This window comes from Saccopteryx bilineata, chromosome 1, assembly GCF_036850765.1.
Source record: "Saccopteryx bilineata isolate mSacBil1 chromosome 1, mSacBil1_pri_phased_curated, whole genome shotgun sequence".
In the NCBI taxonomy this organism is placed as follows: Eukaryota; Metazoa; Chordata; class Mammalia; order Chiroptera; family Emballonuridae; genus Saccopteryx; species Saccopteryx bilineata.
The window spans coordinates 334,176,065-334,711,785 of record NC_089490.1 but is presented as its reverse complement, the minus strand read 5'-3'; the positions used below and the strand labels follow the sequence as shown (position 1 = coordinate 334,711,785).

Below are 535,721 nucleotides of genomic sequence, written 5' to 3'. Positions count from 1 at the left end.
ATACTTATTAGCTTCTTCTCATTGACAAATTATTTTCACTGTGCTATTTAAAGAACATATATTGAGTGCTTATTTGCTATGAACTCATGTAGGCACCAGGGGTCCAAAGATTCAGTATCTGCCCTCAACAAGCTTAAACTCTAAAGAAAGACATCACAGCATGCTTCTTTAAGTCCACTAGCTTCCTGAGCTACACATTTATCTTAGCTCAGGAATAACAATCTAATGCAAAGAGTAAGACTCATAATGGAACCTCACAGCTCATCGCCTTGTTTAACCATATTCATATTGAGATTAAAGATTTGGTCATCTGAAGCCCCAAGCCACCCATAGCAGAAATGGAAGTCTTAATATGGTGCTTATGGCATCCTGTATAACAAACTGAAGTACATGCACTCTTTTGCTAATGGGAAAAAATAAAAGCTAGTTAGCCATTCAGCTTTGTATTCTCAGAATAATTCATCATACTTGAAACTAAAGAAAGGGCAAGTGATTTGGAGAGGGGTGAAGAAGGGGCAGAGGGAGTCAAGTCAAACAGATAACTAGGTCATATCGATGGTATTCATATTTAACTTTAAAAATTAGTATATGAGTACATGAATACTTTCTCATTGTGAAATATTCAAATGATCCAGAAGTACATCCACATAGTAGGGCAAAAGTAGGTTTACAGCTCTGAGTACGCTAAACATGAAATACTTGTATTATTATTAATTATTTTCCATATGAACTACTGTAAACATACTTTTGCCCCACCCTGTGCATATATTTGCCGTATAGAACAAAACTTGAAAAGTCCTGCTGTTCCACTCCATCCTATTTCTATTTCATTCTCCAGAGGTAACCACTGTCAAGTTAGCTTGCCTCTTTCCTTGCAGTATTCCTTATGTAACTTATATATACATATTTTAAATAGTTTTATCCATACATATTATGCTGGAAATTTTCACTTAACTGTATGTCTTGGAATCCTACCATCTCATTACATATAGGTTGAACACATTCTTTTTAGTGCCAGTACATTCTTGATGATTCCAGTATCCACATAGGTGATCCTTCCAACACCCTGGTCTCTCTACCCTACCACTTATTCCCATGGTTATACTTAAGACCTGTCTGTCTGATATAATAGTCAGTAGCCACCATTTAGCATGTAAAATGTGAATAGTCTAAACCAGGGGTCTCAAACTCGGGCCCACGGGCCGCATGCGGCCCACCCACCAATTTTGTGCAGCCCGCAGACTGGCCCGCAGACTAATCCACGAAGTTTGATTAGTCTGCGGGCTGCACAAAATTGGTGGGCGGGCCGCGAGTTTGAGACCCCTGGTCTAAACTGAAATGTTACAAGTGTAAAATACAAATCAAGTTCTGAAGAGAATCTATGTAAAAATATAGAATATCTCATGAATAATAAATAGATATGTTGAAAGTTTACTCTTCATTATATGGGTTAAGTAAAATACACTAGGGAATTTAAAATTGCATATGTAACTCACATATATATTTACATTATATTTTTATTTGTACTATGTTGCTCTATACCTTGTCATTATCAATAAATTCAAATTCTCCAATCTCAATTTTAAAATCTGATTTTCTTATCACTGTCTCCTGTCCTTAGAGTTCATTTCATTCTCAGATGACAACTCCAGCATTAGTTCAGCCTCACCAGAACCTACAATCCAGCAATCACCACCTTTGCACTGTCCCTCAGCCCCTCACATCCTCATTGCCCTTCCCCAGTTTCAACCACATCAGTCTTTTTGTTTTTGTTTTTGTATTCAATGAGATGAGGGGAGGCAGAGACAAGCACCCACATGCACCCCACTGGGATCCATTGGGCAAGCACCCTCAGGGCTTTGCCCTTTTAGGGCATTGCTCCTTTGCTCAGCAACCAAGCTCTTCTTTGCACCCAAGGTAGAGGCCATGGAGCCATCCTCAGTTCCTGAGGCCAACTCGCTCCAATCAAGCCATGGCTGTAGGAGGGGAAGAGGGAGAGAGAAGCAAGAGGGAGAGGGGTAGAGAAGCAGATGGGTGCTTCTCCTTTGTGCCTGGACTGAAATCGAACCAGGGACATCCACACACCAGACTGACGCTCTACCACTGAGCCAACCAGCCAGGGCCACATCAGTCTTTTTAGTTTCCCTATCTCAAGGCAAAAAGGAAAAAGCAAAAATGAATCTAACTAATGTTGACTTTTAAATAAAGATATTGGCCTATTGTGAATTTTCTGTTCATGTCTTTGGTACATTTGATTTGAAGAAGCTCTATAAATTCTTCTATTAAACTTCATAAATTGTTTTATTTCTTCATATGCTTAGGTAGTACTCTGGGAAATAGAGCAAGATTGACTTATGTTCATCTCCCCTTCCATATGAAAGCTGAATAAATCTGTACCTTACTCTATGATTTCAGTTTGCCATTTCCACAATAGAAAAACCTTGCAATTCTTGCCAAAGTGGCTGTAATAGATCTTAAAGGGGAAATAAAGGAAACCTTGATCAGGGCCTGAGCCCAAAGATAAAAAAAAGTGTGAACCACAGTGAAGAAAGGCAGCAACATACTAGAGGCAAGACAGTCCAGAGGCCCTGGCTGGTTGGCTGAGTGTTAGAGCAGTGGTCCCCCACCCCCGTGCCATGGACCGGTACCGGTCCGTGGGCCATTTGGTACCAGTCAGCAGAGAAAGAATAAATAACTTACATTATTTCCGTTTTGTTTATATTTAAGTCTGAATGATGTTTTATTTTTTTTAAATGACCAGATTCCCTCTGTTACATCCGTCTAAGACTCACTCTTGACGCTTGTCTCGGTCATGTGATACATTTATCCATCCCACCCTAAAGGCCAGTCCATGAAAATATTTTCTGACATTAAATCGGTCTGTGGCCCAAAAAAGGTTGGGGACCACTATGTTAGAGCATTGTCCCAAAACAAGGTTGCAGGTTCAATCCCCAGTCAGGGCACACACGGGATGCAACCAGTGAATGCACAACTAGGTGTAACAACAAATGAATGTTCTGTGTGTGTGTGTGTATCTTTCAAAACCAACCAATAAAACTTTAAAAAATGATAATTCAGAGGTTTCAAGTACACTTCAACTTCACTACCAACAGGATGACTTTGAACTATTTCACCTCTCCACACTTCAGTTCCTTCATCTGTAAATATAGAATAAGATTGTATTAAGTTAGTACTAAATTAGTTAATATATATGAATCACACAAGAAATCTGTGTTGCTGCCATTATTGTTATCGTTGCTATTACTGCATACACAGTCCTTTCCCCAATCTGTAGTTATGGGTTTACATTTTTCTAGGAAAGCCTATAAAGAAGCACAATAGAAAATTCACAAAATATATTTCATTTGAATGCATAGGTAGTCATTTACTCAGCTGATATTGATTCAAGACATAGCATATGAAAGACATTTTATACCACACATTGGGCAAGTTACCTAACCTTTCTGACTATGTTTCCTCTGAAAACATACTAATAACTGCTTTGCAGTGAAGTTGTAAAGATTAAAGGACATGGAACCATACCTGACATATAGGAGATGCTCAACAAATGTGTTTACATTGTCTTTTTTTTCCTAATGGGTGTATAACAATGACTAAGATGTCACTATTATGAGAACTTCCTTTCATTTTGCCTTACTCTCATATCCCCTAACTGCCTTAACCATGCCATATGATGCCCCCCCACACTGGCTTTTGTATCATATTGCATCTCATTGCATAACTTGCAATATACTGTATTGATTTTCTCCCTGCTTTTGTACAATTGTATCATCATCTATAAACTATTCAGGATTTGAATTTCCAAGTTTAAGCAGTAATAATGAAGAAATGATATTCTATAGATGTGGCTGAATTTAACAGAATTTTTTCACTCACTTTCCTAAGACTCATTGAAAATGAAAACAAGATTCTTCCAAAGATGCATAACTCATATTCCTCTACCTTCATCATTCTGTCCCTACAGACAGTCACACTAACATTAATAAACACAAATAATAGAATCTTTGTAGCCCATACCAGCTTCACTAAAGTAACAAAGCCCCCATAAAGTCACCTCAAGATTAGGCATAGTAAAAGAAAAGATTATTGAACTTGAAGAAATAGCAATATAAACTTCAAAATAAAATTGATTTTAAAATTAACACAGTAGCACCTAGAAAGAACACAACTGAAAACTAGAGGCAGACAACACCAAACCTAGACTCAACCAGCCCTACAAACAACACACCCAAACACACAGACATAAAGAGAAGACAGAGAATTGCAATCCAAATGAAACCACAAGAGAAGTCTCCAGAAAAGGAATTGAGTGATATAAAAATAACCAAACTGCCGGATGCAGAGTTTAGAATAATGATTGTTAGAATGCTTAGGGATCTTAGAACAACAATGGGTGGTCATTACGAACAGCTAAATAAAGAGATAGCAAGTATAAAAAAGGATATTGAAATATTAAAAAAGAATCAGTCGGAAGTGACAAATACAATATCAGAAATGAAGACCACAATGGAAGGAATTAAAAGCAGAATGGATGAAGCTGAGGATAAAATCAGCGAGTTGGAGGACAAGATGAACAAAGGCACAAAAGCAGAGCAGAAAAAAGAAAAGAGACTCAAAAAGTCTGAGGAACCTCTGAGACAGCCCTGTGGCAACATAAAGAGAAATAACATCCGCATCATAGGGGTTCCTGAAGAAGAAGAGAAAGAACAAGGGACAGAAACTTTATTCAATCAAATCATAGTTGAAAACTTCCCTAAATTGATGCAAGGAAGGGTCTCACAAGTTCAAAAAGCACAGAGAACTCCATTAAAGAGAAACCCAAAAAGACCTACACCAAGACACGTCATAATTAAAATACCAAAGCTAAGCGATAAAGAGAAAATATTAAAAGCTGCTAGAGAAAAGAAGGCTATCACCTACAAAGGAGCCCTCATAATGATGACATCAGACTTCTCAACAGAAACACTTGAGACCATAAGGGAATGGCAAGAAATATTCAAAGTAATGCAAAACAAGAGCCTAGAACCAAGATTACTTTATCCAGCAAGGCTATCATTTAAAATTGAAGGAGAAATAAAAACCTTCTCAGACAAAAAAAAAAAAAAACCTCAAGGAATTCATTATAACCAAACCAATGCTACAGGAAATGTTAAGGGGCCTGTTGTAAACAGATCAAAGTGGGAAAAGAATATACCAAAACAGAAATATAGCTTTAAAGAATAAAATGGCAATAAACAACTACATATCAATAATAACCATAAATGTAAATGGATTAAATGATCCAATCAAAAGACATAGGATAGCTGCTTGGATAAAAAAACAGGACCCATACATATGCTGTCTACAAGAGACACACCTTAAAACAAAAGATGCACATAGACTAAAGATAAAAGGATGGAAAAATATTTCATGCAAATAGAAATGAAAAAAAAGCTGGGGTAGCAATACTTATATCAGACAAAATAGACTTTAAAACAAAGACTATAGTAAGAGATAAAGAAGGTCACTACATAATGATAAAGAAAGTAATCCGACAATAAGATATAACCATCGTAAATAACTACGCACCTAATATAGGAGCACCTAAATATATAAAGCAGACTTTGATGGACTTAAAGGGCGAGATCAACAGCAATACTATAATAGTAGGAGATTTCAATATCCCACTAACATCACTAGATAGATCCTCAAGAAAGAAAATTAACAAAGAAGCAGCAGACTTAAAGGACACACTAGATCAACTTGATTTAATAGATATCTTTAGAACCTTTCACCCTAAGGCAGCAGAATATACATTCCTTTCAAGTGCTCATGGTACATTCTCTAGGATAGACCACATGTTAGGGCACAAAAGTGGTCTCAACAAATTTAAGAAGATTGAAATCATATCGAGCACTTTCTCTGATCACAATGGCATGAAACTAGAAATCAACCACAACAGAAAAACTGGAAAATACTCAAATACATGGAAACTAAAAAGCATGTTATTAAATAACAAATGAGTTAACAATGAGATCAAAGAAGAAATAAAATTCCTAAAAACAAATGATAATGAGCAAACAACAACTCAAAATTTATGGGACACAGCAAAAGCAGTCCTGAGAGGGAAATTCATAGCACTACAGGCATTCCTTAAGAAGCTTAAAAAGCTCAAATAAACAACTTGAACGCACATCTAAAAGAACTAGAAAAAGAACAGCAAGTAAAGCCCAGAGCTAGTAAAAGGAAGGAAATAATAAAGATCAGAGCAGAAATAAATGACATAGAGGCTAAAGAAACAATACAGAGTATCAATAAAACCAGGAGCTGGTTCTTTGAAAAGGTAAACAAGATCGATGAACCTTTAACAAGACTCACCAAGAAAAGAAGAGAGAGGATTCAAATAAATAAAATTAGATACGAGAGTGGAGAAATAACAACCCACACAACAGAAATACAAAATATTATAAGAAAATACTATGAAGAACTGTATGCCAAAAAATTGAACAACCTAGGTGAAATGGACAAATTCCTTGAAACATATCATCTTCCAAAAATCAATCTGGAAGAATCAGAAAACCTAAACAGACCGATTACAACAAAAGAGATCGAAACAGTTATCAAAAATCTCCCCAAAAACAAAACTCCTGAGCCCAACGGCTTCACTGGTGAATTCTACCAAACAGTCAAAGAAGAACTAACTCCTATCTTTCTCAAGCTATTACAAAAAATTCAAAAAGAAGAAACACTTCCAAGTTCCTTTTATGAGGCGAGCATAATTCTGATTCTAAAACCAGGCAAAGACAACACAAAGAAAGAAAATTGGCCAGTATCGCTGATGAATTTAGATGCTAAAATCCTCAACAAAATATTAGCAAACCAGATCCAGCAATACATGAAAAAAATCATACACCATGATCAAGTGGGATTTATTCTGGGGAGGCAAGGATGGTACAATATTCACAAATCAATTAATGTGATTCACCACATAAACAAAAGGAAGGAGAAAAACCACATGATAATTTCAATAGATGCAGAAAAAGCATTTAATAAAATCCAGCACCCATTAATGATCAAAACTCTTAGCAAAGTGGGAATATAGGGAATATACCTCAACATGATAAAGGCCACCTATTACAAACCCACAGCCAACATTATAATTAATGGACAAAAATTAAAAGCAATTCCATTAAAATCAGAAACAAGGCAGGGGTGCCCCCTTTCACCACTCTAATTCAACATAGTATTGGAAGTCCTAGCTACAGCAATCAGACAAGAAGAAGAAATAAAAGGCATCCAAATTGGAAAAGAAGAAGTAAAACTATCATTATTTGCAGGTGATATGCTACCGTATATAGAAAACCGTAAAGTCTCAGTCAAAAAACTACTGGACCTAATAAACGAATTCAACAAGGTGGCAGGATATAAAATTAATACACAGAAATGAGAGGCATTTTTATACACCAACAATGAACTGTCAGAAAGAGAAATTAAGGAAACAATCCCCTGCACTATTGGAACAACAAAAACCAAAGTACCTAGGAGTAAATTTAACCAAGGACGTTAAAGACTTGTACTCAGAAAATTATAAAACATTGATAAAAAAAAAATCAAGGAAGACAAAAACAAGTGGAGGCATATACCATGCTCATGTTTAGGAAGAATAAACATAATTAAAATGTCTATATTACCCAAAGCAATTTATAAATTCAATGCAACACCAATTAAAATATCAATGACATACTTCAAAGATATAGGACACATATTCCAAAAATTTATATGGAACCAAAAAAGAACACGAATAGGGGGAGAAAAAGATGGCAGCGGAGTAGGCGGATGCACAGACGCCCAGCTCTCACCACCAAACTGGAATACAAATCAATTTAGGAAAAATCAGCATGAAAAACCAACTCTGAACTGCAAGAACGGCTCTCAAAAACCAAGAAGCAAAAAAGAAACCACAGGAGTCCTGGTAGAGAGCGCCTGAACCTCCTCTGCTTGCCAGAATGGAGGGGAGGTGGGTCTGAGAGCCCAGAGAGGATCTCAGAGGGAGGGGAGCAGAAACTACTGCCCACAGCCACTTGCCTGGCGACCAGGGAGCGAGGTGCGTTGAAAGGACCAGCTTATCTCCCAGGTGGAGAGGACAGGGAGAGGGACAGACTGTGAGGGGCTAAGGAATGCAGGAAACAAAATAAAAAAGCTGACTCATCCGTGCTGGAGGTGGCCATAGCTGGGGAGGGACTGAACCTTTCACAAAACAGAGCTGAAGTGCTTCCAGATCAGAGATCTCCAGACATCTCTCCAGCTCCAATCAGCGCAACAAGACACAGCTGAAAACAAGAAGTGGGGAGGAGGGGCAGTAACTCAGGTCTCCATGGAGATCTGAGATACACCTCCCCCTACTGAAGCTGAGAAAACACCCTGCTCCCAGTGAGATTAGCTGGCTAAAGAGGCCTTTAGAGTCTCAGGTTACACCCATCGCATTCCTGGATACAGTTTCAAGGAAGCCCCCTGCTGAGATCAGTAAATCAGACTATCACCTGTTAAGAAAACAAACAAATCAAGACTTCAAAGCTGCCCAAATCCAAAAGTGGATTAGAGATAACAGCTGATACCAACCTAAAGAAGACCTAGAAATAACACAACTGAAAAGTGGAGGCAGACAACACCAAGCCTAGACTCAACCAACTCTATAAATAAAACACCCAAAAAAGAGGATGAGAAGACAAAGGAGTGCAATCCAAATGAAACCACAAGAGACACCTTCGAGAGATGAACTGAGTGATATAGAAATAATCAAACTTCCAGATGCGGAGTTCAAAATAATGATTGTAAGGATGCTTAGGGATCTTAGAACAACAATGGAGGGTCAGTATGAAAACCTAAATAAAGAAATAGCAAGTATAAAAAAGAATCAGTTGAAGATGACAAATACAATATCAGAAATAAAGACCACAATGGAAGGAATTAAAAACAGGATAGATAGAGCAGAGGATCGAATCAGTGAGTTAGAGGACAACTGGAATGAAGGCATGAAAGCAGAGAAGAAAAGAGAAAAGAGACTCAAAAAGTCAGAGGAAACTCTTAGAGAGCTCTGTGACAACATGAAGAGAAATAACATCCATATCATAGAGGTTTCTGAAGAAGAAGTAAATGAACAAGGGATAGAGACTTTGTTCAATCATATCATAGCTGAAAACTTCCCTAAATTAATGCAAGAGAAACTCTCACAAATCCAAGAAGCACAGAGGACTCCATTAAAGAGAAACCCAAAGAAACCTACACCAAGACACATCATAAATAAAATACCAAAGCTAAGCGATAAAGAGAAAATATTAAAAGTTGCAAGAGAAAAAAATTTTATCACCTACAAAGGAGCCCCCATAAGGATGACATCTGACTTCTCAAAAGAAACACTTGAGGCCAGAAGGGAATGGCAAGAAATATTCAAAGTAATGCAGAACAAGAACCTACAACAAAGACTACTTTATCCAGCAAGGCTATTGTTTAAAATCAAAGGAGAAACAAAAAGCTTCCCAGACAAAAAACAACTCAAGGAATTCATTACAACCAAACCAATGCTGCAGGAAATGTTAAGGGGCCTGGTGTAAACAGATCAAAGTGGGAAAAGAATACAGCAAAAAAAGGAATACACCTTTAAAGAAGAAAATGGCAATAAACAACTACATATCAATAATAACCTTAAATGTAAATGGATTAAATGATCCAATCAAAAGACATAGGGTAGCTGCGTGGATAAGAAAACAGGACCCATACATATGTTGTCTACAAGAGACACACATTAGAACAAAAGACACACATAGATTGAAGGTAAAAGGATGGAAAAAAACATTTCATGCAAACGGAAATGAAAAAAAAAGCTGGGGTAGCAATACTTATATCAGACAAAATAGACTTTAAAACAAAGACTATAGTAAGAGATAAAGAAGGCCACTACATAATGATAAAGGGGGTAATCCAACAGGAAGATATAACTATTATAAATATCTATGCACCTAATATAGGAGCACCTAAATATATAAAGCAGACTTTGATGGATTTAAAGGGCGAGATCAACAGCAATACTATAATAGTAGGGGATTTCAATACCCCACTAACATCACTAGATAGATCCTCAAGAAAGAAAATTAAAAAAGAAACAGCAGACTTATTGGAAACACTAGATCAACTCAATTTAATAGATATCTTCAAAACCTTTCACCCTAAAGCAGCAGAATATGCATTCTTTTCAAGTGCTCATGGTACATTCTCTAGGATAGACGACATGTTTGGGCACAAAAGTGGTCTCAACAAATTTAAGAAGACTGAAATCATATCAAGCACTTTCTCCTATCACAACGGCATGAAACTAGAAATGAATCACAACAGAAAAGCTCAAAAATTCTCAAACACATGGAAACTAAATAGTAGGTTGTTAAATAATGAATGGATTAAGAATGAGATCAAAGAAGAAATAAAAAAATTCCTAGAAATGAATGAGAATGAGCATACAACAACTCAAAATTTATGGGACACAGCAAAAGCAGTGCTGAGAGGGAAGTTTATAGCACTACACTTTAAGAAGCTAGAAAAAGCTCAAATAAACAACTTAACCCTGCATCTAAAAGAATTAGAAAAAGAACAGCAAGTAAAGCCCAAATGTAGTAGAAGGAAGGAAATAATAAAGATCAGAGCAGAAATAAATGACATAGAGGCTAAAGAAACAATACAGAAGATCAATGAAACTAGGAGCTGGTTCTTTGAAAAGGTAAACAAGATTGATGAACCTTTAACTAGACTCACCAAGAAAAAGAGAGAGAGGACTCAAATAAATAAAATTAGAAATGAGACAGGAGAAATAACAACTGACACAACAGAAATACAAAATATTGTAAGAAAATACTATGAAGAACTGTATGCCAAAAAACTAGACAACCTAGATGAAATGGACAAATTCCTTGAAACATACAATCTTCCAAAAATCAATCTGGAAGAATCAGAAAACCTAAACAGACCGATTACAACAAAGGAGATCGAAACAGTTATCAAAAAACTCCCAACAAAGAAAAGTCCAGGGCCCGATGGCTTCACAACAGAATTCTACCAAATATTCAAAGAAGAACTAACTCCTATCCTTCTCAAACTATTTCAAAAAATTCAAGAGGAAGGAAGACTTCCAAGCTCCTTTTATGAGGCGAGCATAATTCTGATTCCAAAACCAGGCAAAGACAACACAAAGAAAGAAAATTATAGGCCAATATCTCTGATGAATATAGATGCTAAAATCTTCAACAAAATATTAGCAAACCGGATCCAACAATATATGGAAAAAATCATACACCATGATCAAGTGGGATTTATTCTGGGGAGGCAAGGATGGTACAATATTCGCAAATCAATCAATGTGATTCATCACATAAACAAAAAGAAGGAGAAAAACCATATGATAATTTCAATAGATGCAGAAAAAGCATTTGATAAAATCCAGCAGCCATTCATGATCAAAACTCTCAGGAAAGTGGGAATACAAGGAACATACCTCAACATGATAAAAGCCATCTATGAGAAACCCACAGCCAACATCATACTCAATGGGCAAAAATTAAAAGCAATCCCCTTAAGATCAGGAACAAGGCAGGGGTGCCCCCTTTCACCACTCTTATTTAACATGGTCCTGGAAGTCCTAGCCACAGCTATCAGACAAAAAGAAGAAATAAAAGGAATTCAAGTGGGAAAAGAAGAAGTAAAACTATCATTATTTGCAGATGATATGATATTGTATATAGAAAACCCTAAAGTCTCAGTCAAAAAGCTACTGGACCTGATAAATGAATTCAGCAAAGTGGCAGGATATAAAATCAATACTCAGAAATCAGAGGCATTTTTATACACCAACAATGAACAGTCAGAAAGAGAAATTAAGGAAACAATCCCCTTCACAATTACAACCAAAAAAATAAAGTACCTAGGAATAAACTTAACCAAGGAGACTAAAGACTTGTACTCGGAAAATTACAAAGCATTGATAAAAGAAATCAAGGAAGATACAAACAAGTGGAAGCATATAACGTGCTCATGGTTAGGAAGAATAAACATCATTAAAATGTCTATATTACCCAAAGCAATCTATAAATTCAATGCAATACCAATTAAAATACCAATGACATACTTCAAAGATATAGAACACATATTCCAAAAATTTATATGGAACCAAAAGAGAACACGAATAGCCTCAGCAATCTTAAAAAAGAAGAATAAAGTGGGAGGTATCACACTTCCTGATATCAAGTTATACTACAAGGCCATTGTACTCAAAACAGCCTGGTACTGGCATAAGAACAGGCATATAGATCAATGGAACAGAACAGAGAACCCAGGAATAAACTCACAGTTCTATGGACAACTGATATTTGACAAAGGAGGTAAGGAAATACAATGGAGTAAAGACAGCCTCTTTAACAAATGGTGTTGGGAAAATTGGACAGCTACCTTCAAAAAAATGAAACTAGATCACCAGCTTACACCACTCACAAAAATAAACTCAAAATGGATAAAAGACTTGAATGTAGGCCGTGAAACCATAAGCATCTTAGAAGAAAACATAGGCAGTAAGCTCTCCAACATCTCTCAGAGCAATATATTTGCTGATTTATCTCCATGGGGAAGTGAAATAAAAGACAGGATAAACAAATGGGACTATATCAAACTAAAAAGCTTTTGCACAGCTAAAGACAACAAGAACAGAATAAAAAGACAAACTACATATTGGGAGAACATATTTGACAACGTCTGATAAGGGGTTAATAACCAAAATTTATAAAGAACTCGTAAATCTCAACACCAGGAAGACAAACAATCCAATCCAAAAATGGGCAAAAGAGATGAATAGACACTTCTCCAAAGAGGACATACAGATGGCCAACAGGTATATGAAAAAATGCTCAACATCACTAATCATTAAAGAAATGCAAATTAAAACCACAATGAGATATCACCTCACACCAGTCAGAATGGTGCTCACCAATAAAACAACACAAAATAAGTGCTGGTGAGGATGTGGAGAAAAGGAACCCCCCTGCACTGCTGGTGGGAATGCAGACTGGTGCAGCCTCTGTGGAAAACAGTATGGAGATTCCTCAAAAAACTGAAAATCAAACTGCCTTTTGACCCAGCTATCCCACTTTTAGGAATATACCCCAAGGACACCATAGAGCGGCTCCAAAAGGAGAAATGCACCCCCATGTTTGTGGCAGCATTGTTCACAATAGCGAAGATCTGGAAACAGCCCAAGTGTCCATCAGAGGACGAGTGGATTAAAAAGCTTTGGTACATATATACTATGGAGTACTACTCAGCCATAAGAAATGATGACATCGGATCATTTTACAATAACATGGATGGACCTTGATAACATTATACAGAGTGAAATAAGTAAATCAGAAAAAAAACTAAGAACTATATGAATCCATACATAGAAGGGACATAAAAATGAGACTCAGAGACATGAACAAGAATGTGATGGCAACAGGGGTGGAGGGTGGGGGGAGGGGGGATGGGGTGAAGAAGGAGAGAGGGGTGGGGGGAGGGGAGGGGCACAAAGAAAACCAGATAGAAGGTGACAGAAGACAATTTAACTTTGGGGGAGGGGTATACAGCACAATCAAATGTCAAAATAATCTAGAGATGTTTTCTCTCAACATATGTACCCTGATTTATCAATGTCACTGCATTAAATTTAATAAATAAATTTTAAAAAAAAGAACATGAATAGCCTCAGCAATCTTGAAAAGGAAGAATAAAATGGGAGGTATCACACTTCCTGATATCAAGTTATACTACAAGACCATTGTACTCAAAACAGCGTGGTACTGGCAGAAGAACAGACATATAGATCAATGAAACAGAACAGAGAACCCAGAAATAAACCCACATCTATATGGACAATTGATATTTGACAAAGGAGGTAAGAGCATACAGTGGAGTAAAGTCTCTTTAACAAATGGTGTGGGAAAACTGGACAGCTACCTGCAAAAAAATGAAACTAGACCACCAACTTACACTATGCACAAAATTAAACTCAAAATGGATAAAGGACTTAAATGTAAATCGTGAAACCATAAGTATCATAGAAGAAAACTTAGGCAGTAAGCTCACCGACATTTATTGCAGCAATATCTTTGCTGAATTATCTCCACAGGCAAATGAAATAAAAGACAGGATAAACAGATGGGGCTATATCAAACTAAAAAGCTTTTGCTCAGCTAAAGACAATATAACAGAATAAAAAGACAAACTACACAATGGGAGAACATATTTGACAATACATCTGATAAGGGATTAATAACCAAAATTTATAAAAAAACTTATAAAACTCAACATTTGTAAAACTCAACACCAGGAAGACAAACAATCCAATCAAAAAATGGGCACAAGAAATGAACAGACACTTCTCCAAAGAGGACATACAGATGCCAATAGACAAATGAAAAAATATTCAACATCACTAATCATTAGAGAAATGCAAATTAAAACCACAATGAGATACCACCTCACACCAGTCAGAATGGCACTCATTGACAAAACAACACACAATAGGTACTGGCGAGGATGTGGAAAAAGGGGAACCCTCCTGCACTGCTGGTGGGAATGAAGGCTGGTGCAGCCACTATGGAAAACAGTATAGAGATTCCTCAAAAAATTAGAAATGGAACTGACCTTTAACCCAGCCATCCCACTTATAGGAATATATCCCAAGGACACCATATCACCAACTGAAAAAAAGAAATGCACCCCCATGTTTATGGCAGCATTGTTCACAATAGCGAAGATCTGGAAACAGCCCAAGAGTCCGTCAGTGGACAGATTGATTAAAAAGCAGTGGTACATATATACAATGGAATACTATGGGGTTATGAAAAAGAAGGAAATATTACCTTTTGCAACAATATGGGAGGACCTGGAAACTATTATGTTGAGTAAAATAAGCCAGGCAGAGAAAGAAAAATATCATATGACCTCACTCATTTGAGGAATCCAAGGAATAATTAGAACTGAGGAAAAGAATTGAGACAGAGGAGGGATCAAAGGGACCAGAGGAAAAGAGGACAGAGGGAAAGGGGGTGATAGGATGAGATAAACCTGAAGGGAAGTGGGGAGGGTGCTGTCAGGAGGCAGGCAAGGGTGTTGACGTGAATAGAGGGGAGGGGGGAGGCATTCGGGGTGACCCTAGAATGTATGTAAATACAATCAATTAAATTGAAAAAGTTTTTTAAAAATAAATAAAAATTAACATAGTATTAACGAGTAACCTTACATACCTGTAATTGAAGGCATGTAAGAAGGCAATGAGCAGAAAACTTTTTTTTAAAACATTAGTGGCTAAAGTTTTTCCTAACTTGAAAACTATAAAACCCCAATTCAAGGAGTTCTGGTGCAAAATGGCAACATAGGATGCTCCTAAACTCACCTCCCAAAGACACACTGAATCTACAGCTACACACATAGCAATTTTTTCTGAAAGAAACACAGAAACTAGTTGAGTGACACACATCAGACAAATGAGAAAATACACACACACAATGGGTAGGGAAGGACTGAAGCACATTCTCACTATAAACCCTAACTCAACACAGCAGCATACATACAATCAGGAAAGAATTCAAAAATCTCAGCTTCTCCCTGAGAAGGCAAAGGTTTAGACTGAACACCTAGTGCCCCAAAATTTAAGACTTCCAGTTGAGGGAAGGAACCCAAAATACCTAGCTCTGAAAGCCAATAGATTTGCTGTCCATAAGACTATAGCAAACAAAAAAAGCAGTTGTTAATTGGCAGAAACACTCACTGCAGCTATCTCGCCAGTTCAGAGGGAGCAGGCAAAACATCCATCTCCCAGTTTTCCCAGAATGAGGTTTATTTGCACACTTTAAAAGATGCTGCCTGAGGGTCAGAATTCTAATTTAACATAGGTAGGAGCCTACTTCGTACTGCAGTTCTCCTGGAGACTAGGGAACCCAGCAGACACCTCCCTACCTTCTCTCATGAGGCCACTCCAAGTCACTTGTATCTCTCTGGAAGGAATTAATACATACATCTGTACAATAGCTTTTGTGCTGCCACCCAAGGGGCAGGTCTGCAGATAGGACTCTGATACCAATGAGCTTTTAATCATTAGTCCCATAGGAAGTCATTCTTTTTTTCTTTTTTTTTTTCTTTTTTTTTTTTTTTTTTATTTTTCTGAAGCTGGAAACGGGGAGAGACAGTCAGACAGACTCCCGCATGCGCCCGACCAGGATCCACCCAGGATGCCCACCAGGGGCTACGCTGTGCCCACCAGGGGGCGATGCTCTGCCCCTCTGGGGCGTCACTCTGCCACGACCAGAGCCACTCTAGCGCCTGGGGCAGAGGCCAAGGAGCCATCCCCAGTGCCCGGGCCATCTTTGCTCCAATGGAGCCTTGGCTGCGGGAGGGGAAGAGAGAGACAGAAAGGAAGGAGGGGAGGGTGGAGAAGCAAATGGGTGCTTCTCCTATGTGCCCTGGCCAGGAATCGAACCTGGGTCCCCCGCACGCCAGGCCGACGCTCTACCGCTGAGCCAACCGGCCAGGGCAGGAAGTCATTCTTAAACCAGCTATATCTCCAGGGCTCAGCAAAGAGGGAGTAGGAAGAAACCCTCATCTCCCAGTATTTACATATTTCAAAAGGTACTGCTTGATCAGGATTCTAATAAAGCAGGCACTTTGAGGCTAACTGCAATCCTCCTCAGAAATCAGGGAAGCCTGTGGCCACACCTCACCCTCTCCCTCCAGCCCCCCTCCAAGCCACAGTATCTCCCTGGAAAGAATTTTTAGTTTGATGTAGTCCAGCTTGTTTATTTTTGCTTTTGTTGCCTTGGTGTTTTGTGTCTTATCTGCCATAACAAGGCCAATGTCAAAAAAACAATGCACTCTTAGCCCTGGCCGGTTGGCTCAGCGGTAGAGCGTCGGCCTAGTGTGCGGGGGACCCGGGTTTGATTCCCGGCCAGGGCACACAGGAGAAGTGCCCATTTGCTTCTCCACCCCTCCACCGCGCTTTCCTCTCTGTCTCTCTCTTCCCCTCCCACAGCCAAGGCTCCATTGGAGCAAAGATGACCCGGGCACTGGGGATGGCTCCTTGGCCTCTGCCTCAGGTGCTAGAGTGGCTCTGGTCGCAACATGGCGACGCCCAGGATGGGCAGAGCATCGCCCCCTGGTGGGCAGAGCATCGCCCCTGGTGGGCGTGCCGGGTGGATCCTGGTTGGGCACATGCGGGAGTCTGTCTGACTGTCTCTCCCTGTTTCCAGCTTCAGAAAAATGAAAAAAAAAAAAGAAAAAAAAAAAAAAAAAAAAAAAAAACCAATGCACTCTTAACCAATAGGTAAAAAAATCAAAAGGGAACTTAGAAACCATCTAGAGGCAAACAAAAGTAAAAGTACAACATTAAAACTTATAGATGTAGTGAAAGCAGTATTAAAAGGGAAGTTTATAGTGGTGAACACATTTAATAAAGGACATCAAATTAAAAACCTAAACCTACACCTCAAGGAACTAGAAAAAGAAGAACAAACTGAACCCTAACTTAGCAGGCAGACAAAATAAAGAACAGAGCAGAAATAATTAAAATACAAAATAGAAAATAATAGAAAAAAATAATTGGAACCCTTACTTGGTTTTCTGAACAGCTTTACAAAATTGACAAACCATTAGCTAAGAAAATAAGAAAGAAGACTCAAATAGATAAAATTTAAACTGAAAGGAGAGAGTTTACAACTGATGTCACAGAAATAAAGAACTATAAGCAACTACTATAAACAATTATATGCAAACAAATTAGATATCCTGGAAGAAATGGATAAATTCCTAGAAACATGTACCCCACACCAAGACTGAATCATGAATAAATAAATTTGAGCAAGCCTATAACTAGCAACTAGCAAAGAGATTGAAATTGTAATTTAAAAGCTTCCAACAAAGACAAGAACAGGACCAATTGGCTTCACTGGAGAATTGCACCAAATAGTTAAAGAATTAATGCCAATCCTCCTCAAACTCTTCTTAAAAATTAAAGAAGAAGAAATACTCCCAAACTTATTCTATGAGGCCAACATTACTCAGATACCAAAAGCAAATAACGACATAAGAAAAGAAAGCAATAGACCAATATTCATGATTAATATTGATATAAAATCCTAAACATAACACCAGCAAACAATTCAACAGCACATTAAAAGGATCACACACCATGACCTAGTCAAATTTATACTTGGAATGCAAGGACAGCTTCAATATGAAAAAAATCAATCAATGTGATATACCACATTAACAAAATTAAGAACAGGACCAGATGATTATCTCAATCAATGCAGAATAACTCAACACTGTTTTATGATAATAGACACTCAACAAACTAGGGATGGAAGGAAAACACCCCAACATAATATAAGTCTTGTACAAAAAACTGATAGCCAATGTCATACTCAATGGTGGAAAACGGAAAGCTTATCCTCTAAGATGAAGAACAAGGCAAGAATGACCACTCTTGCCAATACTTCTCTCACAATACTGAAAATTCTAGAAAAAGTAATTAAACAAGAAAAGGAAATTGGAAAAAAGGTAAAATTATCTGCTCACAAATGACACGATCCTATATATATATATAAGAACCAAAAAATTCCAGAAAAAAAACTGTTACACCTAAACACAATTTCATCAAAGTTGCAGGATACAAAATCAACACACAGCTCTGGCCAGGTAGTTCAGCTGGTTAGAGTGTCATCCCAGTAAGCCAAGGTTATGGGTTCAATCCCTGGTCAGGGCATATACAAGAGTCAATCAATGAATGTAGAAGTAGATGGAACAATGGATGAATGTTTCTCTCTCTTTCTCCTCCCCCTCTCCAAAATCAACCCATAATTAAAAAAAAAAAATCAGCATATAAAGTATTCCAAGATGGCAACAGAGTAGGTGGAAATATGTTCCACTCACCTCTTCCCAGAACCAAACTGGAGTTATAACTAAATTTAAGAACAATTATCCTGCAAAACCAATTTAGGAATAAATGAAGAGGAGTCTATAACCAAGGAAGCCACATTTAGACTGACCTTTGAGATGCAAAAAACAGGGACTGAGTGTCCAAAGGGATATCCCAGATGCAGGGAGGTTTAACCTGAGAGGTGGGGGTCCTAAGCCCCAAGCCAGGCACCCTAGCCTAAAGCACCAGAGACTAGAAGAGGTACCCACATGGTATTTGGCAGTAAAAAGAGGTGAGGTTTCTGTCTGTGAGAAAGAAACAGGAGATCTCAGAGATGCAGGTACCCTCTTAAAGGGCCAACACAGAAAAATCTCATTCACAGCCACTTACCCTGGGCTCCACTGGAGGGAGGGAGGAGAGGACTAGAGTCACATGAGGAAAGTGTGAACCTGGCAACCTCAGGGAGAGACATGGTGGGAGGTAGCCATCAGAACCCCTGTGCTGAATCATTCTCCAAAACCGAAGTTGCCATCTTTCTTGGATGGAGCAGTCCCCTCTGTGTGGTATTAGTTTGGGGAAAAGCAAGACCACATTCTTGAGAATCTCTCTTGCTCCACCTTATGGATATTTGGACCTGCTGAGATGTAAGCAGCCTTGGCCAGGAAACAGGGAGCTGAAAAGACTCAGGGGGTTACAATGACTCAGTTGTCTGGCATTGAGGTCAGAGCATTTCCTCCACTTGCCTGAGAATATGACAGGGAGATTCAGTGAAAACTGCTTAGACTGTGGGCAGGCCAAATCTTTGGGTTTCAAAGGTCACATTCACCAGATTCCTATTGGCCACACCCTACTGAGGTCTGTGAAAAAACTCAGGACAGACCGACACCCACTGCCTTTCCTGATGCCTGAATTTTCCCAGCCTCTATACTCTACCAAAGGTTTTTTTTCAGGGGCTAAGTGCAACAAGCAAGCATCTAGCAGACAGAGGCAGCAGGAAGTGGATCTCAGGAAACAACACTGGGTCTTTTGCTGACTTGCCTCCAGAACCAGTGCTGGTAAAAACCAACCTAGGTGTGCAGCTTGGTCCTTCCATGTGCATCTAAGCCCAGCAAAGGCAGCCACAAATTCTGGATTGCTTATAGCTCCAAAAAGGTTGCTCAGTGATAGTCACAAGCAGTGTCTTACGTTGACCTGCACCAGGTTTCCTCCTAAGAGGCCCAGGACCAACACATCCAGTGGCCAGCTCAGACAACATCAGAGCAGGACCCAAGTAGCCTCACTAGCAGCATATGCAAAGGGAGAGCTTGTCAGGCACCAAACCCAGCTGAGGCAAATTCCACTCTCTGTGGTCAACACCTGACAGCAGCTCACATGCATTGGATGAGGTAGAGCCTCAGAGTCAGCCCACCCAAATCCCAGATATTCTGCCCCACTAAGCTGAGTTCCACAAGGGAGAAGGGAGAGAGGCTTAGAGCACTGACATTCAAAGTGTGAGTTCCTTGGAGCCTATTTTTGGAACCAGACGAGGTACTTAGCCACCTACTGAGGGGGAGGGCACAATCATCCCCAGTAGAAGACTCTCTCCATCTTCCTCCTTGAGACCAGGGGCTTGCAAGCTGGAAGAACTTTTGCAGAAGGGACTGTCAGCCCCACACAACCTGAACCTGCTGCTCAACTCTCTGGGAGAAACAGAATTTGGAGTCTCCATCAGTGGCTGAGGGATTAGGGCTAGGCTGTGGGGTAGGGGCCACTCTCCCTATACTGAGATCCTGAAGAAAGGAGTCCCACTAATGTTTTCATCCCAACTTCAGTTGCCCTACCCTACAAAGCTTGCAACTTCTGGAGGTGTTGATGGAGTGAGGCCAGACTGATCCCACTCTACAGTCTTTCTACAGAAGACTGTGGGAAAACCAGGCAGCTGCAAGAGGAGCTGAAGCAGCTAAAAAGTAGAAACAAATTTTAAGGAACTTGGGGCTTTTATGGAGCTGCTATCAGCTCTAAGCAGGAAGAAGTTGATCCTTATACACAGTTGACTACTCACCCACACACCTAGGCACAGAAAACACAGATGCAAACAGTGAACAGAGTGGTAGCTCCAGACAGGTAGTCCACAGTGGGTTATAAGCAAAGTCTGACATGAACAAAGAGAAACAAACAGTTTCCCAGGCAGAAAAGGGCTAAAGAAGTTCATTACCACCAAACCAATACTGCAAGAAATATTAAAGGGCCTGCTATAAAAAGAAGAAAGAAACAAAGAAATCAAGAGAAAGGGTTATAGGTTTAAAGAATAAAATGGCAATAAATAAGTACATATCCATAATAACCTTAAATGTAAGTGGACTAAATACTCCAATCAAAAAACACAGGGCAGCTTCATGGATAAGGAAACAAGACCCATATATATGCTATTTACAAGAGATCCACCACCCCAGAACAAAAGATACACATAGACTAAAAGTGAAGAGATGGAAAAAAATACTCCATGCAAGTGAAAATGAAAAAAAATAAAAGTTGGGGTAACATACTTATATCTGACAAAATAGCCTTTAAAACAAAACGATGGTAAGAGACAATGAAGCTCACTACATAATGATAGAGGAGCAATAAAACAAGAGGATATAACCATTGTAAATATTTATGCACCTAATATAGGAGCACCTGAATATATAAAGCAGATTTTGATAGACATTAAGAGAGAGATCAACAGCAATGAAATAATAATAGGGAATTTTAACACCCCACTAACATCAATGGATAGATCCTCCAGACAGAAAATCAGCAAAGGAAGTGGCCTTAAATGACACTCTAAATCAACTTGATTTACTTGATATCTTCAGAATATTTCACCCCCAAGCAGCAGAATATACATTCTTTTCAATTGCTTATAATACATTTTCTGAGATAAATAAAAGACTTAACTGTAAGTTGCAAAACATAGATATTAGACTCTCAAACATCCCTCATAGCAACATTTTTGCTGATATATCTCCTTGGGCAAGTAAAATAAAGGACAAAATAAACAAATGGGACTATGTCAAACTAAAAAGCTTTGTACAGCAAAAGACACTATTAACACAATAAAAAGATAACCTAATCAATGGGAGAATATATTCACCAATAGATCTGATAAGGGGTTAATAACCAAAATTTATTTAAAAAAATTTATAAAACTCAACATCAGGAAAGTAAACAACCCATTTTAAAAATGGGCAAAGGACTTGAACAGACACTTCTCGAAAGAAGAAATACAGATGGCCAATAGGTATATGAAAAAATGCTCAATATAACTAATCATTAGAGAAATGCAAATTAAAACTACAGTGAGATATCACCTCACACCAGTCAGAATGGCGCTCATCAACAATTCAATGAACAACAAGTGCTGGAAGAAACCCTCCTTCACAGCTGGTGGGAGTGCAGACTTGTGCAGCTGCCATGGAAAACAGTATGGCATTTCCTCAAAAAATTACAAATGGAACTGCCTTATGATTCAGCTATCTCACTTTTAGGAATATATCCTAAGAATCCCAAAACACTAATTCAAAAGAAGATATGCACCCCCATGTTCATTGCACCACTGTTTTCAATAGCCAATTTCTGGAAACAGCCCAAGTGTTTATCAGTGGACGAGTGAGTAAAAAGTTATTTACACAATGGAATACTACATGGTCGCAAAAATAGAGGAAATCTTACCTTTTGTAACAGCATAGATGGACCTGGAGATTATTATGCTAAGTGAAATAAGCCAGGCAGAGAAAGACAAATACCACATGATCTCATATTTGGAATCTAATGAACACAATATACAGAGGAACAAAATAGAAATAGAAGCAGGGTTACAGGGAACAGATGAACAGCTGTCAGAGGGAATGGGGGAGAGGGGAGGGGATCAAAGAAGGCGAAGGGATTAGACAAATTATATATGTAATTATATATAACATGTAGATGCAGACAACAAAGTAGCAATAGCCAGGGAGAAGATGGGTGGAGGTAGAGGAAGGAGAGCAAAGTGGGTGAAATGGAGGTGGAAAGAGGACTTTGCATGGGACATGGGGGATGCAATGTGGTGTGTAGACAGTATTATATTGAGTCGGACACTTGAAACCATGTGAACACAATAAATTAAAAATAAAAATTTTTAATTAAAAAAATCATATAAAAATTGTGTTTCAATGCACTAACAGTGATAAATCCAAAAATGAAAATTAAAAAAATCCCATTTACTACAGCATTAAAAAGGATAAAAAACAAGAAAAATTTAACCTAGGAGATAAAAGATTTGTTCACTTAAAACTACAAAACATTGCTTAAAACATCAAAGAAGAATCAAGTAAATGGAAGTCACTCCATGCTTGTGGATTGTAAGACTCAATATTATTAAAAAGTCCATTCAACCCCCAGACAATCTACAGATTCAATGCAATACCTATCAAAATTCTATTGACATGTTTTACAGAAGTAGAAAAATTAATCCTAAAATTTATATGAAATCTCAAGGGACAAGGTCAAGACAAGACAAAACATTCTTGAAAAAGAACAAAGATGGCCTCACACTTCATATTTCAAAACATATTACTAAGCAACAGTAATTAAGGTGATGTGGTACTGGTATCAACCAACGAAACAGAAAAGGTAGTCCATAAATTCTTGCATATATGGCCAAATGATTTTTGACAAGAGTGTCAAAATATAATGGAAGAAGGACGGTTTCTTCAACAAATGGTGTTTGGAAAACTGGATATGCACATGCAAAAGAATAAAGTTGGACCTCTTCCGTACTCCATATATAAAAACTAACTCAGAGTGGATTCTAAATGTAAGACCAAAAACTACAACTCTTCTAAAAGAAGAGAAGGTAGGAACGTTTCAGGACACTGAACTTGATGATCATTTCTTGCTTATGACACCAAAGCACAAGCAACAATCAACATTAGACAAATTGTAGTGTATCAAACCACGTGATTTGCGTTTTAATGTTAAAGAAAGTATTTCAGGTAGAAGGAAAAATATATCAGATAGAATATGGACCGGTAAGAATATAAGGAGCTGCTGGCCAGATAGCTCAGTTGGTTGGAGTGTCATCCCAACGTGCAGAAGTTGCCAATTCGATCCCCAGTCAGGGGACATAAAGGAACAACTCGATGTTCCTGTCTCTCTCTCCCTGTCTTGCTCAAAAAAAGAAGAGCATTACAGATGGTAAATGTGTGTATAAACATAGCTTTTCTTCTTTTTAAAATATCCTTCAAGAACAAATGACTATTGAAATAAAAATAACAATAACTATGTGTTATGTGAATTATAGAAATGTAGGTAAAGTAACACAAAAACTGAGAAGAATGAAAGTATACAGTTGTAAAGTTCTTGTATGTAAAGCTATACTATCACTTGAAAATTTACTGTGATACATTAAAGGTGTTTTTGTGCGTTGAACTGTACCCTTCCAAAATATGTATTTTCAAGTTTTAAACCCCAGTACGTGTGAATGTGTTCTTATTTGGAAATAGGGTCTTTGCAAATGCAATCAAGTTAAGATGAGGTGTATTGAATTAGAGCAAGCCCTGAGCCAATGACTGGTGTCCTTATAAGACAAGAAAAATTGGGGTATACAGAGAGAATATGGCCATGAGAAGCCACAAAGAGACAGAAAACATGTCATTTGACAACAGAAGCAGAGATTGAAACCATGCATCTATAAGCCAAGAAACACCAAGGATTGCCATCAACCACCAGAAGCTAAGAGAAGCATGGAACAGACTGTCCTTCAGCACTTCCAGTAGGAACCAACCCTGCCAAAAAATACATTGATTATAGATAGACTTCTAGCATCCAAAACTGTGAGTGAATAAATTTGTTGTTTGAAGCCACCTAGTTTGTACTTTCTTACAGTAGCCTAAGAAGACTAATACAGATGTATATGGTGCATTCTAAAGCAACCATCACACCTTCTTTTAAGAGTTTTACCTAGTAAGCCAACAACAAAAAAAAACAAAATAGAATAAAAATATTCAATTAGTCCATAAGGAAGAAAGGAAAAAGAAAGAGAAGGAAAAAAGAAAGAAAGAAAGAAAGAGAGAGAGGAAAGAAGAAAGAAAGAAAGAAAGAAAGAAAGAAAGAAAGAAAGAAAGAAAGAAAGAAAGAAAGAAAGAAAACAAAGAAAGGAAAAGAGTGTAGAACAGATGGAACAAATAGCAAGATTATAGATTTAAACACTAGACTATAAAAATCATATTAAATATCAGTGGTCTAAACACCTTCATTAAAAATCAGAAGTTGCCTGACCAGGTGGTGGTGCAGTGGATAGAGCGTTGGACTGGGATGCAGAGGACCTGAGTTCAAGACCCCAAGGTCGCCAGCTTGAGTGCGGGCTCATCTGGTTTGAGGAAAAAGCCCACCAACTTGAACCCAAGGTCGCTGGCCCCAGCAAGGGCTTACTCGGTCTGCTGAAGGCCCTCGGTCAAGGCACATATGAGAAAGCAATCAATGAACAACTAAGGTGTTGCAACGCGCAATGAAAAACTAATGTTTGATGCTTCTCATCTCTCTCTCTGTTCCTGTCTGTCTGTCCCTGTCTATCCCTCTCTCTGACTCACTCTCTGTCTCTGTAAAAAATAAAAAATTTAAAAATTTAAAAAAATTAAAAAAAATCAGAAGTTGTCCATTTATATAAATTTAATCATATTGCCTATAAGAAGCCTGCATTACATATAATGACACAAGTTAAAAGTAAAAGGATGGGAAAGACTATCTCATATTAACACAAATTAAAAAAAATTTATTGAAGCCCTGGCCTAGAAGATCAGTTGTTTAGAGAATCCTCCAAAATCCTTCAAAATTCCCCAAATCCTCCAAAATCCCCCCAAGTCCCCCAAATGCCAAAGTTTGTGGGTTCGATCATGGTCAAGGCACATCCAAGAATCAACCAATGAATGCATAAATAAGTGGAAAAACAAAACGATGTTTGTCTCTCTCTCTCTCTCCTTTCCTGTCTCTCTAAAATCAATCAATAACAAAAAATTAAAAAGAAATTTATTGGAGTGGCTATATTAATATTAACAAAGTAAACTGCAATGCAAAAGATATTACCAAGGATTAAGAAGGTTATTTTGTAATGATACAGGGATCAACTTATCCTAAATTTATTAGTATAATAATGGAGCTTCAAAATACATGAAGAGCTGATAGAACTGAAATAAGAAATAGTAGGAATATTCTCATAACAGTTGTTGATTCCATTAAACTTCTCTCAATAATTAGTAGAACAAGTTGTTAGAAATTCAGAAAGGATAAAGAACAATGATATCAATCAATTTAGGCTAATTGATGTTTTAGAACACTTGGCATAACAACATCAGCATATACAGTGTGTCCGTAAAGTCATGGTGCACTTTTGACCGGTCACAGGAAAGCAATAAAGGTGATAGAAATGTGAAATCTACACCAAATAAAAGGAAAACTCTCCCAATTTCTGTAGGATGATGTGGCAACATGTGCGCATGCACAGATGATGACATAACACCGTGTATACAGCGGAGCAGCCTACGGCCATGCCAGTCAAGATGTGGACAGTACAGAGGAAAGTTCAGTGTGTTCTGTGGCTTGCTAAATTCGAATCCATGACCAAAGTGCAACGTGAATATCGGCGCATTTATAACGAAGCGCACCACACGGGAACAGCATTACTCAGTGGGATAAGCAGTTGAAGGAAACCAGCAGTTTGGTGGAGAAAACCCGTTCTGGTAGGCCATCAGTCAGTGACAAGTCTGTACGGGATAGCTACCTAAGGAGCCCTAAAAAATCTGTGCATGAGCCCACATCGAAGTGCACTGGATAGGTATGAAACTGGGAGAATTTTCCTTTTATTTGGTGCAGATTTCACATTTCTATCATCTCTTGTTGCTTTCCTGTGACTGGTCAAAAGTGCACCATGACTTTACGGACACACTGTACATACATTCTTTTTTGGTCACACCTGAGACATTAACCAAGATGGACCAGAATCAATGCTATAAATATTAATACATTTAAAAGGAAGAAAATAAATAAATTAATAAGGATTCAAATCACACAAAGATATTCTTTGATCACAATGGAATTGAATTAGAAATCAATAATAAAAAGGTATCTGAAAAATTGGAACTATTAGGAAACTAACCCATAAGTCAAAGAAGCAAGAGAAATTAGAAGGTATTTTGAACTGAGTTAGAATAATAAACAATATTTCAAAATCTGTGGGATAGAGTTAAAGCAGTACTTAAGAGTACTAACTTCATGTTGGAGGAGAGGAGATCTCACTTCAGTGACCTCAGTTTCTTAAGAAATTAAAAATTTTTAAAAAGAGCAACTTAAATCTCAGGTTAGAATAAGAAAGGAAATAATATAGATGAGAGCAGAAAACAGTCATATTGAAAACAGAAAAACAACTGAAAAAAACAAAATAAAAAGCTGGCTGAGATAAAAAAAAAACAAAAAAAACAACAACTATCTGTCAGATTGAGCAGACATAAAAAAGAGAAGACACAAATGACCAATTACCAAGAGAGATCTAATCTCACTACAGATTCTATAGATTTTAAAGGATAATAAGGTAATATTATAAACAATTTAAGCCAATAAATGTGAGAACTTAGATGAAATGGACAGTTCATCTTCTCTTGTAAAGAACTGATTTTTAAAGTAAAATCTCAATGTACTAAATTGCTTCGAGAATTGCATGCTATAGATACTGTAGAGAATGAACATTTATTAATTCAAAATTAGCTTCAAACTATTAAATGTGAAATTGAAACAAGAGCAGAGAAAGTTTGGGAAAACCAGTCTATTAAGGTGCTAACTAGCCTGACCAGGCGGTGGCGCAGTGGATAGAACGCCGGACTGGGATGCGGAAGGACCCAGGTCCGAGACCCCGGGGGGTTGCCAGCTTGAGCGCAGTCTCAACTGGCTTGAGCAAAAAGCTCACTAGCATGGACCCAAGGTTACTGGCTGGAGTAGGGGGTTACTCAGTCTGCTGAAGGCCGCGGTCATGGCACATATGAGAAAGCAATCAATGAACAACTAAGGTGTCACAACGAAAGGCTGATGATTGATGCTTCTCATCTCTCTCCATTCCTGTCCTTCTGTCCCTATCTATCCCTCTATCTGACTCTCTCTCTGTCCCTGTAAAAAAGAAAAGAAAAGAAAAGAAAGATGCTAACTATAACTTGTGTAAGAGACTACTTTGTTTCCTAATGCTGTGTTACGAGGAAAGAATTGGGGCTTATGCTGACTTTCTGCCTTGGAATCTAAAGATCTGTTTTTATTTTCTGGTTCATTAACTAGAGAATATTTGACATCAGATAAATCTTTCCCGGCCAAGAATTTTGGGGGTTCTTCTCACCCTGCGTATCTCACCTTACAAAGCTTTCTGGTTTATATGAAATACTTTCTCCTTTGATGAAGCTCAATTATTTTCAAAGCAACCTCGGTAAACATTTTTACTGAATGCTCACATATTTACAAAATAATCCACAAAAATGTTATTTCCGCCCTGTAACACAGATGAGAAAGAGGCTGCTAGGACGAAAACTGAGACGTCTTTAGAGGCTTGGTCCAAGACTTTCATTCTCAGTTGTCCTAATTGGAGGCACCAGGCTCCCTAGCTTTCTGGTTTGTCCTTTGTCACATTCACTCAATCCTGCTTTTATAAACAGTACTAGGCAGAGCACCAGGGAATCCTAAGAAAAACAAGCTCCTTCTCTTGAGGTGCTGATTATCTTAAGGTGAGACAATCAACCAGATTGCAATATGGCATAGGAAGCTCAAGATCCAGGTGAAAAGATAAAATCGAAGGAGCAAAGAAATCTCAGCTCCTTTTTTACTTCCTTTTAACCTAGAACCCACCGCATGCCCAGGGCTGCGCTGTTTTCTTAAACCCGTGTCCACATCATAAGGTAGGATCTAACCGTCAGGACGTTAAGTAACGTGCCCAAGGTAGATTTTCAGTGAAAAGGGCAGGTTTAGGGTCACTGGACTTTCATCCGAAAATTTCAGGGTACAGACTCAGCCTTGAGGAGCGGAGGTTGGACAAATTCTCTCCTCATCGGTCTCAAAGCACACAGAAAACAGCTCTTGCTGGAGGCCCTTCAAAAGAAGTCGCTGCAGGCGTCCTGGGAGCCAATCAGCGGCTGAGGCCCCGTGCCAGTCTCGGTCCGAGTCACGTGCTAGTTAAAGATGGCTGCGCCCGCGCGAGTTGAGGGAAGGTTGCAGTGAGTTGTGGCGGCCGAAGAAGACCACGGGAAACGTCAAGTGCTGGGCGGAGAGCACCAGGTACTGACACTCCGGGTAAAGAAGTGCAGGAAGTGCTTGGGGATCAGAAGCACAGCACAGTGGCAAGCTGTTCACCTAGACGCAGGAATGAGATCCTGGAGCTGGGTCGCAAGTGAAGAAGAGGAGTCGGCCCTATGGCGCCGACTCTCTCTCATTTTCTACGTTGGAAGAAAAAACCTTATATTTAAAGTAAGCCAACAGACAAACAGAAAGTGCCTGCACTTGAATTTAAACCCGGGTCTACTGCCAATTTATAGGGTGTCCTGAGCCTAATAATTTTTAGAGGCTCCACTTTTCTCGTTGCCTATCTTGAAGCTTTCCTGAGTGACGTGGGATAGCTAATTGAAAAGCGATTTGAAATATTTGTAGTATATATTTACAGGTGGCATTGCCTTTGATAGGGATTAATAACGGGGATAAAATGACCTACTCCGGGCTGATGGGTCAGAATTTTTATCGATTTAAGGATGGCCTTTAATAGCTACACCGTAGAAATGGCTTGTTTGCAGAACTTAGCTTAGCAATAATGCAGAGCATAGAACAGAAAGCTAATGATAGCATTAAGCGGGACTTTATGAGGAAGTAATTTATTTCAGATATATAAACCATACACTTTATGTATGTCGAGTTTAATTACTTGTTTATCTCTCTATCACCCCCACCCCTACCCCAAGCAAAGTGGTGCAAAGCTTCTGTAAAGTAGAATCGTGTTATTGTATACGAGGCTCTTAGAAAGTTTGAGTTCAGGATACCTAGACATATATTTCTAAGCCTGCATTGCACTTACTCGGTTAACTTTAAGTTAGGGGTATGAAATATTAGTGCCCTCAACATTTTACAAATGATCTGATTGATGTATCTAACAGGTACCTAATATCTGGTAAATTACTCAGTATTGTAAATTTTGTAACAAATGGATGATAATGAACCAAGTAAATCTAATTTCATAAAAATCATGTTGTTCTTTGCTGTTATCTCTGATCTTTTGCTTTACTTAACTCTGCTATCCCGAAGTGTTAATAAGCTAAATTTTAAGGGGAAAAGTTATTCACCATTGCCCCATGACATTTCACCCCAACTAATGCATGGATCAACAAACTACTGGCTTATGGGCCAGAGGAAACCTATAGTTTCTGTATGGCCAGCTAGCTAAGCATGATTTTTACATTTAAAAAAAATTATTAAAAAAATCAACAACAACCCTAAGTGACTTGCAAAGCCTAAAATACTATCTGGTGGTTTAGAGGGAAAGTGTGCTGATCTCTGCTATAGGGCATGCTTAGAAGTGAAATTATTGGGTATGTGTGTCTAATACCAAATTCCAAAGTGGTTATACCCAAACTGGATATAATTTATGCTTCTACCTGCAACAGTTACTGCACATTCTTTTATGCTCTAACTGAGCCACCTTGCCAGGAGCAGTTACCTCACATTCTTGACAGTAATTGATTTTTTTTTTCTTTAAACTAACCTACATACACATATTGGTAGCATTGTGATTTTAATTTCTATTTCCCAGATTATGAAATTTTCTATTTCTGATTATGAAGTTAAGCATATTTTCTTACGTATTCGCTCTTTGGCTTTCCTTTCGGTGAAGTGTTTGTTCAAACCTCTTGTCAGTTTGTTGGGTTGCTTGCCCTTTTCTTGTTATCTGTGTTTTTCTATATATTTTGGGTACCACTGACTACTCTTTTGTCAGTTATATTGCAAAAATTTCTCTTGTACTAGCTTATCTTTATGGTATGAACATAGGTTCTTAATTTGTTTACTATTTTATGTCTTTGGTGCTACTTAAAAATTAAGTCTTTTTAAGGGTTATAATTTCCTAGAAACTTTACTGCTTTTCATGTTCTGATTTCTATTTTCACTTTGAATTGATTTTTTTTTTCTTTTTTTTTTTTTTTTTTTTGGTGGCGAGACAGGATGGGAGAAAGATAAGCATCAACTCATACTTCCATCACTTGCTTTCTCATATGTGCCTTGATGGGGGGATGGGAGTTCTCCAGCCAAGCCAGTGGCCATGGGGTCATGTCTGTGATACCATGCTCAAGCTGGTGAGCCTGTGCTCAAGCCAGTTTCCTCAGAGTTTCAAACCTGGATCCTCGGTGACCCAGGTTGATGCTCTGTCCAGTGCGCTACCACCTAGTCAGGCTAGAATTGATATTTTTGTGTGTGTGGGTGGGTGGGGAAGAGTATGATGGTATGTATGCAGATTATGAATTTAATATAATTTTCTTGAAATTATTAATGGTATTTAGAAGGCTTTTTATAAGCCCATTTGTTTTTTATATAGATATACATTAGTGAAAAATGATATTTTTAATTTTTTTAAGGCTTACGATGGAAAATCATGAACCAGATGATACTATGAAGGAAAAACAAATTTTTGATATCATAACCAGAAAAATTCATCAACTTCCAGAAGCAGAAAGGTAATATCCTATCTTAATTTTAAAATATCTTATACTAAGTGGATTTCATTCATTATCTCAAATTTATTTGGTTTCAGTGTAAATAACGGAATATCAGAAGGAAACTGAACCTGTTTTCTTGAGAAAACCAAAGCCCAGCTAGGTTAACCATTTAGCTTGAAGTCAAGGCTAGAATTCATGTCTTTGGACATACCTGGACATTTGTGGACGCATTTACATACAAAACTTTAAAATAGCTTTTAAATTTCATTTCTATCATTATGCTTACCTGTGTAAGAAAATGCCATTTAACACAAACTAGACAAAGAATCTCAGGGAACAGTATCATGCTTAAAAGATCTTTAAGATAATATTTGTTGGTCAAATAAGTTTGTAAATAATGATATCTATGTTTGCTCACTTATAGTTTGCATTGGATGTGGGGGGACAGGCTATAAGCAGGCAGGATTCTTACAGCCTCAGGCTTAGTTTTAAGACTAAGCCTTTCCTACCCTTTTTGATGTGAGGAACAGCACTCTCATGAGGAATCCCATTATGCCTCAGATAAGTGGCTTTGTATCAGAGACTTCCTTGTTTGTATATTGGATTAAAGGTTTTGATTTCTATACTATAAAGTGGGGCAGACAGGAAGCTTGCTCGCTCTCAGCTACTGAGATTAGCATGAGAGAGAGCAGAAAAAGGCCACGTGGAGGAGGCCAGAAGCACCCAAGATGGTGGAGTGCTGAGGGAAAAGCCAGTTTGTGCAGGGAGAGTTTGTGGGGAACAGAGGTGAATAAGTCTGGTGAGCTGGAAACCTTTGATCCTAGGAAACTCGGTAAGTCAGTGACTTTGGGAGCCCTGAACGGAAAGTGTTTTCCCACTATGTGTATTACTTGCCCACCAGGTGCAAGCTAGGATTAAAGATGATGGCCCACCAGTTCTGTGCTCCATTATTTCATTACCGTCTGTCCGAATCTAATGTGAACCTGCATGGGCCAGGTGGCTGTGATGGTGGCCATGGCTACTGGCTTTACAATATTAAATAGAAAAAGGCTATGTAGGAAACATATGCTCTATGAAGACAACACTAAGTAAACTACACTACACTTCCACAAAATGTTTTTAGATCTCCTTGGCAAGAAGGCCTCTTTGGTTAGGTTAAATTTAAATGGAAAATCTGAGATGATAAAGGATAAAAAGGAGTCAGCCCGGGGAGAAAGTAGTAGTATCTCAAGCAGAGGGAATGGCATATCCCTAGGCCATAGGATAACAGAATTTGTCATATTTGAGGAACCGATGGTAGAGAAGTACAAGGGAAGTAATTACAAGGTTGAAGGAACAGGAAGAGGTTAAGCAGGGAATGATTTGAACCAGCTAACATTTCTAAAGTACGTTCCAGTTTCTTTTTGGAAAAGATTTAAGGTAGGAGAGAAAAGACCAATTGGAAAATGCATAATAATTCCAGTAAGTGGTGATGATAGGGTACTGGCAGTGAGATCAAAAATAGGATGGGTTTGAAGTACACCAAGTAGTTTCATGTACCATGTATTTCATTGCCACATGTTAAATTTGATCTTATGTTTTACATGTTTATGTGTCTAGTTATTTTGTGTCTGTCTTGACAAAATGTCATGTGCATTCCCAGTTGCCTAGGCACTTTTTTGGAAAAGTGACTGGCAAAGGGTCTGCTAGATAATTTTGTACTTACCAAATTATTAACTAAAAAATGTGACTTAAAACCATTGTTAAAAATCTGATTGGAAGACAGCAAACTTTGCTATTCAGATTCCAGTTGTACTGTTTTATTGACAAAGTTATTTCTATAATATTTTGCAGTAATATGTCAATATATAATTTATAATGTTAATATGTAAAATATGTGGGCAAATTATTTACCTCTGAGCATTCATTTCTGCTACTAAAATAGAGATGACATATTACACGACTGTTATAAAGATAACTTAATATTTTAAAGTATCTAAATTTTCAACTCCCACATTCATGTTTTTTATTGTTTGGTAGGTTCTACTCTAGGTTCTCATCACTTTTTAGATTTTTTAAAATTAATTTTAGAGAGGGTGGAGAGAGAAAGAGAGAGAGAAGGGAGAGGAGCAGGAAGCATCAACTCCCATATGTGCCTTTACCAGGCAAGCCCGGGGTTTTGAACCAGCGACCTCAGCATTCCAGGTCAACGCTTGATCCATTGCGCCACCACAGATCAGGGCCTCATCACTTTTTAAAAATTATGTTATGTACTCTAAATTAATAAATTGCCTCTCTCCTACTGCCATTACTATTTTAATAGATTCATGTTGTATCTCATCTTTGTGTCTTTCATCCTCTAATACAGGGGTCCCCAAACTTTTTACACAGGGGGTCAGTTCACTGTCCCTCAGACCATTGGAGGGCCGGACTATACAAAAAACTATGAGCAAATCCTTATACACACTGCACATATCTTTTTTTTTTTTTCTGAAGCTGGAAACGGGGAGGCAGTCAGACTCCCGCATGTGCCCGACTGGGATCCACCCAGCACGCCCACCAGGGGAAGATGCTCTGCCCATCCAGGGCGTCGCTCTGTTGCTACCACAGCCACTCTAGCACCTGGGGCAGAGGCCACAGAGCCATCCCCAGCACCCGGGCCATCTTTTGTTCCAATGGAGCCTTGGCTGCGGGAGGGGAAGAGAGAGAGAAAGGAAGGAGAGGGGGAGGGGTGGAGAAGCAGATCGGCGCCTCTCCTGTGTTCCCTGGCCGGGAATCGAACCCAGGAATTCCACACACCAGGCCGATGTTCTGCCACTGAGCCAACCGGCCAGGGACACATATCTTATTTTAAAGTAAAAAAAAAAAAAAAGACGGGAACAAATACAATATTTAAAATAACGAACAAGTAAATTTAAATCAACAAACTGACCAGTATTTCAATGGGAACTATGCTCCTCTCACTGACCACCAATGAAAGAGGTGCCCCTTCTGGAAGTGCGGTGGGGGGAAGGGGGCCAGATAAATGGTCTCAGGGGGCTGCATGTGGCTTGCGGGCCGTAGTTTGGGGACCCCTGCTCTAATAATAAACTGAAAACAGTGAAAGGAGAAGGTAATTTTTTGTGCTTTCAGCATAAAGCCTGCTGCCTATAGTAACATGATTAAATGACTAACAGTATGCCTGCAAAGTGAAAGGTTAAGTAAAGTAATACTTTATACAATGTAGGAAGCTCAATTAGGAGTTCCTAGAAAAGCTGTTTTAAGATGAATGTTAACCATAGAAGTCAGAGGGAGTACTGTATGGCTAGTCCCGCTAAGAGTAATTAGAAATTTAAGAGGTTGACACCTGTGTTGTAGATGGCAAGGCATGGTAAAGTTAAGCAGCAGACTGGAGAGTTTGAATTGTAGTACTTTCAATATCCAGCAATAATTTTAGGTATTTTTTCCAAAACTAAAGAATGCACAGAACATGCATTTTAAACTCATACGTTCTAGGCTTCAGCTGGTTGGCTCAGCAGTAGAGCGTCAGCCCGGTGTGTGGAAGTCCCAGGTTTGATTCTTGGTCAGGGCACACAGGAGAAGCCACCATTCACTTCTCACCTCCCCACCACCTCCACATCTCTCTCTCTCTCTCTCTCTCTCTCTCTCTCCTCTTTCTCTTTCTTCCCCTCCCACATCCATGGCTAGACTGGTTTGAGCAGAGTTGGCCTTGGGCACTGAGGATGGCTCCATGGCCTCATCTCAGGCTCTACAATAGCTCAGTTGCTGAGCAATGGAGCAGTTGGCCCAGCCAGGCAGAGCATCACTCCATAGTGGACTTGCCGGGTAGATCCTGGTCAGGGTACATGTGGGAGTCTGTCTCTGCCTCCCTGCCTCTCACTTAAGGTAAAAAATTCCTGCATTCTGTTGTGTGAATATCCCTTCCTATCTCAAAACACCAATTCATTGTTAGTTCAGTGGGTTGTAAGGTATGCGGCACAGTATCGCTTAAATCAGGGGTCCTCAAACTACGGCCCCACGGGCCGCATGCGGCCCCCGCCGCACTTCCGGAAGGGGCACCTCTTTCACTGGTGGTCAGTGAGAGGAGCATAGTTCCCATTGAAATACTGGTCAGTTTGTTGATTTAAATTTACTTGTTCTTTATTTTAAATATTGTATTTGTTCCCGTTTTGTTTTTTTACTTTAAAATAAGATATGTGCAGTGTGCATAGGGATTTGTTCATAGTTCTTTATTATAGTCCGGCCCTCCAATGGTCTGAGGGACAGTGAACTGGCCCCCTGTGTAAAAAGTTTGGGGACCCCTGCCTTAAATACATATTAATACTCCTCCAACCCCTCTCCCCCATCCTGACTCTAATGCAGCAGTTCTCAACCTGTGGGTCGCGACCCCGGTGGGGTCGAACGACCAAAACACAGGGGTCGCCTAAAGCCATTGGAAAATACAATTTTATTTTAAAAATGTATAATAAATATGTATTTTCCGATGGCTTTAGGCAACCCCCGCCGGGGTCACGACCCACAGGTTGAGAACTGCTGCTCTAATGTTTTAGGGAAGAATAAAAGAAAACATTAACTCCATCTGTTTGAATGCCTTCTCTGTATCAGGTTTCATGGAAACCAAGAGGAATTGCTTTGTATCCATTGTTTTCAACTGTTTTACAATGGGGAACACTAGTGGGGAATGCCTATGTTATGATAGAGGTTAAATATTGAGGATTGTGGGATCCCAAAGGAGAGGCATCCAAATCAGACTTCAGAAGCTCTTCCCTGCTATATAAGGTGGGGGGTGGGGGGGAGGGAGTTTCTATACTAACTGTATCCTTAAGTGTTACCAAATTTAATGCCTTTTAGACTAAAAATCTATATGTAAAACATAATGATTTTAAAAGGTTTTTGTTTTATGGAGCTGTAAGAGATAAATGTTGTATCCTATTACTCCTAAAGTCCCTAGTAAATTCTCTGACATAGGCAGAATTGTTGGAGAGCTCCTAACACACAACAAAGCCAAAGAAAGCATTACTACTTTTTTTTCACCCACTCAGGAATCTATTTGAACATGGATCAACATATGTTGGACTTAATGCTGCTCTCTGTGGCCTAATAGCAAACAGTCTTTTTCGGCGCGCCTTAAACGTGACAAAGGCTCGTATAGCTGCTGGCTTACCAATGGCAGTGATCCCATTTTTGACAGCGGACGTATCTTACAGAGGTTTTGTAAGTTTACCATTGAATACAGGTAAATTGTTTGACAATCACCAAAAGGTTTGTTTTGGTATATTTAAAATGACAATTCATTTTACCATGGCCTACCAAACAAGTGCACATACATAGCAGTTTTAAGTACTTTCATTTCTCTTCTCTTCCTCACAGTGCTTAAAATAAAAAATATTTGGAAACAATTTTAAAAATGCTGACCTTTTAAAAAAAATTTTTATAAGGAATTCCTTAAAGGGAAAAAATGTTTTCATTAGAATGACTTTATATAGTAAATCTCTCAAAGCACTTAATGTACATACAAAAATTACCAAGTATGTGGAGACTTAATTTCCTTTTGAGAATTTACCATATGTGCCGAGTGCTTTGAGTATAGCTAATCATGAAAAAGTTTTTGATTGATTAATGATTTGAAATAAAGGTATTATAAGTGGTAGTGAGGAAGGGAGTCCATTTAAAATTTCCTCTTAAGTACTGCTTCTAAATTTGTTAAATTGTGTGAATATTTTGCTCAGATCCCCATAATCAGTGTGGAAAGAACTTTTCCAATACAGGGAGACCTATTATCCAGTTAACTGAACAAACTGACCATGGAAAACTTAAGTTACAGCTTAGCTTTCTATTTCTTTTTTTCCTCTTTCTAATTTTAACACACCTTATACTGATTAAGAAATGAAAAATTTCATAAAAACTCACACTATGTAAAAATAAAAGGTGTAAATTGTAAAAAAAAAAAAAATTTCCCATGGGTTAAAAAGTGTCTTAAAGATAGAAAAATATTAGCTCAGGTTAATATAAGTGCAGTAAGCTAGAAGAAGCACAAACTGAAATATCTAATAAAGTTTAAAACAAATTAAGAGCATTTTTCCTAAGATGGTTTAATCAGTTACTCCTATTTTAGATTATCTTTTCATGTAACTACACTATTTAACATGCCTTGTAGAACTACATTTGCTATATTGCATTACTGCCTGAAAATTGAGTCTGTTCTACATATAAAAGGACCTTGCATTCTTTAATGTTTGCTTGACTATCATGATCATTTCCAGAACTAATTTATTTCCTAGGTAATTTGAATTGTGAAACCTGTACCATAACACGGAGTGGATTAGTTGGACTTGTTTTTGGTGGTCTGTATCCTATTTTCTTGGCTATACCTGTGAATGGTGGTCTAGCAGCCAGGTAGGAATTTGTTTTCTCATAGTCGTTGAAAAAGTTTAGTAATTCATATAGTGTATGTGTGTGTGTGTGTGTGTGTGTGTGTGTGTGTGTGTGTGTGTAATTACCTAGAAAATGTACAACTTAAAAACAACAAATACATTTTCTAGGGCATGTTACCTTTTTATTTGGAAAAATTAAGACTTGTTTTTTCTTTTAAGTCATCAACTACAAGAATTTAGAAACGGTTCTGGAAATGCATCACACTGTACTTTTTGGGTGTGTAGTTTAGCTTCCCAATCTAAATTTACAGTGTAGGTTAATTTACAGTTTACAAAGCTGCAAGTAATAATATTCTGTTTAACACTATTTCTAGTGTTAAAACCATGTTATATACACACTATTCTTAAGAATTTGAGCACTTCCACTAAAGGAAAATTCCATCAGAAAATGTCTAGCTATAAGCCTACTCCAAAATAACTTTTTTGCTCTGATGAACTCTTATTTATATCAAGCAATCTATACTATATGGGTCTCCAGAAGCGAACTAGAGAAAGGGGGGAAAAATAACAAAAGGACAGTTTTTAGGACCAATAGTAGCATTGCCTTAATCTTGACCTAGTTAAGACTTACAGTATTAATATATATATATATATATATATATATATATATATATATAAATAAATAAAATACATCAGTTTGCCACTTGACTTTCTGATGAACTAACTGTTCTCAATGTTTTCTTACAGGTATACCTCAGCCCTGCTACCAGAGAAAGGAAACATCCTAACTTATTGGATCAGAATTTCTAAGCCTGTTTTTAACAAGATGTTATTTCCAATTTTGCTCCAGACTGCATTTACAGCATACCTTGGTTCTAGACAATATAAATTACTTATAAAGGCTCTTCAATTACCTGAACCTGTACTAGAAATTCAGTGACTGTTAAGCAAATGTGTACACAAAAATAAAACTGTAAAAATAACCTATGTCTACTATATGAATAAACATATACTTGTAATTTATCATATGAGGTACAACTCTGAGACCTACAACAAAAGGCTGAATACCAGTATAGGCTACCAACTTCTCTAATTTGCCCAACAGTGTCTCTTTACCAGCCTGCTCTATTCTTTTACATTAGGTAGTCTGGTCTTTAACAGAAAAAAATAACCATAAACAGTTTACAATGAAGAGTGCATAAGGAATCCAAATAAGAATGGAAAAGGGGGCAAGTATCAGTACACTACAGCAAATGTCATTTATACTTCATTTTCCCAATTCAGTGTTCCCATAGGTATTTAAAAACATATTTATCAACCTTCCTCACAAAGGAATTCCAGTGTTTTTTTTTTATTTAGTGAGAGAAGGCAGGAGGAGCAGGAAGTATCAATTCCCATATGTGCCTTGACTAGGCAAGCCCAAGTTTTGGAACTGGTGACCTCAGCATTCCAGGTCTATGCTTTATCCCCTGTACCACATGTCAAGCTAATTCTAGTATCTTTACAGGTGGTTATTCAGGCTCTATATGAGCTCCTCTCATGATATAGTTACATATTTCAAAGTCACCTTATATTCTTTGAAAGTTATACAGTGAGTAGTACCTTGATATACGAACAGACCAACATACAAATTTTTTAAGATAAGAGCTGCGACTCAGGTCTGTAATTTTGAGATCCGAGTGAAATTCCCAGATACGAATCATGATTCCGGAAGCTGCCACTAGTTGGCACGTTGGCAAATGGGTCCAGTATCAGCAGTTTGATATACTGTATTAGAAAATTGAAACTAATTCTGACTTTGAAGTTAACATCTAGTATGCAATAGGTCTTTTGAATCACAAGCCGGAGCCTTTTTCTTTTTAAGCTGTGTAATGCTAAGCAAATTAGCCACTCTCACTCTCAATGCTCATCATTTTCACTCAAGATTGGTGTTACATAACATGTAAATTGACCTAACAGAGCACCTGATCTTATCAGGCACTCACATGGTAGACATATTTTTACTATTGCTCCTGGTTTTGTTTTCTGAAATATCCTAGTCTTTCCTCATTTCCTAAAATCACTTATATTTCATAAGTGACCTACAATATTTCCCCTTCCTAAAACTTCTGATCTGTTCTTTAAACCGTTCTTTTGTGACAGCATCTAAATTAGTACTATCCAACAAAACTTACTGTGATGTTTTATAACTGACAGTGTTAGCTTTTAGCCAGTGAGCGCCTGAAATATGGCTAATGCAAACGAGTAACTGAACTGTAATTAAATTTTTACACATGTGGCTAAAGGCTCCAGTATTGGACAGTACCTATCTAGACCAACACTTTTCTTATGATACAAGTCAGTCAGTCATACCAAGCAAAACAGATGGTGTAAGATCATATTCACAAGCATCTTAACTATTCCTTCCAAATATACGGACATAACTTAAAAGTGATCTTATGCTACTTAAAATTATATGAAAGGAGAACATAGCCTGTCATCTAGAAAAGGCACTTCATGAAATAGGCTTTCATTGTTTAAAGATTAAAGCAGTGCAGCCAAAGATTAAAATTTAAGTGGAATTTTTAAAATAAATTTTTAATTTTTCACAAAGCAAAGATGATCTGTTCTTTCAGCAGGTACTTAAAATGTATTATTCCCTACCAAATTTATACAATGAATTTCAATTAGGAGGCATTTGTTTTATTGTGGATAATTTCTGTACTTTACAGGTGATTTTTCTTTTCATCTTGATTCTTTTCTGGATTTTGTTTTCTATATGAATATGCTTTACTTTCACAATTAGAAAAAATATATATACTTTAAAAGGAAAACACTACCTATTTTACAAGCTAAAATATAAAGATACAGTTGTGACCTCAAGTAATATGTTTTACCTTCATTCTGTCACTTTTATTTAAGGCAGAGGTCTACTTGTCACAGTGGGGAAAAAACTGAAAGCAATTCCTGACTTCAAAAATAAACCCAAATTACGGAATAGTATAATCAATTTAGAAATTTTAAAACCCACTAATTTAACTAAATTAGTGCAAATTGTTTCCTTATACATCCTTAAACATTCCCACAGTATTTACTCCCCAGCATACCATATATAAATGAATATAGGAATTTACAATGATTTCAGGACTTCTAATTTGTTCTTTACACCATTTGGGGGGGGGGGGTGAGAGAGAGGGACTGATAGGGAGAAAGATAAGCATCAATTCTTCGTCGCAGCACCTTAGTTGTTCAATAACTGCTTTCTCACATGTACTTCAACGGGGGGTGGGGGGTGCAGCAGAGCGAGCAACCCCTTGCTCAAGCCAGTGACCCTGCATTCAAGCTGGTGAGCCCACACTCAAGCCAAGCAACCTTGGGGTTTCAAACCTGGGTCCTCTGCGTCCTAGTCCGATGCTCTATCCACTGCATCACCACCTGGTCAGGCACACCATGAATTTTTTAAATCATGTTTTCAATGAATAGAAATGGGTAACATAAGCAAAAGAGCATGTTATTTTAAATGTTGCTATAAAACTCACCAAAATTTTTGGTCAGGAGGCACATAAGTAAAATATGTATCTGGCATTATAATTTAAGGAAATAGTCATCTGTGGCAAGGACCTAAAGAACAGTGCTTCAGTCAGAAAACGTTTTGATTATTTCAGTTCAGTGACAGTAAACAAACTAAATGTCTTTTATATTTTAATCAAAGAAAGGGTTCGCATATTTAATACTTAATATATTTTTATTAAGTGGGAGGTGGGGAGGCAGAGCCAGACTCCTGCATGCGCTCTAACCAGAATCCACCTGGCAAGACCCCTACTGAGCTCGGCAACTGAACTATTTTAGTGCCTCAGGCCAGGCTATGAGCCATTCATTGCACCTGCCAACTTACTCCATCCAACTTGCTCCAATTGGAGGGGAAGAGAGAGAGGGAGAGAAGTGAGGAGGGGGGTAGGGAGAGAAGAGGGAAGGGTGGAGAAGCAGATGGTTGCTATTCCTGTCCTGATCGGTAACTGAACCCAGGACTTCCACATACTGCCCCACACTACCGCTGAACCAAACGGCCAGGACTAAATATCATTTGTAAACCCCAAATTTTAAGTACACTAAAAGCCAAAGGTCTAGGAAATTGACCTCAATGAGGTAGACATATTCTAAAGGGAGTTGGCCTACCAATAAAATTCTGTAGCAGAACTACACAAATGTTCAAAACACCATTACTGACTAGGTTTTTAAATTACATTAACTGAAAATTGAGCAAAATATTCTCATTAAAACAAGTAACTTTGGGTCAACAAAATTTTAAAAATTATTAGTCTGTTGTGAACTGGCTTCTTTTTAAAAAGTGGGGTAAATAACCTGAGTATATAATCCTGAATGTACAAACTGGGGAGAGGTAAAAAACTAGAAATAAAAACCACAGTAATGAAAAAGGCAACTTAGTGAGCAATTTTCTACTCATCTAAAAAAAAATTTTTTTCTCTAATAGTATGTGATTTATGTTCTTAATGATAATTTACTTTCTAAATAAAATTTAAAATGTCTAATTTTCTGCACTTCAAAACAAAGTAAATTTGCACTCTAGGTCAGAGCTCAGTCTGGTATTATAAGACAATAAAGAGTAATTGGTGGACAGAGTATTGAGGTATTGAAATTCAAATATGTAAAATATACTGTGCTGACCAAACAAAACACTATTTCTAATGAAAGACCTCCCCCCTTTTGATTACTGACTTAAGTAGTAACTAAGTACCTGGCTTCTAAAGAAAAACAGTACAGTAAAATATAAAAATCTAATAATCATTTGGGATTTCAAGACTATGAATCTGGGAAAAAAACTAGAAACTTGAAAATGTTTTACTACCTAGTTATCAGATCTTTTTTAAATTTACTGATTTGAAAGAGGAAGGGGGGAGAAAGAGGGAAACATCAACTTATTGTTCCACTTTTTTATGCTTCATTGGTTGATTCTCGTTATGTGCCCTGATCAGGGATCAAACCACCATCCTTGGCGCATCTGGATGATGCTCTAACCAACTGAGCTACCTGGCCGAGGCATTATCAGATTGTTTAGCTTAAAAACCTGACCAAGTTAATATTAGTAAGACTTTAAACTTAACCTTCAAAATGCTAAACTTGGTAATCACATATTTTAAAAGGTAATTACTTATCAGTTAATTATCCACTTTGTGTTCCATCAAAGCAGCTATAGTTGCCAAACTGTGTTGATGCCTAATCTTTAACTGTAGAATTACAACTAGCTGTACTGTTTGTACTGTAAAAGCACCTATCAGTCACTTAGTATAAACCACTGGGAATACTCTTTGCTGCCAGGCATCAGATACTGAGTACACTTAGAACACAAGCAACTGAGTAGATTTAATAAGTTTTGTATAATACCCATACAATAACTAAACTGTGTAGTTACTGTGATAAATTATTCTGGACAGAAAAACAAAAATGAGAGCCTACGTCCTACCCTCTCTCACTTCTATCATCTACATACTTTCCAACATGGCTCAGACTAGACCAGGTGAAAGAATGTATTAACATAATCCAACAGAAATGAAATAAAACAATCCAGAGTTCTGAGTGTTCGTTCACACTGTAATAAACTGGAAAAATGTTTCAATTAAGTAAAACAACCATATTCCATGAAAAAGTCACTCCTGTTATCCATAATACTAAAACCCTTGCACAATACTAGAAAAATTTTAATTTATATAAAACAGTAGAAACTATACCATTCATTAGAAACCTCAAAATATATATTTCTTAAAAAAGTGTTAAATACTCAGAGAAAGCTCAAGAAGCCAAAACCTCAAAGTCCACACATCCTGGTATTACCCTGAATTAACTAACCACATATTTAATCATATATCAACTTTTTCAAAGATATACAGACAATGCATCTATTTAAAAAGATTACTCTTTATAGTTAAGGAATTTACATTAACTTTCACATTCTACTTGGCAAGATCTATCTGTACTTCAGATTCTCTCTCACGTTCCAGGAAATACAAACTCACGATATGCCTATGATGACTACTAGCCTGTTTATGCAATTCTACTACACTAAATATAATTCCATAGAATGGACTCTTGATTATGTAAAAAAAAATCTAGTAATACTCCTGATAAAAGACTGTAATTCTCTTCTCCAATGGTCACAATTTTTAAAAAAGTATGCGAGGAACTGAGTATCACTCCTATGAAAGACAAAAAAAACCCGTATAATTTTGTTCCAAAATTAATTTAGTCTCATATATTTATATTAAGTCTTTCAAGGATTCCAGAGAATCTTTTCATATCTCCATTTCTGGAAAGTGAAATCAGTACAGAAGTAATTTGGGAACTTGAAAATGGCATTCATGTTTTTCAGCAGATGCCAAATTTTTGACGGACATGGCTCCCACAATTACTTTGTTACCATCAGTCCAGTCAGTTAACAGGTTGTAGGAAAAGATTCGTTTTTGCAGACACTGCTAAGCTGTTTAAAGAGAAGAGAGAGAGATTAATTTAGTGATTATAAAATGAACAAATATTTAAAATATTTTGAACACTTTTTGTCGCCTTATTATCAGAGGTGACATTTTAACAAACATGGACATTTCAGTTAAGTCAGGTCAAGAAGTGCAGAAACAGTAAGTCAATATGACAGAAATAGTAAGTCAATATGATGTGTTAGTTCAATTAATGTATGGATTCCTGCCACCATCTGAAGACAAATATTAAAAAGCTACATCTTTAGTCTAGTTCTTTATCATTTTGCCATAGAGGCAAAATTAGGAGGGAAAAAAAAGGTCGCCCAAATATTGTTTTCATCCATTACAGTAAATAGAGACAAACTTGAAATTTTCAAAACAATCCATATATTCCAGAAATCCCTTCATCCAACTATTACTCATCAGAACACAATTATCTAAAAATAGTAAGACAACAGGTTCATATTAATCATAACTTTTTAATTAACAAGTAGTGAATAGGACACTTCAAGATATTATTTACTACATACTGAAATAAACAGATCTGTTATAAATTCAGAAACTCAAACATTTACAGTAAAATGTGCTTACATAAATATGACAAAATTTTAAAGCCTCTGTTAAATAGGTCCTAAATACATGCAATACCATGTAAAAACAAGACCATGAAGTTGATGTAAAAAAAAAGACAAAATCAGATTCACCGAAATTAGAGGGAAAAAAAAAATGAAATGGAAACTAAGAAAAGACAGTTAAAATATAAGTAACCTAACAAAGCAGCTTTAAAAATAGGCGATTCTAATCTCCACTTTCAAAAATTATTAATCAAGTATTTTCAAAAACTGCCATTTATAAAATGACATTCTAAAAATCTACACTTGGAATTTCAAAGCATCCCAATTCAGAAAGCTTTTGACTATTGTTTTTCCCCAGCTCCAACTTCAAATAATGCAGGAAAGGTACTGATGTTAGGAAGAAAATATTCCAAGGAATGGCATAATTTTCAGAAAAACGCACTTACTGCTTCCAGAACCTTTTAAGACCCACAGTCAGCATTAACAATCATTTTTCCTATTCTCATCCACTATTTTTCAATGTCATATTAGAGATGAAAAAATTCTTTGAGCCCATAACTGAAAGATCAACAAACCTGGTTTTATTATGACACCATATTTTTGTCATTGGTACTGCACAAAATTATATACAACGAAATATATACAAAATGTTCAAGTATTAATTAAATTTCAATTCAAGGCTTCTGTTTCAAAAAGCTACAGTTAACATATTCCATAAAGATAGCACAAATTAGTCATTTCAAATAATTTTTCCAACTACTTTTGGTGTTTATATATATATTTATATATATATAATTCAGTAGGCACTAAAAATCCATGCAGCTGCATTGTGAGGGGCTTGCTCCTGCACTTAGATATAAGCAGGTTCATCACTCCAGGTTGTGAGTTTGGCTACTACCCATTCATGCTCAAGTGCAGTAGATGCTTTTACAAAATTTGCTGTGATGCACTGAAAACCAGAGGCCAAGTCAGGTCTCAAATAGTATTATCTAGCAACAAAACATTTACAGTTGTGCAAGAACAAGGATTCCATTTTCATAACAAAATAACAAAATAAAACATTTTGTGTGTAAGATAACTTACATCTTTGGACTGCTGGAAAATACTTTTTCATTATGAACATTTTAAAATAAAAGACAGCAGAAGCCCTGATATTACCTCTTTTTCCTCATTTCTTATACTACCTTTTAAAATAAAGCAGGAAATGTGGCCAGCAGCTGGTCCCGTCTCTTCTGCCCCAACAGCTGTATCCACTTTAGCACAAAGAAAAACAAGGATGCTAAATAGGTATGTACTTTATCAAACAGTGATGTTTCACAAAGAATTTCTTAATGCCTCTTACAATGAAGGCCACCGTAACTCAATTTATACAACTGGATAATAGATAACAGATTCTTTTCTTCAAGAAAAGAATATATCCCATCTTTGAAAAAAGTGTCTATCATGTCATTAAGTAGCCAGAACCACTCAATTTTTAAAATTATTTTTAAATAGGCCCAAAAACTTTCAAATATGGAAAATAAGATTCTTTGTGAAGCCTCACTTTACATGTTTTCATTCACATTTCACAACCTTCAATATCTAATCATACATAAATTTAACCTAAAAATTTAATACAACAAAAATAAAGGTGTTCAACAATTTATTCATACTCAGTGATAGGGTAATCACTGTGCTGGTCCTCAAAGAAACATTTTTCATTAACCATTCTTATTCCTCCTTCAATTAACTAACATGGAGACTGATGTTAATTTCCAACTTCTCTAAAGGTGAGACACTAAAATCTGTTCATCTGAATACTGTAATTCTAGATCTTCTACTTAAAACCTAAAGGCATTCTTGAATATCTAAGAGTTATTTTGCTGTCACCTCCAGCAAAATATCACATTTATGCATGCCTCAAACACTTCATGTCAACCTCTAAAAAGTTGCTCTAAGACTGGAATTCCAATTTGCACCTTGTACAACTCGGAACTTCCATTCAACTTCACCTGTTTCACTGTCTCCAAACTGTATCTCTATTAGCAGCTTTCAGTGTACAGTTGGAATCGATGTCATCCAAGGCCATGTCCACACTGGGGACAGAAGAGCTAGGTACACGCAAGTCTGAACAAGGGGATACATTAACAGCTATTTCAACCATAAGAAGCATCTTAGATACATTATTGACCAGCACAAGTCTGTTTCCAGGGTGGACAGGGCCCAAATTAGATTTCCCTCCCACCTTCCAAAAAAGAAAAAAAAAATCACACACACAAAATTTGAGACGTTGCCCATTAAAAGTAGACTAAGCAGCAGAGCATGAGCGTTACGTGAAGAGATGGATCCTTACCAGGTTGTGAGGCGGGAACGACTGTTCTGTAACCCCTACAACGGAGCCTGGCAGGAAGGAAATCACCTAAAAAAGAAACTGTCAGAGAGATTTAATAGTCACATGTTATCATTAGGAGTTGGTTACAGTGTCACATTCATGCTTTTAGCTAAACACTTAAAGACTCAATATTACTTTTTTTTTCTCCTGAAATGCGTCCAGTGAAGATGTCCCACACTAAGGTGTTTTACATGGTGTAAGGGAGTTGAAAGGGGTAAACGCGGATAAAGAGCAGATTACTTGACCCTACATTTTAAGAGAAGACGACGCCTTCCGGGCGCACGCCGAGCAGAACTCCACCGACACCTTATCCTTGTCCACATGAAGACACACTCCTCCCGCTGCGTCGTCCTCTTCCAGCAGGTCCTGCTGCTGCTTTCCCACCGGCAGAGCGTAGTCATGGTCGCCGGCGGGCGAGTCTCTGAAGAGCGAGGTGGTCAGCCGCAGTCCCACGCCGCTCAGCCGGCTCAGCAAGCGAGCCAGTCCGGTCTCGTTGGCGAGGACGGCCCGTAGGTAGCGACTCTCCTCCTGCAGTGCTTGCACGCGCTTGCCCAGCTCCCGATTCTCGGCCCGCAGCTCCTGGTTCTCGGCCGCCAGGCCCCGGACTCGACTCTCCAGCCCCATCACGTACTCCTTTTTCTTCAGCCGATTAAGACGGGCGGCAGCCGCCGCCGCCTTCCGGGGACTCTTTGTCGCCGCTTGGTTGTTGTCGTTGCCGCTGCCGCCGCCGCCGCCTCCTCCAGGGGACTTTCTCCGCCTCTTTTCGCCGCTGCTACTGTCACTGCCGCCGCTGCAGCCTCCGATACCGTTTAACAGCCTCTGCAGCAGGTCAGAAAAGCGCTGCATCTCGGCAGCCGCGGACTCATCGTCGTCGTCCCCTCTCCAGAGGCCGCCGCTATCCGAGCCTCCGCCGGACGAGGACAGAGGCCCGGGCGAGCTGAGCCCGGGTTCCAGGTGCCAGTCCGGTTGCCGGGGGTCCAGCAAATCCGCCAGTTCCAGCCCGGACAGAAAGTCCATGTCCTCGGTCTCGTCCCCGGGGACGCTGGCGATCGCCTCCTCCTCCATCTCCTCCGGCGAGGGCGCGCGCACCGCTACGCCGCCGCGGCCCCCCCGCCCGCGCTCCAGCTCGCCCTCGTCGCCGCGCGACTGCTCGCGGCCCGGGGATCGGGAGGCCGCCGTCTCTTCCTCCTCCGCAGCTGCAGCCGCCCGGGGCAAGTCCGGGGGCAGCGAGCAGGTGGCGGCCTGGGCCGGGCTCTCGCTGCGGGTTGGGGAGTCGGTGCCCGAGGCCGCCAGCAGTTTGGTCAGGCTGTGCCTCATGGGGCCCGGCGGCGGGCCCACGTAGGCCCCGGCCTCTCACACCGGGCCTCGCGGGCCCCCAGGACCCCAGGCCCCAGCGCCGGCAAGCGGAGAGCTGGCCAGAACGAAATGGAGAGGAAGGTCTGAGCCGACTCCCGCCCCACTTCGCTGGTCGACCCCCCGCGCCCAGGCGGGGGGAGTGAAGGAACACCGAGACGGCGAGCCCTGGCGATGACTCGACCGCGCCACCCAGACAACGGCCTGGCCGGAAGTCAGGCGCTCTCGCCCCAGCCCCTCCCACGGCGTTTCGCGCTCCACCGGGCTTTAGTATCGCGAGAGTTCGGGGGTTTCTGGAGTGGGAATAATTCCAGATCTGTGGTGATGTCATAGTAACAGCGGTTGCACTAACAAAACCGGGAGTTTATAGAAAGAGTCGTCTACTCTTACTTCTCAGCTGTGTATTGTGGCTTCAGTTTCCAGTGAAACCACTCTTGCTCAGAACTGACTCTTTAGATACCAACTTTTGAATAAATATAAAGTTATACTGGATTTCTCTGAAATTTAAGACTGGTGACCAATCCTCTCTTGAAACTGCTCCTTTCCCCTTCTGTTATAATAAAAGGTCTTTTATAGAGTACTAGAAAAAGTACGGTAAATAAATCACTCATATATAATTTTTCCAAGTTATAAAAACTTCCAAACACACAGAATATAATACAGCATACACTCTTTATTCAATCCGATACCCAGACTCAACAGTTCAACAATAAACGTTTTTGCCGTATGTGCTTTAGCTTCATGTGTTTGTAAAACAATCTTTTTTTTAATGAATTATCCCAAAGTTGCAAACAAGACACACCACCCCAACACACTTCAGTATGTATCTCTAAAAATAAAGACATTCTCTTTTATAATTAGAGTGTTTTTTCTATGTACATACACACGTTGTTTTGTTTTATTTCTTTGAACTCGACTGTTTCAGTATGAATACACTGTGGACTTCTTCATACAACTAAATACAGTTCCACATGCTTATTTTTTTGATGTCCGTCTAGAGTTGCATTTCATGAACTTTGCAACTTTTATTCAACCACTTCTTAACACTTAAGTTGCATTATTATTGTATTACACAATAGTATTGTTTACATATCTTGTTCATTTATTCTATAATTTCCTTAGGATAAATTATTTGACAAAAAATTTCTAGATACAATTTTTATACATAGACCTTATTACCTAGGGAAAGTTTTCTCTCACCAATGGTGTGTGACAGTGTTTAGTTCCTGCACACTCAATGACAGTGGATATTTTTCTTTTTAAAATGAGTCAATCCCAACATAAAAATGGCATATTTTCATATTTCAAAGTTGTATTTCCTTGATTATTAAAAAGTTTGTTTTTCACTTATCAATTGACTTCTAATGCGAACAAACAGCCTTTTCACCTCATTAGCCCATTTTTCATTGAGGTGGGGGAGGATGTTTGTCAGGAAAAATGTCTTTTTCCTTCTTGAGTTACTTTTACATTATAAGGAAAACATACCTTTGTCCCATTTATGTTCTAACTTTTCCCTAGTTGATCATTTATTGGGAGATAGAGGAATAAAATTGTTTGTTTTGTTATAATTATTAAACAATCAATCTATTAAATTTTTCTTCATGGGTTCTGGCTTTAAGCCTTAAAAAGTTTTATTTGCCTTATGAATACTAATATTTACCTATGTGCTTTAGATCTTCTTTAATTAATTCTATTTATATTTTACTAAGAGGTTTTTTTTTAACAACATGAGTGACAATTTATTTCATTTTGATACAAATAAAATTTATTCTGGTATATAATGTGGCATAGAAAGTGATTTGCCACAAAAAATTTATTGAACAATTCATACTTGCTCCACTTGTTTTCCAACATGTATGCCATATATCAAATTCTTACATGCAGCTGGATCTACTTTCTGGTCTTTGTTTTCTATTTCATCGATTGTCTCATCATTCTGGAAGCAAAATAATTCCATTTTTATTGCCATTTCATAATATATTTGATATTTCATAAGACAAGTCCTTTATTAGTCTTACTTTCTCAGAATCTTTTACCAACAAATGAATATTTATTCTTCCAGATAACTTTATAAATTTTCCAAGTTCAAGGAAGCTGGACTTTAAATAGAAATTGCATTAAGTTTATTAGTTTATTTCCCCCAATTATTTCATGTATTTTTTGCTACTGGAGTAGATTTTTTCTTCTTTTATATTTTCTAAATGGTTATTATTGCAACATAGAAAGGCTATTGATCTTTTCTGTTAAATTTTTAACTGACTAGCTCACTGAAATTTCTCAAGTTTCTATTTTCAGCTTATTTATTCCTGCTAAACAATTATGTCACCTTATCATAAATAAGGACAATTTTACCTCCTTTACAATGCAATAATGAATAGCATTTCCAGATTGATGTTAAATAATACTGTTAATGGCCAATTTCCTTGTCTTATTTCTTACATTAAAATGACTGCCTCTAGTGTGTAATTATTAATTTGAGATGGGTATTTTCTTTTTCTTTCTTTTTTTTTTTTTTTTTTTAGTGAGAAAGAAACAGACAAGGACAGACAGGAAGGGATAGAGATGAGAAGCATTGATTCTTTGTCGTGGCACCTTAGTTGTTCATTGATTGCTTTCTCATATGTGCCTTGACCTGGGAGGGAGAGCTCAAGCAGAGTGAGTGACCGCTTTGCTCAAGCCAGCGACCTTGGACTTAAGCCAGCAACCATAGAGTCATGTGTATGATCCCACACTCATGCCGGTGACCCCATTCTCAAGCCGATGCTCAAGCCAGCGACCTCAGCATTTCAAACCTGGGTCCTCAGCATCCCAGGCCGATGCTCTACCCACTGTGCCACTGCCTGATCAGGCTGAAATGGGTATTTTTATTAGGTTAAGCTCAGTTTGCAAGAAACAGAAAGCAGTCCAGCTATTTTCATCAGAAAAAGATGTAAAACAGAGAATTCATTCTTTTAAAGTCATTGAATAAGAGGAGTAGGCATTAGGCTGGATGCTCCTGCATGCCACTTAGTACAATGTGGCCAAACAGGCCTGATAAAGAACCACTGTCTCTGCCTCAGTTGGGAAAGTGGTAAAGAGAAAGCTGGAATGCTGGCTTCAGGAGCACTGTTGCTGCCCAGACTCTCAACCCTATATATTATATTGTTGCCTAAAAAGTTACCCAAAACTTTAAAATGACAAACTTTGATCATTGTGTGATTTAAAACAACAACAAACTTTTATTATCTCTTGCAGTTTCAGTTGGTCAGGAATTTGTAATTGCAGTCTGGCTCCAGAATTTTCATGGAATTCAGTCAGATTAAGATTAGGGCTATAGTCATCTGAAGGCTTGACTCGGCTAGAGGGTTCACTTTCAAGGTGGCTGACAGGTTGGTCCTGGGGGAAGCTTCAGTTCCCCATCCACGTAGGCCTCTCTACAAGCTGTGTGAGCATCTACACTACATGGTAATGGGCTTTCCCCAGAATGAATCATCCAATAGATCAAAGGAAGCAGCAGCAATAAATTTTATGACCTAGCCTCAGAAGTCATATACGATCACTTCTGTAGTATTCTATTGGCCACAGGAGTCTGATCTTATTCCCTGTGGAAGAGGACTACATGAGAATGTGGATACTATTATAGGAGACAAGAATCAGTAGGTGCTATCTCAGGGGCTGGCTACCATATCCCATAAAACTAGTGAATGAATATTGGGATGCTACTGCAGAAAAACGTCTCCAAAAATGTGCTTGGCAACAACAGCTAAAGCAAAGGAAGAGGGCCCTGCCTCATTTGCATCTTCCAAATATAACTGCAGAGGAGTCTGCAAATAGAGTTTGCTTTGTATGTCTTTGTTTTAGCTTTTCCATTTCTGCAATACAGGAAAGCACATTAAAAGAGGGATTAAAATAGATAAGGAATATCAATCTATTAAATTCTCCATGAAGACCACGACTTTATTGTACTTCATTCAGCACTACTATATACATGCATTGAATTTTCTGTAGCAAAGAGGGTGGGGAGTGAAGCTGAATCAGGGTTGGTGCTTTGCTGAGTGGATTCATCAGAATGACACAAGTGTTACAGAGGACAAAGTGCTCTCTCTTCCTCTTTCTCCTTTTGAAGAAAAACTGTCATAGATTTAAACTGTTTTCAATTCAAACTTAACATTAAATACTTTTTACTTTATTTTTTAATATCTTAATTTGTAACATTAAAAATTTTGTTTCTAGCAACATTACTATAATCTCTTTTTGCTTTAGCCTCTTTATTCTCAGCCTTTCATTATGTATATGTGTGTGTATATATATATAATACAGTACTTTAACAATAGTTTTAAAGTATAATATAATAGTTTTAAAATAATGCCAATATTACAACTAACCATAGAGCTAATCAATGAAATTTACTAAGATTTATTTGTGGTTCTAGTTCTTCTTGGAATATATTCTATTAAGATATTCTTTTAAAATGCTGTTTCCTACAGTCATTTGTATAATTCTTTTCTCTGTGTGGCTATAGCAATGTGAAATTCATACCATGTCCTGTCATATCTCTCAGTCACTGAAAGTTTTAGCTCCTTGATTTCCTCTTCACCCGGTAAGATCTTAGTTCAGGTCACCCAGTAAGTGACAGGATCACTGCACTAATATCTTCATTAGTTCAGTGATCACAGATCTTAGCTTCCAAAGGACCTAGTGAATGGTTTGAGTGGGGATGGGGTTGGGGAAGGATTGAGCCAGATTATGAAGGCTCACGCTTGTCACTGGAATGAAGGTAAATATGAATATGAGCATAATGGGATTAATCTGGCCACAGAGTCTCTTATTAGAGACTACTGCGACTGCTTATTCTGTATCCTGAATGACAGGGCTATTGGCAGAGGCAATTTTCTTACAAAGAGCAGGAGGTCCTATGAAGGCTTCTGAGCTACTGTACTCTCATGTTTTCCCATCTCTTCTCTTGGATGATTCTTACACATTCTAATCTACAGGCTTTAGTTTAAATGCCATTTCTAGGAAAAACTTTCCCTAACCTCTTCTACATTCTGTTGGGAAAACCTACCATGCATTCCCATATCATCCTATCTTTCAGCATTTTTCTCACTCATTGGAATACAAATTCAATGATAAGGTCTCTGTCTTGCCCACGTTGTGTCTCAGAATTTAGCACAGTTCCTAACCAATAATATGCTTTCAATAAACATTGGTTAAATTGATAAGAAAAAGTAAATGAGTGAGTTATTAATTAAAGTTGAAAGATCAGAATGGCTTGGTCTGCCCTACCTTCATCATCATTTGTTTAAGGCAAAATCAAAAACCAACACCCGAAGCCTAAAAACCTGAAATTAGCCTCACTAGGCTATGGCACAGGGTAAAGAGCATCGGACTGGGACGCAGAGGACCCAGGTTAAACCCTGAGGTCGCCATGCTTGAGCTGGGGCTCATCTGGCTTGAGCATGAGCTCACTGGCTTGAGTGCGGGATCACTGGCTTGAGCCCAAGGTTGCTGGCATGAGCAAGGGGTAACTCGCTCTTCTGGAGCAACCCCCACCCCATCAAGGCACATATGAGAAAGCAATCAATGAACAATGAAGGTGCTGCAATGAAGAATTGATACTTCTCATCTCTATCCCTTCCTATCTGTCTGTCCCTATCTGTTCCTCTCTCTCTCTCTCTCTCTCTCTCTCTCTCACACACACACACACACACACACACACACAAAATAAAAATAAAAATAAAAACCTGAAATGAGAAAATAGGCTTTCTAAAACCTAAAATTTAGGTCTCACACTGACATGTGAAAATCCACAAGAAAAGTTAATATATTTAAATCTTTAAATTTAGAAGAGAAATAGTACTAATTAGGAAGCACCCCTCAGGGTAGAAAAAGATATTGTCATTAGCTACATGTTCTTGAACATTTGTGAAAGTGGAAGCTTCCAGCTGAATGGTCTGACCCAGATATGTCAGGTCGTATTTGGCTCTCTATAAAATATGTTTTGCCTACTCGATTCTTGGAGAAAGAAAAATTGGTAGGCTTTTTGAGGTCATCTACTCAGAAATAGATATCACTAGGAAGTTAAGCAGGTATGTACAAGATTTTATTTTTGTTTTTATTATCTTTTTGAATAGGTAATATATGCACATGGTTCAAAGTCAAATGATATAAAATGGTATACATTGAAAAGTTTTTGTTCCACCCCTATTCCTAAACACCGTAGTTCCCACAGCCCTCCACACCACTAATAACCACTTTTATTAGTATTTATTTTTTACAATATGGATTTATCCAAATGTGAGTAATGTATTTGTTTTCTTATTTCCCTCTCTACCTCTCTCCCCTTACATAAAAGATAGTAGACTAGTCATTTACTTTGCATCTTGTTTTTTCCCTCTATATATAACATGTCCTGAAGATTTTCTATATTAATACCTTAATAGCTTCTCTCTCTCTTTCTTTTTTTCTCCTTCCTTCCTCTCTCTCTCTTTCTCTCTCTTTTCTTTCCCTTTCTTTCTTTATTATTTATTTTCTTACTTTTTTATTTTCAACATATTCCGCCCTGGCCGGTTGGCTCAGCGGTAGAGCGTCGGCCTAGCGTGCGGAGGACCCGGGTTCAATTCCTGGCCAGGGCACACAGGAGAAGCGCCCATTTGCTTCTCCACCCCTCCTCTCTCTGTCTCTCTCTTCCCCTCCCGCAGCTGAGGCTCCATTGGAGCAAAGATGGCCCGGGCGCTGGGGATGGTTCTGTGGCCTCTGCCTCAGGCGCTAGAGTGGCTCTGGTCGCAACATGGCAACGCCCAGGATGGGCAAAGCATCGCCCCCTGGTGGGCAGAGCGTCGCCCCATGGTGGGCGTGCCGGGTGGATCCCGGTCGGGCGCATGCGGGAGTCTGTCTGACTGTCTCTCCCTGTTTCCAGCTTCAGAAAAGTGAAAAAAAAAAAAAAACAAAAAAAACATATTCCAAGGTATGAAGGGCCCACAGTTTAATTAGTTCCTTAGTAATGATATGCAACCCATTTGCAATTTGTTGCTATTACAAACAATGTTGTAATAAATAATCGTAAACATGAAAAGGAAGATTGTTTTAGACTAGTTCAAAGAGTGGATTAGAGCATTAAATAGGAACAGTCTGGCAAGTAGCTGAGTCCCTTTTTGGAACTGGGGACTGAGGGGGCTAGGGAAGGGGGCACTGTAATCAGTTGAATGTGTAAGGAATGACCAGGGAGATCTGTCCAAGGGAAATCTTTTCTTGGATTTTTTTTTCACATGAGATAAACAAAAGGTTTGGAGGGACCAACACCAAGGAGGGAGATACATCTGTATAACCCTAGGCTCTTAAATTTAATAAGATGTTTTTAGTATTTGGAAAATAACATCCAGTTTGTCTTTAGGGAGATAGACAAGTGATTATAAAAGCCCATTGTTGGCCACCTTCCAAAATTCCAACAAGTTAAGAGGCCAAGATAAAAAAGAAAAAAAAGACTGCCTGCCTGATAAGGCCTTGTCAATATAAGTAAATGTAGTATAGCAGAATCTATTGAAGGCCAGCCCTGCCTTCGTCAGATACCCTTCCACTCTGTGGCATTGACTGGCTTCCTTTCCATCCAGGGGCAGATCCTGTCTGGCCCAAGTTAGTCATGGTGGCAACAGTTCCCATGAAGATGCTTGGATGAGGTGTTTGTATATGGCCCACTTCTAGCTAATGACAATGGGAGAAAAGTCACCTGGAGGGGCAAGGGCAGCTTTGGGAGAGCAGTTAGAGTCATGGCCATTTTCCCTTATTCATGCACAAATATGTATCTCAAATGTCTGCCTGGTTCTCTTGGCCTTGCTAAAGCGGGAAGCAGAGTCTGCTTCCCACACTGACCCAGCACCACACTCTCCCGGAATCTGAATTAATGAGAGCTAGATAGAACAGCAAGCACCTACCTGGGAAGGTATGCTTCAAACAATCTTCTTTAAATTATTCCTTAGTTTTAGCTTGGCCTGTGGTGGTGCAGTGGATAGAGGGTTGACCTGGAACATTGAGGTTAGAAGTTCAAAACCCTGAACTTGTCCAGTCAAGGCACATATGACAAGCAAGCAATGAACAACTAAAATGAAGCAACTATGAGCTGCCCCCCCACTGCCACCATCCTCTCTCTGTAAAATCAATATATAAAATCTTTAAAAAAAAAATATTCTTTAGTTTTAATATAGTGAAGTTGGGGAGAAATGGACTTCTGATTAGCACTTTGTTTACTGGAAACAAAGTAAATTGAATTAATTTTCACTAATTGAAGCAAAGCCACTATTGTGAGAACATCGTGCAGTCAGTTCACTTTTCCTAAAGCTCTCATTTCTCCCCTAGGTCTATTTCACAATTAGTTTTGGAACCAGACAAGTTCCCGAGTGGCACATAATGGGCTCACAGTAGAGCCCGTCAAAGATCACACTTATCAGCTACACCAGGGGTAGTCAACCTGGTCCCTACTGCCCACTAGTGGGCGTTCCAGCATTCATGGTGGGCAGTAGTGGAGCAACCAAACTGTGCCGCAATTACATACTAATCGACTAACTGTTGACCAGTCAAGATCAGGACAGCGGTCAGACTCTGCTACAGGGCATTTGTATTGGGACCGCACCCGACCTCTTTCGCGACCACCTGGCCCGCCTCCACGAGCAGCCAGGTACCTGACCCCGGGTCCACACCCGCTGCCTGATCTGGTGGGCAGTTTATGACCACTATTGTCGTCCAAAAACTAGCAATTCGTTGTTTTATTACCCCATTGACAAAGAACTCCATGGTTCGATGCTTCTTTCTATGACAGAAATGGCCGGACAATGGAGACACCAATTAACTCATATTTTCATCTCAATTCCTGGATTTTAGGGTAATAGGGTGACATTCTAGGAACCTCCCCCCTTGGACTGCCCAAACTAGCAGATGTCTCGCTACTTCACCCTGATCGCAAAGAAGTGATGCCATTGGCCAACACCCGCTACATAAAGCTTTATAAAATGCACAACCATGGATACTCACTAACTTAGTCTCATCTCAACAAACTCTCACTCAACCACAACACTTGTAACGTCAGGATCACGCAACAGACTTCAAGCACATTTTTTTCACGTTACGTAAGTGAAGCTAAATCATTACGTAATCAAAACTAAAGTCAGTTTGTAGTTAGATTTCTGAGAGCAAGCACGTGCTTACAACTTTAAACAAAATATTGTGAAATATCATGAGCCCACGTCTCAAAAAAAATACGTACGCGGCTATTCGCCAGAGTATCTAAAGATGGGTCTCATAGAATCTGTTGCAAATAAACAACATCCAATGTGTTTATTGTGCCCTAAAACATTATCCAATGAGGCAATGAAACCAAGTCGATTGCAAGAACATCTTTCTACAAAGCACACAAATGACAAGGACAAGCCCATTGAATATTTTCAGGAATCAAAATCGTTCAATTATTGTTGCATCATTTAAGAAACAATATACAACGAATGAAGATGAATTAATTGCAAAAAGTGGTAAAAGCAATAACATTGGAGAAACTGTAATAATATCCTCTATAAAAGAATTTATCTCAATAGTAATGCATCAGGATATACCTCCTGAATGTTAAAAATGTTGCCCCTAAGCAATAGCACAATAAAGCAACGAATTGATGAAATGACAGTTAATGTTGAAAACAATCTTATAAGTATTCTCCAACTCTTCATTTTCCATTGGACGAATCTACCATTGCAGATAATGATACTTTATTGATGGCATATATACACTATTTTGTTGAAAACAATATATTATGAGAAGAACTGCTATTCGCAATAAATCTCATCACAGATACAAAAGGATTATCTATATTTAATACTGTGAGAACATACTTTACAAAAAATAATATTCCTTTGAATAATATTGTTGCATGCGCTACTGATGGAGCACCATCAATGGTAGGCCGCTATCGTGGATTTGTTGCTTATTTGAAGCAGGAAGTGCCAAATGTTTTATGTATTCATTGTGTGGTGCACAGACAACATCTTGTAGAAAAACATCTAAGTACAAGTCTTCATTCATCATTAACTATAATAATTCGAGCCATAAACAAGATCAAATCCAATGCAAAGAATGATAGAATGTTTCGGCAGCTTTGTCAGGACAATAATGAAGATTTTATTAAGTTACTTTACTTTCGCACACAGAAGTTCGGTGGCTGTCAAAGGGTACATCTTTGGCTAGATTTGTAGCATTATATGATAGTGTCATACAATTTTTTGAAAGTAATAATGAGGCCCTGGCCAGTTGGCTCAGTGATAGAGCGTTGGCCTGGTGTGCAGGAGTCCCGGGTTCGATTCCCAGCCAGGGCACACAGGAGAAGCGCCCATTTGCTTCTTCACCCCTCCCCCTCTCCTTCCTCTCTGTCTCTCTCTTCCCCTCCCGCAGCTATGGTTCCACTGAGCAAAAGTTTGCCCAGGCGCTGAGGATGGCTCTATGGTCTCTGCCTCAGGTGCTAGAATGGCTCTGATTGCGGCAGAGCAAAGCCCCAAGATGGGCAGAGCATCGCCCCAGGTGGGCATGCCGGGTGGATCCCGGTCGGGCACATGCGGAAGACTGTCTGACTGCCTCCCCGTTTCCAGCTTTGGAAAAATACAAAAAAAAAAAAGAAAGTAATAATGAGACTGCCAGAGTCCAGCCCCGGGGGGAATACAGGGGTCCCACAGGAAGAGACGGCGTCGGTGAAATCGAGTGAGAGAGCCGAATTCTTTTCTTTTTCTTTATTCTCTAGTTAGCATTTACTGCCAGGCATCTCCGCCAAATGCTAGTACAGCTCCTTTTTTATACACTGACACCAAGTTACAATTACATGGTATTAATCATTGCTTCTGTTTCACTATGTTTACATGTTTCCAGATAACAGTTAATTTATATCTATAAACTACAAATCAGGTGGCAATTCACTCAAAGTACAACTAAAAAATAACTTGAATAGCGATAACAACATCGGTTATTTATTTTAAAGGATTAATACTAACTAATAACTCAACTTTACTGTTGTTGTGAGTCAAGGGGCAGAGAGAGATTAACAGACAAAATCATTAAGGATTAGCAAAGGACCACCGCTTGCTCAGGCAAATGGCCTTGAGTTTATGCGGTGTCCTAACTTTTCTCACAAGATAACAAAAGGCTTGCCCATTAAGAAATTGACATAACATTAAGAGTAACTTTTACTTAAAGATATATAGAGTGCACTTGCAAGATAGCTTAGTAGCAACATAATTTCAGAAGACATTAGTTGCTATTGCTTCTATGGATGCCCCCCATTCCTCTCATTATCTGAAGAAAAAATCTTGGAAAGTACACAAACCTCATGAGAGTGTCTCACTGAGAAAGCCCAGCAACTGCCTTTAGTCATAAAACAAGTCTCTTAGCAAAACATTCTTTTCTTGCTGACTGCATTCCCATCCCAGGCCATGCAACGGGCCATTCCATTACTCCTTTCCTAAGATTCTATTGTCTAGTCAAATTTTATTTATTTACTATATTCACACACTAGTTAAATTCTAACTATATTCTTCTTATAGTGTACCATTATCTGCAGATCAAATAAGCAAGAAGAAAGGAATGTTTCTCTACTCTATCACATGAAAAGGCTAGGGAGGAAAAATGATGAATTAAGTGAAGGCCAAAAGGTGCTCTGTGCACAGCCACTGCCTCCCACCTATTCACAAGTCACAATCTATTCTTTCTAACATGATTAGTAAGAAGAAATTCTCCTACAAACTTAACCCTTTATGAGGGATATCATAGCCAGCCTCTTATGTTTATGAGCCCAGTTCAAGGGGCTTACAGGCTTTTCTGTGGAACTCACACCCTCTGTCTCATTTCCAAAGAAATTATTACAAATCTACAGGGAAAGTACGGTACTATTATCCCTGTGCCATAAATAATAGCACACACCCAGAAAAGGGGGGATATAAGGCCAGATTAATTCAAAAAGTCAAAGGGGGAAGTATCGTTGTGCCTTTCCTTTGTGGTGACTTTGTCAACCTGCAGCCATTGGTCTTCACTGCGGTGACTCTGTCAACCAGCAGCCATTGGTCTTCTCTGCTGTGACTTTGTCAATCAGCAGTTTTTGATCTTCTTCTGCTGTGACCTTGTCAGCCAGCAGTTGTGGATCTTCTCCTGCTGTGACCTTGTCAGCCAGCAGTCGTTGATTGGCTCCCGACATGAGACCAATCGGTGTCAACAGTTAAAAACAGTAAAGAGTGGCCCTGGCCGGTTGGCTCAGCGGTAGAGCGTCGGCCTGGTGTGCGGGGGACCTGGGTTCGATTCCCGGCCAGGGCACATAGGAGAAGTGCCCATTTGCTTCTCCACCCCCCCTCCTTCCTCTCTGTCTCTCTCTTCCTCTCCCGCAGCCAAGGCTCCATTGGAGCAAAGATGGCCCGGGCGCTGGGGATGGCTCTTTGGCCTCTACCCCAGGCACTAGAGTGGCTCTGGTCGCGGCAGAGCAATGCCCCCTGATGGGCAGAGCATCACCCCTGGTGGGCATGCTGGGTGGATCCCTGTTGGGTGCATGCAGGAATCTGTCTGACTGTCCCTCCCCGTTTCCAGCTTCAGAAAAATGCAAAACAAAAAACAAACAAACAAACAAAAAAAAACAGTAAAGAGTGATGCCTTTTACTTGGCAGATATTTTCAAGAAATTAAACGATGTCCATTTGCAGCTTCCATAGGAGCTAATAAAACTCTTATAGGTTGCCAAAGTATTGTGCTATTATTTATTGACAAACTTGAACTACTTTGTCATAATCTATTGAAGAATTTCATCAGTTTCCTCAATTATCATCTATAAAAGATGATGTAACTCCAGAGGATATTGACAGATTCAGTAGCCACCTCAACGAACTTAAATTGGACAGAGAAAAATGATTTGAAGATATTTTGAAATTGAAGGTATATAACTGGATGAAAAATCCTTTTACTGCAAATATTGAAGAGGCTGATACAGTTTGCCAAGAAGAACTGTTAGAAATTAGATATGATGAAGAAAGTAAACATAAATCCGATAGTGGTGGATATGAAAACCTATGGCAAAATAAAAAATGCCGGTCTTATATCCAAATATGTGGAAAATGGTATTCAGTTTATTGATACTTTTCCTTACCTCATACCTTGTGGAATCAGGATTTAGTGCTATTAATCATATTATGATGAAAGAAAGAAACCGCCTGGATATTTCCGAAAGGGAGACCTTCGTTTGTTCCTCACAAAAATTGAACCGGATATTCAATATTTAGTTTTCCAGTATCAGCCTCAGAGATCTCAGTAATAATTCAATTAACTAATGTAATTTCTATGTATGCAAATTATAAATAAATATATTTAACTATAGTAAGTTGTTTTATAAAGATTTATTCTGCCAAACAGTGAAAATTCGACATAAAGTACTTGGTAAGTGATTATTATATGCTTTAACTTGCTGTAACTCTGCTTTATAAACTTTATAAAGTAACTTCCCTACTTTATAAATTACCATTGCTGTGGAACTGGTGGGCAGTTAGAAAACTTTACGACTAACAGAGATATGAAAGTGGGCGGTAGGTATAAAAAGGTTGACTATCCCTGAGCTACACAATGCTCTTCACGCATTGTTGTGCTTTAGAATACCTGTTCTGCTGACTTTTATTTTGGGGTTTCTGCTTGTGGGGTATTGCAGAAAACTTTACTAGGGCTATAGGTCTGCCTTAGAATGGAGTTTGTTGTTTTGTTTTTAAATTTTCCCCTCAAAGGCGGCAGTTTGGCCGCAGTCCATTCACATTTTGCCAATTGGTTCCGGTGATAAGCATCGCTTTATATATAGATCAGCCCACCACAATAACTAAACTCATCCCTGAATTTGGCTCTGGGTCTCAGACTAAATACAAATTAAGCACCGAAAGAGTGGAATACCAAGTGCTCTGAAGCACAAAAGAAAAAGACAATACCATTTTGTGGCTAGTTAGAAGGAAGTTTGTATAGTGGAGGTTTTAGAGCCAGAAAGCAGGCCCAGCTACACAAATTGCAGTGCCCAGCATGAAACGAAAAATGTGGAGCCCCTGTCACACAATGATTAAGAATCTCAGGATAGTAACAATGGAGGATTAAAGCAAATACAGTGTCCCTATGCAGGGGGCACACCCACGGAGCTGACCCTGCCAGAGTGGCTTGGGTCCAAACTCACTCCTGCCACCCCAAAGTTCCCTGGCTTTGGGCAAGTTGCCTTATTTGAGTCTCACATTTTCATCCGTGGAAGAGAGTAAGTGAGCTTCCCTGAAGAATTGATATGAGGGCTACATGAAAAGCACTTGACATAGGTTCACACGCCTTGCACTTTCTTAGTCTATTTAGTGAATTCTTCTCCTCAGTTGTTTTCTAGGCATCCTTCTTTGACCTTCCATCTTCATTACCCATGTTTAATCCTTCGAAAGAGTATTAGAATGAACATTATGAGAGGCTCATATCTAATCATCTGTGACTTACAAAGTGGCATTTTTATATCGTTCAACCCTAATCCAAACTCCTTAGAACTCTGAACAGTGTTGCCCTTAGATCCAGGCAAATGAGACCCTTCCTTTGTGCCCACATATTAGGGAACACACGCTCCTGTCCCCCTACCTTACCCATCTCTGCGTTCCTTCAGATGTACCCTTCCCCATCTAATGAGGAGTCCCGCAGGCCAAGTCCTCTACTAGACCAAACTGGGGTATTGCAACCCAAGATTCCCTTCCCAAATGACCCTCAGCCACTTCCAGGACCCACCTCGCCTCTGCCCAGGGGCTTCCTCTTCCTCCTCGAAGGGTGTGCACAGAACTTGGGAGGGAGAGAGCACCGCCAGAAGGCTGTTCTGGACCTGTGGGTAGAGTTTGGGTGGGCAAGGGTGCAGGTGTGTGTGTGGGGGGAGGATAAGGACACTGGTAGCATGCACACCAGGCCTCTTAGCAGAGCCACACAAACCTGGTTGGGAAGAGAAGGGCTGGTTTGTGGCTCCTATTCCTACACTTGCCCCTCTCCTCCCTCTCTCCCCCAGTATAAAGATCCAGACTGGCTTTCAAGACCACCTGTCCTACATCCACAACCTACTCTTCCAGTTCTATCTGTAGACACGCTTCTCTGCACCTCCTCCCAACTACTTATGGTTTCCTCAGATACTCTGGACATTTTTTTTAAAACTTCCATGAGACATGATGCTGTCTCAAAACTGTCTCCCTTTCTCCACCTGATGAAATTCTGCTAATACATTTAACAACAAATTTGTACATCAACTCCTGCATTCCTGATCTCTGAAAATCCTCTCTATCATTCTACCCTTACCCCCAGGCAGGGTTAGCTGCTGTGTGTGTGTGTGTGTGTGTGTGTGTGTGTGTGTATTAGGGGGGAGACAGGGGTTACTCACTGGGATCTCATAGCACCCTCTGTGGAAACACACCGTACTGTATGTAATTGCTTTTTTGCCCCTAGACAAGACTGTGTGGGAGCTCTTGTAGTCATAAAACATGTTTTTTTCATGTGTATTCTCTTGCTTTCCCCTAGAGCATAACACTCAGGGGACAATCAACAAACGTTTCACTGTGGTAGTGTCATCAAAATCCCAGCTCCCAGTGGCCATGTGGCTTTGAACAAATTACCAAAAATTCCCATTTCCTCTTCTTTGAAATAGAAATTAACATAATTACCTTTTTGAATGACCCTAAAATTAAATTAAACAATCCATTTCAAGTGCTTCAGCATAATGACAAATAGTATGGGCTCAACAGAGGATAACCACGATTGTTAGCGCCTATATTCTGATTCTTAGTAACCAGTAAGAGGAAGTAAATAGCCCTCTCAAGACAGTGATGTGGTTCCTGGAAATTTGCATTTAAAACCGTAATCTTAGTGAACCTGTGAGAAAATAGGTTTTCAAAAATGTCTGAGGTAAGGTGACACTTGAAAACTATTTTAAAAAATATCAAGTAATATTTTTTAATAATTAGGTATCTCTTGACACCAAATGGGTGAGAAAAATACTACATTACAATCTGTTTTGAGATATATTCATAATAATGTTTGTAAGGTCAGTGGATAGAGGGATGGTCATGTGGGTAACTCAGACCCGCCCACTTTGGCTAGGACCGCCCACAATCAAGCCCGCCAAAGGAAGCTTCCCAGGAACCATTTGGAAAGAAGCGATCATCTGCCAGCCAGTGAAATTTCACCATGTCATAGTAGCTCCACTTCCCTAGAGGGACCCTTTAAATATCTCCCACGCGGTTTAATCCGTGCAACTTCCCTGACATCCATCTTTCACCTCCATCTCTCTTTCTTTCCTCGGGGCCAGGGAACCTTGCCCGGCGGGGTGTGCGCTCTGTACTCAATAAAGCCGTTTATCATTCCACACTTTGCGGCTCCGGCCCTCTTCCTTCCTTCTCGGTGAGGAAAAATACCTTACAATGTTTATATGTCAACTAAATATGGGTAAATAAGGAAGCAAAAATTGTATTTTTATAACTATCTCCTTAATAGTTATATAAACATGTAACTATTATTCGTTTTTATAAATTACATATTTAGGTATTCCTACAAAAATGCTGTAAGTATACATATAACATTCCTCTTAAATGTTTTGAAAATGGAAAAAGCTAATTGCAAAAAGAAAAAAACCATACTAATAAAAATAAAGCAATCACTATGAGTTGCTGTATGTATCATATCTGGCCTGCTATAAATTGTTACCCCAAATTGGGGCCCTTTGTCTATTAGTATATTATACAATATGAAATGAAACTGCTGATGTTTGCATTCTTGAACCTCTAACTGCTGTTTTTATTAAGGAGAAAAAAAACCCCCAAGAAAATGGAATATGACCTAAGCTTACCGGAAAAATCAAAACTGGTTGATTACGCTCATATGAATCTCACTGCTCACGGTAGACTGACTATAATAAAGTATGCTTGAGGCTCAACTTTTGTTATCTAAGCTAAGGCAAATATAACAAAATAGGATACTGCTGTAAAGCTGGTGGGGCAAGCAATTGTTTTAGCTTGTTGCAAAATCAGACACTTTTTTCTGTAAGTGGTCCATCCTATTAGCATGCTGTTAACTGTTATAACTTACAATCTTAACCACAAACCAACCTATCTACAAGGGCTAATAATACTAATTTTTTTCACAACAGTACATTTAATCACACATTTAAGATTCACTTAAATCTGTGGGTGCTGCCAATTAAAAATCTTAGGTTATATGAAAATATCTGAAGTTTAGAATAAATAGTACATCATGGAAGAGGTAGAGATACTGAAAACAAACAAAGATTTCAAAGACACAGAACAAAATCTGGTAATCCTTGTATATTCTAATTGGTAGGACTGAAAATTAGTGTTAGCCTTACAAAGTTAACGACAACAATATCATAGTAAAGTAGTTTTACTTTGCCTTTTGTGTGTGTGTGTGCTTAAAAATAAATGGAAAGCCATCTTTATACTCTTGCCACATGTGAAGGCACAAGTATTTGAATTCTAAATTGGAGGCCAGAAGAAGCAGAAGCATCCTTATGGAAAGAGATGGCGGAGTTTGGCATTGAGTTCTCTCTCCTTGCTTAAAAGATCCAGGCTGTGCTTTTTGAAGGCTTCTGACTGCAGCGTGAGTTCATCGTAGGCCTTCTGGATCCTGTCTACCCTGCGCTGAAGTTCCCGGACTCTCAGGTTACTGTCCACAGCCACCGCCTCTTGCTCAAACCGCTCTAGTGCTCGTCTCCGGGCCACCTCTGCTGTCTCCAACTTCTCCTCCAGCAGGCGGATCTCTGCTTGCTTGTTCTGAAGCACCTTGCCTCTCTCCATGGACAGCTGTAGCAGCTCCTCTTTCTCCTGAGTGACGGTCTGCAGCCTGGCCTGCAGCTCCTGGCTCAGGCTGCTGTGGGCCTGCTCGGCCTTTGCCATCTGCTCCATGGCCTGCTGGTGCTGCTGCTTGAGGCTCTGCAGCTGGCTGTGCAGCTGCTCCGTTTCCTTGGTGTGGGCACGTGTCTGCTGGCTCTGCAGATCCTGCAGCTCCTTCTCTCGGGCCTGTGCCCGGCAGGCATCCTGGGCATACCTCTGTTTCAGTGTCTCCAGCTCCTTGGCCAGGGTCTCATTCTGGGCAGTGAGCTGCAGGACATTGGCCTCCTGGTCCTTGAGAGCCTGGCTGAAGAGGCTGTCGTTCTCCAGCTTCAGCTTCTCATTCTCCTCTCTCAACTTGATGTTCTGACTCTTGTGTTCATCCTTGAAGCGGATCATCGCCTCGTGGTTGGCTGCCAGGGTCATGAAGCGGTCCTCCAGCTTCAGGGCATACTCGCTCTTGTCCTTCAGCTTCTTGGCCTCCAGCATCCTCTTGTCCTCCAGCTCTGTGTTGAGCAGCTCCAGGACCTGGCAGCGCTCCAGGGCCTCATCTGACCTCCGCTTCAGGATGCAGATGAGCAGGGACTGCTCATGGATGCGGGAGTGAAGCATGGCCTTCTCACTCTTCCCCTCCTCGGACAGTTCCTGGAGGTTCGCCAGGGCTTCCTTCAGGCCGTCTAATTCCTTAAACCCCATCTCCTCTTCCTGGTTGTCCAGTATTTTGTTTTGCCTTTCTAAGGATTCTTCAGAGAGTGGCGTGTCCATCCTGAGAGCCATCTCATTCTCAGGCGTAAGTGCTCCCCTTGGCTATCAGCTGACTTCACAGTCTTTCCCTCTCAGATTTCTAAAGCCACTGCGTTGCTAGGGCCTCCCGGCAGTCTCCAGCAGCTGTTTTATCCAGTAAGGAGCTCTGTGATTGGTGGGCAGGTCTTCAGAATGCTGTGAAGTAACAGTAAGGGGACCTGGGGAGTCCAGAACCAATCTGGTCAGGTTATGCTTGCCTTTTTAGCCAATCACAACTCTCAGCTCACAGCCTATGCTGCACAGCGAAGAAGTGGCAACCTCACTCCATTTCCAGCCAGCTCAGGGCAAGAAACCTGACTCCACCTAATTTCTGGTAGGTGTAAACAAATTAATCTGCCAGTGACTCTGCCTCCTTCCTCTTCCCACTTCAGTTATGAGAATAAATTTTTACTGTTTTTGAAAACTCAGCTGGCTGAGTATTGCAGTATATAAATACAAAGTAGCAGTGGTACTCTGAGGGCCAGGACACTAACCGGCTGTGAGTTTGCATCTGTAGTGTTTGACACAGTTCAGCAAAAGAGTAAATGCCAATAAAAGTTCTTTTGTTTATCTTAGCATTGTCCCCCAGTGGGAATAAATACTTTTTTAAAAAAATGTATTTTTAGAGAGAAAGAATGGGAGAGAGATAGAAACATCAATCTGTTCTTGTATGTACCCTAACCAGGGATCAAATCCACGACCTTTGCGTATTGGGAGGATGCTCCAACCAACCTAGCCATCCAGCCAGGGCGAATAAATACTCTTTATTGAATATTCAGTACTCCCTGTTTTACCCATTAGCAAAATAAGGGCATAGAAAGAAGCTTAATGAATGATACAGATATGAAAAACGTTAAAACAGAAGATAAAGATCCAAATGAGGCTTACCGTCATATAACAAAGTGTTCCAGATGAATTAAATAGTTAAACGTAAAGAGTAAAAAAAAATCAAAAGGTTGAAAGTGGAAATAGAAGAAAAAAATAACCATAAAAGTTCTGGGTCAGAAAAGACTTTTTTAGTTTAAACATTACATACAAAATGAGTAAGGAAAAGCTTAATGTGACTTTGTTGAACATCTAAAGTTGTGCATAATTTTAAAAATTATGTGCCCTCTGAGGTCTCTCCAGTCTCTCCTTCTTCTGGACTTGCCTGACATTTTACTCCCTAGGAGAGTCCTTGGGTTAGAATACAGTTCTGTTCCTACGACAGTGACATAACTCGAATTTTGGTGTAAGTTGCAACACACCTTACCCTAAGTCACTTACCTATCTTAACACAGTTGTGAAATCATAATCTAGAAAATAAAAACACAACTAAGCCACAGAAAAAGGATAAGGACATAAATATACTGTACTGTATACTATACTGCATATTCTTCCACAGCACGCAACAAAATTAATTCGCCCATGTAATCTGTGAGTATGATGCTAAAGGCATGAGCTGAAACACTCGTGTCTCATTTTTTTTTTCCTGAAGTTGGAAACGGGGAGGCAGTCAGACAGACTCCCGCATGCGCCCCACCGGGATCCACCCGGCATGCCCACCAGGGGGTGATGCTCTGCCCATCTGGGGCGTTGCTCTGCTGCAACCAGAGCCATTCTAGTGCCTGAGGTAGAGGCCACAGAGCCATCCTCAGCGCCTGGGCAAACTTTGCTCCAGTGGAGCCTTGGCTGTGGGAGGGGAAGAGAGAGACAGAGAGGAAAGAGAGGGGGAGGGGTGGAGAAGCAGATGGGCACTCCTCCAGTGTGCCCTGGCCGGGAATTGAACCTGGGACTCCCGCACACCAGGCCAACGCTCTACCACTGACCCAACCGGCCAGGGCCCTCGTGTCTCATTTTTTTAAAGTTTTTATAGGAGTGAGCATCATAAACTCAAAATGCCCTATGTTAAGACTGTCATAACCTGAGGACCTCCTGTACTGGATTTCCCCTAACCAAGCAGCTCTCTGGCCCTGTCTGTAGGTATTCCCTTTGCCTGAAATGCCTTTTCCCACCTTGTCCCTTGTTGCTCAGTATCTTTTTTTTTTTTTTTCATTTTTCTGAAGCTGGAAACAGGGAGAGACAGTCAGACAGACTCCCGCATGCGCCCCACCGGGATCCACCCGGCACGCCCACCAGGGGCGGTGCTCTGCCCCCCAGGGGGCGATGCTCTGCCCATCCTGGGCGTCGCCATATTGCGACCAGAGCCACTCTAGCGCCTGAGGCAGAGGCCACAGAGCCATGCCCAGCGCCCGGGCCATCTTTGCTCCAATGGAGCCTCGGCTGCGGGAGGGGAAGAGAGAGACAGAGAGGAAAGCGCGGCGGAGGGGTGGAGAAGCAAAGGGGTGGGCGCTTCTCCTATGTGCCCTGGCCGGGAATCGAACCCGGGTCCTCCGCACGCTAGGCCGACGCTCTACCGCTGAGCCAACCGGCCAGGGCCACTCAGTATCTTATAGTTAAGAATCATCTCCTCTGTGAAGCCTTTCCTGGTCCCAACATGTAAGATTGACCACTCATCTTTTTCAGTGCATCCACTGTAGCCTGTATGTACTTCTAATGGAACCTGTCAAAACCTGATTGCACTCACTGTTTACCTGCCTGCCTCCCCCTACTCAACCCTGAGATCATTAAGAGTAGGGACTGGGTCTGTTTTATCCCTAGTGACTAGACAAGTGCTTAGTATACTGGGAAAACTCAGACAAATGTGTGTTGAATGGATGTTGAAGGCAAAAATCAACTTTAGAAAAACATCCACTATAAATATAACAGGTAATAGATTAATATTTTTACAGAAAACCTGTACAAGTCAAAAAAAGCCATTTAACATCTTAAAAATAAATAAATTCTCAGATGAGAGGACAGAGATGATAAAGAATTATACCCCATCAGTGATCCAATAAATACAAGTTAAAATTGGATAGTATTTCACCTATCAAATTATTCAATCTTTTCCCCTTTATTTTCAGACTACCTAGGACTAGTAAGGGTATATAGCGAGATAGGTATTGTCTTACACTGTTGGTGATAGTCAGCAGACAGAATGTACTAAGAACTTACAACATTTTATGCTTTTTGAACTAAAGATTTCCCTTCTGGGGAGAACCTTGCTCAGAATATTATCTGAAAGAAAAAGTTTTGCTTGCAGCATTTTATTGTACTATGGTTTATGACAACTAAAACTTGGAAACCACCTGACCAGGTGGTGGCACAATGGATAGAGCAGCCTGGGATGCTGAGAACTCAAGTTGCCAGCTTGAGTGCAGGCTCACCAGCTTGGGGTTGCCGGCTGGAGCGTGGGATCATAGACATAACCCCAATGTTGCTGGCTTGAGCCCAAGGTTACTGACCTGAATAAGGGGTCACTAGCTTGGCTGAAACCCCCCGGTCAAGGCACATATGCAAAAGCAATCAATGAACAACCAAAGTGCCACAACTACGAGTTTATGTATCTCATCTCTGTCTTCCTGTCTGTCTGTATCTCCGTCTCACTAAAAAAAAAAAAAAAAAAAAAAAAAAAAAAGGTGGAAATCTAAATGTCCAAAAAGAGAAAATATTAACAAAATTATATTTTCATATAATAATATTATTTAGCTATTAGACATTATTGTGCTTATAGGTAATTTAACAGCATGGAAAAGCTTTTGTTGGAAAGATAACTGAATGATCTTAATGCTGTGAAAACTAAGCATAGAACGAAGAGTTAGTAATCCCCGTGATCACAGTTTCTGGTGTCAGATTTTATTTCTCAAGTTATAATGACAAGGAAAACACCTGGTGTTAGTATAGATGTTAGATGGATTTTTTTTTTTTAATGCTTCAGATTTCACTGGAAGCAAAACTGATCTGACAGAAGAGTTTCAGAATTCCCTTTGGTCCCAAAGATTGGGCTATCATGCCCCAAACCCTGAATCTCTTGTTTATACAGGAAAAGCAAGGTTGAAGACTGAGGAAATTTCTTGAACTGAAATTTTAATAACTACTTACATTATAAAATATTGAGGTTTTATGAAAGTGGGTTCCAAAGACTTAAAAAGTGTGAACTAAATTTATTTGTAACTTTTCGCTTCCTCTTCTTCACTTTTCCTTAAATTCTGATTTCATATACTGCAATGGAATTTGTTGAGGCAAGTGACTAGAAAATTAGAATAGTCTTCTTCATTTAAATAAAAGGGTTATACATATACCGAAAATTTTATTTGCTGATTACTTTACATGGTTATCAGATACAGTTAAATGGATTCACAGAATATGTTTCCTAAAAGAAAGAAGACCGGAAAAATACTCAAAATGTTAATAGCAGTTTTTTCTTGAGGAAGAGCTATGCGTACTTTCCCTCCTCTTTCTGCCTAAGTCCCTTGCATATAGTGGATGCTCAATGATATTTGTTGATTAAATACATTTTTCACATTTAAAATAATTTCTATTTCTTCTGTGTTAAAATTATATTAAATAGCACTAAATCCACAGATTATTTGTCAAGGCTAAGAATCTCTCAGGATCCTAATCAATATTCAGTCATTAATTTATTCAACAAACATTTGCAATGTACAAAGCAGTATAGATGCTGAGTATACATTAATAAGTCAGATACCATCATTCTTCTCAAAGAACTTACCATTTAGTGGTAATACTTTTGGTTCCTCTCTACCATGGTTGTTTTCTTTGTTCCACCATTTTTGTCCAGCTACCTTTGAACCTGAAAGTAACCGGTATATTTCTTTCCTAGAGTCATAAAACTTGGCCAACACTCTCCTAGTGGTGACCAATGCATCCCCTCTATTTGCCTTTAGGTCTTTTAATACCTCTTTTTAAAACAGCTACTATTTACAGAGTTCTTTTATATACCCTACACAGTACTAGTCATTTTTACATGTTCTCTTATTTAATTATATCTAACAATCTTTTTGAAAGATAGGCATTATTATCCACATTTTATAGTTTACAGGGAACAAAGAAACTAAGGCATATAAAGGTTAATCAAGTTGCCCCAGGTCACCCAGAGAGTAAGTGATAGAGCCAGATTCAAAACCAGATCTTTTTGATAACAAAGCCCATGGCCATCAGTTCATACTTCATTCATTTGCTCATTTATTCATTCATTCAGTTCACATACTAAGAAACTATTATGTCCAATGCTGCAGTCCCAGCTGTTAAGATAATTACAGCCTAATGATGGAGATGAGTAATAGAAAAAGAGCAATTCAGTCTGATAACTGGTAACATAATTATGGCTAAATCAGACACATCACTCCTTTTGAAGAATAAAGATAGGGGAACAATGGTCTGAAGTCTGATCCCCCCATCCTGACTGAGTGTGGTAGCATGAGCCTTCCTTCTGTAAGGCTGAAAGAGACCCAGTTCTTTTGAAACAAGTTATTCAAATAAGTGGAGGGGACGTCCTGTGATTGGGTCAAAATGTGAGGACATTTGTTTTATGAAACAAGCTTATGAAATTAGTGAATCAGACTGGAAGGGAGTGGAGACAAAAGAGGAGATGGGAGAGCAATCCCAAAGCAGAATGGGAGTGAGAGTATGGGCGAAGGCAGATACTCAGGGGTTTTTAACTGTATGGTGAATATGGATGACAGAGACATGTAAGGAAGAAGTCTTAGCCAGTTCCCTGGTACACATAGCGATGGCTCTCTGGAAGAGTTTATCCTAGACTAACAGCTGTCATGCTTTTGGTAGATTCCTAGGCCATGTGAGCAGTCCATGGGTTCCGAGGATCCTCACCACCTACTTAGAAGCTGCAGTCATGGCGAATGGGGAAATTTAGGTCTCTTTGGAAAGAGTCAGCAGTGATTCTTTGAAATATTACCTAATTTTTTTCCAATAATGGAATTTTGAAATGTTTTCGCTTGAAGGAAACACAAATTACAGCTCTTGATTTCTTCAGCACCCATGTCTATACAACACCCTATTCCTCTGATAATGGATCACGTCTCCCTGGCCACAGGGTATATACTTCTTCCAGGCAGGGTCAACCATAAAATCTTCCTCTAGCCATTCCTGGCCACGTGAGTGGTCTAGTAAATGAGGACATGACCCAAGCCTGTTCAGTCTCTCCCAGAGACTCTCAAACTGAACCTAGATAAGTGCTTTTAGCCAAGAGACTGTGGAAAGCCAAGGGCTTTCTCACTCCCTGAAAGATAGTACTAAGTTCCTGGATCGAGCCTATGAGTCCCCGAAATAACCTCCTCCAGTACTGAATTCTGAGGGCTAACAATAGATTTTTAATAAATTTCCTTTTCGGGGCTTATTTCCAGTTGGGTTTTCTGAATAATAATAATAAAAAAGTATAAAAATAATAAGCTCTAAAACTTGTAGTTCAAGGAGATGTCTCCAGTTTAAAAAAATATTAAAGTTTTAATAGGAACTTTGCTTAAAAGTCCCATTGACTCAAGTCTGTCAACCTGAGTCCACTAAAGAATTCAGAACTTTATAATGCATGCAAGTTCCATTTAGCCTTTTCTTTGTAGCCATGTAAGATTTCAGGTATGATTTATGTTTTCTTTACCAGAGGGGAAAAAAAGTGACAGGAAATCCCCTTGCATGTCCTGAGGCAGTCGGAAGGGCAGATGGGAAGAGGGTGTTTCTATTATCCACTCTGGTGTCAGGGATCAAAATATTCAAGGAGGCAGGCAGTTCTACTGCTAGCTGGGGAGATACTAGAACCAGTCTCATTAGTGCTTTGGCGCTGGCTGGCTGCTGGGAGGTGGCTGAGCAGGTAACTGATAGAAGTGCTGAGAATGTAGCTTGTGCATACTGTGAAGTGGCAGATGCTGGAACAGGACTGCACTTCTGTTACTGTTCCAGGCTGACCTTGGAGGTGTGCCTCCACTCAGCCCATCTAGAACTCCCCCTCCCCCACCCTGGTCAGCGCAAGAAGAAGAAATAGAGTTAGACTTGTCGGGAGCCAATCCACAACTGCTGGCTGACAAGGTCACAGCAGAAGAAGACCCACAACTGCTGGCTGACAAGGTCACAGCAGAAGAAGACCAATGGCTGCAGGGTGACAGAGTCACTGCAGTGAAGACCAATGGCTGTGGGGTGACAAAGTCACAACGATACTTCCCCCTTTGACTTTTTGAATTAATCTGGCCTTATATCCCCCCTTTTCTGGGTGTGTGCTGTTATTTGTGGCACAGGGATAATAGTACCGTGCTTTCCCTGTAGATTCATAGTGATTTCTTTGGAAATGAGACAGAGGGTGTGAGTTCCACAAAAAAGCCTGTAAGCCTCTTGAATTGGGCTCATAGACATAAGAGGCTGGCTATGATATCCCTCATAAAGGGTTAAGTCTGTAGGAGAATTCCTTCTTAATCATGTTAAAAAGAATAAATTGTGACTTGTGAATGGTTAGGAGGCAGTGGCTGTGCACAAAGCACCCTTCACTTAACATTTTTTCCTCCCTAGCCTTTTCATGTGATAAGTGGAGAAACATTCCTTTCTTCCTGCTTATTGATCTGCAAATAGTGGTATATTCTGAGAAGAATAGGTCAGAACTTAACTAGTGTTTAAATATAATAAATAAGTAATATTTGACTAGACAATAGTATCTTAGGTAAGGTATAGTAGGATGGCCCATTGTGTGGCCTAGAATGAGAGCTTAGTCAGCAAGAAAAGAATGTTTTACTAAGAGAATTGTCTTTTGACTAAAGGCAATTGCTAGGCTTTCTCAATGAGATGTTCTCTTGAGATTCAAAAATGTAGGGAAATCCATAGAATGTCTTGTGTTGCTGCTGGGCTATCTTGCAAGTGCACTCTGCATATCTTTGGGTGAAAGCTATTCTTGATGTTATGTTAATTTCTTTAGAGGCAAGCCTTTTAGAACTAATACTCTAAAAGCTTTTATTGATGTTGTTATCGCTATTCAAGTTATTTTGTATTTTGAATGATTTGCTACCTGATTTGTGACTCATAGATGTAAATTAACTGTGTAAAGCCAGGAGGCACAGCCACAGCCACTATCACAGCCGCCCGGCCCATGCAGGTTCGCATTGGATTCGGAGTGTCGGTAAAGAAACCATGGAGCCAAAAACTGGTGGGCCATAGCCTTTAATCCTAGCTTGCACCCGGCGGGCAAGTAAAAATATACACTCTGGGCTCCAAAACCCAGTCACACTCAGTGCTCTCACAAAGCCACTGACTTATCCGAGTTTCCTAGAATCAAAGGTGTCTAGCTCACCAGCCTTATTCTCCTCAGTTCCCCATCTCCTTCCTTATTCCAGATACAAACTCTGTACAAACTGGCATCTCACTCAGCACTCCGCCATCTTGGCTGCTTTTTCTGGCCTCCTCCACGTGGCCTCCTCCCGCTGCTGGCTCTACTCTCTCTGCTCTCTCATGCTAACCTCAGGAACCAAGAGCCAAGTCCCGTTCTGCCCCCATTTTATAGTGTAGCTTCACAACCTTTAATCCAATATACAAAATAGGGTAGTCTCTAATACAGTCACTTCTCTGAGGCATGATTGGATTGTACCGCCCTACATCAAAAAGGGTAGGAAAGGCTTAATCCCAAAACCAAACCCCAGGCTAAAGGATTCTGCCTGCCTTTAGCCCACCCCAACACACATTAATATCACCTGGGCGACGGCCTCCTCGTGTTATCTTTAACAAAGTGAGCATAATACATTTTATCTGCCCAACAAACTGTTATCCGGAAACATGCAAACATAGTGAAAACAAAAATAATAATTAACACCATGTGATTGTAACTCGGTGTGTGTGTATAAAAAGGGAGCTATACTAGCATTTGGTAGAGATGCCTGGCAGTAAATGCTAACCAGAGAATAAAGAGAAAGAAAAGAATTCGGCTCTCTCACTCCATTTTCGCCGACACCGTCTCCTCCTGTGGGACCCCTGGATCCCCCCCCCCCAGGGCTGGACCCCGGCATTTGGCGCCCGAACAGGGACTCACAGGTAATCCCCCCTCGTTGTCTCGGGACGGCTAGGACTCCACTCAGGGTGCTGCAGACCCCCCTGTAAGAAAGACAGGGTGAGGATAGGTGGAGAATTTCAGAACTTAAGATTTTGAGAAGTCATGGGCCATACTGAGTCTAAAGAAAGAAGACTCTTTATAAAAGTCATTAAGTATACACTTTCCCAAAAAGGAGTTAATGTCTCCTCTAAACAAGTAGCTCGTTTTATGAAATTCGTACAAAAATGTTCCCCATGGTTTCCAGATGAGGGAACGCTTAGTTTTGAGAAATGGGTTAAAGTTGGAGAAGATTTAAAACTTTATTATGAGCTACATGGACCAGAAAGGGTCCCAGTTGATGCATTTGCTTTATGGAGCTTGATTAAAGATGCCTTAAATCCAGAACATGAGATGCATAAACTTCCTAAGGCAACTGCTCCTCCAAAAGAAGAGACTGTTAATTAGAAATAGAAGGCAGTCTCAAGATAGTACAAATCATGCTATGGCCTCTTTAAAATTAAGTAAACATCAGAATGATAGTGAAAATCATTTATCTCCAACAGATGAGGCTGAATTAGAAGATGAGGCAGCTAAAAATAATAGGGATAATGAGGATTGGAAGTCAAAAACAGTCTTGCCCATATTATATCCCTCCAAGACTGACAAAAAGGATAAAAATAAGGCTATTAAAATGTCTTTGCCTCTACCAGTACAATCACCAGATGTTAATGAAAAGATAAAATCATCAGAATTAACAGGGTTGCAGAAGGCAATTCAAGCTTCTTGCGACCAAGGGGAAACTGATTTGGCATTATGTTTTCCTGTGGCTGTGGCTGGTGAATTTGATGATGAGGAGGATCCTACATGGGAGCCGCTTCCTTATAAATTATTGAAAGAGTTGAAAATGGCTTGCAGTCAATATGGACCCACCTCTCCTTATACTATGTCTTTGGTGAAAACAGTTTCTCATAATTGGACGACTCCTTATGATTGGGAACAAGTGGCTAAAGCTTGTTTATCTGGAGGAAATTATCTCCTTTGGAGAGCTGAATGTGAGGAGCAAGCTAAACAGCGGGCAGTTGGGAATCGGAGGACTCATGATCCTGTGATTGGAGGAATGATTGCAGGAGAGGGAGAGTTTGCTGATGTTAGTGAACAGTTAAAACTTTCTAAACCGGCTTTAATACAAGTGAATGGTTGTGCTATATCAGCTTGGAGAAAGTTGCCTGCTTCGTCTGGTGGAAATGTTACTGTGGTAGGAGTAAAACAGAAAGGTGATGAACCTTGTGGGGAGTTTGTTGCTTGGTTGATTCAAGCAGTGAGAGGAGTTGTTTCGGATAAGGTGGCAGGAGATATTATAATTAAACAGTTGGCTTATGAAGATGCTGATTCCACTTGCCAGGCCATGTTGCGGTCAGTGAGGAGAGAAGGAACGATAAGGGATTTCATCAAAGCCTGTCAGGATGTAAATCCTGCTTTTGTTCAGGGAGTAACTATTGCTGCAGCTTTAAAAGGAGAAACGTATCCTCAATTTATTAAGACTATGTATCAAGAAAAAATGCCTTCTGTCAATGAAGCTTCCTCTAAGGGAAGTCTTACTTGCTTTACTTGTAGCCAAACGGGCCACTTTAGCCGACGATGCCCTGGCAAGAGTGGGCAAGCGGGCCCAGGAGTGCAAGGGACAGCTCCCATAATTAATAATGCTAATAATAATGTCCCATTGCCTAAGACTTTGTGTCCACGCTGTCAGGAAGGATATCATTGGGCAAAGCTGTGCCGTTCTAAATTTCACAAAAATGGACAGCCATTAGGACCAAAGTTAGGAATAGAATGGCAGCCCCCACATAATCCAAATCTGACAAGTAATCAAAGTAGCAATCAGGGAAACTGGCAAGGGGGCCAGCCTGAATCCATTTGTCAACTCCGGTCTGTCTCAGACCTCACTCAGGCCTCCCGCGTGGCAGGCGAGAATTGTACTGCTAAGCCACCCATGCCTCCATGCAAAATATGAAAAACAAGCCTCTTGTGGGGGTTGAAATGGAGGGATTTCAGCTGCCGGTTGTAGCAGCTATTAGAATTTAAGAATAATTAGAGACTGAGATGAGTTTTAAAGTTATGTTATTATCTGATTTTCTTTAGTAAATAGAAGGACTTAAGAGTTTGGAAAAATTACAGTTTTTTCTGTTCTCCTCTTTCTCTCAACTCATTTTATTTCTTTCCTGTTCTATGCCTGAAAAGAGGGCAAAGGGAACACCTGTTTGGATATGACTAAGCAGAATCTCATAAACGGCTGTTCTTGAAACTTTTCAAGAGAGAGTTCTGTTTAGTTTCTATTCAATATGTTCCAATCAAAACTGCCCTGTGTAAAAGTCAAGCAGGCCATATTCTGATCTCTAAAATCCCGGGTTTCTCTCTAATTTGTCTGGTTTGTCTACTTTGTTTGATTCTTGTTTGTGTTTGGTCTTTGTTTAATGTTGTCTAAATGTGATTTTTTAAGTTCTTGCATGCAAAAATTGTATATGCCGGCTCTAATATTATAAAAATATCATCCCTACAAATTTATAATTTTAATTGAAACAAGTAAAGCACGCTCATTTAAATTTAAATAGTATGAAACATAAACCCTAAAGACTTGTTGATTTTGACTAAACTGCTTCAAGCTTCAGGCTGCTTGCTGCCGCTGCAGAGCATGAAGCAGAGTAGATTTGCCTAACAAGGGTGTAGATTTTTTTACTATAGAAAAATAATGAAAGTCACACTAGAATTTTCCAGCTTTAATGTGTTCTTTAAGTTGCCTGTTAATTAATGAAGTAGAAATGTTTTTATGAATATAGAAAACTCGTATACTGGAACTCCTGCAAATCTTCTTTATCATGCTTCTTACTTTAAAAAATTTCTTTTGAATGCTGATATACAAAATTATTCAATAGCTGAGAGATGCTGGAATCCTACAGGAGATGCTGAACCTGTTTCTTCTGCAAACTTTTACCCTCTTTTGTTTAATCCAGCTAATAACGCTGTTTTGTCTTTTTCTAAATAGCTACAGATATACGGAAATGATTTATATAGGTGAATAAGAACCCTTAAACCCCTCAAAAGTTGCGGTGCCTCATGGCTACAGTGTAACTGTTATAGATTTACAGGACTGCTTTTTTACTATACCATTAGCTACACAGGATTGTCGAAGGTTTGCATTTAGTCTGCCATCAAAAAATTTTAAACAACCTTATGAGAAATATCAGTGGAAGGTATTGCCCCAGGGAATGAAAAACAGTCCCACGCTTTGTCAAAAATTTGTGAATCTAAATTCAAATTGCTTTTAGTAATTTTACAGGGCAGGTTTTATTTCATCTTCCTGCTCGCCCACTGCTGCAATTTTTAAAAAGACAATCAGTAATTTATCCCACTAAGACTTCTAGAAATCTGCTGCCCCCTCCCAGCCAGAAGGAGACTCCTGTGCCACCCGCATCACCAGTGACTTTCCAGCAAACGCCATCAAGGAACTCTCTGTATGATCCTGTTATTCGAGTGATGCAGCGATTGTCATTACAGGAAGCTAGACGACCTCACTATCGTGGCCAACGGAAGGCTCGCTTTACTGGAACTGTCAACCCACCAACCTGGGACCAGTTAAAGGCATTGACTGTGAGGGCTGATTTAATTTGTCATCGACAAAACATACATCGTAACCCTGTTAATATGTTTATTGCTATGCTAGCTGTACTTTCAATTCAGGTACTTAATGTTGAAGCTATTGGACAAAACAAATCTTATTGGGCTTATATTCCAAATCCACCATTAGTTAAGCCTATTACTTGGGAAGGAAATGATATACCTGTGTTTAATCTTATCCTGTTCAGAATATTTTTGGTCTAGAGCAGGGGTAGTCAACCTTTTTATACCTACCGCCCACTTTTGTATCTCTGTTAGTAGTAAAATTTTCTAACCGCCCACCGGTTCCACAATAATGGTGATTTATAAAGTAGGGAAGTAACTTTACTTTATAAAATTTGTAAAGCAGAGTTACAGCAAGTAAAAGCATATAATAATAATTACTTACCAAGTACTTTATGTCGGATTTTGGCTAAGTTTGGCAGAATAAATCTTTATAAAACAACTTACTATAGTTAAATCTATCTTTTTATTTATACTTTGGTTGTTCCACTACCGCCCACCATGAAAGCTGGAATGCCCACTAGTGGGTGGTAGGGACCAGGTTGACTACCACTGGTCTAGAGGTTAGTTGCTCTTGTTGGCAAGTGTGTAGAAGGTTCTATTATCTGTTTAGGAGAGGAGGCAAGCACTTTAGTTGTTTTCATTGACATTTGTTAGACGCCTATTATATGACCCAAAAATGTCTCTGTGGAAAACTTTTCAAGAATAAATGGTAGGCCCTGGCCAGGTGGCTCAGTTGGTTGGAGCATTATCCCAATGCACCAAGGTTGTGGGTTTGATCCCTGGTCATAGCTCATAGAAGAATCAACCAATGAATGTATAAATAAGGGGAAGAAATCAATCTCTCTTTGTCTCTCTCTCTCTCCTCTTCTTCCTCTCACTGTAAAATCAATAAATAAAATTAAAAAAATTTTTAAAAGAATAAATGTTAACTTATCTTCAAATATTTTCAACTACTCTTTAAAAGCAAAAGCAGTTAATAAAATAGCCAGAAGTGCCCACTTAGAAGAAATAATATCCAGACTCTGGAGAAATATTAGCCTAGCAGAATTTCTTTAGGATTCCTAACAGAAAGTATTTTATTTAAAATAAGAATTCAAATTAATTTGAAAATACAGTTAAATCATAATAATTTATTCTAAGGGTTTTTTACAAAATTCTTTATGAAAATTACACATATATAGGAAGTACAGTATAATTTAACAACTTATATTCTAATTAAAACATTGTTGTAAAGCATATCTGTGACCAGTCTCATGCTGCTTTCATACCATAGCATTATAAGAAAAACAGAATCTTATATATGCAATTTTATATATATTGTTCCTACAAAATACAGGCTTGAGACCTACCTTAGGAGAAAATCAAGCCCCAAACTAAATTCCACCTCTGGCCAGTGGGTGGCACCAAAGCACATTTGAGACTGTTTTAACACCGGGAAAAGGGAAAACAGTTTCTCAAAACAGAAAACACATGCAGTTAATTCAGCTCCATTGGCCTAATAAGGAATTTCATATTTTAATAGAGATTACAAAGAAAATAGTTTTCCTAAGGTCAAATTCTTTATCATCACTGATATTTTGCCTTTTTTCCCCACATAGGAGTATCTTTCTATCATTTTTTTCCCCATAACCTACATATTGACAGTTCCCATAAGGAATTTTGATGGTCAAGAGGCAGGCTCTCCTTACTGCAGCCGAGCTGGTGTGAAGTATATGATGGCAACGAGAAAACTTTTCCCATTAACGACACTCCACGCTTATTATTTTTTGGCAGGTTTTTCTTTGAAGCAACAGTTGAATTTTCCTCGCTTTCTCATATATCTTCTTTAATGTAATGTTGGAGTCACAGATACATTATACATTTTGTTATTATTTAAATCTCTTGGGTCTTATAACCAAAGAAGCACATGCAGGTTGACTTCAAAATGCTGTGGAGCATTCATTCACTAGTGCCAACAGAGAGGAGGTGAGGATCTCTGTTCACACAGTCGGATTGTCAAGATCAGATTCCACCTGTGTAGTATAGTTTTTAGTGAAGGAGCCAGTGAACTTTGGGTTCATTTAGAAATCTTGGCTATCAACAGCATTCTGAGAGGCAGGGTTGCTTCAATCCAAGTGTTGGGGGAGTTTACCATCTTTTCCCAGAGAGCAACTTCCTCTGAAGTAGAGTCCATCCAATCCACTTCAGTACCATAGCTTTTACCTGAAAACAAACAACAACAACAACAACAAAAAAAGAAGAAGATGAAGAAGATTTGCATTTAGAAAGGAATAGCTCATTGGGAGAAAAAAGGGGGAGTCATTCTTTAATTATAATCACCAATGGAAGTCAGCTAGGAAGAGTTTTAACATTATCAGGAGGACAGATGTGGGACTCAATATAAGAAAGAACTGTTTAACCATCTGAGATGAGTACTCTAATTACTCCCAGGGTAATGGTTCCCCTTCACAGTCATATAAAAGCTAGATGACAATCCCGTCACAGGCATAGGGGAGTGGTAGGAAGTGACACTAGATGATCTCTAAGAAGTGTGGTTACTGTTAGGGTTAAATTAGCCCCTGTAAAACTCGTATTCCCCTCATCCAAACATTCTGTAAGGTCAGAGTTAATTTGCTTGCTATTCTCTCTCTTAATAGCTGCCTGGCCTTCACTTTGAAATGTAGTAAAAATTTACCTTCACAGAAATGTCTGGGAAAGCTTGCATTGGGGAGGGACCTGACCATTAGGGGAGTTTAAATCACAATAGTTGTTTGTAAAAAGCCTAGCCACAGACTCAGGCTCCCAGCTGTTTCTGGGAGACTGACCTCTGGGCTATCTTCAGAATTTACCAAGGATACCAAGTCTATGCTACTTCAAAGAACTTGTGTCTCTGAAGCAGAAATCCCCTTGTTAAGTCAGTAACCAAAACCACAAAAAACCCAATATACTAATCTAAGCTTGTCCAGGTGCATGAACCCCATGACAGCAAACCCCCTATAACTAATGCTTTCTTCTGCAACTCAGCACTGACACCTTTTTTGCTGCTGGTCTCAGCTCATTGTATGCTTGCATCCAGGTGTTTTTAAAATAAATTTTCCTTTTGGAACACACCAGCCTTATGTTTTGGGTCCGTCCTGTGGTTTCTGCCTTTCAGTTACAGCTTTAGTGTTGAACAGACTGAATTTTGAACCATGGCTCTACCACTTACTAACTGTTACTTAATTTCTTGGAATGTCAGTTCCAGAGATAACATTAGTAACTTCAGATAGAATTGCTGGAAGGAGTAAGCAAAATAATGCAAATAAAGCATTCAGTACAGAGACTAGTGCTCCATCAATGTTAGTTACTATTATTATTCAAAGCACACTTTTAGCTATGAAGGGCCAGACATATTTTTTTTCAGTAGTAACAAAGGTTTTTCTGTCGTCCTCCCCCCCCCCCCACAATAAGGTAAGCTCTACATGGACAGACACCGTGTCCTGTTAATCCTCATACCCAGAAACCTTAGCACACAGCTTGACATTCGTTCACACACTCATTTCATTACACTTAATAGAAATAAAATAGCTGTTTTCATCAGGAAGAAGTAAAGTGACTAACTTCTAGTGTTTCCAGAAGCATTTTGCTTATAGGAAATTAAAAATGTAACAAATATTACCTGTTCCAAAGCCAATTCGAAGACCTCCCAAAAACTGGTTTGTTAATTTGTAATGGTCCCAGACAGTAAGCTCTACACAGGCTTCCATCAGATCCTCAGGCCTGAACCCATCATATACCATGGTGTGGTTGAAGACAGGGCTGGTGGTTTTCCCTACAGCCCTTGTCTTTTGGCGACTTTTCCTACTTGTATCTGGAAGGATGGTACTACAAAAGGACACATTATTGTGAGAGCAATTTTAATGAGAGAGTGAACATTTATGCTTCAATGCACTTCAACATAGCTACTAGGTCAAAGGAATGGAAGGGAAGAGTGTAGAAAACAGTGCTGATGGCTGGGAGCAGCTGCTGGAAAGATTGTGCATTACAGCGGACCAGACTTACTTTGAATCCTGACTCTGCTACTTAAGGCTGTGTGTTTTCAGTAAGTTACTTAACCTCTCAGACACTTGTTTCCTCATCTTCAAGATGGGAAGGGAGATGCCTAATTCATAAGGTTAACATTAAAATTCCATGTTAAGCAAACAGCTTAGTTCAGTTCCTGCATTTAGTAAGTGCTTACTACATAGCAATTGTTTGAGGAATCCCTTAAAATTTGGAAACGCAGCCTATTCCTGATTATATGTGATAGCCTAAGGAATTAGTCTTATACAGAATTCAAAAAGAAAACCTCTCCAATTTGTTAGATGTGATTTTTGGGGAAAAGTGTATATTTGTAATCATTTACATTTAATTCATGGTAATAAATGAATTAACTTTAATTTATCATGCCCCTTATAAAGGCAAGAAGGTCTGAGATTAGTCTCAAAATAGGAGACCAACCTGAGCTGAAAAATTTTACCAGCTGACATCGATGAAGAATGTGTTGCTTTTTCGTTATGTTGATTGTTTCTTTTGCTGTGCAGAAGTCTTTTAATTTCATATAGACCCAGTCATTTATTTTTGCTTTTACTTCCTTTCCCTTTGGGGTCAAGTTCTCAAAACCCCTGTGAGACCAAGGTCCATAAGTTTAGTATCAATGTTTTCTTTAATGTATCTAATTGTTTCAGGTTTTATATTCAAGTCTTTAATCCACTTTGTGTTAATTGTTGTGTATGGAATCATATCCTTATGTTCATTGCAGCATTATTGATAATAGCCAAGACAGAGACTCAACCTAAGTGTCCTTCAATGGATGATTGGATAATGAAGATGTGGTACATTTATACAATTAAATACTATTCAGCCCTAAGAAATGATGAAATATTGCCATTTGTGACAACATGGATAGATCTTGAGTGTATCATACTAAGTGAAATAAGTCAGGTGGAAAAAGGAGAAGAACCCTACAACTTCATCCATATGTGGGATATAAAACAAAAAAGAACAAATGGAGAAAGAAAACAAACCCATAGACACAAACAAGAGTAGGTTGATTACCAGAGGGAAAATGGGGTGGAGGAGGATAAAGAGGGTAAAAGAGCTCAAATATAGTATATGATGATAGAAGGAGAATAGATTTTGGGTGGGGAGCACACAATGCAATAAACAGATGATGTAATATAGAATTGTACACACCTGAAACTTATATAATGTGATTAACCAATGTTATCCCAATAATCCTACTTTTAAAAAAGAACATGTATAGGAAAAATCATAAATCATATATAAAATAAAATAGCTACAACTGGATTTCTGGTAAACTCTATATAAATGAAATTGGTTAGAGGGAGCTAGGACGGCATACTAACATCTATTTAGTTACTATTTACTAGATACCAGGCATTTATATGTATAACAGAAAAAAGTTTGCCAGTTAAGAAGCCAAACTGGCCTGACCAGGCAGTGGCGCAGTGGATAGAGCGTCGGACTGGGACGCGGAGGACCCAGGTTCGAGACCCCGAGGTCGCCAGCTTGAGCGCGGGCTCATCTGGCTTGAGCAAAAAGCTCACCAGCTTGGACCCAAGGTCTCTGGCTCAAGCAAGGGGTTACTCAGTCTTCTGAAGGCCCCCGGTCAAGGCACATATGAGAAAGCAATAAATGAACAACTAAGGTGTCGTGACGAAAAACTAAATGATTGATGCTTCTCATCTCTCTCCGTTCCTGTCTGTCTGTCCCTGTCTATCCCTCTGACTCTCTCTCTGTCCCTGTAAAAAAAAAAAAGCCAAACTGTCTTAAGCTCTTATGAGCTATTAGTACTGGTCTGTTCAGCAAATAATTTTCCACATGTTTGAGAGCTGATGCCAAAGGCCTTTTGCAAATGGGACATAAAACAGGTGCTTCACTAAGGAGCCAAGAGGTGTGACATGCCACCATTAGAAACTGCATAAACTCTCATACTGAATATAGTTCCACTAGTAGATATACCTACCAGAAGACATTACATATCTGAGTATGTGGTCTCTGGTTTCATTTTTATATATGTCCTCTTATCACTGATTTTAAAACTATATGAAATCTTGGGGTGTTTATGTCACAGATTCCTCTAGTTCATATAGTCACTGTCTCAAATTATTTCAGTTAAACAATGGATGATGAGTTTCAGCATCACAGATACAGAGGACTAAAATCAACCAGTAAAAGTTAGGCTACTGTAGAACTGAGAGAGGCGGTTATCAGTGCTGTTACCATTTAACAAAAGAATTTAGATGGCTGCCCCTTAGCTGGGGTAGATCAAGGCATTCCTTCACCCAGATGTGCACTTCTCCGGTTGTAGGAAGCTTTTTGCCTATAATAGAAAAAAGAGAGAAAATAAAAATTTACTACCATTCCTCTCTTCATAATACTACATCTAAATATGCCAATCTAAAAATGGCCTAGCACAGAGATACTAGCTAGTGCTTGATAATATGATCCTAATTGGCTAAATCTACATATTCTTTACTATATCTTTTATAGTCTGGCTATATTGAACTGAGATGCTCTATGAAAATAATTTATATTGATTCCAAGTTCCGAGTATTACATCGTTCTTGTTAGGGGTTCCTTGGCTCAACAGGATCAGTTTAATTAAGATATCAGGTATGTGAGTCATCCATTTACAATTATATTAAAAATATGTCAGTGAAATGCATATACTTTCATACACTATACTAATATCAATTGGTGGTGACAGGAAGTATTTTAAACATATTACTGTAAAGTAGCCAAAACAGGTAATGATTAAGATATAGTCACTCTTCTTGTTAAAAGTATAGTATAAAAAGTTACACATTTTATAAGACTATTACATTGACACATGTAATAGTGAATATGATGGACAGGGAATTACTGAAAAGTTGGTTTAGTCCAAAGATGTTGTTTAGGTTGGCTGCACCTGGACAGTAAAATATGATACTAGCATATTTTTTCTGGATGAGTCACCCCAGCCAGTCAACCAACTGGTACTTAATGATCATCTATTATGTGTTCAGCCCTTGCTAGGAATGATATTGAATATACATGCAATACAAGAAATCTATGCTCTTGGGAGATGTTCACCATTAAGTTAAAGAGAGTAATTCAATAAAGACTATAAAAACATAATGTAGAATGAAATTACAAGTTATTTCTGTAATGTTCTAGGAGACAAGGTGATCAGTGAGGAGAAATATAGTCAGGAAAAGCTATATGGGGGAGACAGGATTTCATCTAAGATTTGGATAGGTTGAGGAGAAGATTAAGCCAATACAGAGAAGAGAAACTACATGAATGAAAACTCAGACAAGGTGGAGCCCATCACAACACAGTCTCCTAGCTCCTGCCACCAAGAGATAATAGTGGGGAAAATGGGAAATGCGATTGGCAGAATTTCTGTACATGTTGACCATAAATGATAGGATACAAATATAAAGGAATGTGCCTTTTAGAAAGACCCAGAAGTAAAAAGATGGTGGTTTGGTAGCCATTTATCCTAAAGATATGTTTGCTTGCCCTCCAATTCTTTATTTTTTTTTTAAATTATTTGTATTTATTTACTCATTTTAGAGAAGAGAGACAGAGAGAGTGAGTGAGAGAGAGAGAGAGAGAGAGAGAGAGAGAAGGGGGAGGAGCTGGAAGCATCAACTCCCATATGTGCCTTGACCAGGCAAGCCCAGGGTTTCGAACCGGCGACCTCAGCATTTCCAGGTCGACGCTTTATCCACTGCGCCACCACAGGTCAGGCTCTTTATTTTTTTTAACTGAATTAGAATGCCTTTCTCTAGGCATAATTCCAGTTCGGCCACTGCCATCCAGTATGTCTTTCATCCCTGCTTACTGAAGCATTTGTGTAAATGATTTCAGTCATAACATACATACAGATTCTTAAGGAGAATAACTTGGGGAACTTGCTTGTGACATGAAAGGGAAGCTTGCATTCATTTCCTGCCTGTCTCTTGCTCCTTAACAGGGCTACAGACTTGAGGACCTAATATCAAGAATTCACAATTTACAGAAAAGATTACAGTAGTAATCTTTAGGAAAAAGCTTTCTCTCTCTGTGAGACCTTGAGAGTAGAAGACCAATGAGTTCTAATTTCTTAGAAGTTCATATCACTTCTTCCAATTCCCACCCGTGAAAAATAACACTCAGGTTCCATTCTTATCACAGCACTGTAGATAGGTCCAAATTCCAAATACAGGAAAGGCCACTGACATTGTACAGATACAGACTTTTGGAAGAGTGGGGTGAAGGTTAAAATGAGTGGAAACTGAACTGGAAAAAAATTAAAATGTTTCTCATAGAAACAAAAAGTATAATGGTGGTTACCAGGAGCTGGGGGGAAGGTGTAGAGCAGTGTGAACCCTGAGGAAAAAAAAGATACCTGCTAAGAAGGGCTCCTGATAGCTAACTGGACTTAAATAAAAAAGCAGAGCCTAGCCTGATCAGGCAGTGGCGCAGTGGATAGAGCGTCGGACTGGGATGTGGAGGACTCAGGTTCGAGACCCCCAAGGTCGCCAGCTTAAGCACAGGCTCATCTGGTTTGAGCAAAACTCACCAGCTTGGACCCAAGGTCGCTGGCTCGAGCAAGGGGTTACTCGGTCTGCTGCAGCCCCACGGTCAAGGCACATATGAGAAAGCAATCAATGAACAAATAAGGTGTTGCAACGAAAAACTAATGATTGATGCTTCTCATCTCTCTCTGTTCCTGTCTGTCCCTATCTATCCCTCTCTCTGAGTGTCTCTCTGTCATTGTAAAAAAAAAAAAAAAAAAAAAAGGCAGAGCCTAGCAGCCATTTCTGCACAGGGACCTCATGCAAACTGCACTTTACAGGAAACCCTCTGCACTAAACTGCCTGACTGCACTGTGTTTCTACAGCTGAATCAGCCCTTATGAAGGTTTCCTGGAATCCTATTTCAACCAATAGGATTGACACTTTTCCTATCCAATCAGAGCTGCACAACTCCAGCCAATTAGAGCAGCTCTATTTTGACCAATCAGGACAGTGTCTTTTGGACTAAACATACTGTGAGGATTTAGAGTCATCATTTCCATGAGGATGGACCAATCGGGGAACAGGAGTAGGGACTCCTGTCTATATAAGCCAGCTCCCTTCAGCTCCGGGAGCAGACTTTTCTTTTCCACGGATGAATGAAGAGTGCGTCTTCCTATTGAGACTGAAGCTGTCTCAGATGTCTTGCCAGAGCAGAGCAAAGCCTATCATCGTGGAGTGGAGCAGATTGGCACAGAGCAGACCATCGAGGGATAGAACAGGACTGTCTAGCTGGAGAGGGTCTCTGGCCCCAGAATTATTCTACAGCCATGCTGTATCACAATTGACATTGTTTTGTACTGAATAAAGTTTCCTTCTTCACTACATCCTAAATTGGGGGTTCCTGTTGGCGTTGAATTGGTGCCAACAACCATCTGTTGACAAAGGGTAGAGAGTTTCGGATATACTAGATGGAAATCTTCTGGAGATCTGCTTTATAACAATGTAAATATACTTAACACTAACAATGGTACACTTAAAAATGGTTAAGATGATCAATTTTATATGTTTTTTTTTTTTTTTCTGAGGTTGGAAACCGGGAAGCAGTCAGACAGACTCCCTCATGCGCCCGACTGGGATCCACCCAGCATGCTCACCAGGGGGCGATGCTCTGCCCCTCTGGGGCATTGCTCTGTTGCAACCAGAGCTATTCTAGTGCCTGAGGCAGAGGCCATAGAGCCTTCTTCAGCGCCCAGGCCAACTTTGCTCCAATGGAGCCTCAGCTGTGGGAGGGGAAGAGAGAGACAGAGAGGAAGGAGAGGGGGAGGGGTGGAGAAGCAGATGGATGCTTCTCCTGTGTGCCCTGGCCAGGAATCAAACCTGGGACTCCTGCACGCCAGGCCAACACTCTACCACTGAGCCAACCGGCCAGGGCCTATATGTTTTTATCACAATAAAAAATGAGAATTTTCTAGTTTACAACTGTAAATTGACCCTGTACAATTACTAATAAGTTTGTTTAGGGCTTCACCTTTGAAAATATAGGACCCATAGAAACCCTGGGAGAGAGGGAGATAAACAGAGGGAATAAATCTGGACAGAAAATCATTACATACCAGGAGTTGGCTCTGGGACATACTGGAGAGCTAACTTCATTTCACCTCTGTTTTCTGCTTCAAGGGCAGCTGCTGCTGTCTGAAAAACAAAGGAATGTCAGCAGGTGTAAGACACAAACCATTTAGCCTGTTTGTTGGCACTCGGTTACAGGACCTTATCTGCCCCATTTCTGGGACAACATATCTGGGACAAATTTTAATCCGTGCCCTGGATTAAAATTTTTCTCCCCATCAGAGCTAGGTTGTTGCTTTTATGTCTGGGAGAGCTATACTGCTCTCAGTGGTCCCCAACCTTTTTTGGGCCACAGACCGGTTTAATGTCAGAAAATATTTTCACAGACTGGCCTTTAGGGTGGGATGGATAAATGTATCACATCACCGAGACAAGCATCAAGAATGAGTCTTAGCCTGTGGTGGCACAGTGGATAAAGCATCAACCTGGAAATGCTGAGGTTGCTGGTTCAAAACCCTGGGCTTGCCTGGTCAAGGCACATATGAGAGTTGATACTTCCAGCTCTTCCCCTCTTCTCTCTCTCTCTCTCTTTCCCTCTTTCCCCCCCTCTCTAAAATGAATAAATAAAATCTTAAAAAAAAAAAAAAGAGGAGTCTTAGACGGATGTAACAGAGGGAATCTGGTCATTTTAAAAAAATAAAACATCGATACCGGACGTCAGAGTAATGGCGGGGTAGGAAGCGATACCGATAAATCTCCCCCAAAACTCAACAAGATCTTCAACCAGAAACAGAAAAACCTATACTTGGAGCTTCCAGATGCTTCACAATACACCCAAAGGTATGATTGAGTGAAAAATTGGCTAAATATATAACCAAACCCCGAAGGAAATAGGGAGTAAGAAATGATCCGCCTTCCTCACTAACCTAAACAGGGTGGCTTTCTCTGGTAACTGTGAATACAGAAACTGAGGTGGGCAAAGGGGGTAAATAGATCCAGGCCGCGACACAAACGGCTGAACCAGGCTGTGGCACGGAGAGCCAAGCCGAGGAAAATCTGATCCTGTGGCAACCCGGGCAATACAAGCTAATACTCGCGCCAAACCCAAACAAAGAAAGACAAGCGGAGCAGCCATTTTACCCGGTCTCCTGGTCGGTGCGCAGATAGTGGGCGAGAATTTCTTCCTAGGCCCCGAGAGTGGGTGCCCGTGTTGCCCCACGGAGAGGCAGGGTCAGAGGCCTTTCTGTGGGCCGAGGGCAGAGTCTCTGGGCAGCCCCAGCGCCCTGGGAAAGCCACGCACGGGAGGGAGTGAGAACTAATTCCAACGGTGGAGATTTTCCGTGCTGGAGGGTGTTTCACTCAGAGGGAAATGCAGCCGGCCTCATATCCTGGTTTGCGCGCACAGATAAGGAGTGAGCGATTCCTCCGAGTGCCTTGGCAGTGTGCGCCCGTGTTATCGCAGAGAGGGGCAGAGTCAGGGGTCTTTGTGTGGGCCAAAGCGGAATCTCGAGCCGCCCCAGCGCCTTGCAAAAGCCGCGCACGGGGACGAGCGAGACTCAATTCCAACGCTGCAACTTTTCCCTGCTGTTGGGGGTTTCACTCAGAGCGTGAGACTGCTGGCCAGATATCCTGGTCGCAGACAGTGAGTGAGAGTTTCCTCCAAGCGCCCCGGAAGTGGGCGCCCGCTTGTGTTACCGGACAGAGTGGCAGAGCCAGAGGTCTTTGAGTGGGCGGAAAGCCCGCCTGATTATGCTAGCAGCTCTGACTGACTGAGCCTTACCCAGAGCCCTGTGCTGAGTGGAAATAGAGTGGGGAGTTGCCAGCTCTTTGAGCCTCTTACTATCCAGGCAGAGGCAGCAGCAACCCCATAGCTGGATTATCAGGCTACTAATTGAGGAAGGAAAGACTAGGAGAAAGGCTCCAGGAACACGGACTCTCTCACTGTCGGAGCCTATAAATGCTAATGAGCTTCGACTGCCAACGAGACTAAAGCACAATACATGACATTGCCATAGAGACTTATCAACTGCAAACCTCTACCTGAGCGTGCCAAAGGGGCAGAACCTGGGGTACAGAGTCACCGACCAGGAAGAGGGAGAGAAAAGAAAAAGCAAGAAGATAACCTCTCAAAATCAAGAATAATCTGCAGACTTTATTACCTATCCCATTTTATTATATTTGTTCGTTTGTTTCTCTTATCTTCATTCTTGATACTTTTTTTTCCTCCTCCAATTTGGCCGATTAACTCTCTACCGGTCTTACTCTCTCCTCTCCTTGAACTACACTACCCATAAGTGTTACATCTCCCATTATCTTTTCTCTTCTCTTCCTTTCTCTCTATGAGGGTTGCACTCCAAAACCCTTAACTCTCTCTCTCTCTCTCTCATTTCTTTTTTCTTCTTTTAGTGGTTCCCTCTTTTTTTCTCTCTCTCTCTTTCTTTTCTCCCTCTATATTAGTTTCTTCCATTCTCCTTTACATCTCTTCTCATTCAAACCTCAATAACAAACAAATTATCTTATCTGGGACTCAAACTTATGTTTGTGGCATTTTGGGGGGTTTTTACTTCACCTTTTTAACTCACTAGCAGTGCTCCCATCCCTGGCTCTCCATATTATCTAGTTCTTGTTCCACTAAATACAATAGTAATTTTTTAATTTGTCCCCCCATTTTTCCATTTTCCTCTTATTCCTCTCATCATAACTCTTAGACAACCAACACCTAAAAGCAAATCATTTTATTCTTGACCCAAATTTTTTGCTTATTTGCTTTTTGTGGGTCCATATGCTCTTTTTTTTTTTTCCCCCTTTATTACTTTTCCCCAATTCAGGCCCTCCATCACAGGCATTGTTTGTTATAATTCACAGTCCACCACAAGATTTTCTCAAGAAAGAGGGGAGAGGAGAGGAGAGCAAAAAAGGAGGGGGAAAATAATTTTCTTTTTTTTAAATTTTTATTTTATTGTATTTTTATTTCATTATTAATTTTTTTTAAAAAAACAACTCTTCGATTTTTAATTTTTTTTATTATTTTTTTTAACTTTTTATTCTTTATTAAATCTCATTAATACTATCAACAAAACCACCCTCAGATACCATTAAGGAAGAGAAAATCGAATATCATGGATACAAAAGAAAGAGAGGTAACACAGCTAGATGAGGAAAAATCTATGGATAAAAAATTTAATATATTGGAAACCTTGGAGCTAAATGACAGAGAATTCAAGATAGAAATCCTAAAAATACTCAGAGATATACAAGAAAACACAGAAAGGTAATTTAGGGAGCTCAGAAAACAACTCAATGAACACAAAGAATATATGTCCAAGGAAATTGAAACTATAAAAACAAATCAAACAGAGATGAAAAACTCAATTCACAAGCTGAAAAACGAAGTAACAAGCTTAGCTAATAGAACAGGTCAGATAGAAGAGAGGATTAGTGAAATAGAAGACAAGCAACTTGAGGCACAACAGAGAGAAGAAGAAAGAGACTCAAAAATTAAAAAAAATGAGATAGCCCTACAAGAATTATCTGACTCCATCAAAAAGAATAACATAAGAATAATAGGTATATCAGAGGGAGAAGAGAGAGAAAATGGAATGGAGAACATACTCAAACAAATAATAGATGAGAACTTCCCAAGCCTGTGGAAAGAACTAAAGCCTCAAGTTCAAGAAGCAAACAGAACTCCAAGTTTTCTTAACCCCAACAAACCTACTCCAAGGCATATCATAATGAAATTGACACAAACCAACAGCAAAGAAAAAATTCTCAAGGCAGCCAGGGAAAAGAAGAATACAACATAAAAAGGAAGGCCCATTAGATTATCATCAGATTTCTCAGCAGAAACTCTACAAGCTAGAAGAGAGTGGACCCCAATATTTAAAGTCCTGAAAGAGAGGAACTTTCAGCCACAAATACTATACCCATCAAAGCTATCCTTCAAATATGAAGGAGAAATAAAAACATTCACAGATACAGAAAAGATGAGGGAATTTATCATCAGAAATCCCACACTCCAGGAATTACTAAAAGGGGTTCTCCAATCAGATACAAAGAACAACAAAAAAAACAGAGCCACAAGTAAAAGCTCCAAGAAGAACACAATAGCACCAAATTTAAACTGTGACAACAACAAAAAGAAAGAGGGGGAGAAGATGGAGATTAACAGTAGCAAAGGATGATGGAGTGCAAAAGTACTCACAAAATAGTTCGCTACAATGAACAGGGTAGGGACCCTTTTCATTACTCAAAGGTAACCACCATTGAAAAAACCACCACAGAAGCACATGAGATAAAAAAGATAGCAACAGAGGAAAGATGTATGGAATACAACCAAATAAAAACAAAAGATAGAAAAACGAAAGAGAAGGATCAAACAAGACACAAAACTAACAGAAAGCAAGATATAAAATGGCAATAGGGAACTCACAAGTATCAATAATTACACTAAATGTAAATGGATTAAACTCACCAATAAAAAGGCACAGAGTAGCAGAATGGATTAAAAAAGAAAATCCAACTGTATGCTGCCTACAGGAAACTCATCTAAGTAACAAGGATAAAAACAAATTCAAAGTGAAAGGCTGGAAAACAATACTCCAAGCAAATATCCAAAAAAAAGCAGGTGTAGCAATACTCATATCGGATAATGCTGACTACAAGATAGGAAAAGTACTCAGAGACAAAAATGGCCATTTCATAATGGCTAAGGGGACACTGAATCAAGAAGACATAACAATTCTTAATATATATGCACCAAACCAAGGAGCACCAAAATATATAAGACAGCTACTTATTGATCTTAAAACAAAAACTGACAAAAATACAATCATACTTGGAGACCTCAATACACCGCTGACGGCTCTAGATCGGTCATCCAAACAGAGAATCAACAAAGACATAGTGGCCTTAAACAAAACACTAGAGCACCTGGATATGATAGACATCTACAGGACATTTCATCCCAAAGTGACTGAGTATACATTTTTCTCCAGTGTACATGGATCATTCTCAAGAATTGATCATATGTTGGGCCACAAAAACAACATCAGCAAATTCAGAAAAATTGAAGTTGTATCAAGCATATTTTCTGATCATAAAGCCTTGAAACTAGAATTCAACTGCAAAAAAGAGGAAAAAAATCCCACAAAAATGTGGAAACTAAACAACATACTTTAAAAAAATGAATGGGTCAAAGAAGAAATAAGTGCAGAGATCAAAAGATATATACAGACTAATGAAAATGACAATACGACATATCAGAATCTCTGGGATGCAGCAAAAGCAGTGATAAGAGGGAAGTTCATATCACTTCAGGCATATATGAACAAACAAGAGAGAGCCCAAGTGAACCACTTAACTTCCCACCTTAAGGAACTAGAAAAAGAAGAACAAAGACAACCCAAAACTAGGCAAAGAAAGGAGATAATAAAAATCAGAGCAGAAATAAATGAATTAGAGAACAGAAAAACTATAGAAAAAATTAATAGGACAAGGAGCTGGTTCTTTGAAAAGATCAACAAAATTGACAAACCCTTGGCAAGACTTACCAAGGAAAAAAGGGAAAGAACTCATATAAACAAAATCCAAAATGAAAGAGGAGAAATCACCACGGACACCGTAGATATACAAAGAATTATTGTAGAATACTATGAAAAACTTTATGCCACTAAATTCAACAACCTAGAAGAAATGGATAAATTCCTAGAACAATACAACCTTCCTAGACTGAGTCAAGAAGAAGCAGAAAGCCTAAACAGACCTATCAGTAGAGAAGAAATAGAAAAAACCATTAAAAACCTCCCCAAAAATAAAAGTCCAGGCCCTGACGGCTATACCAGCGAATTTTATCAAACATTCAAAGAAGACTTGGTTCCTATTCTACTCAAAGTCTTCCAAAAAATTGAAGAAGAAGCAATACTTCCAAACACATTTTATGAGGCCAACATAACCCTCATACCAAAACCAGGCAAGGATGGCACAAAAAAAGAAAACTACAGACCAATATCTCTAATGAATACAGATGCTAAAATACTAAACAAAATACTAGCAAATCGAATACAACAACATATTAAAAAAATAATACATCATGATCAAGTGGGATTCATCCCAGAATCTCAAGGATGGTTCAACATACGTAAAACGGTTAATGTAATACACCATATCAACAAAACAAAGAACAAAAACCACATGATCTTATCAATAGACGCAGAAAAGGCTTTCGATAAAATACAACACAATTTTATGTTTAAGACTCTCAACAAAATGGGTATAGAAGGAAAATATCTCAACATGATAAAGGCCATATATGATAAACCATCAGCTAACATCATATTAAATGGCACTAAACTGAAGGCTTTCCCCCTTAAATCAGGAACAAGACAGGGTTGTCCACTCTCTCCACTCTTATTTAATGTGGTACTAGAGGTTCTAGCCAGAGCAATCAGACAAGACAAAGAAATAAAAGGCATCCATATCGGAAAAGAAGAAGTAAAGGTATCACTTTTTGCAGATGATATGATCCTATACATCGAAAACCCCAAAGAATCCACAAAAAGACTACTAGAAACAATAAGCCAATACAGTAAGGTCGCAGGATACAAAATTAACATACAGAAGTCAATAGCCTTTCTATATGCCAACAATGAAACAATTGAGAAGGATCTCAAAAGAATAATCCCCTTCACGATTGCAAAAAATTAAAATAAAATACTTAGGAATAAACATAACAAAGAATGTAAAGGACTTATATAATGAAAACTATAAACCATTGTTAAGGGAAATCGAAAAAGATATAATGAGATGGAAGAATATACCTTGTTCTTGGCTAGGAAGAATAAATATAATCAAGAGGGCTATATTACCCAAAGCAATATACAAATTTAATGCAATTCCCATCAAAATTCTAATGACATTTTTTAAAGAAATAGAGCAAAAAAATCATCAGATTTATGTGGAACTATAAAAAACCCCGAATAGCCAAAGCAATCATAAAGAAAAAGAATGAGGCTGGGGGCATTACAATACCTGACTTCAAACTCTATTATAGGGCCACGACAATCAAAACAGCATGGTATTGGCAGAAAAATAGACACTCAGACCAATGGAACAGAATAGAAAGTCCAGAAATAAAACCACATATATATAGTCAAATAATTTTTGATAAAGGGGCCAACAACACACAATGGAGAAAAGAAAGCCTCTTCAATAAATGGTGCTGGGAAAACTGGAAAGCCACATGCAAAAGAATGAAACTGGACTACAGTCTCTCCCCCTGTACAAAAATTAACTCAAAATGGATCAAAGATCTAAACATAAGACCTGAAACAATTAAGTACATAGAAGAAGACATAGGTACTCAACTCATGGACCTGGGTTTTAAAGAGCATTTTATGAATTTGACTCCAATGGCAAGAGAAGTGAAGGCAAAAATTAATGAATGGGACTACATCAGACTAAGACGTTTTTGCTCAGCAAGAGAAACTGATAACAAAATAAACAGAAAGCCAACTAAATGGGAAATGATTTTTTCAAACAACAGCTCAGATAAGGGCCTAATATACAAAATATATAAAGAACTCATAAAACTCAACAACAAACAAACAATCCAATAAAAAAATGGGAAGAGGATATGAATAGACACTTCTCCCAGGAAGAAATACAAATGGCCATCAGATATATGAAAAGATGCTCATCTTCTTTAGCTATTAGAGAAATGCAAATCAAAACGGCAATGAGATACCACCTCACACCTGTTCGATTAGCTGTTATTAGCAAGTCAGGTAATAGCAAATGTTGGAGAGGCTGTGGAGAAAAAGGAACCCTCATACACTGTTGGTGGGAATGTAAAGTAGTACAACCATTATGGAAGAAAGTATGGTGGTTCCTCAAAAAACTGAAAATAGAACTACCTTATGACCCAGCAATCCCTCTACTGGGTATATATCCCCAAAACTCAGAAACATTGATACGTAAAGACACATGCAGCCCCATGTTTATTGCAGCATTGTTCACAGTGGCCAGGACATGGAAACAACCAAAAAGCCCATCAATAGATGACTGGATAAAGAAGATGTGACACATATACACTATGGAATACTACTCAGCCATAAGAAATGATGACATCGGAACATTTACAGCAAAATGGTGGGATCTTGATAACATGATACAAAGCGAAATAAGTAAATCAGAAAAAAACAGGAACTGTATTATTCCATACGTAGGTGGGACATAATAGTGAAACTAAGAGACATTGATAAGAGTGTGGTGGTTACGGGGGGGAGGGGGGAATGGGAGAGGGATAGGGGGTGGGGAGGGGCACAAAGAAAACAAGATAGAAGGTGACAGAGGACAATCTGACTTTGGGTGGTGGGTATGCAACATAATTTAACGACAAGATAACCTGGACTTGTTATCTTTGAATATATGTATCCTGATTTATTTATTTCACCCCATTAAAAAAAATAAAATTATTTAAAAAATAAATAAATAAAAAATAAAACATCGTTCAGACTTAACTATAAATAAAATGGAAATAATATAAGTTATTTATTCTTTCTCTGCGGACCAGTACCGGTCTGCGGCCCGGAGGTTGGGGACCACTGCTATACTGTATATCTTGGGAAACTTTGCAGGGTACCCAGAACACATTTCAAGGCCTTTAGTCTCGAGAGAGAGAGAAGAAATCAGAATGGCTTCCTTGGAGATGGGAGAAGTGTTGGAGGATGCCTTGGTTTTTATATATATAAAAAAAAATTTCTTAATTGTTCATCTACACATAAAATGATTTATCTGTATTCTCTTTCTTTGAAGGAGTAAGAAGAGAGTGAAAAGGTGGGAGTGGGAATGCCAAATATTACCTTTTCAAAGCTACATTAACCTTATTATTTTAGAACAAATGAATAGATGCCTGTAATAATAACAAAGACTGGATAATAACTTTAAAATGTATATGTATTATTTTCAAGTACATATATGAGACATTATTTTACTTTCACAATCTGGTCCTTTAGAGCCTTATTTCCAAAACATGGCAATACATCAGAAATATAAGGCAAGTTAGTTAAAAGTGAATGCTTTTGACATTCTCTGAGGAATTCAGATCTAGCAAGTCTTGGGTAGGGCTCAAGGTGATTTTGATGTTATATTTAGGAAGCATTTCTTAAAAGGAACTGTTTTATAATGTAGATACTAAATAATGGTTCGTATTAATAGTTTATATGTACCTATTCCAGATATGGAATGAACTAGCTGGGTTCACATCAACCCTTATACTGAGAACAATAAAAAAATTCAATTTTAAAATCTACTTGATGGTGCTAAAGGATTATTAAGATAGACAGGACTCAAATGGACAAGATGTTGGAGCCTGACAGTTTTCTCTACTTCCCACTTTGAGGCATTAGCTGATTTTTAAGTAGGGCCAAACGGAGAGAATAAAAAGTCTGTCAGAAAGAGACTAAGAAGCTGAGCAGGGCTTTTGTAGTCTCATAGGGCTGGGAGACAAAAATTGAAGTCCATGGACAGCGAAGGAGGAATGGCTTCAGGTGCTACTCTAGACCAGTGGTTGTCAAAGTATGGTCCACTGGCCAGCATCATCATCAGTGCCTGGGAACTTGCTGAAAGCGCATATTCTTGGACCCAGATGTTACTGAATCAGAGACCCTGGGATAGGACCCAGAAATCGGTGATTTAATAAGTCCTTCAGGTAAATTGAAAACATGCTAAAATTTAAGAACTACTTTTCTAGATTTTCAGTTGGAACCCCTGAAGTGCCACAGCCTAAGAATATGGGCAAACAAACCCTAGATCAGACCACATGAAAACTGAACCCCAGCTTCTGGTCAATTTGTTCCAGGCTAGGTTAAGGTGGTCTGTCCCTACTCTGTGTGTCAGAAGCAAAAGTAAACCTTCTCAAATTATTCTAGAAATTTTCCCATGCAATGCCCTGCATGTAGTAACAAGTGAATAGGCATACTGGAACAAAGGATAAAATGACCAAAATAAAATAAAAATTTAGATAAAAGAGACTCACAATTTTAAGATATTGGAGTTTTCAGATACACACTTCAAATAACTGTGATTAACATATTCATAAAGAATGTTATGATGAAGAATTTTAGCAGAGAAGTGGAATTTACAAAAAAGAATCAAATGAAAATATAAATCTGAAAAATACAATCATTGAGAACTTGCAGATGGGCATCACAGTAAATAAGACATAGCAGATAAAAAAATGATTCCCTGGCCTGTGGTGGTGCATGGATAAAGCACCGACCTGGAATGCTAAGGTGGCCAGTTTGAATCCCTGGGCTTGCCTGGTCAAGGCACATATGGCAAGCAAACAATGAACAACTAAAGTGAAGCAACTGTGAGTTGATACTTCTTGCCCCCACCACCAACCTGTAAAATCAATTAATAATTTTTTTTTAAATCATTGGACAAAAAGATAGGTTAGCAAAAAATAGCCAACCTGAAGCATATGGGGTTGGGGAGGGAGAGAAAATACAGAAAAGAGAATGAGAGATATATGGGACAGAATGAAAAATCAGAATGATCCCAAACTATGGACAAACACTCTGAATGAAAATGGAATTTTATACTAGCTTTCTCCTACACACTAGGCCTCAAACCAACCAACCAACCAACCAACCAACCAATCAAAAAGAATTCTGAACTTACTTTCCGCTTCAGAGGGTACCACTTCAATTGTTTATTCTGCTTGTTGTCCCAGTCCCAAGTTTCCAAATCCAGTTCCACTTCCCCTAGGAAACTGTTGCGTTTAAATGTATCCCGATGCCATACAGACAGGTTCAGCTTCTGTGTCTTTAAGATCTGCTTTTCGATTTTATACTGCAGTTCAAAGAAGGAAATTAAAGTGGTAAATATTACTTTAGGCCAAAGTTATAACACAGAGATGAAGAGAAAAGTCATCCGTGCAAATCAGGTTTTCTCATCTGTCAGGTTTCAAGTCTCAGGAATACTGCAAAGTCATCTTATGCTAAGTGTCTTGTTTCATAGAGCTAAAATCCATCTTTCACAAAAGCTGATTTTCTTTGCCTCTTTGGAAAAAGCAAACCATAGCTCAAATATCATAGCCAGTAAGAGTGCCCTAAAAACAAACACCAATTATTCAATTTTCACTGGATGTTTTTAATTCTAAGTAGGTATAACAAATCAAAATCAGTTTAAAAATACAAATAAAGTTTAAATCCAATGGTCTGTTTTCTACCTGAGGACAAGGTATATATTTAATATAGATTTTTTTTTTTACAGAAGTTTTAGATTCACAACAAAACTGAATGAAAAGTAGAGAGTTTCCATATACAACGGGGTCCTCATAGGTATACAACCATCTAAGCCAGGCGTGGCCAACAGTGTTTGTCCCCGAGCCAGATTAGAAAGAAAACTTTTTTCACAGGCCGGATGAAATATTAACATTAAAAAATGTTAAATACACGCCCTGGCTGGTTGGCTCAGCGGTAGAGCATCGGCCTGGCGTGCAGGGGCCCCGGGTTCGATTCCCGGCCAGGGCACATAGGAGAAGCGCCCATTTGCTTCTCCATCCCCACCCCCTTCCTCTCTGTCTCTCTCTTCCCCTCTCGCAGCCAAGGCTCCATTGGAGCAAAGATGGCCTGGGTGCTGGGGATGGCTCCTTGGCCTCTGCCCCAGGCGCTAGAGTGGCTCTGGTCGCGGCAGAGCGGCGCCCCGGAGGGGCAGAGCATCGCCCCCTGGTGGGCAGAGTGTCGCCCCTGGTGGGCGTGCCGGGTGGATCCCGGTCGGGCGCATGCGGGAGTCTGTCTGACTGTCTCTCCCCGTTTCCAGCTTCAGAAAAAAAATACAAAAAAACCCAAAAAACCCCGATTCGTTTAAGTAAACAAAATTTTATTATGTAATTTGTTTATGAATAAATGTGAGTGAAAAAAATTTTAATATACAATATTATTTTAATAAAAATATTTTTTAATAAAAATATAATTACATACTGTATAAATATCCAAATTGTATCGCAATCAATCAAACCAATATTTAATTAATAGAATGAGCTTGAAGGGGTTATATCACAAATAAAACAATTATTTCGTTTTACAAACAGCCTGGACACTTTTTCAGTTATCAACTGCAGCTACTGTCTATGCTATGATGCCACTTGATTCAGCACACTTGACCACAAAAATAACAAACTGTTTGACTTTGGGTGCGCACTGGCAAACTCTGCCTAAAAGAATGTGGGTTTCACATCACTGCTAAACGTCAAACAGTTCATATCAAGTACAGATGAGTATAAAAGTTGTAAATCTTTATAATAGAATTCTTCTAAAAAATAAAGAAGTATCACGAATCCATTCGACCAATTATTGGAAGTTAACCCTAGATTAGTCACACACGGAATTCTTTTCCGCATATCACTATTTTCTTAAATATCTCGATTTTCAATAATCAAAGATGCTTTCACTTCTGAGTAGCTGAGATTTTATAGTAGAGAATATTAAAAATTTAATCGCGAGCTGCATAAACTCATTACGCGGGCTGGATGCGGCCCGCGGGCCGTATGTTGGTCTTGCCTGATCTAAGCTCTCCCATTAGATATCCTACAAAGACAGGAATTTTCCAGAAAAAAATACTTGTTTTTTCCTGCTTCATACGGTCAAGTGAAAAATATTTGGCATCCTAAAAGTTTTTCATCTAAAATATAGTCAATCCTTAATTATATGTAATCATGGAAGGGATAATAGTAATTTTAATCTAAAAATAATCTCTATTTGGCTTTATGATGCACTACTTGAATGTCCATTTGGTTGTAGCAGACTTTTTTTCCTGAGTTTACTATTGAGATTATCTGGATTTTCCTGATATAGGGCTGAAGTAGCTGACCTAGAAATAGCCAGGGTGCCAAGTAGTATCATAGTCAAACTAATTAAAAACTTGCTACAGAAAATTTACTCATGGATGGCTGAGAATTAATTTAACTCTACTTTTCTCAGAGGATAGCCAAATACTTGTATAGAATTTTCAGAAGAAGGAATGAATAATACTTCTATTTATAGTTTTAACTTATCTGTTACTCATGACTAAGGTAACATGATGCAGTTTGGAGAAAAACAAGAGTATTAGTATTTGAGCCATCAGTCCATCTATCTGTCCATCCAGCTGTCCTCCTAAAGAACATTTGAGTACCTATCCCAGACTCTGTGCTAAGACTCAATATTTAATAAGTGTTTAATGTATATTCATCTTTTCATGTATATCAACTCTTTTAATATTCACAACTACTGAGGTAGGTACTACCATCAGCTCCCTTTTGCAGGTGTGAAGTAGAGACAGGTTAAATCTTTTACGTAAGAGCACACAGTTTATAAAGAACACAGAGTTGGTCCCTGCCCTCAGGAAACTTAGAAGTTAATAGAAAAGCAGACAAACCAGTCAAGTGCTGGAGAGTTACAAAGCTATTATAAAACAAGGAAAGGGCAGCAGCAGACCGCAGGGGAGGCTCAGTGGTTAATCCTTTGAGTAGTACCTACGTTCATGTACATCCTCACTCAAAGGGTTAACAAAAACTCACTACTCAAAGGGTTAAGGACAGCCACTCATAGGAAGAGGCATTTAAGGCCTTAGGGGAGGTAGTTAGGGATAGAACGTAAGGGAGGATATTCCGGGCAAAAGGAAGCACAAAGTCCTAGCAATGTGAGAAAATGTAGTTCTAAAAAACGGAAAGGAGTCAGGGCTTTCTGAACAAAGACTATGACTGAAAAGGTGAGGCTGGAGCTCAGGCTGTAAAGGTACTGGGGTGTGCGTTAAGGATGGACTTGAACCTGAGGGTAATGGGAATCCTAAAAGCTTTTAAGCAGAGACATACCACAATCAGAATTATGCTTTTAGATTACTTTGGTTGCAACGCTCAACTTCATGAGTGGCATATCCTTGAGAAAGTTGCTTTATTTCTCTAAGCTTCATTTGCTGCACCTGTGAGATACAGATAACAATACCTGCCTGGCAGGCTGTGTAGGGAGTGAATGAGAAATGCACAGAACATTCATGCTGTATCATCTTATACAAAGCAGTTTCTTAGAAACTGTTAATTCCTTTCCTTCTCCTCTCTGGGTAACTGACTTCCTCTGGAGAGATACTACTCAAGAAGACTTGCTAGTTAAACATGTAGGTAGGTCACCATTTAGGGTTTTCCTAGATAGAAAGTTCATAGTTACCCGCAGTATCTCGTTATACACAGGATTCAAAGTTTTCTTCACTATGAGCGTTTTCTTCTTGCCCATTTTGCCCTTGTCTGGTAACAGGTAAGTCTTTACGTATCTAAAAAGAGAAATGAACAGACAAGAAGGTCAGAGAGAATTAAAATGATGTTTCCACCTCTACTTTAGAAAATTCACTGAAAACTGATAGAAATAATTTTCTCGTGATAATGAGAAAAGCAGTAAGTTTTCACCAACACATCTGTACTTAAAACTTTAAAGCTACCGTATTTCCCCAAGTATAAGACACTCCCATGTATAAGATGCATCTTAATTTGGGGGCCTGAAATTTGAAAAAAAAAGTATTATATAAAGTTATTGAACTCAAGTTTTATTCATCATAAAATTCATACAACTCAACAAATGCAAAAAAGCGGGAAATGCAAGTAAAAAAACCACCACTGTATAAGATACACCCAGTGCATCTTAGATCCCAAATTTAGACCTCAAATTTTTTGGAAAGGGGTACATCTTCTACATGGGGAAATATGGTATTTCAGTGGCATTGACCATAAATTCCTTTTCTTTGGCCTTATGTAATAGGGGGGAGGGAAGGAAAACAGATTTCTAATATAGTACTTAATGCCACCGGCTTCTTTTCTATCAAGAAAGGCATTAGTACTTATAGAATTACTTCAAAAAGTTTTTGTTACTATTATTTGAACTAAAGTTAATCTTAGCATATACCTAATCCAGCCATATTCAATCTAAAAAAAAGATATTGAGCCCTGGCCGGTTGGCTCAGCGGTGGAGCGTCGGCCTGGCGTACGGGGGACCCGTACGGGTTCGATTCCCGGCCAGGGCACATAGGAGAGGCGCCCATTGGCTTCTCCACCCCCCCTCCTTCCTCTCTGTCTCTCTCTTCCCCTCCTGCAGCCAAGGCTCCATTGGAGCAAAGATGGCCCGGGTGCTAGGGATGGCTCCTTGGCCTTTGCCCCAGGTGCTAGAGTGGCTCTGGTCATGGCAGAGTGACGCCCCGGAGGGGCAGAGCATCGCTCCCTTGTGGGCAGAGCATCACCCCCTGGTGGGTGTGCCGGGTGGATCCCGGTCGGGTGCATGCGGGAGTCTGTCTGACTGTCTCTCCCTGTTTCCAGCTTCAGAAAAATACAAAAAAAAAAAATAATAATAAAATAAATAAAAGATATTGAGCTCAGTTATTTTTATAATAGAAGGAAAAAGGACTGGGTTTCTGCTAGCAAAATAATTAAGAATTAGACTTCTGCACAGGGATAAGTGGGAAATACCATTCAGCCTTAGCAAATAAACCTGTGATTTCAAAAATGCATTGGTAATTCCTCCTAATGTGCTTCTGTACAATGTAATTTAAATATGGAAATGACCTCATTCAAGAGTCTTAACTAATTCCGCACCACTGAACACTACAAAGTATGCCCCACATGCCCCTAGTTTCAGAGAAAGTTTGAGAGTGTTGTGGAAGAAGACTGAGGTCTAGGGTTCAAGCCCTCATTCTTCATTTTGCCACTGACTACCTGAACTGATGGCTGCTTGTCTTCTCTGGCCCTTGTTTTCTTATCTGTAAAAAGAAGGAACTGGACAGGATGACCTCAAAAGTTCCTTCCAACTTGAAATATTTTTGTGCTTCTCTGACAGTTTTGCAATTTAATAAGTTTGGCATATGAATATATAAAGTAAATAAAACAGCATTCTTCTCACCCCAACTTTTCCTTTCAAACATTCCTTTTAACAGAGTCACACACACACCCTCCCTTCAATTCTGTTCTTTCCTTCCCAATTTCTACAAGACAGAGCAACTAAGAGAAAACAGTGACTCGCAATGTACTTACGGGTCTGAACGCTGTTTTTTAAAGTCTGCAGCGGCTAAGTCCTTACACTGGGCCACAAAGATGTGCAGCTCCTTCAGTGAATCCACATAGTCAACCGCGAACTGAATACTTCCTTTCACTTCCAGATTGCCAAAGTCTCCACTGTAAACACTCATCACACTGCCACTCACCTGCAAGCATTGGGAACATGGACTGTTTGCCTCCAGCTCATTCTTGAACCCAACACAAGGATCACGAATATAATCCTTGCTTGCCATTATTCCCCTAGTTTGCATATAAAAGCAGTTAACTTAATATGGCGTAAAGACACCAACACAGATAACCTGACATGATGCGCATGATACAACGAGTGCTTAAAAAATTGGCCTCTCAGAGACAGAGACGAGAAGTGAAACGCACAGTTATTTAGATGCTGGCTCATTTTACAGCAGGGTGATTTTACGATAAGGGGTATTCAGAGTTCCACTTTTAGGCATGCTTAGTATTGAAAATGTTAAAGAAAAAGGATGTGAGAAACCCCAGGCACACAAATCACAGTGACACGTTGCTCTAGCAAATTTCCAAGGCACTAAAAAGGAATTGTACTATGTACCCATCCGCTGAATCTATGAAAATGCTCGCTGAGCCATACACTTTTAGAGGTCAGGAAGGGTAGAAAATGGATGATTGATGAAGGGAGTTTAAAGCCTTCCCCAAACCATACATTAGATTGTTGTCAGCGGGAGGAATTCAACTTAGATTCTAAAAAAGAATTTTGAGAAATGTAAAAATTTACGCACAACTTTATTTTAAGCATACCTGGAGAGATATGTGCTTGTGAATGTATGTCAGAGAAATTTTTGGATTAGTGTATATATTTCTACACAATACTACAAGCAAATAGAATTACCTCACTTAATGAAAGAAGTCAAATGAGAAGTCAAATTCTCTAAATCAAATCTGAGCAACCACACTGAGGAAGCTTTGCTTTTAAAACCCTGTTCAGAATCCTTTTATAAGGCAAAGAATCATCTCTTCTATTCTTTGATATGAGTCCATACTTTTACTCAACACGCTTGCTAAAAAAAAGAGGTACAATTCCATACCTGCCAATGGTATAGAAAAGCATATCTGATCTAAGCAGACTTGATAATAGTTACCCATTTGTTGCACAGAAAAATTTAGTGGTTCATTTTGTTGGCAATTTAGGCTTATTTTTGAAGTTCTTACAGCCAAAAAACCATATTGATTTATAATAGATATGAACTGTTATGCTTAAAAAAAGAAAAAAGAGGATTTAGCTAGCCAGAAGCTAATCAAGGGTGAGAGGAAAAGCTCATGCCCTCAGAATCTGAGAAATACAACAGGAGGGCATTTTACAGCAGCAGGAGCAGGCAGAGCAAGGTTTACGGCAGCAAGCGGAGAGATATTAACATGGAGCCTTTGTTTACATACAGAAGACAAGGACGTCATGCCAGAGGAGCTGCTAAGATTGGTTAAAGAGCTTGGGCTCTTCTTGTGTCTGCTGAGCTGGTAACTGCTTTCTGAGGCTGTATCTGTTTCTCTGTCATCACTCTACAAAACATCATATAATATATACACAATTTAAATTCAGTATGAGTCAAGATCAGAATCTGTTTATATAAAGACAATATCTTAATATCACATTGATCTATGACATTTCCCAAGGTCAAAGGACGCTAGTGCTAATTGCCAGGGAGTGGGATTCAGGATGGAGTGTTTGGTCTGCCTTGGTCCTCACTCACCTGAGGAGGAAAACAGAGCTTAGCTATCAAAATAACTTGATTTTTTTTTTCACCTACAAGGTGGCCCCAAGGTGCTACAGGAGATAGTACTACTGTGAGCTTCTTGCTCTCTCAATATTACACATTTATGGTTCTTGGAGAATTTTATTGACATATGAGAAACTAACTTTACCCAGACAATAAATGTTCTAGGTTTTATTGTCCAAACATACAATGTCCTCCTTAATTCCTCTCATTATTAACATAGCCTTAACTTCTCTGAAAATAAAATTAAGAAAAATAAATGCTAGTTTGATATGTTTCAACTACAAGTGATATAACTAAAAATTTTAAACCACTTCTCCTATATTTCTATGGTGCTATTGCACTTATCTTTTTGTTGCTATAGGGAAGTACATGAAAGTTAATTAGATGGTAGTTTTAAAAAATTCATGATTCAGAATGGGCTCCTTTGGGAGTCAGAGAGTTTATGGGCAGTTCACTGGCTCCTGGGATTAGGAAAAACCTTCATGGAGTAATTAGTTCATGCCAACATATTCCAGGGCCATGCAATTATCACAGATGTCAATTATAGTGCAGATTAAGAAAGGAGTTAAAGAAAAACAAAATTTATGACTTATATGGATGAGAAAAGAATCCTCAAGGACTTTTAAAAATCCAAAGTTTTTTAATGTCTCTGTTGTCACCCCACCCCCATGCTTACAGTACAGTCCCTTCTATTACAGCGTGTGCTACATTCCACCTGCTACATCAGATCACAGTGTGATTGGAAGGATGGGACCCTGTCTTGTTGACCTGTAACATTGATTATCAGATAGCTGGCACTCAACACACATCACTGATGCTAAGCCTCAAAGGCACCGTGGACAAAGGAACAAGGCCTGATTTCATCTCCACTTCCTTAAACATCCAGTCCCACCCCATGGACTTCAAAAGGTAAAATGACACAGTTTCATTTGGCATCTCCGATGCACAAACTCAGACTTGGACTCCTGTGTGTGGAGCTGAGGCAACAGTTTAAAACTGAAGGAAGGACCAAAACAAAACCAAAAACCAAAAACCAAACAAACAAAAACCAGGAATTGATATCATTTGCCTCTCAAATTATTATGTGGTTCATTCATATGACCAATCAAGACCACAGCATATTTACAAAGGTATAAAAGTACAGGAACTCCATGAGGTGTCTACTGTTGCCTCATAGCTAATGAATTCGTTTAAAAATGAGTGGTGGCCCTGGCCGGTTGGTTCAGCGGTAGAGCATCGGCCTGGCATGCGGGGGACCAGGGTTCGATTCCCGGCCAGGGCACATAGGAGAAGCGCCCATTTGCTTCTCCACCCCCCCCCCTCCTTCCTCTCTGTCTCTCTCTTCCCCTCCCGCAGCCAAGGCTCCATTGGAGCAAAGATGGCCCTGGCGCTGGCTCCTTGGCCTCTGCCCCAGGCGCTAGAGTGGCTCTGGTCACGGCAGAGCGAGCCCAGGATGGGCAGAGCATCGCCCCCTGGTGGGCAGAGCATCGCCTCTGGTGGGCGTGCCGGGTGGATCCCGGTCGGGCACATGCGGGAGTCTGTCTGACTGTCTCTCCCCGTTTCCAGCTTCAGGAAAAAAACAAACAAACAAAAAAACCAGGAAAAAAATGAGTGGTTCTTCCCAAAGAAACTGTAATGTGGGCTCTTAGAAATATCCAAGGGCTGATTATCTTCAGATACACTTCATTTAAGGCCCAACAATGTTGCCTGGGAGGTAGGGGAGGGGAGGTGTAATTTACGTGTTGTCCCGAGCTGTCCTCATGTTTTATCTACAAAGAGAATGCTTGAGGCTGAAGCTTTTCATTTCTCCATCAAAAATCAGACCCAAACTGCATATCAGACCCTATAGTTATAGGTAGCATTTATCGGGTACTCACCACAAGTTAGGCACTGTGCTATGTGTTTTCCCCACGTTATCTCACAGACTCCTCACAACCTAATGAGGTAGGTACTAAGAAACTAGACTCAGGGAAGTTAAGGAACTTGTCCATAATCACAAAGCAAAGTAGTAGCATACCCAGGGCAGGGGATAGTTGATTCCAAAGCTCAGAATCCTAATGACCTGGCTGTTAAGTACCTGGAATCTTGGGCTCTTCTTCTTAAGTCAAAGGAACTGATTTACAGTTCTAGATCTACTTTTTAGTAGCTGTTGGATTTTGGCAAAGTTACTTAATCTCTCTGAGGTTCCCTCCCTTTTTTTTTATTAAATGGAGGAAATAGTGCCACATTTAGTTAGTGAGAGTTAGATAGCAGAATGAATATGGAATGCCTGGTACTTACTAGGCACTCAATGAATAGTAGGTAATAGTTATGTTCTTATTTGAAATAGTAGGAATAATGGTTAACAGCATGGGAAACAGATCAGGCTCCAGTCCTGTTTCAACCCTTTTCTAGCTGAGTGAGGTTACTTCACCTCTCTTAGTCTGTTTCCTCATCTATAATATCTGGGGACAACAATGATGCCCACAACCTAGGGTTGTTGGAGAATTAAATGAGATAATGTGTATAAAGTGCCTATACCCAGTAGATACCCTTACAGTTTGCTATGTCATTGTTACTTTATTAACAAATGTTTTTAAGCTAGTCATGCTACCTAGACTAAGCATTCATAAATCAACTGTACTCTAAACAACAAAGGAGTAGTTAGTTCATGCCAACATATTCCTGCCTGGATTTCTTATTTTGTACCCACTTTGAAACAAAAGTCACATTTCCAAATCTATGCAATTTGACTTTACTACCAAAAAGAGTTACTGTTCGAGTCAAATAAGATACGCCTTGCCTTGTTCCAGAATCAACAACACTACCTCTATTGATATGAAAGGTAAGGGTCAGTCCTGTTGACCTCTGGTCTCTGCCATGGCTGAATACAAGTACACCAACCTTGGCATAGCAGATGCACTTATTTGGTTCCATTTTTCAAAGGTACAAAAGATAAACTTGCCTCATCTTGGAGAAATGCTGGAACAGACTTGCTCATCCTTTTGAGTTTGTCAGGGTGGGAAAACTGATTATCAGGCGGGGAAGGCACTGTGGAAACTAAACAGCAGCATTTTCGTTCAAAATTATCTTTACAATTGTCAGACAAGCATAAAGCACAAGTTGAAAACACGCTTTTCTTTCATTTATGAAGAGAGGTGCTTTTGTAAAAAGGTGAAGGGCACAGTAGTTCACATGCACAGGATCATAAGGTAAGCAACATGCAGTTTTTATAAATTAAGTATATAGAGAAAACTAGCAAGGAGTTGAACCAAACAAAAATAAAAATTAATTTAAAAACCATTAGTTTTTATTGAACTGTACTAAAACATACTGCCAATGTTAATCTATTTTAACTTATTTTTTTACATCACAGTTTTGAATCACACAATCTATAATTTATTGGTTCATCTCCTTGAGATATATTATGTTTTTAATATGCTGCAGGCTAAAAAACTATTTCATTGGACAGCAAGGATCTTTGTACAGAACTCAATTATAAATGTGTCCTGGTTATTGAGGGCCTAAAAGAAGGTTTGTTTGTTTAGTGATTGTGGAGATTACCGTAAAAGACCATTACAATTTCAAAACCAAAACTAATTACTTTTTGGAAATAGAAATGATTATTTTATATATCTTTTATTTTTCAATTACAGTTACATAAGTTTCAGGTATAACTCAGTGATTAAACATTTATATAATTTACAAAGTGATCACTTTGACAAATCTAGTATGCATCTGACACCATACATAGTTATTACAATATTCTTCATTCTATTCCCTATGCTGTACTTTACATCCCCATGACTATTCTGTAACTTCTGTACTATTCTGTAACCAATCTGTACTTCTTAATCCCTTCACCTTTTCACCCAATCCCCCAAACCCCCTCCCCTCTTGCAACTGTAAAAATGTTCTCTGTACCTATGAGTCTGTTTCTATTTTGTTCATTTATTTTATTTTTTAGATTCCACATATTAGATATCTATCAACTCAAAGATTTTCAATAGAGATACCCAAGGCCAAGTTTGAATGATTCAAGTTAGGATACTCTAAGAATTTAATATGAAAAAGTAGCATATGGAGGCCTGGCTGGTTAGCTCAGTTGGTTAACCCATTTATGCAGGAGGTTGAAATTTTTGAAATTCAGTTCTTCAAAAAATTTCCAAAAAGTCACATCTCTTTTTGACAAGCTCCCAGTATGCCAGCCTCTGCAGCAGTGACTAACTGTGCACCACGTGATAACAGGTTCCCCCAGGAGGCAGACATGTGTGAAAAATCAGACCTCGTGATGACCTTGAGCAGTAGGATATAAATAACTCCTATGTCACTACCATTCCAATAAGGGAACACTAGGCATAAATGGGTTAAGAGCATATTCAGGAAACAAGGTTGCTGTTCGATCCCTAGTCAGGGCACACACGGAAGCAACCAATGAATGCACAACTAAGTGCAACAACAAATGAATGCTTCCCTTCCCCTTCCCCTCTCTTTCCCTTCCTCTCTCTATCTTTAAAAAAATGTAGCATATGGTTTCTTTCTGATACAGTAAGTATATACGTGAAAGTCACAATAAGATGAATTGTATTTCTAAGTTGTATAACTCTAGTTAGAAAGTTATTTTGTTCTTTGTCTAAGAATCACAATGTTAAAGCTTTCTTTTTTTCTTTTTGTGCTGAATCAGAGCTTTTATATTCAATGAGTTCATATTTTTCAAGGTACTTAGAATGGTGCCTGGCACATAGTAGGCCCTATATAAGTATTTGCTAAACAAATAAATATTATTTGATAGAGATTCTTTATATTATCTTTATAATGTGATACAAATATATTGACTTTATCACTGAAAGCGATGCTAGAAAAACAAAAATCAGTTTCTACACGCTCAAATTCAGCTCTAAGCATTAGCTAAATTTATTTTTAGTTAAATGAAATCTAATTGAAGGAAAACTGAAAACTGAACAACACATATTAAATATTTGCTCATTCACATAGTAGTTCTCACCTAGCCTTAGGTCACAAATGTATCAAAATATGTTTATAGTATCTCATAAGACAATATCTGCTTTAATCACTTCCCATTAAACAATACTTTGTATGTGTGTGTATTCGGGTGACTTGTCCGGAAACAATGTGAGATTAGGTCCCATGAGGGCACAGGACAGCCCAGAAAGTATGCAAAACCTTTTTACCACAGCACTACTCCCTACTATTTTCAAAGTATATATTCACTACTCAAACATAGTCAGTTTTTGTAGTTATCTATGTTTTGATCATGTAATTAATTTTTTTTCAATAAACCATTAAAATTTTTTTTAATTTTTCAATTCAAGTTGGCATTGAATATTATCTTAGTTTTAGTTATACAGATCATGTATGTATTTCATTTTGTCTTATGTGGTAAGAATACTCTTTGCTAGAGAAAAGGAATGCTCTCAGCCCAGGCATTAAGAGTCACCTTGGAAAATATTGTAAAAAAGAGAATTTATCCAGAATTCACCACATGATTAGCCTGTTTGCCTTGACCAATAGCTAAACTCATCCGGAGGTCACAAATGAAGATGTAGACATATTTGGCTATGTATCTATATCTATACCAATGTAGATGTATATATAGATAAGTATCTCTTTTGTTTACACTCCTCAGGCTAAATGTTGAACAAAACAGCTAGATAAAATAAGATGCAGAAATTTAAGTATTTGCCAGTTTAAAAGCAACTGGAAAAGCCTCATTACCCAGCACCCCTAAAGTACAGAAGTCTCGTTTCCTTTGTAGTAGCCAGAGAGAATAACACCAAGGACCAAAGCCTGGATTGCCTTTTTTCCTAGGTGGTCCCTAAGAATTTGTCAAGTCATATGCTAAAGTTCAGCACCTTCATCTCTGGCAGGAGCACTTCATGAGCAAAGTTTCAGATTTCAGACAAGATGTCATTGGCACTTCGTTTATCTAATGGCTCCTTCATTTAAGCTGCTCTTCTAAGACCTACGAGCACATGCAAAGAATGTTGGGAAACTGTTACTAAGACTCCCCTGGCCTCCTGAGGGCAGGCATGTGTATCACTATCTTCAGACCTCCAGTGCATAAGATTGTGACATTGGATAAAACTGGGGCACTAAAAAGACATACATGCATCCTCTGTGCTCTGTTTGGAGCACAAACACCTTTTTAATGTGCTATTTGTTCTCAACATAGTAGTCACATTTAAGTATAGCAATCTTAAGATTGGACAGGAAAGAGTGAAGAATCCTAATTTTTGCTTGGTGGTGAATATGAATTACCATATCTTTCGCTCCATAAGATGCACTTTTTTCCCCCAAAAGTGGAAGGGAAAATACCCGGGCATCTTATGGAGTGAATGTTCATTTTTTTTAGATGCTATGAGTTCTTGGACAACTAGAAGAGCATTTGAACATTAAAGTCTCTTCTCATTTGTTAATAACAGTGCTAATGGTTGTTAATACTGCTGTTGAGTTTACATTGTTGCAATATTATTGTGGTATGTTTTATTAAATATTTTAACACACCATTTGATTCAGAATTTTTTTTTTCTTATTTTCCTCCTTAAAACCCTAGGTGCGTCTTATGGAGCGAAAATATGGTAGTTTATGTACACTACCTACACAAGTGTACATTTATTTAAGATTCAGATGTTCACTTGCTTTACATGTTGAATAGATAGTGTTTGAGTCTGGTTTTAAACCCCAGAGCTTAAACCCTGGACATCACAACATCTGCTTCTATAGATACATAGAGAGGTATACACAACCACACTACATACTAACTGTCAATGTACAGTTCTATTTTAGATCCAAATAAATTATAAATCGCTTCATATCTACAGTCTTGTATAAAGACCACAGAGATCCAATTCTCAAGACCATACTGCAACATAAAAGCCAAGTGATATTGGAAGGTGCCACCTTCATCTTAAGCAAAGATTCAAAGGAGGGCAGAGAGATTAGTAAAAGGATAATATCCAGCATCAACATATATATTACATATATATGCGCTTATAATAATTTTTAAAAATTTGTAACTCTCCCTCAGTTGAACCACCAATTAATCTTTCAACACAGACAATAGTAAAATGCTTTTAATACAACCCTTGCCAAAATGAAATAGTTTTGTAAGCTGCAAGAGTTTAGTACCAATAATAAAGCTATGTTATTAATGGGGTTAGTTATGTCAGTATATTTAACACCAGGTACAGTGGCAACATTGAGTCATTTGTGAGAAGGAACCTGCTACTCACTTCCTGGTATCCATTCATTTGTATCTGCTTCCTGATCTGCTTTTTGATCTACTCAGAAGAGCACATTGAGAATAGATATCATTTTAACAGAAGGATTAAAAGAGACATGAAAGTAAAGCTCAAATGTCAGTTTCATAGCTAAGACTGCAGAGTATATCTGAAGGATTTCCAGCTTGCTTTCATCCAGTCCCCAGTATGACTCTTCATTAGCCTCTTTAAGTCTCTTGTTCAACTAAAAGTTCAACATCCACCATAGGAGCTGTTTAGCATCTTTCCTCCAATTCACTGAGCACCAGCTTTTAAAGTGGAAAAGAGCACTGGGCTAGGAGTAGCGAAGCTGAGATTCTAGTCCCTATCCTCCCACTGACTGACTAGCTACAGGAGTGTAGACAAATCACCTAATTTCTTGGAGCTTTTCTTATCTGTAAAACAAAGATACAAAACCCCTGCCCCACCTACTTCATTATGGTTGTTGTAAGCATAAAATGAGAAAGACAAATCTATTTCATAAAAGTAAGGAATGACTTTTGAGAATCTCTGTTGCTGCTTTTCTCTGAGAAAGCTCAGTGAATATACATTTTTATTATTATAGCAAAGAATTTAGAAAACAAAATTCCAGCATACAGATATACATTACATAAATGCTGAACTATAAAAACTAGACTCAGGCCTGACCTGTGGTGGCACAGTGGATAAAGCGTCGACCTGGAAATGCTGAGGTCGCCGGTTCAAAACCCTGGGCTTGCCTGGTCAAGGCACATATGGGAGTTGATGCTTCCAGCTCCTCCTCCCTTCTCTCTCTCTCTTTCCTCTCTCTCTCCCTCTCCTCTCTAAAATGAATAAAAAAAAAAAAAAAAAAAAAAAAAAAAAAAAAAAAAAAACTAGACTCATTTCCATTCCTCCGCCCATCAAGGCATTATTACCCTATTCATTTTATAACTGAACCAAGTAATACCTGATCAACTGACAAGCTTCAAAATCTTCTGACTCCTTAATGTTCAGAATCAGTTCTTTTACCCGCGGTCTATTTGGAGTTATTTACATGAACAGAGGCAGGGTCTCCACTTTTGTTCTGGGACCTTTTCCTTTTAATTCAAGGCTTTACCAGGTATGCCCAGAGAGATTTATATGCTGAGAGATGAGAATCAAATATAAGAAAAAATCCAGGAACCCACCCCACTCTTCCTGCCTTCGCAGGGAGTTATGAAAGTCAGAGTAGCAAAAATCAGCTCATTCCCATAGAAATACAATTTTCTATTTATAGAAACCCTCGCTTCCCAAGGGTCTCTGAGCAGATTCTCACAATGCTATCACCAGCAGAAGCCTTAAATACAGCTAGTATTAAATGCATCAAGTCAGAACCATTTTATAATAACTTCAGCACCATTCATCATATAGTGGCAAATGACGTTTCTTTTTATCCAACAGCTGTGTCCTGGTAACTGCCCAAACCACCCCAGAATCTAATACACAGACAAACATGCAGATACATAAAGATATTTACCATCTTCAGCACTACGCACTAATTCTTCTGGCAGATTATCTATTTTTGCTTGATCTGTTCAGGAGAAATTAACAAACGGTTAACACGGCTGACCCCTTGCGAGAAAGAACAATGAGATTGTCCCTGAAAGCCCCCGGAGTTGGAAGCAATTAGTCAAGACGCAGTGAGGGGTGCAACCAAGATGTCTCCCCCAAAATATTTTCTCTTTAGATTAGCTACTTGAGCCAGTGCCATAGCGGGAGCTCCCATTTCAGCCTTGATGCAGCTTACATCAGCACACTGCTGCACACGGACTCCCAAGGGTTAGAGGGTTAGCTCAGAGCAAGCAATCGACTGGCAGCAGGAAAAAGCATGGGGCTGCAACAGCCCCTCTATTCTTCCAAAAGGGTAAGATCATAGCCATGACTAACACCTTCCCAAACCCACGGTCATTAACAAATATTTCTGTGCGTGCATCACCATTTGTGTACGTCTCTGGGAGCCTTGCTTGAGAAGTCAACTGAAGAGCTGTGACTGGGGACCAGCTGCTAAGTGGAATCTTGGCAGGCTAGTGTGAGAGTGGGTAATGGTATTTGGAAGGGAGCATGCGGGAATACCCATCAGCTGATGGTAATTTTTTTTTTAACCCTATACATTCCTGAGTACTTTAAAGCTGCACCATGGAAATGGCCCCATGTTCACAAATAAGAGGTTTGCCAAACTGAACAATTGTTGCTAAGTGTTTCTTCTCCCTCGGGGTCCATCCCAACATCAGGGAGAACAATCAGGGCTGTCCAACAAAGGACTGACTCGCCTCTCCGCAAGAATTCAGGCGGATGTGGGGGTTGGCCACCTGTTCAGAAGGCTTTAGAAGGAATTCCTGTGTTGGGGGTGGGTGGGAGTGGGTAACCTTCAAGGTCCGTTCCAACCCCGAGATTCCAAGACCTTTGGCATGGTTAGGACTGTGTGCCAAACTGGGAACACTGCCTTTGGAACCCTGGGATCTCTGAATTTCAGAAATTGTTTAGTGGAGTGTTTTTTCTTTTTTCCTTTTTTAAATTCTGATTGCTTAGTCTCAATTGCAGGTATATAAAAAGTATTCTAAATATGACAATGGTTGATTTTTAATCATACGAGTTTGACAGTGGTTAACTTTTCCTCATTAAACTTTTTCAAGAACATCTGTAATCCTAAGGGTGTATCTTAGTTTTAAAACAATAAGAACAAAACCCCTAGAAGTCCTGAGTTCTAAGTCCATTTGTCTGAGCCACAAGTCCCTATACACAGTGTGTATTATAGTAGTGCTCAAGAAATCCTTTGCCCATTAAAGCAGCAGCCAGTGGGGAATAAGGTGCCTCAAGTGTTGTGTATCAGGTAGTCTTGGAGTTTATAATTCCAGTATCAAAAGGCAATGCATGACAATAAGGGATAAAAGAGAAAGGCAAGTCCTTAAAGCCAGGAACTAATTCATCTCCATATCATGCAAAATTCATCAGCTATCCAACATTGTCATAAATGCACTTGACAATAGTCTGCTGGTTTTGTAACCCAGTTCTGTTGAGTGATCCTAAGCAAGTTACCTCTCTGAGCTTCATTTTCCTCACCTGTAAAATGGGGATAACAACAACTTGTCACTCACAGGGTTATATATGCCTTGTAAATAAAATAACACACGTAAAACACTTAGCCAAGTCTTGGCACACAGTACTCAACAAATATTAGTTATTGCTACTAGAACCACTACCTACCACAATTTTTTTAAACTCACTGTACCTGAATAAACACTCAAACTAGGATTCTTCAATGCAAGGAAACCTAGTGTTGTAGTAACCAAATGTCATGCATTATTTTAAAAGCAAAGTTCTAGCCACTTTAGGGCAAGCCTCTTCAGCTCACTTGGCAAAGGTTATTCTCATCTGTTAAGCCCCCCTTCAGGGGTTTCAGTGCACAACAGCATGCAGTGAGAGCATAGAGGAGCACACGAGCATTTCTAAGCTTAGATGGGGGCATAAACAGTGGGGCAAACTTCATTCTCACTTGATGAATCTGATGAAATGTCTTCTAGACTTTTGGAAGGCATTTTCCTAGTAGCACTCCTTTCCAAAGTTTTCAAAACAGGACTCGGTTCTTCTTCTGAACCTGTTATAAGACAAAATCAATGAACACTGCACACACACACACACACACACACACACACACACACCACCCACCAAACTCTTAATAATGCATGGACACTGAAATGGAAGGTTGAAAGGAAGCATTTTGCCATAAGCCCCTATACTTCTGTGTACTCTATAAAGCATGTCACAGAAGAAAATCAAATCTCTTCATGAATAGTATGTCTTAAAAAAAAAAGGTCAAGAAATATTTGCAAGCATAAATCATACGGAAACAAGATTGCCACATTAATAGAAATGTGTTCTCCTAGTCATCTACACCTCTATTTTAGGCACATAATTTGTTCTGTGCCAAACTCTGAATCTTTCCACTTCATTTCTAGCTTTTGAAGATAGCCACAAAATGGTTTTAGAAACATTAAAAAAAAATTAGCTGAAAACCACTGAAGGCAGGATTCAGATGTTTACCATCTGTGTATAATCGAATACACAGATGGGTGAATTCTCCAGATCAACAGATGTAGGCTTTTTGGCTTTTTGGGTTTTATGAGCTAGTAAAATTTCCATCAAAATATTGGGAAATGACATGAGGTAGTCAACTTTTTATTTTACTAAGACATTTTAAAGGGGGTGGTATATGGCTCTATCATCTACTAATGCCTTTTCTCAAAAGAAAGAAAAGGGGCATAACCTTAGAATATAATATCCAAATACATATAACTTTATAAAAATGTCTCTAGAATAGTCCTTAGTTTTTCTGTTTTGACAGCACAAACTCCATAATGGATGACCCCTGGTCTGAGTACTGTCATTTATCACTGCTATATTCTCAGTGCCTAGGACAGTGGTTGGCAGTAGGCACTTCAAAAATGTTTGCTAAACCAATGAATGATTACATTAATGAATCAATAAATTTGGGAACCACTTCTCTAGAGAATACTTTATAGAAATGTATCCCAGTTCTGCCAAATGTTAATAGGCATTCTACAAAAAATGAATTCTAGGATGAATTCGACTTGGGATGGTCTGTGTTCAAATTTAAAAGGCTACTCATTTCAGACTTTCTTGGAGACATTAATGCTAATAATGTGTGCAAACCTCCCAGTGTTTCCAAAAGCATTTGACCATGGAACCTTTTGTTTGTTTGTTTTGAGGAGCAAACTGAGGTATTGGTTAGTCAAGAGTTCAGCCACAAACATGTTAGGCTGCTCACCAAATTTTGGTGCCTCTGTAGTCAGGTGTCCCTCTGCTCTCTCCCAGCCTACCCACTTGCTTTAAAATAATAATTTAGGTTAGAGGATATGAAACTACAACTGTACCATTTTATACATCTTACTTAGCTTATAATTTTAAAATATCTCCTCTGGGCTCTGTCCAGGTCACTATTTAATATTGATTATTACATGACCTGGTCAGTTAGCTCCAGGTAGTTAGAGCGTCGTCCCAAAGCAACCAAAGGAAGAGAACAATGGATGAACAGCTAAGTGGAACACAAATGAATGTTCTTTCCCTCTCTCTCGCTCTCTCTGACTCTCTAAAAGCAATCAATAAAAAATATTATTTCATTTTTACATAGGTTTTTGCTATTCAACTAGGTATGCTGGTATACTATAAACATAGCTATACACATTAAGCAATATTCTCCAAAGATCAGTGCAAATTTACAAGCCCTCTTCCCCCTATGGGTCAGTTTAGCCTAGTAACTCATTGGGGCAGTTTAGTAAAAGTCTACTTCCACAAGTTTAACATGCTGACTTCTAGTCTTGAATATGTTTGTTTTCAGAGACTGGTATTTCACTTTTCTTACCAGAAACATTTGTTAAAGTTTGCTTCAACTTGATTCATTAGGACTGAAGAGGAAATCTTTGTTCAGTTTTCAAGAGGCCCTATCGCTACTTGCCAAGGAACCTCACACTCAGAAGTCAGCCACTCAGCAAAGCTCATTACTCTCATTGAGACTAAAGCGAGCTAGAAAATGACATATCCTCTTAAACCACTAGGAAGGTGAGCAACACTAAATGAGCAATTTTGGTTAAAATGTCCTGCTGGGCAGCATCCTTGATCATTTCATCACCCTAATCAGGTAACTTCTCTTTCCTATTTGTTCCTGGGCCTCTCTGCCAACACGCCTGTGTTGATCAGGATAGCAAACTAAGACAAACCCTCTGTTTTACAGCCTGGCTGACACCGGTACCCGCAATTCCACTTAGATGAATGTGGTCTTCGATTAAGGTCTTCATCCACTTAGCCAAGGCTAGAGCCAAGGACACTCAGCAAGCCAGGCAATGCCCTTGTGTGGAAGCAGGTGAAGTCATTTGACCAAAGTCATACTCTAGAAAGGGGAAGAGTCTGAAGATAATTGACAATGAGAGGGAGAGTGTGGCAGCAAAAACACCACAGCACAGGGTATCTGAGGAAAAGAAAGTTTCGGCCTTGCACTTTGTACCTGGTATTTAGCCACTACTGCGGTCAACTATCGCTCCTAAAAAGGAAATCTGTGCTCATCTGCGGCAATTTCTTGCCACAAATCTTTCTAGAGACTTCTGTTTGGATTGCCAATTATGAAAGAAATTCTAATTATTTCCAGAAGGAAAACTAGCTCGACTGTTAGAGGGAGTTTCTAAACCCAAAGAGTTCTTTAAAAATATTTTTGAAACCTAAAAGTCCTATTGTTGATTAATGAGAATAAAGTAAAATACTAAACACTGCCCTGTGGGTAAAGACTATAACAGGAAATGTAGGTTTTATTAAGAAAGGCTAGAGAGAACTGAATTGATAAGAATTTAGCACTATTTGAGAGTGTCAAATTAATTCCAATTTTGAAAAATTCTATCATCTTTTACGTCATTATCCCATAAGTCAACTCATTAATCAATGAGTTCAGAAATTCAAAATGCTCACTGGAGGTATTTCTCCAGCTTTCTGCATTAGAATCGATGTTTCCATCTGAAAAATCAGAGTCAGAGATACCTTCTTTTTCTTCCTCTTCCTCATGCCTCTTATATGGCAATGCCAGAAGCAATTCGACTTTACTTGTTTTTGTCGAGTTTTCCTTGTTGGTCAGCAGAGGAAGAGATTGCCTGTTTTGGGACACACTAATTGTTTCAGGGCCTTCTTGGAAGCTAGGCTCCTGAAAAGCCACTTCTCCAACCCCTGCAACCTCACTTTCACTGCCCCTGGGCTCTGAGGCATTGACTGTTTCCACAATCCCTATTTCATCATCCAGAATACAAAGGATTCCCGGGATCTCAGCTCCACTTTCAGAATCACAGAGCTCTACGGACAAACCAGTCACAGCTGCTCCTCTCACCACGTCATCACATTGGTTGACTTGAGATTTGAAAATATTCCTCTTAAGCTTCATTTCAGAGGTTTCTTGGGTTCTCCCCAAGCACCTGGCCTGCTCTGACCCTGAGGGTTCCTCCTCAGGAACCCCCTCCTTCACTGACACCCCAAGTTCATAAGGAGGAGCTTCAGCTATTTCTTTAAGGAGTTTCTGAAAACCAATATCAAAAGCACTCTCAGTTATTGATGGAGCTTCAGACTTTTTTACTCTTTCTTTTATTTCCTCAGGATGGAATTCAGAAGCCGCTGGCCTGGGCACCTCAGTACTACCTATGAACGTTGATGGAGAAGGTGTCCCTGTGTCACTTTCACACTTTGAGGAGAGATTTCCAATGGTTTCCTTCAGTAGTTTTTCTAAACCAGCACTGAATTCAAGGAGCTCTGATTTAGGCCGAATAATTGTTTCCCTCACAATTTCTACCACTTCCCGAGGTAACTTTTCACTATACTGAGCACCAGTGGAACCAAATGAGCTAGGGGTTTGTTCTGATGGAGACATTTGGGCAGCTAAATAAGATGAAGGTTCACAAGATTTATCAGGAACTACATCGCAGGAATAAAAATCCTTCCTGTCTGCAACTACAATGTCCGTGGTGGCCAATGGTGGGATAGCTCCGGGGGAATTCTGGGGGCTACCTGCTGCTTGTACAGTAAATACAGAAGGAAATAATGCTTTTACTTCTCCAGGAACTACCTCCCTCAAAACTGGATGACTCAACTGAGTTTCCCTAAGTAGCTTTTGTAATGCAACATTTACGTCATTCAGTGCAGGTTTGGGTGAAACAATGACTTTTTCTACAGTCTCTGAAATTTCCCTTCGAGAGGGCAGTGCCTTATCCTGGGGATCAAGGTGGGCATCGCTGGAAGAAGGCTTATCTTGGGGAAAGTTGGCCACAATCCCAACAGAACCCTTTCTGTGAAGATGCGAAGGTTGGTCCAATGGGTGAGACCCTACTACAGACATCTGAGACGTGTGTTCCGGGTTCAGCTGGCACTCACCACTGTCAGCTTGCTCAGGGAGAGCTGTTTTTCCCAAAGTTTCTTCCCTCTCTGGAAAAGAAGCTTTTATCTCTCTCTGATCGGCTGAGGAGTTGTGACTCTGTTTTACGCCTTTTTTAAAAACTCGACACTCTTCAGGCTGAGAGTTGATCTTAGGGGTGATGCGTTCCACGCTGGCTTGCAGGGGAGAGGGTAAAGTCCCAGGTCCCTCCTTCAGCAGTTGATCTAGACTCGCAGCCAAAGTGCTGGGTTTGACCTTTGGAGGAACTACAGTCTTGTCTACATGCTCACTAACGATGTCCTTGGGTCCTTTGGCTGCTTCCTTAGCATCAGCAAAATCGGCCTTTTGAGGCCATGTCCTATTTTCAGAAACACCTGGTTCAAGCACTTGTTTTCCGTGAACTCTTTCAGGAGGTTGGATTGCTGGTGATGAAGCTTCTGAAAGCAGCTTCTGTAAGCTATCGTTAAGAGCATCTTTGTAGTCTTTAGATAAAACACTTGTTTTCACTATGGATTCTCGAATCTCTTGGTCCCGGTAATCCTTTTCTTCCTTGAACACTGGAGTATCAAACCATTCCATAGTCTTTTGCACATTTTCCTTTGATGACTCATTTCCTGGCAACTGACGAGTGGATTCTGTGGGTGGTTTCAATGGAAATGTGGTTTCATATGGTAACACCTGGAGGGTGCACTTTGAATTTAACTCCTCTATTTCCTCTGTTGTTGGAACTTTTGGGGGGCTTAGACACGGCTCTTTTTCATGGGTATTTTCTCCTGATGATTTGATGTCATGGAATTCTTCGTGTTTCTGGCTATTAAAAGGCACATTATTTTTTTGGCTTGTTTTGGTTGTGGTATTCCTGTCAATGTTATCCTGACTATTTGGGTTGGCTCCTAAGTCCCAGAACTTTCTCAAATTCTCAAATTGAATGTGATTATAAACCTGTTCTGTATTGAGTTCATCCATTCTTCCTTTTAGGGACATAACTTTAAAGTTGGGATTTGATTCATTAATTAGAGATCTGTCTTTCTTCAAAGAAGTATGTATGTCACTCCCAATGTTTGAAGGATGCTGCAGTGCCGGTAAAGTGACGTCTCTTCCAGAACGCCAGCTGTCTGCTTCTGGCAATCTTTCTATGGGCTCGTTTATCTCAGTCTGAAGCAGAGACACTGTACCTGGTGGGTCAGCGGACGGATAATTTTTGGATGGACCTGATATTTGGGCCCTGGTCTCTTTTGGGTTATTTGAGGAAGAAAAACTGGAGAGAGGAGCTGCTTGGCCATCCCCATCTAGGACCACTTGCTTGGCAGTGACTTGATTATATTCATTCTGGCCTGTAGATAAACTGTCCATGGACTTCACAGGCTGATAGGCTTTAGCAAGTTGTCTCTGACTGTGTGAAGGTGGGGGTTCTTTGTGAGTTAACTTAGCTGCAGCTTTCTCACCTTCCCAAAAGGATATTCTGTCACTCACTCTTTTGTATTTCTCTCTTTGCACCTGGTTCTTGGGAACCTCACTAGCTTCTTCTTGTAGTTGGACCGCAGGCCTCTTCCAAGTAGATTTGTTGTTGGCAGCCCCGGCAAGAGACTCGGCATTCTCTGGCTCTTGGGAAGCTCTCAGGATGTAAGTACCTCCTCCTTTGCTCTCTCTCTCTGCTTTCATGTTGTCTTTCAAACCTGGCTCTTTGACAATTTTTGAAGAGTCAAAATTCACCTCTGAGTTTCCTCTATCTTTTTCATAAACACGAAGCTTGGGCTTTTGTTCACCTAAGCTGCCAGCATCCTTAATGCTGCATGACAATTGGTTTGCCGCATCTGCCCTGTTGCGATAACTATAGGAATAGTTACTGGTTGGGTGAGGTATCCCACTTCCTGTTCCTGTGTTTTTTGAAGTTTGTCTATAGTCCATAGTTTTATTCCCTTGATTTGGACTGTAGATTTCAAATGGTTGCAATATGCCTGGACCTTCCTTGCCTTGTTGGGACAAATTAAGAGAGCTGGGTTTGATGTTAGCTTTACGATCTTGGCAGTTTCCAGGAAGCAGCACCTTTCCCTCTTCTTGGAACATTGAATCAGATCCCATGGGCATCAATTCAACTTTGGTAGATAACAGAGCCTTTGAGCCATTTTCTTTTAGACTGGTATCATCTGTCACCAAGGCAACAGCAATGTGTGATTTTGAGTCTGCTTTTACTTTGGGCTCTATTCCTTGGGGATGTTGGAGAGGTGACTTATTGTCATCTAAATGAGAACTTCGGTTAAACCAGTCTAGGACTTTAGATATGGAATCATCAGTTGTCTTCCTTATCTCAGTGGCATGTGGACCCGAGCATGAGAACGTCTTAGCTTTTAGGGCCTTGAGAAGAGGAGGCTTACCTTGCTGATGGTCTCTAGAACTGCAGTCTGGCCCCTGAGAAGGCTCAGGCTCCACATGAGGCAGTTCATCTGCAATACAGAAATGCTCTTCTAAATAAGAAATGAGAATGCTTCAAGAATTATTACTCAAACACTCACGTTATCTTTTAAAAAAGCATTTTGTATTTATATGTTCCACAATAATAACTGTTTATATCAGCATTTTTCAGGGGTTGTAATAATGTAAACTATCCTAAATAAGATATTCTGCCAAAAATGGCCTATGATGGTAGAATAAAGTAAATGTAGTCCCCCCCTGGAAGTATGGGGTGTTGACCAAATTGGAAAATTTCTTTTATATCTTTGGTTTATTTTAAAAATTCATGCAAATTCTGTATTCTGCTCCACATTACATTTTATATATTAATTTACTCGCACTCTCAAATCTTTGCATAAAACTGACCTTCCAGGAAGATTCCCCAGGTTGATGACTCCACCTACCCACGGGCACACTCATAAACTCTGAGGGTTTATACCCAAATTTGAGGAACACAGACTTAGAAGACCTCAGGAGTGGGAAAAATAACTTCCAAGGAAGATGAAACAAGGAGATCCCTCCAGAAAATCAGACTGGAACAAGAAGGATATTTGCATTTCCGGGCCAGACTCTTGATCTAGTAACCCAGAGTCTCTGACCATGGGCCCAGAATCTTTACTAGCAGCTATTCCAGTGACTGTCTTGCACACTGGAGATTTAGCACCATGACCTCATAAGCTCCTTCATTATCCCCAATTTCCCTCCTATTATTTGTGACTTAGAAGTAATTTCAATGAGTCAAATAGACTAAAATGAGGACTAATGGAGAATGTGATCTCTGCCTGATGTTGGCTAACCAATGGCTAGGAGACTAAAGAAGAATATTTAAGTTCTTTCTAAGTCATTAAGAAAGTAGAGTTCTTTCTGAGCCTTCATCACAGGGCACAGCGTACATATAGATAAGGGATCTCACCCATTCTTCCTATTTAGTTAAGATTTGGGTATCTCAGCATCTCTCCTTATTCCTTATAAATGCTAGGCTACACAATACATGTTCTTGAAAATTATGTGAGCAAAGTTTGTATGAAGTCAGCTACATTTTAAATGCACTACAGGGCATATTAGTTAATAAAAATCTACCTTTAATTTTACTCATCAACTCTAGTTCAATATGAAAACAATAAAGTCTTATACAATAATTGGCACATAGATACTGGTTTCCTTCCTTACCTACACTTTGCACTATTAAATATATGCAATAATTGTAAAGTTTCTTTCAGAAATCTATAAGAATTCTGTCAGTCTGTTTAACAGAAAACAAGTCAATGATGATAAAAATGTTCATAATATACTGTTACTGAAAAAAGAAGTCTGGGCAGTATAAACATCATTTAAAATTACAGTCATGCCTGAAAATTATTGAAAGGCTATACAATGAAATGTTACCAATAGTTAATGCTAGGTAATGACATCACAGATGATATTTGTTTTATCCTGTATGCATTTTTTCTTCTTTTTTAAAAAGTGAAGTGAGTTACAGGGATCGATGGTGAGAGGAGCCAGTTGTACTTCCATCCCTTCATCCCCTGACCTCATTTAATTTAGCTGGTGAGGTACCGCACCATTTATCAGCTGTTGGCTAAGTGCATGTGAGGGCATTTCTTTTTTCCAAATGTTTTACAATGAAAAAAAAATATATATATATATACACACACACACACACACACACACATATGATATATATATATATGTGTGTGTGTGTGTGTGTGTGTGTGTGTGTGTGTGTATATATATATATATATATACTTTTTTTTTGTATTTTTCTGAAGTGAGAAGCGGGGAGGCAGAGAGACTCCTGCATGCACCTGACTGGGATCCACCCAGCATGCCCACCAGGGAGTGAAGCTCTGCCCATCTGGGGCATTGCTCCATTGCAACCAGAGCCATTCTAGCACCTGAGGCGGAGGCCATGGAGCCATCCTCAGTGCTCAGGCCAACTTTGCTCCAATGGAGCCTCAGCTGCAGGAGGGGAAGAGAGAGATACAGAGAAAGGGGAGGGGGAAGAGTAGAGAAGCAGATGGGCATTTCTCTTGTGTGCCCTGGTTGGGAATTGAACCTGGGACATCCACATGCTGGGCTGACGCTCTACCACTGAGCAAACCAGCCAGGGTAGAAAGTATATTATTTTAAAAATAAGAACAATTATTTTAAAAATTACATGCCAAGTAATGTTTTGTTTCCTCTAAGTCTAAGGAATTCTTTTGTCTCATGTTTTCTCCAGGATGAGTGTGATACTCTAATGTCAAACCCTTATAATTTGTAGATTTTACCTTTTCTTTTGGTCCTTATTTTTGTTTTATGCTCCATTTTCTTAATTTATAGTTTTGTGGTAAGCACAAAAAAAAGTGTATTAATAAGCAAGCAGAACTTTGTTTGTAAGCTCTGAGTCCAAAAGGTCTGTCAATCAAAATAAGCACAGCTAATAATGGCTTTCTCCTGATTTCCATGGTCAGTTGCAATTTAAAAATCAGAAAGCACAAATAAGTACTTAAAAACAAAATTTCAAAGGTATTCTTTGAAAGCAGGGGCAGGTCCTGGCCAGTGGCTCAATGGGTAGAGTGTTACCCAGTATATGGACATCCCAGGTTTGATTCCTGGTCAGGGCACACAGGAGAAGTGACCATTTGTTTCTCCCCACTCTTTTCTCCTTCTTCCCCTCCCACAGTTAGCTTGATTGGTTTGAGCATGGCCCAGGTGCTACCAATAGCTTGGTTGGTCTGAGCGTGTCAGCCTCAGTTGCTAAAAACAGCTCAGTACTCGCCTGACCAGGTAGTGGTGCAGTGGATAGAGCCATCGGACTGGGATGCAGAGGACCCAGGTTCAAGGCCCCGAGGTCGCCAGCTTGAGCGCGGGCTCATCTGGTTTGAGCAAAAGCTCATCAGCTTGGACCCAAGGTCGCTGGCTTGAACAAGGGGTTACTTGGTCTGCTGAGGGCCCAGGGTCAAGGCACATATGAGAAAGCAATCAATGAACAACTAAGGTGTTGGCAACAAAAAACTGATGATTGATGCTTCTCATCTCTCTCCATTCCTGTCTATCCCTCTCTCTGACTCTCTCTCTGTCCCTGTAAAAAAAAAAAACAAAATAGCTCAGTACTCAAGCATCAGCTCCAGATAGATTGCTAGGTGAATCCCAGTGGGGGTGCATGCAGGAGTCTGCCTCACTATCTCCTTTCCACTTATCTAAAATCAATCAATCAATACATAAATAAATAAATATGAAAGGAGGGGAGGTCTGAAAAACAGGAAAAGTTTACCAAATTTCTTCTATGAATTATAATAAAGAAAAATATTACCAAAGAAATAACCTTCACCTTTTGAATGAACATTTAAGTAAGCATCATCTTAGTATTTGCTATATTTACTTAAACTTTAATAATTTCCTTTAATATGAGTTTCTTTATTTCTTGAAGAAGCACCTGCTGATGTTTAATTTTAAAAAAATATCCTGTTTTGTTCAAATGATTTTAAATGTCCAGGGGGGAGGGATGGTGAAATGCTTTGTCCTTTAAAAAGTAGATGGATCTGAACAAGTATGAAACTGAAGAGCTGTGCAAAAGTGAGTCAGGGTTAATTTAATACGAACTAATAAGGGAGAGGGAGAGCCAGTGGGTTAGAAACTTGACTGTTGCTACTGTCAATATTCTTGACAATAAAGAAATAATCACAGGGTTGGATGAAGACTTTTGAAGATGTGAGACAGTACAAGGAATGATTTTCACCATTGTTTCTGTTTTTTGGAACAAAAGAATTATGAAGTAATCATATCAGTATGGGAAAGCACTTTGAGGCATCCCCTGAGAGTTGTAGAATCTTCCAGAGAGAGCAAGTTAGCTGTTTGGCAGGAAAAAGCAGCATTCTTATTGCCTCTCAACTCATACCAGCTGGAAGACAAAAAGTTCCTTTAGGGCTTTTAAAGGCTAAAAAACAAATGCCTAGAGGCCCTGTGCAGGTCAAAGTAAGTACTCAAAGTCTGGTGTCCCATCCTTTGAGGATGAGGAAGTGAAGGTTCTCTTGAGATTAAAAGAGAAGCCAAAGTTCAGTTAAATGGTAATTGAGTCAGACAGAAAAAAAACAAGAACCATATGATTTTACTCATTGTGGGTTATAAAATAGAAAGTAGCAAATAAACAAACAGAACAAAACAAATTCATAGACACAGACAACAAAATGGTGATTACCAGAGGAGAAGTTGGTGAGGGGAGACTGAAAAGGGTAAAGCGGGCCAAGTATATGGTGATGGGGGACTTGAATTTGGGTGTTGAGCACACAATGCAATACACAGGTGATGTATTACAGAATTGTGTGCTTGATACATATAATTTTATTAACCAATATCACCCCAATAAGTCTAATAAAATAAAAAATTAAAATAATAATCAAAATGGCAATTGACAAATTTGAATTAGGTAGGTAATAATATATTTACTCCATAAAAAGATATTAGCTCTCTGGCTGGTAGTTTAGTTTGTTAGATCATTGTCCTGACAAGCCAAGTTTGCAGGCTCAATCCCCAGTCAGGACACACAGAAGAATGACCAATGAATGCATAAACAAGTGGAACAACAAATCAATGTTTTTCTCCCTCTCCCTTCCTTTCTCTCCAAAGTCAATTACAAAAAAAAAAAAAAGGTATTTGCATATTTTTAATTCTTGCTTGGTATAAACACCTTGATATAACTTAAAACATGGTAATTTATTTAAATAACTGATATAATTGCATTTTTAGATTAAAGCATAATGAACCAGAAACTGTGCTATCCAGATTCTTCTAATTATTGCTGATCAAGGAAAACATGCAAACCCATTAACAGGGAGAAGCATTCCCCAGTGGCATCTGCCTGAATCCAGCTGAAATGGCTAGGAGGCAAAATGTATCTTCTACCAGGCTGGCTAGCCAAGCCACTCCAAGCACCCTGGGTCAGTGCTTACAGCCGGGTAGTGATAACTCTCTTACCAGCAGGGCTTTTGGACAATTCCGATTCAAGCCTTGACGATTCTGATGATTTAGCTTTTTGTTCATTGGTCGTGGGTGAATTCTCACTGGACTGTGGTCTTGTAGTTAAAACTTCCAAGGGAGAAGGGTGCCCACTAATTGGAAAAGAACCAGAACTCTTTGGCTGATGTGTTTCATTTTTTAATGCACTTGGGCTCAAGGCTGATGGATGGAAAGGCAAAGGCTCTCTGTACTGGGAAGGCGTAGGGTCCTTCCAAAGCTTATCCGTGTCCCCGGCATCTTTTGCTCCATTCTTCAACCGATCAGATTCTAAAACACTGAATTCCCCCACTTCGCGGCCGTGGATTAGCCCGGGACTCTGCGGGAGTTCATCCTTCACTGCAGAGAATCTCACGTGCTTTAATGGCTCCAGTGAGTTGGAGGAGTCATCTTCTAAGGAATGCTCCTTCTCAGAAATTCTCTCATGGATGGTTAGGCCAGGTGACACAATTTTGCTTTTGGGTTCAAAGTTCTGATGAAAACGAAGAGTTTCTGAGTCTGTGCTGCTGGAGCTGGAGTTGCGCTTCAGGATCCCTCTTGGAGCCCCTCTCGCGCTCAGGGAGTCTGTCCTCGGTCTAGGAAAGGACTGGTTATCACCCAGCTTTAAATCCTGTGATTTGTAGATCATTTTCCTGGCTTTAGGGGTTGGAGCTTTGATCTGGGATCCATTCTCAGGGCCTGGAAAAGTCTGCTTTGGTTCCTCCAACTTTTGACTTGAAATATCCAGGAGAGATGACTTTTCTTCTGACCCTGACAATTCACCTGAAAATGACCACACATTAGCTGATATAGCAAATGAAGAATAACTTATAATTTAAAACACCTATCATGAACTCAATCTACATTTAGCAAAAGTATTAAAATGTTAAAGACAATAAACTATGTAATATAAATGCAGACTTAATTAAAAAGCCTTTAAAAATGCATGCACAAACTTCACTGAACTATATATGTATGTGCTTTACATACATACTATGTGGTATTTTATACTTAGTAAAAAGATTTAAAAAAAACCAATTTTCAAAAATTCCTCATTGAAGTGAAGGAAAAACACAAAAGTCACCTAAAACTTTTATATATGGAAACCAAAAAAGGAACTCAAAGGAAACAAAATTCAATACTGAAAACAAAAATTAATTTTGTCAAATGTTAAAAAAACAAGGTAATGTAAGCCAGTGACACTTTTTTCCCATATAATATTTTATGCTATGTAAAGTATTCCCACTGGAGAGGGGAAAATACACTAATATTTAACAGGCTAATTGAAAGTCCTAACTCTACTTTCAGTTGTTAATTTTCTACCTGTTGCCCAATCTTTAATGTTTGTGAAATTTTCTTACCGTTACTCTTGAGAAGATTAAATTGTATTAATTGTATTTGATTTAGTATTTCCTCTAACGGGTTTGGAGGAATAGTAAAATTCCATAAGAGGCAGACTTAAATTAATTAAGTCACAAACCTGACCTGATGCTCCCGAGGGAGCTCGGCTGACGGTTACAGATCAGAGGATCGTAACTTTGGCAAGTGGCCTTTTTCTTGGGAGGCAAACTTTTAATTTTCAACAGAACTCTGTCTGCATAAGCTATAAATCCAATAAATGCTGTTAAGTGAGTGACTGAATACCTCTGGTCAAAAAATTTCCCAGTTCATTGAGTGGGAACCCAAGGCATAAAGGTTACGCAAATGACAGCTCCAAGCCTGGACCTCCATCCAGTGTCTACAATTTCTGCATCCTTACCTCAGGCAGGGGACCAATGGAAAACGCAGAATAAAAAAAAAACATCAGGGCCTTTCACTTTCTCTTAAAAGTTATTTTAGTTAAAGGAACTCTGAGAATTTCCCTTCATCCACAGATAACAAAGATAAAAATATCTAGTCCATAAAAATAATATTTACCCTCTTTTGAAGTCTGAAAGAAACCAGTCCTTCCATTTTCTGACTGCTCATTTTTGGTTTGTTGAGATAAGTGATCTTCTGGCAACTCAGAGTTATTAAATGGATTCTTCCTTTGCTGGGAGAAAAGCACTGTTTATTAAACTCACTGTAAAGTCATAACAACAACTTGGTGTGAGAGAATGCTTATTATTGCCCATATTTGATAGTTTTATCCAGTAAACTCTATCTGGCATATTTGAACAATGTTTGTCCTGGTGAATCAGGTTAGCATAGAATTACTGTATAGGTTATATAAAAAGATAAAACTGTTATATAAAATATACTCAATTCCAGAATTCTCAATGTTAAACCAGAACCAGACATTCAAATCTATATCTCACATTTCAGAGAGGTGAGAAAAGTTAGGCCTGGATATGTCAAAGAGCTGGCCAAGGTCAGGGTTAACCTGAGACTCCAATGACAGATTCCCAGTAGTGTTCTTTTTTACCAATGAGACTCTAGGCTGAAGCTGTACTAAATATAATTGTAATTGACCTTTTCTAGAAGGATTTAAAGGACACCTACCAAGGTATCTTGAAGTATTTATAGTCACTATTATGATTATCAATTATAATAAAGAAAAAGTATCAGTAAACAGATTTTTTTTTTATTAATATAAGACTAAATATCAACGTTTACTGTCTGTAGTTTCATAAATTGGCAATTTCCTCCTGCAAGCAGACCTCTAACAGAAAGTCAGGAGGCTATGAAAATGAATAAGAAGTGACATGGCGCTAACAAGCTGCGTTCTGTAAGCTTAAAAGACGCAGCCCCCGATAGCTTCAGACTTCTTATTCTTCAGGGCCAAGAACTCTGGGTCTTCAGCATGATAGACCAGTAACATGTTATTTATCAACTTTCCCACCAATTAGAGTGACTTCTTATATTAAATATTAAATATTATCTGTATCTGGTACAGAAAAGAAAAGTACTACTAAATACTTTTTATTTTATGGTGCTTTGATAAAATGAGAAAGATGGCATTCCCACCAAAAATGAGGTTTCCAAAGTCTGAGCTCATATACCTTAGATGGGAACACAGCTGAGGTCCTTGAGTGATCCTGGGACATATCAATCACGGTAGGAGCCGGATTTACCACGCTGGAACTGCAAGAGAAACAATAATTCAGAGAATAAAACCTCGCTCTTGGGAAAGCATAAATCACGCCTCTGAAGCCAAAAGCTATTCAGGTAGGATAGGAGAGGAAGTCTGTAAGATCACACTGCCAGGAGGGAAAGGGAGTTGAGCCTAGAAATTATTAAGCAGCAAAGCACAGGAAAAGGTAGGACAGAAATGACAGATAAGCATGAGACAAGACAAACTAATCCATCAGAAACCTGAAGTGTATAACACGGTACTAGGCACACAGGGGGTTTACAGTTTAAATTTGTAGAAATGAACTTGTCTCAAAGTCAGAAGCTAAAAAAAAAAAAAATAGGATGCTAACATCAGATGCAAATGAAAGTGAGAAAATGATCTCAAGGAGGGAGCATCGTTGCTAAAATATAGCTCCAAAGAGTTTTCAGGCCTCATCCCAGAAGCCAGGGCCAGAATGGTAACGTTTGCTCTAACTCAGGTAGCAAACACCAAAGAGTAGGCTCAAGTGAGACAAGTGACTCAGCAAAGGAACAGGAAAAACAGCAGATCCAGGAGATTCTATGCAGGGAGGTTGGAGGGTTTGGGCAATTTTTTGAGAACTTGCAGCCTACCTCTCCAAGGGGCCAGGTAAGTTCTTGTTAATATACGAGAGTGCTAAGGGCAAGCACTGTATCCAGAAGATGCTGGAGGTTAGAAGCCTGGAGATGGCGTAGAGGGGTGAGAAAGATTCTCGAGGATGATTCGCTGCTGGAAGGATGGGACTGACCCAGAAGAGAGTACGGTGAGAGTGAATGGAGAAAAGTGAGTTGAGCAGGCTCCCTCCTGAACAGCCAGTCCCTTGGCTATTAAGAAGGGCAAAAGAGGGTTACAGTGGCTTCCGAAGGGGAGGAAAACCACCTGCTCAGACTTCCTGTTCCAGTGGCCTTGCCTCGGGCATAAGAGATGAGGTCATTATTGGCTGAAAACATGTGACCTATTAAACTTCACCAGTTTCTCTTAGTGACTTCACAGAATCAAGACTATGGAAAATGCCTCAAAGGATTTCCACATGCAGCACAGGAACTGGAGGCTGGGGAGGGGAGAGCAATGGGCCCCATGGCTAGTACGCCTGCCTTGCCAGAGGTGCTCCTGAGGCTTCACTTCCTTCCTTTCCCGCTGCACTTCAAGTGCTATTTTTATGCACAGTTAGTCCCAGGAAGAGGCTGAAATATTGAGGCAGCCATTATTCTTTTTGTTACCCTCCTCACTGTTCCAGAAAGCAATCACAGCAGATGAGGCAGATGTATATAAAATACAGTCTGATCACATGGATGTGAGAAGGAGGGGGAAAAAAGGATGAGGAAGAGAAGGAAAAGAAACAAGAGTAAGACCTTATAATGAAGCCAGAATTAAGGCTAATTGAAAAAAATTACAGGAGGCTATTCTTGCAACATATGGGTACAAGCTGAATCAAGTTCTCTCTAGCCAATATGAAAAAAGAAATCTGGTCACTGACAGAACTCACATACAACAACAACAATAATAGGTCAGGTCTAGAAAGCAATTTCTCTTTAGCGTCATTTTAAGAAGCCAGTGAGTGACGTGAGGAACCTTATAGAAGAAGCTACACTCAGTTTCTCAGTGTTTTGTATCATCTCCTTTAGTATGTAAAACAGTCACATGATAATCAGAGGAGCTGACCGCAAGCGCTGACAGTCAAGGTCTCCGTGGAACACCCATCTTCCCCTGTCATCTTCCTCCTTCCCCTTTCCCACTCACCAAGAACAGAGGTACGCAGAGCCTCCAATTCTCCTTCCTCTGCTCCCTGGACATCCAGCCCTGAGTGCCCATGTTGCACATCACATTGTCCCTGCCTTCCCAGGGATAAAACCAGTCTCTCTCTTACTAAACTTCAGCTATGTATTTCCTGTTTATTCTGCAACCTCGCCCTGTGATACATATCTCATCTCTTACAGTAAACTGGGAGACCCCTCAAGAGGATCTTAACTATCTTTATCCCTGTGATGCCTGTACAGTGCTGGGTCCACCAATGGTGAACGGCTGAACACATGAAGGCCACGTGAGCAGTGGCAGGGAAGGCAGCAGCAGACAGGTGACCACGTTTTGTTTTGTTTTTGAAATCCATGTTATTGGCGGAACTACAATGAGGCACATTATTTAGTTTTTAAACAAAATGTCTTTGTCCTCCTGGTCAGAAAGCAAAAGAGAAGCAGAGGCCTAGCGTGCGGAGGACCCGGGTTCGATTCCCGGCCAGGGCACACAGGAGAAGCGCCCATTTGCTTCTCCACCCCTCCACCGCGCCTTCCTCTCTGTCTCTCTCTTCCCCTCCCACAGCCAAGGCTCCATTGGAGCAAAGATGGCCCGGGCGCTGGGGATGGCTCTGTGGCCTCTGCCCCAGGTGCTAGAGTGACTCTGGTCGCAACATGGCGACGCCCAGGATGGGCAGAGCATCGCCCCCTGGTGGGCAGAGTGTTGCCCCTGGTGGGCGTGCCGGGTGGATCCCGGTCGGGCGCATGCGGGAGTCTGTCTGACTGTCTCTCCCTGTTTCCAGCTTCAGAAAAATGCAAAAAAAAAAAAAAAGAGAGAGAGAAGCAGAAATGAGGCATTGAGAACACGTGGTCAGACGCTCACTAAAATACCAGAAACACACAAAATTCACGGGGTTGCCGCCTTGTAGTTGGGATGGGGGAAGGGGGAAACGGGATGAGAGTGAGATACCTGGATAGCTACAGTCACAACTCTGCTTAATTTAAAAGCAAATTAAAACAAGAGGCTTAGTAAAAAAACAAAAACAAAAACAAACAAGAGGCTTAGGTGTCAAGTTGTCTCTGAAAATATAGCTGTTTCCCAAATTGAGGCCTGGCTTTGCTTCTCCCGAGGCAGAAAGCAACGTTTGTTTGCCTGTCTTTTCTTGGGCAGCCATCACTACAGTGATCATCTTATTCTGAACTGATCTTTGCAACATCCCTGTTAGGCATATATCCTTCACCTCATTTCATTTGTGAGAAAAGTGAGGCTTAGAGAGATTAAGTAACTTGCTTGATGTCACAAAACAAATTGTGGAAAAGGTGGGGATTTGAAACAAGTGTGTCTGACCCTGACTCCAAAGAGAGCCATCACAATGGCTAAGCTACATTGCCTGTTTCTTGCATTAGTAAAGCAGTGGTTTGTGGCCAGAGGACTGGAGTAAAGTCACCGGTGATTCTTCTCAGTGACTCTCATGCCTGTCACTTCCTGTCCACATGTCCTAGCACCTCCTTTATTTCTGTCAAGTGTATTAACCTCAGATCTGACCTCCTGACTCCAAAGTTCCACTCCCCTAAACCAGTCAGCATTCCACCATAAAGCTGGAAGGGTCTAACACACGATGGTGACCCTGTAGTATCTCTTCTGTTCATTACCTTTTCCCAGGACCCCCGAGGCCAGTCGAATGAAGTCTGAACTCCCCAGAAAGGAAGTGGAGATATTCCACCATCTGACCAATATACCTTCTCACTCCTTTCTGTAGACCCTTCATGCTCAACAAAGGGTCTATATACTCATTGTCCCCAAACCTCACTCATCTCTGCAGTCTCTACTCAACCTATCCCCCAGCTCCTCCCTCGGGTGTTTGTTCTGCTCTCTGTGCCCAAATCCTCACTTTTATCTCCAAAGTCCACTCCACATCACACCTCCTCCGTGAAGCTGCTCCCAGGTCAGCCCACTTGGACCTGGGTCTCCTCTTCTCAAATCTTACAGCACATTTTACTGGTATTTTAAATTAGGAATTCACTCCCTGCCTGGCACTCTTTGTTTTCATGTGATCAGATATTCTACAGATGTATTATTTTTCCCAAGAGAGTACAGTCTCTATATAGCCAGATACTGTGTCTTTTGTGCCTCTCAGAGGGCAGCAGACTGTGCCCTGCAGATATAAGATATTCAATACATTCCACAAGATGAGCTTAATAAACGGCCAAGCATGCCACATGCTACACCGGATGCTCTGTAACTTCTTCCCTCGGGCATCCTGCAGAAACAACCGGCACTACCAGAAGGAACACTTAGACAAAATTGTTTACTTCCTTAAAGGGTTATTAAAATATTAGACTGTGATATTGGCATTAGGATTTCCCTTCTAAAAGTATCTGCATTTTAATGTGGCTCTTTGAAGACAACTAAAAAAATAATAATGTTAGGTACTGAGTCAGAGACTCTTGGAAAAGAGTTAGGGCTTTACAGAAGTCTTAAAATCACATCACATAGGCAGCTGGACACTCCATCTGTTTCTATGTCTGGCCATAAAGTGCTCCAACCTTCAAAAGCTTTTGAACCTGAACTCTCTCTAAAACAGCGGAAAATAACGGCATACATCATTCACCTTCTGCTGAGGTATTTTCTAGCTTAAATATTAACAGCATCTAGAATCAGAAGCAATCCTGCAAGTGATTTTCTCCCTGTGCCTTGGTTGCTGATCTCTCTCTGGACTGTGATCTTGGAAGCTAATGCAGCACCTCCTCCCGGGCGCCCAGCTCTGACTGCACCAGCACACGTTAACACTCGCTCGATGAGGCTGAACACATGAATAAACAAATGAAGAAAGGGCTCCAGGATAACTCAAGGGAACAAAATTAGGAAACATGTGGTGCCAAGCCTTTCAAGTCAGTCTTTTTAAAAATAAAATATTACTTCCCTGGTGCTACCGCACCTTGTGCTATGCATTTATCTATAGATTTATCTGACACAAATACTCTCATCTGAGCATAAGGCACACTGATGTCACAGTGACACTATTCCTACCTCAACTGATTTCGGTAAATCCAAGACCCTATAGGATTAAGAAAGATTATTTTAAGAGCTCAATATAAATGACTCTGTGGGGCAGGCCTCCAAGAAATGAAATGGTCACATTACTGGACTGCAATCAATCCCAAGGACAAAAAATCAAATGCATTGTTCATAGATCGGCTCATCAAAAAAGAAGCTCAAAACTTGCATCCAGATAGGCTTACAGTTACTGAAAAGTCAAATATTCCTTGTTGTGTAATAATGCATGTTAGATTCCTTCAGAGGAGAAGGGAGGCTACCAGGCACCTGGGGGTTGTGAGGATAAAAGGACGTGAGAGGAGTAACCAGAAGGGGGAAAGAACCAGGAAGCTTGCCGTACAAAACTATTCTCTTTTTAGAGGCCTGTTTTCTTAGTGGCCACAGAGCAAAGTCAATCTAAGCTCAGAGGGACCAGTCCTCAGAGAGGAGGGCTTTTTTTTTTAATTCCACAACACATCACCTGTACACTCTATTGTGTGTTCACCACCCTAAGTCAAGTCTCCTTCCATCACCATTTATCCCTGCCGTATCCTCCTCCACCTCCCCTCACCCCCTCCTCCTGGCAATCACCACACTGTTGTCCATGTACATGAATTTTATCTTTCTTTTCTTTTATGCTCAATCCATTCACCCCTACTCAGCTCCCCAACCTCCCTCCTCCACAGCTGTCAGCCTGTTCGCTATCTATAAGTCTGCCTCTGTTTTGCTTGTTAGTTCATTTTGTTTATTAGATTCTGCATATAAGTGAAATCATATGACACCATCTTTCTCTGACTGGCTTATTTCACTTAGCATAATGCTCTCTGGATCCAGCCATGCTGTTGCAAAGGGTAAGATTCCCTTCCTTTTTATGGCCAGGTAGTATTTTATTGTGTAAATGTACCACAGCTTTTTTATCCCTCATCTACTGATGGACCCTTGGTCTGCTTCCAAATCTTGGCTGTTATAAATAATGCTGCAATGAACATAGGGGTACACATATTCTTTCAAATTAGTGTTTTGAGTTTCTTCAGATAAATTCCTAGAAGTGGAATTTCTGGGTCATAAGGCAGTTCCATTTTTAAGTTTTTTGAAGTAACTCTATCCTGTTTTCCACAGTGGCTGCACCAATTTGCATGCCTACCAGTAGGGCACAAGGGTTCCCTTTTCTCCACAATCTCATCAACACTGGTGTTTGTTGACTTATTGATGATAGCCATTCTGACAAGTGTGAGGTTATACAGTATCTCATTGTGATTTTAATTTGTATTTCTCTGACGATTAGTGATGTTGAGCATCTTTTCATATGTTTATTGGCCATCTGTATGTCCTCTTTGGAGAGTGTCTAGTCAGGTCCTTTGCCCACTTTTTAATTGAATTGTTTGGTTTGGTTTTTTTTGGTGTTGAGCTTTACATGTTTTGTAAATTTTAGATATTAACCCCTTATCAGATAGATGTATTGGCAAATATGTTCTCCCATTCAGTGGGTTGTCTTTTCATTTTGTTAATGGTTTCCTGTGCTGTGCAAAACTCTTTAGTTTGATGTAGCCCCATTTGTTTAGCTGTTCTTTTGTTTCCCTTGCTGGAGGTGATATATCAGAAAAAAATATTGCTATGAGAAATGGCCAAGACTTTACTGCCTCTGTTTTCTTCTAGGATTTTTATGGTTTTGAGTTTAACATTTAAGTCTTTAATTCATTTTGCATTTATCCTTGTGTATGGTGTAAGAAGGTGGTGGTCTAGTTCCATTTTCTTTGCATGCATCTGTCCAATTTTCCCAACTCCATTTATGGAATAGACTATCTTTACCCACTGTATGTTTTTTCTTCTTTTGTCAAATATTAATTGACTAAAAGGCATGGGTTTATTTCTGGGCTCTCTATTCTGTTCCATCGATTTATATGCCTGTTTTTAATTCCAGTACCATGCTGTTTTGGTTTCTGTGGCCTTGTAGTATAGTTTGATATCAGGTAGCAGGATTCCTCCAACTTTGTTCTTTTTTCTTTGGATTGCTATGGGTATTCAGGGTCTTTTGTAGTTCCATATAAATTTTTGGAATATTTGGTCTAGTCCTGTAAAATATGCCATTAGTACCTTGATAGGTATTGTGTTGAATCTATAGGTTATTTGGGGGAGTATGGACAAAGAGCTGGTCTTAAAGGAAGATATGGGGGGGGAAGTAAGGGAGACACTAAAAGATCAGTCCTCTTCCAGGCTCTTTCAGACCAAAGAAGCACTAATAGCAGGGACATCATAGCCCTGGTCAGTAGAGAAGCTACTAGACTCTCAGTGTTTTTCTGGAGCTCCCAAACTTGTTTTATAGAATATGTCAGCATAAGTAACAAAGGAGGGCCTTCTCATCCCAGAACAGGCCTACCTCTGTAGTCAGACCATTATACCTCACTATGGACAGGGTCCTGATACAGGGGAAGAGTGCCTCACATTTTTATTCTGTACTCTCCACCTTGGCTCAGTTCTACAGATTATCGTGTACATGTTCTACAATTGTTGTGTGTGTGGGGGGGGGGGGGCGGCGGAGCCATGACGTACCATGGACCAGTGCCAGTCATGAGCTGTCTGTTACTGGTTCACAATGAGATAAGTGCAGAAACTGAAAGTATGTACACTGTCACCCCTGGCTGGTTCAGTGGATAGAGCATTGGCCCAGTGTGCAGAAGTCCCAGGATTGATTCCTGCTCAGGGCACACAAGAGAAGTGACCATCTGCTTTTCTTTCCCTCCCTCTCCTTCTTCTCTCCCTCTCTCACAGCCAATAGATTGATTGGTTCAAGCACTGAGGACAGCAAGGTTGGTCTGAGCATTGGCCTCAGGAGCTAAAAATAGCTCAGTTGATTCAAACATCAGCCTCAGATGGGGGTGGCTGGGTGGATCCAGTTGGGGTGCATACGGGAGACTATCTCACTATCTCTCTTCTTTTCACTTAAAAGAAAAAAAAAGATAAGTATACTACTGTAATTAGAAATACATTTAAAAAAACAAAACAAAACACTAGTTCTTTACCACAGTTTGTGCCAACAGCACTCCACCCCCACCCCCACCCCACCAACTGAAGGTCATTAACCAGAACTATGAGCATTTGGAGCTTTCTTTTTGCCACTCTAAAATAAATCCCATTCTCTGCTCATCAGACTGCTCTCTGCTGCCTGATCATCCTTGACAGGTTTGCACCTGTCATCCTTGTGACAGGTGCAAACAAGGATGAGTTTAAAAAGAGCACAGGCGGCCCAGTGGTTCTCATTCCTCACAGGCAGAACCTCCACAGAGCTGCGCCCCACCAGAAAGAAGGAATCTAGCCACAGAGGCCATTGGGAAACCTCCTTCAGAAATTACCATGTACAATCACTGTTACCTCACGCTCCCTGACTCCTGGCTAAGAAAATATTGACAGGTATTAAGTCATTCTATTGAAGTTCACTTAGTCTAAAAGTACAGGCCCCAAAATACACTTAACACACCCAGTTCCCAAAAGTTAAAGCGTAGGTGAGAAACTGCAGGAACCTGATCTTGAGTAAAGTAGTGGTTTCTGACAAGGAAAGGAGGAAGTAAACAACAGCTCTGTCAACAGTTCTGAATGATTACCAAGCATGCTGGGCAATGAGCAAAGCATGCTGGGTATATCTCACATTCTTATTCTTGCTTTCTCAACCATATCTCATCTATGTTATAATAACATAATTCTAATGCCACTTGGACATTGCCAATTTTCTTTCTTCCCGAGAAAGTGGTTCCCATACCTCATTTCATTTAATCTCACAATATCCTGGTGAAACAGCTCCATTCCGATTTGTGGATGAGACTCGCAAGGCCCAAAAGGTCAAACAAGTAATATAGAAAACAAGGGAGACACAAAATTTGGAAATTTGATAACCTCAAACTGAGGAAGAGCGGGGTAACACCCACCAACCCACACGCGGTCCTGAGAGAAAAGAGTTGAACTCTGGCACCTCTGTCCCTCAGACCCTTTGAGATGAAATGAGTTCCTCGGAGAAGGCCAGGAAGTCTGACCCACATAACATTGTACAATGAACTAAGTTTGCCTCTGAAACTCCAAGATTTTCTCCTTTCTCTTTCTGCAGCACTTGTACACTCTTCCCTTAGTCAGTGCTCTGCTGCTCCTCCACCCCCATCACACCCGGCCCTCAGAAGCTGCTCTCAGCTCTTTGCTGCTTTATCTAAGTCAGTGGTCCCCAACCTTTTCTGGGCCTCGGACCAGTTTAATGTCAGAAAATATTTTCACAGACCGGCCTTTAGGGTAGGACGGATAAATGTATCACGTGACCGAGACAAGTGTCAAAAGTGAGTCTTAGACGGATGTAACAGAGGGAATCTGGTCATTTTTAAAAAATAAAACATTGTTCAGACTTAAATATAAATAAAACAGAAATAATGTAAGTTATTCATTCTTTCTCTGCAGACCATTACCAAATGGCCCACGGACCGGTACCGGTCTGTGGCCTGGGGGTTGGGGACTACTGATCTAAAGGACTGTGTTCTCACTCCCCGAGTTCTACTACTATTTAAGGTGTCATCTTCCCCTGTGAAAAAAAGGAAGGCTTGAACCCCATTAGGGGGTTTCAGGCAGTAGTAAATGGGGAGTCACCTAGAGGAAAGGAGCAGGGCATGCCTCACACCCTTTCCTGAGCTTCCTGGAATAGCTGTGTGCATGCGAGAGCCACGCCGCCATTCCTAGTGCATGTACTATGTCCTATGAACTATGTGTTGGGAATTCTGCATTCATTAGCTAATTAAAGTCTCAATAATCTTGTAGCAAATTATTATCATTCCCATTTTACAGCTGAGGAAACAAAAGACTAAGAAGTTAAGTCACTTCTAGTGCAAGGTTACAGAATCAGAAAGCGGCTAAGCCAACATGACCTTTACAGACATCACAAAACACTACAAATAAAGGAGAAACCGTGCAACCAACCACCTCTGGAAAACAAAGTGAGTCCTCTTCCACAGGGAAATGGCTAAATAATGGGCTCTGTATTAGAAACAGTATATTATTCCCTTATCCATGCGATGTAAGTTTATTCATATTTGACTCTGAAATGCTTTTGGGTGCCTCTACTACAGACCCACTCCCTCCCCCATAATCTATGTTGGAAACACCCCTACTGCCCAGGTGCCTCTACCTTGGACCCATAATCTATGTGTGTCACCAGCGAATTCATCAACTTTATTCGTTGAAGAATGAACTGTCTTCACTGATGAGTTAAAAATAAAATGCAGCTGCCCCTACCGCCACCACCAAAGGCTAACAACTATACCTCCAAGCGACAAACACCAATGGAAAAAGCCTTTAATATCTAAAAGCTAATCATCATGATACAAAAGGTGGGGCAATGCAGCCCCACTGTCATCTACCTCATAGGAAGGATGTACAAAGGTACTTTTTCATTGGCCAGATGACAAGATGTATGGTAAACACCAAAAACCGAAACTGAAACATTGAGGACAATCTACATCCGTAAGAGGCAATTACTGAGCATCTCTTGCTGAGTGCCAGGTATTCTACATATACTTTATCACTAACTCTCACCGTAGCCTTTCCTGGTATATATTATCTCCTATCTGTAGTTAAGGAAAGGGACTCAAAGAGGTTCGATGACTTGCCTGTGGTCAAATAGCTAATAACTGGCATATTCAGGACTTGAATTCATATCTAGCTGGTTCCCATGCTTGAGCTTCTTTCATTGTACCAGGCTGTTATAATTTGATCATAATTCATCTTTTCCCTGAAGTGACACATTTCCCTATGTTCATTTTAGAGTACCTCTTTCTTCTACCCCAAGAAAAAATCCTTAGTACAAATTAAAAAAAAAAAAAAAGAAGCTATTGTTGGTGCTAAATGAAATTACCACTTATCATTTTAATTTTACTTAATATTCAAATTTGTTAGACATTTTGGAAGCTGGAACAGAGTACTACCCAAGCTTTGTTTACAACAGGGCCCAGCATTTTCTTAGACATGCCCTTCCCTGTGCCCATGAGCCCAGCTTAGCACGTGCACCAAGAGCCCACCATTGTGCCCGTGCAGCACACCAAGCCACCTGTCCCACATGCAGCAGCTCTCCCCAGGGGCTCTGTCTTACCTCGGGCTTGCTGGTCCTACATCTTCTTCTGGCTCTTCTACCACCCCGGCTAGCTCTGGGGGAAGGAAAGCATCTTTGTTGACATTATTCACCCAGCTGTCCTTTGCCTCATTTTCTCTGTCCTTACTCTGCTCAGCTGCAACAGGAAACAATGAAGAGAGGAGGGTTATCTCACCTCTGTGACCTACAACTCTCCTATGGCTCTTATCACTGCAGGCTGGAACCTGAACTTCAGGCCTTCCCCGGGTGCTACGGCAATCACCAATTGAGTATTAAGGGGTACAATTATACCTGCAAGAGAAGCCAGTAGATTCCTCTGCTAGCTCCCCCTGCCCAGCAGAGTCTCCAGAGAGCAACATGCAGGTGACTCACAAGGGAAGCAAATTCTAACTGCCTCTAGGTGAATCTGACCTGAATTGGGTCAGGACCAAATGTGTATGACCGGGGACAATGAGGACAGTAAGTCCCCACTAGAACAGAAGCATCATCATTACAAGCATTTCTGGAACATTTACAATATGCCTGACTCGTGGCTGGGCTCTGGGATACAAAGGGGAACAAACACTTTCAGTCTAGACTGTCCCCCTCCGTTCCTACTCCTTCCCCCAGTCTCGACTCTCTACATATCCAGCGTCTACATATTCCTTACCGCCAAGGCTCAGATGCCAGGAGCCTACAAAACCTCTGTGCTCCCTCTTCAGGAAACAACCTTTTTGCCTCTGAACACCCAGAGCTCTTTATGTGCATCTCTCAGATAATTAGCATCAACGAGTGGCGGCAGTGCTCTGCACAGAGCTGAGTTCTTTGAAAGTATTGTCCTATGAGGAGGGAGCGGCTTTCCAAGTTTGCAAATTTGAAAATTGAGGAACACAGAGTACAAGAAACTTACCTAAGGCCACATAACCAGTAAGTGCTAGGAATACTCTCATCAGTGTTAAGAAAATGTAGCAATATAAGGGCTCTCAATTTCCAAATAGACTCACACTCTAGGGTGTTTTTCAACACAAGTCTGTTTATATTACATCTAGTTTTTCAATTGGAGTCCACAGTACCAACCTGTACCTCTCAAGATTTCTGAAGGTCTAGATGGTTTTGAAAATCAAGAGGTGGCCCTGGACAGTTGACTCAGTGGATATAGCATTGGCCCCATGTGCAGATGTCCCAGGTTTGATTCCTGGTCAGGGCACACATGAGAAGTGACCATCTGCTTCTCTCTCCCTCCCTCTCCCCCTTTCTCTCTCTTCCCCCTCGCAGCCAGGGGCTGAACTGGATAGCTCAGTTGATTCAAGAGTGTCAGCCCCAGACAGGGGTTGCTGGGTGGATCCTGGTTGGGGTGCATGCCAGAGTCTATCCCCCCTCCTCTCACTTAAAAAAATTAAATAAAATCAAGAGGCCTTTGAGTGCCAGATCAGGTGGTGGCATAGTGGCTAGAGCATCAGCCTGGGACACTGAGGAACTAGATTTGAAACCCTGAGGTTGCAGCTTGAGCGCGGGCTCATCCAACTTGAGCGCGGGGTTGCTGGCTTGAGTGTGGCATCATAGACATGACCCCATGGTCTCTGGCTTGAAGCCCAAGGTTACTGGCTGGAACCCAGGATCACTGGCTTGAGCAAGCGGTCACTAATCCGCTGGAGCCCCCTAGTCAAGGCAGGTGTGAGAAAGCAATCAATGAACAACTAGGGTGCCACAACTATAACTTGATATTTCCCATCTCTCTTTCTTCCTGTCTGTCTGTTCCTATTTGTCTGTCTATCTCTCTTTCGCTAAAAATGGGGGGGGGGGGCTGTGAGCAATACATGACACATATTAAGCAGGTAGCCCTTATTTGCAAGGAGTGTGGCTCTTGCTTTCATAAAGACTGAAAGCCCAGATCTGACATTTGCCAGTTATCTGACCTAGGGCACATAGAACTTTACATAGCCCATATATAGAATGCAGATAATAATGCCTACTTACAAGGTTGTTGCTACAATTAGAAATAAGAAAGAATAAATTTCCATCATATATTAGATGCTCAAAAGGTGATAGTTATTTCCTTATTGAGTACAAGCTAGATCTAGGCAGGGGCTGTTTTCAAGGAGAAAGATTTACACTGACTCATCCAGAGTAAGAAAGAAGGCACAAGGGAAATATTTAATGAACTCAACAGATTTCTAAAGAAGCCCTCAAAATACTGTCTTGAGAGTCCTTAAATAATGTACTTGGTTGATTATTATTTAAAATATCAAATGTTAAGGTCATCGAACAGAGAGACTAATCTCTTTCTAACTTCTTTTTTAGGAGAAAAAGGTTCTGAATCTTCAGGGAAGGGCAGGGGACGGAGAGAGGGAGGGAGAGAGGGAAAGAGGGAGGGAAGGAGGGAGGGAGGGAAATCCTCATAAATCTGGACTTTCTATGGTACTGTTATGCCCCATGGCATCTAAAGGGCTTCCTTTTTCCTTTTAAACTACACTGAGTCACTCTGCCCCACCCTCATCCATCCAAACGCAGAGCAAGAAAATTTGGAGCTAGAGGGTTACACATTATCAAAGGTATACATTTAAATGATTTCCCTGAGCAGATTTTAGTAACGATTTGGATTCTTCCCTTCTTCTAACTCCTCCTTCTCAAACAAATGCTGGCTCTGAATGCACTAGTCGTATCAACTCACCTGCTACCTGGGGCCTCTTCTTCCTCATGGATGCTCTGATGATATCTGTGCCATGGATTTTGTCTCTGTGCCTTTTTGCCTTGGCTTCATAAAACCACTGGCCACTCATATTCTTGAGCTGCTGGTCATCCTTAATTTTTTCAGGCAGATGTCTACAAAAGGAAAAGAGCTTTACTTCGCTGAAAAGCCACAGTAAATAAATGAGTTCACTGTGACACTGCATAAAGCAATTTGTAAACCTACAGTCAAAATGAAGCTCTCATTGCTTTAGAAGATTCCCCAGCTCTCCCAGATGACTAACACATGTATGTTTCCCATGGACTGAGAAGCCAAGGCCAGCATTTTTTTAAAATTCAAAGGTTTAATCCATGATCCCCAGGTGACGCCTTGACATTTCTCAAGGGCAGGTCTACCTTTTGGCTGCACTTGTCTGTGTCTACTGTAAATAACGTAGGGAGAAATGATAGATGAAGCTTCCCTAAGCCCTGGTCTCCTTATCTGTATAAAGGGGTTAATAATAGTAACCCACCTCATGGGGTTGCTATGAAGATTAAATTAGTTTATGCATGTGAAATGCCCGCTGCACAAGCCTGGCACCTAATAAACACTCAGTGACTAACTGGTGGGGTACTTATTGGCTTATCAGTCCTTTCCATGGCAGTGAAGTGAGTTTATCAGCGATTTTCCTGGAAGCCTGTGGGGGATAGCGCATGATGTCCCTGGTTAGGGAAATGAATTCTGCAAAGGCGGGCTGGAGGACCAAGAAAGATCAGACTCACTGGGATGAGGGTGGAGAATGGAGGCAGAGCCAAATGTCTCTTATACAGATATTGCCATGAAGGGTTCCACTGTCCTCCATGTTCACCAAAAAGCTAAAACCTAAAGAACAAACCAAGTACTGCTCTCCTAAAATGTCCCATCATTACAATGGCTGGAAAAATTATGTTCTGCGTCACAAGTCTTTTATCCTCTGCATCTCCCTATCCATCTAAATAAAATGAGAAGCACAAAATCTGTCTTTTAATATTCATAGAGATGCACTTAGAATACAGTGGAATAAAAGCCTTAAGGAGACTTTGAACTCTTAGAAGATAATGTGCTACTTAAATCCAAGAAGGTTTTATGATTGTTATTCAAGCTCACATGCACACTTCCTACTGTAGCAAACCTAAGTTTTAGCCAGACTGGATATATAGAGGCCACAGCAGGGTGTTGGCAAGGCTGTGCACAGGGCTGCACACAGGTACATGTGGGAGTGGGAAAAGCAGAAGGGGCAGTGGCTGTGGATCTCACAAGGCTGTTTCCTCTCTCCTGAGTGTGCCTGGAGAGTGTCTTTCTACTCAGAGTCCAGCTCTCCACAGGGACTTCTTCTCCTCTCTCCATGACCAAGGAAGAAGCGACCTTATCCCAAACATGCCCAATCATAACCTTTGGACACACAGTGTCATGACAGCCAGTCACCCAGTCCTGCTCGGGACAGTGTCTCGCTTCATGGTTCTGCACCAGCCAAGAGGTCATGGTTTTTATTAAACGTTTCTAGTGGTTTCCCGTTGCCTAGGTTTTTATCAAAGCAAGCTGCACACCTGGACTGCTGAGGGAGTTTTTGCCTTCTCCTCCCAAAAAGACCAACTTTGAGTTCAAGTCCAGAAGAGGTAAGCTCTTCCAGCTCTCCCTATCAGAGAGTGCGCCCCTCGGGGCAGTGCCTGTACTTGATGCCTCTTTACTCAGTGTCTGAAAGGCAGTGGGCATTTACTCAGTGTTGGTGGTATGGAGGCATATCATAGGAGGCCCCAGACCACCTCTTTGGACTCATTTTCCAGCACTCACCACCATGCTTCCACTTGCCAGTACACTAGATTTCTAACTGTTCCCCAAACTGCTCTCTCATGACCCCTGAAGACATTAGAAGCAGGAAGGTGTGGCAGAAGGACTACAGGCTTTGGATTCTCCCCAAAATTATGCCCAAATCCTAGTTCTGACCCTTCCTGGATGAGATTTTGGGCAGGTTATTGAACCCCTCTAAGCATCTGTCTTCTTATTTGCAAAGACAGGGGAAAATAAGACCTCCTCTACAGACCCCAGGGAGGTTAAATGGGCGTTTACAGGAAAGTGCTGAAGAGTGCCCGGTTCTTGGTAAGAAGTCAGTAAGTATGAATTCTCTGTGGATGTCTTTCTCCACTTCTCTGTCCAGCATGCTGTTCCACATCCTTCCGCTCCAGCTCACACACCACCTTGCCAGGAGCCCTCCCTGATTCCCAAGCACACGGTTCAGCCTCTGTGCCCCATGCTGCCACAGCACCTCTGTGACAGAACTTATCGCACTGTGTTCCAATGATCTATTTGCACATCTGTCTCATCCACTAATCTGTCAACTCTGCAAACTCCCTGGAGGTAAGAACCACATCCTAATCACCTCTGCAATGCCAGCAGCTTGCACAGAGCCTGGCACAGAGTTGATACCTGCAAGACTTGTTGAGTGAATGAATCAATGAATAAATAAACGCTCAGCAGCCACCCTAGTCTGAGTTAGGCAAGAGATAAGATAGATCCGGTCACTGCTGGGGCTGAGTGAGCCATACTGTTACAATGGCAGAGCCTTCTCCGGGCGAGGCAGGATGGCTCACCTCTCAGTGGAACAGAAAAATCATGATGAGAAATGGCATCAGTCCTCACCGTTTTGAAAGAGACCACGAACCCTCATAGCCTAACAGCTCAATCTCTCCTTATGAGATTTATTTACTTATTTTTGTTGTTCAACTGAAAGACATTTTGAATGGGTCTGTGTGCAATCCTTGATTTCTCCAAATGTCCACAAGCCTCTGCCCTTGCTGAACTTTCCAGGCACAAGGGAGTCAGGCTCACTGAGACACGTGGTCCCTGGAAAAGCCGGTCGCCACCGAGGTAAGGCATTAAGGTTGGATTTCTGGCTCATTACTTTCAAAGTAGCAAAAAAAAAAAAAAAAAAAAAAGAAAGAAAGAAAGAAAAAAAAGAAAAAAGAAAAGAAAAAGAAATTCTCTCAAATGCAGTGTTATTTATTTATTTTGTATTTTTCTTAAGTTGGAAACGGGGAGGCAGTCAGACTCCCGCAGGTGCCCGACCAGGATCCACCCGACATGCCCACCAGGGGGCGATGCTCTGCCCATCTGGGGCGTGCTCTGCCGCAATCAGAGCCATTCTAGCGCCTGAAGCAGAGGCCATGGAGCCATCCTCAGCTCAGCGCACGGGCCAACTTTGCTCCAATGGAGCCTTGGCTGCAGGAGGGGAAGAGAGAGAGAGGAAGGAGAGGGGGAGGGGTGGAGAAACAGATGGGTGCTTCTCCTGTGTGCCCTGGCCAGGAATCAAACCCGGGACTCCCGCACACCAGGCTGACGCTCTACCACTGAGCTAACCGGCCAGGGCTCAAATGCAGTGTTATTTATTATACATAGACTTTAAAATGATAATCCGCTAGTTTTAACCAATTTTGTTTTCTATCTCAGTCACTTGAAATATTTTATAGATGAATTCACGTGTATGACATCAAAGCCCAAGTTTTATAAAGATGTAGATTTAAAAAAACAAACAACAACAAATAACCCCACTACCACTACCTAGGTGGTGCTGTTAAAATCTTTAACAGCTCATGTTGATGTTTCATTTTTCCTGAAGTCTAACTAACCAAATTAGCATTTGATTCTAATCATTGTTCCATTTAGTTGAAGCGGAAAAAGGGTAAGTTTCCTGGGACTCACTTTTTATTCCTTACCACCCTCTCACACATGTGCGTTGTGCTTAGTAAAGAGCGGAGGATAGAGAAGATGCCCTGGGCTGGTGGGCAGAAGTGAAGGCAGAAGAACAACACTGTCCTGCCACCTCCCAGGCAGAACGTGCTGGTCACCTCCACATTCCTTCCACTGATACATACAAAGCGTTTGTTTTTATGCTGGGTCCTATGCTTGGCACTTGACATTCCTCACCCCATTTAATCCTTACAATCTCACATAATGTACAGAGAATTTAGTCAACTTCAAGAGATGGCCATCTTGCCTCCTCTGTATATTAAAGGCTGATTCTGTTCATTTGTTCATTCACTAATTCATTAATCCCCTCTCATATACCAGGCCTGGGGTTGGAACTGTGCATAAAAAAATAAATAAAAAAACCAAAAAAACAAACACAATGTAAGGCCCTAATATCAGCGTCAGCTCCTGGTGTGCAGAGAGCATGTATTAATAAGTACTTTCAGAGGAGAGCCAGGAGAGAATGAAGCCCTCCAGCCTGGCCTCCACACTGTTCCTTAGCCTACCCCTTCCTCCTCCCTGAAATCACAAAGCACACCCCAGCTTCCTGCTATTCATTATAATTGGGCAAAGGCCTGACATCATAGGTAGGACCCAGGTGATATCATCTAGTCAGTTGTGGATAATAAAAATCGGCATGGCTGGACAGAGAGGCTGACTGGTCCATTCTCCAACTTCTTTTTTATTTTAACCGCTCAGTATACCGCTCAGTGTAGATGGTTAGATATGTGACTTGAAAGTACTCTCACATGTTTATTTTTTAATTTGAGGATTTAGATAGTTACAAACGGCCTCACTTTATAGAGAAGACAATTAGGCCCAGAAAAGTTAAGAGGTTTGACCAAGGTCACACAGAACTGGGACCAGAAGCCGGCTAGACTCCTGGTCAATCCTCTTTCCACTACCCCATCCTGCCTCTGAGAGCCAAACGTGATTTGGTTTCTAAGATGGCTATCACACTGGACTCTTTCTACAAAGGAATTCAGCCTTTGATAGAGAATCTGAAAACTAACACATGTGAAAATGAAATAAACGGCAAATGTTCCTTACAATGGAAAGTGAGGGGCAACATGTGTCCCTTGTGTCACAGACACATCACAGATGCCCACAGTGTGCTGAGAGCACAGCGTGTGGGAAGCACAGGCTTTGTAGTTTGATAAACAAGGCTTCAATCTTACAGGGCACTCAACCTCTTCCCCCAGACTTCCTCGTTGTTGAGTGGGTTCAGCTACACTGTTAAGAGGATGAAAGGGGAAAATGTATTTGAAGCTCTGCGTACAATGTAGTCTCCTTGACAAATGCTGGTGCCTTTTCCCTTTGCTTTGATAGAAAACACCACCAGAGGTCCTGGAAAGCAGTTTTTCAATGACAACTGCCTTCATTTAAAAGAAACTAGGTCTTAAAGAAGCAGCTGAGAATCATAAGATGTGGTCGCGGTTGAGATGGTATCTACAATGAGAAGGCCCATCACCATAGATGTGGTTATGTGTGCAGGGGGTGGGGGACGTGGTGCTGGTGGTAGAGACACACACGGGCAATGATTTCCTGCTGGCGGTGTGACGCAAAGCACAGGAAACACCACCCCTAGAGCGTGTCATTTTCAAACCATAAAAGACTAAAATTACATGTGTGCATGTATGATGGTGCCTCTTAAAAAATAAGAGGGGGGGCAGTGGGGAAGCGAGAAAAAGAATCCATCCTGATGTCTGCTTCACTGCTGGTTTGTGAAATGTCTCCAGCTGGTAGTTATGGAAGCAAGCTGGGTAGAGAGAGGGGCATGGCCATCGAGGGGCTCAGCACATATGGCTCCAGGCAGAGAGGCAGCATGAGAGACAGTTGTGGTGGCAACAGTGACCTGGAACTGTTATCTCCTAACTGTACCCCAGAGACACCACAGTGGGTATTCCCTTGGGTTCAAGCCCACGTTCTGCTGCTAACAGTCTGAATGATTTGGGAACTGGACACTTCCCCTGTATGGCTCTCATTTTTCTCATCCATGTAATCAAGATGGGAGGTACCATATATAAACTAAATCATCTCCAAAGTGTTTCAGATGAGCTGGGATGGGAACAATTCACTGGATAAATCAGGCAAGGCAAACAGATTTCAGTTTGAATGCCAAGTCTCATCTACAACCTTACTGAAAAGGATTCTGGGGCAGTATCTGGTTTTAATCTGGACATCCATTAGTGATATCTTCATGGATAAAGGAGGGGTTATACTCCACAGTCTATAACAAATTAGCATTTAAAAATAATCTCAATTTTAGTGGCAGGTTTGACTTTCTAATATTTTACTTAAGCAAATATTATAATTATATAATTTCTAAAGCCACATACCAACTAGAAGGATGACTAGGGCATTATAAAATCACATTTAGAGACAAAAGTTTGAGACTTTAAATCTTCAATTGATAATCCATTAAATATAGAAAGGCCATCACATAGTAGGCTCCTTGAAGAATGGAATCATGATTCAATCATCATAGAATTATCTTCATCTTCATATCATTGTGTAAAGCAGTTCTCCATACTTAATAGGTACTCACTTAAATTTCACTGCATTAAATAATTGAGAGTTTTCAAGAATAATTTCCTCCTAAGGAACCAAACTACTAACCAGAGACTTCTGTCCTTTTTTAGAGATATAGGTAGAGTGGTGAAAAGGGAATAAAAACATATTCATCACCAATTATGAGCTAAGAAGATTAAGAATTATTTTACTTAATCCTGATTTTAATCCTTCAACTTTGGTCCTATGGTCATTCCCAGTCTCTGAGTTGATGCTCAGATAAGCAACTTGCCCAACAAACCACAGTTGATCAGTGGTGAGCATGATTCATGTCAGTTTTGACTCCTAGGTCCATGCAGGGAAATTCTTCCTTGTGTCATGAAGAAACCCTTATTTTTCTTCTGAAAGAATAGTAGCAATGAACAGTATGGGGCAGAGGAACAGCATGGAGCTAAAAACTTCGTATTATGGCTTTGGCACTGACTAGCTATGTGACTCTGGACTAGTCACTTCCTCTCCTCTGTGGGCTCTATTTTTTTTACTATAGTGACTGGTGTGAACAAAAAAAAAAAAAAAAAAAAAAAAAATATCCTTTCCAGAACTGTCAAGCTGTAACTCTGATGAAAGAGTCAAAAACGTACAACTGAGGCCCTGGCTGGTTGGTTCAGTGGTAGAGCTTTGGCCCAGCATGTGGAAATCTTGGGTTCAATTCCCGGTCAAGGCACACAGGAGAAGTGACTGCTTTTCCACTCCTCTCCCTCTCCTTCTCTTTATCTCTCTCTTCCCCTCCTGCAGCCAAGGCCTGGGCACTAAAATGGCTCCAATTTCAATGGAGCAAGGCCCCAGATGGGCGGAGCATCGCCCCCTAGAGGGTTGGCCTGGTGGATCCTGGTCAGATCATGTGGGGGTCTCTCTGCCTCCCTGTGTCTCACTTCAGAAAAATACAAAACAAACAAACAAACAAACAAACAAACAAACCATACAGCTGAGGGCTAACAAGGGGACTGAAAAGCAGAAGCCCACTTAATAGCATTTCAGAAACCAAAGACCCAGTTCAGATCCCACCAGCCCAGGTGCAGAACAACCTTAGACCATCCCCACAATGCCCTTCAGTCCTAAAGCAAAAAAGCGATCAGAGCATAATTCCTCTAGTGTGGAGCAGGCCATCATCAGTTGGGCCTCGTTCAGCACCCACTGGCTCTGGGCCTCCTGCCCATCTGCTCCCCCTACACACCGTCACTCCTTCCTCAGCCCAGCTCAGGGTCCTGAACCTGCCCATGGCCAAGTCGACATGAGGCACTTGGACCTAACTAAAAGGTTCCCAGAATGGTGGTGGTAGACAGGGCTTGACTCACATGAGATAACTCACCATCCCAAGCCTTCTTCCTATCAGTTTACAAAAGCAAACATCAAAGGCAGCACCAGCAGCAGCCGCTGAGCCACAACCTGACACAGTGGACGGAGGAGAGTCTGCAAACCCTCCGCTACAATGGGACTTGCATTTCTGCTGCGGCCATAAACTGGCTGGTGCCAGAGGCTGCACACTCACACCCCTTACCAGGCCCAGGCAGAACTCTGCATTTTTCAGGATGTTTTCATCTAGTGCAGGTACCTAAGAAACACCTCCACTCCTACTCCCACAGAATCACAGAACTACATGAAGACTCAGCAGCCTGGAATGCAGGGGCCAACGCATACAGAAGGCAGGCGAGAACAAATCTCTCCCATAAGGTGGCGAGATAGAGAAGACAGAATTGCAGACCACCCCTAAGACCATGGAAGTGGAAGGAACTGAAGGAACTTGTAGCAATCCAATATTCATAATCCCAACTTCCTGAAGTAGGAAGAGGACCAGCTGCTTTCTTCATCTTGTCTTCTGAGAGACTAAAGGAATTCCCACTTCCCAGTATGCTTTAAAAATCAACTATGTTCTCTGTGCTGCTCCCTTCCCTTACTTCTAAAATGAGTGTAACAGTCCCGCCTGGCCAAGTCTCGGGGTTGCTGTGAGGAGCATTAAGAGGCTAACATGCATGAGAGGACTTTATAAACTGTGAATGGGAGAAGCATTAATGCTACCATGAGGCTCTGATGGCTGATCAGTGTAAATCCTTTGTCCCCCCCCCCCACTTCTGGGGAAACTGCTCAAGGCACCTCACTTGCCGAGAATGGGGTGCAGTGCCTCATCCAGGTGCATGGAACACGGCAGGTGACTTGTGAGGAGGAGTGTGACAAGTAAAGAACCCCATTTTCATGATCCCCACTATCTACAGCCACCTCTGGTCACCATCACAGCTCAGTGTGCTACCTTACACCAAGACAGCCACCCCCTCTTCCATAGCCAGGTCACAGGAGGGCCTGTCTGCTATTGCTTCCTCAGGAAGAGGAGATAGAGCTAGTGAATGCATACTGGGAAACCAGAATTTGATTTTCACTTTGGCAGTTATGGACTGCATGAGCTTGGGCAAGTCACCTCACCTGTCTCAAAGTCAATTTCCGCACATCTCCGAGTGGGTGAAATTATACCCTCTTACATTCCCCCCAAACACACAAAAGTGTTGTGAGCCCAGAAGAAATAATGGGCGTGTAAGCCCTTTGCAAATTGTTAAGGACTGTCTGTGTATGAGTTAGTAGTAGTAGTGAATTTTAGCATGTTCCTTCATAAAGCATCCATGTTCAGTTATGGTCAAAATATGGGAAATGGTGCATATAAATCCATTATTCATGATCCTCGTGCACTAGAAAATAAGAACACGGCTCATGCTCCTTTTGGATCGCTCCTGGGAGAGGGATCGATCCTGCAGTGACTACTGACTACACTCAGGAAGCACTGCCCTGCCTCCCAAGCCCGAGATTACACAAGCAGTAGATGGCGGCCTAGACTCGAGCCTGCTCCCTAGGCATCCTGATCTCATGCTCCTTCTGCCACGTGGGTGAGTGAAAGTGACAGGGATGTTGACATGGAATGTTTGGGCTCCTCCCAACAAGAACAGTGTGTCAGTTGCCACTCCCTCTTGTGGGACACAAATGGAAAACTGGCTCTGGCAAAGCCAATTTTAATTGCTGTTAAAAACAATTCAAACATTTCTGAGAAAGTATGCAGAAATGCAAGCTACTCCTCAATTTATTCTCCTCTAAAAATTTTATAAATTTAAAAAATATTTTCATATAATATATTTATTGATTTGAGAGAGAGAGGAAGGAAGTAGAGAGAGAAAGAAACATCAATCTGTTACTGTATGTGTCCTGACTGGGGATTGAACTCTCAAACTTTGCATGTCAGGGCAATCAATGCTCTAACAAACTGAGCTATCTGGCCATGGCTAAAATATTTCTAGTTTAGTTCACAATTCAGTAAAAAAAAAAAAAAAAAAAAAAAAAGATTCCAAAAGAAAGAAAGAAAGAAAGAATGAGAAAAGAAAGAGAGAGAGAAGGAAGGAAAGAAGGAAGGAAGGAAGGGAGGGAGGGAGGAAAGAAAGGAAAGGAAAGGAAAGGAAAGGAAAGGAAAGGAAAGGAAAGGAAAGGAAAGGAAAGGAAAGGAAAGGAAAGGAAAGGAAAGGAATGGAAAGGAGGGAAGAAGGGAGAAAGGGAGGAAGGGAGGGAAGGAGGGAGGGAGGAAAGGAAAGGAAAGGAAAGGAGGGAAGAAGGGAGAAAGGGAGGGAGGGAGGGAAGGAAAGGAAAGGAAAGGAGGGAAGAAGGGAGAAAGGGAGGGAGGGAGGGAAGGAGGGAGGGAGGAAAGGAGGGACGGAAGGAGGGAGGGAGAAAGAAGGGAAAGAAATGGGTATAAACATACACACACGTCCATATAGGTGGATGCAGGTGGATGTGTTTGTATATTTTTCATTCTAATTCAGTGTTTAATAAGTTAAAGGACTTTAGTTAGGTTTTTAATCAAGACTGTCTTTCTGGCAGGAGTCCTATGAGATAAATTAAGAGACACCAAGGAGGAAAAAGTTCCATCCAGGAAGTAAACCTAAAATTAGAACCCATAAATTCAGGCTCCAAGTCAGAACTACCACTTATGGCTGACAAAAAAAAAAAAAGTGTCCCATGTTCTCACAGCCTGCCCTCCTCCCACCAGGCCCAGCACCTCTCTGGCCCATTACCTGACTCTCTCTTCTTCAACCCTTTTCAGGGCAGCATCCCGCTGTAAAACCTTCATGATGGTCTCCTGCTCCTCCTCCGTCAGGAAACTTAAGTCGATCATTTTAAAAGGTGTTCTCAAAAATAATAGGAACAAACCTGGCTCAAGATTCCCAAAACTAAGCAACTTCAGACTGTTGCCTGGATGATTAAAAGATTCAAAAGTGGAAAGAACCAATTATCTTGTCCGGTTCTGGCTCAGCTCAAGTTTTAGGTGGCCAACTGCAAAATCCTAAAAGCCCTTTCCCGGGAGGCAGGAGTCTGTGGGTGGCCTGAAGGGGAGGCTCTCAGAAGAAAGCTGCATTCCTTGCCAGACAGGTCACTTGCTCCTACAGCGGCACTTCCAGTCACAGCTTTCTCTGGACCAGTCTTAGACACAGTTAATCCTCCTTCAGTCCTTGTCACCAGCTCCCGGAGAGTCTGCAGCATCTGAGCATCGCCTACCTGGGGAATCGTGAGACAGTACACACCAGTCAGTGAGAGGTGGATCCCACAAGCACTGCTCTTTATTACGAGATTTCAAACATGTCTGGGGAAGGGGGGGATGACCATGTGAGATGGTCTCTGAGATCAGGGAAACCAGTTCTGCTGGCTTCCTGAGCAAATAGCAAATGGGTCGTGAAACACGCTTGAACTCAATGCCAGAGCGTCAAGGTGGAGAGAGCACAAAAATGCCTGTCACTGTTTAATGACCCACTGAGGACAGGGATGTTTGCAGAAAGGAGCTGCTTCTTTTTCTCCAAACTCATGGGACAGTGGCTAAAAAGTTACAGTGAAAGTCAGCAAGTCCAAGGAGCCATGATCATAGTTGCCAAGTGACTATGGGTAAGAAATGAGAAATAAAGATACAGAAACACTTCTTCATCAGCAGGAATGTCCTACTAGCGTGTATCTCTGCTGGTAATGACAGGAGAGCTAGTATCAGGTAGAGGTAGTTTGCAGAACAATGTGAGTTGTTATTCTTTACCTTGTCCCACCTCTAACCTTTGCTGGGCCTGGAGCAACTGGCCAAGCTTGTCTCCCTTCATTTCTGATGAGAAAGGAAACTTACTGGTATGTGTGTGTACATAAACTGGGGGCAAGAAAGAGGCAGAATTTCAAAACACCCCACCATCCAAAGTGAGCATTTTAAAGTAGGCTGATGGGCAAGAATCCTGTTTTCTCTGAGGCATCTTAAGCCTAGGTGCAATGATAAGAAGGTGAGAGCTGAAGAATGCCCCTCCAGACAGAATCAGAGATTATCAGCTCCAGGACTGGGGGCCTTTAACAAGTGCAGTCCTACATATTCAGTAGATACTAAAAACCAGGTGTTTAGTAAATTTCCAAGTACTCTGACTTAAGAATAAAATGGAATGTGTATACTAGTGAGTCATTTTTGTGAATAAATTCTTCGTTTGGGCAACAAAGTACTACTGGAAGTCCTCCCCTACCTCTTGCGGACTATGAACCATTAGGCAGGTCACCTCCCACTCTGACGTTCGGTTTTCTCATCTGTACTTAACTTGACAGTAGGACATCCCTCACAGATGGTAAGAACGAAAAAAAAACAATGAATATGAAACCGTACATACCTTGCATCCTGTACCAAAAATTAGCTACTAAGAATATATTCTAGCTTGCTTTCTGAAGTCACACTTTTGTTTCATCCAGCAGAATAAGAGCGTACTTGTTGTATATTTTCCTTTTCTCTTTTAAATTATATTTCCTACCTCCCCTGTGAAGTGTGGCCTTCATAGACAGGTACTTTGAAGACCGCTGGTTTATCTTCCTGTATCTCCTACACAACGCCCGCAGAGACTACTCAAATAAATAGTAACACACACGTCGTTTTCTTTTTTAAAAATTTTTATGCACTTGTGTGCTTGTTCATCTTGAAAACTACTCATCCTTCAAGATGAAAGTCTCCACCTCTAGAGAGCCCTCCCTAACTTCCATAGCCAGAGTTAAATGCTGCAGTAGATTTGCTTGTTGCTCCCAACTCTTCATGCTCTCTTTGAAACAGAACTATATCACCATGTTGTCATGGAGTAAGCAGAATATTCATCCCTACCTGCCTGATGTTGGGCTTGGCCTGTGACTTACTTTGGCCAATGGGATGCTACAAATGTGATAGAAACATAGGCTGTAGATGTACTTTCGTGGTTTGGCATGGCTTCTTAAACTCCTGCATGTCTACAGGAAGAGCTTGCCCCAGGTAGACACTGCCTCCTCAATCTGGGTCCCAGAAAGAGAGATATACAAGGACAGAGCAGAACCTGATACACCTGAATCAGGGTCACCCCAGTTGACCTGGATATATGGAAGCAAGAACTACAGATTTGTTGTTGAAAGCCGCTAAAATTTGGGTTTGCTACGTAATACTTAACGTAGTAGGAACTTGACTGCACAAAAGCTTTCTCCTCTATCTACGTACCTCCACCGCTATAATTATTTGTCTGCCTTTAGTCTCTCCCACTTGACTGTGAGTCTCTGATATGAATAAATAAGTGAATAAGTAAATAAATGAATGGACCTAATCCAGACACACAACTTCGCCAGAGGATGGCTATCTCAGTTCCTTCATGCACAGTGGCTTTCTTTCATGCTCAGTAACTGCCTCAGATCTCAAAGGCTGGCAAGGAAACGTTCTCGGGCCACATTCTGGGAACCATGTCCCTGATGAGGCATTACACTGCCATATGGGTCAATGGGAGATTGTTTTTAAGTTCAGGGAAGTGGGGGGTGGGGCAGGAAGAGAACCAAGGAGAAAAACTTCCTAGGCTGTCCAGCCTGCTAACTGGCAGGGTTGCTAAAGGGGAAAATGCTGGTTTCCACACCTTCAGCTAGAACTGTAAGCAAAGCAGTGCTCCTGTAGGAAAGCTTCTAAGGATTACAAGTTTTTTTCCAAAAATAAGCTGTTAGTAAGACAAGAGCACTATCCACCTTTTACAAAGGATGAAGGGCTGGGACTCCCGACTCCTACAGGAGCAGCCAGGAGTCAGCACCTGTCATGTCAGATGGCGGGGGAGCCTTCAGATGGCCACCAAGAGTCTTAAGTCCCAAGTGTTCCCCCAGTGCCCCATATTCTGAGTGTTATCTGTCATGGGAGCTAATTGGATACTTCATCCATTCGACAAACATTTATCGAGAGCCCTTTATGCCTGGCACTGTTCTAAGCACTGGAGATATAAGACAGAAGCAAACTTCCTGTCCTTTGTGGGGTTTAAATGCTACTTGGAGGATATCATGTGCAAACTAAATAATTTGGGGGGGAAAAACCACTAAATAATTAAAATGATGTCATCTATTGGAAGGTGAAAAGGGCCCTGTAGGAAAACAAAGAAGGGAAGGGAAAGGAAGGCAATAATAAAGGGGAGAGTTTTAAAGAGAACGTTGAGGGTAGGTCTTACTGAGAAAATGACATTTAAACAGAAACTTGACAGAGATGAGGGCAGAGGATCCTGAGGTGGCAGCGTGTCTGATGTAGTCAAGGAGCACCGAGCCGGCCAGTGTTGAACTAGCAGAGAGAGCCAGGAGCAGGGCAGGAGTGAGCAGGGCAGAAAGGAAACAGGTCGGGTTGTCTGAGGCTTGGTAAAGCCTGTAAGATTTCTGACTTTTTCTCTGAGATAAAGCAGCATCAGGAAAGGCAGGAAGAAAAAGAAAGAAGAGAATAAATATTTACTGGCCCCACCTCCCATGTGCCCAACACTTTAATATAGCACCTTATAGGCTCCTCAGGCTCTAGGAAGGTGTTCTGTTATCTGTGTTTTTCAAACGAGGAGAGTAAAGCTCAGGGTGGCGTCTGTCAGCAAGCTTGTGCTTGGAGCGGCTGGCATTCACTAGTGGCTCTGTCAGATGGAGCCACCCTGATGCTAACGTCTCATTTAATTCTCCCCTCACACAGATTCTCAAGCTGGGGAAGCAGAACAAAACTCTTCTGTCTGGCTGGGGACCCCACTCTTTGCTTAAGCATAAAAACACCACTGGCCCACAGCTGGCAGTTGGCACGAGGGCAACCTCAGTGCAGGAATGGGGAGGGGTGAATTCTGGCCACAGGGATTCCTGACGTGTTCACAGAAGGAGTCGCTCCACTGTGAGCAGAATCTTATTAGTCTCAGCCTTCCCTCCCACCCCTCCTCTGCGTGCTGCTGAGGGATTTTTCAAAAAATAAAATCCAAGCCATATGCCATGCTTAAAGCACTTCACCAACTTCCCACCACCTATTGGCTAACCCTCCCAGTTCTAGGTGGCCTCTAGGATTCCTCGTGAACCCGCGCCCATTTTCTTCCCAGCCCCTCTCCCTCAGCCCAGCCCCACCGAACTTTGTCAGTTCCTCTGTCTCCAGGCTCTGCCTCTCCGGCTCCTTCCTCCGGAAGAACTCTTTGTTGAGTGAATACCTCTTGAATCTCAAGTCACTTTCTGCACAGAAGCCTTCTCTCACCTCTCAAGGCCAGATTAGGTGTCCCTCCAGTGTGCTCCGTTAGCAACTGAGGGTGCTTCACGCTGTCCCAAGTCCCTGCCTACTTGTGTTTGTCCCTCCCTAGTTTATGAGCAAGTCCTGGGCTCTGAGTCTTCGTGCCTCTTGCACCTGCCCCTGTGCCTTGCTCCTACTGGCACCCAACTATTTTATACATAAACTCAGGTCTCCCTTCACACGAACCTGGCTCTGAGGCCTCTCATTAATAAATCAGGTCCACATTATTCATCGAGGTCTACCCTCAGGTCCTCTGTGTGACAGTGTGGTTTCAGCTTTCTCACCTGTATAATGACTATATTCACTCCTACTTCCCCTCCTTAAGGAAATTACTGTGAAGCTCTACGGAGAATGCAGGCATCACCAAGGACAAATAAGGAATACGTAGCACTTAGAGCAGCAGCACAAAGGGGACATCTGAGGGCTCCACATGCAGACTGTGCTTAATTCAGTTTCCAAGTGTCAGCCCTGCTAACACCAAATCACATCAATAAAAGCCAGTGCTCTTCTTCCTGTCAACTGTCCAAACGCTAATCTGGAGAAGGAAACCAAGGCCCCAAACAGCTGGCACTTGCTCTTCTTCTTCTTCTTCTTCCTCTTCCTCTTCCTCTTCCTCTTCCTCGTCTTCCTCTTCCTCCCCCTTCTCCTCCTCCTCCCCCTCCTCCTCCTCCTCTTCTTCTTCTTCTTCTTCTTCTTCTTCATCATCATCATCTTCTTCTTCAAGTGAGAGGAGGGGAGAGAGACAGAGACATAATCCCAGGTGTACCCTGACCGGGATCCACCTGGCAACCCCTGTCTGGGGCCAGTGCTTGAATCAACTGAACTACCCTCAGTACCTGGTGTCAAAGCTTGAACCAGTCAAGCCACTGGCTGTGAGGGGGGAAAGGGAGAGAAGAGGGAGATGGAAGGGAAGAGAAACAGATGGTCACTTTTCATATGTGCCCTGACCAGGGATCGAACCCAGGATGTCCGCATGCCCGGCTGATGCTCTATCCATTTAGCCAACCAGACAGGGCCAGCACTTGCTTTTGATTGAAGCTAAGAGCTAGACTTGTAGCTCTAATCCCAATCATTCTGACTGACCACATCCAGGGTAAAGCCAGGTTACAAAAGCATTTGTTCCCCAACTCACTCTGCTACAAGGAGGGGCCGAGGTGCCACCTTCTCCTTTCCCAGATGGCTGCTGTTGTTACAAAGCCTGCAGACCCCAAGGAAGGGGAGGGAGACTTGAGTAGGGAGTGATTCTCACATGATGAGGTTTTCAGAAGAGAAGCAAATTGTTCTGACAGTCCCATGACATCAAGACTGAAGGCTTGAAAAAAGAATCCGGGAGGCAGAAGGAGAGCAGGAACAAATATGTTTGAGTCAGGTTGGGGTTGGGGAGAGTGGAGTTGGGTAAAAACAGGACTGACTGACTAAGAAGCTTACCCCCAGCGGTAACAAGCCATCGCACATACAACCAAATGCTTAGGAAACTTCCTAGATTAGAGTGACATTAAAGGATAAATGGAATAACCCACAGATGGTTCAGGAAAAGTCTAGGAAGGGGCGAGTGGAGTGCTCACCTCCCTCCCAGCAGAAAGACCCCACAGTACACTGAACTGATGGTCACCAGACCACTAGGCAACACTTCCAGGGCATCCACACCCAAAGCAGCGAGTTCCCCTGTTGCACTACTTCATTTCTTGGGCTCAGTTTGCACTTGGTTGAACTTGCCTGTTCTTTCCAACCTTTGCCTCCAACTTGCCCCACCACCCTCAGCTCACTCCCTCTCACACAATTTAAAGAGATGAAAGCATTCATGCTCTCCCAGAGTCTCCTTTGTTGATGGTTAAGATGAGCTTCCTCTCTCCTTCAGCTGTTCTTCACATCATGTTTTCTAAGCTTCTCATGATCTTGGTCATTTGTCTCTGTACTGAAAAACGAGCAGGTGGTGCTGAGTACTTTACACACATCATCTCAGTGAATCCCTCAGACCACCCAGACAGGCAGGTACTCCCCACACCATGCGGACAATGCTGGGCTCGAAGAGTTAAATGACTTGTCTACAGTTGCTCAACCAGAACGTGATTTCAACCCAGGGCTGTAAGATTCTAAAGCCACCATGGTTTGAGCTTCACTTCTTCACCAACCCCCTTATTCTCAGAGCTCAGGCAGCTGGTTAGAGACACATGTGAGCCTACAACCCAAGTTCCCTGGTTCCTAGGCCAGTTCTTTAACTGCTGTTTCCCCTTCTGTACTTTCTTTCTTCTTTGCCATTTCCCACGGGCATCATGCCTGGCCTCAAAGTACAGCATGCTCTTCTATGCACAACTCGTTAGGAATAGAAAATGATCGGGCCCTTTGGGTTGGTTGTATGGATAGACATGAAAAAAAAAGGACCAACCTGGGATAGAGGAAAAGGGCACCTATGTCAACATGCAAGTATTTATACATGCCCATTAGCCTCTTAGGATGGTAGAGATCCCTAGAACCAGAAACTATTACTAAAAAAATGACTTTATATGTTTTAATTCAATCTGAATTTTTGTTTCATGCTTACATAGAAATATGTTCGTATGTATGGCAAATAGCACTGTCTGGAAACCATGCGTCATGAAGATCTTATTTCTGCATGGTCAGGGCTTTTTATCACTTTATTAAAAAAGAAACCATGTAAATTACTCAACCTGATGTGTTGTTTAAATTGGGTTTAAGGAAGAAAGAATACTTCATTGTCTAGCAACTGGTTTAAGGTAGCCTCTCAAAAAATAATGAGTTGAATGAAGAAATAAAATGAACAAATGAAACTATGAAGAAATGAAAGAAAATAGATGGAATAGGAAAGAAAAGTTTACTTATCCAATGTTTCCGTTTCATTTTTTTCATAGAAGAACAACTGAAATATCAAAACAGACAGGCAGCCTCCAGGAACAAAGCTTTCACTTTCTGTGAGGATTCTTCCAAAGGTGGAAGCCATTTTTCTACTTCATGCAATGCCTCTAGCGCCAGGCCGATGTTTTCCACAGATGAACTTGGCGATCTCCAACTAAGAGGCAGGTAGAAGAAAAGATCGCTTTTCTGTGACAATTCCCCCTTCCTCTTAATCTCATAGTCAAACCTAATGCTCATGTCCTTAGCAGTTTTCAACCTTTTTCATCTCATGGCACACTAATTATAAAAATTCTGCTGCACACCAAAAAATATATTTTTTGCTGATCTGACAAGAGAAATAGGTATAGTTTTGATTCATTCATACTGGATGGCTATTGCTGTATTGGTTGTTGTCATTTTTAAAGTTTTTTTCCCATTTATTTAAGAGAGAGAAAGGAACAGAAGGGGGTGGGAAGGAGAGAGAGAGAGAAAGAGAAGCATCAACTCATTGTTCCACTTAGTTGTTTCATTTAGTTGTGTGCTCATTGATTGCTCCTCATATGTGCCCTGACCAGGGATCAAACCACTGAACTTGGCATGCTGGGATAATGCTCTATCCAGTGAACAACCCGGCCACGGCCTTATTGTCATTTTTTTTTTAATGTGACAAACTCAGAGAAAAGAGGTCATTGCCCCTGACTAGTCAGAAATTGCATGTTTTAAAAATTCTTATGGCACACACACTGCTTGAAAATCACTACCTTAGATTTCTGAAGAAATCATTTTTTTCCCATTCTTAGACCTCAGTTTTAGACATATGGCATCCATAGGAATCAAATATTTCAATCAAGCCTCAACGAAAGGCAAGATAATGGGCCATCTGCAGAAGATAACATTATACACAACTAACCCTCATACAAATACCATTAAGTACTGATACAGGAGCACAAACCAATCATTAGAGGTCACAGGAATTTAGGAAAGAGATAAAATTCAGTGAGCCTAGAAGGCTAAATCAGAGATGCAAGTGGGCATTTTGGCCAACAGCTCTGGGCTATGAAACCACAGAGATATTCAAGAAGACTAGTAACTAAAGCAGTGGTTCTCAAAGTGTGTGCCAGGGTGCACTGGTGTGCCCTAGAAGATTTCCAGGTGCACCCTGTGGTATTCCAGAGAAATACAGTGTGTCTGTAAAGTCATGGTGCACTTTTGACCGGTCACAGGAAAGCAACAAAAGATGATAGAAATGTGAAATCTGCACCAAATAAAAGGAAACCCTCCCAGTTTCTGTAGGATGATATGGCAGCATGTGCACATGAGCAGATGATGACATAACACAGTATATACAGCAGAGCAGCCCATGGACATGCCAGTCAAGATGTGGACGGTACAGAGGAAAGTTCAGTGTGTTCTGTGGCTCGCTAAATTAAAATCCATGACCAAAGGGCAATGTGAATATCAGCGCATTTATAACGAAGCACCACCACATAGGAATAACATTACTTGGTGGGATAAGCAGTTGAAGGAAACCCGCAGTTTTGTGGAGAAACCCTGTTCTGGTAGGCCATCAGTCAGTGCTGAGTCTGTAGAGGCTATACGGGATAGCTACCTAAGGAGCCCTAAAACATCTGTGTGTGAGCCCACATCGAACTGCACTGAATAGGTATGAAACTGGAAGAGTTTTCCTTTTATTTGGTGCAGATTTCACATTTTTATCATCTTTTGTTGCTTTCCTGTGACTGGTCAAAAGTGCACCATGCCTTTACGGAGACACTGTATGTGCCTGTTAGGGACCAAAAAGTCAACAGGGTTTCTGGAGTTTAGATTTGGGGGGACAGAGGTGTGGGGAATTGGCTGTAAGCTGACAGTCTGCCCAACCCCCCACCTCATTTGCCTGATTAGGTTGCAAAAAGCTGTTAAGCTGTGGTGCTGGATTGTTTACATTGACCCCCATGTTCCCTGGAAAACTGGAGGCAAGTTTCTTCTATCCTTTGTTTGGTGTAAAGTTAAGATGATATGTATGGTGGGGGTTTTCTGCACTCAACACAATTAAGAGTAAAAAGAGAGGAACTCTTCAATGTATTGATGAGGAAATGAGAATATATCTTTCAAATATATGCCCAAACATTGAAAAAACAGCTAGGACACATCAGGCTCATGTTTCTCATAAATGCAAGAATGAAAAAACTTAACACATTTTCCCTGGGACCTGCAGAATTTACTAAATCTTACTAAGAATGTATCTATATATATAAAAAGATAACTATTTTGTCATTTTTTTATTTTTAACCCCTCTTTTTTATGAATTCTAAAAAGCATAACTCAAGAAATGTAACATAAAAATGTTTTTAATGTCAGAATAAATTTAATTTTGTCATATTTATTTCATTTAATTACCATAAAAGCACGGTTGGACTTTATTTTTTTTCTTTAATATTTGACTTAATTATTATAACATATTTCTCGGAAATTTGTATATAGTGTGCCTATAATTATTTGTAGGATTTGAAATGTGCCCCAACTTTAAAAAGTTTGAGAACCACTGAACTAAAGTAACTAAAGTGCAGGGTATAGGGGGAGAAGCAGTACCTGGGCTCTGGCCTGAGGGCCCTAAAACGCCAGAAGAGAAGATCTAAACCTGAGTTTTTCACATTTTCCAGTCTTCATAAATGCGACAGAACTATCCTTTTAATTGACATTTTCTTGGTTTTTATCCAAAAGACAAAAACTATTAAGAAAGAAAGGAGCTGGGAAAATGGACAGCTAAAAATGCTTTTTAAACTTCACACCTGGGCTGAAACCTCAAATCATGTCTAAAAAAAAAAAAGATGACAATCCACATCTGGTAGCCACGTGATTCAAACGAGATGCGGAGTAAACTGATGCCCCCGTGTCCCGTGGGGCCCAGCTCGGCCTGTTGTCAGACTCACAGAGAAGCGGAGGCTGAGCAGGGCTGTTGGAATCCTGGAGGCTGGGAGAAAATTTTAAAAATGTGACAGTCTACAAAAGGGATGGCTTACCTCTGACAACAAACACGTCAAGAAGAAACTTTAAGACACAATAGAACAAGGTCCGTCTGCCATTGCTCGGAGCTGTTGTAAAAGCCAACAGATCTATGGGCTCACTTTGCTTTCCCAGTTTGGGAAGCAGCAGGAGCCTCACCTAAGTTCACTAACCCAGAGAGCCACTTCCTCTCCCCTGGGAGTGGCAGCACTCACCACAGTCCCAGATCTCACTTCTGGGAGAGGGTGAGCAGTATGTCTCACGAGTTCTGACAATATACACAGTCTCCGCCCTAAGAGCTTGTATTCTGGAAAGGAGTACAGATGTTTAACAGGCCCAAAAAGCCCTACAAAGCAGAAGGGCAGCATGCTATAAAACTGTTAACAGGGGTCAGGGGGAGCTTAATGTAGTCCCAGGGAACCAGGGAAGGCTTCCTAGAAGAAATATGACCTCTATCAACTGAAAACTCTATAGTGATATTCCAAATTGGGAGTTGTGTCACTTTAATTGTATTCATCCTTGCTTGTATCCAACTGTGGCTGATGAGCAGCCGATCCCAAGACCTTGATTGCTCAAGGCCTACTGAATCAAAATCTTCAGGGCTGAGACCTAGGAATGTGCATTTTCTAAACATTTCCACATGATGCAGCTGTTGGGCCAGGTTTGGGTATCACAGCTACAAAAGGTCCCACCAGGTCAGAAATGGCTGACGACTGGTTAAAGAATACAGTGGTTGGCCCTGGCTGGTTGGCTCAGTGGTAGAGCGTCGGCCTGGCGTGCAGGAGTCCTGGGTTCGATTCCCAGCCAGGGCACACAGGAGAGGCGCCCATTTGCTTCTCCACCCTCCCCCTCTCCTTCCTCTCTGTCTCTCTCTTCCCCTCCCGCAGCCAAGGCTCCATTGGAGCAAAGATGGCCCGGGCGCTGGGGATGGCTCTGTGGCCTCTGCCTCAGGCGCTGGAATGGCTCTGGACGCAACAGAGTGACGCCCCAGAGAGGCAGAGCATCGCCCCCTGGTGGGCATGCCAGGTGGATCCCGGTCGAGCGCATGCAGGAGTCTGTCTGACTGCCTCCCCATTTCCAGCTTCAGAAAAATGGGGAAAAAAAAAGGATACAGTAGTTTATAAAGTTAAGCGAGTTCATTTATCATTTCTTTTCCAGCTGTGACAAGAGCAAACACAAAAATGAAGTAACAGCTGAACAAGAGTCATAACTAGTTCTCTGTGCAAACGAGAAAGCCAAGATGCAGAGGGGTTAGACCAGGAGTCCCCAAACTACAGCCCACGGGCCGCATGCGGCCCCAAGGCCATTTATCCACCCCCGCCGCACTTCCGGAAGGGGCACCTCTTTCATTGGTGGTCAGTGAGAGGAGCACATTGACCATCTCATTAGCCAAAAGCAGGCCCATAGTTCCCATTGAAATACTGGTCAGTTTGTTGATTTAAATTTACTTGTTCTTTATTTAAAATATTGTATTTGTTCCCGTTTTGTTTTTTTTACTTTAAAATAAGATATGTGCAGTGTGCATAGGGATTTGTTCATAGTTTTTTTATATAGTCCGGCCCTCCAATGGTCTGAGGGACAGTGAACTGGCCCCCTATGTAAAAGTTTGGGGACCCCTGGGTTGGACTAATTGCTTATGGGCACACAGCTACCTAATGTGACAGCTGGGACACTCTGAGACCACCTCTATTTGCCAGGATGTGCACAATTTTTGATCTAAACAAGGATTTGCAAATGGGCTAATAAACGGGTTGGGCTGCATTTCACAGCACCCCTGAAACCAGCAAATGACAACAGCAGGCATGACAGCTGAATTCTAGATTTAATTATTGTCTAGGTTTCACATTCAGAGGAAAGGAGTGGAGGAACTAACTGATTTATTAACCAGGCTGGAATTAAACCGAGGATCATAAAGTTAACTGAACTGTAGCAATCCCCGACTCAGACTTTAAAGGGATCTCATAAAGCCTGACCTTTGATGCAATCGTGTATGTTCCTGTCTGGTCCAGGAGGAGTGAGGGACTCTCCACAAATGTACTGACTCAGGGGCTCCCAAACCTCACTACATCGGTACCACCTGAAAAGCTTTTCAAAAATATATCCATGCCGGGTCTCTTCCGGCCCTCAGCTATTCTGATTTAATGGGTCTGGGGTCAGACCCTACCTGGAACATTTTTCATTAACTGCCTAGAGGCAATTGTAACGTGCCACAACATTGAGATCACTGAACCAACATTGAGATCACTGAACCAACAGTCCTCTCCTCTTTTTTGGCTCCTGCTTGAATCCAGAACCTAGGGGGTAAGGCAAGTGAGGTATGAGGGCACAAAATAAGCCAGCAGGGCTGTATGAGCACAGAACCCACACGTGCAGGATCCTGAGGGTGAAGCTGCCTTAAAACCGAAGCACCCCAGGCACGAAATTTAAGGGGACACTGCTCTCAGGGTGCTTTGTGTGCATCGTCAGCCCTTGCTTGTCCTTGTCTCCACAGAATGTGTGCCCTGGGCGCCTCACTTGCCTCGCCCTAACCTCACACATGCTCACATCCCTCTGGCCAGGCCATTAATTATCCCAAAGATAATCAAGATGCTGCCATGTGCAAAGTCCTCCTTGCTCCTCTCCATCCTCTAAAGAGACACATTTTGAAACTGATGCAGGTGAATAAAGCCTATGACCTCCATGTCCTAGCCCCCAGACCTAAGAGACTGCTATGATGGAGTGCAGTGGACCACACTGGTTCTGGGGTCAGCAATCAGAAGGAGATTCATCTTTTCTGAGTTCCTTGGCAGTTCCTCTAAGGACTCTGGGTTGGCTTCTTGGTCTGTACCATGTGGGCAGCATGGCACAGGGTTGCTGTGAGCATGCCATTAGGCTGAAGTAAAATGGTACAGGATGCAGCAAGTGCTATATAAACAGCCGGTGACAGGGCCTCCCCACCATTTCACTAACTCAGTCCCCTCCACATGCTACCGATAGGTTGGAGTGTGACTGCTGCTGCCTCTCCTGCTTTCCTCATTACACTGCTGCCCATCTTCCAACCTACCACCCATTTTAAGGAGTCAGATTCTTAGTTCCTGCAAGCACCCCTCTATCCTTCCCACCAGGCCCTTGAGAAGATTTAAAAAAAAAAACTTCTAAATTTGGGGATGGTGGTTTGGCAGTAGAGAGATTGGGTGGGAGGATCCCATTTTTAAATTACCAAGAACTCTTCTCAGTCTTCTCATTTTAGGCCTGGACCTCTGTTTTAGAAAATCAAAAGTCAAGAGTTTGACATCGTGGTCTGTGGTTCCACATTAACAGCCCTTGTCCAATGTGCTTCCGCTAGTGGTGGGCATAGAGCTGTCTTGGCATCCCTGTGTTCCCAGCACCTGACATGGTGTCTGGCATACATCCCCTGCCTCGTTTATTGAATAAAAGAAAGAAAAACAGATATTAGAGAGAAAAGCAAGACAATTCAACAGCATAGAGAAAAAGCCAAGAAAGGTTACAAGGGTGGGACTAAAAAGGCTGGCAAGTTATCATCCATAGATGTGGTGGGCAGAATAATGGTCCTCCAAAGATGCCCACATCCTAATTCCTGGAACTTGCAAATACGATCCTACATGGTAAAAGGGACTTCGCAAATGTGATTAAGAATCTTGTGATGTGCCTGCACCGCAAAGGAAACCATCAATAAAATAAAAAGACAACCCACCGAATTGGGAGAACATATCCACTCCCCCATGATACACCTGATAAGGGGTTAATTTCCAAAATTTATAAAGCACCCATAAAGCTCAACACCAAAAAAACACAACCCAGTTAAAAGTTGGGCAATGGATCTGAATAGACACTTCTCCAAAGAGGACATACAGATAACTAATAGACATATGAAAAGATGCTCAATGTCACTACTCATCAGAGAAATGCAAATTAAAACCACAATGAGATATCATCTCACACTTGTCACAATGACTATCATCAATAAATCAACAAACACGTATTCGTGAGGATGTGGAGAGAAGAAAACCTTTGTGCACTGTTGGCGGGAAGGCAGATTGGTGCAGCCACTGTGGAAAACAATATGGAATTACATCAAAAACTTAAATATGGAACTGCTTTATGACCCAGTGATTCTGCTTTTGGGAATATATCAAAAGAAATCCAACACAGTAATTTGAAAGAATATATACACCTTTATGTTCATTGCAGCATTATTTACAATAATTAACATCTGGAAGCAGACCAAGTGCCCATCAGTAGATGGGTGGATAAAAAAGCTGTGGCACATTTACACAAGGGAATATTATTTGGCCATAAAAAAGAAGAGAATCTTACCTTTTGTGATAGCATGGATGGACCTACAGAATATTATGCTAAGTGAAATAAGCCAGTCAGAGAAAGGCAAGTACCATATGATCTCACTTATATGTGGAATTTAATGAACAAAACAAACAAAAACAGAAATAGACTCATAGGTACAGAAAACAGACTGACAGAGAAGAAAGGGTTTAGGGAGATGGGTTAAAAAGGTGAAAGGATTAAGCAAAAATCCTCATAAACACAGACAACAGTATGGTGATGACAAGAGGGAAAGGGGTGGGGGAGGTAGAAGTGGGTAAAGGGGGATAAAGGATGATAGAGGAAACTTCACTTTGGGTGGAAAATACACAATACAATATATAGATGATGTATTAGAATTCTACACGTTAAACCCATATAATTTTATTAACCATTATCACCCCAATAAATTCAATTTAAAAAAAAGACTTTTGTGATGGAGAGATTATCATGGATTATCTAGATAGATTTAATGTAATCAAAAGGTCATTGTAAGAAGGATGGTTAGAAGGAGAGAGAGAAAGAAGTGAAGGATGAAGGCAATTGTAGTGATATGCTTTGAAGATGGAGGAAGGGGACAGGAGCCAAGGAATGTAGGCAGCCTCTAAGAGCTGGAAAAGGCAAGGAAACAGATTCTCCCCTAGAGCCTCCAGCAGTAACTCATTTCTGCCAACTCCTTGATTTTATCCTGTAAGACCCATTTCAGACTTCTGACCTCTAGAACTGTAATATAATAAATGTGTTGTTTCAAGTCACTAAGTTTGTGGTCATTTGTTACAGCAATAAAAGGAAACCAATACACAGTCTGAGTACTGATAATGTGCCTCATTCATCTCTAAATCCCCAGTTTGCTGCCTGGAACTCTGTTGACTAAATCCTATCCTGGTAAATAACAGTGAGGTGGATGCTTTCCTCCCCTTGCCCTATAGCCAATCAGTTGCCAGATACAGTTGATTGCATCTCTGCAATCTTCCTCTAATTCAACCCTTTCTCTCCTATTCTACCACACATTTAGTAATTGTCTCTGAACATGGCTTCTTTCATTCCTAGTTCTCATCACGTTGTCTACTGCACACAATCCAGCTAGATTTATACTCCAAAGCCCCACTTTAATTATGCTGTACTCTGACTTAAAAACTTTCCCTTGCTCTTCCCTGCTGGTGGAATAAGTCCAAATTCCTTCTCATAGTCCTGACATCCTAATGGTTCCAAGCTTCCTATCCAACATTCCTACCTTGTGAACTCCAGCCAAACCACTCAATATCACCTCTCTACTACCATTGCCAGTCCTTTGTGCTTGCTGTTCTTTCCACCTAGAATGTCCTTGCCTTAAATTGCACACATCCAAACCTTACCCATCGCTCAAATCCCAGAGTAAAGATGCCTCCTCCATGAAACTGCTCCTGTAGCCTTCTTCCCTTACAATATCCCTTCCACAGCTGGCAATAACTGCTTCTCTCACAGAGCCTTCAGAGCACTTATCTCTACACTCTCATCTGAAGTAGGAAAGGGGACAGGTCCCAGAGTCAGGGAGATTCAAGTACAATGTAACCCTCTTGTGCTAGTTACTTTGCTTCTCTGAGCTTCAGGCTTCACATCTGTAAAATGGACATTAGACTTATCTTGCCAGATTGTTGAGAAGAACTAAAGCTCATACATAGGTGCTCAACACAATAAGTATTCAATAATTACACAAACATGATATAGTAACTTACATACAGATCAAATTCCCACTTCTAGGGAAGTATATATGTCTACTTTATTATTTTAAAAAATTATTTATTGATTTCATCAAGAGAGATAGGGTGAAAGAGATAGAGAGAGACAGGAATATCAATCTGTTCCTGTATGTGCCCTGACCAGGAATAGAACCCACAACCTTGGCATATCAAGAGAAGGCTCAACCAGCTGAGCTACCTGGCCAGCACTGTCTACTTCATTTTTATAATCACACAGTACCTTGCACGTATTTGTGAAAAAAAAACTTTTAAATATCGAGTAAGTCACTGAAATGTTGGGAGCATCTCTTCAGGCTACCTGTTTTGCGTATAGTAAGAATTGTCTCATTTTTCTCCATCTCAGAGAGCGGAGAGAAATACACCAGTTCTTTCTGATCATCAATGTTAGACCCAATTCCTAAGATGAAAACTTTGCAAGACTCACTCTCTTCGTTTAATGCTTCTAAACTATTGTTCATCCCAACCAAAAATAAACGAGTATTGTTTTCATTAGCATAAGTTATATATTGTTATTTTAATGTCATTGAGTCCTAGCTCAGAAAACAGCTGAGGTTCCCAAGCTAGTGGAACAAAGTTCCCTTTTACTTCATTCTGCTTAGAAATCCCATGTAGGAGATGCTCTTACATTCCTGGGGTGGGTATGCAACAGAATTACCTTCCTTTAAAGGCATTCCTTAAACCACTTTCCTGCTGAAGCAGAAACATGGCCCTTTTCCCCTCGATCTGGTTGATATCATCATGAGATCTAAACTCAAGGTCTGGTTTGAAATCTATTCATTCATTTGCTAGCTTAGTGACCATGAACATAGAACTTATCTGAGCCTCAGTTTCCTCATTTCTAAAACTGGGGCTAATCACTGCCCACCTCCCTTGCTGAATCAGTATGGGGATCAATGAGATCATGTATATATAGCGAGACATTTTATAAACTGCAAAATGCTCTATTTACACAATTATATCTATTTTCCTTCTAACACAGCTTGAGCTCCAAGCACACACCCATAGATAAGATAAGAGAAAGGGTTCATAGTGCATTTGCAAAGAAGGGAAGAATGCTTTCACTTCATCTGCCTTCATATAACCTCCAAAACACAATAGAGAGTAGTTTTATAATTGGAAATGCCAAATAACCACAGGCAAGCTCTCCTTACTGGAATCTTAAGGACTATCTGACTTGCTATCTGTAAAGTGTTCTGATGTGATATTCCTGAATAAAAGGTGCCATTCTGCCTGATCTGTGGTGGTGCAATGGATAAAGTGTTGACCTGGAATGCTGACGTCGCCCATTCGAAACCCTGGGCTTGCCCTATCAAGGCTCATATGAGAAGCAACTACTATGAGTTGATGTTTCCCATTCCTCTTCTCACCTTTCTCTCTTTCTATCCTCTCTCTAAAATCAATAAATAAAATTGTGTGTGTGTGTGTGTGTGAGAGAGAGAGAGAGAGAGAGAGAGAGAGAGAGAGAGAGAAAGAGAAAGAAAGAAAGAAAGAAAGAAAGAAAGAAAGAAAGAAAGAAAGAAAGAAAGAAAGGGCAAACCATTTGGAGTAACTGCCATGAAACCTCTGCTCAAGCATCATGCCAGAGTCTTTACATATGACATCCTCAATCTTCAAAATCCAACTGTCATTCAACGTAGCAGTTGTAATCCAGAAGGACCTTGGGGTGAGAAATGACCAATCACACCTAAAACAGGACTTAACATTACTTAGCACTTAATATTAAAAAGGGCAACAACCATCCCAAGCCCAGTTGAGTTTTCTCCAATCTCCAGTCCCCTTACTGGTTTCCCAGGGCAGGCTGACTCGAGTTCAGTGCAATGCCTCACAGAAGGGTAAGAGCCCTAATGAGCATATCTCATAAAAAATTCAGCTAGTCTTTTGGAAGAAAACAGCTGGAGCTGACCTTAGGAATTCCACTAATTCCCCCTACCACAGATCCTAAAAATAGCCAAAGAGCATTTCTAACTAGCAATGACCTTTCCTTTAAAGGAAATAATATGCAAAAAGGCATGCTAGGGTCATTAGCCCAAACCATGCAGTCCCCATGATAAATCCTTGTCCAAATGTTCCTATGAGAATCTGCCTCCTCAAGGTCAACACTGACATCTCACCGTGAAGGCTCCCCCACCCTCCTTCCCAGGTACCCCTGGGTCTATATAAAGATACACACTATCAGCCACTAGCCACCTGTGTGGTCATGAGGAGGCACTTGCCCTTTCTTGGCCTCAGTTTCCAAGTCTGTAAAATGAAGTGTTAGACTAATCTCTGAGGTTGTCTCCTGGTATAAGACTCCCTGGGGGTGCCTTCACTGGCTCCTCATGGCCTTCATGTGTCATATGGGTCCTTGGCGTTATATGGCTTCTCCCAGTCTGCCCCCACCTTCTCTCTGTTTTCCCTACTTCATGCCTAAGGTTCCTGTGGGTCAAATAAGTTTGCAAATATGATGTACGTATATGTTTGCTCACTTATAGTTTGCATTGGGTGTGGGAGACAGGCTGTAAGCAGGCAGGGTCCTTAGAGCCTAAGGCTTAGATTTAAGACTAAGCCTTTCCCATCCTTTTGATACTAAGATCTTCTCAATACTAAGCTTTTCCCCACACCCTTGACTGTTGCATGATGTGGAGTGGTATACTCTTATGAGGAATCCCATTTATGCCTCAGATAAGTGGCTTTGTATCAGAGACTTCCTTATTTGTATACTAGCTTAATGGCTTTAATTTCTACACTATAAAATAAGGGAGACCAGGGACACTCTCTCTCTCTCTTTCTTCCTGAAATTAGCATTGCAGAGGAGAGGCAGCCAAGATGGCAGAGTGCTGAAGGAGAAGCCAGTTTGTGCAGAGAGAAGGAGATGGGGAACAGAGGTGAATAAGGCTAGTGAAGAAGGTAGAAACCTTTGATTCTAGGAATACTCGGATAAGTCAGTGGCTTTGTGAGCCCTGAATGGAAAGGGAAGTGTTTTCCCACTGTGTGTATTTCTCACAGGCCGGGTGTGAGCTAGGATTAAAGGTAATGGCCCACCAGTTCTTGGCTTGGTTGTTTCATTACTTTCTGTTCGAATCAAATGTGAACCTGCACGGGCCAGGTGGCTGTGTTGGTGGCTGTGGCTACTGCTTTACAGTTCCCATATTTACCTCTGACATCTCTCTGTCTTTAGAACATGCAGCCCCTTCTGCCCATAATGCCCTTTTCTGGCTCCTTAAACTCCCGCTCAGTTTTCAAGACACAGTCCAGGTGTTCCTTCCTCAGGAAAGGTGAGTCTCACCCCTTCCTCACAAGTTGGGTTAGCATCTTCTCCTCTGTGGTCTTGCAGGACTCCACATTACATAGCAACTGTCTTAGCTGCCACCCTTCCAAGCCCGGCTGCTCCTTGAAGGCTCAGATACCACCCAACCCCTGTACCCTGCTGCCCGGCCCTGGGCCCACCGCTCCATGTGTGATGTGCTTTGACACCATACAAATCCTACCAGGGACCACATGCATTTTATAGTGTTATTCTAAAAGACCAGAAATTAATTTTTTTAAAGGAGTGTTTTCTCTATTCAAAGATCAAGAAAAAACTATCTCTAGGCCTTTACCTTATTAGGGAAAAATATTTATAGCTGTTCGAAATTGTGACATAGTCTTGTGGAGTTGAAAAATATACATTTGTCTCTGCGAAACCCCTCTTTAAACCAAATGAACCACAGTTTTTAAAAAAGGAGATTCAAATTTAGAAATGATGTCCAACTTGGTAGGATTTGGGCTTTATTTTCCCAAGAGGAGGATCACCAAAAGGGATAAATTATACACTAAGTTTGTTTTCTGAAAATTATCAGCCAAGCCCTGGAAAATCATGAAAAGCAGAAAGAAAGAATATAATCTTGTATAAAAAAAATAAAACAAAATAAGTCCTGGCCAGGTAGCTCGGTTAGAGCATTGTCCCAAAATACCAAAGTTGTGGGTTCCATCACCAGTCAGGGCACATACAAGAATCAACCAAAGAATGCATAAATAAGCAGAACAACAAACTCATGTGTGTCTCTCTCCCTCTCTCTCCCTGTCTCTCTAAAATCAATCAATCAATAAAAATTATTTTTTAAGAAAGAAAAGCAAAATGCCTTATCAACTACTAATAAATAATATTGAAAGGTATGTGCATGTATTTATAGGAGATAAGAACTAAGTTAATTGATAGGTCGGACTTGGACTTGAAGAAGACTTGGAGAAGAAGCAGACAATATCTCACTGCAATACTGCTACCATCTTCATACACATTACATCCCTACACGAGGCAAACCAACAAAGTAGGCAGTACCACCTGTGTTTTACAGGTGAGGAAACTGAGGTTCATGGAGGATGAGGGACCTGCTTAAACCCTTATCTCCTCTAAGCTACCAAGTTGGGATTTGAACTCAGGTCAGCCTAGCCCCAAACTTCGGTCCAACATAGCAAGAAAAGCTGTGGGAAAAGGTGGAAGGAAGGGCCAGACATTCAAGTGCCCTGAGAAAAAAACCTAAAGATGCAAAGAGGAGCTGAGATTTCCTTCAAACTGTCACACACCCCAAACACTGAGCTTTGTACTACAGAATGTTGTGAAACTTGAAGTGTAATGCAACCAGTGACAAAGGAATTTTTTTTTGGGGGGGGGGGTTATACATAAATTTTTATTAATTTTAATGGGTGACATCAATAAATCAGGGTATATATATTCAAAGAAAACATGTCCAGGTTATCTTGTCATTCAATTATGTTGCATACCCATCACCCAAAGTCAGATTGTCCTCCGTCACCTTCTATCTAGTTTTCTTTGTGACCCTCCCCCTCCTCTTCTCCTCTCCTTCCTTCCCTTCCCCCCCCCCATAACCACCACACTCTTGTCCATGTCTCTTAGTCTCATTTTTATGTCCCACCAATGTATGGAATCATGCAGTTCTTGGTTTTTTCTGATTTACTTATTTCATTCCATATAATGTTATCAAGATCCCACCATTTTGTTGTAGTGACAAAGGGATATTTATGCGTTATGTGATTCCAGTGTACCAACATATATAAACAAACTCCTAAGTGTAGAGAGCAGGCAGGGTGGATGATATTGCAGCATCAGCAAATCTATTTTTCCTTAACCCTCATGATCAACAAAAATCCATGCACTGATCTGGGAAAGGGCTGAATAGTATTAGTCCTTAACCCACCTTCCAAAAGCAGGCAAGAATGATCACCAACACTTTATTAGTCAGGGTCAGCCTGCACCCTGGCCAGGAGAACAGACAAAGATGGGGTTCTAGTCCTTACTCTGCCACTAATGACTGAAACTCTGGGTTTCTGGGTGACCACGACTGTTAAAGGAGGCATTTGGTCTCTGATCTCTCAGGTATCTTCCAATTGTGTTATTTTTTTTCCTCTCTGTTGGGCACAAAAGCCACTGGCCAGAAAGAATTCGAACACCAGCTATCAAGTTAGCGGAGGGAGAAAGAGAGGCAGAGGAAAGCTATCGAGGAAAAAAAAGTCACCCTCCTGCCCAGTGCAAAATGGCTTTTTAGAAACTAAACTTTATTTTTTACAAGATATAGCTATATTGAAGCAGAGAAAGATAATTAGGAAAATAGGATATAAAAACTGCCAAGTCTTCTTTCCATGCTTTCTGTTCCTCTCTCCTTCTTCCTTTCTCCCTGAGAGTGCCCTGTGTTTGGGACTGGGCTAGGCACTATGGATACTACTCTTAAGTAGTCAGAACTGGTTTCTATTGACAAGAAGATTTGGGCTCACAGCAATAATAACAGTGCCCATGTGTACTATGTTGGGGATTTACACTCTAGCCTATGCACTCTTCTTGGGAGGTGGCAATGAGTATCATCATAATACTCCTTCTATTGATGGAGAAACTGAGGCTCAGCAGGGTCAAGGGGCTTGCCCAAGGTCACACCGCTGGGAAGAGGACACATTTGCAAAGGGGGAAAAGGATGACAGATAGATGAAGGGGTATATTTAAGTGTCAATTGTGTGATAAGTGGGGAAGTGAAGAGATCATGGTGAGAACCAGGAAGAGGTAGGGATTGAGATTTATGCTTTGAATATGGGGTAAGATTTACACAATTCACACCCTGCATTCACTGACTCCAATGCAGAAGACAGCCCAGTACAACTTTACAGAGGGTGGAGTGCAGACAAACAAAAGGATGTCTATAATTACATACACACAAAAGCATACTGTCTTCCCTGTAAAAAGTGGCTGTTTGTTAGGCACCATCAATAATCAGCATGTGTGTGCTCTGAGTGTCCTTCCCAGGAGCAGAAATGGGCGGCTCTGAGTCTTTGCCCTCGGCACTCACAGCGAGTACCAGGGAGAGGGCTCACACGCCGTTAGGGTATGTGATCTGTGCCAGTGAGCTAAGGTGAAAGCCCCTGACCTTGGCACTCTCAACCAAAAACTGTAACTACCTGAGCAAGCTGGCTTTTTCAAAGTGTTCTTCTGTGCGCATGTGACTAATCACATGCTGAGAGCAAGCCTGCCCTCCCAGCCTGCATTCATTGCTACCAAGGCTCAAGAATGTAATTAATGAGCAACTTGGACCTGCTCCTGGGGTAAGAAGGGAGAGGAGAAGAATGGCTGGGAAAGATTTTAAGGTGATGATAGAGCCTCAAAATTAGAGACGGGCTTAATAAAGCAGGTCCAGGCTCTATATATCAGACAGAATGGGATGTAAGCCAAAGAACAGCAATCAGGGAGTCTCTGGAATTAGGCAGGAGGTCTTTGAGCTGGGAGACCTCAGACACAAGAAAGAACGAGATTCGAGTTAAATCACACACCTGTTTGGGGGAGGGAATTTAGGTGACGGGAACTCTAAGGTTTCCTCTCAGCAGAATTCCAGGTTTTACTTCTTAGTATTGAGACTTTAGTCAACCCTCTAGAATTCTGAGGTACCATTTGAAACAATACCTGTTTCATTAGGGGAGCTGAGATGAAATTCATAGATATAGTTCACACAATATAAGGTACGATAAGATTAAACAATCCCCCTCATCCCTAACTGCAGGCAACTGGCGAGCAGTTGGGATAGGATGGAGGCAGGGACTATTTGAGATGGTACCCAGGAAGTAGTTTTGGCATTTGGATTTGAAGCTAAAAGTGGCTCTTTCTACCAAATGGAATATAAACCTTCTCTTCCATCATAGCAGAACCTATCTGCAGGGCAAATGCAATGAACAAAAAGAAACAGAGGCCCCAGCTAGAGCGCAGAATCAGTTCCAGCATATTTTCAGCCTTCCGGCATCGTGAGAAGCTCCTCAGAAGGCAGCACGACCTCCCACGGACATCGCCAGTGGGGACTCGAAGAGCTGTGCTCCAGCAAGTGCCTCACAATGAAGAAGCTCAGGAAGGAGGAACAGGAGCTATCTATCTAAAACACAGAATATGCGTATTCTAAATACAGAAGTGTTTGTATATGGATATATTCGGATACATGCAATATATGTACATATAAGTTCCCAGTCATTTGCAACCAATTTATGAAATCCTGAGAATACCTCACCCTCTCATTATATAGAGAAAGGGTGGTTGCTAAGTGACCATAAAACCAGGTTTCCGGTGGCCAATTTGTGGGTAAATTCAGGCACCCTCCCCTTAAAAGGATGTCCTAACAAAGCTTATTTTGTGTCAGCTGTAGTTGTTTATTGGGGGGGGGGGGTCAGCGGGATTCCAGGTGACAGTGTTGCTGTTGCTGCTGTTCTGTGAAGACCCACCACCTGGAACACTGCCATGAGCCTCGGCCTGACACTGCACGGAAGAGGAATGAGTTCACCTGGAACACTGCCGTGAGCCTCGGCCTGACGCTGCATGGAAGAGGAATGAGTCTTCCTCGCTCCTCTCTCACAGAAGAGGAACTCGCCTCAGGAAAGCCAAGGGACTTTACCCCAGTCTGTCTTTTTAAATATTATGTCAAATACAGATATGTGTTTATGTATGTATATTACAGATATCAGTTACTTTCTACACACTGAGGTAATAGACTTTCAAGTTTTCATTTCAAAAACTAAAAAGAACATAGGAGTCAGGTAATATTCATAAAAATCATGTTAGTCTTTTTCTTTCTTTAGCAGAGGTAGATCTTCATTAGTCAAGCTATAAAGGAAAGCTGAAAATATTTAGGTAAAACTATCTTAGCCATACCTTAGATTTCAGAAGAAGATCAACACTCACTTAATACATTTTTATTCAACAAAGCTCAATTAGTAAACCCTCCTAAGGGCCTGCTGTGTGAGGGAGACTCATTATGTACATCGCACTGCAGAGAGAGGCCGGGCTTGGGGCAACTCTGTGTTTTGGGGGAAGAACAATGTCCTGGGAATTAGCAAAGTCAAGTTTTCTCCCAGCTCCATCACTCCCTAGCTATGTGATGTTAGGCAAGTCACTTCACCTTCTGGGGCTTCATTCTCCTCATGTGCAAAATTAGGGCATTGAAACAGATATGCCTCCTCATAGACCACTGCTCAGATTCAGACTGGTTGAAAAAGCAAAATTCAGGCCACAGCAGAATTTGGCTACAAAGGACCAACAGTGCCCCATGACTCGGGAGTACATATTTCATCTTATCTCAAAGCCCCAAATAACACCATCCCAATCTCGCAGGAGCAAATTAACATAGTCACCCTTTCCGTTAGTGCACGAGTTCCTCTAGAGAATAGGATATTATACAATCAAATGAAATATCCCTTATTCTTGATAATAAATAAGAAACTGGGTGAAATTAGTTCTTATTAATAATAACAACAGTAAAAACATCAGAAACAGGCTTAGAGAGACTAAGTAACCAGTAAGTGGCACACAGGACTCGCTCCAGCACCCATACTCTTGACCACCTAACCACCCCGCCTCTCTTGGACAAAGGTGTCAAAGTGCAGAGTCGTTGTCTAGTTTGGCCTGGATTAGAGGGCCTGGGTTGTAGCTTTATAAATCTAGGCTCCCCTGCCCTCGTTCTCTCTACTCTGAGAACTCTTGATTCAGTTTCTAACCTCTGGCTGAATCTGCTCAGCGATTTCCTCAGACCGGACTTCCCAAGCAGCCCACGGAGAGGAGGCCCCTGGAGGCCTGATGGGCACTACTCAGCCACAGTGACCATGGGGCCATGTGCCACAGAATAAACGTTTTGGTATGACTTCAGACAGTGTCCTAAAATCAACCTGCACAAGGTAACTAAAAAGTCATCTTTCTTAAACTTAGGGAGACTTTTGAACCTGTTAAAGGACAAAAAAAATTTGCCCATGAAAATGAACTGAGAGAAATTGAGACTAAGTTTTGTAAAACGTTAATGGCAGAATTGGAGCAGCACTTGGTCTGAAAACAGAGCTTGGACTTTAACGGCTGCTTAACCACTAATCGCCTCAAATTCCTTCTGCCTTAGTCTTCCACTAGGAAGGCCAGAGCCACTGAGAGGAGAAGAGTGTGATGAACCTCATGAATGTGTTTCAAAAAGGAGTAAGTAAATTAACAGAAATGTGAAGAAAAAAATCTTATTTAATGATATCATATTCTCTGCCTGGATAAATCCTCTTAGATATAAGAATTTAAAAAAAAAAATGGAAAAAAAACATTGAGGAGATCATGGAGAACCAGTCAGCCTGTGATGCTTTTTCACTTCAAATTCTGGGTCTGTAATTACATTCCTCCCCCCCAAATCATGGCTTTCAATAGCCACTACTATCTAGGCTTAAATAAAGGAAAATAAATGATATCATCATGGGGCTTAACTTGATTGCATGTTCATTTTATTAAATCTATACACATCAGAAGCATAGAAAATCACTAGTCTTCAACATTTACAAAAAAAACATGCAAAAAACACCAAACATATATATATATGTGTGTGTATATATATGTGTGTGTGTATATATGTATGTGTGTGTGTATATATATATATATATATAAAATCTTAAATCTTAGTTTTAATTTCTTCTCACAATGCCACAGAGTTGGTAAGGAGGAAATGTCTCCATCATGGAGGTTTATAAGCTAGTTCCTCTCAGCCCTGGCCACTCACCCCCCAGCCTCCACCAGCTGCAGCACATCAGCATCTGCATGGATTTAATGCAGCGTCTTCCTATTTGGGTATCACTTCTTATCTGAAGCAATCGGAAGAGGCTTTGAGGTAGGGAGGGAAGAGGTGGGAGGTGAGAAAAGGGCAATGTAAGCCGAGAGAAGTCCCACAGCCACTCCACATTAAAATCACAACTTTGTGTGGTCTGTGCCAAAGTGAAAAGTACCTGAGGTCCCCTAGAAGCCAGAAGGCACAAATCCAATCGGGTCCACTCTGTGGAATTCAGTGTCACCTGAGGGTAGAGATTTTTATAATTCTAAACAAAACTAAAATGAAAAGATGTTTACTAAACAGCGGAGTGGATAGGACAGAGTTTCAGTTGCTCGAGCAAACCACACAGCTTGCTCGAAGGAGCTGGATGTACATCTCCTTCAGGGACGACAAACAGAGAAGAGTAGAACTTTACCTGTTACCTCAAAAGGGCAGTACCTAGCAAATGTCTAGTGTCTTCCTGCTCCAACGGGCAGTATCTAGGATCTTCACAGGAAGAAATTCCTTGTCTACCAGTGTTATAAAAAGAAAAGCAGATCTTTAAATAATTTCTGTAGAAACTTCTTCCATGCATCTATTTCCAAAATAGTTTAAAAAACAGATTTTAAGATTTTTAGATGAGTTTTTTAATCATCAGATAAAGTAATGTGAAGTCTGAATTGGTCCAGGAGAGTTAAAGAGATTAAACCACTCCCAACTTTTTAGTTCTTGAGGTCTATTAGACTCCACAGGAGCTTAACAGAGGCCCACAAACTGGATTTTTATTTTGTGTTTCTCCAAAGCAGCTATATACTGAGAACTGTAGGTCATTGAAGTATAAGAGTCAACAAAGGTAATTTTCATTCATCTACTTCTTAGTAGAATGCAAGCAGTACAATGCCTAGTTCCAAAAGTACTTGTTGAATAAGTGCTAAATGAAAGAATAAAATATCCCCATGGAAGAACTGACAGTGACCCTCACTTCACACTTTGTTTAAAATTGGACACAACTATGCCACATAAAGTATTTTTAAAAAAATCCTGTTCGTGGCAGTTTTACTTGTAATAGCCAGCAATTAGAAATAGCTCTGATGCCCTTCAACAGGTGATAGTTAAACTATGATACGACCACACCACGGGATACTCTTGCAATAGAGGAACAAACTGTAAATACATGTGACAACGTGGATGAATCTCCAGGGAATTATACAATCCCAAAGGGCTACATATTATGATTTCATTTATGTGACATTCTTGAAATTGCAAAATTATAGAAATGAAGAACAGACGTGGTTACCAGAGGTTAGGGACAGGGTATGGGAGGTGAGAGGGAGGTGCACATGGTTGTAAAAGAAAAACTGGAGTGGTCCTTGTGGGGATGGAACTGAGCAGTGTCTTGATGATGGTGGTAGATCTGCGTGATAAAACTGTGTAGAACTCAATACACGCAGGCACACACACACAGGCACACACACACACACACACACGAGTACATGTAAAACTGGGAAATCAGGCTTGTATTGATGAAGACACCCTGGTTGTGACTGTTGTATAATAACTATAGTACTATTGTTGTACAAGAGGTTACCATAGAGGAAAACAGGTAAAAGCACACAGACCTTTCTGTATTGTTTTCTTATAATTGCATGAGAATCTACAATGACCTCAAAATAGAAAGTTTAATTAAAAATATCTTAATTTTTCAATTACAGGTTACATTCATATCAGTCTGTATTAGTTTCAGACGCACAGCACAATGGCTAGTAAATCATGTTCTTTACAGAGGGTCCCCCCTGATGTTTCAAGTGCCCACCTGGCCCCATACGTAGTTAAAAATAAAATCTCTTGAAGCAACCTCTCCTCTGCCACCAATCTCACACTGTGTGTGTGTGTGTGTTTTCCTAACCACCTATATAGAAGTCTCCCACCTGTAAAGTTCCAACACACCAATTGTTTTCCTCACACAGTCTAACTCCTGTTCTTACATTAGAGACAAACACTGCAGGACTTTTATATCTCCCTATCTAGAATAAAAGTTCCTGAGATAGGGCCCAGGTCTTATATGATTTTTGGTACCATCTCAATGCCTAAAGACTGAATAAAAGTTTTTTACATAAATGAATAAGTGAATGAAGGAATATGTGCATTTTCTACTCACAGCAGAGCTGGAGAAATTGAAACTTCACAATGCTTTTGCCCCAGTGTTCTCAGCTGCACCCGCCTGCCTTCCAGGCTGACAGGGAGAGCAAAGACAGCCTCCAGCGGGGCCCACGGCAGGAACACGCACACAGCTATGGTCAGAGGGCTACACTCATCTGCTGCATGAGTTCCTGACAGTTAATTTCTCTGAACCTCAGTTTCCCCATTTGTAAAACGGGGGATGATACTTACTTTTGCAAGGTTGTTATGTGAGTGAGATGTGATGTACGTAAACAGCCTAGCTCAGAGTCCACTTTAATAGATGCTCAGTAAATGTGCTCATGCTTCATAGATACTTTCAGGCACTAATTCTCATTTTACAGTACAGAGTGATGGCCAGCTCTTAGTGAACTTGTCTTTTCAATAAATAAGCAGTGTTTTATTCATGTAGGACCTTTCTCTAAAGATCAAACTTTGCTTCTATTTACAATCACAAAAGGAATGTGGACACAGCAAACGGGGACAGAGGATGGAGTAAAGGAGAGGAGGCCAGTTAAAGGGGAAGATAACAAGGGCACTTACAAGAGCGGTGAGGACCGTGTACACAGGGCCCTCTCCCCACAAAGCACTATGGAAGCGGGCTAGCCTTGGGCCAGCTCTCCTCCTCTGTGGTTTCAGGCAGTGGTCCCATCCAAAGGCAGCACACACATTAGGGGAAGACACCTCAGAAAGCCTACCGATTACTAAGAGTCAGTCTGGTGATAGTGGGAAAGAGGGAGGGCCTCTGTTTATATTCTCTGCTGGGGAAGTGTTTGTTTTCAGGGTAAGTCTACTGCTTCCGTCTTGGGGCTGGGAGTGCCCTGGTCAGCTCTTACCCACAGGGTAATAACTGTTCCCAAAGTGTGCAGCTGTCTAAAAACATGTTTGCTCTGCATGTGTCACTAGGTCATGAGGAGTTCTCTGAGAAATACTTTACACATGGGTGTCTCCGGGCACAGGCAGCAGGGATGTTTGCTGACCCATGGGCAGAGATGGACAAACAGAGGATATGGTTCCAGGGTCCAGGTTTTAAAAGAATATACTAAGTCAGTCCATCGGTCAGTTAACAGCATTTTGAGCCCTGACTCTGCACCTGACCTCTGCCAGAAACTGAGAAGGGCTCATCCCTAACAGGGGACGGAAAAGGTACCCTGCCCCATGGAGCTCTGGCCTAATTCAGCACATTCACACATTTGCTTTACTTCTACTGTGATGATCTTGCCTGGTACAACAGCACATCTGTCAAAGCAGAGGTTTAAAAAGTAGAATATCATTCTGAGTATATTCCCTCTAACTAGCAGAAGCACATGAAATAGAATATAAAGATATGTCCATGATAGACAACATAGGTATGACATATCCCATCAATTTCAGAAAAGATGAATGTGCTGTCCAGAGGATTTTAACTCTTCAAACCTGTGAGTTTTATTTTCTTTATTAATACAATGAAAAATAGCATAATCATAATTAAGTAATTACCTTGTGCCAGGTAGTGTATTAACTAAGCTCTTCAAAGAATCATCTAGCTCACTTAAGCTTTGAAACAATCTTATGAGTGATACACGTAATATTTTCCCTATTACATGGATGAGGAAATTTCAGCTTATAAAGACTAAGAATGTAAAACCAGGAACATCTGATTCAGAACCAATAGTCTTGATCTTCACACTAAGCTACACTACCATCTACTTGCTTGGTTTAGAGAGAAGGCCAAGGTTACTACTGCTATTATTGAAATAAGGATATATACAGTATTGATCCTTCAAACGTATTAAGTTGAACCACACAAAATTGCCATATACAACCATTTTGACCCATGGAAATAGCAATTCACTTGGCTCCACCTAATATAATAGCAAGACACAGAATAATATGTGCTTAACCCTAGCCCCTGACCAGGTGTATGACTTTGGGCAAATCATTAACATTTCTAGTTTTTACTTGCTTTATCACATAACATGAAGAGGTTGAGCTGAATTAGTCTTTAGGTTCCCTCCAGCTCTATAATTACAAGGGAAGAAGGAGAAGAAGTGCCACCATAATTTGTGTGTTCAATAATTATTCATTAAAAGACTACTGCACGCCAAACACTGAGTCTTTGCTTTTGTCCTAAATTCATCCACATTTCAAGGACAGCATCCCAGCAGCTTACTCTGACCTCTGGGCTTCCACGAGTCAGAGATACAGGACAAGCTTGAAGATTCTTGCTTGCCTGCTATTGAGGCACCTGGGGCGTGTGCCCGGTGGTGCCAGCAGCTCCTGCCTCATCACAGTCTTGCAGCTGAAGAGAAAACCAAAGGACCCAGAATACACTTCAGGGTATGGAAATGAAGAATGGTGTGGCCAAAGAAATGGAACCGATGGACAAATGTTTATCTTCCAAAACAAAAAACTCTCAGCAGATATACTGGCTCCCAGAAACTTCCAAAAATATATTCTACTCTTTTCTGGACCTCACATTCACTTCCCAGGAAGACAACCACCTACAAAAAAAAAAAAAAAAAAAAAAATCCATAAAGGAAGAGCCTTCCACTTGGCTAGCTAGAACACTTAAGCATCTAGTCACAGCCTTTGCACTGGTAAAGGATCAGGAGTAGAGAATGACAGGAAAACACCAAACCACAACCCTGCAGACACTGTCAGCACCTGGCAATGTGACTTATTAGCTTTGTGAGTCTGGACTTATTACTTAAACTGCCTCTGCCTCAGTTTCCTCACCTGTAAAAGAAAGATCGGGAGAGATGACTTCTACACATCTTTCCTATTTTCAAGGTTGGCCAGCCTTTATCATCTAAATTTTTAACAGCTGATCTGCCATCTGTTCCCTTTTGCACTGTCCACTGTGGGCACGGCAAACAGCTGTTTCCCAATACGCCTACATCAGCTCTTCAAATATAATACTTGAAGACTCATGAGTGCCCACTTCACTCCCTCTCCTCTGGCCTAAATCAAAGTCCTAGATAAAGTGTAGCTAGCACAATGTTGACAGTAGCTATGTGGGGTCATATGCCTAAACTTTGAGCTCATAAGGAAGGGAATATATGCAGCCAGTAGCTATTCTCTCTCAATTTCTCAAAACTGAGAAGGACTCCTAACTCCCAATTTCATTCCCTGGGAATTTTACCAGCTGCCCTAGGAATACAAAAGCTGCCAGAGAAGGGGATTAGTGACCTCATTTGAGCTCAACGCTGACTGTTGAGCTCAAACCCCACACAGTACATAAGTGGTGAATTCCATAGGACAGATTATTATTATGTACTAAACTGGGGTATGTTCCCAGTCAGAGTCAAGGGAAACCAGATGAACAAGATCTGATGAGGGGTATAGTCTGCTTCAGGGAAAGCCTGTAGGAAATTGGACTCTGAATTATTGAAAAATAAGTAACTCACCAGGGAAACCATGACCCAGCCTCTCAGGGGAGGGGGATATTCATATTAGGGTGACACTGGTATCTACCCACATAGCTCCCCCCAAAGCACCTTTGGGAACAGCTCAGAATCAGTTATCTGACAGGACAGTGGAGGCAGTTACAGCCAAATGTCCTTTGCCCTGCATGTAAATTCCAAGTCAGGGCTGCTCGTTTCTCTCTTAGTCTGTAGCTTAACTTTCTATTCCACTTAATGCAAACTGTCTTATTGAGGATCCTATGACGTCTGTCACTTTAAATACCTTGAAGTCTCCAGAAGGATTTTTTTTCTTTTCCAACAAGTATATACCTTTAGGAAACAATAAACCAAAGAGTCAAAATTATTTCATAAGAGAAGTAATCATAAGAGCAATGTTTAATAAACTGACCTCCCCCTCCTACTCCCAGATTCTTAGTTTCAGAGTTTTTATTACATCCCTTTCTTCATTACAAAATAAAAATAGTTATAAGAAAGGAAGTGATCTGAAAATTGTTATTAATCAAGTTCTATGTTTTAGAGATGAGCAGTTTTCTTTTTCCTTTTCAGGGACTCTGAATTATAAACCTTCTCCAAGAGACAGACACAGAGACAAGTTTCAGCGACCTCAAATTGTGATAACATCCATAAAATGTCAACTGATATATCTCATAACCAATGTTTTATAAACCTGTCTTTAAAAATCAAGCACTGGCTCTCAACACTTTTTGTCATGGAAATTGTTCTAACAGGCAGATAAATAGGCATTCCCATGGTTAAGGCCTCCCAGCTGTCATATTATTTAGTTCTGCACAAATGAAAAATCTTATGATCAAGACAAGGTTGGAGAATCTGTGACTGGGATCTGGCAAGCAAATGAATGTTCACATTCAGTCAGTGTGCTCTCTCAATGCAAATGTGAACCCTGCAAAATATATTTAATTAAAAATAACTATGTGGCCCTGGCCAGATAGCTCATTTGGTTAGAGCATCGTCCAGAAGCACAGAAGTTGTGGGTTCAATCCCTAGTCAGGGCACATACAGAAGCTGATCAATGTTTCTGTCTCTCTCTTTCTCTCCCTGAAATCAATACAATAAACACTTTATTTTATTCAGTGAGAGGAGGGGAGACAGATAGACATCCACATGCACCCCAACAAGGATCCACCCGGCATGCCCACTAGGGGGCAATGCTCTGCCCATCTGCAGCATTGTTCCATTGCTGCTGGAGCCATTCTAGTGCCTGAAGTGGAGGCCATGGAGCCATTCTCAGTGCCCAGACCAACTTTTCTCCAGTGGAGCCTTGGCTGTGGGAAAAGCAGATGGGCGTTTCTCCTGTGTGCCCTGACTGGGAATCAAACCTCAGACTTCTACATGCTGAGCCGATGCTCTACCACCAAGCCAACCAGCCAGAAACTACAATAAACATTTTGAAAAAATGAGTAATTATGCCTGACCAGGTGTTGGCAGAGTAGATAGAGCTGCCCTAGGAATATAAAAGCTGACAGAGAATGGGAACATGGGTCTGGGATATTGAGGACACAGGTTCAAATCCCCAAGACCTCCGGTTTGAGTGCAGCTAACCAGCTTGAGCATGGGATCATAGACATGACCCCATGGTCACTGGATTGAACCTAAAGGTCGCTAGTATGAAGCCCAAGGTCACAGGCTTGAGCAAGGGGTCACTGGCTCAGCTGAAGCCCCCAGTGAAGGCACATATGAGAAAGCAATCAATGAACAACTAAGGTGCCACAACTATGAGTTGATGCTTTTCATCTTTTTCCCTTCCTGTCTGTCTCTTTTTCTGTCTATTAAATAAATAAATAAATAAATATGTGCACTGAAACCAGCCAGGATATTGTTTATGAGAAAGGGACAGACTTCTCAGACCCAGGATTCTTCTTAAAGGGACCACGCAGAAAACCTCTTTCACAACCACTCACCCGGGACTCTGGGAGACTGGGAGAGCTGAGAGGACTGGAGTAGCAGGAAGAGAGTGTAATCTTGGAGGCACAGGAAGAAACACTTTGAAGGACAGCCACCCTAACCCCTGCACTGAGTCACTCCCCAAATCTAAAGTGAATATTTCCCATGAAACCAGCAATACCAGTAAAAAAAAGCAGGACACCAGCCAAACAAGCTCTCCTGCAGCACTCAGAGCAGAGTCGCTTAGAAGGAGAGAGCCTTCAAGAATACAGTATTGAGTGCCAAGGTCTGAGCTGCATTGCCCCCACCCACACTACTGAGGGCTCCCCGGAGGGCGAGACACAGAAGCGTGATCCTGTCAGTGGGGTGGAAGCCGGGCCGGCCAGAACTGAGGCCCCGTGAGAGCTCAGTCCTGACCTGCGGGGGCAGAAGGGGTGCATAAAAGATGTCCAATCCAGCTGCAGGCCAGGTGAGTAAGAACAGTCCTGCCTGTAATCCCACCCTCAGGGGAAAGGCAAAAGCCAGAGAACTGCAGCAGAGACTTGTGGTGGAGCGCAAGCACAGCCCCACCTGCGAGAAAGGGCCGAAAGCTGGGGAACAGTCAGAGACCCACGGCTGAGCATAGATGCGCAGCCTCACCCACAGTGCTGATGCTTGCGGCCCCAGTGCTGCATGCAGCCCCACCAGCAGGGGTGGGGCAAAGGCCAAGGTCGGCTGGGGCTTGTAGACCCGGCACGTGAACACAGCCCAGGCCATGGAGGAGAGGCAGAAACCACAGAGACTGCCACAGCGGACCAACCGGCAAAGCCCATACCCAACGCCAGAGGCAGCAGCAGAAGAGGTGGTGGGCCTGCAGACAGACCACACCTACAGAAAACAGAGGTCACACCCATTGGATGCCAGTGGTCACACCCTTCTTATACACAGACAAAATGGGAAGGCAGAGAAATGCAACCCAAATGAATCAAGAGAAATCCCAGTAAAGGACTTGAATGAGTCAGATATAACCAAATTACCAGATACAGAGTTTAAAATAATGAATGTTAGGATGCTCAAAGATCTTAGAACAATAGATGGACATAATGAGCACCTAAATAAAGAGATAACATGAATAAAAAAGGACATTGAAATAATAAAAAGAATCAGTCAGAACAGACAAATACAATATCATAAATGAAGACCACAATGGAAGGAATTAAAAGCAGGATGGATGAAGCTGAGGACCGAATCAGCAAATTAGAGCAGTGTTTTTCAACCAGGTGTGCCGTGGGGAAATTATTAAACATGGGTCCCCAAACTACGGCCCGCATGCCAGATACAGCCTGCAGAGGCTATTTATCCAGCGTGCCACCAGCTGCCTCCATCCGAACATAAACATTCCCCTCACAATCCCTCCAGCTATCAGTGACAGGAAGAGTGGAGGCACAGGGAACGCTCACTGACCAATCACCTTCTAGGATTCATCCTGACCACTAGTGATGAACCAATAGTTGGTCGCCTCTCATCCACACCCAGGAAGGTCCCCACTCAGGCTGCCGCGCACTTGTCATTGTGTGGCTGTGGTGAGTAGTTGAAGCTGCTACTCCTCCCCATGGTCCCGATTTCTAATCCTGGTCAGGACTGGAGGTAAATGTTGCCACCACTAGATGAAGCCTCAGCTGGTTATGTCTATCCTGATGGTGTATATAGATATTTGACCTTTTTCTTTTTAAAAGAGGCCCCCGCAGAGGGTGATATACAATGCATCACAATGCATCACAAGGTTATCTATATTGTATATGGCCTCCTGAAGGGTCATCTTCTTAAAGAGCTCAAATCTCTATATACACCATCAAAACAGACAGAACCAAGGCCCCTGCACCCAGCTGACCATGGGATTTGAACCCACAACCTCAGGGAGAACTCTAGTATTTATCAGAATCCTTACCTAGAAAGCAAACTTCTCAATCTGACAGTAGAGATGCTCTGAGGACTTATGATATTACACAAGTACCCAACATTTTCTAAAATTGATTTTGTCCAGTCTCTATACAGAGAGAGTATTTGCCAAATTGATTTGAACCCACAACCTTGATGAAAGCTCCAGTATCTATTAGCGGGACTGTATTTATGAGGGGATACATGGGACTGTATATATGAGGGGTTACATGGGACTGTATTATGAGGTTACATGGGACTGTATATGAGGGGATGTTACGTGGGACTGTATTTATGAGGGGATGTTATGTGGGACTGTATATATGAGGGATGTTACATGGGACTGTATATATGAGGAATGTTACATGGGATTGTATATATGAGGGGGTTATCCTTTTTTATTTAACTTTTTTTTAATAAATGTAATTTATTTAACCTTTAAATAAATTCTAACAGAGTGACATTTTGGTAGGTGGTGTGCCCCAGGATTTTGTAAATGTAAAAAATGTGCCGCGGCTCAAAAAAGGTTGAAAATCACTGAGTTAGAGGACAAGATAAACGAAGGCATGGAAGCAGAGCAGCAAAAAGAAAACAGATTCAAAAAGTCTGAGGAAACTCTAAGAGAGCTTTGTGACAACATGAAGAGAAATAACATCCGCATCATAGGGGTTCCTGAAGAAGAAAAGAGAGAACAAGGGATAGAGACCTTGTTCAATCAAATCATAGCTGAAAACTTCCCTAAATTGATGCAGGAAAAAGTCTCACAAGTTCAAGAAGCACAGAGAACTCCATTAAAGAGAAACCCAAAGAAATCAACACCAAGACACATCATAATTAAACTACCAAAGCTAAGAGATAAAGAGAAAATATTCAAAGCTGCTAGAGAAAAAAAGGCTATCACTTACAAAGGAGCCCCCATAAGGATGACATCCGACTTCTCAACAGAAACACTTGAGGCCAGAAGGGAATGGCAAGAAATATTTAAAGTAACGCAGAACAAGACCTACAACGAAGACTACTTTATCCAGCAAGACTATCATTTAAAATTGAAGGAGAAATAAAAAGCTTCCCAGACAAAAACAAAAACTCAAGGAATTCTTTACAACCAGACCAATGCTGCAAGAAGTGTTAAGGGCCCTGTTGTAAACAGATCAAAGAGGGAAAAGAATATAGTAGAAGAGGAATATAGCTTTAAAGAATAAAATGGCAATAAACAACTACATATCAATAATAACCATAAATGTAAATGGATTAAGTGACCAATCAAAAGACATAGGGTAGCTGAATGGATAAGAAAACGGGACCCATACATATGCTGTCTACAAGAGACACACCTCAAAACAAAAGATGCACATAGACTGAAGATAAAAGGATGGAAAAAGTTATTTCAGGCAAATGGAAATGAAAAAAAAAGCTGGGGTAGCAATACTTATATCAGACAAAATAGACTTTAAAACAAAGGCTATAGTAAGAGATAAAGAAGGTCACTACATAATGATAAAGGGAGAAATCCAACAGGAAGATATAACCATTATAAATATCTACACACCTAATATAGAAGCACCTAAATATATAAAGCAGACTTTGATGGATATAAAGGGCGAGATCAACAGCAATACAATAATAGTAGGGGATTTCAATACCCCACTAACATCACTAGATGGATCCTCAAGAAAGAAAACTAACAAAAAACAGCAGACTAAAAGGACACACTAGATCAACTTGATTTAATAGATATCTTCAGAACCTTTCACCCTAAAGCAGCAGAATATAAATTCTTTTCAAGTGCTCATGGTACATTCTCTAGGATAGACCACATGTTAGGGCACAGAAGCAGTCTCAACAAATTTAAGAAGATTGAAATCATATCAAGCATTTTCTTTGATCACAATGGCATGAAACTAGAAATCAACCACAACAGAAAAACTGAAAAATACTCACTTGGAGAGTAAATAGCATGTTATTAAACAATGAATGGTTAACAAAGAGATCCAAAAAGTAAATAAAAATATTTCTAGGAATGAATAATAATGAGCATACATCAACTCAAAATTTATGGGACACAGCAAAAGCACTCCTGAGAGGAAAGTTCATAGCACTACAGGCATACCTTAAGAAGCTAGAAAAAGCTCAAATAAATAACTTAACCCTACATCTAAAAGAACTAGAAAAAGAACAATAAGTAAAGCCCAGAGGTAGTAAAAGGAAGGAAATAATGAAGATCAGAGTGGAAATAAATGACATAGAGGCTAAAGAAACAATACAGAGAATCAATGAAACAAAGAGCTGGTTCTTTGAAAAGGTTAAACAAGATCAATGAACCTTTAACCAGACTCACCAAAAAAAAAAGAAAAAGAAAAAAAAAGAAAGTGAATTTAAATAAATAAAATTAGAAATGAGAGTGGAGAAATAACAACTGACACAATGGAAATACAAAGGATTGTAAAAAAAATACTATGAAGAACTGTATGCAAAAAAAATTAGACAACTTAGATGACATGGACAAATTCCATGAAACATATAATCTTCCAAAAATCAATCTGGGCCTGACCTGTGGTGGCGCAGTAGATAAAGTGTCGACCTGGAAATGCTGAGGTTGCCGGTTCAAAACCCTGGGCTTGCCTGGTCAAGGCACATATGGGAGTTGATGCTTCCAGCTCCTCCCCACCTTCTCTCTCTCTCTCTCTCTCCCTTTCTCTCTCCTCTCTAAAATGAATAAATAAAATTAAAAATACACACACAAAAAAAAACTCTCTTTAAAAAAAAATCAATCTGGAAGAATCAGAAAACCTAAACAGATTGATTACAACAAATGAGATCGAAACAGTTATCAAAAACCTCCCAACAGACAAAAGCCCTGGATCAGATGGCTTCACAAGTGAATTCTACCAAATATTCAAAGAAGAACTAACTCCTATCCTCAAGCTATATCAAAAAATTCAAGAGGAAGGAAGACTTCCAAGCTTCTTTTGAGGCAAGCATAATTCTGATTCCAAAACCAGGCAAAGACAACACAAAAAAAGAAAATTATAGGCCAATATTCCTGATGAATTTAGATGCTAAAATCCTCATAAAATATTAGCAAACTGATCCAGCAATATATGAAAAAAATCATACACAATGATCAAGTGGAATTTATTCTGGAGAGGCAAGGCTGGTACAATATTTGCAAATCAATCAATGTGATTCATCACATAAACAAAAGGAAGGAGAAAAACCACATGACAATTTTAATGGATGCAGAAAAGCATTTGATAAAATCCAGCACCCATTCATGATCAAAACTCTCAGCAAAGTGGGAATACAGGGAATATACCTCAACATGATAAAGGCCATCTATGACAAACCCACAGCCAACATCATACTCAATGGGCAAAAATTAAAAGCAATCCCCTTAAGATCAGGAACAAGGCAGGGGTTCCCCCTTTCACCACTCTTATTCAATATAGTATTGGAAGTCCTAGCCACAGCAATCAGACAAGAAGAAGAAATAAAAGGCATCCAGCCCTGGCCGGTGGCTCAGCGGTAGAGCATCGGCCTAGCGTGCGGAGGACCCGGGTTCGATTCCCGGCCAGGGCACACAGGAGAAGCGCCCATTTGCTTCTCCACCCCTCCGCCGCGCTTTCCTCTCTGTCTCTCTCTTCCCCTCCCGCAGCCGAGGCTCCATTGGAGCAAAGATGGCCCGGGCGCTGGGGATGGCTCTGTGGCCTCTGCCCCAGGCGCTAGAGTGGCTCTGGTCACAACATGGCGACGCCCAGGATGGGCAGAGCATCGCCCCCTGGTGGGCAGAGCATCGCCCCTGGTGGGCGTGCCGGGTGGATCCCGGTCCGGGCGCATGCGGGAGTCTGTCTGACTGTCTCTCCCTGTTTCCAGATTCATAAAAATGAAAAAAAAAAAAAAAAAGAAGAAAAAAAAAAAAAAGGCATCCAAATTGGAAAAGAAGAAGTAAAATTATCATTATTTACAGATGATATGATACTGTATATAGAAAACCCTAAAGTCTCAGTCAAAAAAACTACTAGACCTGATAAATAAATTTGGCAAGGTAGGTAGGATATAAAATTAATACTCAGAAATCAGAGGCATTTTTATACACCAACAATGAACTGTCAGAAAGAGAAATTTTTTTAAAAATCCCCTTCACTATTGTAACAAAGAAATAAATACCTAGGAGTAAATTTAACCAAGGAGATTAAAGACTTGTACTCAGAAAATTATAAAACATTGATAAAAGAAATCAAGGAAGATACAAACAAGTGGAAGCATATACTGTGTTCATGGTTAGGAAGAATAAACATCATTAAAATGTCTATATTACCTAAAGCGATTTACAAATTCAATGCAATACCCATTAAAATACCAATGACATACTTCAAAGATATAGAACACATATTCCAAAAATTTATATGAAACCAAAAAAGAACATGAATAGCCTCAGCAATCTTGAAAAGGAAGGATAAAGTGGGAGGTATCACATTTCCTGATATCAAGTTATACTACAAGGCCATTGTACTCAAAACAGCATGGTACTGGCATAGGAACAGGCATATAGATCAATGGAGCAGAACCAAGAATCCAGAAATAAACCTACACCTTTGAGGATAACTGATATTTAACAAAGGAGGTAAGAGCATACAATGGAGTAAAGACAGCCTCTTTAACAAATGGTGTTGGGAAAATTGGACAGCTACCTGCAAAAAAATGAAACTAGACCACCAACTTACACCATTTACAAAAATAAATTCAAAATGGATAAAAGACTTAAATGTTTAAATGTAAGCCATGAAACCATAAGCATCTTAGAAGAAAACATAGGCAGTAAGCTCTCCAACATCTCTTGCAGCAATATATTTGCTGATTTATCTCCATGGGCAAGGGAAATAAAGGACAGGATAAACAAATGGAACTATATCAAACTAAAAAGCTTTTTGCACAGCTAAAGACAAGATGAACAGAATAAAAAGACAAACTACACAATGAAAGAACATATTCGACAATACATCTGATAAGGGATTAATAAACAAAATTTATAAAGAACTTGTAAAACTCAACACCAGGAAGACAAACAATCCAATCAAAAAATGGGTACAAGAAATGAATAGACACTTCACCAAAGAGGACATACAGATGGCCAATAGGCATATGAAAAAGTGCTCAACCTCATTAATCATTAGAGAAATGCAACTTAAAACCACAATGAGATATCACCTCACACCAGTCAGAAAGGCGCTCATCAACAAAACAACACAGAATAAGTGCTGGCGAGGATGTGGAGAAAGGGGAACCCTCCTGCACTGCTGGTGGGAATGCAGACTGGTGCAGCCACTGTGGAAAACAGTATGGAGATTCCTCAAAAAATTAAAAATGGAACTGTCTTTTGACCCAGCCATTCCACTTTTAGGAATATATCCCAAGAACACCATATCACTGATTCAAAAGGAGAAATGCACCCCCATGTTTGTGGCAGCATTGTTCACAATAGCGAAGATCTGGAAACAGCCCGAGTGTCTGTCAGTGGACGAGTGGATTAAAAAGCAGTGGTACATATATACAATGGAATACTATGGGGCCATGAAAAAGAAGGAAATCTTACCTTTGCGACAACATGGATAGATCTGGAAACTATTATGTTAAGTGAAATAAGCCAGGCAGAAAAAAAAAAATCATATGACCTCACTCATTTGAGGAATCCAATGAACAATGTGAACTGAGGAACAGAATTGAGAGACAGAGGAGGGATCAAAGGGACCAGAGGAAAAGAGGACAGAGGGAAAGGGGATGATAGGATGGGATAAACCTGAAGGGAAGGGGGGAGGATGCTATGAGGAGAGGAGCAAGGGAGATGTTGAGAAAAATACGAAGGAGGGGGATGCATTCAGGGTGACACTAGAATCTATGTAAACACAATAAATTAAAATCAATTTAAAGCAATAAATAAATAAATAAATAGATAAATAAAATAATTAAAGTTTACACAGAAGTGAAAGAAAGGCAGAATTTCCCAAAATTGCTCCAGGAACTCATAGAGTCTGTCATCTGTACTTTCTTTTTAATAATACCAAGAAATACCAAGAACTAGATGGCCTTTCAAAATGCCTAGGTTCCCTGAAATGACTTTTGGCTAGGATGCCAAGACCATTCAATGGGAAAGGACAGTCTTTTCAATAATGCTGTTTTAATAAGTAAAACTAGATATCTACATGTAAAAGAATAAAATTGAACCCTTACCTAATATCATATACAAAATTAACTCAAAATGGATATAAGACCTAAGACTATGAAGCTCTTAGAAGAAAACATATGGCAAAAGCTTCATAAATTGGCTTTGGCAACAATTTCTTGGCTATGACACCAAAGGCATAGACAAATTAAAATTCATAAAAATTTTAAACATTTGTGTATCAAAATACACCAACAACAGAATGAAAAATCAACCCACAGAATGGGAGAAAGCATTTGAAAATCTATATCTGATAGGGATTATATGATTTTATATATGTGCATGTGCGTGTGCATGTGTGCATGTTTTGGGTCATTGCACATGAAGACTGAGGCATTGTAAGCTCTTTTCTTTGATGAGTTGTAGAGCATCGTTAATTAAAGATGGCAAAGCATTAACTTTTTATTTTGACATGTTTCATGTATGTGTGTGTGTGTGTGTATATATATATATATAATTGAGAATATATACTGAATTTCTAAAACTCAATAACAGCAACAACGACAAAAACAATTAAAAAACGAGCAAAGGACTTGAATAGACATTTCTCCAAAGAAAATACACAAATGGCCAAAAAGAACATAAAAAGATAGTCTACATCACTAGTCGTTAGGGAGATGCAAATCAAAACTGCAATGAGATTCCACCTTCACACCCATTAGGATGGTTACTATCAAAAGGGGCCCAGTAAAGACGTGGGCATGTACATAGCAGGGGCTGCCCGGATGCCTGTCGCAGATCAGAGCAGGTCAGCTTAGACCTCACCCATTTCCTTTCTCTTACTTCTCCTCCTTCACTGTAATATGGCCCCTGGCCACAGGATGAGCCAGCTCTGTATCATGTGTATATACAGTGCCTTTTTTCATATTGTTTAGGGATGGGAGGGGGTGGCTTTTCACTGTAAAGAGGTATACACCTATGGCAGCCTTGATATGGAATTATTCACTGTGTCCTGAATGTAGGTTATTCAATAAATACAAATTGGTACCTCCACCCCCTCCCCAAAAAAATAGATAACAAGTGTTGGCAAGGATGTGAATAAACTGAAATCCTTATGCATTGTTGGTGGGAGTTTAAAATGGTACAGCCTCTGTGGAAAACATGGCAGTTCCTGAAAAACAAAATTAAAATAGATTTGCCATATAATTCAGTTATTCAACTTCTAGATATATGCCCAAAAGAACTGAAAGCAAAGGCTCAAAGAAATATTTACACACCATATTCATAGCGGTATTAATCTCAGTAGCTAACATATGGAAGCAACCCAAGTTTTCATTGATGGATGAATGAATAAACAAAATGTGATGTATACATACAATGAAATATTGTTGAGTCTTAAAAAGGAAGGAAATTTTGACATATGCTACAATGTGGATGAATTTTGTGGACATTATGCTAAATGAAATAAGCCAGTAACAAAAGAGAAAGACTGTGTGATTCCACTTAAATGAGGTACTTCAGTAGTCAAACCATAGAGATAGAAATCAGCATGGCAGCTGCCAGGAGCTAGGGGTAGGGCAGAATGGAGAATTATTGTTCAGTGGGTATAGAGTTTCAGTTTTACTTGACAAAAAGAGTTATGGAGTGGATGGTGGTGATGATTGCACAAAATTGTGAATGTGGTTGAAGTGACTGTGTGCTTAGAAAGAGTTAAAATGACACATTTTATGTGTATTTTACCACCATAAAAAGAATGAGGGAAGATGCCTACACTCCTATTCCCTTATATATAATATCACTAAGGGAAGGGTTAAGTGGCTGCCCTTTGGTATCCAGATTTATGTTTCAGAATTACCACCTGGCAATGACCTTGGGCAAGTGACTTATCCTCTCCGTAGGTCAGCTTCCTCATGGATAGAATATCCACTTAGAAGTGTGCTGTGAGGGTCAGATGAGTCTGTATGCATAATGCACTAAGTCTAGCATAGTAAACACCATGTAAGTATTAGTTGTTATTATTACCACCACCACTAAATCTATTCTCAGCATCCCAAATAAAGTCGTATCCCACCAAGGAAAAACTGTTTGCATTCCATTCTCTGAAATGATGATGGCCTGACCACAAGTTCAATATCTGATCTAAAAAAACAAAAACAAAAAACCCGAGAATCCTCCCTTCCTCAGTGGGAGCACATTAAAGGGGTTAGGGCCCAAGTTACTCTGTCCTTTGGGCAACAAAATAGGTAAGATACTATGCCAGTGACATCCATTCAACCAGCACTCACTGTGTGCCAGTCTGTGCTGGGCACTGGCCAGGAGCCGCATTTATTCACTCGTGATCAGCACTTTCCACTGTACTCGCTGAGTCTGGGGCCATTTCCTCATTGAAGTGTGCGGATTGTCTAAAAGAAACGTTATAGAAAACCATTTCCCAGGAAGAAACTGAAAAGGAAAAAGGGCATCCCAAATTGTCCATTTCTGTTTTTTTCCCTATAGTTCCATTAAAAAGCAAACAAACAAATAAACTCTTCATTTACTTTCAGATTAACAAAGCAGATCATTCCCACATAAATTTTTGCCCCAAATCTCTCAGGATGGAAGACTTCAGACAAGCTTGCTTTGAAATTGACAAAATGACAGAGCAGACCTTAGCCACCCCCACCCCACCCCACAAACCAGAGCTCGCTGCGGGGTGATGGGAACAGAGCTAGGAAGGTTGCCATGCTGGGAGACCCGCAGGACCCACGCAAGGCCACACCCAAGCACAGAGCATCCACATGAGCTACTGCCGCCTACAAAATCTCCTTCTCCATATGCTCCAGGTAGGCACCAAAAGCTGAAACTTCTCACAACTTAATATGTACTGGGGCCCAGGCAGCCACCTGTAAAAGAGCTGATGTGACATTGATGATTGCGTTCTGGCAGTACAGCACAGGGAGAAAAGAGCCCTGACTTGGGAGTGGGCCTGCCTGGGCCAGAGCTCCAGGGCTACTGCTTCATGACTGTGTGATCCTGGGCAAACAGTTAACCTCAGTTTCATTTTCCTTATCTATGATTTTGTGGCTTAAAAGTCCTACCTTTGGCTCTGGCCGGTTGGCTCAGCGGTAGAGCGTTGGCCTGGCGTGCGGGGGACCCGGGTTCGATTCCCGGCCAGGGCACATAGGAGAAGCGCCCATTTGCTTCTCCATCCCCACCCCCTCCTTCCTCTCTGTCTCTCTCTTCCCCTCCCGCAGCCGAGGCTCCATTGGAGCAAAGATGGCCCAGGTGCTGGGGATGGCTCCTTGGCCTCTGCCCCAGGCGCTAGAGTGGCTCTGGTCGCGGCAGAGCGACGCCCCAGAGGGGCAGAGCATCGCCCCCTGGTGGGCAGAGCGTCGCCCCTGGTGGGCGTGCCGGGTGGATCCCGGTCAGGCGCATGCGGGAGTCTGTCTGACTGTCTCTCCCTGTTACCAGCTTCAGAAAAAATACAAAAAAAAAAAGTCCTATCTTTGAGGGTCCTTGTGAGGATGAAAGGAAATGGTTCAAGGGAAAGACCTAGCTGATGTTTGACACAATGGAAGCTCAGCACGATGGGTGCCCTGCCCACCCCTTTATTTTCAGGCAGAAAAAATGTCCAAAGAACTCAATTCCTTGTGTAGAGAAATAATGACACTGGATCCCAGACAAATATTGCCCCTCACTTTTTCAAGAGCCTTGTTCCGGTAACTGGTATGTTTAGGACACTGACAGAACTTGAGATGTTATCAAAATTTCAACCAAACCTTCTCCATAGCTCCTTCTCACCCAAATTTTATAGCAGGCAATAGAAAAGGCTTCAGCTTTATTCTGTAGAGCGCCATATAGACTGATATGCCTATATACTTACGGCCTTAAGAATTGGGCACGCCTGACCAGGTGGTGGCGCAGTGGATAGAACGTTGGACTGGGACGCAGAGGACCCAGGTTCGAAACCCCAAGGTCGCCAGCTTGAGCGCGGGCTCATCTGGTTTGAACAAAAGCTCACCAGCTTGGACCCAAGGTCGCTGGCTTGAGCAAGGGGTTACTTGATCTGCTGTGGCCCCACAGTCAAGGCACATATGAGAAAGCAATCAATAAACAGCTAAGGTGCCACAATGAAAAACTAATGATTGATGCTTCTCATCTCTCTTCGTTCCTGTCTGTCCCTATATATCCCTCTCTCTGTCTCTGAAAAAAAAAAAAAAAGAATTGGGCATTGTCTCTTATGGAAGGACCAATAACTGTTCTGAGCCTTTAATACCTCTGACATCCTAGATCAAAAAGAAAAAAAAAGGATTGACTCTGCTTTTGTGAAATGTCATGGTGTGTTAAGGGGATCCCCAAGACCAGTTTCAGGTTTTGATGGCTCTTAGGATTCACAGGACAGCACATAGTCATAGTCATAGCTATGATTGATTCCGGTGACAGGATACAAAGCAAAATCAGCAAAGAAAAAAGGTAGATAAGGTGAAGTCTGGGAAAACAAGGTGTGAGCTTCCAAGAGTCTTCTCACAGTGGAGTCACATAGGACATGCAACAAGTTGTGACAACATATGAGAAATATTACAGACCAGGGAGGCTCATTAGACTCAGTGCCCAGGGTTTTTACTGAGGATTGATCAGGTAGACGCCCCCTTCTGACCATGTCCTCAAATCCCAGACTCCCAGGTAGAAAGTAGGTTCTCAACATAAACTGCATGTCTGCACAAACAGTTTAGGTCCAGTGATCTACTCTTATCATTCAGAGTGCTGGGAACCCTTCCAAACCCAAGTCAAATGCTAGTCAAGGAGGCCTTTCTAAGAATAAGCAGTCTCAGGTTTGCTATGTTAATTCTTTTTGCACACATGGGAACAAAAAACCAAATATCTAATAACTAACTGCCAATTGACCACTAAATTCTTGTGGCCAGTCTATGTATTGGAATCCTTTGAAAAACAGTGAACATAACTCAGTGCTTCAAAACATATTCATTCATTCAGTACATTTGTACTGTCAGCCTGTTGGGCTCTGGGCATTAAGGAAATAACAAGACCTTTCAAGTCCCCGCCCTCTAGAACTTTCGAACTAATAGGGAAGATAAGATGAGTACACAAAGAACGATAACACGTGGTGGTATGCAATGACAGCTATAAAAGAGGTATAAGCCAAACACTAAACCAGCTAGAGAAGGAAGAGGAAGCTTCCCGCTGTGATCAACCAGAAAGATTTTGGCAAAAATTACCACAGAGCTGCAGTTTCAAAGACAGGATTTTAAGAGTAAGTGACAGGGCTGGGAAGAGATCTAAGAAGGCAATAAAAGTATCATTTCATTGGAACCAACTTAATTGGATGATAGGGTTCATAGAAAGGGATGGTGGGAGATAAGAATTTAAAACAGAAGTTAGGATCAGATCATCAAAGGTCTCAAATGTTGGACTAAGGAGATTGTTCAACAGCCCTTTATCCTCTTGGTGATGGGGAGCTTCTGTTTATGTGTGAGTGTGTGTGTATTTATATTTTCATCACTCTACTTGAGCAGGAATGAAGGGGAGGAATTACTACTAGCAAAAAGGCAAGGGCTTTCACAGTAGACCTCACAAAAGCCAAAGAAAGCCATAGTGGAAGAAGAGGTAAAATACAAATGTCGTTTGGGAAGAACATTGGGAAGGAAGCCATAGTAATACTCCTTGAAAACGCACATGACTCTAAGTTCTTACACTGAGTTGACTGGGGGGTTAATGCACTGAAACAGGACTGCCTGAAAGAGCAGCCAGGTTAAAGGGAAAAACTCATAACATGGCAGGAAAGTCAGCGGACACATCTATAACTCCAATGGCAATGAAGAACCAGTGCTCAGGACAGCTGTGGCTGTAACTGTAAATACGGAAGTCCCCCACTAAGAGGCTCAGCTATAGCAGTGGGGGTGACTGAACTCAGTAAGGGAAAGAGTGCAATGAAAAAAAATCACAGAAAAGAAAGCAAATGACATTGTACTTGTCAGTTGAAAAGAGAAAGAGCAGGCAGGTTGGAAAAACAGAAGAACAGTGGTGTCACAAAGCTGGGGAAAAAAATTCAGGAGAAAAGAAGTAAGGGCAAGGGGTCAAGGCAGATCAGTGCGGAGAGAAGGCAGTAGATTTGGTAACTGGCATGTCACCAGTGATCACTGCCAATCTAAGACAGGCTGAGGCAGAAAACTGTGTGTGAGCCAAGGCCTCCTGTCACTGAGGAAGAAAGTGAGGTAAAGTTCTGGGGGCTGAGGGTAAAGGAAGTGGTATACAAGGGGTCCCAGCCTTGAAAAGAATAGATGGTTGTAGAGAGACAGCATATCCCAACAATGGTGGCACTGTCAGGAGCAGCACCTGCCCCTTCTCCCTCAAAGGGCAACGACAGGGAGAAGCTCAGGGACCATGAAGGGTGCTCTTCACAACCCATAAAGACAGTGAGGACTGTTCAAAAAGTTTACCTGCTCAGGGTCCACCAGGAGGCACGATATTTTCCCCCAGACACACAGAACATTGGCAACAGGCATTTTTGAGAGGCCAAATGCTACACACGGCAAGCCCACAGCTATGCACTTCTCCCTCAAGCAAATGTAACTCAGTTCTTCGGCTTGGCAGAGAGGTAACACTATAAACACATCCATACACACACACACACACACATACACGCACGCATGCACACATGCAAGCACGCACGCACCACACTACAACGGAGAAGTTCTCTGTAGTCAGACGGCCTTGGTTCAAGTCCAGACTCCACCACTTATTAGCTTTAAGATCTGAGACAAGTTACTTAACCTCTGTGCCTATGTTTTTGCATCTGTAAAATGGGTTTAATAACAGTACTTATCTCATATAGTTGTGGTGAGAATTTAATGAGTTATTTCACGTAAACAGCTTAACTCAAATTCTGACCCACAGTAGTGTTCAATAACTGTTGGCTATACAATTACTTGATTTTGGTCTCACTACAATGTCATGAGACAAAGCCCGGCAATCACTATCTTCTGTATATTACTAATAAGGAAACCAATGCTCAGAGGGGAAATACATTTTCATGCAGTGCAGGGCACAAGGCAGGATGTGAAAAAAGTCTAGACCCCTAACAAGATGTACAAAGCTCTCCATGACCAGCCCACTGCTTACCTCCGAGGCCCCAGCTCCTGGCAGCCTTGCCATGCACTGTGCCCGCCACACTACTTCCTGCCCTTCTTAACTTTCTGATCTCTATTTATCCCTCAAGTCTCCTCACAAATGTCACCTCTTCTAGGAAGCCCTTGGCATTTGTTCCTCCTTCCATCTCATCAGGAACCTCTGTTCTCTATGCTCACCTCTGGTTACTGGCTTCACATTGCATGGTAATTACAGATGTCTGCCTTCCCCTCGGGACTCGGGCCTAAAACAACTTCTGGTGCATAATAAACAAAGTAAATACTCAGTGAGTATTTGTTGAGTGACCTAATTCTTTTTTCTAAATCTGATATTCTCCCCACTAGATCATGCTGCCTCTTTTATTAACAAATGTTCTCTACTTAATAATAGTTTTGAAAAAGTAGCAACAAATTTCACCAAAGGTCAACCAACCATACCATACTTAAATATTAAATTAAACATAAACACAGGTCATTATACCTACAAGAGGAAGTGAAACACACAAACACCCTTAAAAAACCTGACAAATTCCACCAATAGTTCATCCATCTTGGTACCTTTGGTCTCCGAGAAAAGAGAACAAACCTGGATTATCAAAGGATTCATCCTAGGCAAGAATAACCCAGTGAGAAGCGCCTGAGGTTTGGCACATAAAGAAGGTCAGGTTCAAAGGTCTCATATTTCAAAAGCTCAAGGAGAGATTCCTCTTGGACTTTACAGCATATACATCTTGCTCCCTGTGTACTGAACGCCCACCCAAGACTTATGTTCAGTTCCTGACCGCTCTGAGTGATCCTGGGGAAAGGCTACCAGATAAGAGAAAAAGTAGGCACACCTCCAGGTCCTTGCTCCTCACACACCAAGCAGACACCTGTGCTCGGGTCCGTGGTAGGGGCACATCTGTCTCCCACAGGATCTGACAGGTGGAGACATCTCCTCCGCACCCTTGCTCCCAGCCTCCACCAGGTTCATGTGGGAAAGCAGGTGACCCTCTCTGCGCCGAGGCATCTCAGTAACCAGGGCTAATCTCCCCACGGGCACTCCCCGAGGGATTCCAGGCACACTCGGGTTTTTCCTCTGGTCTGGGTAAAGCAGACAACACTTAGGAAACATAAACACAGACCTAGAAACACACACACACACTTGTGTGTACTGTGTCTGACTCTAGCTGCTGGGGGAAAGGGCCACCCGGTTTCTTGCAGTTTGCACATAAATGATATTTTTGTGGTTCGGGCCTCCGTGCTCCTCCCCCCAGGAAATTCAGAGACTGTTAACCACAGCAGTGCATGCTGAACACAAGAAATTCTGTAAAGCACTAACCAAATTCAGCATGCATTGCTATTAGTGTCAACTATTCCCAGAATCTTAAACTGATTCTGGAGATATAAAAAAGGGCCTTAAACATTCCATCTAGGTCCAATCCTCACTCATTTTGCCAAAGACATACCTGGATCTTTTATTTAAAAATTGAATATATACTTAGCTTCATAGCAGGTCTTATGTATCTTTATTTGGAATAATGAGGCTCCAATGTGATATTATTAGATGGAGTTACCATTTTCCAACACATACATACCTTCCTATATAAGTCTCAAAGAGCAGTGCCATCTCTATGAGTACCTTTTACAAAAAATATTAAAATATGTTACCTATACCCATAAGTCCAAACAAGTATGTCTTCATTCAATTCTAAATCCATCTTCTATACTTTGGGCAGTGTTACTGTCCTAAGAAAAAAAAATCTAGTAATTTTACTTATAATATTGAGATACTTTCTTACAGGATCCAAATAAAGGATAAGTTTTTAGCCTGGTTTCACCTTTGAGCTTCAGACTGCCACATGAGCAACGCCTCCAGCCAGAACTCACCTGTCTTATGTGGCACTCAGTGGTCTCTCCCTATTTCCTCGGCATCCCATGCCCTTCCTGCCTCCATGCCATTGAACTTGAAAGCCCCTCAACCCCTTCTCCCTCCCCCACTCCCTTCTCAATCTCACAGACTCCTCCAGGGCCATGGCTCTACCTCATCCGTCTCCTTCCCGTGTTCCCCGTCAGTTGCTCTCTCTGCAATCTCACAGGAAGTCATACATATTTCTATGAGAACGTCTACCACACTGTATTGTATTACTTTATCATTGTTGTCCTTACTACAGGCATATTCTTTCCCTTTTTTTAATCCCCAGAATCTGGTTGTAAACCTAATTCTTAGATGAAAACCCAATACAATGCGGGGGGGGGGGGGAATGTGTGTGAAAACATCAACATCCACCTTCTGTGCATGGAAAGCATCTGTAAATGAAGTGATTGATGACGTATAGTTGGATAATGGCAAACCTTGTACTGTGCGAACTCTCAAGAGCCAAGAAGAAGTCTAGAAGGAGAGAGTAAAGGAAGGAGAGAGGAGAGAAGAGAGAGGGAATGAATATGAATGGACAGGAACGGACACTAAATAGCCATTCTGTGTAAGACACAATGTTGAGCACTTTCACATATTCATTATCTTATTTATTTCTTAGAGCCACTTCATGAGAGATGCAAATTTTTTCAGAAGAGGAAACTGGGACTCAGAGGCTAAGTAACTTGTTCAATTACACAACCAGCAAGTGGACCTAAGGTTTAAACTCAAGACTGACTCCAAAGCCAAGTTTATTCCACTACAAAGTAGCCTCTGTGGGAAACATGGGCTTCCAGACTCACTCTGGCCCACGAACACAAGCCAGAAACACCTGCCTCACCACAGCCCCTCCCCCATCACCTCGCTGGCCACCGTGCTTCACATCAGCTGGTTCCTGACTTTCCATCTATGACTCCCTTCACAACTGTCATTTTCAGCGACTTATTTAACTTGTCTGTGTCTTAATTTCTTCATCATAAAATGGGGGAAAGGATAGTACCAAAAAATAGTATCAATAATAGATTAGGGGCCCTGGCCGGTTGGCTCAGCGGTAGAGCGTTGGCCTAGCGTGCGGAGGACCCGGGTTCGATTCCCGGCCAGGGCACATAGGAGAAGCGCCCATTTGCTTCTCCACCCCTCCACCGCACCTTCCTCTCTGTCTCTCTCTTCCCCTCCCGCAGCCAAGGCTCCATTGGAGCAAAGATGGCCCGGGCGCTGGGGATGGCTCTGTGGCCTCTGCCCCAGGCGCTAGAGTGGCTCTGGTCGCAACATGGCGACGCCCAGGTTGGGCAGAGCATCGCCCCCTGGTGGGCAGAGCATCGCCCCTGGTGGGCGTGCCGGGTGGATCCCGGTCGGGCGCATGCGGGAGTCTGTCTGACTGTCTCTCCCTGTTTCCAGCTTCAGAAAAATGCAAAAAAAAAAAAAAAAAAAGAAAAAAAAAATAGATTAGGGAGAATTTAATAAATGGATGTAGGTACAGCACTTAAAACAGTGCCTGATGCATAGGTACAGGGTACTTAGAATTGCTCAGTAAATGTCAGATATCATCATCATTCACTTGCCTCACAGGCTTGCAATAACAGTCTTAAGCGACCAAATATAATACAATATGTTACTTTAGCAACAAAAAATATACCAGATTAGATAGGAAAACTTTAAAAATAACGAGAAAGATGAATCTTACCTAACCAATTACTGCCCTAAGTGCCGTCATTGCAGAAATTTCACGGCATTTGCAGACTGAATCTGTGGTTTCAACTCTTCACACGTTACTGTGAACATATCTATGTGGAAATTGTAGTTAAATCAAATTCGGCATGAGATAGGAATGAGGTGGTAAGCCTTGGCTGACTACCTAGCACTATCATCACAACTTCTTTATTTTTTGCTGTTTTTTATTAAATATGTGACCTCATTTGATCCTCGGAACAACCTTGTGAGGCAAGTACAATCATTCCTATTCTACAGACACACTGAGGACAATGATATACTACGGTGATAGTTGCAGACTTGGGGATAGCAAAGGTCTCAGGATGCACCCCAAAGACGTCCCACGATAGTAGACCTGATACAACTCTAGAAGCCATTCTAAAAAGAATCAAAGAATTAAACTGAAACCCCTTACTTCTAAAACTCAAATGACTAGTCTAAAATTAGCAGTGGTAAAGCATCTGCCCTAAAGAATCTAACAAGCCACAGCTCAGTCTTCCTCCTAAGGGGCAGGAGTGGATGAGGCTCTGCTCTGACTGAGCCACTTGGCTTGGCCACGACCCAGGCCAGGCCCACAGCCTCACAGCCCTATGTTTTACTCAACAGATTCAGCCAGTACCATGAGAGCCCAGGAGCCTGTGGCCATGAGTAATGACAGCGCAGAACATGTCTGTCTAATCAGAAGCTGATGGTATGAGTTCTGTCAAGACTAGCAGTAAAACAATACTTCTGCAAAGAAAAAAAGGACATGTTTATTCACCCACAAATTAAGCAAAGCTTTTCTTTCTCCCTCTTACTCAGAATGCAAAGTAGTGGAATTGTTTACTAGGTCTTATACCCTTACCTCTGAAATACTTCTTGATGCATTTATAGAAGGAAGACTCACCTAGGAATAATAAACCAAATCTATTTCTACTAGTAGTTGCAGTGTCTAGAAAGGGAGACATTAGGAAATGCTTCTTCTTTTTTCTTTTTTTTTTTGGCCTTCTTTTATCTCTGGCCTCACTCTGAGGATAATGGATATGAAAGCATTTTTGTGATTGTGAGCACTTCACATAGGTAAACATGGCAGTGCAATCACCTGAGGGTGATGGCAACACATTTCAGCAAAGACTTCATTTCAGAAGAGTGATTCATTCCTTTATTTATCCACTTAATTCATTAAAAATGCTACACTAAGTTCCCAATGAGTGCCAAGCAATGTGGATGCAGAATTAACTAGGCAGTCCAAGCCCTCAAGGGATCATCCTTTCCCAAATTGGTCTTCTCATCTCCATGGTATTCCAACCACTCCAGGCTTTCTCTCCTCTCTCCTGTTTCCCTCCCTCTTTCCCTCCCTCTATCTCTCTCCCTGTCTATCCCTCTCTCCCTCTCCTAGAATCCTGAGCCACTCAAGAGTGTGCGTCTCCCATATTCCTCAAAAGTCTTAGCACATGGACAAACCTGAGTCCCAGTGGGGACTCAGGGAAAAAAAAACATATTTGATGTAGAGGTGAGTACTTAGAGAAACACATGGCTTTAGTATCATAAATAACCTGCTTTCATTCTACTCTGTCAACCTACCTTCCCAAACGTTGCCTGAAAGCAATTTACTCCTCCCAACAATCTGAAGGAGGCTCTAGATTAATAGTTAACAGAGGAGTAGAAAGAAGTCTCGATTTATGGACCACATGTTTCACATGAGGGCAGTCAGCTGGGGAGACCAGTAGAAAATTATGAGGGAATACCAAGCACTTGAAACAACAGGAAGTAGAAACATTCGCTGACACCTGATTTCTTCTGGATGTAGTAATTCCCTGCGAAGCTTGCATTTGAGCAAACATGAATGGAAAATAACCCCAAATCATCCATTTTTAAGACTAGAAGGAACCTTACCTGGTTCAAGTCATTTTACAGATAATGCAACCAAGGCTCAGGGAAAAGATGTGACAACCCAGACTGCACAGCTTCTTTCCGGGCAGGAGTAAAAGCTGAGCCACCTGCCTCCCCATGCAAGGCCCATTCCTCTCCCCAGAACCAGGCAGTGCCTGTAGGTGGCGCTGCAGCATGCCCTGCCATGCCTGCAGGGTTCACACCGCCTTTCTAGCTGCCCTCCCAACTTCCTTGTGCCCTTCTCTGCCTTGCTTAAAGCGACAAGATGTGGCCCTCAGGACATCTGAGGCCCCTATGCAAATGAAGAGCCCCCTGAATGGCAGCCTGCTTTTATTCTATGAAATGAGATTGTCTTCTGTCCTTTTCTTCTGAAGATCAATGAGCTGCTAGCCATCAAGGAATTCTATATTCTTTGAAAAAACAGAGTAGGGTTCCAATAGAATAATTTGCATGATGATTAATCCCTACTAATGTTAAATCCAAGAATTAGAGTTCAGCATCTTATAAAGAGCGACAATGCACCCAACTAGGTGGTGGCACAGTGGATAGAGCGTTGGACTGGGACGCAGAGGACCCAGGTTCGAAACCTCGAGGTCACCAGCTTGAGCGCGGGCTCATCTAGTTTGAGCAAAAAGCCCACCAGCTTGAGCCCAAGGTTGCTGGTTTGAGCAAGGGGTCACTCAGTCTGCTATAGCCTCCCAGTCAAGGCATATATGAGAAAGCAATCAATGAATAACTAAGGTGATGTAACAAAGAATTGATGTTTCTTATCTCGTTTCTCATCTCTCTCCCTTCCTGTCTGTCTGTCCCTATCTGTCTCTCTCTGTCATCAAAAAAAAAAAAAAAAAAAAAGAGCGACAGTGCTTTTGATCTTTCTATATCTAAACTTTAAAAAAAATAGCATACACACTTGCATACAACTCATTTAACAATAATGCTTGACACTTGGTCCTCATAATGACTCTGGTAAGGGATGATAGAGTAGGGATCATTATCCCAATTTACAGAAGAGAAACTTGGTTCAGGGAAGCTATTTGTCTGCCCAAAGTCAAACAGGTAATAAAATGCAATGCTGTAACAATGACCTTGTCTAAGGCTTTCTCCTCCTTGCTTTAGAATTTTCTGCTCAAATTTGACCCAACAACACTGAAGAGCAACCATTTCTGCTACCGTTGAGACATGTCACTTGAGTCACTCAAAGAGGAGCACAGCTTGGCCGTGAGCTTCAGCAACAGCCTCCCCACCCCGCAGGTGCTGCTCTGTTGAAACTAAATGACACAGGTGAATTACAGGGGGTGACCTCTGGAGCATCAGAAACAGGGTTAACCTTTAGGATGTTTTGAATTATTTACAGTTTTCTACATTTTTCTCATAAACAATCTGGGATGTCTCTTAGCGTTGACAATCATTCAATCAAAGGTAAGGGTGGTATTCATTTGTTCATTTAAAAAATATTCAGCCTGACCTGTGGTGGCGCAGTGGATAAAGTGTCAACCTGGAAATGCTGAGGTTGCCGGTTCGAAACCCTGGGCTTGCCTGGTCAAGGCACATATGGGAGTTGATGCTTCCAGCTCCTCCCCCCTTCTCTCTCTCTCTCTCTCTCTCTCCCCTCTCTATAATGAATAAATAAAATCTAAAAATAAATAAATAAATAATATTCACTTATAGATACAGAGAAAAGGACTTGGAAGGCTATATCTTGAGTATGCATGTATTGACTATTATTAGTATATTATTAATGCTAATGTGTTTTATCTTTTTTTTACAATAAATATGTATAGCTTTTGAAATAAGAAAACAATGATCTTACTTATACGTGGAATCAACAAAGAGATGAATTTATAGAAACAGAGAGTAGAATGGTGGTCGCCAGAGGCTGGGGATGGGAGAAATGGGGAGATGTTGTCAAAGGGTACAAACTTCCAGTTATAAGGTAAATAAGTCTGAGGATCTAATGTACAGCACGGTGGCTACAGTTAACAATACTGAATTATATACTTGAAAGTTGCTGAGAGAGTAAATCTTAAATGTTCCAATAACAAAAAAAATAATAATAGCAGTAAATACATGTGTCAAAGCATCATGTGAACACCTTAGACTTACACAATGTTATATGTCAATTTGTCAATTATATCTCAATAAACCTGGCTGGGAGGGGGAGTGGAAAAAGAAGAAAACAAACAATAAATATTACTTTTATTTTTAAAACATTTTCTTCATTCTGAAAAATGGGAGAAGGGGTTATCTCCACAGGGCGTTAGAAGCTCTATTACCATGAACCAGGTAAATGGAAAATGCAAACAGTACTATAATTTCCCAGACTAGAACCTTTGCCTTCCTTCTCCATCTGCGTACTACCAGACCCCAAGAATACAAAACAATGTGCTAGGACACCAATTTTACACAAAGATATTGGGGAAAGAAAAAAAAAAAAAAAAAAAATATATATATATATATATATATATATATATATATATATATATTTAAACCAAATTCAACTTATGAAATAAATGAAGAAACTGCATAGCACCTTAAACCAATTTTCCTGCTTGCTGGGGCCCCTCTGACACCCCCATCCCCACCCCAGGAGCACTCTTCAGTCTTCTTTGGTCTCAGAGACTCTTCTATGGAAAAGTTTGGGAAGGCCTAAGTCAAAGAGCACCGTCTGATGATTTCTCCCCCTTTTGAGAGAGCAGCAACCTCATTAATAAAGTCACTTTTACGGCTAGTTGTTTGTAACAAATTTTTCTTCATCTAGTATATCTTTAACTTTTTTTTTTTTTTTTATAAAACAGTTGGCAGCAAACATATTGACAGGGAAATCCAAAAACCACGGGAGCATAGTTGCCCCTACCTCTCTGGCCGGACAGTGGGCGCTGTCTGGCTTAGCATCCTGGGTTCTGAGCGCTACCTCTGGGCTGCCTCCCATTTCAGCAAGACAGCAGGCTGCTCTGCACAAGGTGCTAATTCAGTCATTCCACAAATGTTTATTGAGCAAAGCCTTTAAAAAGGCCTCTTAGGGCACAGTGGGATCATTCACAAGCCAACGGTCAGAGCTAACGGATCAGATGTGGACAACCAATCTTTCATTAGACCTCAAACCACCTCTAGGATAAAGCGAGCAGGGCCCCTGCCCCACCCACTCCCTAGCAGCTGGGAGGGATCAGGCAGGCCTTCTGGAACAGGGCTGCTACTGGAGAGAGGCTGAGGCAGTCACTCAGCACCACCAGAACCACGGCAACTCCTGCACCATAAAGGATAAAATACCTCTAAATGATTTGAACAGTGCCTGGCACCTAGTGAGAACTAAATGGCCATTTCTGCTGTTACTATTCCAGCCTGCCCTTTCCCAAGGAGCATCAAAGAAAGTGGAAAGAACACAGGTTTTAGATTCAGAGAAACTGGATCTGAATCCCAGCTATGCCACTTAACTAGCCGTGTGACTAAGGGACAGGATCTTTCTGAGCCTCAGTTTCACACTTGTAAAATGGCAAAAAGGACAGTATTCCATCCCTCATGTGGCTTTGTGAGAATTAAGGACACATTATATGCAAAGAAAGGTGTCTGGCCCATAAGTGCCCAATAAAAGACAGTCAATATTGCCACTGGCTTGCATCATCCCCTCTCCATCTCTCTTGATGGGCCTGGAATCTGATTTCACCTGAAAACCACACTAAAGCAGAAAAGCTACTTTAAGGGGGAGGAGAGGAGGAGGGAAGAGGGAGAGGATGTGGAAGAACTTCCCCAGAAACCCATGGAAGTCCCAGTTGCTTTCAACCATCCTCCTCATTTTGGCTGCTCCATCCAACTGACAGCTGGGGCCACTATTCCTTAGTTGGGAATGGCTGCCAAGAAGGGGACAGGAAGCTGGACAGCAGTTTGAATTCCATCCCCACCTTCCAGTGTTTGTCTGTCTGTCTGAAGCCCCTCTGGGCTCCCTCTGCATATCCTTGCCAGGCTGGGCGGGTCAGGAGGCTGACAGTATGATTCAGTCTCTTTTATCTAGGCTTCCATCTCAACCCAGAGCCCAGAGCCCTGAAGGGAGGCTGCTGGTCACAAACCAACATTAAATGAAAATAAGGGCTTTTTATTAAGACAGGGGATTTATAAAGGGAGGAGGGAGCGTGGGTACAGACAGAGAGGCCCACTTCCTACATGCTGGTGAAGCCCCGTGACTTAGCCGCTGAAGCAGTTGGTTTTCCACTTTAAAAGATGATAAATACCATTCCTGTAACTTATAACTCACCATGGGACAGGTCTGGGAGTAGGAGGAGAATTCTAAAACAAATCTGCTTACTTTCCATTTAGAAATCATCAGCCCCAAATCCCCTTCCCAACACCCCACTTGTAGATAGGTCCTAAAGCCCTACCTCACTTCACCTGAGCAACCGGGGAGCAGGCACCTGCACCCAGGTCCCGCCAGCTGCCAGCCCCAACCCCAGGTTCAGTCCTCAACCCACTCAGCAGAGCCTTCACCCCACCACAGGCACCCCGGCTTCCTGCAGCCTCGGTCCCCAGGGCAGAGCAGGTGGCTCTTAAGTAGAGGGGAAATTGAGGAAGGGGGCTTGTCGGCTGCCAAAAGGCAGTTCACATTTTAGATTAAACAGTATAATTCAACACCAACTCCTTCATTGAACAGTGAAGGAAACAGAGACCTAGAGAAGCAGAGAAAGTTGCCCGAGGTAACACAGCGAGTGGGCAAAAAAAAGTAAAGACTAGAACCCGGGAGAGCTTCGAGCCCCAGCGGGCAGGGAGCGCGTCTCGCTGCCCTCAGTATCCTCTTACCCGCTGAGCGGAGCCAAGTGGTGCAAACCCGCAGCCCGGGGCGCTGCGCGTCACCTTCCTGAAACCGGGCGCCGAGAGCCTGCTCTGCCCTGGCGGGACGCTGGCGCTCTGTCCCGCTCGCTCCGCAGCCCGGCGGTCCAGGTGTCGCGGCAGCTGTCAGCGCCCGGCTGCGAGTGCAGGCTCCTCCCGCGGGCGGCGGGCGGGCGAGCGGGGCGCAGGGCACCGGCCAATGGCGCTGGGCGCTCCCCGGCCGCCCCGCCCCGGCCGCCCCGCCCTGCCCCGGCCGCCGGCGGGATCCGTCCGCTCTGCGCCCACCCTTTTCTCGCCGGGGTCGGTTTCTTCCTCCTCCTTGGTCCTCTAGTTCTTCCCGATCCTACCGATCCTCCCGTCCCGGCACTCTCAAGCGTACCTTATCCCGAAACAACTTTTTTACCGTGCAAAAAATGTAGCGCTGTTATTTTGTGATGACTGTGGAGCTCAAGAGCGTGGAGCGCGAGGCGAAGAGCAGCTCCCTTGGGGTCAGCCACCCAGCAGGGAAACGGGTGCCGAGTCGTGGGAAGCCTCGTGACCAAAGCAAGATGCTTTAAGCCCTCCCGGCAGCACTTTCCTCTCTAGTAAAAATAGATTTTAAAAATACCTTACAGATTGAGAGTATTAAATGAGGTGATGCTTTAAAAGCACTTGATATAACACCTGGATAAACGGTGAGCGCGAGATGTAATGGCCTGAGCCACCCAGTGGGTGTACAGTGAGGACTGGCACAATGCTGGAAGGTGCTGGCTGGTGGGGAGACAGGCATGCCTATAAATACAATATTGTACAATATCAGAGCCAATTTTAAAAAGTTGATGATGGGGCCAGATCAGGCAAACTTCCGAAATTGTTGAACCTTAAGGCCCTCTCTTTCATCATCTCCCTGGTTAATTCCGTCCATCTAACAGAGGGTGGCCCGGGTCTAGGTCTGCCTTGTTCTTCCAAAGATCTTCCCTGCTCCAAACGTACAAATGTGGAATCCCAAGGGCCTCGTTTAGTGCTGGGCGCAGGACTGCTAACCTCCCTGAGGAATTCTTGCACTGGGTTAATGTGTATATTCTGGCTTTCACCCAAACTTTGAAAGTCTACTGTGTCACTGTGCAGGGTAAGCACTCAGCAAGCAGAAGAGGATTAAGCCACTTGCCTTGCCTTTGAAAAGACAAATTTGTGAATAATTTCAACTTAGCGTAGTGACTGCTATTTTAGGCATACAAAGTTATAAAGTCACATACTGGGAAAGGAGGGCAAGAAAAGTTTAAATAAAGTATGACCACAGTTAGTCTTGAGGGAGGGTTCTAACTTAGGTCAGATGGAAGCAGGAGAGAGAGAATAATGGGTGCAGAGAGGCAGGAGAGACATGGAGATGCCTATCATATGTAGTGGCTAGTGCACAGGGTGTGTGACAGGCAGGCAGCAAAGAAGCTAAGGAGAGAGATAGACAGATACAGGAGGAGTAGTCATACCTGCCTTGTGGAGGGAGGCAGCTGTATCCTGCTGGTGATGGCTGCTGGTGATGGCTGCTGGTGAGTGATTTTAAGCAGAGAAGTGGCATGACCTCATTTGCTTTGGTACCTTGCTTTTAATGTTGATTGCGCCTTCCCTAGTTATCTCCTCTGCACCTCTCCAGCCTGCAGGGCAGGTATTGGGTCTTGCTCACCTGTGTGTGCCTCACACCACCTGGTACAAGATGCTCAATGCTTGCTACTCCCAATGTCACTCCTCCCCAGAAAACAAGCAGTAACTCCTACCTACTAGGGAAGGTCTAAGGATTCTCCTTTCAGACTCTGGGACAGGCAGGTGGGAGAAAATTTTTGAGATAAGGTCTTGTTGTGGGCCTTCAACTCATCCAAATAGGTTGTATGGCTCAGAGGTTAACAGCTAGATCTCTGATGTTAAGTGGCCAAGGTTCAGATGACTGGCCCCACCACTTCCTAACGGGACCTTATGCCAGTTACTCAACTTCTCTGTACTGCAGTTTTCTCGTTTGCTGAAGAGATAATAATGCTCCCCTCTAAGACTGCTGTGAAAGTTAAAATGAGAAAGTGTATGTGTTTAACAGAGTGCCTTGCTAAACTGAATGAATCTTAATTAACATGATTGATTTATGAAGTCAGCAGTGCCTTGTTCCTCTTAACCTATAATAAATTGCCACTCTCCAAAATGGCTTGCATATTAAGTAACACTTAAATTTCACAAAATTCTTGGTTGCTATCAAAGAGAAAGGGCAAGGGGGTAGGAATAGAGCAGTGCAGTTATTAAATGTACAGACTTTGGTGCGTGTCCCAACTCCACCAGTAAATGACGAGACGGTGACTTTGGACAAGTTGCTAACCTCTCTAAACCTCCGTACCTCTCATATAAAATAGAACTAGTAACATTACCTGCCTCATGTAAGGGAGATGCTGTAATATACATAGCACATTGCCTGGCCCAAAGTAAGAACTCAATAAATAATAGTATAATTGTTACAAGAGAAATTTTATACTTTTTGGAAAGAGAATAGTAATCTAACAATAATGTTGGGAGGGCAAAGTATAATCCTGAAAAAAAATATCACCAAACCTAAATGTAAAGTTTGGTTCTGGATCTGAGAAAACTGAGTAAAACAGAAGAGCTCAGAAACTGGCAGGTGGAGCACAGGCCTGAAGGAATTTTCTAGTTGGAAGTGGATTATTTAAATTTGGAACCCCTGTCTGAACATGGATAAAATTCTTGTAACTCCATAGAACTGCAACACAATGGAGCGCTGTTTGCAGGGCTGGGTCCGGCTGCTCTCAGCTGTCCTCCTGGAATGGTGGAATGCCATAAGGCTGATGCTTTCAAATGAGAATCTAGGATTCAACCCCTAACTCCAGCCAGCTGTGATTTTGTAGAGTCACAGGCACATGCCCCACTTGTTTAGTTTTATGAGCTAGTTAGTAGTAAATATTTATTTGTGGAATAGGCGAGGTGTGATTCCTTCCTGCTTAAAATATCCTCCCCTCTTGTCTGACCCAAGGAATCCTTCTCATGCATCAAAGCCTGGGACAAATGTCACAAGACTCTGGCCTCCTGTGTCGAATGACATAATCTTTCAAACCTCTATAACTCCTGTAAGGTATTCCTCAAGCCTTTTCTTGGCATTGATTTCATTCTGTCCTCATAGTTTGATGTCACAGGATATGCCACTCTCCACCAGTTTTAAAACTCATCAAATTCAGGAACCTTTTCTCTTTGTATTTCTTCTCACCACCTCCATTCCTCCCCCAGCACCTTTTACTCCAAATGGCTTATACTTCATAGGCACTCAAGAAATGCTTATTAAATTGCATCGGTAGGCAGGTCTCTCATCATAGATGTGTTACAGAGAGTAGTTCTCTTGCCACCAAAGAAAAGTAAAAACAAAACAAAAGGCCTTATGAAGATATCGCTTTGTCTTGAAGCTATGTTGATTTATAATTTCATACCCACAAAAAACCGAAGATATTGCTAAAATGCTGTACAATTACATCTAATGTGGTAATGTGGTTAGATGACTTATAGCAGTAGGTATCAAATGCACAGCATTTAGAACACAGTTCAGACATGACACTGAGTCATCAAAGCAGGAGTTTGGTTTTCTAAATAATTTGCAAATACTGAATATCTTTTTTAACTTTTGGAAGTACAAAACTTTGGCTTTGAATCAAACTGTGTTAGCAATCTCTCCACAGTCTTTAATAATGCCTTGCATTTCTACAGGTCTTTGTATTTTTCAAAGCTCTTTCACTTGGATTATCTTGTTTGATCTTCACATCAACCCTATGATATAGGAAGGCCGGCTATTAGTATCTGCATTTTACAGATGAAGATAGGAGGGACTTGAGAAATCAGGCCCTAAGCCCAGCCTAAATGGCAAACTAGCGACAAAGTCAAGGTGGGAAGCCAAGTATCTACTATAGCAGAAAGATTTCTGATATTCATGAAGATCATTGTATCATTATTTATAACCTTATAAATAATGAGCACTATTTATAACCTTAATTCATACAGAGTTCCTTTCAAAAGGTAAGAAAAAACCTTTGTGGGTGATCATCTGTCTCAGATATGTATATGTAATAATCATAATCTATTACTTCTGTGACTTTCATCTGTCTATTATCAACATGCATTCCAACATTAATTGTTCTGTTGAAAAATCTCTAGGTTTATTCTATTAGTGTTTTAGAACAAATTTTTCTGATTTTAATGTCTAAAGAGAGAACAAATCTTGGGGAAGTGAAATAAAAGACAGGATAAACAAATGGAACTATATCAAACTAAAAAGCTTTTGCACAGCTAAAGACAACAAGAACAGAATAAAAAGACAAACTACACAATGGGAGAACATATTTGACAATATGTCTGATAAGGGGTTAATAACCAAAATTTATAAAGAACTCGTAAATCTCAATACCAGGAAGACAAACAATCCAATCCAAAAATGGGCAAAAGAGATGAATAGACACTTCTCCAAAGAGGACATACAGATGGCCAACAGGCATATGAAAAAATGCTCAACATCACTAATCATTAGAGAAATGCAAATTAAAACCACAATGAGATATCACCTCACACCAGTCAGAATGGCGCTCATCAACAAAACAACACAGAATAAGTGCTGGCGAGGATGTGGAGAAAAGGGAACCCTCCTGCACTGCTGGTGGGAATGCAGACTGGTGCAGCCTCTGTGGAAAACAGTATGGAGATTCCTCAAAAAACTGAAAATCGAACTGCCTTTTGACCCAGCTATCCCACTTTTAGGAACATACCCCAAGGACACCATAGAACGGCTCGAAAAGGAGAAATGCACCCCCATGTTTATGGCAGCATTGTTCACAATAGCGAAGATCTGGAAACAACCCAAGTGTCCATCAGAGGACGAGTGGATTAAAAAGCTTTGGTACATATATACTATGGAGTACTACTCAGCCATAAGAAATGATGACATCGGATCCTTTACAATAACATGGATGGACCTTGATAACATTATACGGAGTGAAATAAGTAAATCAGGAAAAAAACTAAGAACTACATGAATCCATACATAGAAGGGACATAAAAATGAGACTCAGAGACATGAACAAGAATGTGATGGCAACAGGGGTGGGGGGTCGGGGATGGGGGGAGGGAGGATGGGGTGAAGAAGGAGAGAGGGGTTGGGGGAGGGGAGGGGCACAAGGAAAACCAGATAGAAGGTGACAGAAGACAATTTAACTTTGGGGGAGGGGTATACAGCACAATCAAATATCAAAATAATCTAGAGATGTTTTCTCTCAACATATGTACCCTGATTTATCAATGTCACTGCATTAAATTTAATAAATAAATTTAAAAAAAAAGAAAAAATAGAAGACCTCCATTTATAGGAGATAACCTAGAATAGCCAAATACAAAAAGACAGAATGTAGAATAGTGTTTACCGGGGGGGTGGGTATTGGGGAGCTGTTGGGTACAGGGTTTTCCTGTGGGATTTTGAAAAAGTTCTGGAGATGGATGATGGTGATGGTTGCAGAACAATGTAAATGTACTAAATGCCACAGAACCATACATTTAAAAATGGTTTAAATGATAAATTTTGTTATGTATATTTTGCTACAGTAAAAAAGTAGAATATCATCTTGTTTTATTTCATTTTTGTGACAGAGACAGAGAGAAACAGATAGTGACAGACAAATAGGAAGGGAGAGAGATGAAAAGCATCAATTCTTCGTTGCAACTCGTTAGTTGTTCATTGATTGCTTTCTCATATATGCCTTGACCTGGGAGCTACAGCAGAGTAAGTGACCCCTTGCTCAAGATAGCAACCTTGGGCTCAAGCCAAAGACCTGGGGCTTCAAGCCAGTGACTTTTGGCCTTAAGCCAGTGACCATGGGGCCATGTCGATGATCCCATATTCAAGCCAGTGACCCCACGCTCAAACTGGTGAGCCTGCCCTCAAACCGGATGAGCATGTGTTCAAGCGGGGGACCCCGGGGTTTTGAACCTAGGTCCTCTGCATCCTAGTCCAATGCCCTATCCACTGCACCACCGCTTAGTCAGGCACCATCTTGTTTTATTAATATGAGATTCCCTCTAGTACAAAAAAGCTAATTATAACTCATGTTTTTTGTTTGTTTGTTTTTAATTCACCTTACCTAAGAGCGCTTTACACTTGCTGTAGAAAAGAAGATAGTGATCTGTAGGGCGCCCTCCTCTTTTATTAAAAATCCAAAATGGAGTTGAGGTTTGTGTGATAAGGTGACATACCAGTAGATTATTACAGCTACAGTTAATCAAGTGCTTCCTACTTGCCAAGTATTAACTAAATACTTTTACCTTTTATTTCATTAGGGGTCTGAGCACCTCTGTGTCGTAACAGATGAGAAATTGAGTTATATGAAGGTTAAGTTACTTACTCAGAGCTACACAGCCAGACATCTTTCCAGATGGCTATCGAAACTCTGGGACTAACTTTCCTAGGAGGTAGTAGAATCTCCCTTTAAGCTTCAGTGGTCTTAGACTAAGGCAAGGTAATCTCCTCAGGTGTTACTTAGGACACTACTTCCTGTCCGCTGTAATTACTGTTGCCTTCCCTTTAACAGAATCATTGTGTCCTGTGTAACTAGGTCTGTACTGACCAAAATGTCAGTCACTAGCCACATGTGGCTACTGCGCATCAGAAATGTGACTAGTCTGGACTGAGATGTACTATAAGTGTAAAACACCCATCAAAAATAAAAGTAAAATATCTCATTAATAATTTTGTATTGCTTACCTGTTGAAAAGATAATATTCTGGACATATTGAATTAAATAAAATATAATATCAAAATTAATTTCATTTGTTTTTTTTTTACTTTTTTGTGTGTGGCTACAAGAAAATATTAAATTAAATATGTGATTCTCACTATATCTCTGTTGGACAAGCCTGCTCAAGGCTGTCCGAGTCACTTTTTCTACCTGTGTTCCCCCTTGGGAGGAGCAGAGTAACGTTTGTTTGTTTCCTGATGACTCAGTGGGAAGGTCTTCCCTCCCCTCCTTCCCACTATGGTGCATATCCAGAGAGGCCCTTTTGAGCTATTACACACAGGATAGGAGAGACATATTGACATATGTGACATACCTTTGTATTCATTACTCTGCTTTAGAATTCAAAGCACAATAATTACAAAATATTGTCATTACTACTGACTGGCATTTTTATCCCCTATTCTTTTTCAAGTACAGAGAGATCTGGATTAATCATGAACTTCAAGAATAGTAAAATAGTCATGCCTGGTAAAAATGAAACATAATTTTGTTCCATTGTTTATTTATTCAGTTACTCATTCATTCAGTCATGTCTTCATTTCACATTACAAATATTTATTGAGTGACCATGATGTACATGGTATATCACTATGAGGAATTCAAAGATAAACCAGATTAGTGTCTGCTACTGGTTCTCTTTCAAAAATATATTAGTTTATTTTCTTGCTTTTTTGTGTGTATTTTTCCAAAGTGAGAAGCAGGGGGAGACAGACAGACAGACTCCCACATGCGCACCACCCAGATCTACCTGGCATGCCCACCAAGGGGTGATGCTCTGCCCATCCAGGGCATTGCTCCATTGTAACTGGAGCTATTATAGCACCTGAGATGGAGGCCATGGAGCCATGCTCAGCACCCAGGCCAACTTTGCTTCCATGGAGCCTTGGCTGCAGGAGGGGAAGAGAGAGACAGAGAGAAAGGAGAGGGGGAAGGGGGAAGAAGCAGATGGGCGCTTCTCCTGTGTGCCCTGGCCGGGAATTGAACCTGGGACTTACAAACACCTGGCTGATGCTCTACCACTGAGCCAACTGGCCAGGGCCATTTTCTTGCTTTTTATATTGAACATCACAGGCAGCATGATATCATGAAATAGCTCTGGACCAGGGTCATAAAATCTAGTCCTGGTTTTACAAGTTGTATGAAATAAGCAGGTCTCTTCAAATCCAAATCTCAGGTTTTTCATCTGTAAAATTGGAAAGGATAAAAATATACATATTTACAATACTTTGTCTATTGTGAAAATGAGATAATGAAAATGATAATCTACATATTACTATTTCTTACTCACTAAAGGCACTGCATTAGAACCCAGGACATCTGGCTTCCCTTCTGGGCCCTAGGAACCATCTATGGTATGGCTTCAACCTCTCGGCCTCAATGCCCTCATCTCTAGAATTAAGGTTAGGCTTCATAGATTCCAAAATGTTTTCCAGCTCCAAATCCCAGGTTCTAAGAGTTTATGATTTTAAAGTAATGATTTTCTGAATACCAGCATTAAGTTTACCAGAGGTATACTACCAGGACAATTCTTTCACCATGGAGCTTACAGAATTTAAATGTATGAAATGCTAGAGTGTCCCTGAAAATTGTGCTTATTAATTTGCAGAGAACCTTTGCATTCACTGATTTTACAGTGTTTTATCCTCAGTAACTATTTTAGCTATTTATTGGTGTGTAGCAAACCACTCCAAGACATAATGGTTAAAGCAATGATTTATTATTTCTATTGATTCTTTAGGTTGGACTGTTCTTATACTGCTCACTCCTTACTTGGGGTTTCTTATGCGGCTACATTCACTGATGCTGGAACATCCCAGATGGCCTCTCTCCTCCAGAGCTGCTCTCCACACCACTTCTCCTCATTGAGTAATCTAAGCCCTGGCTTCTTATGTGGCAGCTGAAGCCCAGGCATCACAAGAGACAAACCCCTAAGTGCAAGTGTTTGTGCCATGCTTGCTAATGATCTCTGGCTAAGGCCAGTTTTGTGGTCAAATTCAGAGTCAACTTGGGAAAGGCCAAATATGTGTAGGCATGTTTCCTTGGGGACCACAATGTCGTAGTCTACCACCACAACTCCCACTTAACAGAGTTAACAGAGTTAACAGAGTTCTAGTTAACTAAGGCCTTATCCCTTTCTCTCATGCTTTTGCATAAACCATCACATTCTTTAACTCTGTGCCTGTGCACACTTCTGTTTCTGCATATGCCACACTCCATAATCATCAGTTTATATTTTGATCTTCCCTCAACAAAATGAGAGGTTTGTAAAGGGGTGAGCATCCCATTTCAGATTGTACCAGGGCAAAGATTCCCAACCTAGGTTCTTTATTTTCAATTATCTCTATCTGAAATTTATCACTTCCTTTAATTATAAATGTAAGCACAAAACCACAGTAGTAGTATCAGGAGGCATGTGATTTTATCACCAACAGAAATCCCACATTTTTCATATCACGTTATAGTTGTCTTGTTGCAAATATTGTAAGTATTATTATTTTTAAAATAATTTAAAAACAATTTGAACAATCCATTTTAATAGAGTTGGCTTTCTTTGTAGTCCTAGGTGTCTTATTTTATTCTCTATTTAGAAATGTTATTCTGAAGAGTTCAGGGGCTTTGCCACACTGCCCAGGCTATCCATGGCTAAGAAAAGTTGAAGAGCTCCTGACTAGAATGAGCTCCTGATCTGGGATACATTTAATACCCTTGGGAGGACTCCCACCCTACCCCATTGGAGCAACATCAGCATTACCTTGTTAGAAAAGCAAATTCTCAGGCTCTACCACAATCCTTCGAAGTCAGAAACTCTGTGGGTGATGCCCAGCAATTGGTGTTTCTACAAGCCTTCCAGGTGATCCGAGGCATACTGGAAGCTGTGATAGAGAGACACAGGTCTGGGTGGGACCAAGGAGGGGGAGTGTCAGGAAGCAAAGTGAGCTGAGTCCCTTATAACTTGAAATTGGGTTATAAAGGCCTAGAAAGTGGAGCAAATGATGCAGTTAAAAATAAGAAGCAATTTAAGATTTCTGAGCAAAAGAATAAAAGGTTAAGTCCCACTTTGGTGTGTGGAATGAACTCAGCAACAGGGGCCAGATATGTGTGTCTATTTTGAAATTTTGGTCACCATTGTTTGGGCTTAAAGGAAGGAGACACACTGCATCAGTACTCAGGGGGTGATGAGCTCCCACTGGAGCCATGGCACAAGAGCCCCGTATACAGGTGAGCACGTGGGAGGTGTGGCGGAGCCGACACCCAGCCCCTCCTGCAGAGCCAGCGGGAGGGCACAGCCACTGCATGGCACTGCTCTCCACAGCCAGACCCAAATGGCTGCACTAGATGACAGTTGAAACCAGAGTCAGTCAGGCCAGCCCCGGGCTGCTATCACTCCTTTCCGACCTCAGCCTCATGGGGGGCCCTGGATACTGAGAGACTTGTTTATCAGCCTTTTTTTCTGAGGGAGGTTTCATGTCATCCCCAATTCATTAATTCAACCCTCACCACATCCATTTGAGGTAGGTGTTACCATTCCCATTTTACAGGTAAGGAGACTGAGGATCAGCAACGTAAAGCAATTTACCCAAGGTCATAAAACTAATAAGTAGCAGAGCTGTGACTCACACCCTCTTCTGTCTCTTCTTAAAGTCTGTGTTTTCAGCCAGTACTCTGTGAGTCTCAGCCTGAACCAGACTGTCAGGTCAGTGGTTTCAGACTCCCAGTTATGGATTCAGGAATGAATACTGACACAGCCTGGGTTTGGTGTGCACCCATGTGCCCACCACGACCCTAGCCTTGACTTTGCCTTTTACAAGATTGGATCTCATCTTAACTTTTTGCTTTGCACTGTAGTTTCTCTGCCAGAGAGAGCACCAAGCCTGAATCCCTCAACTCTTGATCTTTTCCTGCCAATATCCTCCTCCCTTTCATAGTCCTCCCAAACAAACCCTTTGCCAGCCTAGATCTGAGCACCCACTGTCTGGAAAGTGCTGCTGTTGAGCCCCAGGCCCTGCCATCTGTTCTTCCTGTTCGGTCAGGGGTGCTAGGGCCCCAATTAGAAACTAGATCCGGGCTCAGATTAAGGCAGGGCTTGTCAGTAGCTGTGGAATGTAAGAAGGGATCCCAAGGAGAGAATCTAGGGATGAAGGCAAGGAAGGGAATCAACAAACAGGGCAAAGAAGTATCAGTCCAAAGGAGCCAGCAAAGAGGGAGGGAACCTGTAAGTGGAGCTAACACTACAGAGCAAGTGGGAGCAGAAAGGAGGATGGAGGTGAAAGCAGCACTGACTTCCTGAGCACTTGAACCTGGAGACAGAGCCTCTTATAGGGCCTGTGAGTACAGGGAGAATGTGCAAGGTCACTAAGCTGGGTCAGGCATCTGGAACTGACTTCCTCTGGCTCCCTCTAAGCCCTCAGACAATATGAGGAATTGTTGTTGGTTCCTCTAACTACAGTCCAGCTCAGTCCCAGCCTCCTTCCTCTCTCCAACCTCACTCATTTAGTCACTTATTCAATTAACAAACATTTGAGTCTCTACTAGAATATAAGCTCCATGCACGCAGAAACACTATACTCTCTTTTCATCACTTTAAGGCCTCAAACCCAGAACATTTTTTGGCACATAGTAAACACTATCTATATATTAGTTGAATGAATGAATTACTGATGAATATTTGAAAATGGGTTGAGTTCTAAAGTATCTTCTGAGTTGTGATAATAACCGTAGAGTACTAAGTACATGTTGCCTGCTGATATTCACACAATAAAATTAGAGATCTGAATAGGCTAGCAGCAATCAGTGTGTATAGTCTTTAGTCAGATAATTCCTACATTAATATCATTTAAATTTTTCTAACACAAAAAAATAGAAAGTGGACTTGAGAAAAGGTAAGAAAAAACCACTTTAATTTGTTAGGTTTTGAATATCTAAAATGAAATAATTTATTTTTTCTTTATTTTTAATTTCAAAACTAATTTGTGGCCAATATTATCCATAACATTAAGCATTTGCCATTGGTTTCAAAATAATTTGCAACAAAGAATGCCTGGAAATCTTTACAATTATATAGTCAGCATTGTAAGTTAAAAAAAAAAAATTACAGAGTTTGACCACAAAGTTTTCTAGACTTGAATGGAGTCCCAAAAGGAAAATATTCATGCAAAGCTTTGACATTTTACTTCGGATTACTTCTTAGGGCACTAAATTAAATAACACTCTCAAGTGTTCAAGATGCGCCTGAATTCCATGCAAGCCCACAGCATCTATGCGTTGACAACATCTACGCTGTGGTTAGTCAGTTGAAGCCCATCAGCCACCTTCATTTTCAGAGTAGACAAGTAACTATTCTGGGACATCTGAAGAAACCATGACAAACCCTGAGGGGGCTTTAACTTTGAATTAAAGAAAACCACAAGTCAGTAAACTGCTGACCATAAACATGTTTACATTTTGTCTGGGAGGTGCAAACAGAGTTTGAGTGACTTGCAGAGCTGTCGCCCATGGTATGGTTAGAGCAGCCTGAGGAGTCCAGGGGAAGAGGATGGCGGAAGCGCAATCCAAGGGTCCAGCTGCAGGCAGCAAGAGGCTCAGGAGATCCCAGGCACACTGGGGATTGCATTGTGCAGGTTTGTCCATCCTGCACATCTTGAATTGTGCAGGTTGAGTATACGGGCAGGGAAGTGAGGGGGGGGGGAAGAGACCCTTAAACAAGTAACAGGTGTCACTCAAAGTGACTAGGGTCTATAGAAGATCAGTCCAAAGATGTGTTAGTCTGGGTATGTGGAATGATTTATAGAATTTTGTTAAAGATTTCTCACTAAAAGTGGGTGTCTTGGGCTAGAGTGGGTTGCATTGAGTAACAAAGAAAAAATTACAACTTTCTGTGAGAAATGGTAATGATACATTCAATTCCTAACTCTTGCTAAATTCTGCCATTCTAAGTAAGATAAACAGTTGAGGCAGTAGCTAATATTCCCCCTACCCTTCACTGAGTAATTAAATAGGAAGAAATGAGCTACAGGAAGTCAGTTTCTTGCTTACTAGAGAAGTGTGCCCTGCTCAGAGGGGCCGGGTAAGAAGGGCATGGGTTGGACTAGAGAAGTCAAAGCCATGACCACAGGCCAGAGCTCCGGTGGTCTATGTGCAGACGACTCCCCCAGACACCATCCCACTCTTTCCGCTGTCTTAGAGCCTTGGCAGAGACTGACAGAGCTGAGATGGGATTTGGGACAAGTCACATCATGAGCTCTACCAGCTGCTCTATTCATCCTCAGGGAAAGGATGCCTGGACCATTAGGTATGCTGTCCTGGATTAAGAGGTCAGAGAATGAAGTTTGTATAATTAGTGCCACTTCCTTCTTTGCTCATGATGACTATTACGTAGCTTATTTACTTTTTGAAGCGCTTGACGCTGAGTTTGAAATGCTGAAGAACCATGAGAGTGAATTGCAGAGGAAAGGGAATATTCTTCTGGCCAATTCTTAGAAGGTATTTTGCAATATGAAGCAATGTTTTACATTTCCAGGCAATCAGTGTGGGGGATGGGTGGGTGAGGAGGAAAGAACTGGGTGCAGGATCACTAGCCAAGTTATCTGGGATTTGGAGCAGGACTCAAAGTCTGACACCAAAATGTGAGACAGGAAACAGGCAGAAACCCAGCTGAAAGCATTTGGGCAACACAGGAAGAATAAGAAAAAGGTGCCTAAGAGAACCTGGAAAGCATGAAGACAGAGCCAGAAAGATGAGCGCTGGGGTTCAGGCTGTCATTTCCCATCAGTGGAACCTTTGACAAAAGTCTTAACTTTTCTAAGGCTCTGTTTCCTCATGTTGAAATGGGGATAATCATAATCTCATACGGATGTTATGAGAATGCAGTTATACAAAGTAGATAGGCTCAAAATAAACACCTTTCTTCTACTAAATTATAAAAGTGCCTTGAAAGTAAAGAATGGATTTTAGCAGCACAGCAATGACCACAGAAAGAAGTTTAACAACAACAAAGGAAAACCTATTCCAGACCTATCCTCAGGTGAGAGTGGGCTTGCTAGACTACACATCCTCCTTCTCACTCCTCGAAGTGTAGTTTATGACCCACTGACATCACTCAGGAACTTCTTAGAAACACAGCTGTCTGCTCCCACCCCAGATCTAATGAATCAGAGCATCCCCTCTGGCCTGACCCCAGGGGCTTTGCTTGCACCGGAAGCTGCGAGGAGCGCTGCTTACTCGGTTCACTGGAGAAATGAGGGGGCCTGAGTCTCCCTGAGGATGGATCTCATGGCTCTCGCTGGGAGGGGCTCGGGCAGGCAGGACCTCTCAGGTAGTATCCCAAATGATTCCTTAAATTGTGACTGCTGTGTGTCAGGGCGTGGGCAGATGGCCGGGCCACTCTGCATCTGAGGAAGCAGAACCTCACCTGGCTGGGCAGGGGCGGTCTGCAGATGTCATGGAGGTGTGAGCAGAGGCTGGGCTTCAGAGCCACGGCCCGGACTTGAAGGCAATGGCGAGAGGTCAAGGAGGCAAGAAGTCAGGCCCAGGGAGCTCAGGTGAGAGAGAAGCTGAAACAGGTAATGCTGGTCTAGAGGGCCGGAGTCTAGAGAAGAGAAGGCTGAGAGAAACAGAAAGCAAACACTTCTGCCAGTACTTAGGAGCTGCTGTGGGTAAAGACAGAGAGCGAGCTCTCCTGTTAGGAGAGGGTGCTCCTTGTTCTGGGTCTCACCCCATGTAGGCGGTGTGTCTCTGGAGCTACGCATCTGCAGTCGGAGGGGAACTCAGCAGTACGGAGCACTGGCTCCTTCTGAAGGCAGGTGTGAGGCTTGCTGGAGGCTTCTCTACCCTGTTGACAAAAAGAGACAGCTGTTAGGTGGAAAAGTGAAACATTCAGGGACTACTTTTGAAAGTTCTGTGGAAAATGGACAGAAAGTCCAAGGACCCTTTGCTCACCCCATACCCTGTGTGTGTTCAGGGATGAACAGGCTGCTCCCAGGAGACAACTAGCTGATCCCCCAGGAACTCGGACACCATTGTCTCAAGGGAGCAGCACAGAATCCTTTTATTATCCAAGGATGTCAGAGCTGGGGACCTGGTGTTCTTCAATCAGTTTTCTTAAATCCACAGAGCTCTGTCTTCCAACACCGTCTTACTCGGATCCTCAACATTTGGCATGGATATCAGCAAAGCTGTTCTCACTGAAGCAAAAGTGGGAGCCCCGAGGCATTTCCCCCATGCCAACCCTAAGACCCCTTGCTGGAACCCCTGGGTCCCATGGGTCAATCTGAGAAGCACTGATTGGCACCAGGCTATCATTATACAAATGAGGGAAAGAATGCCCATACTGACAGGTCTTCCATGACCTGGCCCTGGCTCACCTCACTACCCATATGACTTCCTACACTTCGGTCATGTGGACTTTCTTCAGTCCTCAGAGCACGCCACGCCTCTCTGCTGGGCCTTCCTATATGCTGTTCTTTCTATTTGAAATGCGCTCTGCTCCCCTGCATAGCTCCTTGTCTTCCCACCCTACTCCTGCCTGCCCGGCCCCTCCATAACCTATGGATCTCAGGAGAGTCCTGTCGGTTCTGTTCACTGTCCCATCACCGTGCCTGATCCACAATTAGTGCTGTTGAGTGGATGGATGAGTGGAGGAGCACACATGGAGGGGTCTTGCTCCCTGGCTGCCTAGTCAGCTCTGAGGTTCAGGAATGCTGACAGCCTTTTCACCCAGAGATAGGGGGTTATGAGAAAACCTTGTCCAAGCTGTGCCGATTCCTTCTCAGAGAGTTCTGACCAGTATGCAACATTGTTAGGTTGAAGATCCAGGTGTTGGGCAAAATGTGTTTAGGAAATGCAAAGTAAGACATGCTTAGAAATGTTGGTAGGACCATGTGACAGCTGCCTTCAAAGTGGCCACAAATAGTAATTGGCAGATATCTGTTTTTTGGGAGGGGTTTTGTGTGACAGAGACAGAGAGAGAGACAGAGAGAGGGATAGACAGACAGAAAGAGAGATGAGAAACATCAATTCTTCATTGTGGCACCTTAGTTGTTCATTGATTGCTCTCTCATATGTGCCTTGACTGGGGGGCTACAGCAGAGCAAGTGACCCCTTGCTCAAGCCAGCGACCTTGGGCTCAAGCCAGCAACCATGGGGTGTCATGTCTATGATCCCATGCTCAAGCCAGCAACCCTGTGCTCAAGCTGGTGAGCCTGCGCTCTATCTGGTGACCTCGGGATTTTAAACCTGGGTCCTCTGCGTCCCAGTCCAATGCTCTGTCCACTGCACCACTGCCTGGTCAGGCCAGCAGATATCTGTTTCTTATGAGGACAGTTTTCAGACATCATCCTGACCTTCTGCCACCCTGAGGGTCTTAAATCTGATTATCTTCTAACAAAAGTCACCATATTTGACATTCCTAGTAGATAATCTTCCAAAAGTTCCACAAGGAATTATTCATGACTTCCCTAATGACAAAATACAGCCATAACACATAGCATTTGCTATTTTTCAGGTATATCTGGGATAGATGAATGAATCTCTCCAAGAACACCCATCTGACAGAGGAAAAAAAGCTAAATAAATATGAATTAATATTGCACTGAAATTGTTCTGAGCATGTTGCAGCTGCAAATGCTAAATCGACATATTCTAAAATTGTTTCTATTAGTATGTGGGTAGCAAATTGCTAAGAAAAACTAATTATCTCTTCTTTAGATAGTATTACCCCAAACATTATTTTTATAAGCTTTGTAGAATGACTTAAAAGGTTAACTCAAGTCTCTGCTTAAGCATCATTTTATTTAAAGTGATATTTCCTGGTAAACAGGTTTTTAATTAAAAAGGAAAACTATATTTGCACCCCTCAAAGATAAAGGAGAAACTACAGACTATTTATCTACATTCACTGTCTGTTTCTACTTATCTTTGGCACCAGTTACAAAGCAAAACTACCTGAAAGAATAACTTTTCCCACAATAATCTCTTCCAATTACAAAGGACTTAGCAATTTATAAACTATGTTCACATATATAATTTCATTTGATCTTCTCCACAGCCCTGTAAGGCAGGTATAACAAGAATTAGAGTTAACTTCATTTTATAAATGAGATGCTGAGGCCTTGGAAGCTACATGACTTGCCCATGGTCACTGCTAGGTGGGGTTCAGCCAGACTTTGAATCTAAGATTAGTGTTCCCAGATCTATCTCAGTTATCATCATCAGGTAAACTATGGTTAGGTCAGCCTGCTGTCTTAGATCATATTGCAGAGGTACCTTGAAGGTTTTATAGTGCCGTGGTTCTCAAACCACACTTCTCAGAACCCTAATTGTCCACAGTGGTGCTTAGGAAGCCGTCACAGGGAAGGTGAGAAGACAGGGTACTGAGCCACTATCCCAACCAAAGAGTTCTGTGTTTTGTCTCATATACAGGTGTTTCAAGTAAAATTTCTTTGGAGGAAAGTATTCCACTGCTTTAAAGAAAAAAAAAAAAAGTTTGAAACTCCAGTATACTAGAGTTCAAACTTCTCATTTAACAGATTGGAAAAGACCTATAAAGATCCCATAATTTGTCCAAGTTCATAATCAACTAAGACTGGAAACCAGACGGGTCTCTGCATCCTCAGTCATGAACTTGTGGTCGGGATAAAAGTTAAGACTCTCTGTACAGTGTTGTGTCTATATATCCAGAGTTCTCAAACTTCAATGTGTAGCAGGATCACCTGGAGGCTCGTCACGGATATCTGGGTCCCACCTCCCGAGGCTGCAGTGGGACCTGAGGAATTTCCAGGTGATGCTGAGGTTGCTGAGCCACTTGTCTACAGGACACAAAGCAACTGAAAAGTCAACTGAATTGACCAACTAATCATGCATTATATCAGTTTTATTTCATTCTGGGAAAATGGTAAAGGGCAATTCCTCCTTCGGAACTTAGAAACCCATCGCTCTAACCAGGCCACTACCCATGCCTCCACACTTAGCACTGATATCCTATCACATCAAAGATCCTAAGCTCTCATGCACAGATGACAATGGTGTCCCAGCCCATGACCCCTTGTCCAACCTCCGAGTTTCTCTGCACTGCAGTGGGCAGTCTCCACGCAGGCTGCTGACTCCTGATTCTTGGGTGTCTCTGTCCGAGGACATTCTTGAACCAACAAGAGCTTGTTCGGCGCATAAGTAGTGGGGGGGGGGGTGTGTGGGGGGGTGTAATGCCCCCACTTTCCTGGGCATCTTTTAAACAATGAGGACATGAATTTGTGGGTAAATACTCCAGCATCCCTATCTGTCAGTGGGTTAACTTTGAAACTTTTTCAAATGTGTCCAGTTTCCCATAACAGTACCCGACTCATTAACACACCCTTTATTGGCATTTCTCCCTTCCCTCTCCTCATTTATGCTTCCTGGCATTATTTCCTAAATAAAATACCTGCAGACCAAGTTCTTGTCTCACGGCCTACTTTTGGGGGAATACAAACCAAGACACTGCCTCAAAGTTCTTCGCCAAGTTCACAGAAGCATCACCTTCCAGCTCTTGCTCACCTTGCAGTTCTGTGCCCGGGCTTTTATTCACCAGTCTTTGGGCTGGCTAGCCCAAGAGAGTGTGTACTGGATTGCAATTAATAAATAAATGATACAATTGACTGTTGCTGTGTCAACAGAAGCAGAAATACAGGCTGCTGAATCACATGCAGATACCCATGATTCATTAATGGTACACTTCCATAGTCACTCTTGAGAAAGAGGCCCAAGTTCATCAGTCAGATAGATCATTCCAGCTTACAAAAACCTGGCATTATGCATATTTTTCAGGGCATCACTATAAAAAGCACCTGTCAATTCTGAAATAGAGATAAGGTTCCTCTTGTACTATTAAGGCAAGATTAACCCTCAGCAAATATTTACGTTTGAGGAGTGGAGTTTCAGCAGTGAGGGCGTCAGCATTTGTCAAACTGCAGTGCAAACTGCAATGAAAACAGAGAAAAACTGGGTAAGAAACACACTGCCCTCTCGCTGAAGCTGAAGAATAGAGACAGATCCTTCAGGTTAAAAACAAATAAATAAATCATTCAAACTTCATCCTAAATCATAGAGCTATTTCATATATTTGATTCCACTGATTGTTTGTAGATTAATTTTCATCTATTTAAAAAAATTTTCACTGAGAGATAACAGACATATAATAAACTGCACATATTTAAAGTACACGACTTAATAATTTTTGACATATGTATGCACCCATGAAACCATTCTGCTGGCTTATTTGTAAAAGCAATGTTATTGAGTTTTAAGTCTATATCATTTTAATATCCAATTTCAGAAATCTATTAATTATTCTATTTATGCTATGATTACATTACTGCCTATTTGAAATAGCTGTATAAATATGCTCAAAATAATTGGTTGGCACAATTCCTCGGAACTTATGAGGCATGTCTGGCAAGTAATTGTAACAGCTACCATTCACTGAGTCTCCGTCTTTGCCAATGTCCCTGTCAGGTGTATCATCTGTAGCCCTCACAACAGTCCTAGGAGGTAGATACTATTAATCCTGTTTCACAAGTGAGCAATTGAGACTTAGAGACATTGAATGGCTTAGAGACATCCGCATGGCTAGAACATGACAAAGCTGTTCACTAGATTCATTCTGTTACAGTAATATTTCCCAAACTTTTATTCATCTTTTAATTATTCAAGAAATATACACCTGGCCCTAGATGTTGGAGATATAGCAGTGACAGTGACTGACATGGTTCCAACCCAATGGAACCTGCCAGAGGTGAGGAGATTTACCATTTTGTTTAAATATAAGTACACAAATAATTGGTTTTAATTGTGATGAATGCTATCAGGGGAGTACAAGGTTCTGTAGGAGTGTGCGTTTGGGGGCCTGATCTAGTTTAGGGCAGGCAGCTAGTGGAGGCATCCATCAGGAAGTAGTGTTCAAGTTGAGACCCAACAAATAAGTGGGTCTATAGTTTATAAGTAAGGGAAGTGACATGATCAGATTTGCAAGACTGATGACAGGAAAGTCACTTACGTCACAGGGGACAGTGAAGGAAGGGAAGGAAAGTGTTCCCTGAGAATTGCAAATTACAAGCTCAACCCTCAAGCAGGTTTGGAACCAGAATCCATGTGCTTTTGAAGCACAAGAAAACCTCACATCTAAATTTTGTTCAGAGCAGTTCTGAGTTGGTTAATGGTCTCAGGCATTTAGTTAGTAAAAACAAACTTCCTGGAGAAAAACCCTTAAGCCAAGTTTCAAAAAGTTCTCACGTATAAGGTTTCAACAAATATGAATTCACAATTAAAAACCAGGAAACAAGTTAATGAGCAAGCATTAGCCAAAACAGGAAAACAGAATCAGAGCTACAAAGACTGCAGATATTAGAGTTTTCATATTCAGAATATAAAATAAGTTTGATATGTTAAAAGAAATAAGAATATCAAAAGTATGATTAAGGGACAAGATATTTTAAAATTTATCAGACAGATTTGGGAAAGAACCAGGCAGAACTACTAAAAATTATATATGGAGACAGTATTAATCCTTTTATCTGAAATATGTTACACATATTTTCCTTCAAGTTTGTTGCTTCTGTTTGACTTGATTTGTGGTGGTTCTCATCATTCCTAAATTTGTTGCTCTTTCAAAGTCAAATCTCACCATCAACTTTGGGTAGCAAACACACAATGCAATATACAAATGATGTAGTATAGAATTGTATGTGTGAAACCTATACGTATAATTTTATTAACAAATGATACCCCAATAAATTTTATTTTTATATAAAACTTGTCCATCATTTGCCTTTATGGCTTTTACAGTTGTGTCTTGCTTAGGACGGCTTTTTCCATCCCAAGGTTATTTTAGAAACCCTCAGTTTGCAATGCTTATTAATTTGTTTAAATCTAGATTTATATTCAGATAGGAATCCAGTAATATGTTTAGTAGATTGTATTTGGAAATTCCAAAACTTTATTAAATAGAACTTTCTCAATTCAAAATATCACTTTAAACATAAACTAATTTCTTGTACAGTAGATGAGAATTTAGTTTTTTACAATTTATGACCTTGCTTACTACCTCCCCTCTCTCTCCAATTTTTGGTTAAACCATTAGTCTCTATTTATATAAAGAAACAGCATGCAAATGTTATGCACTGTTAAGGCAGGTATTTACTATGATATTTATTTTCTTTTCTTTTTTTTTTTTTTTTTTTTTACAGAGACAGAGAGAGTTAGAGAGAGGGATAGATAGGGACAGACAGACAGGAATGGAGATGAGAAGCATCAATCATCAGTTTTTCGTTGTGACACCTTAGTTGTTCATGGATTGCTTTCTCATATGTGCCTTGACCGTGAGCCTTCAGCAGACCGAGTAACCCCTTGCTCAAGCCAGCGACCTTGGGTCCAAGCTGGTGAGCTTTGCTCAAACCAGATGAGCCTGCACTCAAGCTGGCGACCTCAGGGTCTCGAACGTGGGTCCTCCGCATCCCAGTCCAACGCTCTATCCACTGCGCCATCACCTGGTCAGGCTTATGTTTCATTTCTTAAGCAACTTTTTCTTTTTCCAGGAGTTAACAATTACCTTGTTATTTCCAGTTGCACAGTTTCCTATGAATCTATTCAAATGCTTGATTGGACTTGTCAAACACTTATTATATTATTTTCCAAATACTACAATATGTCAAGCAATCTCTTGCTCCGTTCCTTCCTGGCACTCTCCCTCTCAGAACTCCTGAGTTCTCCTGCTCTGGTCAGGGCTGATTACTTTCTAGGCCTCCTGCACAGCAGTCATACTGGATTTAGTTACTGCTTTCTTGTGCTGGGGTCTTCAAATGTCAGTACATGGAGAGTTTCCTCTTTAGAGAAGGAGCCTCCAGTCTCCTGCCCGGGAGGCATACACCTGACCGCTATTTGGAAGAAGGTCTTTCTGGGAGCAGACCTAGTGACTCACTATCAAAAGTGTCTCACAGTCAGCCATGTTGGCTCAGACTTCTTCCATCCCCTTTCGTCTCCCAGCCTCCAGTCTCTCCTCATCCCTCTGCTTCCTAACAATCACTGTTCCATTAATCTTTCTGAAGGCTTGCTTTTGGCATGCTGGGAACCCTTCCACTGCTTCCAGAGCTCACAGGATGAAGTCGGAACTCCACACTGCCCCCTCCACCCTCGGGTGGCCCACCTGTTGTGTTCATGCTAATGGGCAGCTGGGGGCCTTCTCCACAGAGTCCGGCGAGAGCCTGGTGGTGGTTGTGCGGGTGGGCTGTGTGCATCTTGTCTTCCCTAACCTCACACACGGGGGAGTGGCACGGCTCCAGGAAAATGGTGCTAGAACTGCATTTGTTGCAAAAAGACAAAAATTTACAGCCTTAGCTTTATGTAGAAAGCCTCAGAAGGCCTCAAATTGGTTACTTAGGAAATAGCAGCGACTTATGTGAGTGTGGGGATTCAGATGTCACTGTGACATTGAGGTTTTGTGCTGCATGTGTAATTTATTTGTCAAATACACAGCACAATGTGCCTGGGTTACTTTCTGAAAAGGATTGCCATTTACTCGCTTATCCAAACACTCACTAAATATCTGTTGAGCATCTATGACATGCCATGCATGCTCTGTGGTATACTGGTAAAGCAGAAAGATACTGTCTACACCCTTACAGAGCTAACAGATTAGCTGAATGAGTCATCACAAGGGCAAAGAGAGCTATAGAGGGGAGGGAGAGTCCATCCTGGCAGCTGTGGTGGACAGCACTGCCCTGCCCATCACCCCTCAGCACTCAGCAGGAGAGCCTGAGGCTCTTCCAGCAAAAGACCCTCAGGCAGATTGAGGACTTCTGTGGCCCACACAGGGCAGAAGCATGCCCAGCCCTGCATGGTACAGGCCATAATTGCCAGGAAATCAATGCCTTAAGGAGCAGTCCTCAACCAATGGCAAATGAGGATGGAGAACTACCGACCCAGCTTCCTCAGCCTCGGGCGGGACAACTCTGAGGGTGTTGCATTCTGTCTTAGCTAGGCTGCCATACATAATGCTGTAGATTGGATCTTAAACAACAAAATTTGTTTCTGAAGGATGGACGGCTGAGATTGGGGTGCCAGCATTGTTGGTTACTGGTGACATCTCTCTTCCTGGTTTGTGGGTGGCTGCCAGATCACTGTGACCTCACGTGGCCTCTCTGTGTGTTCTCTCAGATACAGAGCTCACGGTGTCTCTTCTTAGAAAGACACTAATCCTACTATATCAAGGCCCCACCCTAATGATCTCATTATAGGCCCTCCTTAATTTTTAATTACCTTCTTACAGGCCTCATCTCCACATGCAGTCACACTGGGGATTAGAGCTTCTACAGATAAATTTTGGGCGGACACAATTCAGTCCATAGCATATACAGTCTCCCAAAGTTCTCCGGTGAGACCGGACTCCAGTTACCCATCTCCCAGTAACCAGCTCATTAATGCACACTGAATTGGCTTCTTTATCTTCCCTCCTCACTCCTCCATCTTCCTAGCAGAGCTTCCTGAGACTACTTCCCAAATAAACTCCTTGGTCTCAAATCCCAGTCTCAGAATGTGCTTCTGGGGGAACCCAACCAATGACTGCAGCACATGACAGGGGATATGACCCGCACTTGATGGGCCTGGATTTTAGAGACCCTTCTCAGCTGGGTCATGAACTCTTCCCTAAGGGCTCTGTGGGAAGATAATTAAGGTCTTACGCAAAGGAGTAGATCTCTGACAGAATGTAGAGAAAGAATCAGGGGAGGTAAGAGTAGATGCAGGCCAACTAGTTGGGAAGCTATTTCCTCAGTTCAATTGGGAGAAAATTGTGAGCAGTACTTAGGGAGGAGCCGTGAAGGTGGAGCCTGACATGGTGTCAGCCTATAGTAGCTGCTCAAGAAATATTTAACAAAAACTAACGAATGGGCTCAATTTACTCAATCTCTAGGTAGACTGACAGAACTTGAAGATCAATTAGATCTAGGATATGAGGGAAAATAAAAAAAAATCAAGACTAACTCCCAGTCTTCAAGCTTGAACAGCTAAGTGTAGATGCTGGTACTATTTACTGAATATGGAATACAGCCTGGAGGAGAAGAGGCAAGTTAGAGGGGTAGGAGATAATGTACTTGGGGGCAATGTGCCTGTGGGACATCTAATTGATGCTGAGCCGGCAACTGGGGTGTGCATGTTTGGAGCTGGGTCAGAGATGCAGAAGAATTGAAATCAGAGATATCTCCACTCCCCTTGCTCACTGCAGCATTATTCACAACCAAAACATAGAAATAACTGAAATGTTCATTGACAGATGAATAAATGGAGAAAACATGGTATATTCATACCCTGGAATATTATTTAGCCTTTAAAAAAAAAAGGAAATCCTGCCTGCCATTTGCAACAACATGGATGAGCATGGAGGACTATCTGCTAAATGAAATAAGCCAGTCACAGAAAGGCAAATACTGCACGATCCCACTTACATGAAGTATCTAAAACAATCCAACAAATGGAAGAAGGGAGTAGAATCATGGTCGCCAGGGGCTCCCAGGGGGAGAAACAGCGAGTTCCTGTTTAATGGGTAAAAAGTTTCGGTGATGCGAGATACACAAATTTAAGAGCACTGCTGTTAAAAATAGTGCCTATAGGAGATGACGTCAGAGTAATGGCGGAGTAGGAAGCGATACCGATAAATCTCCCCCAAAACTCAACAAGATCTTCAACCAGAAACAGAAAAACCTATACTTGGAGCTTCCAGATTCTTCGCAATACACCCAAAGGTATGATTGAGTGAAAAATTGGCTAAATATATAACCAAACCCCGAAGGAAATAGGGAGTAAGAAATGCTCCGCCTTCCTCACTAACCTAAACAGGGCAGCTTTTTCTGGTAACTGTGAATATAGAAACTGAGGCGGGCAAAGGGGGTGAATAGATCCAGGCCGCCGCAGCAAAAACGGCCGAACCAGGCTGTGGCTCAGAGATCCAAGCCGAGGAAAATCTGATCCTGTGGCAACCCGGGCAATACAAGCTAACACTCGCGCCAAACCCAAACAAAGAAAGACAAGCGGAGCGGCCATTTTACCCGGTCTCCTGGTCGGTGCGCAGTTAGTGGAAGAGAGATTTCTTCCTAAGCCGCGGAAGTGGGTGCCCGTGTTGCCCCACGGAGAGGCAGGGTGAGAGGCCTTTCTGTGGGCTGAGGGCAGAGTCTCTGGGCAGCCCCAGCGCCCTGGGAAAGCCACGCACGGGAGGGAGTGAGAACTAATCCCAACGGTGGAGATTTTCCGTGCTGGAGGCTGTTTCACTCAGAGGGAACCACGGCCGGCCTCATATCCTGGTTTGCGCGCGCAGATAAGGAGTGAGCGATTCCTCTGAGTGCCTCGGCAGTGCGCGCCTGTGTTATCGCACAGAGGGGCAGAGTCAGGGGCCTTTGTGTGGGCCAAAGCGGAATCTCGGGCCGCCCCAGCGCCTTGCAAAAGCCGCACACGGGGACGGAGCGAGACTCAATTCCAACGCTGCAACTTTTCCCTGCGGTTGGGGGTTTCACTCAGAGCGTGAGACTGCTGGCCAGATATCCTGGTTGCAGACAGTGAGTGAGAGTTTCCTCCAAGCGCCCCGGAAGTGGGCGCCCGCTTGTGTTACCGGATAGAGTGGCAGAGCCAGAGGTCTTCGAGTGGGCGGAAAGCCCGCCTGATTATGCTAGCAGCTCTGACTGACTGAGCCTTACCCAGAGCCCTGTGCTGAGTGGAAATAGAGTGGGGAGTTGCCAGCAATTTGAGCCTCTTACTATCCAGGCAGAGGCAGCAGCAACCCCATACCTGGACTATCAGGCTACTAATTGAGGAAGGAAAGACTAGGAGAAAGGCTCCAGGAACACGGACTCTCTCACTGTCGGAGCCTATAAATGCTAATGAGCCTCGACTCCCAACGAGAATAAAGCACAATACATGACATTGCCATAGAGACTTATCAACTGCACACCTCTACCTGAGCGTGCCAAAGGGGCAGAACCCAGGGTACAGAGTCACTGACCAGGAAGAGGGAGAGAAAAGAAAAAGCAAGAAGATAACCTCTCAAAATCAAGAATAATCTGCAGACTTTATAACCTATCCCATTTTATTATATTTGTTCGTTTGTTTCTCTTATCTTCATTCTTGAGACTTTTTTTTCCTCCTCCAATTTGGCCGATTAACTCTCTACCGGTCTTACTCTCTCCTCTCCCTGAACTACACTACCCATAAGTGTTACATCTCCCATTATCATTTCTCTTCTCTTCCTTTCTCTCTATGAGGGTTGCACTCCAAAACCCTTAACTCTCTCTCTCTCTCTCCTTTCTTTTTTCTTCTTTTAGTGGTTCCCTCTTTTTTTCTCTCTCTCTCTTTCTTTTCTCCCTCTATATTAGTTTCTTCCTTTCTCCTTTACATCTCCTCTCATTCAAACCTCAATAACAAACAAATTATCTTATCTGGGACTCAAACCTATGTTTGTGGCATTTTGGGGGGTTTTTACTTCACCTTTTTAACGCACTAGCAATGCTCCCATCCCTGGCTCTCCATATTATCTAGTTCTTGTTCCACTAAATACAATAGTAAGTTTTTAATTTGTCCCCCCATTTTTCCATTTTCCTCTTATTCCTCTCATCATAACTCTTAGAAAACCAACACCTAAAAGCAAATCATTTTATTCTTGACCCAAATTTTTTCCTTATTTGCTTTTTGTGGGTCCATACGCTCTTTTTTTTTTCTTTTCCTTTTTTTTTTTTTTTCTTTCTCTCTTTTTTGCCCCTTTATTACTTTTCCCCAATTCAGGCCCTCCATCACAGGCATTGTTTGTTATAACTCACAGTCCACCACAAGATTTTCTCAAGAAAGAGGGGAGAGGAGAGGAGAGGAAAAAAAGAGGGGGGGAATAATTTCCTTTTTTAAAAAAATTTTTATTTTATTTTATTTTTCTTTATTTCATTATTAATTTTTTTTAAAAAAACAACTCTTTTTGATTTGTTATTTTTTTATTTTTTTTAACTTTTTATTATTTATTAAATCTCATTAATACTATCAACAAAACCACCCTCAGATGCCATTAAGGAAGAGAAAATCGAATATCATGGATACAAAAGAAAGAGAGGTAACACAGCTAGATGAGGAAAAATCTATGGAGAAAAAATTTAATATATTGGAAACCTGGGAGCTAAATGACAGAGAATTCAAGATAGAAATCCTAAAAATCCTCCGAGATATACAAGAAAACACAGAAAGGCAATATAGGGAGCTCAGAAAACAACTCCATGAACACAAAGAATATATGTCCAAGGAAATTGAAACTATAAAAACAAATCAAACAGAGATGAAAAACTCAATTCACGAGCTGAAAAACGAAGTAACAAGCTTAGCTAATAGAACAGGTCAGATAGAAGAGAGGATTAGTGAAATAGAAGACAAGCAACTTGAGGCACAACAGAGAGAAGAAGAAAGAGACTCAAAAATTAAAAAAAATGAGATAGCCCTACAAGAATTATCTGACTCCATCAAAAAGAATAACATAAGAATAATAGGTATATCAGAGGGAGAAGAGAGAGAAAATGGAATGGAGAACATACTTAAACAAATAATTGATGAGAACTTCCCAAGCCTGTGGAAAGAACTAAAGCCTCAAGTTCAAGAAGCAAACAGAACTCCAAGTTTTCTTAACCCCAACAAACCTACTCCAAGGCATATCATAATGAAATTGACACAAACCAACAGCAAAGAAAAAATTCTCAAGGCAGCCAGGGAAAAGAAGAATACAACATATAAAGGAAGGCCCATTAGATTATCATCAGATTTCTCAGCAGAAATTCTACAAGCTAGAAGAGAGTGGACCCCAATATTTAAAGTCCTGAAAGAGAGGAACTTTCAGCCACGAATACTATACCCATCAAAGCTATCCTTCAAATACGAAGGAGAAATAAAAACATTCACAGATACAGAAAAGATGAGGGAATTTATCATCAGAAAACCCCCACTCCAGGAATCACTAAAGGGGGTTCTCCAATCAGATACAAAGAACAAAAAAAAAACAGAGCCACAAGTAAAAGCTCCAAGAAGAACACAATAAAACCAAATTTAAACTGTGACAACAACAAAAAGAAAGAGGGGGAGAAGACGGAGATTAACAGTAGCAAAGGACGATGGAGTGCAAAAGTACTCACAAAATAGTTCGCTACAATGAACAGGGTAGGGACCCTTTTCATTACTCAAAGGTAACCACCATTGAAAAAACCACCACAGAAGCACATGAGATAAAAAAGATAGAGGAAAGATGTATGGAATACAACCAAATAAAAACAAAAGATAGAAAAACGAAAGAGAAGGATCAAACAAGACACAAAACTAACAGAAAGCAAGATATAAAATGGCAATAGGGAACTCACAAGTATCAATAATTACACTAAATGTAAATGGATTAAACTCACCAATAAAAAGGCACAGAGTAGCAGAATGGATTAAAAAAGAAAATCCAACGGTATGCTGCCTACAGGAAACTCATCTAAGTAACAAGGATAAAAACAAATTCAAAGTGAAAGGCTACAAAACAATACTCCAAGCAAATAACATCCAAAAAAAAGCAGGTATAGCAATACTCATATCGGATAATGCTGACTACAAGACAGGAAAAGTACTTAGAGACAAAAATGGCCATTTCATAATGGCTAAGGGGACACTGAATCAAGAAGACATAACAATTCTTAATATATATGCACCAAACCAAGGAGCACCAAAATATATAAGACAGCTACTTATTGATCTTAAAACAAAAACTGACAAAAATACAATCATACTTGGAGACCTCAATACACCGCTGACGGCTCTAGATCGGTCATCCAAACAGAGAATCAACAAAGACATAATGGCCTTAAACAAAACACTAGAGCACCTGGATATGATAGACATCTACAGGACATTTCATCCCAAAGTGACTGAGTATACATTTTTCTCCAGTGTACATGGATCATTCTCAAGAATTGACCATATGTTGGGCCACAAAAACAATATCAGCAAATTCAGAAAAATTGAAGTTGTACCAAGCATATTTTCTGATCATAAAGCCTTGAAACTAGAATTCAACTGCAAAAAAAAGGAAAAAAATCCCACAAAAATGTGGAAACTAAACAACATACTTTTAAAAAATGAATGGGTCAAAGAAGAAATAAGTGCAGAGATCAAAAGATATATACAGACTAATGAAAATGACAATACGACATATCAGAATCTATGGGATGCAGCAAAAGCAGTGATAAGAGGGAAGTTCATATCGCTTCAGGCATATATGAACAAACAAGAGAGAGCCCAAGTGAACCACTTAACTTCCCACCTTAAGGAACTAGAAAAAGAAGAACAAAGACAACCCAAAACCAGCCGAAGAAAGGAGATAATAAAAATCAGAGCAGAAATAAATGAATTAGAGAACAGAAAAACTATAGAAAAAATTAATAGAACAAGGAGCTGGTTCTTTGAAAAGATCAACAAAATTGACAAACCCTTGGCAAGACTTACCAAGGAAAAAAGAGAAAGAACTCATATAAACAAAATCCAAAATGAAAGAGGAGAAATCACCACGGACACCGTAGATATACAAAGAATTATTGTAGAATACTATGAAAAACTTTATGCCACTAAATTCAACAACCTAGAAGAAATGGATAAATTCCTAGAAAAATACAACCTTCCTAGACTGAGTCAAGAAGAAGCAGAAAGCCTAAACAGACCTATCAGTAGAGAAGAAATAGAAAAAACCATTAAAAACCTCCCCAAAAATAAAAGTCCAGGCCCTGACGGCTATACCAGCGAATTTTATCAAACATTCAAAGAAGACTTGGTTCCTATTCTACTCAAAGTCTTCCAAAAAATTGAAGAAGAAGCAATACTTCCAAACACATTTTATGAGGCCAACATAACCCTCATACCAAAACCAGGCAAGGATGGCACAAAAAAAGAAAACTACAGACCAATATCTCTAATGAATACAGATGCTAAAATACTAAACAAAATACTAGCAAATCGAATACAACAACATATTAAAAAAATAATACATCATGATCAAGTAGGATTCATCCCAGAATCTCAAGGATGGTTCAACATACGTAAAACGGTTAATGTAATACACCATATCAACAAAACAAAGAACAAAAACCACATGATCTTATCAATAGACGCAGAAAAGGCTTTCGATAAAATACAACACAATTTTATGTTTAAGACTCTCAACAAAATGGGTATAGAAGGAAAATATCTCAACATGATAAAGGCCATATATGATAAACCATCAGCTAACATCATATTAAATGGCACTAAACTGAAGGCTTTCCCCCTTAAATCAGGAACAAGACAGGGTTGTCCACTCTCTCCACTCTTATTTAATGTGGTACTAGAGGTTCTCGCCACAGCAATCAGACAAGACAAAGAAATAAAAGGCATCCATATCGGAAAAGAAGAAGTAAAGGTATCACTTTTTGCAGATGATATGATCCTATACATCGAAAACCCCAAAGAATCCACAAAAAGACTACTAGAAACAATAAGCCAATACAGTAAGGTCGCAGGATACAAAATTAACATACAGAAGTCAATAGCCTTTCTATATGCCAACAATGAAACAACTGAGAAGGAACTCAAAAGAATAATCCCCTTCACGATTGCAACAAAAAAAATAAAATACTTAGGAATAAACATAACAAAGAATGTAAAGGACTTATATAATGAAAACTATAAACCATTGTTAAGGGAAATCGAAAAAGATATAATGAGATGGAAGAATATACCTTGTTCTTGGCTAGGAAGAATAAATATAATCAAGATGGCTATATTACCCAAAGCAATATACAAATTTAATGCAATTCCCATCAAACTTCCAATGACGTTTTTTAAAGAAATAGAGCAAAAAATCATCAGATTTATATGGAACTATAAAAAACCCCGAATAGCCAAAGCAATCCTAAAGAAAAAGAATGAAGCTGGGGGCATAACAATACCTGACTTCAAACTCTATTATAGGGCCACGACAATCAAAACAGCATGGTATTGGCAGAAAAATAGACACTCAGACCAATGGAACAGAATAGAAAGTCCAGAAATAAAACCACATATATATAGTCAAATAATTTTTGATAAAGGGGCCAACAACACACTATGGAGAAAAGAAAGCCTCTTCAATAAATGGTGCTGGGAAAACTGGAAAGCCACATGCAAAAGAATGAAACTGGACTACAGTCTCTCCCCCTGTACAAAAATTAACTCAAAATGGATCAAAGATCTAAACATAAGACCTGAAACAATTAAGTACATAGAAGAAGACATAGGTACTCAACTCATGGACCTGGGTTTTAAAGAGCATTTTATGAATTTGACTCCAATGGCAAGAGAAGTGAAGGCAAAAATTAATGAATGGGACTACATCAGACTAAGAAGTTTTTGCTCAGCAAGGGAAACTGATAACAAAATAAACAGAAAGCCAACTAAATGGGAAATGATATTTTCAAACAACAGCTCAGATAAGGGCCTAATATCCAAAATACACAAAGAACTCATAAAACTCAACAACAAACAAACAAACAATCCAATAAAAAAATGGGAAGAGGATATGAATAGACACTTCTCCCAGGAAGAAATACAAATGGCCAACAGATATATGAAAAGATGCTCATCTTCTTTAGCTATTAGAGAAATGCAAATCAAAACGGCAATGAGATACCACCTCACACCTGTTCGATTAGCTGTTATTAGCAAGTCAGGTAATAGCAAATGTTGGAGAGGCTGTGGAGAAAAAGGAACCCTCATACATTGTTGGTGGGAATGTAAAGTAGTACAACCATTATGGAAGAAAGTATGGTGGTTCCTCAAAAAACTGAAAATAGAACTACCTTATGACCCAGCAATCCCTCTACTGGGTATATATCCCCAAAACTCAGAAACATTGATACGTAAAGACACATGCAGCCCCATGTTTATTGCAACATTGTTCACAGTGGCCAGGACATGGAAACAACCAAAAAGCCCATCAATAGATGACTGGATAAAGAAGATGTGGCACATATACACTATGGAATACTACTCAGCCATAAGAAATGATGACATCGGAACATTTACAGCAAAATGGTGGGATCTTGATAACATGATACGAAGCGAAATAAGTAAATCAGAAAAAAACAGGAACTGTATTATTCCATACGTAGGTGGGACATAATAGTGAAACTAAGAGACATTGATAAGAGTGTGGTGGTTACGGGGGGAGGGGGGAATGGGAGAGGGATAGGGGGTGGGAGGGGCACAAAGAAAACAAGATAGAAGGTGACAGAGGACAATCTGACTTTGGGTGGTGGGTATGCAACATAATTGAACGACAAGATAACCTGGACTTGTTATCTTTGAATATATGTATCCTGATTTATTGATGTCACCCCATTAAAAAAATAAAATTATAAAATAAAAAAAAATAAAAAAAAAAAATAGTGCCTATAGCAGTGATGGGCAATCTTTTGAGCTTGGTGTGTCAAAATTCGCCAAAAAACTGAGCATTACTCAGGTGGTGTGTCACTTTGAGAAAAAAACCATAATTTCGCGGTATTTATAGTTTAAATAACAAAAATGTTTAATTGTAATATATAATTGTATTTAATAAACCAAAAACTAATTATTTAACTTACCTGCTTAGTGACTTCTTTGTTTATCTGTCAGTCAGTCTCTTTTGTTGGTTTTGATATTATTTAACTTCTGTGGGGTGCAGTGAACTAAGATAAGTGAGGGGGGCGGGGAATTCTTTAACTAACCTGCCTATTAGTGACTTTTTTGTTGCTGAATTTCATTGGCTAAATCTTCAATTGAAGGTTGGTATTTTGTACACTTCAAGCCCAAGCAAGCACTACTAACTTCATCTGTCAATCTATTTCTTTTGTTGGTTTTGATATTATTTAACGCTGATAATAAGATCTCACAAAAGTACGTAGAGGGAAAAATTGTGAGTAAAGCCATTGCTATATTTTTCAGGGTGCTAAAAGTGTCTGGTAATCGGTTCCAGGCACTCCAAAGTTCCTGTTTGTAGTGGCACTCCTCTTAATTCTCCAAGCGGCACCTTTTCAGATTCTTAAGCTTTAACCTCAAGTCGACAAATACCTGAGCCCAGATGCTGTCTTGAAATTCTGCAAGTTGCATCTTATGTAAATTAAGATGGCTGCCACTATTTCTAATGGTGTGAAACGGCACCCAAAGCACAGGCCTTCGCCTCTCCCAGCCTTCCCCTCACTTATCTCAGTAATGATGGTCAATTAGAAATCCACGACACCCCAGACAGTAGATTGGATGATGGTTGCTTTGGTTATGTGGTTGCTGGTAATGACGATCACAGGGCCCCCGCGGCATTCCGCTGCTTCCTGCTCCACCAGCTGAAAGTGAGTCAAAGATCCCCTAACGGCCTAACCGGAAGTCCCAGAACTAGACGCTCTGTGTCGGAGTTCTGTTGTTTTGGCCTACAGACCTCCAGCACAGTGTCTACACTACAGCAAATGTTTTATCCTCGGCTCCTGCACCTGGCCGTGCAGGAGCCGAGGATGAAACGTCCTTCTTGGCATGCAGCCCCATACTTCTCTGGTATGCGGCCACATGCGGCAGCGTGTCATCAAAAATGGCCACATGTGTCAGTGCTGACATGCGTGTCGTAGGTTCGCCACCACGGGCCTATAGTTAGCTTTATTGTAATGTACATTTAAAGTTCTGTTAAGAGGGTAAATCTCATGCCATGTTCTTACCACAGTAAAAAAATAAAAAAGCAAAAAACAAAAAAACAGCAACTGGAAAACAAATACAGTTCTTAAAAGATAGAAGTTAGAATTTATATTGCCTCATTCTCCAGATGTGAGGTAATGTTACTCCATGTGTTCTAATTGTTTTAATATGTTTGTTGGAAGCAGAGTTGCATAGACTAACGACTTCCTGGTGTGGGAGTGAGCATCTTATCTGCATCACAGAAGGCTCCAGAGATGGGGCAAGCTGATATCTTGAGCCAGGAAGATGAGGTCACTCTCTTTGCCAGGCATTGCAATCTTGCAAAAAGACAAAGCCTGAGACATGTTTTTTGGACCAGAGACTAGACTGAGGTGAGAGGCCCTTAGGAAGAAGAAAGATTGGAACTATGGTCAGTGGAGTTCATCCTGAGACCTATCCCCACCTTGACCTCGCCTACACTCTAGGCAGAGTAAACTTTTTTCATAAAAGAACGTGGTTCAGAGGACCCATCGGAACCTGTCCCTGCTCGTTTCTCCTGCCTCCTGTCTCGCCCCTCTCCTCTCTCTGAGACCCTATTATCTAATCATTCTCAAATTTCTTTCAGCTCCATAGAAATGCATCATTTCTAGGCCTTTGTACACACCCATCCCTCTGTCCCAGCCCCGCAAATGAGACTCCACTTATTCTGACCCTCAAGACTGGATTAGGTTTTCCCTTAGCATTCTGCTTGCACCCCTCTTCCAGAGGTTATCCAACTGTGTTGCAATTGCTTATTAACTTGTTTGCTTCTCCCTCCTCTAGACTGAGCAGAGAGTGCCTTCAGGCAGAGATAGCATCAGTCTACTATCTGACCTCATGAGATACCTCCAAGTTGGAAGTGCCCAATCAACTTGCTTCCAAATTCCTGATCCATAGAAACTGTGAGATAATAAGTGATTACTGCTGTCTCAGATCACTAAATTTTGGGTAATTTGTTATATAGTAATAGAAAACTAATACACTGTCCAAACTTAGTAGCTTAAAACAACAACCATATGTCCGATTCTGTAGGTTAGTCACAGGCGATCTCCTGCTCCCTGGGACACTAACTGAAGTGAACTCAGCAATGTTCAGCTGATGGATGGACTTGGTTGGGAGGATGCAGATGGCTTCGCTCCTGCCTGGCACTTTGGGTTAGATGGAACAGTTGCCATAAAGCCTACACTTAACTCTTATCTCTAGAAGTTTATACTTCTACAGTTTTTATATTCAGATCTATGATTCATTTTGAGTTCAGTTTTTGGGCGTTATATAGTCAGGTCAGGGCTCACCTTCTTTCCAAAAAAAATACCAAATATGCATTAGTTATAGTAGCATTTGTTGAAATACTATCCTTTCTTCATTTAATTACCTAGGCCTTTTTGTCTGAAGCAACTGTCTATATCTATATATCTGTATCTGTCTATTTCTGGATGTTTTTGTCATGTTCTACTGACTTGTAAATATATCCTATGTGGTGATATTTTAAAACTGCTGAAAGTATGTAGCAATTCACTGTAGCTGAATTGGTCTCGTGACATCACAAACTAATGTCTTCAGGCACGATCCCTATCACTTGGCTCAGGCTCCTGAGACATGGCTCCGACTCTAGCATACCACTCTGGGCTCCTCTCCCTCAGTGAGGACAAAGAACTCAAAAGTAATTTCAAAAATCAGTTAGGCCTGACCAGGTGGTGGCGCAGTGGATAGAGCATCGGACTGGGATGCGGAAGGACCCAGGTTCGAGACCCCGAGCTCACCAGCTTGAGCGCGGGCTCATCTGGCTTGAGCAAAGAGCTCACCAGCTTGGACCCAAGGTCGCTGGCTCCAGCAGGGGATTACTCGGTCTGCTGAAGGCCCATGGTCAAGGCACATGTGAGAAAGCAATCAATGAACAACTAAGAAGTCGCAACGCGCAACAAGAAACTGATGATTGATGCTTCTCATCTCTCTCCGTTCCTGTCTGTCTGTCCCTGTCTATCTCTGCCTCTGTAAAAAAAATAAAAATAAAAAATAAAAAATAAATAAAATAAAAATAAAAATCAGTTAGGCGGAGGAGATAGGTGGGAAAAAAGAGATGTGATTTCTTTTTGCTGGAGTTCTGGTCATTCACTTTAAACTTGGGTTGGAGAACTGAAGAGGAGAGGATGGATGCTTCCAGCCAAGAGGAAAATATTGTGGCACATAAACAACGTGGGAACCATCCCATTTCATACACTGCAACATGCCAGTGGATGTCAGGTCAATGCTCTCCTAAGTGAGTTTGTTACCAGGCCCACTTAAAGGTAGCAAAACCTTATCCTCTCAAGAGAATATTTTACTTCATGACTTTTCTTTTGCAAAACAGCAATTTGCCTGACCAGGCGGTGGCACAGTGGATAGAGCGTCAGACTGGGATGCAGAAGGACCCAGGTTCGAGACCCCGAGGTCACCAACTTGAGTGTGTGCTTATCTGGTTTGAGCAAAGCTCACTAGTTTGGACCCAAGGTCGCTGGCTTGAGCAAGGGGTTACTCTATCTGCTAAAGGCCCGCGGTCAAGGCACATATGAGAAAGCAATCAATGAACTAAGGCGTCTCAACAAAAAACTGATGATTGATGCTTCTCATCTCTCTGTTCCTGTTTATCTGTCCCTATCTATCCCTCCCTATCCATCTCTCTCTTTCTGATTCTCTCTCTGTCTCTGGAAAACACACACACACACACACACATCAATTTAATTGTTTCAAATTTGTCAGGAAAAAAATTTTGAGTAAAAAGTTACGGCAGGGTTTTACTATTTCTCAAAAGTAACTGTCAGTAAAATTATCTCTTTACTAGAAGTTTTAAACTGATCTGCAAAGCTGATAGGTTATAATCACTAGCTCAGGTCTCTAAAATTATTGTGAGATTTACTATTAACATATATAGTTGATTGCCTTAGGATCTGTTTTCATTGAGGTAGTGATCCTCAATAAAAACAGATAATTTATTTATTTTTTTAGACAATGAGAGGGGTGCAGACAGGAAGGAGAGAGATTGAGAAGCATCAACTCATAGTTGCAGCACTTTAGTTGTTCATTGATTGCTTTCTTACACATGCCTTCACCAGGGGGTCACTGGACCCCTTGCTCAAACCAGCGACCTTGGGCTTTAAGCCAGTGACCTTTGGGCTCAAGCCAGTGACCATGGGGTCATGTTTGTGATTCCACACTCAAGCCGGTGACATTCGGGTTTCAAATCTCGGTCCTCAGTGTTCCAGGTCAATGCTCTATACACTCTGCCAAAGCCTGGTCAGGCCAGATAAAAAATTTTAAGTGAAATATTTACCAGCTATGCATACCAAACAGGTTCTTTGTGTTTTCACCTAAACCAGACAACAAGCGTGGCTTTTTCTACCACAGAAAATCTCCTACCTCTATTTCTACATCATGCAACATAGTAAGACTAACAGAAAATTAAGGTCAAATGAGGAAACTTGGCAAATGGTTTTTATCTGGCTTCACTGTTTGACCACCAACTGGCAAACACCATAAGAAAAACTGCACAGGAAATAAATGATAGGGTAAAAGTACATTTTTGATTATAGGCCCAGGCTCTTTTAAAAGCAGCAGGCCCGAGATTTATAGGAAATATTTGGGAATGAATTCAAAATGCTGAAGAATCACAAAATTGTTTTTCTGTTTAACAAAAACAAAACAAAAAAAAATCCCCATGCTTTAAATTTTCGGGGTGGTAGCTTTTTTTCCTCCTGTATCTGTATTTTATTGAATAATCTTACCCCATAATCCCACCTGCTGTTATTCTAAGGAAGATAACTAAAAGACCTTTCTCAGATATATAGATCACAGCCAATTATTGGCACTTAACAAATATGTAACACGGATAGAATAAAGGGAAGTCCAAGTGAGGTAGAGCACATAAATGATAAGCCAGTTAACTTGGGGGTGACTTTTTACTGATGAGAAAAACGCCCTTAACTAAAAGCTAATTGACATTTTTATTAATTAATCGCTTCAGTTCCCTTCCTTTAAGAAGTTCTTAACATGTTACTAATATAACATAGCATCAATCAGAAAACATGTGATAACCTATTTTTAAAAAATCAAATTCAAGAATGCCAAACAGGTGACTTATAAAGAGAGTGGAGACCTAACGGAGCACCTCACTTCTGTTTCCCAGGACAAAAGGATAAAAAGTTAACTGGGGGTGATTAGTGGAAGCAGGTGCTTCCAAGAGACTGTCTTGAGGTAGAGAATGAGAAAGACTGTGGCGAAGTGATAGTTTTTCCCCTCTTAAGAAAGCTGCAAAAAGTGGAAACGGGGAAAGACGGTATTATATTGGTTTTCCTAAGGTTGAGAAGAAAAAAAGAAAAGAAAAGCAAGAAGGAAAATAGGCAGTGTATTTGTAGAGCTGAAAGTTACTGTATCAGCATTTAGCCTAGGGGCTGGCAATTCCGCTGGGAGCTAAACCCAAAAGATCTGTTACCCAAACACAAGCGGACAGAGGCAAAGCCGCTGCGCGCCAGGGGCAGAGCGGGGCGCAGGCCGGCACACGCACCCCTTTCCGCAACCTGAGAAACAGACGGAAGTGACTGGCTCACAGACACAGGCGCCGGCTGTCACGTCGCCACGCCACTGCTTGCCACTAGAGGGAGGCAAGGAGGGGCGTGAGAGTTTTGTGGAACAGCGGGCTGAGTCGTGGCGGTGAAATTCCGTGGGGAGGAAGGCGGGAAGGAACACCCGCGGCGGCCAAGGCGCGGCGCGGGCCTCCGGCCCGGACACTTCCCAATGTGGCCACCAGGCGGCGCGCCAGGCCCACAGCTCGCGGCTGTGCTCCGTGTGGGCCGCGAGGCCTCAACGTTCCGGTCACCTTGGAAACGGAGGCGCGGCCGCGGCAGCGGCAGAGTGGGCCTGCCTAGTCCGCCGGGCCCGCGGGAGCGCCGCTTACCCGCCCACGGCTGTGTACCCGCACCTGACGCGGTGAGGGGACGTGTGAGACTCGCTGGGCCCCCTTCTCCTTCCGTTCTATTAAGACTTGACGAGCACCTCCGCGGCACCCTACCGGCCCCGGGGCTTGCTCGGCCCTAAATCGGCCTGGGGTGGCGCCCCCCGGGGTCCTCCCCTGGGAGCTGTTCTGGGCCCCGGGGCTTGCTCGGCCCTAAATCGGCCTGGGGTGGCGCCCCCCGGGGTCCTCCCCTGGGAGCTGTTCTGGGCCCCGGGGCTTGCTCGGCCCTAAATCGGCCTGGGGTGGCGCCCCCCGGGGTCCTCCCCTGGGAACTGTTCTGGGCCCCGGGGAGACCCTGGGGGGTTCTTAGAGGCTCACCCGCCTCTTCGCCCAGGAAACAGAGCAAGGGAGACCTTTCGATCCGACCAGACTCTCAGCCGGGCCCTCTCTCCGCCTTGCAGCACGTTGCTGACTGCCCACTGCGGGGCGTCCGTTCCCAGGGGCCGGATCCGCACCTGCCTCGGGTCTGTCCGCTGCACGGGGCCCGCCGGCTCCCGCACGCGGCGGCGCTCGGTCAGCTCCCTGGGCCCTCCGTTTGCGTGAGGCTGCAACACCTGACAGCTTGCCCAAAGCAGTTGTGCTTCGTTAACAAGTCCGGTGGGTGTAGGAAAGATGGAAGAGAAATGGGGGGTCAGAGAGGCTTCGAGACTTGTCCACTAGGGGGGAGCTGGGAACAGCCCCCGGTCTTGCTGTCTTCTGAGTAGGGGCCTCACACCCTTGCCTCCTCCTCAGCATCAGCCCGGAGCCCGTCCCACCGTGGGTACTTCCTAAGAGCTCCGTGTGTTGTCGATGGCCTTTCACCCTCACCCGCGACCCATAGAGTTTGCCTTCATTTATTATTATTAATCTGTTAGATTTGTATAGTACCTTATTTGTTTCCCCATAATTCTCTGCTGGGTAAAGAGAGTTGAAATGGTTGGGAAGTGGGAGATGTCCCATCTACAGGGGGCAGAAGATTTCTGTGAAGGTAGAAAAGGAAAAGAATGACTGGATATTTATTAGGATGAGTGCCAATTGCTCATGGATTTATTTTCTGCCACCCCCAAACCCAACCTTGGTAAATCCTTTGTACATTCACCACTGCTGTTTGAAGACAGAGAAAAACCTTTTCTTTTCCTCCAACAAAGGATAAAAGTACTGCTTGTATTTTCATTATCCTCACAATCATCTCTTCATGGTTATATTTATTTTCTTTTTTGACATTTCTAAAATTGCAGGAGTTGAGGGAGTGGAGGTAGTTCTGGTTGCTAGGAAAGTTAGTATAATACACTGCATTTCAAACTATTATTAGCAATTTGGGATAAAAAAAATAGACCAATTTTAAAGCTAAGAATCCAGTATAATTTGGAGTCTGCAGTTAAAAAATGTGCCACTGACCAAAGGATTTGTATTGGTAGAGAAAATACATGCTGCCTGACCAGGAGGTGCCACAGTGGATAGAGCGTCAGACTGGGATGTGGAGGACCCAGGTTCGAAACCCCGAGGTCCCTGGCTTGAGCACAGGCTCATCCGGCTTGAGTGCAGGCTCACCAGCTTAAGTGCGGGCTTGCTGGCTTGAGTGGGGATCATAGACATGGTCCCATGGTGCCTGGCTTGAGCCCAAAGGTTGCTGGCTTTAAGCCCAAAGTCTCTGGCTTGAGCAAGGGGCCGCTGGCTTGGCTGGAGTGCCCCCCCAACCGGGGTCAAGGCACATATGAGAAAGCAATCAATGAATAACTAAGGTGCAGTAACTATGAGTTGATGCTTCTCATCTCTCTCACTTCCTGTCTCTCTCTCTCACTCTCTTAAAAAAATAAAGTGTTCTAACATAAGTAAAATTTGAGTTTAATAGTGATTTTGCTGTCCAAATTTAGTATACATACAACATTAGGAGCACATGAATAGGGCCATTGGTAAAAAGAGTGAGCATACATTATTTATAAGTCAATCATTCAAATCATACATTTATTGAACATCTAGTTTGTGTCCATGGGAGATGCCAGCCTATGTGACAATATCTTTTTTTTTTTTTTTTTTTTTTTTTGTATTTTTCTGAAGTTGGAAACAGGGAGGCAGTCAGACAGATTCCCGCATGTGCCCGACCAGGATCCACCCGGCATGCCCACTAGGGGGCGATGCTCAGCTCATTTGGGGCATTGCTCTGTTGCAACCAGAGCCATTCTAGCACCTGAGGCAGAGGTCATGGAGCCTTCCTCAGAGCCCAGGCCAACCTTGCTCCAATGGAGCCTTGGCTGTGGGAAGGGAAGAGAGAGAGAGGAAGGAGAGGGGGAGGGGTGGAGAAGCAGATGGGCGCTTCTCCTGTGTGCCCTGGCCGGGAATCGAACCCGGGACTCCTGCACGCCAGGCTGACGCTCTACCACTGAGCCAACTGGCCAGGGCCCCAATATCTTTGAATTTCCAAAGATAAAGGTTTGTTGAAGGTGCCATGAATATCTTTAAATATAATATATAGTGAGATACATATCTTGAAAGTTAGGTTGCTCTTTAACAAAGGCCTTTGGAAGTACCACATTAGTAGTAGTAGTAGTAGTAGTAGTAGTAGTAGTAGTAATAGTATTAGACTTACACGAGTTTATAGCTAGTTAATGGTAAAGCTATGATTAGACTTTCAGACTTCCAACACCCATATAGAGATCTTTTAAATCATGCTCTCAATCACTAATGGAATCTTATTCAGAACTTTTGTAATTACTAATGCTACTAAGTAAGCATCTTTCATTTTAACCTACATTTATATAAAACATTAGCTCACAAACATCAGGATTCATTCCATGTGTCCAGGAAGGTATTAGGGCAGAACTTCCATCCCTCCCAACCTCCACAAAATTATGACACAAGTCATCAGGAGGCTTCTGGATATTCTAGCTGCATAAAGTCATGGGGAAAAAGTCTATAGGAGCTTTCTGGATATTGAGCCGGGATCCTGAGACTGCATCAGAAAGAACATACTCTCTGTTTGGGGTTATTTTGCAGAGTCAAGTTAAGCATTATGGAATAACAGTACACTGAAGAAGTCAATTCTATGTCCATTTTTACTAAACAGACTTCTTACTGAGAAGCATTTGGGAATCTTTTCTGAAACATTTTCTGACAGCAAGTGATTATGGAGTGGACTCTGAAAAGGCTGGGAAGCTGTCTTTCAAACCCAGCCTCCTCACCCACCCCGTCCATGGCGTGTTATAGGGTGCCCAGATGGAGGAAACACAGAGGGCCCAAAAGGCCCTACCCTGAGCAAAGTTCTCTGTATCATTCATTAGCTGCCCAGTTTTGCTAAAGTTTTGAAAAGCTGCTCATTACTTTTTTTATTTAGAGAGGGGGGTGGGGACAAACGGGAAGAGAAATTAGAAGCATCAACTCATAGTGTGGCACCTTAGTTGTGCAACTAATTGTTTTCTTATATGTGCCTTGACCAGCGGGCTTCAGCCGAGCTAGTGACCCCCTTGCTCAAGCCAGTGACCTTGGGCTTCAAGCCAGCAACATTGGGCTCAAGCCAGTGACCACGGGGTCATGTCTGTTTTCCCTCATTCAAGCCCATGACCCCACGCTCAAGCTGGTGAGTCCATATACAAGCTGGAGACCTCAGGGTTTCAAACCTGGTCCCTCAGCGTCTCAGGCTGATTATCTACTGCACCACCGCCTGGTCAAGCTATTCATTACTTTTTTTTTTTTTTTTTAAAGTTCTGTTGGGCTATGCTTCTTTCTTCCTATCAGTCTGAGTAGAGATCTTTGCATCTCTATCTTTTATACCCCAAGGCCCAGTAAACCGCCAGGAACAGAGCAGGCACTGAATAAATGTGTGTAGCTGCTGACAAACAGATCAGGTATCCATTTGTCAGGAAATATTCGAAGTGAAACTTTCCTGGGAAGATAATTAAATTACTTTGTGAATGTTTTCCTAGGATTTCCACCCTTTATTGAGATAGAAGTCATCTGGGCCTGACCAGGTGGTGGCGCAGTGGATAGAGCGTTGGACTGGGATGCGGAAGGACCCAGGTTCGAGACCCCGAGGTCACCAGCTTGAGCACGGGCTCATCTGGCTTGAGCAAAGAGCTCACCAGCTTAGACCCAAGGTCGCTGGCTCCAGCAGGGGGTTACTCGGTCTGCTGAAGGCCCGCGGTCAAGGCACATGTGAGAAAGCAATCAATGAACAACTAAGAAGTCGCAACGCGCAACGAGAAACTGATGATTGATGCTTCTCATCTCTCTCCGTTCCTGTCTGTCTGTCCCTGTCTATCTCTGCCTCTGTAAAAAAAAAAAAAAAAAAAAAAAAAAGAAGTCATCTGGGAGGTCAAGAACTGTAAATCCTTATAAATAATTATAAAAATCCTATTGTTTGTAGAACATTATCAAATGCAAAAGTAGGTGTTGAGGTGATGTCATTAGCTCATTGCAATAATGCAACTATTAAGCAGGCAATCCAATTGGCTTCCTAATTTTCTGGAAAGGGTGTGAAACAATGAACCTTAATATAGTTTATGCATAAATCATTTGTGCTTAAGGGACCCACACTTTCACTCATATTTTATTAAAATCCTTTGCCACGAGTGCAGTTAGGTAACTAATTATACATTAGTCAGAGAGCTGAAAACAGTCGAGTCAGGTACTGAGGTAATTTTGCAAGATGAGGTCATTTTCCCTTCAGCACCAGATGGGTACAGCGGGTGGGAACCATAACACTCTGCTCTCTTCCCTGTGACTTTGGAAAGAAAATTAGAGATTAATGTTGACATTTGCTTTAACTTTCAAGTGAAATATTTTATAGTAAAAATAAAAATCATTGTTAAATAGTAACTTATTGTAAAATGAAACACTTGTCAGCATGCTATCTTTTAGTGCAACTGTCAAGTTAAAAATTCTAATTCTAAAATAGAAAATAATATAAAAATTCAACTCTGCATCAGAAACAAAAGCAAGCAATTTTTTTCTTAGCTGGCAAATTTCTGTGAACTGTGATGGCCTAATGACACATTTTGAGTTGTAGCTTATGGGATTATTTCAATACTTTTATATCGGAGAAGACAGGTAATACATTGTCTCGTCCTGGTATGGTAAATCTTTCGGTTGTGTTGCCTGTGTAATTTTCAGTTGGCAAGTGTTGTAGTACATTTTCATTTACACACACTTAAACCGGTGAACGCATTGAGCTAGAAAAGTGTCAGATGCTGGAGGCCTGGGTGTGTGAGCAGCACATCTACAGGACAAAAGTGTGTTCTCACTTCAGTTTTTCCACTGTGTATATGAATAATCTATGCAAGTTGCCAATTCAGGGGTCCGAATCAGTGGTGAATGTTGACAGTAGCAAACCACGTGGGTCAGCCTTTCCACATTTCATACTTGGCAACGGGCAGTCATCTCTGCTTTACTTTTGAAAATGCATGATCTGAAGCTGTAACTAAAGGGGACATAACATTTGTTAAGTTCTTTGTATATGTCAAACACTGTACTAGATGCCTGATAAATGTTAGCTTATTTAATCCTTATAACAGCTTTCAGAATAAGATTTTTGTTCTCACTTTACAGATAATAAAACTGAAGTTCAAAAAGATTAAGTATCCCACTCAAGGTTACATTGATACTTGGTGGTGGATCTGGGATTAAAGCATGTCTGCCTGTATCATTTCATTTATTTATTTTCTCATTTGACAAGGATGTATTGTGCATCTGTTATGCTACAGGGGAAATACTGTGGTGCCTAAGAATTACATCATTTCCAGTCCCATGGAGTTTCCAGCCATTTTAACAAATTACAAAGTTTATGTCCCTTCTACAGTACCCAACTGATAACATACTGATTGTTGGTTAGGCAATTATTTTTTAGATATTAACAGAAATGGAAAGATTTAAAAAATCTGTTAAAAAAGACAATGATCTGAAAAGAAGTACTTTAGTACCCATATCAAATCTCTGAAGTATTTATTTACTATAAAAATATCTGACCTGACCTGTGCTGGTGCAGTGGATAGAGAGTAGACCTGGGATGCTGAGGTTGGTGGTTTGAAATCCCAGGCTTGCCCAGTCAAGGCACAAATGAGAAGCAACTATTATGAGTTGGTGCTTCCTGCTCCTCCCTTCTTTCTTTCTTTTTCTCTCTCTCCTCTCTCTAATCAATCAATAAACAAAAATCATCTGCGACCAGTGGTGGCATAGTGAATAGAGCATCGACCTGGGACACTGAGGTCCCAGGTTTGAAACCCTGAGGTTGCTGGCTTGAGCGCAGGCTCACTGGCTTGAGCACAGGGTCGCCAGCTTGAGCATGGGATCATCAACATGATCTCATAGTCACTAGCTTGAGCCCAAAGGTTGCTGGCTTGAGCTCAAGGTAGCTGGCTTGAGCAAGGGGTCACTGGCTCTACTGGATCTCCCCCAAAGCACATATGAGAAGCAATCAATGAACAACTAAAGTGCTGCAACTAAGAGTTGATGCTTCTCAACTCTCTCCCTTCCTCTCTCTCTAAAAAAAAAAAAAGAACAATGAGCCTGATTCTCCCCCCCCCCCATTTTATGGTAGAGTACAGGAGATAGTGAGACAGACTCTCACACGCACACTGACTGGGATCCACCCAGCAACCCCCATCTTGGGCCGATGCTCAGTACCAAGCTATTTTTAGAGCCTGAGGCTGACAGACCACTGAGCTCTCCTTAGTGCTTGGGGCTGACTCTCAAACTAATTGAGCCACTGGCTGCTTAAGGGGAAGAGGGAGAGGAAAAGAGAGAGGGAGAGAGAAGCAGATGGTCACTTCTCCTGTGTGCCCTGACTGGGGATTGAACTCAGGATGTCCATACACCAGGCCAATGCTCTATCCACTGAGCCACCGCAAGGGCCATGATTTTCCCTTTTTAAAAATATTATTTTTGATAATTTTTTTATTATTTGATACATAAGTAATTAACAGCTGATGAAGTTACCATTAATAACAATACATTATTATTATTTGTCTTATATGATATTTATAAACCTCTTAACCATTTAAAAAACACTGTTTTTTTTTATTAAGTGAAAGGCAGGGAGGCAGAGATACAGACTCCCACATGCACCCCAGCTGGGATCCACCTGGCAAGCCCCCTACTGGGCAATGCTCTGCCCATCTGGGGATGCTGCTCTGTTGCTCAGCAACCAAGCTATCTAAGCACCTGAAGTGAGGCCATAGTGGCATCCTCAGCACCTGGGGTCAACTTGCCTGAACTATTCAAGCCATAACTGCAAGAGGGGAAGAGAGAGAGAAAGAGAGAAGGGGGAGGGGTAGAGAAGCAGATGGTCGCTTTTCCTATGTGCCCTGACCAGGAATCAAACCCAGGACTTCTACACAGTGAGCTGATGCTCTATGGCTGAGCCAGCTGGCCATGGCCTAAAAACACTTTAATGTGTGTTCTTTTAGCTCTTTATAACAATCCTGGCCAAGCCTAATTCCTTTGGATCCAAGTTTCTTAGTGCTTATAGAAAGTTATGCTTTTATTTTGTCTAAATTAACAGACATTTATTTTACTGCTGCTATATGTACTGCATTCTGCCAAACACTGTGGAGAAATAAAATGATGGAAAAAGTTTAGTCCTTGCTCTGAAAGCTTGATGGGGCAACAGATGTAGAAGATAACATAAAGGAGTGAGTCTCACATAGTTTGGGGAGGGTAATGCTGTTCCTGGGCTATTCATTGAACTCAAGAACCCAACTGATTTATCATGTCCCGGAATTGTGGTGGATGTCAGGTGGAAACACCAGTTTTAAATTTTCAGCAGCGCCGTATCTTGTGTAAACACAAGTAGAGGGGCAAAGACAAGAGTTTATTTACTTCTATCTCTTTCTTAAACAGGTACATTTCTTACAACCAGCACAATGGAAAACACAGTAAAAGCAAATAAAAAGGATGTTCAAGATGGGCCATCAAAAGAAGTGAAACTGCCTATCAATGAAGCACTTCTAGAATATCAGTAAGCTGAGATGGTTAAATCCAAAGGTTTCCATATGTAACAATCATGGTTAAGACTTGTATAACTCCCAATGGAAAATGATGCACTCAAAAACTGTCAAAGGAGCTGGATTGGAGGTGGATTGGAAGCATAACTGCACTCTTGTACTAAATGCCTATTTTTAAACATTTCTGAATTTTTACTCTAACAGTCTAAGTAGTAGCTATGAAACAGCATTCATTAATGTGGTTTCAGCTCCCCTCCCCCCACTGTATTATTGGCCACTCTTCTGTATGTACACAACACCTTGCTGGCCCACCTCTTAAGATACAACATAGAATAGTTAGTGTACATTCACAGAAGAGTAAACAGAAAAATGTTCTTATTTAACTTTTAATTTCCAGACATTCTAATTTGCATTATCTCCAAATAGCACCTGATCAAATACAAGTGATTTAGAATTATTTTTAATAAGAATAATATTTCTTAATGTTTCACTCCCAGGAGCTGGGGATAAAACTAGTGTTAATACCTAGTCTATGTTTATGTTTTATCCAACCAATGGAAAGTGAACCCCTTGACAGCTTTTGAACCCCCAAACTTTTGGCATAGTTAGGTGTTTTAATGTGTAATTCTTAGGGAGTGAATGATTACAGTTCAGTCTTTTTCTTTTTTTCAAGTACATAAGACTGTGCTTCATTCGTGCATTTATTGAACTACTACTTGAATGTTTACCAAGCACGAAGCAAATATAGTACTGGGTACTAGAGGACAACAGTGAACAGGACCACATGGCCCCTGCCCTGATGAAGCATCAAAGACAGATATTAGATAACTAATTCAAGATTGTTTTTCAAAATATTGCATAGCTATAATTAAGGTGCTATGACAGAAGAGTGTAGGGTGCTACAGAGGGTCAGGAAAAGCTTATTTTAGGAAGCAGTGTTTAAGCTGATCTCTGGAAGAGGAACAGGTGTTATGGAGACAGAGCGTGGTACAGAGAAAAGCTTATGGGGAAGACACTGGAGTGAGGAAGTGCTTGCCACAGTCCAGGAACAAGAGAAGGCAGGGCAAGGGAGCAAGGGCAAGCACAGATGACGGCTTTGACAAGGGTCAGATAAGCAGAGCCCCTGGCACACTTGGGGTTTTAGAATGGCAAGCCATTTATTGGAGGGGAGAAGGTAGGAAGTGAGGAGCCTGTGATACTGGTGACTAGGTCTTTGTTTAAGAGAATTATTTTTAACATTCTGAGAAAATTCGTCTCGTTCTTGATAGCCTACGCATGTTCTTTTTAGAAGGTAGTGAGTAGAAGGTTAACTGAGAAAGATCCATTGGAAAAGGACTTTTAACAAAGTCCCCTTTTATTTTCTGCTCGAGGTAACATTAAGTAATAACCAGATGCTACCCGTACTCACTTCCCAGCCTAATGGAAAAGTTTCCTCATCCCATCTCAGGAACAATGGACCAAAGGTCAGCCTCTGGAAGCACAACCTGGTCTCTAATTTGCTTCCATGGTTTACAGTGATAACATCCAGTTACAACTGCTTCTCTTTTCCTGGGTCAGTCAGAGGCCAGTCTTTCTCCTCTTTAGCAGAAGTTTACAAAGAGGCAAACGTTTAAAAATTCTCATGATCTAGTACAAGATATAAATTAAACATCCCATGCTTTTGTTCTCTTTCTTTTGTAAAAACAGAATAAATAACCTCATGAACTGGAACAGCCAAGGCCTTGCGGCTAGTGACGTGTTCCTAGGTTACAGAACTTTCCTTACATGACACATCGCCGAGACACCCCCTCATTGTCTAGAGAGGGATTCTTCAGGGCTCCCCCAGAAGCTCTAACATTTCTCTTGTACAATATCAGCTCCTAACAAAGAGCTGAAGTTTTTAAAAATATATATCCCAAGAAAATAAAGTCATGAACATCCATGGTTGTAAAGAGCTGAGAGTGCCAACGTTAACCCTGTAAGGTGATCATGTCTGGGTAACGATGGTTTTATTTCCTCCTTGTATTTGTTACTGCTCCCTCCCAGTTTTCTACAAGGAGTACGGACATAGATATAGAAATAGGTATGGATATGATCACGGGTTAAAACAAAAAGATAAAAGTATAGAATTTTTTGGAGTCCAAATTTGTTTTCTTCTCAGAATTCTCAATAAAATTGCATGGAGAGACAAAGTTGACACATTACTAGCATTTTAATAATACAGGGAGGTTACTAGTATACATTGTGTACTAACAATTTCACATTGTGCTTTAGAATAGTACTATATCCTTTTCAAATCTCTTTACTATGTTTTACTTCACTAGTTTATTAGCCCACTTGCCTCAGCAGTTAGTGCTGCACGTGGGTTACGAGGGCACTGAGTAGATGAGGGAGAGATGAAAAGGAAAAGGTATAGAGAAGGTGAAGCTTGAATTCCCGCAGTGGCTAACAGTGCAGAGTTCTGAAGTTCGGCTTCATCTGCTTCTTAGTGGGCCCATCTCTCCACAAGGCCCGAGGAGATGGAAGTGATTCCGAGGAGTCTAGGGTAAGTTAGACCTGCAACTATCCTGCGCTCCAGAAGGGGGGATGAAGCCGTCAAAACCTTAAGGATATCTCAGATCTTTCTGAACTGCTTGCTCACTGGAGAAGGAATTTTTGTTCCTCAATGCTTTGAGGGGAGGGATGCTAGACGTAAGCACAGGGTGACCAGATAGAGCAAATAAAAATAGAGATGCCCAATTTAATTTGAATTTCAGCTAAACAACAATTTTTTAGTACGAATGTGTACCATGAAATATCTTTCCTGCTTTCATCAAGCTAGGCTCTCGGTCTGAAACCAATGGTGAGCACAGCCGAGATTCATCTGCCTGCCCCACCCATGCAGTGCATCAGGGCCACCGTATCTATCATTGCAGAAATTATGTGAGTAAGTAGCATAGACTCTTTTCAGGTCATTTTCACTTATATTTTTGTTTTTCTCCTTAAAAATGGGAGATAGAAAAGGCACTTTTTCAAAATTTTTGTATATCTAAGCTTTAGGTAAGAAGTAAAAGATGGTTTATATTTGCCTATAGCTTTATTTCTAACTATTACGTGGAGACCACCCAATTTACAGTAGTCTTTTCATTCATCTATTGTTTTCATATCCTGTTTTTTGCCCCATAGCATAGGGAAAATGTTTGTGTGTTTACTTCTTTATTGTCTAGTAAAATATAAGCGTGTTGAGGGCAAGGACCATAAAGACATTGTCCACCACTATCTCTGTACAATCTAAAACAATGCTGGGCACGCAGAGACTGCTCATTAAATCTGTACTGTAGGTAGGACTACATGAAAGGGAACACTGATAAATTCAATTTATAGAATTTTGCTGCCTGACCTGTGGTGAGGCAGTGGATAAAGAGTCAACCTGGAACACTGAGGTCACCGGTTTGGAACCCTGGGCTTACCTGGTCAAGGCACATATAGGAGTTGATGCTTCCTGCTCCTTCCCCCTTCTCTCTCTCTCTCTCTCTCTCTCTCTCTCTCTCTCTCTCCTCTCTAAAATGAATAACAATCTTAAAAAAGGGTTTTATGCAACTAAAAAGGAACAATGGAGCTCATCTCCTTCAATTCCCTTATTTACACAAGTGCAAGCCAAGGCCTAAACAGGGTGAGAGGCAGCTAGTGGAAAACCAAGCCTAAATCCAAGTTTCATAGTATCCAAATAGAGCTTTTTTGTCATTAAAGGATTTGCTTGTTTTGTATTTCTGTCCTATTTTCTCATCATTTGGAAATACGGAGCTTTATTTTTCTCTCTACTAAGTATACAATGTCACAGATATAAATGTCCATTTGGAGGAAGGGCTGAGGAAGTGTGATTCAAATTCAACTGAAATTTACTAAGTACTTACTCTATGTCAGAAACTTTCATGTATGATTTCTTATTTTAATCCTTATATAAGTATGTACAGCTGGGTATTGTTATCTCCATTGACAGCTTGGGAATTGAGTCTCAGAGAATTGCTTGCCTGAGGTCAGATAGGTAAGAAGTGGTTGGGACAAGCTTGAATGCTGGAGTTCCTTCCTTATTCACTAACCACTCACTCCTCTGTTTACTACACCACAGAGCTGCTATACTTTTGTAATTTTTTTTTAATTGAGGTAAGAGGTTTATATAGATCAATTTCATTGACCTTATTTTGGTCTCAGATTTAAAGTTATAAGACATACTAGGCATAGAGGTATACTTAACATTTCAAATAGCCATCAAATGGCCTATACCACAGTCTTTCTGCACTTTTCTCCCTTTCATACCTAGCAGAGGCTCAACAAATACTGCAGGTATTAAATAAGTGTGTGTGTCAGGAAAGAAGCTTTTATTATTTATAGAAGAGATATACTAATGAACTTGAACCAAAGGGTATGTTTAGTTTGCTTTACTGTTTCAAGAAGCTGGGTACGCAGTTATAAAGTCTTTGTTTTGTCATTTTTGCTTGAATGTTTTTAGAATTTTAGAAAGTATGCTTGCAATGTCGCCTTTTCTAGGTTTGCATAAAGCTGAATTATTTATAGATAATTAGAAAGCATCAAAATTACTACTATGAAATATGAGTGGTGATTGATTTAAAAATTGAAGTTCTCTCTCTAATATATATTTTACTGAGGAAAATATTCCCAGAAACACAAAATTACTTAAGAAACGGTCTTATCCCTAAATGGGTTTTTATATTATATTTAATACTATATTTCAACTCAAATAATTTAGTTTTATTTTTTAACTTTGTCTCACTAATTTTTCCTAAGATAAGTAATTGTAATGAATGCTACCTTTGTTTATTATCAGCTGTCATATAAAGGAAAATGAAGTAGAACAATTCATGGTTCAAATAAGGAGTCTTAGAGAAAAGAACCAAAAGTATCACGAAAGAGTGAGTATAAGATTGAAAGCCAATATCTAGTCATGAAACATTCACACAAATGCTTTAAAACATTGTGAATTATGATGAAATGTACCCTAGAAAATTAACTTATTTAGTGCTTGTAATTGACTAATTTACAGTCTATTGAAGTTTTTTGTGTTTTGTTGTATATGTGAAGTAGGAGGGTACTGCTATTCTCTTTATATTAATTATAATGTCATAGAAAGTCAGTTTGAATTATGTTACTTAGATCATGAGGATGCTGAACCTTATGTTCAAAATTTTAAAGCTCTGAAACCACAACAATCTTTTAATTTCTTATTTAACCAAACTATACTGCTCACAAAAATTAGGAGATATTTCAAAATGAATATGAAGCTATAAAATATCTTCTAATTTTTGTGCACAGTAGATAAAACATTGGGTGTTCTTATATTTAATTTCTGTGTCTGTTTTCTTTTAGACTTTCAGAGAGTGTGAACATATAAATATTTGAAAAGTACAATCTTGCTAAAATGACTAATTTAATGTTTAAGATGATATATTGTTTTTGTAAAATCATTTTAAAATGACTATCCAAGGGGTGCTGTATATGACTATCAGAACTAAAGATCAACAGAAATTAAGTTTGAAAGCAGTAAATGATAATTAAACATCACTTAGAGCATCTCATGAATGAGGAAATACTGACAGTATCTACTATTAAACATTTACTTTATATGGACCCTGAAACTTCCACACTTACAAGTTATTTGGGGATGGAGGCTTTTGTCTAAAAAGATTATCTACAAATCTTAATGAAATCTAGTGTCAGAGACCTGAGTCTGTATCCTGAGTTACTACTGATGTCATTTTGGCCAAAGCTGGTATGAGCCTGGTTTCCCTTTTATAAAATGGGGATTTCTAGTCTTCCTCAGAGGGATTAATTTGCTCATTCATTCAGCAGATATTTATTGGCAAGCCAGGCCCCGGTAATATAACTGTGCCCCTGACATTGTCATGATTCTTAAGTAACTGTCACTTGTAAAGGGACAAAAACAGAAACTCAGGTCCATGGATGATCATGGAAAGGTAAGTTCGACCTAGGTGCTTGGAGTGAGCTGTCATTAAGGGACCAATGCACATCATCCAGTGGTCAGCTTTGGGACTTCCATTTGGTTGTGAGAAAGACAACAGAACAGGACTGAGGAATCACTTTCACATAGCCCAACAACTGGAGCCAAAAACAAAGTTCTTATTTCCATGGATTAGCGCAAAAATGAGAGAGACGTTAACTCTGCTTTGGGATCATTAGTGACCCTAGCAGTAGAGAGCATAATGAGGCCGACTCTAACTCCAACTGTATGCATCTATTTTTTTTCCATTTATGCTGCTATTGCCCCAGGTTAAGCCACAATCATCTCTTACCCATCCTTTCTCTATCCAGTACATTTTCCACAATTCAACCAGATTGCCCTTTAAATACTGTAAACCTTTCAATGGCTTCCTATTGCACAGAAAAGAAAATCCATAGACCTTACTGAACTCTTGAAGTATTGCAAAATCTGACCTCTGCACATCTCTCCCACCTTATCGCCAGCCACCCCACCCTTTGCTTACCAATGCGGAAAAGAAGGAAGGAAGGAAGGGAGGGAGGGAGGGAAGGAAGGAAGGAAGGAAGGAAGGAAGGAAGGAAGGAAGGAAGGAAGGAAGGAAGGAAGGAAGGAAGGAAGGAAGGAAGGAAAAAAAGAAAAAGAAAAAGAAAAAGAAAAAGAAAAGAAAAAGAAGAGATGAGAGAAAGAGAGATTGGAAAACCCAATCTCTTTCTTGTAATTGTACCTTTACAGTAAAGAGGCTGTTTTTTTCTTCCCAGAATTCTCTTGGTTAGATCCTTTTAATTCCCCTGATCTAAGCTGGAATGTTGAGGTCACACATATTTAAATTGCTAAACTAAACATGACTCGTTAGCAAGACATATTTTTCTCCTCAGTTAAGTCAAAATCAGAAATGCCCCTCTTCCTTCCTACCCATTATCTCTTCCTATGTGTATTTAGTTGTATTTAGACTAGCACCTCATTTATAATCTCTTTCTCTCTATATTCATTGTTCCACTTACCTCATTGGATATTTCATAGTTCACTGGGCCCATTTACATACTTCCCCAGTCATTCTCTTAGTCCTACTATTTTGCCAGCACTGCTCTAGCAACAGTTATTAACGACCAATTAGTCAGGTCCAATGGACTTGTTTGAATGGACTCTTTTTTTTTTAGCTTAAGAATGAAAAAGAAAGAGGGACAGAGAGGCAAGAAGGGAGAGAGATGAGAAGCATCGACTTGTGGTTGTGACACCTTAGTTGTTCATTGATTGCTTTCTTATATGTGCCTTGATGGGGTTGGGGGTGCTCCAGCTGAGCCAGTGACCCCTTGCTCAAGCCAGCAACCTTGAGCTAAAGCCAGTGACTATGGGGTCATGTCTATGATACCACACTCAAGCCGGTGACTCCACGGCTCATGTTGGTGAGCCTGCGCTCAAGCTGGCAACTTCAGGGTTTTAAACCTGGGTCCGCCTGACCTGTGGTGGCGCAGTGGATAAAGCGTTGACCTGGAAATGCTGAGGTCGCCGGTTCGAAACCCTGGGCTTGCCTGGTCAAGGCACATATGGGAGTTGATGCTTCCAGCTCCTCCCCCCTTCTCTCTCTCTGTCTCTCTCTCCTCTCTAAAAATGAATAAATAAAATAAAAATATATTAAAAAAAAAAAAAAAAGGCCTGACCTGTGGTGGCGCAGTGGGATAAAGCGTCGACCTGGAACACTGAGGTCGCCGGTTCGAAACCTTGGGCTTGCCTGGTCAAGGCACATATGGGAGTTGATGCTTCCTGCTCCTCCCCCCTTCTCTCTCTCTCTGTCTCTCTCTCTCACTCCTCTCTCTCTAAAAAAAAAAAATCAATAAATAAAATATTTTAAAAATAAAAATAAACCTGGGTCCTCAGCATTCCAGGTCAGCGCTCTATCCACTGCGCCACCACTGGTCAGGCCAATGGCCTCTTTGTAGTCCTTACTTTACCCTGCATCCCTTCAGAAGTCACTCCTGTCATATTGAAGCTCTTTTTCCTTTGGGTTTCAGGACATTGCTCTCCCTTAATTTTCCTCCTACTTCTCTGACTATTTCTTCTTGTTTTTCATTCATTTTCTCCCCCTGGACCTACTCTTACTTAGGGTATTTGCCAGTGTTCTGACTTCAGACCTTTATTTCAGTCTAACCTCTCTCTGGATGATATTTTTTAACCCTTTGAGTAGTATAAACATTCATTCATGTACGTCCTCGTGCTTCCTGACCATCCCGAGTACGATCAAATTATTTTTTAAATGTGTAAAGCAACATTTAAAAAAGGCAAATGTATGTTCTTCTTGTTTCCATAAATTGGTTATCAAACAATCATGATTTTAAGTTAATAAAACTGTAAGTAGAACTGTTTCATTTTTTGAAAAAAACTCACTCCCAGGGATCAGCGAGCATAAAAAAACCTCACTACTCAAGAGGTTAATACCACAGCTTCAAATGCCATCTACGTGGTGATCATTCTTACATGTAAATGTGATAAAATTTCATAGTTATACACACTTAAAAATTAGCACATGTAAAAACTGGTAAAATCCACATAATCTCTAGTTAAAAACATTGTACCAGTGTTAATTTCCTGGTTTTAATAATGTACTATATGAAAAGTTATCATTGGGGAAAACTGGATGAATAGATGGGAACTTTGTGTACTACTTTGGCAAATCCTGTTCTTGTTCTTGTGAGTCATAAAAAGTTAAAAGGGTAGAAGCCAATGAAATGGCCTTATAACAAAACAAAACTAATCCCTTTATTGTAACTTATTTACTGAAACTTTTCTTCTTCTTTTATAATGTAATAATTTTTACTTCAAACAATAATTATTTACTATACTTTGTAAGATAAACATATTTTTAGCACATTGGTGGGTATATCTAACTAAATTTTATTTTATTTCAGTAGCTAGGTCAAAATAATTTTCAGACATAGTAAATTGTGTAATATGTTGTCAGAAACATTTCCCTTCCATTTAAAATTTATATGGGATTTGGAAAGTTTAATATAACTGTTGCTAAATTTATATATTACGGCAAATATAATATAGTAATGTTTCTACAGCATTCAATTACATATAAATATTTTGAACGTGATGTTGTTTTAATTTATAAATAAAAAACATGTTTGAAAAGAATAGTTATTATATCATTATTAAAATTTTGATGCAAGAGAACTAGATTCACTTTGAGAAGTATTGTGCTATGTAAGGCATATAAAAGAAAATTTTCTTTATATATTATATATTTCTTTATGAATTGTATGTAGTGTTTTAAATTATCAATATCTTTGTAAATATTTTTTCTATATATTATGGTAAATATTTTTGATCTGAAATTTAATTTAGAGGTCTTGTTGGCTTACTAAAATTAACTAACATAAGTAAAATCAGATAATGATTTATTTAGTATTCAGAACATACTTAATAAAGAAATTTCCACTTCTGCAAAAATAAGTAGAAAAGCCCTTATTAGGTAGAAGATTAGCAGTGTAATAGTTGATTGCAAAGGATATTATCATAACACTGGTAATGTCACTATTTTATTTTAGCCATTCTCATATGTGGGTAGTGATATCTAATTGTATTTGTAACATGAATTTCCCTTATGGCTAATGATGTTGAACATGTTCTCATATGTTTCTTTGCCATTTATGTATCCTCTTTGGTGAAATTTATCTTTGTGTCTTTTGCCTATTTTCTAATTACACTTTTTTTTTTTAGTTGTGAGGATTTAAAAAAATGTAGCTAGGTAGGTAGGTAGATATCGCCTAGATCAGTGGTTCTCAACCTTTCTAATGCCGTGACCCCGCAATACAGTTCCTCATGTTGTGGTGACCCCAAAAAAATAATTTTGGTGGCTACTTCATAACTGTAATTTTGCTACAGTTATGATCCGGAATGTAAATACCTGATATGCATTATGTATTTTCCGATGGCTTTAGGCGACCCCACCAGGGTCGCAACCCAAAAGTGTGAGAACCGCTGGCCTAGATACTAGATCTTTGCTGAATATGTTATATGAAAATATGTTCTCCTAGTCTATAGCATATCTTTTCATCTTCATAACAGGGTCTTTCACAGAGAAAAGTTTTTAATTTAAGGAAGTTCAGTTTATCAATTTTTCTTTTATGGATCATGCTTTGGTGTCAAGTTTAAAAGTTCTTTGCCTAGAGATCCAAGATGGTGATTAAGTAGGTGAAAGGTACACTCACCTCCTCCTAGGACCAAACTAAAATTACAACTAAATTATAAAACAATCATCCTGAATAACTAACTGAAGACCAGCTGAAGAGAAGTCTTATAACCAAGGATTTGCAGAAGTCATATCGAGACTCGTAGGAAGGACAGAGATGCAAAAAGGGCTGTCCCCACTCCCATAGGTGGCGGCTGAGATTCTGGAGGGATATCTCAGCTGTGGGGGGGGGGTTCTCCCTGAGAAGTATGGGGTCTCAACCCCAAGCCAGGCTGTCAGTCCAGGGCACCAGATCCAGGAAGAAGTATCTACATAACTTTTGGCTGTGAAAATCAGCAGGGATTCTCTCTATTAGGGAGAGACAAGAGTTGGCAGAGACACAGGCATCCTCTTAAGCAGCCAGAGCACAAAATTTCATCCACAGCCACTCACCCTGGGCTCCAGGAAAGGAAGGGTAGAGCAGACTAGAGTCCCATGAGGAGAGACTGGAGTTTGTGGCCCTGGGGAAAGAACAGAAGGGACAGCCATAAGGATCCCTCATTGAGTTATTCTCCCATACCACAGACACTACTTTTCTTGGGTAGAACACTCCCTTTCATATGGCATCAGTCTGGGGGAATGGAATTGCCCCAGCTTCTGGACTCCCTCTAACCACCCTGCAGAGTTTGCATCTGCTGAGGAGTCAGCTCACTTGGCCCAGGTGTAGAGGTCTGGACAGATTTGGAGGGTGTCAGTGACTAAGTTATATGGTTCTGGGTGGGAGAAATCCCTCCCTACTTTCCCATGAACCTGAGTGGCACTTTTCCCTCATGGGAGATACCCTACCCTCACCTTCTGGGCCCCATTCTCCAGGTTCCCAAAAACCCCACCTGCCTGACCCCTGATGGAAGGACTGAGTTAATGTGTCTCTGGAGTGGAGGCCACACTCCCCACCTTCTCCAAAGCCTGACCAGCACCTCCCCCTCATAGGAGACCCACTAGCCTTATCCTCCCAACTCCTGGTATCCCCACACTGCTGAGCTCCATCTCCTCCTGGCAGAATCTAGGACAGACTGAGTTGTGTGGCTCTAGAACAGGGGCCATTTTCCCTCACACACCAGATCAGTTTAGAGCTCTCCCTTCACACAGACAAATCTTGGTCTGTTTGGGCCTAATAAGCTCTGCTAACCACATGCTGACAACTCTGACCCCACCACAAAGTCCTGCAAGCACCCAGTGGGTGTCATTTAAAATTGGTATACCCTGAGACTCTGCTGAGTGGTCTCAGACCCAGCACTGGCATTGAATTTGAACCTGTATCAATCATGAATGCTACTTACTTCTACCTGGTGACTCAACAATAACCTACCTCGTGCAATGCAAGTACCTCCAGAGGCTCTTTCAGTGACTGAGCCCATTAGGCAACTGGCAGGCAGAGGCAGGTCTTAGTGGGCCTTGAGACTTTTGCTGACCTGTCCTCAGGCCTGATGCTGGGAACAGCCAGCCTTGGTGCACAGCTTAGTCCTTCCCCTGTGTACCTAGACCCAGCAGTGGCAGCCACAAACTGTAGATTGCATTGTAGCTCCAAAAAGGTTGGCCAGCCTCAGTCACAGGAAGGATCTGACACTGGCCTATACCCAAGAGGCCCAGAAGCAACACCCAGTGGCCAGCTTCAGAAAATATCAGAGCAGAATTCAAAATTTTTCACAAGCAGCATATCCAAAGGGATATTTTAGTAGCCATCATATCCTGCTGAAGTGAATCCTACATCATGTGGTCAGCACCTGCACAGCAGCTCCCCAGCCATATCAGGGTTGAGCCTCTCAGTCAACCAGCCTGAGGGTCAAGCCCACACACAAATGGGCCAATAGCAATAAAGACTCAAGTACAACATAAAAGCCCACATACCCATACAAGGACATTCCTGGAGCACCCAGCTTAGGTGAATAAGGAGACTGCACTACTAGACACCAAAGGACACTTACTACATAAGGCTACCCTACCAAGACTGGAAGTCATAGCAGATCTACCTAATACATAGAAATAAACACAAAGAAACAGCCAAAATGGGGGGACAAAGAAACATGCCCCAGTGAAGGAACAGGAAAAAATCTCCAGTAAAAGAGCTAAGTAAAATGAAGGCAATCAACTTATCAGATAGAGGGTTCAGAAAAATGGTTATAAGAATGTTCAAGGAACTACAAGGAACTTAGAACTATGAAATCATGAAAACCATAAAGAAGAACCAGTCAAAAATGAAGAATACAATATCTGAAATGAGGAATACACTGGAAGGAATAAACAGTAGGCTGGATGAAACAGAGGATCAAATCCAGTGATTTGAAAGGCAAGATAGAAAAAAAATAATCACAAAAGCAAAAAGAATTTAAAAGAATGAGGAGTGAATGAGGAGAGTATAAGGGACCTTTGGGACTACATGAAGCATAATAACATCTGTGTCATAGGGATACTAGAAGAGAAGAGAGAGAGCAAGGTATTGAGAACCTATTTGAAGAAATAGTGACTGAAAATTTCCCTAACCCAGTGAAGGAAAAAGACACAAGTCTAAAAGGGCAGAGAGTCTCAAACAAGATAACCCAAAGAGGCTTACACTGAGACAAATCATAATTAAAATTGCAAAGGTTAAAGGCAAAAAGAGAATCCTAAAAGCCACAAAGGAAAAGCAGTCAGTTACCTACAAGGTAGCTCCGATAAGACTGTCAGCTGTTTCTCAGTAGAAACAGGTCAGGCCAGAAGAACTCGCATGAAATATGCATTCAAAATGATGAAAAGCAAGGACCTACAACCGAGACTACTTTACCCAGCAATACTATCACTTAAAATTGAAGGAGAATAAAGAACTTCCAAGACAAGAAAAAGCTAAAGGAGTTCATCACTACCAAACCAATATTATAAGAAATGCTAAAGGGCCTGCTTTAAGAAGAAAAAAGAGAAGGGAGAGGAGGGGCTTGGGGAAGAAGTAGAAGGGGAGGAGGAAAAGGAGAAGAAGAAGAAGAAGAAAGAAGAAGGAGAAACACAATTAAAAAAATAAAATGGCAACAAACACGTACCTATCAATAATTACTTTAAATGTAAATGGCTTAAATGCTCCAATTAAAAGACATAGAGTAGCTGAATGCATAAGAAAGCAAGACCTTCATATATGCTGTCTACAAGAGATCCACTTCAGAATGAAAACTACAAACTAAAAATAAAGGGATGGAAAAAGATATTTTATGCAAATGAAAAGGAAAAAAGGCTGGGGTAGCAATACTTATATCTGACAAAATAGACTTTAAAACAAAGGCACTATAGAGACAAAGAACACTACATGAGGATAAAGGGAGCAATCCAACAACAGGGTATAACCTTCATAAACATGTATGTACCCCAAATAGGAGCAACTAAATATGTAAAGCAAATTTTGATAGACATAAGGGAGAGATTGACCATAATAGAATCATAGTAGGGGACTTTAACACATCACTTTGGCATCAATGGATAGATCTTCCAGACAGAAAATCAATAAGAAAATGGTGGCCTTAAATGATACATTTGATCAGATGGATTTAATTGGTATCTTCAAAGCATTTCACCCCAAAGCAACAGAATATACATTCTTTTCAAGTGCACATGACAGACCACATTCTCAGGACAGAAAACAGGTCTTAATAAATTTAAGAAGGTTGAAATTATATCAAGCATATTCTCTGAACATAATGGTATAAAACTAGAAATCAATCAAAAAAAATTAAAAAACACAATGACGTGGAAGCTAAACAACATGTTGCTAAACAATAAACGGGTTAACAATGAGATCAAGAAACAAATCAAAAGATACCTTGAAATAAGTGAAAATGAGAACATAACAACCCAAAATCTATGAGACACAGCAAAAGCAGAAGATTTACATGTTAAACTCACAACCACAAAAATCCTAGTAGAAATATAGTCAGTAAAATCTCAGACATTTCTTGTAGCGATATTTTTTCTGATATTATTTCCTAAGGCAAGGGAAAGAAAAAATAATAAACAAATTGAGACTATATCAAACTAAAAAGGTTTTGCACAGTAAAGCAAACCATCATCAAAATGAAAAGACAACCTACTGAATGGGAAAATATATCTGTCAATGATACATCTGATCAGGGGTTAATACTAAAAGTTTATAAAGAAATTATACAACTCAACACCAAAGAAATAATCAATACAATTTAAAAATGGGCAAAGGACCTGAATAGACCCTTCAACAAAGAGGACATACAGATGGCCAATAGACATATGAAAAGATGCTCAACATCACTAATCATTAGAGAAATGCAAACTAAAACTGCAATGAAATAGCACCTCACACTTATCAGAAGGGCTATCATCAATAAATCAACAAGTATTGGCGAGGATGTGGAGAAAAGGGAACCCTCTTGCACTGTTGGTGGGAACGCCTATTAGTGTAGCCACTGTGGAAGGGGCAGAATGGAGTTACCTCAAAAAATTAAAAATGGAACTGCCTTATGGCCAAGCAATTCCACTTCTGGCAATGTATCCGAAGAGACCTGAAACACTAATTTGAAAATATATATAAAATATATATGCACCCTTATGTTCACTGCAGCGTTATTTATAATAGCCAAGATTATAAATAGCCAAAGTTCCCATCAGTTGATGAGTGGGGGTAAAAATACTGTGGTACATTTATGTAATGGAAAAACTACTTGTCCATTTAAAAAAAAAGAAATTAAAGAAAATCTTACCTTTGTGACAGCATGGATGGACCTGGAGAGCATTATGCTAAATGAAATAAATCAGTCAGAGAAAAATGAGTACCATATGATTTAACTCATATATGGAGTCTAATGAACAAAATGAAATAACATGCAAAATAGAGACAGACTGTTAGGGTAGAGAGCAGGCTGACAGCTGTCACAGGGGGAAGGGTTGGGGGCTGGGGTTAAAGGTGAAGGGATTAAGCAAAAAAATGACTCATAGACACAGACCACAGCATGGTGATTGCCAGAGGGAAAGGGAAGTGGGGGAGGAGGTATGAGGAAAAGGTAGAGGGGAGATAAATGGTCATGGAGGAGACTTGACTTGGGGTGGTGAACACACAGTACAATATACACATGATGTATTATAGAATTATACACCTGAAACCTATATAATTTTTCAAAGCAGTATTTTTTTTGTTTATTTTATTGATTTCAGAGAGGAAAGGAATGAGCAAGAGAGAGACAGGAACATCAATCTGTTCCTGTATGTGCCGTGACCAGGGATCGAACTGGCAATCTCTGCGCTTCCGGACAGTGCTCTACCCAACTGAACTATCTGGCCAGAGCTGAAACCTATATAATTTTACTACCCATTGTCACCCCAATAACTTCAATAAAAAATTTAAAAATAATAAATAAAATTAAAATAAAAATAAAAGCTTTTTGCCTGGCCCTAGATCCCAAAGATTTTTAGCCTATGCTTTATTTGAAAATATGCATAGTTTTACATTTTCCACTTAAATCATAGTTTATTTTGAGTTAATTTTTGTATAAGGTATAAGAATTAGATCAAGATCCTTCCCCCGCCACCCCTGCTGCTGCCCCGAGTTGTGGAATGAGAGAAGGCCCTGATCTCTTCCTCTTTGTATAAAGGCAATAATCTCATCACTGGGGCTCTATCATGATGACCTCATCTAAACCTAATTCCTGCCCAAGGGCCCCACCTCACATTAGGGATGAGGGCTTCACCTGTCAATTGCAGGGAGGGACATAAACATTTAGTCTGTGGCACAGTACTTCGTTCCTTTTTATGAATGAACAACATTCTGCCTGTATGAATCTGGTATTAAGCCTCTCTATTGAATTTTCCTTTTAATTATTGCACTTTAAAATATAATTTCTTTCTCTTTATTGCTGCTTTCTATTTAGTGAGACATGATTGTCAAACTTCCCTACAGTTCTTTAGGCATGGTTTCCTTTAACTCTTTGAGTATATTTTGTTTTATTTTATCTTTACTGCTTTTTAGAGAGACAGAGAGGAAGGGATAGAGGGTGGGGTGAACCATTCATTTGTTGTTCCCCTTAGTTGTGCATTCACTGGTTGCTTCCCACGTATGCCCTGATTGGGGATCGAATTAGCAACCTTTTCATTTCAGAATGACGTTTTAACTAACTGAGCTAACTGGCCAGAGTTCTTTGAGTATATTTAAGATAGCTGACTCAAAGTCTTTGTCTAGAAAGTCCAATGTCCAGGCTTCCACAAGGATAGTTTCTATACTCCAACATTCCTGTTTATGTTGCTCCCAATTAGATTTTTAAAGACTGGGTCAGAAGGAAAGAAATTCAGCTTTCTGATTTCTAGAGGCAGATTTAACAGCGGGTGCACTGGGAGCGTGACCTGGACCCCAACTTCTGAAGGGCCCCGCAAAACCCCAACTTTACATTTTTTTTTAATGTAAGGGGCCCAATATTTTCTTCTGTGCCTGGGGCCTCAACTGACCTTAATACACCTCTGGATTTATCATATTATGAATCCCTTGGTATTAAAAATTCTTCAGAGACAGAATTAAATATGATACTTTAGAATATTGTAAACAAAATATCAGAGAACTTAGACCATTAAATTTTTAATATCATACCTTTTAATCTTTGTTTCCATTTTTGGAATTAACTCAAATACTATAAGACTATACATCTCAATCCTGTTTTGTTTTCTGGGGTTTTGCCTGTATTTATTTATTTACTTACTTACTTATTTTGTATATTTCTGAAGTGAGAAACGGGGAAGCAGAGAGTCAGACTCCCGCATGTGCCCGACCGGGATCCACCCGGCAAGCCTACTAGAGGTCAGTGCTCTGCCCATCTGGGCCATTGCTCCATTGCAACGATAGCTATTCTAGCACCTGAGGCAGAGACCATAGAGCCATCTTCAGTTCCCCAGCCAACTTTGCTCCAGTGGAGCCTTGGCTGCAGGAGGGGAAGATAGAGATAGAGAGAAAAGAGAGGGGGAATGGTGGAGAAGCAGATGGGCATTTCTCCTATGCGCCCTGGCCGGGAATCGAACCTGAGACTTCCACACGCCAGGCCAACACTCTACCACTGAACCAATTGACCAGGGCATGGCCTGTATTTATTTTTGCTTAAGCATCATAAAGTTAATTGCCTACTGCTTTTGTTCTCTTTATCAAAGTTTTAAATTAAAATTCTAGTCCACTGAAATGACAATCATATCATACAGCTTATAGAATAACTTAAAGAACATTAAAGTAATATTAAATCCTAGTTTATTAAACTAATGACTATTTTGCTAAACAATTTTAAGAAATTAAATTTTCAGTCCTCAAGTTTAAAGTTTGTTGGCTTAAGTAATAAAGAATGAGTTATAGTAGGCTCTAATATCATCAATAAATCATAAGTTTTATAGATTATTTGAAAGAACCTTACTGTTCAAAGTGTGGCTTGTGGAACAGGCTTGGCATCACCCAGAACTTGTCAAAAATGTGCCAAACTTACTGAATCAGAATCTGCATTTTAGCAAGATCCCCTAGAGCTTGGTAGACACAGTAAAGTTTGAGAAGAAATAGCAAAAAGAATCAGTTTGGGGGAAGAAAATACTCTTTTTTTTGAGAGCAAGAGAAAGAGAGTCAGAGAGAAGGATAGATAGGGACAGACAGACAGGAAGGGAGAGAAATGAGAAGCATCAATTCTTCGTAGCAGCACCTTACTTGTTCACTGATTGCTTTCTCATATGTGCCTTGACTGGGGGCTACAGCAGAGTGAGTGACCCCTTTCTAGAGCCAGCGACTTTTGGGCTCATGTTGGTGAGCCCGTGCTCAAGCCAGCGACCTCGGGATTTCGAACCTGGGTCCTCCGCATCCCAGTCCGATGCTCTATCCCAGGGGTCCCCAAACTACGGCCCCCTGAGGCCATTTATCCGGGCCCTGCCACACTTCTGGAAGGGGCACCTCTTTCATTGGTGGTCAGTGAGAGGAGCATAGTTCCTATTGAAATACTGGTCAGTTTGTTGATTTAAATTTACTTGTTCTTTATTTTAAATATTGTATTTGTTCCTGTTTTGTTTTTTTACTTTAAAATAAGATATGTGCAGTGTGCATAGGGATTTGTTCATAGTTTTTTTTATAGTCCGGCCCTCCAACGGTCTGAGGGACAGTGAACTGGCCCCCTGTGTAAAATATTTGGGGACCCCTGCTCTATCCACTGCACTACCGCCTAGTCAGGTGAGAAAGAAAATACTCTTAAAGTATCCAAGTATGTTAAGAGGATAAAAAAACATGAATATCAGAAATAAAATATAATGTTGAAAAAGTTATAGTAAAGAGCATGTTAAATTATAAGCAAAGAAGTAATTTCTAAAAGAAATATTAAAATATATACTATAAATGTAAAGTATATGTATTTTATTAGGCTTTAAAAAATTGAAAGAGACACCAGGGAAGTGAGTATTAGAACTTAAAGAGACCCTAAGAAAATTACAAGGAAAATGTATTGAGTTCACAACACACTAATATTTTCATATTTATACATAATATACATAATAAGATGACAAGGGCAAAAATAAACTCTAAGTTGATTAAATAAAAGGCTTAGTAGTTATAGGTATTCACAGAGGAAACCCAGTCTATATTTCAAGTGTGAAGTATTAGAATGGTGAGTAGCCATTGCCCTAAAATAAGAGAATTAGGATCATTTGTGAAAAAAGCAAAGAATAATGTAAATTCCACAAGAGCAGTACTTTTTGCTATTTTGTTCACTTATATATTTCTAGTGTATAACTGACTATTTGATTGTTGAAGAATGATGTTAAGCAGCAGAAATTGACCTCTAAGGCCTAATTTTAATATTCATTGATCCTAGTACGGGGTGAGAAACTGGTAGATTAATAACATAATTTTTTAAATGGTTGGCTTAACATAGCATGTGGAAGTTCCAGGTTTGATTCCTGGTCAGGGGCACACAGGAAAGGCTACCATCTGCTCTCCTCTCATCCCCCTTCCCTTTCTTTGTCTCTCTCTCTTCCTCTCCTGGCTCAATTGATTTGAGCATGTTGGCCCTGGGTGCTGAGGATGGCTCCATAGAGCCTCTGCCTCAGGCACTAAAAATAGCTCAGTTGCAAGGATGGCCCCAGATGGGCAGAGCATTGGCCCCACACGGGGTTAAATAAATAAATAAATAAATGTAACCTTCTATCCAATTGTTATGTGTTGATGTGTTTAATTTTATTTTAAAGTTTCAGTGTTCCACAAACTTTTAGAGCTATAATTGTGTAACTTACTTCACTAAATATTTATTTCTCACTTTGCAAGCCTCAATGTGTGACTCTATTTTAAGGAAGATCAATGTAAATACTTCAGCAGATGTTTATTTTCACGACAGAATAAACGCTTAAAGGATGAACAGATTTGGCACATACGGAACCTACTAAAGGAACTGAGTGAAGAAAAATCAGAAGGAATAAAAGTTGTAACAAAAGAGGACATTGAAACATCAATGAAAGAAATGTGGAAGTTTGAAAGTGACCAGAAACAAAACTTAAAAGGTGATTTACTAACTTAGAAAATTATCATAAAGCTGAATCAACTTATTTCTTGAATGTATTAATGCACCTGCTTCCTAATATGTTAAAAATGCTGTGAACATATTTCAGATGATATCATTATCACCACAATTGCAAACACACGTAGGTAAATGAACAGGAGAGGGGAATAACAAGCTGGGCAGAGACACTGAAACCAAGTGAGCAGGAGGAGAGAAGGCAGTAGTCAAAAACAAACGCACATGAAAACCCTCTGACTCTTTACACACCAGAAAATATCTTATTAGATACCACTCTGAAGTCTTCATGGTGGGGATTGTTCCTTCTTTTGGGAAATTTTCTTGTTTGATGGCTTCATTGGCTTAAGCCTCAGTTCAGACTGAGGAATGACAAGGTGAATATAACCAGAAAGCTTCCCCTGCCCAATATCTCTGTGTAGCTAAGCTCGTCTCGCCCCCCACCCCCCACCTGAATGGGGAAAAAGGATTCGAGTTGAAAAAGGAGCATTCCGGAGGACACGGATAGAAATGATGCTGGGTGCAGAATATGAAGGACCCAGCACATACTCTTCCTATGGGCTCAGGAAATACCATGATCCTGGGGGTAAGTCACACACACACAGTTTTGACACTTGTAGGTGTTTGTGGGGGTTTTTTTTGCCAGAACTCCTATAAATACCATCTCTGTTAGAAAACTGGAAAGCATGGGAAAGAGACTTGAGTGCTATCAGGAAGCAGTACTAGAAGCTGGGAGGCTGTAGAGCCAGAAGCCACGGCCACTATCAAAGCAGCCTGGCCCATGCAGGTTCGCATTGGATTCGGACAGTCGGTAAAGAAACAACAGAGCCAAAAACTGGTGGGCCATAGTCTTTAATCCTAGCTTGCACCCGGAGGGCAAGCAAAAACACACACTGGGCTCCAAAACCCACTCACATTCAGTGCTCACAAAGCTACTGACTTATCCGAGTTTTCTAGAATCAAAGGTTTCTAGCTCACCAGACTTATTCACTTCTGTTCCCCATCTCCTTCCTTCTCCAGCATCAAACTGCACAAACTGGCCTTTCACTCAATACTCTGCCATCTTGGCTGCTTCTCCTGGCCACATGGCCTCTTTCTGCTTTCTTCTCTCTGCTCTCTCCTCTAATGATAATCTCAGGAACCAAGAAAGCAAGCTCCCGTTCTGCCCCTATTTTATAGTGTAGAAATCCAAACCTTTAATCCAATATACAAAATAGGTAAGTCTCTACTACAAAGTCACCTTCTGAGGCATGATAAGATTGTACCACCCCACATCAAAAAGGGTGGGAAAGGCTTAATCCCAAAACCAAGCCCCAGGCTACAAGGATTCTGCCTGCCTTTAGCCCACCCCAACACACATTAATATCACCTGGGCAACGTCCTCCTCGTGGGCAGCACCATCTTTAACAAAGTGAGCATAATACATTTTATTTGCCCAACAGAGGCAAAACAAGGGACTACCATAGATTGTCCTGAATTTCTCCAAATATTTCAGAGAGCCTCCTATCGAAGCACTTTGCACAGAGCAGGCATTCCATGCATAGAAGATCTGTTATTTTGAATGAAATAATTACCAAAACCAAATATAGTCAGTAAACTTCATTTTTGAGGGTCTCCAAAACTGTTCCCATAAACCTCCTCCTACCCAAATCTCTATGGGCAACAGTGATGTCCTGAGGAGGTAGATACTGTACTGTTCAGGGCTCCTCTCCAGGAAAGTCTTGCTTATGTTTGGAAGGAACACTTTAATAAGTCCCCTGAGATGGGATTGAGACCAAAACAGATAACTCAGATGTGCTCACCAAACTGCCTTCAAGTGGGAACGGCCCAGTTAGTTGAGGTGTGCCTGTTTACGGTTTGGGCTGAGTGCTGCGTCTGTAGTCACACACAGCTGGGCCCAAGCTGGATGACTGAGCACAGCAGAGGAGGGGCGCGCATGCGTGGAGGCCGTGGGAGAAAGCGGCCCACAGACGCCGAGGAAGAGAGCGAAAGGGAGGGAACAGGTGTGTGGGAAAAGGATTTCTGAGGCAGTTTGTTACGTAGGTAGTAACAAAGGATTTCTGAGGCAGGTAGTCACTGGCAACTGGATTTGGTTTGTGGAGCAGCAGCCATATTTTCACGAGGCAGCTTGTTTCAGAGTGGAGTCTCAGCTCCATCCAGACCTACTGCCTCAGAATCTGCATTTTTACAAGATCCAAAGGATTTAAGAAGGTTTGGGAAGTACTGATATAACCCCTTTTTTTCAACTTTTAGTTAGGACTCATTTAGCTTCAAGGATAAAAATCCAACCCCAACTAGTTTAAGCATAAAAAAGATGGTAATTTTTTTTCATGTAACTGAAGAGAAAAGGCAGGGGACCCAGAGCCTTACATGCTGTCAGATCTCAGCTTTTTAAAAATCTCCCTCTCCCTCTCTCTACATATTTCTATAGAAGGACTCTGAGCATGTGCCTGGCTTAGGACACATGCTCTCACCGCAGACCAATCCCTGTGGTCAAGAGAAGGGGCCACTATAACTGGCCTACATACAGGGTGGCACAAAAGTAGGTTTATAGTTGTGTCTATGCAAAACATAGTTTGTTCTTGTACTGTTATTTATTAGTTATTCTATTATTTTCCATACGAACAACCATAGACCAACTTCTATTCCACCCTGTATTTGAAGGAGTAGGAAGAATGTGTTGCTAAAAGAAAAATGAGAGGTGTTCTGGAAAAGTAAAACAATAATCACCACATGAACTTCTTCAAAATCTTCAGTAATGTCAACCTGAACCACACACACACACACACACACACACACACACACAAAAAGCTGAAGGTGACACAGGGCTGACGCAGCAATAGTCTGCTCAAATAAGAGGAGCTGACCATCTGGGTTATAAGAGTCTTAACTGCTTAATGACAGTAACAGGTACCATTAAAGAATTTTAAAATAAGTAGTCTCATTAGCTCTTTGGGAAAAGACATGTCTGGAGTCCTTTTGGCTCTCTGTACTGAAGAACATCCCTCTGGCCTGACTGGAATGCTCCAGTCATTCCATAAACATGTCCTAGCGCCAAAGTGCCAGACTCTTAAGTGCTGGATTTACAGAGATGAGTAAGATGTGGTGTTGCCATCAAGGAGCTCTCAGACAAGACTGTGTGCTCATGAGCCAAACAGTCATTAAGCTCATTGCACCTGGCTCTCTCTCACGCTTCCTTTTTCAGAATACTCAGCAGCATGATGTTGAGCCTAAAGATGGAGTAGCATATTATGTTTAGCAAGTGTACCAGGGCAAACTGAAAGTTTATGGTTGAGATAGCTCAATATTTGTACATGTTTACCTGGGGAACTTATCTTTCACTCAGAAGTCTTATAAGTGGGGTAGAGGAAAACCTCTTGTATGACTATCATATACTATTTCACACAAATGAACTCTAGATGACAGACTCCAACAACTTACAGAAATGGTTGTCAAGGACCACAGAATGATAAAAGGAGAAATCACTTTGTCCAGAGACATAATGAACAGGAAAATGTCAATTTACTAATAAAAAGTACATGTGACATGACATATTATATAAGATAGGACCTTTATCAAGCTATCACAGGAATAATTTAAACTTGTGGGTTCCTAGACATAGAGCTTAATTGTCTATTATAGTTCTCAATCACAGCCCAAAACCACACATCTACTTTAGAATTGTATTTTTTAAAATATTTTATTTATTGATTTTATAGAGAGAGGAGGGGATGAGGAGTGAGAATTATCAACTCATAGTTGCTTCACTTTAGTTGTTCATTAATTGCTTGTCATATGTGCCTTGATCGGCAAGCCCAGGGCTTGATTTTGAATCATGACGGATAGTTAAACAATAATTCAAATAGTTTAGATTTTCTTAAATTGCAGACATAAAATTTATGAGATAACAGCATTTTACTATCAGACCCTAACTTCATAAAATCAGATTGCAACATATAAAAATGGTATGGTGTTTTTATTTTCTCTCAACAGATATGCGCTTGCAAATAAGTAATGCTGAGAAATTATTTCTTGAGAAACTCACTGAGAAGGAATATTGGGAAGAGTACAAAAATGTAGGGAGTGAACAGCATGCTAAACTCATTATCTCTTTAGAAAATGACATCAATAAAGTTAAAGAGAATGCAGAGAAAATATCAGGTCAGTTGCAACAAAGCTGGTTCAAACACTTTAAACACTTTGGAGAGCAGACATTTGATGGAAGAAAAAATAGGTACTCCCTAAGTCATTTGTTCCTCTCCATGGGTCAGCACAAGCAGTCTGAGCCCAGGAGCAAAGGTGGGGGGAGGAAACAGAGAAACTATCCCAGGACCTTCCATGAAACTGAGAAGGGAAAACAAAGGGAGGGGAGGCGGGTGGCGAAACTCAGCCAGCAGCGACGTCACGGAGGAAGTTTCATTCGGTGGCTGGGTCTGAGAAAGTTGACTGAGGCAGCAGGGCTCTGGAGCCAGGTTATATTAGAAAGAAAACTCACCTGAGGCAAGCTGAAGCCACAACCGCAAGTAAATGCCAAGTTGTAGTCAGAAAACACTGGAGAACAAACATGAGACGGGACAGGGAGAGAATATGGAGCAGGGCGTCTTTAGGCATGGTGAAGCTTTACCAGGACCAGCTCTCGGGACCCTGAGGCCACCTGTCTGTCACGGCAACTAGCATGGTGGTTCGAAAGAACACCAGAGACCCAGAGACAGGAAAGTCATAGATAAAGCAAATGGGAGAAATCGGTCCAGAAAGAACACTGTGGGTGGATGACATTCTGAGCCCAGCTGGTGATGGTGCCCAGCATTGTAGTGGGGTTCATGTGAGGTCATTTCCATCATCCCCTGCTGAGGGCCTCTCCAGACACCCCTCTTCTAAACTAATTTTTGTGTAAGTTTCTCAGTTTAGGGCCTCTGCACCATAATGGTAGTGTTAATTTGGCCCCAAATCAATCTGGGCTTGGAGTTACACTTTTGCAAAAGGTTCTCTTTCCTAAAGAACAGAGTGAGAGTAAGACACCTTCCTACTCCTATTTCCTCAGCTACTCAGTCCCCTCTCTGGATAAAACCACTGTTATCAGTTTCTTGTGAAGCTTTTCTGAAATATTATACACACACACACACACAGCATACTACAAATGTGATTTTTCACATAACAGTGTGGACATGATTATAGATCAGTACTTCCTCATTCTCCCAGTGACTACTCTGTTTTGTGGTAGTACCATTTCTTAACCAGTCCTCTACTCATAAGCACTTAGGTTGTTTCCTGTCTTTTACTGGTACAAATAATGCTGCAGTGAATATCCTTATACATGTCTCGTCTTACTGCAATGAGTAGCTCGGTATTTGTGTAATTTCATTTATGTGTATCTCTAAAGAGAAATGGCTGGGCCCTGGCCAGGTAGTTCAGTTGGTTACTGTCCAACATGCCGAGGTTGCAGGTTCGATCCCCAGGCAGGGCACATACAAGGGTTGACCAGCGATGGCAAGAGTGAGTGCAGCAGCACAGCAGTGCTTCTCTCTCGCACCCTCCCTCCCCTCTCTCTCTTCCTAAAAACAACAACAACAACAAACACCAATAAATAAAAACCAGAGAGAGAGAGAGAGAATTGGCTGGCCCAAAGAGCCCATTGGTTTCTATGTTGAGGGGCCTGGCCTCCATGGAGGTTGCGCTAAGTTTACTCCTGGCGTACCCGAGGAGGCCTATTTTCCCACATCTTCAACAACAAAGGATATTAACCAACTTTTTGTTCTTTGTCAGCCTTGAAAGTAGAAAACTATCTCACTGTAGCTTTAATTTACATTTCTGTTGTTATAAGCACCAGTTTTGAAACAGCACCAGTTATGAAAAAAAATATCTTTCATAAGGTCAAGAACCATATGAATTTCCTTACACGTGAACCACCTATTTACACCCTTTGCCCACTTTTCTATTGTGTTGTGAAGCCCTTTACATTTTAAGGGAATTAGCTGTTTAACAGTGATGTAAGGTACAAATATTTTTTGCATTTGTCATTAGTTTTTTGTTTGTGGGGTATATGAGAAAAATTATATAGGCTTATACAGTGTGTCCGTAAAGTCATGGTGCACTTTTGACCGGTCACAGGAAAGCAAAAAAAGACGATAGAAATGTGAAATCTGCACCAAATAAAAGGAAAACCCTCCCAGTTTCTGTAGGATGATGTGGCAGCATGTGCGCATGCGCAGATGATGACGTAACACCGTGTATACAATGGAGCGGCCCATGGCCATGCCACTCGAGATGTGGACGATACAAAGGAAAGTTCAGTGTGTTCTGTGGCTCACTAAATTAGAATCCATGACCAAAGTGCAACGTGAATATTGGCGCGTTTATAACAAAGCGCCATCACATAGGAATAACATTACTCGGTGGGATAAGCAGTTGAAGGAAACCAGCAGTTTGGTGGAGAAACCCCGTTCTGGTAGGCCATTAGTCAGTGATGAGTCTGTAGAGGCTATACGGGATAGCTACCTAAGGAGCCCTAGAAAATCTGTGCGTGAGCCCACATCGAACTGCACTGAATAGGTATGAAACTGGGAGAGTTTTCCTTTTATTTGGTGTAGATTTCACATTTCTATCACCTTTTGTTGCTTTCCTGTGACCGGTCAAAAGTGCACCATGACTTTACAGACACACTGTATTTAAATCTTTGTTTTCTGTGAGGTAGAAAAAGAATTTTATCTTTTGCTAGCTGGTTTTCTAGTTGTCCCAACATTATTTATCGAATAATCCATTTTTACCCTTCTGATCTGAGATGCTAACTTTATCGTAATTTAAGTTTCTATGTGTATTTGAGTAGCTTCCTATACTGTCTATTCTGTTCTATTGATCACCAATAGATACTTTCAAAATACTTTGTGTAACAGTATATACTTTTAAAATACTTATTATTCTGGCATGTTTAAAATGTTTTAAAATTTTATTCAGCATATCGTGTGTGTATGTGTGTGTGTGTGTGTGTGTGTGTGTGTGTGTCAGAGACAGAGAGGGACAGAGAGAGGGGCAGACAGACAGGAAGGGAGAGAGATGAGAAGCATCAATTCTTCACTGTGGCATCTTTTAGTTGTTCATTGATTACTTTCTCATATGTGCCTTGACCAGGGGGCTACAGGAAAGTGAGTGACCCCTTGCTCAAGCCAGTGATCTTGGACTCAAGCCAGAAACTTTGGGTTTCAAGCCAGCAACTTTTGGGCTCAAGCCAGTGACCATGGGGCCATGCTTATGATCCCAGCAACCCTGTGCTCAAGCTGGTGAGCCTGTGCTCAAGCTGGATGAGCCTGTGCTCAAGCTGGTGACTTCGGGGTCTCGAACCTGGTTCCTCTGCATCCCAGTCCAACGCTCTATCCACTGCGCCACTGCACCACTGCCTGGTCAGGCTCAGCATATCTTTATTTTATATTTTTAAAGTAGAAAGAGTGATTTCATATAAATTCAACCCATAGTCTTGATTAGAATTCTGGATTATTTGTTTCAGCTGAATATTTTCATGCTGTTGTATCCAACTTTGGGAAGGTGGTAACAACATTTATATATTGAACTACTTGCTGGCTGTACCTAGTTTTATAGCCAACTTTGGTGTCTTGGGGAAATGTCCTGGGCTTATCTTATTTGGCATTAGTTTTAGGCACTTCTTCTAACCATGTGGTAACAACTCGTCCAGATGACTTTAAAGCACTGGGGGCGCCACTAATTGGACATGATGAATACAAGCAGGAGCCCTAAATTATTTATCTAAAGCCTTTCTATCACTCTCCTCTCTTCTTCCCCTACCTCTCCCATTCTTCCATGATTTCTCTGGAACTCTCTACCCACACCCATGATTATGTATTTTAGAAAAAAAGGAGGTTTATTTTAAGTGAAACAGGACATTAAAATGAAACTTTTTTAGTCTCAGTTTAATCTGGGGTGACCATGTAATTGATACCATGTTTCAAAGTAAAGATACCACCATGCAAACTTGCAATACGGACAAGCCAGAAAACTGGTTTCATACCTTCAACCACTGAATTCTGGTCTGTAAAAGAAGTTGGAGAGGCCAAGAAAAGATATTAGTAATTAGGGGATAGCTTCTAGAAAGAGCTCTTGGTGTGCTATAAATTCTACACTGTCCCCAATGGGGCAGGTGAGAGTTAATTCCTCCTTCACCTCAAATCAAGATGAAAAGGTTTTTTTTGTTTGTTTTTTTACAGAGACAGAGAGTGAGTCAGAGAGAGGGATAGACAGACAGGAATGGAGAGAGATGAGAAGCATCAATCATTAGTTTTTCATTGCGCGTTACAACACCTTAGTTGTTCATTGATTGCTTTCTCATATGTGCCTTGACCACGGACCTTCAGCAGACCAAGTAACCCCTTGCTGAAGCCAGTGATCTTGGGTTCAAGCTGGTGGGCTTTTGCTCAAACCAGATGAGCCCACGCTCAAGCTGGCGACCTTGGGCTCTCAAACCTGGGTCCTCTGCATCCCAGTCCAACACTCTATCCACTGCGCCACCTCCTGGTCAGGCCAAGATGAAAAGTTTTTAAGGAAACTCCTCAGATTGTTTGATATACGTCCCCTCCAGTTTAGGGGGACATTTAGATCTATTTTATGACTCATCCCTGACAGCAGAGCAAAGAGGTGGTTGCTGCCCTGATCTAGGCCTGCATCTCAGTGCACTTTGACCACAACAACAGAAAATCGTAAACTAGGTGCCTTGTAAGGAACAGAAATTTATTTCTCACAGTTCTAGAGGCTGGGAAGTTCAGGTCAAGGTGCCAGCAGATTCAGAGTCTGGTGAGAGCCTGCTTCCTGGCTCCTGGTGGCCAGCTTTTCACCATGTCCTTACATGGTGGGAGGGGCAATAAGGGCACTAATTCTCATTAATGCAGGCCCCACCTGACCTAATGACCTGCCAAAGGCACCATCTTGAAACACCATCATATTGGGGATTAGGTTTCAACACATGGGGTTTGGGGGCACACAAACATTCAGCCTGTAGCTGCCTACACTCTCAAAATTCCTTGTGGCCGAGTGAACGTGTGTGTGTGGACCTACTGTGGGAGAGAGCTGGAATGCAGTCCTACTCAGTCTCGCCTGAGGGCTGACTGGAGAGGGCCCAGGGCCCCAATGGCATTTGTGGGAGGGAGGAGATTAGAGCCAGAGGCCTAAAGAAAAGTTGTTAGTCAACCTCTAAGGACCAAGACATCCCACACATGAAGGAAATCCAGGTCAAACATAATTAGTACTGGGAAAGTGGTCCTCTGAAAAATTACAAAAATACCTGCTAGGACCAGAAAGTGAAACTTCAGGTTAAGTATCAGTCAAGTGAGGGCTTTCTTGTCCCTTTCCATGCTCCCCTTCAGCCCTGAGGGCGGAGCTATAGAAGTTCAAGTCAGAGGAAATGGTAGTAGGCCTAACCTAGGAAGGGAATAACAATAACTTTGAATGAAACTGAAAGTTTGATTATTTTTAAAAAAGAGCTGGACATATTCATTACTATTTGAAGAACCTCTTATTTTTACAAAGGAACTGGAAAAGGTACAGAATTTGCCATGTATCTTACTGAGACAGAGTTACTAGCCTCAAAGTCTGAATTTTAAAGGAAAGAGACAAAAATCAGGTCACTTGATGTCCCATGGGCATGTTTGTTGGATATAACACCAGTAGTGAGGAATGGGAGAAGTAAAGATGGAAATAGAAGGCCACGGGATCTGTGGTGGCCCTAGGGATGGCTCCTCCCCACACTCCTTTCTCACGGTCTGTGACCGTCCCTCCCATGACCCCTCTGCTTTTCTGTGCACCTATCCCATCCTCTTCTTGCTTCCCACAGATCAATTTTTGCACTATTTTCCAGCCTAGGCTCTGAAGAGAGCTAGTGTGATCGCTGACCTAATCAAAGATGACCAAAGACCTTTGTTCATGCCTCCCCAAGGGTCATCGATTGGACCCAGCACAGACCACTCTTCAGTCAGCTGTCCAACCCTGCCTTATTCGGTCCTCACAAAGAGCCCTGGGGGCAGGGAGAAGCAGCACGGAGAGCTGCTTCCCTGAACTTTAGCTAGGAGATGTTGGGATATTGAATACAGGAAACAGTCACTTATTATTCAAGACATGACTCTGTCTTAATAAAAGGAAAGGTAACCTTAGATTAGTCCCAGGAATAGAGAAATTATGGGATTATTACAAGTCACTAGATATTAGATATTAGAGTCACAAATCAGTTTTACCTTAGTCCTTCACCAAGTGCACAGGACAGAGAGCCATACAAGTTCTTTGCACACTAATAGTGAGTTAAAAGACTTTGGTTGAGGTCTACTTACAAAAAAGTAACATTACTTCTTTGAATGTCAACTTCCTCATCAGTAAAATGAGAGTCCTTCAGTGATCTCCAAGAGAATTCAACCACTGAACCACCAATGCTGGTCAGTGATCTCCAAGAGAACTCACATTTCCAGTACCTGCTTTTCTACCCCTCATCTCATCTCACCCTTACAAGTTCCTTTAAGTTAGCTATCACTGTGCCAGTTTAAAGTCAAGGAAACAGAGGCCCAGAGAAATTAATTGTCTTTACCAAACTCACAAGCTTAGCACCTTGTGGAAATGGGATTTGAATCCATATGTCTGACACCAAACCAATATGCTTCAAATAGTCTCCCAGCTCTGTGAGTCAATGAGGTAGGGATGGCTCTCTGACATACACTGTGCCTGAGGAAATCACTACATGGCTAGTTGCCACCTGCCTCTGCGTAGTTTTCTCCAGACGGGACTGAAAGGAGGCCATCGTCACAGGAGGGGATTGGCTCAGTAAAGCTGCATGACACCAGAAGTATGTGATGGGTAGACAAACTCCCCAAAAAGCTGTGGAGGAGTAAACCCAAGCAGACCTAGACACAACAGAGAGAGGAGAACAATGCAACGCAAGCTTCAGCCAGGGCTGGTTTGCAGTCAGCTTCTGAGAAGTGACTACATTAAACTGGGCACCTGAGCAGCCAAGAGTCTAAAGGCACAAGGTTCTTCTAATCTCTCAAGCTCCCACTTTTAATATCTCAAACTTTCATGAGAAGGAGACTTTTACATACTCCCAGTCCCTTTGGCTATATTCACAAATGAATGGTTAATAGCTGTTACCTGAAATATCATCTGAATCACAAAGGGTAACAATGAGAGTTTTACATCCTCCCTGTGCTGGTTACTCTGATTTTAAGGAAAGCAGTCCATAAAATTTTATATGGAATTTGAAACAGAGTTGGATGTTATTATTGCTTTTTCAATATAAATATGGCAATAGAGCTGTTACAACTTTAAAGCATATTTGGGCATGGTCATTTATTTTTTATGATTTACAGCAAAGAATATTTTATGTTATGAAGCTCCAGCTTTTATGGCTTCTTTTAGATGCTAAAAATCTAAACTTTATTATAGCTAACCTCCTGATGCATTGCAACTTTTAGACCAACTTCTGTGTGTTGTTGGGTAGAAGTGTCAAATAGCACCCAGCATTAGTCTAGTGGACTTCATTCTGAATTGAAAAAGAAATTCCGTGAGAAATGAGGTTGGAATGATTGATATATTCAAATGATGACTCCAAACAAGTAAGAAAAATACAGGTTAGAGAGATGAGCATGTATAGGCTAGAATAACGAAGAGTTCCATTTTCTAATTCTCCCGATGTCAAGCTAGACTAGTCCCCGAAACCTCATGAACTCTCTTGTTTACCAACTGCTACCTCAGTTAGACACACTGTTCCAACTCCATTAGAGGCAGAAACTGACCATTCTGGCCTTTTTCAGGCCACCCCACAACTTGAGAAACTCTCCCCTTCTCCCTCTTTACTCCCCTTCCCCTCCCCACCAAGGTTGCCACTGAAAGTTGTCATTATTTGTGGCTGCCACCCTAGGCTGAAGCCTGAGATCACTGCCTACCAAAGACTTGCAATTTATCAGATATAATTTTTTTCAAAATATTTTTAATATCTGGTGTGTCCCATGGACTACAGTAATAGAAAGATACAGAAGAGAAGCTTTTACTGTCTGCTCTCATTATTTTCATCTATTGGAGAAGCAGCTATGCTGGTACCAAGTACAGATGAGGGCAGGATAACTCCTGCCCAGTTCCTTGGCCCCCTTTCCAGAGCCTTAGTTTGGCTTCAAACTATTGAAAAACCAGACCTACAGATCTTCTCCTCTGGAGTCGAAGGCCCCTGAGAATTCTGCTTTGGCCGACTTGGTCTGTGGAGGAAACTTTGCCTTTGAAACAATGTCCCAAATAGCAGTTAGGTTCCACTCCACTATTGGTACAATACTATTATTTCCGTACAGAATAAGTTAAATGGGTCTCTGTGGGCCAGTTCAGAAATCTATCAACAGCAATTGTCAGCAACATTTGGGAAAATACTTTCTGACTTCTAAAAATCATCCTTCGGGTATTATAAATAGATGTTATCATAAAACTAACTGTAATTGTCCTTGGATTAGGAGGGGTACAGTTCTCTCCTGTTGTATATTGTTGACTTTCTCATTTTATGCAATCTTTGCTTAAATGTTACCTCCTCAAAAGAGCTTTCTCTGATCACCCTATATAAAATAGAGATTTTTAGTTTTTATTCATTACACACATCTCCATCTGAAATATTTATTTGGTTGTTCATGTATATAAGGTCTGGCTCCCTCACTGGAACATACATGTCAGAAAGACAGGAGCTTTGTCTCCTATTTGGCAATACTATCAGTGCCTTAAATGGTGTCATGCACATCAAAAAGTTTAGTGATGATTTATTGTACAAAACAAGGAACTGCACTGATTTATCCAACTTTATTCCTCTCCACTCTGTGAAGCAGCCTTGTCACTGTGCCTCCCTTTCCTTAAACAGGGGTGTTGATTAGATTATATCTATGCAACTTTCAAGGCCTAAAATTTTATGATCCTTTGCTCTCTCAATTTTGACAGTTATGACCTAAGAACATCTGGAGAAGATAGAGAACCTGCACTTCTGCATCTCTGTTCTCTTTCTCCCTCTGAGACTAACTCAGAACCAAGTCCACTGACTCACACAGCCTTTCTGCCATTCGCTCTTCCCTCCCCATGTTGTCTTTCCTGCCCCAGGAAATGCATGCCAAGAATATTGGAAATTTAGGTAGATGAAGTCAGAATATAGGATGCCACTCAAGTGAAGAAGTAAATCTTCTTTATATGAGCCCTGGCTACATAGCTTGGTTGGTTAGAGCATTGTCCTGATATGCCAAGGGTTGTAGGTCCAATCCCCAGTCAGGTCTCATACAGGAGCCAACCAATAAATGTATAGATAAGTGGAACAACAAATTGATGTCTCTCTCTCTCTCTCTCTCTCTCTCTCTCTCTCTCTCTCTCTCTCTCTCTTCCTCTCTTTCTAAAAAAAATCAGTAAAAAGGCCCTGGCCGGTTGGCTCAGCGGTAGAGCATCGGCCTGGTGTGCAGGAGTCCCGGGTTCGATTCCCGGCCAGGGCACACAGGAGAGGCGCCCATTTGCTTCTCCACCCCTCCCCCTCTCCTTCCTCTCTGTCTCTCTCTTCCCCTCCCACAGCCAAGGCTCCATTGGAGCAAAGATGGCCTGGGCGCTGGTGATGGCTCTGTGGCCTCTGCCTCAGGCGCTAGAGTAGAGTGGCTCTGGACGCAACAGAGGACGCCCTGGAGGAGCAAAGCATCGCCCCCTGGTGGGCATGCCGGGTGGATCCCAGTCGGGCGCATGCGGGAGTCTGTCTGACTGCCTCCCTGTTTCCAGCTTTGGAAAAATGAAAAAAAAAATCAGTAAAAAAACCTTTTAAAATGTTCTTTATATTTCTGTTATAGAATCAGAGTTGTATGAGATAAAGGATAGATGGCCACACGAGTGCTAAAGTATTGGAAACTCTCTTTTTGGAGTGACAATCCTTTGAAAGTACAAATAGTCTTAGGAAAGATGTTATCTTAAACTAATTCTCATTAAGGCATTAGTAAATTATTGGAGCATTTCTGTTAACTGAAGGTATTATATACATCAGTAAAATGTACCCTGAAAATGCAGGGAAAAACTGTGTGGAAAGGAGAGGTGAAAACCATAGAAGATAAAATTTACTAACATTATAGTTTTACCTAGTGTCAGCCTTGTTAAAGTTTTGAATTTTCTTTTTAAAGAACAGTATAAAATAACTCTGGAAGATACTAGAAAAAGAATAATCAAAGAAACTTTGTTGCAACTGGACCAAAAGAAGGAATGGGCCACAGAGGTATATTTTAATTTTCTTATTAAAAAAAAACACAAAAAAACTTTCCCCCTATTTTTGTGTTGGTATATTATAATAGGTAAGAACTTGGGGTCTTAAGTTAGGCAGTTTGAATTTAAATTGTAGTTTTACCACTTATAGGGTCTATAAACTAAATTTGTTACTTGAATTTTCTGAGTTTTGGTTTCCAAATCTATAAAAAAAAGGGGGGGGGAAATAATAATATTTATTTTTAAAGAATAATGAAGATTGTACCTAAACAGGCAGTGGTGCAGTGGATAGAGCATCAGACTGGGACATGGAGGACCCAGGTTCGAAACCCCAAGTTCACCAGCTTGAGTGCAGGCTCATCCAGCTTGAGTGTAGACTCATCAGCTTGAGCACAGGGTCACTGGCTTGAGCGTGAGATCACAGACATGACCCCAAGGTTGCTGGCTTGAGCCCAAGGTTGCTGGCTTGAGCAAGGGATCACTTGCTCTGTTGTAGCCCTCTGGGTCAAGGCACATATGAGAAAGCAATCAATGAACAATCAATCAACTAACAACTAAGATGCCACAACAAAGAATTGATGCTTTTCATCTCTCTCTCCCTTCCTGTCTGTCTGTCCCTATCTGTCCCTCTCTCTGACTCTCTCTGTCTCTGTAAAAAACAATAATAATAATAATGAGGATTGAATGAGATGTCTTAACTAGCATTGTGCCTAATAAGGAACAAGAGCTCAGTAAATTATTTTTCATTTATTTTTAAGCATAATAATAACTACAATAAATTATTAAATAAAGTTGTGGATGAATTATAGAATGAAATATAATTTGTCTAAAAAGTACTTTCTTATATATCCAAGCTTAAGAGAGTACACTTTACATTGCTGGAGCTTAACAAGAAAACGATATATAAAAATATTTGAGCTATACTTTTAATCTTATATATTTTCTAATTTCTCTGTTTTGCAAAAATATCTGACTTTTTTATTTTTCACTGTCCTTCCTCTGTCTCCAGAATATCTTCTAAATCAGTGAGATCCCCACTGATAGCGTCTGTTTATCTGGAATATTCCTTCTTCAGAATCATAACTGTCTGGTCTTTTCTAAAGTTCTTCACTGAATTTCAGCAGCAACTGTTTGTTGCTTTCCTGTTGGTTAGATTGTTGTTTTATTGTTATTATCCTACTGCATGATTTTTACTGATTTACACAAATACAGAAGATTGTGGAATTGGGCCTCTTTGTGGCTGAATATGACAAAATGGTGAAATTAACAATTAAGTGATCTAACCATAGTTAGGGTGAATAAAAATGTATGTGTAGATCAAATATACTTTAAGTACACATGTTCAATGTATAATGTGGACTGTTTTACTGTTTCTAGCATTTTACATCCAAATTTCTCAACAATTCTATAAAATAGGAACTTCCTAATGAGAAGACCGAGGCACAGCAAAATTGTGTGATTTGCCCAAAGCAGGTGGCAGAATCAAGATTCACGACATCTCCTTCAGACCATTGCTCTTAATCATTACACTATACATTTTCTTCTCTCTACGTAACCAAACACCCACACACTTGAATGAATTTTCCTCCTTTAATCTGACTATTTTAGCATATACTTTAATTTCCTATAACCCATTATTGCGCATCCTTGGCTGCATATTGAAATCACCTGAGAAATTTGTTAAACCCAGGTGGTGCCTGAGTCCCACTCATAGAGATGCTGCCTGAACTTCTGGGTCTTCCTAAGTGTTCAGAAGATTCTAATATTCTAATATGTGGTCAAAATTGAAAACCACTGCTCCTTTGTTAGTGAGTTTAGCCATTAGCCAGATAACTTCAGTTATGAGCTACTCCCTGCTTTTGTCCAAAAGAAATTCTGTTTGGGGAAACTTTAGAAGTATCACTTCTAGCAGGAGCTTAAAAGTTTCCTGGTTCCAAGGAAATTTAGGTCCATTTTTGTTTAATTGGCATGATTTAAAAATATATTTTATTGTAAATCTTCCAACTCTAAGGGATAAATTTACCCTTAACATTTTAAAATTCTTTCTGTCCATGTTTATGAACTAGAAAATTTTGCCAGTTTCTCTCTGGTTGCACTCTTCAGCTGCTGAATACTGTGTGCTGACTCTGTGACATGGTATCCATATAAAGTACCTTACACATGAATATGATCTGTCATCTACTATGAAGTTTCTTTGGGTGAAACTGTAAATATCCAAGTAATTAAAAATGAATTTACATTCTTTGAACCCACTAAGTACGGCTTTTCCTGTTTTCCTCATCTAAAAGGCCTTTCTCCAGATTGTCTAGCCATAGCCTGCCACCTTGAAACTATTTGCTCTTAGGTTTGTAAACATGTACTGTTGTTATTACTGACATACAGAAATCTTTCAAATTAGAAAGATAGTAATATAATTATTTGAGCTTTTGCTGTATGTTGCATATGTCTTTGACCATAAACATAAAGAATGTTTGATCACTGCAGCTAGGCCATCTTAATTGTGGAGTGGATCACTTAATGATTTGATTTCACCATGGCAGTCAGACTCAGGCTAAATTGAATGGACTGGCATTTCCAGTTCTCTGTATTGCACTGTAAATCTGTAAAAACAGTACTGTACAGCAGTAAAGAAAGAACTGAACTAAAAGTTCTTAGGTATGTTTCCAAAATATTTGCAAAACACAATTTAAAATGAACAATCATGGAAGTTAATTGTGCACTGTCATTGCTAAAATTCTGAATTGCATGTGGCAACTCTTCCTTCATAAAGAAACTTTCTTTTAGAATGCTGTAAGGTTAATTGACAAGGGCAGCTATCAAGAGATCTGGGAGAATGACTGGCTAAAAAAAGAGGTGAGTGGAATTTTTAAAAACAGTTTCTTTTTTCTCTTTTGGACTGGAAATGACTTGTATTTATGAGCTGAAGTCATGGGAAAAAAACTGTCACTGAATGAGATAAAATAGAATTCAAGTGGAGTAGTAATCTTATTACAAGTTTTTATGCAACAAATATTATAAATAATTTCAATAATAACAAGAAATCACTCTTGGTGTCACAAATCACAAAATACACTCAGAGGTACAAAGCTTCTTTATGCCCTAAAATTGATCTGTTCTTCCTCAGGACCCTCTGCCTTCTGGGTGATGGGAGCAAGGTTAAAGGATTATTCTAACCTCATTGTCTGCTGTTGTAAATTGCTTCTTTGAGATAAGACGATCTACTTCGAATAAATGTTCAGTCTTAGATTTTCTTCCCTCCCCCACTCTTCTCTAAGATGGACCCTTGATGTATAGGGAGGTGGGGCTTGCATGCCCTCTTGTGGGGAGTGTTAGTAAAAAGGGCTCAGATCTATGGGACTTAGCCTTTAGATCCTTGCTCCCTCTGCCTTCTTGCTGTGCAGGAAGTGCCGTGGTCTGCTTCCTGACCTGGTGACTTCTAAAATGGACATTGTATAGCAGCCAACACCAAACCCATGAGTAAACCATTTACCAATTTTGCCCATGGTCATGATGTCCCTGCCCACTGCAGTCTCTATAACCCATCCCAGCTTGGTCCTCAGGCTCTCTTCACACCTCCTTCTGGAAAACCTGCAGGAACCGGTAGACCAGTTGTCAATCTATCTGTCTCCCTAAACCAGGGATATTTGACCGTGCTTGCTGGACGTGGTCTGTGAGGACCTCCAGGCCTTTTTTGTTATGGGCACTTCCCTGTTTTCCTTGCACTGCGCATCCTAGTCCCTCTGCCCCTCCCTCCTTGCCCTCAGCTGCCCGGAAAACTTGAACTCTTCTTTTAGGCACTTGTCATTTTTTTGGTGAATCATTTTGTAACTCCTCCAGGAAGTTTTAAGTGCTTTTCCCCCCAGTGCTCTCTTGTTTCATTGTAACTCTTGCTTTTATAAAATATGTTGAAATTGTCTGTTTATGCATCTGTCTCTTCACTGCACAAAACAGGCTATGCTTTCTCAACTACTGTTATATATCCATGAAACCTAATTAATAACCTATCTTCATTAAGTAGTCATTGACTAAAAGAATGTCCATGAGTATAGATATATTTATCAGAGGAATGAATCAAAATATATGGCTTGAATCTTGGGTGAAGATGTGAGAGCATGGTTTTGGATGAAACAGACACATAATCTTTGGCCTAGATGTCACACGAATGCTACAGAGGTTGTGCAAAACTCACATAGTACTTTGAAATTCCCTTTGCCCCCAGACAAGTAGCCACTGAGCCTATGCTTAGATGCCATCTGCAAAAGAAAACAATCTTTTGAGAGAATTCATTTCAACTACACGTGGCTCCCATTAGCAAGTCATTTGTAAGTCACTCTCGAGTGTACATCTTCAGCACTAACTTGTGTGTGTCCCTAGCTCTGAGCCTAATCTAAATTCGCCTGCCAAATATTTCAACTTGGATGTCCCAAAAGCACTTCAAACTCAACATATCTAAAGCAGAACTCATTAAATTTCTCCTTAAAGGTTCTCTCATTGCATTTCCTTTGGCACCATCTGCTCAGACACCTGAGGTAAAATTGTCACTGTCACCTTCTTTCCTCTTCCCTTTTCCTTGCTCCCTATTTGACCAAATGTTAGCAAGTCTAGGATACAAGGAATTTTAAAATAAATGTGTTTTCTATCATAGACAATTATCTTTAAATTGCCTTTATAAAGTTATGGTCCATACTATATCCAAAAACTAATCAAGATGAACCCAAATGTTAAAAATAAGAATTAATTTGAGCTGCCCTCAGGGTGAGGTGGAGTGCACACTGCTGCTCGCTAGCTCACCTTGGTGCAAGCTGAAGGGAATGCCCGTCAAGGTCCTTTTCACAAGAAGAGCTTAGAGACTTTTCCTGCTAGGGCCTCAGTTTGTATTTTAGAAAGGCAGAAAGAAGTATTGTGAAAGATTGACATAACTTAAGTCATCTAAAACTAAGGCAAAAATAATGAAACAACTTTTAGTACTTGTACAGAAAAAGAACATCTACTTGTAGACAAAACAACAGAATTGGAAGCCATGAAGACGTCTCTGCAAGAAGACAAACAGCTACTGTTAACCCTCCCCCACCAGAGTATATAAATACTAAGAAAAACAGATGATTGACAACTCCACTGCAGTAGCTACAAAAAGCTGTCTTGAAGGCTTTATGGAAGTATAGTTTTTCCTGGGCTTTTTAGTAGCTGTGAATGCCATGAAACTAAAGTTGCTTGATTATATATTGAAAACAAACAAAAAAACAATGGATTTAAGTACAACTCAGAAGCTCTTAGAACATAAATATTGTGTGCAGGCTTATGTGTATAGAAGACTTCAATACAATGTTCTCCAGTTATATTTCTATAACAAGCCCTGAGATGGCATTGTTGTTATGGCACAAGCACTCAAGAAGTTGTTTGGGCAGAAATTCTTTCAGACTCCACAAGAAAAGCAAGTTGTGGGTGGTCAGAAAAGAATAAAGAAAGTCATTCAACAGAATGGAGCAGTTTCTTCTGTTACAGAAAAAAGTCCCCTAAAGCACAGTAAAAAGTATTTAAGCAGCGAGTGAGTCCCTTTCTATTTCCTGAAACATCTATTTCTCCTTTACATGTAGCACAAGGTGCTCTGCTCAACTCAATCTCACAAAACAGTGGCTCAGGTTACAAAGGGTGTGAAGAGGAAAGCAGATACAACTCTTGAGACATCAGTAGTTAAAGCAAGGAATGAATGTTCTCCAGCACTTATAGAAAAATAAATCAGCAAAATTGCCCCCTATAAAAGAAACTGTGCTGAAAAATCTTTTGCCAGATTCTCAGCAACAATATAAATTGTAAAGAGTGTTAAAGTAACAGAACAATTAAGGCATTGTAGTGAGATTCTTAAAGAGATGCTTGCAAAGAAATGCTTCTCATATGCATGGCTCTTGTATAATCCTGTTGATGTTAATGCGCTGGGACTCCATAACTACCATGATACTGTGAAAAATCCAAAGGATCTAGGAACTATCAAGAGAAAAATGAACAACCAAGAATATAAGGATACATATGAATTCGCTGCAGATGTTAATGTTCATGAATTGCTACGAGTACAATCATCCAGATCATGAGTAGTGACTGACAATGGCAAGAATGCTTCAGGGTGGTTTTGAAATGCATTTTGCAAAGATCCCAGATGCACCTGTTGAGAATCAGCCTGTATGTTACATCAAAACAGATACTACAAAATCCCTTGGTTGAGAAAGTGGTAGTGAGGCTTCCCTTGAAGATAACTCTTCTGGTGATTCTGAAGATGAATGGGTTCAGCGTCCTGCAAAGCTTCAGGAGCTGCTAAAAGCTGTCTATCAACCCTACAGTTCTGGCCCAAGTACCCTACCATAAACTAAGGGGAAAAAATGAGACATCTAAAAAGGAAAAGAAAAGGTTAATAACAGGGATAAAAATCCAAGAAAAAAACTTAGGCAAATGAAATTAAAGCAAAAGTCCGAGAGCAATCAGCCAAAGAAGGGAAACAACTGGTCTGGGCTCTGAGGTCTGGGGCTGAAGACAACACTGAACCTATTAACTATGATGATGAGAAAAGGCAGTTAAGTGTGGCTATAAACAAACTCCCTGGAGATAAACTTGGGAGGCTCTGTTCATAGAATATAGTCAAAGAGCCTGCACTGAGAAATTCCAACCCTGATGAGATAGACTTTGAAATGTTGAAATCAACAACACTGAGAGACCTAGGAAAATATGTTGCTTCACATCTAAGAAAATGACCACTAATACCTCCTGGTAAGAAAATAATGAAGACTAAAAAAGAACCTCATTCACAGAAAAAAAAACAGGAGTTGGAAAAGCAGTCACTGGATGTCAATCAGTTGAATTCCAGAAAACATAAACCCAAATCCGAGAACACCCCATCATCCGAAGCTGTGGGAAATGGTTCCGACGGAGCGGCAGCCCCGCTGCAGGTCGTCCGAGTGTGAAAGCAGGAGCAGGGGTGCAGGCTCTTCGGACAGCAGTGGTTCCAGATCAGAAATGCTACTTAAATGTACCACAGTGAAACAGAATGATTCTCCTTTTAAAGAGAAAGTAAAGATACAATCTTCTATGCAAGATGGAATCCCTCATTCTACTACCATTGTTAATCAGTTTACACCAGTGGTCCCTGTTGGGCAGATAAAATGTATTATGCTCACTTTGTTAAAAATGGTGCAGCCCACGTGAGGCTGTTGCCCAGGTGATATTAATGTGTGTTGAGAATCCTTGTAGCCTGGGGCTTGGTTTTGGGATTAAGCCTTTCCCACCCTTTTTGATGTGGGGTGGTACAATCCAATCATGCCTCAGAGAAGTGACTTTGTATTAGAGACTTCCCTATTTTGTATGTTGGATTAAGGGTTTGGATTTCTACACTATAAAATGGGGTCGGAGCGGGAGCTTGCTCTCTTGGTTCCTGGGATGATTAGAGGAGAGAGCAGAGCAGAGAGCAGCAGAAGGAGGCCACGTGGAGGAGGCCAGGAGAAGCAGCCAAGATGGCGGAGTGCTGAGTGAGATGCCAGTTTGTGGAGAGTTTGTATCTGGGATAAGGAAGGAGATGGGGAACTGAGGAGAATAAGGCTGGTGAGCTAGAAACCTTTGATTCTAGGAAACTCGGATAAGTCAGTGGCTTTGTGAGCACTGAATGTGAGTGGGTTTTGGAGCCCAGTGTGTATTTTTACTTGCCCGCCGGGTGCAAGCTAGAATTAAAGACTATGGCCCACCAGTTTGTGGCTCCGTTGTTTTTTTACCGACTGTCCGAATCCAATGCGAACCTGCATAGGCCAGAAGGCTGCTGTGATAGTGGCCCTGGCCATGCCTGCTGGCTTTACAGTCCCCAAACTTTTTACACAGGGGGCCAGTTCACTGTCCCTCAAACCGTTGGAGGGCTGGACTATAAAAAAAACTATGAAAAAACAACAAACAAACTATGAACAAATCCCTATGCACACTGCACATCTTATTTTAAAGTAAAAAAACAAAACGAGAACAAATACAATATTTAAAATAAAGAACAAGTAAATTTAAATCAACAAACTGACTAGTATTTCAATGAGAACTATGAGCCTGCTTTTGGCTAATGAGATGGTCAATGTCCGGTTCCATATTTGTCACTGCTAGCCGTAACAAGTGATATGATGCGCTTCAGGAGCCATGACGCGTGCATCCCGTGTCACCGGAAATAGTACTGTATATGAGCAACGCCACATACAGTAAGTACTCCAGGAGAACATGATGCGTCCTGTGCTCCTCTCACTGACCACCAATGAAAGAGGTGCCCCTTCCGAAAGTGCGGTGGGGCCAAATAAATGGCCTCAGGGGACCGCATGCTGCCCGCGGGCCGTAGTTTGGGGACACCTGGTTTACACATTCAAGTGAAACACCACCAAATCACCACATTAGCATTTAAGCATCAAGAATTAAAACATTGCCCTGGCCGGTTGGCTCAGCGGTAGAGCGTCGGCCTAGCGTGCGTAGGACCCGGGTTCGATTCCCGGCCAGGGCACACAGGAGAAGCGCCCATTTGCTTCTCCACCCCTCCGCCGCGCTTTCCTCTCTGTCTCTCTCTTCCCCTCCCGCAGCCAAGGCTCCATTGGAGCAGAGATGGCCCGGGCGCTGGGGATGGCTCTGTGGCCTCTGCCTCAGGCGCTAGAGTGGCTCTGGTCGCAATATGGCGACGCCCAGGATGGGCAGAGCATCGCCCCCTGGTGGGCAGAGCGTCGCCCCTGGTGGGCGTGCCGGGTGGATCCCGGTCGGGCGCATGCGGGAGTCTGTCTGACTGTCTCTCCCCGTTTCCAGCTTCAGAAAAATGAAAAAAATGAAAGAAAAAAAAAAAAAAAAAAAAAAAAAGAATTAAAACATTTACGAGTGTGAAAAAGTTTCACCTTTACAAATCCTGCCTGCTCAGGTGATTCTGAACAACGCTGGAATAGCCTAACTGTGATGCATCAGTCTGGTGATGACCAATGGTGCTGGAGTCTGAACATCTACTTCCTGTACAGAAGGATATAAAGATCAAGAATGCAGACTCTAGGAAAAGTTAAGGCAAACCAGTGATTCAGGTGTACTGAAATCCTCGGATGAGCTCTTCAACCAGTTTAGAAAAGCAGCCATAGAGAAGGAAGTAAAAGCTCTAACACAGGAACTCATACGGAAGCATCTGAAACAAAATAGAAAGTATCTACAAGTATTTCAAGAAAATCAGAGGGATCCTAGATTTACTCTAGAATCTTTTCCAAAGAGGATGCAAAACAAGGGCCTTGGAGAAGAGCAGAAAGAAGATCAGCAGTCAGTGGAAGTCCAGGTGAATGTAAACTCTGGCTTCGCAAAGGCAGTAATTAGCAAGGGAGGAAGAGAAGTGGGGGAGGAGAGAGCAATGCTGGTGCCATTGACATGACTCCTCAGAGCAATATTATGACAATGTTTGAAAACAACTTTGATTAAAACTCACTTTTTAAATTGACCATCAACTAGAATGACACAAGAGATTAAAATGCATATAGGAAAATGATTGCTTCCGGACACCAAGATACCAATCTTAGGTTGTATTTTGACTGCTCTAAAACAACTAAACAATTTTCACTTAAAAATAGTAGTAATTTAAAAACTTAAGGTGAACTCAATAGTTTAAAAATATTAGGGAGGAATTTAGTATTTTTATTTAATCAACAGTATGATCCTAATGATAATAATTTGACAGTTCAAATCTTATATTTTATATGGTATCATAGACATTAGGTTTAGAGAAAATGATTATAAAAATTTATATTTAACTACTAAGAAGGGCTGTTTTGGTGCCTTGATCCTTCCTAACAAAGCCACAAATGACATTTCATTTGTTTTATTTTTTACTTCTCATAACTCAGTGAAAATAAAAGACAGGAAAATGTCAAGTTCAATTGAATCATGAGCAAAAGAGCTTAGTCATAAAGGAAAACTCACTTTAAGGAAATTCAATAGATTTAATTTATCTTTATTTCAATAAATACTCATTTTAGCATTATTAAATTTACTCATAAAATTAATTTAAACCAATTCTGGCTATAAGTATTATCACAAGAATTGAAACTGCTTGGATATAGAACAATGTATGTGTTCTAATTTATTAGCGGAATTAATTTCTTTGAGGATGGTTTTGAATGAGTCACAGGGGTATTTAATAATGGAATGCCCAAAAATATTTCTCCCTTTAACTCTCTCTCAACAGTAACCAAAAGCTTAGATCTCTGGGAAGGATATGGGACATCCTGTCGCATGACTTTCATTATCTGGTTTTATTGAGCATGCTTATTAGGAAAATGAAGAAAATTGACATTTCTAAATGACTTAGGCTAACTTAAATGGAAAGCCAGAAAAAAACTGGACAAAGTATTCAGACAGGTTAGCAATCCGAGCTTCAACTGTGAGGAGGCATAGAGCTAACTTGGATCTTGGCAGGGGGAAATTTCAAGAGCATACATTTTGTTCAGGCTCTTGAGTCCCTGACTACTTGTTAACTATTAAGTTTTAACTAAATTATCTGTCCCAATTTCTTACGTACAATTCTTGGGTATTTGGTGAAGAGCAGGGTCAGGGTGGGAAGGGCAGTCAGTGTTCTACTTCCTCCTTTCCACTGTCTTACCCCAGAAAATCTAAAAGTATTTATAGGGCTATAAAAGGAACTAGTTCTTATTTCCCCAACACTTCAAAAGGCTGGGAAGGAGATAACACTTTATGAGAACCTTACTCAATGCTCTTAAAGGGTTAGGTGATGTCCTAGGATTTCCTCAGTTTGAAGGATTGGATTTAACTCCCCAAAAAGGCCCTCATTCCCAGCTTGGACAGAGACCAAGAACTTTGTGTGCTGCCTCCCAAGCATGCCAACCTCTTAGGTCAAACATTTCCAAATGTTCTATTAATTCCTTCTGTTTATAACCCTATAATTTTTTCTCATCTTTAGACATTTAAAAATTATAAACTTTTCCTTAAGGCATTCAAGCTTATAATCAAGCTGATTTTCCCTAAACATATGAGATCCGAAAGCACTAACCCCTAGCATTATAATTTAGTATTATGGACTTAATGGTTTTGCTAAATTGTTTAAGGCAGGTGGATAATACATGCTCTCTTTCTAACTCCAAGCCACCAGCACTACTTGCATCTTTACTGCACACTGGTATTGTTTTATAACTATTGTATATTTGTTCCCTGGATTGTAGCCTCTTTGGAAAGAAGAAGCCATACCTAATTCACTTTGGTAACCTTCTACATTTAGCACAGAACCTTGCCATAGTAAGAATTGAAGCATTAAATAAATGACTTATGCAAATAGAGGTATGCATGTGGTAATACACTGAATGCTTCCAGATTCTCAAATACAATAATTAAATCTCAATTACAAACCAAAAATGCTGGTCATCTCTTTCTAAGTACTCATCTCAGATACATTCTTGGAACTCCTGACCAGACACTGAAGCTAAACTCCTATGCCTCCCTTGTCTCATGTTTCCTCAAGGCACGTTGCTTTTTCCAGTTTGGGGAGGGAAAGAGATGAGCTGAAGATTCTATATAGTAATGTTTTTCTACATATTCTTTCCATTATCAAGCCTTCTTTAGACAGAAGTTATCAAAATACACTTCTTAAAAACTGATGAGAACTGGATCAAGGTAACCGGCAAGTTTTTTTTTGTATAGGAGTGAGCCATACTTCTGAAATTTAATTAAGCCTGCTATGTCTGTCAATGACCTTCCATCACATGCAAGACAAAAGCCAGACTTCAGCATTATTTGTCTCTTTCCTTGTCCAGTTCCTCTCCTACTTCCCCTGGCTCCCACTCTGTGTCTGTCCACACCAAAATAATTATGCCTTCACATATGTGATTCCTTCTGCTTAGAATGTACTCTCTTTTCTGCCTAGGGAATCCCTGCATGGCTTTCAAGATCCAGATGAGATGTTCTCTCTTCTATTAATTCTCCCTTTCACTCCAACCTCCAACCCCAAACACCTGGCAGACACAGGCTGGAACCTCTGTCTCCTCCCACAACAGTTTCCTGTGGTTTTATTACACTCTTCGTGTGGTTTTATTACTCTTTTCTGTTTTCCACTAGGCTAAGAGATACTTGAAGGCCATTTTATCTTGTTGACCACTTTTCCCAAATTGTACTATAGTTTCTGGCACACAACAAGCATACACTCCAACGGAATGGAGGAACAAAGGAATGGACATTTCATCGACCTGATATTTCTCAGAACAACCCCAGCACTAAAAATAAAATTGTGTAATAGAGGTTAATAGAAAGGCCTGTACTTATCTTTTTAAAAATGCTATCATTTACTATTTTTTCTCATATTACCACTTTTCTGTTGTTTATAATTAATCTTGTATAGATCCCCATTTAGCTATCAATATACCACACTGATAAATTAGTCTTATTTATCTATGCCTCTAGTGTTATGTACAAGTCCTGTGTTGTTTTCAGAGTAGGAAAGAACAATTTCTGCCATTCAGTAATAACGCCAAACCTTACAAACAAGTTCTGCAAATGACCTGGAAAAGAGTCACACCCATTCCTTTTTAGAGAGGAATAACAAAGCAAACTCAGTAATAAATAATGTAGATCTTCCTCTCAAGCAAAAAAAAAAAAAAAAAACCCCAAAACTTTTAGGAGTTGAATTTCTTATGGGAGACTAAATAGAACTAAAGTATCAACCATCCATTCTCTTCTTCTGAGAACAGATTGCAAATCATAAGAAGGAACTTGAAATATTGGAAAAAAGTATTCATGAACTGGAAGAAGAAAATTTGGTGCTCATTGACCAACTCTTCAACTGTAGACTTATGGATCTCAAAATACCCAGGTGAAATTAATTAACATATCTAGAAAACATTTTGTGAACATTTGTATCTGTAAAAGTTATTTTTTAAGATGATTTCATTCTTTAGTGCTGCAGTCAGATTGCAACAGTTGAAAAGAAAGGAACTCACAAAATGGCCATGGTGAAGGTATACAAATATTACAGCTGACCATTGTACAGTGCAAATTTTGACATGCTTTTTCTAGCAATACACTGCAGTCATAATAGCAAACATTTAACATGAATGTCACAACTGCTGACCTTCAGGAAGCCTTGATGCTAGCAGGGAAATGGGCGTGAAAATAAATACAAAGCAGTGCAGTGCAGGTGCATGAGGTGCAGAGTCAGCACAAAGGAGGGAGCCATCAACTTTGTGGCAGTCTCCTGGAAGTGTCCTGGGCTCCAGTTTCCTCGTAGAATATAGAATTGTTCCCTTCAATAGTTAATGAAAGAGTCAAACTACTTTGTAGGCAGAGAAAATGGCCTAATATTCAGTGTCACATCTGCACCCGCACAGAGAAACCACACGTGTACACGGCTTTGCATTTTAGGTTATCCTTTGCTTACCTGACGAGTCTTTATAATCCAATCTGGATGGAAAACCAGGGCCCTGGAATATGACGGAATTAACACTCGAATTGGCATTCATAATTTGGACAAGTAGCCAGAAATAAGAAATAATCTAAATAGTAGCATGTTTGGGGAAAGAAGGGAAATAAATCACACAAATGTAGGTTGTACGTGTGCAAGATGGGAGAGAAAAGTCTGGGTCTAAAAGTGAAAGCAAAGAAGTTCACCCTAGTGGAAGGGCCAGGAAAACATTCCCACCCAAGTAGTTCCTATTGCTTGTGTGGCATGGAAAAATACTGTTTGAGTCACAATAGAATATTCATTGTTTACAAACTCCTTAATGTGTTCCAAGAAGGGTGGGTGCAGATAAGTTGTAGGGTTTTTGTTTGATGGGTTAAGTGACAGCTGTCAGGATACAAGATGGGGGAAACTGGGAGATAGTGCAGCTACTTCATAGGGTGAGAGCTGGGTGGGGCAGGATAGAGAAAGGGGCCAGCTGCCCCCCACAATGTCTGTGTGCTCCCCTGGAGAGGTAACTACCACTGCAGATGATGTCGGCTGTCAAGATGGGTGAATGGGTTGATGGGTGGACTCCTGTATAGCCAGACTCTTTAGCTGGTGCCCTTGTGAGCACCTAGGAGGAAAACTTTAAGTATATGCAGAAGCTGTTACTGTGCCCATTTTCAAGTCAAAGAAATACAATACATACTATATATTTTATAGTAACTGACTTGTTCACCTCTTTTGTTGAAAATTCAGTCCTATATAATACTCATAAGGTGCTGAGAAATAGACATTAACTGACCTCAGTAGATAGATTAAAAGTATTGTTTTCCTGTTTGAATGAAGAATGGGGTATTCTAGCTAATAGAGTTACTACATTTCCCATCCAGGGCTCCCCAACATTTTTCCCTTCATAACTCACACAGAATGTCATAGTATTTGTTTGCTACATTAGATGAGGTGACTGTCAGGCAGAAGTGACTGCCTAGGAACTCAAGTGCCACAGGGTTGAGGCTAAGTGGACCATTACCTACAAATCTATCCAACACTAACATCATATAACATTCTTTAAAATATTTTCTATATAGTTAAGTATCAAGTTCTGCAGCCCTATGTCCATACAGAAGTGACAATAAACTAATGATGAAAAGAGAAACCAGATTTATAAAGGTTATGGCATTTAGTAAGATCTTAATTATTCAAAATGGTAAAACCAGAAAAGCAGAGAATTCGGTGGTCTCAGACATGCCTACCTGCAGACCAGAGCTACATATAAAACTAACATTTACTAAGTCTTAAGAAGGTTTTACAACTATAAAATTATATGTAGTTACATTATTTCCTGGATCCCTAAGCATTTTGAATAAGACTTTATTTGTGTTCCTTAAATAACTGACCAGGTGTGAACCAAGAGGTTCACTTGGTTGCAGAGCTGCTAAGCATGAGGAGTGGTTTGCGTATCTTCAAGGGTCCAACTGCTTCATGCTGTCATCAGGCAAAGCTCATGGAAATGCAATCCAGAGCTTTCAAGGCATATATTTTCTGATTGAAAATTTAGTGGGAATCTGGAAAGGGGAGCAGAGTTAAATACATGTGCTGAGAGCTGCAACGGCTGACATAACTCATCAGGCTTGTAGCTGAAATGCACTCGACAGCAAAAGCCTGGACCTGGATGTCATCCTGGACTCCTACTTACCGCTCTTTCTCTTTCTATCTTTATTTTAAAACTATCCCATTCAGGCCACTATCATTTCTCACCTGCATTACTACAACAGCAACCTTACTGGTGTCATGCTCACTTTCATTTCTGGAACTTTAAGTGTGTTATTCTTTTATCATGAAATGCCCTTCCTTTACCCCAAGTCCTTTCCTGGCATACAGCCCCTAGTTCTTCAAGACACAGCTCAGGTTTTCTATGCACATAGAAACCATCCCTTACCTCCCCCAGCTGAATTGGTGCTGCTCCTCTGCCCCACAGCACTTCTCATGCTCTGCTAGTTACCATCACGGAGCGAACCTTCGCCCTAAAACACTGTAAGCCTGCCTGCCTCCCCACTAGGCCTGATACTCTGCCAGGGTAGAAACTAGGTCTTGTTTTTATTTATAGACACTAGTGAGCAGGTAGCACAGTGTTTGTTGACTGACAGCCTGCTTTTCTTATTTGTGGTTTTAGGCAACTGTATCTTACCCAAGCTGCTGGACAGGAAGTGCCACCTGAAGAAATGCCTTTGGAGTCGCCAGAAACATATATAGGTATTATTTTATTGTAATGGTGATGGCTTTAAAAAAATAATACTTATTGAGCATCTATATGGACAGGCACCTCGTATCCAAGAGCTATTCAGGGAGTAGATACATGCCAGCTTCTCCTCTTCTTGTAGCACTTGTCCTAACCCATCACCTTTCTCTAGTCCTATTTTCTATCAAAGTCACCATGTTTCACAGGGAATTAAATAAATACTGTTGGAAAGGAAAAGAGTGTTTTCTACACTGGTGTGGTTTTCAATTTAGCCAACCAACCAAAATACCAACACACACAAAGCTTCCCATGATTACTGTAACTTATTAGCCAACAGAAGGAAATACAACTTAAGAGTTTCTGAAAATGGGTCTCTCTCTCACTTCAAAACATAGATTCTACATTTGTAATTCTCAAATTCAATTCCTACAGGAGATTCTCAAAGGTCTTTCAAATTAAAAATGTGAAGAAGTATGTATTATATTTTAATTCTTATCTGTCCAAAATATATACATAATTAATTTCTTTTCATTCATCACAGAAACCTCAGAATTGCAACCCACCAAAGTAAAAAGTAGAGACATGATCAGCCCATCAGCTGAGATCAGTGCTAGGCATCCCAGTCATGAGGAAAGCACCAGGTCTGACAAGCACCTGAAGACAGAGGAAGAGAGCTCAAGTACAGAGAGCGGGGCCTCTGATATGAAACACTTGCTATATGAGGATGAGCAGGATTTCAAGGTAAGACTCAGAAGTAAACAATTGTGACTACTAAACTAATGCTGTTTTACTAATGGATACAATTAACCTAAAATATATATGTTGAAAAATTCTATTTGCAATTGTTAGTAAAATTTGCCTACCATTTACATCTCCCATTGGATACTATTTTTATCCCTACCTTTGCCGGGCCTGCTATCTATATTCATTAATGGACCTCCATTACTAGTGTACCATTTAAATTATCTAATGCTATATAAAAAATTACCCCCAGATTTAGTGGCTTATCATAACAATCGCTTGTTTTCTCTCCGGGCATCTGTTGGTTCGGAAATGGGGATGGCTCCCCTGGACAGTTCTCACTTGGACTCTCAGTCATATGTTGACCAGAGCTGCAGTCATCTGCATTCCCGATGGGGACAGGAGGACCATTTCCAACGTGGCCCTCTCACATGGCTGGCAGGTTGATGCTGGCTAAGCTGGAGGCTTCCATTCCTCCTCACATGGGCCTCTCAACAAGGCACTTTATTGTCCCTTTGTTATGGTATCTGCCTTCTTCAAGAGCAAGCAATCCCAGAGCCTAACATGAAAGCTGCAATGTTTTGCATGTATGCCTTTGCAATCATACGTCATCCCTTCCCTCATTACCTATTGGTTAATGCAACTATAAAGTTCCACCCAAGTGGAGGAAATGTAGTTTGTACATCATGAAAGGGAAGATTGGCATCACATTGTCAGAAAAGAATGTAGGATAGGATATATATTAGTATGGCCATCTTTGGAAAGTTCAAACTGCCACATATACCATTAGATGAAACCTGGAGTATTCAGGTCTTGTTATTTTTAAAACTTTTGGTACATTCCAATTACCCCCACAGTGACCCCTGGCTATTTTCCTTCTTGGTACTACCAATAACTTCAAAAAGTTGTCCTAGAACTTAATGTCTTATAGGAAAAAAAGTGATATAAGAAAGCAGAAAAAACTGAATAAATCAACAAAAATCATTTTCACTAATTACAACTCAGTCCTGGTACCATCGAGTGACAGTTTAAAGCCTACAAAGTTCTAGTCCTTATATCATTCAAATACGCCCATGAGTATCTTGAAATCATAAGACCTAGTATGTTATGATCATCTCAGGCTAGTGGACAACTGTCTACAAAATTCCAAAACTGGGTGCAATTTGGTTGAATGAAAGACCTTCTTACCATGAAAGTGTTGATGTGGTGAAAATGGCATTGTGTATGGTATGGACTGAATTATGTCTTTCTGCCCCCTGTCATTCATATGTTGAAGCACTTACACCCAATGTGACTATATCTGGAGATAGGGTCTTCTGGATATAATTGAGGTTAAATGAGGTCACAACGTGGGGCCCTAATCTGGTAGGACTGTGGCCTTATAAGAGTAGGCTCTACCTTGTAAGGACACAGTGAGAAGGGAGGCCTCTGCAAGCCAAAAGAGAGCTCATCCCAGAACCCAATCATGCTGGCACCCTGATCCTGAACGTTCCAGCCTCCAAAACTGTGACAAACGAATTTCTGTTGTTTAAACCACGTAATCTATGATATTCTATGACAGCATGAGCAGACTAACAGTGCATTAGGATTCTGAAATATATAGTAGATGTCCATTAATTTGCTTTTCTCCTCTCTTACCATCATTATAGTTCTATAATTATACATTTAAAAAACTAAATATAGTTATATGCATTTCTGAGTCACAAAACATTAACTTCCTTTTTCATTCTTTGATATATACCTAAATTCTAATAAATGTTTATTGAGATCCCCTCAACATTCCAGGTACTTGTTAGATGCTTGAGAATTTAAGGGGCTGAACTGTGAGAGATGAAGTCTCAGAGATGCCTACATGGCGGGCCCTACCCTCAAATTGCTTACATGCTAATAGAAGACAAATGAGAAAATCATTTATTACTATGCAAGAGGAATGTACCACTGGCCCTGACTGGGTAACTCCATTGATTAGGGCATCATCCCGATATGCCAAGGGTGGATCCCTGGTTCAGTCACATACAAGAATCAACCAATAAATGCATGAATAAATGGAACAACAAATCGATGTTTCTCTCTCTCTCTCTCTCGCTTTCTCCCATCCTCTCTCACTATTTCCAATAATTTTTTTTCAAAAGAGTAATATACCACCTGCATCTGTCTCTCTGACTAGTCTATGAATTTATCATTGTGCCCAGTACTTGATACACAGCCTGGCACATAGTGGGAACTCAGGAAAAGTTAGCTGAAGTATTAAAGGAATTCAAAAGAAAACATTATAAATTGGGAAGGCTCTCAAGGAAAAGACACATTAAGTAGGGACTGAACTGTTTCAACCCAGTTTGAAGGTGGTTGTGGGCTGTCATACAAATTAGACTTTTAATTCTGTTTGTTGATATCTTAAATTATAGTTAGTTTAGCAGAATAGGGTAAGTTTTATTGATCCAGTAGCCAAAGGTCCTGTGAAAAGTGAAAAATTTATAAAGTTTGCTCAATGTTAGATTATTAATCGTCAGAGTGATGTATGCAGATCTTTTCCTTTTGTTCCTTTCTTTTTTTTTTTTCTTTTTTTTTTTTGTATTTTTCTGAAATGAGAAGCGGGAAAGCAGAGAGACAGACTACTGCATGTGCCTGACTAGGATCCACCTGGCATGCCCACTATGGGGCAATGCTCTGCCCATCTTGGGCATTGCTCCTTTGCAACCAGAACCATTCTAGCACCTGAGGTGGAGGCCATGGAGCCATCCTCAGCACCTGGGCCAACTTTGCTCCAATGGAGCCTTGGCTGCGGGAGGGGAAGAGAGAGATTGAGAGAAAGGAGAGGGGGAAGGGTGGAGAAGCAGATGGGCGCTTCTCCTGTGAATTGAACCAGGGACTTCCACATGCCAGGCCAATGCTCTACCACTGAGCCAACCAGCCAGGTCCTCCCTTTGTTCTTGAATAATATAGAAAACTTTGCTGCAGTTATATCATATGTACAGTGATCCCTCACCATATTGCAGTTTACTTTTCGCAGTCTCACTGTATTGCGGATTTTTAAATTGTATATATCTAATTTTGTATCACAGATTTTTTTGCTGTATTTCAGGATTTTGTGATATATAGATAATTTTATATATTTATTATTCTAATTATTTTTGTGGTAAAATAAGTGTGGGAAAGGTTAATAATAGTGTGGGAAAGGTTTGTAAGAGTGTGGGGAAGGTTTATAAGGCCTTAACATATATATAACTAATAAAATAAATACAGTGGTACCTTGAAATACAAATTTAATTCATTCTGTAACCAAGCTTGTAAGTCAGTCAAATCGTATATCAAACTGCTGATACTGGCCCCGGGCGCCAACGCGCCAACTAGCGGCAGCTTCCCGAATCACAACTCGTATCTTGAAATTTCGCTCAGATCTTGAACAAAAATATGGACTGAGTCACAACTTGTAACTTAAAAATTCATATGTTGATCTGTTCGTATCTCAAGGTACCACTGTATAAGGTCGCTACTTTGCAGATTTTCGCCTATCATGGGAGATTCTGGAACCTAACTCCCGTGATAGACGAGAGACCACTGTATAGCCAACACTTTTTTTTACCAATTAAAGAACTTCCTGAGGATGTATCTCCTCACTCTAGCTGGTGTTCCCCCACCAGCCCCTAAAGACAAGCCCGCCAGGCTTGCTGCCGGCTCTTTAGGAGATCTTGTCAACCATGCCCCACAGGATGTGTAAGTTCACGGAATGTTTTTATTTTCAGAAGCTCTCATATTTCACATGTTATACAGCATTCGGGCAATTAAGAGGGCCATGAGATCTGTCAGATACAGGAAACCTTATTTCGTGAAGTCGGTAACTTGTTGAATCTCTTCTGTTTCTGTTCACCACAGGATTACGTAAACTTGGGCCCCCTGCAAGTGAAGCTTATGCGTGTGGAGAGCAAGAAAATGCCCATTCACTTCCAGGAGGAGGAGATTCCAGTCAGATTCTATGAAGAGGCCAGTAGCCCAGAAAGCTGCATTACATATAAAATAATGAAGTCTTTTCTTTAAGACTGAAAGCTGCAAAGTAAAAACAACTTTTCTTTATAAATGTTCTTTGAAAACTGAAATTTATCAGTTGCCCATTTTATTTATACTTTGGTCCATTTTTAAACTGGGTGTTATTTCTGCAGGTCATAATTACATTCAAAATCGAAGTTCCAAGTATTCAGCTAGCCATTTACCTGCATGGCATGAGTGATGAAAATGAAAGTACAATTTATCTTTCTATATTCAAGCAACCAGAAGCATGACTGTGGGCCTAAGATGGTTCCTTACCACTTAAAAATCTACCGATCTATGATTCCAATATGAAATAGTTCAATTAGAAAGTTTTCTAAAACAAATTTAGAGGTTTGCATAACAGTAACTACACCTCTTTCCCTCTGAGCATGCTAAACGGTAGCTAGCTGTTCCACAATTCGAGCCTACTCTCCCTTAACTTTCTGTATTTATAATGAGTAATATATTTATAATATAAAATATTTATATAAAGTAAAATTTTATAAAGTAAAATATTTATAATATAAAATAAATTTGAGGGTGATAATTTGTTGTAGCAAAAAATGCCAAAAGAGAGAGCCTTCTGTCATCAGGCATGTCATGTCTACACTGCGGAGTCTTTCCCTAAGACCACTTCCCGCTGAATACCACAGACCACAGCCACTGTGACTGGGCCTGCATTTGACAGAAACATTTCATTTAAGGGCAAGATCTATTATAAAGCTTTCTACAAGAAACACCTTTTAAATATAAGGCCACAGATAGGTTGAAAATTAATACACCAGCAAACATTAACAAAAAAGAAAGTGGTGTGATTAATTATCAAAGGACACTTTAAGGTAAGAATTGTTGAGAGAAATAAAGAGAAAATGAAGATAAGCATTTCCTAATAATAAATAGATCAATCTATCAGAATGATATAACAATCCTAAATTTACATGTACCTAATAAACCTGATCTCAAAATATATAAAGCAAAATTTACCAAACCGAAAAACACTATGGCAAACCTTATGTATCTTTTACAATAAAAAAAGAAGACTGACAAATTCACAACTAGATTTGAAAGTCTTTCTGTAATGCCAGTGGCTGAGGCCAGGCAGGTCCACATTGGATTCAGGCAGATGGTAAAGAAACTGCAGAGCCAGAAAGCATTGGGCCATACCCATTTAATAGATTCCCGCAATAGTCGATGAGCAAACCAGCAGGGGAAAACTGCTTCTCTGGCAAATGAAGAGCAAAACAACCCTATACAGTGGCAGGCAGGCAATCCACAATCCGCCCTGAGGGCAAGCACCCAGAGCCTTCTGTAGACTATACACATGGCATGGCTACCTGTTCACACACTAATCAGGCAAAGCACAAGCAAGCAAGCCTAACACAGCTGTTTCCCCAATACTTACCATATCTTTCTCAATAACTGATAGATCAGGCAGATTTAAATATCATGAAGGATATAAAAAGTTGAGCAACTGTAAACTACACATTCTTTTCAAGTGCACATGAAATATTTACAAAAATAGACCATCTCCTGAGCTATAAAGCAAATCACAACAAATACTCAAAAAATTGAAATGCATAGGACAGTTTTCTGACCAAAGTACAAAAGAACATTTGAAAGTAAGCAAGACACTTCCAAAAAAACCCATCTATGGAAGAAAAAAATATAAAGAAATACTATTTTAAATTGATAATAAAAAATATGATGTGTTAAACTTGTGAGACCCAGCTGAAGTGGTGTTTAAAGAAAAATTTATAAGTTCATGTATTAAAAAGGTTGAAAATTCAATCTAAGATTTTATCTAAAAAATTTAGGTAAAACAGCAAAAATAAACCTAAAGAAAGTAGGAAAAAGGAAGTAATGATGAAAAATCAAATAAATAGAAAGCTCACCTGTGAAAGAGAAAATCAACAAAGCCAAAAAGTGGTTTCTTGAAGTATTTATTAAAATTGTTAGCTCCTGGTAAGACTATCAAAAAAAAGAGAAACAGATGAAAAAGAAAACATCAACACAATTTTTACAGACACCATGAAAAAATAAGAGGAAACTGCCTGACCCGTGGCGGTGCAGTGGTTAAAACGCAGACCCGGAATGCTAAGAATGATGGCTTGAACCTGGGCTTGCCCGGTCAAGGCACATATGAGAAGCAGCTACTACTATGAGTTGATGCTTCTTGCTCTTCCACTTTTCTCTCTCTCTCTCTTCTCATGAAAATCAGTAAATAAAATCTTTTTTAAAAATAAGAGAAAATTATAGAAAAAAAATCTTACCCAATAAATTTGACAACTTAGATGAAATGAAAATGACTCTTAAAAAACATTTCTGAAAAACAGGAGGAAATACAAATTCTAAATAATCTTAGATCTGTTAAAAAAATCTGTATTTTATGTTTTTCCCCACAAGAAAAATTTCAAATCCAGATGGCTTTCCTCACTGGTAAATTTTTCCAAACATTTAAAAAAAGATATAATATCAAACATATATACACTCTTTCAAACAACAAGAAAAGGAAAAATTGGTCTATGATGTCAATAAAAGTCTAACACAAAAACCTGGCAAGTCATTACAAGAAAAAATTACAAGTAAAGCCTTGGTTAAAATGGTGGTGTCGGCAAACGTGACAGTCTCATCCTCCCACAACCACATCAAAATTACAGCTACACTACAGAAAAACCATCCTTCAGAACTGCCTGAAATCTAACTAAACAGAAATCCTATAACTAGGGATATAACGAAGAAACCACACTGAGACTGATAGAAGGAGTGAAGATGCAGAACAGGGCTGGTCCCATGTCCACTTGTAGCAGATAAAAATTGGGAAGGCCATCTCAGCTGCGGAGGTCTCACCTGAGAAGAGGGGTCCCAGTCCCACACTGGGCCCCCTAGCCCATGGTTCCAGTGTGAGGAAGTGAAGTCCCCATAACTTCTGGCTGTAAAAACCAGCAAGGATTGTGGCTGAAGGAGATGGTGGGCTGCTGGAGCTCCAGGCAGCTCCTCTCAAAGGGCCTGTACATAGATTTAGTTGGACTCACTCACTCTGAGCACTGTGGCAGCAGCTCCAAAGGCAAAAGGGGCGTATGAGCAGGAACTGAATTATCAGGCATCTCTCAAACAACCGGCATCTGGCCCCAATGTGCCCCATACTTCTTGCTAAGAGACCCCAGGCCCGGCACTGGCGGCAGCTGCCTTGGATCACAGCTTGGTCTCCCCTGGGCACCTCCAAGCCCAATACAAGTAGCAGCCATCAGCACATCACTTTGTAACTCATGCCAGTTGGCCCTAGCAGAATACAGGCTACAGTTGACCTTGGCCTGCACCTCCTGGGAGGCCCCAGAGCCAGTGCACCCAGCAGACAGCCTCAGATCACTCCAAAACACTACCCAACCACCTCCACAAACAACATACTCAATGAGCAGGCGCAGCAGGCACCAGAGTGCTGCTGAAGTAAGTCTGGCTCCATGGGGTGGGCCCTGCACAGCTGATCCTCTACAGTGTTGGCAGCCAGTCCTTGCAGCTGATTGTCCTGGCAGTACATCCCTCCCCTTGATGTGCCAACAGCAATCAAGGTTCACCTACAACAGGAGGCTATACATAGACGACAGGGGTGGTGCACACCTGGAGTGCCCAGCTGGGTGAAAGTTGAGGCTGTGCCACTGGACCCTAGAGAACACCTATTACTTTCAGCCACTCTACCATACCCAAGAGACATACCAGCTCTGCCTAATACATAGAAACAAACACATGGAGGCTGACAAACTGAGGAGACAAAGAAACATGTCCCATATGAAAGAACAGAACAAAAATCCAGAAAAAGAACTAAAAATGGAGACAAGCAATCTACTACATGCAGAATTCAAAACATTGATTATATAGCCTGACTTGTCGTGGCGCCGTAAAGCACTGACCTGCAATGCTGAGGTTGCTGGTTCGAAATCCTGGGCTGGCCCTGTCAAGGCACATATGACAAGTAACTACTACTACTACTACTACTAAGAATTGATGCGTTGCACTCCCCCCTTTTCTCTCTCTCTCTCTCTCCTCTCTCTAAAAATAATAAGTAAAAAACAAAAACAAACAAGAACATTGGGGAAAAACAATGATTATAAAGATGCTCAATGAACTTAATGGAAAAAGAGATAAATGTAGAGAAAACAACAAAGAGAAAGGAAACATAAAAATGGTGATTGAAAACATAAAAACTAACCAGTCAAAAATAAAGAATACATTATAGAGATTAACAGTGGAGTAGATCAGTGTTTTTCAACTGCCAATCTGCAACCAGTCTGCCAGAAATTTTGTGTGGTTTGTGAAAGAGTTAACCATCCTTATGCTGTATGAAGATTATAGACCCAATAATCTTAGTCAAATTTGCTTCTGCTCAAGGTGATTGCTGCCTTAGTGATCCCTGAAGTAATAATTCTCCTATTTTCACTGGTCCCCAAGTGTAAAAAGGTTGAAAACCAATAGAGTGGATGAAGCAGAGGATCAAATCAGACATTTGAAAGGTTAGGAAACAGAAAACACCCAATCAGAACACCAAAGAGAAAAAAATCTAAAAAAACTGAGGATAGTATGAGGCGCCTCTGGGACAACATTCACATCATGGGAGTGCCAGGAGAAGAGGAAGCAAGGGATTGAAAATTTATGTGAAAAAATAACAATGGAAAACTTCCCTAACCTGGTGAAGGAAATAGACATACAAATCCAGAAACCACAGAGAGTCCCAAACAATGAACCCAAAGAGGCCCACACCAAGACACATCATAATTAAAATGCCAAGGGTTAAAGACAAAAAGAGGTCTTAAAAACAAAGAGAAGAAATCAGTTATTTACCTACAAGGGAGCTCCCATAAGACTGTCAGCTGATTTTTCACGGCAACTTTGCAGGCCAGAAGGGATTGGCAAGAAATATTCAAAGTGATGAAAAACAATAACTTACAACCAAGATTATTTTACCCGGCAAAGCTATCATTTAGAATCAAATGACATATAAAAAGCTTCCCAAACAAGCAAAAGCTAAAGGAGTTCATCATCATAAACTAGTATTACATAAAATGTTAAAGTATCTTCCTTAAGAAGAGAGCCTGGCAGGGTGGCTCAGTGGGTAGAGTATTATCCCAGTGTGCTGAGGTCATGGGTTTGATCCCCAGTTAGGGCACATAGGAGAAGCAACCAATGAGTACACAACTAAATGGATCAACTAAGTGGAACAATGAGTTGATGCTTCTGTTTCTCTCCTTTCCTCTCTCTCTCTCAAATCAATGGAAATTTTTTTTTAGAAAATGATAAATATATAAATAATAAAATGGCAATAAATATATATCTATCAACAATTGAATCTTTAAAAAAATAAATGAACAAGCAGAGCAGAAACAAACTTATAGATGCAAGAATATTTTGATGGCTGCCAGATTGTGGGGGTGGGGGTTAGGAGAATGATGAAAAGGTGAAGGGGTAGAGAAGTACAAATTGGCAGTTACAGAATAATCATGGGGATATAAAATACAACATAAGAAATATAGCCAATAATATTGTAATAACTATGTATAGTGTCAGATGGGTGTAAGATATGTATATGAGGATGATCACTTAGTAAGTTATATAATGTCTAATCACTAAGTTGTACACCTGAAACTAATATAATAATGTATGTCAACTGTAATTGAAGAATAAAAAATTATTTATAGTTAAAAAAATAAATAAAATTCAAATCTGAAGAAATAAATTACCGGCCAGTACCTCTCATGAATAGAGATAAAAATCCTCCACAAAATATTAGCTTATTAAACCCAGCAAAAAATAAATTTATATTTATAATTTCATAAATAAAGAATAGAAGGTTGATTTAGTGTTTAAAAATCAAAGTGGAAAACAAACAAGATCAGTGGATTATATCAACATTAATATCCTGGATGTGATATTATACTCTAATTTTGAAAACTGTTATTAAGGGAAACTGGGTAAAAAGTACATGCTATTTGTCTATTATTTTGTACAACAGTATGTAAATCTAAAATTATATCAAATTTTAAAAAATCAAGTGTATAATGAACAAAACATAGGAGGTAACATATGATTCTCTCAATAGATGGAGCATTTGATATATTCAATAGTGTGATAATAATTCGTAATAGTATGCATGATAAAGCTCTTAGTAGCTCTGCTGGATAGTTCAGTTGATTAGAGCATTGTTCTGAATCACAGAGGTTGCTGGTTCAATTCCCAGGCCCAGGTACATACAGGAACAGATAGAAGTTCCTGTCTCTCTCTCTCTCTCCCTTCTTCTCTCTCTAAAATCAATAAAATAAACATTAAAAAAATTCTTAGCAAAACAAGGAATATTTTTCTAAAACTCTACAGCTAACATCGAACTTAATAGTTAAATATTAAACATTTTCCTATTGAAGTCAGGAACAAGATACATATGATATCACACCTCTATTCAACAGTATTAAATAGAAATGGAAGTTCTAGCCAGTTCAATAAAGGCAAGAAAAAGAAATAAAAAATTAGCGATGAGAAAGAAAGAAGTAAACTCTCTTACTTATAGATGCCAACATTCTATCTATAGACAATTCAAAGTACTAGAATTTATAAGTGAATTTAGCAAAGTCACAGAATTCAAGGTCAAAAAAGATCCCTTACATTTCTTCATACTAGCAACAGGCAATTGGAGAACATTTTAAATAATATTTATAATATCATCAAAATTAAGGAAAGTATCAAATGAAATATGAGATCTTCTATGCTGAAGATGTCAAAATAATGTTGAGAGAAATTAAAGAAGACAAATAAGTGGAATAAACAGATACAACATCATCATGCATTAGAAGATTCAAAATACTTAAGACGTCAGTCCTTTCCAAATTAATCTACAGACTCAATGCAATCTCAAACAAATTTCCAGCAGGTTTTTTTTTTTTTTGGTAGCAATTAATAAGCTACTCCTAATATTATTATGGAAATTATAACCTCGGTAAAAAAACAAACAAACAAAAACCCTATGATAGCCCAGTCAGTTTGAAGAAACACAACAGAATTGGGGGATTTAACACTACCAAGTTGTAATGTAACATTTCAGTAATTAAGACAATGCAGTATTCGTCCAAGAATAAAGAAAAAATTCAATGCAATATAATAAACAGTCCAGAAACAAACTCACACATATTCACCACTGATTTCTGAAAAAGATGCTACAATAACAGAGTGGGGCACGGGGAACAATCTTTTTAATAAAAAAATAATGTTTGCATGGGAAAAAAATGAACCTTGACACCTACATCATACTATATACAATTAATTTAAAGTGGATCAGAGACCTAAATATGGAAGGTAAAACAATAAGGCTTATAATGAAAAATATTAGAGAATATCTTTATATCCTTTTTTGCATGCCCAAAAGATCCTCAAAGTCTGCTCGAAATTAAAAACTGCATCTTGTATGTGGGTAAATGTCAATCTGACAGTGTTCTACATAGCTCTCCAAGCCTGCTGCTCCCTGCGCCACTCACCTCCCAGGAGGAACAAGCCATAAAATCGCTACCCATAAAAAAACTGATAAGCTGGATTGTATTAAAATTAAGATCTCTTTTTATTTGAAGACACCATCAAGGGAGTCAAAGGGCAAGCCACTGGGAGACTATATTTCCCATACATGTATCTAACAAAAAAAAAACCCACATAAATAACTTTTATAAATCAGTAGGAAAAAAAGACAATCCATTAAAAAATAGGCAAAAGACTTGAATAGGCACTTCACAAAAGAGAATATCCAAATGACTAATAGATATAAAAAAAGAGATCAATCTTATTACTTAACAAAATAAAGCATGTTAAAACCATGAGATACCACTATACACCCAAAATAATGGCTAAAATAAAAAAGTTAAAAATAGTAAATATCTACAAGGATGCAGAGCAATTTTAACTTTCATATAACTGCTGGTGGGAGCATGAATTGGCACAAACACTTAGGAATATGTTTGGCAGTATTTATTAAAGCTGAACATATAATGTGTGTGTGTGTGGATATATATATATATACATAATATATATATATATACACCAAGATCAGTAATTTTTTTTTTTTTTTACAGAGACAGAGTAAGAGAAAGGGACAGGTAGGGACAGACAGACAGGAACAGAGAAAGATGAGAAGCATGAAGCATCAATCATCAGTTTTTCATTGTAAAACCTTAGTTGTTCATTGATTGCTTTCTCACATGTGCCTTGACCGCGAGCCTTCAGCAGACAGAGCAACCCTTTGCTGGAGCCAGCGACCTTGGGTCCAAGCTGGTGAGCTTTGCTCAAACCAGATGAGCCCGCGCTCAAGCTGGCGACCTTGAGGTCTTGAACCTGGATCCTCCGCATCCCAGTCGGACACTCTATCCACTGCGCCACTGCTTGGTCAGGCCCATGATCAACAATTCTACTTGCCTTAATATGGAACAGAAATGAAGTTTATACAATATTTACCAGAGACATGGATAAAAATGTTCCTAAGAACTTTACTGATAATAGCCAAAAAGCTGAAACAAGCCAAATGATTATCAGCAATATCTAATTAAATTTTGTTATATTCATGCAATAGAATACTGTAAAACAAATAAAATACTGCCAGATGTAGCTAGATAGATCAATCTCATGGACATAATATTAAGCAAAAAAAGATACAAAAGAGCATAATATGGTAAGAGTCTGTTAATACAACATTCCAAAATAAGACAAGCATATTAATCTTGATGATAGAAGTCAAAATAATGGTTACCTTTGTGATGAAGAATGACTAAGATGGTATATAAAGGAATTTTCTGCTAATCTTAGTCAACAAAGGGTCTCCGCCACCAACCTCATGCCAACAAAAATCTCCAATCCAGGGTGTGGTAAAAGGAGAAACTTTATACAAGTAAACAATTTGCAAACTGGGGGAATACAGCCTCCTGTGAAAACCAAAAATGCTCTCTGAAGAGACAAAGGGTAGGCAGCCTTTTACAGAGCATGTTTACACTCTAGTTTCTGATTGGTCCATTTTTAAGCAAATGAGGGATCTAAATCTGCACAGTCTGATTGGTCCAAATAGCATTACCCTTCTTGCATTATGATTGGTTGTTATGGAGCCACTCTAACTGGTCAGTTTAGATGCAAATAAGGATATAGGTACATAATTCCAATTGGACAGGACAGGTCTCAGTCCTATTGGTTGAAAGATGAACTATAGAAATGATCCCTGAAAGTATAGTCTTGGTCAAAAGATAATACCAGGATCTTCCTTATCAGGGTTGACTCAGCCGGTGGGAACACAGTGCAGGAGGCTAACAGTTTAATCTGTAACTTTTCCCTGAAATGCAGCACATGTGAAAGGCCTCTGATGTCAACAGTTGCTAAAGTCTTTTATAAATTTGTGCCCACGAGGAGCCCTTCTTAGTAGATATATTTCTTTTTGAGGTCCACATCGTGATCTGAATGGCAGTGAAGATGGATGAGTTCACTTTGTAAATACTCATCAGGCAGGACACTTAAGATTTGTGTATTTGAGCTCTGTGTGCTTCTGCTCTTGTGTCTTTGCTCCTGCCCCGAACTGAACAATACCTCCTAAGAACCCCAGCCCTGGTTCCTTTAGTGAGAAATACTATTTAGAGATTACAATCTGGATGTTACTAGCATCATATGAAATCAAAAGAGCAATGCCAAGAACTGGCAGTCAAAAGATCTCAATATTGAAGATCTGACAGAGAAGGACAAATTGAAGAAGGAAGATGACCAACTCAAGCAAGAAGAGACACTGGAAAGAAGGCTGGCATCCAACTGTTATGAAGAAGTAAGGGATTATGTTGAAGAAAAATCTGGGGATGATCCATTAATAAAGCGTATCCCAGGGGCCAAAAACTCCTTCAAGGAGCTCAAAGGAAGCTGTGTGATTTCATTAAAAAACAAAACAAAACAAAAAAAACAACCCTGCCCTGGCCGGTTGGCTCAGTGGTAGAGCGTCAGCCTGGCATGCGGGAGTCCCGGGTTCAATTCCCGGCCAGGGCACACAGGAGAAGCGCCCATCTGCTTCTCCACCCCTCCCCCTCTCCTTCCTCTCTGTCTCTCTCTTCCCCTCCCGCAGCCGAGCTCCATTGGAGCAAAGATGGCCCGGGCGCTGGGGATGGCTCTGTGGCCTCTGCCTCAGGCTCTAGAATGGCTCTGGCTCTGGATGCAACGGAGCGACGCCCTAGAGGGGCAGAACATCACCCCCTGGTGGGCATACCGGGTGGATCCCGGTCGGGTGCATGCGGGAGTCTGTCTGACTGCCTCCCCGTTTCCAGCTTCGGAAAAATGAAAAGAAAAAAAAAATCCTTTGAATATCTTGAACTTTAATGACAATCTTAATTTTGGGCCATGTATAATAATACTATTAAGCATGTACATAAATCTTTAAATTTATAAATATAAAATTTTAATAAAAAATGGGGAAAAAAAGATCTGTGTATTTAAATAATGTAGTTTATACTTCAAAACAGTTTTACGCTGCCTGACCGGTAGTGGCACAGTGGACAGAGCGTAGACCTGGGACATTGAGGTTTCGGGTTTGAAACCCCACAGTCGCTGGCGTGAGAATGGGCTCATCCAGCTTGACTATGGGGTCGCCAGCTTGAGCACAGGATCATCACATGATCCCAAGGATGATGGCTTGAGTCGCAAGATTTCGGGCTTGAAACCCAAGGTCGCATACTTGAGCAAGGAGTCGCTGGTTTGAGCAAGGGGTCACTGGCTCAGCTGGAGCCTCCCCTTCCGGTCAAGGCACATATGAGAAGCAATCAGTGAACAACTAAAGTGACACAATTACAAGTTGATATTTCCCATCTCTCTCTAGTTCTCTCTCTCAAAAAAAAGTTTTACACCAAGGTTACGGGTTTGATTCCTGGTCAGGGCACATACAAGAATCAACAATGCGTGCATAAGTAACTAGAAAAACAAATCAATGTTTCTTTCTTTCTCTCTCTCTCTCAAAAAATAAATCAATAATTTTTTTAATTAAAAAGAAGTGTTCCCCCCCACAATTGTCCCCTGAACACTCAAATCCCAATCCATTCCATAAAGTGAAAAGGTCATGCTTATGTGCTGTACTGTGAACAGAAGAATGTCTCCTGACAGGAAGGCAGAATGTTTTGTTAAGGCATTTTTCCAAAGGTCAACAGAAAAAGAAATGTCTTTGGAAAAGCTAATAACAATATGGAATGGTTTTTGCCAATTTTCGTTTTAAGAAAAAAGTGTAAACTTTTTATAAATAATATTTATCTTTACTTTTAACAGATAGGGAGGAAAAACTTACTGACTTTTCACTGAGACAAATCACAGAGCTTCCAGTAACCAACAAATAAAGGCTAAGTGACAGCCCAGTGGTTTCAGTAAGTCAGCAGAAATTGACATTGTTTTTCTCACACGCTTGAAAAGTTCAGACCATGAGATTATTAAAACAAGCCAGGCATAACATGGTAAGATGCCAGCATTAGTTTGTTAGTTGTAGCAGTTCTCCTTCACAATATGAATCTGAATCAGAAGAAAATATCAAATGACTAAAAGTCTTGTTTGCTGCCAAGATGTCAGAGTTGAAGGGCATCCTTTGGAAAATGAAGGCAAAGAATGTTCTTTTCTTCTCTTAATATAATTTCTTGTGTTTAGAATTTGCAGAGTAGTGGTATCTCTAAAATAAATATGCAGGGCTTTTTTAAAAATGGATTTTTAGAGAGAGAGAGGAAGGGAAAGAGAGAAACATCAATTTGCTGTTCCACTTATTTATGCATTCATTGGTTGATTCTTATATGTGCCCTGACCTGGGATCAAAGCTACAACCTTGGCATGTCAGGACAATGATCTAACCAACTGAGCTCCCTGGCCAAGGCTTGCAGGGTTTCTTTAACAACCCAGACTCTAAACAGCTTAGAGTGGTAGCTTTTGTTAGATGATTAAATTATAAAGCAAGTCTATATAAACTGTTGTACCACTGAGAACTTCCTATCAATGTCACTGATTCAATGAAGTGTTGACCAAATGAGTCCTTCCAGCCTCATGTGTGTAAGGCATAAGGGAGGCAAAATAAAATTCGTCCTTTCGTCAAGTTGCTCACAGTCCAGTAGAAGAGCCTGCTGGATCAGAGAGGCTTCTCAGGGCTAGTGCAACCTGCTTTCGGTCTTCAGTACCAACGCAGCGAAGGAGACAAGGAAAGGGGGAGAAGACAGGACAGGATATTCCGAGAGAGGTCGGTGGTTGCATCTAACTCACAATATTTTTAGCACCTTTAGTGACAGGTTTAGAAAAGAAATTTAAGATGAGCTTAGAAAGATTTTATGTAGGTTTCAGTTCGCAGAGTAACCAAGCACCTGAGTTTTAGATGGTGTTATTCAAGATTTGCAGGGTAGAGCCTGGGTGTGGGCAGCTTTATCCTCTGGCTGGAAAATTGCTTACTTTGGCCCCTGAATTACATAGGTTTGAAGAAATTAAGGAGGTGTAAAGGGACAGGGTAGAATATGAGAAAACATCTGAGGCTGACTGCCTCAAATCTTCCATAGTTTCATAACTTCTTCCAAGCCTGGTTTCCTCATCTGTATTACATGAGCAGAATTCCCACATTGCAGGATGACTATAAGGATTAGAGTGCCTGACCAGGCGGTGGCGCAGTGGATAGAGCGTCAGACTGGGATGCAGAAGACCCAGGTTCGAGACCCCGAGGTCGCCAGCTTGAGCGTGGGCTCATCTGGTTTGAGCAAAGCTCACCAGCTTGGACTCAAGGTCGCTGGCTTGAGCAAGGGGTTACTCCATCTGTTGTAGCCCCACGATCAAGGCACATATGAGAAAGCAATCAATGAACAACTAAAGTGCTGCAATGAAAAACTGATGATTGTTGCTTCTCATCTCTCTCCATTCCTGTCTGTCTGTCCCTGTCTATCCCTCTCTCTGACTCTCTATCTCTGTAAAAAAAAAGAAAGAAAGAGTACACGTAACTGGCCCATAGTAGACATGGGGCTTGAGGCAGTTGAAATGATGCCTGATATTTAACAGTAATCTCTGGGAAGTAAGGCCCAAGACTTCTGCTTGCCTTTGTGGTGCATCCACATGAAGATTCAGAGTGTCTGTGTTCAGTCTGTCACACGCTCTGAGGCGTCAGCTGGTCTCTGGTGACAGCAGGGCCCTGCACACTTGTTTGAGGGAGCTGGCTCCATCCTGGGGTGGCTGAGGGAGCGACTTGGCCACCACCTCATATGAGGGCTCCATGATGCCAGAGCCCGGATCTGCTGATCTAGGTCAGGCTGCAGAAACAAATAGTAAACCCAGTTCCAAAATTCTTTTTATTTGGTATTTATTTATTTATTCATATGTTGGTTGATTGATTTTGACAGAGAGAGAGAGACTGATTTGTTGTTCCACTTATTTATGCATTCATGGGTTGATTCCTTTTTTCTTTTTTTCTTCGTTGTTGTTGTTGATTCTTATATGTGCCCTGACTGAGGATTGAACTCACAACCTTGTTGTATTGGGCTGATGCTCTAACCAACTGGGCAACCCAGCCAGTGCCCCAAATTCTTAAGAGTATGGGGGAGCAGGGCCCGCAGCACTGTGGGTCAGTGGGAACATTTTTGTTTCTTCTTGAATCCTGTAGTCAGATATCAAAGCCATTCAGGGGATGGGGGAGCCCGGGAACTAAACGCTGGGATTTGTTAAAGGCCTACTCTATCCGCTCTTGTTTTACTAGCTCTCAACACAACGGTTCTCTGTATTTTTCTTCGACTATAACTGGCTTTTGTCCTAGACTCAAGGAAATGTGCCCTCCAGCCGTGGAGGTTTTCTAAATATTAGTGACTTTAACTCAATTAAAAATTTCCATTTCCCATTTCTGTGACTTTGTTCCCAGAAAGCCTGCTTACTTTCTTTCTTTCCTTTTTTTTTTTTTTTTTTTAACCATTACTCTGGGTTGATTTTGGTTTAGGTCATTCTGTTCTTATGATCTGAGTAAGTGCTGAAAACTTCAAGGTACAGTTTCACTCAGAAATGTTTTCAGATTTCCAGCCAATGAGTTTGAAAGGACTATATACTCAGATACCCTCACGAATTCTTAGTACAAAGTTCTGTCAGCATTTCCTTCCACAAGTCCTGCTCAACTTGCTGACCTCTTGCCTTCTTGGGTTAGGGCCATCTTTTTGTACAGTCTCAGCTATAAAAATATGCTAGACCTTGCCACATTTCCCTCCTAAGAGGGATGAAAATGAACTAGGCCGGATTCTGCCCGTGACGAACTAAGCCCGGCAGGCACTTACCTTAAAGCCCTCAGCCACCAAATCAGGCTCCGGCTTCGCGGGAGGTTCTGGGGCACGTGTGCAAGTAACCTCAGATCTTTGATGTTCTTTGTTACATTTCATTTTTGCCTCATTTTCTCCTAGCCACTTAAATAATGTCTTCTGTGACTTTTGTGCTATTTTCAAAAAGATGTCAACGTGGCACAGAGCTGGGTCTAAAATCTGGCGAGGATGTCAACATGCCTTGTAACACTTACTGAACACCAGCAGTTTGGACTTGCCTGTCATTCACTTTTAAAGCTTTTGATACTTTTTAGTATTTAATTTCTTTGAAATATTTCAATAAAACTATAAACTAGAATTCTTTTAGGATATCAGCTTACAGTACATGACATGGTAGGGTGGTGAAGTCGATCAGAAAAGAGTTCAAGAAATTAGCAATTCTTTTAATAAAAATTGCACGACTCTGACAGAGGTTACTAGATTTTTTTTCAAATGTATTCTTCCCCCTCTCCTATAATAATGCATTCACTTAGCTGTTGTAGCTGCATACATACGTGGTCACCCAATTTTAAGACTATCTCCAGGCTTCCACTGAAGCCAGAGGAAAAAGTTCTGGCCAATGGGTTGTGAGCAGATGTGCAGAATTGCTGGGTGTTCTCTCCCCCTCCCTTCTTTCCTTCTTCCATTTGCTGCTTGGAGTATGTTTGTACTGCTTCCCACAGGGGATTGTGAGAAGAGGAAATATGAAACAGCAGGGCATCTAACACATAAAGTGAACACCTTCCAATCTGTGGGCAAAGCTGCTGGGCCAGGTCAGACTTTTATGTGAGAAAGTAAACTTCTGTCTTTTTTTTTTTTTTTTTTTTTGTATTTTTCTGAAGCTGGAAACGGGGAGAGACAGTCAGACAGACTCCCGCATGCGCCCGACCGGGATCCACCCGGCACGCCCACAAGGGGGCGACACCCTACCCACCAGGGGGCGATGCTCTGCCCCTCTGGGGCGTCGCTGTGTTGCGACCAGAGCCACTCCAGCGCCTGGGGCAGAGGCCAAGGAGCCATCCCCAGCGCCGGGGCCATCTTTGCTCCAATGGAGCCTCGCTGCGGGAGGGGAAGAGAGAGACAGAGAGGAAGGAGAGGGGGAGGGGTGGAGAAGCAGATGGGCGCTTCTCCTGTGTGCCCTGGCCGGGAATCGAACCAGGGACTTCTGCACGCCAGGCCGACGCTCTACCACTGAGCCAACCGGCCAGGGCCAGTAAACTTCTGTCTTGTTTGAATTATTCTTGGTGTGCATTTTCTGTTCTACACCACCAGACCTAATCCTAATACAGAGGAACACGGCCTCATGAGAAGTCAACGTCTTCAACGGTAAAATGTAGTCTGTGAGATGTTAAGCAAGGTCTGGGTAAGTACTTCTTCTCGATTGGAAAAATAGGAAGGTGGGCTCAAATTACTTTAGAAATTATTCTATTTTATATGAGGGCACCTAAAACTGCTGACCTAAGTATACTTAGATGTGTGGGGATGGCTACCTTCCAAGAAGTGTTCTATCATGCCGAACTATGGTGTTACTGGAGCTGCCTCAGGACCAAGGACGACTGCGTGTGAGGACACGTGCAGTGAGAGGTGCAGGGTTCTGCTTTGGAAGCAGCTCATGGGATCTTCACCAGCACTTGGCTGACGTCAACTACGCAAACAAAGTGGAGAGTTTACACAGCTAAACTGATATTTAAAAAGGCTCTCTAGTGATACTAATAATAATATACACTTAAATGTGCTTATTATATGCACTTACTTATATTAACCTAGTTGATCCTTCTTATAATCCTATGAGGTAGGGTCTATAATTATTCTCATTTTAAAGATAAAGGGAAATTTAGTAACTTTTCCAAAGGTTCCTGTCTAGTTAAGGGGCAGTGTCAGAATTTGCACACAGGAGTTTTGCCTCCAGAATCTAGCCTCTTGACCACAGCTATACTGCATCCCAATAGAAATATCTATTATGTACTGAAACTTGGTTATGTGCCAGGATGTTAAAATACTTCAATTTCCTAATTCACTAAATACAACAACCTTATGAGGTCAGCATTATTACACCATTTTAAACCTGAAAGAAACTGAGGCAGCGGCAGAATGTTTAAACCCACAGTGCGCTGCAGGGCCCACAGTTGTCACCGCCGTGCTGCACCTCCTCACCACCAGCAGGTGCGTCCCGCCTCCCTCAGTGAAGGGAATGTGGTCAGGAGGGGAGAGAAAGCTCTTCAACGGAAAGAATGTTCTGCCAGTTGTCCTCTGTATGTCTGGATTCCAGGCTGTCCTTTGCCTTTCTTTTCCTACCTCATCTCATCTCCAATCCTAACCACTCAGTATTTCCCTTCCTCCCACTGATTTTGCAGCCTATCGCATTGCATCTATTTTTGTCTATATTTATTTTTTATTTTTTCTTCCTTTCCAAGTGAGAAGAGGGGATATAGACAGACTCTCAAATGCACCCTGGCTGGCATCCAGCCAGCAAACCCTGTCTGGGACCAAAGCTCTGCCCATCTGGTGCCATGCTCGCAACCAAGCTATTTTTAGCACCTTAGGCAAGGGTCTCTGGAGCCATCCTCAGTGCCCTAGGGATGACATGCTCGAATCAATCGAGCCGTGGCTGCAGGAGAGGAAAAGAGAGTGAGGGAGAGAGGGATAAAGAAGAGAGAAGGGGAAAGGGGAGGAGTGGAGAAGCAATGGTTGCTTCTCCTATGTACCCTGACTGGGAATCAAACCCAGACATCCACATGCCGGGCCGATGCTCTACCACTAAACCAACTGGCCAAGGCCTATTTTTAACTTCCTTAATTCCTACCCTAATTAATACTAGTACAGTTTTTTCCTTTTTTAAAAAGGTTTATTGAGATATAATTGACAAAATTTTAAGACATTTAAAGTATACAGTGTGAAGATATAATATAGCACACATTGTGAAAGGATTCCTCCCAGTGAGTTACAAATCCATCATCTTGCATATTTACCTTTGTGCGGTGGGGGCATTTTAAGTTCTTTCAGCAAATTTCAATTCTACCATACAGTTAACTATTGAATAATGCAGGCACTAGGGGCACCAATCCCTACCCCGTTGAAAATTTGTGTATAACTTAAATCAGCCCTCCACATTTATGGATTCCCAAATGCAGACTAAATATAGTATAGTGTTATCAACTATAGTTACCATAGTTAGATCCTTAACTCCTCTTGTTTGCTCCAGTCTTGTGGGTCTCATAAACGCAAGCCCGGCTGCCTTTCCCAGTGAGTTGTTTGGAGGTCCATCCTTTGGATGGGAGTCTTAAAGGTTGAATTGCTAGGTGTAGGGTCCTAACCCTTCTCTCTTCAGCAAAAAGCTGAAATTGGGGAGTTCCCTCCTGATTGTATGATGCTGTGCAGAAGGTGGGCCTTATGGCCAGTGTGTCTCAGCCTTTCCTACCTGTTTTGATGAGGGTATTTCACCCAATGTATGGGAGTCATCCAACTAGCTTCTGGATTTCTAACAAAGGTTAATGGCTCCGTGTATAGCTGCATATTCAGTCCAGGAGCCTCCTGTGCAGCCATCTCGGTCAACGTCTAGTACATGCTCTGGTTGTCTCTCACCTTGGCAGCCCCTTCCAGATAAAATCTGTTCATACTGGAGGACTACGACAATAGTCTCCTGGCTGGTCTGCAAGTTTCTTTTGTCTCTCTGTCGTCCATTTTCAATATAGCAGTCACAGTGATTCTTCTAACAACAAAAGTTTTTTCTCTTTAAGGGTCCCCTGCTCAACGTTTACAGTGGTATCCCAGGTCAGAATGAAAGCCAAGCCTCGGCATGACCAGGAACACCCTGGCACACGGCCACCTCTCACCACAGCTTCTGAGCGCACTCACCTGCTCTGCTCAAGCCATCTGGTATCCTTGCTGCATCTCAGAGAAGCCAAGTGCAGCCCCCTTTGAGATCTTCGGTCTTCCCACTGCTTGTGTATGTGGGAAAGGGAGTCAGTCTGCACATCTTACCACCTGGCTTACTCACTTCATTCAAGTCTTTATTCAAAAGTCACTTCATCAGAGATCTTTCTTGCAAGGGTCAGTCTATCTCCCCACCCTTTTTCTTATAGCACTCACCACCTGTCATAAAGTATTTGTTCACTGCCTGCTCTTACAAGAAAATAAGCTCCATGAAACTAAAACTCTGTCTTGTTTGCTTTTGCAACTAAAACTCCTGGCTCACAGAAGGCACTCAACATAGTGACTGGATGAACAAGGAAGTGAATTTACTTTCATCTTAAACTCTTCCTTGGTCTGTATGCCTTTTATTTAGTGTCCTTTAGCTCTTTTAGTTCATAGCCACGCCTTTTGATACCTCAGTTCTTCCCATTTCTAAATTCCATGTAACCTGGCTTCTGCCTCTGCCTCTGCCAATGCCTGTGTATAGCTAGGGGTAAAATTTAAGTTCCTAACTGCGGGAGCCAATGAGCAGGTTTGAGTATTTCACTTGTGTTGACCATTCCCTACTACAACTATGGCCTTGACCTCTCTTTCCTGGTTGTTCTCTAGCTCTGTTCTTTCCTGGTCTCTGTTAGTCCTTTACTTTGGAAGTTAACATTGACCTTTCTCTTACTCTACATGGTTTTCCTTTGGCAGTATCAATCACTATGATGGGTATTCTTCTATTTAAAGTACATTCAATAACTTGGATTAATTTCTTTAGACTCTCAGAGGTGGAATTACAGGGCAAAGAATACAAATATTTTTATGACTTTCTGAAAGAGCTGTCCAATTCATAATGCCCCTAAAAATTATCAGTCACTAGTTTTCCCTCCCAGGGGTGTTAGGAATCAAAGAGATAAAATTAGTAAAAAGTATAGATGCAAACAGCAAAGAACTTGAGTTCTATTCAGAGGCAATGAAGAAGCCCTGGCCTGTTGGCAGTGATACAGCATAGGCCCGGAGTGCGGAAGTCCTGGGTTCAATTCCTGACCAGGGCACACAAGAGAAGCGCCCATCTGCTTCTCCACCTTTCCCCCTCTCGTTTTTCTGTCTCTCTCTTCCCCTCCCACAGCCAAGGCTCCATTAGAGCAAAGCTGGCCCAGGCGCTGAGGATGGCTGCATGGCCTCCACCTCAGGAGCTAGAATGGCTCCAACTAAAACGGAGCAATGCCCTAGATGGACAGAGCATCGCCCCCTGGTGGGCATGCTGGGTGGATCCTGGTTGGGTGCATGCGGGAGTCTCTCTGCCTCCTGCTTCTCACTTCAGAAAAATACAAAAAAAAAAAAAAAAAAAAAAAAAAACAATGAAGAGAAAAAGCCTAAGCAGAATTTTCAAGAATGGAAGAGAAAGGTTGGAATTTTAAGCCTTCAGTACTTGATAAACAGCGAGGCAAAGGCACACTGAGGGGTTCCAGCGGTTCCAGCACAGGATTGAAGGGCAGGGCCTGGAGCCAACCAAACATGTGAAACCCCCATGTAATGGATCACCCCCACCCTTCTCAGGAAGCTGCATTTGGGGAGAAATTACCAAGTGTCAAAACTTGGTGAAATATATATGCTAAGGCTTGCAATCAAGAAACTAACTCTGAGAAGCTGCTTGAATAGTGTGAAACTAAAAATTCCTGTGGGTTCTCGGCTTTCCCATGACCCAGAACAAGAGATCTGGAGAGCTGCACTTGAATCTTAAATTTCACGACAGTAAAACTCACTGTTGGGTCACTGGTAAGGAATCTTGTTCTTCCAAGCAGCTGGGACTAGTATCCCTCCAGTCTTCAGTGAAGACTCCCTCCTTCCACCTCATCTTCAGCAGTCCAACCCTCCCGAGGGAGAAAACGTCACTGGCTATTATCCAAAAGACAGTTTCACTATTACCTAAACCAGATCATGAGCCAAGCTTGCTTACAGGAACTGGAAAGGATTCCCAAGTGCAAAGACCTAGGTGCTGAGGGCAAAACCCAAGACGGTGGTGGGGCATCGTGTGCAAAAAGGGCTGTGCAGAACAGAATAGCTACATAAACCTAAAAGAATTGTTTTGTTTTTACAGAGACACAGAGAGAGAGAGAGTCAGAGAGAGGGATAAACAAAGAGATGAGAAGCATCAATCATCAGTTCTTTGTTGTGACACCTCAGTTGTTCATTTGATTGCTTTCTCATATGTGCCTTGACCGTGGGCCTTCAGCAGATCAAGTAAACTCTTGCTCAAGCCAGTGACCTTGGGTCCAAGGTGGTAAGCTTTGCTGAAACCAGATGAGTCCATGCTCAAGCTGGTGACCTCGGGGTCTCGAACCTGGGTCCTCCGCATCCCAGTCCGACGCTCTATCCACTGTGTCACCGCCTGATCAGGCAAGCCTAAAAGAATTGAATCACTCCATGCCACAGCCTATAAACAAGGAAGGCTCCTGCCAGAGTTGGGAAGTTGGCATTAGCAGAGGGTCAAGGAATGAAGTGTCTGCTCTGCTTTACAGAATGCAGTCTCTGTTCCATTGGGGCAAATGGCCTTGGGTAGGACCTTGGCTTGGGTCTCTGACCCACAAAGATTGGTAACAAAAGTATTTCCTCTTCCAAAGAGTATTTTGGTTAGCTTGGGCAGTGGCAGGGCCTGGTCTTGGAGACTGGCCTTTGATCTGGGATAGTAGCGGTCAAGATTTAGTCTATCTGCTGCTGTAAGCTGACCCAAGATGGAGATGTTCTGTGTTGCAGTGAGGTCTCAATGGGTGGCTTCTGGGAGCAACGCTTCCTGTTAATCTGATCTCCTATTCATTGACATGGACAATTCCTATTCTCAAACTTATGCTGCAACAGTGTAAAACAACTCCCCTAGTCTGAATCCCCATCCTCAGGTTATTTCCCTGGGTAAACTTCCTAAAGTTACAATTTTTGGTTAAAGGGTAAAAATTCTTAAAACTTCTTACAACTCTAGCTAATTTCCATCCACCCTCCCCCCCAAAAAACAAAACAAACCCAACCTGTATGACTTAATGCTCACCTTAGCTTTAGATTAACAATCAAACTCTGTGCACTCTTGCCTGTGCTGTTCTATATACAAGTGCTGTTTGACACGCAAGGTGGCACCTTCTGCACCAGTATACAGCACTGTAGTTATGAGCAGACCTAGAGGACCAGGGTCGCAGCTCAATCACTTAGTTGCTAAAGATCACATGGTGACTGATGTACCTTTTGTAGGTCGGTTTCCTCATGTATAAGATAGGTGTAACTAAGGTATCTTCTTCAGACTAGAGTCAATGAACAGATACATAAATAAAAACACTAAGAACAGCATTACACTTGGAAAGCACTATTGTTTTCATTTACATCTTTTAGTTAATACTAAAAATAAAGTTTTTCTATTGGTCAGAAGTACTTCTTCATTGGTGAACTTTTGGGGGGAGGGGTAATCATACCCTTTCCCTTTTCCTATTTGAATGAGATCACCTGTATTTTCTTCTTTAGAATTCCCTACATGTACTCTTTAATTGGAATTTATGTTAAAGAGAATTCTGCCCCTTCTCCAAACAGATATATGGTGCCAGTAAAACTGTTTATTAAATAGTCCATCTTCTCATTTTTTAAATTTACTGATTTTTAGAGGCAGAGAAAAGCAACATTTGTTGTCCCATTTATTTATGCATTCATTGGTTGATTTTCGTATGTGCCCTGACCAGGGATAGAACCCACAACTTTGGCATATTAGGTCAACTCTCACCAACTGAGCCACCTAGCCAGGGCCAGTCCATCTTTTTAATACTTCTGGCACCAGATGTGTGAGTTTTGCACATCATACTACTATAGAACACCAGGTGGCTGTCCGGCAAGTCTTACACTAACCAGTTAGCACAGATGCCACCCCATGTTAATGGCTGTCCCACAGACTGCTCCCCCGCCTCCACTTCAGATGCCAATTCCAAGTCCAGGTTGTCACCTGTATTTCTAACTAACCAGCTATAAATCAGCGTTTCTGCGATCCCTTCTTGTTCAATAATTTGCTAGAATGGTTCACAGTACTAGGGGAAACACCTAACATTTACCAGTTTATTATACAATAATGGATAAGGATAGATGAAATACCACATGAAGAGATACACAAAAGTCCTAGAAGTCCTGAGTGTGGGAGCTTCTGCCCCTGTGGGTTGGGGTGCACCACCCTCCTGGCATGTGGCCATGTTCACCATCCAGAAGTTCTTGAAACCTCTTCATACCGGTATTTTTATGGCAGCTTCATTGCGTGGGCCCAAACAGCCATCAACTCAGTTCCCAGTCCCCCCCCCCCCCTTCCTAGAGGATGGGGTTGAGACTGAACGTTCTAAGCTTTTAATCATACTAGGTCTTTTTGGTGACCAGCCCCCATCCTAAAGCTATTTCAGAAGCCCAACAAGTCACTTCTTTAGAACAATACTACTACCCAGAAAATTCCAAGGGATTTAGGTTCTCTGTATCAGAAACTGGGGTCAAAGGCCAAGTACTAGAAAAGCTGCTGCTCCAGTGCCCCAAGCACTTAGAAAACTGTTTTAGGAGCTCCATCCCAGGTACCCACTTTATGACAAAAGTGGTCATAGAAGAGATTTTGTTTTGTGCCTTGTAGTACAGCCACTAAGCTAGCTGGAAGAGCCAGGGTAGCGTGCCTCATACTTCTGTGTAGTGTTCTTGTGTGACCAAGGAAATCCATTTCAGTTCTGCACAGGACTGGAGGCTGCCTGGAGTCCTGGTGCACGAAAGGGTGAGGGGGCCGCTTGCTTCTCCTGACACTTCCTTCCCTATGGACCCAGTCAAGGGCAAAGAAAACACAATGTTTACTGATAGTACAGACCAGCTGCCCACTGGCAGGCTCAAGGGGGACAGGTGGGGTGTCTGACTGTGGAAGGCTCAGAAAGGGTGGGGGCTAGCTTCCTAGGTGATTCCCACATAGCAATTTTTATTTCAAAACCAATTTTGAAATGAGCTTTTGTAGCAGATAAAGAAAAAGCGATTTGAGTAAGAACTTACTAGGAGTCAGTTTCCATAAAACTCTCTCCCTCTAGCTCTCTGCCTTAGGGTAGTCATATCTACTCCAAAAGAAATACCATCAAAAGAGCTTTACATTGTGAGTAGTTTTATACAGCATCAACATTACACCTGTATGCTACACCAATAACAAGTGGACCATTTACTAAGTGTTTACATCAAAATTAAGACTACAGCCTGACCAGGCAGCAGTGCAGTGTAGATTAGAGCATCAAACTGGGACAGAGAGGACCCAGGATCGAAACCTGAGGTTGCCAGCTTGAGCATGGAGTTGCTGGCTTGAAGCCCAAGGTCACTGACTTGAGCAAGGGGTCACTTGCTCTGCTGTAGGCCCCCGGTCCAGGCAGATATGAGAAAGCAATCAGTGAACAACTAAGGTGCTGAAACTACAAGTCGAAGCTTCTTATGTCTCTCCCTTCCTGTTTGTCCCTATCTGTATCCTGTCTCTTGTCACTAAATATAAATAATACTGTATTTTTCACTCCATAAGACGCACCTGACCATAAGACACAGCAAGGGTTATAGGAGGAAAATAAGAAAAAAAAAATCTGAACCAAATGGTGTGCTAAAATATTTAATAAAATACAGTAAATAAGACTAGAAATATCAGCAATCAACTTAGAAGCATTTCTGATTGGTGCCGCACCAAACAGAATGCTACTCAATAACGGAAACAAAGCAGCTTGATGTTCTCTGGGGGTGGGGGCGCATGGAAGACACTGCAGCCTTGCCTGTGCAGACAGGAGGCTCCCACGGGGCTCTGAGACCCCCAGAAGGAAGCAAGTCTGGCAGGGCATAGATCTGAATTCGCTGCAGAGGCCGCTGGGGCATTTGTGGCATCATCTTCTCTGGAAGGTTTACAGTAAGCTCATCAGTGCTGTGGCCTCTTCATACACTCTGTGAGAAATCAAGTAATTCATTCTGAAAATGGCCTGGGATGGGGATGCCTGCCGTCTGCTAATAGTCTTATCTCTCTGCAGCAACTGCCAACTTTGCTAGCTGGAGAGTAAGAAGGTGAGGGCATGTGCAGGTTTATAACCCGATGCAGTTATGCGTTCAACAGCTGATTTACCTCACCTGCTATATTTTGATTAAAGTTAATATAATCCTGTGTTTATTTTTCCTTGTCAGTGATGTCTGGGCACCAGAAAGGAGGTAGAAAGTGTGATCCATAGGAGAAGATCATCTGGGAATATAAAGAGTGGTCAACCATTTAACCACAGAGGGGAAAAAAATCCCCTTTTCAGTCTATACATTTGAATTAACAACAGCAGGTCAGAGAAAACAATGAACTACAAAACCAAAGACTTGACTACTTTGCCTCTTAGCTTATCAATCTGAACAAGTTCCTTTTCTAGATAATAGCTACCTATACTACAAGCCCAAAAGCCGTTTGAACAAAAAATAAGATGGAGATATTTACAAAGCATCTTCACACACTGGAAACATCCACTCAAACACCAATAGAAACAAATCATATCTGTGATAATGTTAACTTACAAAAGTACAATTTCCAAGTTAATATGAATATGGTTTAATAATTGTGAAACTTAAAAACTGGTAATATAACAAAGTATATTGACTAAAGGCTACTTTTTTCCAACCATGGCAAATATGCAAACATTTATCAATGCACAAAGCTTTTAATCCTCTATTATGTACTCTGAATCCTACTTACTATTCAATAAGAAACATGGTTAACAGTCAGAGGTTTCTCTGGCAGACATAATCACATGCATTAATATTCAAACTCAAAGCATGTTCTCCCTTAAACTTACCTGACCAAAGGCATCTGATTGAAAGACAAAAATGAACAACTTTAATAAGTAGTTCAATTTATCAGTAAGAGCCTGGAAGGTAACCAAAAGTACAAAGATAGGACTTTTTGGAAATTAAAACAGGAATAAACTTTACATTTTGTTAAATCAGCAAATATAATCACCTGCATATACTTTTATTAGCAAAGAAATGATACTGATGATTTAAAAAAAAAAGAGAGAAAAAAAAGAAATTGCACCTTAGACCAGAATAACATAACAAAAGTTTTGTGGAAGCTGTATTTTATTTGAAAATCCACCCATTTTTGCTAACATACATTTTAATATTGTAAACAAAAATAGAATCTGCAGAGACAATGCAACAAGTATGCTTAAACTCATGTACAGAATTGCTTTCCTACAACAAGCTTTCCTTGTTAAGGCCCCTCTCAACCCAAATGTTAAGATGTATTTACACAAAGCACCGATCAACAGTGCAGTTTATTTCTTTGTTAACTAAACTCTTGGCTAGACATTAACTTTAAAGATATTATTTCCTCTTATTTAAAAGGTATATGATCATAACATGGCATGAGCCAAATGAAAGGTTCAGGATTTTGTCCCCTTCCCACCCCCCCATAACATCTCCTAGTTTTACTGAAAAGAAGGAAAGTCTTGAGTGAAAGCAATTCCTCACATTCATTTTGGAAAGGCCCTAATGTCAAATGGAAAATAATGACATGCCAAGCACAAAGCAGTAAAGTTCCTTCCCAATGCACTAATGCTGAATTTAAAATGTAGTGCTTTTCCTAGTCAGTGAACTGTTCCCTTGCAAAATCCTAGGCACAGAATTGACTATGAGGATTAATGCATTTATAATGCTTTCCTAAATCCCATAGACACTGAAAATTTTTAAGTGATTCAGATCTATGGACTTGCCTTAAAATATTTAGTGCTCTGTATGTCAGCTGAAAAGCATTCTGAATCAGATTTATTCTCGTGGATAAAAATCAAACATACTGTGTACATCCATACTCATTTTCATAAGGAGGTTTGATACAATATTAATGTTACGTAAATTGATAATCATAAATAAATACAAATACTTAAGGAATGTCTACTGCAAACTGAATATATAATTTTTTTAAAAACAAAGTTAACTTTAGTTACTATTTCTGTGAGGACTAGAGAAAAGAAAGATACTGCATAATTAAAAGTTGTGGTTTTGATTCCACCAACAAGTCCTGTTGCATTATAGTAATGAACACAGCTCTTCTCTCCAGACAGCTTTTCCAAATACAAATTTCACACTTTCCAAACAAGGGCTTTTCTTCGTAAGTTACTGATTATGGGTATTAATAGAAGTTGACAGAACTGAAGAGTTAGTCACCAAAAAGAGAGATCTTAGTCTGCAATCATGGCAATTCTTGGCTTTATAAACTGTATTAATACGTTCTCCTATAGACTAGTCCCAATTTCCTTCATGGGCCTCTCCTGTGTTACTGTAGCATTCTAATGGAAAAAAAGAGTTTAGAGACAGCAGTTTGGACTTTGCTGGAAGTAAGTATTTGCTGCTTGAGCACTTGTCTTTTTGGAATAATTCCATTCTCTTCCATCTAGTTACATAAACTGTATCTGGAAAAAAAAAGGGGGGTAAATTAATTCACTGCATTGTAGGATGTCATATCACAAATAAAAATGCTTTGTGTCTTTCACCATTCAACTGGCTCAGAAGTTTTCATAGTAAGCATGCTTATCACAAACCTTGGTTATAAAACAAAGTCAGTATTATCAGTTTATCATGCGCCAGAACTCTGAAGCATAATTATAGGGCCTTCTAAATATCTAATTACTAAAACCGGTGAGGTGAAAGGAAGAAGACAAATGAATAACTTTTCCATGCCAAGTTCAGAAGATTTCTCCACGAACACAAATATTCCATGTAAAATTTCTTTTAGGAAAGCAAAATTTGAAACATTAGTTTCAAATGATATCATAAAAGTAGAAATAATTAAGGGAACAGTAATATTATGCTTACTGAATCATTTCTTTACTAATATAAAAAAAATCTGAAACATCCACAAAGGACTACTGTTCAGTTGGGTGTCACTATTCACAAACACACTTCACTTCTTAAACCCATTAAACTGCTCATCCAAAGACAGTACGAAATTAAAGTGTTCATAAACTACTGCCAAATTAGAAGAGTACAAACCCAAGATCTAGAAGGTATACTAAGCTGGGGTCTATAGCACCAAGAAAAACAAATTACACTGTCTTCCAGCAAAAACAGACAGTGTGGATCACATGAAGAATTCGTCTATCAAAAAGGCCCAAGGATTCACTTGCCCTTAACTAAGATAAATGAATGAATGAATGAATGAATGAATGAATGAATGAGCTGGGTTTTTTAAATGTTACTATTTTTAGATGAAAAGTGATATCTAAAAATATACCCTTTTAAGAAATTGTTAAAATGAATTCTTCCCACTAAGCCTGAGCATTACTTTAAAACTAAAGATGCTCCTAACCAAGCTCTAAGCTGATGTGTAAAATTGAGTTGTTCTTTATAATTCTTGTAAAACTGACTAGAACAGCCAGTTTTTAAGGGTGGTATCTGAACTCATCCATCTGCTGTGAGCAGTGGATACTTATATGTAAACATGAGAAATGGTCTTTTGATTCCATATCTTCTAATTAAAGATATTTTCCAAAAGTTATTTGTCTTTATGTCCTATCTCAACCCATTTTTACTCTTCACCTATGGAACAAAGGAGGAAGAGGAAGGGGGGAACCTACGAGGCCTTTAAAGACCCTGAGAAGAGTGAATGGTACTTAATGTTTGATCATTTTTACAAAGGATTTAAGTCCCCGTCGCCCCCAACAAGCAGCAATACCTAAAGTGATTTATAAGAAATCCTCCAAAGAGAGCTCTGCAAAGGGGTCCTTTCCTGCAGCTCTGTGAGGACTGGGGCTGGAGGGGCTGGACGCTGCCGACAGCTGGGGGAAAGAGACAGAGAGAGGGAAAGAAAACACCAGCTCAGAATGACAGAACATGAAAGCAGAAAATGTAATGAAAGAAGAAGTGGTTTTTGTTTTGTCATCTTTAATAAATATAAAGGCAGCCTTGATAGAAAATGGAATTATTAAAACAAAAATTTCAGTCACATGTCAAGCTAAAGGGTATCCAATGGCATGTGTTTTTCAGAAAACAAACATTTTTGTTTCTGAAATTCCAAAGGAATAAAGCTTTTACCCAAAAAGGTCGATGTAAGCTGACCCAAAAGACTTTTATTCTATGTGTGTGTGGGAAAGGGGATGAAGTGCACTATTGTGTTTTTTTAATGGAGGGAGGATTGCGTCTTACGTCCAGTCTGTCAAAAGCTGTGTGAACTCTGACTCAATCCAGACCCAATACATCTAGCTGCAATATTTTTTCCTTACTTCTTCATAGGACATAGAAAGTCATACCCTCAGTGCTCACACTATTTGCACACAGAGCTCCTGCCTGTTACCTAGATATGTATACTATGGGATAGAAAAGTGACCTTTGAGGTGACCTCGTCCAGTGTTTTTCAACTGCCAACCTATGGACCAATGCCGATCCATGAAAGAGTTAAATACCCTGATGCTGTACACCAGGGCGCTCATACATCATTGCCAGGGTGGCTAACTCTTGTGGATCAGCATGAAACTTCTGGCACACTGGAACTGGTCTGTGGGCCGGCAGTTGAAAACCACTGACCCAGTCTAACCATCACATACTGTCTAGAATATAGAGAATTAAATTTAAGATTTCTTATTTAAATTCTGCTTCCTGCTTAAATATGTTTGCTTGATTTTTGGAATTTTCTCCTATCGTTTAATTTGAATACACAGTAAAGCAAATAGACTGTTTGTTGAACTCAATAACATTACCTTAGTTATTCCCTCAAAGCAAACCAATTCCTGATGAATCAAGATCTCCATTTCCATATATATATATCTATATCTATATATCTGTATATATTTCATATATATCTATATCTATATATTTATACAGAAGGAGATATATATATATATATATCTCCTTGATTGGACCTACTTTTGGAGTTTTCAAACCAAACATGAGCCATTTTAGTTTGGAATAAGCTTTGTAATTATTTCCTCCATCTGCGTAAGATTGTGGAGTCATATAAGCACAGAGCTATTACAAAATGAGCAGTCTTTTTTATGGGTGTTCAATTGAATGCTAAATCAAAGTCAACTAAGTGGCAATAATTTTAATTCATGCTTCAATATTCAAATCCTATAAAGGATTTCAAGCTTCAAATCAGTCTTCATTGGTTCAGAGTGATCTACGTTTTTATTTTTTTTAAGAAAAACACTATGGAGAATGAATAACCAGTAAGTTTCAGCAAATTCTACATCGAAAGTACAGCAACTTCTTGTTTTGGATGTCAAGATCAACTCATGGGTTTAGAAATCACCTTCAGTTACATCAGTGCTTGAGTCATTTTCCTAAGCCATACCTTGTTCTCCGAAGTAAATGTTCAAAGACAGTGGGAAAGATGATGGAATTATAAATCAGATACAGATGGGAGGACAGGACAGTATGTCTGGGTTTGGGGATTCAAGTATCATTCATACAAAGGTACAACTTAATTGGAAAGACATCTCTTCCTCCCCTTCAGACCAAGCATGAATAACCATCCAAAGGCAAAAAGATTTTGAGTAAAGTGATCATCAGTATCTTTAGCTGGAGGGAATTTAAGAATAACTGGGTTTCTCTCCAAAACAATTTTTCTCTTTCACTTGTAGTTAAAACTCTTGCTTATTGCATTTAGATAGCATTCAAAATCATAGGTTTCCTATGAGAGCCCCATACTAACATGTCTTCTGAAATCACATGTTTTCATGAGAGCAGTGATCTGACGACCTGACAGCCCCAGAGGAAACTCCCCCAAAGAACAGGGTCAAAGAGAACACTTTATTCATCTCCACATATGAGCATACTTCTAGAGAGAAGTTCTAGAGACTTACAAATAATGCTGAAGAGGATCAATTTTCCTTGAGAGAAAACTACTTTTTCTAACTCTACTTTTACTATTCTCTTATGTTGGCAAAGTAATTACATGTACACGTTTCACACCTAAATATGTAGCTAAATTAAAACATGAGAAAAATAGGCCCTGGCCAGTTGGCTCAGTGGTAGAGCGTCGGCCTGGCGTGCAGAAGTCCCGGGTTCGATTCCTGGCCAGGGCACACAGGAGAAGCTCCCATCTGCTTCTCCACCCCTCCTCCTCTCCTTCCTCTCTGTCTCTCTCTTCCCCTCCCGCAGCCGAGGCTCCACTGGAGCAAAGATGGCCTGGGCGCTTGGGATGGCTCCTTGGCCTCTGCCCCAGGCACTAGAGTGGCTCTGGTCGCAGCAGAGTGACACCCCCTGGTGGGCAGAGCGTGGCCGCTGGTGGGCATGCCGGGTGAATCCCGGTTGGGTGCATGCGGGAGTCTGACTGTCTCTCCCCATTTCCAGCTTCAGAAAAGTACAAAAAAAAAAAATTCCTGCACTATGTTTCATATCATCAATACCGATCTGAAGCAGATAAGAGTATGGCCCAGACTGGTTTGGCTGACTGTAGAGTGTGTCAAGGTCAGGCCCACACAGCAGCCCTTGACCATCTGGTCCCACTGGTTCCTGGCACCTGTACCAAAGCATAGGCCCACCATGCATGGGTAAGAAATAGTCAGCTCAGAGAGTAAATGAGAAAAGAGAAGGAAAGAAAATATGCTGCAACAACCCAATTAGTGCTCAAGGAAAGCGGGAAGAACAAAAGAGAACGAAGGAACAACAGGATCCTAGTGGGCAAGAGGCCAAGGATTTAAAGAGCCCAAGGAAGGACCCAGAAACTCCCGGGGTTGACTCTCCTTTCTTATCATTCTTATGAGTCAACTAAAAGCACATGCAGGGCTGCTAAGATTAGAGAATAAGGAATTAAAAAAAACAAAAAAACTCCAATTATTATTAATTATAAAATCACCACATTTTATAAGACTGATTGTAAACGACCATTTCAGTCAAATCCTACTACAAATATGCCATTAAAAAAAGAATAGCCTTTTATACATTTATTTCAAACAATATTCTCTATATCAAAATTCCCACAGACCTAAAATAAGTAATACAGTTATCAGTTTATTCAAATTAAATTGACCTATAAATACCACAACTGAATATGCCTTTTAAACAAAGTGGTCAGTCTTGTTAATCTAATACAGACATACTTAAGTCTTCCTTTCTGATTTTATAGGAAAATGGAATATTGAGAAGCAGTAAAAGAGTAACATAAAAATAAAAATACTAGAATTTACAAGTAATTGATGACAGCAACTCTTAGTTGAAATTCCTCTATGCCACTCAACCTTTAAATATTAAAATGAAAAAATAAGTCCAGCGTTACCAAAACTTCTTGCTTTCATCTCCTCAGCAAAAAATTTTTGTCATAGAGGGTGTTTAGTAAAAGACAGAGCACAGAAATTCTAAGTTAACTTTCATAACAGGCAAACATACCTAGAAAAAAAGAATTAAGAAAAAATAATTCTGTTGATGCACTAAACATCATTGTTACTTTTTCATTACACTATTAACAGCTAAGAAAGAAAATTTCAGATTAGGATAAGAAACTAGCAGCAGTCTCAGAAAGTGAGCCTAGTACAACTGAGAGCCTCCAGAAGAAGAAAGGATTGGCTATTTATGGATAAACTTCTGACATATCACTGGCTGTGCTTAAAATTCTTAGAGAAGAGGCAACTTTGCCACATTTTGACATCTGAATTTTTCAGTTGCACCAAAGCTGCAAATGGTAATGCTTCAGAGACTCATTTTGTCCTTGCTGAAGAAGCAAGTCAACATCTAAAGCAGTGGTAGTCAACCTGGTCCCTACCGCCCACTAGTGGGCATTCCAGCTTTCATGGTGGGTGGTAGCGGAGCAACCAAAGTATAAATAAAAAGATAGATTTAACTATAGTAAGTTGTTTTATAAAGATTTATTCTGCCAAACTTAGTGAAAATTCGACATAAAGTACTTGGTAAGTAATTATTATTATAACTCTGCTTTATAAATTTTATAAAGTATAATTACTTTCCTACTTTATAAATCACCATTACTGTGGAACCGGTGGGCGGTTAGAAAATTTTACTACTAACAGAGATAAAGAAGTGGGCGGTAGGCCTGACCAGGCGGTGGTGCAGTGGATAGAGCATCGGACTGGGTTGCAGAGGACCCGGGTTCAAGACCCCGAGGTTGCCAGCTTCAGTGCGGGCTCATCTGGTTTGAGGAAAAAGCCCACCAGCTTGAACCCAAGGTCGCTGGCTCCAGCAAGGGGTTACTCGGTCTGCTGAAGGCCCACGGTCAAGGCACATATGAAAAAGCAATCAATGAACAACTAAGGTGTTGCAACGCGCAATGAAAAACTAATTCTTGATGCTTCTTATCTCTCTCCGTTCCTGTCTGTCTGTCCCTGTCTATCCCTCTTTCTGACTCACTCTCTGTCTCTGTAAAAAAAATAAATTAAAAAAAAAAAAGTGGGCGGTAGATATAAAAAGGTTGACTACTCCTGATAAAAGAAAAACAGGTATACTTGCTTTGCCTGGGAGCAGTTTTATAGAAACAAGGAACTGAATCTAACCCTGGCTCTTTTATAAAATGCAGTTTACAGCAGTGGTCCCCAAACGTTTTTGGGCTACAGACTGGTTTAATGTTAGAAAATATTTTCATGGACTGGCCTTTAGGGTGGGACGGATAAATGTATCATGTGACCGAGACAAGCGTCAAGAGTGAGTCTTAGATGGATGTAATAGAGGGAATCTGGTCATTTTTAAAAAAATAAAACACTGTTCAGACTTAAATATAAATAAAATGGAAATAATGTAAGTTATTTATTCTTTCTCTGCGGACCGGTACCAAATGGCCCACAGACCACTACTGGTCCGTGGCCTGGGGGTTGGGGACCACTGGTTTACAGTATCTAGACCTAACAGCCACATCCCCTTTTATGATATCTCAAAAATGAAATGAAAACATACATAAAGTCACCCAGAAAGTGACAAATATATGTGTGCCTGGTATATATTAGTCACTCAAATATGTATTAGTTCAACCCTCCCAACCACCTACAATCAAATGCTCGTCTATTCTACTATAAGCAGCCCAGCTCAGTGTCATCGAGGCGGTGCTGCTCTTGCTCCTGTACTGTGTTCTCAACACTCTGTTTCTCTTATAAGGGTTACTGTGCTACCATCGACCAGTCACAGTGCTTCCACATTACAGTCACATTTAGGCTTCTCAGATGCAGGAAACATATTTTACCTGTCTTTGTTCAGCAATAAGCAGTGACTTACACACAGTAAGCATTCTATAATGTGTTAAAATAAAATGCTTTTTCCTCTGGTGATAAAATAAGCTTTATATATAGAAATGGTCTCCCAAGTGGGATATTAGAAGACAATATTAGAACTCCTCTGTTAACTTTTTAATTTAAAATTTCTATTTTTCATGTTTTCAATGTACCTAGTATACCGCTGTAGGAATATATAAACATACATATACTGAGGATACCTGTTAAAGAATATTTTCATGATATTGCTGTGCAAACATTTAAGAGATAATGGCTCTACTAAATAGAATTCCAGAGACATTAGCTATAAAACCAAGTCACAGAATAACAAGTTGTTTTCTGATAATGTTTCGAACATGGTCAGGCCACAAGTGGTGCATTTGAATCCACTTGCACAGAGATATAAATATATAGTGTAGTGTTCAAATATTTTATATTAAAGAATGTTATTCCTTAGCTGTTTCCGTAAAGTGTGGTTAAAAGAGAAGGTTTCTTTCCTGTATAAAGTAGAGGGCCTGTCCTGTTAAGCCTCTGTTGACTGTTTTGGGCTTTGCTTGACAAAACCCCATCTTGAGCTCTATTAGTAACACCACACAGTTATGCCAACATTACTCCTGTCACCCTCAAAATACTATTCATCTTATACTAGACAGTGATCTAGAAGCACTTCTCTTTGAGAATGCTGTAGCCAAACCTCTCTACAACTAAAGTATACTACTGCTTGAGAACCTACGATGACTAAAAACAGTTAACAGAAGGAATATGTTATTCCAAAATGGCATCTTTTTTTCCACCCCTTAAGTGAGAAGCGGGAAAGCAGAAAGATAGACTCCCGCATGCGCCTGAACAGGATCCATCCAGCAAGCCCACTAGGGGGTGATGCTCTGCCCATCTGGGGCCCTTGCTCTATTGCAATCGGAGCCATTTTAGTGCTTGAGGAGAGGCCATGGAGCCATCTTCAGTGCCCGGGGCCAACTTGTTCCAGTGGAACCTTGGCTGCGGGAGGGGAAGAGAGAAGTAGAGAGAAGGGAGAGGGGGAAGGGTGGAGAAGCAGATGGTCGCTTCTCCTGTGTGCCCTGACTGGGAATCGAACGCAGGACTTCTGCATGCCGGGCTAGGCTGACTCTCTACCATTGAGCCAGCCAGCCAGGGCTCCAAAACGGCATCTTAAGTCACTTCATCAGAATCATGGCAACCTAAATTGACAAAGAGTTAAAGTAAACCAAATTGGAGAAAGAAAAATAGATTGCAAGATTTACTAAACTCATGGGAGAAAATATTAACTGACCTATGCTAAAAATAAACAGTACCTTCCATATATCAGAAGTGGTTCCAGAGGTAAAAGAAATTCTTTTAAAACTCCATTTGACAGATCGGAATCATAAAACCTGGCTCAGTTTATCTGAATAAAATGTTCACTGCTGATTCATACTGAATTTCAACTTTTTACCCTCAAACACCAAAGAAAAGGAAAAGCTAAGGCTTATGTTAATTGGTACTAGAATGAGACAAGATAACAATTTAAGTGGACTACAGTACACCACTTATTTGCTGTTTATTAGAAATATAACACTTTAGTTTGATTTAAAAAAAAAAAATCCAAACTGTGTTCCATATTTGAGCTTGAAGCTACCTGATTTTACCTGACTTACATATTGTATTGGTCTTCCACCAAAAATGTCTAAAAAGATAGTTTAGATTAAGACATTTACAAAAAAACTTGCTCTCCCCACCCAAAACAGATAGCTTATAAGCGATACTAAGTTGAACCAAATACAAATTTTAATTATTATAAAATAAAGCTTGATACTTAGGGTAACACCACTTCTACAAATGCTAAATCAATTCGGGTGTCACTAATATAGTCCTAAAGAGTGATGTGTCTGGTTCCTGTGACGAGTCCACAGTCTCCAGCCCGTGTGGATGACTCAGGCTCTAATGTAGACCATACTCAACTAGGTTGTCCTGTCCAAAACTCTCCACTGAGCCTAGTCTATCTGTGTCAGTCAGATAATACTGATCATAATTATGGTGTCAAAATAATTAACTATGAATTATTTATAATCAAGACAATTTGTAATTCATGGGAAGAAATATAAACTGTATTATATAATAAGCCAGAATTTGAAAATAGGGAAACACACTGAATAAACGCAATTTAAAAAAATAAAGCAACTTTGTAGAATTTTCTTCTAAAAACAAAAAGTCCCTTATAATAAATAATCATTAATTTTTAAAAACCCCTCCACATCCCTAAGTGTATTACAAATATTTTTTTTTTCTTTTTTTGTATTTTTCTGAAGTTGGAAACGGGGAGGCAGTCAGACATGCGTCCGACTGAGATCCACCCGGCATGCCCACCAGGGGGCAATGCTCTGCCCATCTGGGGCGTCACTCTGCCGCAATCAGAGCCATTCTAGCACCTGAGGCAGAGGCCACCAAGCCATCCTCAGTGCCCGGGCAAGCTTTGCTCCAATGGCTGCGGGAGGGGAAGAGAGAGAGAGGAAGGAGAGGGAGAGGGATGGAGAAGCAGATGGGCACTTCGCCTGTGTGCCCTGGCCGGGAATCGAACCTGGGACTCCCACATGCCAGGCTGACGCTCTACCACTGAGCTAACCGGCTAGGGCTACAAATATTTTTGACAGCAAAAATATAAAGTATGCAAGGTAAAATCGCCAATTTATAAAGAAGCTGAGGCTCATCAGTTACATAGGCAACTTGCCCTGAAACACCAAATCAGTGAGGAGTTGGCTAAGCCTGTTGAACTGTGTGTCCCCATCCTGCAAAATGGGTGTTGAAGTCCTAACCCCCATGTACCCATGAATGTGACACAATTTGGAAATACTGTCTTTGCAGATGTAATCAAATAAAGATGAGGTCATTAGAATGGGCCCTAATTCAATGACTGGTGTCATAATTTATAGAAGAGAGAAATGGCCCAAGAAGACAGAGATACAGGAAGAATGTCATGTGACAGAAGCAGAGATTGAAGTGTTGTAGTCAAGGAAAAACTGGAGCTACCAAAAGCTGGAAGAAGCAAGGAAGGACCCTTCCATAAAGGATTCAGAAAAAGTATTACCCTTATTTCCAAACTTCTAATTTTGCAGAACTGTGAAAGAATACATTTCTGCTGTTTTAAGCCATCAAAAAAGGTTTACACTTTCTTATGGCAGCCCTACAACACCAATAACACCCAAATGCAAACCTGCCGACTCCAAGGTTGGTGTTTTGCTTTCTCTCAAAAATCTGCAACCCCAATTAATGTCAACTCAGCTCAGCTAGAATTTATAGCCATACTGAACATAAAGAAAATAGTTAGAATAGAGACTTTTAGAAAGAGACTTCTCCAGTAACTGTTAAGAGTCAACATAGCCCTGGTGCTTTTTATACACAGTGTTCTATAACTTCACTAGCAAGCACTGCTATAGCACTTAGAATAACTTAGATAATAATGTAGAACATACAACACTAAATAGCAAGAAGATAAACATATCTGGGAGGACTGAAGTACTCTCAAAAATATTAATTTGATTTTAAGAGTGAATAAGCAAGAGAACAGGAGCTATAGTAGTTATGCCCTAGGGAAGTAATGGCTTCCAAAACACTTCAGTGACATTATGGTCACTGACGTTCATCATGAAGATTTTGTAGAACTTCACAGTCATCCAAGATTTTACAAATATGTTCTTGATTTTAAGGTAACAAGAGTTTTTACCTTTAAAAATAAAAGTCCTGCCTGACCAGGCGGTGGCTCAGTGGATGGAGCGTCAGACTGGGATGCGGAGGACCCAGGTTCGAGACCCCGGGGTCACCAGCTTGAGTGCAGGCTCATCTGGTTTGAGCAAAGCTCACTAGCTTGGACTCAAGGTCGCTGGCTCGAGCAAGGGGTTACTTGGTCTGCTGAAGGCCCAAGGTCAAGGCACATATGAGAAAGCAATCAATGAACAACTAAGGTGTTGCAACAAAAAACTGATGACTGATGCTTCTCATCTCTCTCTGTTCTTGTCTGTCTGTCCCTATCTAGCCCTCTCTCTGACTCTCTCTCTGTCCTTTTAAAAAAAATAAAACAACAAACAAACAAAAAAACGTCCTCAGCAAAATCCCATTAAAATGTTCTTACTCTATGGGTTGTCTTATTAAATTAACAATGATCACCTAACAGAACTCCTCAAATTTTTGTTTTACTGACTGGTGTATGTACAATTCCTAAAGTAAATTCCCTCATGGCATCTTCTATGAGGCAATGATGAATGAGCGCAACACACTGCCGACAGAGCAAAAGGCCTTCAGAGAATACAGCTGGGCAGTCAGCTGACAGAAGAGACACTGCCAACACCCACAATTCCCACACCAAGACAGTAAGAACCCCCCATAAAACCAGCCTAAAAGCAAAGGGAACCATTAGTTCTTACACACAAGAAAGTCATAAAGAAGGCCATTTTTGGTTAAGAAGCCAACAGTACTCCTATTTAGAAGTGTAAAAAGCCCTCACAACAAGTCATTGTTTCCTTTCATACACTTAACTGATGTCAGATTTATTTAAAATTGGCCATTACTAACAAAAACACAGCCATCGTTTTGTTTCTAGCCACATCCTCCATAGAAAAAAAACACACCCAACACCAATCAAGAAAATTTAAAAATCAAATGCCCAAATGTGACCCTCTGTGGTTTTCATATTGCTTTGGGAAAATAGATCAATAAGGAATCAGTTAGTTTCTCATACAAATAAATGTACAGGACATAACAAGCGCAACAACCCTGCCCTGCAATGATCTTCCACATCTATACTGACTTATAAAACACTCCTTAAAAAATGTTACTTCACATCACAGTGACTTTCAAAAGAAAACTGAAACTAAGTTAACTCTCTTCATGCTTAGTATAACATAATAGCTTTTATCATAGTGCAATGCAGAAAGACTTTACAAACTATTGTTCAGCAATGGACATTTCAATTTATATACTAGCAACTACCAGAAATATTTATATAAAACACCAGGAAGAGAAGATGTAAGAGTCCTCATTCTCTCCAAGTTAATAAACAGACACATTATTATCCCACAACTATAGATCACAAAGTGAGCAAACTGTGAAGAAGCACAGAAGAGAGAGAAAAAAAAGGCAAAGCATTAACCACAGGAATCTAGTATTTTCCATGTAGTCAAACATCTAGGAGGATTCACTACTGTACAACATTTTTTTTTTTTTACGAGACAGCGAGAGTATCAGAGAGAGGGACAGACAGGGATAGACAGACAGGAATGGAGAGATGAGAAGCATCAATCATTAGTTCTTCGTTGCGCATTGCGACATCTTAGTTGTTCATTGATTGCTTTCTCATATGTGCCTTGACTGCAGGCCTTCAGCAAACTGAGTAACCCCTTGCTCGAGCCAGCGCCCTGGGTCTAAGCTGGTGAGCTTTTTGCTCAAACCAGATGAGCCCGCGCTCAAGCTGTCGACCTCGGGGTCTCGAACCTGGGTCCTCGGCATCCCAGTCCGAAGCTCTATCCACTGCGCTACTGTCTGATCAGGCTGTACAACATTTTTTTTAAAGCATGGCGTTACGCATGAAATAGAAGAACTTAATACCCATCTTGAAGCAATTAGCATTGCTCAATATATCTAATAAAGAATAAGCCAGTACAAAAACATGGAGAAAAGGATTAAGTGTATAGAAAGCATAATTTTAATACTAAACTGCAGTTATAACGAAGACAATTTCCTAAAAACACAGAGCAAACTTCCTCACTAGCAAGCACTAATACAACACTTAGAATAACCTAGATAATAATGCAGAATACAGAACACTAAATAGCAAGAAGATAATAAACATATCTGGGAGGGCTGGAGTGCTCTCAAAAATATTAATCTGATTTTAAGAGTGAGGAAGCAAGAGAACAGGAGTTATAAATTATGCCCTAGGGAAGTAATGGCTTCCAAAACACTTCAAGGAGCAGGGAAAGATTTTTGGCAATGGCTACAGAACTGGGATTTAATTAAAAGATTTTACTTTGATGGGATTTCATTTTACATTTAAACTATCATTTATTTTATATGTACAAAGAGATGTCTTCTGCCTTCAAGGGATTTTGAATTCCAGTTGAAAAAAAAGAGAGAGAACAATGAAAAGGTAATTTGTGGCCCTGAACAATTAGCTCATTGGTAGCACATTAAAGAGGTAAAGCAAAAAGTTCACTTGTTTGACAAACTATTCAAAAACTCTTCAAGAGTCAGGTATTATTCTAGGAACCAGGGACACAGAACTAAAGCCACATAGAAGCCTGCCTCTGTAAGGCTTACAGTCTAGTATAAAAGTCTCTTGATAAGACTGGATGGTGAGATGTGTAAGCAGACAGACAGAGACAGGTATCAGGTAATAAGTTCCATAAAGAAAAATAAGGCAGAATAAGGAAAAAATTTCAGATCTCAGAAAGTCTGGAAAGGAACGAGAGATGAATAAAGAATGCATAAAGAGTAAACACATTTTTATGACCGATGAAGGACTTCTGGAAAAGACAAATAGCAGAATACTGGATACTTATTGAAAATTGTAAAGGCATGGGAACTGAAGAACCTTTGTTTACTCATGATTACTTTTACAAGGGACTTTGTGAGGTAGTTTTAAGACATTAGAAAAGTTGAGGGAATGTCTTGTATGTTCAGTTATATTCAGATTTACTTCCTTAGATTTTAGAATATAGAGATAAGATGCTACAAATACTGCTACAGAAGGTCGTTCAAGTCTCTACATAATGGATTAAATTAGAAAAGCAAGGAACACAAGGGAGACTTGTAAAATAAACATGGGTTCAAATCCCGGTGAAAGCTGTAGAAGGCAAGAAGGTGGATCTAATGACAGCAAAGGAAGAACTAGTGGGGCTCTGATGAGATACAAAGAGAACAAACAGGGAAAGGAACCCGAAGTCAACATTATAAGATTCAAGATTCTGACTTTCAACCGATTCAAATCACTATATGTTAGGAGACCAAAGCCATCCACTGCCATAGGATTTTCTTTTTCTAGTTCTCAAATTGATTCCTTCATGTGCTCTTTTCAATCAATAATATTAAGCAATAAGAATTCATTTCAAAATGACTTCTCAACTAAAAACGTATTACCCAATGTTCTCATTCTAGTCTATTCTGGAATAAAGCAATAAGGTTAAGGCATTTGTCATGTTTCTTTTCATTCAAATGGAAATTCTTGCACTTTTGGGGTATTTCCGTGAATGAGTTATGTGGATTTTACAGGCAACAAGATATAAAACCTGGGTTGAGAGTAGATGGTAAAAGTCAGCAATGTTTTTAAAGGTAGAATTTTACTAAGATTTCTTTTTAAACCATATTAAAAAGAAGAAAAATATAAAATGTTCCAAGGTTGACAATGTTAACCAGAACTGCAGAGAATGTTCTTGACAACTACAGTAGTTACATCCTGGATGTATAAATGCGGTTAGAATCTAGCAGGAAACGCGAGAAAGTATGGTTCTGATAAAAAGAAGACAGTGCTACTGCCCCAGCCATAGAGATCAGTGGAGACATAGTGTGGTATCAGTGAGCACTGGACCAGGATTGGGAATTTCTGGGGATAAACTGCATTTCACTAGTTATTTAGTTAAAGAATCTTTCCAAGTCTCATCTTTTCTAATCTATAAAACAAGATAGAGATACTAAGCCCATCTACCTTAAAGGTTATTTTGAGAATAGGGTAAAACAATGCATGTGAAACTGCTTGGTAACTGTCAGACAGCATTCAAAAGCTTAAGGTTCCAGGCCCTGGCCGGTTGGCTCAGTGGTGGAGCGTCGGCCTGGCGTGTGGGGGACCCAGGTTCGATTCCCGGCCAGGGCACATAGGAGAAGCGCCCATTTGCTTCTCTATCCCCACTCCCTCCTTCCTCTCTGTCTCTCTCTTCCCCTCCCGCAGCCAAGGCTCCATTGGAGCAGAGATGGCCCGGGCGCTGGGGATGGCTCCTTGGCCTCTGCCCCAGGCGCTAGAGTGGCTCTGGTCGCGACAGAGCGACGCCCCGGAGGGGCAGAGCATTGCCCCCTGGTGGGCAGAGTGTCGCCCCTAGTGGGCGTGCCGGGTGGATCCCGGTTGGGCGCATGCGGGAGTCTGTCTGACTGTCTCTCCCCGTTTCCAGCTTCAGAAAAATACAAAAAAAAAAAAAAAAAAAAAAAAAAAAAGCTTAAAAAATATTCTGTTTCTGAGACAGGAGCTTGCAAGACAACATCCCAATAGGGTGCAGGGTTTAGCCACACATCAGGGAAAAAACTTCTGTAGTCAGCAATTCCTGGTAAATTTATAGCTCTGAACTATAGCTTTTTTTCTTAACTACATTTAAGTTCTTATCACTTAGTCTCTCACAGCAAAGAAACAAATTTTTAAAAATAAATGATATATATCTGAAGTTAAAAGAACAAAGAAAAATCTAAAGGACAAGATACCATATCTCCCATGTATAAGATGCACTCTGTTTTGAAATATTTGGGGTCTAAAAACTGGGTACATCTTATATAGTGGTAGCATAAGTGTGGCATTTAAAATGACATAGATGGAACTGAGGACAAGGCAATATATGAAGACAGACAGTGATTCATCATCAGACACAGATGAGGACAAGCTAATGGATGGGAGTTTTGACAGTGATGAGGAGTTGTATGAATTTTATGATGAATAAAACTTGAGTTCAATAACTTTATGCAATACTTTTTTCATATTTCGGGCCCCAAAATTAAGGTGTGTCTTACACATGGGAAATATGGTAACCTCAAGAAAACATCTACATCAATACTTAAGGAAATCATTAACATCTTAAAAGATTATCAAAATGTAGTTTGTATCTTCAGCTAGTTAAGTCAGTATTTAAAAAGTACTGCTGGCAAAAGACAGGAGAGAGAAAAATGATATATATCCATAACCCATTTTATAGAAAACAAATGCAAAAAATTTAACTGATTTAGAAAAGAATAACTGCATCAATTACCCTGACTCCCAGTTCTTTTCTTTGTAAAATACTTAATTGATTAAGAATCAGAAGGAAAAAGTCACTCTAACGAACATAAGAAAAGAGGCATCTGGGAAATATATAAATTGCAAAGAACATGGATTTTACCTCTTAATAAGAACTAAATTCAAAAACTACTCCCAGTTACTGTTACTCCCCGAAGTGCCAATTTATTAAAATGAGTTCAACACTTAGAAAGGCTGAAAAATCAAAGGTTCTCCTATGCTTCACTAGTCTAAGAAACACATACGGACTAGATTCAAACTGGATCAACACAAACTAATTCTGGCAATGAAACACGATATACACTGACATATGTAGCATTATATATATTCAAGGGGAAAAAGAATAACAAGTCCATTACCAACTGCACTGGCACTGCCAATGCCAAGGCACTGAAGCTCTGAGCTCAGTGTTTCTGGGGTTTACAAAGGAGATCCATGCCAGAATCCGGAAGAGAAAGTAGGCTCCTTAACCTCAGAAAAAAAATCCATCCTATGGATTCCCCAACTGTAAACTTTCAATTTTTCATCTTTTATATTTGTAATCTGCTTGTCTTTTCCTTCCAAATAATCAATATTCCTAAAAAACTAAAGCAAATCAACATTCACCATGAAGGAGAACAATGCTAATATTTTGTTATTAAGCTGTATAAGTTATTATGATATTAAGTTGTATAAAAAGACTTTTTCGCATTGTATTCCTTCCACATCAAGCACATTAAAAGTTAACACGTAGCACATTAATGAATACCTGCGCTCCTGATACAGGGCCAAAGGGGTTTGGTGGTCTCATGACAGGCTGGCTGTATATTAATGTTGGCTGTGTCATTACAGGTACACTCCCCATTTGAGGCGGCTAAAAAAATAGAAAAATTTCAAGTTAAGGAATGTTGACTGATATCTCCCTTATTATAAATAAACAAGAAGAATGATAGGGAGGAAAATTACTACTATATTTGCTTTAAGTTAAAGGGAAAACTACTGTAAATGCAAGTAAGACTGGCAGCTATAAATTTTAAAGAGTATTTTGGTATAAAAGTCTTTAATGTGCCCATTTTTAGAGTTTGTATAAAAGTTTAGATTTTTCTATACAATGAGTTGCATGAAATTTAAACCTCACTACAGTATAGCAGACAAATTAGACCAAAATGTTTTCAAATTTGCCAGTTTTAGATATAGGGGCACCTAAAACAGTAAAATGACTACGACATTTCAAAGTAAACTGTCTTTGTAATCAAATAAAGTTCTTGTGCCATCATGCAAGTGATCAATCACAAGTGAATACAGCTGATTCTCTGAAGAGGTTTCCTCTCTGTGGTTATTTCATTGTATTTCAGAGATTTTTTTGGAAGAATAAAATGAGGTTTAAATTTATACAACGAGGTAAGAGTTCATTCTTGACTAACTGAAAACAGAATCTCAACTGACCATCTCTTACTTTAAAAATTACCACTCCATGGTATTTTTCTTAACTTTCTATAAATTCTATTTAACCTTTTCATTAGACTCTTATTTGTAGAGAGAACTTCTCACTTTAACTTCACTGCCTGAGTTTTTGTGAAGACTCCTTTCTTATGTAATGGCACCAATCCAAAAGCTGTGAAACGTCTTCACATGCAGGAATCTTACATCTTACTTTCATAAGACGTAAATGAAGAAGTAGCACAGGAGCCACTGCAGCAATACCAAGGGATGCAGTGCTGTCTCCTATCAGCAACAGCTCCTCAAGCATGTACAGGGGGTTGAACCCAGTACCTCCATTCCTCATCTAAGTGGGTCTATTTATGAAGAGTTAGAAGAGTTAAGAATGTGGACTGTGGCCAGCTTAAAGGTTAAAAGGCAGTTTTGTACTCTATCTACCAACCACTGTTATAGAAAAAAATTTCTGGCTTTGGCATTAATATAAAGTCACAGCAACAAAGACTTCAAGTTAATGTTTGGTAGGCATTTTATACTTCATTAAATACTCAAAGTTATGATAGAAAAATAAGCCAAGTGCCACTGTGAACATTAATAAATGTTATTTGTTGTATAATGACTATTCTAGAAATACTTATAAAGTCAATGAATGCCTTGGTACACACAGGTTGTGTTAGGTACTAAGGGTATGAATAGCAATAAGTTTTTTTTGCAGTTAAATTTGTAATAAAAGCATGCTAAATATAAATCAGTCTATTTTCAAAAACTAAATAGAAAAATACTTACAATCCCATATCCTATCATGCCTGTTGGTGTAGTAGCAGGATAGGCCATTACAGGGGGTGCCTGAAATAGCGAAAGAAAAAATAAACAAGGGAGAATAACTCCTGTGTGTCAAATGAGCTCAAGAAATAATAGCTGTAGTTCCACTAAAAGAATTGCTAAGACAGCTATGATTAAACGTAACACTTGTGACCATTAATAACTGTCACTACTCAATGAAAAAAAAAGGTGTCTTGCAATTAGCAGAAAAGCAGAATGATTAAAAAGAAAAAAAACATTTAAACTTAGATACCTAAATGGTGATATAAGATTTCAACAAGCTTTTATAGCTTCAAATATCTTCAGATTTTAAAAAACATTCAGTCTATTTTAAAGTCTATTACTTGAAAAATATTTTAAAGTCTACTACTATTATGAAAAATGTTTACTCAGAAGAAGTAATATTATTAAATGTTTTCCTGAGCACTTCAGCTTTTAAGCAAAAAAATTAACCCAAATCACCTGACCAGTGGTCGTGCAGTGGGTAGAGCATCGACCTGAGATACAAGGTCACAAGTTAGAAATCCTGAGGTCAGTGGCTTGAGTGTAGGCTCATCTGGCTTGAGCATGGAATCATCAACATGATCAACATGGTCGCTGACTTGAGCCCAAGGTCGCTGGCTTGAATAAGGGGTCACTGGCTGTGCTGGAGCACGTGGTTGAGGCATGTATGAGAAGCAATCAATGAACAACTAAAGTGCTGCAACTAGAAGTTGATGCTTCTCATCTCTCTCCCTTCATGTCTCTCTCTCTCTCAATCTCTCTTAAAAAAAATCCCAATTCAATGAATAATTTGATCTTCCAAAAAGTTAGTTTCTAAAGACCTCACTTTTTTCAAAGAACCCCAAAGATTTCAAACCACTATGGGTATGACTATTTCAATAAAGCACATAGTTCTTACACAAAGTATGTATATTAAAATTCCTCCGTATTGACTCCATAAATTATTTACACTATATTCTGCAAAGCAGCAAATGAGAAGAGCAATACATTTTTTAAGTCTGTATGCTTTAATGCTTAAAATAGCCACCCACTACTAAGATGTTTAAGTTTTCCTCTTTCTCCTACTTCAACTCATGATCTGTAAATGTATCTTCTGACCACAAATCATTTTTGATATATTTGCTGTCTTAACAACATTCCCTGTGTGTGTTACCTTATAATGAAACTAAAACTGAATACAGGTGAAAGACCAATAACACTGCTGAAACATAAAAAAAAACAAAACTGAAAACATATGGCAATTTGAACATACGCATGAGAAGTAAATGAAGCAAACTAAAGTGAATAGTTAAAAGTTTAGTATTTGGGTGAGCATGTAGGACTTATTGGTCTCTCTCTACTTAAAAACCAAGAGCTGCAAGAGCAGTAGACAAACTGCCAAGTACAGCAGAAGCCTGTAAGATTTCATGCAATTGTTATTTTCAACATTATCACAATCAACATTTCCCTTCATTCAGAAGTCATCAAGTGCATAGTGGCAGCACAGATACACACACAGACACCCAGCCATCTGGCAGCAAATGGCAGAATATTAAGCAAGAAAAAAAATTTTATATTTCCCATGCCACCATCAGAATCAAATCTGCAACACACCCATGAAATCAGTAGATGCTAGGAAGAATTTCTGGCACATTGAAAATCTGAATGTGAAAACAATAGCTGAAAGGTTATGAGATTCTGCTACAGCAGTGGTTAATAGCATGCCAATTTATTGCAAAAAGGCTAGTTTTTGGTCACTTACGTATTGTGGAAAATGCATGCCATTCTGTTTTTCCCAGGGAGAACAATTACATAATGCAATAACACTGGATTAGAACAAGTACTTACACAACAAAATACAGAGAGCATTTTAGTTCACATGTACATTCACTAACTACCTAAAATCCCTTGTAGTTCCAGTATCTAATGGAAGAACATCTATACTAAAACACTATCAAGGTTGACAAAGGAAACAGTCTTTGGTATTATTCCCTTGCATACATAATAGTTTATTGACTACAAGTGTCATTAAAACATAAAATCTATCAGTAGTGCAAACAGTACAAAATTCAGTGCATCCCATCAACCAGGTTGCACTAACATCTATCACAGAAAAAAAGCTAGCATAATTACAAGAATTTGTAGTATGACATCATTATATATTTTAATAAAATACCAAAGAATTTGTTTTAAATTAAAAAATATTTTAAACCTTGACAGTGTTTAAGGATTAATAAAAAGGTTAGAAATGTCACCAGAAGCAGTTTACCTAAGTAGTGAATCACATCACCAGCCCTATTGTTAGTCACTCAAAAGAAATTCTATAAAATACATACACACAAATATTTTAACAAAATCTTGAGATGATACACATCACTATATAAAACATAGCACCATAATAAATATGCTCTTATCAACTTACATACAAATCCTAGATGGTTGGATGCCTATTACATTAGTCAATCTTAGGTGATGTGCTATCTACAAATTCCCAATATTTCATATAGATTAATAATAATTCAATACAAAATAAGAAAATATTCATTGTATCTTCATATCAGCATTTGGACTTATATTGTTCCTCATATATTATCAATGTACAGTATAATTCACACCTGATGCTATAAAATCCACTAACTTCACCTCCTCCCAATCCCTAGTCAGTAAGGTGTGTTGCAGTGGGGGAAACACTGAATTCAGAGCCAGAGGGATGGATTTCAATTTAAATCTTTCTAGTTGCTTTGCACTTGAAAAAAAATATCATATACTTCATCCTTACGAGGATGATATCTGCTCAAACACCCCCCAAGAGGTCTGTTTACAGACTCAGGATAATGCCTGTGTAGGTACAAAAACCTAAACTATTTAAATGCAAGATTTTATTATTGGTGATGGTAGTTAATACTATCAGGGAAAAATTACTGCTTTAAAAAGATGCTTAAATCAGTATTATGTTCTATTTATGAAGACTGAGAATAAAAGATAACGTCCCACAAAATTTATCAGCACACTATTTTATGATTACCTAAGCAAAACAGGGCAATGCTATGGAAGTGATTTAATAACAAGTGGCTATAACAAGGATAATAGGGGTCTCTAATAACAACAGGAAGCCACAATGTGTAGCTGGTATTGTCAAATTGCTGCTATTAGCATACTGTTACAGGAAAGCATGTTTCAAATTTTTCCACAAGAAGAAATTGGTTTTCTTTGACCCAGGAAGACTTACTGGGATGATAAACAGCAGCTGAATAACGATAGGAGTACAGCCACAATGCTACTCTGAAATAACTACCTCTTAGAGTAACTGAATACAGTAACAGAACTTCTTCAGTACTAAATGCTAATTAATTAGCTTATAAAATGAATCCTCATTATTCATGGATTTTATATTTGCAAATTTATCTACTTGCTAAAATTTATTTATAATCTGAAAAATCATTGCTCGTATGCTTTTGAGGTCATCTCTGGACATGTGTAGAGTGGTGAACAATCTGTCTCTCTGCGTACTCAATCCTAGCTGAGGCTGAACAAGTCGATGTTCTGCCCTGTTTCAGCTGCAAGATGAAGATGACCATAGAATGTAGGAGAGAGGGAACAGTGCAGTAATAAGAAGCAAGAAGTTCTGGCTCTGGGGCAAGCTGGACAGAACTAGAAGCTCAATTCTGGGATGTTACAGAGGTGGCCTCAGACAAGTCACTTAACACTTCTAAACCTCATTTTCTCTTTTGTAAAATTTAAAAAAATATTATCGACCAGAGTAAGGTTTTTTTAGGAATTAGGATTATAATTTAGGTAAGATGTGCGTGTGTGCATCCGTGTGCGTCCGTGTGTGTGTGTGTGTGTGTGTGTGTACTTATAACCACACAGCTGATTGTCCACTGGCAGCAGTTGATTTGCTGCACTTATGTTCTTAAAGTCACCCTGAATTACTAAACATTGAGCCGTTGCTGGGAAAAATATGTATGTGTATGTAAACCTAGCAATGGTTCAGTGTTTGGGTGACTTTAAGAACATAAGTGCAGAAAATAAAGAGAATCGACTCTATAAATTATATGACAATATTAATAAAAGCCAAGCAAATATAGTTTCTTTACCGATAATGAGATTAGAAAGATGTTATGTCCTAGATAAATGAATAATAAACTTGAAACCAGTGATAGAGAGTAGTAATCAAGAGCATATCCTCTGAGATTAGGTTATGTGGGTTCTAAAAACCACCTAATCATTCAAGAATTCTATGATCCTGGACATAAGTACTTAATTTTGTGTCTCCATTTCCTTAGCTGTAAAATGGGGACAATCACAGTTACTATCACTTAAGGTTAATTTGAAAATTATATAAAATAAAACCACATATTACTTATTAAAATATGCCTAACACAAGTAACCTTTAAACCAACATTAGCTACTAAAATATACCTACAAATAGTCCACTACTGCTCCTTAAAAGAAATACAAATTAGTTACAGTTCTAAAACTGAGTAATAACAATCTTTCCATTTATGCCTATCACTGTCAAAACATTTTTGTTACATACACATTTACCTAAATTATTCATGTTAGTATGTCATGAGCTTTTCCAACTCACCATTGTTGCAGCATTCCAAGCAGTTGTTGGTGCAACTTTTGGTTGCCAATTAGATCCTCCAGTTAGCTTCTTTTCACCTGGCTGACTCCAATTTACATCACTTTAAATAAATATAAGTGAGAATATTAAATGTCTGTTATTATGAAGTTTCCTTATTATATATTTAAATTGAACAGAACATTTTAGATGTAGAAGACATCTTGACACATACTTTCGAGGTGAAAGCCAAATAAATCCACCTCTAAGCGGCACACAGGTATGAATACAAATAAAAAACTCACTTCTTAGTGGTTCCATTTCCAATGCCAAGATCTAAGACAAGGAAAAAAAAGCATTTAAAAATTAGGCTTAAAAAAAAAATAAAACAGCTTATGTTAAGATTAAAGAATCCAAAGAATACTTACTGCCCACAAGGTTGGCTAAGGATGAATCCAAGTCATCAGATACTAACTTGTTAGGTGGAAGCTTGGCAACAGGAAGACTCTGGTTCTGAGAAGCCACTGTTGGTTTGAGAAGTCCACCTAGTTCATCAAAGCCTTAAAGTTACAAACAGATGAAATAGGATTTGTAAGGAACTTTATAGTGCTACAGCTTTCTAAAGGAGGCATTTGCCTTTTCTCCTTGTTTACTAAAAAAGTCCTCCAAAAAATGAATACTAAACAAGCTGTTAAATGGAAAAAGAAGTATTCACCATTTAAGTGAACTGATTGAGAAAGCTGTATTTGCTTTGACAGCAATAATTTTGTTTTATTTCATGACAAATGACATTAAAGTTAAAGGGGATAAAAAATAAAGCACTCAAATAAACTATTCTTACTCCTTTTATAAAAGAGAAAGGAATGAAATGCAATCCTCTCCCTTATCTAACAAAATTTTCTTAAGACTTACTTATACCTGAAGCAATGTACGTAAAAATACATCTCTGGAAATTTTGAGAAAAGTTTATTTCAAGAAATAATATAGATAGCTCTGTACCTTCAAAGTGGAGAATGTAAGGTATATGTAAAATATGTAAATTAGAAGCAAATGAACCATTAGATAATCTGGTTCGGTCTAAAACCAGCTAACCTAAACTATACCTGAGAAATTGCAAAACTATGCTCCATTGCACAGAACCATCTAGTAAACTAGGACATTACATACTGAGAAACGGAAATACAATAAAACCCCTTACAGTCTTCTATCAAAAGGTAGACGGCAAAGATAAACCAATCAAACCAACACCTGAAAAGCTCAATAGTATAATCTAGAAATATCAGAGAATTTGATAAAATCACTAAAAATGGTGGTTTAAAAATACAAACAATTATTTTCTACTCTCTTTCTCCCTTTTCCCAGCAGGAAAAACTCAAAAGGAAAAAGTCAAATGCATCAAAAAGTAAAATTATAACCCTATTAATATACAGAAAAAACCCTCAAATCCTTAGTCTATAAATACTCTCTATCAGCTGACTTCTTATGTTTTGGATAACTAATTGTATATTATAAAATTAAGAAGACATCAATATATTTCTTTAAATGACTTGAATCTAAGTACAGTGTGTCCATAAAGTCATGGTGCACTTTTGACCGGTCACAGGAAAGCAACAAAAGATGATAGAAATGTGAAATCTGCACCAAATAAAAGGAACATCCTCCCAGTTTCTGTAGGCTGATGTGGCAGCATGTGCGCATGCACAGATGATGATGTAACACCATGTATACAGTGGAGCAGCCCACAGCCATGCCAGTCGAGATGTGGACGGTACAGAGGAAAGTTCAGTGTGTTCTGTGGCTCGCTAAATTCGAATCCATGACCAAAGTGCAACGTGAATATCGGCGCGTTTATAACGAAGCGCCATCACATAGGAATAACATTACTCGGTGGGATAAGCAGTTGAAGGAAACCGGCAGTTTGGTGGAGAAACCCAGTTCTGGTAGGCCATTAGTCAGTGATGAGTCTGTAGAGGCTATACGGGATAGCTACCTAAGGAGCCCTAAAAAATCTGTGCGTGAGCCCACATCGAACTGCACTGAATAGGTATGAAACTGGGAGAGTTTCCCTTTTATTTGGTGCAGATTTCACATTTCTATCGTCTTTGTTGCTTTCCTGTGACCGGTCAAAAGTGCACCATGACTTTAAGGACACACTGTATTAACCAAAATCAAAGGCCATCCATGGTAAGAATAGAATTGTTAATTTTATAGGAATGTATAATCTTTATAAACTTCTAATTAACAAGATATTAAATGGAAATAAGTAGAAACCTCGCTCTACATATTAATCAATTTCTTTTAAGACAAACGAATGAGAACAATATAGTAATAATCATCCTCAGAACAATAAAAAGCGCCTATACCCACAAGCTCTGATATTTAATACATTCGAGCTGTTTATCGATGGACTATCTCAATCAACAACTCTAAGTACCACAGGTACAGTTCCCTAATTTTAAAAAAAGCCAATTTCCTTTTAGTACAGGGTAAAAATTCTCATGAGTTAAAAGCCCAACAATCTATACACAGCCAGTATCAACTAAGCACTCTAAGTTGAGCCAAACCTCTTTTTTCCCCTCTTGTTTAAGCTCTTACAGAAACAAAATCTTCCCAGACTCAAAACTGTCACTAACGGAGGACCCGGGTTCGATTCCCGGCCAGGGCACATAGGAGAAGCGCCCATTTGCTTCTCCACCCCTCCGCCGCGCTTTCCTCTCTGTCTCTCTCTTCCCCTCCCGCAGCCAAGGCTCCATTGGAGCAAAGATGGCCCGGGCGCTGGGCATGGCTCTGTGGCCTCTGCCTCAGGCGCTAGAGTGGCTCTGGTCGCAATATGGCGACGCCCAGGATGGGCAGAGCATCGCCCCCTGGGGGGCAGAGCACCGCCCCTGGTGGGCGTGCCGGGTGGATCCCGGTCAGGCGCATGCGGGAGTCTGTCTGACTGTCTCTCCCTGTTTCCAGCTTCAGAAAAATGAAAAAAAAAAAAAAAAAAAAAAAAAAAAACTGTCACTAAGAAAGGGTAATAGTAAATAGTCCCTTGAAGTTCTTTAATCTAGTGGTTAGGGGAGGAGGAACAACTTCTTTGGCTACTGCAATTTAATCTATTTATACATGTTAAAAGGAGAATTATCTATCGTTACACAGAATCTAAATTAAAACATTATAGCAATGTTAATAAAATAAATTTTTCTTACCCCCAGAATCTACAATAACATTGGTAGATTTATTTCCAAACACAGATTCGAAGTCAACATTAAGGCCTGCTGAAGGATGTGGCTGTGCAACTGGAGAAGGAGTGAATCCTAGGAAAAACAAATACAAAAAGTTTGGTTCTTTAATAAGTCTGTATTTACAGCCTCTTTTGTAATGATAATAGAATGGAAAAAGCAAAAAATTCCCACAACAAAAGCCAACCCGGCAAGCAAAATGTTTCCTCCACTACCACACCTCATTGTTGATTCCATTTTCCACAACAAAATCATCCCACTGACAAAGAAAACAGAAGAACAAGTGAAGGTGAACTATTAGTATGTTTTGTTACAGAGAGAAAAAAAATCTCTGCTTATTTTTACCTTAATGTTGTATACTGATTATCTTTAAAAAAATAAACACACCTATAATAAACACAATGTAAGGGTTCATTTGGGAATGAAATAAGTAAGTCTATGTTGCTTTAAAATCAGATTAATCCAGCCTGACTAGGCGGTGGCGCAGTGGATAGAGCATCAGACTGGGATGCAGAGGACCCAGGTTCGAGATCCCGAGGTCGCCAGCTTGAGTGCGGGCTCATCTGGCTTGAGCAAAAGCTCACCAGCTTGGACCCAAAGTCTCTGGCTTGAGCAAGGGTACTACCTCTGCTGAAGGCCTACAGTCAAGGCACATATGAGAAAGCAATCAATGAACTAAGGTGTCGCAATGAAAAACTGATAATTGATGCCTCTCATCTCTCTTCGTTCCTATCTGTCTGTCCCTATCTATCCCTCTCTCTGACTCTCTCTCTGTCTCTGTAAAAAAAAAAATCAGATTAATCCACCTGGTATCTCCAAGAGTCTTTTTCCCTCTGTCAATGATTAATGAAAAGCTGTATGATTAAGTTCATCTGAGAAGTGACAGGATTCTGAAAGTTGCAACTCACTAATCCTCATGTCCCCTTTATCAAGGTGCTTCCTGAAAATCAACCACCCGATACTCAGATCATTTTCAACTCCCACCATCCCTCTAACCTCCCCTCTAACTTCAATTTATTAGTTCCAACAATGGGGTTGACAAATATAAAATCAAACATGCTAATGTACCTAACTCTTATCTAAAATACTAAAACATAAATAGGAAACCTTCTTCTTTCTTGTCTGTTTTACACTGAAGCTAGTGGTATTAAATCAACACCCAGCCCATGCCCCTGAAACAATACTACACTGAGGTAACAAATATAAGGTTTGCAATTGTATGAGGTATTTTTTGTGAGGTTCTGAATTTCTAGGGATGGAAAAGAATTAAAATAATCTAAAATTATAAGGGTTGTCACATATCTTGGGGAACTTTCAAATCACTAAGTATACATCCAAATAGAGAATAGTCTAGGAAAGATCACAAAGAATGAATTCTTCTACTTTGTTGAAAGCTATATAAATGGCTCCTAAATTCTCTTTCATTTCTGAATTCTATAAACCCAGAATAAAAAAAAAAGATATTAGAAAGTTAAGAACTATATATATCATTAGGTATAAGTTAAGCTTTTGAGTCCTAAACATAGGCTCTCTTTCTTTCTGCTAACGGACTTTAAGTCTGTCAGAATTGCACTTTGAAATCTTGCTGTACACACCAGGATATAAAGTACAATACAATGTTGTACTAAAGACTGGTCTTTAAAAACAACAACAAAAAGAACACACAGTAAAAAAGGAGGATAAGATTTGCTGAGAAGTACAAAGTCCTCAAAGACAGAGGCCAGAAACTAACAACTTATTAACAATGACTCACGCAATTTAGTACACATTAATAATATGATACTACTTTAAAAGTAATATTTCATATCATAACATGAATATTCTGCTGGCACAAATTTTTAAGAATATACAAGTTTGATCTTATTTTCATAAGTGTTTAACCCTTAAAATAACTTAATTCAAAGACAGTGGTCATTCAATGACAGCACAAATACTATCAAAATACAAAATAATTTAGTATATAAATCTGACATTTCACCTAAAGTTTCCTAAAATGATACAGACTTACCAATTTAATAATATTTGTACAAGCTGTTTAAAAATTATATCATGGCTTACTGGTTACCTTCCTTACAGAAATAATCAATATTTCTACTCAAAAAAGACAAAAATCTATCAAGCTTAATTATGTGTCCATGCTATCATCACACTTTCCTAGTTAAAAGAAATATGCATAATGTTTATCATTCTGGAAACAATATCTTGGCTATAATGTCACTAACTGTAGAAAAATACATGGAACAATAATTTATAACTAGGACAGTAAGTATACCAAATTTTTATTTTCTCTTGCTATTTTTATCCCAACTTTCTAGAATTTGATTGATATCAGAGATAAGACTATTTTTTTATAGTATCATGAAAACAAGTTTATTACTTTCTATAAAGAGAGAAGCCATCTTCTGAGACACCTAGGGGACCAATCTGTGAAATTACATTATTATTACCTAAAAGTATAAAATGTTTGAAAGTATAAACACGTAACAATCCAAGAGCTAGTAACTCAAACTTAAACTTCTACAAAGACATAGAAAACATGTACAAATAAATTTTTTTTTTTCCATTTTTCTGAAGCTGGAAACAGGGAGAGACAGTCAGACAGACTCCCGCATGCGCCCAACCGGGATCCACCCAGCACGCCCACCAGGGGCGATGCTCTGCCCACCAGGGGGCGATGCTCTGCCCATCCTGGGCATCACCATGTTGCGACCAGAGCCACTCTAGCGCCTGAGGCAGAGGCCACAGAGCCATCCCCAGCGCCCGGGCCATCTTTGCTCCAATGGAGCCTTGGCTGCGGGAGGGGAAGAGAGAGACAGAGAGGAAAGCGCGGCGGAGGGGTGGAGAAGCAAATGGGCACTTCTCCTGTGTGCCCTGGCCGGGAATCAAACCTGGGTCCTCCGCACGCTAGGCCGACGCTCTACCGCTGAGCCAACCGGCCAGGGCTACAAATAAATTTTTAATAATTATAATAGCGAATTCACTACTGGGGAAGCAAGTAGCTTATTTTCAAAATAACAGTTTTTAAAGTAATTAATAAATGCTGGTAATACACACGCTTTCATTATCACTTCAATGCCCACCATCAACTTAATGGCCTTTTGTCCCCGGGGTCACTTTTTGGGAGACTGTCAAGGACAGTCAACCTTTAATTTTTAAAAGTTACTTTAAAAAATATACAAAATTAATATTATCATTTCAAAAAAAAATTGGGGAGACAAAAAAAAAAGATGTACTGGCCCTGGCCGGTTGGCTCAGTGGTAGAGCATCGGCCTGGCGTGCAGGAGTCCCAGGTTCGATTCCTGGCCAGGGCACACAGGAGAAGCGCCCATCTGCTTCTCCACCCCTCCCCCCCTCTCCTTCCTCTCTGTCTCTCTCTTCCCCTCCCGCAGCCAAGGCTCTACTGGAGCAAAGTTTGCACGGGCACTGAGGATGGCTCTGTGGCCTCTGCCTCAGGCGCTAGAATGGCTCTGATTGCGGCAGAGCTACGCCCCAAGATGGGCAGAGCATTGCCCCCTGGTGGACATGCCGGGTGGATCCCGGTTGGGCACATGCGGGAGTCTGTCTGACTGCCTCCCCGTTTCCAGCTTCGGAAAAATACCAAAAAAAAAAAAAGATGTACTAACAGACTCTCCAAATTAAGGTCAACTTTACAAAATAATCACTACACTGAACTGTCTACTATTTCGTTTCACCATGGCCCAGAAAAATTCTGTCACTGACTAACACCACTTTGTAGAACATTTATAAACCACTGCCCTGCACGGCTAATCTCAAGAGGAAAATAATATATTAGCTAAAGGTACAAGATAAACAAACTTGGGAAACCTAAAGAAAAATTGGCTGGATTGTTAATGGATTTTGGTGGTAGTTTCATAATAAATGAGGCCTCACACTTTTTTTGTGACAGTAGGTGCTACTATTTATTAATTCCTATTAAACACAATGCAAAGCTTTATAAATAGAGTATTACTTAAACCTCATAACAACCCTATAATAGTATTACCTCATTTTACAGATTAGGAGACTAAGTGACTAATTATACAGTTTACCCAAGGTCAAAGATAATAGCAAGTGGTGAAACCAAGATTTAAACCCCAATTTGTTTGATTCTAGATTCTATTTGGGTTTTCAGTTTATCCTAAGTATCTCATCTTCTATAAACCAGCAGTTAAAAAAATAAATTATTTTTATAGCTATAGTAATTAATTCTATCTATCCATCAGAACTCTTCAAGTTTTATGAACTTCTTGAACTTGAGCCTTTTCCCAGCAAATACTAGCCAAAAATGTGAACAACCCTTGGCGATTTTAAAATCTAAAAGCAATGTAAAAACAATCAGTGTTCAAAATTGTACCTGATGGCCCAGGCCAGGTTGCTAAAGTGGATAGTGTCATTCAGGCACACTGAGGCTGCAGGTTAGATCCCCGGTCAGGGCACATATAAGAAGCAACCAGTGAGTGCATAACTAAATGAAACTAAGTGGAACAACAAGTTGATACTTCTGTCTCCCTCTCCCCACCCCTACAAATCAATGGAAAAAATAACAAAAAAATTATACCTGATAATTAAATAATAATTTAGGTAAAAAGTACAATCCAAAAATGAAATGATCTGCATACACAAGATGTTTTTTAAGTGTAGTTTTAATGATAATTGTACGTGCCAGTGATAGTGCTGGATGTTACACAGTCACATATGTAACCATCACTGCAATTCTATAAGACATTATTATGCCAATTTTCATAGGTTTAGAAAGATTAAATACTTGTTTAAAGTCATACAGGTTAGAGTAGAACTGGAATCCAAACTTAAGTTTACTAGATTCCATACATATTCTTTCCACCCAATTCCCTCATATATTCTATTTTAAAATATTTTTAAATCATTTCCAATTCTTACTGCCAGTCAAAAACCTCAGTCAGTTCTTTAGTTGTGTCAAACCTACTTCTTAATGCCAATGTAACTACGGCAATCAACTCCTATGCACAAAAAAATCAGCTGGATTTCGAGGTTTAATTTCTACTGTACTGGCCAAGAACGTATTTGGAAAGACACAGATGAATATCAAATTGACCACACCTCCCTGGAACTGCATCCCATTTCTAAGTCCCTTGCACACAGCTGGTAAAGCCTGTCTCTTTCCAGTAGACTCTCCCTAACACTTGTGCAACAACTTAAGTCAAAACTATCTACTGTTGGATCATTATCACCCATCTAAAGAGCTTTAAATTCTATAAGCTTGTAAAATTAAAATATTACCAACTTTCTTGAGAATTTTAAAGCTTAAGTGAAAGTAAAGTAACTGAAAGATGAGAGGCATCCATTCACAAAACAATGTGTTTAACCAAGGAAATAAAATTCAGAAAAAAGTAATCTACTCTTTAAAATCAAGTATCTTCTACCTACAAATATTTTAAAAATTCATTTAAGAAAAACAACAAAAAGAAATCTGTCTTGCATAAATTGATAAATTTTAGAGATATTATTGCCTATCTCCAAATAAACCAGCTACAGTGAAAGGGCCATGGCACTTAAGGGTAGTATTGGGATAAGACTGAGTACCAGAAAAAGAATCAGATAAGGCATGGCGGTGGGGGGAAAGCACAGAAGAACCATTAAAAGTAGACTGGAGTAATTAAAAACATACAAAAAACCAGAAAGTCCTCACATTTGGTATTCTTCAAATGAAAACTTACTAAAAAGAGAACATAAGGCTCCATTATGAATACTATATTTAAAATAATTTTAAAAAAAATAATGAACAGTGCATCCGTTTACATTAAAAAACAAAAGAACGAACATGGACCAGTTGGTGTTTTAGCTAATATTAATCTGTCTTCTAATGTTCTCTTTTACAGATGAGGAAGCAGGTCTAGACAGGGTCACAGGCACTGCATAGCTGAGACCATAACCCACTCCCCTTGACTTACAATTCAGTATCCTTACAACTTTCACGAGGACAAGCTACCTGGTATACTGAGCATCACATCATCAGATCACTGTCCTTCTCTAAAAGAGCTGAAAGTGTATCTACATAACTATTCTGATTTTTCTGGGTTGTTCTCTACAGATCAGAAATTGGCAAACCACAGGTTGTGGCCTATCTTTACAAGCTCATGCGAGCTAAAAATGATTTGTACATTTTTAATGGGTTGTTATAAACAAACACACAAGCAAACAAAAAGAACATACAATTGAGAATTTATGTATCCTGTAAACACTAAATTATATAGCCCTTTAAATAATATGCTTGCTTGACCAGTGTTCTAAAGCAGAACTAGGCAATAGCACTAATTTTTAGTGACAGAAATGTTCTATAAACCTGTCCTGTACAATACAGTAGCACTTGTCACATGTGCCACTGAGCAATAAAAAATGTGGCTAGTACAATTTAGAAAATAAAATTTTAACGTTATTTAACATTTAGTTTTAATTAATTTGAGTTTAAATGACAATATGTGGTCAGTGGCTAGTCAGGTGATGCAACTCCAGGAATGGCTCAGCATGGGTGGGCCTTTCGTGCTCTTACCACTCTGAGAAATAAACTGTTGGAATTTTTACTACTCAACTACTTCTCAGAAACTTTTAACTTGGATTGAAAGGCTTCTTATTAAAAAGCCTCTTCTAGGGCAGGCATCAGCAAATTACAGCTACATGTCTTGGTAAACAGTTTTGGAACACATGTTTATGTATTAGGCTATAATGTCAAAGATGAATAGCTGTGACAGAGACTACGTGGCTCAAGAGCTAAAAATATTTACAACCTGACCTTTTAATAAGTTTGCTGACCTTGTTCTAGACTAATAGTTGACACAAGTGATTTTTAGTTTCCTCTTCTGTACTCATTTCATTAAAAATGAGTATTTAATAGTAACTTTTTTGTTTCTCAAGACATGACATAGCAGATAAGATTTTTTTTTTTTTTTTTTTTTTTTTTTTTAGAGGCAGAGATAGACAGGGACAGACAGACAGGAACAGAGAGAGATGAGAAGCATCAATCATCAGTTTCTCGTTGCGCCTTGCGACTTCTTAGTTGTTCATTGATTGCTTTCTCACACGTGCCTTGACCACGGGCCTTCAGCAGACCCAGTAACCCCCTGCTGGAGCCAGCGACCTTGGGTCCAAGCTGGCGAGCTCTTTGCTCAAGCCAGATGAGCCCGCGCGCGACCTCTGGGGTCTCGAACCTGGGTACTTCCGCATCCCAGTCCGACGCTCTATCCACTGCGCCACCGCCTGGTCAGGCAGCAGATAAGATTTTTTTAAATTATTTTTCCTTTGACTTGAGAGAGAGTGGAAGGGAGAGGGAGAGAGGGAGGAGAGGTGAAGGGGAAGAGAAAGGGAGAAGCATTAACCTGTTCCATTAACTGTTCGATTTAGTTGTGCACCCGCTGACTGTTTCTCGTCTGTGGCCTGAACAGCGGCCGAACCTGTGACCCCTGGCATGCCGGGATGATACTTTAGCTACTGAGTCAGGGCAGATGTGATTTCTTAAAAAACTATTATTTAATATTTTTATTTGTACTGTTTGCTCTCAGAAAGAGAAAGTAAGGGTTTAAATTAAAAGTCTGTACTTGCATCAGGGAAAGGGCATTGCAGAGCAAAACCGCAGGTCTCCTGCTTCAGGCTTTCCTCCCAACAGCTAAGATACAGTGATGCACTTAACATGTCGGAACTCAGGTGACCCATCCATAAGATGGTAATATTCTCTTACCAGTATGAGAGTTGAGCTGGGCCAAACTTTCTCTGGAGGTCTTTGACAACTCTGAATCACCAATTTTATGACTTTGATTTTCAAATGCACCTACTCCCTTAGAGTGTATGTCCATCAACTCTACTAATCTGCTCTGCTTTGGGCCTTCTTTTTGTCTCAACTCCACAGACCTTAAACTTAAGAAACATTAGGAAAATGACACTCCTAGTGTATGTTCCTCTTGCTACAGACTTTCCTTGAAGAGCCAAAATAATAACTAACAATGGCGTTTTTATTTTTAATTCTGCTTCTGTTGTTTCAATTTGAAATTACAAGAATCTTTAGCTTAAAGTTACTACTGTTCTCCATTCTGTCCCTCTTCAGTACATAAAGATGTGACAGCCTAAAGCCCATGTACTGTTCTAACCTAAAATATGGAAAATAACATATGGCCCAAAGCAAAGACATACCTGTTTCGTATATCCAAATTAAGAAAACTGACTTAAAAAGACACAAGCAGCCATATTTACTAAACATTTACCAGTGTATACACAGTCAATATAAAGAAAAAAACTTGTAAGATTAAAAAATAATAAAACTCCAAGGATAACTCTAGTAACCCCTCATTTTAAAGCAAATAAGGTACTCCATTTGACAAATTTTCTATAGAGTAAGAAAATGTTAAATTTAGTTTCACCTTTTTATATAATTTTTAATGTATTATAATGACATGAAGGAATTATGGCAATACTGTGGAGCTATGAGACTAATTATATATATAATATATATATATTATATATATATAACTAGAGCACCTGCCTTTGCAATGTTCTCAAATCTCCAACTATTTGCTTTCTAGTCACCTTCCTTCCTTCCTCTCTTTCAGATATAGCTAACAGAATATTCATGACATGATCTATATCTAGGGTACATAGATGATTTTCTGCACATTGTGTTAATCAAAGATTTAATTTGTGTCACCTTAAGCTATTTTGTTTAACTGTATTAAAAGCAGATTCACCATCTTTTAAGGGAGGTTTAGTATCTTTTTAGAAGGATTCAAAAACATTTCAGTTTCATTATATACTTAAAATTTTACTCTTCTTATATAATTTTTGTGTGAAATTTTGCCTTTTTATGGATTTTTATATTGCAATTAAAAGTTATTTGGCCAAGTTGCTTTACAATCTCTTCATTTATCTCAGGGCTAACATTAAAGTGAGACCATTATAACAGAGCTAGAGGGTATGCATGGATTTTAGATAATCTAAAATTATACTACTCACAGTTCAAAAAGAAAAAAAAAAGGATAAGATAGCTACTAATATAACAGTCCCGAAAACTACTAATATAACCACCCTCTTAAAAATAAAAAGGAAAAATATAAGCACACATGCATGAACTTTTAAGTAATATTATGCTTCAACCACCTCTTCTAATAACTGACTCTGAACTAACAAACAGAATGCAGTATGGGATGTTAGACAGTTATGACTACTGCAATGTAGTATGTCAGAGAACACTAAAAAAAGTCTAATTTCAAAGGTAATTTTCTTTCCTAAAAACTTGCATTAAATAAAATTAGGGATACTAGCATCAATTTTAAAACCTTACTATACATTATTGCTATTCAGTTACTTTAAAATTTGATATTAAGATCCAAAGTAATTATTGCAGTGCTTTAAAAAGTAATTAATGAATGTTAAAAAATACTTAGGCAATATAAACATAAATTGGAAAGAAAGGTTAAATGGTACTTTACCAACAAACATTTCATGAGTAGGTGTCCTAGTAGTAAAAGTGGATACATCTGAAGAAATGGGAAGGTGAACATCACCACTACTTTTTGTGAGGAAAGGATTTAAGCTTGGAATGGCATCATCAACAGCATCTACAGTAGCAGAGAAAGGATCTGTGTAGTCCAAGTGCATTACAGCAAAATGAAGAAAGGAAGTAAATTAATTAGTATTGTAATTAGTGAAAAGATGCAAAGTGAAAAGTAGTAGCTATATCACTGTTTATTAACTTTAAATGCAAAAATACTTAATCACCAAAATGAAAGAACTGTATTTAACATATTTTAAAGTGAATCCTCAGAAAAAAACAAATTTAGGTGTCCATTAATAGAAACATATTAAGGACAGATATGCTTTCCAGCGTTAGGAAGCCAAAATTAGGTAATTAAAAAAGAATAAAATGCTTATGTGAAACAGCCACCTACCTTGAACCATAAAACCCGCCCCAGGTGGGAATGTATTGACTTTGGTGGCATAACTACATTTACTCAAAAAAATGATGTCTTGTATAGGTTCAGAAGTAGGAAATAAGAAAATAAAGATAAAGGTCTAACAATGGGGTTTCATTTAAAACAGAGGCTAACGACTGGCCATGTAGTACACTGTGAACAGTTTTGAAGGCCAAGCTAAGAGTTTTAAAGAGTTGGCTTTAAAATTTAGCTGAAGGATTAGCTAAAAAAACATATGTACATAACATATAAACACAGACAACAAATGGCAGTAGCCAGATGGAAAGGGGGTGAGGGAAAGGTGGAGGTGAGCAAATTGGGGGAAAATAGGGACAGAGACTTTCTTTGGGGTGGAGGGTGCACAATGCGGTATACAGATGGTGGCTATATTAAGTTATACATTCGAAACCTGTAGTATACAGTTTTGTAAACCAATGTCATCCCAATTAATTCAATTATTAAAAAAATAAAAATATTAATAAAATAAAAATTTGCTGAAAAAATAACAAAAATATTATTTTCTACTAGAATGTTAGCATGCATACCCTATTATCAAATTCTACATGTAAAGTTGTTTTAGGACCAGGTATTTATGATACATATACCTCATTCAAGATAATCAGCTTTCTAATGATTGAAAGCCATTCATCCTACCTTAGTAAATAGAGAGAGGAAAAAACAAAAAGTAGCAAAAACAGTGTCATAATTTTATCTCTTGTAACAATAAAAAATGAGAAGACAACAGCTGCTGCCTATTCTCATTTGTGACCATCACTGAAGAATACTGTGTTCCCCAAGCACTGTATTTTACTCTAAGATTATATGAAGGAACAATAAGAAGGCAGCAATGGCCCAAGAACAGGTTATTCACTATGATAAAGGCATCTATTCCTTAAAGTCAATCAATTCAAGGCGATTGCTCCACAATCCCACAACTGACTACAAAAAAATATGACAAAAATATTGAGGTCAGTGGCTTAAATATAATAAATCTTTTTTAAATTTTTGTTATCACTTAAGGCCCTTTCTAGGAATTAGGAATTAATATGGAACATCAATTCACAGACAAAAATAAAGTCTTACAAAGGTATCAAAATTCACTTGGGTACTATTCAAAATCAAATGAATCATGTTTTAACGTCTTCTTCACCCCATACCCCTCAATAAATGGAACAAGGAGTGAAAACAATCAGAAAAAAAATAATTCAGAAATAAGAAGTAGAAAATAGATACAGTAGGTTAAATTTTTTAAAAAATGTTATTTCTTGACTTTAGTGAGAGAGAAAGGGAAATAGAGTGACACAAGAAGAGCGATCTGTTCCTGTACATGCTCCGGTTGAGGATCAAACCAGTAACTTCTGCACTTCAGGACAGTGCTCTAAAGAACTGAGCCATCTGGCCAGGGCAATATGTTGGATTTTTTGTACTAAAATAAAAATGTAATGGTGATCATTCTAACTACTTATATAATAAAGGAGCCTGGGCACTGGCTAGTTGGCTCAGTGGTAGCATGGGCTCAGCATGTGGGTGTCCCGAGTTTGATTCCTGGTCAGGGCACACAGGAGTTGCAACCATCTGCCTCTCCACCCTCCCTCTCCAACCCTCTCACAGCTGTGGTTTGATAAGTTCGAGAGAGTTAGCGCCAGGTGCTAAGGATGGCTCCCTGGTGGCCTCTCCCTTAGGTGCTAAAAATAGCTTAGATGACAAGCAATGGCCCCATATGAGAAGAGCATTGCCCTATAGGGGGCTTTCCGGGTGGATCCCAGTTGTAGTGCATACAGGAGTCTGTCTCTCTGCCTCCCCTCCTCTCACTTAATAAAACAAAAGAGAAAAGAAAAAAGAAAAGAAAGGAGCCTGATCAGTGGTGGCACAATGGAAAGAGCACTGAACCAGAATGCTGAGGTCTCTGGTTTGAAACCCTGAAGTTGCCAGCTTGAGCACGAGCTCATTGACATTATCTCAAGGTTGCTGGATTGAAGCCCAAGGTCACTGGCTTGAGCAAGAGGTCACTGGCTCAGCTTGATCCCCTCATTCAAGGCATGTAAGAGAGACAATCAGTGAACAGCTAAAGTGAAGAAGCAACTATAAATAGATGTTTCTCTCTCTCTCTCTCTCAATAAATATAAAAAAAACAAAGCTGCATTAAGCTTAGACTTATCAGTTTGGTTTTAAGTGCTATATACAATAGTGGCAGGGAGGTTTTTAAAGTACATTACATTTTTTTGGACAATAATCAACAAAGTAGATCTCTCTAGTTTACAGTGCAAATGAAGTCATAAGAGAAGTCACTCAAAAAAGAAACACATTTCTGCCACAAATCCACTGGTTTATGAGAAAAGACATAATTGGGAAAGGTCACTAGTTATCTGCTGTGCCACTGATCGTGTTTTATCTAAGTACATGGTATCATTTCCTATTATACAAATAACTAAGAGAAGAATATGCAGTCATGTGCAAGTGCATCTGTATTTAGGTCAATCAGACAATAAGAAAAATCAGCTCTTAATCTACTTGACAAAACATTACACATATTCTAGAATGATATTAATGTACTAATGGACACTATACTAAACAAAAATATTAAGACAAAAAAATCATGTTCTAGCTATTCCAACTTAAACTTGACTCACTAACTGTAACTTTACTCTTAATTCCTTAAGATATTAAAAATAAATACTCCATTATTTTTATCATTACTCACTTGAAAGTTTACTTTTATGTTACAATAGAATCGCAGAAAAATAATCCAAAAAAGGTAAAAAAGATGAACACAGAACCAGTTCAGACTGACTGATGGTGGCGCAGTGGATTGAGCTTTGGCCCAGGAAGCTGAGGGCCCCGGTTCAAAACCTGGAGTTCTGGCAAGAGTGTGGGCTTGTCATCAATATGATCCCAAGGTCACTGGCTTGAGCCCAAGGTCACTGGCTCAGCTTGAGCTCCCACTCCCCCATATCAAGGCATAGATGAGAAGAAATCAATAAAAACAACTAAAGTGAGGCCCTGACTGGTTGACTCAGTGGTAGAGTGTTGGCCTGGCGTGCAAGAGTCCCGGGTTCGATTCCCGGCCAGGGTACACAGGGGAAGCAACCATCTGCTTCTCCACCCCTCCCCTTCTCCTTCCTCTCTGTCTCTCTCTTCCCCTCCCGCAGCCGAGGCTCCATTGGAGCAAAGTTGACCCGTGCGCTGAGGATGGCTCCATGACCTCTGCTTCAGGCGCTAGAATGGCTCTGGTCATAACAGAGCAACGCCCCAGATGGGCAGAGCATCACCCCCTGGTGGGTATGCCGGGTGGATCCCAGTCGGGCGCATGCGGGAGTCTGTCTGACTGCCTCCCTGTTTCTAATTTCAGAAAAAAAAACAACTGAAGTGAAGCAACTATGAGTTGATGCTTCTCAGTTCTTCCCTTCCCCCCTTCTTTCTGTCTCTTTATCTCACAAAAACAACAACAACAACAAAAAAACAGTTCTGTCATATTAGTCTTGAGACTAATCCCTTTACACACAGAAAATGTGAATTTTTTCATAAAATGTTGTTTCATGCCAGCTGAGAGTAAAACTCTAGAATGGATAATTCATTTTGCCTCAATTAAAATTTGAAATCTTGCTTAAAATATTCAAGTGTACCAAGTTGATAATATTGGATATTGTTTGATCTGGTGTAACTCCAAGTTTTCAAAGTGATGGAAACTTAAATCTCAGATATTAGTATTCAATACAAGTGCTTGCTTAGACTCCAGACCATTTCTTGAAAATCAAAGGCTCATTAATAATACAGTAAGAAGAACAGGAAAGCGTGTGTTCTCTCTTTTCAGTGGAATCTTACATGGCTTTCACATAAACATATGAAACTTACTTCCCTTTCACTCCCTAACACTAACCTATAAGGAATATACATTTTCTCTGTAGTGTTTATGGTAAGAACTAAAATATCAAATTTGTTAACATCAATTTTTAGCAAATGAAAAGCATAAATAAGATTTTAGAATCATTAAAAATAACTGTCTTTGGTCACATGCTATATATTTCAAATGTTCAAGCAAATGGTTAATTTTTTAAAAACCTTTTAAAATTATCATTATGACCAAAGCTTTTTATATTTAAGATTTATTTAATTATTTCAGTCTAATTTTATACAGTAAAAAAATCTTAGTCTGAATGTCTAAAAATGAATATACTAAGTTAGGAAATCTTCAAAATTTTTGCTTAAAATACTATCTAACATTCAGGAGTCAAACTCTGAAATTACCACCAACCCAGGAGCCAAATATTTTACATGAAAGTCAAGACAAGACTTAGTTCTTCTTAAATTGAGAAGGTCACAGTGAAGATCACTGTCCTTTCCTCACACATAATAAGGTTTTGTGCCTTTGTACTTGATCCCACTGTACTTGATTTATACTTGTAACATTTTTAAGAGTCTCACTTGTACATAGCAAGCCTAATGTTAAAATATGGGGAAATTGTGATGAAATGGTACATAAGGCAAAATAACCAAAAACAGAAAAATAAAACACAATTAAATGTATTTCAACATTGTAATCACAGATTGCTACGGAATATTTCTTGTAACAGGACATGGAACAATTCTTACAGGCTGCAATTACTTAAAATTATTCTCCTACAGTAACAGTATATTTGCTTTCATATATGACCTCAAAATAATTTTAAGCAAAAGCTTTAATTTGTCACTGTTATAATTAATAGGATATGGTGTCCAGATTAAACAATTTCAGAGTTAAGTTGTTTTGGCATGTTATATTAGTTCTCAGTTTTCTGTAGAAATTTTCATCTACTGAGAAAAATACTTTTCAACCTTAATTTAGAAAAACTGCTCTTTTTTTTTTTTTTTTAAAGAGAAGCAAGCTGAAACTACTTAAATGGTATGCTCATTCTACTACCATTTTCTTAAGCACTTTACAATAAGCAAAAAATAAGCGTGTAAATTTTGGCGGATTAAAAACTCTAAAACTAAGACTTATTAGGATATTAAGAAACTCTTTTCTTGGCTTTGGCCAGTTGGCTCAGTGGTAGAGCACTGGCCTGGTGTGTGGATGTCCTGGGTTCAGTTCCCAGTCAAGGCACATAAGATAAGCACCCATCTGCTTCTCCATCCCTCCCCCTCTCCCTCTCCAGCAGCCATGGCTCCCTGGGAGCGATTTGGCCCCAGGTGCTGGGGATGGCTCCATGGCCTCCTGCTCAGATTCCAGGAAAGAGCTCAGTTGCTGAGCAATGCCCCAGATGAGCAGAGTATCTGCCCATAGGGGCTTTCTGGGTGGATCTCAGTTGGGGTGCATATGAAAGTCTGTCTCTGCCTTCCCTCCTCTCACTAAATAGAAGAAAACAAAGAAAAAAAAATCTCCCTTCTTAATCTCAGTTATCTACAGTTCACCCAGATAAATTCTAAAAAATATCTACCAACTTTACCTTGCCTGTGATAGTTTAGTGCAAGGTTAGCCAATCTTTTTATACCTACCACCCACTTTTGTATCTCTGTTAGCAGTAAAATTTTCTAACCGCCACCGGTTCCACAGTAATGGTGATTTATAAAGTTTGGAAGTAACTTTATAAAATTTATAAAGCAGAGTTACAGCAAGTTAAAGCAGGGGTCTCAAACTCAACTCAGCATGTGGGCCACAGAGCAAGATCACAGCTGTCTGGCGGCCGCACTAGGTCTACAAAAGGCAACTGTTACGCAACACTTTTCTCACTGCAGTTGAAAACAAAAAAAAATCAGTACAACAAGCACAATCGTACATGCAGTTTACTCAGTGTCACAAAACGACCAGAAACTGTAGTTCGCATCACAACTGCTGTTAACTAAGCTAATATCTAGCTAGGATGCTAGAGAAATGAAAAATACAAGTAGGCCCCTAGGCTTACTTAATTTTATCCAAAATTTTTTGAACTTCGTGGATTAGTCTGCGGGCCGCACAAAATTGTTTGGCGGGCCGCATGCGGGCCGCGAGTTTGAGACCCCTGAGTTAAAGTATATAATAATAATTACTTACCAAGTACTTTATGTCGGATTTTTGCTAAGTTTGGCAGAATAAATCTTTATAAAACAATTTACTATAGTTAAATCTATCTTTTTATTTACACTTTGGTTGCTTCGCTACCGCCCACCATGAAAGCTGAAACTAGCGGGCGGTAGAGACCAGGTTGACTACCACTGGTTTAGTGGGTCAAGTGTCAACCTGAAATGCTGAGGTTGCTAGTTTGAAACCCTGGGCTTACCCTGTCAAAGCACATATGACTAGCAATCAATGAACAACTAAAATGAAGCAACTATGAATGGATACTTCTCACTCCCCTCCCCATTCTCCCTTCTCTGCAAAATTAATAAATAAAATCTTTTTTTTAAAAAAAGGCATTTATCAAAAAAACTTTTTAATAAAGTATTTATTGACTTTAAACTTAGAAACTATTACTCCCAAATTTTAAGATTTAGCTAAATTAAACTTGCCTTCAGAGAGTATTAGCTTTTAATTAAGTTATGGCTCAAAAAATTTGTCTAAAAATCTAGTGTTTTACTATTCCTGTTCCCTAATCTGTGTTAGGAACCAGAAATACCAATCTAGGGGAATAAAATGACCATTCATACAATTATTTATAAAGTACTATTATAAACTAGACATTGAAGGTATAACCTTGAACAAAATATTTTAAAACTTCTGCCTTCACATACATTATGTTTATTATACAAAATAGCCTTAAGAAATGGCTATAAAAAACAAAACATAAAGTCCTTAAACCTCACATTATGAAAATAAAGAAGAAAAAACATCTAATTCATAAAAACTCACTGTTCTTTAATTTTATATTTGCCATGAAAAGTAAGCCAATCAATTCAGATTTCACATGTAAGCCACACATAAGTTTTAAGGTAGCTTGCCATTCTCTGTAGTTCTCTAGACATTATCCTTTCTCAGAATATTCCTTTTCTTCTCAAATAATTTTTGAGTGTTTATAAAATAATACTTACATATATACAAACAGAAACACCAAAACCAACCAAAGAAAATGATTTGAAAGCATACTAAATGACTAAGCAGAAGTGGTTAAAAATTGACAAAGAGACTAGGCTCACTCCTTCAAAGATGCCACGGACATGGTCATAATATGGTCACGTCAAGATCAAAGAACTGACAGGCAGCAAACATTCCTGTTGGTACTATGGAAAAATCTTTGAACACCAAAATCTTAGAAGTCTAAGTTAAATCAACATTTTAAAAACAAGTAGCATAAAATTTGTCATGACATTCCTGGTCAGGATATAGTTTACTGCCTGATAACACAGTTCTGAGTTTTATTAGAACTTTATTATATACTTACACAAGATGAGTTTTTTTCCCCCTGCAAGTAATTTTTTTTTTCTATACCAAAAGTAAAATGACTATTACGCATTTTCTGATTATGGAGTAGAACTTCAACACTGAAAGAATAATTTTACACTGAAACATACATTTGGTCATTCCTATTCTTCTTCATTAAACCTCATTTCATAATTTAATTGAACATGAAATCTAAAACTACATTTATAAATAAATGAAAATGTCTTCAAAAGGACTAACTTCATTGCCATTTTAGTATTTTTAAGTTCTCATGTATCAAATTTAACAAAAATTATACAAATAAGTAAAATACCACAGACAAGGGAGAGCAGACACCTATACAACATATAAAGTAGAATTCTTGAATGCTTACCTCCCCATGTATTTGCTACCTGAGAAGCAGTTGACATAGGAAGTACAGACGGATGAAAAGTTGGCTGTTGCAAATCAAGCAAATCATTTGGTAGCTTTGATGTGCTAAAAAAATATTTTGAAAAGTTGATTTATTTATTAGGTAAACTCTGCTATATTAGTCATTCCCTTTTCCTGCTCCTCTAAATCAGAACATTAAAAAGAAACTGAGGCCCTGGCTAGGTGGCTCCGTGAACAGAGTGTCATCCCAAGGTCATAGGCTCAATTCCTGATTAGGGCATATATGACAAACAACCAATGAGTGCACGGGTAAATGGAACAACAAATTGACCCCCCCCCATCAATGGAAAAAAATTAAAAAATAATAATTTTTAAAAAAACTGAGAAAAAGTCCCAATAATGTAAATCTCAAAAGGAGGAAGAGTTTCAGCAAAATAACAATGGCATATCCCTCATACAACAGCACACATCTAAGGAGGCCTAGAGATATATTCAAGTACTGTATCTTCAGTTTACATAGGAATCAAATTATAATCATCCTCAAGAAAAGATCAATAACTGCCCCAGTGAAATACTGATTTCTGTATTGAAATAAACCTAAACAACATGATTTGAAAATATGAAACAAGGCAATTTTAATTTTTCAAAAAAATTTGTTTTCTTACTTTTAATCTTTAAAAAACTTCAATTACATTTGCAATATCAATGCATACTCCTATAAAGTAAAATACCTGCTAACTTCATCTCAACTACTTCATAATCTAAATAACATATAAATAATACAGGGGGAAAATATTATACATGTATATATGACATAAATTTATAATGGAGCCACCCATCACATAACTCCTGGGGGGGATGCTTATATAATACATATATTACCACACAACTTATGTAATTAAGTAATAACAACAACAAAGGAAAAAATTCTAGAGTTTCCATGAATTGAAGCATTATGTGTATGTATCACAGTAGACATTATTTTTAACTTACACTAAGAACATGTCTTTTCAATATAAAGATGTTATAGGTAAGTAAATAAAAATACAAATACATTTAGAATATAGAGAATTATGATAATATACAATAAGTATTCTGTAATAGAATTTTGGCTCTCAACCTTTATAGGTGAGAACTTTTGAGTATATTAAGTGCAATAAAGCACAGTCAAATTAGTTCTTTAATAATATTTGTTTCATCCTCAAACATTCAACATTCTTTCCCATTCATCTTCCCTAAAACAGACTTCTTTTCAAAGTCTTCAAGTGTAAAACTTGACACTTAATGGATCCAATGTCATTTCATTGGGAATTAAGGAAAGCGGCATATAAAAACAAAACAAAAGCTGAAAGAAAACCATGTAACTAAATTCACCAAACATCTACTAAGACTTTAGGAAGTCGGTAGCAGTTGAGTTAATAAAAGTTACACTGAGCTCTAATAGGAGTCAGTAGGTGGGAAGGAAGACCTTTTAAGGAGAAGCTAAAAATATAAACAGTATCAATAATAAAATTAAAGAACAAGTCAACAAAAAAAAAAATCATCATTCTCTATGGTGCATTTACCATATGCTAAATCCTATCTGGAAGTTTGCTGGAAATGAAAACTGTTGGTCCTTACTCAACACCAACTGAATCAGAAATTTAAGATAGGCTCAGCTCTGTGGTTTAATTAACCCTCTAGTTCTGATGCTTACTAAGACTGAAAAACCTTGACTTACACCATACATAATCTTATTTGGAAACAGTTTTAAAAAAAGATTAAGAAATAAGAGTAGAAATATTATATTTCCACTGTTAAGTAGCTTAAATTAAGCAACAAGATTACTGATGTTGGTCTGGTAGACTTCAATACCACAGAAATCTGGCAACTAAACTGTTACCATGTTCCAAATTACCAAGTTTAACACCAGGGAATAGACATAAAAAACATTTAGTATTTTAAAATACATGCCATAACCATTATCCATATACAGTGTGTCGGTAAAGTTATGGTGCACTTTTGACCGGTCATAGGAAAGCAACAAGACGATAGAAATGTGAAATCTGCTCCAAATAAAAGGAAAACTCTCCCAGTTTCATACCTATTCAGTGCAGTTCGATGTGGGCTCACGCACAGATTTTTTAGGGCTCCTTAGGTAGCTATCCCGTATAGCGTCTACAGACTCGTCACTGACTGATGGACTGATGGCCTACCAGAACGGGGTTTCTCCACCAAACTGCCAGTTTCCTTCAACTGCTTATCCCACCGAGTAATGTTATTCCTATGTGGTGGCGCTTCGTTATAAACGTGCCGATATTCATGTTGCACTTTGGTCACGGATTCGAATTTAGTGAGCCACAGAACACACTGAACTTTCCTCTGTACGGTCCACATCTCGACTGGCCGTGGACTGCTCTGCTGTATACACGGTGTTACGTCATCACATCTGCACACGCACACATGCTGCCACATCATCCTACAGAAACTGGGAGGGTGTTCCTTTTATTTGGTGCAGATTTCACATTTCTATCATCTTTTGTTGCTTTCCTGTGACGGGTCAAAAGTGCACCATGACTTTACGGACACACTGTATATCAATATATATCAATATCTGTATCTCCAAGAGGGTCTTGAATAATTAGATACTTCATAACTGTGTTTAATTAATTATAATGAACTTTTACACAATGAAATGTTTGACAAGAGATAACTCACTACATTCCAGTTAGTATAAATTTATAATTCTGCCAACAGCCATTTCCTAAATAGGCAAAATAAAAACCCATTAGTTTATATTTAGTTATACCTCTACCACCATTTATACCACCTCCTGTGAATAAATTTATGATTACAAATGATAAATTAAACTTAACCTAAAAAGCTCTGCAAAATTTCTATTAGACATCTTTAAACCTAAGTATTCAAAGGGAATTGTTAACCTCTCCACATACCTGTTAGAAGAACTAGGGGTAGAAAACATGTCAATGGCTGGTGCAGTCATTATGCCCCCTGCTGAGGTGGACACAGGAGAGGCTGCAGTTGTTAAAGAGGTAAGAGGTTTCTTTGCTAGTTCTTTTAGGCGCTGTTCCTGTTAAGAAAAGTTATTTCCCGTAAGGAATCCAGAAACCAGATTTGTTTGTATGTATTCTAAACAAAAGCATTTTCTAATTCTGTTTTGATAGCAGAAAGGTATTGTTTGTCAGGATGAGAAACGAGGCTACATACTAAGTTTTATCCCATTTGGATAGCTATACATTAAATACTGTTAGTCTCCATAGAGGTCCCAATTCTTCTATGAACATCTGTACTTGTTTTTCCAAATAAAAAAATGCACACACCTACCTTTAAAGCTTTTAAACGAGCCTGTTCTTCCTCTAATGCTGCCTGCTTTTCCCTTTCATCCACTTTGGTAAGAGAAAGGCCAGTACTTGCCAGGGAAGAGACTGCATTGGAAAGTGTTGTTGCCCTAAAATAATTGGACAAACATAATTTGGCTTATTGCCAAACATTCACATTACAGCCTGGTTAAGAAATGACCTGATAACATTGGCACAGACACTATAATTATGAACTCAACTTATGAAGTCGAAACCAGTACTTCATATGCAATATTCTAACCAGTAACCTACAGAATTATTAGCAATTAATGATTGACATTCACTTTTTTTTAAGTGTTAGATTTTATAAAGGGATTACAATAAAGGTAAGAGACCTTGCCTCTTTCAAGTGCCAAGGAAGAGAACTTATACCATTAGGAAAGAGCTCACATATTCCCAGGAAAACTTTGATGTGTAAAAAATACTGAGTTTCTCACAGGAAATGACTTTCTACTAATTCACAGCCTGGATTTCAACAGTATTACTACAGTAATGCTAAAACATGAGTACCAGCAACAAATAATGTGTCTAAGTATGTTTCCCTTATAATACCCAAAGACATCGTTCCTAGAGGACCACAGGTTCCTTCAAAAGAAGATCAATTTCATTCCAGTCACTGGTCCATCTGCCACCTCTTTTCTATCTGCTACCATTTTGCCAAGTTAGAATTTCCTTTTCAGCCATGTACCCTGATTGAATCATCTCTCCCTGGCAGATTCACAGTAAGCCACCTCCTTTTCCTTTACATCAAAACCTTCCCTCCTGACCAGGCAGTGGCACAATGGATAGAGCGTTGAACTGGGATGCTGAGGTCCCAGGTTTGAGACCCCAAGGTCGCAAGCTTGAGCGCGGGCTCATCTGGCTCGAGCAAAAAGCTCACCAGCTTGGACCCAACGTCACTGGCTCCAGCAAGGGGTTACTCGGTCTACTGAAAGGCCCGCGGTCAAGGCACATATGAGAAAGCAATCAATGAACAACTAAGATATCACAATGAAAAACTGATGACTGATGCTTCTCATCTCTCTCCATTCCTGTCTGTCCCTGTCTATCCCTCTCTCTGACTCTCTCTCTCTGTCCCTGTAAAAACAAACAAAAAAAACTTCCCAATACCATAAGCCCCAATATTAAATTCCCACATGTTAATTCTAGGTAAAATAAACTCATGTGGTAAAGAACTCTAACCTGAAGAACTACTCCTCAGTAATGACACTTATTCATTTTCCTTTTATCACACACCAACATCACTAAATTTCTACTCTAAGCACATAAATTGCAACACTATTTAAATTTTATGTAAAATTAATTCAATAAATGAGCCAATATAAAGATACAATTCAAAACACAGGGAAAGTAATACTGTTGTGACAGAACGCAAGAAACCCAACAAATTCTATGATAAAAAATGTATGATATCAGTAGCTGAACTACTTACTTGGTTATATTCTTTATTACTTTCTCAAACCTATGGGCTTTATAATTTTAGCATATATTTCTAAAAATCTACTAGAAAATTCAAAGAACATATCTGAAGTTAAAAACTATCAAAATTCAGTAACAACATTTTCCTCTACAAATTATTTAAATTTCGTTGCTGAAAAAAAAGTTCTGAAACAACAAAGTCTAAAAAGGTACTCATACAAACTTTTTCTTCATATTGTTAAAAGGAAAGCTTCATAAGAAAACATGGTAATTACTCAAGTTACCACCCAACATAAAAATCACGTTACAAGATTGATGTGAGATGGTCTGTGTTACTTTCCATGTGCTAGGTTAATTGGTCTTCATCTTGGACATCAGGTCAATGCCTAACAGACTGATTAAAATACATCAATAATCAATCACATGAACTGTAATTAGGGAAAGTTGGTAAATCCATCCCAGGTTTGAGGCCCAGAATTACTACTTGCATACTTCACAGGGCTTAATGAATTTTCTAAAAAGGCAACTTATAAAACATCATACGGGCCCACGCCAGTCAGTTGGCTCAGTCAATAGAGCATTGGCCCAATGTGTGCACGTCCCTGGTTTGATCCCCAATCAGGGCACATATGAGAAGCAACCATCTGCTTTTCTCTTCCTCCCTCTCCCTGCCCCCGTCTCTTCCCCTCTCGCAGCCATTGGCTCAACTAGTTCAAGCACTGGCCTCTGGCACTGAGGATAGCTCTGCTGATCCGTGTATGTCAGCCTCAGGGACTAAAATTAGCTCAGTACTCAAGCATCGGCCCCAGATGGGGATGCCAGGTGGATCCTGGTCAGGGCATATGCAAGAGTCTATCTCCCCTCCTCTCACTTAAAAAAAAATCAAAGGAATCAATGCATTATCTTCTTTAAAAGAAACAGTCATACTATGAACACAATTCTAGACCAAGTAGTAACTGTCATCACCTTAATGGATGCTAACGTTTATTGAAGATCAAGAACTATTCTAAGAATATGCATTAACTCATTTAATCCTTGACAACAACTCCACAAGGTTGATACTATTGTCAAACCCATTTTATAAGTAATTAAATCAAGATAAAGAGACATTAAATAACTTGGAACTTGAGCTGGATTCATCCATTCTCTCAGAAACATCACTTCTGCTCCTTGCTCTATGAAGAATAACATACCTGCTTGCAGCTGTAGAATCTTTGATTTTCTTTCCTTCCAAGGAAGCTAAATGTTGTTCCAAAGCATCAAGAAGGCTGCTGGGGGCCTGAAATTACACAAATATCAAGACTTTCACAATAATCAGGCCATTGGTCAAAATAAATCTGACATAGTAAACAAAAATAGCTATCTTCCTCATTAACTAATTAACTGGAATTTTAGCTACCTAAGAATCAAACTATTATTTTCATTATATAAGCATGACCTAGAGTACAGTACTAATAAACATAATCAAAAATATAAAAATTAAGACTATGTAAACATGAAACATTTAAGAGGATCTTGTGAATATTTAATTTATTAAATATTTAACTTACTTAAATTTTAAATAGAACCATACTTCTAAAGGCTCTAGACATACTGTTGAGCATGTTCCTGATATTTAAGAAGTACCTTCTGAGTAATTTTTGAATAATTATTGGTAAATTAAACTGAAGACTAACATCAAGAAAATAAAAATTAGAACCACAATGAGACAGAATTTCTTACCAACTAGAATGGCTGAAGTTAAATGGACTAGCAATAGATAGCAAATGGTTAAGACATGGAACAACTGCAACTCTCATACAATGCTGGTGGAGCACATCCACCTTAAAAATGAGTCTGAGTGTTTTTAATAGTTAAATAATATACATCTACCTTAACTACCCAATCCCACTCCTAATTATTTATCCAAGTGACATATTTCTCTGCAAAAAAAAAAACAAAAAAACTTTTTCAAGAATGTTTTAAGTAGCTTTATTTACAACAGTAAAAAGCTGAAAATAATTCAAAAGTTCATCATTTAGACAACTGATAAAATTATGGTAAATTAACACAACAGAATACTATGCAGCAATAAAAAAGAATCAATTAATGGTACACTCAATGACACGAAAATATCTCAAAACACTATGAGGAGCAAAAGAAGACAGAGAATAAACACTTGCAAGATTCCATTTAAATTAAAGATCTGATAAAAGTACACTATTAAAAATCAACACAGTAGTCTGCATAGAGAGAAGTAGGGAGTAGCTGAAAGGGTACACAAAAATTAAGGTGACAGAATTAATTTATATTTTGAATACGTATTGATTACACAAATGTTTATAGTAATCAAACCTCATTGAAATAAATATTTACCTCAAATTTTTAAAAAATAAGACTAGATTTTAAACTCTCAGGTTATAAATCAAATCTCAATATAAGAAGTCAATTACTTTCAAAAGAACCATTTCAATAATCTGAGAAGGACCTGTTACTACCTTTGTGAAGCAAATGCATCAGTGGCATTCGATTACTTCAAATATTGAGATAGTTTCTGGATGACAGTGATCTAAAAATAGTCGGAAGAGGCAATACTAGCTTGTTTCTCTAACAATTATGACTTAAACAATTTCCTTCATCCTGTATTTTATTTATATATAAATATATAAAGACATGAGCACAAAGCAGATACAGTAGAAAATCAATTAAAAGCAAAAAGATTAGACTGTAACCATGACATTTGTTAAACTGTGAGCACATGTGTAACTCACCCAACCCCAATAAAATATTTGCAAAACCAGCAGGCAAAGCACTGATCCAAGAGCTACTGACAAAGATGATGAGAATGTTGATGACAGTAATTAACATTTTAAAAGTTCTTATAAAATGCCTGACGGTGGTGGCACAGTGGATAACATGTTGACCTGGAACACTGAGGTCGCCAGTTCAAAATCCTGAGGTCTCTGGCTCTGAGAATGGGAATTGTCCCCGTGATTCCAAAGCTTGCCAGCTTGAGCAAGGGAACATTGGCACACACATTTGAGAAGCTCAATGTACAAATGAAGAGAAAGTAATTACAAGCTGATGCTTCTCACCTTGTCTCCATTCCTGTCTCTTTTCTATTTCACTCTCCCTCAAAAAAAAGTTCTTATATAACACAATAGGTATACAGTGTATAAAATTACTATGAGGAAGACATTACTAGTACATCCAATTTACAAATAAACAACGAAAGACAGTAAAAATTAAGTTACTTATCCAAGAACACTTATCTAATACATAGCAGAAGCTAACACAGGGTGTACGGGTATGCCTGACCTGAAAGACTAGATATTAAGTACTATGCTATAGAATCCTAAATTAAAACTGTGGTCACTTCCACTACAGTTTATATTTTTCTGAAAGGTTTAACTGAGGCTTACAAATATGATAAGTAATAACAAGCTATTTCCAAAATCCATTCTAAATATATCTTGCTATTCATAAAATGTCAAGACCACATTAAAAAGAGTGAAGGAAATGTAATGCTTCACATCTTAAAATGGGCAATTTATAACAAAGAATAAACAATCTCAAATTTCTACTCTTGTGCATAACCACCATCATCTTCCCTTGAAATATAAATAGCTTTAGAAAATTTTCTGAATCACTCAGATCATCAATGAAGACGGAAGGAAGATCAGGAGGCTGGCCAACCCTACTTAATTTCAACACCATGGATAAAGTACAGACACATGACAGTCTGGCCTGAGGTTTATGTTTTTAAAAGAAAAAGATAGGTGAAGGTGACATGACAAATAGGGTAACAGAAAATCTGAAACTGCCAAATCAGTTTATACTACATATATTGTCTAGCAATGACTTTTCATGTTTAGCCCAATGTGCTCAATCTTAATGAGATCAATGCAGTGTTTGATTCACATATAACCCATAACTAGAACCACTGCATACTCTTGGCCTAGAGATCAAAGGGATGAATCAGAATGAGTACAGAGAAATACAACAAACATCACTGTCCCAGAACAATTTAAAATAAGGTAAAAGAATCTATCTATTAAGGAGAGAGGTGATACAAGAGTTACAAGGATATTTTTTGCCAAGTACTTTCTTTTTTTTTTTTTTTTTTTTTTGCCAAGTACTTTCATTCTTAATACTTGGTTAAAAGATAAAACACACATATACATATACCAGCAGAAAAAGCCGGATTAAAAAAAAATAAATGAATGTTTAAAGTTTATTTCCTAAAAAAAAAAATTTTTTTTTTTTGTATTTTTCTGAAGCTAGAAACGGGGAGGCAGTCAGACAGACTCCCACATGTGCCCGACTGGGATCCACCCGGCATGCCCACCAGGGGGCGTTGCTCTGCCACGACCAGAGCCATTCTAGCGCCTGGGGCAGAGGCCACGGAGCCATCCCCAGCGCCCGGGCCATCCTTTGCTCCACCGGAGCCTCAGCTGCGGGAGGGGAAGAGAGAGACAGAGAGGAAGGAGAGGGGGAGGGGTGGAGAAGCAGATGGGCACCTCTCCTGTGTGCCCTGGCTGGGAATCGAACCCGGGACTTCCGCACGCCAGGCTGACGCTCTACCACTGAGCCAACCGGCCAGGGCCCTAAAGTTTTTTTTGAGGATGATGATAAAAAGAAATAGTGATAGCTAACATCGAGTGCTCAACGCTGTGTTTTACATGTTAACTCATTTAACTGCCCCAACTACCTTATGAGGTGGGTATTATAATTCCTCTATTGTAGAGATGCCGAAACTGAAGCAAAGAGAGTAATTTCCACAAATCACAGGGCAAACCAGGACTCAAAGAGATGAACAAAATCTCCTTTCTTCTTTCAATATCCTGTTTTGAGTTTTCTCCCTATTTAACACTCTTACCTGATTCAAATAACCAAAGTAGAAGATTTGAAACAGGAAACCTAAATCCTATATAAAATAATTCTCTATCAATAGTATAACGCACATTTTGTTTTTAAAATACCACTAAGTTTAGTTCTTTCTTTTGACAATGATGATAGGAAAGAGAAATTTAAAAAAAAATAAATAAATAATGGTATAACAGTGGCTAGTCTTCACCAATATAAGAGGTGAGTAGATCATTCTGTATGGTTATGTTAGAACAATCGTCAGCAATACATCAAAATGTTAAAATCTGTCAAAAAATGTATCTATCTCTCCTTGACAGCATGGGCTGCATATTGTTCATTTTGTGCCCTTCACACTAGCAATACAGTGCAGACAGTGAAATGGTATAATAACAATATACTTACCTGTGAAAGGTCTGGTATATCACCCCTGTCGATTCCAACTTGCTATAAGAAAAAACAGCATTGCATTTAATAGATAAAATTATAATAAAGATGTTTTCAAAACAAAAATTGGAAAATGACATTTATGACTAGCACTGTGAACAATTACATTAGAGCCTGATCAGGCAGTGGCACAGTGGATAGTGTTGGACAGGGACACAGATTCGAATCCCCAAGGTTGCCAGCTTGAGCATGGATGGGGTCACTGGCTTGATCCCATGGTCACTGGCTTGAGCAAGGGGTCACTCGCTCTGCTGTAGCCCCCATGAAGGCACATGTGAGAAAGCAATCAATGAACAACTAAGGTGCCACAAAGAAGAATCAATGCTTCTCATCTCTCCCTTCCTATCTGTCCATATCTGTCCCTCTCTGTCTCTGTCACAAAACAACAATAAAAAAGCCACAATTATATTAGATAGGCTTCTTTAAAATCAGAAGACTAATCTCCAAATATATCATTCAGTATTTCCAAGGGCTTAGATGTTATCTGATGGCTTTCAAAGTTGTAATAGGAGGGGAACTGGAGTTGGAAATTCAACAAGACTATTAAGTTACCATCTCCATATCTTCTAAGCCCCTACACTTTGTCATAATCTAAAAAACTCATTTCTTCTTGTTATATGATAAAAACATTACGGCAATAAAGAGGCTGACCACAAACAAATTCCCTGGAGCATAAGAAGTTCAAGAACAAATCTTATGACAATGAATTTGTCTTTCTCCATAAAATATGCTTTTCCAGGAAATCATTACAGGCAACAATTTTTAATACCTATGTTCACTCAAGTAGGCCAGGTTTTTACAAATGTCAAGTGATCTCTAACCAGGATATAACTGTTTCCACAAAACAATTCCAAACACACTTTCATGTTGTTCAGGCACTAGACAATTTTCAGCAAAAAAAAAGAAGATAAAAACCATTCCTACTTATTATTCTCTCTTCCTTTTCTCAGCCTCTGAAGGGTCAGTCCCAGAATGACATCAGTAGAAAATTTAATAAAATAATTCATACTGAGATCTTAATAGCTAGTTACTAACTGATAAATCTGCCCCCTTCAAACATATTTGAAAAGGTTACTCATGCCTTTACTCCAAGAGCTAAGATCTCATAATGAAATTACAATCCCAAAGACACCCTCATGAAAATTATTTTAGAGCAGAAGAGTCTTCTTATTTCTCAGATCATATGGAAATAGATGGTCTATTCCATCTCAAAGATCAACAGATCTGGAGGCAAATAAGGACTTAAAACTTAAATCAGTACTAGAACTATCAAATGCAAAGAACATAAGAGGCCTAAGGGAAAAGTCAACAAAGTAAAACTTAATTAAAAATTTTACTAGGCCCAGGCCAGCATCGCCCCAGCGTGCCAGACATCATGGGTTCCACTCCTGATCAGGGCATGTACAAGAAGCAATCAATAAGTATACAACTAAATGGAACAACTAAGTAAAATGAGTTGATTCTTCTTTCTCTCTCTTTCCCTTGCTTCCTCTCTCTTTATTCCTCCTCCCTCCCCTCTCAAATCAATGGAAACATTTAAAAAATTAGAAAAGAAAAAAAGAATTTACTGGAATCAGAGTATAAACTTTTATTTTCTGCTTTTAATATTGACTCACCCTAAAGAAATAGAAAAAAACATTAATTTCTCCTTGATGGATACTTTAAATTTAAAATAAATTACAGTAAACTTTATTATTTTTAAAATACACTTCTTTCTTTTTTTCCAAGTGAGAAGAGGGAAGATAGAGGGACAGATTCTTGCATATGCCCCAACCAGGATCCCCCCAGCAACCCCTGTCTAGGCCAGATGCTCTGTCCATCTTGGGCCATTCTCGCAAACAAGCTAATTTTAGTGCCTGAGGCAAAGGATCCATAAAGACATCCTCAGTGCCCAGAGCTGATGTGCTTCGGTCAATTGAGCCATGGCTATGGGAGAGAAAGAAGGAGAGTGGGTGAAGAAGCAGGTGGTCACTTCTCCTGTGTATCCCGACCAGAAATCGAACCCGGGACATCCACATGCCAGGCTAACACTCTACCATTTAGCCAACTGGCCAGGGCCTTAAATTGCCCTGAATTTTATAAAGTAAACTTTATGTAATAGCTGATAACAACACAAAGCTCTTCAATGATCTCATCATTCTGTTGTATTCCTCTACTACAAAATAAAATATCACTATGGTAATAGAGCTAAAATCATCAATTTGCTAGTTCCAGATTAACTACTTTGATATAACACTGATCAATTATAGCCTAGTCATCTTCCAGAATTATCCTAGCAAGACATCTCTGGTGTTGATTGGTAGATGATAGAGAAAGAGAAAACAAACAACAACACTTTAAAAGCTCCCTCTGTGTAAGCAATATAATGCCTGCAAGCATTACCACAACTGCCTTCGGTGAGAATTTCAGAAAATTATTTCTTAAACAGATTTGCAAAATTGGATTATCCTAAAGCTTATGTTTATGGTGTACATGATAATAAATACACTAAATTCACTTCTGCAGAGAAACAAAACATTTTGTACAATGTTGCTCCAGGTGCAAGTCTCACTGGAGAAAAGATTCTTCTGTACTAACACTGATTAGTATCTACCACATTGAACAGAATAAATTTTCTAATATACACAACAAATTGCAAACATAAAAATCGCTGCCAACACTGTGTGCCACCTACCTAATTTATAGATAATTTAAAAATAGATTAACTTTCAATATTCAATATTGAATTAAATACACAGGATGTATTTTATTAAATATTGTACCATATTTATACCATAACAAAGAATACAGTATATTAATATAACTGAATATATACTATACTATACTTAACATGTTTCTTTCATTTGAATAATTGATTTCTTTGAAGTTCACACAGACAAAAGAAGCAAGTTGAGAAATACAGTCACTTAAGGGCAGTTTACCTCAGCAACTTTGAGAAACTCTGAGATTCTTGTCATCCTGGTCAGGAACTTCTTATAGATGTCAAGACCTTCTTTGCACTGGTTCTTTTTCATATCAAAATATTTTTCTGTCAAAAGTAGATGTAAAAATACTTTTATTTACATCAAAATATAATATATAGCACTCAAAAAGAAAAAACTAAGTAATGGCTCCAAAGAGATAATACAAGTATTAGAAAAAATAGTGTTAAATTAGCTTAGATATTTAAAGCAAATTAAAATAGAAATGCTATTATGTTAAAAACAGAAAAATTACTACATTTCACTCATATTACCAGTTTGTTCTACAATACCTCTTCCTTCCCTCACAATTCCCTAAATATGTATTTGCATGACAATACATATCACCCTCCACTCCATTTAAATCAGTATTAAATAGTCTTACTAATGATATTATTAACAAATATGGCTATTTCATCATATCCAAATGTCAGGTGGAAAGCTCACTGAGTCTACAACCATACTACCCTGAACATGCCTAATCTCGGCTGATCTCGGAAGGTAAGTAGAGTTGGCCTGGTTAATACTCGGATGGGAAAGCTCATTGAAACTTAATATATAAATAGCAGTAAACAGCATAAAAGGAAATACCATGCCTTCCAAAGCTTTGAAGAAAACTCTCCATTTTTCACTTGTGAAAAAAAATAAGCCAAATTTTCCTATTTCCATGGATTAAAGTAGTGGTAGTCAACCTGGTCTCTACCGCCCACTAGTTGGCGTTCCAGCTTTCATGGTGGGCAGTAGCAGAGCAACCAAAGTATAAATAAAAAGATAGATTTAACTACAGTAGTTGTTTTATAAAGATTTATTCTGCCAAACAGCAAAAGTCCAACATAAAGTACTTGGTAAATAATTATTATTATATCTTTAACTTGCTGTAACTCTGCTTTATAAATTTTATAAAGTAAAGTTAATTCCCTACTTTATAAATCACCATTACTGTGGAACCGGTGGGCAGTTAGAAAATTTTACTACTAACAGAGATACAAAAGTGGGCAATAGGTATAAAAAGGCTGACTACCCCTGGATTAAAGCATTCCTGAATAAATTCTTGTTACCCTAGCTTATGAAAAACAAATTTAGATCTGATAGTTTGGCTGGTTAGAGCATCAACTGGAAGAGCAGGGGTTATTGGTTTGATCCCGGGTCAGGGTACATACAAAAAACAGATTTTTAAAAAAATATTTAATAAAAATTTTTAAAAAGTAAGTTGAAGGGAGAGCAAGCACACTGGAGTGAACACATTTGATATCTGATATTCATATTTTGGCACTATTTGAAGACCATTACTTGTCTACTCCACCCAAATCCCACTGGAAAAAAATTTCCAGGCAAAATTAACTGTATTCCATAAGTTAACCCTTGAATGACACAAAGTTAAAAGTGCCAATTCCAACGCAGTAAAAAAAATCTGCATATAAATTTTGACTTCCCAAACCTTAACTACTAATCACCTACTGTCAACTAGAAGCCTTAGGGATAACAAACAGTCATTTAACACATATTTTGTATGTTGTATGTATTACATACCATATTGTTACAATATAGTTATCTGGAGTAAAGAAAATGTTAAAGAAATCATTTAAAAACTGTATTTACTGTATTTGTTGAAAAAACATGCATATTAATGGACCTGCACTGTTCAAAAAATCCACTGTGCCTGACCAGGCGGTGGCGCAGTGGATAGAGCGTCAGGCTGGGATGCAGAGGACCCAGGTTCGAGACCCCAAGGTCGCCAGCTTGAGCGCGGGCTCATATGGTTAGAGCAAAAGCCCACCAACTTGAACCCAAGGTCGCTGGCTCCAGCAAGGGGTTACTCAGTCTGCTGAGGGCCCACGGTCAAGGCACATATGAGAAAGCAATCAATGAACAACTAAGGTGTTGCAACTTGCAATGAAGAACTAATGATTGATGCTTCTCATCTCTCTCTGTTCCTGTCTGTCTGCCCCTGTCTATCCCTTTCTCTGACTCACTCTCTGTCTCTGTAAAAAATAAATAAATTAAAAAATTTTTAAAAAGTTTAATGAAAAAAAAAAATCCACTGTATACCAAATAAACAATTAAGCACCACACAGTCTTTTCTTTCTTTCTTTTTTTTTTTTTTTTGTATTTTTCTGAAGCTGGAAACGGGGAGAGACAGTCAGACAGACTCCCGCATGCGCCCAACCGGGATCCACCCAGCAAGCCCACCAGGGGCAACGCTCTGCCCACCAGGGGGGATGCTCTGCCCCTCCAGGGCGTCGCTCTGCCGCGACCAGAGCCACTCTAGCGCCTGGGGCAGAGGCCAAGGAGCCATCCCCAGCGCCCGGGCCATCTTTGCTCCAATGGAGCCTTGGCTGCTGAAGGGGAAGAGAGAGACAGAGAGGAAGGGGGGGGTGGAGAAGCAAAATGGGCGCTTCTCCTATGTGCCCTGGCCGGGAATCGAACCCGGGTCCCCCGCACACCAGGTCAACGCTCTACCACTGAGCCAACCGGCCAGGGCCCACACAGTCTTAAATACCTGAAAACACCTCATTCTTAAAAATTAATGTTTAATGCATTTAAAACAATTATCAATTTTAAAATTAAGCTTAGAAATAATATAAATTTTATAGTTAAAGTTCATTATGGAGTAAATTATAAGAAAATAAGATTTTTCCTTGGACAGGAAACTTCCAACTTAATTTTTAAGGGATTTTTATATTTCTAAAAATTATAAAATTGATAGAAGAAAATGGATATATCTGAAAAATATAAAGCTCATTTAGCTAAACAGTCTTTTAAAAAAGTATTTAATCACTTAGGCTGTTTAACAGGCATAAATTTTTTTTCCTCCAATAAACTGCTAACAATAAATCAATATATCTCAATAAATTTTTAGGCAATTTTAAATAACAACTCAGACAATATTATTTACTCATATGACACAAGATAATATAATGTCATTAAGCTATAACAATATTTACCCAACAGGTTAATAATTCCTTCATTGTATGCTGCAAATAGTCTAATGGCATCTTTGAACAAGAGCATGAAGGCAGCATTTATTACCCCATTTGTAAGTTCATTACTATTAACCTGGGGAAAAATTAGAAGAAAAAAAATTAGCCAATCTTATGTTTTAAATAACAGTGACTTCAAGTTAAAATACAGTGAATTCATACACCTAGGTGTATTAAAGAAAAAGACATTTATTTCTTACAAAGTTACAACCAAAGAGTGCAAAAATCTTAATAAGAGTTCAGATTTATGTAAAGGCCACAAGCAAACAAACCTCTTACAACATTCAATTTCGTTTTGATATAAGTAGTTGAAAACAAAAGTACCTTTAACTTTTGAAATCCCTAGGCTATACCTCAAGTCTTTTATTGTAAGTGCATTTCAACATTAAATATTTTTAATTGAAAAATAAGACCCATTTAGGTGAATTTTCACTTTGAATCATGAAGTATTTACTAAACCTTTTTATATTAAAATGTATTTATTAAATGGCTACTACAATCACCAAGGCACTGAGCTAAGCTAGGCAGAAGATAACTTTCAAAACTATATACCTTTTTATTTATTCATTCATTTATTTATTTATATTTTTCTGAAGCTGGAAACAGGGAGAGACAGTCAGACAGACTCCCGCATGCGCCCGACCGGGATCCACCTGGCACGCCCACCAGGGGCGCTGCTCTGCCCACCAGGGGGCGATGCTCTGCCCCTCCGGGGCGTCGCTCTTTTGCGACCAGAGCCACTCTAGCGCCTGGGGCAGAGGCCAAGGAGCCATCCCCAGCGCCCGGGCCATCTTTGCTCCAATGGAGCCTTGGCTGCGGGAGGGGAAAAGAGAGACAGAGAGGAAGGAGGGGGTGGGGGTGGAGAAGCAAATGGGCGCTTCTCCTATGTGCCCTGGCCGGGAATCGAACCTGGGTGCCCCGCACGCCAGGCCGACACTCTACCGCTGAGCCAACCGGCCAGGGCCTATATACCTTTTCTCAATATTACAAACAAACTGACCTTCAAAATGCTTATGATAATAATATTTTTGCCAGACATGGTTATGGGATAATTAAATAATATATTGAGTGTCATGGCCTAGTGTAATTCCTTAGACATGATCAATATTATTATTATTATTATTATTGAATTAGGCTTTAACAAAAAACAGCACTTATTTATCAAGAATACTAAAAAAATTTTATTTTTATCTCAAAGACTGAATCAAAAGATAAGCCAAATTAACTTTAAGTTCTTTTTTAGATAACAAGAACATCTAGTACATAAATATTAACTTATTAGGAATACAAAAGCATAAGTACAAAGTTAAATAATAAGCAATAAATTGGTAAATAGTTGCAGGATATCTAACAAAGCTGATTTATATTATAGAGAGAACCCTAATAGCAAAGCAAATGATAATTTATAAAATAAAAAATCCCTATGACTAGTAACATGTGAAAAGCTCAACTTTACTTATCAGATAAATTAAAATTTAATAATCAAATTACTGAAATATCCTTACTTGAGTACCAGAACAGTAGGTAATTAAATAATCAAAACTAAGGTATTAGTACTGATAATATTGAAGAAAAATAAGCACCTGTTGACAAGTGACTGGCTCAATCCTTTTGGAGTGATAAAGTAAGAATTTTAAAACCTTAAATGCTGATGTGCTTTGAACCACTAAATTTTTCTTTTAGGCCTTAATTTTACAGAAAGATTTATTAATGTGTAGATACATATACTATCTAACACACACAATTTAGTGTCCCCTTTCTTCTCTGTTTTTTCCCCATTTGTTTTCTAGATTAAAAAAAAAAAAAAAGCTCTCATCAATAGGCATTTAAAGTAAATTGTTACATACAATGAAGTAGGATGCAGATATTGAAAAGTGTACAATACCAACACTGAAGATAAAGTGAAAACAAATTTCATGGTTGGACCCTCTTCTCTACAAAAACTGAAATATCACTACTGTAACTACTGTGATATCTATCAGTCTTCTATGTCTTCTAGCCCTTTGAGTAGTGAGTTTTTTTCATGCTAGCTGATCCCCAGGAGTGAGTTTTCAAAAAATGAAATTTGTTCCAGTTACAGTTTTATTAACTTAAAATCATGTTTGTTTGACAACCAATTTATGGAAACAAGAAGAACATATATTTGCCTTTTTTTAATGTTGCCTTACACATGTACAATTGTATTCTGGATGATCAGGAGGCATGAGGACGTACATGAACGTTCATATTGCTCAAAGGGTTAGACTACGGGTCAGCAAACTCTTCTTTGTAAAGGGCCTGACTGTATTTTAGATTTTGCAGGATATACGGTCTCTGTTACAACTACTCAACTCTGTTATTACACTGCAATAACAACCATAAACAATATATGTAAACTAATGAGCCTGACTGCATTCTAATCACATTACTGCAAACACTGAATTTAAAATTTCATCTAATTTCTGCTTACCAAAATACTAGTTTTTAAAAATTATTTTCAAGCACTTAAACATGTAAAAATCATTCTTAGCTTACAAGCTATATAAAAACAGGCAGCAGGTCAATCTGATAAACTATTCTAGTAGATGACGCACACAAAGGATTCATTTACTGAAATGTGTATGGAATAGTATCTATGTGCCACACACTACTGACAATGGGGACCAGCAGAGAAATAGCAGACCTGGTACCTGCCCTCAAGCAACTTAAATTACCAATTATCAGTTCGAGTTAAAGGAAAAATCAATTTCAGCATGAAACTGTCACAGTTTCATTCACTAACTTGCACTTACAAGCTCTAAAATAAAATGTCTTAAAACAGATGCCCCCACAAAAGACTTAAAAATACTAACATCTAACATTACAAACAAATGACAAAGCTAGCAACTCAGTTCCAGTCATTGTCATTAAAACAAAAATATCAGGGAAAACAGTGCCCTTGGGCAATAGCTACAAAACAGGCTGTTACAAGGGTATTTGAACTTCCTTATATTTCTTAGTAATTGTCATGCTTTGAGTCATACAAAGCAGGCAAAAAGTGAAATACTACATTGGCTATTCCTGAAGAAAACCATCATATATTTTTAAAATCTAAAAAGCATTATCAAAAGAAAATAGATTTTCAGATCAATCCTTTAACCTCTGCATCACTTTCTTTAGCTTGTATAGTCAGCGCTTCATAGCCACAGGTTCCATATACTAAGATTCAACCTACGGGGGATAAAAAATATTTGAGGAAAAAACAATTACGGTGTTGCTGCCATACTATGTACTATGTAGGTAAGCCTACAATGGTTACATCTGTACTAAACTTGTACAGACATTTTTTCTTCTCATTATTCCCTAAACAATACAGTATAACAACTATTTACATAGTATTTACAGTATATTAGGTATTATAAGTAATCTAGAGATGATTTAAAGTACATACGAAGATGTGCATAAGGTTATATGCAAATACTATGCCATTTCATTTAAGGAATAAATTCCTTTACTTAAATATCTGTGAATTTTGGTATCCACAGGTGATCCTGGAATCAATTCCCTGTGGATATAGACAGATGAATGTATATGCTATAATTCTAGAACTAGAGAAGAACTACCCAAGAAATCAAAATAAATCCAAAACAATTATAAAAATGGGAAGTAATCTTGATTTGGGCCCAGAGTTACAGAATATCCTTAGCCAAATGGGATATTAGTATGACAATGAGTCTATGAAGACTTGAAAATAAAAACCCTGACCAATTATAAGGATAATGTTTTTTTAAATCTTAAATTATAAAAGATTTGTGTAATCCACTTACATTAAAATCAAGAAGCGCATCCATTTGATTCTGAATAATTGGTACAGTTTTTAGGAGTTTTTCTGTGTTCATTGTCCTCATAACTCCATCAGCCCTGTTTTTGAAAAAAAATAATTAAATTTGTTACTAAATCTATATTTCAAACTCTCATCTGGTTCTCTTTTAAACAGAGAACAAGTTGCTATTAAATGTCACATACTGAACCTGAAACCTTAAGCATAAATCATACGAAACCCAAAACCGGAAAAATCTGTATCTATCAAGGCATTCACTTAAAACTAGGGGGGAAAAAAGATGTAAAACAAGAGAAATAAAAATCAAAGCTTACATTACACAGCCAAGTTTATAGTGTACTTTTCACATGAGGAAATCATCTGACACCACTCATGTATGTAAAGGGTAGTTTTACTATTTAAAAAAAAATAATAATTTGCCTCAAATAACTAAATAGGACATGATGGAGCCAGCAGTTAAGCCCTTCATTACTCAAAACACCAACTGCTTGTTATATAAAAAATTGTAACTAAAGTTACTTTGTTAAAAAAGTCAATTTTGGCCCTGGCCGGTTGGCTCAGTGGTAGAGCATCGGCCTGGCGTGCAGGAGTCCTGGGTTCAATTCCCGGCCTGGCGTGCAGGAGTCCTGGGTTCAATTCCCGGCCAGGGCACACAGGGGAAGCGCCCATCTGCTTCTCCACCCCTCCCCCTCTCCCTCTCCTTCTTCTCTGTCTCTCTCTTCCCCTCCCGCATCCAAAGCTCCACTGGAGCAAAGTTGGCCCGGGTGCTGAGGATGGCTCCATGGCCTCTGCCTCAGGAACTAGAATGGCTCTGGTTGTGACAGAGCAATGCCCCAGATGGGCAGAGCATCGTCCCCTGGTGGGCATGCCGGGTGGATCCCAGTCAGGCGCATGCGGGAGTCTGTCTGACTGCCTCCCCGTTTCCAACTTCAGAAAAATACAAAAAAAAAGAAAAGAAAGAAAAGTCAATTTTACCAACTCATTCTAATCTGACCATTAAATAACTGAGTATTAAAAGAAATATTTTTATAAAATTCCAAAAAGATTCCTTTAAATATTTCTTTAGATATTTCTAAAGATAGAGAAATATGAGCAGCACAAAATAAACTCTAATTTTACAAAACTACTGTATTGACAAAAACACTACATAAAAGGTACGGGGGCTAAGGCACACAATTAACACTAAGTGTTTATTATCTATCATACTCCACATTAAAGACTTGATGTATGTTTTGCAAATCCTCACAAAAATCTATGAATGTCCTATCTCATTTTATACGTGATGAAATTTTAGATCATGAGGTTATATATATGACTGTCAATGGTCAGAGAACTAATCGGTGGTAGGGTCATTATAGATATAAACCTTACCCTATTAGACTTCAAAGCTTTTGGAACCTTTTGGCAGAGTAACAAGGCACTTTCAAAAAGTGTGCAAGCTATCCCTAACTTACAAATGAACCATACTTATAACCAGCTGCTCCATTCTGAGTTAACCCCTTCAATCACAAACCCAGAAGCCAGAAAAACAAGTAATGAAAAGCAACAATAGTACTTTTTGCCAGAGTTTGTTTTTTAAATTTTACTTTTATTTTTTAAAAGATTTTATTTATAGCCTGACCAGGTGGTGGCACAGTGGATAGAACGTCAGACTGGGACTCAGAAGACCAGGTTCAAAACCCCGTGGTCCCTGGCTTGAGTGTGGGATAATAGACACAACACCATGGTCGCTGGCTTGAGTCCAAGGTCGCTGGCTTGAGGCAAGGGGTCACTCACTCTGCTGAACTAAGGTGAAGAACTGATGCTTCTCATTTCTCTCCCTTCCTGCCTGTCTGTCCTTCTCTCTGTTTCTCTCTCTCTCTTAAAATATAAAAAAAGATTTTATTTACTGATTTTAGAGAGAGGAGAAAGAAAGACAGAAAGGTGGGGAGGGGTGGTTATGAGCAGGAAGCATCAACTCATAGTTGCTTGCTTTTCATATGTGTGCCAGAGGTTTCAAACTGATGACCTCAGCATTCCAGGCTAACACTTTATCCACACTATGCCACCACAGGTGCTAGTTAACAGTTATACAGGCTTCAGATGCACAATTCTACATCTTCTGTACACTACACTGTGTCCCCCCCCCCCAAGTCAAGTCTCCATCCATCACCATTTATCCTCTCAACACACTCCACCTTCCCTCTTTGCCCTCATAATCACCACACTGTAAACCTCTTAAATACTAAACTACTAGTATTGTTTGGTACCAACCGATGGAGTTTGGGATAAGGATAGCACTCCTTCATTGCAACTGTTTTCATATAAATCTCACACATTCATTTTATCAGTCACCATTTAGTCTCCTTTTAGTTCTTCCTCTCTCTCCTTGCTGAGGTCACTTTTTACCTCTTGGTCATTTCCCCTCCATCACAAAAGACTTGAATTTTGACTCAGTTTTTCTTGATTAACTTCAACATCTACATGTACTACCAATCCAACATCTTAATCTCAAAGTCCCTTGACTGCAGTTCCTATTCCCATGGTCAGAGCCTGACTCTCGCCAAAGCTACATCAATCACCCACCACCACCACCACCATGAGAAGACAAAATTCAGACACCTTATCCTATGACAGTAACCTTTAACCTTCCAGCCTGAGTCAATTATCCCCATGGCAAAAACTAATAAACATCAATGTACCAACCCCACTACTACCTATATTTTACTTCCTTCATCTAGCTTAGAATTGTTATAATCACTCCTTTGCAAATACCCCTAACTCCTGTGTACTCTTCTTCCTTTGCGGTTACCTGGCAAATGTGCAATCCTGGGTGAGAAAACTTTTACATCTTCCATGATGGTAACATACAGCTGAGAACTTGTCAGGAAAACCACAAAACTGAGCAAATTGATAAAACTACAATAAATTCAGTCATCAACTTCAAATGAGGACACAGCATTGCCAGCAATTCTCTTAGCCTTCTAGTGAATTCCTCTAAGTATGCTTTCAAATCTCCTTCCACCACTCCACCCTTTCTTGCCTCCCCACATCCAACACACCAACTCTCAGCACTTAACTCCCAAAATACTTCATTCATAAATAGAAAATGACAAAAAGACGACCTGGTCACCTCGCCACCAAACTACACCTGGTCTGTTCCTATACAGTGGAGAAAGTTTCTTTCTAGCAAATTTAAATGCCACTCACAGGTCAGTCCTCTAGCTGCCACCCTGACGATTCTCTGGTTGCCCTCTTTTCCTCTAACACAGCACTGTCCAACAGTACTATTTGTAATGATAGAAATGTTCTATGTATGCACCACTCAATATTGTAGACACCAGCCACATGTAGCTACTGAGTATCTGATATGTGGCTGATACAAATGGAAAAGTGATTTTTAAACTTTGATTTTAATCAATTTAAATTTAAATAGTCACATGTGGCAAGTAGCTACCATACTGGACAATGCAGCTTATTAATCTTTTCTTTTACACTAGATCATTCCCATGAACATGCAAGCAAGGTCTCTAGAGTCACCATTCTTCAAACACACAAACACACACACCACCACCACTGCTACCACAAAGTTCTCTAGAGCAGTGGTTCCCAACCATTTTTGGGCCACGGACCACTTTAATGTCAGAAAATATTTTTATGGACTGGCCTTTAGATTGGGATGGATAAATGTATCACGTGACCGAGGAAAAGCGTCAAGAGTGAGTCTTAGACAGATGTAACAGAGGGAATTTGGTCATTTTTAAAAAAATAAAACAGCCTGACCAGGCGGTGGCACAGTGGATAGAGCGTTGGCCTGGGATGTGGAAGACCCAGGTTCGAGACCCCGAGGTTGCCAGCTTGAGTGTGGGCTCATCAGGCTTGAGCAAATAAAAAGCTCACCAGCTTGGACCCAGGGTCGCTGGCTCCAGCAAGGGGTTACTCAGTCTGCTGAAGGTCCGGGGTCAAGGCACATATGAGAAAGCAATCAATGAACAACTAAGAAGTCGCAACGCACAACGAAAAACTAATGATTGATGCTTCTTATCTCTCCGTTCCTGTCTGTCTGTCCCTGTCTATCCCTCACTCTGACTCTCTCTCTGTCTCTGTAAAAAAAAGTAAAAAAAGAAAAAGAAAATAATAAAAAAAAACCCATCATTCAGACTTAAATATAAATAAAACGGAAATAATGTAAGTTATTTATTCTTTCTCTGCGGACCGGTACCAAATGGCCCACAGACTGGTACCAGTCCGCGGCCTGGGGACTGGGGAGCACTGCTCTAGATGATCTACAAATTCCATGTTGCATCCCTAATGGCTACTTATTTAACTTTATCTGACTAGACTTCCCAACATCATTCAAAAGTTTCCTCATTCTTGAAATACTCTACTTTCTTAGCACCCTCTATTATTCCTCTCTCTCCTTTTCTTCCTACCTCAATATCTTTTTCTTCTTTTTTTTTTTTTTTTTTGGGTGAGAGGAGGGGAGATAATGAGGCAAACTTCTGCATGTGCCCCGAGTGGGATCCACCCAGCAACTTTGTCTGGGGCCAATGCTCAAGTACTGAGCCATCCTCACTCAGCACCTGGGGCCGCTAGCTATGGGAGGGGGAGAGGGAGAGGAGGGGTGAGGGAGAAGAGGAGGAAAGAGAGGAAGGGGAGAAGAGGAGGGGGAGAGGGGAAGGGGAACAGAAGCAGATGGTTGTTTTTCCTATGTGCCCTGACCAGGAATCAAACCCAGGACATCCATACACCAGGCCAACGCTCTATCCACTGAGCCACCAGCCATGGCCCAATATCACTTTTTCTATCTCTTTTGTTGGCTCTTCATTCTTTATCCATCTGCTAAAATAGATATTGTATATCTCATGTTATTTCTGAGCCCTCTCCCCTCATTCTATACTTATGCCCCTGGTGATTTGCCATTCCCAAGAAAGAAATTAGCAAAATACTATTGACATATTTATATTCCCAAACCAGAACTCTCAAGTTCCAAGTTAGTATATCCAACTGCCTACTTGATATCTCCACTTGTACAAGTCACAGGTATCTCAAAACCAGTATTTCCAACCCGAAACCCTTACTTTTCAACACTACACGCTCCCTTACCCAACCCCAAAAGTCTTCCCAGTAAATAGTGCCATGTCCCCAGTGACTTCTACAAGAAATTATGGGGATATTTCTAATTTCTCCCTCTCACTAGCCTCCACATCATTTCTCCCCAGAGAACTTTAAATTTCTTAATTAAGAAGAATCTTAACAGCTATCCCATGCTATATCAGACTTCAAAAAAATTCAAATAATTTACAAACCCAAATGCCTGAACATGATTCAATCCAAATGCATGACAATTCATACTTCATACAGAAGACCAGTTTTTATGACTCTTTAAAAAGATCACAATTAGATACTTGCTTACTAAATATAACAGCAATGGGTTAAAGACTAATCAGCCATGTCCTTATTCACATACAACAGCTGGATTAGTTGTTGTTTGCTTGTTATATAACAATGTCTTGTCACTTTGAATTGGACCAATTTAGAATTTAAGATAATTCAACATCACTTAATACTACCAAGAAACATAAAGTAAACAAAAAAGTGAAGAGGCCAATGTTTAACCAACTGAAGAAACAAATCTACATGCAATTTATTGGATCCATTTTTCATTGAACAATTTAATGCACTGTTTACAAACTCATTTAAGTCATCTTTTCAAAAACTATTAAACATCCACAATGTTTAGACCAGGGGTCCCCAAACTTTTTACAGAGGGGGCCAGTTCACTGTCCCTCAGACCATTGGAGGGCCGGACTATAAAAAAAAACCATCAACAAATCCCTATGCACACTGCACATATCTTATTTTAAAGTAAAAAAACAAAACAGTAACAAATACAATATTTAAAATAAAGAACAAGTAAATTTAAATCAACAAACTGACCAGTATTTCAATGGGAACTATGCTCTCTCACTGACCACCAATGAGAGTTGCCCCTTCTGGAAGTGCGGCGGGGGCCGGATATAATGGCCTCAGGGGGCCGCATGAGGACCGTGGGCCATAGTTAGGGGACCCCTGGTTTAAGCACTCTGGAAAGTCCTGAATATATGAATATGTAAGACTATACTCTTATGGATATCAGTGCCCTATAAAATCTAACAACAGAAATAAGGTTCCTCAAAGAAATGTCATCAGTGAATTCTTGAAAAATAACTTGAATTTCCCAGAATAACAAAAAAATGGGGCTTTATAAAAGTACAGTTGGTCCTTAACACAGAGAGGTTAGGAACACCAGGCCCACACAGTTGAAAATTTGCGTGTAACTTCTGACTTCCCAAGAACATAACTTGTCCCTTGGAATCAGCAGGGAACTGGTTGTAAGAGCTCTCATGAACACCAAAGTACACAGATGTTCACATTCTTTATATAAAATGGCACAGAACAATGCATACAGTGGGTTAACTGCACCCATGGATTTGAAACTGGAGATATGGAAGACCAAGTATATATTTATATCAAAAGACCTGCATAAGGTCCTGGTTGGTCAGCACAGTCAGTAAGTGTGTTGAAATACTAAGTTTGCAGGCTCAATCCCAGTCAGGCATATATAGGAAACAACCAGCGAATGCACAAGTAAGTACAACAACAAATGAATGCTTCCGTCGCTCTCCCCTCCTCTCTCTGTTCCTCTGAAATCAATAAAACAAAAACAACAACAAAAAACCTGCCTAAAAGTGGACCTGCACAGTTCAAATTTATGTTTTCAAGGGTCAACTGAATATACAAGTATAAAGTTATTTAACCACTACTGGGTAATAATTAATTTTGATTTTTAAATATCCTAAATTTCCATTAAAAATTACAGTTGGGCCTGACCAGGTGGTGGCACAGTGGATAGTGCATCAATCTGGGACAAAAGAGGACCCAGGTTTGAAACCCTGAGGTCATTGGCTTGAGCACTGGTTCATTCGGCTAGAGCAGGGGTTCACCAGCTTGAGTGTGGGATCATAGACATGACCCCATGGTCACTGGCTTGAGCCCAAGGTCGCTGGCTTGAGCAAGGGGTCATTCACTCTGCTATAGCCACCAAGTCAAGGCACATACGAGAAAGCAAGCAATGAACAACTAAGGAGCCTCAACAAAGAATTGATGCTTCTTATCTCTCTCCCTTCCTTCCTGTCTGTCCCAATTTGTCCCCCCCTCTGTTTCCAGAAAAAAAAACAAAAAAACTTCAATTGGTCTCCACCTCACTTAATTTAAACCAAGATACAGTCCAAATGAATCAAAAATTTAAGTGTAAATTACTGAATCCATAAATAACTCCAATGAAAAAATGAATAGGTAATTGATAATTCTGGTTTGGAAAAGCCCACTTTGAGTATGCTTAAAAAACAGAAAGCCTTAAAAATAAAAAAACAATGCCTGACCTGGATAAAACATCAACCTGGAATGCTGAGATCGCTGGTTCAAATCCTTGGCATTACCCAGTCAAGGCACATACGAGAAGCAACTACTACTACAAGTTGATGCTTCTGGCTCCTCCCCTCCCCCTTCTCTCCCTCTAAAAATAAATAAAATCTTTAAAAATATATATAAAAATAACAATTTTGATCACAAGATTTTAAACTTTTATTAATGTTAAAAAAAAGAAAAGGCCCTGGCCGGTTGGCTCAGTGGTGGAGCGTCGGCCTGGCGTGCGGGGGACCCGGGTTCGATTCCCGGCCAGGGCACATAGGAGAGAGGTGCCCATTTGCTTCTCCATCCTCCCCCTCCTTCCTCTCTGTCTCTCTCTTCTCCTCCCGCAGCCAGGGCTCCACTGGAGCAGAGATGGCCCAGGCGCTGGGGATGGCTCCTTGGCCTCTGCCCCAGGCACTAGAGTGGCTCTGGTCACGGCGGAGCGTCTCCCCCTGGTGGGCGAAGCATCGCCCCTGGTGGGCGTGCTGGGTGGATTCCGGTCGGGCGCATGCGGGAGTCTGTCTGACTGTCTCTCCCCGTTTCCAGCTTCAGAGAAATAAAAAATAAAAAAATAAAAATAAAATAAAATATATTTGTAATTCATAATTTATTTCCTAATACAAAAAGAAAATTTATACAGTGATGTGCTGAAGAATTGGGTACCTGAAACCTATATAATTACGTTAACCAGTATCACCCTAATACAATTCAATTTTTTTAAAAAAGCTTATTTACTGAAATGTTTGCCATGTAATGCCAAGCATTACATACAATATTTCATTTGATTTTCACAATAATCCTAATAGATGAATGCTACCCAAGGCTTCCCAACTCTGCCACAGCATACAACTAGACTACAAATGGGTTACAGAAGTGTGAAGACAGTGGACCCTAATATTTTGGCCACAAGGAGTCTTCTCCATTTAATCCACTGTCCTGTACAAACAGTGTCAGTTTGCATGCCATAATGAAAAAGGTTAGCAAGCTGATAGATATGTAATAAAAAAGCCTAATTCTTAAATATGCATGAAAATATTAGAGATACAAACTATAAGGCATTAAGTAGCCTAACCTGTATGGCACAGTGCATAAACCGTCAACTGGGAATGCTGAGGTCACCAGTTGACCTGGGCTTGCCAACTCCACTCTCTCTAAAAGTTAATTTAAAAATCTTTTTTTCCTTAAGTGAGAAGCAGGGAGACAGAGAGACAGACTCCCACATGTGCCCCAACCAGGATCCACCCAGCAAGCCCCCTAAAGGGTGATGCTCTGCCCACCTGGGGCATCTGGAGCCATTACTCCATTGCTTGGCAATCGAGCTATTTTAACACCTAAGGCAAGGCCATGGAGCCATCCTCAGTGCCTGGGGCTTACTTGCTCCAAATGAGCCATGGCTGCAGGAGAAGGAGAGAGAGATGGGGAGGGGGTGAAGGAAAGAAGCAGATGATTGACTCTCCTGTGTGCCCTGACTGGGAATCAAACCCATGACATCCACACACTGGGCCGATGCTCTACCACTGAGTCAACCGGTCAGGGTCCAATAAAATCTTTAAAAAAAAAAAAATGCAGGCATGAGGTAGGTTATTCCCTCTCAAATGGTTCAGAAAAAAAAGTTCAGAAAAAAAAATCTATACACACAGATTAAGCAAATGTGACAAAATGTTAAAACCTAGTGGCTCTGAGTCAAGTGTATAGAAGTTATCTATACTTGCAAAATTTCTGGAAGTAAAATTACTTCAGAATAAAATTATTTTTAAGAAGTCAGTAAACTGCTTGAATATTTTACTAATGTCCCTTATCTAAATGGAGTGAAGCTAAAATTCAAACCCTGATTCCTCTGACTAAACAGGCTGTGAGCTTTTATTGCTATTCAACACAACAGAAAAAAAAATAAACCCAAAAGAGAAATGGACAAAGAACACTGAAGCAATTAACAAAGCACGAGTGGCATTTTTAAAGAGACTAAATTATCATCACTTACTGAATTGTTCAGTTAGTTGGTATAAAATAAACACCTAATTAGTTACATTTTCATGAGGATGGGAGAATAGAGTGAAAGACATTTATAACTGTATTTGCCAATAATCTAGCACAACTTCTATAAAAACAATTTGGTGTTTTCCCTTTAAATGTTAAATGTATATATAATATGTATCCTTTGGCATCCCAATCCTAAGAACTTACTCTACAAAATACTTCACTTAAGATTGTAACCATAGGCGTTGGTTCAGTGAATAGAGCGAGGGCCCTGCATATGGATATCCCAGGTTCAATCATGGGTCAGGACACATATGAGAAGTGACCATCTGCTTCTCTTCCCTTCCCTCTCCCCTTTCTCTCTTCTCCTCTCACAGCCAGTGGCTTAATTTATTCAAGCGTCAGCCCCAGGCACTGAGGACACCTTGGTGTTCCAAGCATCAGCCACAGGCACTGAGCCATCAGCCCCAGACAGGGGTTGCCAGGTAATCCCGGTTGGGGCTTACGAGGGAGTCTATCTTCCCTCCTCTAGCTTTAAAAAAAAAAAGGAAGAAGAAGCATGCAACCATATGGCCTGATTGGTGTTGGCACACTGGACAGAATGTCAACCTGGGATGCTGAGGTCCCAGGTTTGAAACCCCAAGGTCGCTGGTTTGAGCGCAGGCTTGTCAATTTGACCATTGAAATGATCCCATGGTCACTGGCATGAGCCCAAATTCACTGACTTGAGCAAGGGTCACTGGCTTGGTTGGATGGAGCCTGCCCCCCCACCACCACATGAACCTATGTATGAGAAGCAATCAGTGAACAGCTAAAGTGTTGCAACTACAGGCTGACGTTTCTCATCCCTCTCCTTCACTGTCTCTCTCTCAAGATAGATTGCAACTATATGCAAAAGGATAGTCAATGTATTGCTTTTGTAAGATAAAAATAAGAATAAATCAAATGTACATCTAGAACATAATTCTACGGCCATTCAAAAGAATGAAATGGATATATGTAAACATTGAAAATGTCTAAATTATATAGTAAAGGAGAAAAGCAGTCCTCAAACAATGTCAAAATATTATAATTTCATATACTATAGTATTAAATAAAAAATTAAAATTTATGTAATCTATTGCCTCCATACACATTTGTATTTAAACACAGAAAATATATTAGATACATCAAAATGTTAACATTTCCTACAGGTTTGGGTGCTACACTGCCTAAATTACAAAAAAAAAAAAAATTTATTGCCCTGCCAGAGGGAAAAAAGGTTGAAGGGAGGTAGAAAGAGTTAAAGGGGAGATAAATGGTGACTGAAGGAGATTTACCTTTGGGTGGTGGTGAACACACAATACAACATACAAATGATATATAATAGAATTGTATACCTGAAACTTATATAATTTTATTAACCAATCTCACCCCAATAAATTCAATTAAAAGATTACCCTAATAAATACATTATTTGCTGCTGCACAATTCCTCTCCAAAACTAAGTCTAGTAAGATTTTTTGCCAAGACATAATAAATTTTAATGACTATAATGCTCTCAAACTTACACCCAATGTCCTATATTTTTTCTTTCTTAATTATACAATTTGGTACATGCATAGGGGTGTGTGTGTGTGTGTATCTATCTATCTGTGTTCATATGTCAATTTTGTGCTTCTTGGTTCCTTCTACTCAATTTAATCCTGTTGACTTACTTTCCTTTTCCTTAGCATTAAATAAGATTATTTTCTTTTAAATCAATACTAATTAGCCCTGACCGGTTTGCCCAGTGGATAGAGCATCAGCCCGGCGTGTGACTGTCCCAGGTCCAATCTCCAGTCAGGTCACATATGAGAAGTGACCATCTGCTTCTCCTCCCTTCCCTCTCCCCCTTCTTTCTCTCTCTTCCCCTCTCGCAGCCACTGGCTCAACTGGTTCGAGGTCAGCCCTGGGCACTGAGGATAGCTAGGCTAGTCATAGCTCAACTGACTAGAGCTTCAGCACAGAATGGGGGTTGCCGCGTGGATACACACTGGGGTGCACACAGGAGTCTATCTCCCCACCTCTCACTTTAAAAAAATTCAATAATAATTATATTGTGCATAATCAAGGGCTCTTCTCATCCAAATAATAAAAGTTTGCTTTATTAAATACAGAAATGCAACTCTTCTCAATCTCAAGACTGACCCTTTAATTTAGAAAAAAAGTTACTATTTTTAGAATCTATTAATCTGAAATGTACACATATCATAAAGATAAATTTTTACTAAACATACTTAAGAGTGAACTATTAATATAAGCCCAAATGGAAAATGGTTTATTAGATAGGATATTGGAATTAAGAATCAGACTTCTAAACTAAACTCCACTACTTTTTTTTTTTTAATTAGGCGAGAGGTGGGGAGGTAGAGATACAGACTCCCTCAGGCGCCCATACTTGGATTCACCTGGCAAGCCCCCTAAAGGGTGAGGCTCTGCCCATTTGGGGCTGCTGCTCTGTTGCTCGGCAACTGACCTATTTATAGCGCCTGAGGTGAGGCCATGGAGCTATCTCAGCATGGGGGCCAACTTACTCAAACCATTCGAGCCATGGCTGGAGGGGGAAAGAGAAGGAGAGGGAAAGAGAAAGAGAAAAGGGGAGAAAAGGGAAGGGTGGAGAAGCAGATGGTCTCTTCTCCTGTGTGCCTTGACTGCGAGCTGAACCAGGAACTTCTAAACGCCTGGCCAATGCTCTACCACTGAGACAGCCGGCCAGGACTCCACTACTATAATCTTTTACAAGGTACCTAAACATATAAAATACAATCTGTGAATTTTAATTCTGGTTAGGTTCCAAGCTTATTACCTCTTGACTAAATTTGGAGCAGTGAACATAGAACATTTAAGTTCAATTTTAAAATTTCTTGAATAACTAAGAGGCTATATCTATATTTATGTTAAATTTCAATTTTCAGTCTAGTAACTTAACCTTTCAAGAGAACAATTTAAAAAGACATATTAATTGGTTAGATCTTTAAGATCTTTGAATAGCAGAGAAACTTAAAAAGGCATTCACCAGAATAATTCTGCAAAAGCCAGATTCACCTTAGGGCAGGCCTTCACAACCACAATGCACCTTAAGAATGTCTTGAGTGGCTTTTTCATGGAGTGTCATTAAATAGCCTAAGAAAAATCCACATACCAGGTACTATCAGATACAGAAGCACTGATTATACATTTGGGTGGTTAGTTTACGTGCCAAGAAAAACTATGTATTATTTAGGTATAGAAAAAAATGTCTTCTGCCTCTAAGATTAAAAAGAACCTTAAATACAAAGTAGCACTGAAATAAAGAAGAAAAACAGAAAGACATTATGTTGATGTATTAGAAAAAATGTGTGAAGATTGCAATACTCCTCCCCAAACTGCTCTATAGAGTCAATGCAATCCCTATCAAAATCCCAGCTGTCTTTTCTGCAGAAATTCATAAGCTGATCCCAAAATTCATATGAAAATCCAAGGGACCCAGAATAGCTAAAACAATACTGAAAAATAAGATAGTGCTGGAAAACTCTTACTTCCAAATTTCAAAACTTACGACAAAGCAAAAGTAAGCAAGATAGTATGGACTGACATCAGGATAGACACAGATCCACAAAACAGAACTTAAGAGTCCAAAAAAACCCTTTATATTTATAATCAATTCATTTTCTAAGATCATTCAATCAGGAAAGAACAGTCTTTTCAACATATGGTGCTAAGGACAACTGGATTATCCAAATACAAAAGAATAAATCTGAACCTATACCCAACACCATATATAAAAATTAATTCAAAATAGATCAAAAACCTAAAATGCAAGATCTAAAACTACAAAACTATTAAAAAAAATGTAGGAGAAAATCTTTGTAACCTTGGATTAAGAACTGTTTTTTTAGAAGTGATGCCAAAAGTACAAGCAACCAAAGAAAAAAATTGATACACTGATGCCATCAAAATTAAAAATTTGGTTTTCAAGAAATACCATCAAGTAAATAAAAAGAAAAGCCATGGGGGGATAGAAAACATTTGCAAATCAATATATGATAAGGGACTGGTATCCAAACTATATTTAAAAAATTCTTGTGCCTAACCTGCAGTGGCACAAAATAAAGTGTCGACATGGAATACTGAGGTCGCCAGTTTAAAATCCCAGGTGGCCCCGTCAAGGCACATACAGGAAACAACTACTACAAGTTGATGCACCTGGCTTGCCCCCTACCTCCTTTCTCTCTCTCTCTCTCCTCTCTCTAAAATCAATAAACAAAATCTTAAAAAAAAAATTCTTGCAATTCAACAATAAAAAGACCAATAACCCAATTAAAATACAAGTAAAAGGACTTGAACATTTTCACAAAGATATATAAATGGCCAATAAGAACATAAAAAGACATTTATTATTAAGCACCAAGGAAATGCAAACCAAAATATCATGATAGATCACTTTACACCCACTAGGATAGCAATAATAATAATAATAACGATAATAATAATAAAAGAACAGAAAATCGCCTGACCAAGCGGTAGAACAGTGGATAGAGCGTCGGACTTGGACATGGAGGACCCAGGTTCAAGATCCCGAGTTCACCAGCTTGAGTGCAGGCTCATCTGGTTTGAGCAAAAAGCTCATCAGCTTGGACCCAAGGTCACAGGCTCGAGCAAGGGGTTACTCGGTCTGCTGAAGGCCCGCGATCAAGGCACATATGAGAAAGCAATCAATGAACAACTAAGGTGTCGCAACAAAAAACTGATGATTGATGATTCTCATCTTTCTCTGTTCCTGTCTCTCTGTCCCTATCTATGCCTCTCTCTGACTCTCTGTCTCTGGGAAAAAAAAAAAAAGAACAGAAAATAAGTATTGACAAGAATGTGTAGAAATCAAAGCCACATACATTGCTGGTGGGAATGTAAAAACAATGAACTGCTTTATTTTTTTTTTTTTTTAATTTTTTCTTTATTTTATTTATTCATTTTTAGAGAGGAGAGAGACAGAGGGAGGAGCTGGAAGCATCAACTCCCATATGTGCCTTGACCAGGCAAGCCCAGGGTTTTGAACCGGCGACCTCAGCATTTCCAGGTCAGCGCTTTATCCACTGCGCCACCACAGGTCAGGCTAGCAGTCTGGCAGATCCTCAAAAAGCTCAACATAAGAGTGACCGTATCATGCAGCAATTCCACTCCTAGGTACATACCCAATAGAACTGAAAAGAATCCACACAGAAACTTATTTGCCAATGCTTATAGTAGCATTATTCCTAATAGCCAACAAGTAGAAACCACTCGATGTCCATTAGCTGATGAATAAAAAAAAGTAGTATAATCCATACAACAGAATATTATTCATCCATACAAAAAAACAAACAAACCCACAGATCTATGCTACAACTTGAATACATAATGCTAATTCAAAGAAGCCAGACACAAAAAGCCACATATTGTATGACTCCACTTATATAAAATGTCCAGAACAGGCAACTTCACAGAGACAGAAAGTAGATTTGTGGTTGCCAGGACTTGGAGGAAGAGGAAAATGGGAAGTGATTACTAACAGGTATGGGGTTTCTTCTGGAAGCAATGAAATATTTGGGGGTCAAGACTGCAGAAAAGGTAACTGCTATACTGGCATAATCCCACAACCACATCAAAATTACAAATAAACTACAGAACCACCACATTTCAGAACTGCTTGAAATCTAACTAATCTATACGAAGTCCTATACTAAGGATATACAAAAAAACCATGTCGAGACTCCTAGGAGAGGTGAAGATGTGGAAAGGGCTATTACCACACCCACATGAGGCAGTTAAAAATTGGGAAGGGGCCCTGGCCGGTTGGCTCAGCGGTAGAGTGTCGGCCTGGCATGCGGGGGACCTGGGTTTGATTCCCGGCCAGAGCACACAGGAGAAGCGCCCATTTGCTTCTCCACAACCCCCCCCCCCTTCCTCTCTGTCTCTCTCTTCCCCTACCGCAGCCAAGGCTCCATTGGAGCAAAGATGGCCCGGGCGCTGGGGATGGCTCCTTGGCCTCTGCCCCAGGCGCTAGAGTGGCTCTGGTCGCAGCAGAGCGACGCCCAGGAGGGGCAGAGCATCGCCCCCTGGTGGGCAGAGCCTCGCCCCTGGTGGGCATGCCGGGTGGATCCCGGTCGGGCGCATGCGGGAGTCTGACTGTCTCTCCCCGTTGTCAGCTTCAGAAAAATACAAAAAAAAAAAAAAATTGGGAAGGAAGGCCGTGGCTGGTTGGCTCAGGTGGTAGAGCGTCAGCCCGGCATGTGGGAATCCTGGGTTCAATTCTAGGCCAGGACACACAGGAGAAAAACCCATTTGCTTCTCTACCCTTCCCCATCTCCTTTCTCTCTATCTCTCTCTTCCCTTCCAGCAGCTAAGGCTCCATTGGAGCAAAGCTGGCTCGGGCACTGAGGATGCCTCCATAGCCTCCGTCTCAGGTGCTAGAATGGCTCTGGTTGCAACAGAGCAATGCCCCAGATGGACAGACCATCGTCCCCTAGTGGCTTGCCGGGTGGAACCTGGTTGGGGCACATGCAGGAGTCTATCTCTCTGCCTCCTCACTTCTCACTTCAGAAAAATAACAACAACAAAAAAATAAATTAAAAAATAAGAAATTGAGAAAGATATGTTAGCTGTGGAAATCCTCCAGGAGTAAGGAGACCCAGTCCCCACCCCCCCCACCTCAGGCTCCCCAGCCCAAGGTTCCAGTGCTAAGAAGAGAAAGTCCCATTTGAAAACCAGAGGAACTGCATCTGAGTGCTACAGAGGGCTGCTCAAGTCCCAGGAACAACTTCTTAAAGAACCCAAACACAGACTTCCTCAGACTCACTCACTTGGTGCTCCAGCCCTGGGGTGCCAGACAGACAGGGGAGGAAGTGAATTGTATGGCCTTGGGGCGAGGCCTGGAGGGGCAGATGTCTTCCCAGACAGAAATGTGGGTAGAAGCCACTGTTCCTTTGCTGAGCCCAACCCCTGCAGGCACAGGTGGGTACCATATCTGAGTCTCCATCAACCTGACTAACCCTGTTCACTCTGCCCTGGTGCTTCCCTGAGATCCTCTAAAACTCTGGCCCACCTAAGCCACTTCCAGTGGTTTTTCTACACAAATGGCCTGTCTTGGCTCATGCTGTGGACTTTCCTAAATCCTCTCAAAGGTCCATAAACCCAAACAAGCAGCATCTGAACTCAGTATGTCCCAAACATCTTACTAAGTGGCCCAAAGTCCAATATTAGTGGCAACTGGATTCATTTCACAGCTTAGCCTCTTCTGGGCACCTCCAAGCCCAGCACAGGGAGCAGCCAGCTGGAGACTACCTTATAGCTCATGCTGGGTGGCCCTGGGCAAAGCACAGTCAGCCAGTGACCATGGCCTGTACCCCCAGGAAGGACCAAGAGCCAAGATACCTGGTGGCCAGCTTAAGATCATGTTGAAGCACCACCCAACCACCTTTAAAAGCAACACACTCAAGAGGAAGGGTCAGTGGGCACCAGAGCCCCACTCAAGCAAGTTCTACTCTGTGGGGTCAGCCCCTACACAGCAGTTCTTCTGCTGCAGTCCCAGCTGGTTCATCTAGCCAATCGGCCTGGGAGTCAATGCTACCCACTGAGGTGCCAACAGCAATCAAGGCTCAGCTATAACAGGAGGGTACAAACAGGCCACATTAGAGTACACCCAAAAGTGCTGGCCCAGGTGACCACGGCTGCTGTGCCACTGAGCCCTACAACACAGCTACTATATAAGACCACTCTACCCAAACTGGGAGACATAGCAGATCTACCTAATTCATAGAAACAAACAGAGAGGCAGCCAAAATAGGAAGACCAAAAGATGTCCAAAAGGGCCCCGGATGGGCACAGCATCATCCCCTAGTGGGCTTGCCGGGTGGATCTCAGTTGGGGGACATATGGGCATCTGTCTCTCTGCCTCCCCTCCTCTAATTAAATTAAAAAAAAAAAAAGAAATGAAAAATACACTAGAAGAAATCAATACCAGATTATGTAAATGAAGCAAAGGATCAAATCAGTGATATGAAAGACAAAGTATCAAAAAACACCCAATCAGAGCAGCAAAAATTAAAAAAAAAAGTGTTTAATGAGGATAGTTTAAGGCAGCAGTGTGCAGCCTTTTTAAATTTAAGGACCAGTGAAAATAGGAGAATTATTTCAGAGACCACTAAGGCAAAAATAACCCTGATCATCAGCAAATTCAACAAGATCAATGGGTCTTTAAATTCACACAACATCAGGTGGTTAACTCTCACTGACTGGCATGAAATTTCTGGCAGACTGGTCTGCAGACTAGCGGTTGAAAAACAATGGTTTAAGAAACCTCTGGGATAACATCAGTATAACAGTCACATCATAGGGGTACTAGAATGAAGAGAGAAAGAGCAAGAAATTGAAAACCTATTTGAGGAAATAACAACTGAAATTTTACCTAACCTACAAGAATCTCCCATATGATTGTCAGCTGATTTTTGCAACAAGAACTTTACAGGCCAGAAGGGATTGGCAAGAAATATTCAAAGTGATGAAAAGCAAGGACCTACAACCAAAATCACCCTACCAAGAAGAGCTATCATTTAGAATCAAAGGTCTGATAAAGTATTTCCGAGGCAAGAAAAAGCTAAAAGAGTTCATCACCACCAAACCAGTAATACAAGAAATGTTAAAAGGACTTCTTTTATTAAGAAGAATAAAAATATCAAAACCATAAATAATAAAATGGCCAAAATTACACATCTATCAACAATTACATTAAATGCAAATGGGTTAAATGCTTTAATCAAAAGACAGGGAGACTAAATGGATAAGAAAACAAGACCCTTAAATATGCTGTCTACAGGAGACTCACTTCAGATAGAAAGACACAGAGACTAAATGTAAAGGGATGGAAGAAGATATTTCATAAAAAAGTAAACAAAAAAGCTGGGGTAGCAATAATTATATCAGAAAAAACAGACTTTAAAACAAAGGCTATAACAAAAGACTCAGGATTTCTGGGTATTTTTCTGAAGAAACCCAAAATACTGAATTGAAAAGACACATTAACCCACATCTTCATTGCAGCATTATTTACTGTAGCTAACTAAAATATAGAAGCAATTAATGTTTCCATCAACAGAAGAATGAATAAAGAAGTAGTGCATATATACAATGGTATTCACTCAGCCCCCCCCCCCCAAAGAATGAAATCTTGCCGTCTGCAATAATATGGGTGTACCTAAAGAGTTTTGTTTTTTAAGGGGGGGGATATATTGGCATTTTGGTTTATTGGTCTTTAATAAGTTTGGTTAGTGTTAGTCAAATTGTGTGTAAATATGATATACATGTTTGCTTGCTTATAGTTTGCACTCCTAAAGAGTTTTATGCTAAGTGAAATAAGTCAGAGAAAGACAAATGTCAGATGATTTCACTTATATGTGGATTCTAAAAAACAAAATAAATGAATAAGCAAAACAGAAATAGCCTCATAGATACAGAGAACATTTTAATAATTGCCAGGTGGAAGGGGTGTTGGGAGGACAGATGGAAAAAAATGAAGGAATTTAGAAGTACAAATTGGTAGATACAGAATAGTCATGGGGATGTAAAAATACAGGGAACATAATCAACAATTATTCATGATGTCTGATGTGTACTAGTTTTCTTAGGGCAGGGTGATCACTTTGTAAGTTATATATAAATGGCTAATATATTATTGTATGTCAACTATAATTGAAAAATAAAAAAATTACTTTTAAAAAATGCTATGTTTTGGGATTTGATAGGATGTTTGTTACACAACTTTGTAAATATAATAAAAACCGCTTAGTTATAAATTTTAAAAGAGTGAATTTTATGTGGTATGGATTCTATTTTAATAAAGCTGTTATAAAACTTTAAAATACTTGTGCAAAAAGTATCTGATGATCTTTAAGGAAAAATCGAAGTTCAAGCTTTTTAAATTGACCTAAAATTCCATAATTCATAATCTAGTAATTTTCCTGGTTCAAATTTTTAAATACTCAAATCCATCAGATATCAAGAAAAAGAAAAGAAATAAAGCTTAACTCACCCTCTTTTCACTTTTGTGAAATCAAATGCAACTTGTCTGTAAGAAACTGCTTTTTCATTTAGATATCTACTATACCGTCTAATAAATGTAGACATGTCATATCCTGTAAAAAAAAAATAAAGTTTCCATAAATTATTAAAATCCCAATTTGTTTAGAAAACCAACTCATTTCATCCAATGTCCATAATGTCTTCATGTTCCAACTCAATTTTGTGATATAAATTAAATGACTAATGAATACTACCACATTAAAATCTCTGACTTGACATTTTAAAGTTAGGTACGTCATACATGGCTTTGAAAAACCTTCCCCCTTAGACTTTCACTAAAACAATAATTCTGCTCTGCTTCTGATCATCATTCCTATTTTTTTTATTAGAAATTAGAAAAACATGTTCTCTTACAACACTTAATAACCTCATAACTCATATTTAACATCCTACAGAACCACAACCCACGCCTCAAATCATTAAATAGTTTTATAATTTTCATCCCTTAGAAATTATTAGTTGTACATTATTGAGAACAATCATAGCCATGAATGCCAACCTTATTAAAAAGTACAGAAAATAACTGTATACTACAAAGAAAGAAATGCCATTATGCAAGTTTAAGGCATACCATCAATTATATGTTTTCAATAAAACTTTCTAAATAAATACCTAAACCATTCTAAGGTTACATTTCATTAGAATTTTGAGATCTGAAAACTTCAACATAAAATCTAATCAGTGTAATAAAAGGGAAAAACCTGGTTTTTCAGTTACTGCCTGACTTAAAGAAGTCTACAAATTTTTGCTCCTCACTGAAAAGCAGATCCATTTTATTTTAGCTCATCTTCATCTAACAAATTTAACTTTGCTTGATTACTTCTGCTACTTCAAAAAGACAATACCAAAAGAACCAAAAGAAAATGTAAAGTGATTGGATTTAACATAATCACCAGTTCATTCGGCAACTATTTCTATAATGCCAACTAAATGCAACTGAAGAAAAATCGATGAACAAAATTAAAAAATATTTTTAAAAAAATCACTGCCCTCAGCCTGACCTGTGATGGCACAGTGGATAAGTGTCAAACTGGAATGCTAAGATTTGTGGGTTTGAAACCCCAGGATTGCCTGGTCAAGACACAAAGGAAAAGCAACCACAAGCTGATGCTTCTTGCTCCTCCCCCACCCCTCTTCTTTCTCTAAAAAGAGATAAATAAAATCTTTAAAAAGATCACTACCACCTGTCTAGGTGGTGGCACAGTGGATAGAGCGTCGGACTGGAATGCGGAAGACCCAGGTTTGAGACCCCAAGGTCACCAGCTTGCGCGGGGGGCTCACCTGGTTTGAGCAAAAAGCTCACCAGCTTGGACCCAAGGTCGCTGGCTCGAGCAAGGGGTTACTCGGTCTGCTAAAGGCCCGCAGTCAATGCACATATGAGAAAGCAATCAATGAACTAAGGTGTCACAACAAAAAACTGATGATTGATGCTTCTCATCTCTCTCCGTTCCCATCTGTCTGTCCCTATCTATCCCTCTCTCTGACTCTCTCTGAAAATAAATAAATAAATAAATAAATAAATAAATAGATCGCTGCCCTCACAATTTCTCAACTGCTAGTGTACTTGATAAGGTATTAAACATTCATATTCCTCTCAGCTCTTTAGTTCACACTGTTCTCCTCTAATCAACTGCCCTCACATACTTTAAGGATCAAATTCTGAAACATTCCCTGAACTCTTTGTGGTCCCACATTATTCTTACTCCAAGTACAGCTCATAGCTATTAGATGTGCACAGTATCAAACTCACTAGAAAAGAAATTTATGAACACCTGGTATAATACCTAGTATATATTTAATAAAATATACAAGACTGCACCCAACAAAATATATCAGCAATCAAAATTACTTTTCAAAAACACCACTGAATTATATACTTTTAACTATTGCTTCAGTCTTATTTTCATAATCTCTTTAGAACATAAACTAAATAAACAGCCTAAAAATTTTCTCTACATGAAAGATTAAAGTTTTAAAACCTTATCACTAGAAGTGCTCGACTTCCATCTTAAGAAAGTGGCTAGTAAGACACAAAAACCCCATATCCATGGACATATGCATATATTCTGCTCTAGAGTAGCAATATGCATATTATTTTCCACAGACTCATAGTTCAAATAAACTGAATAAAGGGAGAAGCAGAAATAAAAAGATGAGTCAGCCCTAGCCCATTAGCTCAGTTGGTTAGAGTATGTTCTGGATACGCCAAAGTTGCAGGTTCAATCCCCAGACAGGACACATAGAACAACCAATGAATCCATAAATAAGTAGAACAGCAAACTGATCTTTCTCTCTCAAATTAAAAAAAAAAAAAGAAAAAGATGAGCCAGCAGTTTCTTTCACATCCCCCAAAATAGAACTCCAGTTTTATCTGTGATATATATACTTAATTTTTTTCCTTAACTGCTTAGAGCACTACATATTTCATTAAAGTAAAATCAATCTTGTAACAACACTTGGTCCTATGTATAGACTGATAATCAGTCTTAAAAAAAATCTCTGAAAGATAGGGTATTCAATTCATTCTAATTAACACTTTAAACTGCCAAAAGTAAACAAGTATTGAACCGAACAGTCCCTAACCCAAACACAAGCAGTCACTAAATTCTATTGATTTTATCTCCATGAGCCACAATTCAGGTTCTCATTAAATGTCCCCTAGATCAGTGGTCCCTAACCTTTTTTGGGCCACGGACCAGTTTAATGTCAGAAAATATTTTCGCGGACCAGCCTTTAGGGTGGGACAGATAAATGTATCATGTGACTGAGACAAGTGTCAAGAGTGAGTCTTAAACGGATGTAACAAAGGGAATCTGGTCATTTTTTAAAAAACATCGTTCAGACTTAAATATAAATAAAATGGAAATAATGTAAGTTATTTATTCTTTCTCTGCGGACCAGTACCGGTCCACAGCCCGGGGGTTGGGGGCCACTGCCCCAGATAACCTGGAACAATGACCAGAACAGTACTGATGTCTACTCTAATATCACCTACACTGGGTCATCATGCTTTCTTTATTACAACATTTCCTCTTCCCTCTACCTCAACTCCAAAAACTCTGATGGTTTCTCATTACATTACAAGACCCCAATTCTATCAGAGTCTTCTGTGCCTAATTTGGCCCAAAGAGATCCTTTTTTTTTTTTAATGGGAGACAAAGACAGAGAGAGGAAAAGGAGAGAGATAAGAAGCATCAATTCTTCATTGCAACACCTTACTTGTTCACTGCTTGCTTTCTCATATGTGCCTTAACCAGGAAGCTACAGCTGAGCCAGTGACCCCTTGCTCAATCCAGCAACCTTGGACTCAAGCCAGTGACCTTGGGCTTCAAGCCAGTGACCTGCGAGCCTGCGCTCAAGCCCGCAACCTCGGGGTTTTGAACCTGGGTCCTCTGCGTCCTGGGCCAATCCTCTATTCACTGCGCCACCACCTGGTTAGGCACCAAACAGTTTCTTGAGAGCTCCTGCCACTACATATTCTCCAATACATCATCCATACATTCTATTCACACTCATTTGCTCTATATATCCCAAATACCCAATGTTTTTTTGCATTCGTGTATATCTGTGTACCTGTGCTTAAGCAACTCATGTTCTCTTCCACTTTTCAAAGCCCAGCACAAATATCACCTTCTATAAAGACATTTCCCAGATTGGGCCTTACTGTTGGATATTCCCAGTCATTTCGCATACCCTTTATGAGGTTCTTCCTAGAGCTAACATTCTATAATGCTAATGACCTAGTTCTGGAACTAAGTACGACAGATCCCACTAAGACAGAATGTGTGCAGAGGGCTACAACACCTAATGAGAGCAATTTCAAGTTATTAAATAAAAAGTAAAACAAGTCTGACCAGTGGTGGTGCAGTGGATAAAGTGTCAACCTGGAATGCTGAGGTCGCTGGTTAAACACCCTGGGCTTGCCTGGTCAAGGCACGTACAAGAATCAACTACTAAGAGTTGATGCTTCCTGCTCCTTCCCCCTACTCCTTTTTCTACCTCTTTTTCCTCTAATAAAATTTTTTTTAAAAAGGAAAATAAGATAAAGTAACAGGTTATCAACAAGCAATTAATCTGAATAAAACACTGCTTACCTTTGCTACTAAATGTATAATATTCCCAACTACATTTCTAGGAATAAAGCATAGAGTAATAATGACAAAAATAATAAAAGCAGATACCAAAAGTGTTTGTGTGCTAGGCATTGTTTTAAGCACTTTATATGAGGTTAAGTCTCGTGACAATCTTATAGGGTAGGTGTTATCATTATTCATGATTTTACAGACACAAAGAGATAAAGTAACTTTCTCAAGTTAGTGCAGCTAGTTAAGTGGTAGAGATGGGATTTAAACCTAGAAGTTTCATAATCCATGCTCTCAAACCACTACCTTATACTGTTTTCTCAGTTTTGGGCAGCAAGGAGTAAAATCCACCTTAATCTTCACATTAAAATATGACGTTCCTCTACAGCACACGTTGTAAAGGACAGAGTTCAACTTTGCAGTAACTATCACATGGAATCACTTGACATTCTGTAACAATAAGTTGTCCTTACCTTGCAATCCACTTTTATCCAAAAAATTGCTTAAGTTAAACAACGTGTTTCTTGAAGCCAAATACTGAATAAACCGCTGAAAAAAACAAAAACAAATAATTATGTCAAATTCAGGTACTACTGTCACAAACTCAGAAAGGTGGTTAACACATTCTATTAAATCTAACTAGCTTAAATTTCTCATCTTCAGTTTTCATACTCCAGTGGCATCTGACTTTTTTTTTTTTTTTTGTATTTTTCTGAAGCTGGAAACGGGGAGAGACAGTCAGACAGACTCCCGCATGCGCCCGACCGGGATCCACCCGGCACGCCCACCAGGGGGCGACGCTCTGCCCACCAGGGGGCGTCGCTCTGTGGCAACCAGAGCCACTCTAGCGCCTGGGGCAGAGGCCAAGGAGCCATCCCCAGCGCCCGGGCCATCTTTACTCCAATGGAGCCTCGCTGTGGGAGGGGAAGAGAGAGACAGAGAGGAAGGAGAGGGGGAGGGGTGGAGAAGCAGATGGGCGCTTCTCCTGTGTGCCCTGGCCGGGAATCGAACCCGGGACTTCCGCACGCCAGGCCGACACTCTACCACTGAGCCAACCGGCCAGGGCCGGCATCTGACTTTTTAAAAAAACAAAATACTTACAATCATACAACAAAACAGTATCATAGACATCCTCTTACTCACTGCCAAATTAAAAAACACATTACAATATTCACTTTAGAGCTTCTTATAGAATCAGAACATTATAGACTCTTTTGAAGACACACACCTTTAAGTCCCATTTCCTCTTTCTCCCACTTCAGAAGCAATCACTTTTTAGGTATGTATCATTCCCACACGATTTTATAATTTTACTACTTACAATATATAAGTATCTATAAACAATACATAATTTTGTTTTCTATTTTAAATGTACAAAAATATCTTACTGTACTTTACTTATGTGCTTTGTAACAATTTTTTCCCAAGAAATTATTCATGTAGTGTATGTAGAGCTAGTTCATTCATTTTAAATGAGGTTCTACTATTTCAATGAACTACTATACTATTATGTATTCATTTCTTTATGGATATTAAAGTTCATACCAATTTCACTATTAACAGTGTTTGACACTGACCCGGGTTCGATTCCCAGCCAGGGCACATAGGAGAAGCATCCATTTGCTTCTCCACACCCCCCTCCTCCTTCCTCTCTGTCTCTCTCTTCCCCTCCCGCAGCCAAGGCTCCACTGGAGCAAAGATGGCCCGGGCGCTGGGGATGGCTCCTTGGCCTCTGCCCCAGGCGCTAGAGTGGCTCTGGTCGCAGCAGAGCAACGCCCCGGAGGGGCAGAGCATCCCCCCTGGTGGGCAGAGCGTCGCCCCTGGTTGGCGTGCCGGGTGGATCCCGGTCGGGCGCATGCAGGAGTCTGTCTGACTGTCTCTCCCCATTTCCAGCTTCAGAAAAATACAAAAATAATAATAATAATAAATTTAAAAAAATAAATAAATAAAACAACCTGTTCAAAATGGCAGTATTAGGCTCTAATTTCATAAACTTTGATAATTTTTTGTTGTGAGGACATAGCTTATGAATCAGTGGTTTTCAACCGCTGGTCCGCAGACTGGTACCAGTAAACTCTACGATCTTCATGCATCAGTGTCATTAACTCTTCGGTGGGCCAGCATGAAATTCTGCCAGACTCACACCAGTCTGTGGACCCGTGGTTGAAAAACATAGTTGTACAATATATTATAAGATGTTTAGAAGTATCCCTGCCCTCTACCCACCAGGCGCCACTTGTAACAAATGCCCCCTGTGGGGAGGGGGAATCACTCTCATTCACTACCCTATTTGAGAACCACTGTTCCATGATATTCCCAATACCACAGCATAGTAAAATCCTATGTATAATCTCTTACAGACTAGTAACAAGTGCCAAAGAGAAAAACCTCAGGGTTGCATAATCTAGCACAAAAAAATGAGCATAGCATTAATTTTCTCCTAGCTGCTTGAGGGAAACTAAACATGAATTTATATAAAAACCATACTGAAATGTTATCCTTCTCCTGTCAATCAACTGTAAGCAACAAGTCAGCTTTCTGTTTCTTTGCCTTTATCAAGGCTTTGCTTCTAGTATTATCACCTTATTTACAACCTCTTTACCTGGTATTGCAGTTAGTTATATTTGTGGCTTTTTCTTAAGCAAAAACCACAGTTGACCCTTGAAAAACATGTGGTTTGGGGGTGCCAATTCCCATAGTCAAAAATCCATGTATAACTTCTGACTCCCCAAGAACTTAGCCTACTGTTGACTAGAAGCCTTACCAATAACAATCAAACACATATTTGGATGTGATGTGTTATATTGTAAGAATAAAGTAAGCTACAGAAAAGAAAATGCTATTAAAAATCTTAAGAAAAACACATTTACAGTATTTATTGAAAAAAATCCACATACAAATAGACCCATGAAATACAAGCCCATGTTGTTCAAGGGTTGACTGTACATTAAAAATAAAAGTAAAGCCCTGGCCGGTTTGCTCAGTGGTAGAGCGTCGCCTGGCGTGCAGAAGTCCTGGGTTCGATTCCCGGCCAGGGCACACAGGAGAGGCGCCCATCTGCTTCTCCACCCCTCCCCCTCTCCTTCTTCTCTGTCTCTCTCTTCCCCTCCCGCAGCCGAGGCTCCACTGGAGCAAAGATGGCCCGGGCGCTGGGGATGGCTCCTTGGCCTCTGCCCCAGGCGCTAGAGTGGCTCTGGTTGCGACAGAGCGACGCCCCGGAGGGGCAGAGCATCGCCCCCTGGTGGGCAGAGCGTTGCCCCCTGGTGGGCGTGCTGGGTGGATCCCGGTCGGGCGCATGCAGGAGTCTGTCTGACTGTCTCGCTCCGTTTCCAGCTTCAGAAAAATACAAAAAAAAAAAAAAAATAAATAAATAAATAAATAAATAAATAAATAAAAGTAAAAAAATACACATAAGCCTGATATTCTTTGGACTAAACGATCATTACCTTAAATAAACATGTTACTGATAAAAGTAATTATCCTAGTTAAGATCAAAATGTTTCAGGTTACATTGAAATTTCTATATCCAAGAATTTCTACTGACTCTGTATACTGGTTATAATGAATTAGAAAACAACTGAGTATCATATGGCAATATATGTACTAAAAATGATCATACCTACTAAGTAATTATGTTTCAGGTAACACTTCTGGAAATAATTTTTAAAACTTAAAAACTACAGGGCCCTGGCTGATGGGTCAGTGGACAAAGCATCAGCCCAGCGTATGGACATTCTGGGTTTAATTCTCAATCAGGGCACAAAGGAGAAGCAACCATTTACTTCTCCCCTGCTCACCCCCTTCGCTCCTTCTTCCCCTCCTGCAGTCAGTGGTTCAACTGGTTTGAGCACGGCCATGCGCAATAAGGATAGCTTAGTACTCAAGCATAGTCCCAGATGGGGCTGCCAGGTGGATCCTAGTCAGGGTACATGCAGGAGTCTGCCTCACTATCTCACCTACTCTCACCTATAATACAACAACAAAATAAAGTTAAAAGCTACAAATCAAATCATTCAATGTGGTGCAATAACAGTGAAAAATAAGCCCTGGACAGGTAGATAGCTCTGTTGCTGAAATGTTGTACTGATACATCAACGTTACAGGTTTGATCCTTGGTCAGGGCACATAAATGAGTCAACCAAAGAATGAGTAAGTGGAGCAACAAACTGATGTTTTGGGGTTTGTATGTTCTCTCTCTCTCTCTCTCTCCTTTTATAAAATCAAGAAATAAAATTAAAAATAAATAAATAAAACCCGTTAATGATAAGAAAACTAAGTCTCCAGCAAGGGGAACAGTTAATAAAATCATGGTATATATCATCAATTATGTAATAACTGAAGATGATAAATACAAAGAACATGGAAATGCTTATGGTGCAATGCATTAATAAAACAATAATATTTTATCTAGATATAGCTATAAAAATACTTTTGGACAAGAATCAAAAGGAAACACTAAATGTGCAAACATATTTGTTGCAATGATAAAATTGTAGGTAAATTCCTGTTTGGTTGGTTATATCAACAATGACAAAAGAATCTCATGGCTGAAAAGCTCAAAATAATGAGTAAAGTGATGGATGTCAGAAAGACATTCTCATAAGTCTACAATGACTCAAGTCCCTCCTCACCTCTATGGAAGCTCTCTCTCAGCAACCAGTGGGCTCCATTTTTCTCAAACACATACCAATGTAGATTTGTCTGGTTCTACTCGAATGTTCTTTTAACACAATTTTACAAGTATAGTGTGGGCTGAGAGTCATTTAAAATAAGAACTCAAAAATGAGCTGCTAGACTGGCATTAAAAAAAATGATTCTCTCCACACATTAAACTGCAAAAGCTTATGCATCTTATTTGTTCCCCTTTAGGGTAAAAACTTCAGGCACACATCTCTTCTCTGCTGAAGGCAGCATTTTTCAATCAGTTCTTCTAGTAAAAGGCTGGCTATCACACACTTAAATTAGGAACACTCTTGAATTAGGTAAAGTGCTCCTGCAAACAACTATATGAAATCAGACAAATCTGATCAGTGTATAGTAAAAAAGCAACTGGATATAGACAAACATACAGTCCATAGACAAGACCTGCAAAGACCAGTGCTGTTACAGAGCCTATCTCTAGGTATTAATCTTTGCTTCTGATCCCATAACTGACACTTTTGCTTTCTATCTTACTAGCCATTTTTACCCAAATTTTAAGTCTACAATTATATTTCTCCCTAAGTACCTTGCCCTTTATATTATTCAGTTACTCATGCTGTTCCTTTTCAGGGAAAGAAGCAAGCTGAATAATCTGTCCAAAGATTTTTCTTAACGAAAAATTGTGCTTACCTCATTTCCATACACCATCAAATGATGAGTTGTAATGAGAGATTTGAAGACCACCACCCAACTACTATTAGTAGTTCTTTCAAATAAACTGTCTGCCAACTGTGGGATGTTCACATTCATCTCATTTGTGCACTGAATTAAGTCTGTAATAAAAAAAAAAAGATTACTTTATTCTCTGGCTTTAATTTATTGTTAAAGCCAGATCTGATACTAACAGGTGAAAGATCTAACAGAGTGAAACAACAAAAGGAAGTTCGAACAAGTTGTTAAAAACCTCTCGGAAGAAAAACTGAGACCATTATCATCTACCTAGGGGGTATTGATTAGGATCATGTAAGTCAGTGGTCCCCAACCTTTTTTGGGCCACAGACCGGTTTAATGTCAGAAAATATTTTCACGGACTGGCCTTTAGGGTGGGACGGATAAATGTATCACGTGACTGAGACAAGCGTCAAGAGTGAGTCTTAGACGGATGTAACAAGAGGGAATTTGGTCATTTTTAAAAAATAAAATATCGTTCAGACTTAAATATAAATAAAACGGAAATAATGTAAGTTATTTATTCTTTCTCTGCGGACTGGCACCAAATGGCCCACAGACCGATACTGGTCCACGGCCCGGGGGTTGGGGACCACTGATGTAAGTGATTAAAACTTCCTCAGAGAATAACTCACTCACGTTTTTTATTTATCTCAAAGGAAATTACCTCAAGGCCTGGAAGAACTTCCACAGTCCTCTTACTACAAGTTATACTAGTATTATTCATCCCTACCTTTTAAAAATATTTTTTTAAAAATTCATACATGTGGAAGCATGAACAAACCTTTATTAATATCTTCCCTAGAATACTGTGTTTGCACTAATAGGAAGATAACAGATATGAAGGGCCGAGAGAGTGGGGTCTCAGATTGTTTATACAGAACAATTCTCATTCTTTTCTCCCTTCTGTTCTACTGAGTTATCTCAGATATCAGTTGATAGCAACTAGTTAACACTGATGAAACTGAAAAAAAAAAAATGGACTGAAGTTTCTTACTGCAATAAATTTCCAAATAAAAAATGATCCAGGAATTCTATTCAATATTACTCTGAAAAAGTTAAAACAATGTTTCAATTTTATATTTCAAACTAGAAAGCATTACTATAAAAGTCTAATATTCAGCCTGACCGGGCGGTGGCGCAGTGGATAGGGTGTTGGACTGCGATGCCGAGGACCCAGAGGACCCAGGTTCGAGACCCCGAGGTCGCCAGCTTGAGCACGGGCTCATCTGGTTTGAGCAAAGCTCACCAGCTTGGACCCAAGGTCACTGGCTCGAGCAAGGGGTTACTTGGTCTGCTGAAGGCCCGCGGTCAAGGCACACATGAGAAAGCAATCAATGAACAACTAAGGTATCGCAATGCGTAACAAAAAACTAATGATTGATGCATCTCATCTCTTCGTTCCTGTCTGTATGTCCCTGTCTATCTCTCTCTGACTCTCTCTCTGTCTCTGTAAAAAAAAAAAAAAGTCTAATATTCAAATTGTTTTAGTACTAAAACTCATAAAAAGCTTAGTAGACCACAAAGTTTCACCTCCAATCTGCTTAAGTGATTATTATTGGCAAATTCAACCAAAAAAAGAAAATACAAAATATGATCCAATTCAGAGAATAGAGAGGATGACCAAAAAATGAGTTTTACTTTTAATGAATAAATATCTCAGTTGTCATTACCATAAAGGGTAAAAAATAAAGTTATTCATGACTCACTAATAGTTTATCCACTTTCAATCTTCAGCACATAATGATTATAGTATATGAATTCAAGTGACTTAACTTAGCATTGATTGCTAATATAAAACACCAATTTAACTATGACCAAATATCTGATCATAATCTTTCAAAATGTTTGTTCTAACAGGTCCAATTATTATACAACATAACATTAAATAAGCAAACCCATTTTAGATAAGCTGTTTCCCAGGCCAACAATGCTTTAAGAACAAAGCACAACAGTCAAATAGAGTGCCCACAGAACAGAAAAATGACATGAAGCTTTCACAATTCAGATGACTTGCAACAAAAATTAAATAGTACATTATTCAACTTGCTCTGTATGGTTCAGCTCCTATTGTAATAATGAAAAAGAGAATTTGATCTCTGCCTTCTCTGAATCTTCCTCAACAGTACTTATACTTGTCCTATGGCACTGAAAATATATTGTACTTGCCTTATTTCCAAAAATAAGCTTTCTTTGTCTCTCAAAATTCAATTTACTGAGGGCATGGCCTATCTATCTCTTGTTCATTGTGAATTCTTTAAAACTTCAAGCACAGTGGTCAACTTCTGAACCTAATTATAAGTTATATTCCTAGCTTTTTTCTCTATATTTACCTTTATAACATAAACTAATTTTCTATATCCTTCTAGAAGCTGTCTTAACAAATTATTCAGTTCTTAAATAGTTACCTCCTCATGATCACATTAACAATCATTTTACTCCTCAGAATCTTATTTTATTAGTTTTCCTTTCTTTTTTCTTTTAGTGAAAGGAGGGAAGGCAGAGAGACTCCTGCATGAGCAAACTGGGATCCAACCGGCAAGCCCAGGAAGAGGCGATGCTCTGCCCATCTGGGGTGTTGTTCCATTGCAACCCGAGTCATTTTTATACTGCCTGAGGCAGAGGCCATGGAGCCATCCTCAGCACTGAGCTCAACACTGGAGCCAATTAAGCCTTGGTTGTGGGAGGGGAAGAGAGAAAGGAAGAGGGGAATGGAGGGGGGTGGAGAAGCAGATGGGCGCTTCTCCTGTGTGCCCTGACCAGAAATCGAACCCAGGACATTCACATGCTGGGCCAGCACTCTACCATTGAGCCAACCAGCCAGGACCCTATTATATTAGTTTTCAAAACTGAACCTACTACAAAATTTCTTGTCACAATACTACCCCAAAGGTACTCCCCTACCACTGTGTATATATATATGCACTCCCTAAAACCAATCAGTAACCAGATCTCCTACACCTCCAGCAATTCCATTTTCTCCTCTCCATCCGACTATCACTGCCAAAGCCAGAGTTCAAATCTTATGTATTTCTTCACTAGGTGTACCGTTTCTCCTGGGAGCATTCAAAAATTGGGAAGGGAGATTATCACACTCTCTGAGGGGTTTTACTGGCATTTAATATCAAGGATAAGGAGACTATCCTGCAATGTACAATCAGTATTTCACAATTAAAAGTTGCCTCACCCCAAAGTATCCCCACTGAGAAATGTTAGACTGACCTCTTAATTTTTATTTTCTTTGTGTGACAGAGAGACAGAGAGGGACAGATATAGACAAACAGGAAGGAGACAGATGAGAAGCATCAATTCTTCGTTATAGCACCTCAGTTGTTCATTGATTGCTTTCTCATATGTGCCTTGACCAGGGGGCTACAGCAGACAAAGTGATCCCTTGTTCAAGCCAGCGACCTTGGGCTCAAGCTGGTGAGCCTTGCTCAAACCAAAGGAGCCCACGCTCAAGCCAGTGACCACCTGGGTACTCCACGTCCCAGTCCAATGCTCTATCCACTATGCCACCACCTGGCCAGGCCCAACCTCTTCATTTTAATAACACTTGATTCAAGGACTCATCCACCTCACACCACCAAATATTCTCTAAACTGGGCTTAGAATGATCTACACACAACACAAAATAACTGATTAGCCTCAGTAATGTCCTCACTGCTTCAAGGATGGCATACTTTTAATTCTTATCAGTGTCTTCCTTTCTAACGTAACAGTTTTCTGTGATGTACCTGACTGTTTCATGCACAAATCTTTCCATTCTTGCCCATTCTTCAAAATGAATGAAATTTTCCCCTCTGTGAAGTCTTCTACTTCACAGGCTAAGACCTCCAAACAGTTATCAAAGTTGGCACATAATTCTACACTAGACTATTATTACTCTACACTATAATTGTGCTGCTCACAGAAATTAGGGGATATTTCAAAATGAATATGAAGTGATGAAATATCCCCTAATTTTTGTGAGCAGTATATAAAGTAAAAACATTGTGCAGAGGAAAAATTAACTGCATGGAGAAAATTACTTGCTTGAATTAAAATACATACTTTGGGGAAGTATGTCCTGCAGAGTTTGTGTAACTATTCAGATTTTTCTCTCCGTACTCTATTTGTATAATTTTTATTTTGCATTTAGTCTACTTTGGGTTCATAATGTCAGCATAAACTCATATTTTATTTTCCTTATTATATATGAAGTGATATATTTTAGCTTCTGAAGTTACTCCTTAATATCTGTGCGGCCATTTCTAAAACATTGTTTTCATAAGCAGTACAAAAAAGCCATTATTTGTTAGAAATTCTTTAACTTGAAATTTTCCACATGTAATAGACTCAGCTTTGTTTTTCGACCTTTTGGGAAGAGCAGGTTGTACAAATAGTTGTAATTGTTGTTTTAGTCTATGTAAAAATTAACATTTGGATGCTTTTTTAAAGTCATTTAGGACTGTCTATATCCATACTAAAATGAATGTATTTATTCAAAAAGTAAGAGTGACCACTGTATGTGAACACTATTTTAGGCCTTTGGGAATATAGCAGAGAAGAAAACATGGCCCTGCCCACATGGAAGTTGTATTTTAATTGGGAGAGAAAGACTTTAAACAAACTAATATGAGTTAGGTGATTAGTGCTTTTGGAGAGAAATACAGCAGAGTAAGTGGGTATAGTCAAGTGTTTGGAGGTGTAAAGAAATGCCCTAAGGCTTGGTTATTTTTCTTTTTTTTTTTTGGTATTTATTCAGAAACCTTCATCTGAGCAAAAATCTATAGGAATAAAGCAAGGGGGCTAAAAGTATAGGTAACTGGGAGGAGAATGTTCTAGGTGGAAGAAACAGGAGGCGCTGGGTGCTCAGGTACTTGGCTACGGAGGCCCTGCAAAGATGTCAACGTAACTGAGACTGAGCGATGCTGGGGGAGAGCTGATCACAAAGGAAATGTACACTGCTCACAAAAATTAGGGGATATTTTATCGCTTTATAATCATTTTGAAATATCCCCTAATTTTTGTGAGCAGTACACTAGTAGTAACTTGAAAATGCCTCCATATCTAAGCTCCAACAACTCAGAAGGAAATGTTTTCTCCACCTCTTACTAACCAAAAGCAAACTGTTTCAACGAAAAGTCAAGCACTGCCTGGGAATCTTCACACTAGTAGATTTCATTTCTTAAAAAGCACAATGTGGTATTAAATTTTCCTTGCAAATCATACGGGTTCCAAAACAGAAACACATCTTAAATTTGGTTTTAGCTACTCACATTAAGAATATAAAAATTGCCTGACCTGTGGTCGCGCAGTGGATAAAGTGTCGACCTGGAAATGCTGAGGTCGCCGGTTCAAAACCCTGGGCTTGCCTGGTCAAGGCACATATGGGAGTTGATGCTTCCAGCTCCTCCCCCCGTCTCTCTCTCTTCTCTCTCTCTCTCTCTCTCTCTCCCCCCCCTCCTCTCTAAAATGAATAAATAAAATTTAAAAAAAAAATTAAAAAAAAAAATATAAAAATTGAAATACCTTTTTTTAAAAAAATACCTTCTTGACTATTACACTATTAACTATTCCTAAACCCCATACTCAAACAAGTAACTACTACATGATGTGTAGGTTCTTCGTTTTAAGGAAAGATGAAAATTCATGAGGATTTCTATTATTTAAGGGTAGGAAGAAACAAGGCCTACCATTGAAATAAAGAACATTTTTCCAAAAAGAATAGAAGGAACCAAACCCTGCTTACAAATGCTCACTTTTACTTAATATGCCTCTCCAACAATGTCTGGGGTAGATAAAGTAAATGTTAATTATATTAACATATGTAAGGCACTTGACCACAAGTAAGGGCACAAGAAGTCAGTAAGTGACAGATTTATTAACAAAATTAAAGTTTTGTAAAAGACAAGAGTGATTGGAAACACGTACACAAAGTGAATACCCAACTAGTCAATTTAATGCAAGTCCTAAATTTCTAACTTATTTATTTTTTTGACAGAGACAGAGAGAGAGAGAGTCAGAGAGAGGGACAGATAAGAACAGAGAGATAGACAGGAAGGTAGAGAGATGAGAAGCATCAATTTTCGTTGCAGCTCCTTAGTTGTTTATTGATTGCTTTCTCATATGTGCCTTGACCGAGGGGCTGCAGCAGAGCGAGTGACTCCTTGCTCAAGCCAGCAACCTTGGACTTAAAGCCACCAACCTTTGGTCTCAAGCCAGCGACCCCATGGTCAAGCTGGTGAGTCCACGCTCAAGCCAGGCAACCTCGGGGTTTCGAACCTGGGTCCTCCACATCCCGATCTGATGCTCTATCCACTGCACCCACCACCTTCTGGTCAGGCAATTTCTAGCTAATTTAAAACAAAAACAGTAAGAAAAGTAATGAAATGCAAAACAGTATTTTTGTATTTAGAGAAAAATGTTCAGCAATGTACAAGTAATTAATTGATGGTTTCGTTAGTCATATAGACACCCGCCACCCTCCTCACTACCCCCCCCCCCCGCATATGGTTCACTAAACTTAGAAACCTAGGGTACTTAGATTCACTTCCTAGAGAGTCAGGCAACCAGCCAGTGGCATGCATCATTAGCAAAATGGAGAAGCCTCAAGTTCCCATCTAAACGGGCACTCACTAGGCTGTATCAAAACTATGCTGATACCCAAACAGAATTTCTACTTAATAAGCTTGGCTAAAAACAATGATAGTTTATTTAAAACAATATACCATAATCATTTAGCCAAAAGATACTAACTATCAAAAGGGTCAATCTGAACGATACTCTTTGCAACTGCCTTTAGAATCAATTTTGGTAACATAAGACTGATTTTTTCAGTCACTTAGAAAATTGAAGATACACTCAATTTGGAAGGCAATTTTAGTGGTTCATCAAATATTGCTTCACTGATCAGATCCTGGAAATTTTTCCTGGATAGGAGTACAAATAAAAACAAACAAATACTCACCAAGAAACAGTAACTAGAGGGTAAGAAAATAGTTTCTGAACTTTTGATATAAAGGATCAGCAACATTCTTTTCATTTAACAAAAATTTAAAAGTACTTAGGAAATATGCTCATTGAAATCAGACGATATTACAAACACACACACCTGCCTGTCAGAAGTGTCAAATGTCTGGGAAACACAATGAACTCTAATAGCTTACTATATTCAAATCTTTTGTGTGTAAGGAGTCACAAAGTATGGTCCAAATTAACTGCTACAATTTTATCTTGTGGGGTCCTCTGTGAGAAAAGATACAATGTTAAACTTTAACAAAATTTCCATTAGAATTAACAAAAACTAACTCCACAGACTAATTTATACAGTAAGAAATAAATCTATCCAACATGTTAACTGGATCTAAAGAAAAAACTCAGGGGCCTGACCTGTGCTGGCGCAGTGGATAAAGCGTCGACCTGGAACACTAAAGTTGCCAGTTCAAAACCCTGGGCTTGCCTGGCTAAGACACATATGGGAGTTGATGCTTCCTGCTCCTCCCATCTTCTTTCTCTCTCTCTCCTCTCTAAAATGAATAAATAAAACTCTAAAAAAAAAATAAAAGATAAAACCCAGGGCCTGATCAAGTGGTGGCACAGTGGATAGAACGTTGACCTGGGATGCTGAGGTGCCAGGTTCAAAACACTGAGGTCACTAGCTTGAGCACAGGCTCATCTGGCTTGAGCATAGGCTCACCAACTTGAGCATGTGGTCACCAGCTTGAGTGTGGTATCATCGACATGATTCCATGGTTGCAGGCTTGAGCCAAAGGTCATTAGTCTGAGCAAGGGGTCACTGGCTCAGCTGGAGCCCCTGGTCAAGGGTCAAGGCATGTATGAGAGGCAATCAATGAATAACTAAAATACAGCAACTACAAGTTGATGTTTCTCATCTCTCTCCCTTACCCTCCACACCCTCCTCTCCTGCCTCCCTGTCTGCATCCCCCCTCCACCACCACGCTTAAAAAACAAAACAAAACAAAACTGGGAAGATTCAGAGGATATAGAATGCTCAGTACAAGTAACAGGATTGAGTTAATTTGAAAAGAAGAGAGAAGGGGGTATGTAAAGTATTAAAAAGAAATGACAAAATGACATTTTATCCAAATGTTTTTATCTGATAAAAGTATTATGAAGCAATTTAAGTGGACATGCCCAATAATGGTGGGATAACTCATTCAATGACAGCAGCTTGAAAATTAAATTCTGTGAGGTTAACAAATATATGGCAACAAAAAAAAAAGCATACAAGAGAAAATGCTGACAGTACATTACCATGTTAAAAAAAAAAAGACAAGAGTCCATTTTTTAAATTGTAGATGTATATTTTCTGATATACATCTGTAAATATTTTTCTAAATCTAGGGTGATACAAAAAGAACACTTTCAAAATTATTCAGTAACTAAGTCACATATGAACAGGTAGTCAAACAATAAGCAAAGGAACTATTATCACTTATTTCCATTTTACAAAATCTCAGTCAACACCTCTCACGTCACAGAGCAGACACCAATCCTGTATGTACTGTTATTCATTCTAGACCCTCTGGGACATATCATGATCAATTTCAGATATATTCCTGTATTTTATAATGGACACGAGGGAAAGATGGTATAAGCCTAAGAGTTGTACTAAGTTAACAGCTGGAAATTTTGTAGACACTGTTACAGAGGTAGGCCAGTATTCTGAACATAAGTTCAGTCTCTCACCATGAAGAAGAAACTCCAGAACCCACAAAGTAAGGTGAAGTCTCATCGTACTTTAAAAAAAAAAAAAAGTTGCAGCACTAGGAAAAATCAATTTGTTAGCACAACTATGTATATATGTTATTTGTTACTGTGTTCTCTGCAAAATAAATGAACTAAAAATTCATCCAAAAACTAAGAAATACAAAATCAACTCTACAATTTGGTAATTTAACCTGGTTATTAAATTTTTCTTTTAACTGATTTTTTTAAAACCACTATGAATGCCTGATCAGTGGTGGTGCAGTGGATAGAGGATCAACCTGGGATGAGACTGTAAAGGGGTCACAAAGTATGGACCAAATTAACTGTTCAAAACCCTGAGGTTGTCAGCTTGAACGCAGGGTCACCAGCTTGAGTGCAGAGTCATCAACATTATTCCAAGGTCTCTGGCTTGAGCAAGGGATTCCTGACTCTGCTGGAGTCTCCCCAACCCCCATCAAAGCACGCATAAATGAAGCACTCAATGAACAACTAAAGTGATGCAACTAAGAATTGATGCTTCTCATCTCTCTCTTTCTGTCTGTCTTCCTGTCTTCTCTCAGAAAAAGAAAAACCACTATGTAAAAGGTGCCCCCTTTAAAAACTATTCAACAGAAAAGCTGGTTTACAAATTGTCCCATTATCTAGCTATTTTAAACAAAAAATTTTAAAGATACATCAGTGCTAATTTGGGAGGCTTATGGAGGCCACCTAAATAAATCAATTTTAAAAAGATGAATAAAATATATAACAGATTTAGGAAGCATTCTTGGGGATATATCACATTACTAGCAAGTATCACATGTCTTCAGAACATCTTAAAAAGCAACAAAAGAGAAAGAAATAACCTCTTTCATATCTGTAGCAGGAGAAAGTGAAACTCAAGAGAAGAGATTCTGAAAAGAAAGAATTCAAATGGAGCGAGGTAAACAAAGCCAACCCTAAGGTACTCTACATTAATGTCTAGCTAAAATTGAGCCTCTTAAGTCATAGCTGAACACAAGCCAGGTTTGCTGAATTGTCCGTACTTTAATTTTAAAAGTGCAAAATAGTTTTAGTTAATGGAATCATAAAATTTTAATCATATACAAAACATTCTTTTCAAATCAGCCCAACTGACTGTCTCTTAAAATTGTCTTATCATTATTTATGCATTTGCCTCTTCACCCACAAATCTATTATAAATACATAAAATTTTACCCCAAAAAAGAAGTTTAAATCATGAAAATGCTATAGAAAAACATATACTCTTGGATACTCTCGGAATTCACTGACACTGACTAATTTTTCAAATGAAAGCATCATTTTTCCCCCTCCATGAACAAAAGGATTTAGTCTACCATGTAAGCATAATTAACATAAAGGCTGAAAACCTAAAGCTTCTCCTTGGTCTTCTGGTGTATTCTGCACTCCTACCACTAGATAGAAGACTATAACTATACAGAAAACAGCCAAAACCAAAAATTGGTTCATGTTTACATGTAAACAAACTACTTAATTTTGAGATTGTTTAGGATTCCATTCAAGTACTCCAAAGTAGTGCTTTCCAAATCTAGATAGCCTACTATCATCCCTGATTACAAATAAGGATATGAGATGTGAGGAGAACCATATTCTGGTAAGCATTACCTCAATGATAACTATTATTGGTGTTCATTTTTAATTTAGTAGAAAATGTAAGATAATAAAAAGTTACTGAATAGAATAAAAACACATCACTTAACATAAGAATTAAAAGTTTTATTTAAACTGAATAGGAAAACAAATGAAAGCATTATAGTATTCCACCATAAAAACAGCAATAACATGTCCATGGTTGAAAATAAAAGGTGTCATTTCCTTCTTTGAACATCTGAAGTTCATAATTACAATCCCTTCTATAGGAAAAACAACATACTAAGTACAGTATCTAGTAATTTTATCGCCTGACCAGGCGCTGGTGCAGTGGATAGTGTCAAACTGGGACACAGAGGACCCACGTTTGAAGCCCCGAGGTCGCTGGCTTCAGCGCAGGCTCATTCTGCTTGAGCACTGGGTCGCTGACTTGAGCATGGAGTAATAGACATAAGGTCGCTGGCTTGAGCAAGGCGTTACTCGCTCTGCTCTAGCGCCCCATCCCCACCCCCATCAAGACACATATGAAAATGCAATCAGTAAATAACTAAGATGCTGGAACGAAGACTTGATGCTTCTCATCTCTCTCCCTTTCTGTCTGTCTGTCTCTATCTGTCCCTCTCTCTGACTCTGTCAAAAAAAAAATGAACATGAAGATGACAAACTCTTTTTTTTATTACATTCTAAGAACTTAATTAATAGTTCTTGAGCCCAGTTAAGGATACATAATCAGGATTCTCCAAAAACAATCTAATATTGGCTGGATCAGAAACAAAATCGATTTCCTTAAAAAAAAAAAAAGGCATGTAAGGCCAACTAACAATCCATTATAAGTACTGTACTTACTTCCAAATGCTGTAAACTAGAAAAAGTCCTGGGGGATGAGGGGGTAGAAAACAATGGAAAGAATTCTTTCATTCAAAAAAAACAAACAAACCAGGATATAGGAATTAAAGCTTGATAGGCTCTGTGAATATTCAGATCAGAGTACTCTAACAAAAAAAAATAAAATTATCTGAAGAGGTTCAAGGAATTGTGACTAAGTCTGGAGAGAAGTGTTATTAGTAGGCGATGATCAAGTGTCCTTCCTGGTTTTCCTGGAATAGTCCTTTTCATACCTGTTGTCCCAGGGTCCCATTCAGAAAGCACATCCTTTCACTCTCAAAAGCGACCCAGTTTAGAATAAATTTTATGTCACCCTAGTTATAAGTGACCTAATAAAAGTCTACATGCAGTGAAGGAATTAATACACTATTACCATTTATTCCTTGTGTACTTAGATTTTTCTCTCTAGCAGCACTATATTCTGGTTCTTCCCCAACCTATCTAAAACACAAACAGGTATCTGACCTGAGAAAATCATCTAATCTCCTAACTGCACTGAAATCTCTATGCAAATGAATTTCTTCTCTGAAAATCAGTCTAAGGTCGTCTGTGGATTTGGAGATATGAGAAAATTTCACTTCTATGTCCAAAAATATCTCATGATTAAAAAATAAGAACATAAATCTCAACTGTCATCTGACTGTCCCACTTTTGTTTTAAGCAATCAAGACTCATTACATATTTTGTTAAAATAAATCTAGGACTCTTCTATTTTCTTTTATCTTCGACAGTGTGTAGCATGGTACCTTGCATATGTGTTGGTATGATGGTATAAATATTTGTAGATGTACAGGTAAAACAATTGCCCATTTCTCCACTCATAAGGTTCAGGGGAAAGAAAAGAAAATAACAGGCAAAAAGTCCTCCCCACAACTAAGTTCATGTTCTTCTGTAACAGCCAACCCCAAGTCTAAAAAGTAGAAATCCAAGAGAATTTTCGTGTTTTATTCTGAAAGAAAAGTATGTGTTAATTGCAACTGCTATGTAGAAATTTTGTTTCCAAAAGAATTTTCGTGGCTTCTCTAAATAATTTAAATTTTGCCTAGTCAGGAAAAAAAAAGATTACAGTGAGCCTCTCTGCCAGTCTACCTCATGCAAAATGCAAACTTCATGTCCCCAATACAATTAAAATAACAGTATCTTTATACTCCATCTTCCAGCAGCTTTCCAAACCTCAAACAAATTCAACGATATTCACTGCATACTATAATATGCCAAATAGTCTTAGGAATTAAACATATACAGTAGTGGACAAAGCTCCTGCCATCATGAAGCTTATACTGTATACCAGGGAGGAGAATCTGTAAACAAATGAACAAATTACATGTCAGATGGTGGTAAGTGTAAAATGGGCATGTGTTTGTAGGAGGTTGCTATTTATACATGATAATCAGGAATCTGGGATAAAAGAGACTTCTGAAAATTACAGTAACAATAGCAGTGTGTCACCAGTGACCTAGAAGCCTATAGAACTGACCATTATGATCAACAACTTTCTCCAAAAACAATACATTTAACACTTCACATATATAGTACATAATATTTAATGTGTTTTTTATTTAGTAGTTCTGCTTCTCTGTACCAACTATAATTAACACTAATAATAAAAGACTAAGGAAAAAAACAGGTGATTCTCTCATGCAAGTATCTATGTATGTTTAGGTACAAGTATATAGACAGCTATTGGTTGTGCCTGACCTGTGGTGGCGCAGTGGATAAAGCGTCGACCTGAAACACTGAGGTCTCTGGTTCAAAACCTGGACTTACCTGGTCAAGGCACATATGGGAGTTGATGCTTCCTGCTCCTCCCTCCTTCTCTCTCTCCCTCTTTCCCTTTCTCTCTCTCTCTCCTCTCTGAAAATTGAATAAAGTATTAAAAAAAAAAAAAGTTTAAAGTAGACAGCTATTGGTCAAATAAATTTGTAAAATATGATTTTTATGTTTGCTTGCTTATAGTTTGTATTGGGGGCTGGGCAGCGCCAGGTATACGTGATCTGTGAAATTGCAAATTACCTTCCTGCTTAGGAAGGGCCATTGTCTTGTTAATGTTTGCTGGAGGAGAGGTTTTTATTTTTCATTCCAGAAAGTTTTGAAAAAGAGAGAAGAGGCAGAGAGAAGCCATGTTTTGCAGGGAGAGAATAGAGGATGCAGAGTGCTGAAGAAGAAGCCATATTGGCAGAGAAGGGAGAAGGTGTGCAGATGGGGAACCAGAGCTGAGGGGCTTTTGTGAGCTCCACTGAGACTGGTGGGGCCTCTGATTCTAGGAGGAACCGAAGAAGATTCTCGGGGTTGTGGAACTGGATAATGTGTTAGGGCTTTGTGAGCTCAGAAAGAAGAGGGAAGTGTTTTCCCTGTGTGTTTGCTCGTTGGCCAGTGCGAGACTTTAATAAAGGAATGGCCCACCATTTTTTGGTTCCACTGTTTCTTTATCATCTGTCCAAATTCAATGAGAACCTGCATGCGCATGACCACAACAGCAGCAGCTACTGGTCCTACAATAACATTACATATATTTCCAAAATCCACATTCTATCTGTGAATGAAGAGTCCCTCAAATTTCAGAGATAATTTATCTTTCTCTTGTTTATGAAAATGCAATATAAATTTCAAATGATCTAAACAAGTAGCAAAAAAAATTTTGACCACCTTTCTCCCTTTGCTCTACAATACTAATCTTTCACCAATTTATTTTTTTGTTGTGACAAAGGTTCCCCAAGTAAGCCTCCTACACAACTAAAATGCTTCTATTTTGATTAATACTACTTTTCAAGTATGATCCCTCCCTAAACCGGACAAATACTGGAAAACGTTAACTACCTTTTGTTTTCACTGCTCTATTGAATACCTTACTGAAGAACTGGGATTATTGGCAGGTGTGGAGAAGGGATGTCTGTTTTTTATTCTTTCTATTCCATTAAAGTTCATTTTCTCCCTAAACCTCTTCTCTGGCTCACACTTAACTTGATAGTCTATCCTAACTGTTACTAATTTCCAATGTCTGCTTCAAACAATCATGGTGTTGATGCGAATTTCACCACCACAAAAGGTATGCTTTAGGCTCGCCTACCTCTACTTCCATATATGGCCCTATCCAGTTCCACGTGCTAGAACTGCACTATAACAGGATAAAGTGGCATCAGAATGAGCAAAGGCTCTGTCAAATTCTATATTCACTATTGACCATTATGTCTTCGGGTATGTTAATTAGCCACTACATTTCAATTTCTCCATTTTAGAAATAGCAATAATTTTTACAATATATTGTGAAAATATATTTAGAGTACTGTGTAAGCTTTTTTTTTTTCTTTTTTTTTTTTTTGTATTCTTCTGAATCTGGAAACGGGGAGAGATAGTCAGACAGACTCCCGCAAGCGCCCGACCGGGATCCACCCGGCATGCTCACCAGGGGGCGACGCTCTGCCCACCAGGGGGCGATGCTCTGCCCATCCGGGGTGTCGCTATGTTGCGACCAGAGCCACTCTAGCGCCTGAGGCAGAGGCCACAGAGCCATTCCCAGCACCGGGGCCATCTTTGCTCCAATGGAGCCTCAGCTGCGGGAGGGGAAGAGAGAGACAGAGAGAAAAAAGAGGGGGAGGGGTGGAGAAGCAGATGGGCGCTTCTCCTGTGTGCCCTGGCCGGGAATCGAACCTGGGACTTCTGCACACCAGGCCGACGCTCTACCACTGAGCCAACCAGCCAGGGCCTGTGTAAGCTTTTAAGCACCATTACCAATATTAAATAGTTAGTTTTACTTAGTAAATTTTATTGGTAAATTTTCCCCTCATTTTAGTAAGACTATTCCTCTATCGCTTTTCCAATATGGTATTATAAAACCAACTCAATCTCAATGACTTTTACAAAACCTCTTTTAAGCCTGACCTGTGGTGGCGCAGTGGATAAAGCGTCGACCTGGAAATGCTGAGATTGCCAGTTCGAAACCCTGGGCTTGCCTGGTCAAGGCACATATGGGAGTTGATGCTTCCAGCTCCTCCCCCTGTCTCTCTCTCCTCTCTGTCTCTCTCTCTCTCTCTCCTCTCTAAAATGAATAAATAAAAAAATAAAAATAAAAAAATTTAAAAAAAAAACCTCTTTTAAAAGGTTCATAAACCCCAATTTCTTCAACTGGGAAGTGTTAACATATAGTTACCTGCACTTGATCTTAAAGAGTAGCAAAATTTACACATGCAAATTTTTTTTATATTTTACAAAATTCTTTTAATCTTTAGTCGTCTAATCATTACACAACAGTCCTGTGACAAGCAAGGAATGCCGTTATCTCCAATGTAAGAATTTTAATGCCTACCAAAGTAACACAACCTAGTATCTATGCTGGAACTAGATAATTTGAAACAATAATCTTTCCACTAGAGGGATGCATGAAGATATATACATGTTTTCTCTCAATTCTCTCTCTTCATTCCAGGTGGTCTGAGTCTTGTCATCACCTAGTCTGAACTTCACACATTCTCTCTTTATAGCCCTCACAAATCTAATTACTGGTACAGACAGGAACCACTTCTTGTCCGGTACAGTATATTCTGCTCATTAGCATTACCTTCATTCTGGTGCAATAAACTAAAGTTGACTGGAAGTAGGAAGGCACATTGTTCAACCCAAGCTCACAAGGAACAGGTTTCAAGAGTTTCAGCCTGGCACATGGTGGCACAGTGGAGAGAGCATTAACCTGCTGGAATGCTAAAGTCACTGGTTAGAAAGCCTGGGCTTGCCCAGTCAAGGCATATATAACAAGCAATCAATGAACTATTGTACTAACGTGAAGCAACTTTGACTTGATACCTCATGCTCCCCTCCACTTCTCTCTCTCCCCCTCGCTCTAAAATCAATAAATAAAAATCTTTAAAATAAATTAAAATGTAAAAAAATAAAGTTTTTTTGGTCATCCCCATCTCCAAGTGCCTCAGAAATTACAAGATTTAATTTATAAGCAAAGTTGAAAAAAACTCAAGAATGTTACAAAACAAAGTCAACTCATCAGATTTTAGATGAGGAAGGCTTACATGTTTTTACACGAGAGGAACACATAAGTTTTAGTCATCTGTTCCAGAGATGTGATCATTCCAAGTAACAGAATAGGTCAACTGTGTTTAAAAGGGCCTCAGAAGCTACACTATCTTCTTGGTTGGTCACTAGCTAAGATAGGAAAACATAACTCTGATTAACAAAGTCAAAGAAAAAGCACTTCTAGGTTAAGTCTAGAGGCCCGAAGATAGAAAGCGGCTCAAGCTTCTCTCTTAAAAGGTGACCCCGGATACAAGGAAATGTCTTTCTCCCAGCAGTGAGTCAAGGAGCGCCTCCCTAGCTACTCTATAAACAGCATCCTCACTTTGCTGGCCAGTTGCAAACTTTGTAAGTAAATTTTAAGTCAGTACCTATGGTTCCTTTTTATCACCACTCAGTTGTGTTTCACAGTGTTTCTAGGATGTGCTACAGATATCACTTGAAAATAATGGCTTGGTCCAGCATAAGTTACCAATTCAAAAGAGTACTCTGCAAGAATATGAAGAATAACAATAAATAAGCGTGTATACTATACCAAATATATAATGTTTATTATTATTTTTGCAAGGGGGGGCAGACAGGGACAGACAGACAGGAAAGGAGAGAGACAAGAGGCATCAACTCTTAGCTGCAGCATCTTAGTTGTTCACTGATTGCCTTCTCATCTGTGCCTTAATTGGGGGGGCTCCAGCCAGGCAGTGACCCCTTGCTCAAATCAGCAACTTTGGGCTTCAAGCCAGCAACCTTGGAGCTCAAGCCAGCGACCTCTGGGTTTTGAACCTGAGTCCTCAGCATTCCAGGCGATGCTCTATCCATTGCACCATCACCTGGTCAGGCTAAGTCTAAAATCTTAACAGAGTTAAGACAGTCTCGACATTCGACGTTCTGAATTTACGATGCTCACTCCCAGAAAAACTTAAAAAACTTGAGATGTGAGTGTTTTGGCTTACACCATCAGCATCTTACTTACGAACTACGGGGGCGAACTAGTTTGGCTGCGCGCAGAAGAATACGCAGTAACGAGGCATGTGAGTGAGGAAGTTGATGTCCCCCAGTAGGCTTACTTATGCCATTTGGGACTGTTAAAAGCTCAAGTGTTCCATTTGTGTTGCTTCGTTTGGCGACTTTTTGGCCCTATGACTCCTAAATGAAAGTCAGAGTCTTTAGATAGTAGTGCTTCAAAGAAGAGAAAAGCTATCATGATGGATGTCACAGAGCTACTGGCATCACATGGAAAGGAGCTGTCTGCTGAGGACCTCATTCAGCTGGAGAAGCAGCTGACTGAAGAGGAAGTGATAGGAACCCTAGAACCCAAGAGATTTACTACCAAGGGTTTGGCAGAAGGTTTTTCTATGGTAAAGGATGAGTTGGCAAACTTTAAGGCTGAGGACTCCAGAGCTGACAGACTCAGTAAGGTCTGCAGAGCTGTTATGAATGCCATGCAATGCTATAGGCAGATTTTGGAAGAGAAGTCATCAACCTTCCAGACTAGCCTGGAACAGTCCTTTAAGAAGGCAGAGAGGCCTGCAATAGATGCTGTACCCTTTACATCAGCTGCTTCTCAAGACACAACACCTGTAGTACAGGTAAAATTATCTCCAGTGTCTCCTACATGTTTCTTAGGTGATCTTGATTCACCTGATCCAGTATGTTCAGCACCTTCTGCAGGTTCTCCTGCCTCTCCAGCTTCCTCCTCCCAATAGGTCACTTTCTACCAGTGTGCAACGCCTCTACCAGTGCACAGACCAGCCACAGGAATAACGGTAAGGAGGTTTTTTTACACTCATTTTGGTCATTTTTTTTGTTGTTGCTACATTACAGTGTACAGTACAGTGTGTGTGTGTGTATGTGTGTGTGTGTGTGTGTATCCTATTCCTCTTCTGTGGCTTAGTTTTGCTTTTATGTTCTAGATCAGGGGTCCCCAAACTTTTTACACAGGGGGCCAGTTCACTGTCCCTCAAACCATTGGAGGGACAGACTGTAAAAAAAACTATGGGCCTGACCTGCGGTGGCACAGTGGATAAAGCGTCGACCTGGAACGCTGAGGTCGCCGGTTCGAAACCCTGGGCTTGCCTGATCAAGGCACATATGGGAGTTGATGCTTCCTGCTCCTCCCCCTTCTCTCTTTTCCTCTTTCCCTCTCTCTCTCTCTGCTCTCTGAAAAATTAAAGTCCTTAAAAAAATACTCAAGAAGATCCTGCCACCTACCTGAAAAAAAAAAAAAATTAAAAAAAAAAAAAAAAAAGCCTGACCAGGTGGTGGCGCAGTGAATAGAGTGTCAGACTGGGATGCGGAAGACCCAGGTTCGAGACCCCGTGGTTGCCAGTTTGAGCGTGGGCTTAGCTGGCTTGAGCAAAAAGCTCGCCAGCTTGGACCCAAGGTCACTGGCTTGAGCAAGGGGTTACTCGGTCTGTGGAAGGCCCGCGGTCAAGGCACATATGAGAAAGCAATCAATGAACAACTAAAGTGTCGCAATGCGCAATGAGAAACTAATGATTGATGCTTCTCTCCGTTCCTGTCTGTCTGTCCCTGTCTATCCTTCACTCTGACTCTCTCTCTGTCTCTGTAAAAAAAAACAAAAAACCTATGAACAAATCCTTATGCACACTGCACATATCTTATTTTAAAGTAAAAAAACAAAACGGGAACAAATACAATATTTAAAATAAAGAACAAGTAAATTTAAATAAACAAACTGACCAGTATTTCAATGGGAACTATGGGCCTGCTTTTACCTAATGAGATGGTCAATGTGCTCCTCTTACTGACCACCAATGAAAGAGGTGACCCTTCTGGAAGTGCGGCGGGGGCCGGATAAATGGCCTCAGGGGGCTGCATGCAGCCTGTGGGCCATAGTTTGGAGACCCCTGTTCTAGATTATGATTTTACAACTGTGTTAGGATAGGTAAGTGACTTAGACTAGGGTGTGTGTCAACTTACACCAAAATTCGGGTTATGTCACTGTTGTAGGAACGGAACTGTGCCATAACCCAAGGATCCCCTGTACTGAATTAAACCTAACACAAATTCCAAACCTAGTAACTATACACTTACATTATTTCTGTAAAGAAAAGTTATAAAAGCTAATGATGAGGAAATACTACCAACCAAACCTTAACTTCTCAGTCATTCCATAGTTGGCTTTACTTCTAAAAGGAAATGTACAAATAGGAATAAGGATAATGTGGTTATTTCTTCCATATCTGAAAGCAAGACAAATTGATCATATAAAGAACAAACTAGGCACTTCCTCTAGTTTCATACTGAAATATCAAATGCAGCTATCCTCTGACCCTCTTGAATATGCAGTTTTTTGGGTTTTGTTTTTTTCTTTTTCTCATTTTTCTGAAGCTGGAAACAGGGAGAGATAGTCAGACAGACTCCCGCTTGCGCCCGACCAAGATCCACCTGGCACGCCCACCAGGGGCGATGCTCTGCCCACCAGGGGGCGATGCTCTGCCCATCCTGGGCGTCGCCATATTGCGACCAGAGCCACTCTAGCGCCTGAGGCAGAGGCCACAGAGCCATCCCCAGCGACCGGGCCATCTTTGCTCCAATGGAGCCTCGGCTGCGGGAGGGGAAGAGAGAGACAGAGAGGAAAGCGCGGCGGAGGGGTGGAGAAGCAAATGGGCGCTTCTTCTATGTGCCCTGGCCGGGAATTGAACCCGGGTCCTCCGCACGCTAGGCCGAAGCTCTACCGCTGAGCCAACTGGCCAGGGCTGAATATGCAGTTTTAAAAAACATATTCATTGCAAAGCAATCCATTTACCAATAAATCTTCACATTGGCCTTATCAATCAAAACTAAACCAATTCCTCCATGATAGCAACCTAAAATAAAGCTATTGCAATTATAAAATCAGTGTTATTGTCTACTAACCTAAATGCTATACCTTTCCAAAATCCTGCCCCTCCCTTTCCAAAAATACTATCTAAAGATAGACAAACTTAGCAGTTAAAAAGGGTATGAACAACAAAAAAAAAGGATATGAACTATTAAAATAAATCTCCTAGGTAAAATTATATATTAATACAACTAAAGATTATTCTACACTACACCAATAAATTGCTTATTTAATTTCAAGTCACAAAAGGTAAAAGGATGGCCAAAGAGAGATTGGCTACACTGTATGTGACAAGTCAATTCTAAACTAGTTACATGTACAAGTAAAAGCAAACTTTTTTTGTTCTGCTTTTCTCTTAATGGTTGTCATAAGTAAACAAAAGGTTGCAGGCCGAAAAATGAGTAAATAGCTACAATTAGAAAAACTGATGCAACCTTGGCTTATTACAGAGTTCTAGCATTAACAAATAAATATATTCGACTCCATCCACAATATGTATCCACTGAATACATATACTTTAAGAAACATATTCCTTCTAACAATCAAATTAAAAATTTTTGAAACGATGTTCAGATTTCTATGGTTCTATGAAATTAGAGTTAGGCATAAAATGAGGTTCCTCACTTAATCCAATAATTTTAAGATAATGTTACTACACATATGAGCGTAAGGTGATGAATTAGTGATGTTCCATTACATAACTTCAGCTGATCTTCCATTATGACAAACAGCCAACAAATGCAAAATCTGTACCAATAGTTAAGAGGCAACCACGATCATTCTTTTTCAGGAATCAATTCATAATCCTGGCATAAACATCATGAACTTAAATTAATCAAATTAATCAACTAAGACTATGTTGGTCAAATAAATGTGTAAATATGATATATAGGTTTGCTCGCTTATAGTTTGTATTGGGTTTGGGTGACAGGCTCTTAGCAGGCAGGGTTGTTATATCCTAAGGCAGGGGTAGGGAACCTATGGCTCGCAAGCCAGATGTGTCTCTTTTGATGTCTGCATCTGGCTCGCAGACAAATCTTTGATAAAAAAGTTAAAAATATAAAACATTCTCAAATATTACAATCCATTCATTTCTTACCACTCATGTTCATGGTTGCAGGTGGCCGGAGCCAATCCTAGCTGTCCTCTGAGACAACACCAAATTTTTATTGGATAATGTGTAATGTACACGGGTCGTTGTATGGCTCTCACGGAATTACATTTTAAAATAGGTGGTGTTCATGGCTCTCTCAGCCAAAAAGGTTCCCAACCCCTGCCCTAAGGCTTAGTTTTAAGACTAAGCTTTTCCCACCCTAAGTGACTTTGTATCAGAGACTTCCTTGTTTGTATATTGAATTAAAGGTTTTGATTTTTACACTATAAAATGGGGCAAACTGGGAGCTTGCTTGCTCTCAGTTCCTGAGATTAGCATTAGAGAGGAGAGCAGAGAAAGGACACATGGGGGAGAGGAGAAGCAGCCAAGATGGCGGAGTGCTGAAGAAGAAGCCAGTTTGTGCAGAGAGAAGGAGATGGGGAACAGAGGTGAATAAGGCTGGTGAGGTAGAAAACTTTGATTCTAGGAAACTCGGATAAGTCAGTGGCTTTGGGAGCCCTGAATGGAAAAGGAAGTGTTTTCCCACTATGTGTATTTCTTGCCCGCCGGGTACAAGCTAGGATTAAAGCTAATGGCCCACCAGTTCTTGGCTCCATTGTTTCATTACCATCTGTCCGAATCAAATATGAACCTGCATGGGCCAGGCGGCTGTGATGGTGGGCCATGGCTACTGGCCTTACAGACTAAGATCATACTTGAATATTTTCAATATAAAGATTAAGTCTATCTAAGTTTACATTCAACAACTACAAACAACCTGGCCTGTAATGGTGCAGTGAATAACAATGTCAACCTGGAAAGCTGAGGTCACTGGTTTGAACCCCCAGGCTTGCCTGATCAAGGCACATACAACAAGCTATCAATGAATAATTAAAGTGAAGCAACTATCAGTTGATTCTTCTCACTCCTCCTCCCCTACTCTGTAAAATCAATAAATGAGATACTTAATAAATAAATAAAAAACTGTTCACCAAATATTTCATTAGCCTAGTATATTAAGTCCATTACCTTTATCAAAGATTTATAAAATATTACTAAGATTCTATTATGCATCAGGCATTATTTTCTAGGTACTGAAAATACTAAGATATATAAAACAGAGTACCTTGTTTTCAGGAGAGATAAACATGCACAGGATGCTCTGAGTAGAAAAAGAAAATGCTTCTGCAAAGGGATAAGGGAGCAATGTGATTACAAATGCTACCCATGGCTTGCCAGTGATGGCTCATTTGAACAATTAGGGAGTAGGGGTAAGGTGGGGAAGGGTGGAGAAAAGGGTCCTACCCTCCCCTAACCAAACAAGAGTACCCAAACATACACGCCCAAAGGAGACAAACCTGAAAGGAAGACAACTACCATATTTCCCCATGTATAAGATGTACTTTTCTTCTAAAAATACGGGGTCTAAAAATTGGGTGTGTCTTATTTAGTGGCTGTAGATATTTTATTTGCATTTCCCACTTTTTTGCTCTTGCTAAGAAGTAGTATGAATTTTATGATGAATAAAAAACTTGAGTTCAGTAACTTTATGTAATACTTTTTTTTTTTTCAAATTTCAGGCCCCAAAAGTAAGATGCGTCTTTTACATGGGATCATCTTATACATAGGGTATAAGATGAGATTAGCATTAGAGAGGAGAGCAGAGAAAGGCCACATGGGGGAGAGGAGAAGCAGGTCTACTCTGGTAGACCTGACTGACAAGAGAAAAACGCAGTCAGGTTCAAAAGGTGAATATTAAGTCTTTTACTACCAAATACTTTTACATTTTATATTATTTATATATATTTTAATAAAGGTAGATGAAAACTCATTTTGTTGGCCATTTCTTCCAAAAACAAAATCATAAAAACCAATGCTGCTCCTCAATCCCAATGACATTAATATATTTAAATTCAAACTGTTTTTCAAATGATGATGATAAACTGGTTAATGGGTCAGTCTAATGGAGAATGAAGCAAAAGAGCATAAACTGTCCCTAATCTTAGTTTCCAAAGTACCACACCAAGAACAAAAAAGCTAAAAGGTCACAAATATAGCATCACAGAAGAGCAGAGCGGGGAGGTAATTTAGGAAAAAAGCAATTTGAGTGAAAAGGGATTTCCCTAAGCTCATATAGGTCTGGGACAAACTACCTCATAGTCCGGTTTGGTGCTTAGTACTCCGAAATCATATTAACAATTTACTCTAAGAAGTACAGAAAGTTGCTGTCTCCCAATATAATCTTATATTTATAGGAATTATACTACTTAAAGAAACATTTTCTTCTAACTATTGTATATCCCATTCCCTAAAAGTTTTCTGTGAGCTAAGAGGGTGTTCAGATTGACTCACTTCCACTCAAGGTTCTTCACTGACATTTAAATGTTGTATTTACTGTCTATTTACTTTTACTAGTAGTGTCTCAGTCTACATATCTGTACAACAGAGCTAATTATACTACCTATTCAATAGGTTTTTATAAAAATTAATTGTGTTAACACATATCAAGTGCTCAAGACTGAAAGGGTTCCTTAAATCTTAGCTACTATTCCCTTCATGCAGGCTATGTCCCAGCTAAACTGATTTGATCGAATTTTGTGTAACACTAAAGACTGAAGTTTCCTTTAATGTTTATAAAATCCATCTTCAAATCAAAATGAAGTATACATTATTTTGGTTTAGAAGACTTCTTCAAATTCCTGTGTAATCTACAGATTGAGAAATCCCCAAACCTCATATACTGCCTCTATTAATGCAATCTATGCCAATCAAGTTAATATAAAAAGACTGAAGCAGCAAACTTTAATTCTCAGCTTCAAAATCAACAAAACTCCTTGCCCTCTGAATTTCTGGTCAAAATGGTAGAATGGGTAAATACAGTACTTGCGTCCTCCCACAACCACATCAAAATTACAACTAAACTACAGAACAACCATCAAGCAGAACTGCCTGAAATCTGGCTGGATGGAAGTCCTTCAACTAAGGAATTAAAGACGACCCCACCTGGGGATGAATAGGAGGGTGAAGAGGCAGAACGGTTGGTCCTACACCCACATATGGCAGTTTAAAATAAGGAGGAATATCTTGGCTGGAGAGGTCCAAGTCTCATACCAGGTCCCAGAACACAGGGTTCCAGTGCCAGGAAGAGAAGCCCCAATAACCTGTGGCTGTAAATACCAGTGAGGACTGTGGCTGAGAAAGAGAGCTGCAGAAAGAAGTCCCAGGCAGCTCCTCTTAAAGTACCTTGCTGGGGACTCACTCCCTCTGAGCTCCAGCACTGGGACAGCAGTTTGAAAGGAACCAGAGACATACCAGGAGAAAACTGTATTGTCAGGCATCAGGACAAAAGCTGGGTGACAGCTTTCTGCCAGACAAAAGCACTGGCAGAGGCCATGGCTCCTTTCCTGAGTCCCCCACCACCCTGCCCAAAGTTAGCAGTCTGGCAATGTATCTGAGTTTCTTCCATCAACCTGGCTCACACTGTTTGTACTGCTCAGGTGATTCCCTGAGACCCCACCCAACTTGCTGGCTCACTCAAGCCATTTTCAATGGCTTTTCCATACAAACAGCATCTTGGTTCACACTTCGAACTTTCCTAAGATCTCTCAAATAAGCAACATCTGGTCTCTGTGTACCCCCATAGCTCTTGCTAATTAGACCTGAGCCTGGCACTAGTGGCACCTGGCCTTGGTTCACAGCTTGGTCTCTCCTGGGCACCTCCAAGTCTAGCACAGGTAGCAGTCATCTACAAATAACTCTGTAGACTATGCAGGGTGGCCTGAGGAAGGGCACATCAGTGGCTGACCTTGCACCATATAGAAGATCCCAGAGCCAGTGCACTGAGTGGATAGCTTCAGACTATACCGGATTACAACCCTACCACCTCTACTAGTGACACTCTCAAGGGAAGGACTCAATGAGTACCAAACTCCACTGAAGCAAGTCCTCTCCATAAGGTTGACTCCTCCACTATAGTTACAGCCAGCCCTCAAAGCTTATCAGCCCAGGGTTCAATCCCTCCCAGTGACACCAACGGCAAACAAGGACAGTGCACACAGCCCACACAGGGGTGCACCTGGAGCACCCAGCTCGGGTGACTGCAGAGGCTGTGCCACTGGGCCCTACATGGCACCTCTACCAAGTCTGGGAGACGTAGCAACTCTATCTAATACACAGAAACAAATACAGGGAAGCAGCAAAAAAGCAGAGACAAAGAAACATGTCTTGCCTGACCTGTGGGTGGCGCAGTGGATAAAAGCATTGACCTGAAATGTTGAGGTTGCCGGTTCAAAACCCTGGGCACATACAAGAAGCAACAACTATGAGTTCATGCTTTCTGCTCTTTTCTCCCCTTCCCTCTCTCTCTCTCCCCTGCTCTCTAAAAAGAAAACAAACAAACAAAAACAAACAAAAGTCTCAAATAAAACAGGAGAAATATCCAAGAAAGAAAAAACTAAATAATATAGAGGCAAGCAAACTAGTAGATACAGAGTTCGAAACAGAGTTGTCAGGCTGCTCAAAAAACTTAGTGAGAACTTAAATAATAAGCATAAAAAAGGAGAGAGAAACCATAAAAAAAAACAAAAACTAGTGGCCCTGGCCAGTTGGCTCAGTGGTAGAGCGTCGGCCTGGCATGCAGGAGTCCCAGGTTCGATTCACGGCCAGGGCACACAGGAGAAGCGCCCATCTGCGTCTCCACCCCTCCCCCTCTCCTTTCTCTCTGTCTCTCTCTTCCCCTCCCGCAGCCAAGGCTCCACTGGAGCAAAGTTTCCCCAGGCGCTGAGGATGGCTCTGTGGCCTCTGCCTCAGGCGCTAGAATGGCTCTGATTGCAGCAGAGCGATGCCCCAGATGGGCAGAACATTGTCCCCTGGTGGGCACGCCAGGTGGATCCCGGTCCAGCACATGCGGGAGTCTGACTGCCTCCCCGTTTCCAGCTTCGGAAAAATAAAAAAAAAAATACAAAAAAAAACCTAGTCAGAAATGAAGGATGAACTAACTGAAATGAAGAATAATTTACAGAGAATCAACAGGAGAGTACATCCAGCTGAGACTCAAATCAGCAATTTAAAATATAAGGAAACAAAAAAACTCATCCAAATCACAACAGCAAAAAGAAAAATGAACCCAAAAAATGAAGATAATGTAAGGAGCCTCTGGGATAACTTCAGGCATACCAACATTTGTATCACTGGGGTGCCAGAAGGAGAAAAAAGTAAGAAATTGAAAATCTAGTTGAAAAAATAATGACAGAAAACTTCCCTAACCTGGTAAAGAAAATAGACATTCAAGTCCAGGAAGCATAGAGTCTCAAACAAGATGAACTCAAAGAGGCCTACACCAAGAGACATCCTAATTAAAATGCAAAACGTTAAAGACAAAGAGAAAAATCTTAAAAACAGCAAGAGAAAAGCAGTTATTTACCTACAGGGGAGCTCCCATAAGACTGTCAGCTGATTTCTCAACAGAAACTGCGGGCCAGAAGGGAACATCAAGAAATACTCAAAGTGATTAAAAGCAAGGATCTACAAAACCAAGATTACTCTACCCAGCAACGTTATCATTTAGAATCGAAGAACATATAAAGAGCTTCCCCGACAAAAAAAAAGCTAAAGGAGTTCATCACCACCAAACCAGTATTATATGAAAGGTTAAAGGGTCTTCTTTAAGAAAACATAAAGATAAAAAAATATGAACAATTTAATATCAATAAATACAGTTATCAAAATTGAATCTAAAAATCAAAATAAATGAACTAGTGGAACAGAAACAGACTCATAGATACAGAGAACATATTGACAGTTGCCAAATGGGTGGGCGTCTGGGGGATGGGTGAAAAAGGTGAAGGGAATAAGAAGTACAAATTGGTTGTTAAAGGATAGTCATGGGGATGGATGTAAAGCACAGCATAGGGGAAAAAAGTCAATAATATTATCATAACTATGTATGATGTCAGATGGGTATGAGGTTTATCAGGGAGATCACTTAGTAAGTTATATGTCTAATCACTAGGTTGTACACATGAAACTAATATAATATTGTATGTCAACTGTCATTGAAAAATAAAAAATTATTAAAACAAAGTATCTCCTCCTTGCCTTCCCTACTTTAACACTGGCAGTAGAAAATAAACATTTAGCACAATTTTGAAAATCAGCGCTATGATCCAAGTTTACCCACAATAGCCAAAGCTACCTGGAGATGAGATATATACTATCTAAAGGTCATATCATCTTTCCACAATCTACCCTCAAGACAACTGTCCCAATTGTATTACTCCTTACACATAATCTATCCTTCCCCCAGGCACAAAGCACCCTATCACCCTCCATAATTAAACTTCTCGTACCCCAGTTTCAGCCTTTCTACCTACCTAAATGTTTGCTCATACTCTTTCCTCCACCTGAAATGTCTACTGCTCCTTACTGATAAGGCCTAGTTCTCCCCCTTGACAAAAGCAGTTATCTTGCCTGATTTGTGGTGGCGCAGTGTCACCTGGAATGCTGAGTTGCTGGTTAGAAACCCCAGGCTTGTCTAGTCAAGGTACATGCGAGAAGCAACTATGAGCTGATGATTCCAGCTATTCCCATTGCCTCCCCTCCTCTCTCTAATATCAATAAATAAAATCTTTAAAAAAGAAAGTATTATCTCTCTCCTCTCATTTTCCAGGTAATACAGCTATCAGTATATGACATAGTCCCTACTACACTGAGGATATAACCTATGATTTCACTTTTGGATTTCTTCATTTTCCCCAAAACAGTAACTCTGTTATATAATAGACACTCAATATGTAATTGCTAATGAATATATCAATTTCCCCAAGACTAGTATCTTGTTTGAAAGAGACCCAGCTTTACATAGCTAAGAATAACTGATGATATATCATTTGCAGATAAATAGATGTCAATAATTAAATCCTATAAATCAAACATAGCCCCCAAGAATCTTACTGACTTTAACTGGTTTATCAAACCTTTTCTAGTCATACTGACCGTCAGAAAAGATAGTTTGTCTTAAAGTTCATTCACAAATTTGGAACTCAAAACTTGATTTCCAGACAAGTTCACAAAAGCCTTAAGATCAGAGTACCGGATTTGATTTATTTAGTGACCAAACCACCATGTATAATATTCAGAGGTTCAATTTCTGGTGCCAAAGTTTATCTAACCCCCTGAACATACAGCAACAGAATTGTGCATTCCTTCCTTCCTATCCCTTTCAATAACCCTACCACAAATTACCTAGGAAAAGGAAAGAGTACTTCACTCAGTTCCATAACAAAGGCATCTAATACCAGGAAAGCAGCTAATAAGAGGAAAGAAAGGGGATTCTAAAATGAGGGTTTGAGGAGGAGGGCTGAAGAAACCAGCGTCTATTAACTCTTGTCCGTACAAGACATTTATTTGAGGGGTCCCTCTCCAGTTTTCTCTCCTATACTCCCATTAACACTTTGCATTCCATCATTAGGCACTAAAGTTTATCCCAAACACATCATGTGGTAAGGTATCAAAGAATTGCAAAAATTAATATTAATTTCTTAGGAGAGTTAGGTTTCTTGCCCCTCCTTTATGTAGAGAATGAAAGAAAAGGAATATGGAAGTTTCCTGGCTTACAGGGACATACTATATTAGAAAACCCCCTTTTACTAAGAAGCTTAAAGGGCATTTTATAATTTAGACTAAGCATACAGAGAGATTTTGTATATATGATTTTTATACTTGTGTGTGATTTACACAAGCTCAGGATGGACGACAGCATTGTATTTTTTTTATTTTATTTTTTAGAGACAGAGTCAGACAGGGACAGAAACAGAGAGATGAGAAGCATCAATCATTAGTTTTTCGTTGCACACTGAGACACCTTAGTTGTTCATTGATTGCTTTCTCATAGGTGCCTTGACCACGGGCCTTCAGTAGACTGAGTAACCCCTTGCTTGAGCCAGCAACCTTGGGTCCAAGCTGGTGAACTTTTTGCTCAAACCAGATGAGCCCGTGCTCAAGCTGGCAACCTCAGGGTCTCGAACCTAGGTCCTTGGCATCCCAGTCCAATGCTCTATCCACTGCGCCACGCCTGGTCAGGCGACAGTATCTTTATTATATGCGGCTTAAGTGTCTGTTTGTCGCCGATAGCTTATTGGTTGCTTGTGTAACTGTACTAGCCAATGGGGTGAAATTGCCACGGCTGAATGAAAATTGAGCAGGTCAGGGGGAAGGTGAACATTTGTTTGCATTGGCAATCATCTGTTTTACATAAAAACTACGTCTTAATGTAATTTCTTTAAAGAATGACTCCTAGAAAATATAGCACTGAAGAGGAGAGAAAAGGAGCTATGTCATAATAGCTAAGTCTTTGACTGGCTCCTCTAAAGGTGAAATACATGTCATTCCAAGAATTGATTTGGCTCCATCTCAAACAGGGTTGCCGTTTCAATTGAGACGTAGACAATTTCCTGTAAAACTTGCCTTTGCTATGACCATCAATAAGTCTCAGGGCCAAACGCTTAAGCGTGTTGGCATTTTTTTACCTGAGCCTACATTTGGACACGGTCAACTTTATGTTGCCTGTTCAAGAGTTCGTGAAAGAACGGACGTAAAATTAAAAATAATTGATGGTCCTCTGTAAGGCGAGCTTAAAAATGATGGAAAGATCTACACAAGAAATGTTGTGTACAAAGAGATCTTTGACATGTGAATTAACATTTTATTATTTAAATCACCTTTATTTATTGAGCTGGCGGTGGCTCTTAAGAAATGTACCGCCAGTGGTTTCCTTCGTTGCACTCTACTTTAAGCAATTAAGCAAGTAGAAGGGGGAAACCCCGTGGGGCACTAAGCAAAGGGGCATCCTCGCCGCCTGCCCTGGGTAATTCAGTTTGAATTAGCAGACACCTTTGCACAAATCATTTTAATTACAATTTATAATATCTAGAACAGCGGTCATTTCGTATGACCACCGGGCTTTCTAGTTGTATTATAAATGAAGAGGTTTTGTACTAGGTTTGGAATGAAAGTAGGAAGGAGACTGGATTCTCTCCCTTCCCCCACACCTGTGAGGAAAAAGGTAAACAGCTAGCCAGGTGCAGAGGAAGGGAGGAAGATTAAGTGGGCCTTCTCCTTTCCTCTTTCTATCTCCTTAATGGGCAATTTACAAAGGTTTATCCTCTGACATCATGTAAACCCCTCCTATCCTGAAAACATGTGACTGACATATGTACCTCTAGACAAAGGGATTTCAGATGGACACTAAGATTTGGGGATGTCTTTTAATATGTAAAACGACATCCTTCGCTATTGTGTTACCTTGTAAGTTTTAATATGTAGAAATATTTTTTATAAATCCTATAAATGAATGTTAATAATTATGTAATGCTCCCCTCCTCCTCCTTTTCTCGCCAACCTGTATGTGATCAAGTGTATATAACCAGCCTCAGAGCTATATTCTGGACCGCACGATTTGGGTTAGCTATACCTTGTGTTTAGTCATATGCAGCCAGCTTATTAATAAATCTCCTCCTATTAACAAAACTCCTAAAAATTCATTTGGACTTGGTGTCTCTATGTAAACCTGGCGGAATGCTACTTTACAACATTCATAATGTTCTTTCTTGCCTCTATGTGCTAATTTGTTCAAGAGAAACCCTTTTCCCAATCTTGCAAATCACTATTTATTCATCCTTAAAATTCCTGTTACCTCTATGAAGAGATCACCAACCTACTTCAAACTTAATTAGTCCAGCCCCTACTACTTTGCTACTTAATGTAAAAAGTATTATGCACTTATCTCATTACATTACAATTATTTGTTTAAACATCATCACTAGTAGATCTCATGTTTCTTTTAAAGTTAAAGATCAAGTCATTCATCTTTACATTCTTATCTAGACCATCATTACTCTCTCTCAGCACTCTACTGTTTCTGATCAGGGTTTTTGCCGGTAGTGCTCAATGTTAAACAGAATTCCATCTCAGAACCTTTCCCTTATATTCTTGCTCATAGAGCGGGCAACAGGTTTTAATACAGTTTCCTAGAGAATTTTACTAAAATAACATGAAATACGATTTTCTCTTAAAATTCTTTTTACACTCAGGCCTTCTCCAAGAAAAACAGTCACACAAAATAATAACTCTTGAGTCTTTAGGTACACAAATGAATTAAAATTTATCTACATTTCATTTTTAAAAGAAAATTAATTTGGATTTTCACAGGCAATTCACCACCGAGTCCTAAGAATAAGAGAGAAAGGGCATAACTGAAGTAGGTAGTAGGAAGAAGCCAATCAAGGTCAATGCCCAGCTCATTCAATATAGTATATTAGTCATATATTTCAGTTCTGACTACATTAGTACTTTGTTTTTGCCAATGTCATACAACAAAGCACACAAACACTTAGCAAACATCTGCTATCAGATGTGGCTAACACAAAGTCTAAAATCCATGATTCCCTGGAATTCACCTTTAACCAATCACAAGCAAATAATAATCTGAAGAGAAAGAAAAGAAGAAAACCTAACATTTGACTAGTTAAGCTCATCTGATGTAAGTCAAATATACCAATAATAGGTGGATCTTGAAATAAATAAGTTGAGGTATCACACTGCTCTAATTTTACATGATCTAATTCTGGAAATTTATTTCCCAACTTCCATAATTCCTCATAATTGCAACCAATAAAAATTTATTTGATCATGAAAACAGAAGTTCAAACAACCACTACATCACAGCAAAGACTACTACTTTCCTACAGCAATCTTTCTCTTCCTTGATATAAAAAATCCTAAAACACTGTTTGATAACACATTAGAAACCATCCATGGAAACTTTATCGCCCCTCATTTGTTTAGCATCTTTTTATTGCATACTTGCTATATGTTGTAGGGTAGAAAAGAAAACATACAAGGGCTCTCTAGAAATAAATATAGAAGCTATAAATAATTACAACATATAAAAGGTATTGTGAGGAAGTATAAGATACAATGGAAACATGCACACTATTCAATGTGGACAAAAATAACTGTTTACTGATCATACACAGGCAACCAAGTATTATCTCTTCACACATTTAAAAGACTGTATTGAGAAGCTAAAAAATGGTTTTTGGATTAGATTAAGTGGTCCATCCAGTTGAAAGAATGATTAAAATATTTCCATTATCAGTCAATGAGCTATATGCAGTACTGCAGACTGCCATCAAGAAAATATTTTTCTCCTTCACTAATCTCTATTTTCACATTACGCAGTGTAAGGTCAATGGGCAATGGGGGAAGGTCACGTGAGAAACCAGATCCAGGAACTATAGCTGGAACCACCCACACCCATGCACAGCACAAGAAACTTCCCAGGAGTCCTTTGGAAAAGAGCAACTGTACGTCAGCCAATGAGATTTCGCCAGGTCATATCAACATGCCTTCACCCTGCAGACCCTATAAATTCCCCCCACGCGGATTTCTCCATGCGATTTCTCTGGCCCATCCCCTGGACCAGAGAACCTCATTGGGTGGGATGCGCTATACTAAATAAAGCTTTTATTATTCCACACTTCATGGCTACACCCTTCCTTCTTCCTTGGGGGGGGGGGGGGCAATACCTTACATTTGGTGCTGAAACCCGGGAGGAGTTAGAAGTCCACAAGGACTGCTCCTCTCTCCTTCCCCTCCGAGGAAGAACCAGGATCTCCGACCTTCTACCCACTTCAGCACATGGTGTGGTAAGTCCCCTACCTCCAGCCTCCCCTCACTTCTTTCCACCAAGACTCCCTGTCCAAAACTGCAGCTGTGTCAGGGACCTCTTTTCCATTCCAAGTGCGTTGTGTGCCCATGGAGACGTTCCAGTCACTTCCACTTTACTTAACCATCGGTGGCCAGAAATTAAGTTGCGAGATGCCAATTCTCATTTCTGACCACTCTGAGGACTGAGGGACAGTGGATCAAGCGTTGACCCAGAACTCTGAGGTTGCCGGTTCGGAACCCTGGGCTTGCCTGGTCGAGGCACATGTGGGAATTGATGCTTCCTGCTCCGCCCCTTCTCTCTCTCTCTCTCTGTCTGTCTCTCTTCTCTAAAATAAATAAATAAATAAATAAATAAGAATTTAAAAGTTAAAAAAAAATTTTTTTTAATTTAAAAAAAAATAAAGAGAGAAAAAAAAATTGAGGATCCCAAAGAGCTTTTGGTTATGTGGTTTTTGTCTATCACTATTTACTGTTGGAAATTAATACTGAGCCTGACTGGTGGTGGTGCAGTGCCTAGAGTGTTGACCTGGGGCACTGAGGTTCCAGGTTCAAAACTCTGAGGTCCCCAGCTTGAGTGCAGGCTCACTAACTTGAGCACGGGTCACCAGCTTGAACATGGTATCATTGAAATGATCCCCTGGCTGCTGGCTTGAAGTTCAGGGTCACTGGCTTGAGCAAGGGTTCACTGGCTCAGCTGAAGCCACCCAGTCAAAAGACATATAAGAAGCAATCAATGAACTGAAGTGACCCAAGCAAGAGTTGATGCTTCTCATCTCTCTCCCTTCCTGTCTGTCTGTCTGTCTGTCTCTCTCTCTCTCTCTCTCACACACACACACACACACACACACACACACACGCACACAAAAGAATTAAAACAGAAAATTTAAAATATTTAACTCCTTTTTTAAAACTTATCACGTTAACATTTCCCATGAAAAATAACTGCATTTTCCAAAACCAAAATTCAGAGCAGTGGCAAAATTTAGAGCATTTGCAAAACTCTTTACTATCTAGCTTAACAGGAAACAGTTTGATTTTCACATCTACTACTACATTCAACCAGTTACAACATCACACACCGCATAACCTCTGGAAACCACTACTGTACACTGGTGAAAGAATGAAAATGGAAAAGACAAATACTGTCAGCATACAAATATAGTTTATTTTTTCCCCATTGATTTTTGAGAGACAGGGAAGACAGAAGGGAGCAAGGGAAGGGGGTAAGGAGAGGTGGGAAGGGAGAAAGGGAGTGAGGGAGGGAGGAGGGAGGAGAGAGGGGGAAGGAGAGGGAGTGAGTAGAGGGAGGGGAGTAGGTAGAGGGAGGGGGGAAGATGGAGGGGGAGGGGGTAGAGAAGGAGGGGTAGAAGGGGAGGGGGAGGGGGGAGGAGGAGGAAGGAGAGAGGGGAAGAGGGAGCAGGAGAGGGAGGGGGAGAGATGGGAAAGAAGTATCAATTCATTGTTCCACTTAGCTGTCCCATTTAGCTGTGCACTCATTGATTGCTTCTGGTACATGCCCTGACCTGAGATCAAACCTGGGACCTCAGTGCACCAGGAAGATGCTCTATCCACTGAACCACCCGCCAAGGCCTAGACCACACAAATACACTTAAAGAGCCTTGGGGATTCCCAGGAGTCCTAGGATCACACTTTAAAACCACTGCCATGAATAGATGAGTATGGTTTATTCATTTCCTGTAATAGGAAAGCACTATGGAGGAAGTCACACTGAGATGAAACTGCAGGCCTGATGCTAGCCTAGACTGCTTAAATTCAAATTTCAGTTCTCCTCTTCCTGGCAGTGTGATCTTGGGCCAATCAGTAAAAAGGTGATAATAACAAAATCTCTCTCACAAAATTACTGAAAGAAATAAGCATGTTAATAAATGTAAAGTGTTTAGTATGGTAAGTGCTCAGCACAAAATAAGCACAAAAAAGTTTTTGTTAAATAAATATAAAATCAATCTAGGCAGCCTGACCTGTGGTGGTGCAGTGGATAAAGCATCGACCTGGAAATGCTGAGGTCGCCGGTTCGAAACCCTGGGCTTGCCTGGTCAAGGCACATAGGGGACTTGATGCTTCCAGCTCCTCCCCCCTTCTCTCTCTTTGTCTCCCTCTCTTCTCTCTCCCTGTCTCTCTCTCTCCTCTCTAAAAATGAATAAATAAATAAAATTTAAAAAAAATCAATCTAGGCATAAACACAAAACCAAGCTGTCAATATTTCTACTACACTCTAATTTAATAAGAAATCCTTAAAATGCTGATAACCTGGAAAATTACAACTCTAAAAAACATTTAACACAAAAGGTTAGGTTCATCAAATTCTCTTTTAAAGGAATATCATTAGTAAAATCTAATTGCCCAGAAACTATTCTCCATGAAAAGAATTAGATACAAAATAAACATACAAAATTCTAAAAAGTCAAATCCAAAATTTTCAAATCTCTTAAGCAATGTATAAAGCAGTTTAACTGGGAACACACTGAGACAGAACACAAAGTAACGGAAATGCCACTTCAGGCACCAAAAAGAACAGGAAGAGCAAAAAGCCTTTACTTTGAAAATGTAACCCTATTTCTTGGTAGGGCTCTAACTTCTTGCCAAGAAGCCTTTAAGTTTATTTTTATTCTTTGATTTTTAAGGGAGAAATTATGAAATTACGCACTTTGGAACTGAAGGAAAGAGAACAGAAGTAACTTTCTATGCCTTATGGTTAACTTTCACATTAAATATCTAAACAATAATCAGTGTCAAAATGAACTATTTTATTTAAATTAAAGTAATTCTGACAATTAAAATGGATTATTTTTAACAATGTACTTTAAAAATATCTAATTATTTTATACAAGTGATTCACAAATCAGATGAGAAGTAGTCACGTCATATGAAGTTTTCCTGCACCCACTCTAAATTAAATCCATACAGATGATGTATTTTAGAATTGTATACCTGAAACCTATATAATTTTTTTTCTTTTTTTCTTTTTGTGAGAGAGACAGGAAGAAAGAGAGATGAGAAGTATCAGCTTACAGTTGTGGCACATCAGTTGTTCACTGATTACTTCTCATATATGCCTTAAAAGAGGGGGAGCCTCAAGCCAAGTCAGTGACCCCCTACTCAAGCCAGCGACCTTGGGCTTCAAACCAGCAACCTTTGGACTCAACCCAGCGACCTTGGGAATGATCCTGCACTCAAGCTAGTGACCTAGGGGTTTCAAACCTGGGACCTCAGCATCCCAGGTTGATGTTCTCACTGTACCACCAGTCAGGAGGAAACTTACATAATTTTATTAATCAATGTCATCCTAAAACATTCTATAAAAATAAATAAAGAGGAATTCTCATAAAGCAAAAGAAGTTAAATTTAAAAATAAATTAATTTCAAAAACACCTTTAAAAATTATTCAGATATACAGAATATATACTAAAAATGAAAGGCATTGCTATAAGGATAAAAAAGTGTGAAGTCTAATAGTATTTCTTTTTTTTTTAAATTTATTTATTCATTTTTTTAGAGAGGAGAGAGAGAGGGAGAGAGAGAGAGACAGAGAGAGAGAAGGGGGGAGGAGCTTGAAGCATCAACTCCCATATGTGCCTTGACCAGGCTAGCCCAGGGTTTCGAACCGGCGACCTCAGCATTTCCAGGTCGACGCTTTATCCACTGCGCCACGACAGGTCAGGCCTAATAGTATTTCTTAACACAAGTCCACCAGTGAAGCCTGATTACTTCTCAAAGATATTTATATTTTAGAATTTGTTAATTACAAATAAGCTACCTAAATGGCTATATATGTCAAGTTCTCTTCAGAATTTCTTTAAATACAGACTATCCAAAAACCTAATCAGACATATTAAGGAGAAAAACTTTATGTTTATGGAATTCTACTATACTGCTCACAAAAATTAGGGGATATTTCAAAATGAATATGAAGTGATAAAATATTCCCTAAATTTTGTGAGCAATATAGATACCTCAGACATTTGATATTTGTCTTTTGATATAGTCAAATCTTATCATTACCACTTTCATAACTCCATTAGCATTTTCTGTGCTTCAGAATTAAAGACTAAGTGACAGAACAGATCAAATAATGAAAAATGAAAATATAAATCATATAGTTTATTCTTACAGGAAAGAACACTAAGCCCAAACATTAACTATAAAATAACTGTAAAACAAGATTCATTTGAAAAGCCTGTTACCTTTTTTCTAAACAAGAGACTCCTTGGGATAGTTTTCAACTTAATGTCTTCCTAACATGCATCTTCTTGCAAATCAAATCCTGTTTACCAGATACTTTCTCGACAATATGTAAACAAAGCATCCACTGGATGTCCTTAAGACATTAAAAATCAATACACCTGCTTAAAAAGGTAATTATTTCAAGTTCTGTGAAAATATTATACACATTTTCAATGGAAAACTACTAACTCAAATAAAAATTCACCTTCTACATAAAAGATTCACTAATTCTTACTTTAAAAAAAGTTTCCACAAGCCCTGGCCGGTTGGCTCAGCGGTAGAGCGTCGGCCTAGCGTGCGGAAGACCCGGGTTCGATTCCCAGCCAGGGCACACAGGAGAAGCGCCCATTTGCTTCTCCACCCCTCCGCTGCGCTTTCCTCTCTCTCTCTTCCCCTCCCGCAGCCAAGGCTCCATTGGAGCAAAGATGACCCGGGCGCTGGGGATGGCTCCTTGGCCTCTGCCCCAGGCGCTAGAGTGGCTCTGGTCGCGACACAGCAACGCCCCAGAGGGGCAGAGCATCGCCCCCTGGTGGGCAGAGCGTCACCCCTGGTGGGCGTGCCGGGTGGATCCCGGTCGGGCGCATGCGGGAGTCTGTCTGACTGTCTCTCCCCGTTTCCAGCTTCAGAAAAATACAAAAAAAAAAAAAAAAAAAAAAAAAGAAAAACCACTCATGGATTAGACTATACTTCACTAATTTATTTCATTAGTGAGAACTAGTTAGAAATGCATTTTAAGCAATTCAAAGATAATAGTATCACTGTATTTTAAAAGCCTCGCTGAAAGGAAATAGAGTAGGGGGCTCTTCATTTACATAAAAATTTTAAAAATCAAACATTACCAAGAATACTCAAGTTCTAAATAAGCAGTTTATAAACCCAAGTGGTAGAGGAAAAGAACTACGAACGTGGGAGTACCCTACAAACTTAATCCCAGTCAGCATCTGCAGTAGCTTCTATTCCCAGAAAAACGGTTAACATTCATAAAACCCCAAGTAAATATCACCATCCTAACCTTACCTAGCCTATTTTCTGAGTATTTTTCGCAATATGTTAAAAAAAAACTGCTAAATTTGAAGACAAACACCTATTTAAAAAGGACATTTTAAAAGCTGCATGGATTCGTTATAATTTACCATTTTGAAAGGAACAGGACAATAGTTCACAGTTAAAGTAATTTCTTCACTTACCCCTATTACCAAAAAGAAAAAGAAAAACAAGAAAAGCATTAACACAGCGTTAGGGCAAACCATAAGGTCAGGTAGAGCCAGTCAAGTAGTCATTTAAAGAGATATACAGTAGAAATGTCTACTCCAAATAACAAATAATCAAAAAATATCAGTTTCATAATGCATTTCAAAGAATTTCTGTGTATTAAAATGTCAACATTTAAATATATTTTGCATTCTCTACACAAGCAAGGACTGATAACTTAAAAAGCAGCCTGCATAACTTGCGCATCAGAGAGGACCAAGCAGTAATGATGTATGTTTTTTTAACTTGTCCAGCGAAGGAATCAGTGACAATGAATAATGAGTTTGTCTGTAGCAATAATTTGTTCTAACAGTACTTCATGAACAAAGTATCTTGGAAGAATTCACATTTCGTACATTTTTTTAAGTGCAAGCCTTATGTCCAAAGTCCAAATGAGAAATCAAAACCGGACTCCTGTCAGTGAATTTCTTTTCAGTGCGACAGGCTGTCTCTTGCTTCTATCAGGAAAGCAAACTAACCTTCACGCAGGATGAAGTCAATCAGGCTAAGTGTCCAGTATATTTTTAAAAGACGAACTTATTGTATCTATTTCCCTATTTTCCCTTAATAGGTTCGGGTCAAAGCTCCCCTGAGGCAAAGCTTGAGTAATTCATTGAGCTTTGTACCTTGAGTTAAAAGAGTGGAAAGAAAGTGGATATTACAGGTGGCTTCCAGCTTTGGAAAAAGTTGGGAGGAGTTAGAACTAGTGAATGGAGTAATATTACGCCTAAAAGAAATGCTAGTCCCCGAAAAGATCGACAGCATAAGACCAAAAAGGAATCCAAACTCAAGCATCACCAATTTTCACCAGTTTTTAAGATGTATGTTATTTGTAGGTTTGATTACTAATCCATTTTGAATTCCAAAAGCTTCACAATCAAGCCTCTATATTAAAATCGTCAGGTTTAACAGTTCTGGGAAAAAATACCAGGTATCAGCAAACCTTTTCCCGCATCCCTATTAGAACAACAATTAAAGGCGGGGGGGTTGCCTGGCATTCACAACTTACCCCCGTCAAAAGACAGAAAATACATGACTTAAATTCCACCGGAGGCAATTAAAAACCCCACCATTCAACAAAGCTTCCCTACACCAGATAGAATTCCTTTACTTCCACACCAACGAAGAAAAGTAATTTGGGACAAAAGTTGGGCATTGGGTATATTTAAAATAAAAGGAAACGAAGGAATTTAACTGAAACTAGAGGCAAAGTAACCCAAATGTGGGCTGCAAAGGTGGAAGAGCAAAGTGGGGAGGAAGAGAAGAGGTTCATGGAGCAAAGGAAGTGGGAATCACTTCAAAGGGAGGCAACCCTCGGGGTTGCCGAGAAAAGGGGATCTGGGTTCACGCCGCCAGGCGTTTACGGAAACCCGAGGGAAGCTAATGGGAAACAATGGGCCGGTGAGACCCGGAGCCAGCGGGAGACGCTCGGGAGAGGGCGACGAGGCAGCACGGGCCGCGCCGGGCGCAAGAGCCGGACACCGGGAAGGCAGGGAGGCGAGAGGCCAGGTGGGGAGGCAAGCTGGCCGGCTGCGACGGGGCATCGCGGGGCAGCCTCCAGGGCAGCGAGGGTCCCGAGGAAGCCGGAGGGGAGTGGCTTGTCAGGGATCTTCAGACAGGGAACGGAAGCCGTGAAGGCAGGTGTGATGGGAGCAGAAAGAACCGAGCCAGCACGACCTGAGGACCCGCCGCGCCAGACAGGACGCAGGATGGCAAGAGGCAGCTAACGAGGGGTAAGGAAGGAGAAGGGGAGAGAGACGCGGGTCGCGGGGGCGGCAGTCGGCTTCACTCACAGTCCAGGTGCTTTTTCTTGGGCCCCATGATCTCGTGGGTCGTGGCCTTGCATACTGTCTTGGATACGGCGGAGCCGGTGACACTGTGCTGGGCGGCGGTGATTCGGTCCGTCAAGCTCTGGCCGGACATCTCTGCGGCTCCTCCGCCACCCCTCCCGTTCCGCAGCCGGCGGGGACTGGGACCCCCAAGCGCCGGAGGACCCCCACCCCCCACCGCACCCCCGACCCCCACCGGCTCCTTCTCCGCCCGCCGGCCTGGGGCGGGGCTCAAGGCCGCGCGCTGCCACCCAGCCCGGAAAGAACCGGCTCGTGTCACCCGCGGGGTCAGGCACGGCGTCGGGCGCTCCTCTGCCCCCGCCTCAGCTCAGCCCACCCCTTCCCTGGTCAGCTGGAGCCGGGCAGGGCAGGAGGGACAGGCAGCTGCAGGAAAATGGCGGCGCCAGGCTCCTCCTCGGAGCTTTCCGGGCTGCCCAGGTCACGTGACTCGAGCACCGCCTCTCCTCCTCCCGCCCCTTTCCCCTTCTCTTTCCTTTTCGACGCCCGCCCCCCCTCGCTCAGCGAGGGAAGAGCGGGGCGGTGCCCGCGTGTTACGTGATGGCACCCGCCCGGCGGGCGCAACAGGAGGCCCGCCCGGGGCGGCAGGAGGAGGGGCGAGGTGTCGCTGTGCGGGGGCGGCCGCGTCAAGTGACGATTTTAGCTATCAAGTCGCCCGAGGCTGAGTCCCGCGGGGTCACAGAGAGGGGGCGGGGCGGGGAGTCCGGCGCGCGGGGAGTCCGCTGGTACCCTCTCCTACACCGACCGCTCCAAGGTTGTCCTAGTGGCTTTGGCTGAAAGCAATAGCTTGACAAAAAGGAGGTGCAGCTGCCTTCCAGCCCCGGAGGAAGGGGCTGTCAGAGTTCTGGCTCCCAGGGCTCCCCTAGCAGAATCAAGAATTGGTTTAGGGACGCCCCCAAGGCCATCCTCCAGACTGTAAGGGAGAGGAAAAGGCTTCAGCCGGCCCACTTCCTGAGCCTCATAGCAGGCCTCTCCCTATTGTACTCTCCCTGCTTACTGACCCCAGAAGGGCTGGGGTTTTTCCTCTTTTTTTGAAAGGCTTGGAAATGTCACCTGTTTTTCTTTCTCTTTGAAAACTCGACATGTTCAGCCAGTCTAAGTTTAGATACTAGCAAGCAGTATTCTTTCTCTAGGGTGTCAAACAGGACAGGAAACATATTGATAGTTTCAGTGGAATTTGAAAAAGGAAGTAGTAGGATGATGTCAACCAGAGATTGGCGTGAACCCTATAAGGCTAACTGATGTGATTCAAGGTTCAGACCATAGAAGGAAGAAGTTAGAGAAGTAGTAAATGGACACGTCCCATTCAAAAAATTGAAGCATCACTACCTGCTATCTCCCCTGGTTTAGTCTTTCTTCCCTTTTCTCTTGCCTAAACCAGAGTTTCAGGGAAAGAAAACATTGACACTACCCTGTACACATTTTAGAAAAATTATTATATCCTGTGAATATGTTCTATGAAATCCAAATCTATTAACAAAGTCTTTTAAAATGTTATTAATGCCCCACTTTTTACCTGGTTTTTGGGATGTTTTAAAATCTATATGAATGTTAAATTACAATGACAGTTCTATGTAATTCTGCTAGTTTCAAATGTAATGCTAACGTACTCAGAAACTCTGTGTACACCATCTGCCAGCCAGATCTAAAATACTGTGCTTCAATCTGGTGACTCTCAAAAGATGCAAAGCTAACAGTTAACATTTTATGTATCATATCATGAATTTTGTGGTATCCTCCCTTTCCCCCACCCTTTTTTGCACTATGGCTGGTGAAATTCTGCAACACCATGCTTTTGCCAAGAACATACAGTTCTTAAACCAGCAGGCTTGTCTTTGTCAGGCCAGTCACAAATTTCACAAAACTGTAATGACTTCCTTCAGTGCATCTGTAGTCCATCTGCAGTTTGGTGTCCAGTTAGCTGCCCTGTTTCTATCTGGCAGTGCAGTTACCCTATTCTCAAGACATGTCAGTCACCATTGCTACTCTTCTATAGATTCCACTAAGTTAGAATTGGACTGAAACTCTGTACTGATAAGCCCCCTGATGAGGTCATCATAAGCATAGCCTTTAGCTATCAATTTCTAAATATTTCATTCTTAAAGCAAATGCTGGTTGAATGAGTGAATGAAAACATTTTGAAGTTACCCATTTGGAAAGACCAAAACTCATTTGATATAATCTGCCTACTTTTTCACACTTACATTTTTTCCATCCCATAATTATCTATCATCCTTATTTCAGTATTTTATTAATTCTTAGACTGCATTTCAAAAAATATGTATTGAACACCTACTATGTGTCAAGCATTTTTCTAGATGCTGAATACTGCTCTAATGATGAACCCATCAGTACTTTGGAAACTAATCAGCTCTTAACTGTGATCACCAACTTAAAGCCTATTTATTTTCATTATAAATGACAGAACCAGAAATAGATGGAAAAGCTTGAATAGCACACGATATTTCCTAGGTTCCCCAATTTAAAAAAGAGAGGTGTAGGGTTTAAGGGGGAACAACAGGGTTTTGTTTTGTTTTTTAATTCATTTATTGATTTTTAGAAAGAGAGAGAGAGAAACTCTGAAATAAGCTACCCTGCCTAATACACTTCTTTTCTCTCCATTTAACTGATGAAGAAATTGAGGCTTAAGAAAAATTTAGTGACTTGCTTAAATTTGCTCAGCTACTAAATGGGGGAGTTAGAATGAGATCTCAGGTCTGTATGACTGTATAAAATTATACAATTTTAATTTGACTTTTGATTTTACAATTTTAATATGTATTTAGACCTTTTATACCTTTTTAGAAATGGTGTGTAGACTAGTTATTAAATATAACCTTTGCCTTAAAAGGCAAGATTAACCAAATCTTGACCCTGAATCATCATCAAAAACTCTCTAATTGTGAAACAAAATAAAAGTGGGATACAAAAAATAAAAGTTTGATACTTGAGCCATTAAGATTTCTGGGGTCTCTGGGGAGGCAAAGCTGGTACAATATTCACAAATCAATCAATGTGATTCATCACATAAATAAAAGGAAGGAGAAAAACCACATGGTAATATCAATAGATGCTGAAAAAGCAATGAAGGTTTCTCAGGGACAGTGACATAGAAATCTTGAAGGATGATTAAGTACTGTGAGGGAATCAGGGAGAAGTGATTCTAGGCAGAGGAAAACCATGTATGCAAAAGAAGCCATTGCAGAACTGAGGGTAGTTTTATATGGCTCACATGGTGTATGTGAGGTTTTCACTTATTCAATCAGCAAGTAGTTATTGAGCACTTATGTATGCTACATAGTGTTCTAGGTCCCAAAAACTTATCAGTGAACATTATGGAAAAGTTTTCTGCCTTCTTGAAAGGTGCCTGTATTCGAATGGGGCATATAACAAACAATAAATAAATATGAAATAAATGGAGAGAGTGATGAGAGCTATGAAGAAAAATTAAGCAGGGTGAAAGAGTAAAGAATGACGGGAAGGAGACTCTAAATTAGATGACAAGGGAAAGCCTTTCTAAGGAGGTCACATGTGACTTGAATGGACTATGGGAATCAGCTGTGCAAATATAGGAAGCTCATTTTGTATAAAGAAAACGATAAGTAGAATGGCTCTCAGGCAGAAACAAGGTTAACTTGTTTGCAGAAGAACTGCGAGGCCAGTGTGGCAAGAGAAATGAATGAAAAACAGAAAGAGACTTCGGAAATGATCTCAGAGATATGGCTTTAAGAAATGTAAGGAGTCTAGATAATATCCAGAGCTGGATGCCCCATGTGAATAGATGACTAGTAGATTCCTGGAACAAGCTGAAGACTGCATAAAGTAGGCTGTTCGCAACCAAGACCCCATAGATTGCCATGTTCTTTGTGTATCCCCTAAGCTGTGCTTCTTTATACTCTTGGCTATTTTCTTCACCCTTATCAGGATTAAGGTCCTAGATTGTTAATGGACATCCTTGTCCTTACCTCACGGTATTACCAAGACCTGTGTCCTTGACAATGACCAGATGTAGAACTAATTCTTCATATGTTGGTAAGATTAGACAAACTCTATTCAAAGGGGGGAAAACTTGATTATATAAGGAACATCCACATGCTTTCATTATCCAGTTTTAAAAATCTAGGAATATAGCTTTGAAATGCCTTGCAAACTCTAATAAGTTTTTTCTTAACATCTGTCTGCATTACATTTACCAGATATGTGATCTTTAGAGTTTTAAGTGCTTCTATACAGCCACTGCTAGATGACTTACAAACGATCATCCAACAAAAAAACAAAACATAGGCCACTAAGACTACCATGAAAAACTCAATACATAATTGCAACTTTTAAATAGCAATGTAGATCTGAATAGATCATTTCCCCAGAAAAGTAATGGTCTTTCTTCCAGGTTAGGCTAAAGATTGACCAAAAGAAAGGGACTGAGAAATAAAGCAAAAACTGAAATGATTTGCAAAATGAAATGAAGCAAAAACTAAAATGACCAACCATACCATTCCATGATATGGAGCACAAATTATTTAAGCTTGTATTGTTTTAACAGGTTGTTTAGATTTATATGGTATAAGATTAGACCACAGATGAACAGTTTAACTGTAAGTCTGCATAGACTCAAGTGTACTAGTAATTCACCTACTTTATAAATTCTAACCAATCTCTGCCCAAACTACTAACATCCACTATACAGGCCTCTTCTCTTCTTGAGGTTATAAGTCTAAAATAAAATAAGAGAATAAGTTTCTGTTGAGTAAGTCACTATGTTCTCATTTTGTTATAGTAGCAGTAGGAAACTAAAACAATGAGCTTTGGCAGGAATTGGGATTTCATTCAGAATGCGATGAAAAGTCATCAGATGTTTTGAACAGAAGAATGACATGATATCAAAATATATATATACATATATATATGTAAAATATGTAATATGTGTGTGTGTGTGTGTGTGTGTGTGTGTATATATATATATATATATATATATATATATATATATATATTGTGGCAGAGACAGAGTCCGAGAGAGGGACAGATAGGGACAGACAGGAAGGGAGAGAGATGAGAAACACTAATTCTTCGTTGGGGCTCCTTAGTTGTTCATTGATTGATTTCTCATATGTGCCTTGACCAGGGGGCTACAGAAGACCGAGTGACCCCTTGCTCGAGCCAGCGACCTTGGGCTTAAGCTGGTGAGCTTTGCTCAAACCAGATGGGCCCGCGCTCAAGCTGGCGACCTCAGGTCTCGAACCTGGGTCCTCCACATCCCAGTCTGACGCTCTATCCACTGCGCCACCACCTGGTCAGGCCAAAAAATATATATATATTTTATGCACATTCTTGCTGTTGTATGAAGAATTGCTTTAGACCAGAAGAGTAGTCAGTGACACTGAGTTGGATTAGAATTGGTGTGGAAATGAAAAGAAGTAGGTAGATTTAGATATACAGTGTGTCCGTAAACTCATGGTGCACTTTTGACCGGTTACAGGAAAGGCAACAAAAGATGATAGAAATGTGACATCTGCACCAAATAAAAGGAAAACTCTCCCAGTTTCATACCTATTCAGTGCAGTTCGATGTGGGCTCACGCACAGATTTTTTAGGGCTCCTTAGGTAGCTATCCCATATAGCCTCTACAGACTCGTCACTGACTGATGGCCTACCAGAACTGGGTTTCTCCACCAAACTGCCAGTTTCCTTCAACTGCTTATCCCACCAAGTAATGTTATTCCTATGTGGTGGCGCTTCATTATAAACGCACTGATATTCACGTTGCACTTTGGTCACAGATTCGAATTTAGCAAGCCACAGAACACACTGAACTTTCCTCTGTACCGTCCACTCAACTGGCGTGGCCGTGGGCTGCTCCGCTGTATACACGGTGTTACGTCATCATCTGCGCATACGCACATACTGCCACATCATCCTACAGAAACTGGGAGGGTTTTCCTTTTATTTGGTGCAGATTTCACATTTCTATCGTCTTTTGTTGCTTTCCTGTGACCGGTCAAAAGTGCACCATGACTTTACGGGCACACTGTATATTTAGTTTGCTGGTGGATTGACTAGTAAGGAGTCAAATCTTGGGACAGTGGCTCAAGGAAAAGAGACTGTACAAGGAAGATTTCTAGGCTTTTGGCCTGAACAACTGGGTGAATGCAGAATAGGGACAGAATGGAGTTGGAAGGAAGAAAGTAGAATCTGGATATTGTCCTGAAGGCAATGGGAGTGCACTGAAAAGATTCTACAGACAGGTATGTCATGAAGGACTAACTGATCTTAGTGGCCCCTTTCATTTTCTAAATTAAATTAATATAAATATTAAAAGATGTCCCAGAGCCATAAACTATTATTCTCTTCTCTCATTCCTCTACCCATGTATTGCTTTGGTTGTTAATTAAAGGCTTGTCATAAGATATCAAGAGAGTTTTGAGCAGCTAAGTTTTACATTTTATGTTCTGCATTAGGCCAGATGTAAGTTATCCAATAGAATATTAGGAAACGAAAAGGTCATAAAAAGTTGTTCTAGTTCATAACATTTAGCTCAAGGGCAGGTCAAGGGAAACTGGCTGGTGGGTAGAGGGCATTTTGTCAGTGGCATTATAGAGGGAAAGAAGCGTCTAGATTCTAGGGATAGGAGATAAAATGCTTAGGACTTGATAAAGAGGTTACATGAAATAGATAAAGGAGAACACAAAATCTAGGTTGATTCCTAGATTTTTGATTGGGGTTATCTGAATATATCCTGATTCTATTCCCCGAAAAGGATAATACTGGTTAAAGAGGAAATTGGGAAGGTGGCAGAGAAAGAATAATGCATTCAGTTTGGACTCATTGATTTCTTTATTTAGCCTTGGCCTGTTGGCTCAGTGGTAGAGCATGTGGTTGTCCTGGGTTTGATTCCCGGTCAGGGCACACAGGAGAGGCAACGATCTGTTTCTCTATTCCTCCCCTTCCCCTTCTTCTCTCTCTCTTTCTCTCTCTCTCTCTCTTCTCTCTCTCTCTCTCTCTTCTTCTCCAACAGCCATGGCTCAATTGGTTCAAACACATTGGCCTGGGTGCTGAGGATGGCTCATGGAGCCTCTGCCTCAGACACTATAAATAGCTCAGTTGCAAGCATGGCCCCAGATGGGCAGAGCATCAGCCCTAAATGGGGTTGCCAGGTGAATCCCAGTCAGGGCACATGTGGGAGTCTGTTTCTCTATCTCCCCTCCTCTCACTTGGAAAAGAAGAAAAAAAAAATTAATAAAATTTATATATTAATAGTAGCTTTAGATTCACAGAAAATTTGAGTGTAAAATATAAAGAATTCCCAAATTCCCTGTTCCTAAATATGCACAACCTTCCCCACTATTAATATGCACAATGGTGCATTTGTTACAGTTAATAAGCCTACACTGACACATTATTGTCAGCCAAAGTCCATAGTTTACATAAGGTTTCACTTTAGGTGTTGCTCATTCTGTGGGTTTCAACAAATGTATAATGCCATATATCCACCGTTGTAGTATCAAGTAACCCACAACCTTGGTGTATCATGACAGTGCTCTAAACAACTGAACTACCCAGCCAGGGCCCCAATCCAGTAATCTTATCCCTTGGTATTACCCAAATGAATTGAAAACTTAAGTCTAACCCTGGCTGGGTAGCTCAGTTGGTTACATCCCAATATGCCAAGGTTGCAGGTTCTATCTGCAACCTTGGATCAACCAATAAATGCATAAATAAGTGAAACAGCAAATCAATGTCTCTCTCTCTCTCTCTCTCTCTCTGTCCCTCCCCCCTTCCTATCTCTAAAATAAATAAACAATTTTTTAAAAAGATTGCTGAACAGTGTGATAAGAGTATATTTAGTTTTGTAGGAAACTGCCAAACTGTCTTCTATAGTGGCTGTACCATTTTACATTCCCAGCAACAATGAATGAGAGTTCCTGTTATTCCATGTACTCACCAGCATTTGGTGTTTTCAGTGTCCTGGATTCCCTAATGACATATGATATTGAACATATTTCCATATGCTTACTTGCCATCTATATATCTTCTTTGATAAGCTATCTGTTCACGTCTTTTGCCCATTTTTTAAATTGGGTTGTTTGTTTTCTTATTGTTAAGTTTTAAGAGTCCTTTATATACTTTGAATAAGTCCTTGATCAGATGTATCTTTTGCAAATATTTTTTCCCAGTCTGTGGTTTGTCTTTTCTTTCTCTTGACATTGTCTTTTGCAGAACAGAAGAGTGTTGTTTTTTTTTATTTTAACAAGGTCCAGCTTACCAATTTTTTTTTTGATGGATCATGTCTTTGGTATTATATTTAAAAAGTCATTGCTATACCAAAAAGTCCTCTAGGTTTTATCCTAGGTTTTTCTATGTTATCTACTATAAATTTAAGTTTTGCATTTTACATTTAGATCTAAGATCCATTTTGAGTTAATTTTTGTGAAGGTCTAAGGTCTGTGTCTATATTCTTTTTGTTTGTTTTTGCATGTGGATGTCCACCTTTCCAGCACCACTTGTACAGAACACTGTTTTTGATCTATTGTATTGCCTTTACTCCTCTGTCAAAGATCAGTTGACATATTTTTATGTGACTGTCTCTCTCATTCTCTATTCTGCTCCATTGATTGATTTGTTTATTCTTTCACCAATACCACACTGTTTTGATCACTATAGCTTTATACCAAGTCTTGAACTTGGGTAATGTCAATCTTTCAACTTTGTTCTTCCCCTTCAATATTAAGTTGGTTCTTCTGGGATTTTGCTTCTTTACGTAAACTTTAAATTCAGTTTGTTGATATCCATAAAATAACTTGCTGGGACTTTGACTGAGACAGCATTGAATCTATGGTTCAGTTAGTAAGAAATGAAATCTTGACAATACTGAGTCTTCCTATCCATAAACATGGAATATGTCTTCATTTATTTAGGGTTTTTTTTTTTACAGCCTTCACCAGAATGTTGTCGTTTTCTTCATATAAATCTTATATATATTTTAGTAGATATGTATCTAAGTATTTCACTTTTTGAGTACTAATATAAATGATGTTTTTAATTTCAAATTCCACTTGTGTATTGCTGAAATATAGGAAACTAGTTGACTTTTTTTTTCTATCACCATCTATCTTCTTTATATCCTCCTCCACCTTCTTCCGCCCCCCTTTCCCTCCTACAATCCCCACAGAAACTACTTGACTTTTGTTTATTGACCTTGTGTTCTGAAGACTTACTTTAATCATATTTTAGTTCCATGAGGATTTTATTTTCAATTCTTTCAGATTTTCTTCATAGACAATCATGTCATCTGTGAACAGAGACAGTGTTATTTTTTTCTATCCCAGACTACATACCATTTCTTGTCTTATTTCACTAGCTAAACTAGTGGGGGTTTTTTCTCTCCACAGTATAAATATTTTACTTCCCCCTCTTCTAGCTTGCATGGTTCTTATCTTTGGTTATTGATAGATAACATGTTTTTTCCTTATGGCTTGTTTCAAGATTTTTTATTTGCATTTGATTTTCTGAAGTTTGAATATGATATGCCTCGGTATAATTTTTTTAAAGGTATATATCCTGCTTGGTGTTCTCTGAGCTTTCTGAATCTGTAGTTTGGTGTCTGACATTAATTTGGGGAAATTCTCTGTTATTATTGCTTTAAATATTGCTTCTGTTTCTTTCTTTCTTTTCCTTCTGGTGTTCTCATTACACATATGTTGCAACTTTTGTAACTGTTCAACAGTTCTTGGATATTCCATTACTCTTTTTTCTCTTTGCTTTTCAGTTTTGGAAGTTTCTGTTGTCATATCCTCAACCTCAAAGTCTAGTCATGGATTTCCTCAGCCATGTCTAATATATTAATGAGCCCACGAAAGGCATTCTTTATTTCTGTTACAGTGGTTGTGATCTCTAGTATTTATTTTTTATTCTTTCTTATAATTTACATCTGTCTGCTAATACTATCCATCTGTTTTTATATACTGTCGACTTTTTCCATTAGATCCCTCATCATGTCAATCATAGTTGCTGTAAATTCCCAGTCTGATAATTTCAGTATCCCTGCCATATCTGACTCTGGTCTGATGCTTGTTCAATCTCTTAAAACTGTGTTTTTTCCTTTCTAATGTTTCTTATAAATTTTTGTTCAAATCTAGATATAATGTACTGGGTAAAAGGAACTCTAATATAAAGGCTTTTTATGGTGTGATGGTAAAGTAACAGGAAAAACGTGTTCTGTAGTCCTATGGTTGGGTCCCAGTCTTCTGGTGAGTCTGTTTCTATCTATTGTATACCCTACCCATGCTACTCAGTTTCCACCAACCCCAACCCCTTAGGTAGGGCAGGATGACCAGAAGAGGCTGGATTTGTGTATATCCCTTTTTTAAAATCAGGTTAGGCTCTGATAAAACCACAGCAAATTAGATTCTGGTAAAATAGTTTCTTCTGCAAGTAGACCTTATTAAAAACAAAATGCTCAGGCATATTTCAAAATGGTTTCTTTTCCCCTTCTCCTGATGGAAGCACCAGGAGAATTTTCTGTGGTATTCACAATGAGGGCCTGATAGAGCTCCTGGAGGTAAAACTCACAAAAGTCGGGGTAAGTAAGGGAGGCTATACCTGAGTTCCCCTAGAGTTTTTAGCTCTGAGGCTTGTTCACACAAGTGCTTGAGTCTCCAGCAATTTATTAATTACATTTTAGGTTTTCCTATTCTTGTACTAGTTCCTGTGTAGGTTTGTGCTTGGGGGTTTCTGCTCTAATAAGTTGTGATTCTCTGTTTTCTCCTATATTGGGGGGGTGGGGGAACAGTGGTTTGCAAACCTTGTGACCTGACTTCTCTTACAGATCTAAGAAGAGTTGATTTTTCAGTTTGTTCAGCTTTTTACTTGTTGTTAAGACAGAGTAGTAACTTCTAAGCTCCTTATATGCAGATCAGAAACTGGGAGAATGTATATATTGATTTGGGGTGCTCAGTAAACACCCAAATGGAACTGTCTAGTTTATTAATGTGTCACATTTATTAATGTGGCTGTCAATAAGCTGGAGTTATAGACCCAAGCAATATGAGTATACAAGTAGTTGGCAAAATCATGGAGTATTGAAGTTAACTTGGAATGAGTTCCCAGGAAGGAGACAGAGTTCTGGGGAATTCCAACATTAAAGAGGCAGCATACAATTTTGAAGGAGTACTAAAGATATAGTTGCCTTCTGATAAAATTAAGCTTCCCTGGTACTTTGTCATTGCTCATATAAATTTATCAAAGTTCATTACCTTTTACTCCTTTACACCCACACCTCCCACGCCCTAATTAACTAAAGCAATTATATTACATAACCTGCTCATCCTGGGGCAATTTTTAACATGGAGTCTTTTTAAAAGTAGAGTAAAATATTTCAAACTACCTTTTAAATAAGGTTCTATAGATAGTTCTATAAATCTTTTGTTTAAAAATATCACTTTAAAGTGAAGATATTTCATTCCGATTGGCAGTCCACAGAGAGTTTTTTTTTTTCTAAATAAAATAGAGAGTCAGAGAGAGGGATAGATAGGAACAGACAGATAGGAACGGAGAGAGATGAGAAGCATCAACCATCAGTTTTATGTTGCAACACCTTAGTTGTTCATTGATTGCTTTCTCATATGTGCCTTGACCGTGGGCCTTCAGCAGACTAAGTAACCCCTTGCTCAAGCCAGCGACCTTGGGTCCAAGCTGGTGAGCTTTGCTCAAACCAGATGATCCCATGCTCAAACTGGCGACCTCGGGGTCTCGAATCTGGGTCCTCCACATCCCAGTCCGACGCTGTATCCACTGCGCCACTGCCTGGTCAGGCCACAGAAAGTTTTGAATACCAAATTCTGAACCTCCAGAAGTGAGATTAAATTTTTGATCCTGAAAGATACCAGGTAATAGCAGCATTTCTGCATGCCACAGTGAAGTGAAGGCAGCAGAGACACATCTGCCAAACTTTTTACCATAATTAAGTCACTTTGTACTGACATAGCTTTACTTTAGAGGAGAATGTTTGTGGGGATTTTCAATCAGATAAAAATAGAGCTGCTGTTTTCTATATACCAATTAACATAGTTGACATTTAGCCAGATCTGCCCTGGACACAGCAGGGGATGTACAGTTTGTCCTGATTCTGTGGGAAATGAAAAATGCAGTACTTGGCACATGAAAAATATGTGAACCCAAAATATGTTGTCAAATACAGAAAGTCATATTAAGAAAATTGATTTACTGAAGGGCAGTCTATGCTTTCTAGAAACAAAGGAGGAAGGAGACTCTCAGAACTAATAAAAAACATTAGGAACCTTCAGTTTAACTATTAATACTACGTGTTAATGAATAAACGTATTTAGTTAAAAACTTTTTCTTACAACTCAATTAAATATATATATATATATATATTGTTGTTACCATGAATTTAAGAAAGGAACTGGAAGTGGCTCATACACAGCATATAAATACACATTAAAATTTTTTGCACAGGAAGTCTGTTTAGATGTCATCTAGTCCAATTCCTTTATTGATGGATGAGGAAAATTGGCTCCAAGGATGTTCAATGACTTTCATAACATCACCCTGATACATTGCCCTCATAGATTCTTTGGCTTATGTGCTGAAAACTTTATGGGAACATCAAAGTTTAATAACATTTCAAATAACTGGTGTGCTTGAAAAACAGCTTATTTTTACTTAAAAGTATGGTTAACTAATGGTTTGAAAGAAAAGTGTTTTTTATATTTATAACATCAAAAATTGATCTAAGTGCCCTGGCTGATGGCACAGTGCATTGAGAATCATCCTGGAGCACTGCAATCACCGGTTCAATCCCAGGGTCACTGGCTTGAGCCTGGAGTCACCAGTTTGAGCCTTGGTCAGGGCTTTACCTCGAGGTCACCAGTTCGAACCCCATCAGGGCACATATGAGAAGCAATCAATGGATGCACAATTAAGTGGATCAAGTTGATGCTTCTCTCTCTCTTTCTCTCCCCCTCCTGCCTCTCTCTCTCTCAAAAAAAAAAAAAGTTGATCTAAGGTATCTTAGCTTATAGTTCCTTATAAGTAGCACGTTGAAAACATGAAATTGCTGATATAATTATTTACCCATAAAAATAGTGAATTTCATATGGTTCAACCTAAAATATGAAAGCAAACTCAATATTTAAATAACTTGTAATAACTTAAGTCTATAACTCCAAATTGTTTTTTATATAGTTTAGCATTATGGCTCCAAATATAATGGTTCTAGTGACCAGGTAGAAAGTATACTGGCTCCATAAATACCCTGAAAAGTTTAGGACCTGTGCTAGCCAACCTCCAAGATAGACATCAGTGATCCTTACCTACTTGTATTCATGCCCTTGTATAGTCCCCTTTCACAGTGAATAAGAGTGACCTGTGTGGTAAATAAAATGGTGAAGAAATGATGGTATATGGTTTCAAGTCATTAAAAATATTGCAGCTTCCACTTTGCTCTCACTTGGCTCACTCACTCTGGCAGACATCAGCAACCATGTTTTGAGAACACTCAAACAGTCCAATGGAGAGGTCCACATGACAAAGAATGCAGGCCTTTTGCCATCAGCCTGCATTAACTTGCCAACCTTGTAAGTGGGCCATCTTGGAAGCAGATCCTCAGGCACCAAAGCCAAGTCATCAGAAGCTCTGACCAATAGCTTGATTGCAACCTCAGGAAAGACATAGAGCCAAAACTACCCAGCTAAATTGTTTTTAAATTCCTGACCCACAAAAACTATGTGAGATGTTGTTTTAAGCCACTAAGTTTTGTAATAAAAACAAATACACTGCCATATACATATATAGGTACACATGTATATATATAATATATATGTGTATATATAATACATATATATGTACACACACACACATACACACAATGTATTAGTTTTCTAGGGCTGCTGTAACAAATTACCTCAAATTTGGTAACTGAAAACAGTAGAATCTGACCAGTGGTAGTGCAGTGGATAGAGCATCAACCTGGGAGGCTGAGGACCCAGGTTCAAAAGCCCTAGGTTGCAGGCTTGAGCGTGGGCTCATCCAGCTTGAGCACAGGCTTGCCAGCTTGAATGCGAGGTCACCAGCTAGAGCATGGGATCATTGAGATGATCCCATGGTTGCTGGCCTGAGCCCAAAGTTTACTGGCTTGAAGCCCAAGGTTGCTGGCTTGAGCAAGGGGTCACCGGCTTAGCTTGACATCCCTCCCCTTCCATCAAGGCACGTATGAGAAACAATCAGTGAACAACTAAAGTGACGCAACTACGAGTTGGTTTCTCATCTTTCTCCCTTCCTCTCTCCTCTCTCTCTCTCTCTCTCTCTCTCTCTCAGAAAAAAAAATTATCCTCTCACAGTTTTGGAGGCCAGCATTCCACAATCCTGTGTTGGAGGGCTGCGCGCTCTCTGAAGGCTCTGGAAGAGAATCCTCCCTTGTCTCTTTCAGCTTCTGGAAGCTCCAGGTGTTCCTTGGCTGCATAACTCTACTTTCTGCCTCCAATTTCACATGGCCTTCTCCTCTTTGCCATGTGTCTGTATTTTGTGTGTTGCCTATCAGGAAACATCTTAGAATTAGAGCCTACCCATTACCCATATAATCAAGGATGATCTCATGTCCAGATCCTTAATTTTTTTTTTTTTTAGACCCTTAATGTAATTAAGCCTGTAAAGACCTTTTTTCTAAATATGGTCATTTTCACATTCCAGGATGTGGACATACCATTTGGAAAGCCACCATTTATCTTACTACATGCTATATGAGTTTATATATAACTTAATATGTAATCTGCTCAAATCATCTAGAAAAGTCATGAAGGCAAATACTAATGATAATGATAACATTAATAATAAAATACCTGGTTAATTGAATGCTCTAGTGAATGGGTTTAATTACTCAAAGCTGCATGATATCATCTTTTTATGAACAGGAATTAGGAGTCCTGAGAGACATCTAGCCTCCACCGGTTGTATAGCCTTGGCAAGAAACTTCACTTCTATGGCCCCTTTTAGAAGGAAGGTCTGTTTTCCTAGCCTCTTCCCATGTGCAGAGACATCCACAAGGGTAATACCCATGGCCTTCCTTTGCCTCCATGCTCACTCTCCCCAGGTGAGGAGGAGGGATATACCTGATTAATGAGTTGAAGAAAAAGATGGACATGACTGACTAGGGCCAGGATTAGTAAGTTACCTGGAACACAAAATATCAGCAGCCCCTCACACTCAAGGTCAAGAGGCAGATGTGATCATGAGCCTGAGAATGAGGGTCTCCTTGAATTTTGTACCCTACGTGCCTCATTCACCTCACCCTATCTCTAGTCCTGTACATAGCCTTCACCCTGTTGGGTCTGCCTGACTGCAGAGACCTGTATCTGGTCTCCTTTCTGCTAAGTAGTACAAGGCCTGCACCTGTTTAGGGAGGCCTGCGGGTGTCTAATATACCCATTTCTAGATGAATAAGTATCCAATTTGAGGATGAAATGTGACCACCTATCAAAGCCATATATTTCAATTTAGCTTTTTACAACTAATGAAGCTGCTATTTTAATCTTCAATTGTCTCACTCCTATATCTGTCTCTCAGCTGATTCCAAAGACAGGTAGAGGAAAGGAGTGCTATTTAATGACATTTGCACACATGTACACACACACACCCATAGACACACATATAACAGTTCCCTCATTGGTTAAAAAAAATAGGACTAGATAACAGTAGGAATTATGGGACTATGGGAATTAACAGCACTATTATGGGACAGGAAGAAGACAGAGGGATGGCATTTTGTTTGTTTTAAAACATAGTATATAGCTCATGTGGTCTTCCTGAAAGAAACTGAAATTTAGAATGGTTAAGTAACCTGCTTAAGGGCACAGGTAGTAACTAACAGGGCTAAAGTTCATATGAATGTTTTTTAGTCCAAACCTATACTCCTTTTTCTTTGTTCTTGGTTAACCATTCATGTCTCTTAATCTTAAATTCTTAGTTCTGAGATCACAGAGTATAATGGTACTATTATTTGTAACAATGAAAATTATAAGTAACTTGTCATCACCAAGCTTGAGCTCCTTGAGGGCAGACATTGTTTTCTACCACTTAGTACAATGCCTGGAACACAATAAACACTCAATAAATGAGTGTTTGTCAAAACCAGTGATGATCAATTTGAGCCATCAATGGAGTAAGAAAATTAGGAATGTAATATTTTGTAAATTAATAGTCTAAAATAGATTCAATGAGACAAGTAAAGTACTCCTTCTACTTCATGTAACAAGTTTTTATATGATTGAATAGTAATTTTTTTAAGTTAGCCACCTTTATACCCTTAGTTCTTGCTTTTATCAGTGGCATATGAACCTTGATTCTCCCATGAGTCTTTTTGAAACGAATTCTGAGTTTATTTGCATTCTTTCTGGCTTCCACTATTATTCCCATGATCCTTTCTAGAAAATAAATTACAGGATGTTTGAAGGTGTCTTGTTTAGATTTGAACTGCATAGAGCTATTTTTCTCTCAGAAAAAAATCTCATCGTACACAGGTTCATACCACCTTGAAATTTGGTTATTTGGCCCATATGCCATTTTAAATAACATTTAAATTTAGGTCTGTATATTTAGAAATATAGTGAAGATACCATAGAATTTTATTCTAAGTTTCAGTTCTTTTGGAATTCCACAAGGAGCAACTGTATCTAGAACTGAACCGCCTGAGATGCATTACCCAGCAAGTTGTAGGGAAAAAATAAACCTCTTCAGGTTTGCCTCTCTTCTACTGGACCACAGGCAGCAGCTATTTATATGCTTTTGTCCAGATTGGGGAAATAAGGGGATTTCAAGCAAAGTCATGTAGCATTAGCCCAAGTGGTTGGCAACTGCTAACCAGAATGGTAAGAGAAAAAGACTTGTGATAGATACAATCCTAAATATATACTCCCCTATCCTTGCTTGGTGATGGAACCTTGATTTTAGGTGGATATATAGCCACTCAAAAAGAGAAGGGGGAAAACAAGCTTCCATTGCAGTTGGGTATATCCATGTAACTAATTCTAATCATGAGATGTTAGCAGAATTGTCCTTTGGGATTTCCTGGAAGGCTCATTAGAGAGAGCTCATGCAGCTTTCTTTATCCTTACATCCATTTGGACTGAAAATAAAATGTAATGGATAAAGCTCCAGCAATGAGTCTGGGCCACTAGGTAGAAGCCACGTGCTGAGGGTGAGGGAGCAACAGGGTAGAAAAAGAGTCTGTGTCCTTGATGATTATAGATCTGCCTTGCCAACAACCCTGGACTGCTTACTTGCAGACTTTATTTATATAAGACAGAAATTAGTTTATGTTATATCTGAACCAGGGTTTTTGTACCTTTCCATCTTTCTCATCTATACCTAATGCCAAGAGACATAAAGATCTTTTAAAGTCCTCATATAGTGTTCTCTCTTGGGCAAAGTAAAGAGAAAGATCTACCCTTAGCTTCATGATCATCATCTTTTTTCTACTCCCTATCCCAAATATTATTGTCATTCTTCCTGTAGAAACCAAAGATACCCAAACAACTTTTTTTTAGAGAGGGAGAGAGAGAGAAGCATCAATTCATGGTTCCACTTAGTTGTGCATTGATTGCTTCTCATATGGTCAAAGTCTTGACCAGGGATCAAATCGGCAATCTTGGGCTCAAGCCGATGACCCTGGGTTTGAACTGGCAACCTCAGTGTTCGGGGTCGACACTATTCACTGTGCCACCACTGGTTAGGCCTAAACAACTTCTTCAAGAAGAGGAAATTTGTTAATTAACCCTAGCTTATAAATATAATAGCAATTTTTCAAAAAAATATGCTTCTGTTCTTCCAAAATGGGCTGAATACCCTGGGTTTTTTGTACTGTGAAATTAGTTTAAAGTATTTCCCTGCATTTCACACAGTTCATTAATTTTTATGACGTAGAGGGCCCTAGAACCTTTCCAAGAGTACTGAGAAAGGTAAACTCGCCAAACATGACTTTTATCTTCAAACTTCAAACTGGTTTATACATTGCATTTTAAAGTACCCCACAGCTGTTTCCCCAGAAAGCCTAGCTTTTCTTTTCTCAAATACTCTCTTATTTTCACAATCTAATCTCTAAAATGTTTCAATCTATTATTATGTATTGTGCCCTATGTTGTAAGATTACAAATTTATTTCTTCTTAAATATTCTTTTTACCCTTGACAAGATATTTTACATTTTCAGTAGTGAATAATTATTACTGATGTAGATAAAGAGTAGAGAATGGGAAGAGAAAAGAGAATGTTAGACATAAATACACAGGAAAATTTACCTAAGTTCACATTAAGCATTTTGGCTAAGTAAATTTTTTTCTTCTTTCTTTAAAAAAAAAATTTTTTTTTATTTATTTTAATTTTTAATTTTTTGTATTTTTACCTGACCAATAGTGGCACAGTAGATAAAACATCAACCCAGAATACTGAGGTTGCCAGTTCAAAACTCTAAGGTCACTGGCTCTGAGCACGGGCTGGTCAACGTAGGGTCACTGACTTGAGCAGGGGAATTGCCCACACAATCCCAAAAGCTTGCCTGTGTGGGCTCAAAGGCCACTGGAGTGAAAAGCCAGAGTCGCTGGCTTGAACAAGGAGACACTGGCTCAGCCCTGGTCAAAGCACATAGGAGAAGTAATCAGTACACAACTAAAGTAAAAGCAGCTATAGTTGATGCTTCTCATGCTCTCTTCCCTCCTGTCCCTCTCATTCTCTCAAAAAAATTTTTTAAATTTTTATTTATTTATTATTTAATGAGAGGAGAGGAGGCCGAGGTCAGACTCCCCTATGTACCGTGACCAAGATTCAGCCAGCAAGCACACTAGGAGGTGATGCTCTGCCCATCTGGGATAATTGCTCTATTACTCAGCAACTGAGTTATTCTTAGCCTGAGACAGAGGCCATGGAACCATCCTTGGCGCTCAAGACCAACTCATTCCTATCAAGCCATGGCTGCAGGAGGGGAAGAGAGAGAGAGAGAGAGAGAGAGAAAGGAGAGGGGAAGGGTGGAGAAGCAGATAGTTGCTTCTCCTGTGTGCCCTGGCTAGGAAACAAACTTGGGACGTCTACATGCCCGGTTGACACTCTACCACTGAGCCAACTGGCTAGGGCCTTCATTTTTATTTTTAATTGGCTAAATAAATTCCTTTTTTTAAAATTACTTTTATTTATTTATTCATTTTAGAGGAGAGAGAGAGAGAGAAGGGGGGAGGAGCAGGAAGCTTCAACTCCCATATGTGCCTTGACAGGGCAAGCCCAGGGGTTTTTTTTGTTTTGTTTTTTGTTTTTTTGCATTTTTTCTGAAGCTGGAAACAGGGAGCGACAGTCAGACAGACTCCCGCATGCGCCCGACCGGGATCCACCCGGCACGCCCACCATGGGGCGAAGCTCTGCCCACCAGGGGGTGATGCTCTGCCCATCCTGGGCGTCGCCATGTTGCAACCAGAGCCACTCTAGCGCCTGAGGCAGAGGCCACAGAGCCATCCCCAGCGCCCGGGCCATCATTGCTCCAATGGAGCCTTAAGCCCAGGGTTTTGAACCGGCAACCTCAGCATTCCAGGTCAAGGCTTTATCCACTGCGCCACCACAGGTCAGGCTAATTGGCTAAATAAATTCTTATAAGGAATACCAAAAGATTTTTAGCCAACAGGAATAAAAACCTGACAAAACCCAAAGACAGGTTTTCTTATAATCTAATATGGTAATTTTGTCTTCATAATTAGCAATTGATATTGCTAAAATAGCACATGGAAAAGTATGCTCAAATGTTTCCCTAATTGAAACAATGTGAATGATTCAGACTGTGAGTAATGGCAGCATAGGATGACATTGGGGAAATGCACACAATTGCCAAATCATATCCTTAGGCAACAGAATGTGTGCTAGTCTGCTACCCACTACCAATTCGTGTTGCTAAGACATGCTGACACATTTATTTGTCATGTGTTTTTCTTTAGTCTACAGTGTGGTGTGATAAAATAAAATAAAATAAAATAAATAAAAAGAAAAAAAAAAAAAAACTGGGTTCAAGGTTTGAAGACTTGAGCCCCAGGCCAGGCTGTAAAACTTTCAGCCTTATGCATTCCACTTGACCTTGTCCAGTGTCAGTTTCCTCATCTGTAAATTGGGGTTAATAATACCTGTACTTCTTGCCTCAAAAGTCTATTGTGAAGACCAATGATATATCTGTATTAGTGCTTTGTAAATTATAAAGTTAATCTCTTACTGCAGATTTTCCTACCTATACCTTCAGATCTACTTGTGACAATCTTTTTGAAATTTAGGAGCCAGTTTAGATCTTTCAGTAATCTCTTATGAGCAAATCCCTTACTTGCTGAGTCTCTTTCTCTGTAAATGACAAAGTAGACTTGGTAGGTCAGGTCAAAATTTTATTTAATAGCAGAAAAAATTTTAAATAAGCTTATTCATCACTTCTCAGTCTTTTAGCTAACATCAAATGTAAAAGTAAGCTTATTCAGAAGATCACTGCGTAAAATGGACAAAAGCAGGTTTGTTCTTGAGACGGTTGAAGCTAGAATGCGGACAACTCAGAGACGTGCCTAATTAGACTTTTCCCCATCTATACCCCACCAGGCAGCCACAACAAACTTGTGATCCTTCCTATTCTAACTTTCTACAATATTGATGTTATGATTCCAACCCCTATGTTTCTATGATTCTTCAAGAAAAACTCTCTCTACTATAAAGGGGTAGATGGATAGATTCCCTGAACTCTGTTAGCTGACCAACAAATTTGTGGAAGTGTAGTCAAGTCGATCTAACCAGATAAGTACCAAATTCTTGAGATGGAGGAAGCTATGTGAAATATCTCAGCAGTCTTCATGGAGAAGAGAACTGCCCCAAACAATAAGAGTAAATATTGGATAGGCAATTATCCAGGCTGTTCTCTACTAAATATACAGCAATACTGCAAGCTATTTGAAATGGTTTTCAGTAAGAATGACTCAGATATGAGGAAGCCACTTACAACAAAGCAAGTAATACAATGCCATTTCTCAATGCCCCAAACAAGAGACATTGCTTAGGGAAGTTGGTTTCAGGATACACAAGATCATATAATCACAGAATGTCATACCTGGAAATAAATAGCCAGTCTATTTTGCCACATGACAAGTCTGAAATCCAGGAAGACTGCGAGTTGCTTAAGGTTAGGAATTCATTCAAGCTTCATTAAATAAACATAAGCTGAATACTAAGTATGTGCCAGGTGGTAAGATCACAAAAAATATCCCTCCATAAGTAGTGGGAGAAGACAGACAAATCCACAACTGTAGCTAGATTGTTGCAGAATCAGGACTCAAATTGTGTGTCAGAGTTCTTAACCAGTGTCATATTGCCTCTCAAATTGAAGAGCTTGGGAAATTAGTAGTGGGGAGCCAAACTGCTCCAAAGATATGTCAACTAATCCTAGATCCCTGGAGTGCACTGGTACTTAACCACATTTCTTGAGGATGTATGAGTAATAAAGAGGGCTCTATCCTTACATAAAAAATATTCTTACAAAGGTCCATCACAGATACATATAAGTACTTTTTAGAACACTGATGAGATCATGAGTGGAAAAGTCCTAGGAAGAAAACTAATCTTAGTATGGTCTAAGTTCCAGTTTTTGAAGAAGTGACCATCAAGGTCAAAGTCATAAAAATTCCATAAGCCACTGGCCTACTTTTTAACCTACTTAAGCAAGAAAACCAGGTGGTGGCACAGTGGATAGAGCCTCAGACTGGGATACGGAGGACCCAGGTTCGAGACCCCGAGGTTGCCAGCTTGAGCGTGGGCTCATCTGGTTTGAGCAAGGCTCACCAGCTTGAGCACAAGGTCCCTGGCTTGAGCAAGGGGTCACTCGATCTGCTATAGCCCCCTGATCAAGACACAGATGAGAAAGCAATCAGTGAACAACTAAGGTGCTGCAACAAAGAATTGATTCTTCTCATCTCTCTCCCTTCCTGTCTATCTGTCCCTATCTGTCCCTCTCTCTGACTCTCTCTGTCTCTGTCACAAAAAAAGAGAAAAGGCTATTTAAATTAGCTGTCTTTATGGGTTTATTATTTTTCTTTTCTATATAAAATACCGAAGAAGTATACAAGATTTCAAAGATCTATGCTATCATCCGTAAAGAAAAACAAAAGCCAAACAAAAACTTACGGCCACACCTATAAAATTTCATTTCTTCATTATTGGTAAGATTCTAATATGAATTGTTTCTTATCAATTCCCGCCTATTTGTGACATTTCTAAAGTGATTTAAAATATATGGTTTTTATTGATACGTAAAGACACATGCAGCCCCATGTTTATTGCAGCATTGTTCACAGTGGCCAGGACATGGAAACAACCAAAAAGCCCATCAATAAATGACTGGATAAAGAAGATGTGGCACATATACACAATGGAATACTACTCAGCCATAAGAAATGATGACATCGGATCATTTACAGAAAAATGATGGGATCTTGATAACATTATACGAAGTGAAACAAGTAAATCATAAAAAACTAGGAACTGCATTATTTTATACGTAGGTGGGACATAAAAGTGAGACTAAGAGACATTGATAAGAGTGTGGTGGTTATGGGGGGAGGGGGAAGAGGGAGAGGGAAAGGGGGAAGGGGAAGGACACAAAGAAAACTAGATAGAAGGTGACAGAGGACAATCTGACTTTGGGTGATGGGTATGCAACATAATTGAACGACAAGATAACCTGGATATGATGTCTTTGAATATATGTATCCTGATTTATTGATGTCGCCCCATTAAAAAAATAAAATTATTAAAAAAAATAAATAAAATATATGGTTTTTAACTACAGTGAAATAAAATAGCACATACACTTAACAAGAAAATTTGAGGGATCAACATCAGTATCCTTACATTTTTTTGACAAAAGTCTAACATTAGTAGACCTGAACTCAGGCTACTTTACAAAGAATTCATGATCTATCCATTCAGTTATCCAGCAAGCATTTGTTGAGTGCCTTCTACATTAATACTAGGATACCATGTACTCTCAAAGTGTTGTTTTAGGACCCACCTGCATTAGAAACACCTGGAGAACTTGCTAAAAAATATGTTCCTGTGTCTCACTAGTATACATCTATATTTGTTATAATTTTCTCTTGCAAGCAACAGAAACCAACTAGACAAAGAAGGAACTGACTGGAAACCAACTAGACAAAGAAGGAGCTGACTGGAAGGATATCAGAAGTTCATAGGCCCCACCTGTGGTGGTGCAGTGGATAAAGCCTTGACCTGGAACGCTGAGGTCCCCAGTTCAAAACCCTAGACTTGCCCGGTCAAGGCACATATGGGATTGATGTTTCCTGCTCCTTCCCCCTTTCTCTCTTTCTCACTCTCTCTCTCTCCTCTAAAATAAATAAATAAATAAATAAATAAATAATAAAAAGAAGTTCATAGAATTGACCAGAGATGATATCCAAGGAAGCTTTAGAGGAACCACAAAAACAATCATACTCCAGGAATGACATTGTAATTACCCCCAGTTCTAACTTTATCATTGCATCTCTGCTCTAGACTGAAAGTTCTGAATAAGTACCTTCAAATGATGAGGTCTAAGGCCCAGGCCCAAGTGACTCTTCACCTGGGCACAAAGATAGATTGCTCTATAGGGAAATTAGGATGAACATGGAAAGTAGAGTTAAATTTTGGTTAGTTAAAACTGACAAATGCGCCTGACCAGGCGGTGGCGCAGAGGATAGAGCATCGAACTGGGATGCTGAGGACCCAGGTTCGAGACCCTGAGGTCGCCAGCCTGAGTGCAGGCTCATTTGGTTTGAGCAAAGCTCACCAGCTTAGACCCAAGGTCACTGGCTTAAGCAAGGGGTCACTTGGTCTGCTGAAGGCCCGCAGTCAAGGCACATATGAGAAAGCAATCAATGAACAACTCAAGCGTCACAATGCACAACGAGAAACTAATGATTGATGCTTCTCATCTCTTCGTTCCTGTCTGTCCCTATCTATCCCTCTCTCTGACTCTCTCTCTGTCTCTGTAAAAAATAAATTAATTAAAAAAACAACTGACAAATGCCTAGTTACCTATCAAAGCAAATCTCAGAGGGTTGGGCTAGAGATTTTCTACATTTTTAAACCAACTTTTCAGATAGTTATGAAGTATTCCAAAGTCTGAGAAATACTGCTGTAAAGGATATGATCTATACGCAAGAATACATTTAAATCCAAGTGGAAAGCAGAGACATATTTATGAAACTGAAGAAGAATTTTAAGTCCATGACCAGATTTTGTCTCTCTGTAAACATTGCCCTTCAACTCTACCCTCATCAGCCATTTGTTCATTCAAAAATGAGCATCTTTGTAAAAAGAGATATTATGGCCTGACCTGTGGTGACACAGTTGATAGGGCTGTGACCTGGAATGCTGAGGTCGCTGGTTTGGAACCCCAGGCTTGTCTGGTCAAGGAACATATCAGAAGCAACTATGAGTTGATGCTTCCTGCTCCTCCCCCCTGACTTTTTCTCTAAAATCAATAAATAAAATCACTAAAAAATAAAAAGGTATTATGCTTATAGTCAACCACAACGCAATACAAGTGTGCACTAATTTTCATGAGGAAAAATGTATAGGTATATAAAAGCAAGTTGGGAAGACTATACTATAAATAATGTAAAAAAAATTTTTAAGGGAAATAGAAACAAATGCATGACAGTTAAATAGAATATATGTACAATAAAAGTAAAAGTAACTAAAATTCTTTATTGTAAACTCTCATGTATACTTTCTGTATTTTCTGATTTTAATACCCTAATCCAGCTAATTGGGAATATAATTATTATTGTTAGACTTTCCTATGGCTGGTAGTTTCCAACTTTCCAAAAACACTACATGTCAAATTTTTAAAACTTATGGAAATTTTAATTAATGTCACATGAAAAGAAATGGTCACCAGCAAGATCCTATATTACAGTTAATGAAGTAATGTGTTTATTTACCTTCATTCAGCCCAACCAACATTTGAATAACTTCCACATGTATAGTTTTATTCTAGGCACTGCTATAGGGGAAAAAATATAGATGGGTACTTGTTTAATTAAAAAAAGAAAGAAGATAATTTGCATAGGAAGCAACTACAGAATCATATGAAAGCAACTGATAAACAAATACATGCTGGCATAATCTAGAATCTAGTGTTTAATGCCTGAATTAACAGTCTTAACGCATGTTCATCTCACACTCCAGTGGATGAAAGCAAGATAAACCATCAGCATTTTTTTGTTATTGTTGTGCCTTGGTATGAGATAGGCATAGACATAAAATAGAAGACTCATGGGCAGGTCTGATAATGGTGCATCAACCACTCTGTGGTAGTTGTGGTCCAGGGCAACCAAGAACAGCCTGGCTCTTTTTAACAAAAAAATATGTACCAATCACCACCACTTGCCAGGGCTCAGATGTAAAACTGAGACCAGTAAATCAACAGAGCAGTTAGTTGCTGTGTTCAGGAGTTAGAATGGTAGCTGGCTTCTAGTAGGATCTCATAAATGTTCGTTGTTGGATAGCCATCCAGAAGGACCCACTGCTGTTACATTCATCTATCCAACAATTCTCCCACCCTTCCCTCCTCAATTTCACACTCCCCTGGGTCCCTGACTCATACAACACAAGGAGAGAATAATCACCATCCACAGTGTCATCTTTGAATGAAATATTAAAGGTATATCTGGATGCCAAATACTTAAAATTACAAAGCCATCATTGCTTACAAAACATAATCTAAAATGTGAATTTTATTAGAGGCCAACCAAAAAAGAAAAAAACAAATAATAGTGATTTGGGTTTAAGCAAAAAAGGATGTTTGTGCTGTTTTATGTATAATATTTTAAGCTTTGTCTCCATGCTGCATAGATTTGCTAAAAGCATATTAAAATGCAGCTAGCTGGTTAACTCATAAGTCAAGTCTTGTAAATGGTCTACATTTACAATGTAGACCATTATTATAATTGAAACAATTAATAATTATTATAATAAACATTTCTGTAATGCTATACATTACCAAAGTACTTTACAGTATTCTTGGCTCTTATTTTGCTGATATTAAGTCAGTTAAAGCCAAAAGTGGTATCATTTTTATTCACTAATGAGAATAAAGTTTGGCTGTTGTGGAACCTACAGAGTAAAAATAGACTAAAAGTTGAAATGTTTTACATATATTTTAGTTTAAATATTCAACTGTATAATTTAACTAGTAGCCTAATAACTATTCACACATAAAAACCATAATATTAAAACAATGTTATTTTAGCTCAAATTTTGCTTGTAATTATAGAACATAACAGATATTGATAGTCTGTGTTTCTGTAGCTTTTCTGATATATGAATCACAAGGAATGTTTATTAAAAATACAGTGTCTTAGCTTCCAAACATTGGAGTTTTGTGTTTTGTTTTTTTTTTCAGAGACAGAGAGAGAGAGTCAGAGAGAAGGATAGACAGGGACAGAGAGATGAGAAGCATCAATCATTAGTTTTTCATTGTACATTGCAACACCTTAGTTGTTCATTGATTGCTTTCTCATATGTGCCTTGACCATGGGCCTTCAGCAGACTGAGTAACCCCTTGCTGGAGCCAGCGACCTTGGGTCCAAGCTGGTGAGCTTTTTGCTCAAACCAGATGAACCAGCGCTCAAGCTGGTGACCTCGGGGTTTTGAACCTGGGTCCTCGGCATCCCAGTCCAATGCTCTATCCACTGCGCCACGGCCTGGTCTGGCAACATTGGAGTTTTTGATTCACAAGGAAATTGTCCTTTTAACCAATGCCATAAGAAATTCTTATTATCAGATAAATTTGAGAAACAGTAGTTTCTGTGAATAGTACCAACTCCTACAGCCCATAGGAACTTGGAACATAGAAACTTAACTTCTTTAATCAGTCTTTTGGGCACTGGGCTCAAGGCTTTCTACACCTCTTTTGGTCTTCATAACATTCCATAAGACAGTGTGTTACTATTTCCAGGAGTCAAACTCTGAAAGATTGAATAACTAGATCAATACCACAAAACCAGGTCTACCCCTCTCCAAAGGCTATGCCAATCAGTCCATTTTCTTCTGCACATTGCCAAATCTTTTTTCTTTTCATTTTTCCATTGATTTGAGGGGGAGGGAGGAGATGGGGGAGAGAGAAAGAGAGAGAGAGAGAAGCATCAACTCATTGTTCCACTTAGTTGTGCACTCACTGGTTGCTGCTCCTATGTGCCCTGACTAGGGATCCAATTCGTGACCTCAGTGTACTAGGATGATGCTCTATCCACTGAGTTCCTTGGCCAGGGCACATTGCCCAATCGTGCATGTCAGAAAAGGGGGTAAAAAGAGAGAGAGAGGAGGTTAAGAAGGAAAAATTTTAGTAAGTGCATTCCAGCTTTCAAAGTGATTATTGGGTGGGGCAAAAGTAAGTTTACAGTTGTTCATATGGAAAATAATATGATAATAAATAATAATACAAGAATAAACTCTGTTTTGTATACTCACAACTGTAAACATACTTTTCTTCCACCCTGTACATAGTGAGTTAAAAAGTTAAATCTATCTTTAAATTTTCCTGTTGAATTGTAAAATTGTTAAAAAGAAGCATGTAGAAGTCCCAGAGGAAGACCAAAGGGAGTAGATGGTCATAAGACAGATCAAAGATTGTAGTGCATTTCTCTATTAGTACTCAGTTAGCTGTCAGTTTGTTAGAAGTATAGAGACCGTTTTGGTTGAGAAAGTAGAGGAAAGATCATGGTACTTGAGGCAATCTTGTGTATTATTGCTCAGAAGTTGGCAATTTAAACTATAAGGAAAGCATTTTCTTCTGGTGGGTGCAACTCTTAATTTTGACTGAAGGAACTATGCCAACAGAAATGGACAGTCTGTACCTCCAAACTTTGTTCTGCATTAATGATGCTGAGAAGCGAGATCCTTTCAAGTCTCTTGATAAGCAAGCCTAGTTGTAAGAATCAGGTTGTCTTGTCCAAATGCAAGAAATAATTGACCTGAGCTGAACTAACTTTTTCAGAGAACACAAGCTGAGCTGAACTAGTTTTTGTGCAGAACAGAAGCTCTAATGTTACCTTGAAAGGGCCAGCAAACAAAATCTTCAGGCCTTTGATGCAGAAATGGGAAAGACAAGCCATGGCAGAAAAAGGTGTTGTCAGCAAATTGTTGTTGACATTAATGCCCTCCTCTTCACTTTTTTTTTTAATTTTTTTTCTTTATTAATTTTTAGGGAGGAGAGAGAGAGAAAGAGAGAGAGAGAAGGGGGAGGGAGAAGCAGGAAGCATCAACTCCCATATGTGCCTTGACCAGGCAAGCCCAGGGTTTTGAACCGGCGACCTCAGCATTCCAGGTCGATGCTTTATCCACTGCGCCACCACAGGTCAGGCTCCTCTTCACTTTTAATTTGTGGTATGGGCCTGAATATAAATAATGGTGATTATTTTTCACTTTGTTTTAGGATGTGGCTGCTTCCTTGGCTTTCAAAATATCCTATTTCCTTGGTTTCTTTGGGGAACATGGCGAGCATGGTTTTCACTTTCAAAGTATAATTTGCATAGGAGGAAGCATCCTACTGATTATACATTATTTTAATATTTTGTGTATATTGAATTTATTTCATTTACACTTAATATTTTAACTGAAAACATGTTTAAAGACCAAAATTTATAAAGTTAAAAATGTTGAAGAAAAGATCTGGTCCTCAAAGGCTGAGAACTCCGTTACAGAAAGTAGTGTGATTCTTCTAGGTTTTTGCTGCCTTGCTGCCTTGCATGCCTGAAATCAGAGAATAAACCCAGTGTTCTTTAAGGTCCTCTCAATTCTAAAGGCTATAAGTCTATGAACCAGAATCTAAAGGGGAAGAAAAATAAAATCTTTTCACTTTATTATATCTATGTCTAAGAAACATTTTCCAACTAGATTGTACTATATCTTTATGCCATGCCACAGTCTATCTACATGCCAAGTGGAAAATGTAGTTTGAAAAAAAATATTTTTTTATTGCCAAATACAGTACAACTCTGTTCTGAAAAACTACTTCCTCTACCAACCACAGCTACTCAGGCATGTCTCAGAATGTAGTAAAAGTGTCCAAGGAATACCCACTATAGTCCCCTAAAGCCCTGAATCAATTCTTAGGAAGAACTGAGAATTGATTCCAAAGGCATCTGGGACTGGCATGGGTGCCAGCCCCTTTTCCTTATAGATCTTTAACCTAGCCAACCAGTTGGTTATATACTATGAGAGGGATAATGGAAGCATCCTGTAATAACAAATCAAGTTTACCTTTTAGACATCTCCATATGACTGTCTCATAGGTCCATCATACTTAACATAACCAATTGAAAACCAAATCTCCAAAACATGTTCTACCTCCAGTCTTGCCTATATCAGTAAATGTTCCCAACATTGCATAGGAGTTCAAGTCCAAACATAGGATTCATTCTACTTTCTTCTTTACTTCACTCCCAAAATTTAATTTATCAATGAGTTTTGGAAATTCTGAATATATTCCTCTGAAGTAAATCCTGATTTTCACAATTGTTACTATTACTACTATCCTACTTCAAGCCAACACCATAGCTCATCTGGAGCATAAAGCCTGTTATACTTTTTTTTTTTTTTTTGGTATTTTTCTGAAGTGAGAAGACGGGAGGCAGAGAGACAGACTCCTGCATGCCCCCAACCAGGATCCACCCAGCATGCCCACTAGGGGGCGATGCTCTGCCCATCTGGGCATTGCTCCTTTGCAACCAGAGCCATTCTAGCGCCTCAGGTGGAGGCCATGGAGCCATTCTAGCGCCTGAGGTCAGCACCCTGGCCAACTTTGCTCCAGTGGAGCCTTGGCTGCAGGAGAGGAAGACAGAGATAGAAAGAAAGGAGAAGAGAGGTTGGAGAAGCAGATGGGCCCTTCTCCTGTGTGCCCTGGCCAGGAATCAAACCCAGGACTTCCACATGCTGGGCAGATGCTCTACCACTGAGCCAACCAGCCAGGGTTCAAACCTCTTATACTCTTCACTCTTGTTCTTCTCTATTCTGGCTTCTTCTATAGCCAGAAGATGGAATCATGTTTTAAAAACACAAATCAGCCTGATCAGGTGGTGGTGCAGTGGATACAGCATCGGACTGGGATGCGGAGGACCCAGGTTTGAGACCCTGAGGTCACGAGCTTGAGCACGGGCTCATCTGGTTTGAGCAAAGCTCACCAGCTTAAACCCAAGGTCACTCGCTTAAGCAAGGGGTTACTCAGTCTGCTGTAGCCCCACGGTCAAGGCACATATGAGAAAGCAATCAATGAACAACTGAGGTGTTGCAACGAAAAACTGATGATTGATGCTTCTCATCTCTCTCCATTTCTGTCTGTCTGTCCCTATCTTTCCCCCTCTCTGACTCTTGTCTCTGTCCCTGTAAAACAAACAAACAAACAAAAAAACCCACAAATCAGGCCATGGCCGGTTGGCTCAGTGGTAGAGCGTCGGCCTGGCATGCAGAAGTCCCGGGTTCGATTCCCGGCCAGGGCACACAGGAGAAGCGCCCATCTGCTTCTCCACCCCTCCCCCCCTCCTTCCTCTCTGTCTCTCTCTTCCCCTCCTGCAGCGAGGCTCCATTGAAGCAAAGATGGCTCGGGCGCTGGGGATGGCTCCTTGGCCTCTGCCCCAGGCGCTGGGGTGGCTCTGGTCGCAACAGAGCGACGCCAGGGAGGGGCAGAGCATCGCCCCCTGGTGGGCATGCTGGGTGGATCCCGGTTGGGCGCATGCGGGAGTCTGTCTGACTGTCTCTCCCCGTTTCCAGCTTCAGAAAAATACAAAAAAAAACACAAAAAAACACACCCACAAATCAACCACCTGACCAGGTGACATGGATAGAGCATTGGACTGGAACACAGAGGACCCAGGTTCGAAACCTCAAGGTCAATAGATCACTGGCTTGAGCAAGGGGTCACTCGGTCTGCTGTAGACTCCCAGTCAAAGCACATATGAGAAAGCAATCAATGAACAATAGAGTGCTGCAACAAAGAATAGATGCTTCTCATCTTTCTCCCTTCCTGTCTGTCTGTTCCTATCTGTCCCTCTCTGTCTCATCACACACACACACACAAAAAGCACACAAATCAACTTAGTGGTAGCACAATGTATAGAGCGCTGATCTGGGATACTGAAGTCCCAGGTTTGAAACCCCAAGGTCACCAGATTGAGCACGGGTTTATCCAGCTTGAGCGCAGACTTGAACACACCAGCTTGAGCATGGTGTCACCAGCTGGAGCGTGGAATCATCAACATGATCCCATGGTCACTGCTTTGAACTCAAAAGTCACTGGCTTGAAGCCCAAGGTCGCTGGCTTGAGCAAAGGGTCATTGGCTCAGCTAGAGTACCCTGAATGGGACAATGCACATATGTGAAGCAATCAATGAACAGCTAACGTGACACAATTACAAGTTGATGCTTCTCATCTTTCTCCTTCTTCTCTCTCTCTCTCTCTCTCTCTTGCTAAAAAGAAATAATAAAAATAAAAACACAAATCAGTCCATATCTCTTCGTTCTATGTCAGCCCCATCTATGGCCTCCCCCATATAAGTAGAACATAGCCAATAGTCTTACCATACCCTATAAGATACTACATGATCTCGCCTCTGCCTACTTCTACAGTCTCAACCCCTACCTCTCAGCCCTTTGTTCAGTTCACTCCAAACACATTGTCCTTTTCTTCTGTCCCATGAACCTGTACACCAAGCTTCTCTGCACTCATTGCCTTTGGGTTGCTGTTCCCACTGCTGTATTGATATACTTTTCCCCAAGCATTCCTATAGCTATCTCCTTCTTATGATTTAGGACTCAGCTCAGTTATTAACTCCTCAGAGAAGTCTTCCCACTTCTCTTCCTACTCATTAGATTTATTTTGGAATTTTTTAACTATGTGCGTCTATTATTTTGATTTTTTAAGTTAAGGTAAAAGTAAAAATATATAAATAAATTAGATGGCCTAGTCACTATTGTATCACTTTGTTTTCTTCATTGTAGGCATCATTATCTCAAAATTAATTTTTTTATTTATGTGTTTATTTGTTTATTGTGTATTTCCCACTGCAATGTAAGCTCCATGAGAGGGGGGATTTGTTTCAATGACCGATGTTTGTCATAGCAACTGGTGTATCCTAACACCTACAGGGTCTTTTGTAGATTGTAGACTCTCAATAAGTATTTGTTTTTTTTGTTTGTTTGTTTGTTTTGTTTTGTTTTGTTTTTATTCATTTTAGAAAGGAGAGAGAAAGGGAGAGAGAGGAGAGAGACAAGGGGGGGGGAGCAGGAAGCATCAACTCCCATATGTGCCTTGACCAGGCAAGCCCAGGGTTTTGAACCGGCAACCTCAGCATTTCCAGGTCAACGCTTTATCCACTACGCCACCACAGGTCAGGCAAGTATTTGTTAATTATGTAGATTTCACTTGCCTAAGAGAGAAGTAGTTTCCTTTTGACTGAGAATGGTTGCATTTGTTCTTTTGGAAAGAGTATTTTAATGAAATATTTTGTTCAAGTTGGGTCAGTTTGCATATTAAGATACTATTTCTAATACCTGTGAACATGAAATGATTCTTTGATACAACTGAGAAATTGTCAGCATATAGAGCTTATAACAAACATGGCAAATAGTATCTATATCCATTTCATCATGTCAATGGTGAGGTTCATGTCAAAGTGGAAATTGAAAAACAAACAATGTTGATTTGATTCTGACAGCTAATATCTGAATTCTGCTTTCTAGGCAGTGGTGAACAGTGTGGAATTGCTGATGCTGGAGATGAAAACAATATCAGAATGCTCTAGGCTAGTTTGCAGCACACTGAAAATGGAAGAATGAAAGGTAAAGACAGTTGCCTAGAGATATAAAGTAGGATATAAAGTAGGATATAAAGTTATGAGGAAATAGTTAGTGCAAGTGGTTTAGAATTAGGGCTTTGAAAAATAAGAGCTCTCGTTGATTAGTGCCTATTATGTGCCAAGACAAGAAACAACTTACATAGGTATTGACTCCCCATTTTACAAATAAGCTGAAGATCAGGGGGCTAAATGACTTGCTAAAGCCACATAGCTGTGTAAAAAAGGAGAGCGATGACTTGAACTAGATTTTTCAAATTCCAAAGCTGACATGCTTTCCACTGCACCACACTGTCTTCCTTGTGATGATGTACTCAATTTATTTCCATGATTCCTGACACCAAGTTCAGAGCCTGGCATAGCGTCCTAATGGAATTATGCCTAGCTGGACAATAAATGCTTCTGCTGCCAATGGAGGGGCCACCTAAATGAAGTAAGTGTCCAAGCCCAGCTGGCTCCAAGGTTTGCTGACTAAGCAGGTTTTAAGCCTGGTGTTCACTGAACCTCCTCCCATTCTTTCCCAGCATTCCCCTGTAGCTTACCTCTGCCTCCGTCTGTCCGCTGGGAAAAGCATCTGCCAGGTGCTAATCAGAAAGCTGCTCTGGCCATAGTGTAAGGGGAAAAGGTGGCTCAACAATACTACTGCTGAGAGCCTGGACAGGCTTAAGCAATGTATTCTGAAGTGCTGAAGTGTGCAGCCCACAGAGAGAAATGGGTAAAATGCAAAATTGAAGGGGAGGATAAGTGTAAGAGGAAAGTCTTCCCGACAGAGATGAATTAGTTATAGGACTAACTTCCTGAGGGAAGAGATGTGGCTTGATTCTCTCACGCCCACTCAGAAAACATGCCACAGCGGACAAGCTTTCCACCTCTAAGTTTTATGAAGATAAATGAAGCACTTTTGAATGAAGGAAGAAATAAAAATAGAGAGGTGGCGCTGACTAAAGGCACTGCAAAGATAAAGAGTAATGGAGGTTTTGGGCCCTCAAGCTGAGTGAGGAAAAACTTTCCTTCCATTTGGGAGATGAAGAGCTGAGCAGTTCAGGTTTGCCATTGAGTTCAGGCTCTGCCACATGCCAATTGTATGAACCTGAGCAAATTAGTTAGCCTTTCTAAGCTACAAAATAGGACTAATATTCTATTGTATTGGTTATTTTTCACTATTGCAAAAGGTTCTTGTGAAGATCAAATGAGATAACTCATGTAAAAACAGTGTCTACCATGTAGTAAGAACTCAGTCAATGACAGCCTAGTGTGGAGGGGGCATATAGTTGGGTCATTATTATCTAGGTCAGATTATGGGGACAGTTTTTCCCTTTAAACTTAACAATGGTGCCTCCTTGGTTTAATTGTTTGCTGTATTAAGAGCTCACACCCTCACGACTGATTTGGGCTTTCAGCTCAAAGGGAACATGAACCCATCTGTGGTAGATACCACCTCTACTCTCAGGCAAGTTTGCCAAAGGCCAGCTCAACCCATGTTGGTACTCCATATCATTCTGTGGATAAAGCCACCTCCCATGGAAGGATATTGTGCAAAGAAGATAATACTAATAATACTGTACATTATTCAATCTTTTAAAGTCTACAAAGTAATCGTACCTGGGAAGAACTACTGACACCATTTTACAGATGAGGAAACAAATGCTTAAAGAAGTGAAGCAACTTGATTAAGGTGACAGATGATTGGTTGGTGGAGCAGGGATCCACACCCAGCTCCCCTGACTCCACATCTGGGGCTGTTTCATAAAATGTTGTAGGGGATGTGAATAGGTAGCAGATTAAAAAGCTAGTTGTTTCCACCTGCCGGTGATGGTGCAATGGATAGAACATTGAACTAGGATGCTGAGGTCCCTGGTTCAAAACCCCGAGGCTGTCTGCTTGAGCACAGACTTATCTGGCTTGAGCACAGGCTCACTAGGTTGAGGGCTGGGTCACCAGGTTGAGAGTGGTATTATAGATGTGATATCATGGTTGCTGGTTTTAGCCCAAAGGTCACTGGCTTGAGCCCAAAGTTGCTGACTTGAGCAAGGGGTCACTAACTCAGCTAGAGGCCGCCAGTCAAGGCACATATGAGAAGCAATCGATAAACAACTAAAGTGACACAACTACAAGTTGATGCTTCTCATTTCTCTCCCTTCCTATGTCTCTCTCATGCTCTCTCACTCTCTCAATCTCTCTTGCTCTCTCTCGCTTAAAAAAAAGAAAGAAAAGAAAAAGAAAAGCTAATTGTTTCCAAGTATAAAACCATTGAACTTTAGAACAGAATGAAGCTTTCAGATTATCTAGTGCTGTAGTTTTTGACTGTGTCCAGGGAATCCAATAGGTGGTGGGGAGAGCCAAGGAGGTTGGGATTATATGCCACTCATCTTTTATCAATTAAATTTATAACATTACAATATATTTTATTTTTTATTTAGTGAGAAGAAGGGAGGCAGAGACAGATTCCTGCATGCGCCTGGACCAGGATACACCCAGCAAGACCACTAGGGGGCGCTGCTCTGTCCATCTGGAGCCCTTGCTCCATTGTAACCAGAGCCATTCTAGCACCTGAGGCAGAAGCCATGGAGCCATTATCAGTGCCCAGGGCCACCTCACTCTAATTGAACCATGGCTGCAGGAGGAGAGGAGAGAGAAAGAGAAACAAGAAGATCACGGTGGAGAAGCAGATGGGCACTTCTCCTATTTGCCCTGACCAGGAATCAAACATGCTGGGCCGATGCTCTACCACTGATCTAACCAGCCAAGGGCTACAATGTATTTTTTTTTTTTTTACAGAGACAGAGAGAGAGTCAGAGAGAGGGATAGACAGGGACAGACAGACAGGAACGGAGAGATGAGAAGCATCAATCATTAGTTTTTCGTTGCGCATTGCAACACCTTAGTTGTTCATTGATTGCTTTCTCATATGTGCCTTGACCGTAGGCCTTCAGCAGAACGAGTAACCCCTTGCTTGAGCCAGCGACCTTGGGTCCAAGCTGGTGAGCTTTTGCTCAAACCAGATGAGCCCGCGCTCAAGCTGGTGACCTCGGGGTCTCAAACCTGGGTCCTCGGCATCCCAGTCCAATGCTCTATCCACTGCACCACCGCCTGGTCAGGCTACAGTGTATTTTAAATAAGTGTTTAAAACATTAAGACCTTCCTTAGAAAAGAATAACTTTGAAAAACCCTGATCTGTTTCATTTAGCCAAGAAGGATATTGAGGCCTGGCCTAGTCTGGTTAAGGAATTTGTCAAAATCTATTAGGTAGAGGCAGAGCTAGGAAGAGCACTCAGGCATAGTGATTTGCATATCTGATAAGCATGCCATCAATGTTTCCAAATATTTTCTCATTCTCAAAATTTTTTTTATTACCTCAGATAAGTCACTTACTTGTGACAATCAAGTCACCAAGGAGAAATTATTCCTAGGGTTAGTCCCTCCTGATGACTGACTATGTGACATTGGGTCAATTAACTTTTTTTGAACCCTACACTTTTCCACAGGTATAATGGGATGATAATTACTATGCAGGCCACTCTCAGTGTGGCTATTGTGATGACTGTGTAAAGGAGAACATGTGAGGGTTCCCAGGGTTCTTTCCAGAAAGAAACTCAGCAAGTTCAGTATCTTACCATATCCAAATGCCTACCAAATGTGTCATTGCCTATAAGATGATCTCTGCAATTTGTCATCCTTGTTTATTTGTTGTTCCTCTTTTAAGAGGGCAATGTAGTTTATTTTTATAATCATATCAAGTACTACCTGTTTATGAAGTAGCCTCAAAAAACTTATTGCCTGACCAGGCGGTAGCACAGTAGTTAGAGTGTCAGCCAGGGTCGCAGAGGACCCAGCTTTGAAACTCCGGGGTCACCGGCCTGAGCGCAGGCTCATCCGGCTTGAGCATGGGCTCACCAGCTTGAGCACAGCTTGCTGGCTTGAGTGTGCGATCATAGACATGACCCCATGGTCACTGGCTTGAAGCCCAAGGTCACTGGCTTAAGCAAGAGGTCACTGGCTTGGCTGTAGCCCCCTGGTCAAGGCACATATGAGAAAGCAATCAATGAACAAATAAGGTGACACACAAAGAATTGATGCTTCTCATCTCTCTCCTTTCCTGTCTGTATATCACTCTCTCGCTAAAACACACACACACACACACACACACACATACACACACATACACACACAACTTTTAACATTGTTTCTTTGATAAAATTTTGTGATTTTTTTTTTTTTTCTGAAGTTGGAAACGGGGAGGCAGTCAGACTCCCGCATGCACCCAACCGGGATCCACCCGGCATGCCCACCAGGGGGCGATGCTCTGCCCATCTGGGGCATTGCTCTGTTGCAACCAGAGCCATTCTAGTGCCTGAGACAGAGGCCATAGAGCCATCCTCAGCGCCCAGGCCAACTTTGCTCCAATGGAGCCTTGGCTGCAGGAGGGGAAGAGAGAGACAGAGAGGAAGGAGAGGGGGAGGGGTGGAGAAGCAGATGGGCGCTTCTCCTGTGTGCCCTGGTTGGGAATCGAACCCAGGACTCCTGCACGCCAGGCCGATGCTCTACCGCTGAGCAAACCAGCCAGGGCCAAAAAATTTTGTGATTTCTTAAAAGCTAATCATTTTTCCTTCTAGATAAGGTATCACTACAGGGTTCTAGCAAGCCCAGGAAGCCCAGAGCCTGATGTTATCAAAGGACTTGTATGCAAGTTACAGAGTTGGACTCCTCCCATCTAACTGGCTGTTTCTCTTCCTTCAACAAGGAATTCAGTACTAAGAAAATGCTCTCATGATCTTCAGGTTGATCTTGAAAGCAGCCTAATTTACTTGTGACTTTGACCAATTTCTGAATCTTCTGAGCTATTTTCTCACTTATAGAAGGCAGATATTTGCCTTCCCTTTTTACCTCAGAGGTCTGTTAAAGATCAAAAAAGAGAACACAGGGTAGATGGCATGTTTTGTTTTGTTTTGTTTTTGTATTTTTCTGAAGCTGGAAACGGGGAGAGACAGTCAGACAGACTCCCGCATGCGCCCGACCGGGATCCACCCAGCACGCCCACCAGGGGGCGATGCTCTGCCCCTCCGGGGCGTCGCTCTGTTGCGACCAGAGCCACTCTAGCGCCTGGGGCAGAGGCCAAGGAGCCATCCCCAGAGCCCGGGCCATCTTTGCTCCAATGGAGCCTCGGCTGCGGGACGGGAAGAGAGAGACAGAGAGGAAGGAGAGGGGGAGGGGTGGAGAAGCAGATGGGCGCTTCTCCTGTGTGCCCTGGCCGGGAATCGAACCCGGGACTTCTGCACACCAGGCTGACGCTCTACCACTGAGCCAACTGGCCAGGGCCATGGCATGTTTTTATTTATTTTTTATTTTTTTTATTTTTTTTTCATGGCATGTTTTTAAAACTGAGAAGTGTATGCTAACTAAAAGAATTATTATTTTTAGAAACATGTAAATTACTACAATTATTTGGAATATGCATTTCAACTAAATCTCAGCTTGTTAGAAATACCCAGGTCGAAGTAGGAAGATGTTTCAATTTATGCTCATTTCTGTGAAGAGAGTCAAGTGGCAACTAAACAGGCAAAGTTCAAACTAGGGAGTTACCTCCTTAATTGACATTATCGCAAAACAAGAAGTATTTACATATTTTCAATTCAGAATATTTTAAAATTTTTTAAAGAGAAATTAAACAGACCTTTATCTAAAATTCTATTCTGGATTCCCCAAATTTCTAACTTCAGCTCTTAGAGAACAGCATTTCAATGCTTAGCCATGTTGATACTTTAAAAAATCTGGACCTTGTTTTCATTATGCAGACAAGCCAGCCACAGAAGCCAACCAATATTTTAAGACTGCAATGTTTACTAATGGATGTCTGGCCAGAAACAGTGTTGGCAGAATTCTGGCAGAGGCATTTACTTCCACTAATGATGTGGAACAGCACTGCATAATCATGTCCATTTGTATTAAGTCTACCCAGTACCGTCATGACTTGCAAGGGAACCAGAAACAAGCACACCCAAAAGTCCTGGGATGTTCCTGGAAGATGCATTACATCAGAACTGGTTCAGACCCTCTCAAAGTCATCACCATATCCATTCATTTCATTTAGGCCTTGTAAAGCCAGTAGCCACGGCCACCATCACAGCCACCTGGCCCATGCAGGTTCGCATTTGATTCGGACAGACGGTAATGAAACAATGGAGCCAAGAACTGGTGGGCCATTAGCTTTAATCCTAGCTTGTACCCGGTGGGTGAGCAATACGCACAGTGGGAAAGCACTTCCCTTTCCATTCAGGGCTCCCAAAATCACTGACTTATCCAAGTTTCCTAGATTCAAAGGTTTCTAGCTTACCAGCCTTCTTCACCCCTGTTCCCCATCTCCTACTCTCTGCACAAACTCTGCACAAACTGGCTTCTTCTTCAGCACTCTGCCATTTTGGCTGCTTCTCCTCTCCTCCACATGGCCTTTCTCTGCTCTCTTCCAGCATGGGCTCCTCTGCCCCATTTTATAGTGTAGAAATCAAAACCTTTAATCCACTATCAAACAAGGAAGTCTCTGATACAAAGTCACTTATCTGAGACATAATGGGATTCCTCATGAGAGTGCACCACCCCACATTATGCAACAGTCAAGGGTGGAGGAAAAGCTTAATTTTGAAAAGATCTTAGTATTAAAAGGGTGGGAAAGGCTTAGTTTTAAAACTAAGCCTTAGGCTATAATGACCCTGACTGCTTACAGCAGCGGTCCCCAAACTATGGTCCATGGGCCACATGCGGCCCCCTGAGGCCATTTATCCTGACCCCGCCGCACTTCCAGAATGGGCACCTCTTTCATTGGTGGTCAGTGAGAGGAGCATAGTTCCCATTGAAATACTGGTCAGTTTGTTGATTTAAATTTACTTGTTCTTTATTTTAAATACTGTATTTGTTCCCATTTTGTTTTTTTACTTTAAAATAAGATATGTGCAGTGTGCATAGGGATTTGTTCATAGCTTTTTTTTTTTTTTTTTTTTAATTTTTATTTATTTATTCATTTTAGAAAGGAGAGAGAGAGGGAGAGAAGAGAGAGACAGAGAGAGAGAAGGGGGAGGAGCAGGAAGCATCAACTCCCATATGTGCCTTGACCAGGCAAGCCCAGGGTTTCGAACCGGCGACCTCAGCATTTCCAGGTCGACGCTTTATCCACTGCGCCACCACAGGTCAGGCCCATAGCTTTTTTTATAGTCCGGCCCTCCAACGGTCTGAGGGACAGTGAACTGGCCCCCTGTGTAAAATGTTTGGGGACTCCTGGCTTACAGCCTGTCCCCCACACCCAATGCAAACTATAAGCAAGCAAACATATATATCATATTTACAAACTTATTTGGCCAACAGGCCTTCTTTACAAAAATGAGTTCAGAGTATACTTGATATCAGACTCTTTTACAGAATATTTAGACACACATTAAGACAGTATAGCCTATATATGAACCATCCTATGCCAGAAAAAAGCTATCAAACATTTCCTTATAAACCACATCAAGTGCTTTTGTTCCATTTATACTAACAAATCCCTGGGGTATTGGGAAACTCAATCCCTCCTCCTACTGCCTGCTCCAGGAAACCTATTGCCAAGTATACATTATCATTTTCATCCCTACCTGTTCCTGGACAAGCATCAGAAGTTAATAAGGACAAAGGACAATGGCATTCATTTTGACTGTCTGGACATTGTTACTGTATCTCTCTTGTAGGGGAGAATAATTTCTGTCTAATAAAAGAGACAGATTCCAAACTTAGATATGTGGGAAATTATTTGATATTTAATAAATTTTGAGTAATGCCATAGCCTTAAAAAATTATAATTAATAAGGAGCTAGGCATGGAAAATGAATAACAGCATTTTTTTTTTTTTGCTAATCTTCTCTGTATCGTTCCAGTTTTAGTATATGTGCTGCTGAAGCGAGCACGAATAACAGCATTTTTTTAAATGGAAGAATAAAGGAATAGCTGTTGTTATCTATTAGTGAGATAGGAAACCCCACTTTACTAAGAGGCTTCAAAGGTATTTTATGATTTAGGCCAAGCGTTCAGAGAGATTTTGTAAATATAATTTTTATACTTGTGTGTGATTTACGATAAGAATTAGGCAACACCAGCTCAAGATGGCAGATCCCATTCCTGCTTAGGAAGGGCTATTATTATACTGTAAAGGGAGAGGTTTTCTCGTACTAGAAGGTTTTGAAAGGAAAAGGGAAGGAGACTTCGGACCCCCTCCTTTCTCCACACCTGTGAGGAGGAAAATATACAAGTACAGAATGCAAGTGGGAAGGGAGATTTGAGTAGCCCTTTCCTCTCCCCTTTCTCCTTGATGGGTGATTTACAAATGCTTATCCTCTGACATTATGTAAATCCCCTCCCATCCTGAAATCCTGTGATTGACTATGTACCTCTAGACCAGTGGTAGTCAACCTGGTCCCTCCCACCCACTAGTGGGCGTTCCAGCTTTCATGGTGGGCTGTAGCAGAGCAACTTAAGTGTAAATAAAATGATAGATTTAACTATAGTAAGTTGTTTTATAAAGATTTATTCTGCCGCCTGACCAGGTTGTGACGCAGTGGATAGAGCGTTGAACTGGGATGTGGAAGGACCCAGGTTCGAGACCCCGAGGTCGCCAGCTTGAGCACGGGCTCATCTGGCTTGAGCAAAGAGCTCACCAGCTTAGACCCAAGGTCACTGGCTCCAGCAGGGGGTTACTCGGTCTGCTGAAGGCCCGCAGTCAAGGCACATGTGAGAAAGCAATCAATGAACAACTAAGAAGTCGCAACACGCAATGAGAAACTGATGATTGATGCTTCTCATCTCTCTCCGTTCCTGTCTGTCCCTGTCTATCTCTGCCTCTGTAAAAAAAAAAAAAAAAAAAAAAAAAAAAAAAAATTATTCTGCCAAACTTAGTGAAAATCTGACATAAAGTACTTGGTAAGTAATTATTATATGCTTTAACTTGCTATAACTCTGCTTTATAAATTTTATAAAGTAATGTTACTTCCATACTTTATAAATCACCGTTACTGTGGAACTGGTGGGTGGTTAGAAAACTTTACTGCTAACAGAGATACAAAAGTGGGCGGTAGGTATAAAAAGGTTGACTACCCCTGCTCTAGACGAAGGAATCACAAGATCCATTTATGTGAACTTGTGTTCCGTAAAAGATATATAATATGTAAGAAATCTAATTTCAAGGAGCACATGTCTTTGGAGCTACTAGCCCACGTGCTCTGCTGGCTTTTTAAATAAATTCTCTTTCCGTCTTATACAGTTAGTTATGAGTCTCAGTCCTCCATCAGGTTGCTTTTCTGCAACATTAGTATTACTCAAAATTAAAGAAGTCAGGATATTATCATCAGATTTCTCTCCCTTTCACCTAGTTTTTAGACCTCCAAGGAATCTTCATTCCATTTTCTGAAATTAGATGCTGCTTCAAAGGTTTTAGAAGTAAACCATGAAATGAGGACACTAAAGAAGCATTAATTTTTGCAGATTACTATTTAATAACATCTTTATCCCATACTAATGATTTAACCATACATTTGTCAAATATCCCAAAGATATGCTTTAGAAATGTCCAGTATTACCTGAAACCAAATCTGGTTATTTCAGATGGATTGGAACTTGGCTCTGGGGTAAGAAAATGTCCTTTGTCTCTTCCTTTCTCCCTTCCTCCCTTCCATCTTTTTTCCTTCTTTTTACCCTTCCTTTTTTTCCACTCATATGGCCTTATGATGCTCCTCATCTATGTCTAGGGCAATATTTTATTGGGCGAGGAACCTCAGGAAACAGTGTGCTAACATGCTGTGTGGTAGCATTCAGACAAAAGATGGATTTGCGAGGCATAGTGCTCTGGCCACTGTGGTTCCCACATGTCCTCCAACAAGATGTTTGTGCCTCAGTGATTAAAGCAAATGTAGTCAAAGATTACCCCTTTAATTCTTAACATTGTCAAAGTTAATAAACACCCTTTACTTTTTAACATTGTCAATGTTAATACACCTTTTAATTTTTAACATTTTAAGAGTTAATATAAACTCTTAATGTCTCTCAGCTAATCAAACACAGGAATGACCACTATGAACTAGTTGTGTTTGTAATTTTTCCAGTAGGTAGTCAGTAGGTTTCTCCTGGTGATGATATTGTCAACAATCATAATGATATCTACCTTTATTCATAGTGTTTTTTTCTGTATACAAAAAGTACTATCATCCTCAGAACCCCTTTTGAGTTTCTCCTTGGACCCCTGCCCACCATTCCAAGCTTCTTCCCTAATTACCTCTGCTATATCATTACCCCTCCTCCATGCTGCTGCTCCCCTGACCCCAGCAGCTTCTAATCTATCTGTGTATCCACTGCTTCCTTCATTCTTCCAAGTATAGTTAACACAGGTTACTATGTGTTACCCTGGGATACCAAAAACTGAGTGGCTTAAACAACAAAAAATTGTCTGAAAGTTCTGGAAGCTAGAAGTCTGAAGTTAAGGTGTCAGCAGGGTTGTTCTTTCTGAGAGCTATGAGAGAAGAATCTGTTTCAGGCTTTTCTCCTTGACTTGTAGATGGTAGTATTCTTTCTGTGTTTCTTAATGTTTTCTTCCCTTTATACATGTTTCTGTGTACAAATCGCCCCTCTTACAAGGACACAAATCATATTGAATTAGGGCCCACCCTAAAGATCTCATTTCAACTTGATTACCTCTGTAAAAACCTTACACCCAAATAAAGTTACATTTTGAGATACTAGATGTTAGGATTCAAATATCTTTTTTATGGGAAAGCAGTTGATGAACAACTAAAGTGCCACAACAGAGAATTGATACTCCTTGTCTCTATCTCTTCCTGTCTATCTCTTTCTCACTAATATATATATATGATATATAATCTTTTTTAGGGGGACATAATTCAACCTATAACAGTAAGGCTTGAAGATAACACATGGAAAATGCAGAATAGAAATGAGAAACAAACTGAGTCTCAAGTGTCATTGTCATGGAATCTACTGGCTATGCCTGGTACAGGGTCTGATTCTCTCCCTCCTTATGTCCAACCTGCTACCATGTTTCTGGGGCCTGCTCTGGTTATATACAGCCTTCACTCCCTGTGATGGTTAATTTTATGTGTCAACTTGACTGGGCTACAGGGTGCCCAGATATTTGGTCAAACATTATTATTCTGAGTGTTTCTGGGAGAGGTTTTGTTTTGTTTGTTTTAGCAAGAGTGGCGGGGATCAGACAGGGATAAAGAGGAAGGGAGAGAGATCAGAAGCATCAACTCATAGTTGCAGCACCTTAGTTGTTCATTGCTTCTCATATGTGTCTTGTCTGGGGGGTGGGACTCCAGCCAAGCCAGTGACCTCTTGCTCAAGCCAGTGACCTTGGGCTCAAGCCAGTGATCTTGGGGCTCAAGCCAGCAACCATGGGGTCCTGTCTATAATCCCATGCTCAAGCCAGCACCCATGCGCTCAGCTGATGAGCCCATGCTCAAGCTGGATGAGCCCGCACTCAAGCCAGTGACCTCGGGGTTTCAGGCCAGTGCTCTATCCACTGTGCCACCACCTGGTCAGGCTTGCAAAAGTGTTTTTGAATGAAGTTAATATTTAAATCAGTAGAATTTGTAAAGCAGATTGCTCTCCATGATATGGATGGGTCTCACCCAATCATTTGAAGGCCTGAAGAGAACACAAGGCTAGCCCTCCCCGAGTAAGAGAGGGTTCTCTTGCCTGACAGCTCATGAAGTGGAACATCAGCTGTTCCTGTCTAATGGCCTTAGAACTGTAACATTCCTAGTTCTACAGCAGCTTTTATGGGTCAACTGGAATGATGGCTTTGCAAAATACACACACACACTACACACACACACACACACACAATTGGTTCTGTTTCTCTGGAGAACCCTAATACACTCCCTAAGACCAGATCCCACATAATAAAGAAAAATCACAGACAACATAAGTATCCTTTCAGGTTGCAACCTATTTGTCACAGAGTATCCCTTTATCTTAGTAAATAGCCAATCCCTAATCATAATCTTTTCATCTGGGTTATTCACCTGGTTTTCAGTCATCTTTATGACTGACAATGCTCTTCCACCGTTCTCTCCAATTATAAAGCAAGAGCCTGTCCCCAAATACAAAATTCAGCTGCCAATCTTAGTGCAATCATGAATTGAGAAATTCTGAGGCCTCAACCAGAGCTCTGTGCTATGTGCACAAAACTTCTCACATGTTCTTTGCATATATTTCAAATCACTGAGGACATTCTCAAGCTCCCTTTATCTGATTTCATCTAGGGCTTTCATGCAACTAGACCAACATTTTTCAAACTTTTTCATCTCATGGCACACATACTACTAAAATTCTGCAGCACACCAAAAAATATACTCTTTTCCTGATCTGCCAAAAAAATTGGTATCATTGTGATTCATTCACACCAGATGGCTATTGCTGTGTTGGCTGTTGTCAATTTTATTTGACAATCTAAGGGGAAAAGGGTCAGTACCCCTGACTAAATAGTCATGCATATTTCCAAAATTCTTGCAACATACTGGTTTAAAAAAAATCTCTGAAGTAGGCAATCCCTTATCAACTATCTTTTATAGCTTACTATTGTATATGTGTGGCTTTGTAAAGAATTAGCCTTGTCTAATTAACAAAACTTCCAAAGTTTAAACAGATTGGAACCGAACCAAATCGGACTTTTTACAAAAATTTTTATTTATTGAGTTGAGATAAACAATGATTTTTTGTTCCACTTATCCATGCATTCATTGGTTGGTTATTATTATTATTATTAAATTTAATGGGGTGGTATTGGTTAATAAGGTCATATAGGTTTATTGGTTGATTTTTGTATGTGCCCTGACTGGGGATCGAACCTGCAACCTCGGCATGTCAGGATGATGCTCCAACCAACTGTGCTACCTGGCCAGGGCCCAAATCAGACTCTTGAAAGAGTGTCTCCAGGCTGTAAAGGGACAAGCAATATCCCCCGATTCTATGGCTTGATGCTTATCCTTACTTTGGGTTTCTGTTTCCCAGATTCTCTCTGTCACCACATTACCTGTTCATGCCTCGCCCAAGGCAGTGCACTTTCCCTTTAAATATTTCAGTGTGGATAAAAATGTTTTCCCTTGGCATAACTAAGACAGGCTGGTATTTTCAAGACAGCTTTACTAAACATGAGGGAAAACAGAAAAGAAATAATTACAGAAAACATACACGGTATAAAAATAGCCAAGTTTCCAACTGCAGGTTTCTGTTTCTAAAAATTCCATTAGAAGTAGGAAAGCTTTACTGGGCCTCAGTCTCACTTACCCTAACTCACCACATCCCTTAATTTGGCTATATCCTGTCTGGACTGCTTCTCTCCCACTTCCAACACCTCATCTATTCCCGAGCCCTGTAATATTGAGTTGCTACTTTGATTTTTTGAACCCACATCTCAAAGAAAAAAATACCAATTAACTTGCTTTTAAAACTATCATTCTCCCAATAAAAATATCCCAGACTCCCCAAAACCTGCCAAAATACCTGCTTTCAAGAGATTTTCAAGTTTTGGTTTTGGAGATCTGCTGGATTTTAAATATTGGCTCTTCTCAATACTGATGTTCAATTGGTGTAAACCGCAGAACATTGTAGGAGCTGATCCTTGAGAAAATATTCTTTTTTTTAAAAGATTTTATTTATTGATTTTAGAGGTATGTGTGGGGGTGAGCAGGAAGCATGAACTTGTAGTAGCTGCTTCTCATGTGCCTTGACCGGGCAAACCTGGGGTTTCAAACCAGTGACCTCAGGGGTCCAGGTAGAAGCTTTATCCACAGTGCCACCACAGGTCAGGAAGATAATGAATATTCTTTACAATGGCAGGCAGGGTTCTGTGGTCAAATAAATTTGAAGAATGTTGGTTTAAACTAAGTTTCACAGTTTTCTCCACTGCACAATTACACAAATCTTTTCATGTCGTTAACAAATATTTATTGAGCACCTATTATGATCCAGAAACGGCTCTAGATACTGAGAAAACCCTGGTGAAAAGTGAATGAGATGGATGTTCCCTGCCCTGCCTTCATAGTATTTACTTTTAGGCGTGGTTCACACACACAAAAAAAGTGAACAAGCAAACAAGATTTCAAATAATGGTAAGGACTGTGAAGACCTTAAGAGGTGATGTCATAGGGGAAAGCTGGAAGTGGGGAAGCCCAAGAGGCAGAGAGAACAGTGACTCCTCAGACCTGGCAGAAAAAAAGCATAACATGCTGAAGGAAAAGAAAATAGCTAAGAAGCTGAGGGGGAAGTACATGTGGTGAGGTACAGTCTTAGAAGCCTGGGCAAGAAGCAGCATCTGATTGTTGGTGCAATGGAAAGCAATTTGAAGGGTTTTAAACCTGGGCACAATCTAATTTACAATTTGGGGGGGAAAAAAACCTCCTTGGTTGTTGTTGTAGAGAATGGAATTCAGAGGCCAAGATTACAAGTGGAAACCAGTTAGGTGGATCTCGCAGAACTTCAGCTGAGAGAGAATGAGGGGTGTCGATTCGATAGACAGATGTGGATGGCATCAACACTAGGGTTTTTTTTGTTTGTTTGTTTTTTAGAGAGGAGAGACAGAGAGAGAGAAGGGGGAGGAGCTGAAAGCAACAACTCCCATATGTGCTTTGACCAGGCAAGCCCAGGGTTTCGAACCGGCGACCTCAGCATTTCCAGGTCGACGCTTTATCCACTGCGCCACCACAGGTCAGGCGGCATCAACACTGTTTTAAGAAGTAGAGACAGAAGGGCTTCCTAATGGGTAAATGTGGGAAATAGGAACCAGAGAGATGACAGTGATGACTTGTAGCTTGTAGGCTTGAGCAGTTAGTTACATGGTGGGGTTATTGACTGAGCTGGGAAAAACTAGGGAAGCAAAGGCTTTAAAGGGTGAGGGAATTTGAGAGATCATTTTACCCACATTAAGTTCAAGATACCTATTGTACATGTAAGAGGTGCTATCAAGTAAACAGAGCTTATATGTATAATATATCTATGAGACTGGAACTTAGGAGAAAGATTTGTGATATAAACTGGGAAGTCATTAGCACACAGATAGCATTTTAAAGTCATGACAGTGGCACAGTGGATAGAGTGTCCTCCTGGAGCGCTGAGGACACAGGTTCCATCCCAAGGGTGCCGGTTCGATTCCCACGGTCACTGGTTCCAGCCCAGTCAGGGCATATGAGGAGCAATCGACGGTTTCACAATTAAATGGAACAATGAGTTGATGATTTGCTCTCTTTGCCTTCCTCCCTTCCTCTCTCTCAAATGAAGCCGTGGAACTGAATGAGATCACTTAGGGAGAGTATAGAGAGAAGTTGAGGCACAAAGCCAAGCCCTGAGGCGCTTCAAATTTAGAAATCTGGTACAGAGGAGGAGCCAACAGAGAAACTATTTTTGCATTCATGAATCTATTAGAGAGGATACAGAAGGCAGCGTTTCCCAAGCTTATTTGACCTTGAACCCTTTGCCACATAGCATCTCCCAGGGCTAGAGTTAAGGAAAGCATTTTGGAGAATACTGTTCATAACCTTCTAGCTATGCTCCATTGTGGCATAACATATTAATTTCTAAGGTGACATAGACAAGTCTCCCTCTAAGCAGAGGGGTATTTCAGTAAAAGCCCAGCAGTTGCTAACAAAACACTGCCCCTTCGATCCAGGCCAAAAACTACACCTGCAGGAAGCGCATGTGTGCTGAGCGCAGCGAGAGGGAGAGGCGGCTGTTCCACGTCACCTCACTCAGCCAAATGTAATATGAAAAAAGGCAGTTTTTAGACTTTTTATATCAATAATATAAAGGTTTTTACATGTTCCACCATTGCCTCACTGAGCCAAAGCTCACACGCTGACCATTTTAGCCTTTTTACGTTAATAATAGTTATTTGATGGAGAAGTGAGATTGAAAGTCTTAGGAGAGATTCAGGGTGTATATGCTCGTGTGTGTGTGTGTGTGTGTGTGTGTGTGTGTGTGTGTGTGTGTGTGAGAATTATGTAACTTTTCCAGAATACTAGCATTTGGATGTTGTTACACATATACACTATACCAGAGTATCATCTGATGCTCTGAAAAGAGTTTATTAAGATAAAGATATTTTATTTTTCAGTTAGTTTTTTGCTTTTGTTTTTGTTATAAGGAACAGGAACTCAGGTATATTATAGGAATCTGAAACCACTCTAAGAACAGGTGTCTCTCCAGGACACATTTTCCCTCTCTGTCTCTCCCCACCGCCCTCTCTCTCACATATACACACACACCTCACACACACACCCCACACACATAGATTCAGAGGCTATATGGTATTTCTCTCTAGTATCTCTGAGACCTCTCACATTTTCAGGTATGCACTAAGAAATCATAATAAAATTCTCTACATTTGCACAGTTCAATCTAAGTGGAGCACACATTATGGACTAAATGTTTGTGTTTCTGTAAAATTCTTATATTGAAATCCTACCCCTCGATGTGATGGTATTGGAAAGGAAGACGATTCAGTCATGAGAGTGGAGCCCTCAAGAGTGAAATAAGTGCTCTTATATAAAGAAACACAGGAGAGAGATGATCTCGCTCTCAGCCATGTGAAGATACAGGGAGAAAACACCATCTGTGACCAGGAAGAGTTCCCTCACCAGACACCAGATCTGTGGGGGCCTTGACCTTGGACTTCTAGCCTCCAGAACTGTGAGAAATAAATGTTGTTAAGCCACCCAGTCAGTCCAAGATATTCTGTTCTAACAGCCTGAACTGACTAAGACAGCACACCAAGTCTTGGAGGTTTGCTTTATAAACAAAGAGGCCAAGGCCCAGGGAGGAGGGACATAACCCATTGAAAGGAGCCCTAGGTGGGTTTGATAAACCAAAATTCTGCCCTTGTGTGACTATAGGCAGATGGCTTCCTCTGGCCTCTAATTTTTCTTCTGCAAGGGGAGGAGATTGGATAGAGATAAGTGATCTTCAAGACACATTTTTTAGCACTTCCATTCTGAGTTATGCTTTTGAAATGGAGTGACTTGACTGAGGTAAAATATTTCAGTGTTTTGTGATGGAGTGGGAAGCACATCTTCTATCCTGCGGTCCAGTGGTTTGTTTTGTTTCACTATACCACAGTGCATTTTCATAAACTTTCTTTTACCTCAAACCATTTTCTCATCTATTTGGATTGCTGAGGAAACACTACAAGAAGGCAGCACTGTGCAGTGAAAAAGTATAAACTTTGAAACCAATGTATCTAGGGCTACTCCAGGGGTCAGGAACCTATGGCTCGTGAGCCAGATGTGGCTCTTTTGATGGCTGCATCTGGCTCGCAGACAAATCTTTAATAAGAAAATAATAACATTAAGAATATAAAACATTCTCATGTATTACAATCCATTCATTTCCTACCGCTCATGTTCATGGTTGTGGGTGGCTGGAGCCAATTATAGCTGTCCTTCGGGACAACACCAAATTTTTATTGGATGATGTGTAAGGTACATGGGTCGTTGTATGGCTCTCACGGAATTACATTTTAAAATATGTGGCGATCATGGCTCTCTCAGCAAAAAAGGTTCCCAACCCCTGGTCCACTCTCAGCTTTGTTACCTTGGAGCAGTTATAACCCTTTCTCACCCAGGTGCATTATCTGTAAGACAGGTGTTTACAATCCCGGTCTCATAGGCTTGCTGATCAGATTGAGATTGTAGCTGTAAAACATCATGACCCTGTTGGATGGCTATATCATACTACCAAGGACTGGGTGGCTTAAACAACAGAAATTTATTCTCAGCTCTGGAGGCTGAGAAATTTAAAATCAAGGCACCTTGATTTGATGTCTGGTGAGAGCCCGCTTCCTGGTTTGCAGATGGCAGAAAAAGGGCTAGCTAGCTCTTACATTCTTCTTCTTCTTCTTCTTCTTCTTCTTCTTCTTCTTCTTCTTCTTCTTCTTCTTCTTCTTCTTCTTCTTTTCAGGTTCTCAATGCGATTTTAAGTTATTTTTAAAGTACATAATTTGAAGTTAATAGATAAACTAGGTAAGTATGGTATGGTTTGTAACATGGATTAGGTTGTAGTTAAATACAGTGACTCTGATGATACCACTATGCTAAATTGGCATCCATTGCTCCTCTCTAGCTGTGCAAAATAAACTTGAAATGATACATTCTGTGGTGGTATAATTTAAAAGATCTTTTATATGACACTTTCTTTGTGTTTAGGGAGAATAAGATTTTTTTTTCTTTTATTAAAAAAAAAAACAAGAGAAGAGGAAAAAATAAACATAGAACAGATAGGTCAAGTAAAAAAAATAAAAGCAGGATGGTAAATGTAAATTTACATGCTTCAGTGATTAGATCACACACAAAAAACAACCCAACTCTCTAAGAAAAGGAAGACACCCCAGTAGAGAAATGGGCAAAATATCTGACTAGGTGCTTCACAAAAGTAGATTACTGAGTGATCAATAAATAGACCTGAGAAGCAATGAATTTTTATAGTCATCATGGAAATATAAATCACATTGAGATACCATTACAAATACTCCAGAATGGCTAAAATTAAAAAAAAAAAAAGAAACTTTTTTCTTTTTATGGAATTTATTGGAGTGACATTGGCTAATAAAATTCTATCAGTTTCAGGTGTGCAGCTCTATACATTATCTGTCTATTCCATTATGCATTCACTGCCCTAAGTTGACACTAACAACTTTCAAATTCTGGTCACAAACTGCATATAAATTGTAAGATTATTAAAATACACCTTTTTGAAAAATAATATGACCATTTTGTACCTAAATAAGGTTTTCTAGAAAGATATGAAATACTTTAGCATATAAAAATAGTTGCCCCTTTCCATAAGTATTTCCTTCTTTTTTGAGGTTGAAAAATATTCCACTGAATGTATATCACCTTTTTTTTAATTCATTCATCTGTCAGTGGATACTTTGGTTACTTGCATATCCTGGCTATTGTGAATAATGCTGTAGTGAGCATGGGAGTACAGAGATCTCTTTAAGATCCTGATTTCAATTCCTTTGGATATGTACCCAGAAATAGGATTGCAGGATCCTATACTAGTTTTAATTTTTGGAGGAACCTCTAGTTGAGTTTCCAGATCGCTAATTTATGTGCTTATTTATATTCCTACCAATAGTGTACCAGGGTGGCTTTTTTCTTCACATCCTCACCAACATTTGTTTTGTTTAGCTTTTTTGATAATAGCTATCCTAATAGGTATGAAGTGGTATCCCAGGATGTGGTTTTGATTTGCATTTCCTGATGATTAGTGATGTTGAACACCTTTTCATAAACATGTTAGTCATTTGTATATCTTCTTTGGGAAATCTTTTCTGTTCCTGTGTCTATTTTTTCATCGAGTAATTTAGTATTCTGCTATTGAGTTGTAGAACTTCCTCATATATTTTAAATATTAATCTCTTATCAGATAGATAGTTTGCAAACATTTTTCTCCCATTCTATAGGTTGCCTTTCCATTTTGTTGATTTTTTCCCTTGCTGTACAGAAGCCTTTTAGCTTGATATAATACCACTAGTTTATTTTGGGGTTTGCCTGTGCCTTTGGTGTTATTAAAAAAAAAAAAAAAAAAACATTGCCAAGACTAATGTCAGGGAGCTTTTACCCTTTCTTTTCTTCTAGGACTTTTATGGTTTCAGGTCTTACAGTTAAGTCATTAGTCTATTTTGAGTTGAGTTGTGGGTGTAAGATGAGTGTCCAGTCCTATTCTTTTGCATGTGAATATCCAGTTTTGCCACTATCCCCCCAATAAGGTCTTAAGTTCACAGGTTTGAGATTTTACTTTATGCCATATTATTTATTTACAACCTAAGTCATTTCTCTTATGATCTCATCCTTTGTTCACTGTACAAACTTCCTTCTCCAGCCTTTCCCCCCAGAGAGACCATGTGTTCCTCTGCATTTCTTCTGCATATACCCTTTCTCATTGTCATGCCATTCACAGGAAGGGTGGTTGGCCTCTTTTTATACTGGCACTAATCCCATTCATCAGGGACTACCTAATTATCTCCCAAAGGCCCCACCTCCTAATACCATCACGTTGGGGGTTAGAATTTCAACGTATGAATTTAGGGAAGATACAAACATTCAGTCCATAGCACATTCCATCTCACATTTTACATCTCCCTCACTCTGAATTATTAGAAGAGATAAGGAATTACAGCAAAGAGTTCACGAACCAGGATGAGGATAAAGCCAGGTGATGGGTTCATTTTCCATATAAGTAATATTTATTCAGGAAAACATTTCAGTTCAATCTCTCTTGTTGAAAGCCTTTCAAAATATTAGTCCGTGCTTCTCCTTTGGAAACCACATAGTCTGAATATAATCGAATCTTTCTTGATGATTGAAGACCTTGCCATGCCTCAGGCTTATTATTCAGAATTTGAATTCAAATTATTCAGCTGATTGAATCAATATGCAGAAGGTACAAAACTCAACAGGAATGTGTTGAACTGATGAACTTTTCTAGAAATTTGTTGTTTGTTTTGAATTGAAATCTTTAACAATTTCTTTGTGGTTCAGACTTCAAATAGTTCAAACATTCCATTTATAGATGAGGATCTTGGATATCGTGTTCTGGTTAAACAAATAATCAACAGATTATTTTTTAATGCCTGCTTTGTTCAAGGACCTGAATCAGGCTTTATTTTGAACATGAAGAAATATAAAGATAACTCTGAGGCCTTAAGAAATGTATGCTCGGCCTGACCTATGGTGGCGCAGTGGATAAAAAGCATTGACCTGGAATGCTGAGGTTGCCAGTTCGAAACCCTGGACTTGCCTGGTCAAGGTACATATGGGAGTTGATGCATCTCACTCCTCCCCCCTTCTCTCTCCCTTTCTCTCTCTCTCTCTCTAAAAAAATGAATAAATAAAATCTAAAAAAGAATAATAAAAAAAAAGAAACGTATGCTCTTATTGGGGAGGCAGCACATAAACTCATAAAAATGTAACTATAACAGTAGCCCAAAGTGAGAGAATTATTATTATTATTATTATTATTATTATTATTAGATGAGGAGAGAGGGGATAGTGAGGCAGATTCTTCTATGTGCCCTGACTGGGATCCATCCAGTGACCCCCAATTGGGGCTAATGCTCTGCCCATCTGGAGCCCATGCTTGCAACCGAGCTATTTTTAGCGCCTGAGGTGAGGCTCCACAGAGCCACCTCAGCACCTAGGCCAACATGCTCAAATTAATCAAGCCATGGCTGTGGGAGGAGAAGAGAGAGAGAGAAAGAGAGAAGCGGGGAGAGGGAAGAAGCAGATGGTCACTTCTCCTGAGTGCCCTGACCGGGGATCAAACCTAGGATGTCTATATGCCAGGTTGATGCTCTATCTACTGAGCCACTGGCCAGGGCTGAGAGAACTCTTTATAAAGAAGTCAGTACTTGAAATGGAACCATGATAGGCTTTGGACCAGCAGTGCTCAGTGGTAGAAAGAAGGGTTTGTTTGATAAGAAGGGTCTTTAAAGTAGAGGAAGTAGTCAAATAAATGCACAGAGATGGGAAAACTTGAGGTATATCCAAAATACCGTTAAGTTTTTCATTTCAGAGAAATTGAGGCTAACACAAAATATTTCGCTAAAACAGTTTTAGTGTTTTGTGTTTTTTTTTTTAATGTTTATTTTACTGAGAGAGAGAGAAGGGGAGAGTGAGAGACAGGAACATTAATCTGTTCTTGTACATGTCCTAACAGGGGATTGAACCAGCAATCTCTCCACTTTGGAATGATGCTCTAACCAACTGAGCTACCCGACCAGGGTGGGACAGTTCTAGTTTCTGATAATATGTATTGAATATCCACATATCTTGAAAAGTGTTTCTTAGACCCCTGTAGTTGTGGAAAACTGTGCTCTACTATACAGTCTATTTTTTTGTAAATTAGTTTATCTTTGTGAGCCAAAAAGATATAGGTCACAAGAGAATTTATAAGGTTTCAAATTTGCCTGTTGTTAGAGGCCTACCCCCATCTCTTAGACACCAGAGATGTCTAGTAAATCAGACAGCCCTACCAAGACCCATTCTCCTTTGTAGAAAACAACCTTCAGAGCCATAGGATTGGCCCTGGGTTTGGATCCCTATTACCCAGGAGGAGGGAGAGAAACAGCTTTCTCTAATCTTCCCACTTGCCTCACCTGCACCCGTTTGCCAGGCCAGCCCTGTGCCCACTCTTATCCCACATTGGCTTCTTGAAAACAAGGTCACTTTCTTGGATGCTGAACATACAATGCAGTATATAGATGATGCACCTGAAACTTGTATAGTTTTTTTAGCCAATTTCACCTCCAATAAATTCAACTTAAAAAAAATTTTAAAACACAAGGTCGTTTTCCTTAGAGGGTCAGAGAACACTTCACCTACTGATCAGTGTACTTACACAATGCTTTATAAAAGTGAAAATGAGAGACAGAAGGGGAGAAAGTCTGTGTGGCCCCTGACGTTAGGGGAGGTGACTTAGCTTTGTGGACGCCGTCACTCCCACAGAGGTAAGAAAGCATGAAGAACAAACAGTGTTCCACACTGAAGTATCTGGGCAGAGAGCCTCTTGTTAAAAAATGCTGGATGGATAATCTCATCTATATTTCCATGCATTGACTGATTCTGATAAGGAGGGAAAAGTAAGGCTGATGAGAATCTCAAACTCATCAGATAAAGCGAATCTGGACTATGCCAGAGAACATGGCTCTTTTGCTTTGTACAGAAATGGACATTTTATCCTGGACAGCAAATGAAGAAGGCTAAGGTTCCCTTTTTTGTTGTTGTTGTTTTTTCATATCTGGCCTCTTTGCTCCTGCCTTTCACCTGCAATTGTAAGGCAAAACTGCTCTCCATATAGTGAAAAACTCCTTTCCTAACAAAGCACAGGGCCAGCGTGGGTAGAATTGGAAGGGAATTTATAAGCATTAAATTCACCTTTCTGGCTTTTGAGATAAGGAAAATGAGAGCCAGAAAGATACAGTAGCTTTTTTGAGTGTGGGGATGGAGCAAGTGGTGGCAGGTATAAGATCATTTACCTGTATATGGTTAGTGTTTGACAGTTCACAGAGTACTATCACACATGGGAGCTCATAAAAGCCTATATTGTGGGTGATATTATTATGTCTGTCAGTCAAATAAGTTTTTTTGTTTTTGTTTTTTTTACAGAGACAGAGAGAGAGTCAGAGAGAGGGATAGATAGGGACAGACAGATGGGAATGGAGATGAGAAGCATCAATAATCAGTTTTTCATTGCAAAACTGATTATTGCAACACCTTAGTTGTTCATTGATTGCTTTCTTATATGTGCCTTGACCACAGGCCTTCAGCAGGCCTTGCTCGAGCCAGCAACCTTGGGTCCAAGCTGGTGAGCTTTGCTCAAACCAGATGAGCCAGTGCTCAAGCTGGCGACCTTGGGGTCTTAAACCTGGGTCTTCCACATCCCAGTCCAACGCTCTATCCACTGTGCCACTGCCTAGTCAGGTGGTCAAATAAGTTTGTAAATATATATGTTTGCTTGCATATAGTTTGCATTGAGTGTGGGAGACAGGCTGTAAGCTGGCAAAGTCATAGTCTAAGGCAGTGGTAGTCAACCTGGTCCCTACTGCCCACTAGTGGGCGTTCCAGGTTTCATGGTGGGCAGTAGCGGAGCAACCAAAGTTTAAATAAAAAGAAAGATTTAACTATAGTAAGTTGTTTTATAAAAATTTATTCTGCCAAACTTAGTGAAAATCCTACATAAAGTACTTGGTAAGTAATTATTATTATATGCTTTAACTTGCTGTAACTCTGCTTTATAAATTTTATAAAGTTACTTCCCTACTTTATAAATCACCATTACTGTGGAACCAGTGGGTGGTTAAAAAAATTTTACTACTAACAGAGATACAAAAGTGAGCGGCAAGTATAAAAAGGTTGACTATCCCTGGTCTAAGGCTTAGTTTTAAGACTAAGCCTTTCCCACCCTTTTAATACTAAGATCTTTTCAAAACTAAGCTTTTCCTCACACCCTTGACTGTTGCATGATGTGGGGTGGTGCACTCTTATGAGGAATCCCATTTATGCCTTAGATAAGTGACTTTGTATCAGAGACTTCCTTATTTGATATTGGCTTAAAGCTTTTGATTTCTATACTATAAAATGGGGCAGATTGGGGGCTCACGCTCTCTCAATTCCTGAAATTAGCATTGCAGAGGAGAAGCAGCCAAGATGGCAGAGTGTTGAAGAAGAAGCCAGTTTGTACAGAGTTTGTGCAGAGAGAAGGAGATGGGGAACAGAGGTGAATAAGGCTGGTGAGGTACAAACTTTTGATTCTAGGAATACTCAGATAAGTCAGTGATTTTGGGAGCCCTGAATGGAAAGGGAAGTGTTTTCCCACTGTGTGTATTTCTTGCCCACCGGTGCGAGCTTGGATTAAATGTAATGGCCCACCAGTTCTTGGCTCCATTGTTTCATTATCATCTGTCCAAATCAAATGCGAACCTGTACAGGCCAGGCGGCTGTGATGGTGGCCGCGGCTATTGGCCTTACAATGTCCATTTACAGACGAGGAGACTGAGACCCAGAGAAGTCTCCTATAAGGTGAAAAAAGCACATATTTTTTCATTAGGGAAACTGCCTATGACAAAGCCTAGTGACGATGAAGGGTCAAACTCTTCTCTGAAGGACTAGGCATACAAAGATTAGTAAGATACTGCCTATATGCTCACATCTACTAGGGAAGGTAGTCAGTCTCCCCCAAAGCCACACATAGGGCACTCTAATGCTGTAAAAAAATTAGAACCCTAGAGGGACTGAGTACCATAGCCATTTGATTCCCTCTAACCCTGGCTGTACGTAAACTTTGGAAAGGGCCAGCTGTTGTGCAGAGGAATCTACATTTAAACAGCACAAAATTGAGTCTCTGTAATGTGAAAAGTAAATAAATGAAAGTTTCTCAAGATTCTAGAAGCATCTGGTGTTTAATCGGAAATAGAGGCGGGATGGGGATGAGCTTGGCTCTCAGGCCTCTTCTTATCATTTACTGTTCTTTGGACGGAGCCCGCTGCTGTGGCCCTGCTGTTCAGAGCGACACTGACAAGCGTATACTCTTTACCTCCTTAGATCTGGTCAACAACTAGATCAGACTTTCAGGGGTGGTGAAAAATCATTTGGTACCTCTGGTCCTCTAAGACATCAGCACTCTATTGCCTGCAGACTCAATCCAGCCTGCCGCCTGTTACCATAGGCTCATGAGTTAAGAATAGTAGTACATTTTTAAATGGCTGGGAGAAAAACCAAAAGAAAAAATATTTCATGCCATGTGAACATAGTATTACTGTAAGGTATTTTTCCCCGCCGAGAAGGAAAGAAGAGGGCCGGAGCCGCAAAGTGTGGAATAAGTAAACGGCTTTATTGAGTACAGAGCGCACACCCCGCCCGGCAAGGTTCCCTGGCCCCGAGGAAAGAGAGAAATGGAGGTGCAAGATGGAGGCCAGAGAAGTTGCACGGATTAAACCGCATGGGAGATATTTAAAGGGTCCCTCTAGGGAAGTGGAGCTACTATGACATGGTGAAATTTCACTGGCTGGCAGACGATCGCTTCTTTCCAAATGGTTCCTGGGAAGCTTCCTTTGGTGGGCTTGATTGTGGGCGGTCCTAGCCAAAGTGGGCGGGTCTGAGTTCCCCACTGAACATGCCCCATTATCCACCGACCTTACAATTACATTTCAATTTCAATGCCAATAATTAAAATTTTACTGGAATGCAGCCATGTTTATTATTTAAATCTTATTTATGGCTGTTTTTGTGCTACAACAATGGAGTTTAGGAGTTGCAATGGAGACTCTGTGGCCCACAGAGCTTAAAATATTTACTATCCAGCCCTTAATAGAAAATCTTTGCCAACCCATCTTAGAGCACTAATCATACTGTATGGGAATTGACTCTATTCATGTCTTTCTTCTGAGCTAGACTTTTCAGCTT

At 40.1% G+C, this 535,721-nt stretch overlaps 6 protein-coding genes, 2 long non-coding RNA genes and 4 pseudogenes across 42 annotated transcripts; 6 read left to right on the top strand and 6 right to left on the bottom strand.

Annotated features, from left to right (window-relative positions):
• The first annotated feature begins 29,164 nt into the window (after positions 1-29,164).
• On the top strand, positions 29,165-39,037 carry TMEM126A (transmembrane protein 126A). Its single transcript, XM_066248959.1, has 5 exons — positions 29,165-29,284; positions 31,621-31,719; positions 36,723-36,916; positions 37,962-38,076; positions 38,802-39,037. Exons 2-5 carry the CDS (start codon positions 31,628-31,630, stop codon positions 38,992-38,994), a joined length of 594 nt encoding a protein of 197 aa, XP_066105056.1. The 5' UTR covers positions 29,165-29,284; positions 31,621-31,627; the 3' UTR covers positions 38,995-39,037.
• A 4,912-nt stretch (positions 39,038-43,949) lies between these two features.
• CREBZF (CREB/ATF bZIP transcription factor) lies at positions 43,950-49,058 on the bottom strand. 2 transcript variants are annotated; one of them, XM_066248939.1, is made up of 4 exons: positions 47,718-49,058; positions 47,429-47,506; positions 46,281-46,349; positions 43,950-44,526 (listed from the first exon to the last, which is right to left on the bottom strand). In XM_066248939.1, the coding sequence occupies exons 1-2, from the start codon at positions 48,782-48,784 to the stop codon at positions 47,491-47,493; spliced, it is 1,083 nt and encodes a 360-aa protein (XP_066105036.1). In that variant the 5' UTR covers positions 48,785-49,058; the 3' UTR covers positions 43,950-44,526; positions 46,281-46,349; positions 47,429-47,490. The 2 variants fall into 2 exon arrangements, with proteins under 2 accessions (XP_066105036.1, XP_066105043.1); XM_066248946.1 differs by having other exon boundaries at positions 47,429-49,058.
• A 16,617-nt stretch (positions 49,059-65,675) lies between these two features.
• On the bottom strand, positions 65,676-67,502 carry CCDC89 (coiled-coil domain containing 89). Its single transcript, XM_066253702.1, has one exon. It carries the CDS (start codon positions 67,449-67,451, stop codon positions 66,354-66,356), a length of 1,098 nt encoding a protein of 365 aa, XP_066109799.1. The 5' UTR covers positions 67,452-67,502; the 3' UTR covers positions 65,676-66,353.
• A 13,642-nt stretch (positions 67,503-81,144) lies between these two features.
• SYTL2 (synaptotagmin like 2) lies at positions 81,145-217,091 on the bottom strand. 21 transcript variants are annotated; one of them, XM_066248825.1, is made up of 21 exons: positions 216,935-217,091; positions 157,538-158,018; positions 147,144-147,295; positions 144,494-144,629; positions 133,520-133,601; positions 132,456-132,570; positions 130,521-131,321; positions 125,489-125,557; positions 118,689-118,790; positions 118,232-118,255; positions 116,673-116,726; positions 115,169-115,216; positions 110,881-110,975; positions 107,599-107,718; positions 106,165-106,334; positions 104,318-104,420; positions 100,794-100,964; positions 90,158-90,236; positions 86,278-86,377; positions 83,672-83,877; positions 81,145-82,236 (listed from the first exon to the last, which is right to left on the bottom strand). In XM_066248825.1, exons 2-21 carry the CDS (start codon positions 157,636-157,638, stop codon positions 82,091-82,093), a joined length of 2,874 nt encoding a protein of 957 aa, XP_066104922.1. In that variant the 5' UTR covers positions 157,639-158,018; positions 216,935-217,091; the 3' UTR covers positions 81,145-82,090. The 21 variants fall into 21 exon arrangements, with proteins under 21 accessions (XP_066104922.1, XP_066104846.1, XP_066104930.1 ...); XM_066248749.1 differs by lacking the exon at positions 118,232-118,255 and having other exon boundaries at positions 121,670-125,557; XM_066248833.1 differs by lacking the exon at positions 118,232-118,255.
• A 7,207-nt stretch (positions 217,092-224,298) lies between these two features.
• On the bottom strand, positions 224,299-255,926 carry LOC136320534 (uncharacterized). Of its 2 annotated transcripts, none has more exons than XR_010728353.1 (4): positions 255,809-255,926; positions 231,467-231,583; positions 226,508-226,628; positions 224,299-224,938 (listed from the first exon to the last, which is right to left on the bottom strand). It is a non-coding gene; the product is annotated as an uncharacterized lncRNA (long non-coding RNA). The 2 variants fall into 2 exon arrangements; XR_010728354.1 differs by lacking the exon at positions 255,809-255,926 and adding an exon at positions 235,645-235,707.
• Positions 255,262-317,772, top strand: CCDC83 (coiled-coil domain containing 83). 2 transcript variants are annotated; one of them, XM_066253701.1, is made up of 11 exons: positions 255,348-255,465; positions 263,300-263,417; positions 268,208-268,292; positions 282,929-283,091; positions 287,099-287,266; positions 297,256-297,347; positions 300,119-300,187; positions 310,051-310,172; positions 312,916-312,995; positions 313,523-313,722; positions 317,596-317,772. In XM_066253701.1, the coding sequence occupies exons 2-11, from the start codon at positions 263,323-263,325 to the stop codon at positions 317,755-317,757; spliced, it is 1,236 nt and encodes a 411-aa protein (XP_066109798.1). In that variant the 5' UTR covers positions 255,348-255,465; positions 263,300-263,322; the 3' UTR covers positions 317,758-317,772. The 2 variants fall into 2 exon arrangements, with proteins under 2 accessions (XP_066109797.1, XP_066109798.1); XM_066253700.1 differs by lacking the exons at positions 263,300-263,417; positions 268,208-268,292 and having other exon boundaries at positions 255,262-255,465.
• LOC136320780 (bromodomain testis-specific protein-like) lies at positions 302,578-304,525 on the top strand (annotated as a pseudogene).
• LOC136320573 (bromodomain testis-specific protein pseudogene) lies at positions 305,567-306,778 on the top strand (annotated as a pseudogene).
• A 3,384-nt stretch (positions 317,773-321,156) lies between the features above and the next one.
• LOC136319569 (guanine nucleotide-binding protein G(T) subunit gamma-T1 pseudogene) lies at positions 321,157-327,730 on the top strand (annotated as a pseudogene).
• On the bottom strand, positions 326,873-326,990 carry LOC136321521 (small nucleolar RNA U3; annotated as a pseudogene).
• A 15,314-nt stretch (positions 327,731-343,044) lies between the features above and the next one.
• PICALM (phosphatidylinositol binding clathrin assembly protein) lies at positions 343,045-477,237 on the bottom strand. Of its 12 annotated transcripts, none has more exons than XM_066248627.1 (22): positions 476,770-477,236; positions 436,551-436,693; positions 431,693-431,768; positions 427,088-427,190; positions 407,603-407,696; positions 403,782-403,893; positions 400,798-400,904; positions 397,835-397,876; positions 393,778-393,863; positions 391,131-391,254; positions 390,740-390,876; positions 387,808-387,911; positions 379,622-379,771; positions 370,137-370,244; positions 367,374-367,505; positions 367,251-367,281; positions 366,970-367,069; positions 364,141-364,164; positions 362,361-362,420; positions 360,907-361,011; positions 345,670-345,772; positions 343,045-344,407 (listed from the first exon to the last, which is right to left on the bottom strand). In XM_066248627.1, exons 1-21 carry the CDS (start codon positions 476,897-476,899, stop codon positions 345,680-345,682), a joined length of 2,061 nt encoding a protein of 686 aa, XP_066104724.1. In that variant the 5' UTR covers positions 476,900-477,236; the 3' UTR covers positions 343,045-344,407; positions 345,670-345,679. The 12 variants fall into 12 exon arrangements, with proteins under 12 accessions (XP_066104724.1, XP_066104735.1, XP_066104742.1 ...); XM_066248638.1 differs by having other exon boundaries at positions 367,374-367,490; XM_066248645.1 differs by having other exon boundaries at positions 379,622-379,750.
• Positions 476,263-513,762, top strand: LOC136316695 (uncharacterized). Its single transcript, XR_010727789.1, has 3 exons — positions 476,263-476,709; positions 509,624-509,722; positions 512,157-513,762. It is a non-coding gene; the product is annotated as an uncharacterized lncRNA (long non-coding RNA).
• The last annotated feature ends 21,959 nt before the right edge of the window (positions 513,763-535,721 follow it).

Excerpts from the sequence above, each read along its gene's own strand:
- TMEM126A (XM_066248959.1), top strand. The coding sequence starts at position 31,628 with ATGGAAAATCATGAACCAGATGATACTATGAAGGAAAAACAAATTTTT. Across the intron at positions 36,917-37,961 it reads AAGTTTACCATTGAATACAG|GTAATTTGAATTGTGAAACC; the intron begins GTAAATTGTTTG and ends TTTATTTCCTAG. Across the intron at positions 38,077-38,801 it reads AATGGTGGTCTAGCAGCCAG|GTATACCTCAGCCCTGCTAC; the intron begins GTAGGAATTTGT and ends GTTTTCTTACAG.
- CREBZF (XM_066248939.1), bottom strand. The coding sequence starts at position 48,784 with ATGAGGCACAGCCTGACCAAACTGCTGGCGGCCTCGGGCACCGACTCC.
- CCDC89 (XM_066253702.1), bottom strand. The coding sequence starts at position 67,451 with ATGGCTCTCAGGATGGACACGCCACTCTCTGAAGAATCCTTAGAAAGG.
- SYTL2 (XM_066248749.1), bottom strand. The coding sequence starts at position 157,638 with ATGATCGACTTAAGTTTCCTGACGGAGGAGGAGCAGGAGACCATCATG. Across the intron at positions 104,421-106,164 it reads AAAAAACAGCGTTCAGACCC|ATACGTAAAGACTTACCTGT; the intron begins GTAAGTACATTG and ends TTCTCTTTTTAG. Across the intron at positions 82,237-83,671 it reads TCGAATTGGCTTTGGAACAG|GTAAAAGCTATGGTACTGAA; the intron begins GTAATATTTGTT and ends GTTTGTTTTCAG.
- CCDC83 (XM_066253700.1), top strand. The coding sequence starts at position 255,274 with ATGTGGCCACCAGGCGGCGCGCCAGGCCCACAGCTCGCGGCTGTGCTC. Across the intron at positions 283,092-287,098 it reads CCAGAAACAAAACTTAAAAG|ATATGCGCTTGCAAATAAGT; the intron begins GTGATTTACTAA and ends TTCTCTCAACAG. Across the intron at positions 300,188-310,050 it reads ATGACTGGCTAAAAAAAGAG|ATTGCAAATCATAAGAAGGA; the intron begins GTGAGTGGAATT and ends TTCTGAGAACAG.
- PICALM (XM_066248627.1), bottom strand. The coding sequence starts at position 476,899 with ATGTCCGGCCAGAGCTTGACGGACCGAATCACCGCCGCCCAGCACAGT. Across the intron at positions 390,877-391,130 it reads CTCGTTTAAAAGCTTTAAAG|GAACAGCGCCTAAAAGAACT; the intron begins GTAGGTGTGTGC and ends TTTTCTTAACAG. Across the intron at positions 370,245-379,621 it reads TACTCATGAAATGTTTGTTG|GATTCACTCCTTCTCCAGTT; the intron begins GTAAAGTACCAT and ends TGTTTTTCCTAG.